At 40.4% G+C, this 454,732-nt stretch overlaps 7 protein-coding genes across 13 annotated transcripts; 3 read left to right on the top strand and 4 right to left on the bottom strand.

Moving 5' to 3' along the window:
- The first annotated feature begins 37,352 nt into the window (after positions 1 to 37,352).
- cdh26.1 (cadherin 26, tandem duplicate 1) lies at positions 37,353 to 65,657 on the top strand. 2 transcript variants are annotated; one of them, XM_054784670.1, is made up of 20 exons: positions 37,353 to 37,502; positions 37,651 to 37,800; positions 51,322 to 51,381; positions 51,450 to 51,542; positions 51,630 to 51,788; positions 51,866 to 52,013; positions 54,944 to 55,113; positions 55,217 to 55,345; positions 56,023 to 56,208; positions 56,291 to 56,562; positions 57,435 to 57,577; positions 57,673 to 57,903; positions 57,983 to 58,201; positions 59,866 to 59,990; positions 60,109 to 60,189; positions 61,168 to 61,230; positions 61,332 to 61,406; positions 61,734 to 61,772; positions 62,775 to 62,846; positions 62,914 to 65,657. In XM_054784670.1, the coding sequence occupies exons 2-20, from the start codon at positions 37,741 to 37,743 to the stop codon at positions 63,130 to 63,132; spliced, it is 2,544 nt and encodes an 847-aa protein (XP_054640645.1). In that variant the 5' UTR covers positions 37,353 to 37,502; positions 37,651 to 37,740; the 3' UTR covers positions 63,133 to 65,657. The 2 variants fall into 2 exon arrangements, with proteins under 2 accessions (XP_054640645.1, XP_054640653.1); XM_054784678.1 differs by lacking the exons at positions 37,353 to 37,502; positions 37,651 to 37,800 and adding an exon at positions 47,881 to 48,830.
- Positions 65,658 to 67,011: 1,354 nt separating this feature from the next.
- LOC129192625 (cadherin-2A-like) lies at positions 67,012 to 77,211 on the top strand. 2 transcript variants are annotated; one of them, XM_054796822.1, is made up of 15 exons: positions 67,012 to 67,223; positions 67,332 to 67,451; positions 67,553 to 67,699; positions 67,785 to 67,929; positions 68,953 to 69,122; positions 69,477 to 69,608; positions 69,682 to 69,864; positions 70,072 to 70,379; positions 70,447 to 70,589; positions 72,795 to 73,019; positions 73,147 to 73,362; positions 73,477 to 73,595; positions 73,851 to 73,922; positions 75,211 to 75,264; positions 75,370 to 77,211. In XM_054796822.1, exons 1-15 carry the CDS (start codon positions 67,188 to 67,190, stop codon positions 75,688 to 75,690), a joined length of 2,391 nt encoding a protein of 796 aa, XP_054652797.1. In that variant the 5' UTR covers positions 67,012 to 67,187; the 3' UTR covers positions 75,691 to 77,211. The 2 variants fall into 2 exon arrangements, with proteins under 2 accessions (XP_054652797.1, XP_054652788.1); XM_054796813.1 differs by having other exon boundaries at positions 73,462 to 73,595.
- Positions 76,901 to 82,261, bottom strand: mtg2 (mitochondrial ribosome-associated GTPase 2). Of its 2 annotated transcripts, XM_054796844.1 has the most exons (8): positions 81,854 to 82,261; positions 81,042 to 81,189; positions 80,866 to 80,981; positions 80,571 to 80,789; positions 80,345 to 80,483; positions 78,096 to 78,489; positions 77,947 to 77,980; positions 76,901 to 77,101 (listed from the first exon to the last, which is right to left on the bottom strand). In XM_054796844.1, coding segments are annotated over exons 1-7 (1,239 nt in total). In that variant the 5' UTR covers positions 82,076 to 82,261; the 3' UTR covers positions 76,901 to 77,101; positions 77,947 to 77,979. The 2 variants fall into 2 exon arrangements, with proteins under 2 accessions (XP_054652819.1, XP_054652809.1); XM_054796834.1 differs by lacking the exons at positions 76,901 to 77,101; positions 77,947 to 77,980 and having other exon boundaries at positions 78,037 to 78,489.
- A 1,058-nt stretch (positions 82,262 to 83,319) lies between these two features.
- Positions 83,320 to 93,800, bottom strand: LOC129192489 (calcium-responsive transactivator-like). Of its 3 annotated transcripts, XM_054796588.1 has the most exons (11): positions 93,608 to 93,800; positions 93,026 to 93,102; positions 92,860 to 92,944; positions 92,541 to 92,667; positions 91,650 to 91,901; positions 89,998 to 90,162; positions 89,110 to 89,211; positions 87,933 to 88,025; positions 87,733 to 87,849; positions 87,523 to 87,650; positions 83,320 to 87,214 (listed from the first exon to the last, which is right to left on the bottom strand). In XM_054796588.1, exons 1-11 carry the CDS (start codon positions 93,674 to 93,676, stop codon positions 87,188 to 87,190), a joined length of 1,242 nt encoding a protein of 413 aa, XP_054652563.1. In that variant the 5' UTR covers positions 93,677 to 93,800; the 3' UTR covers positions 83,320 to 87,187. The 3 variants fall into 3 exon arrangements, with proteins under 3 accessions (XP_054652563.1, XP_054652573.1, XP_054652582.1); XM_054796598.1 differs by lacking the exon at positions 89,110 to 89,211 and having other exon boundaries at positions 93,608 to 93,799; XM_054796607.1 differs by lacking the exon at positions 91,650 to 91,901 and having other exon boundaries at positions 93,608 to 93,796.
- A 2,629-nt stretch (positions 93,801 to 96,429) lies between these two features.
- lsm14b (LSM family member 14B) lies at positions 96,430 to 99,046 on the bottom strand. Its single transcript, XM_054783729.1, has 8 exons — positions 98,583 to 99,046; positions 98,346 to 98,506; positions 98,131 to 98,266; positions 97,856 to 98,062; positions 97,629 to 97,712; positions 97,401 to 97,562; positions 97,178 to 97,307; positions 96,430 to 97,087 (listed from the first exon to the last, which is right to left on the bottom strand). The coding sequence occupies exons 1-8, from the start codon at positions 98,701 to 98,703 to the stop codon at positions 96,928 to 96,930; spliced, it is 1,161 nt and encodes a 386-aa protein (XP_054639704.1). The 5' UTR covers positions 98,704 to 99,046; the 3' UTR covers positions 96,430 to 96,927.
- Positions 99,047 to 99,183: 137 nt separating this feature from the next.
- Positions 99,184 to 110,276, top strand: LOC129192942 (transcription initiation factor TFIID subunit 4-like). Its single transcript, XM_054797426.1, has 16 exons — positions 99,184 to 99,444; positions 99,587 to 100,189; positions 102,144 to 102,292; positions 104,145 to 104,261; positions 104,500 to 104,652; positions 104,746 to 104,868; positions 104,979 to 105,068; positions 106,377 to 106,610; positions 106,711 to 106,846; positions 107,117 to 107,228; positions 107,728 to 107,897; positions 108,002 to 108,132; positions 108,217 to 108,342; positions 108,470 to 108,526; positions 108,620 to 108,739; positions 108,822 to 110,276. The coding sequence occupies exons 1-16, from the start codon at positions 99,219 to 99,221 to the stop codon at positions 108,987 to 108,989; spliced, it is 2,715 nt and encodes a 904-aa protein (XP_054653401.1). The 5' UTR covers positions 99,184 to 99,218; the 3' UTR covers positions 108,990 to 110,276.
- Positions 110,277 to 125,416: 15,140 nt separating this feature from the next.
- LOC129186635 (cadherin-4-like) lies at positions 125,417 to 416,399 on the bottom strand. Of its 2 annotated transcripts, XM_054785083.1 has the most exons (17): positions 416,098 to 416,399; positions 414,886 to 414,997; positions 288,033 to 288,056; positions 218,503 to 218,729; positions 203,619 to 203,816; positions 175,187 to 175,342; positions 169,001 to 169,145; positions 166,833 to 167,005; positions 160,031 to 160,168; positions 154,620 to 154,805; positions 151,572 to 151,828; positions 146,645 to 146,787; positions 140,458 to 140,697; positions 139,863 to 140,099; positions 136,159 to 136,298; positions 135,903 to 136,067; positions 125,417 to 132,274 (listed from the first exon to the last, which is right to left on the bottom strand). In XM_054785083.1, the coding sequence occupies exons 1-17, from the start codon at positions 416,152 to 416,154 to the stop codon at positions 132,068 to 132,070; spliced, it is 2,805 nt and encodes a 934-aa protein (XP_054641058.1). In that variant the 5' UTR covers positions 416,155 to 416,399; the 3' UTR covers positions 125,417 to 132,067. The 2 variants fall into 2 exon arrangements, with proteins under 2 accessions (XP_054641058.1, XP_054641064.1); XM_054785089.1 differs by lacking the exon at positions 288,033 to 288,056.
- Positions 416,400 to 454,732: the final 38,333 nt, after the last annotated feature.

Raw genomic sequence — 454,732 nt, 5'->3', positions numbered from 1 at the left:
GGCAAAGGTGTGCCTGCTGAGAAGAGGACACACTCTAGGTGAGAGAGCACTGACATGTTGCAGCAGGTGTACGCACTGCCAGCTGTAGTCATGTATAGGATTCATCACAGTCATGACACAGGCGGCACTTCTTTTTTTGGGCTTAATCACTGTTCCTAATCAACATGCAGTGGCATCACGTGCTTCTCTTTCAAGCATGAAAAGACAAAATACCAATTACACATCTTCATGTGCACATCATCATTGTGAAAGCAGTGCAAGGTAAGGGAATGTCCTGAGTACTGAAGCAATGAGTCATATGCACGTTCTTGTTCCTTTTACACTGTCCACACACTTTAGCGTCCAGGTCACATGAGCAGCTTACAAGGGAAGATTCCCATTCCAGTCTCAAGGCAAATGGAACTTGGAACTGTACAATGAACCAAAGTTGAAAGTGACAAATTGAAAGCTAACGAGAACTTATCACAGTTCTCGGGTTGAGGCATTATTTTTTTTGTACTTTCCGGGGGCGTGAATTAGCAGCCACGTTTTCTTCAGTCTACCCGAGGGCCGCTGCGGCTACAGATGCAGTTTACCACCACCGTTGTGTGACCGATGGGTGAATGAATAATGGGCTCATTGTGAAGCGCTTTGCTTACCTTGTAAAATAAATCTAAACCATCATTATTATTATTACGATATTTAAGGAAGTAAACATGGCCCCAACTCGCGGTTTTAGTCCTGGCGTATTTGTGGCAGAATTTTGGCTTGGGTAGTGTGTGGGGAACTTGCTGCAACAGCTGTTCTGACGAGTGTGTGGGCAGATGTTGGAGCCAGGCAAAACATGATGACATATAGGTTGGATATATACGTTCAGACCGCAATAGCATCGAGTACATATTGGATTCATGTCTTTCAGTGTTTCTTATTTCTCTGTAAAGCTCATTGGGAAATATGTTGTGTGTGTGTTCCGTGTCTTCCGTACATGCTCTGCACAGGAAGAGGGCGGAATGTAGTACATTCGAACGTTAGCTCCCCCCAATCCAGTCCCTAACTGAGGCAGACAGCACCTTTAACATAAATCATGGCGAAAAGGTGAATGAATAAGTCTAAAACCAGAAAAACACAGTAAATCCACCATTTTGATTACTGTATGGGCCACACGCTTAATTTTGCATGTGATACAATCTTCCTGAAAGGTTGCAAAAGCAGTAGACAGTTGCCTCAGTTCAAACATGATGAAAATTCATTAAGCTCCCTTTCCCTGAGATGACCGAATGCAAAGTGGAAAAGTGGCAGTCTGGTGAGTTCTCGTTCTCACTGGTTTTCATCACTCATCATTTCCTCTGTCTTGGAATAAGAAGGGCATTATCATGAAGACCACAGATTCTGTCAGGCTTTTGAAGTGCTCCACACTTCCATGCTGAGCCTTATTTATTTATCTAATTTATTAATTATTGAGTGCGCTCACTTCCCAAGCCAATGCGCTACACTTAAATATTACAACTATGGTCCCAAATGCTGATCGACTATATTTACATTTATTCATCCATCCATCCGTCTTCTATGCCGCTTACCCTCAGTAGGGTCACGATCTTATCCCAGCTGACTTTGGGCAAGAGGCGGGGTACACCCTGGACTGGTTGCCAGCCAATCACCGGGCACATATAGACAAACAACCATTCACTCTCACATTCATACCAATAAACAATTAAGAGTCGCCAATGAACCTAACATGCATGTTTTTGGGATGTGGGAGGAAACACGAGTACCCGCAGAAAACCCACGCACGCACGGTGAGAGCATGCAAACTCCACACAGAAATGCCCGACGGAGACTCAAACCAATATCCTCCCTATCTCCTGACTGTGCGGCCAAAATGCTAACCACTCGGGCACCATGGAGCCCTGTTTAATCATTCAAATAATGATAACAATTTAATAAAATAATACAAACTATATAATTAAAATGTTTTAATGAATTTTGGTCCTCTATAACATCGATGGAGCGCCCAGGTCACACCACTATGAGTTCTATACCCTTCTATACCCAGTCCGTGCACCTAAAATAATGACCATATTGTTAAAAATAACTAAAGATGTGCAATATCAGCCAGCCGATATTGACATAAAAAAGTTAGCTATCGGTTCTGTATCGGTTTCTCTGCCGACAATGACAAGTGAGGACATCATGCTCCGCACAGTAACAAGCCTGGGAGCTAAGTATATTTGGAAATATTTCAAAATTTTGCCTTTGGATTGTAAATATGCAATTTGCAATGATTGTAAAGCGCTATAAGGGGGGAATAAGGTGTTGTCCTTTAATATTTCTAGGCTAATACCTAATACCACACGAATAATCACCTGGAGTCACACGCAGACTGCATACCTGCAGCAAAATAATAAGTGACGGGAGACGTGTTGAATGAGCCCAGTTTATAATTTCACTGATTGAATGAGTCCAGACTTTGCACTCTACTTTGTTCTTACAGCTGTCCAAATTGTATCGTTACCAGCATTATTTAATTAGATTCTAATTAGTTCATGTATTAAGACGAACCTGTTTTACTTGCTGGCAGTAGGAGAACGTGTCCTTTTAGGTTCAAATTGTTTAAAATAAATATAGCACTTACATTGTCTTGCTTTACACAAACAGTGTTTACATGTGAAATTCATCCAGTGGCATCACAGTAAAAGAAGCATAATGTGTTCATTCCTTACACGAGATGTCACCTGACATAAACTTGAGGGAAGAGCTGCTGACAATATCGGTATTGGTAAATATCAGTATGGTTAATTGAGTGCTGGACAATATCGTTATATCGGATATCTGTAAAAAGCCAATATCGAGCGTCTCCAAAAATAAAACATCTTCTCTGGTAGAGCTCTTATATTACATGAGACTCGGTCAACGCAGGAGTCATCATATATCCCCATGTTCACTAATCACACCAGTGAATATCTGCATTATCACAGGCATCATCTTGTGAAAGTTCCTACTTGGGTTAGTTGGCATGGAAAGCAGGAAGGAGATTGTGATCAAACAAGAGAGTGGGAGGGTGTGACTACAGCACTCAACAGATCACATGGTGTGTTGTTTTTGTATGGGTGTGTGTGTGTGTGTGTGTGTGAGAGCGAGAAAGAGAGTTCACATGCGTGCATGTGCTTGTGATGATTACGCCTCACATAGGACTTGGTATCATTTCCTCTCTCCTTCTTTCTCTCCCATTTTCACTTCTCCATTCACACTACAACGCCCTTAAATCACTGAGATGTAAACAGAAGTGGAGAAAATTGTAGCTGTCTCGTCATTTCTGTGCATGCCTTATGCCATGCCAATAGTATAATCACAAATGTAACATTTATATATGGAGTGGCTTTTGGAATGTTGGGGTACGAGCCCCTTAGGCAGGCCAATACCTAATACCAGGAAAAGTATAGTACCCTCTCTCACTGTCTAATGTGCTTTTTTTTACCTTACAATGGCTATCTAGCCATCAATTTTCTATGTCACGGGGGTATGCTGGACCCTATCCCAGCTGGAGCCTATCCCAGCTGACTTTCGGCGAGAGGCGGGGTACACTCCGGACAGGTCGGCAGTCAATCGCAGGGCACATGTAGACAGACAACCATTTACATGGGTAAAACTAACTACAGTTCATGGCTGTCACTTACGGCTGTTGGGATTCAGGCACAAAAGCAGTCTCAAAGAGGTGATCGATAAATTACATTCATGTTGTTGTTAAGATAAGCTGTACAGCAATCCCTCGTTTATCGCGGTTAGTTGGTTCCAGACCTGACTGCCATAAGTGAATTTCAACAAAGTAGGATTCCTAATGTATACATCAAATATTTTTGCAGTTAGAGCGTAGAAAACCTGTTTACAACCTTCTAAATATGATTTTAACATTATTAGAGCCTTCCAGACATGAACTAACATCCCTATAGTCACCTCTAAACTCATATAGTAGTATATAGTAGTATAGTAGAGATAAGAAAAGTAAATAAGCCATAAAAACATGAATAAGACTCGTGCCCTTGTGTGTTCTATAACAGCGTTCCCTAGGGCAACTGAGTGAGGGCAGACAGAAGGTTCAGAGTTGAGTTTTAGCTTGACTTGGGTTATGGCCGCAACAGTAGCCCATGTTTTTATTTGGGATTATTGTGCCTGTTGTGAGATCATTCAAACCCGCAATAAAAGCCTGTTGTTCCGGTGATCAAGTCTGGCTTGGGTGTCCCACCGAACATTACAGTGACATGACTGACACCTAGTGACTAGTATAGAATGCTACATATCATTCACAGCATCTTTGATTACGTTTTCTGAATGTCTTATATTTTTATTTTACTTCATTTAGCCATTTTTATAAGTGAAAATGCGTAATTTCCACAAACAATGCATAAAAATTGCTTCAGTATGCATATTCAACCACAAAACAGCATCCATCCATCTATTTTCTATGCCGTCCTCGCAAGGGTCGCGCGCACAAAACAGCATGATGATCAATTCATATATTTTTGGAAACCCGTGACAGAGTGAAGACATGAAATTTGAACCGCGAAGTGCTGACGGACGACTGTACATTATATACGTTAGTAGTTAAACATGACCAAATTGCTATCGTTAACTGGCAACAAACATAACTATTACATGTGCGTGTTACATTAGTGTAGTCAAAGTAGAGACAGGATATAATGCTATAATGGTCCAAGCAACTGTAGGAACCTGTTGCATACAGTCCTGTCAATGTACCGTAAAGCACCGTGTATAAACCGCACTTTTTTTCCACTGATAAGAAGCAAAAAATCGGGGTGCGGTTTATACACGATGACAGGTCGGTGACCAGACGCAGAAATTGACGAGAAGCCCATTTTAGAATAGCCGTCTGTGGGTCAGACAGTTGCTTTGACTTTAGCGCCCTCTGCTGTACAGTTGCTGAAAATGCTTGTGTATGCAACTAACTTATCTGACGGCTGTCTGTATTTTCACACAGTGAAACGATCTCAATATACACTGAAGCTAACCTAAGCTTCCAATGTAAAATACAATACAACGTTGGAGTTTATTCAAATTCACACTGAAGCAATGCAATAAAATAATAATAAAGAGAAAGATAAGATATCAAAACATCTCTGAAAATTGCAAATTTCTTTATTTTGATTTATTATTATTATTATTATTATTATTATTATTATTATTATTATTATTAATCTGTGCTTAGCCATAATATTAAAGATCTAGATGCCAAAGTTCAGATTTCTCCTTTATTCTTCTTTTTGAAATTGCTTAGTACCTTTACGCATGTTGATTTGAGATGAAAGAGTTGGCAAGCATTTATGAACTAAAAAAATGTTTTCCCCCGCTGTGAGCCTGAAAATGGGGGTGCGATTAATACACGGGTGCGGTTTATACACGGTGCTTTACGGTAATGTCAATCATCATAATTGCTTGTATTCATTTTCCTGGTCAAGTCATGCATTTGCATGGCCACTTGTTGCTAGGCGCTCCACCACTTGAGCTTTGCTGCCTCATTTAGTCGAGAAAGGACAGGTTAAGTTAGCAAGAACACTGTTCGACAAAGTGGAACAGACACACAGAGGAAATAAATCTAACATCAGCACAATTATGACAAGTTGAATTACATTACATGCTTTTTTTTTTTTTAGAATACGGATCATCTGCTGGATCTTGGCTGGGCACTACCCCACTTGCCCCGACTGCAAAATCACCACTGACTGGGTGTGCCGGTAGGCAGTAATATGTGTCAGATGAACTAGGCGGGGATAATCTGGCAAAGTAAACACAAGTACAGCGATGAGGCGCAGTCAAGAATGCCTTGACAAGCACATGATGACAGCAGGGGTGTAAGAAAGACCACAGGAAAAACCAACACTCACTTTTTGTCCATGGAGGCCCACGGAGCTGGCTGCTGTTTAAAACCACTAGCCATAAAAAAAAAGCAGAGAGTATGTCGAAAAGACCTAGTGAGAATGATGCCATTCTTCAAGCCAAGAATGAGAATTGTTTGTTGGTACAAACAGAATCTCTCGCAAAGTGAGAAAGCACAGAGAGCCAAAACACACACTCAGCAGTTGACAGAGATCATTTCACAACTCTGCGTGATCCATATAAAGCACACCTGTCACTATTATGCAGTGTGGTTCTACACCACTGAAAACTACAGCCACAGTAATAAGCCATATTGTTAACTGTAAAACTCTCTAAACTGAGCATTATTACACACTGCCTGGCCAAAAATACGGTCACACTCTAATATTTCATTTGACCGCTTTTAGCTTTGGCTGTGGCATCGTTTCCACAAGCTTCTGCAATGTCGCAACATTTAATTCTGTCCAGAGGTGCAGTCATTTTTTGTTCAGGCCTCATACTGATGACGGTAGATTCCCCATTGTCCTTCCACTTTTTAACAATGCATTGGACAGTTCAGTTTCAGCAATCTCCTTGGATGTTCTCTCATGCTTGATGCATGCCAATAATTTGACCCTTGTGAAAGAGATGATCATTTCCACAGCCGCAGGTTGTGTCTTTCCACATGTTTACATGTTTAGTTTCTTTTATTCAGAAAGAATTTGTTTTGTGAAGCTGACAGGTCCAGGCGTATAAATAATGGCATTTATGCTCTCTCACACCTGAGACTCTTTCCTCCAGAGACCACCGAGCGGTCTATCAGGTTGGCCATGCCTAGGAAGTACGGCTGATAAGCGACACGTCAGTGATCGGGTGACACTTCTGAGGAAGACTGCAGGTTGGCAGTTGAAACATTCATCTTCTATGCCGTTTATCCTCACTAGGGTCGCAGGGGTATGCTGGAACCTATCCCAGAAGGCAAGAGGCAGCATACACCCTGTGACTGGTTGTCAGTCAATCGCAGACAGTCTGTTAACGTAAAAAAACCATGCCAAAATGTTGCGTACATTTGCCATTAGTGTATAATATGGCGCGCGCCTTGTCGTCGTGTTATTAATACGCTGCATGGGTCCAACTGTATTCTTAATTAAGGATGTCCAATATTGACTTTTTTGCCGATATTGTCCAACTCTCAATTTCCGATTCCGATATCAACCGATACCGATATGTGTAGCATCACATACCTCTTGTCGTGGAAGGACTGGACTGGCTAGGACTGGATTTATAACCTTGTTCCGTATTATTATTATTTATTATGTATTATTGCACTTCAAATCTATCCATCCATCCATCCATCCATCCATCCATCCATCAATCCATCCATCTCAACACACATCTGCTGCAAAGCCTTTCTTGGCTGTCTTCAGGTGAGAGGAGGGGTACACGCTGGGTTGGTTGCCGGCCAGTCACAGAGCACATATATACAAACAACTGTCTACATGCATTTGCGGACTTGCAGCGAGTCGAATATTTCAAACTGTTTTCGAAAATGCACACAATAAAACTCTTGAATCTTGGGTGTTAAAAAAAAATCGCCACACTCGGTAAACGGAGCTGCAACAAGGAGGCTGAAGAGCTGCAGGTTGCCGACCCCTGCCTCAGTTAAATCCAGGTGGAGACTTTTTTTGGGGGGCCAAAACAAGATACAGTGATCTCATGAGATTGTGCAGGCATTGTAGCCAATGCAGTGTCTGGTGAGTGTACACACTTACAGTATGTGCATGTACTTGAGTGTGTGTGTGTGTGTGTGTGTGTGCGACCCCATGTCAGGTACTCCCCTGCTAAAGTTTTCTTTCTTTTTTTTACTTCACACCTCTCTAGTTTGCTATTTTGGGTCCATGTTTGCAGAACTAGTAGTATCCAGCGCATTACACATGCATACGCACACTCGCAGTCACTCACCACTACATGCAAAGCCCATCGGGAGCATCGTGGCAGAGCTGGGGGCAACGTGCATTTTTTATGGTGCACTGGTACAATGGCTGATTGGAGGGAGCATCCAGGGTTACTCGCAAAGTGAAAAATATCATATTGCATAAGATGGTGAAAGGACCTGACCATGTAAATGCAACAGAAGCTCTCTCCCACAAAGGCACACACGCACACACACACGCACACACACAGAGTGATGTCCTAATAGTGTCGGGCAAGGGTAGAGAAACTGGAGCTGTGGCAGAATGCTGACTCAGGGAACAAACCTGTGTATGTGTGCGTGCGTGTCTTTGTGAGAGAGAGAGAGAGAGAGAGAGAGAGGACCACATGACTTTTGTAAGCAAACCAGGGTGTCCTGACCACCACTTTTGGCAATTGAAATTGTTACTCAATAAGAGAACCAAAAGGTCTGAAGAGAAAAAATTCACTTCAGTGAATGGAGAAGTAAAAGCTAGCATTTTATTCCCCTTCTGCTTCGTAGTTGTTGCAAGGAAAGACAACACTGCACGTCATGATCTGACTTTTTATTAAATGCTTTCTGTCTTGGACTTTGTCACATGCATGTTTTGCATGTTTAGGGTGTTCTCTGTTAAGATGAACTGTAAAAACTGTCATGGGAGTACATTCTTCGAGAAATCATGTGATCAAAAACCATCACATCTCTAAAGGAAGTGTCTGCTTTTGCTGTGGAGAATGGAAGTGGTTAGAATGTGCCAAAAAAAAGATTATATTGTGGGGCAGTGTACACTCAAAATGAAAACATTTTATTCACTACTAGCTGGAAATACTCTGGTGTGGCCTGGAGTTAATAAATGACACTTTAAAAAAAGTGACATGTACACCATGAGCGTGATTTTACTTCCCTGTCGGACAAAAACGAGCACCAAACTAACCCCAATTAACCTTTTCACCGAGGTAAAAAGCTGAGGCAGAGTGACAGCCGAGACAAAGTGAATAAATAAAGATGCCAGAAAAGTGGACATAATATAACATGAACACATAGCGTGTCAACTGATTTTATACTATCTTAAGTTAAGCAGGACAGAGGTCTGTTAAAAAACCTTTATTTTATTGTCTTAACTTTGTTATTTTGCACTGAAATTTTTTTTTCTGAACAATGTGTTTTCCATGTATTTTTATTACTCCAAAACCCATCCAATTAAATTCAGGTTCTTGTCAAATAGTATAAAAATTAGGGGTGCCGGATAAATATCGGACAGATAATTAGAGGGCCTATAGGAGGAAGTATGTCACACCGATAAATCCATTATAAGCTTTGATGGGAAAAAAAGAGGAGGGAAAAAAACAGAGCTTCAACCTTATTGTTAAAGCAGCTGCCCCAAAGCTAGCCGCAAAGAAAGACCAGGAGCTTGTTCCTATCGCCGCAGCGTTTAAAAAGCGCAAAAAGTTTGCCAGAGATGACCCGAGGGCTAGAGCGGTCTGTGATTTCATCCTGGAAATGATGCCGCTGGACGACCAGATCTTTACCGTTGTTGAAAATACCGGCTTTTGTCGGCCAGTAAGCCTCTTGGAGCCGCGGTTTGTACCTCCGAGCCGCCACTTTTTTGTTTTGTTAAAAGTAGTGATGTCAGAGACAAATCTACAGGTGCAGGTACCGGTCAAACTTTGTTTGAGTCTTTCTTACCTCCAGATGTGCACAAACTACAGTTAAATCTAAATTAAAAAAATAATAGATATAAATAATTTAGAGGTTATCTGCATCGGTCTTGCAAAGCAGGAAGTAATCTGTATCAGTATTGGCTTGGAAAAAAAAAACAACACTGTTTCCTAAATAAAAATCCTTTCACACAAATACAGTATGAAAGGCTAAAACAAGACCCCACCAAGTACCTTATTTATTTTTCAACCTCAAAGAAGCTTTCATAATGATGATACTTAGCCTTGACAACTTCAAATCTATAGAAGCTATTCGTTTACTGGCTTGTGCAAATACTAGACCAACCTTTACTACTTGTATAATGTCCATAATAGGTAAAGCACAGTAAATCAAAACCCTGAGTGCAATGTGCGAATATACAAGCTTGACAAACAAAAGAAGAAACATGATTGAAATAGATGTACAGTACTCCTATAGGCAACTCCAACGTATTTCAACCCCAGCAAGTTCATCAATTCTTAGACCTGACCAAGCTTATTATCTCATGAGCCTTGCAGCTTAATTAGTTTAGCACACAGCACAGTCGTCTCACTACTTGCCTCAGCTTACAAATGCAATAATGTTTTGTTTTTACTTCGCAGTTAGTAGCAGGGTCATGAAGTCATTGACTGTTGCATGTGCTTTGATACGCTCACTAGGCCAAGGGTGCCCAATACAGTGATCACAATATACCTGTTGATCACAAAGGTAGTGTGTGTAGATCTCAGGAAAACGGAATTGGCTCTGCGCTGTCACTCCATGAGCGCCTGGGCATGGCGCACCGGTGATGTCTTTAGTTGACCAAGAGTTAACATGTTGGCCATTTGTTCCGCCTGGGACACGTCAGCTAAACTGATTTTAATATCAGGGGTTTTATTTACATGAACATTTGAATGTGCTTCTGTGCGCTCGTATGCGTGTGTGTTTGGTGGGGAAAACCGAGGTAGCACTTAATTGTCTATGAAATGTACTTGACATAATACATAGCAAACATGGTGTGGTGTGTTATCGAACGTATTGGAAAACAATAACCATACTGTACTGATTCATTGATGAGTTGCTTTTATGAAGCGCTTAGGTGATACTTCCATCAAAGGATGCCATATTGCACATCTCTAAGCTTACAAGAGGGATGGGTACCGAAAAGAGTACCTTGAGAGGCATTGACTGAATGTCGTCGGTGTTACCAAGCACCGATTCAAAAGGTACCATGTTTCGGTACTAAAACGGCAGTTTACGTGGCGTGTGACGGCGCCGCTCCTCACAACATTCAATTCACAAGCGAAGAAGACGAAGCCAGGGGGAGGGCTGCAATGTTTACACCAACAAAAAGACAAATTAAAGCTACAGAAGCTGAAAAACGTCATAACAACTTACCTGTTTAATAAATGGCAATGTTCTGGAAGAACTTTTAATACGAGACATGACTCCCGGATGGATCCTGCTGTGTAGAAACGGCCAAACAGCCATGTTTTAACCAAACCAAACCCCCAAAACTTCATTTTTGTATTCACAAATGAATTAAAATAGATGGAAAACCATACGTGTGGTATTTCATTAGTCGGTGAAAAGTATACAACAAAAATAACAGGTCAATAGATAGTACTAAAAGTATGTGAGAAAGAACATTCACATCCAACATCTTTAGTATTACTTATTTTAGTATAGTAAGCCTGAACAATTTAGATGTCATTGACATGTAATCCAGGAATTAAAAATAATTTACTACTTGGCACTTTCTATTTAGTTAACTTAATCTACCCCAATGGCAACCAAAGCAGATGTCATTGAAACACACATTCAAACATTACCGACAACACAAAAGTGCTGTTGAAAGTTATATTATCTATTACTCTGGCTACGGCTTCTGCAAGGAAAGCTTCTCAGCTAATAGGTTTAGCTTCATCTTCTTGTACACACAAAGCGATTCAATGACCACCATCATCCTCTGGTGTTCGTAGAAGTGTAGATCACGGCAGACAAGTATGCTTCACTTTCATTTGGAATTTGTATTACAGTACTTCAACTTGTAAACTATCATACCTTTATTTATTTTTAATCCATCCTCTTTTGCTCATTTGTTTTAAACTTAGTTGCCCTCCATGTCCTTTAACAAAAATACAAAATCATGATACAGTCGTCCCTTGCTACATCGTGGTTCAAACATCGCTCCCTCACTCTATCGCGGCCTATTACAGTATTAGTAAAAAAATATTAAAAGACAATTTACAGTCGTTCCTCGCAATATCGCTGTACGATTATCGCTTCCTTGCTATATCGCGTTTTTTTCAGAAATTAATTCATTAATTAATGATGGCTGTTTTGTGGTAGACTATGGTCGATTATTAGTCTAAACATATTGAAATACATGTGATAGGTGGTATTCTGGCCACTAGGTGGCAGTAATGGCACAAAACACTGATGAGACATTACCTTACATTACATTACCTTAACACTGCATGAAGTCATGATAGAGTGGGAAAAAAAAGTTATCCTCTCAATCCGTGTGGAAGTGTTAAGTTTTTGGCTTCTTAAGTTTACAATAAATAAATTAAAAAATAAATAAATAGCAGCCGTCTCGAGTCCCTGCAGCATAAGAATTGTGCAATGTGGTGTAAACAATGAATAAGGTGAGTGTGAAGGTCACTATAGGGGTGGTATTTCATGTCTACAGGCGAAAATAATGTTTAAACCCGTATTTAAAAAGTCATAAATAGGTTTTTAATGTTCTAATTATGAAAATATTCCATTTATTAAGATTGAATCTTACTTCATTTATCGCAGTCGGGTCTAGAACCAATTAACTGCTATAAACGAGGGACGACTGTACTGTACTGTATATGTAGTATTCTGGTCACTAGATGCCAGTAATGGTACATTGATGAGACATGACATTAGATTACATTACCTTAACACTGCATGCAGTCAGCTATGGCATGTCCAACATGACGTGAAAAAAAGTTCTCCTCCCATTCCGTGTGGAAGTGGTACGTTTTTGGCTTCTTACCTCATCATTTTTCCCCACTCCGTTTTAAAGACTTTCTTAAAGGTTTTTTTAAAGGTTCTTAAAGATTTCTTATGTTTCACATAAGGATTGTGGATGATCGGCAACGTTTTCAAAAAAGTGCCTAACTAGTTAGCTCAGCAGCTTGCTGAGGTAGCGGCAGCCTTCTCTTATGTCCCCGCAGTGATCCGGTAGCCTGTAAACAAAGAATAATTGTAGTGTAGGGGTGTTATTTCATGTCTTTAGGGCTCTAAAAATGTTAAAAACCTTATTTAGAAAGTCATGAACAGGTTTTCTATGCTCTATCTGGATATAAAATGATGTATACTGGGATATATATTTTTGTCCAAATCACAAAGCCGGAGAAGGTCTTTACAAAATCTACACTAAGTCATACCACAACCGAAATGACAAGGACAAGAGTTGACAAGAAATCCCCAGTGCCATGGAGTTATCAGGAAAACCAACTGGTAGCTAGCTGCTAGTCTTGCGTAGCTTTTACACTTTGCTTTACGCAGAAGAGCAGCAAGATTGAAGGGGTTTTGCTTGAAATTTCTGTCCCTCGCTTCCTTGTTGTCACCGTTTCTTTCCTGCATCATTACTCGTCTGCCCTGTCTCTGGCTAAAAATACTTGCTGTCCTGTCACTGTAACAGATCACCTCAGAGGAAATCTGCTGCCAGCAATGGTCAACGTTTGATACAGCAGCAGCACCACTCACCCTGCACGCACATATGCACGCGCGCGCACACACACATACACATTCCATTTGCTTTAGATCATAATTGTGTCATTAGATTAGCATTGGTGAGAGTAAGCTGACCTATAAAGTGTGTTTTTTTTCGTGTTAGACAAACAGGTGCAGCAGCGTCATGGGCTTGGCAGAGCTTTTGGAAGGGCGAGAACGTTGGTGACTCGGTGTAATAACTGAATGAGGTCAAAGCATTACACGCATGCATTCTGTCCAACATAGCACCTGCAGTATATGATCCAACTCCATAGTGTGATGGAGACAAAGGAAATATTCTACAAGCAAAGTGTGAAATTGTTTTTGCACGCAGGTGGGAGGAAGATAAATAGAAGGGTTGACAGGCCACTCTGGTGACTGGTCGGGAAATTAAATAAACAACAACTTCTCACTCCTGCTTTCACACTCGATGTGCAACTCAACTAAGTCTGTCGGTGACGGCGTAAGGTGTCACTGTTTGATGCAACTGAGATTTTTTTCCCTTTGCTGTTCCCATGGTAACGGTGACCTGAAAGACCCTCAAAGACTGGAGGTGAAGTTGTCATTTAGCACAGGTCAGCGGATTAATATTACTGACTATGTGCAGGTCGGTCTGTAAATCAGTCACATTTGTATTGCATTTGTTGATATTAACATTAAAATTCACCAGACAATTTCCTTTAAAGTGCTCGTGACACCAAAATTAAATTTTGTTCTTTTTGACGTCCAAAATAACATTGAAAGACATATTTCCTGGGTTTGATGTGAGCTCCGATGTTGACATATTTACCTTTTTTTTTGCCACTGAAAACAATCCTGACAGAGACTGGAGAAGAAGGAGGAAGTGACATCACTTTGAGAACCTTCCCTCTCACAACGACGCATGGAATGCATTGGTTTCATAATGTTGTGGTGCATTTTTTGTTGATTTTCTTTGTTTATGTTATTGTTGTATTTTTTGATATCATGCCTGCTCGTGCTGTGGCAGGCTTTGGCTCGAGCGCTCGAACACACAACCGCTGATGCAGATGGAAATAAACAAAAAGTAAAAAACCCAGAAGACGTTCAACGTGGCAGTAAGTAATTTTTCCTACTAGATATATTCTGCGAATCTTAATATCGGCCTTCATGCCAAATTTCAGGGTTAGCTAAACAGGGACCGCTGCTCACGTGTCTTGCACCTTGCAGTCTCTGCATAGATCTGTCAGTGTCAATCACTGCCAGTCAAACATCATACCTGTGACCCATTTTGTATGCGTGTTAAACCAGAGGATCAATCAACTGCTTTGTCAACAAGAAGAGGCCGAAACTGATATAGTACCATCCGACGGTACTCATTCTGTGAACGTTAAAAAACGAATGTATACACGTATGTATCAGCGACGTGCGGTCAGGTGAGGCAGAGCCTCAAAAACTAAAGCAAAAACAAAAACTATTAAAAATTAATTTTCTGTACGATTCCAGACAGTTTTAACAATTTCTTGAGTAAAAAATGCTGAATTTGCAGAGATTTCCTGATCAAATACGGAGAAGGGACTTAAGGTGAGGCCACCATGAGTGCGGCTTCTTGGCTTAGTGCTCAAGCCCCGCCTACCATCTGCACTGAGTTGGCTCACTTTGTTTGTCAGCATGTCGCCAATATATAATGTTGCAGAAACATTCATTATACACCATGACTTTTACAGCCTGTGTCATGTATTTCATATAAGTGTGACGTCATTATTCTTGCTAATCAGATCACAAAATACATAGAAATGTCATACGGGAGGCACTTGCAGTACCGCTGCATCCTGAAGGGGTCAGGCATGCATGGGCTGGAAGGCGCTTGTCACTGATGTCCTTAAACAGAGGAAAAGCCAGCATCAATGGCATATATATTTTTATGCTCTTCTGAATGAATGTGATCGGTATCGGACGATTTCACTCATGGATGATCGGTATCGGTAGCATAAAAACCTGATCGGAGCACCCCTAGTTTTAACATAAAAAAACTCCAAAGGAGTCAGTGCCTCACCAGCCATAAACCTCACCACACATCACTGGTATGCAGTAACAATGTACAATGTATGAATAACTACTCATCACAATACCATATCAGTGAATGTTATTATTTTTTTATTGTTATGAATATTTCTCTTTCTTCGCTTTATTGTGCATCCATGGCTGTGTTTTGATGAGTCTGGTAGCCTGAAAGTGTCCTCGGCCTGACGTCACAGCCAAGACGGCTGCGGTTCAGAAAACTCGCTGGGGGGGGTTTTGATAATCACAACTTCGTTTCACTCGTATTTTGTAGTAGTTTACTGGCAGATGACAGCAGTATGACAAAAACCTTTCATTAAGTCAATAAATTTGTTTTTTTTACTGCTTTTTTTGGTGTCATGAGCACTTTAATGCTGCAAATCAAACATGACATTTTCTTCTTTTGCTCCTTTTTAAGTTCACGACTCAATAAATTCATAAAGAGAGCAATATAGGGTGAGCTTTTCGCTTTCTCAGTTCGTATGCATCTTCACAAAAGGACCAAAGGTAAGCTCATGGGGGAATGAGAAGCAATTGTGCAGCCATGATGTGGTAGCATCACTATACACATTAGCATCACATTACGGCACCTATGAAATCATCGTTCTACTGCTCATAGCTCAGAAGCAGCATAGTATCACAGTACTGCTTGGGATTACTATGCAAGTAATTAACCACACTGGCCTCATTTCTTTATTTGGACATTTATCAGCATTTAGACACAATTTAAAAAAAAATTATTTTATCTGCGATTCATAATTTCAATTTTGTTATTTATTGTTTGCTACTTCAATTGCAAGATGTGTTGAACTGCATTACCGTAACGTCACTACTCATTACCTGAGTAAATTGAAAATGAATCTCTTATTTGAATATATGACAAGTTATCTGTCACTTTGTTACTAAAAATATAATAATCAAATTGTGTTATAATACCATGAGGTTCATATTTATATTTATATATATTGACAGTTAAAACTGCAAAGTGGCCCTCAATGTAAACGGGTTTGACAACCCTGAATTACAGGGTTTTATTTCTTTTTTTGCTCTTGGGCTTCCCCTACTGGTGAAACTGTTTCTTATTGTCGCTTTAAGAATGGAAGAATATTGTTTGCCTCAAGTTCTTGATGTTATTTTAACCTCAACAACCAAGCCATGGCGTTCCCTAATTTTGCTCAGCGTCAGAACGCTCATTTTACTAGCGTGGCTTTACGGGAATGTTTGTCAGCCTTCGGCATGTCCTGGTATTCTCCTCCGGGTGTCGTACGAGCACACAGGACACCTACTACCTGCGTTCTCTGACGTCTCATTATCAGAGTGACATTTGTGCAGTCCTGCCGAGCCATCTGGATGCGTCCCACACATGTGAGAGAAACCAGCCTGGGTTTAGATCTGACTCACATCAAACAGCCTCTCTGCCCACACACACACACACACACACACACACACACACACGCACACACGCACACACAAAGAGACACGTAACACATAAACGTTAAATACAGACGGCACAAAAAGAGCTGTTTCCAATATTTGACATTTAACAAATAGGCAGGCGACAGCAAGATCGAGACAAAGATTCTGACAGGCGCTATTCACAACAGCATATTCTTCAATCACAATGATGGGGGCTGATTCAAAACAGCTTGTGTGGAACCCACCGAGACCCCACAGTGACCGCCGCTGCACTCAGCTATTTGAAATATTGAAATATTGTTTGGGAATGTCTCCAAAATTGAGAATGTGATGAAGACCAGTCGACCTTCATTGGGAAGCAAGCGCGCACAACGAGTGCTGTCATATGATAATTATATAATAATGTTTATATTACCGTCATTATTAACATTAGACTTTTGACCGTATCCCTAAAAATCTGTACAATGTATAGGATTTTGCCTAAACACAAGAATTTTAACAAGAACACTAAAAATGTTCAACATTTCAAGCTTGAATTTAAAACTTGCAACTGGTTGAACGCTGAAATTAATGATAGTTTTTAATTTATGATATCCCTTGTATAATACAATGACTAGCAACCTGGACTACAACCCTGGACTGGTGTTTTTGCTTTTTTTCCCTTTTCTTCTATTGGTTTATCTGTTTTAGTGATTTTGTATAGGAGGGGAGAATGTCTTATAAGCCCATTCGGCTTCTTTTCCTCTCCTGCATAATTATTTGTCTTGAATCATTATATGTTATTGTTTTGGTTTTTTTTTATCATTCTGCGTACAAATAAATAAAATAAATTCTTAAATATGATACTAATACCAAACTTTTTGTCAACAATACTCCGGTCCATTCTCGGGGATGTTGAATGTGCAACAATAAATGAAAACATACGGTATTATCAAGAGAAAATGTGGTTTTAAAAAAACGCTAATTCCTAGAATCTGTTCTGGTTTGCGTCTCATCACTGCAGCTACAATAAGCACAGACACAAGGCCTATGTGAGTCAAACACAGAAGAGATTGAAGAGTATTCTGAAACGCTGCATCTGAAACAATTTTATATCCGGGTTTCAGAGGGCGCAGTAACCTGCTGAGGGAATGCTATGAAGGTCTCTCGGCATTTGTGAGAAGACCAAACGCAGTTTCGCTATGAGTGAGTCAGCGCAGAAGAAAAAAAAGCAAACAAAAAAAATGTAAGCGCTTACATACGCACGCACACGAGGTAACCAGGGGACGACAAGTTACCACGCTACTGGTGTGGCGCATGTTGCATGCATGCTGATGGTGCCATTGCTTTAAGGTCTGAGAGCGTCCAACACCTCAGTTCCTTGGCATGCTAAACCTCTGCTGCATGCAAGGTGGGTCTCTCTTTATACCCCTTGATCTCTCTCTCTCTTTCCCCCTACCTTCTCTCATCCATAATTGATTGCTCCCACTGTACCAACTTCATTTGGTGCCTGTGAATTATGAATGAGACACGGAGTGGAGGCGCTTTTTCCTCTCCGCTGGTTTGATCCCCCGATTAGCCACGCACGGTGTATCTGTGCTATCCCTGAGCAGGCCCTGTGCTTCCAATGTGTGCCACCCAGTGAAGAAACCATCAAAGCTGTTCCGCCTGAGGTAGAGAAGGCATAACAGCACGGAGATAAATTGACTCATTAGCATTCTTGAGTCAACAAGAATCATTTATGATACAGTTACAGAAACGTGTTCAAGTGATAAGTGAGTTGTTTGAATACATGACTGACTGCTTGTTGCATGAAAACGAACCCCGTGACTTCTAGTGAGTGCACGGTCTTTACACTCACACACAAGGGTGCCCATATTGCACCTTGCTCAAATCCACATGCACGGGGTGGGATACTTTTGAGGTGCGTGCCATGTGATGCGCATTACCTCCTCTGTGCAACTCGATGGCCTTTCGAGCAAACACGCATGCTCCCTCGCAGTCAGCTCACACTTAGCAAGGATTATTAATAGTGTGTTTCAGTCCCACAATGCAACACAGAAGTGCAACTCAAGCAGAGCTCTGAAGATGACGTTACTGTTTTTGGAGAGCGGGGTTAAGTTACGTCTATCACTTTTCCTGGAAGCCGACTTTCCCTTCACCTTACTATGACATCGCCAAACATACACACGCGCACAAGCACGTCTCCATTCATGAAAACAGGGAGATTTGCTGACACAGACGTGCACACAAACAGATAAAAGAGCCACATTGTTAGCATTCTGCCTTTGGAAAATGTTGTATCTAACAGAAGGGTCTTGGTGTGGGCAACAGTGTGCTGATGACACAAAAGCTGTTCAACTTTTTGCTGCCTGATGGAATGTGTGTGCGTGTGTGTGTTTTTGGAATGACCATCATGGCATTGGCAGCCACGCTAGTGAGAATGTGAGGGATGTAAAGTGAGGATGGCGTCTCCAACTGGATCGCACCAACATCCGCTTTCTTCTGTCTCTCTCTCTCCTCCTCCTTCCTGCCACCTCCTTCTCTTGTCTGCCTCATTCGCCAGCCTCATCTAACAGCTAAATGAGACAGGCCTTTCACAGAAGAGTCCCTGAGTGTCTGAAATTGCCGAGTTACAGACCGTCTGAGTCAGAATAAGTCTTGAACTGCAGAGGTAGATGAACACAGGCGTGGTTTTACAGCGAAATCGCAAGATTGCGAGAGAAAAGAACACAAAAGAGCGTGAGTGCATGAGAATGAGCAATGTGCAGCAGGGAGTTGGAGGGAGATGGAGAACGCTGCAAAGAACTGCCGAGCATGAGTGAGAGAGTGTGTGAGAGAAAGCGAGGTAGGAGGGGGAGAGTGTAAACAGCAGAGAGTTCACTGGGTTCAGTGTGCAATGCCGGAGCTGAGAGATGGGCATCAGAAGTGGAAGCCCAGGGGGGCTGCATAGTGGTGCGTGACTCACATACTCATACATACATTCACACATACATATGCACGCGGACAAATGCACCGCCAGAAGAAACATCCAAACCCCGCAGCCTTTAAAACATGACCCATGAACCAACAATGAGGCCCATCTTCTTTTAACCTATGCCAGTACTACCCAACTAATCATTTCAAGGTCTTTTCTGCTTACAAGAAAAGGTCAAATTACCTTGCTCCTCAAATACTATAGATAGAACGATATACACTCTGCTGATGTCCCCACTGAGGGGAAATTCACATCGAGCCCACACCAACAGGAGCAGGACACTGGTGTTAGTTGACAAAATGTTACTATAATACGGCCCTGGGGCTTTTTGCGTCAGCGCCTTATTTATTATTAGCCCACGGCACATTGTAAAATTTCAAAAAATATATAACAAATTTGGAAAAATAGAGAAAAGGGCAGAGTGTGAAGTGGCTCTTGCATCCTTTCATTTTTCCTTGGTGGAAAAACTTTGGACACTCCTGCTATATGTAATATAATATATAACTATATAATGTTTTGTCTCTGCTAATAAATAACACACATCAAGATATATAATGTAATGTAATTCTGTAGCGAAGGGGTATATTCACACTTTTTCAGCCTGCGAGCTACTTTTAAAATGAACAAGTCCCAAAACTTGTCTTGGTAAATATGAGTATACATTGTACATGTATAGCATGCAAGCTATAAGTCAACATGATCTATATATATAAAAAACATAAAATAATAATTTATAATAATATATAAATATTAATTATATATACATATATATAATATCCAACCGGTAAACTTTGAAACGACGATACAAAATACTAATGATTAGTATTTCACATTTACAGTTTCAAAGTTTACAGGTCATCAAGTCACTGATATCATTCAAAGATAATTCACAATTCAATTCAATATGGCAATAAAGATAATTACACACAATTCCTCAATAGTTGTGTGCATAACCTGACTAGCCAGGTAACATGTCCGTCCAAATAGCGACGCAGCGTTCATTAGACACACAGTTCATGTGTTACGTCCAGTTAGCATTTGCTACCAAACATTACCGATATACGAGGAATGAAAATGATTATGCAAAAGACACTGCAGCCGAAGTCAAGGCAGCATATTAAAAAGGGTTCAGCAATTTTTCCAATTCATCATGAAATAATAGTTTAAGAAGCAGAAGTGTAGAAAAACACGCATTTCTATGATGGAGTTCTTGACGCGAAAGCCAATAATTAACTTTTTTTCTCATCTCGCCGCTCAGTTAGTTTATCCATAATTGGAATAATAAAGATGAAAGTTGCATCTGGGTGTGTAGTTTGAGACGTGACGTTCCCCATTGCCGTGGGGGAGCAAGAGCGAATCAGGAGGGGCGCTTAATATCAGCTGACTGATGTCATATGACAAGTGACGATGATACGAGCGACCCGAACTACCTTTGCGTTCGACTGGTAGCTCGCGATCGACGTAATGGGCACCCCTGCTCCAGCTAATATGTGACCCCCGTGTATTTTTCCTTACAAACATAAATAAAACTTTAATGTTGGTTTAATTTGACTGTTTTTGTTTACCTGTGTGAAGAAATTAGGACATGTTGGTACATGATGAGACCATAGGGTGTTCAAACATTGTAAAAGGGTGTGTAGGCATGTTTGTTTGTTTGTTTGTTTGTTTTTTTATGAACTGGACATTTGTGTTCTGACCGTTTATCTGTATATGAAGTACATGCACCCTTTCCTTCTCCCGGAAAAGTACTCATACTTTGTTGCAAAATTCATTCAGCAGAGCATCAAATATCTTGAATGCATTTGACTTTGTCAAACAAAAAAAAATGTTGGCTTTTGCTCTGTGGAAGAACAGCAGTGACAAGCACCTCACAGCTCAAGCATGCCTGAACCTTTCAGGATGCAGAAGCACTGCAAGTGCCTCCCGTATGACAATTCACTGTATTTTATTGTCCATTTAGCAAGAATAATGATGTCACACTTACATTAAAGACCTTACACGGGCTGTAGAAAGTCATGGTGTACTATGAATGTGTCTGCAACATGATATTATTGGCCACATGTTGACAAACACAAACAGGCAAACGCCATGATCCTAGTCGGTGTGCAGTTTAACGGTAGTCAGGCACGCTCGCAGCAGCCCCACTTGATCAGGAAATGTGCAAATTCTGCGATTTTTACTGAAGAAAATGTTAAAACCGGACTCATACAGACAATATATTTACAATACAGATCAATGAACAAATATTAATACTTGTTTTGTGTCATCATTATTAGTTTTTAAGTTTGATTATGATTGGTGAGGCGGCTCAGCCCCTGTCTACACATCATACTGGAAACTATTTGCCACTTGCCAAAATATAAAATCTTATTTCTACACGTTAGATAACTTCCCTAGTTTTAAGTGCTATTAACTAGTTGACTTTATAGTATAACCTTACTTTTAGAATTAAGGTTAAGAATTAACTAATTTTAGAAGTATACTTTTTGTCTATAGACAAAAAGTATTGTCTGTACGTTCCCCTTCAACAGCTTTCTATCTGGCTTCATCTCCCGTGTCGGCTCTTTCATTCTCGGAGTGTGTCTTCGTATCCAGATCAACCCACAGAACAATAGGGACTTCCTGTCCATCTCACCGGAGAGAGCCTTTGCTGACTTCCTGTTCGCTCACACCGTCCTGCATCTTGTTGTCATGAACTTCATTGGTTTTGTCTTTAGACGAAAAGCATCGTTTAGTTCACAGAAGTTTAAATTGCGCAAACAACTCTCAAAACAAGTTAGTTTGGTTTTCCCAACAAATCAAATCTTGTTTAAAGATTCCGCAACATCCACAGGATGGTTAATCGAATTAAACAACAAGGTTTTAACATTCAGTGATGGCATACTGTAAACAATTTTTGATGACCAATGCAGACGAATGACTAAACCTCAGCTTGAGCTCTGTGGGCAAGAATATCACACAAGCTATATTTTGTTGGCACAAACACAGTTTCCCTGAAATCCACAGAAAAATATGAAGTACAATCAATGCGCTGCAAAAAGTGAATCTCAAAAAGTGAATATCTTGCCTAGCAATTTTCACTTCAGAAACATAATCTTATATTCAGAAAGAAATTACATGACAAACGGACATCATGCCAACTGTCTCTCACAGCATGCCCGATGCTTCGTTACGATACAGCTTGGTGTTGTCAGCCAGAAGGTATTGATGATATAACATCCTTCTATTGTAATCAGCCTGGCAAGGTCAATTCTGCACTGAATACATCTTAGGAAGCTGTCACTGTCACACTGGTACAAAAAGAAGTGGTTGTGTTGTTAAAGAAATGCATGGAGAAGAATGAGTGTGTGCGAACAACACAAAACGCCTGACGTTTGCCAACTCACACAATGGCTAATGAACACCTTGAAGAAGCAGCGTGCTCCTCTGTCTGAGAGCAAAAGCATTGCCGCTGTCGCCTCTGCGTTCTGCTACATTTAGCAAACAGAACCAGAACACACACGCCGTCTTGACGGGAGACTCAGACGGCAACACCGGCAGGCAGGTGTGCATGCTCGTGCATGTGGCACTCGGATGTCTGTTGCCATGGTGACCCCCAGACTATCCCTACACAACACAGTGTGATGTTTTTAATAAAGTTCCAGTGACTTGACTCGGCTGTCACTATGGCGCAAGCAGCTGCTTACTGCGTGTCAGCGGGGTCGTGGTGTATGGCTAAAAAGTGGCCGTGAACCGGCGCATGTCTTTGCGTACGTGCACGCGCTTGTGTGTGTATTTATCACAGAGTGACTCAAAAGCCTCATGCAACAGTGCAGAAAGCTGAGATAACACAGTTTCTAAGAGGAAACCAGTTGAGACGGAGCTGAGAGGGCAACATAAACACACACACACACACACACACACACACACACACACAACATGAACGCTGTGAAACAGCGTTTGGAAATCCCCTTTTGTTCACCTGTTATGCTTAAAAGTGCCTCAAATTTACATTCACTTTTGAAAAGCGGTGTTTCAATGTGTATCAGCTCCCACAAAGACACTACGGGCGTAAGTCAATGGTTAAAACACATTTCATATGTAATCTAAATGGATGTGAAACACACGTTTAAAAGTGCATGTTTTGTGCTTGAAAAAAGTTCAATACAGCACACAACTTTTGCATAGAGTTCATGTTGTAATGCGTCGTTTTTGCCAGCAGGTGTCACTGTTGCCTTACATGTACTCGCTCATGCTTGCCGGACGGTAGTGGTGGCGATACAGCTTGTCACCAGATAGTGTGGCTGTTTCATTGTACATTATTTGCGGCTCATCACTGAAACTATAAAAGTATCTATTTATCTAAATCACGTGAATTACAAATGACAAGTCCCCCAACCTCCAACTGACACATAAGGTATGAAAAGACTCAAATTTACTCTAGACTTCACCTCACTGTAAGAATAGAAATAGAACAAGCCACCGATGATGTGGTATTGGCTTCGCCTGCAAAAGGTTGGACGACAGAGCCTCCATCAGCTGGGGTGTGACATAATTGGCTGTTAGAGGTCTTTTATCATGGAAACGGCCTGCAGGGGGACATGATGCTAAGTGCTTATTAACGCTCCATGTGCATCAGCGGCTGTAGATCTTTGGACGAGTGTACTTGTTGGGATTCATGCACTTTGTGGATCTGATCTGTCCATTCATTACACGCTAGAATGTGTATACTGTGGCCCATGACTGAATTAATAAGCTAATGCAAAGAACGACAAAACGGAAAATTTAGAATAATTACAAACCATTGAGCTTCTGCTGCTATTTCGACACAGTTTGATTCATGTCTTTAGTTCTAATAAGCCCTGGCTGTGACCTCAAAGGCCAATGCCATATATCATCAAAGTGTTGCCCACACCAAGCAATCATTGAGAACTGGATCTTACAGCACTGAAACAACATCATAGCGGTGCTCTCATAACGGATATTAGTGATCATCTTACAATGAACGTTTTTTTTGTAAAACGTGGACCCTGGACTGGTCGCCAGCCAATGGCAGGGCACATATAGACAAAACATTCACACTCAAATGGACAATTTAGAGTCGCCAGTTAACCTAACATGCATATTTTTGGATGTGGGAGGAAACCGGAGTACCTGGAGAAAACCCACACACGCACGAGGAGAACATGCAAACTCCACACAGAGATGCCCCACAGAGATTCGAACCCAGATCTTCCCGATCTCCTGGCTGTGTGGCCAACATGCTAACCACAAGGCCACCGTGTGACCACCTTGATTCATTTTTGACAAAACCAAATATTATATATTCTAGTCAATATAGTTTCCAGAAAAATTGATCAACTTCGACAGCAGTTTTTTAATTCTCTGAGGAACTTATAAACAATATTGAGAAACGATTGATAACAGTGAGAATATTTATTGATCTTAAAAAGGCGTTTGACACCGTAAATCACAATATTTTACTCAAACAATTTCAGCAATACGGAATAAGAGGAATCGCTAATGATTGGGTCAGGAGTTATTTAAGTAACAGAACTCAATATGTAGAAATAAATCATATTCAATCTCATGAATTACCAATAGAATGCGGTGTACCTCAAGGATCAGTACTAGGCCCCAACTGATTCATTATTTATATCAATGATAATGGAAACATGTCAGAAATGTTGAAATTCATACTTTTTGCTGATGATACAACTATTCTTTGTTCCAATCCAGATTATGATCAATTAATTGAAACAGTGATTGCTGAGCTTGAAAAACTTTGTGACTGGTCCGCTGCAAATATTTAATTAAAAAATAATAATTATAGCTAAATAATTTTAGCTAAAACCAATTAGATAATATTGAATAACAAGCAAATGAACACTGACAGGATAGAAGGTATACACATTTGTGACACAAAGATAGAAAAAGTAGGTGTGAGTACATTTTTGGGGATACTTATTGACGATAATCTCAGTGGGAAACAACACATTGCACTTGTCCACTCTAAACTTTCAAAAACTTTAGGAACAATGCGTCACGTGAGGAACCGATTTCACCAGAAAACTGTTAAAATCCTGTATAGCAGCTTATTTCTGCCATATCGAAATTATTGTTCAGGTATATGGGGCAACACGTAACAGACTCATTTACGTAAAATAATGACAAGTCAAAAGAAAGTAATCAGAATACTCTCGTATGCAAGTAAATATGATCACACAACCCCTTTATTCAATAACTTCAGATTTTTTGAAATTCTTATATATTATTGAACTGAAAACGACTTTGGTAATGTGCAACATTTTTAATAATCAAATGCCAAGGAATGTTTTGCAACATTTTCACAATAAAAAATGCAAATATTCAATTAGGCAAGTACACCAATTATATCAAATGCATATCAGTACAACACTAAAATTACACAATATTTCAATAAAAGGAATGTAGATTATGGAATAAACTAACATTGGAACTTAAAGATATTAAGTCACAACTATTTTTCAAATCCAAAATTAATAAGTCCCTACTGGATAAATATAAGTCTTAACTATCTACCACTTATGCACCGTAATTGTGAAATTATATGCGTGGGTGTTATGAAATTGTAATTTTATGTAAGTGACATCTTGCATCAAATAATGTTATTTACTGAAATCAAACATAGTTGGTATAACTCCCATGTCGATTTTTAGATTTTATGTTATTAAACTATTTTAATGTATATAGTGACATTTTACGTAATTGAATTTAAATTTTTTGTGTTTGTTTATGTAATTAATGCTTCTTGTGTGAGTGAATTCAAGTATTTTGAATCTTGTGTCATTTTTATATTCTTTTTTTTAAGTATTCAGTATTGTATTTCAGTGTATATGATTTTAGGGAGGGAGGGCATTTTTATCAGCCATAAATCCTTAGATTAATCGATTGGGGAGACATCCATCGGGCTAACAACTGGTGTGTCTCTTAAACAACGCAAATGATTGTCACGCATGCTCCGTAGCTTAGCATGACCGAAGAAGAGAATGGATCGAAATAGCATTAGCAGCGCTAGCATTAGCAGCGCTAGCATTAGTAGCGCTAGCATTAACAGCGCGCTAGCTAGTTATTGGGAAAGATTTTTAACAAATCAGCAAAACATACGTACATTATCGCGATCCAATTTATCCTTTTTATTATGTATTGTGTAAAACTAAGACAGGAACAACATCAAATTAAAAGCACTAAATGAATACAGACCCACCATCCACCAGTGCAAGCCTGGACTTTGTTTTTCAGAGAGGTGCACCAAACAAATATGTACATTAGCACGCAATAGGGTCATCAAAGACGTCTTACCTCTATGCATTTCCACATAGGATCAGCATTTGGGACCATATATGAGGTGAAAGTAAAATGGGAAAAATACAGTATAGTAGTTTTATCTGTGCCGCGTGACGTGAGGTTACATGGTGTGTTCAAGGACGTCAAACAAAGTGGACAAGTCGCTACTCTACTGAAACATCCAAAAACACATTATCAACTGTATATTATTTTTTTGAATAAAATAATGGGCCATATTTCCAAAATTGATATCCATTTTCATAAAATGCTGTTTATTTTAAGTGTGTTTTTTATTTTTTTTATCATTGCGCCCTAACATTTCCCGCTGCCAGGTGGTTGGGGATCCCTGACTTACAGCATACTTGGGGATATGATGTGCTCTTTTATACATTTGAAAACACCAAGAATGCCACTTTTATAGAATTGGCTTCTTTATTTTTAATGTAAAATTGATGTCTACATCAACAAATGTAACCGCTGACTCGTATGGAATCGAATCTTGTCGAATCAAATTGTATCGTTTGCACACTATATCGAGTCGTATCCAATCGTTCTGTTTTGAAAATATATCATTTCGTAATTGTATCTTAATCCGTGTATCTAGATGGGTATCGAATCATCTACTAAAAAGAGATTTACATCCCTAGTTGTTGGTCTTATATGGCGGGTTTCAAATAGCACTACAGAGTGTTGTCGCCACCTACAGGAGTATTAATAGACGACACCCCGCTGCGCTAAAAATCTGCTTCAGAATAAAAGCACAAGGTTAAGACCACAAGTTGAGAATCACTGCTCAAGCTATCCTGTAAATCCAATAAGACTTTCATTTTTTCATGTCAATTAAGTACAAAATTGGAACCAGCAGAGGACGTGTAACTATAAGAACATGTAACTATAAGCCTTCCCTTTTCACTCCCTTTCACCATAAGCCGCCTTTCACCTATAAGATGTCTGCATCCACACAGAGCAATTGGAACTACTACTGTAAGTTGGAAGACCATTAAGTTCAGCCGTTTCATGGATGACAATTAACAGGCAAGTCTGCAGATTCAGCATGTGAACGATCTGCTGCACTTTTAAACAAAGAATGTGACCAAACAGCTAAAGAATTTCCAACATGCGACGAAAACAAAGTGGCTTATGTTAAAACGTTAAGAACTGAAGTGATATTTAGTTAGTTTAGTGGAGCCTGCCTGCGCACACATACAGTACATTTTGAATTCAGTAGGCATCATGGCAGGCTGCACGGCCTCATCCCTGGCATTCACAATGGCCATGGACGTCATCATCAGGGCCTCTCGATGGGTGGTGGGAGGTGAGCAAACTAAGAACGGAACCTGCCTTCCACCTATCTGAGCATTCATGGATGATATGACCACACTGACCACTACTGGAGCATGCACCAGGCGGCTACTTCTGCATTGGTGACGACCCTATACCGATGGTGTCAGAGGAACCTGTCAAAAGCCTGGGCAGATGGTACAATGCAAGCCTCAGGGACAAAGACCAGGTCCAGGTACTACAGCAGGACATCACCAACTGTCTGGATAGGATCAACAAGACACTGCTGCCAGCTCAAACTCGGGTGCCTACAATTTGGACTTCTCCCAGGTTAATGTGGCCACCCACAATCTACGATCTCCAAATAACAACTGTGGAGAAGACGGCGCGAACCAACCATGTCTGACCAACATCAGCATCTACGGCAAACGAGTCCCTGAATTGCCTATCACGAGTCTCACCAAAGAATACAAGTGCTCTAAAGTGAGACTACAGATGACTTTGAAGGATTCCAGAGATCAGACGGTCAACAATGCTGCACCACCTCTGTTAACGGGACGGAAGTGGAAACCATCCGATGCAGTACAGCACGCTACGTCAGCCCTGAAGCACAACGACATTGTGGGACATGTCCAGCTGGGGAGAGGACAAATTGGCATTGCAGTGAATGAACCAACTTGGCAAAAAGCTTCAACCTCATAAAGGAGGAAAATGGTGGTAGAGGAGGTGTGCCGTCAAGACGAGCCTGAAAGAAGCGCAAAAGCTGTCTCTTTTGCCAAGCAGGGACAATGGATGAGGTAGGAAGGTGTGGAGAGAAGAAAGCTCACCTGGAAGCAGCTCTGAGAAATGGACGCAAGCAACATCACTTTTACCATAAGAGCTACAGATGATGTGCTCCCATCCCCAAAAAACCTTCACCAGTGGTATGGCGAGGATCCAACCTGCGCCCTCTGCCCAAACTCGGCGATTCTCAAACACATCTTGACCAGTTGTAGGACCAGCCTCACACAAGACCACAAATTAGGACCTCAAGAGTCTGGCAGCAGCCCTTGTGAGCAATAGGAGCACCATCAACTCCTCGCCCCTGAGAGCTGCCAATTCCATCTCTGTACTAACATTCATTCGGGAGGGACAGAAACAGCCTAACCACCCCACCGACCAAACCAGAAGCTTGACAGCTAGCCATGGCCTGGATTGGAAGATGCTAGTTGATATTGGCAAGCAACTAATCATTCCCCCAGAGACTGTAACCACCACTTTCAGGCCAGACTTTGTGCTATGGTCCCCTTCACTAAAGTTGGTCAACATTATAGAGCTCACGGTCCCATGGGAGGATTCCACCGAAGAGGCCTATGGATGAAAGAAACTGCGCTACCCAGACCTGGCAGCTGATGCACAACAACGAGGATGGAAGGCCAAGGTTTATCCAGCTGAAGTAGGATGCAGAGGTTTTGTGGCTTCCTTGACCATCAGGCTCATAAAAGACCCGAGGCCTCGTTTATAAAACCGTGCGTGGAAATCTGAGTACAAGTCAGCGTACGCCAGAAACCCAAAATGTGTGTCCGGACAAAAATATTCAGACCTAAAAAAAGTGACATACGCACACATTCACACAATTTGTGGTTCATAGATTCCACCTTGAGGAAAAGTGTGCGTACGCAACTCCGCCTCCACTTCACCATAGAAGGTCAATGCAAAGTGACTCATGAATGTGGCGTCCTTTCAGTATGGGGCCCCAGGTGGACAAAGTTTGGAAACCCCGACCTACAGCCTCGCTACATTACGCTACAGTGGGCACATCAGTAAGTTTGGTGAGTTTTACTCATACCTTCTGTTTCTGACTATTGTTCTCTTTCTGAGTAATATCACTTGGTCGAGCCAATCTAACACTCCACACTGCAAAATATGCAATAAAAGTGTGCATGTTTTGTCGAACCATACGCAAGGCTGCAATTTTGGTATCGTATCAGAAGTGAAAAAGTTGTACGGGGACACCCCCACTCACAAAAAATAATTCTAGACAATTTTATAAAGCTCTTGTCTCAATAGGATTTGGAGTGTAAGAATGCAATGTTTAAAAAAAGTGACATAAAAAGCTTCACCATGTGGAAACACATAAAGTGATTATTTGTTTTCTAAGTTTATGAACATAATCTAGTAATGTTGCTTTTACTGTATTACAAGGCTGCACTCCTATCACATTTCCGCTGCTACATGTTTCATCCTAAAACAAGGTGAATTAATTAATCAAAAAAACAGGAGCACTATAATCCTGGTATGTTCCTAAACATTACATAAAAAGCCTCCTGATCCTGCGACCCCTCCTGTTGTTACCAGTTGGTACGGGCCACAATGCCTACTATCACTCAGCCAGTCTAGGAGCTGCACAGCTCCCAGTAACCCTGCTGAGTTCATCTGACAGAGCGAGCTAAGGCGAGTATGTGTTTGTGTGTGTGCTAGATAGAGTGAGAGAAAGAGAGACAGTGAGAACGCAAGTGTGAAGCAGTGCCAGGGAAACCTAGAAAGAACGACCAGGGTGATCACAAAGGGGAGAGGGAGTCAGGGACGACAGAAAAAAGGCAGAGCAGAGCAAGAAGACGACGTGCAGGATCATTGTGGTGGCAAATTGAAGAGATGCAATGACTAGATGACCTGCTGGACTTGCACCAGCATCCTGTGCTGCAGCCTTGGCAATCTGACCCACACCATTACTTTATCATGTCATCTACAGGGTCAACCAACCACAACAAACGTCTGGCATGTAAGTAACACACTTTTACCATGCTTTTTCTGCAGCTTACTGGTTAATATTATGATATTTAACAGCTGTCGTTGAAGTTTGCGATATAGGCCTCCGTCCTATACGTGATGTTTACAAATGCAGTATTGAGCTAGACTTTTAACACAAACAATTGACCAGGATGTGAATGACGTCCTTGTGTCTGTGCTTGACATAAACCATACCAGCACCAATAATCTCTATGAATGACTGCTGCACTTTGCCACATACATTGAGTACATTAGAGACCGCATGGTTCTTACATAATATTCTCTGCTGTCCCAAATGTAAGTGATCTTGTTTCAACAGCCACGGGAAGGTCAAATAAACAGACCAGCTCAAACAAATGTAACTGTCAAATAGAGCAACAGTGTTGATACCAATTTTAAGGTATCAAAACTACTGCCTGGAATGTGACTGTGAGGTATGACCGCTGTCTTGCTTCCTGAGTGAGGACCTCACGAGAGTTCTAGTGTTAAAATGCAAAGTAAAGGAAATGCTTGCCTCTTTTAAGAATATTCTCTGTAAGTTGGTGCATGATAATTAATGCAGAGGCGTGAGCACTACATGTGAACTCAGCGGAGACTACCTAAAGGCCTTTCCTGACAGATCCAAATAGGGAGCAGTGGGGAATACTGGAGGTCATCGTTGCATTTATGCCCGAGTGAAGAGCCCTAATGGCTTTGGTTATGTGGATGGAAGTGGCCTGGGAATACGCAATGTGATCACACGTGGTTGAAGATACTATCAGAGCTGGCGGGGTTCTGACCTGAGTATTGAGACAAAGAGAGCGAGAGGGAGATTCATTGATTACCGTTACTTGCATTCAGTGTGACAGTGAATATGGTGTTTGGTGGCTGTGCTTCATGTGGGGATTCCTGCAGGATGGCACCATGCAAGGTAGGACGGGGGTATCAGGAGCGAGCAGAGTGACCAGCATCATCAATAAACAGTGTGTTTACAGCTAGGAGTGTGGGGTGTGAGGTGCTGTGGGGTAGCATGGCGGGGGAGGTGGCTGTGGTGCAGTGATCTCACACATAAATGATTTAGGCTTGATGGACTGCTGTGGCCGCACGGCCAACAGAGGCGAGTGATTGGCTAATAGCAGTAATACCTAAAGATGATGAGATCCTATGCTGCTGAGAGCTGGGTCGCACCATCACTAGACCCCAAGAGAGAAATAGAAGCTGCAGGTTGTTGGAGATAGATGGGCTGTCACATGTGACTGCTCATGCAGCGCAAGTACTTTCTTTTGCCCACATAAGCACTCACTTCACCAGGCGATCACGGGATTTCTTTCCCCTTGTCACAAGGGGATTGAAAGCCATACCATGTGACTGTTTGCTTCAATAGCAACATTTGTTCTTGGCTTCCAGGTCTCTTGATCTATGACTGCGCCATTAAAACGACACACGGCAGCCAATGACGCACGTAGCTGAATGTTCTCATCACAGAGAGTACAGCCCCAGACAGCAGGGTGAAACCAATACACACTGAATGCTAAGGGGGGAACAACTGTAATGCAGAGACATACTGTCAGAGTGACTTATTAAAGTAGTGGATGAGGAACAGAGGTAAGCCCCTGGAATCAGACATAATCCCTCATGCAAGAGGTTTACATCTTGAGCCACATTCCTTTGCATTAGAAATCGCTGACAACATCATCATAAAACAGGCATGGATGAGCACATTTGGCAAACGAGAAAAAAGAAAGTCTTTAATCTAGTATCGAATCGTTGTATTACCCTGAATGAGGGTTATCTGAGTCCTGCAGAGCCGTGGTAGCATTTACTTCCAATCACTGACACTACATTTACATTGTACTGACATCAATGCACTGCTCAGGTTGCATAATGCGGTGCAGCATTGACATAATAAAAGTATTTGTCATATTTCTGCATGCGTGTAGAGGCTGCCAAGGCAGGAGGTCTTGCACTGCAATATACTGTAGGGGTGCGCAGCTGAAGGATTGTACCAGCATTACATAAGAGCAAGCCTTGGGTTATTATGATTCAGTGTGTGCTTGGACAGAGAAGAGGTTTCTGGGTAGAAGCCTTTTGTCTTATCACAGATCACAAGTGTCATGGAATTTAAGAAGGGATCTTCCACTCAGTTGATACTCCAATGCCTATGATCCCACAGTGGCGTACGCGTAACCTTGGGGATACGCGTAATAGGGGGTACGTGAATAAAAATGAAAAACAATTAGCGCATAACACTCACAATTACAAGTGCGCCTGAACGCCTCACGGCACAAGTAGAAAGGTGACACAGCACGGAGTTGGTAATTCCCCTGTGTGCATCATATGAAGACATACGTAAGTTTGATGATTATTTTGCACACTAAAAGTGTTTAATCTTGAAGATTTCATTCATATTGGTGTTCCGATCCCCGCACGGCGCAGTGGTCACTGTGAGTGAGGATTCCCCCTAAAATGAGGCTTTATCGTTGGCTGTATGTGTTTTTGTACTTCAGATAGTGCTTTATCATGATTGCTACACTTTCCTCCTTCAATTTGGTATGCAGATTTAAACCATAGCCGTTGTGAGTGGACAAAAAAAAGTGATGCTCGAATTCAACCCATTCAAATGGAAGGATGCCAACATCAGACTGGAATAAAAGATATGTAGGATGATTTCTTATTTATTTATCAGTGCTCATGTGCAACTTGATCAAAATGTGACCATGCAAAATACACATTTTGGACCCGGAATTACTATCAAATTAATTAACCAATTAATAATGTTCAATGTTTGAAGTTAATTAAGATGAAAAAGTGCATGTTTTTTAAGTGTGCAGCAGTAGGGGGCGCATGGCTTCAGGCCAAATGTCTGAAGGGGTAGGCCACTGTAAAAAGTTTGGGAACCAAAACCCCCCCCCAAAAAACTAGAGATTCGTCATTGGCTCATTCCTCCTCAAGAATTATTCAATAAACAGTAACATAACAGTAAACAAAGTAACATATCAAAGTTGGGGGGGAGTGTGCTCTCATCATCAACACAAAACTACAAGAACAGCCACCTTCACCTGTTTAAAAGAAATATTTCTAGAAATAAACTGGCAGAGCGGTACAATCTAGTAGCAAATGTGGACCGCTCATGTCAACTGTAGGCTAATGGGGAGCAACTTAACAGGGTTGCCTTGTTTACATCAAGTGAATTATTACTTACTAAGCGATGGACGACACATACAAGAATGGATTCATGCTGGTGGGGTCCGGCGGCTGCTGCTGGTCTCGCCTTTTCGGCTCTGGTCCTCGGCCTCCCCGTGGCAGGGGGGCGCGGCCCTCACTCTCCAGGGATTTGCTGCCCCGCGGGTGTCGGCTAGCGCGGGGCGGTGGGTTGCCTTGCTGCTCACCCGTTTGCCCGCCTGCTTGCTCATTTGCTGGCTTTCCCCCTCGCCTGCTCCTTTGTCTGCCTTGCTGGTGTCGTTATGCTGTTGGGGTGGAGGGCGCCTGGTGTTTTCTTGCTCCCCAGTGGTCCGCGTTTTCAGCGACTCGGGATCTGGGTTGTCGGTCTGGGCCCCCAGTGTCACCTACTCTGCTGCGCCTCGGGTCGGGGGAGCGACCACGGTGTGTGTGTGTGTGTGCGTGCGAGAGTGCTTTTCTTAAATTTATTTTTATATATTTATTTATTTGATTTTTTTCATTTTAATTTTTTAACTTTTATTTTATGGGGGTATACGGGCGATTGCTCCGTGGGGGCGGGTGCTGGATGTTCCATCTCTGCCGCCCGGGCAGAGATGGGGGGAGCGTGATACCTCCTCTGTCCCTGGGCGGGGAAGTCCTGTGTCGGGGATCGAGCATACGGTGGCCGGGGGCGGGCTGGGCTGTGCTCCCGGCCGTGGTCGGGCTCTTTTCCGGTTGCGGCGGCGCCCCAGTAGGGCGGTGGATCTCGGCTCGGCCTGGCTGTGTGGGACGGGGCTTGCTGGTTGGTGGGAGGCAGTGCCTCTCCTTTCATACATTCTCAGTTACAATTACACATTCACACATAAAACTGCTGTTGTTGCTGTTGTTCTTGTTTCTCTCTGTATTGTCCACCTCTTGTTCCTGCACTCGCCCCTCAGTTTCCTTTTCTCTTCTTCTCTATCCCCACCTGCTCCGGTCCAACCACTCCAAATTTGCATAACAACAAAACATCAAATAAAGTCACATAAATTCTGTATAACAGGGGAAGAGTATCGTACACTTTTCCCTGGCAGAGCAAATCTGTTGAGCACGTAAGGGCTTTTCCATCAACAATACTATCTGCCCTAAAGGCTGGACAGGACAAAAAAAAAAGAAAACACGACTGACACCTCGTGACCAACGTAGAATACTACATTTCATCAACGTCTGAAAGCGTCTTCTGAATCCCTCATATTTGTATTTTCATTCATTTAGCCATTTTTAGGCTTGAAAATGCTTAATTTAGGCCAATAATACAGTACGTACATGATGCATATTTTTTTCCTGTTAATCGGCCGTAGTCAACCATGAAACAGCGACAATTCATTAATTAGGGCGGCAGTGGCTCAGGAGGTGTGAAGGTTGGTGGTTCGATCCCGGCTTCCTCCACCCAGTTGTTGCGACCTTGGGCACCCAACTGAGGGTCACTCACTGACCAACAAAATGAACATATTTGTGTACACATTCACACATGACCACACGCACACATGAACAAACACACTGGTGACATGAGTCAAAGTGTCAGCCCGTGCAGACAAGTGGGGGGTGGGGGGAGGCACAGCGTGTGTCAGGAAAAATTTAGTCCAGTTACACAACCAAAGCTGGTCAGTTGGGCAACCCACGTTGTACACGGAAAAAACACCACAATCAAAATAAACACACCACAAAAAAACACTTTGTTAGCTTCAGCGTACTTGGAGGGTTTCTGACCCCTTCCAACAATAAGGCACATTGTTATCCTGAATGAATCCTACCTGACTCTGATGCTACTCAGACGCAAGTGACATCTGACAGTTACCACAAGGGGTCAGACTGATACAAGGAGTCTATCCAGCCATCCTTTTTCTACACCACTTAGACCAGGGGTAGGGAACCTATGGCTCGGGAGCCAGATGTGGCTCTTCTGGTGGTTGCATCTGGCTCTCTGGCTTTAACACAATAAAATGTTTTTGTTGTAATTTTATTTGACAGAAATCACAGGGTTAAAAATAACATTCAAAATATAAAACTTCTTTATGCACTTTAATCCATGCATCCATTTTCTACCGCAAGCACAGAAGTCACATTAATGGTAAGAAGTATTTTACAGTATTTATTATTGGTTAGCTTCAATATAACAACGTTATTAAAAATAATAATTCAGAGACTTACAGTATTATGCTCTAAAATTGTTGGTCATGCTTAATAACACACATTTAGTTGTATATGGCTCTCACGGAAATACATTTTTAAAAATGTGTCTTTCTTGGCTCTCTTAGCAAAAAAGGTTCCCGACCCCTGACTTAGACTATTCAAGGAACCCACAAGCAAGGATCCAAAGCAAACTTGTGTGCTTTGAGGCAGCAGTGATGTAGGGTACCTTGAAGGGACAGAAACGATAAGAGACCGACAGCCTCATGTTTCTGTTACAACACCTGTTGCCCAAAGTGGGGTACGCGTACACCAAACATCGTCTAAAAATGTGAAACAGCGTCATTACAGTAGCGCTTAACACTGAGAGTTACGCAATGCGCCTGAACGCCCTGTGTCAACAGCTTGCACGGGGCGGGGAGAACAGTGCAGAAGAAAGGAGACACTGAGACTCATATTTATTTAATTTCCTTATTTTTTTTTGTATTTTATGTGCCTTTGTTTTCATAATTATTTCGAATTATTATGTTTATATGCAACATCAGTTGCATCGTTTTACCATGACTCTTTGTATGTCGTGTTGTTACGGCAAAACACAGCAAAATAGCATAAAAATCACAGTCCATCACATCTTACCACTGCTTGTCAGCACTTGAGTTAAATCATGTTTTAAACCAGCCGCTACACACAAGCCTGGCACATGTCCTTGTGTATTCTTGGCGGGACAACACACGAGGACATGCTCTTCTGTAAAGGTTTCCTTTTCCAAAAAAAAAAAAAAATCAATTTAGTATTCATATCACAATGAATTAAATATGTCATATAAAGCAGTATTATTGTGTGCGTTTGTGGTTTGTATTTTTTAAGTGGGCAAGATTAGGGGTACATGACTTCATGACTAACTGTGAAAGGTTTGGAAACCATTGACCTATTGCATGTAGGACTTCATGACAGGCTCTGGCAGTCCACAGTATCGTTTCAGTCTTTATATGTACTTTCATTATTTAGGAATATATCCAACTTTAGGGGAATCCGAGGAACAAAGCTGAAGCTAACCTTGTTGCTATTGTTCAGCGGAGACAGACAATTCCCAGCGAGTGTTGGACAATGATTCTGCACAGCATCTGAAGCTGAGGGAGAGACAGCGCTTTTTTGAAGAGGTCTACCAGCATGATGTGGACAACTACCTGCCCTCAACTCACCTGCAGATAGACAGCAGGAAACGTGAGTGACGGTGACAACTCTGACAATGCTCTAATAGAAGAATTTGAAAACAACGCCACATATGTTGCAGCTTAAATAGATGAACATCATTTGGGACACAATGCTTCTAATGCTTCATACTAACTTAACACCTCATTTGTGTCTGCAGCCCCCATGGGAAGTATCTCATCTATGGAGGTGAACGTGGATGTGCTGGAGCAGATGGACCTGATGGACATCTCCGACCAAGACGCCCTTGATGTGTTCCTCAACTCGGGCTCAGGAGCAGACGAGGGAGCGCTTGCATCCCCACTACCAGGTTTGTGTTTGTTTTTTCTAATATAAATTGCATTGAGGCGGAAGTCAAAAGGCTGGCATCAGTTGTAGAAAGGGACTAGCAGAAAGCCGGGACCACAGTGTGAACCTTCAACACCTGAAATTCACTTCTCCTCCCCTGTTGTGTTGAAAGCAATTGTTGCCGTCCCTTTTTTTTTTTTTTTTTTTACATTGCCGCACATCTAACTTTTTACGACTTTTTTCAGCTCAAAGAAACAGGCTAAGCAGATAAACATGGTAGGTGAGGAACAACCATACTTTGATTGATTTAGTGACACAGAAAGCCAGAGCCAGAACACTGTCGCTGTCGGCACACATCAGAAACGTACACAATCGGAACAACATGGCTTGAAAAACTACAACTTGGCAAAACTCTCAGTTAGCAGTCTAATTTCTTGCCTTAAAATTCACTGTTGGGATATAAAATTGTTGGTGTAACAGCCTTACTTGTTGTACGAATGCTGGCAAGCATTCACACATTTACAACTCTGCACCATTTTTCATCTATTTGTTATTATTATTATAAGTTTATAATTCCACCCTTGTGTATTAGCATGTTAGCATTTTTGCTACTTGGAAATGTATACACTTTATATAGACAGCGTTTTCATCTTCAATGTTAACATGCTATTATGCTATTATGCTAACAGTTAGCATAAGGGTGATCTGCTGTTAGGGCTGTGAATTTTTCAAAATCTCTTTAGGCTTTAGAAAAGAAATTCTCAACTGGTGGGTTGCAGCCCAAAAATGGGTCATGGACCCGTTTTCAGTGGGTTGTAGGTTTTTGCTTGGGCCAAAAAATAAATAAATCATACCAAAATACTGTAATGATCCGATGTCTGTGAATGCACCTTGCATTCTTGTCTGTGCTATTCGCTTGCTACGCCACCACACGGTGCCTGCCATGTTTCTGGGCGACTGTCAATCTTTAGCGGGAGAGGAAGGACATCGATTAGAGACTTGATGTATCGTGTGTGGCTGAGGAAAGAACATGGCTGCAGATATCTGCAGGACAAGAGCACGCCATAAAGAAAGACAGGGTCTCACCGCTGCAGCTCGTGTTGTGCTCGCAATGAACTACTCGCCCAGGCTGGGAGATGGTCTTCCGCAGAAATGGGCCTCCTGTTATTAATAAACTTACCTAGGGAGTTAATCAGAAGAAAGGTTTCATTTTTATATTGAAATATTTTTTTTAACTGCAGCTTTGTTTATCTGAAGAGTTGAATCAGAGCAAATGACCTTGCTTGATTTTCTTGAAGCTGATTCACCTCTCATCCTGGTCCAAGTCCAGTTGCGCTGATTGAACTCCCCAGTTATACCATCAACCGAGCGACATTTTTTGATAAGTTTGTGGATAAAAACTTCCTGAAATGATCATTAAATTTGTTTTGTGCCGGCACACAGTGTTATGTTTCGTTTCAGCACCTCAAATTTCAACTGCAATTTAATGTCTTTCCATTAAATATAACATATTTGAGGTGAAAAATGTCCACAGTTTGTGTCACCGCTTGTCTTTATGGGGTGATGGTGGGTCCCGCAGGTAGCCAAACCAGTTGAGAACCACTGCTTCAAACATTTTTGTGGCAAAAACGCACAGTTCAAGCACTTGAATGTCGGAATCATGCCTTTCCCCCACGCATGCAACATGTTTAAGATAGTTGCATTAATGGAATTATTTGAATTGCGATTATTCTAAACAAGCCTTTCGGTGAACAGATACGTTTGTGTTTCTGCTATCATCTCAGTTCATGGGCCACTGAAGAACAAAGGTTACCAAAAGAAAGCAAAACAAGACAGAACACGCACTTTGAGCAGCTTTTGTTCACAGAGGCGGAGGACGAAGATGAAGACGAAGTGGATGAAGAAGCCGAGGTCGTCTACAGGGCGTGTCCACCTCTGCAGCGGCAAAATGAAGTCCACGGCGGGTCAAAATCACGCATGTCATCAACATCATCAGGCTCCAGCGATACTAGCGGGGGCGGGGCCGACACACCTGTGATCCAGTCAGACGATGAGGAAGTCCATGCCGACACCCAACTGCTGACCTCTGTTCCCCAAACCGGGGATGAAGAAACAGAGGATGAGGAAGAGGAGCAAAGATGCCTTCTGACTAAATCGTCGCAAAGACTGTAGGAAAGAGTCTGGCATCTTCCTCTTGCTGTCGCTCTGCATTCGCAAAGAAACCCAAGCATGGTTCACCTGCTGTTGTTTGTCCTTTGAATATTTGTATGTGTATTTATATCGTTCTTCTCTTTGGAAAAAAACTGTCAAGTGAAGATCCTCTTTGTTTCCTGACATTTAACACAAATTATACAGTTGGGACTTCTCCAACGCCCACACACTTAAATGCTCTGGCTGCTTACAGCCTGAGGTGAAGCTCCCTCCTGCTTGCTTTGTCTTCAGAGCAGGTACCAAGCAGCCATGTCAAACAAGAAAGCTGCCGTGCGTCGGCACTTTGCAGATTTTTGTTTCAAAACAAGAGAAAAAGCCATAAAATTCCACGCAAAAAAAAAAAAAAGCGGGTTGTAACTCAGCGACGCGGAAGTGCCTCATGTAAACGTCTTCGGCGAGACTGAAGTCGTTCGAATTCCAGCGTGACGAACATTTTGTGGGTTGCTCTGGCTGAAACGTTTCCAACGTAGTAAAACGTAACCACTTTATTGCCACGCACTTACTTCTCTTTAATTGTCTAAAGATGAACGTTAAACGGCAGCAGCCACACCGCATTAGGAAAATGTAATTATGACGGCTGTTTTGTAATACTGGAATAATGAAACTCTGCAGCTTAGCTTTTCCATATTCTTACAATGCGCAGTTAGAATTACTTTCTGAACGTTACCAAAATGATGTGGTGGTTTTACATTACCAGTAAACAACACCCGCCATTGTTAATCTGATAAAGGTGGCAAAAGAATGTATCTTAATCTGTTCGCCATATCTAACATTAGATATTAAATTGCATTCACCGCCAAAATCACCTGCCATTTGGCTTGAGCGTCTCAAAATGCACAATGGTTCTAATTATTGCAAGGATTTCTCACCTTTCCAGCAGTATAATAGTGTTGTGCAAATGTTGTGCATCTGTTTCATGTTTAAAACTCCCTTACACAATCCTCACAAATGAAGAGAGTACCCGCAATCATGTAGCAGACAAAACCTGTTGTTGTGTGCATGTGCAAGCTATTTACATTAATACCAATGCAACAGCAACTGGAGCTGTGAATGCATGCCTTTTCTTTCGGTTGCACAACAGCTTTGTGTTGCATGACTCAAACTAAAGTGACGCCTGTTATTAATGGCTTAGTACTTAGCTGGATGTGTTGTTCCTCTCCCTTGTGTGCGAATGACTTGAACCGGATTTTTAAAAGACAAAGATATGTTTGTGAAGTCAAAGTGCGTGTTAGTTTGAGTGGGTGTGGGACCAAAATGCAGTGGAAAAGGTGGCATCCATCAAAATAATGGAGGAACATGTAAAGAAAAGAAAATGGGACCTGTTTCTTGTCTTCACTAGTGATACCATGTTCAGGGGAACCTCGGTTTTCGTCATTAGTCTGTTCCGACAGGTCCAACGAAAGCTGAAATGTACAAAAAACGAATCCGTTTTTTCCATAAGAAACAATGTAAATCCAATTAATCCATTCCAGACAACTATCAACACATTTTATAGAGAGTAATTACAGTTTTGCATGCAGAAAACAAAGTGAAACACATGTAAATGACAAACTTTTAAAGAGTGGACGGTTAAGCGGGAGTTACATCCTGATGTACGTGTTACCACGTGTTACCACACGTAGAGAAAGTAGGGTATCAGAGGGGTTGCAAGTGTGTCATCTTTAGGGAGAACGTGACAGCAACGTGCTTGCCACTGTGGCCGCTTGCCACAGCTTTTAGATTGTGAGTGCGGCGTGCGACTCGTGCGTGCTAGGTGTGCTTCATGTGAAGCTATCGTCTGTTTCACTCAGTGGGGAGGCTCGTGAAGCCCACTCACTTTTGCTTGCAAGATGGCCGTACTGGCTTCCTACGCCACATGCGGCTATCGTGACCGGGAGAACCAGAGTGTACAGCGGGAAGAGCCGCCTGCCGTGGCCGGGTAAGGTGCATTAATGTGGGCTACGCTATGTGAGCAGCCGCCGTGGGTCCATGGAGGTCAGGAAAACCAGACTGTACAGTTGGAGGAGTTGCCTGCCGCAGGCATCCCAATTTTCTTCCTACGGGTTTTGCGTGTTGTCTGCGCGTTTGAAAATCTGTGTGTGTGTCTCATGCGATTTTCCCCGCGTAGCCAGCACGTAGGAGCACGTACGTCGTCATATCACTCCCCCTTTAGAGCTGTATACTTGCTGACTTGAATTTTGTTGTATTGAATTTTGTTTTTGTTCTTTCAGGTAGTGGCCTGACCCACTACCTGATATGTGTCTCTGTTAAACCATTCCCCCTGCAACCTGTGTTAACTCTGGAAACTTTACATTACAATCCCATTGTAGCAGATGCTACCTTTGTACTTTGGGAGGTGTTCTTTCTTGAATAGTGTTAAATAGTGTTTCTGTCCTTTTTTATCAAAGGTCTGGCAACTTTTCTTGCAGCTATCTTAGATTAAAAGCAGTACAGATTCCAGGAATTTTTGGCCCCCTTTTTATTATTGTTTTTTAAAATTACCTATTTTTTTGGGGCCCCTTGCAGTTAGGGGACCTTGGAATTTTCCTAACTCTTCCTCCTTATATGGGGCCTCTGGCCAATAGCACTCATGATATATGAATTGAAAAATTTACAAATCGGTATCGGCCGATTTCACTCATGGATGATCGGTATCAGAATCTGAATCGGCATCATCAACCCTGATCGGAGCATTCCTATCTTGAAGACCTCATCAGCACACAACACAGTGCTTGAAAGAAGGAAGGAAATTCTGTGTGTGTTCTATGAACAAATAAAGCACCCCTCCCACCCTCAAAAATGTTAACAGAACACATTTTTATAGTTTTACAATTATAAAAACAATTCTAAATACATATAAATGATGAATGAAAGGGATAAATGAACATTTCATGTTACTTTGAAGACGTGATTCTTGACGTGACTGTAAACAGCAAGGTGATGGAGACTGATCTCGCTGCCACATCGTGTCTTTGGGAACACTCACTTTCAGTGAAGCTAAAAGGAACCTCACATGTTCATTTATTCTTTTCATTTAAAACTATAATTGTAAAACTATAAAAACATGTTCTGTGTTAACATTTTTGAGGGTCAACCGCTAATGACATCATCGACGGGCGACATAACTTGCGGTATCGGTTGCCATTTTGTTTAGCTAGCTAATAGGATGCTAACAAGGAAAGATGTTTTGTGATAAAAAAGAAGACATTAAGAACAAAGCTGGACTCACTCGGTGTATGAACAACACAAGACAGACGGAGAATGAACGCAAACAGGGGCAACATTGTGGAGTAAATTTTATGTTAACCAAAAAGCACGCTAAGCGGGGCAGATGCTAACCAAGGTTACACTGTATATGGCACAAACGGTGCACTGTATGCATTTATTGAAGGTAGACTTGATGTCATGCCATAAAGTGGCTAAGATTATACAGAAGGCCCATGTGTGTGCTTGTGGATTTAAAGATGAGTACAGAACAACAGGTATTCAACTATAGTTATTGTAAGTCGTCCCTTTTTGCAACCTTTGTGCAGTATAAACTTTATGTGTATGTTGTTTCTTATTGGAACATGTTGCACCAATATGAATAAAAATGAACGGAATTAAAAAAAAGGCAACACTCAGTTTAATTTTGCGTTATTATTTTGTCTTCTTCTTTTCTGCAGTCATTCTCTCAACCTTAGCATCAAAAGAGCCATTGGGGCCCGTTTCCACCTAATTTAAACCCACTTGGAGCCACAAAACCTATTTGACCAATACATTGTAGGTAACACTACGTTTGGAAATGTGATAAGGGAGGGGTCAGCCACAAGAAAGGACAGCAGTTTACCTTCCACCGACGGGATCACGTCTTCAACAAGGCCCCGTCCAGCCTACAAGTGGAGTCTGATCGGGATGGCATCATGTATTGTCACGTTCCTTTTCTGTCTTCCTGACGGAGTAAGGAGCCACCCCTGTTGCCACCTGTCAATTAGTCATGTTTTTAAGCCTTTTCTGACAGCTTCTACACCGATTTCTTATCAACATTTGCAATAAAAGTATTTAGTTTTGTCACATGAATTAGTTCCAGTTTCAGGACCACTCTCCATGTCGCTTTAGTTGCTATTGTTCATTAGTAACAATGGAAGCTAACAAGCTAACAAATGGTTGACCGAGTTGACTCACCAAAAACCACTGCCCCGAGCACTTTGGCAAAGGATTGCACGGCACACGCTCAACTCCGACACAGAACTTAGAAAGGCTCATGACGGTATACATCTTTTTTAGTTTAAAAAAATATACAAGGGGGCAACAAGGGGCTCCCCTGGAGAGCCCTGACGCAAAGACAAGTAAATAAGACAAAAACAGTGAGCTGGCATTGTTCAACTACAAGCCGAAACTATTAATGCTGCAGTTCAGCCAATCAGGAACTTACATACACTTCCTGGAACTTGTGTATAATAGAAGAGTTTGTTTTTGGCGTAGTGGGTAATGACCTTGGCACTTGCCACAAGGGACTGTGCTTTGATTCCCAGTCTGAGTAAATGGCAACATATGACAATATGTCATTATTATTATTATTATTTTTTTTAAAACTGGCCCTCACAGTGTCTGCCAAGAAAAATTCAAGCTGGTCAAGTCCCCACCCAATGTCTCACCTTATTTCTCCTGAGGCATTTTTAGGAGAAATAACTGAGAAACATTTTCATACAAAAGAGAAACTAAAATGAACCTGAGATGAGAATCTCAAAATTGTCTTTTGAGCTGTAGAAGAGAAAGCTTTGAGCAATGAAATTTTCCTATGGGCAGGTACCAAATACACCGACACCCCTGCTGTGCACTAGACGGGGTATGCTACAATTTGCAAGCTAACATACACACATACTGCAAGAGGTAGCTATGTTTCCGTTAAAGGATCATGGACTATCACGCGATATGCTGTAATGGTCTACCTCCCTTTTGCATACTTTGTTTCTAGTTATTTCTAGTTATACAGGTTAAACTAGTTTCTAATGTGTAGTTTTACTATCAATTGTCAACCATGGGGTTTAATTGTATGCCAGTGCTGCTTTTGTGTGGTTTGTTTTCTCTCCATGGTGGTAATCAGTGGTAATTTAGAGCTGGGCTTTATCCTTAAGACCTTTTTTTTTTTTTTTTACATAGTTCACAAAAGACATCTATTGAAGCGTCGCACCACAACAATAGCCCAGAGCCCCGTAGCAATCCATTTTCCCTCCTTTGCCTGAAAGAAACATTGTCGCTGACAAGAACTACAGTGTTTCAAGTTTAGACTTTTCAAAACACATGCGGCTAAGCCTTTCGTTTGACATCAGACCATCTTAGATGAGCTTGGATACAGAATTTATTGATACTGTAAAGTTTCATATTTGTAATAATTGCGCTAATAATAACACCAGGTTTGGTCCAGCAGTGAGGTTGGTGTGTTGTAGTTTATTCAGACGGACAGAGGAATGGAGATATTGATCTTATTGCCTGGGGGCCACTGTCTTTTCAGCTGGTTCCAAAGTAGTGTTAGTAAACCCATGGTTGTGGGCTGGGCTGTGAGAGTGGGAAAAGTTGCATATCCATTTCTGTTTACGTGCGCCTATGTATTGGCACGGCAGTGTCCATTACAAACACTCAAAAGTCTGCCAAGTAAATGTACCCAGAACTTTTAAAAGTACAGAGAGAAAACTAACTACAATCATGCCATTTTTAATTTGAGGGTTAGATTATACTGTAGTTGGGCACAAATGCATTAACTGATTATTGCGGTGCGTGGATATAAACTGTAGCTATGCTAAATGGCCAACAGTACTGGGAAGTATTGCATCAGTTAAAGCTTCTTGGAAGCCATTTTCCCAAGATTTTGGAATCAGTGACCCATTTAGGAGGTCACAGGTGTCCAAAAGCAATCTCAGCTGATTCATGGCAAGAGGCAGAGTGCAGCCTTAAATGTATCTTGCGGTGTACTCCAGGGGTCAATAGCGGGACCAAAACTGTTCAACCTATACATAAATGACTTTAAAATTAAACTTAAAATGCACAGTATATGCGAGGACAATCCTAAAAACCTTCATCTTATCGGTATGTGGAATCAAATTATGGAACGGACTGAGTAAAGAACTTAAAAAATGCACTAAAATGAGCCATTTCAAGAAACAGCACAAGCAGTTGATGTTGACAAAGTACAAGGAAGAAGAGTCCTGAACCTCTGTGTACGGTACATACCATAATACCTAACCACTCTTGCACTTAGTACTAACTCTTCATTGTTTGTGAGAACAATGTCTTGACTCACTCATCATCCAACTATTAACCCTTTAATCAGTTATTAGTATGATATACTTATTATTTATGACTGTTATATCATTTATTTACAATGACTACAAACTCTGACTCCTATTTTATCACATGGTTATAGTGCTGTGTATTTAAAATTGGCATAGAGTACATTTAAAATACGGGAAGTGAACAAATGTATTGTAATTGATGTGAAACGGATGGGGGTAAGAATTTAATAAAGCTTTGCTTCTTCCTGCTGCTTTTTGGACATGTGGAACTGTGAATTGTAACATATGATAATATTCCAATGTATCAACTGATACCGATGTAAGCAGCAGCTCTTCCCTCAAACTAATGTCAGGTCACATCTTATGTAATAAATGAACACATGATGGTTGTTTTACGGTGATGCCACTTGATGCAACTCACAAATAAATGGAACGGATGCCAGCCGGCAAGTGTACATCGGTAAAACCTCACTCCCTCTGCCTTAAGAGCCGCGCTGAACGCTGGGTTGACAGTCTGGGGTTTTGGCCCAATGGTCAGTGCTCTCGACTCCCATTCCACTGTGCAAAATGAGACAACTACTGCAATATGCAATGGACGTTATAGAAAAACGGCCATATTTACTTTTTACATTCTGTCTCAACAAAAGTAATTTAAAAAATCATGACCGATAGTCAACTAAAATAACATGTTCTAACATCAACAAGTAAGACAGTTTAGACTTAATAAATTCACAAATCAGAATCCAATTAAATAATGCAGGCAACTATACAATTTGGAAAGCAGCTCGTTTTTATGTGGCACAAACATCCGTATAAGAACAAAGTCCAAAGTATTAAACTGTGGACTAAATTAGTCAGTGAAATTATAAACTAGGCTCCTTCAGCGTGTCTCCTGTTGCTTATATTCAAAAATGCTTGTCACACATAGTTCACATTATTACGTAGGCTGTATAAGCACAAAATAAGAAGGTGAGTATTTTTGTTTTAGGACAACTTACCTTATGTACAACGATTGCTACTAATTTCCAGCCTTCTCCGTGTCTCAAATGGAGTCGCCCTCTTGCATCAGCAGGAAATACAGTCGGCCCTCATTTATCATGGTTAAATAGTTACAGACCCGACCGTGTTCAGTGAAGTTCTGTGAAGTAGGAATCATATTAATAAATGAAATATTTTCCTTGTCAGAGCATAGAAAACCTGGTTATGACTTTCTAAATACGATTTTTACCATGATTAGCGACCTGTAGACATGAAATAACACTCCTATAGTCACCTTTACACGCCTGTTATTCTGTGTTTACAACACATTAGACAACTGTAATGCACAGGCTACGGGATCACTGCACAGACACAAGAGATGGCCACCGCTAGCATAGCAAGCTAACTAGTTAGCCTTTCTGATTTACTTATTCTAACCTTATGAAAGTGTTTCAAATGGAGTTGGGGCTTGAAGGACCAAAACCTCACCACTTCCACTCAAAATGGGAGGAGAATTGGGAGGAGAAGTATGTCATGTCAGACATGCCATGGCTGATTACATGCAGTGTGAAGGTAATCTAATCTAATGTCATGTAACATTACTGACACCTAGCGGCGAGAATTCAGTATATAACTTGACCTTAAATATTTTTTGCAAATAATATTTATTAATTTAGAAATTTTCTAAAGACCGCGAGAGACCGAGGGAACAATGTTCGAACCGCAATGTAGCGAGGGATGACTGTATGTCCGTCACGGGCTGATACTACCAGAAACAAGTGCTTGCCAAACGGTGTGTGACGTATTTGTGACAGTAGGCGTTAAGGAGTGACAGTATCTAATCTAATTCCTGATCTAAGTATCGCCATTGAGGCTTAACAGCTGATAATGGCCACTGAACAGAAGCAATGGTGTCGTTAGTGTAACAACTTAGGGCATGACTTCCTGTTTGTGATGTATGGTGGAAGTAGTTTCACATAGATCTTGCAAAGGTTTTTTTTTGTTGTTTTTTTTTTACCCATCAACATTTTTTTGCCCATGTCCGCTCGGGGGCTCCATACGACACTATTATCTAAAATATTGTCTCATATAATAAAGGGGAGGGTGTTCGCCACCAGCCAAATGAAGACGATATCATACAGTATCCAGTGTATATCTACTCCGTTTTTCAAATTTCTCATCACGTATTGGAAGGGCTGGATAACTTTATAGGAGCATTTCTGTGTAATGTGTCGAAGGTGAGGATGTTCGGCAATCAGTTGCAGACGGCAACAAGGGCAAAGACAGGTATACCCTAAGCCTAGTGTGTTGTTTCTTTGCACATTGGTAGAGCTCGGTTAAGATTGACGCTTCCACATTCAATAAACACTCTCAAATATAGCAAATGTAAATGCGTATGCCCAAATCACAACCGCAAGTCAGTGTAGGTAAAAAGATAGTATTTAAAATACTGTGCATGTGAACAAACACTCCTTTGTTGATACAATGAAGTAGAGCAACTTGCTGCCTACAGGCACAGTGGGCTGTGTTGTGCATCGGAGCTGGTAGCATAAACACAGAGCTGCTGGAGAGCTGGAAAGACAAGATGAGGACAGTTTCTCTTCTTCTGCTGGTAGGTCTATTTCTAAAATACCTCCAGTTTTAATGAATATGCCACATCACACATCACAGTGCATTTCTTCAGAAGGAGTTGCGTTGTTACGCCACACTGCTAATGTCTAATATTACCATAGTGATACGGATGGTCGAGATATCCGATTCTGAACTTTTCGAGTTGGTGCTTTAGATGCTGCACGATTATGGCCTATTGAATGAGTGTAATTGTAGAACGAATTTTATTTTTCCTGGATGTGTGCTACTGTTATTCACTTTGTTTTAAGTTTGAATTCATATTTCACACTGCACTGTTACAACACCTGCACGTTAATGTTTAACCCAGGCAACTGCTTAGATTTCACAGGTGAATACTGCAATCTAACCTAACAGTTAGATTCAACAAGATAGAACAAGTAAATTTCCCCGCTGTGGGATCAATAAAGTACATACAACTACAACAAACAATCACAAAAGGCAACAGAGAAAACACTTTTACTGTTCTTCCATAATGACTGGATGTGTTTTACTCAGTAATGTAAAAGAATAAGATGAGAGCTTTGATCGCAAAAACAGAATTGAGAGGATTTTCCCAATACAGCAGACTTTGCTGGTTGCTGGTTGACCGACAGTTTATTTGGAAATACAACAACATTTTTGCCACAGCAAAATAATATGTTCCAGTGTCAAGCTGTCGCCACCATAAAACATTCATGAGCAGTACAGGTAACATTCTTACCTGTCATGTACACATAAAGGGGAGCAAACAGCTGCCAAAATACATAAAAATAAAATAAAACGTGTGACTGAAGCGTATAGGAATGCATAGAGGGAAGAATACCACTTGAAAGGCAAGTCACTGCATAAAGAAAACATTTCACTTTTTTACTGTCATAAAATAAAAAATAAATATAAAAGACGGAAAAAAAATGTAAACTTCTGTTTACAGTGAAACCCTTTACTCTTAATTTTGAAGTGACCTAAAATGACAGCAAAATTGCAAGTCACAGGCTAGTACAGTGGAACCTCGGTTAGCGTACGCCACGGTTAGCATTTCAAATTGTTTTATGCAAGTAAAACTGTAATTGTAAAACCGTAAACATGTGTTTTGTGTCAACATTTTTGGCTTCCTGAAACGGATCAATTAGATTTACATTATTTCTTATGGGGAAAATTGATTTGGTTGGCGTACATTTCAGTTTGAGTCAGACCTTCTGAGACAGATTTATGATGCTAACTGGGGCTGAGCCCGGTACTCCTTTTAGACGAGTATCCGTTACAGGTAACGCATTTTTGCAGAGTACGAGCATGAAACGAGTACAGCTCGTCATTATCCATACTTGTTCTGAAGCAACATCCTCACCGAGTAACAATTTATGTATTCACTCTTCACACTCTGTGATTGGCCAGTCACACACAGTGACCGCCCCTCCCTAGACAGACTTGTTGCCATCTGCAGTCAGAGGAGCGGTGCCTCACTCTTTCACACACAGACAGTGACTGACGATCTCTCTGTGCTTGCTTGGCTTAACTACAGCTCACATTGCTCGAATCAGTACTCACTTTTCCTCAGCTCGTCTCCATTTCGGTTTGTATGATATTGAAAGTTAGTTGGTAAACTCGTTCCGTAACGTACGCAGTGCAATTGGCAAGACAGAGTTGAAAACGGATCGTGTCGCGTTGGTCACTGCCTCCACTCCAGACAGGTTTTTTTTTTTAGGTTTTCATCAGCTGGCCTCTGTTTCGGTTTATATCTAAATTACTGGGTAAACTTGTTTCATAACGTACACGGTGTATTGGACAAGACAGAGCTGTAAATGGCTCGTGTTGCGTTGCGTGGTTTTTTTGTCCCCCGTCTGCTTGCTTCTAATTTGGCTGGTGATATAAAGTTAGTTGGAAAACTTAGTACTCGTAGTACTGATGCTTTTAGGAAAAACACAGTGAAGAAGGCTGATTATTTCCCTGTTTGCCATCACTGGATGTTTGCATGAATCTCCAACTTCACACCGATCATTAACAAATTATTAAAAGTCTTACAGATCACTTACACACATACACAGTACACATGTAGCTGAATAAACAATAAATATAGCAACTTCTGATCGATCCATGTCCATTTCAGGCTAAAATAATGTACTGATTTAAGCCCCTCCCGTTTCTGGCTAAACCACGCTCACTTCCGCTTTATGCCCCACCCACTCAGAGTACGGATACAGATCATTTAAATGGGTGAACAGATACAGATACAGATACAGATACAGTTACAGATACAGATAGTGGTGTACTTGCTCATCCCTAATGCTAACCAAGGTAACACTGTATAGGATATCAAAAGCCAAAGTGGTAAAGCTTAATCTCCTGTAGATCCCCAATTTCTCCTGAATTAAAGGGGAAAAAAAACATGTAAAACACATCAATCAGGTGCATCTATGATTTTGCAGGTGACAGATGTTTGAGCACTGACGGAGCTCAGTGCTATCTGAGTGATCTTGTTTCTGTTGTTTTTGTAGGCTTTAGTCACAGCTACATTTGCCTTTCCTGGAGGACACCACAGCCAGCGCGCCAAGCGGGTAACTCTTTCAGTTCCAGAATGAATTGCATGAATTAAGAATTGGTAAGGGCTATTTATCATCAACAGGAGCTTTTGGTGCGTTCCAAAAGAAGATGGGTTTTGTCTACCATTGAAATAGTTGAGGAAGACCACGGGCCGTTCCCCAAAGAAATATCTAAGGTTAAAGCAACATTTTTCTGGACAAAAACACCAGTCGGCGTAGTTACAACATGCAGCCAACAACTCAACTGTGTTTCTTCTTTTTAGCTGTTCAATGATAAGACGTATCAACACGTTAATCATAAATATGTTATAAGTGGAATGGGTGTGACTGAGGAGCCCCTGGGTCTGTTCTCAGTTGATCAACAAAGTGGGAAGGTCTACGCCCATAAAACCATTGACAGAGAGAAGCATGCCTTGTTTCACGTGAGGGCAAATTGCATCATGAATTTCCTTTATCTTTAATCATCACCTTGACAACCATAACATGTCCCTCCCCACAGATCCAGTTTGACATCTTGGACAGAAATACAGGGAGAACAATAGACAGAGAATTGGCATTTGATGTAGAAGTAAAGGACATTAATGACAATGCTCCAAGATTCCTCCATCCGCGAATGAGTGCTGATGTGACGGAGAACACACCAGAGGGTGAGTTTTTGCCTGTAGTCATTCAACAAAAAGTGTGACAACATAACATAACATAACTGGCAATGTCGGATACCAACAATTTCCTTTCCGTTCCAACACTGAGTAAAATTCAGGCTGGTTTTGGCGGTACTGATCCGATACCAATACTTTGGAGAAATACACCGAGTATTTCTGGTAAACTTTAAACAGAAGTGTATTTTAAAGCATAGCATCGCTCATAGCATAAAGAATACAATACATCAGAGTTATTTATTTATTTTAAACTATATTTAGGTATATTGAGTGCGAGTGACGCAATGCATTATGGAAAAACTTTTAAATTGTTTTTTTTTACATTTTAAACTCATATTGGTACTTGTTTGTTTATTTCTTAGGTACACCTTTTGTTTCAGCCGACTGACTCAGGAGTGTGCTGCTGCAGTTACGCAGTTTACCCAGGCGGAAGGAAAAGTACTTCCCACCAACTGTGTATCATTTAGATAAGATGCAACAAATTGCAGTGATGTGGGGATCGATACTGAAATATGGATAACTTCGACACCAGATCTTTATGCTCTAAGATCGATTCTCAAATCAAAAAAGCGATACTTTGATACTAAAGTCATTGAGGTCTTGTATATCTTTAATAGGAACACAGTGGAAAATAACTAAATGACTTGTCTAAATGATACGTGGTTGGTGGGAACTACATTTCCTTAAGTGTGTAATGCATTCTTATAGTAGGTCTTAATAATTAATAATTCATTAAAATGGTCTTATTGTTTTACTTGTTTTAATTATTGTGTAAAACACTATTTTCACATATTTTATATAATGTTGTACTTTTTTTTGCTGTTGTATAGTGTATTAGCTTGGCTATACTCTAATAGCATACGTACTTAAATACACTTAAGAGTTTTAAATAAATAAATACAGTACATTACTCTAATGTCTTGTATTCTTTATAGTATTAGCTATGGTATGATTTGAAATACACTTTTTTTTTTTATTTACCACACACATTAGTGAAAGAGGACATGAAGGTAGTTGGTGTGAGAGAAGAGGATGCAGAAGACATGGTTAGATGGAGGCAATCGATTCGCTGTGGCGACCCCTGAAGGGAAAAGCTGAAAGGAAAAGAAGAAGACACACATTAGATGATTTTCTAATGATTTTAGGATCAGTATCGGTGATCTGCCTGAATTTTACTCGGTATCGGAACGGAAAGGAAATCAGTGGTGTTGCACATCAGTAAGACATTGTGTTAATAATATGGATTTTGCACCATTTTGAATAATCCTGGTGACTTCTAGCCGAATCTATAGCGATCTGTAGGTGGCCAGCGGTCACCTACACCTAAATAAGGGGTGTCACAACTTTTTCCAGCGAGGGCCACAGTGAAATATGATTGGATGCATGGGCCATATTTTGCAAAGCAAGACATGTAAATATGCTAAGAATTTATATATATTTCAAGAAAAAACTGCATCTCAGCCTTGTGATATAGGTTAAAAAGCGTATTATTATTAGGAACTTTGCTCTTTTTTCCCATATTTTGCTGTTGTTGTTTTTTTTTTTACATTTTTCAACATACTTCTGAAATCATCTTTGTCAATTTTCTTTTCAGAATATTATGACTTTATTCTTATAATACTTTGACGTTATTCCATAATACTGTAACTTTTTCCCCCGCCTAACTTTTTTGTTTTGTTTGTTTCGCATACTATTATAACTTAAATTTTTTTTGTTTATTAACTCCGTGCTACTAAAATGACTTTTTCCCTCATAATATCAGTTTATGCTAGTAAAATTGTGACTTTTTTTTTCATTGGAATACAACTTTTTTCTCATAATATTTTGACTTTATTCTCATAAAATTACATCCGTTTTTTCAATTTCTGTTGGGATTTTTGGGGGGAATATCAACTTTCTTCTTGTAAATTTTCTTTTCATAATTGTGACTTTATTCCCATAATATTTTTACTTTATTTTCATAATATAACTTTCTTCAGATCCAAATTTTCCAAAAATTAGAACTTTATTTGCTGTTTTGTTTGTTTCTCATAATATTACAACTTAAAAAAAACATATTATTACTAATATTTCAACACTACGTTATGTGTGACTTGTATGACTTAGATTACAATTCTTTCATTTTAATATTTTGAATTTATTCTTGTAAAATTTGTGGTGATTTTAAAATTTTTTAAATATTTTTTTAGTTTTCTTGTTAAATTATATTTTTCGCATGTGCGGCAGGCCAATAAAAAAACAGCCAGGAACCACAAATGGCCCCCGGGCCGCACTTTGGACACCCCTGACCTAAATTAACTCCTAAATCATTCACACTGTACATAGAACACAATAAGAACTTGTAAGGTATAGTAATAAACGATTAAATACAAGAATTATATGAAAGTAATAAAAAAAAGAACAATTCCTTCCCAACTAAAAGAATAGAGACGACTGCACTGCTTAGTTATTACTGTCGCTTTCATAAGAGCAGATGCTTTCACATGCTGAAAGGATATAATATTTACCCCTAATGATGTCGTGCTAGTCGAACGTGTTGCCAATATAGGTTGCTGTTTCTCCTCTCAGGGCTTTTCATGTTCATTTTCACCTCCATGGTGATGTCTTTTCTTTTCCGTGGTGTATTTCCACCAGAAGAGCCTGCCTTACGCTTGGGAGACATATTGAAGTGCACGTAACAATGAAACACCGAAACTCGGAGCGGTGTAACCCGAACGCTACCTGCATTTTGCTACAAATTGTTAGATATTTAGACATAGTTTTTTTTGTCAAAATGTGAAAAACAATGTAAATAGCATTTTTAAAACTGATATCGCCTTAAAAAAAATCTAAATTGGGTTAACTGAATATTTATTTTATTCACATCCTACTTTTTCTTAATTCTTACTCCCACTTCCTGTGTGTCACATCCCGCGAAGGCTACTTGCCAGTTAGGATAGAGGTCACAGACCCTGATGAAGCGGACACCCCAAACTCCACAGTGACCCTGAGTGTCATATCACAGTCCCCACAAGTCCCCAAAATTGACTTGCACCGGATTGACGACAGAATGGCACAGCTTACCTTTAAAGGATGTTTTGACTACGACGTAAGTCTTGTCGACTTTCTACTTAAAGCTGTATTTGAAGGCGCTCAGGGTTTTGTACAAGTGACATCCCAAAAATGATCTTTTGTCTTCATTCATGTTTCAGAAAGTAAAGAAGTATGAGATAATACTTCAAGCGAAAGATCATGGAAAGCCATCCTTGTCATCAACGGCTGTGATCACTCTGAATATTATTGACAGCAACAGTCATCCACCAACGTTCAAAGCAAAGAAGGCAAGCATGTTTGATAACATTCTTTAAATACCATAATTTCCAGTGCATAAACTGCTACTTTTTTCTCACTCTTTGAACCCTGCGGCTTATACAGTTTTGCGGCTAATTTGTGGTCGCGTTCTGTTCTCGCGACATCTCGTGTGCTTCAGAGCAGTCATTTTATACTTTGTGCACGCGCCCTCATCATTAGTGAGGTGCGATACTAATTATTTATTTTCCGATTTGAAACTGAGTAAAATTCAGGCAGGTATCAGCGAGAACAGATCCGATACCAATACTTTGTACAGATGCACCTAACATGTCGGGTAAATTAAAAATGAGCATATTTCATATCATAGCATAGTTCATAAAAAGTATGTATTCATAGTAGCACTGGTCGGCTACTGTTCAACTCGCCGTATTACATGCACTGTTTGGCACTGTTTGAAAAAAACATTTATTTAATTCAAAGTTTTAAAAATCTTTCAGTGTCACATCTTTCTGTGTACTAAATCTGCCATGTTACGACGTGGACACCTACGGCTTATAGACCAGCGGGCCTATATATGTGCAAATCTTTTTTTTTTTAAATTTAGTGGGTGCAGCTTATATACCGGTGCACTCTATAGTCCGGAAACTACGGTAGTACTAATGGTGTTACTGTTAATGGCCATGCATTTGATGTTCTTTCTGTCCAGTACCATGGTGAAATTCAAGAAATGGTCACACGCGAAAATGTTTTAAGGCTTGCAGTAGAAGACAAAGACACTCCTAAAACCCCCGGCTGGCGGGCTAAATACTTCTTCATCAAAGGAAATGAAGAAAACAACTACAAAATTGAAACTGACCCTGAGACTAATGAGGGTATCGTGAGTGTCATCAAGGTAAACTTGTCTTTTTCAGGCCTACAATTCACCACAAAGCTCGAACTGCACCACAGCTGACTTTGCATTTGTGTCCCTACAGGGGAAAGATTTTGAGAAGCCAACTACTACAACCCTGCAGATTGGGGTAGAGAACGAGGAACCATTATATGTTTGTGGAGACGCAGCAGCTATGAGCAGAGGCTTGCACCTTTCTAATTCAGTTAACGTCACAATGAAAGTGACAGATGTCAATGACCCTCCTGAGTTTGAAAAAGATCCGGTTGAAATCTTTGAGAAGGAAGAGGAGGAGCCGGGAAGGCTGCTCTACACGCCAAAGGTTCATGATGTCGACTCGGACATATCAAAAATTAGGTTGGTGTTTACGTATAGCATGCCTGACGAGATTACAGTATAACCACTTTATGAAATACTCCTCATGTTGGATGATGTATGAATGGGTACCTCAAAATAACAGCAAATCCGGACATAGAGGGACATCTTCTGAAAAGAAGCAGATGCTTTATTTTATTTCAATTAGAGTCAAAGCTTGGTTTTCCAAAACGTATGATTCGGGTTTGATGAAAACATTCACCAAAATGTTGCCCCAGTTTTCGTCCGCTGTCAACATTGCATGTAAAAAATCTTTTCATCTGTTAACTTTTATTACATTTTATTTTATTACATTTTTTATTGACCCTGACTGCTAAATAACCCGCCATGGGGCCAAAAAAAAAGCTGTGAGTGCCAGCCATTTGATAAAGAAAGTGAAAAACGCTATTGATTTCAAGAAAGAATTAATTGCAAAGTACGAAGTTGACGTCCCCTTCCCTCATCTCTCTACGCTCATCGTCGTCTTTCCAACAAGAATTTTCAATAAAGGTAAGATTTACGTTAAGCACTCTTTTGTTAATTTCATTCATCATTTTTAACTCCCATGCATTGTGTTCTGCATCCAAAACTAAAATGTAATTTTAAATGTGTGTTTGCTAATCGGACCTCTGACCCCAGGTAACTTGGACATCCTGTGTCAAATATCATTCAAAATCAATTGGGCACCTGCTTAAAATGTTGAAGGTAGAGTGGGTGGGATTTTGTTTTTACGGGTAGCATGCTTACAGAAACTATACAGAGGAGATGGACGGAACGTTTGCCTATTCATTGTAATAACAATAATCGCATAATCAATGACAATATGAGTATACTGATTGATGCAATTCAGGGTGAATGCACTACTTGTTTTTTAGGTTTACACTGTTAGAAGATGCAGCTGATTGGGTGACCATTGACAAGAAAACAGGGCAAGTCACAACCACGAAGAAGATGGACAGGGAGTCGCCCTTTGTTCATGACAACATTTATAAAATACTGATCGGTGCAGTTGATGATGGTATGAAGCCACTACCGTATATTACAAAACAAAGAAATATATATTATTAAAAAAACAATACAAATGGTGCTCTTTTCTTTGCTGTGGTTAACAAGGTGAGCCTCCAGCCACAAGCACAGGCACCATCCTTGTTCACCTCCAGGATATCAATGACAACAATCCAAAGCTGATGAACAATAGTGTCACAATGTGCAGAAACAAGTTAAACAGGGTCATGCTTGCTCCAAAGGATCTGGACTTACATCCTTACAGCGGGCCCTTCACCATCTCACTGAAAAGTGAAGATGCAACCCAGTTGCAGCGATGGAAAGTGGACACCTCTGCTGGTAAATACAGCTTCTGTTTAAGCTGAAATTGCTCCAAATTACAAGACCCCTGCATGCTTCTCTCTACATTCTCCTTCAGGTGAGGAAGTTGGGCTAGTTAGCCTGAAGACACTTCCTTATGGAAATTACACAGTGCCCCTTCTCATTGAGGATCAGCAAGGCATAACTGGAGAGGACAGTGTGGTCATAATGGTGTGTGACTGTGAAGAGGGAGAGGTATGTCACCGTAAACAGCTCTCAACGAGTCTGGGACCAGCTGGCATTGGACTGATCCTAGCAGGATTGCTGTTATTTTTAGGTGAGTATCGTCATCTTCAACTACACTGTGATAGATACGAAAAAATCCAAAAAAGAATAACTATTAGAAATGTGAAATGCACGACTGCAAAATCTTCCCCGGAGATGTTACATCCCGTCTTCTTGTCCTCCTATTTCCGATGGCTGAGAAGTGCAAAACAACTGTGAAACACTTACATTTTATAAAGCAAATTAACATAAACAAATAAACAAAAGTCAAATCAAATTAACATTTCAGAAAACACATTAACAAAACCCAGATTGACAGGCATGGAGGCCAGTAACGGTGCATGCCGATGAAATGATTCGCTGTAAACAGCTTGCGAGTGTGCATTGTGTGTTGCATAAAAGACTGGGGATGTCCAATAATATCGGCCCAACATTGCCATGAAAATGCAATATCGGTTGATATCGGTATCGGTTAAATCGTTAATTCAAAACTGTTGCATATATAGGCCTATGGGCTCCCGTACTTGCCGTCATCGAGGCATCCAGCGGCACCAATACGTGGAAATACTTTGTCACATCCTGTGTTATTCCTCGCAGTCGGAAATGGGCTTGATATGTTAAAACCACAGATGTGAATGTGCTGCAGACAGCACCGACGTTAGCTAACTTGTTAGCTTGTAGAGACGCCGGCACGGTCCCGTTGTCTCTGTTGTCAGTCAACATTTTTACCCATATCAAGGGTCACCAAATGTGGAGATGCGATTCACAACGAGACAGGAGTTGAGGTAGGTGGTACCAATCAGTTTACTCTCCACTCAACTCAACGAGCAATAATTGTTTAACAATAGCTAAGTTGCTACAACAACCTCATGAGTACGGAAGTACGGTTGGTTGGTTGGTTGGTATCGCCAAGAGAAATGTCCAAAATGTCTAAAACAATATTGTGGTTCACCACAATGTGTTAATTCCATGACATGATATGTGATGTTACACATATCGATATCGGTTGATGTCGGAATCGGAAATTGAGAGTTGGACAATATCGGCATATGGGTTATCGGCAAAAAAACAATATCGGACATCCCTAATAAAGGCATAAATTAATTGAACAGAAGGCGATCAAACAGCGGTAAATGCTTATCTTTCGCGTCAGACATAATGAATGTAATAAAGTAAATAAAGTTTCGGACATATTTGTCTGCGTTCTTACACTAAGTGAGTTGGCATGAATACTGTTCATATTTCTACTGTATGTGTTGTCGTTTTACTGCGCTGTTATTGTATGGGGGTTAACATGAACATGAATTTGTTGGGAACAACGCAATCTCCATCCTGTCAAGTTGCACCCCAGTAACTTTTTTACTTTGCATCACAGGTTTGAATGCAGCTGTTGCTGATCTTTGTTCCACTATATTGAATATTCTTCATGGATTATCTGAATTATGTGTTCATTGACAGGCTCATAGTACAAAATATAGTACTCATAGAGTTGTCACTTTTTGATTGCTCTTTTGACAGACATGCCTTTTTGATCTCCTCTTCTGTCACTCTAAATTTGCAATACAAGTTATGAAAATGGAAGAATTTGCAATATTCCACTCAGCAGTGTTACTACTCCCAGCAAAGCTCCCTCATTAAGGAAATCATTGATGACTGCACTGACAGCTCACCTTATGCATACTTAAAATATATACTGTCTGTCTTGTGTGTTTGCAGGACTGTTATTCCTCTTGGTGTGTGAGTGTAAAGAAAAGTTCATGCACTTGTCCGAGGTACAACCAGATGAAGGCCACCAGACCTTAATTAAGTACAATCAAGAAGGAGGTGGTGCTGAATGCAAGGTGTGTTGGCTCTGTTGTGGTTACACTAATTACGAAGAATGAAAATAGTGAATGAAACAGCTATTGTATTTCATTTGTGTGGTTATTGTTAATTTATTTTCTGATGCACATCTGGTAGACTGCACCATCTTTGCTGCTGACACCAACAAAGGATATGGCTATGACCTTTGCTAATGGACAAAAGCGGGGCACCATGCAGGTATTACTATCGATACTTTCAGGCCCAAGATTATTATGTGGTGAGCTTAGTGATTGATAAAATGTCTATGAGTGAATGAGACAATCATTTAAAAATAGTAATAGTAAATAAAAACTGCAAATCCAATAGCAATTTCTGCTTCAGGTTGAAAATTTAAATAGGGGTGCAACTAACGATTATTTTAATAACCGATTAATCGGTTGTTTATTTTTTCAATTAATCGATGAATCGGATTTGAAAAATATATTTTTCATTTCTGCATTTTTAATGATTTAGATATAGATTTGAACTGAAATAAGTGCACAAACACCAAGTTGCTGCTTGAATATTCTGTTCAAATAATGTTAAATATTACAATATCAACGTTTGTCAAATAGCTTCAGTAAAGCAAAAGATGTGCACAAAAATACAATCATGAGAATTTTACTTAGTCGACCAAATTAATATGAAGCAAACACCTACAGTTAGTGGTTTGGTCCGCCACATATCGAAAAAGAGGCTAAATTGTTAGTCACTGTTTTCGAAAGTCAAAGCTGATATGTGTGACTATCTTGGTTTGGCTAAACCACAAAGATTATAGGTCTGCTTACATTGGTGACTACGGAAATTAAAAAAATTCACATTTGAGAGGCTGAAATCAGAGGATATTTACATATTTGAATAAAAAAACGATTTATCAATTACAACAGTTGTCGATTAATCGGGTATTGATTAACCATCGATTAATCGATTAATTGTTGCAGCTCTACACTTAAGTTTGTGTTTTCAAAAAATTTTCAAAGATTGTTAAAAAAAACGCAAACCATAAAGAGATAAGAAAAAGTGGAAATAAATATTACAGCACCACCAAACACGGCCAGTCGAAAATATTTGCCGTATAAAAACACTTGACTATATAAAAACACACACACTTATCATGGGTCTTGCATCTACTTGGTCTACTATCTACTTGCTCGCAATGATGAATTGCATTTTCAGATCACCAAGATGGCTCCAGTAATGACAGAAGATGTTGATACTTACAATTCAGGACTTACTCTGGTGAGTAACAAGACCATATTTGTCTCATTTAATGACCTTGAATACACTCATTTGCGATGCCATCCATTTTCCAAACCTGTACTGTTGTATGTCCCTAACAGATGAACTCTGACATGGCCTCACTGGGCCAGCAATATCACCGAGACACTTTCAAGGGCAACAAGGGACACACAATGGTGAGTAAATACAGTCATGTTTCCAATAGCAACCATTAATGAGATTGACTTCTGACTGTATCTATGATCACTGTTACCCAATTAAGAAACCATTTTGTTTAAAAAGCAACCCCAATTGGGGAACTCCAGCCATAATTCTGCTATAATACGATGACCATACGTTAAGTATACTGTATGGACAATCTCACAATTGAGGCGGATGTCAGATGAACAAATCACAGATAGAAACCACCCCAGACACCACACAAAACATATTGCAATTGTGGCACATTATGCACAAAAACAGGCCTACAAAGACTGACTCAATGTTATTGCCCTTCATTTCAGTACTCCACATCGGCTGCAAACAAGGCTAACACCTACCAGGTAATTATGAGTGAAAATAATAAGTTGTCTAGGGTGCATGAAAAAATACAAATAAAAAAGGATTTACCAAATAGTTAAGAGTCTCCCATTGGATAATTACTGCATGGGTGATTGTGTGTTAGCCGGCAATAACTGATGCGGTTTGTTAAAAAAAACAATGTGAAAAGATGTTAATCTGTTTCAGAAGGGTCAATTATTGGCATGCATCAAGCATGAGAAAACCTCTAAGGCAGGAGTTGGCAACCCGCGGCTCCTTGTGACTCGCTTCGTAATGCTCGGATATTTTTTTTAACACCTGAGTGGGGAAAATGTGCACTTTTCAGGAGAGTTTTAAAATATCAGACTTTTTCTAAAACCGCAAATGCATATTGGCAGAGTTTTGACTGGTGACTGGATGAGTGCAAGGAAGGAAGGGGGAGCCGATGTTTGCCTGCCTGTTTGCTCTCATTGAGACGTGACTGACACTTTTAACGGTTTATAAGCTCTTGAGTTTTGAGGCAGACTATTTTTCTTCAGCGGGCGAGGGGGTAAAATGGCTCTTTTCATAGTAAAGGTTGCCAGCCCTTGCTCTAAGGAGATTGCTGAAACTACTAAAATCGGGTTAACAGCTGCCCAACGCAATAGCAAAAAGTGGAAGGACGGTTGGGAACGGTGAATGCAACGCTGGACAGAAATAAATGTGACATTGCAGAAACTGTGGAAACAATTCCTCAGCCAATGTCTGCCGTAATCACAGCTAACGGCAATCCAACTAAATATTAGAGTGACAGTTTTTGGCTAGGCAGTGTATTTTTATTGGCTACATTAAAAACTATGAACTGGAGAATCTGGTTCGAGTAATATTTAATTCACGGTAACTGTTTCACTCATTCTAGCTTCTTCTTTTTTTAAAGACAAAGGTCTTTATTGCAGTAGCAGTACATTTGAATTACAGATTACATTACATCATATTGTGTACATTTACTCACACTACTAACTCACAATCCACCTCTCTGTGTGCAGGGAGGCTCCTCATGGTCTCACACATCAGGCAGCTTACTGTCTAGTCAGAATATTTCAGATCACCTCAACAGGGTAAGAGGAATGTTTCGATGGCATCACGCAAAACCCCAGTCTGCAGTTTAACCCCGTTATCCCACAGAGACTCCACATGATTGACGGAAACCATGCGGACCACCCACAATACCAACCCCATGAGTATGCCTATGAAGGAGAGGAGAGCAAATGTCAGTCACTGGATGAACTGTCTTTTGGCAACTTGGGAGAGGATTTTCACTTTCTGGATGATTTGGGACCAAAGTTTAAGCACTTGGGTTGCATCTGCAACCAGATAATACAAGAAAAAGGCATCCAGCTTTAAAAGGACAATAGTGGCAAATTACCGGTATTTGTTTAAAGCAACCAGGAAGTACGGACTTATCTTACAGCATTTTGAAGAAGTCATTTAACCAAAATGATCCATTTTGGACTTTTAGCATTGAATGCTCTAATAATTGTATCCAGTGCCATGAAAACACTAAATTACCTTAATGTCTCCATTACTTTAAAATGAACTTGATGTTTATTCATGACAAAATCTTTAAGTAATAGTAGTAGGAAGCATTTTTTCTACGCATTAAAGTCTTTATACTATCTTCTTGTAAATATTAAAACAGTTTAAATTGTACTGTAATGTGTGTTTGAGGTGTCTGCCACATTGCATCATGTCTTGCTCCAGACAGTTTGTTTCTCGGAACATTATCATACATTTTTCTACTTGACTGTGGAAAATGCAATAGGAGTTTATTCTGACAAATATGTTTTACGTCCTGACAGAGATCAAATTGGTATGATGGTAATCAGTGGCCTTTTAATAAACTGGTGAAAAGGTGTTGGGACCAATGCCTTTTGATGGTGATTATTAAGAACAGCTATCAGTTATGCTTTGGTTTATAGTTGGAATTTATCACGCTTAATTTGGGCTCCACCGTGGACAAGTGGTTAACCTGTTGGCCTTATAGTCAGGAGATTGAACATTCAAATCTCCTTTTGGGCATGTTTTCCCTGTGCATGAGTGAGTACTCTGGCATCCCAAAAACATTGCGTGTTAGGTTAACTGGAGACTTGTGTGAATTTGAGTTTGTGTGCGCCTTGCCAGTGGCTGGTGACCAGTCCAGGGTGTACCCCGCTTGTCACCTGAAGGCAGCTGGGATGGGCTCCAGCTCAACCGTGACCCTAAGGATAATAAGCAGTATGAAAAAAGCCTGAACGAGTAATTCCCTTTGACACTGGCATGCAACAAGACCAACCAACGGATTATGTTGAGGGTGAGGCCCTGGAAAGTGGCATCATGAACACCACCATGTGAGAAGGGCACAATGTTTTTTTTAATAACCACATCAATTCAGCGCAAGTGACCCAAATCGTGAGCACTTAAAACTAACATCAACACATCAGCAGCTTTTGTGAAGGTGTGAAAGCTACATGTCAAAATGATGTCCGTGTCATGCCGTTTGACTACGTGCTGTGACAAGACAACGTTAAACGTTATTTTCTCACTAATCCGTATGTAAACTGTGATTGAGTAATGTAGCTGAGGACACAAAGGAAGTAGTACAAGTATGAAAATGTATTAGTGCTGCTCAGTAAGAAAAGTAAGACTGAACGTATGCACTGTCGGCACTGGAATCAAACCCAATTTTCTGCCCTGTTTGTGTCCATTTTGAATTCACAACGACGGCAAAATTGCTACAACGTTTTCTTCATGAATTCACACAGCAATATAGAATATACAGTAATCCCTCGCCACTTCATGCTTCCAATTTCGTGGCTTCACTCTATCGCGGTCAAAAATATATGAATAAATAAATGATGCTGTTCCATGGTTGAATACACACTATTATTTGTCAAAAATATGCATACTTTGGCAGGATGGTTAATAAGCCATATGTCCTGATATCACTAACGAGCACAGTTACTTGTAATCTTAATGTAATCTTACAAGTTCCGTTTCATTTCTATGAAAATGTTATGTATTTTTTTTGGCATAAATTAAGCATTTTCAAGTATAAAAATGGCTAAATGAATTTAAATATAAACATAAGACATTCAGAAGACGCATTCAAATACGTTTGATTCTACACTGGTCACTGATCATTAGGTGTCAGTAATGTTACTGTAATGTTCGGTGAGACACACAAGCACCAGACTTGACAACTGGAAAAACAGGCTTTTATGGCAGGTTTGAATTATCTCACCACAGGCAAAATAATCCCCAATAAAAATTCCTAAGAAAAACAGCTTGCCGTAACCTACGCCAAGCTGAAACTCAACTCGGAACTCCCAAAGTCACTTCCTGTCCGCCCGTCACTCACCTCCTCTAGAACCGGAACACATTTATTCAGAATGGCCTTTACTCGTCACTTATTCAGAGGTATAAGTGAATGATGTTGGATGTTGAATGAGTTGGATGGCATTCCTTCTTTTGGCCACTGACTGCTGGGGTGTGAGGAACTCACGAGTTCTCTCTAAGGAGGTAAAGTTGTCTTTTCTTTTTTGGTTAAAGTATGTTTGATATGTTAGAGCTTTCCTTTAATTATCTCATTCTTTGTTGCATTGATGTTCTTATACTACTTTATTCATCTGTTTAGTATATTTGATGTGTTCAATATTTAACATTGTATGTTTGTTTTTATAGAGGTGTTGTTCTCCTTTGTTTTGTAACATTTTGGGAAATAAACGTTTAAAACTCTGTCGAACTGCTTGTCTTGCCATTCTTTGGAATGGTGTGAGACAACCCTCACACACGGCGGGAGTGTGACGTTACAGCACACCTGCACAAGTTACTGAGAGCCACACAAGAGCTGCATCTAAAATTCTACCTTAACAAATTTTCATTGTCTCAGTTGTGACGGAGACTGTCAGAGAGGGGCTGCTGAAATATTCAGTGGCGTGCGGTCAGGGGAGGCAGAGTCTGAACAATAAATATAAATATTCATCCATTAAGCTGTATTATAAATGCATTTTCTGTATAATTTTCTGAAGTAAAATCGCTGAATTTGTACATTTCCTGATTAAAATGCAGGGCAGAAAGATGAGGCTGCCGTGAGCAACTACTCTTTGCATAGTGCACAAACCATGCCTACCATCTGAGCACACTCAGTGAGTGCCCCAAGTTGAAGCATTTATTATACACCATGACTTTCTACAGCCTGTGTAATCTCTTCAATGTAAGTGTGACATCATTATTCTTGCTAATCGGACAACAAAATATAGAGAAATGTCATATGCAGAGGCGTTGCAGTCCTTGCTTCAGCCTGAAGTGATGGGGGCGTGCATGCAGTGGAAGGTGCTTGTCACTGTCATCCTTCCATAGAGTGGAAAAGCCAGCGGGTTTTTTTTTTTTTTTTTTTTACAGCAGCAGCACCAGCTGGAGAGTAGCACGTCAAATTCAAGATAATTTTATGCTGAACAGATTAATGAATTTCACTGCCAAGATGGAGGATTATATACCCAAGCTCACCAGAACGGGATCAGACTTTTACAACAAAGTACCAGAACTTAGCCTGGAGGATAGAGTGTATATACTTCATTTATATATTAGTATATTTATGTATTTTATAAAGGCAAGACCACAACTCTTTTTCAGTAACAAACAATAAATAAACAAATGGGACTAGGAAGTATTTGAAAACAATTTGAAAGCATGTTTTTAAACCAAAGTGAACTATTCTCTTCTTTTTCTTGTTATCCTCTTAATGCACAACCTGTATTAAGCAGATCTGATTAACCAGACCGCATCATAGTGAGAAGTGTTTCTAAAATGTCAACGTTGTCAAACATCTGTAGTTCGGTGGCAATGATGCAACGTACAACCAACGTAATGAACATATTGTCAAATCGATATGTCTTGTGAAGTCAATGAAAATACAAGATGAGTATTCTTTTTATTCTTAGTGAAGGTCTTTTGATACAGATCTTGTTCTGGATCTCAACTGTGAGTAGAGTTGGCTAAAGTTTGAGTCAGCAAGAGTTGGGAGGCTCTGTCGTAGCTTCTGTATGCAAGAGCGTACTCCAGCAAAGTTAACTGAAGAAATACATTGTGATGAACTTAACTTATGCTGTTTTACATCAAATAGAGGGTTTCAGTTGTTGTGAACGATGCAATTATACTGAAATAAAATGATCTGTTATTGCCACAAAATACCCCTCAAGTGTTCAAAACTTTGACATTATGAATATGTAAGTAAGCAAATTGTCTACTGTGTAGTCTCACTAGAGCAGAATTTGCATCGTCCAGGCCCATCCTCCCACTCACAAGTGTTCTGCATCCCAAACCTGCCTTGCATGCAGATGCACTCTCATGCAGCTTTGGTGAACTAAGACTCTATTCGTGGAAGGATTAACTTCTATAACAACATCATACCTGCATGTATTATGGAGACAGTTCACCTCTGTGTTTTTATAATGCTGGTAAGAATGATTCTTGGTCTTAAGGACAGGAGAACTAAAAATACTGAAACTAAAATACAAAAATATGTTGGACAAGAAAAATATCTATAAAATGTGATGTTTTTGCAGTGTTTGGGGAGGCACGTATATGGTGCAGATGTTTCACAGCGACAAAAAAGAAACTGGATCATTGAGTCCTTTACTATTGATGAAGGCTATGATGGCCTTTTTCCATATACCTTGGGCAAAGTGAGTACCCATCCAATAATGACCATGCTTGGTTAGGAAAGCACTCATTCGCACAGGTATGAAAATAAATACGATTGCTATGCTTGTTTGGCTTTGTACAGGTGCAAGTGGGGAGAAAATATGCTCGTTTTCAGATACATGGCCAAGGTGTTTATTTGGAACCGAGAGACATAATAGAAATCGATGAAAACACTGGAGAAATTACAGTGCATGGCCCTGTGGACTTTGAAAAACACAAATCCTTGAAGGTTAGCATGAATTTCCAAAAGCTGCACTGCATTTCCAACCTCCTGCAAAGTGAATGTTCCTCATTATTTGGTCTCTGCATTATAGCTAATATTTCAGGCAATAGACAGGGTCAGAAATGTAGTGGACACACAGCTTGGCGTTGACATCCAAATTATGGACGCAAATGACCACTCACCAGTGTTTGACGCTGAAATATACGCCGTCACTGTAAAAGAGTCAATATCTCAAGGTAATTTCATGACTTTATCTTTTAAATGTAGTTCAGAAAATCAGATTTACAGTGAAACCTTGGTTCGCATACGCCCCAGTTAGCGTATTTTTCAGTTTATGCCGAAAATGTATGCAAAAATGTTGCCTCTGTTTGCGTACATTTCTCGGTTAGCATACAATATGGCACAAGTCTTGTTGTGTTATTAACACATTGCGTTACTCCAACTGTGTTCATATCATATTCTAATCTCAAAACATCAATGTTAGCAGCATGTTAGCATGGAAACCGAAACCGGAAGTCGTTGTCCCCGAGCTCTGTCGTCAGTCTAGGATCATAATCAGCGGTTGATTCTGTAGTTCTTTGCTAACTAACACAGTTACGCCACGTGTCTCTGTTTTTCTTATTGATCATGGCTGCAAAAAAATACACAATGGAGCCAAACAAGCTTGCAAGTGTCAGCGTTTTGATAATGAAGGTGACAAACACTACTGAATTCAAGAAAGAACTCATGTTAAATGGTCTTTCACTTGTATAGCGCTTTTTCACACCCAAGGCACTCAAAGCACTTTGACACTGCTAGCACATTTACCTACTGATGACGCAGCATCAGGAGCAACTTGAGGTGTCGTATCTTGCCCAAGGACACTTCGACATGATCAGAGGAGGTCGGAGGATCACACCCGCAACCTTCAGGTTGGGAGACGACCACTCTACCACCTGAGCCATGCGGCCCATGTTCACTTATCGCTTTCATTCATCATTTATATGTATTTATATACATTTTGACCTGTTTTCTGCATGTAAAGCAGTGTTAACAATTTTTGGATGTCTAAAACAGATTAATTGGATTTGCATTATTTCCTATAGGAAAAACTGATTTGGTTAGAGAACGTTTCGGTTTGAGTCAGATCTTCTGGAACGGATTAATGACACTAACCAAGGTTTTACTGTTCTCATGTTCACTTCCTTTTGTTCTGCTTGAATTTCAGCTTAGAGGGACACTTTAAAACACAAAAAATATATTGTTTCCCCTGTTGGCAGGCACTGGACTGACCACCGTTAAGGCAGTAGATGCGGACACCAATCAAAATAAAGAATTTGATTTACGGATACTCTCCGTAACTCCCAGATCACATGATGTGGAGTTCTACTTTAAGACGTCAGATGCTGAAACGGGAACCATTTCCTTCAAAGGGTGTCTGGACTATGATGTAAGTGGACTTTTAGCTTTTCAATCATTAATGTTACTAAATATTGATAATGTAGGAGTTTTCATGTTCTGTCTGTGATTGCACACTCGCCTAACTCCACAGTCCAATAACATGCATGGTAAGTTCAAGCTCAAGTGTGATTCTAAGTGTTATTGCTTGTCTGTTCGTCCTTTGATCAACTGGTGATCACTCCGGATTGCACCACACACCTCACCCCAACTCAGTTGACATAAACTCCAGCTTCCCATGACCATGAACAACATACGATGCGTCTTATAGAAAGTGTATTGAATCAGGGAATGTTGGCTGTTGTGGCATGCTGTCTTTGAAAAGTAAGTTATTTTATCCCTCTAGAAATCAAAGAAATACACCATCATAGTTGAGGCTAAAGATCACGGCAAACCAAAACAGCTCTCCAGTTCCTGTACTGTCATAATCAACATAGAAGATGACAACAATCACCTTCCAGTCATCTCAGGACTAACTGTGAGCCGTTTCTATTTGAATTACTCTGCAGTAACACTACATAGCAAATGTCATTTTTTTTTCTGAACTCCAGGGTCCAGGAAAAGTAAAGGAAGGGCTGAGTTATGCTCTGATTTTACGTCTTCAAGTCACTGACAAAGACAGCAAAGATACGGCGGCGTGGAGAGCGAAATATAACATCCAACGAGACGCAAGCAAGAACTTCCGAATCACTACTGATTGGAAGACAAATGAAGGGTTACTGTATGTGGAAAAGGTATTTTACTTCCTTCGTCTCGCTCTCTTATTGCTGTTCATGTTCATTTTCCGAAAGTAAATTACACTTCACAACTTTAGGGGAAGCCTGGGAGCAGTCGAACACTGCTGAGGAACACCATTAGCATGTTTTGTCTTCCTGTATCCCTCACCAAAAGTGCTGTGGTGTTGGTAATAACTTTAATATTAATCTTTACTTCTGTTATAGCCTCTGGATTATGAGGAAGCTTCCCTGAAGACCATGACGATCACAGTGGAGAATGAAATTCCATATTTTTCATGCAGTGTGGTGAGACGGAGCACCACTAGTCTTTGGACACTGAAGACTCATAGAGGCACCCCGACTGCTGGTCAGTCCACGTATGGCGTGGATGTGATTGTGGAAGATGTCAATGAGGCACCCATTTTTGTTGAGCCGAACAAACAGGTTGCGCTGAGGGAGAATGTTGCGGCGGGACAGTATCTGGCGACCTTCACAGCGAGAGATCCTGATTACAGCAAGGCTAACACACTTTTGTAAGTCTCCAGCATGTTCAGGTTCAACAAGAAAGTGAGCATGTCTGAATGAAGACACATATTTCAGCTACATGAAAGGGGAGGATCCAGCTGACTGGGTTACAGTGGACACCTTGACTGGAGCAGTAACTACATCCAAGATCCTTGACAGAGAGTCACTCTATGTGAAAGACAACATCTACAAAGCCACAGTATGCGCTGTTGATGATGGTATGACACGCAACACCTATTAGATATTAGCATCTTGTCTACAGTGAGGGTGAAAAGTATTTACCTAATTTAAAATACTTCGAAAATATGAATACAGTAAGCTGCCTACCGGGAGCCCTGAAGTAACACCCTATAACTTCTTTCTTTGTGGTTGGTTAAACGAAGAAGTCTATCATAGCAAACCAAAGGAGATCAAGTGCTGTAAGTTAGATCCTCCATCCCACAAGAGTTCCTGCTGAAGTCAGTTCTGGATTATATCTGCCTGCATCTAAAATCTCTGATAGAAGCAGTCCGATACAAGCAGTCCATTCCAGACTTTGCCCCAGCAGTGCCCACATAGATCCCACTTTTATCCCAATTTTATACATTTCATGCAGCATCTAGGGGTGTAACGATTCATCCACTAAATTGGTGTATCGGTTTATATTCCTTTGATCCAACTACATCGATCTGTGTTTAGCAAGTTACCATTCTGGACGACATATATCAATCTAACATCATTTAAACGTGACTCGTGTAACAATTTGATTTGGCGGAAGTTGATTAGTCATGCCTGGTGAGTGGGGCGCACGGATGACGCCATGTAAAGGCGACTGTTGTGCTTACCAAGGGTTACAGTGTGGTTGGCACATGTGCAGTTGAATAAACGGAGCCGACACGTCCTTTTTTGTCCTGTGACGAGTGACTCTAGACGCCCTACACCTCGGACGCTACACTCGATTCAGTCTGCCTGTGATGTCATTGCCACACTTTATACTGGATTTATACTTATATACTTTATATTTATATAGAGTTGGACCGCATCAAGTCATACGAGTGCTTCTAAAGTTAAGTCCAACTTTAAGCCTTTCAAACTCATGGATCGGAGCTTCGGGACAAGATCAAAGGTATGTAGGATATAAATTCACCTGAATATCTATCTGCAGATGAAATTTCGTTAAACTCTGATGGTGCGAAATATGTTAATTTTGCCCCGGAATTACTGTTTACATTCAAATTGTAGTGTGCCGTGTGTAGTGAGGCCTACATGAAATGACACTTGATTTTCTTCCCTGGACTTTTTAATTATCAAAAAAATGTAAATGGCTACTCTGTTGACTTTTAAAACAAATGTCACAGCCCAAGTTATTATATATTTTGTAGTACGATTGCACATGGTCCGTGGGTCAATCGCAGCTTTTGTCTTGACTCAATGTTAAAACAATGGGAACCAAAGGCACTATTTTCCGGTACGAAATTTTCTCTAACTTCTTTAATACTTGATAGAAGTGAATGAGGTATCAAATTGAAGTTCAAGTCATGTTTTATCAGATAGAATTAATCACAGACTTGATCTAATTCAACCTGCCAATTAATTCATTGTTAATGCACCTTGAATTGTTGGTTGCACTTTATTCAAATAAAATGTGAATGCATCTGCTCCTAAATGTTGTTTACTTGTTTGTTTATATCCATAATTGATTATACGTGATTCCCTTAAAAAAAAAAAAACAACGGGAATCTAGGAAAACTTCACCTGCACTGTCCAGTGTCCAGGTATTTATTTCACAGTCAGACTGGTTGAATTTGTGGCTAAAAACTTACTGAACCGATTTAAAGTTACTGAATCGTTTCGGATCGTATCGTTCTAAATGAATCAATACCGTCCTTGAATCGTATGGGAAACCACGAATTGTGATACGAATCGGATAGTTATTCAAACGAATCGTTACACCCCGAGCAGTATCACATAAAACAGCAAGAGGAGTTTTGCAAAACCATGGCTCCCTCAAACAACCAACGCTCTCCAAAACATTTGCAAAGCCTGAGAAATTCCCATGGGACGGCAAAAAGTACGATAATCGATTATAGCAGAAAAGAGCCAGCCCCTGTCGGTGCTGAGTGATGGCAGGTTTAAACGAGGAACTCAAGTCTCGCGAGTGCCTAGCTGCCACTACATTGTCGATAAAAATACGAAAGATGCATAAGGAAGTAAACGAGTCAGTCTTTCTCATACCTACTGTTGCTGACTATTGTTCTACAAGAAATATCACTTGATTTGTGCTGATATTCTAATAAATCAATATCGGTAATGGCCAATACTCAAGGCTGCAACGCCACGATCGGAAGTGAAAACGTATTTTTTACCAATAAAAATGAGTGAGTTACTTTTCACTCACCCTGTAGATGCTATTGTATTCATTATTACCGTATTTTGCTTTCCAGGTGTACCTCCAATGACAGGCACTGCAACGCTCAGCATAATCATTAGTGACGAGAATGACAATGCTCCATTCCTGGCTGAAAACCACATGGATATGTGCCAATCTGAAGGTCAATCTAAGGTCAATGTTACAGCTTTGGACCCAGATGAAGGCCCAAACAGTGGGCCTTTCCGATTCAAACTAAATGGAGATATTATGGGCAGGTGGGACATTGACCCTAAGCAAGGTGAGGACTAATTCAAATAATCAAAATGGCGTTCCACCGTGGCCAATGTGATCATCCAAGTCTAATTCCTGTCATGAGAAACTCCGGCAGAACAGCTGACACGGTTTCAATGTGTGTGCACTTGCAGGCTACTCAGTCTACCTGTTGAAAGACAACATTGTTGCTTCTGGACGACATGAGTTGCTCCTGGAAGTGTCAGATCTTCAGGGCAAAGCTGCTGTGCACAACCTGTCAGTTACAGTGTGTAACTGCTTAGACAAAAGCAGACCAAACTGTCGTGCAGGCAGCCCCACGCTGGGAAAAAAAGCTGGAATCATTTCGTCATGCCTCGTACCTCTTACAGGTGAGGTGACAGTATCTAATGGTCATGTGCTCTTCTTCAGGTAAAACACAGTTTTATTTATTTACTCAATGTCTACTGTGTGCGCTTTTCGTAAAATAGGTATTCCTCTCACAGCATTTCTGAGGTCAAGAAAGAAAAAAGGCAAAACCAACAGCTCAGAAGGTTTGGCCATACCAGACAGCTCAGGACATCTAACGCAGTGTAACACAGAGAACCTCGGCCAGGATTGCCAAGTAAATGGTTTTATAAGAGAATAGTGACAGTGAAATACTCTATATTATTCAATTATTATACATCAGTTTCTATAAGTACTCTTGGAATTACATCAATGTGAATAATCAAGTAAAAATGTCATGTTCAAAGAACTACTGGCAGCTATTATCCTCTTTTATTGACTTTTTTGTTGAATTGGGAGGGTTAAATCATTGTCATCCTCCACTCAAGTAATTGAAATATAAGTTCACAAAACTGGTTTTCATTTTTCACAGGTACGCTTTGAACCGCTGCACCAAGAAGACAAAAGAGAACTAATGACTGAAATGTTACCTGTACCGGAACACGTATGCAATATGCTTGAGATACACACACTCACACATTCCAGCTTCCGCTTGCAGTACATTTCATTTCAACTACAGCATAACAACATCAAAACAAAATGGATAGTATGCTAAGCAAAATTGTGCCGCATGCGTACCAGGGATGGGTACCAAAGCTTAGCTCCATACTCGCACCAGTGCGACATTAATAGTAGTAACCAGACCCAAAAAGTGGCCACAGGTGCCTCATTTCAGTGCTAAATCAATGCAGACTCAGGCCACCTGCAACACGTGCAGTGCAGTAACACCTTGTAAGTCTTGACAGAGGAACACAGAGTCTGGCACTCTTTTTAAACTTTATTTATACCTTAATGCGCCAAACGTAGTACTCATTTCCAACACTGCACACACACATTGCGCCTTAGGGCTACATAGTGTTGTCCACGACGGCAACACACGCTGCACTGAACAATCACATGCAGAAACACAAGCAGGTCATTTTTTTGCACATTTCCTGTGTTCTGTATTGCTGTTGGATTGATCATTTTATGTATATTCTTTCATTATTTTAATTAATATTCTATTCAACTTGCATGTCACAAAATTCCCTAAAAATGAAAAAGGCATTGTTGTTCGGGCACCGTTTTAGCACCGGCATCGTTTTAGAAGTACCGATTTTGGCACCGGTATCGGATTCAATGAAACGATACCCATCCCTGTGCTTTGCAGTGCAGATCAGATTCTTGACATCTTTCTGTATACGCCACTTCCCTGTCCTTTTTTTTTTTTTTTTTATCAACTATGACTATAAGTTGCACTTTTTTATATAGTTTGGCTGTCCTGCAACTTATAGTCAGGTGTGACTTATGTACAGTATGTATACAGAGTGAGCTGGTGATGGGCTTTTTGGCAACACCAAATGACCGCAATGATCCACTAAATTGAGCTTGTGACACAAGGCACACAATGATACAGAGCATACCGGACGCTTTTTGTTACGGAATATGTTCTAATACACTAATTCTGCCTTGGAGACTATGTCTCTGTAAGTAATATGCAACTACAGTCTTATTTCTGTAGTTTGTCTCTGTGCTGGTGTAAACATTGCCCCCTCCCTCTGGCTTTGTCTTCTCAGGTGAATTTAATGTTGTTAGGTGCAGCGTCATGACGTTCATTTAAAAAAAACAAAAAAAACAACCTTGTTCTGACAATAGCTTAATCATAAATACCAGTAAATGCGGATTCGTCCAATGCCAAAATGTGGTATCTATTTGGTCTTGTGTCATGAATTAAAACTATTTCTTATTAACAGAATTGGGTGAGACCCAGCTCCTTGTCTCCAGATGTGGGCAAAGTAATAAATGAGGTAATAACAGCTTGATCAATTCTTTTAAGAATGTCATTTTGTTTCATATTTTGAAAATAGGTTTTAACAATAACACATATACATATTTTTGCCTATGTACTGTAGATGCTGGACTCTTTACACACAGGAGAGGAGCTGGATGATGGCGCTCCTCGTGTGTATGCTGAAGAAGGAGACCCAGACACTAGCACTGAGCTTGATGCCATTTCCATCCCTGAAATACCTTTTGACCCAGAGTTGGACCTGGATTTCCTACTCAGTTCTCCAGACTCAATCCAAATTCCTAATAGAAGCACAATATACAATATAACTACATCTCATGCAATAGAAAATCTTCAAACCAAAACAATAAACCTGGAAGGAAGAAACATATTTCGACAAAAGGGCAAAAATGATAAGTATAAGAACATCCCTTTATATTTGTAAATATCAATATAAGATCATTCCAATAGGGGGGAAAAAAGATAAAATAGTAAAATAGTCATCTACGTGATTAAACACAACACAAAGTCGGCTAGGTCAGGCCATATACATTCATGGCTTCTAAATCTGTTTTATCCACCAATGGTAGACCAAAGCTGTGTGAGATCGGGAAATGCTCTGTGTTTACAATAAAGCTCCAGGGAGCGTCTGGCAACATCAACAAAATGATGTTAGTACAGCTTCAGATCAGCATTTCCATGCACCAATTACAAAACAATGTGCGCAGATCCGTAAACCCAGGTGCAGCTCAGCACATGTCCCAAACTTCTGAACTAAACCCAGGAGTATGGACATTATCTCGCTTATCACGTCATAATGCCATCCATGTATCAATATATAAACATAAATAGCTATACGTGTAATTAGTGCACTTGTAGAGTAACTACATTATAAAGAACAAGTGCAACAACAAGCCAACAAACTGCAGGAATAGACCACACTAGTATGCTCTTGTCAAGGCGATTTAGGGGGTTGCTCTTTCATTCGTGGCCATATACTTTTTCCCCATAATAAAAAAGAAAACCGGAATGTTTCTTTTATAGTGTCTCTGCAGGTTTCAACAAGTCACATTTAAGACTTTTTAAAGGCCATGATGAATACAATTCAAGACCCATTTCACATCCACACTGGTAAAGATAAAGTACTAACAACTTTGCTGCCGGCTTTCATGAAGTTTTTTCGACTGCTATGCACAGCTATAGCACATCAAGGCCGCACTAGTGCTTTAGTTCCATTTTGTAGTTATGTTAGCGTCCTCAAAATCTAAACATTTAATAGCGACATTGAAGTTTATGCATTTGTATTTTAAAAAATCATATTTCAGACATTCTATGACATTTTAAGACCATTTTTGACATTTTAAGGCCTTAAAGTGCCATTATTGATTTGAGTGCAGATACCCTGTTTTATTAAGGCCGCATGGAGGGTGTGGGTAAAATATACAGTGTACAAGTATGTACATGTTATTCACATAGTATAATGTACTGTTGATTTTACCGTATATTTAATTGCGTCACTATTTCTTAACAGACACGTTCAAGCGACTTAATCTACTTCCTGAGAAACACTGACTCCTTGTGGTGATTCACGTTATTACATCGTATAAATAAAGATTGAGAATCCTGTTCTTTTTCGGTATTCTATCCCTTCAAAAACGGAGTCAGTAGAAAATTGACAAGTGGCTTGACAAATCATCTTGGGAAAATATCATTTTTTCAACTGCGGGTTTCCATGAAATGAAACGTTCATGTGTGTGTCTGATTTGTGACCTTTTCTTGACTCAAGCGGGTTGCCTGGAGAATCCAACGGTATGCAGACTGGACATGTTGATTTGGATCTGTTAAGTGTCTTCATGCTGGGTCATTAAAAGAAAAAACATAGAAATGTGTCACATGACTGTCTGGAGTTAAGACGTTTAAAAACTAATGGCACAGAATGATGATGATGTAGACCAAAATGCAACCTCCTCTTATGGTGAATTATCTTCAGCTGATTTTCTGAAGCAGTGACCCGGATTGAATTAAAGAGCTTCTTAATAACAGATGAAATTACTTGAAACAACAAATGTACAGTATAAATTTGCAATGTCATGCAAGACAGCAACAATATAAAAAATAAAACCTAAGTTCCCACCGCAAAAATCCACAGAATATAAAGCTTTGACTCATACTTTCAACAAATTTCTACTGTTTTCTGGACAGCAAATAGCAGGACTTTACCATCTTTATAATGTATCTGCAAGCTACTTAGCATTTTGTTGAATAAACAACAAATACTAAATAAATAAAAACATTCATGTCATACTTTTAAAATTACGTAGCCAGGGTTATTTTATCTACAGTAAATACTGACGTGATTTTGTTTCTGAAAATATACTGAAATTGACACTCTTGAATCCTATTAACTTACACATACAAAACGCAACAACACATTATTTTATAAGCACTGCTCACAAGTCTGAGAAGGACTTTTAAAAGCCAGTATGCCAACATTGTTTTGGAGCTGATTTCTTAGCATCCTCAACTGACCTTATCTGGTCAAACAAATGCTACTCTGGTGCACTGTCAGGGAATCAGCTATTGCACTTATTCACTTAAACCGGGATATAAACAACTAACATAAAAGCTATTATGTGCAGTTTTGGTCATTATTCTTCATTTCTTTGTTGCACAATTTGCAGTTGTAGACATGTAAACTCACCTTCAGTATCAGAACTCCAACAGGACCATGAATTCTAAATGACATTAATTCACCAAACAAAAATAAATAGCAAAATAAATAAATCGTGTTTTATACATTTATTCAAAAGCTGCATACAGAGCACGTTGTTGAAATATTATTCTTATTACCATCTTGTGGGCTTTCCCTCCTGCATGCTACCGTCTCCTTGGAGATAGCCGTCATACAGCTCTCGAAGGTGGAGGATGAGCTCCTCTGTGTTGTGCCCAGTCACAGCTGACACAGGAATGACTCTCTGACTCACTCGGCTCCTCAAAGTCTGTAACTTTTCCCGGGCTTCGGGTAGGTCTGTTTTGTTGGCAACGATGGCATGAGGTCGCTGAGAGAGACCGGGTTCATATTGGTCTAGTTCATACCGCAGATGCTGGAGCTGGGTCCAGGGCTCTGGGGAGGACAAGTCCACAACAAAGAGGAGGAATCGGCAACGTTCAATGTGCCGCAGGAAAGAGATGCCCAGGCCTCGATTTAGATGCGCTCCTTGAATGATGCCTGGGATGTCAGCAACTGTATCAAGCAGAAGACAGACATTTTTACAAGCATGATCCTCTAATAGGGGTGGATTATTAAACAGGACATGATTTCTCGTTCAGAAAAGAAAAAAATGTGGGCACAAGGCCTGCGAAGATAATAAATTATTTAATCACACAATAAATGAAAATGAATTGGTAATTTTGCCGTCCTCAATATATTGCCATGTGAATGTGTGTGTGTGTTCCTCATCTCCAACCTCCAAACAGGCAGGAAGAGGCTTCACTCTGTACATTGGTTTCAGCACCTTTGCACGTTTGTTCCATAGAACAACGACATGAATGGAGTGAGCCCTTTTGTCAGTCATCCAGTCTCTTTCTCTCGGTGGGTAGAGGTGGGGCTGCTAGCATACACACAGAGTGCAGAAGAGCGTAGCCTCGTGAGGAGCAACGCAAGGTAACGTAGTAGAAATTAAATTAGTAGATTGGAATATACTGTATTGTCATATTTTGTACTTTTTTTTCCTCTTTGTACTTTTTCTTAAAAGTAAGGTTCAAATCTTGTCTCGTCTCGTTCTTGTAAACCCAATCTTGTGTATCGTCTTCGTCTGGGTGTCTTGTGGGATTTCTATCCACTAAATATGCGGTTTGATTAGGGGCTATCCACACGGAAACGTTTTCAGGTCAAAACGGCAAAGTATTTTAACGTTTCAGCCTCTCGTCCGCACGGGAACAGCGTTCTAGGTTAATAGTATTTTTGAAAACAGCTTCCAGAGGGGGGAAAATCTGACAACACCGGCTTGTCACCGCCGTGTACACATGCAATACAAAAACGATGACTCACCGTGGCCGTAACATGACCAGAAGTGAGCGTTGACGACAAACCAACATCAAATTTTAATATTTCAACAGACATGCCTCACGCGGAAGACGGCGGACTTATGCGCATGCTTTATTTTTCCTTGTATAGTTCGGTGTGTCACGTGGTTCCCCCCTCGTTTGTTCACAGAGCCACACGTGAGTGTGCTTGTGTATTACATCGTTTTCGCTCAGCAATTCATCTGGAGGCAACAATTTAAAGGGTTTCTGCTACATGTAATTGATCGTAGCGGTGCACCACTACAAAATAAAAGCTGCCACACCTTAAAAATTAGTCTTTTTTTTTTTTTTTACTTGAAAACAATTTTAAGTAATTTATTGTATGAATGTGTATATATGCTCTATAGATACATGTATAGCTTATTATTTACGCACACATTGACCACAATTATTTTAAAAACAATTTAAAATATCATAAAAATGTTACACTGCGCTTTATTTTGATAAGCATGTACCGGAATTGCTTGTCTGCCTTGCTGGTACTTGACCAGTGACCAGATACACGACACATCTTGTATTGACTTTCACTTTGTTTCTTATTATCGGGAGAATAAACAATAGCCCATAAAATGTGCAGTCAACTGACGACTTGTCACATGCTAAGCCCATCTATGCCGGCGTGTGTGATCGCTCACATTTGTCGAAGTTGTGCAACATAAGCACGTAGTGTGTACAGATTTAGATAGTGATGCTATCACGGGGGTCTCCAACAGGTCGCTCGCCAGCTAATGTTGAGTAGTTCACCAAAGAATATTTGCTTCACCTCTTAGTATTTTTATAAATGTTCTATTCGAACATGACGCCTGTATTTAATGACAAATGAGCACACTGAGTGGAGGTGTGCTTTGTAAATGAAGTGCCATTTAAATGTTGGCAGTGCTCTCAGCAACTGTACCATTAAATTAACAGTTTTGCAATGTTCTCGGCACGACACAGCGGCGGCAGTCCGCCCTCCCATGCCGCCCCCACCACAGCTTATAAAAATACTTGTGGAAACACAGGGCCTTAATTACCTGCAACTTGCTCATGATCTCTGTACTTGACAATTCCTACATGAGGGTTGAGTGTTGTGAAAGGATAAGCAGCCACGGCAGGCCTGGCGTTGGAGATGGCTCTCAGCAGAGAGGATTTTCCAGCATTTGGAAAGCCAACCTGATTGATGATTAAATACTGTATATGTTAACATAAATTGTTACAGAAAGCATTGTGCCTTTTCACTTAACTGAAACATCCACTCACCAGTCCAGCATGGGCCATAGTGCGCAACTCTAGATGAAGAACTCTCTCCTGGCCCTCATTTCCTTGGGTTGCAGTCACTGGAGCCCGGTTCTCATTAGACAGAAAGAACCTGTTCCCCTTCCCTCCAGCCCCTCCAAATACAGCCAAATACTCTTGGCCATGCTGAGAAAGATCTACCAGCGTCCTGCCCTGCTCCTTCACTACAGTGCCAGTTGGAACCTATCACAGAATACAAATAATTCCCAATGACAAGTGTCAGCCTACAGCGACTTTGACAGATATTGTCTGCACTCACACAAATAAATGTTGGGTGGCCATTCCGACCGTAACAGTTCTTGCTGCTTCCCGATTGCCCATCTTCCGCCCTGTATACAGGACCTACGTGAACCAGGGACTTCACAAATCGATCAGCTGAGAGAAACGAAATAAGGAATTAAGCTTTTAAAGTGTTTGCACACACTACTCTCTCACCTTTTATGAAGATGCTGCCTCCATCACCACCGTTTCCACCATCTGGTCCACCCCACTCTTTCCGAGGCTCGCTGTGAAAGCTGCAGGCCCCTTTTCCGCCTGAACCAGACACCAGCCGCACACATCGGTGGTCTACAAAGTGGCGGGTCTGGACAGAAACAAATGGTGCTTCTACCTCAACCACAAACACATACAGTAAACAAAACGAGCAGTTCCACTCAACTACTTTTGAGATTGAGAAATTTTAGTTAAGAGAGAGAATATATTCATTTGTAGCTAGCACAGAAGACACGAACATCATAAGTGAATAAAAACATGTATTTTGACAATTTGACAAGTCTCATCTCATTTTCGTGGTCTAAAGGTTTGTATAAAAGAAAATGCGTAGGAAGCACAGTCTCATAAATGTATACTTTAGAAGCTTTTATGAAATCTGAGCTGGTAGAACATAAAAATAACGCATTCAATGTATGCATTCACTCTTGGCTGACATTCTTTTGCTAAAGGAGAACATTTTAGAAACACCTGTCTAGTACTACGCCACCGTCTGACTACAACCACAATACACATCTTTTTAAATAAGCGTAAATCAAAACGTATTATTATTGTATACAAGCCAAAAAATGTTTGTATACTTATTGTATTTGCTTAACTTTAATGAAGTTGTGCAGGGATTTGTGGAGTCATCTGCAAAACATGACAGCCAGCCAACGTTTTAGAACACTGGCTCGTTTGATATTAATATATATATATTAATATATATTAATATATACAGGTATATATATTAACATCTCACATTCCCATATACTTACCAGCTTCTTTTCGGAAATTTCCTTTTTCTTTGGCTTCGCTCGGACTTTCGCCTGCAGTGGAGCGGTGGTGCTAACATATTTACTTGGGGCTTGCCGCCTCCAGGCGACTGGAAGCTGGCAGCGAACGTGCAAGGTGAGCTCCTTCCCTGCTAAGAGACACGCGAGTCCTAAAGGTCTGTCAGGGGGTAGCCGGGGCCGAACTCTGGATAATGTCGCTAGCATGAAGACGTTTAGCAGTACGACAATAACGCCTCAATCGCTTGCATCACCAAACACGTGAAAGACGAAAATGTATGGCAGTTAGTTCTCTCAATAAACAGGACTTTTAATTATTTCGCCTTGTAGCTTAAGTATGTTTTTCTGCTAAACGGAAGAACATTGACGGGATACGGAAAGCAAGGAGAGACATACACAATTCTGTCTTTGTTATTGTCTACTGCCACCCTATGGACTATGCGAGGTATGACATCCAACATGGGCGCTGAAAGAAGTCAAACTTTTAGGTGGGAACTCTGGGGAGATAATGTATCAGTACCGGACATTGCACCACTGCAGACCGAAACATGCACTTCCAGTGTGTGACCATTTTTGTTCTTTAACGCTATTTAATTTAATTTTAACTTGTTTCATGCATACAGTGTGCAATTCATGCTTTTGAGGCCTCGTAAACATGAATGATATCCCTCGAAATATAAACAATGACAAGCAATTTGTGACGTGTAATAAAAACATGCCTTGGACACTAAAATGTAATTTTGACCACTCAAGAATTTTACATGCGCAAAGTGTGTGTTCCTGAAGTCCCTGTAGAATTCACACATTTGATAGTCTTAAATACATCAACTACCTAACAATTGTGCTAAACAATAGTGACCAAATATCCTGTTTTCGCAGGATATGTCCCGTTTCGATGTCCTGCCCAGGGCTGCTGTATTGTTTAGAAAGTGATGTAAATGTCCTGCTTTTCAGTGGAACATTTAAAATACTGAATGTTTGTGCAAATTCAAAGACACTACATTTGTCCAGTAAGACTTGTGAAGAATGCTATAATTCTCTTATAGGCCAATTTTTCTAGTAAAATTTTTACAATTTAATTTTTTATCACCATTGAAAACTATTAGAGATCGTATTCTAGGCATAATAAAAAAATAGGTTGAATAACTTCTGAGAAGCCTATCTGAATGTGTGCCTTTGGTTATAGACAGTATTTTGTAATAGAACAATTTTCTATCCATGCAGAGGAGGCACACTCTAAATGTATCGAAATCATAAGCCAACTTTTAGTAAACCTCAAATACAATTTGACCATGTATTGCTGGGCAGAGCGTCCTGGTTTTTGTTGGTCACCCTACGCTGAACACATTACTAAAAGGTCTAACAAAAATGATTTAATGTATACAAAGAACTGACTTTGCTGACAGCTAAAACAGACTAGATTCAAACAAACACGTCAGATATCAGTATAATTTTATATAACAAAATAGTAACAAAAGACAGCATAAAAACCCAGGCATTGCAAGCTTACAACAAAGTCACATTCATATTAGGGTTTTGCATATCATCCCCAACATTCTCATTCAAACGCATGTACACGTGTTGTCAATGCAGATGTTGTACTATTAACAGTAAAACACTGACACAAATTTACTGTATTGCAAAGTGACTGTGACTGTTGTTGTGGAACATAGTCTGTCTGATGGCAATGTATATGTATAAATGACACATATATGAATGATACCACATGCAAAATGACAGAAATGTGTCCTATTATGCGTCTGAGGTAATTTCATCTAATGGGTATACTGCAAACTAGAGCCCGACCGATTAATCGGCGGGCCGATTATGTCGTATCACCGATTAAGTAGCTAGTAAATATGGCTAATTGATATTGATAAGCTGTTTTTGTGAATAAGCCTTTTATAAACACATAACGTATTAGTTGAAAAACACCTCACATTAGCCTATGTATTATCACTTTCAGACCAATGCAGACACTTATTTGCGTTTTAAAATGGTCAACTATAGTATCAAATTCTAGGATAATTACCAAAATGCACTAAAAGTATATATTTTCATTTCATAGCAGAGGGGAAGAGTAAGGTGTGGAGCCACTTCACAAAAGACTCAACAGGCGTTACGTTAGATGCAACATCTGCAGTGCGCAAGGTAGCCAGGGCTCCAACACCAGCAAAGCACAGAACAATACAAATTTGTGGCAACACCTAAAAGTAAATCACAAAGAGGCATGTCTTTATGTTGACAGTGTAACTAATTCAACTTCCTTATTTTAATTTAGAAGTTGCCTCTTTGTGTTGAATAGTATTTTGGGTATTATAAGAATTTATATTCATGTACAGTATGTATCCTGTGTATATCGATGATCTTACTTCATATATCGGCCGATATATCGGTTATCGGCCAATATACCAAATATCCCCCGATATGTCAGATATTGGCTTTTTTCAGCCCCCAATATCGGCCCCAAGAATCCCATATCGGTCGGGCTCTACTGTGAACATTCAAATATTTACCATCACCTACCATACATGATAAGCTGTTTTAGTATATAGCCACCTCAAAGAAATAAATCATTAATAAGTGCATGTTTTGTTTAGCTAACAAATAAATACTACTGAAGCAGAGGAGTCATTATATTATAATCACCAGTCTGAATGATAGGTCTACTTTCTCTCTCTAGATCACTGGTACACATGGACTCCACAAGGTCTCTGAAGGGCAGTCCTGCAAGTTGCAAAGGTGGGCCTCCATTCCATTAGAGTTTTCGGTCAAGCACACCTAGAAGAGCTGCAGAATTTGGAGGCCACCTCAACACCTGTAACATGTCATCATCCAAAGTGATCCCACCTTGCAACTTGCAAATAACAAGTTTGCAAGTTACCCACCTGACACCCCGCTGCACACATGACACAAAAGGCAATGTGACCCACTAGACCTGGCAACCAATTTTCATTTTCACGCCTTCTTCTCATGCTCATTTTGCTTTCCACATTCACAGTTTTGGCAGTGTTAAGATATGAGTATGGGCACTGATTTTTGCCCATTTTACAACCATTTTACATAACCAGCATTCCTTTCTAGACAGCCAACTCATGTTTGCCTTTGCCCACTACACACAACAGTGGGCTTTAGCACCCATCAACCTATGGTGAGACCTTATGGTTTTGATGGTTTACCCGTTGTCTTTCCTAAGACCACTCTTAGTAGTAACCACTGACTGAAAAAAACTCCCATTGATGTGACCCAGTACAGCCAATACAATGTGACCACATCGACTTTGACAGCCAACTATCCACTTGCTGCTGTGAGGTCTCTCCGACTGACAGGTGCCATTGTAACAAGAGTTTAAATGTTCAACCGCCAATGATCATGATGGATACATTGTGTATATGGCTGTATATGCTCACAGACAAACATACAGTAGCTCAAATGCCATGCTTGAATAAATACTTCAAGCGAAATGAGTGTGCACAAATAACCAAATACAGTATAAAACCTTTACTTCAACTCTCATTCCTACTTTGTAATCAATCTAATCTACTGAAGCAATGCACTGTAACGGTTAAAACCTATTCTTATTCAAGATAGTTGTGACCTACAATATGAAATCTAATAGTAAGTTAGTTTAATAAACATTTTCTATGGAAAATAATATAAACACATGAAAACCAGTGCCAGCAATAGAAATGCAACACTTATTTTTCCTCCCATTTTTCTATCTACACAAAAGGCCTATTTCTTTCAAATATTGCATTCTAATCTGTCTAAATCTGATTTAGTGGGCTTCATAATTCATGTACCTCACAGGTGTGGGATATCAAGATTCTGATTAAACAGCATGATTATTGCACAGGTGTGCCTGAGGGTGGCCACGATAAAAAGGCCACTAAAAAGTGCTGCATTTATGTTTTTGTTGAGTGTAGTTCAGTTCCTGTGTTGCTTTGGATTTCTGAGGATTGTGTTTTAGGAACCGCTTGAGTGATGCTACTATTCACAGAAAAATAATATACGAATTAAATACACCACTTTCATTGAAAAACAGAGACAAAATTGAAACGTCTCAATGTAGCAAATATCATTAGATGAGTGTAGCTTGTCTTCAATCCAAACAGAAATGTGATCTAAATGTTTTAATGATGTGTGACTTAGGCCTCAGAGTGGTCTAGTGAACTGAGCGCCACATAATGAAAAATGAAAGGATTTGGATTTGTAAATAGGCTAAAACCAACCCATGTAGATTAGTATTAACACTAGTGCTATTAGTATTAACATGTAAAGATTTTCTGTTTGGTTTATTGTCCTTGCATTTTTGGAATAAGCTGCAGGCCTCAAATGGCCCCCGGGGGACCCTTGACCTAGTGGTTAGCATGGTTGAAGTCAAGATCAAGTATTCAAATCTCCATTGGGCATCTTTGTGTGGAGTTTACATTTTCTCCAGCTTCCTCCCACATCTCAAAACATGCGTGTTAGGCTAATTGGAGACTCTAAATTGTCCATAGGTGCGAATGTAAGTGTGAATGGTTGTTAACCTATTTATGCTGAGTGATTCACAGGCAATCTGTCTAGGGTGTACCCCGCCTCTTGCCTAAAGTCAGCTTTAATAGGTTCCATCTCACCCGTGACCCGAATGAATGGACTATCATGTCGTACTGCTACACTCTCATCAGATACTTGCATGTTCAAGACTCATCATTGGAATTAGATGGATGCAGATAGTGACAACATATGTTTGGCCACATAGCAACACATCACCGTTTGACTAACACAGACAAACCTCCTGCTCAAGTCAGGTTTTAGGACCCTCAGAACATTAATTTCCCTTTTTGTGAGGTGGAACAATGTCTCCAACAAAGTACAGCACAGAGCTTGCATTTTCAATCAAAAAAGGCACATCAGACTTGAAAGTAATTCAAGGCTGATGTGCTCTATTTTTTAAGTCTCTTTAGAAAAAAGAAAACAAAACAAATGATCTTTAAAAAAAAAAAACAATGAAAGCAGTGGGAAGGGTAAAAGCAAGTAAAAGGCAATTACATAGCAGCAAAGGCAACAATAAAACAAATTGCTCTGGCTTAGCAGTTGCTTTTAGTGCCTGATTAAATGTAATTCTATTTAGTAGATTTTTTGTTTTAAATCCAACCAGAAGAGTCACACCGTCTAGTTGCTTCGAGCCCGGTAACACAGAAAGCATATTGGAAGAAAACATTACTGTTTTTGGTCCGAATGATAACAGATGAAACAATAATGAATCCAATGCAATTTTCCAACAAAAAACTACTGGAGCTGCTTTCTAACTTGCATCCATCCACCAGGAAGACCTTATTGCTGATAATTTCCATACTGACCCTGCAATGTAAAAAGATTTAATGTAAGATGAGAGAGGATTTCATAAATTGTGTATCACTGCATCTCCATTTTGTGATTTCAGGCACTGTCACACATACTCATCAACATTGTCATCCAGTCTGCATTGAATACTATGTGGTTAGGCTTTATATGACTTCTATTCCTGCAATTTTCATTTTTCATCTCAAAAAGGTGCAGGGAAAATTGCTAATCAGCACCCCTAACTGCTGAAGGATAATTATGTGATCCTTGAACGAAATCAGTGCTATAGAAACGGCAATGAATGAGTAATTATGTAAATGAATTACCTGGTCATAGTTAAAGGGCCTCTGTGCCTGTGTTCCTGGTGCTCCTTGGGAAGAGCGGTAAGACCCATACTGTTGGCTTTGACCCTGCTGATACTGAGAATACTGTGATGAGCCACCCTGGCCAGGTCCTAGAGGGCATAAGGTTCAATCAGTGTTTTCATTCATTTGCATTGAGACTTGTACAGGCACACAAAATGTGATTCTCCAAACCGTATCCCTGTGGCTGCCCACTGTAGCCTTGCTGAGAGGAGTACTGCTGCTGGCTGAAAGGCTGCTGACCAGAGCCTTGCTGAAATTGAGACTGTTGCTGACTGTACTGAGAGTTTCCTGCAAATTTAAATACACAAACTCACATGTAAGCTATTCACTCTGTGAGTTGAGCGGATACACGTATGTAAAATAAATGTTACCTCCGTCATAGTAATGCTGTGAAGACTCATCGAACGATCTCTCGTAGCCCTGTTCACCATATGACGACTGCTGATACGAGTACTCCCCGTGACCTGCCAGGTACAACATTCAACACATGCAAAAAACACCTGGAAATTGTAAGGTCTGCTCGCGCCAAAGCTAGTAGACGGAACCTGGCCTGATATCTTTAAGAGAATAAAATACAAGTTTGTGATCTGGAGTAATGTTAAAAATTGATGTCTGAAACTATCAGTTGGAAATTGTGACAGTTTGTGTCAGCTGTTTTTGAAATCTCTCCATTTGTATGGAATTATTGCTTATAACCATTGGCTAAAAACCTCATGAAGTTTGTTGTTTCAGTTAGTGTTGTGACAACAAACCTCTATGCCGGCACAGTGTGCAGTGCCCACATTGTAGTCCTGTTGCTTGACTCTGAGTACAATGATTACAAACAATGTACAACTTTTTGAAATATATTATTACAGGATTATTAAATGACTAAGTCTAGAGCAGTGGTTCCCAAGTGGTTTGGCTGTGGCAGCCACCATCACCCCTCACTGACAAGCTGCATCCCAAATTGCAGAAATGTTTCCCCTCAAACTTCTCAAATGTCTTATACTCAAATGGACTGTTTGCGACGGTTGCACAGCCGCCGAGGCACCTTGTTGTGGCGTAGAAAACAAATAGCACAGACAAAAACTTGAGGTGCATTCACGGACATCGGGTCATTACATTTTTTTTTTTTTTGCCCATGCAAAGACCCACAACCTACTAAAAACGTCTCAGTGACCCACCTTTGTGTAACCCACCAGTTGAGAATCACTGATCTAGCGCACACATTTGTATTTTTTTCCCCTCAGTGACACTTCCATGGCACCAGACGTCCACAACACGTACATAAGCAAAATCACCACCACAAAAAAGCATATTTAAGACTTTTCCTTCCAGCCTTGAGATACTTAGCGCACCCTAATTACTATACTGTACAAAACAACGCCGTCTGAAATCTGAAATTCCGGTACACCAAAGGGGACAGTATGGACACAGACACAGTTTTCCTCTCCCACAGGACAACGAGTCATAAAGTGCTGATGCTTAATATGGCACCATGTAGAAAATTTGTGATCCGTTTATTTGAGAGCTGTGTGTTTGAAGTTTATGACTGTGCATGATTACCATCAGGGTAATACTGCTGGTTTATGGGCTCGCTGGAGCTCTGAGTGTGTCCATACTGCTCTCCATAGAACTCGTCTTGTCCCAAGTACTGCTGTGCAGATCCTGCAAAGACAGGTGACACCATGATTGGTCAAAAAGATGGTCAGACTAAAAGTGTAGTGCCAGGACTCTTAGGCAGTTTACATGTGTGCCACAATGCGTAATAAAGAATATGTATTCATGTGAAGTGGTTGTGCTGTTGAATAGTTTGGTAAATCCAAATTTCAAACCTCAAAAAATAAGGCTTTATTAAAGTAGACTATGAGGGAGTATCTGATTGCTGCCATCGTGGTGTGCAGAAACTCCAGATTCCATTGCGTCCTTTTTCTCCTTTAGGTTTATTCACCAAACTCTTTCAGAAGAGCCACAGTCGTCGCATGAAAGTACGTAAATTCGGAGAGAATATTCCCACTATGGCAATCAAAACATAGTTGAAAAAACACTCATCTTCCAGAAACCCTTCACCTTGTCGTGAAGGAAATTAAAGTACCAATGTGAATGAGGTCTTGCAATCATAGCCGGTTGCCTTGGAAACAGTATCCCATCCTTTCGTATACAGTATATCAGACTCCTGTCTCCTCTACCCATATCAAACGACGTGATAGGACAATGTGGCGCTATTATTAGGCAGGGAGACATGACCCTCAAGTGAGAAGTGTACGTCGCCAGTCTGCTTCTTAAAGTTGCAGGGCGGCCACTCATATCATGACTATATCAGACTTCAGAAGCTAATTTCTCTAAGACGCAGTACTTGAAAAGCTGTCCATCTGTTGCAAACGCTATCTTTGTGTTTGAGTGTTGAAACTCAAGCTCAACTCACAAATGTAAGTGCAAGGAGAACCACAGTACCTTGCTGTGAAGAGCGGTAAGATCCCATGGGCCTCTGGGACATCATACTGTTTCCTTGACTGCCCTGACCCATCATGCCCATAGCCTGCTGTCCCTGATAATGTTGGCTTCCAGGCTGGGTTGAGGAGTAATGTGGCGTTGTAGTTTGTTGGTGTAGCAGGGAGACTAGGAAGGAAGTGGAATTTTTGGTGGACAAATCTCATACATCAATATACATAAGCACTCACATGTTTCAGTGTATTAGCATTCGGTAGCATAACAGGAGTGCATTAGTGAATCAATCGACAAATAAAAAATAGACGACTGGGAAAAAGCCAGAAGTGCCCACTGCAGCCAAGAGTCTCTTAAAAGAAAAAGAATTTTGGCAGATGCTTTAAAACAGTCAAGAAAGTTGGTGCATAAACAATCAAAAAAATAATCACAGGGAGAGGAAGGCTGCATCTCAAGGTCAAGGGTCAGAAATAAGAAAAGGCAAAGCCTGGAGAAGACAAAGAGGATGAATGGAGAGGGAAGGTCATTTTGCTGATGAACTGAATGTGCTAGACTACATTAATGGCAGTGACGTGCAGTCAGGGGAGGCAGAGAGAAAAAAATCATGATAGTATACCATAAATATTAATATTTGCCCATTGAATTTAATCATAAATAGTTTTTAACATTTTGTCAAGCACAAATCACTGAATTTGCACATTTCCTGATCCAATACAGGGCAGCAATCTAAGGCTTAGTGTTCAAGCCCTGCCTATAGCGTCTGTGTGGGATCATGGCATCTGCCAGTTTCTGTTTGTCAGTATGTCGCCATAATATAATGTGGGAGATTTAATATACACCATAACTTTCTAAAGCCTGTGTAATATCTTTAATGTACAGTAAGTGTGAAATCATTATTCTTGCTAATTGCACAGTAAAATACAGAGAAATGTCATACAGGAGGCGCTTGCAGTACTCGCTTCACCCGGAAGGGCCAGAGGTGTGCCTGAGCTGGAAGGTGCTTGTCACTGCCGTCCTTCCATAGAGCAGAAAAGCGATTGTTGTTTTTTTTACAGCAGCACCGGCTATTTAACAGCAAGTCAAGATATTTTTATGCTCTGCTGAATGAATGAATGAATGAATTTGACTGCCAAGATGGAAGATTATATACCCCCATTCACAAGGAGGTGATCGGACTTTTACAACAATGTAACCGAGCTTTTCCTGGAGAAGGATAGGGTGCATGTAGTTCATCGACAGATTAAAAGGTAAGAACACAAATGTTTTTCAGTTAACAAAATAAACAAATGAAATTAAGAAGTGTTTGAAAACAAATTTTACCAAGTGAATTATTCTCTTCTTTTTGTTGTCGTCATCTTAAGAAGCAACCTGTATTAACATAAAAAAAACTCCAAAGGAGTCACTGCCTCACCAGCAATGAACCTCAACGCACGTCACTGATTAATGGTTATAGCTTACTAAAGAACTGCCTTGCTCACAAAAGAATGAGTACGAGTATGAAGTCAGCTTGTGTGTTTTAATACTTAATTTATCTCCGAAAATATCGACTTCCACTAAAAAGACAAAACAAGGCATCTTCTAAGTTCAGTCTTATATGTTTAAATTCTGGTTCTTCTCTGAGTTAGTATCCTGATGATAGAGCAACTCTATACCTGGCTCACCTTGGCTGGACTGCATGTTGAGATTGCTGTGAGAGGAAGAAGAGGAAGAGGGTGTGGAGGAAGAAGAGAAGGAAGAGCCATAGCCAGGCCCAGGGCCTTGGCTCATGTTGCCCTGAGAAGAGGACACAGTGGGGTTGTAGCCGGAGGCTGAGGCCAAGCTATTGTAGCTGCTGGCAGGCAAGTTGAGGGACGCAGAGGAAAAAGTCAGGTGCACCTGAGCAGACTGGTGCTGCATGGGGGCATGGCTCGGGCCTGATGACACACATTCACAGTCAGAGCTGCCTACCAGTGTGGTACGGCATCAGGTTAAACAGGGAACCACATTCAGTTCATCTTAAGCTTGCAAGGTTACAACAATATCCTTGTGGTAATGATGTACTACAGTGCTTCTCAAATAGCGGGGCGGGCAACCCTAGTGGGAGCGGTGAACTGGTGGGGGGGGGGGGGGGGGCATGAGATGCAGGGAGGACTTTCTGTATTAGTGCAGACTTGCAAACATGAATTTGTCATATTCAGCATGCAATTTGACTCTAGAATACGCTTGTATGCTTCACTGCTCTCCATTTTGTTGCATTTCGCTGGTTTCACTTTCGAGTTCAGTCTGTACAATACAAATAAATAAAAACATATTATCAGTTTCTCAGTAGTATTTCATTTCTGTACCCCACTGGGGGCATGACAGAAAATAACTGGGAACCACTGATGTACTGTATGTGATGGTTGGTTGGAAAAAATGGTGTAAAATTATGAATATAACATATAAACGTATTCCTAAAGATGAAAAGCATTATGATCATCGGTAAACCAACATGCAGCAAAGTCTGGATCAGACGAGCGCATTCAACAGAATGAAGCTTTGTGTGCATCCACAAAAAAGCGTGATACTCTCACCATTGCTCATTTGACCCTGCATCATTGCTGTCGAAGGCAATCCTGGTCCCATGTTGCCATTGAGATTGCCTTGAGTATGTCCCCCGCTCATTCCTCCAGGGCCCATGGACATACTTGAAGTGGGAGGCTGCATGTGGAAAGACAAAATAATTCAATTATTCACTGTCTACTTCTGAGTGGAGAGCTGCGCAATTGGATATGATTAACCTCCCGTGTTTAGCAGTCAGATTAGGATTACGTTTTTCTTAGCTAACTATTCAAGGCAAAAGCAAAAGTGAGGGATGTGATTGTTGCTTTTGAAACGCTCAAACATACTCACCGCAGGTAGTAAGGACTGCATATTCTGATTGGAATCTGCTATTGTTGCCAGGTAAACAAGATTTCTGTGCAGAACCTGCTGATATCTAGCAAAATGCAAAACAAATCATTTTGGTTGTGTGACATTCACGAAACTTAAAGGAGTGATGGACAAAAGCAATACTTACTGTGTGCATTCAGCCACCTTGCCTTTACTTTGGTAGTCCATGATACATTGTATTAAATGATGGTTTTCATCCAGCATCTTCGAAGAGAAAGAACTTTAGCGCAAAGAGTCACAGGCAAAAATGAAACATTTACGCTTAGGAGTGAGGATGTCAACTTCTTTTGAAAGCTGCACTTCGCTCATTTGGAACATCATTGGAAGTCTGCCACCAAGATAGATATTCTAATCTAATTTGTGTCATTGGAGTTGAAGGTCTGAGGATAAATGTGTATTTAAAATACAATACACCATGCACAGTTTGGAGACAATGTCTGCAAATGTTTTGAAAAACAACTGTTCAAAAATGACAAACACCTCCTTGCACTTGTAAAAACTGGCAAATAGCAAGAATGAAGCGTTTGACCTGTGTTTATCATTCATCCAGAAATGGGTTTCTAATTATTTGGCACTGGATTATGTCGATAAGATATCAGTTGTCATTTCTCCTGATAATAAACAGAGGCTACTTTCTCCACAGTGTTTGAGCGAACACTCCCATCACGTCCAGACTAGTCAACACAAACCCACTGCATCATTTTGTTACCTTCTGGATCGCTTGCTGCGTCACATCTCCTTTATTCCTGGGACGCGCCGAAGAAAACGACATCGACATTTTACCATATGGGTTATAAAAACGCGCTCTTTTATATTATGAAATGTATTATTCCCAACGAAGCGCTCTATTTGGCTTTTAGTCTGACCACTATCGAGAAATGGGGAGGTTACGTTGCAGAAATCGCTCGTTTTGGAAATACAATTAAAACGCATCCAATTTATTGCAATGTAATACAAGACGATGTTTTCTTAGGTATATTGTGTGTATGCGCATGACAGATAAATCCAGAAATAATAAGATGGAAGCTGATGAGAAAAAGAGATCACCCTCGCCATTTGGTATGGTCCAGGCAGCATGCAGCCTACCGCTTTCTCACCATCCTTTGATTGAAGGAAGCCAATCAGTCCCTCATTAGACAGCATCTCAGAAATGTGAGGTGAGATAGCGCGAAAAAGTGTGTGTTACATACAGTATATACATACATACATACACACACACACACACATATATATATATATATATGTGTGTGTGTGTATGTATGTACATACACAAATATATATGTGTGTGTGCATGTATGTATGTATATACTGTATGTAACACACACTTTTTCCGCGCTATCTCACCTCACATTTCTGAGATGCTGTCTAATATATATATATATGTGTGTGTGTGTGTGCGTACATATACAGTATATACACTCTTTGATCAAATTTTTAAGACCAGTTGAAAAATTGCAAAAATTGACATTTTGCACTATTGGATCTTAAGGAGGTTCTAAATAGAGCTTCACAATGCAGAAAGAAGAAATGGGAGTGAGACAAAAAAAATTGAGTAAGCAATTTATTGCAAACAAGCATTAAAGTGAAATAGGCTGTTCAACTCATCGAAAGTTTAAGACCATAGCTCAAAAAAGCCCCCGAACCCCCCCAAAACAGAAATAAAATGTTGAAACAAGGACTCAGGAATGACTAGTTGCGACATTCTTGTTAATCACCTGTAAAATTGTTTTGGGCTAGTGGGAATGTTGCTCCGGGATGGTCCAAGAGTGTTGACGTGTTGAAGAACCCAGTCATTACCACCCAGATGAGGACCTTCAGTTATGAGGGATGGCCCTTGCAAAGTCCTCACATAGCCAGACACCATTCCATTTGATGCCCCTGCACAACCTGAAGCTCCATTGTTCCATTGAAGGAAAAAGCACCCAGATCATGATGGCGCCCCCTCCACTGTGCCATGTGAAAAACATCTTAGGTGGGATCTCCTTGTCATGCCAGTAACATTGGATGCCATCAGGATCGTCAAGGTTGCATTTTTTCCTCATCAGACAATACAATTTTCTTCTACCTCCCCATGTTTGGGAAGGTCAATTTTGTGGCACTGAAGGAGACCAGGCCTTTGAAGATCTTTTTTTCTTCTTAACAGCCTTCTCTCACAGATACAGTCTGATGGTTGGACTGCACTCTGCCCCAGTAACAACCTTCATTTGGGCCGAGGATAGTCCCGTGACAGCCAATCGTATCTTCCAGCTCAGGGCTGGTGACATTTATGTGGGTCTACCACTTGACTTTTTGTTCGATAACCCCCAGGATCTGAAAGCTAAAAAAAACCCCTCTCCACAATGCAACTCAGCCCCTGTCCAACAGAGCCAAGATGGTAGAGCTGGGACACAATCCTCAGTCACCTCGCTGCACCACACCTTCCTGGCACAACATGCACGGGTGTCCAAAGTGTGGCGCAGGGGCCGTTTGTGGAAGAGGGCTCATTGCGGAAATAAAATGACGCAGCAAAAGTGGAAAATGGAACAAAAAGGCATAATGTCATTAGAAAAAGCTGCGAGATGTTGATACTAATAAAAACAAAGATGTGTTTAAATGTATTTGTACGTATAATGTATTTATATGTTGATTCGAATTTTTTTTAAAATTCAAAATCTCAAAAGGACAGCTTGACAGCCCTGAGGTGAATAGACAAAAGACAAGTAGATAAGAGAAAAAGTGAGCTGTATTATATTATTATACAGTATAAGTGGTTTATTTTGTCTCAAAAAATGTTGACAATATTTCTGAGTTAATTTGTGGGACTATAAACATTTCACAATGCACCTGCATTGTTTTGTGACTGTGTTAAAAAGAGTGGTGGAATAAGAAGCGGAAAAAATAGATGAAAAATGATGCACCATTGTATCTGTTCAGCATTCACACAATGTTGGTGGCGGACCAGCCAGGACACTACTCACATGTTAGCAGTTCAGAGTTGTGTGCCGTGCCCCATCCATCCATCTTCTATGCCTCTTATCCTAGCTAAGGTTGCAGGTATGCTGAAGCCTATCCCAGCTGACTTTGGGCAAGAGGCGGGGTACAGCCAGGACTGGTTGCTGGTCAATCGCAGGGCACATCTACAAGTACATCCATTCACACCTTAGAGTCGCCAGTTAACCTAACATACGTTTTTGGAATGTGGGAGGAAGCCGGACTACCCAGAGAAAACTCACGCACAGGGAAAACATGCAAACTCCGCACAGAGATGCCCAACTGTGTGTAGTGCTTTTACTGAAAAAAAAACAAATCGGGCAAACATTCATGTTCTTGGCTTCTGTAAAAACTGTATGCTGTTATGCCTTGTTATTGAACGCATGCACATTGAATGCTGTGTGATTGGCTGGTGACCAGTCAAGGGTGTACCTCGCCTGTTGCCCGAAGTCAGCTGGGATAGGCTCCAGCATACCCCTGCGACCCTAATGAGAAGCGGCATAGAAAATGGATGGATGGATATTGAATGCTAAGTGAGCATATGCTACAGGACAGGCTCAGGGAATATTACACAATTCTATCATCAGTTTCCTGTTTATTTACATCATTTGTATTCATGGCTTAAATATAAATGAAAAAGTGAACCTCACAAGCATCAAGGTCAGGTTAATTAGGTTACCATTTGCCAAACAATTCATGCAGGGGAAAAAAAAAAGCCTATACAAAATGTTTACGAGGGATAATCTGCAAGTCACAGAAAACTTAGACATTCACTTTTCTTAAAAGGAAAACAAAAGCTACCTTGGACAAATATACAGTCCTATGAAAATTAATGACAAACTTTGAATGAAAATTAAAGATGGCAATGTGGGTGTAAAATAACCACCTCAAAGAGATTATAAAGAAAAGAAACTTTTAGACAGAAATGGTAAAGCCCCATTTCATAATCATTACAAAAATAGCACTCTTCGGGCATATGTGTGTGTGTGTGTGTGTGTGTGTGTATATGTATGTTTGGGGGGCTGGGGGGAGTGCCCCCTCATACATTAACCTTGACGTTTACAGCTGCCCACTGCCGCTTCTGTTAGGAATTCGAGTCTGAGCTGCACCTCTTCCCCTTTGTCCAGAATATCCGCCTCTGAAGCCTTGGCCCCTGCGAAACCGCCCAGGGACCCCAAACGTCTCCAGATTACGCTTACGCTCCTCTGCCCATGTTAGCCTAAAATGAGTGGTAGACACAAAACAAGCATGAACCTTTTAAAGAATACGGCTGGTGAGTGGGTCGCAGATGCTGTACTTTTTACAATACCTAAGTTTTTTATCAGAGGAGATATTATCAAAGAAGGACTTTGCTTTGTTGTAGTAGCACTTTGGTCCAAAATGATCATCCTCTTTATTCAGGTGTGCTCCGTCTCCTAGTTTTTCTCCTGTATTTGCATCTGTAGGCAAACATGCAGACCTAAAGCAATTGGCTTATTTTAAAGTAGAAGCTTAACTTGTGCGTGCAATCAATTTGTGCTGAACAAACCAACCTTTCATATTCATCCTGTCCTGCACCTCCCTCTCCAGCTCCTCCTTATTGAACTGCGCATTTGAGGAGTCAAAATCAAAGTCGGTGTCAAACTTGAGGGTGGCCGAGGGAACCTTCGCCACCATCAGTGGGCCCCTACTACGGTTTCTGCGTCTTCGGGGACCTACAAGTCAGTGATCGTTCATTCGTGTTGTAAGACTCATTTCTTTACCATTTGACGAACAGTTACCTCGACGCCTGGTAGGAGGCCTGCTTTCATCATTCTGCTGCTGAGAAGATTGACGAGCATTGGGCACCACTGGGCCTGACCTAACTTTGAAATAAAACATGCATGTTCACTTTAAAGACAGCATTCATTTAAGAACTGCACAAAGGGCCCTTTTATGCATACCGATCCAGCCATCCAACTACATTTTGGAAGCCATATTCCTTATTGCTGTTAATCTCCACACTTACTGCTGGATACAATGCCCCTTCTGGCAGTGGTAGTTGTTTCTCCTCTGGTCCTGAAGGGCCTTCTCTTCTCCCAGCGCTGCGCCTGCTCCTGCTCCTGCTCCTGGGAAGCAGGCAAACCTCGCTGTCTGGAGTCTTCCACGCGGAGGGTTTGAACAGCCTTTTCCACCATGGGGCCTCTATGAATATGCAAGCCTGGAAGCAAATGACCTGCATTGGGAATAAATAGTTGTTAATAGATATTAACTGTCTGAAGGTTAAATTTGCCATTGGTGTACCTAGGCCAAGAGCTGCAGCATACTGTTGATTGAGCAGTGAACTGGCAGCAAGCTGGTTGAAGGCAGGCACCTGCATTGGACTGAACGGCCCAAGAGGTGGATAGATACTTGAAGGTCCTGGGCTTGATGACTGGGACTTAAAAACAGGAACGAAAAAAAAAAAAAAACTAACACATGATCTGGTCGTTAATCTGTTTAATTCCATTGATACCTACCTGAACTATTGCTGGATCTGCAGGTAAGCCATGATGCCTTGGAGCCTCACACAATGTGATATCTTTGATATCACTTCCCCTGAAGGTGATATATTCGTAGATGTCATCTTTGGGAGGTGTAGGTCTGTCAGTAGGTCGCCCTTCCGTTCCAAAACATTTGACTAATCAGGAGAAAACAATTTAGTAACCCAAACTGATCTTGAAAGTTCCCGTGTGAACTCAGTTTTATAAGCTCACCTTTCGCCAGCACAACCGTAGAGTTCACTTTGTCAATTGTATACAAAATACCCTCATAGCGATTTTGGGCTTTAGAAAGCAACCCGATTTTGCAGCCAATGTATGGCTTTGTTGAACTCATGTCTATTCAATTAAAAAGCATTACTAGTTCTCAACCTGCTCGACGCTTGCATTTTGAAGTGTCCACCCGTGAACCATAAGCCGCGCCCACCGATGTTTCGTCGCACCTGCCAATGATGACACGTCAGTAATTGGCCTTGATCATTTGCAAGATTAATTTGACCTCTCATTCTAGATGGGATGAAAGCGATCTCTTTTCACGTGTTGGTCTTTTTCAGCGTTTAATGGTGTCGTAAAGTGATCACCAAAAAATAGCTACAAACAGCCACTTGAGTCGTAAAGTTTCAATGGTTTATACTACACATCAAGTATGTCCCACTAGATGTCGCTCACAACACACCAGTCTGTATGTGTTTTCATCTTGAGCTGTCAGTTCCCGCAGACACAGCTCGCTAACTCGTTAGTAGCACGCTTTCGTTTCTTCAAAGGACCAATCAGAGATACTTCCGTGTTTGCGTCACGGAAGGCGCATCCAATCGGCGCATGCGTCCCACGAACTAGCGTAGCTCGGCAAAGATGGCGGCGGGTTCCGAATCGAGAGATGATGTTTTCCTCAAAACAGAGGCAGACAAAAAAGTAGTTAGCGATGTAGCTGAGTCATCGCTAGTTCGCGCAGGTCACGTAAACACCACGACCAGGGTTGTCTTAACAGCTAATCACACAGAAAACTCAGCTGTCAGTAGTATTTCAAATGTTGAAAGCAACAAAATGGGACTTTCACAACCAGATCTTGCTAAAGCAGGTAAGCTATCTCCGTAGCTCGTTTAGTTAGTATTAGTTAATTTTATTCAGGTTCTGACCAATGTACTGCACTTAATAGACTTAAGTGTGTCTCGGAACTCATACAAACACTCCCTGACAAATGTTTGCTTTGACTGCTGTAGGGACAGAAGTGCATGAATGTGCAAGCGGGACTCCATCAGCTCCACAGAATAAGTCCGTCTTGGTTGTAATGGATTCCACATCGAGTGTAGGCAAACTAGGGAAGACAGTTGCTCAGACGTTGAATGGGCGTGTCGTTCTGGTGAACAGTCATGCTGACAGAGGCGCACCTGTTGACAGCACCGTCCAGAAACAACAGCCCACATCCACAGGAGTCAACAATGGACCTGTGAAGGGATACGTCACAACCTTATCCACAACACCTACTACAATCATTCGAACTTCTTCTGCGAGTTTGATCAGTCCAGCCACAGTCACGCTTGTGAGGCCACCTATGCAAACGCCCACCACCTCACAATGTGCAACTCCCTCCTTTGCAAACAGAACTGCCTCGCAGAGCGGCACACATGGGGCGGCTTCAAGTGCCACAACTGGGTCACCAGCCCCCATCAGGAGCCCAATTGTTATGCAGAACCTGAGAAGTCCTGTACCCTCTACAATTGCTGTCCCTCCCGCGGGTGAAATAAGAGCTATTTCTCCTCAGGTGTTAACCCCTCGACTCTCCCAGCCACAACAAAATGTCCAAAACATCCAGATCCCTGCAGGTAACTATTGTTTTTGACTTGCTTGCTTGACCTGAGTCTGTGTTAAAGTAACTTGGTTGAAAAGTTAGATTTCTGAAATGAAACTGAGACCAGTGGTAATTATTTTCTGTAGTTACTTTGTATTGTAATGCCAGATTAATTGATTAGAGAGCACCCTGGCACAGGCAATGTTTTTTGGCTTCCGACACAAATTTTTTTATAGTCTTGCCGATCCAATCCAGTACCAATCCTTTTTCTTTTTTTTTTTTTAATAATAAGCTTTTGTTACAAACATGAATTTGTGGAATTGAATATGGTGATGAAAATGACTCTGCAAAGCATTAACATTAATGCAACAAAAATATTGCTGAATTTACTTTTTTATGACACAGCATGACCAAAAATGTTGTTTGGCTTTTGTAACAAACCCCTGTGAGTCAGGTCCCTAAGCCAATAAAAGATCCAATAAAAGTTAATCCAATAAAAGATAAAATTGGAAATAAATGGGCATGCAAAATAGTTTCAGGGTAGGAGTAATCATTTGACATGGTTACAGATCAGTCTGTGGTGTGATTTAGATTATATGACTTTTTTTGTTTTTTAATAAACTCTCTTCAACGCAATAGTAATTTATTGACGGCCGCTAATATAAACAACCAGCGGTTACAGCAGCAGTTCCCGTGTGAGCTCCCCGCACAACGACACAGCGGTCCAGGTACAGTGAGTGGGAACTATTATTATAGCCCGGAGCCGAATGTCCAACGTTCAATGTGAAACTAAACTCACCACGGCACACTGCAGACATGTCTGCATGGTGATGTTGCGTTTTCTTCTTCTTGCGGTGGCAGGAGTTCAGTGGCAACCATCTTTGGGGCGCATTACTGCACCTACCATGTTGGAGTGTGGCCCAGAGTTACAAACGTTATATGGCAACCGGAATGGCCCGATCTCGTGGCGGAAGCTGATATTATCCGATCCTCAAAATACAGTGGATCGGCAGCTTGTACCGATCTTGAAGATCGTATCGGGACATCCCTATTTCACACTGCAGGTCTTTCGATTTTTTTGCTCATGTGACCTGTATCTAATGTTTTCACATCAGTGTGAACAGTACAATTACGATTCCTCGTTTTTATGTAGATATAAATCCTATATCGATCCGATGCTACTGCAGTCTGAACAGTCAGGTCACACATATCTGACATATACGTCATCGAAAGGCATGGTTTATTGTGCAAGACTTGGATAAAGGTACTCACCAATGTAGACAAAAGTTCTTCTCATCCGAAAGTTACTTTAAAAAGGTGTTACTGAAGCAGCTCTCGTCAGCGGCTCACCACTCTTGCCGTTGATGTCCATCCACACGCTCTTTGGAACAGACGTCGCAGCAAGTTGTCTACTAACTGCCATTGCCAAAATTCTTGCCCTCATTTTTTTCTTAATCGGAATCACGGAATCAAGCAAAGACCTACAATACCTCTCCTTCACACACTTTCTATCTGTCTGTCTATCTGTGTGTGTGTGTGTACTATGACAACTGCAACAGTTGGCATCCGTTGCACTTCTGTTTGTTTGTTGTGTTGTTGGAACAGGTCAAATTAAGAAATATGAAGACTTTAAAAAGTTTATAAGCTGTTATGTTTTGTGGCTCCAGACTACGTTCCTTTAGTGGGCGAGGGGGCAAAATGGCTCTTTTGACTGTAAAGATTGCAGACCCCTGGCCTATTGGAAGGATACGCCATATTTCTCTGTATAGTGTAAAAGCACTGCAAATGTCAAGGCCTGTAAGAAAAAACAATTTCGTCACTTAAACATTTTGCTTAAAGCAGTTTGAGACTCATTTTGGTCTGTTAGGCTTTGGCAAGGAGAAAAAGCTTGTGTCAATTCTTACACAAACTGAAAGCAACGCCACATTTGGTCATGTTGAAGCTGATCAGGATAGACACCATGAATTGTCTGTTTTCACTTCTTACAGGTATGGTTTTGGTTCGCAGTGAAAGTGGGCAACTGCTCATGATTCACCAACAGACCCTGGCTCAGATGCAAGCTCAGGCGCAGTCCCAAAGTGCCATCACACCACGACCCTCAATCCCCAGCAGCTCCAGCCATACTACATCTCAGCAGGTACTGAGGCTGCCAAACACATAGAAACGCAAAATGCAACATAATGCTATTCAATGAATCTAACAAAGCCACTATGGGGTGAAGTCAGTGCCCGGAGACAACTCGCACAAACACAGGGAGGACCTGCAAAGTCCACACAGAAAGGCCTGAGCTAAAATTCAAATCTATAACTTATTCATAATGTTGTAACCAATAACCAGTCTTCTTCTTCTGCTTTCAGCTTGTCCCATTAGAGGCCGCCAGAGCCGATCACGTGTTTATATCGCCATCTCAGTCCGGTCTCTCTGATCTTGTCTGTAAACCAATTATTATTAAAATAATCCTAATATTAAATAATAACAAATTAACACATTGGACTTTTCCTCCCTTAATAATAAAAAGTTTCATTTAAAAACTTTATTTTGTGTTCAGTTGTGTTGTCGTTGACTGATTGACTGACATTGAAATTCCTTCGATGATCTGAAACATTTAAGTGTGACAAACAACAAAATGATCGTTATTTACAGCCCTAATTCAATTGAGTGTGGTGTGCAATTTTTTGTGTTTCTATTCCAATTGTAGCAATATAATGGATATGAACTGTATCATGTCTGTATGTTTTTGGAACACTTGTGTTGGCTGTAGTAGGATTGGTGGAGAATCATCAAGTATAGAATAAGTTGGAGGCTGGGGCAGGGTTATCCTGAGGATTTTTTGAAGCTGTGGTGGTGGGCTGCACGGGAGGCAGACTTCCGCCACTGTGTTGTGCCAATGCTGCGTCAAACATTTTTTTTTTACGATGACAAATAACAATTTCTTTTGACTTATTTATTAATTAACTTGTAATTAATTAGTGTTTCCATCTCTATTAAAGTTACTTTGGCAAAAAGAAAGGAGAAGCGAGCTATTTGTGTTTTATATGATTGGCAACATTTCAATTGTACTTGATTTACAAAGGACATCTCCACTCAAACAGTGTGCTCATTGTCTTTATGCTATTTTACTGTATGCTAATTTACCATTAAATACAGTCAGCACGTCTGAATTGAACAGTTATAAAAATACAAAGAGTTGAAGCAAATATTACTACTATTATTACTACTGCTAGCATATGAGCTACCTGTTGGAGACCCCTGTGATTGCCACACTATCTTAAAGATGGACACTGTACGTGTTCATGTTAAACAACTAAGAACTTAGACACACGACTAGTGCTTTGAAGACAAGACATACTTGTAATTACTGTAATGATAACAAGAGAGCAAGATTGTTAAGTGACGCTTTAAAAAAGTTAGCATGTACCTCATAAATGTGATAACCATTGCAGCTTTGCATTGCAGGAAAACTGTAGCTGGCAAGCTGGCTGCCACCTGCGAAACCGTGAGAGTCAGGCAAAGTGTGTAAACAAAGATGCTAGAAAAGTAGAACGACAATGACACTGAGAGGAGAACGATCACACGCTGCCATCGATAGGCCTAGCCTGTGACAAGCTGTCATCAATTGACTAGACATTTTACACGCTATTTTTTCATTCTCACGGTAATAAGCGACAGTGCGTCTATGGGATACATAGCTTTTATTTTATTTGTAATGTGTGGCGGATTTTATTTTGCCGTGGCACACGGACACGATCAGTTACATCCAGCGGAAACCCTGTGGGGGTACCCCGGAAAAGCTTCAAATTACAAGCAATTTTGGCAGTATTATGGTTTTATTAAAGAGGGAATTTTGAACAGAATACACATTTTCAGCCTACATGGAAATTTTCAAGAAATCTGTTTTGTAATGCCAACAATTGGTTGAATATTGTTTTACTTGGGTCTACTGTGACTTTTATGTGAGAAACTTTAATATCCTCCCTGCTGGTGTACAGGCTCCAGGTGCATCACTGCTTGCCCGTGCTGTTACCCCCACCGCAATTATCAAACAAGGCTCTGGTGCCCAGACCACTGTGTCAACTTCAACACTGCAGACGCCTCCAGTGCTACAGGTACATTTGACATACATCAAATGTCAGCATGCACATTCTCAAAGCAGTGAGGTGCAGTTATGCATTCTGCTAATAGTGACAGCCACAGATAACAGTGGATGTCACTGACATCATTGACTTTTGACTGTTTGCTTTTTTCACCATCAAGCTGACAGTAAAATTGTGTTGTCCAGGTTCTTGGTAAAAAGACAAACTCTTGTAACTTTCTTGTCTATCTACTGGCAATGAATTTGTGCAGAACACTGTCACGCAAGGAGGAAATGCCACCACCGTGGGACAACCGCAAGGAACCCCCACAACAGTTCAGCCTGCTTCTGCAGCACTAGCGCAGAGTCCTGCACGGCCCTTGGGAGCCACTGGGAACTCTGTCACTCCAACAGCAATAACAGCGGTAAGAGAGAGCCTGTACTGTATAAGAAGTATGATAAATTATGTTAATCCAGACTCGTAGTGGCTATAATTTTATTATTTATTTTTCTACCAGGAGACACTACAGAATGTGAAGAAGTGCAGAGACTTTCTGTCTACGCTGATAAAACTGGCATCCAGTAAGAAACAGTCCTCTGAAACCATCGCCAGTGTCAAAGAGTTGATCAAGAATCTGCTGGTATGTACCCTTTGAATACTTAACATAGCTGTCCTCAAACAACATTAATTAGATTCTTCAGTCTACTATTAATTCAGTTTCCATAGATCCTTTGTGCTTTTGTATAATAGGACGCAAAGATAGAGCCAGAAGAGTTTACGACGGCATTGTACAAGGAGCTCAACTCTTCACCGCAGCCATACCTCGTGCCTTTCCTGAAGGTGAGGACTTGTCTTTGTTTGACTTGTATCGACTCTAACTGTTACCTCTTTCTGGCAAATGTGGGCAGATGGAGAGAGGCTACCTTTGTATTTCACAACATGAACATATTCGAAAATATTTCAGCGGAACCTTGGTTAGCATCAGCCTCGGTTAGCGTGTTATTTGGTTAACGTCACAAATTATTGCCACAATTTTGCCTCGGTTTGCGTGCACCGGTTAGTGTACAGTATTGTGCGCGTCTTTTCATGTTACTAATACACTGCGTGAGTCCCACTGTGTTCTTAATCAAGTTTTCATCACAAAACCTTCCTTGTTAGCATCCTAATAACTAGCTAACAAAATGGCAACCGGAACCGGAGGTCGGCTACGTTATGTCACCCGTCAATGATGTCATTAGCGGTTGGCTCTCAAAAATGTTAGCACAAAACATGTTTTTATAGTTTTACAATTATAGTTTTACATGCGAAAAACAATTTGAAATGCACATAAATAACGAAGGAAAGGAATAAACTAACACTTACGATTACTTTTACCTTCATTGAAGATGTGACTGTTCCCAATGGCAGTCTGGCAGCAGGTTCAACCACCACCACCTTCCTGTTTTTCTTGAATTTTTCTTGAATTCAGTAGTGTTTCTTACCTTCTTTGTCAAAATGCTGGCTTGCAACTTTCTTTGGGTCTTTTTTGGGTTATTGAGGTGAGAAACATTATTGAATTCAATAAATTCAGGAAAAAAAAACAGGAAGATGGTCAGTCATCAAGAATCACGTCTTCAATGAAGACAGAAGTATCCTTAAATTTGAATTTATCCTATTCATTCATCGCTTATATGGATTTACAGTGTATGCATTTCAAATAGTTCTCTGCATGGGAAACTATAACTGTAAAACTACAAAAACATGTTTTGTGTTAACATTTTTTGACTTTCTGGAACGGATTAATTGAATTTACATTCATTCTTATGGAAATAATTTATTCTGTTAACGTCTGTTTCGGTTAGAGTCTGACCTTCTGGAACAAATTAGTAACGCTAACCAAGGTTCCACTGTATTTGGTAAAATAGCTTCTGTAGAAGGTTGTTGAATGGGAAATTTTGTAATTACTGTAGGAGGAAAACAACTTTTTTTTCATTAAACATATTTGACCAAGTAATGTGTCCACCCTGACAGTAATGAGGCAGGCTTTGAAAATGCTTTTTCTGGCTTTTTCTAACATGGTTTGTTGTTGTCAGCAATTGTCACGACTATAGCAAGTTATAATTTACTGTGTCATCTCTCTCTCTTTGTCTGCCGTACGACTGACTCTAGCGAAGTCTCCCAGCTCTTCGCCAGATGACCCCAGATTCAGAAGCTTTTATTCATCAGAGCCTCCAACCTCGGCCAAGCACTCAACCTGTCTCAACGGCTTCTACAGCCCTGGCGACAGTGGTGTTGCGTCCCCCTCTCTCTTCCACAACCGCTGTCACAGCAGTCACCAGCTCTCCTGCAAACAAAACCACCGTCATCACTCTCACTCAACCACCTTACAGTAAACCCCGAATGGTATTTTTGCTGTTTGGATTCATTTAATTATTCACACACACATTCATATGGAAAAGGTGCTAATTAACAGTTTATACTTCAACTCTCTAAATGTGCGTAGATTGTAACCCAGCAACAAGGGACGATGGTGAGGCCTCAGGTCACGTTGGCTCAGTCACCAGTGATAAATCTCAGCGGACCATCTCACAGTCGCATCATTCTGGGACAGCCGCCGGTGCTCAAGCAGCTCAATTCAGGTGTCCTAATAATGCAGTTAGCCTTGTTGTCAGTATCTACAGCTGTACTTGAAATTATTCTAACCCCATTGTAAATTACTTTCATTTATGACTTTCATTTTCATGCAAACTACTGCAAGTTTTCAACCTTTTAAAAATAAACACAATTTGACAGTGAGGTTTGATTTGAGAGTGCAACTGTATGAGTCTATAAGTCATCAGTCTGCCATTACCGTTAATGCTAGTGCCACCTTATGGATTCTCTGTGTCACTGTATTTTTGTTCTATTAGGTCCTACAGTCACGCAGACTCAGGGGGCTAAGTGTGTTCAAGTTGTCAGCCAAACTCCTCTCCAGGCTGCTCAGAAGAACAAGACGCAGGCGATAGGCGGTGCAACTTTCAGGTCTGTGACACAGGTCTCAAGTAATTTTTGCTGTGACATCTCTACACTGAACTGAAAGCTGCACTCCATTTCCACTGTAAAACACCGTGTCCACTATCTTAAATTTGGTCGCCTCTACTGATTTTCACACTGCTGTATATCGAGAGTATTTATTTTTCTTGGAAATAAAGGAAGCATCTGTGTATAGTTTGCATGTTCTCCCCGTGCGTGCGTGGGTTTTCTCCGGGTACTCCGGTTTCCTCCCTTAAACCAAAGATATGCATGTTAGGTTAATTGGCGACTTTAAATTGTCCATAGGTATGAGTGTGAGTGTGAATGATTGTTTGTTTGTCTATATGTGCCCTGCGATTGACTGGCAGCCAGTCCAGGGTGTACCCCGGCTCTCGCCCGAAGTCAGCTGGGATAGGCTCCAGCCTACCGCCGCGACCCTAGTGAAGATAAGCGCCATAGAAGATGGATGGGAATACAGGAAGTTAATCATGCCTTTTTTTTCCTCCAGGGATGATGATGATATCAATGATGTGGCATCCATGGCAGGAGTAAACCTGTCAGAAGAAAGTGCTCGTATCCTAGCAACTAACTCAGTGCTTGTTGGTGCTGTGACCCGATCTTGTAAGGACGAGGCCTTCCTCTCCACCTCCTTGCTCACTCAGAGAGCTCTGGACATTAGTGAGACACACACACATACACATACAAAGAAGCAGACACATTCTGGTACTGAAAGGTGGATTTATTCTCACCTTTATGGAAATCGCTCATTCTCTCTGTGGCAGGTAAGAATTTTGGTGTCAGTGAATTGGGTGTGAACGTTGTGAACTACATTTCCCTTGCTGCTCAGTTCAGACTACAGAGCCTGGTGGAAAAGGTCTCACAAGTGGCACAGCAGAAGAACTCAACCTTCAAAGTAATCATGAGTGTGTCAGTGGGAAAAATGCATCACGGCACACGTGTTTGATATCCACGCTACACTGTCGCATTCATCCCTCAGGAAGACGAGCGGCATGAGCAGGTCAGCGATGTACGAGCCCAGCTCAAATTCTTTGAGCAGCTGGATCAGATGGAGAAGCAGAAGAAAGAAGAGCAGGAGAGGGAGATCCTCCTGAAGGCCGCCAAGGTTACTGAATAACAATGATTGTTAGTTAAAATGGGCAGCTTCGTGTTCCCTCTGTGTTCACTTAATGAACAAATAGAATAACTGAGTGAGAAAACTAATACAGTAATTGTCTTTCACTTTCCTGCAGTCTCGGTCACGACAAGAAGACCCTGAGCAGCTCAGACTGAAACAGAAGGCCAAAGAGGTTTGTACAGTATTTGCCATCTTAACTATGTAACATTATTTCCGTGGTGTGATGGTAAATTTGTCTCTACATGCTTCCTTGCTTGTAATCCAGATGCAACAGCAGGAGCTGGCGCAAATCAGGCAGCGAGAAGCCAACCTAACAGCGCTGGCAGCAATTGGTCCCAGGAAAAAGCGGAAAATGGACTCGCCTCTCAGGGGTTCCAGTGCAGAGGTAGTCTATGGAAAACAATTTGTCATAGACTTGATGTATGTCATTTGGAATTAGAGATTGAAAAAAAGTTTGCTTCATGCAGGGTATAGGACCAGACTCCAGCCAACCCGGAGGTTCCAGCGGGGTTGGATCCAGACAGTTACCACGGCAGCGCATAACTAGAGTTAACCTTCGGGACCTTCTCTTCTGCCTGGAGAATGAAAGAGGCACTGGCCACTCCTGCCTGCTTTATAAAGGCTTCCTAAAATAACACTTAGCAAAATGACTAACCTCACTTAGTCAGCTTTGTCAGTTGGACGCAGGCGCCTTTATGCTGCTTGTCTTTGATCCTTCGCTACCGTACAATGAGATTTATGTCAGCGGGAAGAGAATTATCTGGAACGTTGAAGAGACAGCACATTTTAAAAAGCTCCTCTAGCGCCGGCCTTTTGAATTCTCAGAGATGGAGCAAATATCAGTGCAGCACTGATTTCAGCATGCCCTTCAGCTCACACACACTCTCACACTTCAGCCACGTGGCACAGAATTGGGGAAAAAAAATCTTTGCAGAACTAAGTACTTGAGATGTCAGAAGTTCTTTTAGTGTTACTCTAACTGCGTCTGTGCCAGAGCAGCAGAACTATGTAAGTGTTAACGCTTTTGACTGCCATCATAATTGGAGTCTGAACTGTTTTACAGAGCTGTATGTGTGAATCCTGTTGTCTGCTGAGCTGCCTCAATCAGATTAAGCCGTAGTCAATAGAGGTCAGCAGTGCTTTTTTTATTGTATTGCCAAGTGCTATATTTTATTTACAACTTGTTATCAAAATCATTATTTAAAAAGCATCTGTTAAGAATTTACTTAAGAGGCAACAACACAAACTGAAGCAGGTCTTTGCTTATCTGTTTGTATGTGATCCAAATGGGCCCGGAAGAACTTTGCCAAAGGATTACAGGACTGATGTTGTCTCTTATCCTCTATATGACATCCATTTTGCCATTATCCAACAAGCGCAGACATGGCTGCAAGGAGGCTTAGTCATCTCAAACACATTTTATCGTTTAGTCCATTAAAATAATGGAGATATTTTTAACACATAATGGTTGCCAGCAAATAACATTTAAAGCCAAATGCAAGTTGAAATTACGCAAGAGATTTTGTCCTAAAAATGTTTTTCATTTTTTAAAGCAGCTACTATTTTTTGCATTTAAAGTTTTTAAATTTCCAAAATGCACTTTAGCAGATGTTTTATTAAATGGCTAAATGTTTTTTATATATTTACTACACATACTAATGTTAGTCTCTGACTTTGAATGAAAGAATGTTTTTGTACAATTTATTACTGTGTAACTTGTAAATTCATAACTTGATATAACACATATTTTCTCATGTCACGTAGGTCACATTTGTAATGGTGTCCTACCAATGTGTGTAAATTTTGCACTAAAACTCTTGTTTATATGTAAATATCTGCATTTTAAAAAAAAAAGTTAAAATTGCAATTTTATAATGGACTGAAAGTAGTCTGATATTGAAATGAAATGTGTTAAAAAACCCACTTTGTTAACTCGATTTGATTGTGGTCAAGGCACTCGGGAGTGTTGATTGGGTAATATTATAGGAGCAGAAGACAAACGGTTCAGATGGATTTGGGCTGACAAAAATTTGAGATCTTTAACCTCAGTTACTAGATCGAATTCATAATCAAAAGGGGTTATTGCTTAAGAGAACTCATACAAGAAATACAAATTATTGTAGGAGTGGGGTTAGGTCAGCAACCACTTTCATTTCTTAAGGGACAATACTCCAAAAATGAAACTTTAGAGTAGTCAGTTTACATCAAACTAATCAGTATCTGTTGTGAACACCATTTGCCTCACGTAGTTCTTCGCATAGAGTTGATCAGGTTGTTTAATGTGGTCTGTGAAATGTCGGTTCACTCCTCTTCAATGGCTGTGCGAAGTTGCTGGACATTGGCAGGAACTGGAACACGCTGTCGTATATCCCGATTCAGAGCATCGCAAACATGCCCCAAAATGAGTGTGCTGGCCGTACATGAACTGCGGTGTTTTCAGCTTCCAAGAATTGGTTACAGATCTTTGCAACATGGGCCCGTGCATTATCTTGCTGCAACATGAGGTGATGGTCGTGGATGAATGCCACAACAATGGGCGCAGGTATCTCTCATTCAAAATAGCATCAACAAAATGCACCTGTGTTCTGTGTTTTGCCAATACAATAGCTCCACCGCCATTGTCGCCGCTCTATTCACAACGTTGACATCACAAAACTGCACACCCACGTGACGCCATACACGCTGTCTGGCCTGTTCAGTGAAAAACAGGAGTCATTCGTGAAGGGACACCTCTCCAAAGTGCCACAGATCATTCAATTTGAGCATTTGCCCACTCAAGTCAGTGAGGACGACGACGAACTGCGGTCTGCACCGAGACTCCGATGAGGATGACGCGCGTACAGATACGCTTCACTAGGACGGTTTCTGACAGTTTGTACAGAAATTATTAGGTTATGCAAACTGATTGTTGCAGCAGCCGTCCAGGTGGCTGGTGTCAGACGATCTTGGAGGTGAAGATGCTGGTTGTGGAAGTCCTAGGCTGGTGTGGTTACACGTGGGTTCCATGTATAGTACTGCCAAATTCTTGACAAAGACATTCATTTTATGAACAGCCGTGGCGGACATTCCTGCAGTCAGCATGTCTATTGCACACTCCCTCAACACTTACAACATCTTTGGCATTGTGCTCTGTGATAAAACTGCACAGTTTGGAGTGGCCTTTTATTGTGGCCAGCCTAAGGCACACCTGTGACATAATCATGCAGTCTAATCAGTATCCTGAAAGGCCACACCTGTAAGGTGGATGGACTATCAGTTAAGGTTAAGAAGTTTAGGACATGGATGGATGGTTTGGAAGTTATAAACTGAGCCGAGGTGCAGAGCACAATACCTCCACAGGAGGGCTCTGTTGCACCATTTTTCACATCTGAACCACAGGCGTTCCAGATTTGGCCCCAGTGTTACCTGGAACACTTTGATGCCTCTTTTTCATCCCCTTATACATAAAAATTAGGTCCACAAAGTCTTCAAATGAAAATATCTTCACACAACCGTTTGTCTTGAGGAGCTCCGATATGGGCTTGTATAAGCGTAGAAGACTAGATTCCTTGGACTATATTTTCATTCAAAGCACACAGATGGACACCTCCGTTCAAACTCAGACCAAAGCTCTAACTCATATTGATTAAGATTTGTTGGATTTGAGGATCAGGAAGTTGTTTATTCTGTTCTCTTTGCAGACAAAATTTCTTGCGCGTGCAAACCGTTGTCTTCATTGTGTGGATGTTCAGGCCTAAGCAAACTTCTAAGTCCCCCCCAATATGAGTTGTCAGGCTATATTTGCTTATGCTACTCTGGGACAGCAAACTCAATTCTGCAGTCTTGTTTGAGTTTGCATAATGAGAGCCTGCTGGCTGCTTGCAGGATAACGCCTTTGAGTGACAGCTATGAAGATGAATGAATAAAATTTTTATATTGAGATATATGCTTCAAATGTGGTCTAGTCACTTTGTAATATGATGAATCATACCCCGTTAAGTCCCTGTAACTCTTGCAATGTCTTGCATTTTGTTATTTCATTATTGCGGAGTTTCATGCATTTTAAAAAGCAAACGATTGAGTTCACCAATAAAGTGGGATCTATTTTCTACCCCAATGAGGAAATAAGATGAATTAGACCTGAGAGTGTTTGCTTATAGCCTGATACTAACAGCCCAAATTAAAATGTAGCGGGTCTGCATGTGCGGGTGGACAAATCATTACAGCTACACAATCTAGACCAACAGGAGAGGGATATCACTCGAAGGGTAATAATGTCCATCCATCCATTTTCTAGGGTTGCGGGGGTATGCTGAAGCCTATCCTGGCTGACTTTGGGTGAGAAGCGGGGTGCACCCTGGACTGGGGGGGTGCACATATAGGCAAATAACCCATTCACACTCACATTCATGCCTATGGAGTCACCAATGGAGTCACTAACATGCATATTTTTGGAATGTGGGAGGGAAAACGGGGAGAACATGCAAACTCCATACAGGGATGCCCAACGGACATTTGAATGATCATATCCAGCCATCCAATTTCTATGCAGCTTATCCTGCTCAGGGTCACAGGCAGCTGGAGCCTATCTCAGCCAACTTTGAGCGAGAGGCGGGGTGCACCCTGGACTGGTCACCAGTCACAGGTCACTATATAGACAAACAACTATTCACACTTACACCAACACTGACTGGATCTCTCCATCACACTCAACAAACACTCTGGCTCCTCTGGCTCCCCTGCTGGACAGAAGCAGCATTGCAGCGCCATTTTCTAATGCTTTCGATGCTCTCCTCCAATGAAAGGTTGTGTTATTTCCATATAAAACTCGTCTTGATAACTATTTCTATATTTCTGAGGTATGACATTTGAGTGTTAGATGCTGTATGATGAGTTTAATGTTGTTTGTAAAATGAAACCGTGAGCGAGACTGTTACATTGAGTAATGACCTCCTGCAATTTCCAATGGGTTGACAAGCTTGTGGTGAGGTTATTAATAGCGCATGATTGGCTTATGTCAAATAAAGCAATGACTGGTCCTCACGGACTCGTGCGTACCTCAAAATGCTACTTTATGATTTGGACACATGCGTCTTATACCCCGGTGCGGCTTATACAGGGTCAGGCAAAATGATCTGACACATTTGTAGGTTAAATAAAAGGCAAATAAAGTAAAGAAACAAGAAAGTGTTTTTATTTTCGAAAAGTAGATATAATGCAATTTTTTTTCATAAAATGCCATTTTGCTTTGTTTCCATTGTTTTCCGTTTCTTTTTCAGTTGCTGCCATGAATTGACTGGTGAGCATCGCGCTTTCATTGTGGAAAAGTTTATCAAAACAAACGAATGTGTAACTGCAACACAACGAGCGTTCCGTTTGCACTTCAATCTTGGTAGACATGATCCCGTACCAGCTGGAAACACCATCTTGTTATGGGCTACCAACTTCAGAGCTACTGGATCTGCATTGAGAGTGTGGACAATAATGGATCCCATTTGACTGATTTAATTTTTAAAACATAATGAAACAGAATGGCATTATATGTACTTTTCCAAAATAAAAACACTTTCTTGTTTCTTTGCTTTATTTGCCTTTTATTTAACCTGCAAATGTGTCAGGTCATTTTGCCTGACCCTGTATAAGAGCAAATCGTTTTTTCCTCTAAATTTAGTCGGTGCGGCTTATACACCGGAATTTACGGTCATTATGTAGAGCTATCACAAGAATGACAACTAATTCCCAATTCACGCATGGCTCCATTTACCATCAAGGTCTCAATAAATCAGTTACTTTCCAATGTGTTCCTGATAATGATATACATTACCTCGAATGACTGAAGTAACAAAAGTATCGATATTTGGATTTGAGAATGAATTTTAGAGCGTGAAGGGCTGGTGTCGGAAGTATCGATAGTTCAGTATCGGTGATGATCGATGATGATAATGATCATATTAGCGTCTGTGAAATGAATTGTGTCTTGAGAAACACTCCACAAAAACACTAAACTATGTTGATATTTTCTCCATGGTGACCATATGTTAGATATCGATTTCACTATGCAGCTGATTCTGGAGACAAAAGGACAAGAGAGACGAGGCCCTTGGGGTCTGGGACTCCTCCTCTGCCTGTATTCTCTGTGCATAATTGAACAAATTATCAATGAACAGCTGTTACCTGTTACAATGACCCGCTTTAATTTTATCACAACGGACAAGAGGTCTGATGGCATCTGTATGCTACATCTGTCTGCCTTCCTGATTAGCTCGCCAATTCCTGGGCGCAGTATATCATGACAAACATAATTACCGTCTCCCATCTCTTTTTATGGAGTCTACAAATTGCAAGGCATACACAACTCTCTAAGCCTCAATCAATTACAGTTTGCGAGTGTGTCAACTCACTTTTGCATGACCCTCCGTGCTGTTCCACTTCCTGTCAGTGCATCCTCCCCAAAGTTTCACTGCACAGGTTCGTTGACTTGGTTCACCATACACGCCTGACTAAGTGCTCTTGACGGAGCATCCATTTGCTTGTTGAACGTGAGAAGTGACTGCCGAGTTTCGAAAGTAGACCAAAAGCGGACGGATTATTTTCATTTAAATAGGGTGACCAAACATTCTGTTTTCCCTACACACGACCTGTTTTCACATCTTGTCCTGGCTTTCCAGCTTTTTTTTTTAGAAAGTGCTGAAAATGTCCTGGTTTTCATTGTTTTTCATTGGGCCATTAAATAGGCCGGCATTAGGGCGCTCTGCAACATGTGACGGAAGAGGCTCCCGTGTGGGCGGCTTTTTGAATTAGTGTTGCCTAAAAGCCGCAAAAAGCTGAAGAAAAAGCAAAACAAATGCATGGAGCTAATCCTCGGACGCCGGCCAAGTTGAAGTCTTGTATAATTGGGGACCTCATGCACAACGGCCGTTCAAATTCTTGCTACTTCAGAGGGCACATATTTCCCGCAAATATTGGTTACATTCCAAAACTTAACTTAAGCATCTGACCTCAGATTCCTGTGTTGTTCTGTTTTTGGAATCATTGGTATGCCGATTTTTAAATGTTAAATGTTTTTTTTCTTCATATCGAGGAAGCATAGCCTACCTTAAACGTATTGAAATGATAATGTATCTTTCAGTAAACCTCAAGCATTATTTCTTTGCGTGGACGACTGTCCTGCTTTTTGGTAATCAGAATATGGTCACCCAACATTTAAAAGAACATAGTCATTAAAAGAACTTTCTTATCAAGGTTACACTATGTAGTTTACTTGCTGATAGATGTAAGAGACAAAGCATTCTTCCAATCACCTTCCAAGTTATTTTCCTTTGGCTGTTTCTTTCATAGTAGTTTTAACATTATTACAGCCCTGTTGACATGAAATAACACCCCGATAGTCCCTTTTACACCCCTGTTATTCTTTGTTTACATCACTGCAGGGACATAACAGATGGCCGCCGCTAGCATAGCAAGCTAGCAAGCTAACTAGTGAGCCTTTTCCAATTTTATTATTCTAAACTTAAGAAAGTGTTTCAAACGGAGACGGGAAGAAGGACAAAGAAGACAAAAACTTATCACTTAGACACAGAGAACCTTTTTTCATTCGATCTCAGCCGTGGCATGTCGGCTCGGCTCTGCTGGCTCCATGCAGTGTGAAAAGTAATGTAATCGACCATCATGTGTCATAACATTACTGATGCCTATTGACCAGAATAGTAATCATTTATGATTGTTATTATTTTTTATAGCGAGGGAGCGATATTCGAACCGCGATATAGCAAGGCACGGCTGTTTTTAATTTAAGATACGGTGGTTTTCGTAGTTTTCGTAGGATTCGGTTTCGGACAAAAATGATTGCCAAAAATATGTCCTTGATTTCGTCCGGCCAAACATTACGCCTAGCAAACTAGTCATTCATTTAATTTAATTTGTTAAACGGGAAGAGCTAAAAGCAACAGTCGTGTTGCGATGAATGGGGCCTGACTCAGTTGACTTGACTCAAAAAACTGGTCTGCGGCAGGTTACTGTTGTGCAGCACAAAAAAGAAAAAAACACAATCACAACAGAGACACACCACTCGTGCATTGCATCACCTCTCCGCATAGGTCTGTCTGGGACCAGGTCTCTTTGCTCGTGTATCACTCCCATCACCGGCCAAACAAAGAATCCCATGCGTTGGTACCTACTGTAAGTCATGTTGTATTATTAATGTGCTACCTGAGTCCAACTGTGTTCGTAACGTGTTTTTATTACAAAATGTGCTGCTAGCATGCTCTCATCTAGAATCCAGAACCAAAAGTCATTGTTGGGTATGGCTGCAAAACAACCCACCAGAGTGTCAAAGAAAGTTATCAACGTGCCGGCGCTTTGATAAGGAATGTGAGAAACACTATTGAATTCAATAAATAACTCATTGCAAAGTACAAAGGTGCAGTCCAAGTGGTTCTCTCCTCTCCTCTTCCCCCTCCTGTCCTTGCCAACAAGAGTTTTCGATCACGGTAAAAGTGATGTCAAATGGTCATTTACCCCTTTCACTTGTCATTTACATGTATTTCACATTGTTTTCTGCATGTGAAACTATGATTGTTTTACTAAAAAGCGTTTTGTGTTAACATCCGTGGGTGTCTGGGATGTATGAACTGGATTTACATGATTTCCTATGGGAAAAAAATGCTTTGGTTGTCATATGATTTGGTTTTGGACACACCGTGTGGATTAGATTAATAACGAAAACCGAGGTACCACTGTATAAATATTCTGTGTCCTTAAATATAATGTAAATTAATCAAAAACAAAAACAGTTTTTTGCAGCGTAATTTTTTTTTTAATGTTCTGCGATTTCCATACACAAAACGTCACACAACACAACAAGCAAAATCTAGCAGCTGTTTTTACCCAATGAAGCAATTAGCCGATGAGTAACAAATTAAATACATTATACAACAGATTATATTTTCTTTCCTCTTGCGGGCAAAACCAAATGAACAAACTATTGTGATTAAGACACCAGACAAGTAATTGCCTTAAATGAGCTTACCTTAAAAAAGCTTCTGTTCTAGCATTAAAGCAATTAAATGTCAATTTATTAATAAATGTATCCCACAGGCAGGTGCAATACACAGTAGCAGTAACCACTTTGGCTCATATTATTGTAAATGGATGTATAAAATGTATTTATTCTATTCAAGTATTTGTTTTTCCACATATTTTTTTTGCTATTAATTTAGTGTAAAAGTTGACTTCTGCAAAGGAACTGATTTCAGCAAGTCATCGGTTTCACAACCTGAGTTTGAAAGAGAGTTTGAAAAAACAGCAACCAAAAGCAATCTGAAGGCGTGAGACAAGTTAGATAAGTCCCACCGAGGGGGACGAAGGGTCTTTGCGAGGCTCCATCTTCAGTGGAAATGAAACAAATGGAACCAAACACGAAATTACAATAGATTTCCATGAAAGTTATTTAACGCTTGACTCAGTATTCTTATTCTGCTGTCCCAAAAAACAGCCCTTCATGTTCAGATTAATATTTAAAGCATTTAAGTCTAGAAATCTTGTATTGCAGTCTCATGAATCAAATATAATACCGATAGAGACGACAGCGTGCTGTGCCTGCAAAGTCATCACTGATTAGCATTTACTATATATTTTTCATTATACAATAACGCTGAAAATAGTTTTAACAGCATAGTTGACTGTATGACCTTAATCTTTTACTTTGAAATAGTACAATATGACCTAAAGGTCTAAAGAGATGTTTAAAACAGGGAAGGAAGAATGGTACCAAGGAACTTGTACTGATCTACTAATTTGGCCATCTTTAGTCAGATATCATTCATGATCACGGAGCTTAACTTTGATAGCAAGTGACAAACTATGTCACGTAACGCAGTGGCGGGCGGTGCATTTGGTACCTGGGCCTTAATCCACCTCTTAATACCGCCACTATTATGTAACAATGATACAAACTAGGGGTGCTCGGCTTATGCCGGTACTTGATTTTTAATGCCGATTACCTTTGTTGATCAGCTCCGCCCCCATTGCAGCGGCGACCGTCTTTCCCTTCACAAAGCCAAAACAAGCATGTCTGCCGTGTGGGACTTCCGTCGTTGTGAGAGTGATTTAAGTTTTGCACCCTGCAAAACACGCCTTAAAAAGCTTTAGTTTGGTGCGGCCTATGGGGGGCGGGCACTTGGCAGGGGGTGGTGAGTTTTCGCGGCTTGCGACGTCATCATCGGTCGGGCGGGACACGCGCCTGTGTATGCGTGGCAGTCGGAGGTCTAAGGAGGATAGCCCTAAAAGTGGTTTGATTGGTCGGGCTAGGTGGCCGTCCATCGTTGGCGTTTGCCAACTGCCTCGGTTCCTGCAAGCTGCTCTCGCATCCAAAGTCTCCTTAAAGAAGGCGCCTGGTCCTGTAAGTTTCACCAATGATTGTGAAATCATCATGTATTGGGGTTGAACACCTTTACTACGAAACCCAGTTAACCCTTAAGCTTCAAACCCATTGCTGTCGATAGGCCTGAATTCCTTTTCTGCTAGTAACTTCAAGCATTATGTAACCTCCACCACCGAATGGAAGCTGCCTGCAAATTTGACACTTGCGACAACTTCAAACCTCTACACTACAATATCATCTGGAGCAGTTCAGAATCAATATTTATCTAATAACATGACGAAAACATAAAAACCCACCAGAGTTTAGAGGCTGTTTGCCAGTTATACCACTCGTAAGCACAAGTCCGGAAGTGGCGAACAAACCCTTTGCTAGGCTGAGACAAGCGAGCTCGCTCCTCACAATGTCTAGCTTTTCTGGAAAAGTCTGCCTTGAAAATGGATTTTTAAGAATGTCTGACGCTGAGTCAATTTCTCCTCCTCTTTTATCTCCTCCTTGTGGAGACATTATTATGTTCCACTTGCTAATATTGCTCATATACAGTAGTTTAAGTGACATCAGCCAGCACTGCTGATTCTGAAGGCCCTGGGCAGATTAGATTGATATGGCAACACATAAAAGCTAAAATTGGACAATAAAAACAACAGACATAAACATACACGTACTGGAAGCAGTGCAGCCAAGAAACACGCTACGAAATGATGATATTACACAGTTGGGAATAAGTTAATACAATTTTATGAAACAAATACTGGAATTTAAGTTGTAAATGTAGGTCAGAACTTCTGATAGTGTTTAGCCCAGCAGGGAAGTTCAACGTAACGTCATCTACTGGATAACTGTGGCTCAAAGTCAAAGAGATCGTGTGTGGCATTAGAGGAATATTTTGAACATTATACAAATGCACGCCCTCAAGAGCATTACCGGTTTAATTGTACAGAATACTTATTGACTATCTCTGTTATTTACCATTATCCCCAAACACCTTGTGTCATTTAAAAGGAGTAGAGTGCTCTCTTAGATATAGATATAGCACAAATAGCCTCTTTTTGTTGCCAGAAAATATGTGCTTCTGATCATTTCTGCAAACCGAGTTCCAAAAATGTACTGTATATATATCTTAACATTGCTGAACACAATGTCTTTAGTGCACCCAAAAGATGTGCAGAACAAGGGACGATGTCAAAGCCGCTCCATCAGGACCACATCTTGCAGCCCCGCTGAGGCGAATCGTGACAGATGGCGGGCTCATGTTGACGTTGCGTGTACGTGAGTGATAGATAGCTACCCTGTGAATAACTGCAGAGCCTAATATGATTTGGATGTAAGAATGGAATCTAAATTTGATTTTCGACCGTTCTATGGGCCCAGAGCTTCACTCCTTTATCTCTGTCCCTCGCCTACTATAATGTGGTTGGCTGCAGCTGTTTTGTCAGTGGTGTGGTCTCACTGACCCACAAGGGAACATTATCACCTCGACTCGTAGCTTCTGTTTGCCTTTTTGAAATACTAGAGCACACATCCTACGGGTTGCTGCCAACTACGCTGTGTTTCCTTTCAAAGCTCGGTTGTTGTGGTGTCCATTGTAAAGTTTGAAGTTTGTCTCCTTGTATAGTTTTGTGTTACCTTTGACCGTTTCAACCCACTTTCATCCCTCCTGAGAGCTCACTCCCCCTCGATGCTCCCTGGAAGGATTAGACGAGGAGTTCACTGTGAGGCCATCGGGCAATCTGCATAACAGCCCCCCACGGTGGAGAAAAAAAAATCAACATTGATGTAAAACAATAAAGCCAATGTCTGGCTATTTAGTTGTTGTTCTATGGAGTAAAGGCATTACATTTCAAGTACTCGGCACATTTTCTTTCCATCATATCAAATGTTGGTCTTGTCTGTGTCCTGAGGCCGTCCAGCCGTCCACCAAAGCCGCCATTAGATGAAGATCCAGTCAGACTTGGGCCATTCCCTGATCTTTCCCTCACATCCTCAGGGCCGGAGGAAATGTCAACATGGCCACAATACTTTTGTAATGTTTTAACAACGATTCATTGCACACATTTCACTTTCGACAGCTTGTTCCTATTCACGCAAACATAAAATATTTTGCTATAACTGATGTAACGTGCATCCCCTCATTTATTAAGCAACATTTTAGAGATCACAAGTTTGTACAAACTTTTACTGCTCGTGTCATTGATAAAATAAACATCTTGGGATGCAAAAACAGAATAATGGCTAAGTGAATGGCACTGTCGGCTCATGCTTGGGTGGCCTTCTGAGCAACAGTTTGCATGTGCAATTCTCTCAGGTTTACACCTGCAGTCCAAAAGCATGTATGCTAAGTTCATTTACTATAAAGAAATAGCTGCTAGTTGTGAATGTGAGCGTGAAAAAAAATGGATAAAATGGATGCAAAACCATGGATAATACAGCACCTAATATTTAACATACAGATATTTATAGTATACAGTATCATGTATCGCAACGAGAGCTCTTGCTTGGTGTTCCAATGTGTGTTGGATCTAGTGTATCAGATTAGCCTGTAGCTTTGTTGGCATCGTGTGTTTAATGTGCAAAGAAGAAGAACAAAAATACACCAATCATTAGAATTTCACATCAATAGTGACTATAATGTACAACGTTCCTCCAAAACCAAGGAGAAAAACATTTCTGAATGAAGAAGGAAACAAGAGACAAATGATCAGATGGTTGCCACACACTGAGGTGTGGCTTTCTTAAAGGTTTTTCCTTTGCTACTGTGGCCTAAAAAAATTATTTGTGCCTTAACTTTCAGGTAGCAAAGGCAGATTTTGAGCCCTATTAACGTGCGATAATACTGTTATGTGCGCAGGCACATTGCTGCAGCTCACTGTCACTCCATCCTTCTCTCGCTAGACCTTTTTGCTAGCGCAAGGGGGGCGAGTTGGTGCACGAGGCGAACCGGTGTACTAGTGCACCTCGGGCCAGGTTTTGGGGACTGGGCTCCTTGCTGGGTTTGCGGGTTGCTGCCTGGATAGCGGCCAGCTATGCTGGTTGTTTAGCAGTATTGAGGAACGGAAGGCCATTCACAGATGGCGAATATGCCAAAACATTCATGCTTGAAGAGGCGAATGAACTTTTTGACGTCTTTTCGGATAAAAACAAGATAAGACAAGATAATCAAATGAATAAAAGACATGCCACCGTCAGCAAGAACTGTTCTCGATCGTGCAAAATTACCATCATGATAGCAAATCAAGTGGAGTAAACAGAAGTGAAGGACATGAAGTTTAACCTCACCATGTATCAACCACTTGATTAGCTTTAGTATAGCAATGTTATTAAAAAGAATGAATTCAGAGACTTATTATATTCTAAAATTGTTGGTCTTGTCCAAAAACGCACACATTTAGTTCTGTTCAGCATTAAAAATTATTATATGGCTGTCTTAGAAATACATTTTAAAACATCGCTTAGCCAAAAAGGTTCCCGAACCCTGTTCTACAAGATCCAGTCCTTCCTTCAGTCAACAAGCAGGTCTCAAATACTCAAATGCAAACGGATCTGATAAGTCAGGAGGGCATTTGAGGTGCTGCAGCCGGGCAGACTTTATAGTCACTCTGGGAAGATGGCCCCATCAGACCCATTTGACATGATCATGGTTGTTAGATTGGCTCATGTTTGTTCAGAAAAACAAATTTGGCAAAATGTGACTGAAACATCTGCACATTAACCAGTGATAACAGAATTCTGAATAACCATGCCTCCAAATCACAGTCGTTTCCACTTTCCAGGAATGCAACAATTTTTGTAGCTGCAAGAACATTTGCATGTGAGGAAGGTTGCAGGCATAATGCATTGCACCTCATCTATATTTAAAATGTTTACTGTGATTTACATTTTAGGGCAAAGTTGCCAAGCTAGAAAAATATGTGAAATTAAATGTCAACAAAATACATGAGCGCATTTAGAACAGCTATATCCGGTTGTTGTTCAGTTTGTAATATGACACAAAACAAACATTTTTAGTTAAAAATGTAGAATACACAGAATCCACTGTGATACCCAGTGGCAACTTTGCATTATAAATACACCTGCCTAATAATCCTTGTGGTGTTTTTGGAGTCTTTTTCCCGACTGCCTGTTCTTCCTAACTATTCCTGTCCTCTTGCTGCAGAGCTTGCCACCCAACGTTGCCAAGGAAATGGCACAGTGAGCATGGCTTGTATAGTTAACGTCCAATAAAAAGCAGCTGCCTTTTTTACATGCTTTCTGATAGACAGCAACCATATGCCATATTTTTCAAATGGGGCTTGCGGACACAAATGGGCCTAGTAACTACTGCAGAAATGTGTGATTTGACATAAAAAATAAATTCTGTAAGTCTATGTTAGTCTAAAATTCTATGGCTGGATAAAGGTATAAACTATTTGTAGTCGAGGCAGGCTGCTGGAAGTGAAATTGCAAATAAAAGTATGAGCACCACTTTTAGTGGTAGTGGTAGTAGTGAGGACTGAAGTTTTTCTGATGCAGCTCTTTGTCTAAGTCAGGGGTGTACAAACTAAGCGAGGGCCACATACTGAAAAATGAAAGGATGCAAGGGCAACTTTGATATTTTGCAAATATATATATATATATAAGTGCATGGCTCAGATCAAGGGTACCCGAGTGTTACAATTAAAATTTTAAACTCGTGGATAGACCTTGGTAATGTTATCAACACAAACTTCAAACATTGCAAAACACACACCCAACATACCAGAGCTCGAGACATCTTCCATTTCCCATAGCAACCCTCCAAAGTTCACTTTTTCTTAAATGTAAAGTACATAACTCGGTGTCCACTCTGTGTTTGTGACTTTTGTTCAAATAATCTTATTTTACTCTTTTATACACAAAAAAATCACTTTAGTTGCAGAGTTGAGTAATTATTCCATGAATATATACCATTGTAATCATCATGGGGTTTGTTTTTCCATGGAATTATGTTCTTCAAAATTTTCATCGGCAGGCGGACACGAAGGTTATGTACACAACAGTTGTTTTTTTTTACACTGAGAATATTTGACTAAAACACTTTAGAAACCAATTTCAGACATCGTTCTTTAATTCTAAGTAGAAATCATGACAAAATTACAAGACAAAAGGACAAGATCGCGGGTACAAGCGGCCGAAATGAGTTTTCTCTGTAGGGTGGCTGGGCACTACCTTAGACATAAGGTGAGAAGCACTATTATCCGGGAGAAGCTCGGAGTAGAACCGCTGCTCCTCCGGATTGAGAGGAGCCGGATGAGGTGGCTTAGGCATCTTGTCAGGATCCTCCCGAATGCCTCCCCGGGGAGGTGTTCAGGGCACGTCTAACCGGAGGAGGCCTCGTGGAAGACCCAGGACACGTTGGAGAGAACATGTCTCTCAACTGGCCTGGCAACGCCTTGGGATTCGTCGGGAGTAGCAGGACGAAGTGGCCGGGGAGAGACAAGTCTGGGCTTCCCTGCTTAGGCTGCTGCCCCTGCGACCCGACCTCGGATAAGCGGAAGAACATGGATGGATGGATGGATGGATGGATGGATGGATGGATGGATGGATGGATGGATGGATGGATGGAATATTCCATTGCGTGAGAAGGGAGGGGGAGCGGTCGAAATGATCATGATAGATTACGCATTTGGATGTCGTTTTAAGCATATAAATTAAGACTAAAACAGTAATATGTACTTTAAATCGAAGAAAAAAAAATCAATAATCAGTTTTTAGGAGACATGTGGGGACCCCTGGAAATTGTGGGGCCCTAGGAATTGCCTAGCCTGTGTTTGCCTAATGGTAAGTCTGCCCCTGAGTCCGTCCCTACTGCAATAGCAGTAAGACATGATGTGTGAGACCTTTAAGGGTGAGCAAGAGTGTGAGTGAGGGGGCGATAGAGTGTGAAAGCAGCTTGGTGCTTGGCGTTAAAATAAAAGTATTACCTAGAAAACCACAACCTGACTCTTACTCCTACACCGGAGGGAGTGGATTAGCCCTGAAGTCACGACATTACAGACCTCAACCTTGGAAAAGCAGACGCCACTCTTATACGATCCTGACTACAGTCTGGAGCCCCAATTTGAACGGCTATCAATTGTAAAAAAAAAAAATGAATTCACTTTGCCGTGGTGTCCTCTGTGGCTAGGAGGTGTGACAATCTGTGCAACAACATCGCACCTCTAATAAGCTTTTGGCTTGGACGCCATAGTGGTTCCACGTAGTTGCTTGCGACAATGGACAAGACAATGGTGGCTCTTTGCCCAGGCAGCTTCTAAGTCATGTGAGAAGCTCATGTGAGGGCGATCTTTCGTAAATTAAACAGACTGTAACGTCGCAATTCGCATAAAATCAGAACATCTCCTGTTCAAATACAGCCTAAGATGAGGCTACCGTGAGCGTATCTTCTCAGCTTAGTGTGCATGCCCTATCTATCGGCTGAGTGCACTCAGTAAGTGCATTGAGTGGGATCATGGCGCCTGCCAGTTTCTGTCCTTTAGCATGTTGCCAATAATATACTGTTACAGAAACATTTATTATACACAGTGACTTTTTACAGGATGTGTAATGTATTTAAATTAAGTGTGACATCATGTGTGCATGTACTTCATATCCAGATAAAACGTAAGAGCACAAGTGTTCATGAGGTCATAAAAAAATAAATGGGACTATGAAGTATTCGAAAACATTTTATTAACCAAAGTGATTAATTATCTTCGTTTTCTTGTTATTCTCTTAATAAGCAAAATGTATTAACATAAAAAAAAACACTCCAAAGGAGTCACGTCACTGAATAACTTGCCTGTGTAATGTTTTGTAATTACACACTTGATGGTTGAGCAGACACTCCAGAGAGCCCAATATGTTTATACAAGCAATGAAAAAGGTCTGTTTGCCATGATATGTCCCCTTTAACAGTTAAACAGCACTTGAGAGACTAACTGCAGATCCAAAGATGAGGCAGTGTTCTTATAAGCAGGGGGATTCTTTATTTGTAACACACAGTCCTGAAAATGATTCTCCAGCTCAGTATCTATTTTACAATGTTTATCTGCATACTGTGCAGGTACTGTATGGTATTTGGAAATCAAGGTTGCACTATAAACACACACTTGAAACAACATAATCTCTCTTTTCCATCTTTTTCTTCCTTTTTTTTTTTTTTTTTTACAAAATGGGTACAAACACCAATACAAAATGCTTGTGCTGTCGACAATTTACAAAAAGCTATTTTTCTTTGACTTTAGATACCTGTGCAATTATTATTACAACATTATAATTTTTCATCTCAAACTGTGGCTATGGTATGCGAGAATCTCATTTGGAGTGCAACCTCGGTCATGCCGGTTGTCAGACGTTGTCACATGTTGGATGGTTACTGTAATAGAATTCATCCGGCCGTTATAAAAAGACATGCAAAAAGCTCAAGTCGTACATTAAACTTGGTTTGTTTAGCGAGCAAATACTACAGTATGTACACTTGGACTTGAGTAAGGAGATCTCTAAAGAACCACTGGTCTTTGTTGTGGTGGCGGCCACACTCCTGCAAAAAACGGGTCACTCGTGTCCATTGTCCACACAGAAGTGGAAAGTATGCAGGAGAGCAATCGTTCTTCAATCGTTTGCTATCTCTTCTATAGCTTCACCAGTAATACGGCGAAGAGAGTCGTTGCCGTTTGTCAACAAGCAACATCATAACGGCGGCGTTTGAAAAAAAAAAAAGTCAAGAGATTCATTGTGTGGACATGGGCGGCCCGTGCTTCTGTGTTTGTCCCAGATTCGCATCTGGATGCCTGCTCTGAGACACTAAAGGTGTCAAAGAACGTCCTTTTGTCCTCTGGCAGTCACACTAACTGTACGAGGGCCCTTTGGCCTTTGCAGTCACCTTGAAACACTGGAATAGAACTCGCATATATGTACAGTAAGGCCAAGAGGAGTGTATGTGCATGTGTGTGTCTCTGCTGGACTATACAAGCAAGTCTGAAAGTGGAACGGCGACACACGTATGGCTGTGTGAACGTGCTCAAAATCATTCGAGTTCTCTTCACCATGGCTTTTTAGTGGTGAAACCGACCTCGCCGATGTGTTGGTCTCACTTGAAGGAGCGAGAGAGAAAAATCACGCGGTCACAAGTGATTCATGTTGACAAATGTATAAAAAAAGGTCCTGTATATACAACATTTATGTGTCAGACACAAATCACAGATAGCGAGAGTAACAGCTGTGTTTATTTTGTGAGGATATTCAGGAGGCGGAGGAGCAACCGGAGAGATAAGAGCTAATCCGGCAGCGTGTGTCCCTCCTTGCCTTGACTCTGATTGCCCTTTAAGCTGACAGCGGTTGGGAAAATCACTGCTGTCGGTTTCTGCACTATAAGGTGCAATTTGCACCTGTTTGCCTCTGAATCATTCGATTCTGACCCTGTTAACCTCATTGTTTATAACATGATATTCTTCCCTTTTTAAGAGTCCAATCTCACCCAGATTTGTCTTTTACAGCCTTGGATATTTGCATTAGTAGGAAAATTGCTTCCTTCCATTATGTTTGCCACCACAAACGGATTAAAACAGATTTTTTTTTTAGCCTTTTTCAAGGAGATACATCATTACTGTTTTCCTTTAGGAATTTCTCAGATTGAAGAGTCATCCAGCATCAACCACCACAGGGAAACATTTTCCACTCACTTATTTCTGGATAATTTTTTTAATGTTTGAATAATTTATTCAAACATTTAGAAGTCTTTATTTCAGATCAAGATGGGTGCGCTCTGAAGTGTGATGACACAAGCCCATAAGCAGAGTTGCTTTTCATTAAGCCTTGACAAAACTTCTTTGAGATAATCTGTTAAAGCGCCAGTTCGACAAGTCGACTTTGATATAACACGTCATAACTTCATAACAAACTTTTTGCTTGCACTAACTTCTTGAGGAAAACTCTTGAACTTGCAGCCAAAATTTTCTGGGGAGCATTTCAGATGAACGTTCAAGTGCGCCTGAAGAGAGACAGATTGAGGGGCTGAGAAATCCCTGGCTGATGCTCAAATCCCTCAATCTTTGTAAGCACCAACATTTTTATATTTAAACATTGTCAAGAAACTGCACTGAACCAAAAAAAAAAGAATAATATACACTCAACAAAGATGTAAGCGCAACAGTTTTGTTTTTGTTCCCATTTTTTACGAGCTGAACTTGAAGATGTAAAACTTCGTCCCTCGCCATCTTTGCGCTTCGAATTTTGTGGTCACGGTCTTTCAAAAATATATGAATTGTTTTGGGGTTGAACACTGGCCATTATTAATGAAAAAAATATGGATACTTGAACAAATGTTCTGTATTGTTTTTCTTAAATTAGGTATTTTCAAGCATAAAAATGGCTAAACGAACTAAATACAACTAGAAGGCTCAAAAGATGCATTCAAAACTGCTGATGCCATGTAGTATTGACTACACTGCTCACTAAGTGTCAGTAATGTTCGTGTTAATGTTTGGTAAGACACACAAATGCCAGACTTGATCGCCGGAACAAACAGGCTTTTATTGCAGGTTTGAATGATCTCACAACAGGCACAATAATCCCGAATAAAAATCCCTTATAAAAACACAGGCTACTGCTTTGGCCATTTTACCCACGCAAAGCTGAAACTCATCTTTGAACCCTTGACGTCACTTCCTGTCCGCCACTCACTCAGCTCCCCTGGGGAACACGTTTACTTTGACACACACAAACAGGAGTCTTATTTATGTCTTAAATGGTTTATTTACTCTACTACAGTGGTGTGAAAAAGTTTTTGCCCCCTTCCTAATTTCTTATTTTTTTTGCATGTTTGTCACACTTAAATGTTTTAGATCATCAAACAAATTGAAATATTAGTCAATGACAATAAAACTGAACACCAAATGCAGTTTTTAAATTAAACTTTTTATTATTAAGAGAGGAAAAAATCCAAACCTACATGGTTATTATAGTTTATTTGAAATATATCAATCTGGAAAAAGCTATAAAGCCATTTCTAAAGCTTTGGGACACCAGCAAACTACAGTGAGAGCCATTATCCACAAATGGTGAAAACATGGAACAGTGGTGAACCTTCCCAGGAGTGGCCGGCCAACCGAAATGTCCCCAAGAGCGCAGAAACGACTCATCCAAGAGGTCACAAAAGACCCCATAACAACATCCAAGAAGCTGCAGGCCTCACTAGCCTCAGTTAAGTTCAGCGTTCATGACTCCACCATAAGAAAGACACTGGGCAAAAACGGCCTGTATGGTAGAGTTCCAAGACGAAAACCACGGCAGAACAAAAAGAACATTAAGGCTTGTCTCAATTTTGCCAGAAAACATCTTGATGAGCCCCAAGACCTTTAGGAAAATACTTTGTGGTCTGACGAGACAAAAGGAAGGTCTGAAGGTAAGGTAAAGTCGCATTTCAGAAAAAGAACATCATACCAACAGTAAAATATGGTGGTGGTAGTGTGATGGTCTGGGACTGTTTCACTGCTTCAGAAGACTTGCTGTGATAAATGGAACCATGAATTCTGCTGTCTACCAAAAAATGTCCAGCCATCTGTTTGTGACCTCAAGCTGAAACTGACTTGGGTTCTGCAGCAGGACAATGATCCAAAACACACCAGCTAGTCCACCTCTGAATGGTTGAAGAAAAACAAAATGAAGACTTTGGAGTGTGCCGTGTCAAAGTCCTGACCGGAATCCTATTGAGATGCTGTGGCATGACCTTAAAAAGGCGTTTCATGCTGGAAAACCCTCCAATGTGGCTGAATTACAACAATTCTGCAAAGATGAGTGGGCCAAAAGTCCTCCACAGCGCTGTAAGAGGCTCATCTAAAGTTATCGCAAACGCTTGATTGCAGTTGTTGCTGCTAAGGGGGGCCCAACCAGTTATTAGCTTTAGGGGGAAATGACTTTTTCACACAGGGCCATGTAGGTTTGGACTTTTTTTTTCTCCCTTAATAATAAAAATTTTCATTTAAAAACTGCAATTTGTGTTCAGTTGTGTTTTCATTTTTATTTAAATGTGTTTGATGATGTCAAACATTTATGTATGACAAATTAGGAAGGGGGCACTTTTCACACCACTGTATATTGGGTGCAGTGTAAAGGTGAATATAGGGGTGCTATTTAATGTCGTGAGGGCTTTAATAATGCTCTGACAACAAAAATATGCAATTTCTAAAAAGGAATCTTACTTTGTGAGAATTCATTTACCACGGTCGGGTCTGGAACCGATGAACCGCGATAAACCAAGGATTGCGGGAAAGTAAAACTACGCATTTTGGAGTGGCCTTCGATTGTGGCCATTAATTATGAATGCTCACAGATTTAAACAGATTTGTGAAAAATATTTCAGAGAAATAGGCCTTTTGTACATACATGTTTTAAATCTTTGAGTTCAGCTCATGCCAAATGGAAGCAAAAACAAAAGTGTTGCGTTTATATTTTGTTGAGTACACTGTAGTAACATAAAGAGCAAGGGATTGATTGGTATAACAATCACGTTAGGTCAGTGATTCTCAACTGGTGCGTCAGAACCGTTTTTAGTGGGTCACGTGGTCTCTACCAAAATAAATAATGTAATCACCCAATGTTCGTGAATGCACCTTGCAGTGGGGCTATTTGCTTGCTACGCCAAGACGAGCTGCTTGCCATGTTTATGGGCGACTTGGTCAAGCTCGAGCGGGAGCTTCATGCACCGTCCGTCCGACACACAGCTAGATAGCTAGATAGAGTATCTGCTGGAAGAGAGCGCGGCATATAAAAGCTCATGTGGGGGAATTCCACCCACACTGCAGACTACCAGGTACAGTATGACAGCACTGTTTAATGCTCAATACAATCGATTGGCGCAGGCAGAGGAGCGGTCACCAAAAGAAAAGGTCCTATTATTTTTAGGTCCTTTATTTTTAATTTCTTGTTTCACTTCTTATCCAGGTTCATGTGCAAACGCTGTGATTCAACACCCCAGATATGCCGTTTACTGAAAACCTCTACAGACACTTTTTGTTGTTATAATTTTTGAAATTGTGGCTACAAACATATTTATTGTTCCTGAAATGATCTTGATTAACCTCGTTTAATTGGTTATTGTGCACTACCTCAAATTCAAACTGCACTTTAATGCCTTTTCGTCAGATAAGATATATAAGGAATTTGAGAAGTGTACGTTCAAAAATTTCCGCAATTTGTGTCACCGCTTGTCATTGAAGGGTGATGGTGGGTCCCGCAGCCATACTAGTTGAGAACCACTGCTCCCGGTGAATTCCGTTTGTCGACTATTTTACTTTGTATTTGCAAAATTTTATGTTTTTAAAAAAAAAATCATATTATACCACAAGTAAACTTGTAAAATGGACATACCCTTTGGGGGTGTGGATAAACATGCAAACCTCAAATGACTTTAAAGGCAAAGACCCCCCATCACGAGATGGGAAACATGACTCTGCCACGAGCTGAGAAATATGTTAGGTGCGAACACTGTGAGTTCAAAACAAACACAGCTGCTAGTGAAGCCACAAGAAACAAAGACACTTCTCCACGACAGTCCCATCTCATATTTTTGTGATTTATGCAATCAAGAATGCACATATGCTCTAAACGTTTACTGATTTTTCCCTGTAGGCCAGTGAACAGTATGTCTACATAACACGCCCTCGTTAGCTGGTCAAAGCTGAAAGCAACACTGCCACCTCCCGCAGATAAACCACAGCCCTGCAGCATGATGGAAAGGTCTGAGTTAAAGGGTCGGGGGTCAAATGAAGGCGCATACGCTCAGAAAATGGCAACTAATCCTGAGTTAGAGGGAGTCTGTTAAAATATGCACCACTGAAGGCACTTTTTTTAAACAACAGTGCTTCTATTCTAAGTAATTCAAGTTCAAGAGAGAATAAACAAGGGCCCTCCGCACAGGAGGGACTGTCATATCTGGGTTCTTGTTCCTTTTTGTTACCCCCTAGATAAAGGGGCTCAAACCTAAAGTTTCTGCACAGAGGCAGACAGGGGCTGACAGCTAGAGGGAAGTGAAAACCTTCAGGAATAAGGAACAACTGTTGTTATGGAGTGAACAAAAAAAAAAAAAAGCTAAACAAAGTCACAAGGAAAAGGACAAAACAAAAATCCGACAGAAGCGACTGAAGCCAGCATCAGGCTTGAAACATGACATGGAATTTTGAAAATACTAATTGTGATAACTCAGAGCTTCTGCTTGAGTCAGACGGCGCCGGACCTCTGGAGCAGGTAGTTCGATTGTTGGTCAGTCAGTGTGAACTTGTTGCAACCCCTGGTGTTGGCGGGACATAGCATGGCAGGCCAGCTGACAGGACAAGTGCGTGAGTGTGTGTGTTTATGTGAGATTTAATCCTCCTCCCCCCCTCCGTACATGTCTGCCAGCTTCTTGAAGCGGGGTCCCCAGTCGTTGAGGTAGTCATAGTCCTGCTCTCCGGTGCTGGAAGAGTTGAGAGAACTGACTGAGCCGGCGGTGGAGCCACTGCCTTCATAGTCAAACACCAGCAGAGAGTCATAAGGTGGTGCTGTGGGGTCGTTGTCAGCTGCTCGGAGACCCTACGCACAAGGCAGAATAAGAGCGGTCAGTTTACAGCTTAACCACATCATATGATATCAAAAGGCTTTTTTCTCCCAATTACAACCTGGAAGTGTTGACCATTCAAATTAATTCTGACTACATATTAGTTTCATGTTCAGATACATTTGGGTGTGAGTAAAACCAGTTAGCCACATGGATGAGCATTTAATCTTCATATAATATATAAACAGCAGATGTATAAACAGTTACCATACGCCCCGGTTAGCGTATGTTTCGGTTTATGTACGCACAATTTTGCCTCGGATCACATACGTTTTCTGTTTAGCGTACAGTCTGCCATGCGTCTTGTTGTGTTATTAATACACTGCATGAGTCCAAGTGTGTTTGTAACATACTTTTATCACAAGACGTCCTATTAGCATGCTAGAAAAATGGAAACCAGAACCGCAGTCATTGCCCACCACCTCTGGCGCCCGGCTATGATGTCATCACTGACTCTGTTGACTTACACAGTTACACAACGGGTCTCTGCTTTTCTTATTGATCTCGCCTGCAGAATAACCCACAATGGAGCCAAAGAAAGTTGCAAGTGCCAGCATTTTGATAAAGAAAGTGAGAAACACTACTGAATTCACAAAAGAACTCATAGCAAAACACAAAGGTGGTGTCAAGGTGGAGCTTGCAGCCTCATCGCCATCTTTGTCGACAATCAAGTCTTCAATCACGGTAAAAGGGATGTTAAATGTTCATTTCCCCTTTCATTCATCATTTATATGTATTTACATCCATTTTAATTGTTTTCTGTATGTAAAGCTGTTAATTGAACTTGCATTATTTCTTATGGGAAAAATTCATTTGGTTAGAGTACTTTTCCGTTTGAGTTGGACTTTCTGGAACAGACTAATGATACTAACCGATGTTCTCCAGCTTACAAAAGGTTAAAACAGTGGTCCCCAACCTTTTTTGACCCACGGACCGGCTTGTGTTCCCACAAATCTCCCGCGGACCGGGGGCGGTGCGGGTGGGGGGTTCGTACATTATAGCGATCTAATTTATCTTATTCATTATGTATAGTGTAAAACGAAGACATGAACAACATCCGAATGCCGACCCATCATTATTACATCGCTGTTTGACATGTTTGGTAAAAGGCAGTGTGCTAGCATGAATTAACTTGAGACAAATGGGCACATTAGCACTCAATAAGTCATCAAAACTTACCTTCATGCATTCCCACATAGTACCAGCATTTGACACCAAATATGAGGTGCGGGAAAAATGGTAAAAATACAGTAGTAGTCTATCTGTGCGGCGAGAGAAAGTTAGCACACACTCAATGGACATGCGTCACGTGAGCCGGATGTAACAAAGAGAATCCGGCCATATTTCAAAATAAAACAACATGGAAATTATTTTTTCTTTCTGTGCGGCCCGGTACCAAATGCGGCCCGGGGGTTGGGGGTCACTGGGTTAAAACACTGTTATATTAATCTTAAGGATCTTGGCTATCCTTTGCCTTGACAAAAGGTAACATAAGTATGACGATATCGCTGACAAGAAAGAAAAACGGCCATGTCAAATCGCATTGACTGAATTGATCATGTTTGGTTTTCTTCCTTATATTCAGGAGTTGCAAGAGCACAAATAACATAACTGTTGTTTATAAGTACAGTGGAACAGTTTTCATACAAAAAATTGTGCTAAAATTTTGCCTCAGTTCTCGTACACTGTCTCGGTTATCCTACAATACCGCGTGTAACTGTTGTACTTCACCCCTTGGTATGTGTAATTTACAGTACTGTACTGAATGCAGTATATAGTTAAAGCGGTGGCCATCTCCTGTGTCCTTGCAGAGTTCCTGTAGCCTGCACATATACGACAGCTATGCAGAATAAAAGGTGACTTCAATGTTAACTCATGCTAGCCGTGCAGCTGTGTCCATTGTCTTCAACTACGCTGATAACATTGTTTGTTTATTCAGCCATCTTGGATCACACACCCAACACCAAATCTAGCAATACTTAGTTCCCTCAATACTACGGCATCGTGCAAGGCACATTCAAACCAAAATGAGAATGTTATACAAACTAGTCTCACTAGTATCACTACACGGAATCGAGTGCCCAAAAAGAACATTTTTTATTGAATGTGACAGCTAAATAACCCACTATGGGGCCAAATATAGTTTAGAGGGGTGAGTGTGAGGTGAGAAACACCACTGAATTCAAGTCATCACAAAGTCAGAAGATCACGAAGAAGCGCCAAGATGTATGGGAAGTCTGCATCAATAATAAATTCCACCCTGGCGAAAAAAGAAGAAATTAAGAGCGCTAAAGATGCGAAAGGAGTAAAGGTGTTAACAAAACAGTTGTTGTTGTTAGTGGTGTTGATTCACGAAAAACAGTTAGCGAGATATATTGTTTCGGACAGCAAGCTGCTGCATACGGACCTAGCAAAGAAAATGCCTGCAACAAGTGATTCTGTTGACAAATTTAAGGCCAGCAGAGGCTGGTTTTAAAAACGTAAAAAAAGAACAGGCATACACAGTGCTGGAGAGGCTGCAAGTATGGACAAACGTGCCGTCCATTTATCCATTTCCTTTGTCATTCATTGTGTCGCATTGTTTTGTGCATGTAAACAAACTATGCAGGTAAAACAGCGGAAACAGACCTCTCCGGATAGTTTTTTGTGCCACAAGGGTGACAGTTAAAGACAAAGAAAACATTCCCCCTCCAAACAATAACCTCCCCTCCTCTCAGTGGTCCTGCTTGTTTTGCATAAGAGTGTTCCCTAAAGTTAAAAGTGATGTTAAATGTTCATTTATCCATTTATATATGTATTTTGCATGTAAAACTATAATTATTCTCTGTAAAAAAAATTTTTTTTTTCATATTTGTGGGGCCCTCGAATGGATTATTTGGATTTACATTATTTCTTATGGGAAAATTCCTGTTTTTGTTTTGTTTTGTTCGTAGGAAAACCGCGGTCCCATTGTACTTTGTGTTTAGTATGTTGATGCAGCTTCATAAACGAGCTATGGAAGTGTGTTTGTTTCTTAAATATCACCTGCTTTTAGGGATGACAAAGGAGGACCGCTGACAAAAAGGTTGGTCAGATGACGGGGACTCTATCCACTTCACTAGAATACATAGAGAGGCGACGAATAGAAATATAAAAATCGAAACTGCCTCCATCCCTCGGGACCCGGTGGGTGGCAGGAACGCTGTGTATTTGTTGTGTTTGTGTTTACTAGGCTGCTGGAACGGGATCAGGTGTGTGTATGTGTGTGAATGAGAGACAAGGTTGGATGGATCAAAGCTGAACAGCTGCCAACACCTCTCGAGTGTGAACGCGCTGTCAGAAGTCTGTCAATCAGCATTTTCTCACATCAGAGTGCCGACATTTTAGGTTTGTGTGTTTGTGTTTGCGTGTGTGAAAATGTAAAGCCTGTGCTATGAGAGCAAAATACGGACGTAAAAATATGGACGTCCTTTCCGTGGCCATACTAGCGACCAGCTACAGTATCGAAGAGAAAATCAGATTAAATGTCGAGATCAATGACAAGTGAAAGGCCAACCTGCTGAAGGAGAAACAATTTATATATAATCATGTACACAGGTCGCTCGTGTCCAGGTGCGTGTTCACCTCATGGATAAAGTCCCCGATGTCTCCAGGGTGGGGCACGACAGGTCTGATTGGGTACTGGGATTCAGGGATGATGGGCCGTTCATCCACCCTGCGGACACCTGGAGGCTTGCTGATGATGTGCTCCAAAGAGTCAGGCTGCTGCAGCTGACTCAGGTCGTAGTCCTACAAATCCCGAAGGTGGCACAGATGTAATCAGGGTACAGGAGGTCAGATTCGAGAGCATGTGTGTGAGTTTCTTCTCCTGGGAGCTCACCTGGTCCTCTTCGCCCCCACCCTCTTCATCGTATTTCAGGATGTTGTCTCTGACATCGTCCTCCGGGTCAATGAGCAGCTGTTTGGTGTGCCTCTCCTTCTCCCTGCGCTTGATCCACACCACAAACAGCAGCACCATGCCTGCAAGGGCACCCAAACATAAATGGGATGCATTTCAAAGCAGTATTTCAAGATTACTGTCTTATTTTGTTGCGGTCACATGCTTTATTGAACAAGTCGGCAGTCTTTTCATCAGTTCCTGATATTTGCCTCACATGACCTTCATGACTACAACTAGAAAACTCTCTAGTTTAGTGCTTGTAGTCACTAAGACCACAGAAGTTCCTGCGTTGACATAGAACAATAAGTCATCAACAAGCTTAGAATTTGGACAAACTTGTATGGAAGTACTGAACTTTGCTCCAAAGAAAGTTCTTATTGTAATACATGAAACTGATATGTGACATCTTATGCAGCTTAATGACATTAGCTTGGCTGGTTTTCGTGATTATCCTGCAGTAGGGATGTCCCGATACGATCTTCAGGATCGGGATCGTCTGCCGATCCGCTGTATTTGTGAAGATCGGCTTCTGCCTTGAAATCGGGCCGATCCGTTTGCCGTATCACGTTTGGAACTCTGAGCCACACTCCAACATGGTCAGTGCAGTGATGCGCCTCAAAGCTGGTTGCCACTCGACTCGCGCCACCCGCAAGAAGAACAAAACGCAGCACCGTGTAGACATGTCCGTGGTGTACCGTGGTGAAGTTAGTTTCACGTTGGACCTTGGATATTCGGCTCCGTAGCTACAGCGGGAGTTCCCTCTCACTGTGCCTGGACTGCTGTGTCATGGTGACGGGAGCTTACCACTGGTTGATAAAAGGGACCTTACAAACACTACTAAACATGTCGAAACAGCGTCGAAAAACCTTGGAACCTTGGAAACACTAGCGGGGTTTGCTTAGTTTAGCTAGTGCAACTGTGTGTGTGTGTGTGTGTGTGTGTGTGTGTGTGTGTGTGTGCGTGATTCAGGCCGGATGAGTATATTTTCACTGTGTTGTGTTTTACTGCTTTAATGTAAGGCCCATTTTACATGTCCCACTGACGACGTGCAGGTTCTGAGTGAAAAAAGACGAGAGGCACATTTATCTTGCACCTGGTGCGTATCAACCGTCAATTGCCATTCTTGTCACACACGACGCATTCCGGCTCTTCAAAATAAGAGCACTCTTTGTCACTTTTGTCACTTCATTGGTTGTAATTGTGTAAACAAAATAATGGCGTCATTAAAATATCTTACATCAATAACGTGATTGGAATTACAGCTGTGACTACATCTTCCTTCATCACAAGCACGGGCATTACAGTTTGTTGAAAATCTTGTAGCAATACAGTATGCGCTGACATCCCATTAGAAAAGTTAGCTAAGCTACATCCATTTCTCAATTACTGGACCAAATGGGCCAATGATGTATTGCATTAATAAAGGTAAGGATTTTTGAATTTTATTCACTAACCCAAATAGCACACACTCTATGCTGGTAGTGGAAAATGCAAAAAACTGAAATCTAAACAATTAAAAAGGAGAAAACGGAATTTGGGAAAAAATAAAATGGATTTCATGGGGCTCTAATGGAGATTGTTGAAAAAAATCGTATTCTAAATCACACCACAAATTGATCTATAATCATGTCAAATGATTAGTCCTACCCGAAAAGTATTTTGCACGCCCATTTTTTTTCACAATTTGATCTTTTATTGGATCTTTTATTGGATTAGGGACCTGACTCACAGAGATTTGTTACAAAAGCCAAACAATATTGTTGGTCATGCTGTGTGATAAAAAAGTAAATTCACTCATACTTTGTTTTCATTATGTTTAATGCTTTGAAGAGCTATTTTCATCACACAAATTCATGTTTGTAACAAAAGCTTATTGTTATTATTATTAAAACAAACAAACAAACAAAAAAAAAACGATCGGATCGGATCGGATTGGCAAGACTATAAAAAAAATCAGATCGGATCGGAAGCCAAAAAAGGTGGATCGGGACATCCCAATTCTGCAGTATAGTTTGCATCTTCCAAAAAAGGTTCCAGTATAGGTACAAGCAGTACCTGAGAGGGTGCCGCTCAAGAGACAAGCTTTGGTACCGCTAACCTTGGCTATGGAATGTCATATTGTGAGTAGATGATGGACAGTCACGGTGAATTTAGCTGAATGTCATCTTTGTTCAAACATATTTTACGTCGGTCATTATTAGGAGCAGAGAGGAACATAAAGAAGTGATTCACAGCTGGTAACCACACAATCTTCACTGGAATCCATTATTGCAGAGACACACAGCTGGCACAGAGATTGTTGTAAAATATCTCACAAGTGAGTACACCCCTGACATTTCAGTAACGATGTTATTATATCGTCTCAAAGGATAATAGTATAGAAATTAAACTTGTTTATAGTTTAAAGCAGACAGTGTACGGTGTTACTGTCTTCTAAATAGCTAGCAATATGAGTGAGTACACCTCAGAACAGGTTGTCCCATAACCAGAAAGTTGGTGGTCACTAATGTTGCTTCCCCCGGCAAGACATTCCCCCACATTGCCTATAAATGTGAAAGAAAGTTTGGTGGTGGTCGGAGAGGCCACAAAATTGGGCAGCTGTTGCTACAGGTGTGGCTTACCACCACGTGTGTAACTTTGGAGGAATTAATAATGGGTTTCAGTGTAAAGCGCTTGTGGTGTCCGGTAATCCAATCCATTATTATTTGTTATTATTATTACAGTCGTTCCTCGCCACTTCGACTACGGCCTATTATTAGACAAAAAATATTCATATATAAGCAAATCTTATGTATTTCTGGCCTAAATTAAGCATTTTCAAGCATAAAAATGGCTACATAAACTAAAATACAAACATATGGCATTCAGAAAAGACACATTCAGATAAATGTTGTTGATATATACAGTAGTATTCAACACTGGTCACTAGGTTCCAGTAATGTTACACTGATGAGAGATTAGCCACAGCAGGAAGTAAGAGCAACGAGGAAATCTCCCAATGTAAACTGAGGTTCCACTGTATGTCCAAAGTATCAATTATTTGTGCAAATCTATCTATCTATCTATCTATCTATCTATCTATCTATCTATCTATCTATCTATCTATCTATCTATCTATCTAATAAATCAGTTATAATCACACAATAAATAAAAATTAACTTAAAATATTGCCATGTGCGTGTGTGTCTGTTTTCTGTTAGGCAGGAAGAGGGTTCACTCTGTGTATGGGTTTCAACACCTTGGCGTGTTTGTTCCATAGAACAACGGCATGAACGGACTGAGCCCTTTTGTCAGTAATAGTCTCTTTGTCTCGGTATGTAGAGGCGGGGCTGGTAGCATACACACAGAGTGCAGAAGAGTGTAAAGTAATGGAATTTAAACTAGCAGTTTGCAATATATTGTCATCGTCTCGGTGAAGTAAACATATAATCGTCGCATAAGTCAATAATATCAAATAGCAAATACTTTGAAGTCTACAACAGAGTGCCCACCTAACAGGCTGTAGTGTTGGCAAGACATCCCTAGGCAACTAGGGAGGACAAATCCTCACCAATCACAATCGTTCACATTAAACGTGTGTGGCGGTGTTTATGACATGGCAAAGAGCCGCGAGGTGTTGTGTGATATGCACAGCTGATACCCACTGAGCAGAATGATGATGCAGATCAGGATAGAGATGATGGCTCCGGTTCCCAAGCCGGTGGCTGCCACAGCACCCACTGCAGTGCAATCTCCATTTTGATCACATGGACAAACTTTCACTTTGATGACCGACCTGTTGGACAAGGTCGGGTTTCCCGAGTCGGACACAGTTATTGGGACCTCATACATGCCTGGCTCCAAATAGACCTGGTATCTCAGACTCAGGCGGGCGTAGTTGCCTGTGCAGAGGAAAGAGAAGAAGTGCATATGTAAAACATTGATATAATAAAGTAAACCCCATGAGATATCCTGTACTGTCCACTTCATTGTTGCACTTGCACAATTTAATTAAATCTCAAACAAGACCTATTTTATTCTGCTTGTAAGAATATTATATGTTTATGATGGTGGTTGCACTATACTATGCTGAGGGTTGTTTCTAAAATTGCACAAGAATGGCTCACTACTCAAACGAAACTACTTATATTGTTTAATTCATTCCTGTGAATCAAAACTCAGCTTATCATTTTTGTAAAGGCAGACTTTGATTGATACAGCTCTGATACTTGTGGGAGACATTTTAGAATTTCCTCTCACCGCTGATTCGCGTAATTGTCCAGTTGCGTTTGATGCTTGAAGGATACGTGGGCAGCTCGAAGACAAAAGGCCCGGCGTTGGAGTCAATGTCAGCATCAGCAGCAGTGATATTGACACCGTTGGCATTCTTGTTCATCTGCTCACAGATCTGAGACTCCCTGGGTGTAAGTGCTGGGGGGTTGTCGTTAATATCTATCAGATAGATCTGCAGTGTGCCGGTGCCGCTGGCTGCAGGAGAGCCTGGGAGCAAGAAAGAAGGGGGGAGGGAGTGTGGAGAAAATCATATCATGTCAGGAGAAAAAGATGCCAAGCGAAGACGTGTGTTGTGAGAGGGGGTCATTGGGCTGAGCAGTTGAAGGCTGACGGATTGAAGCCAAATAGCTAAAAAAAATATTGAAGATTTGAGAATCCCCAGCAATTATGATGTTGGGAGAGTGGGAGGAGAATTTTTCTCCTTGACAGAAATACTTTTGACAGTGGTGCTCTCCAAGTCCCCGCTTAGCCTTGCAGGCAAATGAAACGCATCACGGTCGATGCAGACGCAGGCCATAGCTCATCCACTCGCATAAAGATGCACAATAACAATGACTGTAACACAATCAAACGAGTCCTTGCCCGTGTGTGTTTACGCTGACTATGAGCGATATCAATGATAAATGCGTCGTGCCTGCCGATGCACTTCTGAAGGATGAATATTGTGTTCCGATTGTGCTGCACAAAGTACTCTAGTCTCACATTTTCCACGATTGAATTGAAAATGTATCTGTTTTTATTCTTATTCCACACTATCGTTATTTGAGCAACAAGTCCCATGCCTGAGATGTTGCTAATGCTCTGACACTACTAATGCTCATTGCGGGTCTACTGGTCTCCTTTTAGAGCGGCCGGTTCATAAACACCAACAATGGACGACAAAAAGAGTCGCCTGTATTTATTACTGGCTATGTGACTGTTGGCCACGATAACTAGACACCTGTCATAGTTTGGCTGGTGCGACTTATATATTAAAATATACAAAACATATATATAATTTAACCTTTTTGTAAATGTGAATTCATACTGACTGTCATGAACAAAAAAGTGAACATTACCATAGACAGCTGCGAGAGGGCGCTCTCGGCTTGTGACCACTATATGCTGCTCCTGTACGGATTCAGCCATCATGAGATCGGGAGCTTGGTGAACTTGCTTACTGGTAACTTGCTTGTGTGTGGAATTCGCGGGCTTGTTATGTTAATTTAGCCTATTCAGCCTCACAGGTATGTTCGTTATGATATTGTGTGGCTGAATAACTGTTAATGTGTTTCGTTAACATACCGCATGCCTATTCTGGCTGTTGTTCCGTGTGCTGTTGTGTAATTGAATAACTTGCCGTTATTGGTTTGGTGTGTAAATCATCGCAACTTATTGTCCAGTATGACATTTTTGTGTTTTACCTTTCATGAGGTATTTTTTGGTTGCTACAACTTATTCTCTGAAGCGACTTACAGTATAGTCAGAAAAATATGGACACAAGATAATATTGGACACAAGATAAACTACTCAAGAAAACAATGTCTCAATGTCTATGGGCTTATGTGGCCTGTGGAAAGACCTCCACAGAGGACACAGACTTTATTTTGTATGTTAGTGTATCATTAATGGCTGAAAAAACATCTGATAAGTAGGCCACTAAAGTAAAGTTCCATAGTCACCACTGCAATGACGAAGACGCTACCTCCTACACATTAGTAACCTTTTTCATTCAAGTCACATTCATCAAGCATCAGTAATTATCATGTGTAAGACTGTGATTTTATAAGGACTAAAAATGTTGTTGACAATACATTGAGTGCGCTCATACAATAGAAATGTGCATCTCATGCAATTAAAAATACAAATTCTCAACTATTATGGTTTAATATATTTTTATTTGGGTTCCTATCCTCGTTTGGGAAACCGCACCGTTGTGTGGAGTTTGCATGTTCCGTGCGTGCGTCCATGCATGTGAGGTTAATTGGAGACTCTAAATTGTCCATAGGTATGAATGTGAGTGTGAATGGTTGTTTGTCTATATGTGCCCTCTGATTGGCTGGTGAGCAGTCCAGGGTGTACCTCGCCTCTCCCACAAGGTCAGCTGGGATAGGCTCCAGCATACCCCCTTGACCTAGTGAGGACAAGCGGCATAGAAAATGAATGAATGAATATTTGTACGTTAGATGTTTGATGTTAACACTTAACCAGCCTTGTGTAGTAATTACGTGCACACTCATCTTTGACATCTCCTGTTAATTCAAGTTTTATAGCTTTGTCTACGACTTGTTTCATCCAAGAGTCTTGCTACGGGAACAAGAAAAATGCAATACAAGCGATCAGGGTGTTCACGGAGTCCATGTCACGACCTACAGTATCTTGGTTATGTCCAAGTAGGAGCCAGTTGTTTTTCCCTTATCTACAGACAGAACCATAGATTGTAATTAAGCAAGGTGGTGTATTTACTAAGGTATATGAAAGCAGACAGAAGTACCAATTAATCTTACTAACAAATTAATCACAGTAAGAAGATTAGCATATTAAATTAGCATAATAAAGATGGTAAGCAACCAGTGGTTAACTTCATATTTATTACACACCATCTACATACTTAATATGCAGTCCATTGTGCAATAATAGCCAAAAATGTTACCTTCACACACACACACACAGGCACGCACGCACTCATGCACGCGCACACACACACCGTTTCCATACTGCTGCTTTGCTAATCCCATGTACGAGGGACAAGACGAAGCAGCTTGCCGCAGTTGATAGGCGAATTATGTGGGTTTTAACCAGCTAAATAAATAATTATGTTTGTGTAAGTTCCTCAAAAGGATTTGTTTTGAGTCCTTTATGTGACAGTGGCATTGGCATGGTGAGACATGGTGGAAAGACTAAGTTTGGCACATAATATTTGCACATAAACAAAAACATAAGAAAGGAAATGCGTGTCAAAGGTGTGAGGGTATGTGACTGTTTGGGAGAGACATTAAATCTCAGGGATAGAAGCACACCTTGCATCTGGCTCGACTTCCCCATGTCTACTCCTACTACTTACAGTCTTTGAGCACGTCTTACCCTAATCCTGATTATGTTATGACGGCTGGCGCTTCAGCACCGCCCACAAAGTCAACATGAACATAACCCTGAAGTGCTGGCAGCTCATCTTTTACGCTCGCCACAGCCTGTTATCACGCACCTCAAGTAGTAAACTAGTCACGTTACGGAAAATAAAGTTTTATATCAATCAAATTCTGCAATAGGGGCATGTGACTGCACCTCTTCTGACAGGCTGGTCTCTGACTGAGTTTCTTGTGTTGGTACACATCAAAGGGTCACTGACATGATTTTTCAACGTTACAGAAATATGATCTATATTGTTTGTAATTATGTTCTACGTTGTTCATTTTTTTGAAAGTGAACGTCAGATTCGTAAAAGCTACATTTTTGTACAAGGTGGGATGTTCTCAACTCCCTAGAAAAGGGACGTTTCCCAAGTGACGTCGGGAAAGGCGCAGCTCTCAGCTAACGCCTAGTAAACAAACCCTTCAAGAGGCAGCTCGTCGACTCTGTTCGGTATATTTTTCATCAAAATCGCAGTCATGCCAAAAACCTTGTGTTGCTGCTGGCTGTACGCAGTGTCAGAATGATACTGTAAGTTTGTTTTCTTTTCCCAAAGATGAAGGTTTCAGACTTCAGTGAATGAAGCAAGTACACAGACAAGAGACAAATGGACCACCGCCTCACGTTCATTTCACTATGAAGGAACCTTTACAAGAAGCGTTTGGCTTGAAAGTACGGTATGAACACATTTCGGATGCTAGGATGCTATTCCTGATGCTATGCTACACAGGACAAAAGGAGGACGGCGTCAGTTGCCACAGAACACAGTAAGTCATGTCTTATTTACATATTGTATTGTAAACACTATGCCACCATAGCGACAAGCATTCAAAGATTTATACCTGTACATGTTAGAAAACATACTTTCACAGCGATATGTTGATGGTTGAGGGCGGGGCGGCGACGAATTCCACAATAAAAGGCTCTAGAGGCTCTAAAGGCTTTAAAACAATAACTGAAGGATAAGCATCTTGAAGGTAATTTACATTTATCATTTTGTTTATGAAGCCGCCCAATCTTCATCTCTATGTGTAACCCGGCCTGTTTCGCACCGCCCGCACCGGCGCTCGAAAACAGGACTTTCGCAATGGGAGGCGAGAGCGCTGACCACACGGCCAAAAACACGGACTGTCGACCGCGTGTTCAGCGCAGCTCTTAAGGCAGAGGGAGTGAGATTTACCAACGTACACTTGCACAACCTCACAGGCTGGCATCCGTTACACATGTATTTGTCATCAGACACCTCTGCATCAGACATATATAAATAAATACGGCTTAATTCCATGTTCTGCAAGTTCTCTATTTCATCTCCAGATGTTTCTTCCTTCTCAAAACTATTGACACATGGCTCAAATCTTTGCTGTAATCACTGATAACATCTTTGTCTCATCCATTCTCTCATGTTTGTTTCCTGTGCTCCTTTGCCGACGTCACTCCCAGAATTTACGAATTTACTGTTCGCTTTCAAAAAACCAACGCTGTAGAACAGAATTACAAACAATATAAAACTTATTTAAGCAAAGTTGATGGATCATGTCACTGACCCTGTAGGAAAATATCATGAAACAACAAGTAAAGATTAAACTGTGTGCAAATTAGTTGCTGGTGAAGCCCAAACAATAGGGGTGTGTCACCCTGGACTCTTTGCCTTTCACACAGTAGCAGCATGTTACTCTACATAACGTCTGCTACTGTCAAGCATTGCAAGAACACCGACTGATATGTTTTGAGTGCTGCAAATGAGACACATTCAGACAAGCGCAAGCTTTAATATAAACCAATGTTTGAAAGTGAACAAAACTTAAGGTAAACAGCCAGCTGCCCGTCCCTGATAAGGCAATTTGAAAAAAAAAGAGGAGGGGGAGGGGCAGTCTCGACTCCCATTTGAGAAAAGGGCAAACATATTGGTTTGCTGTGATTTAGTTTGTGCTGTTTAAGCTTGCGGTTCAACTATGAGGCAGAACAAATGATATGTATGCCAAATGGATTGCGCGAGAGGGAAGGAGAGAAGGAGGGCGTGCACGGATGATAAGCGAAAGAAGAAGAGAGGATCAACAGTGCGACCAACTGAATGAATCCAAGATTTCCGCTAACTCCTCCCTGTCTGCACAGCACATGACCCCATGTCCTCATATTCCTCAAAACCCAACCAAATGCATACATTTTTCCATCAAGCCTTCAGCAAGACACCAGTCATTTAATTCAATCCAAATGCATTTCTATCGCAGTAAAACATTGGCCTTGTTCTTGTGAAATCAAAACACATTCTCAGTGAACATGGGGCACCTTCAGGGCTAGGCCTCATCACAAATTGTGTTGTTGATCTACGCAGACAGACTCCCAAGGGCGCAACTACACTTCAAGATCCCCTCACTGCTATTTGGTGTTGGTGTGTTGGTGGTTCTCTTTGGATTCTGGAGATTTTAAGCATTCACTGAGGCAGTTTGCAGTGCTTGAGTGTACAGTGGAAATGATATGCGTCTGAGGCCATGGTTATCTGCTGGGGAATGCTGTGAATAGCTTCCTTCGGGTCAGAAGTGAGTTGGTGCCTGTAGTGAATTTCTATCTAGTTCATGGGTGAGGGTAAGAAGGAGTGTGAGATCACCAGGAGGAGCAGTACAGCATCTAAATGAAGGCGTTGCCTCCAACAATATAATATACAGTCATGGCCAAGAACATTGCCATCCTTTGGCATGCCAATATAAGATACTACCATTCTTGGCCATGCCTGTATAGAATACAAACAGATCAGCCTAATTTATAAAGCCATGGGCAAAACATTGGCATCTTTGGCATGCCGATATTTTTGGCCATGACTGTACAGTATAAGACCTTGTAGCACGGTCGGGCACTCTCCCAAACAAAAACTAAACTGACAAATACTGATAAGACCAAATGCAGACATTCAAATGAGGTCATGTCAATTAGTATTGTCTTCATTATGCTCATACAGTATCAGGTCATTGATGTCCATTGTTTAAACGCATAATACAAGTAAAAGTAACATAAGGTATGTACTGTATATTTACTGAAAAGAGGTTCTTACCATTATCTGTCGCCAGGAATGTGGCTTCATATATGTTGTTTTTGACATAGACAGACTCCCTGTCAAGGATTGCCGTGGTCACTATCTGACCGTTAGTTCTGTTGATAGACAACCAGTCCGCCGGGTCGTTCAGCTTGGAGTACCTAAAGACACAAGCACAAGCCCGTGGAGAAATTAGTGTGACCCTTTTCATGTTTTAAAAGCAATTATGCATTTTCTTGTGAGTGTGTCAATTTATAGATAGTCACACCACGTTTACACGCCGGTATAAAATCACAAGTCCCAAACCTTCACAGAGTTTAATTCTTTATTGACTTCTGCTTCAGAGCTTGCAGCCTACAGTCGATTTCACCCCATTTTTCACTCCTGTGTACTAGACATTGAAGTCAATTAACTTTCTTGTTAAGCACTGCTGCAACTGACAGTGTATGCTTGTGTTGCATGTGGTATATATCGTCAGAGGGTTAAACTGCCTGCTAGAGTCACACTCAGTACATTCTTTAGGGTGTTTGCAAAAATTCCTTGAGACAGGACGCTAAGATCTGGGTACCGATCTTCAAACATGAATGTGAGCTCACAGAGTGACCCCTGGGATGAGGAACAGGGGAGGAAGAGAGGATCATCCCCCCAAATGCAACCCTATCTCACTCTGATCTCACTTGTTCCTGTTTCTCATTTGTTGCTTTTGGCACATGCCACACTTCCAATTCTATCTGATCTCTTTCCCAACCAGCCGCCCCTCACCTCATCTTGCTCTACTTCTGTATTCATACATCTTCTTATCCCTGCTGGTGCCTTCATATCCACATTGCATTCCCTCCGTGATGGAGTTCACCAACTTCCAATTCTCTTGGTTGCAATCTCACTGTGGCTTGTCTTTGTGGACATTGGCCATATCGGCCTTTCACAACAAGGTTTCTGCATCAATTGGATTTTATTTACTAAATGTCAGTTTGGGGACCAAGGCCATGTTACAATTTGACACACACTCGCAGCTTTCAAATCCATTCAAATTGAAATGGATTTGACCCCAACCTTCTGTTGTATTTATTGAACTGCAGTGCACTCTGTGTCATTGTGTTCCCCACTTGTGTATTTATGCTACATCAAATAGAGCATGTATTTCCTCTTACGTGGAAGAGAATGAAAGCTTGGATGATTGCAGGGTGGGAAGTAGTGGGGGTGGACAGGACAACATAATCTCTATCCTGCAGCAAAGGAGATGGGATTGTCCCAGCAGGCAGTGGGAATGATCCTCGGTGAAGCAGCACGTTTCCAAAAGGGATCACAGCGATGACATTCCCACACTCTGGAAGCTTTTACACAGGCCAGCAAAGCCCACGGACACTACCTGGCGGGCTGTGAAATTCTCAGCAGGAATACTGTGAATCCATCACAGCAGGATGAGGGATAAATGGGTGAGACAAGGGAAAGAGCCAATTGGTGGGAGGCGAGAGAGGGGCTTAATGATATGTCACCTGTAAGTACCGACACGGTTGGATGATCTACAGTACTTGTAGTACCCTCATTAGGAACAAACCGATTTAAGCCCCAACTGCATGTTTCTGGGTTTTGCCTAGAGTCTTGTCTTTCTAGCAGAAGGTGGACATAGTACCTAACTTTTTACTGACAAGATGGTAATCTCACATAAATTATTTGTTGTATTATGCCCCAACGGTGCATTTGTACAGAGTATTATTGTTGAAATCCGCAAGAGGGTAGTCGCAATATGCAATCACCACTGGAGGTGGTGGTCTTCATATATTAAAAGAACCCATCCTCCATTTTCTATACCGCTTCGCCTCATTAGGGTCGCGGGGGTATGCTGGAGCCTATCCCAGCTGACTTCGGGCGACAGGCGGGGTACACCCTTGAAACACAAATATTGGATACAGTATATGCTTTGAATCAAACACAATGTATGAACTCGGGAAGAGCACATAAATACAACATTATACATCAAAACCTCAGTTCACGTAAGCCCAGGTTAGCGTATGTTTCGGTTTCCGTCGAAAATGTACGCAAAAATTTTGCCTCGGTTGCCGTACAACATGGTGCGCATCTTTTTGTGTTATTAATAGACTGCGTGACTCCAACTGTGTTTGTAACATAGATTAATTACAAAACCTGCCTGTTAGCAGCCTGTTTTCAACTGAAAACAAGAACCGGAAGTCATTGTCTTGTCTTTGATGTCATCAACAGTTGACTAAGTAATTCTTTGCTAACTAACACAGATATGCCACAAGTCTCTGTTTTTCTTACTGATCACTGCTGCAAAATAACCCACAATGGGGCCGAACAAAGTTGCAAGTGTTAGCCTTTTGAAGAAGAAAAAGCTCATAGCAAATTACAAAGATGTCATCCCTGTGGCTCTGCCCTTGTTCCTCAATGCTGCCTCATCACCGTCTTTGTCAACAAAGTGACGTTAGATGTTAATTTATTCTTTTCATTCTTCATTCCCATGCATTTGTATGCATTTTGAATTGTTTTCTGTGTGTACAACTACAATTGTTCTTTATTAAACGTGTTTTCTGTTAACATTTTTGGATATGCAAGATTTCTTATGGGAAAATCTATTTGGTTAGTGTGTCTTGGGTTTCGTTCTGAAACTCACCAAGGTTCCACTGTATAGACAAATGTGTTCCCACAAAGTTGGAAGCAATTGTTCAAAATGTTTTTTACAATAAGAATTACAATAAGATTTTTTTTTAATTTAAGAGGTGTAGTCCAACCCATGACTGATCCATTCATTGAATAAGAAATTTGCAGGCTAGTAGGAAAATGTGTTTTTATGGTATTGTTTAGGTTGGATTTATTTTTAGGAGGCAACTTCAAACACCCATTTATATTTCAGAAAAAAATCAAATGCCTTCAAACAGTGATTTTCACTGTGTTCCCTCCATTAGATGGATGTGGTTATTTACCTGTGCAAGTCACAAATGGCGGCTGGGTGTCTATAATAAAGTGCTCCTGCACCACAACCCTCAGTTTGTTAGTGTTATTTGGAAATATAAAAATATATTGGCCACCTTATACCATAATTTTCCTTCTCGGGTCTCATTTTCATTGCTTTTCAGAGCTTCCCTCCACCTGAAGGTTTTCCTCATTTGGGACTTGGCTGATGTGCGTGTGCAGCTGGATGTATGATTAGGCCTGGCAGGTTAGTGATCTTAGCAAGCAGCAGGGAGAAGTATGACATTTATTTTTCAAACCCCCGACCCCGAGGATGAAAAATGCATGTCTCCAGCTTAGCCAAGGCGGTATGGGTAATCATTTATGCCAGTGTCTCTGGTCCCACGTCTCGACCTTACAGGTCGGGTGTCTGACAGGTGATGCATGATGCTTCCACTTCGTTTCCTTCCCTCATATGTACACTCCCACCTAGTACTGTCCACACTGCCTTCCTCCCGTTCCCAAAAGGAAGCTGTCAGCCTGTCCCTCCTTTGATAAGCACCTGTCAGGCTCAAACCTTGACCCAGAGTCAGCGGACATGCTGGAATCCCTCCTGCCACACTGCATCAACCACTCTCACACCATACTTTTGGCTGTTACCACACTCTCTAAATCCTGAAAAACACATACAACTCTTTGTCATATGCAAAGACACGGGTTATAAATCACACCTTCTTTGAAATCATTCAGATGTCATGTTCATCTTACTGTCTGATGCACACCCAGATCAGAGCTGTGTAATAAAACACGGTATCTAGGATGATGCAAACTTTATAGAGGTTTACCTGAGAAACTATTGTTTGCTTTGCCCAAACGATAAAGAGTCTAGTTATGGATGCAACACTTATGATTAATATCCTAAAAGAGATTAGTTAAAACAGTGTCGCACGAAGACATTGGCATTGACCCGACTCAAATGGATTCAAATGAATCAATTCTTCCATCTCAAGAAGACAGTGACTGATTGCTCTCTGCTGGTAAAGCGATCTCGTTAACTTAGGTTGTATGGAATGCAGTGTTTTGCTCTCTTTGTGTCCACACAAATAGCTGATAACTTGGGCAACCCACAATCTTCCAATTGCTGTGAAATTAACTACTATGAGAAAATGAAAGTAATGATGTGAGTTTGAGCTGAGAGATAGAATTGTTGCACTGCACTATGCCAGGTATACAGTAGATCACAACTTAGGTGTTTCTACGTGTGACACGTGAGGCCCTGCAGATCTGTGAGGTTTCAACACAAGGCAACTACTTACTGCACTACGACTTGGACACACAATGCAATATGGACTGAGTTGGGCTAAGTTACATGAAATTATTGCTTAACCTTTAACAACCAGAGGGGTTGAGCACAGAAAAAGAACACGGCAGTGGGACATAATGCTGTGTCAAGTGTTTAAACTCCAGCAAGCTGTTCCTTCCTTCTGCCAACCTCTGTCTCTCCATCTCACTATGTGTGTGTGCGTGTGCCTGCAATGTACTCTTTGTGCAACCTAAAGAACACACACAACTCCAATTAGCCCAGGGGCTATTACTCCCTATTAACCTTCAGAGCCTCCTTACTCAGGGTTCTCCACTGGCTCATAAACTTTGCATGGTTTAGTCTTAGAGAGATGGATGCTACCTTAAATATAGCCCCCATGTAGAACTCTGACCCCCAAATTACCAAAAGCAAGGCTTTTTGGGCTGGTGCAGGTGCATGTGGTAGATGTTAGCCAGGTTTGTTCATAATGTTGTGATACAAGCAAAACTTCAAGACTCAGTCCGGCAATTTTTTTCAATGTAATATTCATCCATTTGAAAAGAGAAAATAGCATATGGGTCTGTTGGGTCCATAACTTTATTTTAGCACTTTTCACGAGGCATTTCTCCTCCATTTTTCACGTGGCGCAGTCAACGTCATCTGCTAAGACTTGATAATCACAATTAGCAAAAACGCAGGTTTGTAATTTAATCTACTGGATATATGTCATACCTGATTGTCTGCTGCATTTGTAGTCGGTCGGGATCTGAGGCCGAGAAGGTCGTCAGGCTTGTGCCAGCAGGAACACCCTCCTGAAATCTGATGTGTTTCGGGTTTGTGGGAAAATAGGGGGGTTCATTGACGTCCTGCACAGATATGGTAACCCCTGCTGTAGACTGGAGGGAGGACTGGATTCCACTAGCCAAATGGGCCTGGTTAGACACCACCACTGTCAGCATGAAGGCTCTGTTCATCTCAAAATCAACCGGCTAGAGGAAGAGTGGAGAGAGTAGAGGATTAATTTACTACATACATTACATTTGCTACTTACAGTAAAAAGAAAAAAAAACCTTGTTGGTTTGTGACATTCTTTTATATTCAGACTATATTCTCCGGGCATTCAATCGATCACAACCGGACTGTTCAGTTGCGATCGATTGAATGTCCTGAGAATACAATGACCTGGATGAATGAGAATATTCACAAGCATATTCAGATTACTGTATTGTGCTGTAACCCTATTTAACTATATTGTAATTCTAGAGTTACTCTATGCCTAGAGGGGCGAGAACATCTACACTACATGCCAGTTGTTGCTTGTGGTAGCAAAATCTTTGTTGGTGCTAAAGAAAAAGAAAATGTGATAAAGCAACAATGACACATGCACACCGACTCACTCAAAAGAAGGTCGTCACATCAACTAGACAGCCTGTCGACCCCCTTTGTGAGCGTGCGTGTTTGTGTATGGTATGGAAGACGGCTTCTATATGAGCTAAGAGTGACAGCTACCTGCGCTCCTAATCAAGACTACATGTTTAGGCTGAAAAGCCAGCAGAAGGCAAATAGATAAAAATGAGATCAATGTGCAGCTTGTAAGTAAAGTGGAGTGTCTCTAAATAGGCGAGTGATGATTACTGCCGCAGGGCTTGTTTCTGTACTGTGTGATGGTGATGGTAATGAGGTACAACATCTGTATGGAGTGATTTCAGCAGACATACAGTAGTGTGATATTTAAATTCCTAATAAGGCCTAATATGGTTGACAACACCTCTAAATGTTTATGTGCGCATGTTAGCAGCTCGTAAATGTGAGCACGTTACTACTGTATGACCCCACGGTGCACAGGAGTACATTTATAGCCCAACCACGTTCACAGGGATTTTATAGCATCACTAAACATAAACATATACTCAACCAGAAACACCTGGACTACTGCGTGATGAAGATGATACCTCAGGTTAAATGGTTAATTTGCCTCGAGACAAAAGTGACTCCAAGAGCGACACCGAAAGAGAGAGAGAGACAGAGAGAAGAGACAGACAAAGTGTGTGATGAAGGAATTATGAGGCTGTTCCAATTGTGATGCTGAAGAAGATGAGTTTAGTGGTTTTAGTTCCCAGGAGGAGGAAGACTATGATGAATTACTTTTCTGGTTGGCTGTTTGTAAGATGTTTGTAAACTGTTTGGAAACAAGTATTTATTTAATCAAAAGTTAAAAAAATCTTTCAGTGTAACATCTTTCTGTGTACTAAATGTCCCGTGTTACGACATGGACACTTGCGGCTTATAGACAGGTGCGGCCTATATTTGTACATATCCTTTTTTCTCTCCAAGTTTAGTGGGTGCGGCTTACATACCGGTGCGCTCTAAAATTTGGAAATTACTGTAATTTGTTCTGCCTCAGTCAAAAATTGCCAATCCTTCAGATCCCGACAAAACCCCCAGATCTGTAGAAAATGACCTCACCTTGGCAACCCCACTACCTTCGAATCCGCTCATAACTGCATTCTCCAAAATTTGTCTTTGCCTCAGTTCATTCCTCCTTTCTGATTCCCCCGTCATTTTTTGTGTTCATCATAATAATATGATTTACATGTCTTAATGACTCATTCCAACCAAGAGGCTTCTGTTTGCGTACTTTCATGCATTATTATTTTCACATTTGTCTTTCTATTGGCAAAACCATTACCTGCATGCTGAAATGGGAATGTCTTCTCATCATCTCCGCTGAGAGCTGTGTAAATGTGACATGCTTTGGTTAAGACTTTAGCCTTTGTTTACAGAGGAGCTTTTGGCGCCCCGTGGGGAATTCTGCATACCTGGTTGTGGTGGCATCTCATGTGTATGTGCTAGCAGCACATTGGTAAAAATAAGAGGGTTCCCAATATCTTGACTTTACCTATCGCATGCAGTCTGATGTGAAACATTGCGCGTTCCGTTTCCCGGAGTGATCTAAGACTCTCTGTTTACTTGTTGAGGCAGTCTATTTCTTGTCATTCCCAGGGGGTGTCCCATTTCTTATTTTATGATTTCCTGATAACATCCCCTGGGTCCCTATGGAAGCTGGCGGCTACTTGGCTGCCTGCTGAATTTTACATCAGGGAGGGGGGATGGACTGTAACTGGCAGTCATCTAGAGATAATGAAGAGAAGCAAAATGCCAATGTGCACTACTCAAAGTGATGGGGGAATCACAGCAAATGCTATTATTTCTTTAGCATTATTGGCTGATGTGAGAAGAGATTTCCTGGATTCACACATTGTAAAGAAGTTATTTCTACAGAATCTTCGCATTTGATGAACACACACCAATAAGGCAGAACACACAACTACACAATGTCTGTTTCATGTATTTTTCCATCTTATGCCTTTATGGTAAATGTGTTAAACAAGCCAGTACAACCTTCGTCCGATCGGCTGAACACAGCAACATGACAAAGCATTCCTGTCGCTGTTGTTCTCTACAGCAAGTAGCTCATTATAAGTGTATAAAAACTGCTGCCTTCGTAATTGAGAAATCAATACCTTATTTGCTACAGCGGTCTCGCCAGCCCTTGTGTAAAAGTGTGAGTGTGTGAGTTTTGAAGAAGGACTTCCAATCCCTCACTGGAGAAGTGGGGTCATTCCAAAGGCAAAAACTCCAGTCTGTCCCTCCTCAACTCTGTGTTAAATTACTATTCAATTGAATTCCTTGATATCACAAGTGATCTGACATTTGGAATGAACGAAAGATTAATGATGTGATAGTGAAAGCTGGCAAAGTGAATGGCTGCTGTCTTACCTTTACCACCGTCACCATGCCGTCATTGGTTACAGGGTCAGTGCGAATGGTGAAGTGGCCAGACGGATCTCCACTGATGATCCTGTAAATGGCGTTCCAGTTCGGGGAATGCGGTTGGTCGGCATCTATCACCGTCAGATTAGCCACCACAACATCCACACGGTTCTCAGGAACCTCACCGGAAAACTGCAGAGATTGGGACAAATGTTACCTTGAAAAATGTTGCTTCAAAATCTATTTATTTTGACAAATGTCCTTTTGGGATGTATTGAGCGGTTGCAGTGTGGCAATTTGGTCAAAAAGCCCATTTCTCTCTTCCATTTCTCTTAAGTGAGGCAGTCGTCCTTGTAGCTTTTCAGGTAGAGTAAGTTTAATGATCCTGCTTTTGCTACTGCTGAGTCGCACACAAGCGATAAACACAATTGCACACAGGAAATGCACATGCACACAGGAGCCTTGTCTGAAAGTTTTCTGCTTTTTCTGCACTAGTCCTCATTCATGCACATTAATGTCCTGTCCCCTCGATAGGGACAAAAGAAAGTGAAGAAGCAAAGCGGACCAGTGGAGGAGGGTAGAACATCTGTGTGAGTGTATATGAGTGGCTTTTAGCTGTCCCCTTGCTGTGCAAACACATGTGCTACGCCCTGATAAGCCTGACGGCGAGTGAGCTGCTGTCTGTCAGATGTCTGTTATGGTAGGGATTGACCAAAGTCACACAGGCTCAGGGGATAAAGATGAACCAGAGGCAGCGGTGACTGTGCCTCTCAGCTATAACTGGGGCCCCACCCACACGAGCAGCCCTACAACTCAGAAGCGATCACACATGGTCGGATTGTGATTATGCTCTTGCGTCAACTCATCTGGAGGCAACAGACATGAAGCATCACAGTGTCACCGTGTCACCATGGGTAACAGACACGGTTGAAGACACTGAGCCCGCTTATATGAGTGTATGATATCAAAGAGCAAAGCCCCAGACCAAACACTCCAACGGGTCATAATACCCCGCACAACCTTCGCATCAGCCAGCAAACAGCCGACAGCTGAGTGTGGATTAGGGCCTGGCGTCTGGAGAGCTGTTCAGAGACTTGGTGACATTCTTCAGACAACACACAGGTTCTGGTAGTCCTAAAGCACTGCCCACTGGGGATAAGTAGCAGTCTGTTGTAGGCTTCAGTCGGAACATGTGTGTAATCATGTTGTTTATTGCCAATGTTTTGTTCAGGGACTTCTGATAGCCGGTTCAATAAAATGAAGGAGTATCAGGCCTGTTTGTAGACCGCGATGTTCAGGGCTCGCCAGTCTTACTTGTCGTCCACACTGTGTATAAGTTCTACATTATTTCATATTTCTAATTTCTTAGGCAGTTAATGTACCGTATGTTTGTTGTCTAGCTCAAGCTTACCTTCCTTCTAGTTTTCCTGTTAACAGGAATTTGAATCAATAACATTTTGAAGTTTCAGAATATGGAATCCGAACTTCTAAGGACTCTTGAGCCTCTGGCTCTGATAAAAGATCCAATGCTGCTCTTACCATCAATAACCTAATTTAATTTACAATTACCGGCAACCACAAGTGAACAAATGAGGGTCTTTAGTCTTTTAGTCTTTAGTGATTTAATATGCTGGTGTAGATAAAGCTTGAAACTAATTAGTATGATAAAGATGGGTGTCAGACGGATAACACGGTTGAACACTAGATGTTCGTCTAGTTTAAATGTAATGTAGCAAAAATAATCAGTGTCATGTATCCTAACAGACAATGCATACGATAATAACTGATTTTCATTCAAATATATTTTTATTAAAAAATAATTGAGGCTGAACATATTTTTAATGGGAAAAAGTGCAAAAGCTCTTCGGTGTTAATGGAAGAAATGTGTCATTCATCATGTGGTCAGGGGAGGCATGCGTAGCACAGCCTCATGAAAAATAAACAACTAATGATGACATAACATAAATATTGATATTTGTCCACTTATCTGTGTTGTAAATGTATCTTATGTATGATACCAATGAATTTAACATTTTCTTAAGTAAAAAAATGCTGAATTTGAGCATTTCCCAATCAAATACAGGGCAGAAATGCACAATGCCTCACAAACTGGGTTGCATGGCACGTGGCCATTTCTGCTTGTCAGCATGCCGCCGATATGTTTGCAGATATGTCTTTATATATAATGTATGATGTATGTATATATAATGAACATAAGGTATAATATGGGATTGCTTATCTATTCAATTCGTATCCTGAGTTGAACTGCAGATCAAAATGTGCACCACCACCTAAGAAGAATCTGTCTAATTGTACACAGACTTGTACGTCATCAAGACCCCCAAATTATTAAAAATGACGACATATGTCAAATGGTATGTCAGCTCAGGATTATATCGCCCTGCAGCACACAACGTTATTTTGTAGAATGCTGTCAAAGACACAAATGGGACCTTTATCTGGGTTACTGCTGATGACCAGTTGTGTTGCGATTTGATTTTTAGCACTAAATCCTGATACATACCTGTGATTATGATAAACTGCATGAACAAAGGGTCAGGGATTTTAAAAATTCAATCTCAATCTATTTGCACAACAGACAAAAATGCCATGGTCCATGCATTTGTACACAAACACCACCCTTTCCACCATGAAAAAGAGGTCAGCTTTTGATAGACATGATTAAATATTAATCATACATATTAAATGAAAAATTCCCCAAACTGTGTATTTCTGGGACACCCAAAAACACCTATGGGGTTTATTGCAAACACTAAATATTTGCATAATGGCGTGCCTTCTCAGCCAAATGGTTTTTGGCCAACCCACCACTGTGATTTATGATGTGATTGGGTGGAACTGCTCTGCTCATAGTGACTCTGATACCGCCACTAAATTTTATCATCAATAACCATGATAGCAATAACGTTGCTGTTTGGCAATGATGAAAATGCACTTAAACTGAAAGTTAGAGAGTACTAATCTTTTACTGGCCACCAACATCAATACACCACCGTCACAGGAGACTCTTTATGCAGGGAAAAGAGTGTCTCCAGACATGAAGGGCCTCTGATTTACAACGCCTGTGGTTTATCACACTTGCTGAAAAAATAGTTCCTGAAATTGAATACTTGTTCATTTGCTCATCGCTTCTTTCCTCTTATAAACTTTTGTACAAGCGTCTGCGGCATGGTAGGCTTCTCATTAACTTAAAAAAAAATAAATCTTTTGATCTTCAGCTACCCTTTCTCGGAACATATCCTTTATGCGTGACGTGTGGTCGGGGGAGGCACGTGAGGCAGAACCTCACTGGTCATTATGAGAACAAAAACAAATAACATTAAATAAATATTAATATTTGTCAATTGAACTGTATTGTAAACTTATTTTCTGTACAATTCCATTGTTGTTAACATTTTCTGGAGTAAAAATCACTGAATTTGCACATTTCCTGATCAAATACAAGTAAAAAGGCCACGGTGAGTGTAGCTTCTCGGCTTAGTGCGCAAGCCCTGCCTACCGTTTCAGTGCACACTAAGTTGGAACATGGCTTTTGCAAGTTTCTGTTTCTCAGCATGTCGCCAATAATATAAGGTTGCAGAAACATTTATTATATGCCATGAATTTCTACATCCTGTGTAATGTCTTTAATGTACGTGTGACATTATTATTCTTGATAATCGCATAATTAGATACATAGAAATGTCATACGGGAGTAACGATGCATCCTGAAGGGGTCAGGCGTACGTGAGCTAGAAGGTGCTTGTCATCACTGCCGTCCTTCCAGTGAGGAAAAGCCAGCATTAAAAAAAATAACTTTATTGACATCCACAGCAGCGCTGGCTAGAGCTAGATTTACAAATGCAAGATATTTTTATGATCTGCTGAATTTGACTTTTACAACAAAGCATCAGAACCTTTACTGGAGAAGCACAGCATACCTTTTGTCATATACAGGGGGCGGGGGGGCAAATGCTAATGCTAAGTCCTCTGCTACCGCCTCAAAGAGCCGCATAATACGTCTGAGCTCAGCGCCGTATCAACTCCACTGGCCTGTTGCTCACTTCTCCGCACCAGGAGCCAAAAAGAGTTCACGCTAGAGATAGCAACACTTGTAACATCCAATCAATAACAACACATCGAATTGGTTCCACTTTCCAGCTCCTGCGCCGGCATGAACGTTTAGCAGAAATAAATGATTACTGCACACTAAGGGAGTATGATAAAGTGCAGCACACTTTGTAATAACACGAAATCTCCTGCTGTGCTAATTAATTCATTTATAGTACTACTGAACTGACCCTCCCCCCTGCACTGATATGATACATTACTTACAGTACATTAGTTTGGGCTTTTAATTTTTACCTCACACCCTATAATGACCTTTTCTAATGTAATCATTATTCTAAATATGACTATCATGACAACAATCATTAACCATTTTTCTAGCTCCAGGTTTATTGCTGATGAAAATCAATGATATGGATTAGTCATTTCCTTGTGCGCGTGGGTGTGTTTTCTACAAGACAAAGTAGGTTTGTTCCTTCAGAGCCTCTGCTGTTTTAGTCCAAAGATTCCTGTGAAACAAACTTACGTTGCTGCAGTCACCTTTGTCATTTCTATTGTCATTCTGCCACTTTGTCATTCGTAAACCAACGGGTGCATGTTTTTTTCTTGAGTGTGTTCTTAAGGAACATTTGACCTGGCCTGGTCAAGCAATCATTCACACTCATATTCATACCTATGGACAATTTAGTCTCCAATTAGCCAAACATGCACGGACTGAGGAAACCGGAATAGCCAGGGAACCCGATCAATCACAGGGATATGCAAACCTCCTAAAGTAATCCTTAGCTACGTTCACACTGCAGGCTCATTTTGTTGACTTTTTTTCATGGTATGGTACAAATCCGATTTTTTCGAGTGAGACCCAGGCCTCCTTCGTATGTGGATGTAAATCCGATACATACTGCAACTCTACATCATCAAAAGGCATGTTTTGCCATGCGAGAGTTGGGGAAAGACACTCACGGATGTAAGCAAAACTTCTTTGTAATCTAAAAATTAACTTAAAAATTCAAACACACCCACACGCTCATCGGAACAGATGTGGCAGCAAGTGCCCCACAAACTTCCATAGACAAAAGTCTTGCCCTGTTCCTTCTTAATCCCCTACGTGAAATAATTTGGTAAATAAAATGTTGACTCTTTACTACCGAGATTGTGAGATTGGGATTTGGGTCCATGTTTGCTTCTGTAAACGCGTGATGTCGTGTTCTGTGCACCAGCGCGTCACTTCCTGGACGCACTGTGTTCACATTTTCATGTCAAATCTTTTTGGTAATGTGAACAACTACATAAAAGATTGGATTTGAGCAAAAATGCAATATCTGATAAACAGCATTGCTTCCACTTACAGTTCTGGAGGTCAGCATGGGGGGGTTGTCGTTGATGTCGGTGACAGTGATGATGGCAGTGGCTGTGTTGGACAGGCCAAAATTCAGGTTGCCCTCCATGTCTGTCGCTTGAACGATTATAGTATACTGGGACACTTTCTGTGAAAGGGAGAAAAGAGTATTTAGTCTTTTTTATGTCCAAAAAGATCTCAGCAGAGTCTGTTCTTTGTGGGGGTTTTTAATGGCAAGTTGCACATATTTGAAACTCATTTGATAGAACTGGAACCTCAGTTGTCTTTGTGCTATCTGAGAGCTTTTGCAGCATTGTTATCACAGGCATCAACTATTCATGCCACTGATGGACAGATGTGGCGACGACAACACAGCAGACAAAGATTAATAGACGATCTGAGGAGCAATAGAATCAGGAATGATAAATGTCATTTCATCGCCTGAATGACACAATGTCACTTACGTGAAAGATGACAAATGCAGCGCTTTACTTTTGTACTAGGGCATATTTATGATTTTCTGCATGTGCACCCACCCCTACACCCGGCAACCTTTTTTCTGCTATCCCTCCCTCTCTTCACCTCCTCCGCCTTTCCTGTTGTCCCATGGTGTAGTTAATGGGCTGCGGGGAGGATGGGGCCCAACGACCGACTGTCTGGATAATGTGTCTTGTCACTGAGATTCCCAATTACATTCCCAGTGTCTTGCTAACCTGCTAATTACAGAGTAAATATACCAATTAGGCCATGACACCACGTCAGGAGGATTAGACAGCTCCTCTTGGTTCCTCTCCTCTTGATGCTAGACGTGATGCTCAACTTCACACGCATACCCTCATTACCACACGTGCACAAACACCAGCACACACACACACACACACACACACACATCTCTCTTGGTTAGAGGTGGTGTGTGCTTGATTGTCCCATCAGCCGGTATACAACATGTACACAGCACTCGTGCTAATTAGACAAGGGAGTTATTATGTACAGCTCCTCTGAACCGCTCTGCATTGCAACAATGCTGCAGCAAACATAGTCTTCTCTAGAGGACTGAGGTCTATTACTGTCAACATACTCTTAAAGGTCCACAGCAGACCCATGGAGACCTTTAGAATAGATTCAGTGTGGGAGTCTGGAAAACAGACAAAGACATTTCAGAAGGAAGTTGAGGGTAAGAAACAGTTGGGGATACAGCACAGGGGAAGGGAATTATCCAAAATAGAAACCTGTGTTTTACGTTTTCTTATTTTTTTTTTCTTGTACTGTAGCGTCGAACAACCCCAACGTACATAGAAACCGGGAGAAAGGGTAAGGAAGCACAGAAAGTTTCATAGCTTCAAATGGCCAAAGTGCTGACTATAAGTGGACCAGCATAACACAGCAGTGTGCTGTGAACGTTAATGTCGGTATATGAACTATTTCTTTCTTGCAGCTTAGGAGACTTCTTGCTGGCTCTCTAAGGAAAATGCTGGAGGAAGCAAAACAGGTTTGAATTGCTATGGCAAATAAAGCATGGGTGCATGCATACTGTAAATACAGTATATAAATAAAATCAATGTGTAGATACGCAAGCAAGCACATCAAATGATAATAGAATAGAGTAGAGATTACTTTAGTGCACATAAAGTGTACTGGATGTAGAAGCACAATTATCAGGTTGGTCTGTATTACTTTCAATCTCTGAAAGTTACTTTATTAAGTTAATAACTTTTGGGAGTTATTGTCGTCTACCTAAGGAAGAACCGTTTGATGTCAAAAGAAAAATAAGTGTTTCCTTGTCAAGTAACAGTCAGTGTTTTTTGTCTTATTATGTTTTTTTTAATTATTATATATTTTGTAGCTTTTTACAATGTAAAAAATGACAATGCTGTGGATTCCAAAAAGATCAAAACTGTAATAGATAGCTATGGTCAGAGCTCAATTTAGAAGGTAGTGATTCGTTTCAGTGACGAGTTTGCCATCACAGCGAGGAGCCCGACGTATACATAAAAATAAAATAAAATGAAATAATAATTACTCTAATAAAATATATAGTTTATCGTGATTAATTGGTTCCAGACCCGACTGTGAATTTCTACAAAGTAGGATTCCTTGTTTATAAATCAAATGTTTTTGTAGTTAGAGCATAGAAAACCTTTGTATGACCTTCTAAATGCGTTTTTTAACATTATTAGAGCCCTCTAGACATGAAACAGCACCGCTATAGTCACCTTTACACTCGTATTACCAAATATAGTAGACATAATGAGATGAAATATTGGTGCTGGTGTGTGTCGCAATAAATGTGTTTCCTAGGAGAGCTGAGTGGCAGGCGGACAGGAAGATTTTGAGTATATTTTTAGCTTGGCTTTTGATTACCTTACATTTGATTACCTTGCCATAAAAGTCTATTGTGGAACTGTGAATTGTAATATGTGATGTATTCCAATGTAACATGTATGCATGTTTAAAATAAATCAAACCATGACCATTATCGTCACCATTACCATTCTTCCGGCGATCAAGTCTGGCGTTTGGGTCTCACGGAACATTGCAGTAACATTACTGACACGTTACTGAATGCCTTATATATGGATTTTAGTTCATGTATCCATTTTTATGCTTGAAAATGCTTAATTTAGGCAAAAAATATGTAAACTTTGCTTCAAAATGCATTTTTCTTTTTACAAATAATAGGCCATTTTCAACCGCATTTATGAATTAATATATTTTTTTGATCCGAAATTCGAACCGCAAAGTGGTGAGGGACAACTGTGAAATATCATATAACATCATATAATAACATCATATAATATAATATGGAACTCAAGGAACAGAAGAAACCCACAATTTGTTTATGTTGTCTCTGTGATGACTAGATTACACCAGAGAAAAGTGTAATCTGAGAAAGATAAGCTCCTTCATCTATGCTCAGACATGCAGAAATAACTCCCAATGTGTGTGTATTTGTGTGAGCAAGAGAGAGCTTGGGTATTAGGGGTAGAAGTTTAATCCCACATTAGCAATGACTAGCTGTATTAACAGTGTACAGATAAACAGAGTAAAAATATGATTGAGACATTCAGCAGGGAAATTTCCCCTCCGAAGTCCGTTATTACAGTTACTACTTACTTTTCCATCTTTTGTGTGTCTTTTATCAAGTTTAGATATAGTGATTATATGTATGTTTTTGTTTGGCAGACAGGTGTCAAGGACATTTTTTTCTCCAATATTTCCACTCCGTCTTTACCGCACGTGCATGAGACACAACGTGATGTGTCGTTAATAGGTCTGTCAGTGGTGACAGGTAGGGAGGAGGAGGATCTGTCTCGCAGCCATGTCTCTGCCACATCCAGGGCGCCAAAATAAACACATTTGGATCATGTCGTGTTTATGGCTCCACAAACAAGTTGACCGTGAAAGAAGGCCATTTATTTTAGGATAAAGTACATGTGTTTGTGTGCATCCTGACATTACACGTCACATGTCAGTTAGTCGTTTTTGTCAGTTTGTCGGCTCTTGGACATATTTTGTACTTGTGTGTCCCGAATGTTCATACTACGTAGTGAATTTTTATGTTTGCTCTCTGAGTATGCATTATTATTATTATTATTATTATTAGTTTAAATAACTAAGCAAGCAATACAAAAATGTGGTGTGGCATAAACCAGGGAAGAAACCATGACATGCTGGTGCACATCCATTACTTTTTAAACTCATGTTGGGTTCATCGTAAATCCTAGGTTCCCAAAGTGGATTACAAATACCCCCGACGATACGCTGACTGCCTTAGTTGATATGTGAATAAAACATTAAAAACAGAGTAACAACATTAGCACCTAACTCTGAGAGTTACGTACTGCACTTGAACACCTCATGTGAACAGCGCCTGCACAGTGCAGGGAGTACAGTGCAGAAGAAAGGAGACAGAACATGAAGTTGTTTGTTAGTCTGGGTGCTTTATATTTAATCTTAAAGATTTAATCTACATGGTGAGTTCTGCTCCTTTTTTAGCAGCTATTTCAGTTAGCGCTTGCTCCTTTTTCCTGCCTTTTTGTTTTCCCCGGCAGTGTTTTTTGTTATACCTTTTTGGCTAATACCCAGTGCTGTATTGTTGTATATTTTTGCAAACGCCCCTGTACCTTTTTTGTGATTTCTTTTATTATTAAATCCGTTTTTGTTACGACGCTGTGTGGTTCTTTCTCCGCATTTTGGGATCCAGGCCGGTCGTAACATTTTCTGAGCTGTATGAGCTTGAAATTTGTTACTGGGATGCACTGACTATATTAGAAAGCCCACAATTTTGCATGTTCATGTTCTTTATTCTTCACTAATAAAGTGTCATTTTTGGGCATTGCGGGCACTTTGTTCGGCGGCCCATGAACGCCCCGTAGTTGTGTGCCATGTGACGCAGATTGATACTTATGTGTATGACTTTCTCTGATGCTGCAAAGACAGACATGTATATTTTATTCTTCCTTTCACCTCGTCCTTGATCACAAATGTTAATGTTGTGCATAAATGCATCGAGGTGAGGTTTAATAACGTTGTTAGCTCTGTGCCTAGTGCTAGTGTGCATATTTGTTTAGTGCATAATCTTATGCTATTTAAGATCATATGTACATTTCGCTCACTAATGAGCCTTGGATTGTTAATTTCCTTATTGATTTCTCTTTTTTATGTGCCTTTGTTTTCGTGATTACTTTAAGTGATTACTTTAATTATTTTAAGTAACATTAGTTGCATTGTTTTACTGATTATTCTTTGTATGTCACGTTGTTGCAGACCAAGGCAAAACACGACAAAAGAACATAAAGATCACAGTTCTTCACAGCTTGTCAGCACTTGTTAAAAGCAAATCCACGAAATGGAAGACAAACCTGCAGTGTCCTTTAACTCGGACACACCCATCTATAGCCATTTTAAACCAGTAAATCCCAGGAGACCCTTCTGCCATACTCTCTGTTTTAGTGTGCAATTGAAAAACAAGACAGGATTTTTTGAGCAACAATTAAAGTGCTCATGACACCAAAACACGTTAATCTTGTTATTTCCACCGTGAAAAATAACATTGGAGGGCATATTTCCTGTGTTAGATATGTGCTCAAATGTTTAGTTATTTATCTTTTTTTACAATTTTCGTCACTTCTTCCGGGTCTGGAGGAGGCAGAGGAAGTGACATCAGACCCGGACAGTCCCACCCGGAACTTTTGCCTCACAACAATGCATTCTCTGATGCTATGCTCCACTTCTCCGTGAAATTCTGTTGTTTGTTTGTTTTTTTTTCATATTTTGCCCGCTCGTGTTGAAGGCTTTTGCTGGAGCACTTGAGGAGACGGAGTAATAAGCTTGTTCACATTTCTAAAAGACACCATTCCACACTCTGCAAACTTTGTGGGACAAATGTTACAATACTGCCCAGCAGATGGAAATAAAAAGTCAGAAAACCATAAGACGTTCCACCGTGGAAGTAAATCAACCTATATTTCTTCTGCTAATATGCTCCATAGTAGCCAGCCTAGTGCTGGCCGCTAACATAGTGCTAATTCATATCTGGCTTGTTCTGACATGCAACAATAAATCCAAAGAGTTGTCTTTAATTGCAGCGTCACTATGAATCTTAGAATAATAATATGGGTTTTCATGCCAAATTGCTTGCTATTCAACAATTGTTGTCGATCATCTTTAGCTCTGTGCAAAGAGCAAGTTGACAGTTGTGGCTATCACTGCCAGTAAAACGTATCACACTCCTCACAGCACAATATTGGTGAGTGGTATTGTTGTTGTGAATATGTCACTTTCTTCTCGTGGGTTCATGGATCTGCTTGTTTGCACCTGGTTGCCGGCGTCACCCGTAAGCGTTCTCGACATTAATTGTTAGCAAAACATGACTTGCTGTCACTCGTCTTTCTAGCCTATCTTGCAGTCAGTCTGTCAGTTTCGGTAAGTAAATCCATATTTTTTGACTAGATCTATTCTGGGAATCTTAGAATAATAGTATGGGTGCTCATTCCAGGGCTAAATAAGCAGTGATTGCTGCTCACTGGTCTTTTATTTTGCAGCTATGAGTGCCACTTATTGGCAGTCAAAAAAAACATACTTGGGGCATTTTTGTGTGTGTGTTATCACAACACAATATCAGTCAATGTTGTTATTGTGAATATGTAACTTCCTTGGCTTTGCTGTGACTTCATGGCTGCATGTGTTTCAATCTGATTCCTGGAACATGTTCTGGTCGTGACGTCACAGCCAAGATGGCGTCGGTTCAGAAAACTCGCCGGGGTGTCAAACTCACCACTTCATTTCACTCCTATTTCTAGTTGTTTATTTATCTATGACAGCAGTACGACAAAAATGTTTTATTAAGTGAGTACTTATTTCATTTTGTTTTTTTTTTCAAATGTTTCAAACTTGTCATGAGCACTTTAAGGCCCTAAAAATGATACAGACCACTCATAGAGACCACTCTTCAAACAACGCTGTTCTTGGTGCATCCATGACATTGCAGAAGATGTTTTTAAAAAAGTTGCTACAGGTGGCGAGCTACCTACCGGACACTCCTGCTGTATGAATCTCTAGCATTCAGTATTACACCAAACTAGGCAATAACGCAAAGCAATCGCTTATCAGGTTTTCGGCACCTACCATTTTAAGTATTGAAATATTTTCTTTCCAAAAACAAAATCATCCGTAAAAATAAATACATTGGTTAGCATTCAACTGTTCAAAGTCTGTAAATATGGGCGGCCAGTCAAATTAGGACCCATTACTCCACACGGAAATTGACATGTGATAGACAGGTAAGTGTACGCTTCTAGGAGAAGACCTACCTCTCGATCGAGACCAGGTGCCACTGTCACAATATCCCCGGTCTCACTATTGATGGTGAACATGTTTGGGATGGGGCTGTGCGGCGTCTGGGACAGGATACGATAACGCACCATTCCGTTTGCCGTTGTGTTGTCATCAGCATCGAAGGCAGAAAGGTGCATTACATAGGTTCCTGGTGGAGAAACACATTTTTGTGACGGACAACTTTTCCAGATAAAACACCGCACATGAAAATAGTACGACAAAAATACAAACAACGGGCAGGCTGTAGGTTGATCACAGTCAATAACTCTAAACCAGTGTAACCTTTAATTACGCCGGTTTGTTTTCCTTCCTCTACAACTCTCACACAACTGTGGAGAATCGCTCCCGTCACCCAATCTCCATCTCTCCCTCCTTGCTCGCCCTCACCCGAAGTCAGTTCTAATTGGCTGTGATAGTGATATCACAGTAGTGACGGCCCCTGTCCGAGGATAATTGTAACCACAGCTCCTATTTCAAACTTCATTACATTTCAAAGCAACAATTTGTAAATGACGACCCACTGAGGCCAGAGGGAGCACTCAGTGGGCCTCCCAGCAAGAATTAAGAATGGAATGAGTGATGAAAGGAAGAGGAAAAAACAGGCCAGGACTGCAACCTCTGTGGTTGGAAGTGGGGGGACAATCAGTCCTTCACCTTATGCTGTTCTTGCGGAGATAAAGCGATAGATGGAAAGGAGATGAAGAATGTGTCACACATGGCCAGGGTAATTACATTAATCCACGCTCTTAAGGGGTTTAACGCGAGCCGTTTGTACGAGCGTCCTAAGCTGTGCCTGACAGGATTAGGTCCCCATAATGACTCTTTAATTTGCAAACTAATTCAAGTCTGTAATTGGCCTTCCACCGAAACCACTGGAGCGCAAAAATTCTGAAACTCTCTTGTTTTATGATTATTGTTCAGCTGAATGTCACACATGCCACAGAGCATTGTCTGCTGCAAAACGAATAGGAAGCTTGAAAGAGAGCATTAAAGGTTGGCGACGTAGCAAAATACAGTCAAACCTCGGTTTTCGAACGGCCCAGTTTTTGTATCATTCGGTTTTCAACAAAAACCTGCGTCAAAATTTTGCCTCGTTTATCATACAATATTGCGCGTGCGTGACAGAAGTGTTGTGTTTTACCCTTTGGCTCGTTGAAACTTGTGGCATTAATAAAGATTTGGCTGGACTACTCCCAGCATTGCTTGTTTATTCAGCCATCTTGAATCAAGACACCCAACACCAAACCTCGCAGTACTTAGTTTACACATGACTACTGCATCCTGTGAGCTCATTCATTTGGCAAATTCATAGGAGAATATTACACAAAGTAGCCGGCTTGCCGCATCAACCATAACTTAATACATAACATAAAGAAAAAAGAACTCAACAAAATGTTGCATTGGATTTTTATTTGCGTTGTTTTCTCTATTTCTTTCATATTTTGGGTGTCTGGAATACGCCCGCCACTCACGTCCCCTAGAAAACACATTTATAGCGACACACACCAGCGCAACTGTTATTTATGTCTGAAATGGCTTATTTACTCTTATTTGATCTACTATATTGGGGTATTAGTTCATGTCTAGAAGGCTCTGATAATGTTAAAAAATTGTCTTTAGAAGGACTTAAACAGGTTTTCTATGCGCTAAATACAAAAATATAGCATTTATAAGTAAGGAAACCTACTTTGCGGAAATTCACTTATCACGGTCGAGTATGGAACCAATTAACTCAGACAAATGAGGGATTACTGTACATTACATAGCGAAAGAAATTAAAGAACTTCACAGACATAGACTTTCCATAAATAAGAAACATTAGTCAGTAGCTGTTGCTGAGTTTTTTTTGGTTTTGTTTTCCTCCTTATGGTCTGCCAAATGTTCACTGATGTGCTGCTTGAAATCGCACAAACTGGTTAAAAAATAACCCGGTGTAGTACTCAGGTCTCCATTCTGAGCAGTTGTTACGGTTTAGCTGCAGTCGACTAAATAAAAGGCACAGGGGTGAAACAAATCACACCATAATCAATGCAATGTAAACTTGTTTATTGCGTCAAACATTCATCAGTGTAAGTGTCATTTTACTGACGCTCGTGTAATTTGCTATTCAAACTATTTGATATCATACATCATGCCTCAGTACCTGGTTTTGAGCCTTCATCCACAGATCCATTGTAGACCTGGTTCTTGAACTCTGGCCTGTTGTCGTTCATGTCAATAACAAAGATATACAGATCAATGGGATTCTCCACTTTGTTCCCATTCATGTCCACAGCGTGTGCTCGGAGCTGGAAGACAAAGGTTACATCATGAGTCATAATTGCTCACACAGGAGCTGAAAAATACTGTAGGTTGATGAAGAGGCTGGTTGTTTTGCGTTTTGTCCAGTGACAATAGCGGGTCACCGCAAAGTTAAAATGGAGTGTAAATTGCATCACTGCATGACATCATTATAACTGGTATACATTTTTGTGGTATTACCTTACATTACTTTGTTACTGCAAAAAGTGACAGTATGATGTGATGTGGTATGATAATGATTACAATTTTTTAATCACAGTATTTAACTAATGATGATTAATCACCATTTGCAGTCATGTTTGAAATATGTCAGTTTCTGACTGTATTTTATGAACAGAAAGATAAAGGGACGGGACACGAGCAGGTTGTCCAGAAACTGGTGGGGGTTTGGCAGTTCAAATCCTGCTCCTCCCTTTCAGTGTGTCCTCAAGACAATTCATCGACCTTGCCTCCGGTGCCCCCCACACTGGTGTATACAGTGGATCACCCCCATATTCACGATTCCGCATTTGGCAACCCCAGGCAAATATGTGATTTTTTGAAATAAAAAAATTACTTTTTTTTTTTTTATTTGTGGGAAAACCCGCCCAAAAGCGTCAGCTTGCTCTATGCCGTATATGTTTTCATCATCATCATTGTCGTTCATTATGATTCTTTAGTGATGACTACCGATACATTTTAGAATTTAGAGTGCTTTAATACGTGTGCGAGGGATACTACAGTATATTTCAGGAGTACTAGGAGGTTTACCGGTGTGCCGACCAAAAATGGGCCGATGAACGACCGTTTATTTACTTGTTTATTGCTGCGCTTTACTGTTACGCTATATTAAATGGAACTTGATACGTGCCAGGCACCAAGACCAAGCGGAAAACAGCCGCTCAATTCAAAGACCGCCGACAGGCTCGTCGATTGGCTCTCTTCGTATTTGCTAACCTCTGATTGCCCATGCCCGCTTGGACGTTCTCCACGGTGTTTTGCTCGTTGCCCAGGAGTTCGTGTTCATCTCACGTTCTGTAAGTTAATAACATGTTGGCCGTCTCTTCTGCCTGGGTCACGTAAACTAAACTGATTTGAATATCAGACGTTTTATTTGCATTAATATTTGAATCTTATGTGCATCCATGTGTTTGGTGGGGAAAAGCGAGCTACCACTGTAAATGGTTCACAACGCTTGCTTGTAGCAAACACGGTGTGGTATGTTATCGCTAAATCTAGTTATCTGAAGTAGTGGAAAACAATAAGCATACTATCCTGATTCTTTGATGAGTTGCTTTTATCAAGCACTTCAAGTGCTGCTTTCATCAAAGGATGCAACATTGCACATATCCAAGCTTGCAAGTCACATGCGATATGATGTGTTTTGAGCATGTACGTCTGCTATTTTTACACTTTGTAATCATTTCTACCTATAATGACACCCCCACCCATCATGTCACCTGCAGAGTTCAAGTGTTTAAAATGTCAACATGCTCCTATTTCAGTGCCTACAGTCAAATTTGCATTATGAAAGACACTGACGTAACAATTTAAACAACATCTATGCTTTATATTTTTTGTCCAGCCAGTGTTTATTGTCCTTGATGGTTACAATGGCTAAAACACTACTGTTACTTCTGCAACGGAGCGCCGCAGCCATCTTGTTTACGTGTGTGTTTGACAGCAGAAGAAGATGCGAGCGTCTTCGTCACATACACAAGAACGGAGAGGCGACAGTGCTCGAAGACACGGCGGGAGACAAATATAATGGCAAGCGATTTTGTGAGGTCTGATTTGTTTGGAGTAGGCATTTTTGTGATGCAAATGTTTTACCCTTTTGAACGCATATTGTTTTGACCAAACTCCTTACTTGTGAAACCCCAGCGACTACCTGGAACTACGGTCTTCATCACCAAACTCCGACCAGAACTGGACTTAGGAGACCATGTGGGGGGTGAGTCGCTGTTGGTGGACGACACTGCTGATGGGGATGTTATACAACTTCATGTCAAAAAATCTGAACTATCCCTTTAAGCTTAGATTGTGCTTCTATGCACGTAGCTTGTTAGCTTCCTTTGTCTCAACTGAACAATTCATGAGATGGGAGGGTTACTCTAGTCGTCATAAGCTAATCTAATAATTATAATAGTCACTTTTATTAGAAATGTTGATCCGAAATTAGAGGAAACGTTAACCAACCTCAAGCTATCAGGAGGGTATGGAGGGGGAGGAGTGAGCCGTCGCAGTGTATAGTATCCAGGCTTCAACAGAATGTTTTTGTTACTTATTTGCCATTTGCTAGTGGCAGCGGGGCCGCCAGGATTTCTGGGCCCTTGGAAGTGTCCTAACTTTGTTCCCCCATACGGTGCCACCGGTGGGTGGTTTGGAAATGACACGTCCACGAATAGCGGGGCGCTACAGTATAGTACTTTGCACTGAATTTCATTCTACTGTGCTGTATCACATTTGCATTTTCATTGGAGGAATTCTTATAGCACTCTCTACTCTCATAAAAGAAAGATAGTATTTGCCAGTGTTTACAGAATGGGGATAGTACTACTTGTAGTACAATTCGCTCATTAACATTCTTACCTTTTAAAAGACTCAAAATTACAAACCTACGGACACCATGACAGGAAACAGTGTGGGTAATTCCCCTGCAGGGATATGTATGCAATGTCTTCTGAATTCATATCTTACTGTACTTGTTATTTCAGTGGAAAGTATAACAAGATCCACTTTATTCTACTGCAAGCTGTGTCTGTTTTACAGGGCAACATGTCTGTTTCAGGATCACATTTAAGGCTACCGGCGCTCTGCCTGTTTCAATCCCGGAATAACAAACAAAGTCGGCTCATCACAAATTCCCCTCAGCTGTGCTCGGATCAATGGAATTACTGACTCGGATTTCCAACAAAGTTTGGACATGAAGCTGTTTCCAGAATCAAAACATGGTATAAAAATTTTACTTTTACGCCTTCTGGAAAGTAGACGCCTAAAGAGCAATGATAATGTTGGAACATAACTGAATAGTCACGGGAGTCTCTTCTCCCCGTTTCTAATACGTACTCTGTCGAAAATCCGGATACGAATACATCGTTACACCTAGTCAAAGCCTTCTTAAGGAACTGAAGTGCCTTTTTGGTTTCCTCCGAAGCTAATTCAAGTCACCTTTCGTGGGTTTATATCTCTACGCATTTTGTTTGCTGCAAGCCATGAAAAGTTGATATCATAGGACACATTTTTTATTTTTGTTCTTCTGCATACAATTTATGCAGGTTTCTCTATTACAGTATTTGAAAAAGTCAGCAATCCGTACCGAGCAAAGAGCCCATACAGCATATAAGGACCAACTATATATTTTTCCCCGTGCTGCTTATATTCCCTAGAGGGAAATTTACATGCTGTTGTATATTTTTGTATTTGAAGCAAGGGGTATTTGTCAAAAGGGGTGTCAAGAATGAAAGATACTATAGTAAAGGAAGCCTGGGGGAGAGGGAATAAATTGGCAAATCTTTTGATATGAGAACATCGCATTCCTTGGTCATGTATGGAGGATTGAGGTACTCTTTCATCACAGCTCGGCTGATGGGAAATAAGCATTTTGGAGATGACAAGACACGAGAGCCAGATAAGTGAAATCGCCTTCAGGCTCATCGCAGCATGCAGGACATAAGCAGTCGCCTCTGTTGCCTCCTTCTAGACTGAGAGGTGGAGATCCTCTCCACTGGAGCCCATCCTCTCCTCCTCACCATCTGCTTCCATTTTGCACCTCCACTGAAATTGCGTCTCCAGGTTTCCCCGAGGTTAATTTGACTTTACTTTCTCCACTGCATTGTCTGATCTGTCCTGCACCCAATATCCGTGCGCTGCCATCCCATCTCGCCGGCTGAGAGCCAGGTCCTTTATCTCTGCCCACCCTCTTCCCACCATCCCACATGTACACGCACACATTCTTAATTCAATGGCAGCGGGAGTTAGAGATTACAGCTATGTTTAAAGAAGGCAAAATGTAATTCTGGGTTCACATTATAGTTATTATCTTGAAACGCACGGGGAGGGGGCATAATGGGCAGTGTCCTGTATTTGGCAAAGAGACGACTTTGTGACAGTACGCTAAAAGCTCTGAGGGTTTTCTGGGAAGAATGTAATTTGTTGCGTGGTGAGTGCTGTTTCTTCTGAAACAAAAGAACATGAACATTTTGTTCTGTTTTTGAAGTGGATGTTCGTCAAACAAATACATTTAATTAAACTATCTGAAGCTCACAAACGCTTCCAATTTTGCGTTTGATAATATTTAATATGTACGCTCCCTGGTGTTCTCACAGCAGCTTGTATCAGAGATCAACACACAAGAAACACACACATCTTTATCATGTCTCACTCAATTCTCTACTACTGGCAGGGAGTTGAACTTCCAAATCAACTCATTGGTTAGTGCTTCTCTTAAGAATACATTTGCTCATCTGCCATTAAAGAGGTCTCTAATTTGGATTTGATTTACATATAAACGAGTACAGAGAACATACTGTAGATATTTTTCTATTGACATATTATCCATATTTAGCTCGAATGACATCAAATCTAAGATGTACCTGCAGTCCCAAATAATATCACGACTGGTGGTCCTCCGTAAAAGTGAAAGTTCAAATCAAATTGTCGGCAACCATTATGAAGAATAACGACGGTATATTTGAACATGTGAAATGGACGAAATGGACAGTGATAACAGCAAATGCAGCGTAGTGCTGTAATTTATACACTCTCACTCTCTCACTCCTGACGAGTGACGTGCGGTTCGATACTGAAAAATCGATACTTCTCAAACCAGCTCTTCATGCTCTGAAATCGATTTGCCAAGTAAAATATTGATACTTTCGATACTTCAGTCATTTGAGATCATGTTTGTCTGAAATGTTTGTTGAAACATTGACCGATCAGAAACAGAGCCATGTATGAATTTTGAATAAAGTTTTCATTCTTAAACATAGTTATTAATAATGAATCATTTATTGTAATGGTTTTATTATTTTACTTATTTTCTTGTTTTATTGCTTAAAATACCATTTTCACATATTTTATATGATTTATTTTATATTATTTAGTCGTCTGTTTTTCTCTTATTGTAAATCACTCCGCTACCTCGGTATACTTCAAGGAAATTACTTTAATTCATTAATACATTATTTAAATTAATAATCTATTTAATTTTAATTTGTGGCCTAGTGGTTAGCATGTTGGCCACACAGTCTGGGGATCGGGAAGTTCTATGTTCAAATCTAAGTTGGGCGTCTCTGTGTGGAGTTTGCATGTTCTCTCCGTGCGTGCGTGGGTTTTCTCCAGGTACTCCAGTTTCCTCACACAGTCCAAAAACATGCATGTTAGGTTCATTGGCAACTCTAAATTGTCCATAGGAATGAATGTGAGAGCTAATGGTTGTCTATTTGTGCCCTGCGATTGGCTGGCGACCAGTCCAGGGTGTACCCCGCCTGTCACCCGAAGTCAGCTGGGATAGGCTCCAGCATACCCGCGACCCTAGTGAGCGGCATAGAAGACGGATGGATGGATGGATGGAATTTATTTCATTAATAAATCAATTATTAAATGTCTTGTATTTTTTACGCTATGATATGAAATATACTACTTTTTAAAATTTACCAGACACTTTAGGTGAATTTTCCCAGTATACGTATCGGATTGGTATCGCCAATACCAGCCTGAATTTTACAGTGTGCAAGACAACCACAGGGATTAAAGCACGACTGTTTCATTGAATTCTTGTATTTAGAGTTTCATTACCGTATTTAAGTGAGTGACTTAGCAGAGTTCATTTTGGTATAATAATATAATGCAGGTATAAGATCCAACTTTCATGTTCTAGCTATGGAATTCATATGTAACCCTAGAACTACCTAGACATGTTTTTGTCAGCCATCTGCTATTGCACTTCTTACAGGCATTTCAACATTTTCATAGATTTTGAAGCTCAAGGTAAAGACAACGAATTTTTTAAGTGTGTGAGTGTGCGTACAGACATAGAGAGACTCACATGGTAGGATGACCGATGTTCTCGATCCAGAGGTTTGGTGACAAACATCTTTCCAAGCACAGGGTCGATGTTGAAGACCTCGTTAGGTGGTTGATCTGCTCCTACCCCAGTGATGCTGTATCGGATGGAGATGTCCTGATCCTGGTCTGAACGAATCTGTTGCAGCAACAACAAAAAAAACAAAACAAGATTAATTGAGTGGAAGACTTTTAAGTGCTCATGACCAAGGACACTACACTTAAACAGGACTGCCGACTCGGCATCCACTTCTGTAGTATGCCCTGTGCGGGTTTGACCACCATGGTGGTGAGCAGAATCCAGAAACTCTGCGTTGTAAACATGTACACAATATAGCTTAAAGCTAATTTGTTTCTCCGGGTGATTAGTTGAATTCATCACAAATCAGTGATGATGATGATTTAGGCTATAGCCTATAAAATGTATTAACAATGCCATTACTGAAATAACCGTTGCATTGTGTATCCATATACTATAAGTACTATTTTGTATGTTGATTGGTAAGCGTTGGTAACACTGTAAGGAAGGAAAAAAGCAAAATAAAAATAAAAAAAGTTAGGGAAGTTTGCAGTTTGCAGTTTTGGATGGATTTCTGTTTTTTTTAATTTTTTTTACATTACGCGTGCTCCTTTCTTTTTTTTAGGGAGAATGAACAAAATAAGAATTTCACTGCATAGTAGAACTACCTGTTTTACTGTGTATATGACAATAAAACTCTTGAATCTTGAATCCTTGTGTCGAAGGCTTTTGCTGGAACACTTGAGGAAACAGAGTAAGCTTGTTCACATTTCCAAAAGACGCCCTTCACCGTGTCAGATGCTTTTGATAAACTTTGAAAGCAGTTGTTCTGATACCGCACCTCAGATAAAGGAAAGTTGGGACTGAATGTGTGTTACCGGAGAGTGTCTCTACCATCAGCTTTTATATCACACTCATCACAATACAATATTAGTGAATGTTATTTTTGTGTTATATTTATGAATATGTCACTTTCTTCACTTTGCTGTGCGTTCAGGGTTGTGTTTGAATCTGGTTGCCGGAAAATGTTCTGACATGAATAGCTACCTAAACAGCCATTTCTAACTAAACAGTCGATTTGTTTTTACTAGACCTATTCTACAAATCTTAGAATAATAGTATGGGGTTTCATGCCAGGGCTAGATAAGCAGCTGCTCACTGATCTTGTATTTTGCAGTCTGCATAGAGCTGTTAATGTCAGTCACTGCTAGTCAAACAACATACTTGTGGCCAATTTTGTGTGTTTGTTACAACATACTCATCACAACACAATATCAGTGAGAGTTATTATTGTGTCATTGTTGTGAATATGTCACTTTCTTGACTTTGCTGTGAGTTCATGGCTGCATGGGTTTGAATGTGGTTGCCGGAAAGTGTCCTTGACGTGATGTCACAGCCAGGATGGCAGTGGTTTAGAAAACTCGCAGAGGGGCGTTTGACAATTATAACTTACTTAATTTCACTCCTATTTTATAACTGTTTACCGGTGGATGACAGTAGTATGACAATAACATTTTATTAAGTGAGTACTTTCATTTTGTTGGTTGTTTGTTTGTTTGTTGTTTAATTGGTTTTTCATCTTTTTTTGGTGAACACGAGCACTTTAAAGGGTACCTATTATGCTTTTCCTCTTTTCTGACCTATAAATGTTGTTACAAGGTTGTATTCTCGTGTTAATGAGATGCCAATGCATCAGACAATGAGGTCTGCACATTTGGAAGTGAGCTCTGAAAACAGTCTTGGAAGGCTCTGCATGCTGTGTTTTACAGAGTTTTTTTTAACACAGAGTTCCACTGACGTCAGCGCAACCCGGACTTCCTTATATGGGCATGCCCAGCACCCCCGCTCGGCTTTGCTCAGTTCATGGTGTTAGCATGTTGAGCAATGGCTCCCAGGAAATGTTTGTTCGGGTGTGCCTAAAGGGGCAAGCATCAGGCAGAAGTGGTAAGAATTGCTGATTCCCGGCCAGCAAGAGAAAAATATGCTCATCTGTCAACGGCACTTCACACGGACTGTTTTGTGAACATGGGCCAATACAAAGTTGGACTATCCGCCAAACTGTTGCTGAAGTCCGACGCCTTTCCAACGTTACTCGGTTGTGTTGAAGAGTTAGAAGAGCAAGCTGTAAGTAACAATTTATCAGTGTCCTAACTGTGTTTATTTTGTGTAAGTAATCGGACAAAAGGCGTTCGGCAGCTGTCCGGAAGTCCTCGGGAGCACTTGGGAGTGTGACCAATCACAGTGGAGTGGGCTCGGCAGGAGGCGTACCTGGAGGAGGGCCGGGGTGGAGTAAATTACACAGACCGTTTGGGCGGAGGGCAGGAAACACCTGCAGGAAGAGGTGCAAATTCTGGAAGACCTCAAAAGCTTTCTGTGGGGGTTATCGTGTGTAGCTGCTCTATAAGAGTTCAGAACTCAATTAAAAAGCCTGAAAATGAGTATAATAGGTCCCCTTTAACAGCGTGTTTTTTAAAATTAGATTTTCAGAACTATAAAGACTATAATAAAACACAGTTATCGCAATACATTAAATATTGGTGCAATGTACACAATATCATGAGGTGTTTATTATTCAAAGATGAGTTTGTGATCTACAGCCTCTGAGTTTAATAATTGTGTCCTTGCAGCACTACAGTTTCCGAGACCTGATATTGCATATTCTTCACAAGAAACACACATAAAAGGGACACAACAGGGCACACACACTGTTGCACAGACATACACACACATTCATCACCGAATGACATTTCAAGCTACCGCATGCTCAAGGACTCCATTAGTGTTGCCGCAGGGACCATTCTGTTTGCACTGCTTCAAAAAAATTAAATAAAGAATTCAATACTTTAGGGGGGAAGAGAAGAAATCAAGACACATTTATTGTTGTCAAAGACTGGCTGGTGCCAGGCTGGGGATGCAAGCATGTTGTGAACAGAAATAACAATTAGACAAGGGAATGAAAAAAACTGATGAAAACATAGTTGTGTAGGAAATATCTTTATAAGTACTAAACGCTTGTTGATAGAAAAAAAAATTTGAATGATTGAATCATACCCTTGCTGTAGATACTCATGAATACAGTGAGAGATATGGGGCAGAATACGGTTGAATAAATTGACCTGTATTTTGGTTGAGTCATTCCAACAAGAAAGATATCTAATAAGTGCACTGAGTGTGTGGCAAGGCTTAGCCTTAGTGATGTGTAATTGGAACTCAGTTTGATGGCTTTTCAATGTAATGCTCAAATAGAGCCCAAACCACCAAGCATCCCATCTCTGTCCATTACGTACAGACAGCCAAAAAAACAAAAAAACATGACAGCGACTGAACATAAGCCAAAATGGCTCAATCATACACTGTGCCCCGTATGTGAGCACACATAACCTCCTAGAGACACAAGCCTCACAAGACTCAAGCAATAATCTTTACATCAAGCTAGTGTCACAAATAAAACCAAACTCAACCCTTAATAAAATGAAATGCCGTCTGTGGCTTTCACCCACCACTGTCTCATATACACTTGTCGGTTGCGCGTGCACACACACAAAAGCAGTCTCAGAGAATCGACTGATAAATACATTAGTAGCTAAACATTGCCAAATCGCTATCATTAGCTGACAACAAACATAATTAATGAACCTGCTTGTGTTAGGTGGAGCACACCGGAGCTGGAGGAGGGAGGAATTTGTGACGTACAGTCAGATGATCAATAATAATAAAAAAAAAAAATAATGATAACATAATGATAACAAGTATTTTCTGTATGATTCCAATCATTTTAAACATTTTCGTAAGTAAAAATCGCTGAGTTTGTACATTTCTTGATCAAATACAGAGCAGAAACCTAAGTTGAGTGCTCATGCCCTGTAGTGCACTCAGTGAGTGCACTGAGTTGGATCATGGCTCCTGCCAGTTTGTGTTTGTCAGCATTTTTATTTTTTGACAGCTGGCGAGAAGTCAAATTCAATATATTTTTATTCTCTGCTTAACCAAAGTGAATTATTCATTATTCTCTTCTTTTTCTTGTTATCATCTTCATGATCAACCTATATTAACATAAATAACTCCAAAAGAGTTACAGAGCAACATGTCTGTTTCAGGAACCCATGCTTAAAACTAGCCAAAATGAAAATACTAGGTGTGAACGTAATGTTGAACCGCTACTCTCCACTTAGTTATATGCAATTTCTATTGTCTCTTCAGAAGGTGTAATACAGTTGCTGAAATGTAAGCTACAGTTACAGCATAGGAGGTTTGTAGCATGTGTAAACATGGTAGTTGATGTGGTAGACTTAAGCGTGCTAAAATGAGGTGTGAATGGCAAAGAGAAAAAGTTATAACTATATCAAAATGGAGGATTCTTGTATATGGGCTGACACACACGCAAACACACACAAACACACACAAACACAGAAGACTGGACAGCTTTTTTTCCAGCTCAGTGACTACTTCAGTGAAGAGTCTGAATGCGCCAAAAGAGTCCGTCCAAAGTTGTCTCCATCTTTCACCACTTGAGGAACCAATTTAGCCTCCTGTCTGACATGCCAGGAATGGTGCCCTGCTGAGGAAAAAGAGCCAGAGCAACTAATAAGGGCATGGGAAGGACATACCATACTAGACAGGTGTCATCCTGCCTTTCCGTACTGGTGTAAAAATACCTGTCAGCATCACCAACTCTGCCTATCACGTCCTCCTCATCCACTACAACAGGGACACATGAGGTGTGTCTCTCTGATCAAACAAATGTGAACCATCCGCTCCCAACCAGAACAAAGTGATCAGAAGCTGTCACAACATCCTGTCAGTGCTAATTGTGCAGCTCTGAATGGGGTACTTTTCTTTCCGCGCATAAATGTATGAGAATGACTGCTGCCAGTGCGGATAATTAACAGGCTGCAACCAACAACTCCTTCAAAGACTCTCCATAATCTTGAATCCTGAAGTGTACTGAAATGACCCCCACCAACTAGGAGATGAAGGACAGGCCAGAGTGAGAACTCTAGCTATGGATCGTTTCCCATTTGAAGACAAGACAAGTAATTATTACATGCCCAAATATTTCTACCCTTCTCGTTCAACCCCCTGCTCTCCTCCCCTTTCTTTGTCTCAACGTTTCTTTCCCCTTCCTCCTCCATTGCAACTCTTTCACTCAGCCTTAGCGTCCCTCCGCCTATTTCCACTGATCTCTCCACTTACGCTGTGCTCTCCCTCATCACTTTCACTTGCTTTGCTTCAGGTCTTCGCGAGGACAGACAGCATGCATGAAAAATAAAATGACTTCAGTCTGTTGGCCTTGGCATGAAATAAATCCTCCCCAGTTAGGAAGCGATAGCTTCCATAAATTGTATTATCCCTTTGATTTTGGTCTTGTCTTAAATCGCCCTGTTTGGGAGACTGGTTGTAATGACATTCCAGGCAATTAGCTTTCCTTTTTATGATCTGGTGTGGAGCTTTCGAGGCTGCGTGCAAAAAAAAGCCATTTATTAAACAGGGGCAGGTACAGCTACTCATAGTTATGCAGGCAAAAAGGCAAACAAAAGGCTCTGTGAAAACACCAGCCAAGTACTAGAGAAGTGCAAAAGAAATGACAAAAAGTCCAGGTGACAGTGTGGTTGAGCAACACAATGACGTCAGCAACAATGAACACTAGTCAGAATGACTCCACTGGGCCTATAAACCCCACTGATCACGAATACAACCCAGCTGCACACGCAACTCCACTGAGGTAATGTCGCTGCACCTACAACTGGCAGGAAGTACATCCTACAAATGAGTGCAGAACAGGAAGTTCTGTAGAGCATGACAGAACCCCCCCTCTGCCCCAAGGAACGGCTACCAGACATTGCGCAGTCCCAAAAAATCCAGGGTGGGTGGAAGGAACCCTGAACCGCGAAGCAGGAGGCAACCTGGCCTCAGCCTGGCGTGGAGCAGGAGCTGGCTTGCAGGCAAAAAGGCAAACAAAAGGCAACAGAGAAAAAGACTCTGCGAAAACACAAACCGGGTAAGTCCTAGAGAAGTGCAAAAGAAAAAACAAAAAGTCTAGGTGACTGTCTAGGTGAGCAACACAAGGACATGAGCTTACAAACTCCACTGATCACTAATCTTCCTGTCCTGCGGACCATGACATTCCCTCCCTCATGATTGCATGGATGCTATTAAAGCCATGTTGTGCATGTTATCTCTTTTCACAAACTTCCATTATCTGTGGTTGCACAGAAATGATAAGTGGTGTAGTACGTAAACACATTCAATTTGAGATCTGTTTGTCTGCCTGGCGTTCTTTAACTTGTCAGGCAACATACACTATGTTTTGATCTAAATCAACGTTAAAAATTATATCGTTTTTAATAAGGTTTTGTGCAAACAGCCTCAAAATCTTTGAGTTACAGACTGCTAAATATTTATGGATAGTTGAATATGTACACTTGCATGCTTTCTATTGGGTTGAGTTTAGGGATGAGGTGATGATAAACTGCTACTGACATGATTTACAAATGAAGTGAAAATTTACATCAAGCTAAACAATACCACAAATGTGTAAAAATGTGTTTGCCTAACAGAGTTTGCAGTCCCAGTGAATGCATCTCGTGTGAGTGTGGTGAGAATTTTGGAACAAATGTTTGTGAGTTGGAGATACATATACGGTGTTGGTATTGCACTGCTGTTGATGTGTTTAGGTCAGAATGAAGTTATAAAAGAGCACTGGACTCTGGGGGGACGCTGCACTTTCCTCTGTCTCTGTCTGACAGATGTGGCTTGTCATGACGTGTTAATTACGGTAAAAATTTTAATGTAATTAAAAAAATTCATCAGTTACCACCATTAAGGTGTTATTTTTGACAGAGCTCAAGTAACTGACGTCAAAGAAAATGAATCAGCAGGCTGTCGCAGCACCTTATCAGTCTCTTTCTTTTATCGCAGAAGATTGTGGCAGCAGGATGTCGTTTCAATAATGAGCAGTTCTCACTGTCATTCTGCCCTTTTAGATTCCGTGGAAATATGTGGAAGAGACTTAGTTGAACCCTGTCAGCGAGAAAGTCTTAACCCTCAAAAAGTCAATTATATGTGTGTGTTCCGTCATTTTGGCCCCCAAAAAGTGGATAGTGGAAGTTCAGATATCACATTTGGCCAGCCACACACTTCCATAAAGTGTCATGACAAATCATTCTCAAATAACAACCAATCAAAACCATCTTGGTTAATCAAGCAAGCAATACTGAACTAAGATTAATAGTGGAATATTGAGAGACGGAGTCATGACTTATCAACCAGCATCAGATAGAAGACCCTGTCTAAATGACCTATTTGCTGGCAGATCAAAGCGGTTGCCTTCATTACTGACAACTTGTCTGCTTCTTGAGATCTTATCACTCTGCTAGAGTAAACTAAATCAAGGAAGAAATTATCAAACCACCGACTCTGCAGGGAAAATAGGAATAGAAGAAGGAAATGAAAAACACGTGACCTTTCTACTATTGTGACAAGCGGAGAACGTATACAGTAAATTAATACATCCTATTTATAAGTGTGTCAAATAAAATTTGCAAAGAGATGATCTGGCAGCAGAACTTTTTAAACATCAACAAACGTTGACCTCAACTATGACATACTTCTGAAATCACCCGTCAATGATAAATTATGGTATGATAAATCGATAAACTTCATTAACTGAACAAGATTCATCCTTAAAATGTTGAAGAAGATCGTTGAATATTGGGCCTGGCAGGGGCAATGGAAAACAACAAAACACAAGTTTGGAGAGTAAAGTGTTCAAAATGCTAAGAAATTTTTCTATTGCAGTAATCCCTCATTTGGTTCCAGACCCGACCGTGAGTAAGTGAATTTCCGTGAAGTAGGATTCCTTATTCATAAATGGTATATTTTTGCAGTTAGAGCGTAGAAAACTTCTTTACAACCTTCTAAATGTGATTTTTAACATTGTTAGAGCCTTCTAGACATTAAATAACACCCCCAGAGTCACCTTTACATTCATATTACCAAATATAGTAGACATTCATTCATTCATTTTCTATGCCGCTTGGCCTTATAGTAGACATAATCAGAGGAAATAAGCCATTTAAGACATAAATAAGACTCGTGCTTGTGTGTGTTGCTGTAAATGTGTCCCGGTGCATGGGAGCTCAGTGGGGGGCGGACAGGAAGTGACATTGTGGGTTACGTCCGCAACAGTAGCTCGTGTCAAGAATTATTGTGGCTGTCGCAAGAGTGTTCAAACCTGCAATAAAAGCCTGTTCTGGTAATCAAGCCTGATGCTTGTGTGTCTCGTTGAATATTACAATAACATTAATGACACCTAGTGACATGTGTAGGATATTACATATCGTCACAATGTCTTTGAATGCGTATTCTGAATGCCTTATATTTGTACGTTACTTAGTTCAGTAATTTTTACGCTTGAAAATTCTTAATTTAGGCAAAAAACCTACATTTTGCTTCAATGTTTATTTTTTAAAGTAATAATAGACTTTATTCAACCACAAAACAGCATTATTCATTTATTAATAAATTTTTGAAAAAACGTGATAGAGTGAAGCTGCAAAATTCGAAGCCCAAGTGGCGAGGGATTACTATACACCAAAAGACAACAACCATGTCTTAAAAAATTTACCTAAATCATAAAAAACAACAAGTAAACATAACAAAACAAACAGAAAAAACAAAGCAAACAAAAAACACAGAAGTCTGTCAACGCTGGGCCAGTTGACTGCTGCGCTGCACTCTTGTTTCAGAGAATGACACCAGTGCACAGCTGAGACAATCTGTCACTTGCAGACAGTAAAACCATCAAGGGCTAAAAGCCAGACCTTTCACAGCTCTAAAGCCCAAAACTGTGGAACCTACTCCAAGAATGTGAATCCCAACAGGAACAAACAGACAAATATGTTCCCCCAACAGGATGGTAAAGCCTGACAGGTGCATGAAATATAGATATGGGACAATGCGTCACAGAAAGGCTTCTAAGCACTGAAGAGCACCCTTGTATGGGAGGAGAGACTTTTTATACAGCATATGTGCATCATCTGACAGGTTCTATTGTTTTGTTGCTATACACTGTACTCTCAATAGAACTAGCTTTTCTTTGTAAATGGATGTTTGGGCCACCACCCAACTGTCAAACCCGACTGCAAACACAACCCCACCCCGATGCAAACTTTATAATTTATTTTGTCATAATTTCAAAGTGGCTAGGCTTTGGTTTGGCACTGTCAATAAAGGTGTTGTGAGAATTTATTTCTAACATGCAAGCTACAATCTACGCTAATAAATGGCATGGTGCGGGAGAGCCGAACTCAAATGGCGAAAGTCAAAGCTCCAGGTTCATTATTAGGTTTACAAAAAAAAACAACTACATGCTTTCAACCAGACCTTGCGTAGAACAAGGGAGAGTTATTTTTCTGAAATCAACTGTAGTAACAACTGTCGTGTACTGTTTGCTACAGGGAACAGATTAAAAAACCCTCTGGTTTCACTCCCCTTACAACTCATTTCTACATCTAAGTCCAATGAGTTTGCAATATTCTTTCACAACAAAGTTTAAGGTATAAAAAATGCAATAATTTCCACAACACAAATAACTCTTCTTCAGCCAACTAGACACCTCGAGCTGACACATTCCACACCTGTCACTGACGAATCAGTCGAAGAGATCATCTGCAGTCTGAGTCCATCAACGTGCTGCCTTGATGAGTTAGATTTCTAAAGTCTGTGCGTTTGCTCCCACAACTCACTCACCTAGTAAAGATTTCAGTTCAGAATGGAACATTTCTACAGGCCCTAAATCTGCTGTCATTAAGCCTCTTCTGAAGAAGAGCAGTCTTGATGCCACAGTACTGAACAACTATCGGCCCATATCTAACCTGCCATTCTTGGACAAAACCTTACAAAAGGTTGTATACCAACAGCTTACTGACTGTCTCCTCTCCAACAATGGGTTAATACTTTCCAATCAGGTTTTAGGCCCCATCACAGCACAGAGCTCTGATCAAAGTGACAAATGATATCTGTCTGAACACAGATGCAGGCAAAGTCTCACTTTTACTTCTGCTAGACCTGAGCGCTGCCTTTGACACAGCTGACCATCTGATCTTATTACAAAGGTTAGAAAACTGGGTGGGAATCTCTGGTACTGCTTTAAACTGTTTCAAGTCCTACCTGGAGGACAGGAAGTACTTTGTTGGAATCAGACGAAATGGCTATGACCTGTGGGTTTCCCCAGGGATCCATCCTGGGACTCCTTTCCAATCTGTACATGCTTCCTTTAGGCCAGCTAATACGCAGCTGCAATGTGTCCACAACTACGCAAACGACACTCAGATCTAAGTGTCACTGACGGTAGGTGAACATGGTCCTGCAGATGTAGTTTGTCACTGCATCAAACAGATCAGTGTATGGATGCAAAACAACTTTCTCCAGCTAAACTCAGACAAAACTGAAATAATTGCCTTTTGCCCACAGAAACAAAGAGAAAGTGTTATTAGACACCTTGAGATTTTTTCTCTAAAACCTAATCATCAGGTTAGAAATCTAGGGGTAATAATGGATTCAGGCTCGAGCTTTAACAGCCACATTAAATCAATAACATCATCAGCTTTTTACCACCTAAAAAACATTGCCAAAATCAAGGGAATAGTTGTATCTAAGCCAGAGACTAATCCATGCCTTTGTGTCCAGCAGGTTAGACTACTGTAACCGCCTTTTCACTGTGCTCTCTAAACAAGCAGTAAAACAGCTGCAGTACAACCAGAATGCTGCTGCTCGAGTCCTGACTAGAACCAGGAAATATGACCATATTAGTCCAGTATTCAGGTCTCTGCGCTGGCTTCCTGTCGCTCAGAGAATAGACTTTATAATATCTCTGCATGTGTACAAGTCTTGCGCCAAAGTACATCTCTGACCTGCTAGTGCCACAAAACCATCTTGGGCTCCGAGAAGCTCAGGGAGGGGTCTCCTGTGGGTGCCCAGAGTCACGACTAAACACAGTGAGGCTACGTTTCAGTTTTATGCTTCCAAAATCTGGAACAGTCTTCCAGAAGATGTGCAACAATTCTCAACTTTGGCAATGTTCAAAACTAGGCTGAAAACACTTCTATTCAACTGTGCATTTGACAACTGAAACTCTTTTATCTGCACTCATTTTATTGTTTTGTTTTATGGAATGATTTATGGAATTTTATGTGATGATTTTAGAATGACTGTGCTCTATAAATAAACTTGCCTTGTCTTGCACAGGGGATCACATCAAACCTTTTAGATGACTACATAATCCCCGACGAACCACATAATTCTGCCTTTTACCAACATTTTAAAAATAAATTCTTTGTAAGTATTAAAGTTAAAACCACGTGGCAGTACTACAGTAGTGCTTGGGGAACATTGTGGTGTGTAATAATTGGTATTTTCCTTGTTGTGAACAATGATTGTAAACAAAATTGAGACAAATGATCTTACACATCAAACATTCGGGCTGTCTGATACGAGAATAATAAATAGAAATGTACTTTGTGAATATAGATCAAGAAATACTGACCGCAGACAAGGACTTTAATTATCTCAGCATTGTGCCGTATTCATGTTTTGACATTTAAAGAAGCAACAAAAAGAAGACACATTTTCAGATTCATGCAGTTTGGTGGATGAGAGAGTGTGCTCACTGTGCCTTTGTGTCACCCTAATAATAGCCAGAGGTGACGCATGTGACTGTATTAAAAGACCATCCTTCGTATTACTCAGAATAACATGGAGAAATGGAAGTTAAGCAGTGAATGACTTTTCCTGTTATTGCTGCATGAAAGACATCTGGGTTTTAATAGTGCAGGCTTATGGCGAATTAGAGGTGCTATTCTCCCTGGAGGTAACAATGGAATGACTCTCCCTTCTCCCAGGCATAGAAAATGAAAATAAGGCAGCATTTGTAGTGGCAGATAAAGAACGGCCCCACCCTTTAGTTGTGGCTGGGAGTGTGAGGGCTTTTTATCCTCCTTCTCTGTGCCCCTTTTTCATTAGGGGATTGATTAAATTGTGAAATGTGCGTGATGGATGTATGACTGACTTCCCAAGGCATTCCCCGAGGTTTGGACAAGGACAGAATCAAGGACCCCCTGCTACTCCCGCTTCCTTTCCAGCATACCCAATCTGGGTAATTAGAGTAAAGAGTGTCAGGGACGTTTGAGGGAAGCTGCTATCAAAACAAAATGCACATTCACGGTCACTGTGCACATTTTATCTATCCACAGACACACATGCACTCTTCTTCCATGCCCCCAAAACCAACGGGTGCCACTGTTGCCAACTCCTCAGTAAGAAAAGTAGCTATTGGCTGTCCTAGAAGTCGCTAGATGATGTCATAGCTAATTGGCATATTATTTGCATATGATGTTGTGAGAGATGCTGTAGGAAAAAAGCATAACCTCGTAGGAGAGACAAAAAGTAAAATAAAAACACCTTAATTATGTTTAGAACTACAAATAAATTGGATTCTTGGTTTGTTCATTTCAAATTGGCCATCACTTTATCAAAATACAATAATTTAAACATTTTATCTCGGCCAGCACCTCTCAAAGTCTAGCCAGCGTAATAATTACATCCGGACTCGCCTTCAGCCTCCACCTTTTATCTTGCAGTTGCAGACAACTTGTTTCATTTATCACGCAACATTCTTCCATCACACGTTCTGACACACTGACAGGTTTGTGACCGAGTCCGAATGAGGCTTGAGTGTAATGAGTAGTATTTTAGTGAAGATTAACATTCCACTTTACATTTACATCCCTCGCACATACAGGACGTCATTCAATACGTGCTTTTACTTTTAAGTCCCCAAATACCACAACACTCTCCAACGACGCTACAAAATGTCACTAGATTTGTCGCTAGTTGCTTTTGGGAAAATACTTGTATGTTGCCAAGAGGGTTTGGAATCTTGCCAGATTTAGCAGTAAAGTAAATGAGTCGTACGTTTTGTTTTAAGCAAATGTCTTTGATGGTTCGCAATTGAATGGGTAAGACGGTCCAAAGCCAGGGATAGGCTACAGAAAAAGACTGATCGCCCCACTGTATGTATTTGGACCGAAGGAGCATTTTGTACCGGTTGATTGAGAATTGGTTGACACCAACATACAGGGAATAACAGTAACCAATGCAAGGACTATTGAACGCATGCAGCAATAACGCAGTTGTCATGCAACCGAGCGACCAAAATGCCCAAATGTTTCATGTGCTTTTATTTAAAAATATTCTTGCATTAACAGCCCATGAGTGTAAAGTAGAGGGTTTCAGAAAGTGTCTCCTACACAACATCGGCTCCTTCTTCTGCAAACCTCAACAAAAGAAGGAAAGCAAGAGGTTATTTAACTGCACAGCAGGGCAGATCATATGGCGATAAAAAGCAGTAGGGAAACCAAACAACACTCTTCATGGGTATCAAATGGACATCCAAGGGCACACGTGTGAATGAAGCGGAGGGGAGGGAGAGGGCTAGGTGTAAAGGTGTTATGGTGGAGCAGGTGCACATAATGTCTGAAAGCCTGACAACGCGTGGCTGATCCCTGCCAAACTGTAGAGAGGTTGGACTTCATTGTTATTTCTCATTAAGACATGCCCACATGCTCATACCAAAGATCAACTTGCTTACTTGTGCACACACACTTACTGTACATACTCTGTGTACACTCTCCAAGCAGCACAGCCTCTTGGCGAGCGTGGAAATGTTTCTGAGGAATGTTCTGGACCCCACTCAAGCAGGCTTGCATAGGATTCTGCTTGGCACACGCCACCTCAGTGAGAGTCCAGCTGTCATCTTGACAAATGAACCTTGGAAGAGCGAGGAGGTGTGTGCGTGTTTCTTAAGCCATGCTTGTGTCTGCCGAGTCACGCCAGCACATTTTTTCCAAAAGAAGACGCTGTATCGTGTGCACGGCATATATATGGCTGGCGTACAAGCATCACAGGTAAATTCTTCCCAAAACGTTTGATGGACACACATCAGAGTACATTGAAGCCTTGCAGAGGTGACTTTCTTTACACCGAGTCCTCTTTAAAGACAGGAGGAGATAAGCTATGTAGCAAGTTCATAAAGAAGCCCCGATGAACCATAACTGTCTCTCATGGGCCACAATGTCAGCCACGGTACAAGGAGCCGTGCGTCATTCTGTTTTTATGAACAATGTGGGATGTGAAAGCTTTTATAGGGTGTTAACGGGAAATGCTATTTTCTTTCCTAGAAATGAAGAGCGCATAAAAATGTTAAACAGCATCAGGGAGTATTAGCTTGGCCAGATATACTTAAAGTTAAAGGGCATGTTATAAATAAAATACGGACAACTTTTTATTTGGTGCTAAACTGTTCATCTTAACAGGTTTCTCTTTGAGAAGGGACATTTTCAACCATACAGGGAAGTATTTTTTCTATTTATTGCAGGTGACGGTAGATACTTAAAAAGATGTGGGTAGGCAGTCAGTGTATGAGTGTATGAGTGCATGAGTGTATGAGTGTATGAGTGAATGAGTGTATGAGTGACAGTAAACACTGTACTTGCATGAGGATCGAGGAATGAGAGTCCGGATCTTAAATAAAGTGAATCCAATTCGATTATCGTAGTACATGCCTCATGCACATGCATGATTCTCATTTAAATGATTCCATTGTTTTCTGAAGCGAGAGACTGCACTTTCAAGTGATATAAGGGCCATTACAGTAATCATAGCGACTGCCTCACAGCAGCTCCAGGAAGACGAGTCTATTTAATAGAAAGCAGAGTGGGTTTGGGTCTGTGTACACAGCGGTTTGAGCCGGTGTGATGGAGAGGGTCAGAGAAGCAAGCGTTCTTGACCAGATGGTGTTTATAGAAAGAGCTTTTCTTTGATTTACTCAGTTTCCGCTACATTTTGTAGCTTTGTGTTGAATTTAATTTTAAATTGTTAGAAAAGGAAATGTAGAGTGGTAGGCGGTAGAAAGATTTAATTCTGAAGGGACAACCACAATTACACTTCCATCTCTATCAGTTTGTTTTTAAATATCCTCTGTTTTCCCACTGTTCTGTAGCTCTGTCTGACTGTCAATGTGTCCTCTGAATTTGACCGGTCTTGTCTCATATCACCAGACCTCACTGCCGCTCTGCATGCCACCCCACCCCCACAATTCATCACTGGTCCCCGCTCCCTGCAGGTCCCCTTCTGAATATCTGTCCTCCAATTTCACTGCACATTATTTTTTCATGTCTTCAGAGAAATAGAGATTCCTGGCTCTCCTTCATTTGCCTGATCCTTAAGGTCATGGAAGCCAACCTCAAGCGGGAACCACACAGAGGCTGTTTGTTAAGCTGTTATTTATCTCCTTCATAAAGTCCTCTTCATCTCCTATTAAAGAGCCCAGAACTGTTGCCCTTGACTCACACATAACTCTTATGTCTTTTGCTGAGATGATTTACTATTTAATTTCACACCGACACAACCCAGGAGGGAGCCTGCCTTCTGCTGCCTGATGTCATATCAGAGGAGAATGTGTTAGAAGGGGGATTTGGGCAAAATATGCATGCATGCGCACCATCTGAGCGCATATGAATGAGTGGGTGGCTGATGTAGGTCTTTTTTGTTGTTTATTTTGTTTCAGTAAACTTGTGGTAGCAGCTCGAGGCCTAGTTTTATGCAACAAGGCCCAGGCTGGAAAATGATCTATCTGTGAAATATACAGTAATAAACCAAAGCTAAGTATGCCCCACAAAAATGTTTACAGTAACTTCATCGCACCAGTTTTTAAACAAGACATTAAAACACCATGATTACATCTAGGACTGAGTTAATAATCCAAGTCCTCTTAATACCCTGCAGGAGAATCGCTTTGCTGAAGCTGATGAATGTAAATATATTGATCTCACTAATTGCCGTCGGGCCTGCAGAGGATTTAGCCCTGGTTTGCTGAGTCTGTAGGGGTCAGCATTATTGCACACAATAGCCAATTGCTTTAAGGTGCCTATTCATTTATGTAGGATGGAAAGAAAAAAAAAATCGACCTTGGTGAGCCTTGGAGTTATCTTTAGAAGCATACCAATAAACACAGACGAGAAATAAAGCACCGACTTCATAACTTTTCCCAAAGCAATGAATTCCCGGAGAACCATGCGAAGGTGTGGCCTGTGCAAACTGCTATGTTGATGATAAATGTTGCAGTCTGGACCGCCATACTGAACAGACAGACATGCTGGACTTGAAGCTACTTAAATCCACTGTCCTACCAATACCAAACAGCACATGACTTTATTCCAAAAGCTGATTTTTAGTGACGGTGAGATGAAGGCTCATGAGGCATCGAACCACGTGAGCCAACTGGTTCGAGAAAGGGTTCATTTCTCGAAGCTTCATGTGCACACGAAACCACCTACTGGCCAGGTGTATAATACAGGCAGCTGTATCTGAACGACATTGTGTAGGATTCATTGAATTGTTGTGTCCATGAATAACAAAAACCGTATGACCAAATCATGTCTCTACATAAATGACACGTGTGTAGAATAAAATATGTTTTGAATGTATTGTGTTTGTGTACATTTTCCTCAAATGGTACTATCATATGACATGGCGGGTTGTGTAATCATGTTTCTTTGCCACTGTAGAAAGATGGCATGGGCTTTTGCAGGCAGAGGACGGTGGAAGTGCTTGTGGAACTATGAAGGCACTGAATATGCGTGTGTAACTACGACAATGATGTGCGGGACAGGGTACATTTTATTCAGAAATAACAATTTCTCAACAGTTTTTGGTTTTAAACGATTTCTTTTTTTAAACAACTTCTCCAGTCTTTGAAAACACTCTTTCAAAGGGGACAGAAGACGCTGGCGTGCATCAAAATTTAATTGCCAGTTTATATAAATCAAAACAATCTCATGTAAACCCGCCCGCACCGGGGCTCGAACGCTGCACCTTCGTAATGGGAGGCGTAAGCGTTGACCACACGACTAAAAGCCCGGGCTGTCGACCGCGTGTTCAGTGCAGCTCCTAAGGCAGAGGGACTGAGGTTTACCAACGTACACTCTCGCAGCCTCACAGGCTGGCATCCCTTACACTCACACATGGGAAATCCTCCTCTTCCTCACCGGCTCCATCCTCTCTCCAAACAATGCTATCCAAACTCTAGTATCCAAACTCTATAACTTTTATCCAAACGCTGACATGACTACAACTCCTCATCAAAAACCCACATTTTGAATGGAGCCTGAGGGGTTTATATTGCTGTCAAACCTCGTGCCAAAATCTGAACCACTGCCCGAAGCAGTCACGTGGTACAGTCGGGCAGCGAGGCTTCAGACGTCATCATTTTCAGCTCCTCCCCTAAATGAACCAAGCCTCGATACGCGCTTCGCGGAAATGCCCCCTCCATTACTCGACACAAGCTTCGAAGCCTCGGCACATCTCGTAACATCACTACCGATTTTTCTTGTCACAATTCCCAACTAGTCTCTATACGTTCAGAGATTAAAGGTCTACATCGTGTTCCAGATGGGAACCAGTGATGGAAAGCCAATGAGGGAAAAAAGTTCTGACAACCAGAGAACCTTTTTTATGTAGCCTTTCATATTACAAAAAAATGATTTGTATTTGTAAAAAAAACCTATGTACCCATAGGACCCTGACTTTTCCTAAATGTGTGTTTATTTTATTCTAACATTGTTTTATCATTAAAATTTCAAAACAGAAAAGAGATCTGAGTATTACTACCTCGAATGACCATAGCAGTCAAATTGACTGCCTGATTTTTACAGGGGGTGTCATATTTCACTATTTGCTACATTTTTCCCGCCCTTCCTCCTGCTCTATTGGCTGTTTGTTTTTTTATACTCTGTGATGCTAAAACCTAGTTGTAGCTTCACTCTAAACCCAAGAGAGACAAAAATGACAAGTCGAAAGAAGGTGACAACTATGGAGGCTTTAGCCTTGCTTCAGAGAAAATGGTTGCAGTTCGAGTTTGCATGTGTAATTGCAGAGAAGTTATGTTGTGTCAATTCAATCAAACACTCAATCACGGGAAAAGTAAAGTTGCAGCACACGGTGCCAACACAGAAAACTTAAACCGAAAATAAACGTCAAACAGGACCTAATGACGGAAACACAGTTACACAGAGCGCGACACATTGCCTGTACTGAACACATCAGAGGTCGAACAATATTCTAGAATGGATCGAGTTCACCTTCAGACACATTTTTCTACTTTCACTGACATTCACTAAATGTAGATGAAATCATTGTAATGTCAGGACATTATACATGATTGGCATGTGAAGAATATATACAATGGAGCTGTCAGAGAACCCATACAGACCTTCTTGTTTTATAATTGTCCTTAAAACACCTCTTTGCCTGAGATATTAATGTGTACCAGTACATTCACCTCTTCTCTTAAATAGCCTCACGCTATTCAAAAGACGGTCAGATTGCGTTCATGGTCAAATGTTTCATTAATGAGCAGACCCGTCAAATAAGACAGAATGGAACATGTTCTTCCATCACAAAGACTCCATTAGCAAGTGTAACCATGTAAAGTACTCTCATCTTTCTGCAGCATTGTCTTTGTGTCATCACAAGTTCACATCGGGTTATCAACTTTCATCGTGGAAGAGACGTTTTTAGGTGGTTTTCATACCTGTGAGCCATGGTGTGTTTAACGCTCACATATGCTGGTGGGATATCTTCTATTTCATGATAATGTAATAATCCAATGTTGAGTCTGGAAAATAGGACATTATATTTTTATTGGCATTATTATGTTAGTCTGTAACTGTTTTGTCTCGTAGTTGTTGTATCAGTCGGAGGTTATGTTTCCACGGTGGATTGCTTGATGTACCGTATACAAACTCTTAAAGTGCAAATGTTGGCAATCATTAGCTTAAATGCAATGGACAGTTTACATTTGCTTTGGTGGAGGTCTACTTTCTTTCACACCCACTGTCAGCATTACTGTTCCATTGTCAATTGTTTTACAGAACCCGATACATTTGGGAGTGGGTCTATTTAGCACGGGAGAAAAAAGAAAACCTCGGTGAACATTGGCGTTATCATCAAAAGCATATCAATAAACCAAACTTGGATATAAAGCAAAAAACTAACCTCACAATTTTTCTCATGAGAATGAATTCCCTGGGAACGTTAACGTTTTGGCCTGTGCAAATCATCATAGTGATGATAGATGGGAAGATATTTCAGTCTGGACCAATGCAGTGAACAGACATGCATTCCCTGGATTCAAAGCTGCTTAAATCCATCAGCATATCGATATCACACTGTATATTTAACCAAATGGTCTGCAAACGAAGCTTGTTTGAGCTGGAACAAAACTCACATCAGGGTTTTGGAAAGGAAATATAGGAAGTGAATACTCCAGGAGCCGAACTCAAACAAAGAACTATAACCTGCCAACATGTGTTAATGAGCAAAACAAATAGGAATGCTGACACAACTGTTTGAGTTCTACCACCGAGTGGACGGAGTCTCTTCCATCGCACAGACTACACAAGGCTCACTGATGTCCTTCAAAAGTGCACCGTTTCTTGTTCTGACTGTAATGACTTAATGTTAGCAGTAAGCCTGCCAACATATTGAAAGTAGTAGCTGTGTAGCTGTGGGCCTGTGCAGTTTTACTTTTAAAAACAGCAACATATTGCTACAGTGGACTACAACTTTATTGCACTGTGATTCTTAAATACTTTACCATCCTGTGGTTTCTTCCATGGACTCAAAAAGGGAAAAAATGTCAGTACTGTTTTTTTTTGCCTTGTGTTCTCTTTGTTTCGGGATAAAGCAGAACTGTGACTAACAACCCCCCCCCCCCCCCCCCCCCAAAAAAAAAAAAAAAAAAAATCTGCACATATACAAAGGCAACAATGCAGCATATGAGCCTTTGTTTGCTACTTGTCAAGTACAAGTAATTTCACTATGTGTCTGTTCATGCCTGCTCTTTCTTTGTATGTGGCTTAGCGTGTGCGTGTGTGTGTGTGTGTGTGTGTGCATGTGTGTGAGAAAGAGAGACCGCGCTTATGTTTCAGCAAGAGGGAGTAGAAAAATGAAGGGGGCAGTTAAATCCACCCTGGTGTTGGTCGGGGGTCTAAGCAGCAGATGCCAAAGAGGACTCATTAGACGCTAGTGAGGAGTCTATGAGCACAAACGCAAACACAGACTTGTCTCTTACCCCACTGAGAGCGCACATTCGCTCTATGGCACCCTTTCTTTGATGACTGATGGCATTTGCCGGGCTTCGATACTAAGAAAAACAATAATATTCTGAAAAAAAAATCTACTGAACAGTAGCACTACTGAATTGGTGTCCAGACAGCTTTATGTTTTTATTTCAACAATTCCATAATAACATCATCAATAACCAAATAAAGTGCAGTGTCAGGCCACTTGATTTATTTAACATTTTGCAGATTCCCCATGACAGGGGGTATTATAAGTATCAACAACACAAATATGAAAAAATACTAATTGTGTTTACAATTTAGACTATTTTACATCAAGATCCACAAACATTAGAAAAATAATCAATGTGTATTTCAGTATTGGATATGCAGTCGGAGTTCAATAATTCATTTATATTGGTATGTGTTTTAAGAAATTTGAGCAGGGACAAACTTGCTGAATTCTCAGTTCCATCTTTATCTCCCCTCAAATTCTCCAATGCAAACAACGCAGATTTACTTGTACTGTATGTGTCACATACTGGAGTGGTGATGACCCCAGGATGCAGAGACGGGAACCCAGTGCAGGTAAAAATCTTTTAAAGGGTACCTATTATGCTTGTCCTCTCTTCTGACCTACAAATGTTATTACAATGTTGTATTCTCGTGTTAAACGATGCCAATGCGTCAGATAATGAGGTTTGCACATTGATGAGCCGTGAAGGCAGTTTTGGAAGGCTCCGCACGCTGTGTTTCACAGAGGTTTTTTTTAACACAGAGTTCCATTGACGTCAATACAACCCGGACTTCCTTATATGCCCAGCACCCCTACTTTGCTTCGCTCTCTTCACGGTGTTAACACGTCGAGCAATGTTTGTTCAGGTGTGCCTGAAGAGGCAAGCATCAGGCAGAAGTGGTTGGAGTTGCTGATTCCCGGCCAGAAAGAGAAAAATATGCTCCTCTGTCAACGGCACTTCACTTTTTGTGAGCATGGGCCAATACGAAGCTGGACTATCCGTCAAACTGTTGCTGAAGTTACTCGGTCGTGTTGATGAGTCAGAAGAGCAAGCTGTAAGTAACAATTTACAAGTGTCCAAACTGTGTTTATTTTGTGTAAGTAATCGGGCAAAAGGGGTTCGGCAGCTCTCCGGATTCCTCGGGAGCACTTGGGAGTGTGACCAATCACAGCAGAGTGGGCTCGGCGGGAGGCGTACCTGGAGGAGGGCCGGGTGTAGAGTAAATTACACAGACCGTTTGAGCGGGAGGCAGGAAACCCAAGGAAACACTGTAGGAACATGTACAGAGTCTGCAAGATATAGAAAGCTTTCTGTGTGGATTATCGTGTGTAGATGCTCTATAGGAGTCCAGAACTCAACAAAAAGGGCCGAATATTAGTATAATAGGTCCCCTTTAATAATGATCAATAGTTGAGCAGAAAAACAGCACTTACAGAAGCATGTGTCACACAACATGTGCAAACCATGCATGGAAGGCACGAGACATTAGTAATACTCCAACAAAGGGAGAGGCCACCAGCTGAACTAAATAGGAGTACTAAAATTAACTGCGGGTGTGTAAGAACAGGAAAGTAAAGGCGGCAGAAAACAAGGCGGAACAAAACAGGAAGAATTTAAAAATAAGAGTTAGGAACTGAAATGATGGAAACACAGAACAACACAACTGCAAGCGCGAAAGTACCTCCACTCAAGGAATGGATTCAGATGTTCCCAATTCCAAAGTTACACAGGGAGGGTGGAGGGAAGATAGGTGGCGGGTCACCGGCGGGACCCCTCCGGGGGTTGGCCGTGACAGCATGCCCGGCGGAGGAGAAGCAGGAGCAGGAGGAGCGAACTGTGCATTACCAGTGGCACAGCTGATGGTACTAGCCAAACCTTCAAACAGCAGATTCCAGACATCTTTCAGGGACAGGTGGATGGATACTTGGAGAATGGTCACGGTTCCCTCCCGCTCTGAACTCCCGGCCGGAGCTGAAGTGGTAGCTTCTGATGTGGTGCTGGGATTGGACGGAGCCTAACCTCGGCCTTGAACCGGCGTGGAGCAGGGACTGGGGTTGACGGGGGCAGACGAGAAGCGGACACAGGAGGCATTGGAAGCTGAAGACGTGGCACAGGCACTGGGGGGACATTTGAGGCTTGAGACAACGTGGTCCAGGCACCGGGGGTGTCGGAGGCTTGAGATGGTGTGAAGCGGTTTTTGGGGGTGTCGGGAGCGGGCTCTGGGAGCGTTGTAAGCTGACATGGTGCAGGCTCCGAGAGTTCCGGGAACTTGGAGAGCCGTGGTGCAGGAGTGGGGGGGTGAAACAACCTCCTCTTGGCGATGCACTGCCAGCAGAACTGGTGCAGATGACGAGGGAAGCTGGGAGTCGTGCTGACGTTGAGCAGAGGCCGTAGTGGGCTGAACCATGGGCCGGCACTTAGGAACAGCTTGTGCCAACCGCAGCTTGGCTTGGCGTCGCGAGAAAGCAGGGGTGGGGTCTGCACCTTTGAACGCCGTGGAGCCTTTGACGAAGCTGCCCAAAACATGCGTCTACGTCGTGGGGGTGCTGGTGTGTGAGCGGTCCAACCTGTCATACGGAGCGGGACAGTATGTGGGTTTTTGCTTCCCCCCCTCTTTACTTTCAGACATTCGCTGTATGTCTTTTACGTGTTTTTGTTGTCTGTGAAGCCAGTGAAGCAGAGCATTCATTAATCACTAGTAAATGTGAGTGGAGAACACCTCACGGAGGGTGTTGTCTCATTTCTGCTCTGAAAATTGCATGCTGCCACAAGCACAGTAAATATTACTACACACATTGCAACCCATACCATATGATCTGATACAAAGTCTCTATTTTGTATACAGTGTACAAAACATGTAGACTTAAACATATTTTACAAGCCTCACACAATGAAACCAATGCAAAATGTTTAGCACATAATTGAAAATGTTCTTTAGAAAAACAATCATTTATTTCTAGCGCACTCCTGTCAAATACTAATCCAACTATTCCAAACCAGAAAATATTTGATTTTGTCTTGAGCTCTTTGATAAAAACAAAACAAAACAAAACAAAACATGATAAATGATCTATTGGAATTTTAAGTTCAGCTGAAACTGAAGACAATTTGGGTCTCTCTTAAAATCAAAGGCTATTATCAAGGAGAGTATCGACAACAAATTTCAATAGATAGACTAAGAAAATAAGAGGGAGGAGTTGGTGTGAGGACAAACTCATTCATCTTGTGAACAATTAGAAACCAATACAAAGAAAATGAGAAACAGAAAGACAAGTAAATTACAATTTTCACATGGTTTACCCCTTAAGTAGCACACCGATTAAGAGCATTGCTCCTTCAATCTGAACTCAAATGAATGACCTCACTTATCCTGACTGCTCTGACAAGTGAAAAGCTCAGAGACTGGACTCTCTATTAAGAGTACACAATTATATGACGATGCATCTGTGTTCAAAGCAAGGTCCATTCTTGAATTAGTTTAGTGTAGACAAATCTGTGATTGTTTGTCTGTATGTGCCCTGCGATTGACTGACGGCCAGTCCAGGGTGTACCTCGCCTCTCGCCCGAAGTCAGCTGGGATAGGCTCCAGCGTATCCCTGCGACCCTAGTGAGTATAAGCGGCATACAAAAAGAATGGACAGACAAATTTGCACAAAACCCTGATCTAGCTCATCAAAGACCTTCGTACCACCATGTCTCTCTGTAGATGCAGGGATCACACGACCAAATGCTTTTGTCTATATAGTGTATCTGTAACTCATTTTATTCACTCAATTTTATTTCATAAAATGATCAGCACAATGAAATGTGTCCTTAAGTCCAGTTAAAAAATTGCAAGAATTCACATTTTGCAGCTTTGGATCTTAAAGAGGTTCTAAGTAGAGCATCAGAATGTAAAAAAGCAGACATGGAAATGAGAATTTTTTTTGAGCAAGCAGTTGATTGAACAACCATTAAAGTCAAATAAGCTGTTTATCAGCTGATCAAATGTTTAAGACTACAGCCTTTAAAAGCCAAAATCTTGGAAAAATTAGTCATTTTCTGTCTGGCAGTCACACTGTCATAATCTCTTGATGGCAAAGGCAATTTTAAACTTTTTAAAAGCTTCTGAGGTTTATGGACCAAAAACGTCAAGTGGTATAACCAAACAAATGTCACTGGCCCTGAACCGGAGGATCCCATTGGCTGGAAGATCCTCGGCTGAAATGAAGGTTGTTGCTGCTGCCGAGTGCAGTCTAATCATGGCATTTGGAAGAGAAGGGTTTTTTAGAACAAACATTTCTTCAAAGGCCTTGCCTCTTCAGTGCCACAAAATTGCCCATTTGGAATTTGCGCATGCGCACCGCATGGGACATTGAAACGTGCAAGTTTTATTCTCTGATGAGAAAAAAATTCCTTATGAAAGTCCTGATGGCTTCCGATGTTACTGGCATGACAAGGAGATCCCACCTGAGATGTTCCATATGGCACAGTGGAGGGGGAGCCATCATGATCTGGGTTGCTTTACCTTCAATTAAACTATGGAGCTTCAGGTTGTGCAGGGGCGTCAAACAGCAGCTGGCTATGGGCAGATGTTTCAGGGGGCATCCCTCATGACTCAAGGCACTCATCTGTGTGGTAATGACAGGCTTTTTCAACAAGATAAGGCAGCAGTTTGGATATCAAAGGAAGCTTACAAAAATGGGCATCAGTTCCAGACAGTGGTTGGCCTCTGTGAAGCCATTTTCACCACTTGGAGCAAGATTCCCATTAGCCTCCTGGAATCACTGGCATCAGGCGTGCTCACACCAATACCAAGAATAGTGCAGCTACTCATTACTAAGTAATGTTTTTAAAATGTTATTTCTATTTTAGCCTTTTTTCGGGTTTTTTAAGCTATGGTTTTAAACTATTGATCAGCTGATGAACAGCCTGTTTCACTTTAATGGTGGTTTGCAATAAATTGCTTACTCAAAAATGTTATTGTCTCACTCCCATGTCTTCTTTTCTGCATTGTGATGCTCTACTTAGACCCTCCTTAACATCCAACTGTGCAAAATGAATGTTATTGCAATTTTTCAACTGGTATAAAAACATTTACAGGAGTGTATTCCCACCATGTCTAACGCCTCAAACAAATTGTTGTGTCATCAGTCTTTTTTTCTTCCTGCTGATGGTTGCTCTCATGGGGGATTAAGGGATCAAGTTGCTGGACATAAAGGGTGGAGGGAATTGTCGAGGCTATGTTGAGTCTTTATTTACCCAAGTAAAAAAAAAAATCAATGCCTCTTCTACTGTAGAAAAAGCTTGCGGATCAATGGAATGTTTTAGAAAGCTTTACTTTGTCTTGATGTCTGTTTGGCAACTGTACAAACGATTATGTTGACGTTGTATGTATTGTATGTATTGTGCGAAATGATCCTCAACTCTTCACGCTGTAAACACAGACACATACTTTGTTGACATTATTCAGCTTAATAGCTTCCTTACCTTAAAATTGCTAACTTTATTTTTATGTTTTCCTGCTTAACTCCGGCTTTTGGTGGTTGAAAGCTGCCCATCACTCATACCAAGGAAAAAGTCTTAAGTGCAACAATTCTATCAATGTTTTGCAAAGGCTGAATCGAGGCAACTGGACTCTTCTTGTTTGTTGAAGACATTTCACCATTCGTCCAAATGTAGGTGTGGAGTTTCCCTATTGATGCCCCTGGTAGGTGTGTCCCTTGAGGGTGGTCCCAATAGGGTTGTTGCTGTTTTTATGATTGTTTGCCTGCTTGGCGGCAAAACAACTCATTAGTGGCCACTCTTCCCGTTACAGAAAACCCATGCAGACTAGTACCTGCTCTTTGACTCCCATCACACACTAGAACACAAGTGAGGAGTTATTACTTTCTTTTGAGGACAATGATGTTTAAATTCTTGATAGGGAAGACCGCTGGTTTGAAAGAGGTGTGAACGAGGCCGTTTATGTCAAACCAGAAAGGCCCTCTTAAACAGAGGAAGAAGTTTCATCTGTTTAGTATCATCTGCTTACAACAAAGACCTGACATCTCTCCACCAAAGATTGTCTCATTTAACGAGAAGAGTGGCTACTCGTGAGTTTTTTTAGACCTATTGTAATGCAGGACCATTGTTCACCAGCCATGCTGGGCCACAGTAACAACAATCCTACTAAGAGCACCAACAGGGGACATAAAAAGGGAAACTCCAAACTTAAACATTTTGAACTGAAGAAGCTTTTTGGATGAAAGGTGAAACATGCCAACAAACAAGAAGAATCAGGTTGCCTCAATTCAACCTTTGCGGATTACAATGATCTGGATGACTGGGAATCTACACAAACAATTAAACCAGTGCTTGATGAAAACAAAAGCAAATAACATCTCACTGAGCTGTGACACAGCCCTCAGCTCAAAAAGCTTTTTGTCAAGACTTTATCAGTGAAGTCAACAATTTCCCTGAGCCACATCAGGTTGCAAGCTCACAGGCCAGTCAGTGGGGTCCTGACACCTGGCTGATCTGTTGCTGGCCTGGTCAAAGTGGTGGTGCAGCAAAGATGCAAGTAAGAGCTGCTGACACCATGCCTGCCCTGGTAACTGGGTCGAGGCAAGGAGAAAAATGGTGGGAGGTTGGCTGTCTGCATGTCACTCAGAGCTGCACTCGATGACAGAATGGCCCATTAGGAAAGAAAGTGACTTCACAGGCCATTAGGGCAGGCAGAACATGGCACATAGACCATGGAAGGATGGCAGAGTTCCAGAAAAATGGAGGAGCAAATGAGACAAAAAAAGAAGCTAGGTCTCTTTTTAAACCGATATTTCACTTAATAAACACAACTGGTTGTGTTCTTTGTAAATATTTCTTGGTAGTCTGACAGTGAAAACTAAACTAGAAGAACATCAGCCCCAATTCTCAATGGAAAGACCAAAATGGCACAAACAAACAATATGTGAAGTAAAATTATCTGTACACCATCCACTTCCCAGAGCTGTCTCCTTGTTAAAGCCTCTAGATCTTAGTATGGCCCTGCCTGCCCTCCAGTCATCATTAAAAAGAGACACAGGCCCAACAGAGGCATCAACACGCATCACTTCCCCTTTGCTCTCACCGACCAGTCCACCAGCCCCTGACGGACCTATTTACTTTACAGAGTGGACCATGTTTCAATGCACGCAATATTCTCCAAACGTTCTTTTGATTCCGTCTCACACCCCACCCAATCCTCTCCTCTTACAACTGACTTAGCCAGCCTAGGGCAGGCCTCGCCCTATGCCGAGCTTAGCTGTCTGAGATGCCACACCGGCTAACGGGGCACATCTGCAGAGATGCTCTTATTCTCTCCCCTCTTTGAGTGGATGTTGTTGCTTTTTTCACTCCAAGGGGAGGGAGTAAAACCTTTTTTGAAAAACAAAGAACAGATTGCAATGAAAAAAACAACATCAGTAACTGTAGCATGTTTTGCAAGATTTAAGAAACAAACAGGGGTTTTGTACACACTAAGGGAACAGTTGATGGCAAAATATTCCGATAGTCAGAAGTAAAGCAACGAATGAAGAAGCTGTCTAATGGAATGATGTCTTTTTGAAGAATTACACCTCAAGCGTCAAGCTTTGCTACGAGAGAGACACAACTTGGAATCTTCAGACGCCTTCTCTCTTAAACACATACAGCACATAGTGTATTTGCAGCCATTTGCATTCAGGTTTATGCATTTCCCTAGTCTGGGCCCTCCAAATCACTACACAATTTATTTACCAAAAGGAAATGTGCTGAGCCACATTGTGAATGCCGAAAGATAAAATTCTTGTCAAAAAATAACCATGAGCTGTTATAAGATCAACGCCCTTTGGATTTCATTTATGATTGTGTTCAGGGTTGAGCCATTCTTCATCTTGTCTAAAAGATACACAATTCCAAAAACTCACATCTTGAAATGAATCCATGAGAAAAATCAAGAAACATAATAATTAGGTTCATTATGAGCACAAAGACTCCCACAGACAGTATTGCTGCTCTGAAGTCTGCTGGGAGAACATTGTAGGCACTATCATGGCTGTTTTTGACACCTTACCTTTTTGTGGCTATAATGCGTGAGGATGCAACATAACCATCTGCACAGATGTGGGGAACTAAGCAGTTTTTCCGACCCATTGCTATTGTGTGCAGGACTAAAGAAACCCAAACTGAAATTTCAAGACAAATCTGCGATGCAAGACTTACGCTGACTAGCATCTGAGGGAATGGTCCACGAGAATTTTCAGCAACATTGATTGGTGGGATCACCCAATCCCTCTTTTGCCTTCGTAGACCCTTGGAGCTATTCCGGTTGCCCCCTGAAAACATGATGACAGGAGGTGGAGCCTGGAATGGTTCCTTCTTCTTTGTCCTCTCAGCGGCCTTGCCTTCTTCGATTGTAACCTTAAAGACAACAAAAAAAAAGATTTATTAGACTTGTTGCTGCTTATGATAACAGTATGGTGTTCTTTAAGTTTCCAAGCATAGATAATATCAGACAATTCCGGAAACCACCACAGAGTTGGCACAAAACTCAAACCCTGGATCTACAGTAAGTGTCTGGCTTTGTCATGCACCTCTACCTACACAAGCATGTCTTTATCTTAAAGAGTAATGTCCTGTTTTTTGGAACACTAAGGAGGTTACACTCCCCAATGTCTACAAAGTATGTTTGCTTTGACCACTATGACAGTAACTCATAAGGTAAATGTGTAATTAGCATACTTGTAATCACAGTATCACAACAATGCAACACTTGTTTTTGCGCCTCTCTTTCATGATCTAAACTCAAAGATCTAAAATGTTTTCTAATGACAAAAAAGGGCTAATGCCCTCATACAGTTCACACATCTGTCTAAAATTAGTGAGCACCTCTTCTTTGCTGACCTTAGGCCGGCCCCAATAAAACCCCAATTTTTTGTAGTATTATGTGACGATGGAAACAAAGTTCACATCCCTCAGTTAACAAGAACAATAGTGCCTCGATCAGTGATCCCCAAAACCACCAATCTAGCCAGGATACTTCTGATGTTAGTACTAGTGTAGGATTCTACATCTCTGGTTAGATACAGTCTCTTTCACTAGGCTGCACCAACTAAGACACAGGCTTCCATCATAAAGTATGTTCCCACAGTACAGCAGTCTGAATGAACTGATCGCCACAAGAGATCTTAATGAAAGATGACCAAATAAGAATAGGAAGGCCATGTTTTGTTCTCCTCATGAGCAATAATTCTTGCTAAAAAAAATCCCAAAACAGACAAACAAAAACACTCATCACAACAAACATCCTCATTGGGAAACATTGCATCAGCTCTTCATGACGATATAGGAGAGCTTTCTCAGTGTACCTCAAGGATAGAAATCCAATGAAATATGTTCATATGCATAGTCTCTGTCAAATTTTCATTGGCCTGTGTTCTGAGCGATGCAATACACGCTCAGGGGCTGCATTATATATGATGGCCCAAAGGTTATATCAGATTGGTAATGCCAGGGACAAGTTGTGCAGCTATTTTATCAACATATCTCAGGGATACAAATATGTCAAGAATCCAGTCATGACCATCACTGCTGAAGCAGTGCATCACTTGTGCTGTGCTCTCTGTCTCAATCAGACTTCCCTGAGCTATCCCTTGCTCACATGCTCCCCAGTGCCCTTCTCTTGCAGTGATATTGTTTTTCTCCCATTCAGTGGATCCTGACAGCTTGTCTCAATAACAGGGATTCCTGAAGCACTGCTCTGTGTTCAGCTGACGGTGGACTGACGAGTAAAAACAACAGCAGCAGTTGACCGAGAAACGGCAGCAAGTACAACGGTTTGTCTTTTTGTCTCCAAATTAAATGATTAATTGTAATCTGTGCTTGACAGTGGTTTGCATTATTACATTACGTAAGATCCTTTCTACTGTCACTTGCTATTAAACATTTGTATAACCGCTTAAATTGGTAAACCTATTTAGAGGTGAGAAAACCTTGTCTATGAAACCTATGACTACACTCCAACCAACCAGTTTCTGATATCCTGTTTCTTAGCCTTTGTCCCAATTACCTGTGTATCCTACCCGTGTTATTCAGTGTAGCTGTCCATATCATTAACCTCTTGACACAGAATCCAGTAAAATGCATAAGTCCATAAGAAACATGTCAATATCTTTAGCAGTGTCTATATACAGTACACGATTCGTATAGAGTCGAACTTTGGTCTTTGAACACCCCTGTTTTCATATGATTCTGTTTTCGAAGAACATTTTCACCCAAATTTTGCCTCGGTTTTCATTCACAGCCTTGGTTATCTTACAATATTTGGTACGTTGATAGCATTGACTGTTTATTCAGTCATCTTGATCACACACCCAACACCAAATCTTGCGATACATAGTTTACACAATACTAACTAACTAATACTAACTAACACTACAAACTAGTCCGTTTAGCCTGTACTGTATCATTCCACAGAATCGAGTGCCTGAAGAATCCCACGCGTTGGTAACTCCGTCTTGTCTTGTATTTGATACACCACATGGGTACAACTGTGTTCATAATAGGGGTGGGGATAATGATCGATTCTTAGCTGCATCGCGATGCGGACATTGACGGCTATAATCAATGCTGACGGAAAAAAACAATGGAACAAAAAGACGGAACACGGAAGTTCCGCCCAGAGAGTTTATGGTGGTGCACCTAAGTGTAATGGGTGCCACACACGGGAGGCGACAAACAACTGCGATTGGCGAAAACTCATCGCCAACGCGTAGCAAACCTGGGAGGAGATGAGCGTCTGTGACCAGCTACACTGGTGAGTGACGCGTTCACACCCAGAGCGAAATAAAATAAACATATGCAAATGTCCGTTTAAATTAATATAAACTTACCCAATATGCTTACTCTGGCACCAAAGAGTTCCCATGCCACTGCTTTTTTCTTTATATCTCTATATTCTTTTTTTAAAAATGTCAAATACCTCTGGGAAATTAATCTCTTCCATGTTTATTTTAATTGTGGATCATTACAAATATGCTTTGTTTTAGTAGTACACGGTGAGTAAAAAGACATTATACATACAAAAAATTATGCTTACAAAAATTGACAAACTATTGATCACAAAAAAAAGATGCATCGAGATGCATTGATCATCGTTTTATCATCGCATCACAGGCCTCTGAATCGTAATCGCACCAAATCGTGAGGTGGCCAGAGATTCCCACTCCAAGTTCGTAAAGTGTGTTTATTACAGAACTTGCCTGTTAGTCTGCTCTCAACTCATTGCCCCCCCAAGTCATTGTTCCCCAGCTCAGTAACCCCTCTATGACACCCACACCGGTGGACTCGTAGTTCTTAACTAACACAGTTTCACCACAAGTACAGTATTTATTTATTTTTTAAAATATATTTTCAACAGACCCTTTGGAACGGATCAATAACGTATTATCAATGTGTGGTGATGGAACAAAAAAACCTAATAATATGACATTTCACCTTATCAAAATAGGATGTTTGTCACAGAGTAACAATCCTTGGAAGTTTGAACACATCAGGCTGCAAATGGCATTCCAGATTTAATAAATCCAATACTCACTATGGATGAGGATAATCAGGAACGCTCGCTTGCATTGCAATTATTATTTAGAGAGCCCCAATATAAAATCAAAGAAAACACAGTGGATACTGCATTCTTGTGTTCTTGGGGATTCAAGAGAATAAAAGGTTAAATCACTATACATTTACGTACAAAGAAAAATGTAATTTAATGCAGCCTCTACTTTTTTACTTTTAGACTTTAGCCAACAACCATCTGCCCACCAGATGACATTTGAGAATAAATAAAATACAAACGAATAGACAAGCTGAGGGAAGTTAATGGCTTCTGGCACATACTGAAAAGTCGGGGGTCTAGTACAATGGAGTCTACAAAAAGTGTTTTCTCTTTAGTTTTGTGTTTGTTCTTGTTTGGTCAAGGTTCCTCTGAGGATTGTCTTCTATCTGCCAGCAGAAACAACACTTTCAAGGCTGACTTCATTACAAAGACGCTGGAGACGAAAGATTTTAAGGCTGCTTCAAGATGTGTCAAGTAATCGTCCATATGTTACGTATTTGTGTGAGTGGGTGGTTTGCGACGGGTGTGTCATGTTTAGTTTCATCAGCATTAGATGTGCCCTTTAAAGGAGAGGCTTTGAGTAGGAAAGTGATAATTTCATTATGACAAAACATTTCCAGTGTCGTGCTTAGCATGTTGACATCGCAGTCAGGAGATCAAGGCTTTGAATCTCTGTTTGGGCATCTCTGCGTGGAGTTTAAATGTTCTCCTTGTGCTTGCGTGGGTTTTCTCTGGGTACTCCGGCTTCCTCCCACACTTAAAAAACATGCATGCTAGGTTAATTGGAGCTTATAAATAGATCATATGTGTGGATGTGAGTGTGAATGGTTGTTTGTGCATATGCGTATATGAAAAATAAATACTTGTATTCATCTTCAAGATTGGATGGATGGATTTGTAGTCAAAATCTTGGCTCCAAATTTCTCTAATACTAATGTATATAATTTATAATGTATATAAAACATGATATAATGTTATATATTTTCTTACAGTATGTATTTGATTTTTTACTACTGTGATCTTGGTGCTGGGAAAGGAAGAGGATTTGCCTTGTTTGTTTTCTTCATCTAAAGGTATATAAATATTTTTGAAAATGTCTTTATTATAGCTCCTAATTTGAATTCTAATTCATATCTTCAATTATTATCTCCAAGACACGATGAAGGCATTGATAGGATAGTTCGTGGTTGTAAGCAAGGAGAAAGCGGCAGGAGAAAAAAGGAGAAACAAAACAACATCTTAAGCCAAAATATTCACACTCTTGCCAAATTGTGAGTCAAGGTGATTTTTAAATGTTTATTTTTTTATTTCTGCAGGCTGGAATTGACAGAAGAAAGTCGATTTTAACATAATGTTTTATTTGGATCCTTATTTGGATCCTTTCTCAATCATAAATGGCAGCTTTTTTTTAGTCATACCTGTCAAACCTTTCACAGCATTGGGGATACATCTTTTGCACAACATTCCTCTTTTGTATAATTTTCACCATGAAACATTTTATAATTCATAACATTTTTCAAAATATATATTAAAAAAAACGTACTTCTCATCAATACTGTATCTCTTACACAAGGTCTTACAGTCTTTTGCAACTTTCTTCTGCCATTTTCAGTCAAAATACTCAAAATTAAAACTAAATCACTTCAGCTCAAAATCTGGTCAATGCTTTTGGTCTTACAAGGGGTTTTCATTGAAGACTCCCTCTTGACCTACTTTTACAGTTGTTGAAGGTTGGTGGAATCTCTATGTAATAATAGATATCTCTCGGTCACATAGGGATTTGCAGGTCTGAAGTCAAAGGTGTTTCTCTTTTACGGGTGCAAACATTGAGCAAAGTGCATTTTGAATGCATGCCATGCTGACCTACCGCGAGACAATCGACTGCTTCACAACTTGCATGTTGCCCAGACAGAAGCAAGGCCACGTGGATATGAAATTATTCCTCAACCACCCACTCCCGCGTTTTTGCACCATCTGACTTTCACCTCTTTTCAACCAATCGTTTTAAATTGAAACAACAAAACACATTATTAAGGTCGAGTCATGGACTCTGACCAGGTGCAGGCACATCATTTGTCTGTTGTATTTAGTCATCCGTTGAAAAATATGATCGAGCTGGAACCCCCATCATGTTTCACAGAAAGTTTATTCTTGCATTGCTATACTATTACAGCATATCTATAAATTTGCATTTTATTTTTTTTATCCTTGGAAATAATGGTGTCAGTAAATCATGGGCCAGTTGTGGGCTGGTCTGGGTTAAAAAAGTCCAGCACATTTTTTCTGCCCCTGCTATTTTAATGCAAAATATAGACTATTCTATAACAAATACATTCACAGATGCATAGAGTTATGTGAGAAGTGTGTCTGTCTGTAGAGAAAGACTAACAACTGTAAGTTTCTTTCCTATCAGTGTATGGTAAGTGGGTCAGAGTCTTTAATGAACACCTCTCATAACTGTAGATATGCAATAGAAATGACTTTAATGAATCTTTTCCAAAAAAATCTGCCAAGTTATTGACTTCCTTTCCATTTCTTCCTCCACCAACATTTTCAAGTTATTACAAGTTGTTCCTTCCAATTATTTTTTCCCATTTTATTTTTTGGGGGGGATTTACTGCATAATTAATTAATTGAAAAAAAAATTCTAACAGCTTTTATAGCAGGCTTTTATGTTTTTGGGTAAGCCTGTGAAGTCAATTGGTTTTCTTTAATAAAAAAAAACAAAAAAACAATCAATCGGCATCTCTTTTGGAGCAACTGGGGGAGCTGTATCCCTGATAACAGACAACCTGACTTTACCTGACTGCAGGTGGTCCTCGAGCTATGAACAAATTCTATTCCTAGACTGTGATATAAGAGTTTTAGTCTAAGTCAGATGTTATAGCTAAATTCTACCTAAAGGCAGGGCCGTTTCTTGCTATAGGCAAACTAGGCACCTGCATAGGACCCCCAAGCCAACAGGGGGCCCCAAACCTGCATGTTCAGCATCATCTGAGGAGAATCAAAATGTCGTGTGTCTTTATCTTTAACTATCTTGTGTGTTTACGTCCCTTATATGTTTTTTTTCTACTGCAATTTACGTTGGAGAAGCCCAGCGCTTCACCGCGTCTGATGTGGGCGGTGCTTTCAGGTGCACTTTGAAGAGTGTTTGCCCCACACATGCTTGTGGGATCAGACAAAGATATTAGTAATCTTAAATTTCACGTTTAATAAAAACAGTCCATTTGGTGGGTTTGTGTTGGTTTTGTGTTGGTTTGCTCTGTTTTGCTTTGTATTCATTGTTTTTGGATGTTAATTTGTGTTTTTCTTTTGCTTGTATGGTTTGCCATTCATTCATTCATTTTCTACGTCGCTTGTCTTCACTAGGGTTGCAGGGGTATGCTGGAGCCTATCCCAGCTGTCTTCGGGCGAGAGGCGAGGTACACCCTGTTCTGGTCGCCAGCCAATCGCAGGGCACATATAGACAAACAACCATTCACACTCACATTCATACCTATGGTCAATTTGGAGTCTCCAGTTAACCTATCACTCGTATTTGTGGAATGTGGGAGGAAGCCAAAGTACCTGAAGAAAACCCTCGCACGCACAGAGAGAACATGCAAACTCCACACAGACATGCCCAAACGGAGATACGAGATCTGACGTTGTGGCCAACATGCTAACCGTGTGGCCACGATTTGCCGTGTTGTTGTTGTAATCTGTCACAGGCTGGCATGATGTGTGAGTGTAGGTTGCCAAAGCAGAGATGGCGCGCAGGTAAAAAGACCCTTGTAACGCAACCCAATGTAACGGCCATTATGTTAATGCATTTTACTATTTCCTATAGTATTTCAACTATTGTGATAAAATAAAGTTTAAAATAAAGGCCATACTGTAAATTTGTATTGGTTCTGAGGGCCATTTCCTCCATGGTCGCTGTTGTTCTTATTTAAATTGAATTGCTAAAATTAGCTAATCTTGCCACATTTGTTTTGTTATTATTACTTTGATGAAGTATGAGGTGTTATGCTGATAAGTGTGAGATTGTAATGTTAAATGACCATTTGTGGTCTTGTTTTGCCCTGTAAAATAGATGTTGTTTTGTTATATTTTCTTATTTAAAGTAAATATTATTATAAACGCTCAAAATTTTATTAATTTAGTTTTATTAATTGACCTATAAAGGATTGTTGTTGACATGTGTGCATCTATATTCTGTCTCCTTTCCTATTATTATGTCTACTATATTGGGTAATATGAGTGTAAAGGTGATTATAGGGGTGTTATTTAATGTCTAGAGGACTCTAATAATGTTAAAATCATATTTAGAAGGTTGTACATTGGTTTTCTATTTTCTAATTATGAGAATATTCCATTTATCAATAAGGAATCCTACTTTGTGGAAATTCACTTATCACCATCAAGTCTGGAACCAATTAACCGTGATAAACAAGAAATGAATAAACTCTAGTTTTTTTTTTATCGTTTTAACTGGCCAAAGTGGCTCAACCAAAGATGTTTCATTTGAGCTGTAGTCTTCAGTCTGCAGGTGATTTTAATGATCAACACCGCCTTCAATTTAAGGGAAGGAGCTCATCAATTAAATCACCTGCTGGAGAGAAAACCTGCAGTGTCTCGGCCCTCCATTGACACATGTGATTTAAGGATTACAAATCTCTTCATTGTAGATTGACAAATTAGGGGCCCCCATGCAGCATCTTGCCTAGGGCTCCCACAAAACAATTGCCCTGCCTAAAGGAATACTAAGTGAATCACTTTTAGCCTTCTCTTAAATCAACTTAAGGCTCACTGGAATATTGATTCTGGTCTCCAATTGAATAATAACACCACTGCACTGCTTAGTCATTATTGTTGCTTTCATAAGAGCAGATGCTTTAACATGCTACAGGATAGTCTTTATCTTTAATGACGGTCACGACAGTCGACCAGTTAAGACCAAATGCGGTCAATATACTGTAGTTTGGCGCTTCTCTTCTCTCAGTAGCTTTTAATGATCTTCATTTTCACATCCGTGCTGATGGAGTTTCTATTCCTTGGCGCATTTCCACCAGAAGAGCCTGCGTTACGCTTGGGAGACATAATGAAGTGCAAAAAGTTCATCAATAAGCGATGTTATCCACTCTGTGTAGCTGGAAACGGGGCACACACAGTGTTTATCCGCAGAACATGGGACGAGTCTTACACTGCATCCTCGGACTGTGCGATGCATGTTCATCCGCTGCAGGTGCTGTAACTAGTTCTCGAGTGTTTAAGGGCCAAAATGAAGTTTTTAATTAATTTATGGGAGCGCGTTCGTAACCACGAAATGGCTTCAGCAGCTTCTTTTCATGCTCAGAATAAAAAAACAACAATACAAAAGAGAACCTAGTCATTCAAGCACGCACAGACATATTACAGGGATACTTTTTGACAAGTTTGCTAAAACATGCACATGCTTGTTTGCATTCAGGCTTTGTCAGCAGTCCACGATCTGACAGATGCAAGCCAGGTCTGGACAAATGTATTATTCTTTTTGTTCAGGAAAAGCAAGGCTTGCTGTGGATAGCGGGGGATTGTTGTCGACACCTCACTTTATGAACTAGGAACAGGCAGAAGTAGAAAGATGCATTTGGGGGAATGGAATTCAAGGAGAGCGGGGAAGGGTTGTCAGAAACAGACATGACCCCATCAGCCCTCCTTTGCCTACTGTAAATACATCAGCAGTGACTGTCTAAATGATTAGATTAGATTCAGCTCCAGAACCATCCCCTTCTCTCTTCAATATACCTCACACACATACTAAACACATTTAACTTTATAAAATGTATAGCTACGCACCACTAATAAATGATCATTTAAAATGATGTAGAAGTTACAGTATATACGCTGTATATTATACAGTAATACGTCGTTTATTGTGGTTTGGTTCCATACCCGACCATGATAAGTGAATTTCCATGAAGTAGGATTCCTTATTTATAAATGAAATATTTTCATAGTTAGAGGGTAGAAAACCCGCTTGCAACCTTCTCAATCCATTTTTTAACATGCCCTCTAAACATGAAATAACACCACTACAGTCACCTTTACACTTGTATTACCCAATACAGTAGACAAAATAATACGAAATTAGCCATGGAAGACATAAATAAGACCCGTGCTAGTGTGTTGCTGTAAAGGTGTTCCGTTGCTCGGGGAGCGCAGTGGGGGGCGGACATGAATGTTTAGCTTTGAGTGGGTTACAGCCACAACATTAGCTCGTGTTAGTGATTATTGTACATGTTGTGAAATAATCCAAGCCTTTATGTTATGTTCAAGCCTTTTGCTCTGACGATCAAGCCTGGTGTCTCAGCGAACATTACAGTAAGATTACTGACACCTAGTGACCAGTGTAGAATAGTACATATCATCAAAGCATCTTTGAATGCATCTTCTGAATGCCTTATATTTGTATATTAGCTAATTTAGACATTTTTATTTGTGAAAATGCTTAATTTAGGCAACAAACCTATAACATTTGCTTAAATATGCATTTTATTGCTTATTTGCGAGGCCGTGAATGAAGAATCGCGTGTATGCAGGGATCCACTGCACTTGTTTTTTCATTCCTTCACTAAATAAGTAAAAGGGAAGGGCTAACATGGGCCGCACGGTGGTCTAGTGGTTAGCATGTTGGCCAACACAGTAACAGCCTGGAGATCGGGAAGATTCTCCCCTGGGCATTTGTGTGTGGAGTTTGCATGTTCTCCCCGTGTGTGCGTGGGTTTTCTCCGGGTACTCCGGTTTCCTCCCACATCCAAAAACATGCACGTTAGGTTAATTGGAGACTCTAAATTGTCCATAGGTATGAATGTGAGTGTGAATGGTTGTTTGTCTATATGTGCCCTGCGATTGGCTGGCGACCAGTCCAGGGTGTACCCCGCTTGTCGCCCGAAGTCAGCTGGGATAGGCTCCAGCATACCCCCCCGACCCTAAAGAGGAGAAGCGGTATAGAAAATGGATGGATGGATGGATGGAAGGGCTAAGATGATTTTTTAAACAGATGCCTGGCGTTGGGTATCAGTTTTTCTTTAATGACAGCCTCAGACATTCCTGAAAGCAGTAGTTATTTCCCCAGTCATCCTGACATGCAACCATGTGTTTTTATGATCAGATTGAATCAATCAAATTAAAGATGACCTGGACTGATCAGAAGTGCAGTTCTGTTTCATGGCACTAAAATTAGTTGAACTTATAGTTTAAGTTCTACTGTATGTATGGACAAGCTTTGCCGTAGCCAAACACAGAATGAAAAAGCAAGGGAATTTTACAACTGAGGATTTTAAATCACGCCACTTCAAAAATAAGTAGAACACACACTATGTGGCCTATTGCTAAAAAGAACAAGAGACATGAGTGTGGAATGGATGCGGCCCCCGCAGCCATGGTGCCGTCAGCCGTAGCCAGCTGGCGGTAGTCCCAGCTCTCCCCCTCCACGCCACTGCCTCCCCAAAACCCTGCACGCTTTGATATCAGCCAGCCCCTGGCTACCCAGACATCTGGAAGTTATTATTCAACAGAGTGTGCCATTTCCATAATGAAACGTAAGGTTTTTCCATTGTTTCTATGCCTTGCTGTCTGCTACTGCTCTTGTTACGTACGCTCTTAGTCCCAATGCGAATCACATATCTGACCTGGCCCTCTTAAACTTACTTACTTAATGTTCACAATACCTCAGGATTGTTAAATTAGATGACTCGGTGGGAACACTCACTCCCATTAATAAATCCTGTGTTGGCTGTTGTCCCAACATGCTTCTCGTTTTGTCTGTTTGGGAATTAATTTGCCTAATGTCCCCCTTTTTGAGGCCAAGAAGAAGGAGGAAAAAAAAAACATTTTCTGGTTAATATAATGTAGAATGAGCTGTTAAATTCCCAATTATAAAACAATGTTCTTGGAAACCCCCCTACTAACCAAGCTGGATTTCAAGTATTTCCCCACACTTTCAAAAATCGTCAGTTTGCAATTTTTTTTTTGTTTCATTTTTAATGTTTTCTTTTAGTGCAGTGCAGTGAGGAATATCATCTGAGAGCTGCAAACAAAAGAGTGTTATATTCATGTGAATCTGTCATTAGGTTTAATCAATGTTATTCTCATTCTGGTGTGAAACTGCTTCCTCAACCATCTGGTGTTGGAAATTATTTAAAAGCTCAAAAAAAAGCCCCCCAAATTAAACAAGAATAATTAAAATCCTGCAAGGAGCATGTCCGTAACAATTTGACCTTTACTAAAGACGTCAAGAGACATGCTGCAAACAGACTAAAAGCAAAAACAAGCAGTAAACATTGCTTCCAAAAAGGTACAGTGTCAAGACAGTGTGTATGCAAACTGTAACTATTTTTTTATTTTTATGTAACATCAATCGTTATTGCAAGTTGTTGTATGTTGTGTAGTGCATGCAAGGCCATTAGTTGACAATGTCTCTTTTCCACTCACTCGCTCACAAGACGAGGCGATACATGATATGAGGTCTAGACAATATTTTAATGATATTTTAACATTACTCTTGAGAAAATTACAATGACCAAATATAGGACTAGACAACCAGACAACCAGGCCAAACATAATGTAAAATAGTTTCTAGTAAATAAGCTTTATGTTTATGCTAAAACAGAACTACAGTTCCCATGATGCTTGGAGTGTAGAAGCAGGAAGTACGGAATTTCCGAAATAGACACCACTATCACATGTTTTGATAGAAGTCATATGCAGCAGTCGTGTTTAGATCTGACAAATCGTAAGTAACTTTCATCAAATGTAGAATTACTACAGCTTCTGCTGGGTCATTAATACTGCTGTTGCAGGAACTCCGATCTAAAAAAAACAGCCACACATTGCGAGTGAGTGACGCTGGAAACACAGCGCGCAGGTAGGATTGCAAGGTTTACAGCTGCGAAAACCACTTAATTTGTAGTTACAATCCTGCCTCGCGCACTGCCGCTTCTATGTTACGTGTACAGTGAAACCATAGTTAACGTCATTAATTCGTTCCAGAAGGTCCAACTATAACCAAAACATATGTTAACCAAACCAAAATTTCCCATACGAAATCATCTTAATCCAGTTAATCAGTTCCAGAAAGCCAAATGTTAACACTAAACCCGTTTATCGTTTATAGTTACAGTTTAATTTTAGTAATTATAGTTTTACATGCAGAAAATAATTTGCAATGCAAATAAATAATGAATGAAATAGCTAAATGAACATTTACGGTTACTTTTACCTTCACTGAAGACGTGATTCTTGGTGGGACTGAAAACAGGAAGGTTGTGGTGGTTGATCTCACCGCCTCATCGTGTCAGTGAATGTAAACGTATCCTTAAATGTTCATTTATCCCTTTTATTCGTCATTTATATACATTTAGAATTGTTTTATGCAAGTAAAACTATCATAATATGTTTTGTGTTAAGTCAAACGCTGATGACATCATATACGGGTGACATCCACTAGATGACTTCCGGTTCCGATTGCCATTTTGTTTAGCTAGCTAATTGGATGCTAACAAGGATGGATGTTTGTTGTTCAGAAAAAAGTAGGCTGTCATTCGATTCAAATATGTAATCATGATTAATCACATTTTGTCCATAGTTAACTAATATTTAATCGCAACTAATCGCAGATAGAAAGACGTTTTTATCAATAATAAGTAGGGATGTCTTTGTGGTAAACGATATGATACGTATCTAGATACATGAGTCAAGATACGATTAAAAATATATGTATTTTAAAAACAGAATGATTCGACACAGTGTACAAACAATACGATTGGATTCGATGATGAAGACATTAGGGGTGTCACGAGACACTCAGTTCACGAGAAGAGACGATAGACGAGAATGGGTCTATGAGACGAGACAAGATTTTAACATTACTTTTAAGAAAAATATAATGAAAACATATAAAGATACATGACAATATATTGCAATCTACTAATTTAATGTCTACTGCGTTACACTCTTCTGCACTCTGTGTGAATGCTAGCCACCCTGTATCCACTCACCAAGATAAAGTGACTCTATGACTGATGAAAGAGCTCACTCCGTTCATGTTGTTGTTCTATGGAACAAAAATGCAGCAAGGTTCTGTAACCAATCACCAAAGTGAATTCTCTTCCTGCCTGTTTGGAGGCGAGAGACGAAGAAAACAGACACACATGCACGTGGCAATACATTGAGGCTGGTGAAATAGAGTTTATTTTAATTTATTTTGTGATTAATTCATTCATTTATTGTCGTCCCAGGCCTAGTGACCATGAGACAGTTTTTTTTGGAATGAGAAATCGCTTTAATCTCGCAAGATCTTGTGACACGAGAGTTTGTGACACGCCTTGTAGACCTTAATCTTACATAAAAAATAAAAAAGCCAATTCTATAAAAGTGTCATTCTTACGGTATTTTAAAATGTGTAAAAGAGCACATTATATCCCCAAGCATGCTGTGAGGCAGGCCGCGGGAAATTTTCAGGTGCAAAAAAAAAAAAAAACACTTAAAAAATAAAATATAATAACATAATTTGTAAATAACTACGTTAAATGTTATGTAAAGGGATACAACCTAGACAGACTACTATACTGTATATACACATCCACCGCTGCGTTTCCTCAAACTACGGTGTGGGCCGAGGGTCAAACAGGACGTGCGCACGTTAATCGTGCGTAAAAAAAAAACTGTGCCATTAAAGGAACTGGAACTTTGACAGCCCTAAAAAAAATACATTAAGAACGCAGTTGGACTTAACAACTCGACAAGTTGCGCGCCATATTGTACGTTAACCAGATAATGCACACAAACTGAGGCAAAACTGTCATGTAATCAACCAAAAAACACGCTAACCGGGGCAGATGCTAACTAAGTTCCACTGCATTATCATTCACAACACTGATTCCATACAGTCTGATGAGTCCATGAGGCAGCTTTTGTCAAAACAAAAAATATTGTCAGGTTTTAATCTCTGACACCCCTTACATTATTTTCCTTGGACAATCAGTGACCCAGTAAAAGCTGACTTGGGACCAGACCTTATGTTTGGGAAACACTGGTGTTACTGAATGGCACTCCACAGCTTTCATCCATCAGTTAAACTGCCCCTTTGCTGCAGTTTGAAGCTGGAGCATTTGGGGCACTTGAAGCTTGGGCTCCAGCCTTTGCCTGACCTCTGACAGCTTTTGAGAAGAAACGGACATGTCAAGTGCCTGTGGTGTATCCAAAGCACAGGATGATTTCCAGTAACAGCTTATGGCTGGGGGCAATCACACTCTCCCCTTGTGGCAGCGTGATTCTATTACTTTTAACCGTGTGCAACTCACATTTCTTCCTTCTCAAGCTCTCCCATTTCCTCAAACCCCAAGGAGTTTTGACCTGATTCTTGCCTGCTACTGTCACCGCTGGCACGGATGTAATATGAGAAAGAATGTGTGGGTTGACAATTAAAAATGGAAGCAAGGGTACTCATGCTCAGTAATTGTCGCTCACCTCATTTTCATTTTGTTGATGTGAAGGGGGGTCTATCAGTGCCAGCTGGATCACAGTCTTCCAGACATGGGTGTGAGCACCACTTGCTGTTAGTTTAAACTGGACCGGCACATCCAAGGAGGCTCCCTCTCCCTGGGCAAAGATGGAACCATCTGTCCGTACAGTGAAGTTGGGATCGCTGCTCTCAAAAACCACTCCTGTGTTCCCCATGCAGTCATCAAACTTTACTGTAAAAGAGAACAGGAACACTTATGGTACTTTTCTCGTTTAAGGGATGAATAATGACACATACGATGAATAATGCACACACAGAGCTTAGAATAATTGTAAAAATACAACAATACCATGTCTGATTTTATTTCACCATGTTTATTTCACCAAGTGAATACAAAATGCAAAACATCAGCTCTGTTCTTTTCCCACAGTGAGAAAACAACATGATAATTAAAACTAAAAACATATGATCATTCACCAAATATTAAAATATTAATTAGGAAGTCCAACATAAAGATTTAAGCCTCTGTCCTAAAGAATATGTATACATACACATCTTAAGCTACAATTATTCTTGCTGGTGCAACCTTCATGCAGCTCTTAGTGTTGCCCTGTCACTAGGGGTGGGAATCAAAAACCGGTCCTTGTGGATAACTGGTCCCCAGTGTTACAGTTCCTTGGAATCATTTGCCAATTGTGCAAATGATTCCATTATTGATTCCAGTGGCTGTGAATGACTTCACCACGAACATGCGCGGCAGCATCATTCACCAGTTCAGCAAGCAGGACACATGGCTGCAAATGGATATTTCGTCAGAGAGGACATACTACCATAATGCAGAAACATTTGCACACACACCATGCGATAACATTGAATGGAGGTCGCGTTTTCCATCCGCTCCGGAGCGAATCTCAACCCAGCGGCAAGTTTGGGGGCGGCGGGAGGCGAGGAAGAAAAAAACAATGTCACGTTCTGTCTTATGTTGTCATGGCTTTTATTTTGTTACGGGCTTCTGCCTTTAGATCCTTGAGTTCTGGTTGCAGGCGGCACTACGCGACACACCTGTTTTCCATCATCATCACTACCATTCTGATACCACATGCCTGTGGCTTACAAACTCGGGTTTGTTGCATTTCATGCTCATCTGCCACCTGACACTTGTTCCCAAAGCTACAGGATGTTTCTGGGCTCTTTGGACTTTGTATGGTATTGTTGCTACTTTCCTGTTTACCTATGTGTCTCGTGGTGTTACTTTTTTACTCTTCATGGCTATTTGGACTTTTTCTTCTTCTGGTGATTTTTTTTGTTAGTTGCCCTCACTGTCTGTTGCCCTTGCTGTGTTAATAAAGACTCAGTGCTGCATCATCTTCTGTGTCGGCCTCTGCATCTTGGAATCCTACGACCTGAACGTGACAAACAATCACTACGTTTAGTGCAGCAAGCAAAGCATGGCAGATATTGGGTGAGGAGCTCCAGCAAAACATAAAGCTGACAATGATCTTCATCAGACATCACATCAAAATTGTGCCTGAACGTATTAGCATCAGACAGCATGACGCCAAACAAGTTAAAAACGCCTTTGAGAAACAACGCATCCTGCACACACACGGAAGCCTATTGAGTTCTTCAAAAATAAACTGTCGCGGACAGCAGAGCACCTTTGCCAATGCAGAGGCTTTGCTGTCAAATGCGCAACTGGCATCATATAAAGTGGCATACAGAGTTGATGCATTTAAAAAGCCACACATCATTGCTGAGGAATTAATCCTGCTTGCCACTGTTAATATGGTCTCTGCTATGATTGATGACACAACAGCTATTAAATTAAAAGCTATCCCTCTGTCAAACAATACTATTTATCTATGACATGACATAAGACATTGAGGAGCAGCTTTGGGACAGACGTTTTGCCCTGCATGTGGACGAAGCGGCCAACAGCAACAAGAACAGCTGGTAAATAACTTATGTCAGATTCATCAACACTGGTGATCTGAGGGAGAATTTGCTTTTCTGAAAGCCTGCGAAAGAGGCTGATCTAAAATGGGAGAAATGACTGTGTGGGCATCTGCTTGGGTGGGGCACAGGCAATGTCAGGGAAACGGGGAGGGCTGCAGGAGCTGATCAAGCACATCTCCGCTGATGTGCAGTAGACACACTGTGATCCACAGTGGCTTGATATTTTTGTTTAAATGAAGATTAAGATGAGGTCTTCGTTTAGTTTTGATGTGTCTCAATTTAAACTAGACAACTGGTTTGTGTACTTACGATATATAAGTACAATATAAGACACAGTTATTGTCACACTTGGACAGAATTCAGACTGACTACATGGCCTACAGGACACACATATTTGTTTTCCATCCATCATTATCTTTTTACCATGGAAAAATAGTCTCTCCATCCTTTCAGAAATACATATGTCCCAAAAAATGATGTAGAAAAAGTGAACAAAATAATATAAAAGTCATCTGGGATGAATTATTAGGATGAATTAACATTATGCCTGACTCATTCAAGCATGTTTGCTCTATGCATACTCTATTGATTCAAAACAGTGCGCAAATGCAGCAAATGAGCTTGAAATACAAAAAAAAATGAGGAAAATCTTCATCCACCCACTTCACCACCCACTTACTTTGCTATACATTGGACTGCAATTACACCAAAATTCCCTTCGTGTCAGTGCATTATCTCTATTATCTGCAATGAAATTAACTCAGTTCAAGCGGGGGATGCGTCACAGACGATTGGAGCCCACAATGGCTTCCCAATCTTGCTCCTTCCCTGCCTCAAGGCACCCTATTCTCTCTCAGGGATTTAAATGTCTAGACATATCACATTGTCTATTCACGTAGTCTTCTCACATGTCTGTGAGACAGCGTAAACATGGCTTCAGTTGAAGGACGTACATCCGTCTATTTGCTTTATATGGTCGTTAATATAACTGCGTACAGTGTCCTGCCTGGGCCACTGTCCTCCAGCCAGATGTCTAGAAATCGTCGCAGAGTTGAAATAGAGGGACAGCTCTCACATAACATCTGTCCACTCCGTGAGATAGTCTGTATCCTGGTTCCAAGAGGAGGGAACAGGAGAGACATTGTAAATTTTATCTCACAGACAAAAGGCACATAGATTTCGTCCTCATCTAGTTTTGGAAGGCAAGACGTAAATAAATAATAATATTTTCTTAAATATTCTAAAACCTGTTAAAAGTTGAACACAATGAGCCAAAATAAGATTAGGATTAGGGATGTCCAATATTGTTTTTTTTGCTAATAACCGATATGCTGATATTGTCCAACTCTCAATTTCCGATTCCAATATTGACCGATACCGATACCGCTATATGTAACATCACCTATCTCCTGTGGTGGAAGGAGTAGACAGGCCTGGACTTATCACCTTATTTTGTATTATTATTGGTATGTATTATTATTATTTATTATGTATATTGCACGACAAATTTTACGTGATCTGTTCTGTATTTATTTATTCTTATTCTATTTTATTCTATTATATCTCATGTCTTGCCTTCGTTGTTTTATTTTGTGTTTTATTAAGTTCATTGCAGACCTGCTGGAAATGTGAATTTCTGTTGGAGAGTAATAAAGTATCTATGTATGTACTGTATGTATGTATTTTTGTATGTATGTATGTATGTACGTATGTATATATGTATGTATGTATGTACAGTATGTATGCATGTATGTATGTATGTATGTATGTATGTATGCATGTATGTACAGTATGTATGCATGTATGTATGTATGTATGTATGTATGTATGTATGTATGTACAGTATGTATGCATGTATGTATGTATGTATGTATGTATGTATGTATGTATGTATGTATGTATGTATGTATGTATGTATGTACAGTATGTATGCATGTATGTATGTATGTATGTATGCATGTATCTATGTATGTATGTACAGTATGTATGCATGTATGTATGTATGTATGTATGTATGTATGCATGTATGTATGTATGTATGTATGTATGTATGTATGCATGTATGTATGTATGTACAGTATGTATGTATGTATGTATGTATGTATGTATGTATGTACAGTATGTATGCATGTATGTATGTATGTATGTATGCATGTATCTATGTATGTATGTACAGTATGTATGCATGTATGTATGTATGTATGTATGTATGTACAGTATGTATGCATGCATGTATGTATGTATGTATGTATGTATGTATGCATGTATGTATGTATGTATGTATGTATGTTGTTAACACCACTTCACAAGTGGCTGCCTTACAAGCAGCTCTGTTTTGTTTATTCAAGCACATTTTTACGTGCCACGAGAGCACGACATCGGTGTGATTCCCTGTCTACCCATTGATATTGAGGCAGCAGTCAGAGCCAGGGCCTTCCGTGCCTTCTATTATCATGGTAAACGTGAATTCACTACCGAGCAAGATCGGCGAGCTGGCAAGAACGTCAAGACCTTCAGGGAGTGCATCTTATTTGTGCTTCACTGAATGGCTAACAGCTAGCATCCCAGAGGCTAACGTGAAGAGCTAGCCGACTTCAGTACAGTTAAAGTAGCCAGGAACACAAGAGCCTGTGGAAAGCACAAAGGAGGTTGGCTTGCACTGTATGTGTGGTGTCATCCTGGCCATGTGAACATTAAAATGTCCATCTATACAGCTTTTTTTTAAATACCGGTTTTCATTATCGGGAAAAAACCCAATACCGATGTCTACCGATACCACATTTTTATGCAATATCGGGCAGATATTATCGGCGGACCAATATTATCGGACATCCCTAATTAGGATGGTTTAGTTTACAATCTGTGCATGAGCAATGTCACTATGCTGTGTGTATATATTGCAATCTTCTGCAGGGAGAGATGGGCGATTGGTATCACAATGTTTACTGATATCCTTTGAAGTAAGGATACAGACATTTACAAGATTATTAGCAGGTTGAAGATTTCTAATGATAAAGTGTAGACAGATCCTCAACAATAGCATGATGAACTACTTGCACCTGTACCACCCACAAAAAGGAGAACATCGACGCACACAACAGTTTTTTCACTAATTAGCGAAATAGACAAAGCCAAGTTTCCTCCTGCAACAATACCTAAAGACCCCCAAACCAACCTCAAGTCGATGCTGCAAAAAAAAAAAGGCTTTATAAGACTGAGACAACAACAGAGCAGGGCAGCCCAACGGCACTGTGCTGCACCTGAACATCTTTGGAAGCAAAGGGTCGAGGTTGTGCATTGATCTACTGCCTCAGTATTCAAGCAGTCAGCCAGTCACATCTCTAAAATACTGCAAATACTCCAATGCAATGCGCAGCATACCACAACAGCCAGTGTTCTGGACACAGACGTGATTGTTGTCACTTGCAGGCTACCCAGCTCAAAGAGCCATGTCTGGAGCTGATTGACGGATAGCTGATGAAGCTCCAGTCTTTAATTGAAGATGTGTAGCCTGTTTTTTTTTACAAAGCTGTGAGGTAGTGGGGGAAAACTCGAGGCGTGCTCATCTGGCTACATCTGGTCAGAGGCCGTATCATATTCATGAAAACCCAGACCTTCAAAACAGACCATTTGAGTGCCTCTTTTTCTCACGTAGTCTCTAGGGCACATATTCCTATAGTAATCATTAAACACATAATTAAACATCATTGAAACATTATTAAAAAGTTAATTTTTCATAACAGAAGACCTTTTAAAGTAACAGTTTTTCTTCAAGAAACCAAGCACAACAAAGTGCGAGAGGCATGCGCTCCATGGGAAGGCAGTAAGATGAGATAGGGAGAGGAGGGCGGAGGGATGGGTGGATGGTGCATGAAGATGAAAGTCAAGCTAGGCAGCCAAATGAACAATGAACACCTCCAAAAAACATGCATCTTAGGCTAAGCGTAAAGCGTAAACTCTGCACTGCCCATTGGTGTTTATGTGAGTGTAAATGGTTTGTCTGTGTGACCTGTGATTGATTGGCAAAAAGTCAAGGGTGTACCCCGCTTCTGGCTTGAAGTCAACTGAGACCGGCTCCAGCATACTCAACCTTTAGTGAGGTATAGAATACAAGCGGTATAGAAAATGGATGGATGGAAACCCTGTATTGCCCAGTGTTTATGTGAGTGTAAACGGTTGTTTGTCTGTGTGTGACCTGTGATTGATTGGCAAACAGTCCAGGGTGTACCCGAAGTCAGCTGAGACAGGTTCCAGTTCACCCATGGATGGGCGCTGTTTTACTTGTCAAAGTGCAATTTAAGGCATCAGATATCACCATTTCATAAAATCGAGCTAAGAAACTACACAAAGCAAATCTCATCAGTGGCACAATCAGACCCATTGAAGACAGGAGAAATGTTGGTGAAAGAGAAGGATGCGGATGAAGAAGGGAGGGGGACAACTGGGTGGCAACGAGCGGATGCGTATTGGATTTAGATTCTGGCTCATGCAAGCGCTGCCACACTAGAATGGATGGGTTGCTCAGAAGGCTGTTAAAACAGGTTAATTGGGCCAACCTCTCAAGAGATGGAGGCAGATGGACGGATGGAATGGGGTGGGAGAGAAGGAGAGAGCGAAAAGTAACATGAAGGAGCGATGGTGCTCAAAGAGATGGAAACTGAGGGCAGGCTGAAGAGGTGGTTGCAAAAAATTGAGTATGGCTGCTGATTAGAGGCACCACAGGGAGCGTGCAGTCTAATCAGAGTAGACCAGCGTTCTACATTAAGCTTGGCCCTCAGTGGGTGACTAAACATAGCCAGGTCCACTATCCATTACAGTGACTATGATGGGAGGACAAATGTGTGATAGAAGGACATTCAAAGCAATGTTAGTAGCTCATCAGAGGGCTGCTGGATGAAGTCCATCCTGGAGAGTGGCTCATTCCTCCATCCCTGAGAGGAGTCTACTAAAAGATAATGGGCCTGCCCCCATTACAAACATGCTCCCAGTCTGTGACACAACCCAAAAGGGAACCTATACTGTCAGAAATTCAAACTTTGTGGAAACATCTAAGGACCATACAAAAGAGAGCAGCATTATTTCAGGAAATATCTCTAAAAGTACAACAATAGACAAAAGTATATAACTTTCAACTGTGCATTAGTTTAGTACCTGCACCTACATATATGAATGTTTTGTGCATATGCCGTAATAGTCAGTAATAGTCACAAGAACGGGGCTCATCTTAATCAATCATGCAGTCATCATGGTGTTACCAGATGACCAGGTTTGATAGTTAGTTACAAAATTACTAAATTATTACAGAAACAAAAACTACATTAGAAATTTATAAAAAATTTTATAAAGGAAATGCTGGAAATGTCCGTAAATCGACAAAGAATAAAGTCAATCAAGAATCAGAATTGCAGCTGTAAAATCTTGTATCATCCCTTACCAGGAACGAGTCCTCTAATTAATGAACAGATGAACAAACAAACACTCCACTAGGGATGGATACCGGCAACGGTACTTTTATAGGCACCAACCAAATTCTGTCAGTACTACCGGGCACAGACTCACGTAAAATCAACAGGTACCGTGTTTTCGGTTCCTAAACACCAGTTTCTGCGGAGTGTCATGGAACCGCTGCTAATGACATTCAGTTCACAAGTGAAGAAGACAAAGCCAGGAGGAGGGGGCAATGTTTACACCAATAAGGAGATGAATTAAAGTTACAGAAGCTGCAGTAAGTCAGATTTTGAAAGCATACGGATTCAATAAAACCTACCTGTTTAATGTCAGAATGTTCTTGAAGAAGACACTTAATATGTGACATGACTGACACATCCTGGTGTGTAGAAACGCATGAAACAAATACAAATACATGTGCAATGTAATAGTGCAGGGAGTGACTCATAATTGCTAAATGAGATACTAATAGAAAAGAGAGAGAGAGATGTATTGTAGAACAAGAAAAAGGGGCAAAAGCAATTCCTTTGGAAATTAGGACTAGCTTTAGTAGTGAATAGTAGAGACACAGCAGAAGAGAAAGCTGCATTTGACAGAATAAAGTCTCTTCCATTAAGAGAAAAGCCCCTTTGTAGAAAAAAGAGAAAGATATAACATCAGAATGAAAGCTAGAATTAATATCCCAAACTCTCTTTGCAAATACTGTCTGGACAGTGAGAGATTATGCACTTTAGACAGACACACACACATTTAACATAGTTAAATAGTATTTGTCTGAGGAAGACCACGCTTGCACCCACAATCACTGGTCCTTTTGCCTTACGCTACCGTGTTGGAAGTGTTTCTGGTTCATTCAACTCACAACTCTATGTACTGCAGTACTGCAGCCAGTGACCTGATACAGGCGTAATGCAGCAAGGAGCACCATACTGAGGTCAGTGTGTTTGTGTGCGTGGGCTGGTGTCTGCAAGCCTGCGATTGTTGATAGTGTAGTCAATGCTAATAGTTAAATGAGACAAGAAAAAAGACGGTGGTGGCTATTTGTGAGAGCATACAGTTCACTCTGAGCGAGACTGTAGTTGTCAGCAGTTTGCAGCACGTCAAGCTCTGCGAATTTTGGCTTGGCTTTCATGCATTCTAATTCTGCTAACCTTGTCCAGACCACCCTCCAGTGTAGCCTCAAGGTTAAAACGAAATGTAGAAATGTTTTTCGTCTTTAAAATGAACTGCCACCCACAACAGCAAACATTTTATTGCTATACAACAGCTATTACTTTAGAGAACAGAAGAAATAATGTATATATTTTATATAAAATAGCTTTGCAAAGGCCATCTAAACAAAAGCGTGAAGTATGCCTTTTTTTCCCCAATGTTTGCCTGCAAGCGCAAAATATGCTTGCTGTAAAGGAAAATAAATCATTTTCATATCTATTTTTTTCCCAAGCTACCCCAAGGAAGGAAGCAAACACCACCAAATTGCTTTCCCCAAATGCTGGAGGAAACACAATCTATGTGTCTCCAATCTAATCAACATCTCTCTATCAAAACTTTAGAAAAGGTGCCGTTTTTCCTATTATAGGGGTCGGAGCATAAACCAGAGGAATCCCCCTCTAGCCTTTAAACCTCAGAAAAACACATGTACTGTAATTACACAATCTCTATGGGTGATATAGATCATGTTTTCTTTTTTTAAGTATAGCACAAACTTCTTTTCTACCTTGAAAGATAGCCATCGGGCTGTGACCCGTCAAGTTGGGGGATGTTGGCACACTGGGGTGGCAACACTGTGCAATTAGCGGCTCTGAAGTGAAGATGGCTTGGATCAGAGATTTGTCTGATGTCTGGAACTTTCACAGTAAAACGCTTCAGCCCATTGAGCGGTTTAAGTATTAACTACGTAACAGTATTTCGCTTTTCTTGTAGTCAGAATACTACTATGCTGTCCTGTATGACTACATGTTTTTTTACTGTGGTCGTACTGTGACTGTTGCTGTAGTTCTTAACAGCATTTAACAAAACCCTAGATCGTGCACTCATTGAATGAAGGTTTATCTGTCTATAAGCAAAGTTGCTGCTGTATAAGAGGTCTTGTGGCTTGTCAACACGTACACTTTTCAACAAAATGTTGCACTTTTTTGGGGGGAATTTTGCCCATCATCCACAATCCTTATGCAAGTCTCTGTTTTCTGTATGTTCTAAAGATACAAAAAGCAGCGAAGAAGAGACAGCTAATTAATGCACGTAATGGGACACACCTATTCCGCCTACAAAGCCCGTTTTCAAAACACATCCAAAAAGCCTCCAACAACCCTCAGTGTTCAGGCAGGTTTGTATCGAAGCCTGTTTCCCCCACTGAAAGAACAGAAATATTACAATGGCAAGTCACACCTACGAGACAAAAAGTCAAAATTATGAGATAAAAAGTCGACATCATGAGCCAAAAAGTCACAACTATGATATAAGAAAGCCAAAATGATGAAATAAAAGGTTGTAATTATGAGATCGGAAAGTCAAAATTATGAGACATAAACTGCGCCTGTGCCTGCTTTTTCACTGGAGCCTTCGTCACATGGCACTTGGTACACTCACAGTGATTACAGATTCATAATCACGGTGGGACTGTGATAATTGTGTTGGTTGCGGATGTGCCAGTAAAGCAAAGAGTCCATCGATATTAGTGTACCGCTGTTCTTGATTTGTTAAACAAGCAACGGACATGAACTATTTGGATTGTATTTATGATTTCATTGAGTGTGTATTTGTGTACTACTTACGCACAAAGTATTGTTGATCGTCTCTGCAATACTTTGAAACATTTTCTCCCTCTGTTTTATGACTGTGGTGGTGTTGCCTTTCTTTTTTATTTGTTCTTTTGCCTCGTAAGCCTCTATGAGGATGTCCGCTTCCGTTGAGGAAAAGTACGCCGCTCTTGTTGCCGTGGTGAATCGGTGACTCTGTGATGGACAGTTGTTATAGTTCTAAGTTGGCTGCGTCCAATCCTCCTTGAGTCGTGAGTTTTTGTAATGTTGATAGTTTTATACGTGGTGTTTTATTTTTCCAGTGTAATTGAGATGTTGCTGTGTTGAGGGAGTTGAGCCAGGGTAAAACTGGAAGTGAAGGGATCATGGTAAATAATTGATTTTAGGTAGAACTGATATTTTTACTGTTGAGATTCTTTCTGACAGTGAGTCCAGCGGCTGAGGTTGTTTTATATTGTTTTGAGTAGTAGCGTGTGATTTAGATTTAATTTTTTTTTATATACTTGTTGAGACCATGTAGTAACGAGCACATTCATGATAACACGTAGTACAGTATTTTGCTGTAGTTTGGTCATTTTAAGCATTGCCGGAACTTCTTTCCTGGGCGCATTGATTTCACATAGCAACATGGAAACGAACGCTACGCCGAGCATGAACTTTTCCAACCTCAAAAACAAAAACACAGCAGCAGTGGCGGCAGCTCCTATTTGTAGTGGCCTGAGGCCTTGTGAGAGAGTGTGTGGGGAAGCTAGTCACTAGCCGGCTAGTCGCTAGCCGGCTGGTGACTAGCCGGTGTCATTATGCCAGTAAACTAGTTCTTTGGTGTACCAGTGTTAACAATAATAATAACAATGTTGCTGTAGCTTGTTTAATATGCACATCACATTATATGTAAATGGGGCGTTGTTGGTGGTTTTTGGAGTTTTTTTCTGAAGTCTGATGTGCTCATGTCTCACATCAGGATTGGGCAAAATTCCAAAAAAGTGCAGTTTTCCTTTCAATTAAGGTTTATGTGTCTATAAGCAAAGATGCCTGCACATTGCTGTATGAGAGGTGTTGTGGCTTGTCAACATGGACACTCTTAACAAAATCTTAAGACCGGGGAAACATTACAGGTAACCAGACTGTAATTAGAGCAAGAAGAGATCAAAAAGATGAACTATAACCAAGAGATAAAAAAAAAACAGAGAGTAAGAAACCTATCAAAAACAACATTTAAAGGCTGTTCATCAGCTGATCGAGAGTTTAAGACCTTAAAAAGTTCAAATCTGCTCTAAAGTCAGACACTCATTCAGTCATGGTCAAAGCAAAAAGGCTTTTTTTTTTCGAAAGTGTCGAGACTGTTGAAGCCGGAGTAGGACGCATTCCTGTTGGAAGACCCAGCCATTACCGCACAGACTGGGGATCTCAGGGGATGCCCGCTGCAACATCTCCACATAGCCAGCCATCAGTAGATGCCACTGTACCATCTCTGAGCCCTGCTCTCACAGATGATGTCTAATGGTTACTAGGCTGCAGTCAGCTCAGTCAGGGTATTTGCTGGTTACCATCCATTTCATCCATCTTCTTCCACTTATCCGCGACTGGGCTGCAGTGGCAGTAGCCTATGCAGAGAAGCCCAGGCTTCTCTCTCCCCGCTTCGTCCAGCTCCTCTCGGTGGATCCCCAGGCAAATCCCGAGGCGTTGAGAGACATAGTCTCTCCAACTTGTCCTGCCTTGAACACCTCCCCAGCGAGGCGTCCGGGAGACGTCCTGACCAGATGGCTGAGCCACCTCATCTGGCCTCTCTAGATGAGGAGATGCAGCAGCTCTCGTCTGAGTCTCTCCTGATGAAAGTGCATCTCACCCTATCTCTAAGAAAGCCCAACCACCTGACGGAGGAAACTCATTTTAGCCACTCTCGTCCTTTTAGTCAGATGGCTGGTTTACCAATTGACTTTTTTTTTTTACATAACCCTCAATATCTTTTAAAATGACTGTCTTACTGCAACATTTGGATTATTTTTTCCAGTTGTTACAAATTTACCCCAAATCACATATTGTGGCATTTCAATTGAGTGTTCCTGTGAGACTCTAAATAATTTTCAACTTTACAGGTAGCAGTTGTACGATACAATGATTTGAGATCATCTGAGCATGTGTGCCTCCAGGTTATAGCTCAAATACGATTACGTAGGTGTGTTTTCAAACTAGAATATAGTGTCATCGAGCAAACTGAAGGATAAACATTAGTCACAGATGATTACTAACATTTTCCTGAGGGCATGTGTGTCATTACGTGTATGTGCAGAGTGTCTCTTTATAATGTGCCAGCACCAAGTCTCCTATTGAATGATGGGTTTTGAGACTATAGGCCATGTGTGCTAAAAGCATGCGGAAAATAACAGGGCGATGCTCAAAGGATGACCAAAAGATTTTGAGTGTTTTCATAATGTTTATGTGCACTTGCACGTGCGGTCCGGTTCTGTCTCCAGTGGCTGCAAAGTGGCAGTGTAAAGTGTAGCACAGGAATGCTTTGAAGCTGATAAGGTGCACACTGATATGGCAGCACTGTCAGGTCACACCTACATGTCAACAACACCCTTTAAGTCCCTCTAAAGCACACTGTGACACACTCACAGCCAGCATGGAGTGGGAATCACAGAAGCTGGCTGATGAAGGAGGCTTGCTGAGAAAAGGCTCCCAAGGGTGGAAACACGCAAACAGGTAAAATCCTCCAGTGCACATGGGCAAATGTGTGTTTTGTAAGCAAATTAAAATATATCATTCATTGGTGATCTAGAGCTAACCTTCATTGCCGCTAATTCTTGTGCTTTGTAAGAGAAAGCCTTGGAGCGCTATTTGAGTGGAAGCCACATGTGGTGTTTATCTTTATCGGCGGAGGCCAAATGTGACTCAAAGCGTAGCTGAGTAAGAGGTATACACGTCAGTATGCACCTGTGCACCAGTATGCATTACATGCGTGTTTGCTGCACCCTGTCTACAAAGGAAATAAATTAGCAGAGCTAGCAGGTTGCTCTGACAAGTCCTGTTAATGAGAACATCCTCCAGAGCCTTTTTGGACCAAGGGAGAGAAACCAGGGGCTGTGATCATCTGTTCAGTCTGGAAGATGGCATGGAGGGTGGGAGGCTGGAAAACAGCACAACGACTGCACAATTAGACCACACCATCTGCAGCATCGGCGCAAACGTGTAATTGGAAGTGGAAAGAGCAAGCAAAAAAAAGTTCATATACCAATAAAAAAGAATGTAGAAGTGATGGAGTTATTTTTAGAAAGTAAGTTGCAACCTACATCACATACAAATTCTGAGTTATTATTTATATTTATAGCTGAAAATATATAAACTGTACTTTTCTTCAATTTCAGATAAAACATTATCAAGAACTGTCTTGCGATTAATGCACTGGACAAAGGACATAAGGATATTTACTAAGCTATACTTATGGGGCCAAATTACTCCATGTGGATAAAATGTTAAGTTAACCATGTAGTGATATCTAAAAGTCATGCGATATGCAAATCATCATGGTTGTTATCACTGCCATATGTTTTGTGAGTGCAAGGTTTTAAATGCCACCGTTTCTCATCAACTTAACATGGTACAGTTATCTTTTTACATGTGACTGAACACTGCAAAAAATAAGCAAATTTTGAGTGCACCTGCACTTTAAATGTTGACTCCCTTGACAGGTTTTTAGTCAGCGGGTTCGGAGAACATGGCATATGCATGACTATAATGTTCTGCATCTCTGTGGACGCACACCGCGTGTCTTTGTACGTTAAATATGTGCAGTGATGTTAGCTGATTACGACTATTTCTGCTGCATCTCCACTTAGCATTGACAAACATGACTTTGAGAAGCGCAAACCAAGTAAAGGCGTGTAGAAATGCACAAGGAGCTTTCCAGAGGAGCATTACCATGATTCATCTTCACAAAACTGCAAAAGCTTCTGATAATCGCTTTAGCTAATCCTCACACGCTTCGGGCAAACAAGCATGGAGAGAGTGAAGAGGTGGTTCTTTATCCATGGGAGGATGAAGTGGGTGCCAGCGTGGGTGCAATATGGTCAGGTTTGGCATTGACTGCCTATGTGTATAAGCATGCATATATTAGTCCTTGCGATGGAATTTGCATTGTGTTGAATTCAAATAAACTGCAGTATTGCAAGGTCCTGTTCAAAATCAAACAGACAACTTCCGTCCATCCATTTTCTATACCGCATGTCCTCATTAGGGTCACGGGTAAGCTGGAGCCTATCCCAACTGGCTTCGGGCGACAAGCGCTTACACCCTAGAATGGTTGCCAGCCAGTCGCAGGGCAAACAACATTCACATTCACAATTTAGTCTTCAATTAACATATTTTTGAAATATGGGAGGACCTGGAGCACTTGGAGAAAACTCACGCACGCACAGGGAGAACATGCAAACTCCACACAGAGATGTTCCAACTGAGATATATGATACTCTTCTACTTGTGATTTTCTTTCATAAAGTTAAGAAAGAGAATCACAAGTAGAAGGTTTTCTCCTACATGTTCATTACCTCAACTACATAAAATGGACAAAATACTACTGCACATTATACATATTCAGTTGGTATATTTTTCTTCAGCGCCTTCTCTGTGCTTGTTTTAATAATGTGATGGTCTCAGCTCCATCTGTGCGCCCGACAGCAGAATCTATATCCAAACATGTCCATCATTATCTGTCACATCTTTGACACAATCACTGCCTCTCACACTCAGCACTGCCTGGTGGCAAGGCCTCACCTAGGCTTAGTCTATTCCTGGACTTTGCATGCCAAAAGCAGAGTGAAAGAACAACATTTTACAGCCAGACTGACACCTTACCGGGACGTGGCCTATAGCCATGGCCACAGGATCACCTCATTAGCATCAGAAGATGCTCTGCTCCTTGACAAGTGAAACTTTACTGCACTGCTCACACAATATAATGAGCAAATATAACCTCTAACGGCTAAATATAGGTAACCACACTCCCAGGAGAGAAAGGAGCCGCAGTTATACACCGTGAAGCAGGTAACTGAACCTTTTCAAAGTTCGGATACAAAGTGGGATTGCATCAAGTACACAGTAGAGTTTAGGGAGAGGAAGTAAGAGTTGAACAGTGTTTGATGAGAGCTTTTTAGCCTGTAGCTATAGCGCATTAGGCACAGATGAGCCACAGTCAGCACCCACGCTGTTAATGCGGAACCCATTACAACTGCACAATGAGTTATGATTGCCATTAAAGAGGAAATCATTCAGACTTCACAGCTGGATTCAAAAGGACTTTGACTGCCTCACCCTGTCCTCTGTCTCGTTGTTCCTGCCCATGCTTACTATAGTGACAATCACAGTGTATGCCTAACCTATCGATTGCGTCCACAGGCAAGTTGGTCTCTGGCAAATGTTTGGTCTATTCGTTTGAGGACCTCGAGCAGGTCACACTTATTGTGCAACCGTGTAACACATCACACTGCATGGGAATGGTTTACTGTTGTCCTCTGATGGTTGTCTTCAGGGTCAGGGGTCCCCAACGACCGGGCCGAAAGCTTTCAGGTGCAATGCTAAAAAAAAAGACACTTTTTTTTAGATATCTATCTATCTATCTATCTATCTATCTATCTATCTATCTATCTATCTATCTATCTATCTATCCATCCATCCATCCATCCATCCATCCATCCATCCATCCATCCATCCATCCATCCATCCATCCATCCATCCATCCATCCATCCATCCATCCATTCATCCATCCATCCATCCATCCATCCATCTATCTAAGAAAGATACTGGGCAAAAATGAGTTCCAAGATGTAAACCACGACTGAACAAAAAGAACATTGAGGCTCTTTTCAATTTTACAAGAAAAGATCTTGAAGATCCCCAAGACCTTTTGGAAAATACTCTGTGGTCTACCAGGACATAAGTTTAACTTTTTGGAAGGTGTTGTGTCCCATTACATCATTTCAGTAAAAAAACATCATACCAACAATAAAATATGGCGGTGGGAGTGTGATGGTCTGGACCTGGAAGACTTGCTGTGATAAATGGAACCATGAATTCTGCTGTCTACCAAAAAAATCCTGAAGGAGAATGTCCGGCCATCTGTTCGTAACCTCAAGCTGAAAAGAACTTGGGTTCTGCAGCAGGACAATGATCCAAAACACACCAGCAAGTCCACCTCTGAATGGCTGAAGAAAAACTAAATGAAGACTCTGGAGTGGCCTAGTGAAAGTCTTGACTTGAATCCTATTGAGATGCTGTGGCATGACCTTAAAAAGGCGCTTCATGCTGGAAAACCCTCCAATGTGGCTCAATTACAACAATTCTGCAAAGATGAGTTGGCTAAAATTCCTCCACAGCGCTGTAAGAGACTCATTGCAAGTTTGATTGCAATGAGTCTTGCTTGCAGTTGTTGCTGCTAAGGGTGGCCCGACCAGTTATTAGGTTTTTGGGGCATTCACTTTTGGCCATGTAGATTTGGATTTTTTTCTCAATAATAACAAGTTTCATTTAATTCATTTTGTGTTCAGTTGTGTTGTCATTGACTAATATTTAAATTTGTTTGATGATCTGAAACATTTAAGTGTGACAAAAAAAAAAAAAAAATCAGGAAGGAGGCAAACCACTGTATATTTTCACATCACTGTATATCGTATTCTGCCATGATTATTGCAGGACAAAGAACCCCCAGATATGTAATGTAATTAATGTTGGAAACAGACCACTTTATTAGGAACCCGCCCTTCAGCCCATGCCATGCAAAGAACCCCAACACGTTATATCACTGGGCAGGTCTCAAAGAGACATGTAATATGTAACCTTGTTGATGTAACTGACAAAGTTGAAAAAAGCCACTTGATTCGGAACTCCCCTTTCAGCCCATACTGTGTGAAGACCCCCAACACATGTTCTATCAGCGGTTACGTCTCGATGGGGTAAGAGCCTTATTGATATTTTTTGTAATCAAGGCAACCCAATTGACGAATAAAGTTGTAAACAGCCACTTGAAACGGCCACCCTTCCCTTCTATATAGTGTAAAAACAAAAAAAAACCCACACGTTATATCACTAGATTGGTCTTAGTGGGGGTAAAAGGCCTGTTTGTATTTGGTAACATTCTGTGTGTAACCGTGATGACATAATTGACAACCAAAGTTGAAAACTGTCACGTTATTAGGTAAAAACCCTACAGGCCAAACCCCGCACATTACAGTACATGCTCGCAATCTGTCCGGGCCAGAGGTAAGCAACAGGAACGCCCATTCAAAATTTCCGTGGTAATTTTTCCAGTTCTGATATTGCTGCTTTAAAAGTACAATCATTTGAAAATGCAATTAGTGGGACCACAGTGTGTGACCACAGATACTTTATTGCCTTACTTTTATTGCCAAGCACATGTGACCACAAAAGTAGGACAAGATTAGACAGCTTTGACTAGCTTTGTTTTCACAAAGTTGTAGTGTAGAAACAGAACTGAAATGTATATAAAAAAAAAAAAAGGTCTCTCAGTTCTCATGTAAAGAAGGCTTTAACTACTTGGCAGCTTCTAAGTGGACTTCTGAAGAGGAAGAGCAATGGAATCAAAATGAAAATTGCAGAATCATAGGATCTGAACCACCACAGCCAAAAGGATAACCATGAAATGAGCAAAAGACAGAATATAGGCCCGTGCCAAGGCTAAGATAAAGACATCATTTCGTCTTCTACGGTGTACAACATCTCTTCGGCCCTCTCGTGTTTGCTGAAAGAGGATAGGAAACGTAATGTGGGAGAGGCCATATATAATCTGACATTAGTAGGATGCATTCCTCACATCCGTAGGCATCTGCAGCAGACCTTAACCACCTCTCTTCAGCTATAGATCTATCGAGATACTACAGCGATACTACAGTAAAAGGAAGTTGCGAGCAATTACAGCAAAGTGAAAAAGTTTCCCTCCATGAACGGCTAACGAGAAGTATTTGAGGTCGGAGACATTTATGTTATATTGTTTTAATATGCCGACCCCAGTGAGCTGGCCTCCGCTGCTCCGGAGACAATAAAGAGAAGACGCCAACATTGTGTTATTTGGCAGCTTTGGGATCAGTGTGTGCGTTGTTAACCGAGTGAAACCATCAAAGAAATGATCAGTACTAATTATCACTTCTGTTTAACACGAGACAAACAAACATTTCAAATATGAAGTGTTCTGCATGGGTTCGATTGAGCCTCATTTATTTTAGGTCCTGCTGGAGTGTGATTTGCGGTTGCTGATGCTCACGCTGCACGGCGGATACCCGGCAGATGCTTTGTTACAACCAAACCAGCAAGGACAACGCTTAATAGTATAGACAACCAGGAGGCACAGAGGAGAAGGGAGGCGGTGGAGGCGGCATAAACTCAAAAGCTGGGCGAAAATCATGCATTGAAAAGCTCTGAAAACAGATAATTATATCTGTAACAACAGAACACAATAACAGTGACAGCGGGAATGGAAATGCCTACATTAGATCAGATGAGCACAATGTGCCACTCGGAGAGATTCAAACATTTATTAGATGATGGAGTCATATTTTTTCCATAATAGACACGTTATATCTGATGGTAGAATAAACAAAAAATGGGAGTTTCAGCAAGCCTTTTGCCAACTGATAAACAGCACAATAAGAGAGTAAAGTCTGGTGCTGCTTCATTAGACTGCTCATTAAGGAGGCATTTTGCAGCATTCGCCATTGCTGACTATTTGAGTCACTCGCTCTCACTTTTAATGCTGAAAGCCAGGGGTCAGGAGGGTCCGTTATTAGTTCCGTGACAGTTTCTTGGAATGGTGTGGATCAGATGACCCGGTCTTGGGGGTCAGACAACCTCAGGCCACGTCTTACACGCGTGACCTCCTCTGGTCTAAGATTCACTGTACATTTGCATCGTCTTGATGCAGTAAATTGCTGCTTTTCATTCTGTCGCACGACTCTTTCCTGCAACCCCCTGACATGATCATTAGAATTGAATTAAATAATTTCGCCATTCCACTGCTTTAAGGGTTATTCTCCTGAAAGGGGTACCAAAAGCGTGACATGGCGAGCATAAATTAAAGTTGTTGTTTTCAAATTTTGTATATTAAAGGGATAGTTCAGATTTTTTGACATGAAATTGTATGACATTCCCATCAGTACTGTTGTCCAATAACAGCGACTCACCCCCCTACTTGGTCTCCTAAGTCCAGTTCTGGTTAGACTTCTGTGATGAAGAACGTAGTTCCGCTTAGTTGCTGGGGACAATTAAGTAAAGACTTTGGCTTCTAAAAACAATATGTGTTGAAAAGATGAATACATTTGCACAAAAATGCCTTCTCAAAAAAATCAAACCTGTCTCGTGTATGTGACGAAGACGCTCGCATCTTCTTCTGCTGTGCAACACATACGTAAACAAGTAGATGCGAGCGTCTTCGTCACATACACATGAACGCACAGGCGACAGTGCGCAGGAATACGGGGGGAGACAAATAAACACATCAAGTATGTCTTTATGACGTACTTTTGCATGTCACAAAATGGCGATGCACAAACGAGTTAAAATTGACATCGGATTGTGTTTTATACACAACAGACAAGAAAGTATTCAACACTGTCTCCCCTGTTTATTCTATGTGTTTGCAGTGTATTTTATATGGTGCCCTCTTCAAATCACTGTAGTCTGTGCATCATGCCCCTTGAAGTGATGGCACCCTCTCTGGTACCCCTTTCAGGAGAATCACCCTTAAATGCACCGCATGGCTGTTTTTACACTAACAAGACAAAAAGGCTGTAACTCTCAAAAAAGAAGGTACATCAGACATCCCTGCTGGATGCCGCAAAACAAAAGATTAAGACAACCCTGAGATGGAAAAACATTATTTTTTGTTTTTGGAACATGAAAAACTGTCTTCTACTGCAAGATTTATCTTTTAAAACAGGAGACCCCAACCGCAGAGCCACGGCCTGGTTCTTCCCCGCCCGCACCAGTACCGACGGAGAACTTTCAGAAGCAATGATAAAAATGTTTAAAAAGATTTGTAAATAACTGCATCAAACTATATGTAAATGTATATCAATTTTATTTAAAAAATAAAATACAAATGCATTTATTTCACTCTGATGTCACATTGGGGTCAAAGTTGGGCGTGATTGCAATCGCGTCACTCGCGCTCCTCACTTCCATGCTAATGAGCCAAACCACTTGTGTGTTCGTTGTGTGCAGGGAGAAGTTGGTTGTTTTGTCCTTTTGGATTGAAATTAAAAGTAATAACCCAGGACTTTCCACAATGGCATTAAAGAGGTCGTTACCATTCCCGTCTGATCCCGTAAAAACGCGCTTCAGCAGTCACACACACACTTTAAACCACGCTATTATTGTACTGACGGTGAGTCAGTATTGGATGGTAAAAATTAGGGTTGTGAACAATAAACCGATGCGATCGGATATCCGGTTTGAGGCTGCATCGGTAGCAGCCTCCTGGATCGATAAGAATCAGCCATAAATCCTTAGGTTTATTGATTGCATAGACGTGCACCGGGTATCGCAAGACTAGCAAACAGCTGACAGTGCATCTCTTAAACGACGCGCAAGCCTGGGCTGCCATTGTTACTCATGCTTTGTAGCTTAGCATGACTGAAGACGACTATTGATCTCAATAGTATTAGCAGCATGCTAGCTAGTCATTGGGAAAGATTTTCAACACATCAGCAAAACATACATACATTATAGCGATGTAATTGTTCTTATTTATGTATTGTGTAAAACTAAGACAGGAACAACATCAAATTAAAAGCATTAAATGAATACAAACCCACGTTCCACCAATACAAGCCTGGGGTTCGTTTTTCAGACAGGTGCACCAAACAAATATGTACATTAGCACTCAATAACGTCATCGAACCTTACCTTCATGCTTTCCCACAGAGCTTCAGCATTTGTGAGCAAATATGAGGTGAAAGCTAAATGGGAAAAATACAGTATAGTAGTCTCATCATTGCAGCGTGGGAGAAAGTTAGATGGTCCGTTGAACATCACCGCTCGCAACAAACAACTTAAACATGCAAAAAATTTGGGATTTTTAACCGTATATTCTTTTTTGAGTAAAATAATGGCCCATACTTCCAACTTACTTCATATTTGATGTAGTTATTTCCAAATTATTATTATTTTTTGGTGTGTGTTCTTTTTTTAACCATTGTGACTGAACGAGGAAAAGGCTTCTTGAGACGTCATCTGTACTTCTGTGTAGAAGGTGTCGGACGTTTCGCTCCTCATCCGAAGAGCTTCGTCAGCAAACTAATAAGTGCTGGTAGCTTAGGGTGTTGGCACACCAATTCCGCCCACTCTTACTGTATTTAAGGCCTAAGCTACCAGCACTTATTAGTTTGCTGACGAAGCTCTTCGGATGAGGAGCGAAACGTCCGACACCTTCTACACAGAAGTACAGATGACGTCTCAAGAAGCCTTTTCCTCGATGGACAACTCCTGTACGACTGAGAGCCTACACAGACGCATTGTGACTGAAGGTCTCCCGTGACCTGGTGCCTTACCGCATGCTTGGAGATGTGATGTGCTCTTTTACACATTTGAAAATACCATAAGAATGCCACTTTTATAAAATGAGCTCCTACATTTTCTAATGTGAGATTCATGTCTACACCAACAAATGTAACCGTTGAATCGTATCGAATCGTATCGTTTGTACACCGTATCGAATCGTTCTGTTTTTAAAATATATCAGTTTTGAATCACAATTTAACCCGTGTATGTAGATGCGTATCGATCGTCTACCCCAAAGAGATTTACATAGTAAAAAATGCTACCATATTAACTTCTTACAAGAAAGGAGGCAAGCGACAAAGACAAAGACGAATTGTTGAAGATGGATCGTCTCCACCCAACATTTAAGTCCTCTCTGTTTAGGTTGTGCGGATATCGATGTTTACACCACTGATGCAACATGTTTTCGCATGCTACCTTTGCATTACTTAACAGTGATGCTAAATTGATGAGCTGGCCTGCAGTGCCTCCCCACTCGCTGTCTATTACGCTAACGTAGCCTGACAGTGGATTGCTCTCTGCCTGGGCCCCGCTTGTATGCCAGGATGTATTCTGAGACTGAGACACAAGTGAGAGCAGTTCCTTTGATAAAGGCCCAAAGAGATTAATAACAGCAATATTGGCTCAGACAGAAAGCATAATAACTCAAAATTATAATCCTCATGAAGGGATGATTTATTTTGTGGCTTTTGAAGAGCAAGGCATTACTTTTATCTGATTATAAATAACACGGTGATAAGTAATACTGTGAATATTTGACTGAGTGAAGTCATGCATGGATGTCTCTGGGTTTGATGTATTCTTCTTCACAATTTTTGCATGACTAGATATCAAAGGTATATATTGATTGGACTTTAAAATAACTCTGTCATGTTGCAGTACAGTGGAGAATGCTGTCGTGCCCATTTCCATGGCGACCCAAGACAGAAGACTTCAGTGGTTGCCCACCTATGCTCACAGAAAAATAAGGAGCCAAAAGAAGATAAGTTCTCTTAATGTCCTCAAGCAAAATGTGACCTTGCTGTGGCTACTGTAAGGACAGAGTCAAATCTTCTGGATACCCTCCGACAGCTTGGGGACACTTCACGATTCAGAATAGAGCTGTCGCTGACAAACCCGCAGGACACTGCAGCACACCAGGGGATTGACTCAAACTTACCTAAAAGAGACTGATGAATTAAGAATGAGCCCACAAAAGGGCTCAAAAGGCCTACCTTTTGTCAGTGTAGGCAGCTAGAGGGGAAGAAGGTACTTAGGAGAATGCGATGGTTTGGAAGTTTGGAACTGCAAAGTCGAAAAGACGTGACCCATCAGTTGTGTCGGTAAACTTCATGCGCCATTGATTTAAAAAAAATAAATAAATGTTCATCCTGTTCTCTTTTTCTGTGATGTGATGATAAAGCCTTTATGTTAAGGGTCATGCTGTAACAGTCAATGAGAGCAAGATGCAACAGCCAAGAGAATAGAGTGGAAAACAGAGAATATGCAAAGTGGTGCTGAACAGGAGGAGACGTGCGGTCTGCCGTTGGGTAAGTGTGTGGGGAGTGTAATCAGATGGAGGGTGCATTGCATCATTATTCAGAGTGAAAAGCCAGTGAAGAGATGCTGATTGGTGAATGAGATGATGGAGGAACTCACAATTCCCCCTACTGTCCCTCGAGCGCTGCCCCTGAGTGTAACTGTGTTAAACCCTGAATATGGAGGTGAGAAGTGAAGGGAGCACAGTAGTACCAACATGGCATTAGGTCACTGTAGATATGAAGCATAGATGTGTGCAGTAGGGATGTGACGAAATATCGATACAGTATATCAAACTATAAAAACGATAAACGTTTTCCACCGTTCCACCCCAGTGAGTCACCATTTTACGTGTCATCCAGAGGCCGGAAGAAAATTGCGCAGAAAGTCATAGAAGAAGAAGAAAAGAAAGTAGAAGAACAAAAAAAAAAGAAAAATGAATCAATGCCGCCCAATGGCGGACTCGGGCGGTGAAAGGAAGGGAAGGGAAAGATGCGGGAACATAGTTGAAATCAAAAGTGTGGACTCACTTTAATGAAAACAGAGAACCAACTGAAACCCAAAATGAGCAAGCACTTGAGGACGGAAGCAAGGAAAACCTTGAACATAGTAGATGAATGAATGAAGGAATGTTTGTCAGACAACTAAAATAATATCCCCTTACAGTTGTGTTGCACTAAACAGCCTCAGTCGTTCTGCACCATTGTTGGTTGTATTCTGGTTAAAATATACTGAAAAATATCCATTCATTTTCTTGTCCTCATTAGAGTCAAGGGGAAGCTGGAGCCTATCCCAGCCAAGGCTGAAAAATATCAACTATGAAATTATTATTTTGTTGGCTTTGTTTCACCCTATCACCTTATTGAGATGTTATCGTAATTGTGAGCCATGTTTCGCAAATTGTATCGTGTCATGAGGTACCCTGAGATTCCCAGCCCTTGTGTGCAGCTCTTTCTATTGCAGGTTTGTATCTTTAAAAAAAAAAGTATGCATAGTATCTCACAAAATTCAGCAACAATTATATGATACTTTATCTTCTCAAGTGTTGGATATGACTTAGAGTTGTCAGTGTAAAGCTTGTATAGCAGTACGTATTTACTCAACACACAGCCATTGTTGTCTACACAGTTGGTAATACAAGTCAGTCCACCTCACAGTGAACATGTCCAAATTGTGTGAATATTTAGTGCGAGCACCACACAAGCGCACACATGATCCACCTTCCGCTTGAGGATGCCCCAAATGACCTAAACTGTGTCCCATACTTGGACACTCCATCACCTTCAGCTTCCTCAGCAAGGCACTTGTCATCTTGGAGGTGCGTTTGGACTTGTTATATTGGAAAACTGCCATGTGGCTCAGTTTCCCGAGGGGGGAGAACATGCTCAATGTCGCAGTACATGTTGGAATTGGCCACTGCCAGCAGCACCCATGCAGCCACGGACCATGCCTCTACCACTACCATGCGTAGGCAACTGTTGTTGCAGAGCACAAGTAAAGCTACTGCAGCCATGTTGTGTCACATTGCATTCAAAATTAAAGGGGTTCTATGAAGAACTGAATCTCTGCTCAGAGGTAGTGTGAAAAATTTTACAGTTTCCTGATCCATTGCTTTGAAGATACAGTGACTGAAAGCCTTCATGTAATACAATTTTTTTACAATTGCAGAATATTCCAACACATACTTGTCACTTTGTTGGGTACACCATTAATATGAGGTCAATAACTATAAAGTCATTACTTATTTTCGGTATATCTTTTTTTTCATCATTTTTGATGAGCTGGTACATTATATGTTGTACATCTTCGATCATAATATCACTGAAGTTGCACCTTTTTAGTTTGAAAGAGATAATTCAGCCATCTGCTGCTTATCTTCAAAGATAGGTAAGCAGATGGACGTTAAATGACAGTCTGTTCTCCTTCATTTATACGGTGTGACTAGAGATTAAATGAGGAGATGTACTCTCATTCATCCCTGAATTGTCCTTGTGCTGCATCTCGGGGGCCAAAAGAATCATGGGCAACACTAGAACAATTAAGTTTGCTTCCAGATGCTATCAGAGCTGCACAGTAAACAACAGTAGATTAGGAACGGGCTCCAGGAAGTGAAATGAATCACAGTCTAGGTCCGATAAAGACACTCCTGTCTCCTTATCCTTAACAGATAAAAGCTGCACAGCTCATGCATGCTCATGCTTCGTTTCTCTGAGTTGATAGGAGCCAGGATGTTTACTTTAAGTCTGCTTCAGTGTTCACTCTGCACCTGTATTTGAGCATCTCCAATGGACAAAAAAAAGATCTTTACGAAGTGTTAATACAAATAAAGGTAACTGACACTTAAGCAGACAGACAGCTGAGTTTGACTCATGTCAGTCGAGAGGTGACCATTCACAGCTCATCCCGTCAGATTAACAGTCTGACGTGCTCAGCGCATCTTTGAAATGACACCTGTCCCCTTTAATTTGCATTTATCACTTGTGATGAATAGGTGGAAGATGATCTAGGCGAGCAACTTGACAAAGAAACAAGATCAAACTCATCAGAAAGAGTTTTAAGTTGTTACTTGCCCAGTTCACTGAGTTTTTCTGAGCAAAAATACAGTTTAAAGCAACAACAACTATAATTGATGCAAAGAAACCAGTACATCTGCAAAAGCCTCACAACAGTGGCAAATTTGAATAATCCATTATCACCATTTCTTGCAGACCATCATCATTGACCGGATGAAAAATAATAATTATAGAACTGCAATATGGAAAAAGGTAGAGATGGGAAAATGTATGGCTTTCAATTAAAAGCTACAAATTATTTTCCAGGATGAATCATGTTTAGTTTGGGAAATAAACCGCAGCTTCATTCAAAATGCAACGTGTTGTCTTGTTTAATAAAGACTAAGCATGAACAATTGGTTAGCTCCAAATGCTGCTGTGACATTCAATTATGCATATCACATAAGGGCAGGATATTTTTAAATATATCTCACTGCATTTGGTTTGTCTTTAGATACAACCAAATACTGTAATCTACAGTGGTTTAATTAAAGCTTTCTGTGATCAAGGTAATTCCAGTGCATACTATGAAAGCAAACATTGCTTAAAAACATGGAAGTACTGTAGCATCGGAGACCTGACTTGATTGTGAATAGGAGTAAAAATTCAAAGATTTTGCTCACTCCTAATAAGTCATCAGATTTCAAAAAGATACGCCATTACTACTACAAGCCACTTAACTTGAGTGTGACATCGTGGATATAGTCAACATTATACTCATTGCATTTTTATAATGGGGTTGTTTTACTGATTTTTTCCCCCAAATAAAACATACTCAGTAGCAATAAAACACAGCAGTGCTTCTGGATGTCTAACAGTTTATATGAAGACAATCAAATAAATGGGTGAGTTATAAAACATTAATAGTCATCATTAAATATTTGTCGTGGGCCATCAAACCCAGGGATCAAGCCGGCGCTGATGCATCAGTAGAAACATTTATAACTTCTTTCACCTGCCTGCAGTTCATCAAATTTACTTTAACAACTACAAAAGAGTGTGATGCATAAAAATCACTCTACGGGTGTGGTTTGGTTTTTAACTCTGGACCTGCACAACGTAAACAAACATGCCCATGGAGGTCATGTAAGAACTAATAAAACGATGAATACAAAATTAAATTAAATTAAACCGTAATAAAAATAGATGGAAGTTAAAACTGTTGATTTCATAGGAGCATTTCCTTTCACATGTTCAAGGATACGGTTTTTATCCTTGATTATGGGGGTGGTCGAGTGACAGTCGAGCGGCTTGGACCGGGCATGCAGCAAGTGTTGATCGGTGTTTCTCCCCTTTCTGAGCATTTTTGCGATGTCTGGTTTCACTTCTGTGGCGGTGGCTTCCCTATTCTTTGGTGCACTACCATCGGGGAGATGATGAAGGGTAGGAGGTTGGCAAGAGAGACTGGGGATGACGTCCTTCCTCAGTGTAGCTACATGTATGTAACTACATAGATCTCAAGTGAGTCTAGTATGTACGAACCAAACTGCTCAGGTCAAACTAAGTTTTTTAAGTAAAATGCGGTCTCACTACGAAAAGTAAAGTAACACGAAACTTTATCAACCGAGGACCGCCTGTATTTTATTGAATAAACAAAGAACAAAGAACAAACAGAAGAACTACGGCTGCAATCTGAAGCTTACTGTTCCTGTTAACCAAGTAATTGGTTAGGTCCTAGATGAATCAAATCAATAGGAAGCAAATGCAGTTACTGGTTTGGTCCACAACATATCAGAACATAGGCAAAAACGTCCATCACTCTTTTCAAAAGTCAAAGCTGATGTGTGTGAATATCTTGTTTAGTTTAAACCACAGAGATAAAAGGTCTGCTTTCAAGGATAACTAAAGAAATTAAAACTATTCACATTTGTGAGGCTGAAAGCAGAGGATATTTGGTAGGGATGAGCGAGTACACCACATCTGTTCACCCATCTAAATGATCTGTATCCATATCTGTAGCCGGAGTGGGTGGGGTATAATGGGTGGGGCTTAAATCAATACATTATTTTAAGTCTGAAATTGACATAGATTGATCAGAAGTTGCTATGTTTATTGTTTATTATTCAGCTATACAGTATGTGTAGACTGTTGCCTCATTTATCGTAGGGATAGGTTCCCAAAATAGCTCGCAATAAGTTAAATTTGCAGACTGGCCAACTTCATTTTTTTTCAAAAACTCAAAAAAGTTCAAACCTTATTTTAATGATCAACCTACAGGTCCGACACAAGTCATTCAAGCGTATTTCACTCACGTGACCGTGGCTGTTCGCCTTGGCGCCGTTCCGCTGTACTGTAGCATTTTTCTATCCTTGTTAAAGCATATTGCTGCAGTACTCCTCCTTTTGCAGTCCTCCTCCTTCGAACCGAAGATTCATTTACAAGCTAGCAAGGAAGCAAGCTAGCAATGACACAGGAGACACGGTAGGGCGGCTCGAAGGAGATTGATTGACAATGGTCTACAGCCAATCAGGACGCAGAAAACAATGGACGGTGCAGACAGACAGCGACTTCCCACAATGCAATTCTTCTTAAAGGGCCAGGCTCGGCCTGTAACAGCGTTCAAAAAAATAAGCACTAAAAAAATTCTGTAAAACAGACAGTTATTATTATATTATTATATAATATATCATATTTAAAAAGCGAGAAATATTGCAATGATCTCAAACTCTACTTCAGTGTTCAGTGGATCAAGGATCACCCCTGCTCAAGACGTGGCGGTAATTTTCTGTCTTTGAAATATCTTGTTCACAGCCTAATAGTAGTGAGCCCACAACCTCTAAGATGCAGGTAAGCATTAGGTGAACCATGACACCCTCAGTGTGCACATTTTGCTCTCCTCTCCGACATCAGCATCTTGAATGGACTAATGTTCCAGTGCTGTTGTGAAGAGGTGCTCGGTGTGCCGTATAATGGTGCGGTGTACGGCTGCACAGGGAGCTCAGTGCACTTGTAGACCCGTGAACTCTGTCATCCTTTATTGAAAACGACATGTACTTTTAGCGCACAACTCTCGCTTGCTTTCTTCCCTGCGCTGTCGCTTTTAAACGCACCACCGGGAGCGCTCGCTGAAAAACAGAGCACTTCAGAAACACATTAAAACACATAGCCGCTCATATGCTTTGATTCTGCCACATAAAACACACTTGGATGGAGATACTTAATGTGCACACACACACACGCGCACACAGCAGCTGATTGAAGTGTCTCCTGGGTCATCCTTTTCTGTACAATAATCCTTGTTGGAGATGCAGACGCGTTGTAATGACAGCCATAACCATTCACTAGCAGTTAGTCTTTCTGCCATCCCTAACTCCCCCAAGTCTGCTGGGAAAGCTTCTCCACGCCCGTTTATTGTCTCATGACCATTTGGTATCGCAATTTTATTGCTGTCACCGTACGTTACCGTCTACCTGACAAGAGCAACCTCAGCAGAATCCCTCATCAAATCCCCTGACGTACAGATTAGATCAGTCTGACTGGGATATACGAACAAGAATTAATTAAATTGAGCAGATGACCATTTTTCACAAGCACAATGAATATCTGGATAATCTGGTCTAAATTGTTTTGTTCCGCAGAAAACTTCAGATAATGTGAGATAATTTCAAGAAAATCAATCAGGTCTTGAAGTCATGTACCAAGTATAAAAATAAAACGTGCTTCATTAAAGGACTATTTCTGCGCTTCCCTTCATTTAACAGCAGAATAAATGAATATACAGACTGAGTGGATGTGATTCATTGACTTTAAAAGACGAAGAATTATTGAAAGTCATATCGTTTGGACCATACCACACACTGCAAGCACGGCAGTCAGTTGGAATTATTAAATCCAAACTGGGTCATGTTCATTTTAGTGTTGTGGTGCAGAGAATACAGCTTGGGGCGGTCGAATACAGTTTACATTGGTCCAAAGTGAACAATCAAAACTCATTTGGGCACCAAATGAGCCCTCACATACATAAATGTAATTCAAATGGGCTGTTTTATGATCAGACGCATCTGGAATTTCATGCAGACCACTCCGGACGATTTGAAAGTGAATTCTCCCAACTGGAAGCAGGTGAATGTAGCTGTAAATGTTTCAACTAATTTATCACCACCTGTCTGGTCCCCGAGGTTGATGGGCTGTGACAAATATTTAATGATGACTGTTTTATGACTCAGTATTTATTTGATTGTCTCGACAAACTGACATTCTAAAGCATTGGAGATGTGTCGTAAAAAGCTACAAAAAGCAAAATAAAGAAGCAGATTTTGTTATTTGAGGTCGAGTTAGGCATTCAAGACTTGAGGTTCCATTGTAATTAGATTAGTCAAAAAAGTTGACAAGGAATATGACATACTGATTCCAATCAAATGTATAATATACTCACTGTGACATGGAACAACAATCCCTGAAAGTGTGATCATAATTGTCTCATATAGTCTGACTTCAAACTGCCTTGGGCATCTTTGGACATTCAAATAAATAACATGTGTTTTTCGACCAGAGCAGAGTTAAAGCCCGACGTACGTGTTCCTACGTGCTGGCTACGTGCAGCAATTTATTTTCTGCTTGCACGCAGGAAAACCTTGGACGCAGCCAGGTCGCAAGAGCAAGACAGAGGAGGAATGCTTTTAAAAGTACAAGTTTAAAAGTACATTGTGTACATTGTCCGGCCACAGCAGCGGCTCCTACTGCGACACTCTGGTACTCCTGACCTCTGTGGACACACGGCGGCTGCTCACATAGCGTATCCGACATTGATGCACCTTACCTTCCTATACATGCTGGTCACGGCCAACAAATTTCCCAAAAATTGCAGAGCCCGTGCGTGTGGTAACACGTACGTCGAGATGTAACTCTCGCTTTAGTCATTGTGTGCCAGATCTCATTCCAAATAAATGGCATACTTCCTTTCCTATAGAAAAATAACCACTGCAGGTAAAACCTGGACTATGCTAGCCGTAGACAGAGCCCAAAATGATTTCCAGGGATGCTCTAATTGTGCATCTCATTTTTTCATTTTCATTCATTGTGCAACACATTTATGGAAAGCCGGAACACTATGTTACATCACACACCGCCATTGTTTTTAAGCTACTGATAAGCTGAACAGGCAAGTTTACATAAATCAAAACAGATCTTGCTGTCTGCGAAAAAGTAGTTGGATCGGAAGAACCATGCATAATACAGCGACTGTATCTCTTTTAAAATTGCTGCCATTCTATTCTCTTCACGGACAGCTGTAATAGAAGAAGACGAGGTGGTACTGATGCGGAGGTGTACTTTTGGGTCACGTAGAGCTGAGATCAATAGTGACTGATCCCTGTGTGCTGACAGGCCATGGCATATTCCTCCACGGAGTCTTTGTCTGGCCCCTGGCCCGATGAATGCTGACATCCAGAAACATGACACCGCTTTGATGGACAAGCCTGTGTGTGTGGGGGTGTGTGTGTAAAGATATGGCTGCAGGAACAGAAGGATCTCAATAGCTGCTCAAATCTATAAGAATTTTTCTGTTTGGGTGCAGTGTGCAGTGGCTAAGTACACTCTGGCTTTGGGGTTCGGCTGTTGAGGATAACAGTTCTTCCTGTCTGGATTCGTCTGTGCATTGCAGCTGGAATTCCTTCAACAGAAAGCACACCCAATATGATTTACAAAACAGCTCTGTTCCTGTATCCCTTTTGGCAGAGGGATTTTCACAGACAGGTGCAACGACTTACATTTGTGTGTGCGGTGTTTTGCACACGTCTGTGTCCCTCAAAATGCAATTACAGAGAGATTAGAGCAGATGAGGTGTTGTCCAGAAGTGACAAATACACAAGATGAACACTGGGATTAAAGCTAAACAGAGAAAATTGTGTATATTTTGCTGAAATCTTTGAGCAGGTGAAAGGTTTTATCGTGTTCTGTCGCCACTCTCTGACCATTTCTAAGAATCCAGTGTAAAATACTTTTAACATAAACCATAACCACATTTGTACCTCTTTTACACACTAATTACAGCTTGGACCATCATGAACAATGTCTTGCAAATCGAAGGTGGCAAAGTTCCATAGCACACATTTTTGGAATAAAACCATGGTTGCCAACTCCTTGAAAAATAATTAAGGGACACCTTGTTGGGGGTGGTTGACCTAATTGTCATGATTTTGTTTGTCTCTTTTATCTGTGTGAAACAAGTTTTATACTAAGAGTGCTGTTGCTTGGATTCAACCTTTGCGGATGACCATGACCTGAATCTACACAAACAGATTTTAATACAATTTGACTCAAACCTAAACTTAATTTAATGCATGTTTTAGAGTACAATTGTCCGTCGCCACTTCGTGCTTCAAACGGTATGTTCTTTCAAAACTATATTATCGTAATTTCCGGTGTATAAGATGCACCGGTGTTTAAGCCACACCCGCTATATTTTGAGAGAAAAACAGATTTGTACATATATAAGCCACACTGGACTATAAACTGCACATGTCCACGTCATAAACTGGCAAATCGTGGAGCGCACGATTCCGTGAGGACCAGGCAGCTCTTTATTTGACAGGAGTCAATCATCGGAAATCGCAGGTCATTACTCAATATAACAGTCTGACTCACTGCGTCATCTTAGATATAGGGGCTAAATTCATCACACAACAACTTAATCAAAAGGTAGCCAAGAAATATACAAGACAAGTATCAATACGAGTTTAAAATAAAAACATAAGTATTTTTTACTTTTTCCCATCATGCATTTCTCCCTGTGCAGTGAGGATAAGCGGCATAGAAGATGGATGGATGGAGTTTCTTCCAACAATATACACGAAATGTTCTGATTGATTGGCAACCAGTCCAAAGTGTAGTTCACCTATCCCTTAATATTGCCTAATCTAGTTTTTTTTAAATTGTACTTTATCAACTCTCTGTATTCACTGTGCTGCATTTGAAGAGTACATTTCTGCATTAACAAGACTTGGAGAGACACCAAACACACCAGCCAGTAATCTTTTAGTAAATCCAGTATTTGCTGACATTCTTGTTCTTTATTCAAAAGAGCCTTTTATATGTGCGACAAAGTTAGCACATTGGAGATCCTTGAGATCTCTGTTACCAAATTTTAAATCAGCCAATTGAAGAATGAGGCTGGACACAAGGGTTGGACCTCTTAATGTCAACTTGACTGATTGTGAACAATGGTTAGCTTTACATGACAAACATGCTCAACACATTAAACGGTTCTGGTAGTGTCTTACCTTTTCTAAATTTTCTCTTTTCTCTCAATGTAGCAGGACTTGATACTATTGGTAATTTCAATAGAATTTAATTTGTAGTTATTGTTATATTCATGGTATGAACTCTACAAAACGAAATGTATTATTTTCTTGAGAAACAAATTTATATAAATACATTGTCTGATTCAAATGATACATATTTATAAACAAATGTTGAAATGACATCTCTCCCTGTAAACTGAGTTCTAGTCTCACATTACCCGGAAAATAAATTGAAATTCCCAAGTCATATTTATCCAAAGATTTCTGAAAACGGTCCAGTTCTTCCTTTGATGAAGATGAAAACTAAGAAGTGATGCCAGTTCCATATCAAGGCTAAACATTCCCATTAGACATTGCTGGCTCAAAGTAGGGGTCAAAAGAAACCCATCTTAGCGAACTAGTCTAGTCTTCACAGAACTGAAGCCAGATGCTGGGAGGAGCTTTCGTCTGCTATTAGAACACTACTCAAACAGGATTCTGCTACCAGTACATATTGTGATAGTTTATCAAACTTTCATCCTACCAGTTACAAAACCACACAGAACTACTTAAATTGCTCAAATAAATACAGTGGAACCTTGCTTAGTGTCTGCTTTGGTTAGCGTGTTTTTCAGTTAACGTTGGAAAATTGACGCCACAATTTTGCCTTGGTTTGCGTGCATTCTCCGGTTAACGTACAATATGGCGCGTCTTGTCGGGATGTTACTATACACTGCGGGGGTCCAACTGCGTTCTTCATGTATTTTTTATCATAAAATGTCCTTCCTTATTGGCATCCTATTAGCTAGGTAAACAAAATGGCAACCGAAACCGTAAGTTACGTCACCCGTCTGTGATGTCATCAGCGTTTGACTCGTAAAAACACGATTTTATAGTTTTACAATTATAGTTTTACGTGCATAAAACAATTATAAATGCGTATTAATGACAAATGAAATGGATAAATGAATGTTTAAGGTTCCTATTACCTTCATTGAAGACATGACAGTTAAGACACAATAAAGACATCAACCACCTTCCTGTTTTCAGTCCCATCGAGTCTTCAATGAAGGTCAAGGTAACCACCTTAAGTTCATTTATCCCTTTCATTTATCATTCATATGTATTTATATGCATTTTGAATTGTTTTCTGCAGGTAAAACTATAATTGTAAAACTAGAAAAAATATGTTTTCTGTTAACAATTTTGGATTTCTGGAAAATATTCATTGGATTTACATAATTTCTTATGGGGAAATTTGATTCGTTTAACAAACGTTTCAGTTGAAGTCTGAACTTCTGGAACAAATTAATGAAACTAAATAAGGTTCCATTGTAGTAACCTTTCAACATGGATAAACTTCCAACTGTGAGCATATAAATTCAATATCAAATCATGCCATTATCAACTGACGGACAAATTGACCGTGCTTCTGGAGAGGACTGTCATATGAAGTCTGTGCCTTTTCATTACTCTCTTGTTTTATTTTACAACTTTTCTACACAGTCATTGAACAGATGAAAACAAAACAAAAAAAAACCTGCAGTAAGTCAAGAACATAATTTTTTTTAGGATATATCTATCCGCACACACAAATAAATAGTTAAAATGTTAACAGTTACTGCTAAAACATTTGACATCCATGTCAATGTTCTGATGATATCATGATTGATCTGATTGCTTATGTGTGAGTCAATGATCCTTGAAACTTTGGAGATCTATCAAAGATTGTGACCTTTTAAGCATCAAGCTAACACCTTCCTGATGAAATGTCACAATGGTTTGAAGACAACACTATTATTCTACTAAAATTATCCTTCTAAATACTTTAAGCCGCCAAATTTACAGTTCACATCTTTCATCAATTGGTAGGAGATGCTCAATTTGTGTGCAAAACTCTCCTGACAAAGCCATGTTCATGTTGGACGTTATGCTGTTTTGGTTGTGCTGAGCACAGGGTGTGTTTGCGATTATGTAGCATTCTCGGGTGTATCGCCACCAGGAAACTACCAATTAGAGTGGAGAGAATGTCAGAAATTACAGTTGAACTTATTCCTCGTACACTTCCTCGTAGCTGGAGACGTCCATTACAGATATTTCAAATGACGGGCATGTCAGAGCAATGTCAGAGTCAGACATGTCCGCCATTACTTCCAGCACTACTTGTCTGGCTTCACATCAAATAGAGAGTATTTCCTTCTAAGATGGACATGCAGCCAGAGTGCTGGAAATAATGTAGTAATACAGCATTCAAATTCCAAAAGGTATTTGATACTGTTAACATCTTGCAGTTCACTTTTGGGCACACTTTGGCAGAAGCACACGTACAAACCCCACCCCAAGCAAATGAAGGCAGTGAATGACAGACTTATACTGGATTTACATGTGGATTCCGATAATGCAGTCAGATGGCGAAGGAAACCAATGTCAAACAGACAAGCCTTAAAAGGAGACACCAAGTCTGCCTCTTCCTTTCAGTGAACTGACAGACGTTGGCCTGAGATACAAGCTGCGTCAGGATGTCAAAACCACTGTTTGACACGGACTGCCATCCTCAGCAGAAACACCGCTCCTGGGAACAGGGAATTCAAAGAGTGAGTTTGGGATTTGGTTGAATTCCCAAGTGGTCCTCATACACATAAAATCCTCCAGAAAAAAATGTGAAAATACATTATGCATTTTTTCTTTCTCCTGTCTTCAAACATCATATCTTTCATTCAACATTATTCATTCTTCAGCCTCTAATTGCCGTCTCTTACAATGTACCACCTTATCTTTCTTTGTATCTACCTATTTTCCATTCTAACTTACTTTCTCTTATCTTCATATTTTGTGTCCAATCTCAGCTCCTATCTACAGTATCTGTCCTTTTGTTAATGTTCCTGTCTCCTTTCCTTCCACCGTTAATCGTGCTGCCTACCATCTTCCCATTTTCTTCCCTATTTTCAATTTTCACCTCATATTCCATCACTTTCAAGCCTTTCCGTTCCCTTTTGCACCACCTTCTTATAATACTCCTTTCTTCCTATCTGCCATTCTTCTGTCTTCTACACACTTCAATCATATTCGTTTTCCTTCATCTTTTCTACAACTCTCCTTGTGTCAACTCTTAGATTTCCTTCTTTTTTGTTCTACATCACCTTTCTTCAAATTGTTTGCTCACCTCTGTTCAAAATGTTCTGTTTATGTACCATTGTCCTGTCTTCTTTTCCTCTTGGCTTCCATATTTTTTCACCCTTCCTCTCACCCTTCCTGTCACCCTCTTCCTAATTCGCATCCTGTCTTTTTGATGTATTCTCCTTCACTTTCTCTCTTTTCATTCATATATCCGGTTTTATGCATTTTGCTATCATTACATGTACAGTATATGATAGTGGTGTACAGTCAGGGTCAGCAAGGCTTTCTCTGCTGGCCTAACCATAACCAGAATCAATGACCTACATTTTAAACTTAAATTGTAGTAATTGTAGTCCATTAAATTAGATTAATTTATTCCCAACAGTCTTTATCCTCATTTTGTAACGTGTTTCTTGGCTGCAATGCTTCCAGTAGTGTATGCGTATGTTACATATTTATTTCTCCAATCAGATTTCAGCTCCTTTGTGTTGCCATATCAATGCAATCTTCACAATCAGGAGTGTTGGCCCTTGTCACATACACACTATTAACAATGTGGCTGTTTTTGTTGTTTTTTTTGGCCAATCAGACTTCTGATTGACTTCTCAGGGCCAGCTTGCAGGCCCCCAGTTCTGATTGGTTGATCAGAGCAATACTGCTTTCGCTCACCAAGATAAATTTCACTCACAATGGCTGAGGATGAGGAGGAGGAGGAAATTGACATTTCTGGGGAGTAGATGCATTTTACTTAAAAAGATTATATTTTTATGTCACTAGATAAGTTGATTGTGAACTGCTTCAGATGATATTGTAGTGTAGATGTTTGGAGTTGTCCGAACCTTTAATCACCAAGCCGTTCTATTTATGCTCGTCACATGTGGCTGAGTGCCAACTTCGCAAGCACCGGTGTACCACCGAGGAATGGTGGAAATTGGTCACCAAACTCGAAGTTACTAGCAGTAATGTAAGTCAGGCTTATTGGTGACTATGTATTCAAAGATACGGGACTTATATTATTATCGATAGAGTGTTGGTATTGGCGATCTTACGGCACTTTCACTTAATGTGTTGGAGTGCCCCTCTCTCTAAACACCTCTATGGTGCATCTCTAACGACACTGTCATTCTACACGGGGGATCGTGGTTTGAAACCCCACTATGGCACATATTTACTATCATTATTGGTTTGTTTTGTGATACTGGCTCTCACGGTGCTGGCGAAAACAATTCTGGCCGGCCCACTGAAGGCCCACGTACCAAATGTACTAGTATATGATGATAGTCATCATTCCTTGAAGCTCAGTTCTTCAAGAACTTCTGTAGCGTCCTTGTTCCATTATTAGTGGTGACACTTTTCCAGTAAATTGAAATGATTTCACTGTTCTGTTTTAGTTTGCACGGTGTTTCAATTGCATGTGATTGAAGGGGAAATCTGTTGGGGGCTCAGAGCATCGGTTGATTTAAAATGGCAGACTTGAACTTTGAAGAGATTTTGTGCCTCCGATAGCGGTTGCTTTCTGCATGTTTGTCTGATGCTAAAATGACAGAATATCTTTTCTTCCACGCCAAGGATGATGAGGCTGGGCAGCTTATCGGCACGCTGCACTGAGCAATGTGCAACCTCGCACGTTAAACTCCCTTCGTTACTAAGGGCCACATGCCAGGTGCCAAATATACAGCCAATGTGGCTTCTTCCATAATGATGCTGTCTTAAAGAATCAACATTTAATTGAACCACAGCAAACGGCAACATGTGAAAGTTTGTTTTTTGTTTTTTTTAGTGGCTTAGTGAGCACAGCATTGTTACAGCAAAAGAGATGTGACAGAGAAATAGGGGAAATAAAGTTAGGCAGAGGTTGGTAAAAAAAAAACACATTAGACTGAGGGCTTCATATATCCTGTGCATCAGGGTTTTGGGTTGTTCAAATATTTTCAGTCCTGTGCTTACACTGGTTTAGCTCAAACATCTCTCCTGCCGTGACATAAGTGCTGACGGGAAGCACAATTTCTGATGTTATTTGTGTGTTTTTTTTTTACTCATGAGGGCAACTAGTGACACATATTCAGTTCTTCACAGACTCCCTACTGCCAGGCCCACCTGAGACACAGTGAAATCAGAGTCATGAATCACACAGCACACTGGCAAAGGCTTCAATCAGATGACAGCAAGGGGGACTGACAACAAAGCAAGGTGGGGTGGCGCAGCAGAGAACCGGGAAAGCTGTAACTCCACCAACAAATGAATTTCAACAGGAAAATATTACATAGCAATACATTAAGAGAATAGAAGGCAGAGGAGGTGAAAGCTCCTGGAAAAGGAGGCCAATAACTTGAGATCGGCTATGCCCTTTATGGACAATGTGACAGCCTATTAAACTTTCATGGTAAAATGAGTCATTAGTAGATATGACATTTTCAGGTTAACACGTCCCCAGCAGGAATAAGAACAATGGTTTGCTTTTTGTTTCCATGGTGGCTGAATGACCAGTTCTAGCCAGATGGTTCTTAAATGGCAGCCATTCAAAAGGTGATTTCATGTTAGAAAAACCTCATTCAGAAAAAGATGAAAAGACCACAATTAAGTAAATGGCATGATAATAATGTGAAAGTACAGCTTGGGGAAACATGTTAACTATAACTTAGTTTATCATAAACGTAATAATATATTGTATTCAAGCGAACTTACATCTCTGACTACTGTTCATGGGATTGGGCCTTGGTCTTGTTTTTCCACAAAGCTTTCTTGTTAGTGTTCTACTACACTACTACATATCTTTTAAAACACAAAGCTCTCTGCTCTAACTACTTCTTGTGTTCTTAACCTGCGACTGCCATATCTATGTATGCCTCATTACTTCTCTTTTGTTCTATTCACAGTGATCATAGGAGGTACAAACTGACTGGGATCAATTCTTCTTTATAAAGTCGTAATGGGAAGGAAAATCAATAGCAAAGACGGTTGCAGAAAAGATCTCTGGATATTTTATTTCCTTTGAGAAAAGACACAGAAAGTCAGCGGAAGGTGTTTGATCCGTGATATGCACCCAGGGAAACACAGGCCTTTTACATTGTTAGTGTCTGAAGTTAATTAAATGGGAATATGTCATAAGAAAAAAAAAAACACACGGTAAATAGAAGCATATTGCAGAAAAAAAGTGGCCTTTTAACCCCTTTTATGGTCAAACCTTTAAAGGGGTCATTTGACAAAAGGCCAAAGGCAAGTAACACCGGAAGCAACTAACTCACCATCAAAGTGCTTAACCTTTAATTTTTTGTCTTCAATAAAGAAAATTTAAAAAAATATGGAAGAAAGGACTCAGGAGGGCAGTGATGGAGACAATGAGCTTTAAAAGGTAGCGAGGAGAGAATAGTTCAGGAGAGAGGTGGGAGGCATGATTGACAGTAAGAGACAGAGGCTACAGACACAGCGAGCAGCAAACTCTTTATTTCACTCAGAGTTACAAAAGGGCTGGGCAGAGCAGTCGGGGGGACAGCGGGGAGTCAGATGAAGTGAGGAGAACTGGTGGACCAATTAGTTGCACAGGTTGATAGTTCAAAATCCCACTTCTGTTTACATTGTGGATTCAAGAGGAAAGCAGCAGAAGTAGAAATGATGTTATCTCAGCCCTGTAAAGCAATCCACAGCAGCAAGCATGTAGTTCAAAGCAGCAACCAGAAGAGTGTAACAAAAATGGTGAACCAATATGACTACAGCAATCCGAAATATTGGACAAACAGCATAACAAATCAGAAGTGTTCTGTTGCAGAAAAGCCAAAGAAAAGTAAAAAACTGAAAATGTCTGAAGAGGCCCAGTGACCCTATGGAGCTAACCATAAACCATCCAATCAAACATAATGGAGGGGGTTTTGAACAAAGGATAAATAATCCAAAAAAGTGTGAAGAAGATTGGTTGAAAAATTGTAACTGGTAGAGAGCTGTCAAGAAATGATGCCCACTCATCTGACCTTCGCTATTTTGTTAAATAGCAATCAAAGTGCCTTTTCTACTGTAGGAACTTTGCCCCAGAACCAGTTCTATACCCCGGAACTATGCAGGTTACGGGCTGAAATCAAGCTTGGGGCCAAAGTTCATCAGACCGTTTTGTGTCCCATCTCGGAGGGCAGATCTTTTTAAGATCTGACAACTTTAAGGTGATGCTCACAAAGCTGACTGGATGGCTAATTTGAGCATTTCATTTATCTGGCCACGAATGCAAACTCTCCAGCTGTTTGCGTACTCACTACTGTTTTGATTTGACATTTTCATTTCCTGCAACGAAATTACATACTGTAAAAATTACATGGGATTGGTTGTTGCTGGCCGAAATGTTTACTTCAAGATACAGTGGAACCTCAGATTTCAAATGCTCCAGTTTTCAGTTTTCGATGAAAATTTTTACCAGAGTTTTGTTTCGGTTCTCATGCACTTTCTCGGTTATCGTACAAATCGTACAATATCGCGTGTAACAAACTTGTATTTTACCCTTTGGTACATTGAAACGATTATTATTAATATAGATGTGGACGGACTAATCCCATCCCAGCATTGCTTGTTTATTCATCCATCTTGGATCACACACCCAATTCCATGAGACTTAGTTTACACAATATTACGAAATCATGTCAGGCTCAGTGAGTTGGAAGATAGTATTTTATTTCCCATTTAAAGAAAATACCATTCATGACTGAAAGGTTGAATGATAAAGTTAACAAAAGGCACGCGTTCAAGGTCAAGTCGTGTAAAGTTCTCAGGGCGATGAAATAATAACAAAGATGATCAGCGGTGCCAAGATTACAAGAGGAAATGATTTCTGTGCTAGTCTGACCTTGTAACATTAAGACAAAACAAAACTCAAACCCACCAAATGCAAATAAATGCAAATCATGACCTTTGGCAAATATGTGTGTACTCACTTCTGATATGACACTTTCATCTGCCAATATCAACTTACGCGACATGTTCACCACTTCAAATATTTCTATTTTACTTTATTAAGATTCTGACAATAGCTAATGGCATTCATAAGTCATTGGACTTTGGCTGCTGCTTAACGGTTCAAAATGAGACTATCCAGCTTTCATTGTGTGTCCACAAGGGAACTGAGACTTCTCCGTAATGATCACCTCTGGAGATGCCAGGTGCATGTTCAGCCATTCTTTTACAAGCTCAGCAGCAAACGGGCCAGTCCGCTCTCTCCCACTGCAATTACCACTGTCATTTGCAGAGCCGCATGATTAACACTAAACATACAATATTGTTTCTAAACTCACACCAAACACATTTGCTGCAATCAGCATCCACACCTTCAGCTATTAGAGGAACTGCTGATAATCCACATGATTTAAAATAGACAATTAAGAAAAAAGATATACTGTACATATGAAAGTATATTTAAAGCAAAAACATGCACTGCAATGCAAAAGTAGCACCCGTTTAGTGTTGTCTGTAATCAGTTTATTAATTAATTGTCTGTTGTAAATGAAATCAAATATGGTTTATGTTAATAATGTCATAATGCTGGTCTGTATTATTGATGTACAGATATATGTGGATGCTATTTACTATATACTGTTATATATTGTATTTATATTTATGTTATTATCATTTATTAAAAACCTTGGTGCCCGATATGAAATCGTATGTGTGAAAACCTAACCAAGGAGTTTGATTTGAAGTTGCATTTGTATTGTGCGCTTTGGAAATTGCATTGCAGAGACATTAGTCAATGTAGAAGAGACTTGAATACTAGTTTTAGTATCTTACACAGCACAGTTACAATACAGGCCAAAGGTTTGGACACACACAATACGACCCCATGGTCCCAACCCCATTATTAAGGCAAGAAATTCAACTCAGTAACGCTGACAAGGCACACCTTGAAAACCATTTCAGGTGACAACTTCACGAAGCTGCCTGAGAGAACACCAAGGGTTTGCAGCGCCATCAAAAAATATATATGACATACAATATATGTCTAAAATATAATATAAGACATATTTAGAGTTGTTTCACACTTTTTTGTAAAGTATATACAGTAATTCTGTATGTGTTCATTCATAGTTTTGAGAATCTACAATGTAAATAGTCATGAAAATAATAACTTTTGGCCTGTACTGTAGTTCATATAAAAGGCTGAAGTTGTGCATCCACTAGTAATACAAAGGGTGGCTGGGATCTCCACAAAGCCCCAGCCATGTATAAGGGAGTATCATTATGATGTTTACTCTTTAAAGCCACAGTGGTAGCAGGGGAAATAATTTTCTCCTCTGTTTCATTGCCAATATTTTTATCTCCTTGTGTTTTCTTTCGCGAGGCAAGTGGTTTGCTACTATTTTCTGTCATGCCTCCCCCAGGGGACAGAAATTGTTTTCACACCTCCCTAATTGAAATACTATTGACAACCTGATAATATATATTAATTTATCTGTACAAACCTCTGTATGAGTTGCTGGTATCAGCATCAGGCATACAATAACTGGATTACCAAAATAGATTAATTCTATGAGTTGAGATACGTCTGCAACAATTTCCAAGTTAGGTTTATTAACTCAGTTTGTAACATTTAAACAAGACTGGTCAGTCTGTGTGAGACTCAAAACAAAGACAAATTTGGAAATGATTTGTAAATGATAAACCTTTTTAAAACTGTAAACATTGGTCGTTCAGCAGCTTATTCCTTTTCATTTATTTAACATTTATTTTAATTAGCCTAATAATTAATTTACAATGATCTTGACAACACAATGCGAGATACAGGGAGGTCATTAAACAGAACGTCAACTTAACTCACAGTACAAATACATACTACAACTAACTAACATTACAGTTTATTTACAGTGGCGTAAAAAAGTGTTTACCCCCTTCCTGATTTCTTTTTTTTTTTGCATTGTCACACTTAAATGTTTCAGATCATCAAACAAATTTAAATACTAGTCAATGACAACACAACTGAACACAAAATGCAATTCTAAATGAAAGTTTTTATTATTAAAGGAGAACAAAATCCAAACCTACATGGCCCTGTGTGAAAAAAGTGATTGCCCTCTAAACCTAATAACTGGTTGGGACACCCTTAGCAGCAACAACTGCAATGAATATTCCGATAACTCATTGCGATAACTTGCAATGAGTCTCTTACAGCGCTGTGGAGGAATTTTGGCCCACTCATCTTTGCAGAATTGTTGTAATTCAGCCACACTGGAGGGTTTTCAAGCATGAACCACCTTTTTAAGGTCATACCGCAGCATCTCAATAGAATTCAGGTCAGCACTTTGACCAGGCCACTTCAAAGTTTTCAGTTAGTTTTTCTTCAGACATTCAGAGGTGGACTTGCTGGTGTGTTTTGGATCATTGTCCTGCTGCAGAACCCAAGTTGGTTTCACCTTGAGGTCACAAACAGATGGCTGGACATTCTCCTTCAGGATTTTTTGGTAGACAGCAGAATTCATTGTTCCATTTATCACAGCAAGTCTTCCAGGTCCCGAAGCAGCAAAACATCCCCAGACCATCACACTACCACCACCATATTTTACTGTTGGTATGATATTCTTTTTCTGAAATGCGGCATTACTTTTACGCCAGATGTAATGGGACACACATCTTCCAAAAAGTTCAACTTTTGTCTCGTCAGACCACAGAGTATTTTCCCAAAAGTCTTGGGGATCATCAATATGTTTTCTGGCAAAACTGAGCCGAGTCTTAATGTTCTTTTCGTTCAGCAGTGGTTTTCATCTAGGAACTCTGCCATGCAGGCCATTTTTTCCCGTGTTTTTCTTATGGTGAAGTCAATGACCTTGTGTCCTGGATGAGTCGTTGCTGCGCTCTTGGGATCATTTTGGTTGGCTAGCCACTCCTGGGAAGGTTCACCACTGTTCCATGTTTTTGCCATTTGTGGATGATGGCTTTCACTGTGGTTCGCTAGAGTCCCAAAGCTTTAGAAATATCTTTATAACCTTTTCCAGACTGATAGATCTAAATTACTTTCTTTCTGGGGGGGCAATCACTTTTTCAACCCCTGGGATATGCACAATTGATATTACTCTACGTTGTGTTTCCTGGTCAGCGTGTTGATTGACTCGAGCGCTGCCGCCACCTAGCTGGAAGTTTGTGTATCGTTCAAGCATGAATAATGACACTAATGCTGAAAGTCCCCCTGTCTCTCACAGCACCCCTGACACCTCACCGCACCACTATTTGAGAAGTACTGCTCTCGGGCAACATTTCCCCTGAAGACTTTTAGAAAACAAACTCCTACAGTAACAAATGATGATGTAAAAAGAAAGCGATTTAAACTTTAAAAAAACAATGGGGGACATATCATGGACCTTCATTAATTTTGTTTTGGTTTACGGAGGAGGTGAGTTTGTGTTGCCTCAGGGAAAACCCAGTGTGGCATAATCACTTGCTGTGCACCATGTGTCCCCTGAAATGACATAAATTGGGAAGTCCCAAAATGAGACAAATCTTAATCTCTGCATGGCGCTACAGCTGCTATGACTATAAAACAGCTGAATCTTTGCCTGAACTGTAAGCATAAATGTGCATTATTGGTAATGTTTATTCATCCCAGAGGGGGGCTTACAACTGCCTGCTCCAGTAAGCCTTAGGCCATGATAGCTGGCAGGTTGTAACAAGAAAGAATGCGTATTCATCAAAAGATGATATTTCCTATTTTGTATAAGTCAGTGACGTGCGATGAGGTTCATGGCTGGTGAAGCACTGACTCCTTTGGAGGGTTTTTTTTTTATGTTATGTTGCTCATTAGGAGGAAAACCCCAAAAATAAAAAAAAGAGAATAATTCACTTGGTAAAATAATAATGATAATTTTTAATTTTTTTATTTATTTCTTATTAACTGGATTATTATTATTTGAAGTACATGCAGATCTGATACTTTGTATCATCTCCTGGTAAGTTTGGGTATATATCATCCTCCATCTTGCCAGTCAAATGCATGTCATTCATTCAGCAGAGCATAAAAATATCTTGCATTGGACCTGTTTGTAATTGTAGCTTTAGTCAGCGCTGCTGTTTGTGTATTTCAAAAAAATGGAAAAAAAAAAAAGTGCACTTTTCCTCTGTGCAAGGACATGTGTGACAGCTCTTTATTTAAAAAAATACATGCACACACTATGACCCCTCCTCAACCGCTGTAGAAAACCTCTCAGTTCACATAATTATAAAGAAGCACAATGACCGAAGACATTTTGCCCTGGGGTAGACTGAGGGAAACATGGCTGCCAATTCCCACCTACAGCCTCTGCGAGAGGAATTCATACACCAGTGTGGACAGCACTGGAGGCAAGGTGGGTGAAGTGCCTTGCCCAGGGACACAACAACAGCGACTGAGTGGAGGGACCCAGGATTGAACCGCCAACCTTCCAGTTTCTGGACAACTTGCTCTATCTCTATCTCTAATAATGTCACACTTACATAAAAGGCATTATACAGTCTCTAAAAAGCCATGGCGTATCATACGTGTTTCTGCAACATTATATTGTTGGCTACATGCTGACACAAACTGTCAGGTGCCTTGATCCCACTCAGTGTGCCATCACTTTAGGTTTCTTCCCTGAATTTGAACAGGAAAAGGACAAATTCAGCGATTTTTACTTAAGAAAATGTTATACACAACAAAAAGAAATTTGTCGACAGTTCAATGGACAAATATTAACATTTATTTTATGGTATTATTATTATTATTATTATTATTATTATTATTATTATTATTATTATTATTATTATTATTATTATTATTTCATCATGACAAGTGAGGCTCCGCCTCACCTGCCTCCCCTGACCGCACATCACTGGTATACGTCTTTGAATCACTGCGTTACGAACAAGCAGAGTGGATGGGAAAAATGCATGCCGAGCACCGTGACAATCTATGCTTAGGATGACTTTGAGCTATGGGAACAAAGACAGAGGAAGCAATACCATACATGTTGGATGCAGGTTGGTCAGTCATGCTCACGAAGCTAGAGATGCAGGGAACAAGGGGACCATTAGCCTTGCTGGGTGGAAATATCCAGATGGAAGATCACACACTCCACACAAAAAAAAAACACGTAGCCACTGGCCACATCCCACTCCCTTTACTGGGCTCTGTGATTCATCCAAGAAGGAGTGGAAGGGTGGGTTAAGGTTAGTGGATGTTCATCCATTTGAATTCCACAAGCGGCTGAATTTGAAGTCTGTTCTGTGTTCTCTTCCCATTGCAGCACGCCTGGAGGCTGCACGGAGCTTATTTACTGTAGCTGACGCACCAGAGCTCTAATTGCTTCACGGCCTTCTAAAGCTGCACCATGCATTCATTCCGAACATGGATATCTCGCAGATAGGAACCAAGGCGCTGTTGTAGGGGATTGCTGGCCGTGTCCACTTTCAAACACAACCGGAGTGCACGCATGCACTAAGATATGCACTGCCAAACGCGCACACACAAAGCCTTTACTGTATCGAGTGTCAGGGGAACGCTCTCTAGTAGTGGAGTGGACCAAACCGGAGAGAGCTTGTGCACTCACACAGACAGAGGAAGCAGAATCACGCACAGGCTCTACCTCACAGTTACTTCAGTTTAAGAATGTTTTATATTTGAAAGAGGAGCCAGTAGTCAATGTTAGGACCTTTGTTACAATGATGCAGAGTGAAATTGAAGAAAATAATTCAGACAGAGCATTCTGCGCTGCTCAGATATCGCTTAATTCCTGGTTAATTATTGAGATTATGAGGACTTGTGCATGATAATGCCTCGACAAACACCTGAACTGGAACAAGTATTGTCCCTTAGGAGGGTTTACACATCTTCCTCTGCTATTAGTGCACGTTAAGCTGCAAGAGAGCTGCAGACAAATATGATAATAGCTACAGGATTAAAATTAGCGCTGTCTTGTAAAAAGGAAAAATAAATCCAGTTTTAATCATGCTCCAGCATCAAATACTAATTTCTGTGTTGGTGAAAATGAGTTATTGATGAGTAAATTATGAAATAGTCATCAATGCAGACATGATTTGGGAGGTGTACAACTACGTCTTATTGGCTCAAGGATTCAAAACGATAAAAGCAGGGGTATCCAATGGCCATTTGCAGCCTGCAGCTGTTTTTTTTATTGGCCCACAGTACATACTAAAGATAGAATTTAACATCAAAACTATACATCCATCCAGCTCCGATGCTGTTTATCCTCACTAGGGTTGCGGGGTATGCTGGAGCCTATCCCAGCGGACTTAGAGCGAGAGGCGGGGTACACCCTGGACTGGTCGCCAGCCAATGGCAGGGCACATATAAACAAACAACCAGCCACACTCAAATTCACAACTACGGACAATTTAGAGTCGCCAATTAACCTAACATGCATGTTTTTGGAATGTACCCCATGCAACTCAACACAGAAATGCCCAAATAGAGATTCAAACCCACATCTTCCCAATCTAATGACTGTGTGGCCAACATGCTAACAACTAGCCAACTTGCGGCCCCAAAAACACAAAAAAAAAAACAAAAAACACAACAGCAAAAATAAACAAATCAGAAGTAATTTTATTTTTAAAGACATAATAAATTATTAAGAGGAAAAAGTGGTAATCTAGCAAGAAAGTCATTTTATGAGAATGTCATAATATTATGTGGAAATATATTGTCGTTTAGTAGCATAAAGTTTAAGTATAAAATGACTATTTTATATTTATACAGTATACTATAATACTATACTATTTTATTATGTCATAATATTGTGACAAACAAACAAAACTATCTACATGTGTTGTTTTATAAAATGCCACAGTGGCCTTCGCATCCTTTCATTTGTCCATATGTCCATATGTCGCTAAATTGTCACACGGATCTCGTCTACAAATGAGGTGTGTTATGAAGCAGGCGCTCAGCCAAATGTAACCTGCGGAAATGCAATCACTTGGTGATTAAGAGTCCAAGTCCAAACAGGTACGTGTCTTGATCTGACAAATCTAAAGTAAGTTTGATCAAATGTAGACTTACTACAGCTTCTGTTTACACATTAACACAGATGCAGGTGTTCAACTCAGATGGAAAAAAAACAGCCACAGGGAACACCAAGGTAGGTTGGATTGCAAGGTGTGCATAAAGTACTTAATGTGCGGTTACAATAATGCCTCGGGTACTGCCACTTCCATATTCACAGTAGTGATGCCATAGTTCGCAGTCTGATTGGCTTCTGGATGCCCTGTTCTCATAAGACACCTTTTCTCCAAATGAGAAATCTTGTCATGTTTTAATCTTATGAGATCTCATGGTACCCGTACACCCAAGCTATAAAAGGTGTTGCCGACCCGTGGATTGTGATGGACCAATTGATGTTTGGGACTTGCCCGGTCCAGTTGTAAATTCCTTAATTATACCTATCTATTAAGTGCAGGCACTGTTCAGGGTGGACGTCATATTTTTTGCCAGACACCTTGCAGGGCAGCTAAACTAACATTTAAGCCATCCAGGCAACTGCTGTTGAAAGGCGCATATATGTTTATGTCTGTCTGTATTGGTGATAAAAGATACCAGACATGCAACAGACATACAGTAACAATGTCAAATCAGCCAGCTGGATGAAAATATGAACGTGTATTAATAAAGCCCATCAAACATTCCATTGCGTCTGGCTCTCTGACTCGAGCGGCTGTGTGGAGAAGGTGCTCCAGCAAATTTGCTTAAATCACGTACAGTTCTAGCTCTCAATTGTGAAAATATTAAGAAAAATAAATGCATCATCACATCAGTGCCCTCCCCTCCTGGAAAGTGACCAACGGGCACAAATTTTGATCACTGAACACGCCGGTACGCTTAAGCACTCTCCAGGCACGCAATTAGCCCTGACCTCGGTCCACAAAAATCCCGGCCGGAGGTGCTAGCATATGCCATATGCCAACAGTGCAAAAGGCACAATGAGAAAAAGTGGAAATGTTGACACCAACAACCAATAACACAAACTTTGTCTTTAAATATGTATCGCTTTAAGTGTGTGTGTGTGGGAAGACTCCCAGCCATGATGAATTTTCTCTGTAGCTAAAACTTACAAACTACACACTCTACCTTTGGAGCACTGATCCAAAATGACATGAACAGCCTCTGACAGGCTGATTAATAATAAACAGCCTCCCTGCACCCTAGAATAGAAAAAGAGAAAAAAAAAAAAAACACTGCTATTTATGTTGATTGACCCAGGCTCACTCACGCCGTGACACTCTGGCACAGCTCTCTACCACCCCGTGTGCCGTCTCGGGTGCCAGTGCAGGTTAGCTGATGAATAATTCCCCACTGGACATTAACAGCAAGAAGTAGGGCACACGACTCAGTGGCATGCTCCTCTTCCCACCCTTGCTCTCGATTCCCTAATCAGCAGGCTGTAAATATTTAATTATACAAGCTTCATTTCAGACTCTCCAGCTGAGGCCCCGAGATGGGTATGAAGGACCACTGTGTGGAGAGTAGTGTGAAATGACTTGACACTGGGGGGCAAACAGGAAGATCCATCCATCCATCTTCTATGCCGCATATCCTCACCAGGGTCCTATCCTAGCTGACTTCGGGCAAGAGGCAGGGTACACCCTGGACTGGTCACCAGCCAATCGCAGGGCACATATAGACAAACAACCATTCACACTCACATTCATACCTATGGACAATTTAGAGTCGCCAATTAACCTAACGTGCAAGTTTTTGGAATGTGGGAGGAAACCGGAGTACCCGGAAAAAACCCACGCACGCACGGGGAGAACATGCAAACTCCACACAGAGATGCCCAACGGAGATTCAAACCCAGATTATCCCGATCTCCTGACTGCGTGGCCAACATGCAAACAGGAAGATGTGGAAGAATATGATGCAGATGTCACTATTTGTATGTTTCAATGATGATGTCATCGACAGGTGACAGAGCTGATCATTAAAAAAATTATTAATAACGTCCTAGGGATCACTTACACACATACACAATACACATATAGATGAATAATAAACCACTGATATAGCAACTTCTGAGCAATCCATGTCAATTTCAGACTTAAAATAATGTACAGATTTAAGCTCCACCCATTTCTGGTTAACCAACGCCCACTTCTGGTTTATGCCCCGCCCACTCCAAGTACAGATACGGATCGGATAATTTAGATGGGTGATGGTGGTGTTCTCGCTCATCCCTAGTAGATACAGTAATATCCTCTGACAGTATCCATGAAAACTGAACACACACAACAACGTATAGCACCTAAAAAATAAAACAAATATTATCAACATTTTTAATCTGTGAAATGGTAACTTCCCTCCCTCATTCCTAAAAATACTTCATACGTCATACTTCAATTACGTCAAAGGTAGTGTGGGCCGATCGCATGTGTTAACCACCTCATAAACGGCACTTTGTAGATGTCATACGACATCAGTCAGCTGACATAAAACTTCCATCTTGATTTGCTGTTGACAAAAGATTATGTGGTGAACAGACGACTCAACACACAAGGAAATGCAACTTTCATCTTTATTACTCAGATTACGGATAAGGTAGAGGTAAGATGCCTATACAGTATCTATCACAAAAATGATCCGTTAGCGGCTATTTATATAGAAAAAAAGGCAATTGTGTGATGGCTCTGCTTCCCATCCTGAACTCCACTATGGAAATATCTGTTTTCTACACTTTTGTTTTGTTTTGTGAGACTATTACTTCTTGATTAATTGGAAAATGTGCCCATTGCTGAAACCTTTTTACTATGTTGCTTTGACTTCGGCTGCATTTTATTTTGCATTATCATTTTCACTTCTTGTATATCGGTAATGTTGGATAGCAAATGCTGACTGGACGTAACACATTAACTAATAATAATAAAACACTACATTTTTTGATTGGCATACTACTGAGGTTATGTACAGAACTATTGATGAATTATGTGTAATTATCTTTATTGCCATATTGAATTGAAATGTGAATTATTGAATGATATCAACTATTTTGATGACCTGTAAACTTTGAAACTGTGAATGTGAGTTACTCATCATTAGTGTTTACAATAGTAGTGCTTTCCTGTTTATAGGTAGACCAGTTTGACTTGTAACTTGCATGCTGAAAAAGTGTATGCACCCCTGATACACATGTACAATGTACATAAATATTATACTTTATAAATATACTAAATATATATATATTCTCTGTGTTTATAGTAGGAAGTAGATGTTTTAATCTTTGACTTGGTCATTTTAAACATAGCTTGCAGGCTGAAGAAGCGTGGGCTCCCCTGCTTTAAATTGTGAACGTGAATGTGAATAGTTGATTGTCTATATGTGCCCTGTGATTGGCTGGTGACCAGCCCAGGGTGAAGCCTGTCATTTCCCCCAAATCAGTTCATCATCATCAATCATTCATTTTCTATGCCACTTGTCCTCACTAGGGTCGCAGCAGTATGCTGGAGCCTATCCCAGTTGGCTTTGTGCGAGAGGCAGAGTACCCAAATTGGTTGTGAAAGGAAATAAATAAATGCATGAATGTTGAATTTCACTGCTATATATTAAATCACAACATCAGCAAATCCAATAGTCTTTTCGTTTTGTTCTTCTGTCAAAACATAGATTTAGGGTCTTTGCACGCCACACCACCTGCCAGTCACCCAGTAGCATCTTTGGTCAGGAGTAAAAAGATTATTTCAGTGCATGCTTTTAGTTTTCCTAATGTAGAAAGGGTATTTTCCCCCTGAATGTGTTAGCCCACATGCACCCTCATGCAAGTGCAATACATTATGCTGTGTGATCCCAAATGAACTCACTAATCTTTCTTCTTCTCTACTACTGCATATTTACTTCTCAGGTTGTTTGAAGACAACTCAGACTGTAGGTGCTGATGGTGGCCACTGAGTAGTTCTTCAAAAGGTTTTGTAAGGCTAAAACACATAAACTCTAAGTAACCTAGTGTGTAGCAGCAAGTGTCAGAGCTTTGAATCATAATTAATTCTAATAAGTGGGGAGACTATATGGAGACGCTCCAAAATATTTCTGTTCAGAACCTAAGTGGTAGGGCTTTTATATGATAGAGGGTTGGGTTTTAACGATATAAACAGACAAATTATCTGCCGTGCAAATGAGGACTGCACGCCTTCTTACTCAAGAATATTTACACTTCAGACGACCAATTTTTACTCGTGATCCCCATCAAGTTGCACAAGTTATGAGTACGGTAGATGCAAAGTGCAGAAGATGTGTATCATTACAGAAATATGGATCATGCCTGTGTTTAATGTTTGAATTTCATCCTAATATTAGACCTTAGGGCCATTTCCTTTTTAGCAATTCTTGGCGAGATCTTGTAGATGAAGGGGCAGAGCATTAACTATTTATAAGTGGGGCTTTTTATAGCGTTCTGCCCTTGAGATTCATAACGCCTCTTGCATTAAGTCTCAGACAAAAGTTTAAGTTTTAATAAATAGATAGTTAAACTTTAACTGATATTAATAGTGCCAATTAAGGGGTTTGCTGCTGAGTTATGCATCATTTCCAAATCGCTGCGCCCATCAAAAGTCATGACTCTGTCTTTAATATTATTATATCTCTCTCTCTCCTTTTCAAATAAGGTACAACACAGACTGGCGAACTACGGCAGACATTGTGTGTGAACATTAATATGATTGGTCCGAAAAAATCTTATTCACACCATAAATGAGACACAGCATTTTAGTCCACCTCATCATTTCATAATCAATTCACAGGACATTAGCACTACAAGATGAGAGGGCCTGACCATGCATGCTCATGATTGATGAGTAATATTTCTTGTCTCCCACATCATAGTTCCCTCTGGAGTATCAGGTCCAAATGCTGTGTGTTAGCCCAGAGTCATTCATTCCGCTTTATGAAGTAGAACCTGTGCTGAATGGTCATCCCATTAAAGACATTAACATGCACATCTTTGTTCCAGGTACTAAGGGCATGCATGTTAGCATCTTTTAACCACAGCTTCATTTCACAGGTGACTGGGAGAGCGTTTGTGCATGTTGCTGCTGCTTTATGGAGCAGAGCTCCAAGCTTTGGTAGCTCTTGTACTATTGGGAATAACCTGATTCCCTCTCTTTTTTAGTCTGATGACCCAGGTGCCCTAGGAAAAACGGATGGTGTCTCCTTTGTACTGCAATTCTGACCACACTAGTGCAATTTTACTGCAGGGACTAAAAGTGAAGCAGTTGGCTTAAATAATGATTCTATGCTCTAATTTGTGTAGGGATTTTGGCTGCTGCGGCTTTGTCTCATAAAAATGAACAAGCATCTTAGGCGGCCTGTGATAGTAGAACATGGGGAATGAAGACCAGGGAGAGCAAGACAGGGAAGGAAACAAAGGAGGGGGTGAAAGAAGAGCATCTCAGAGACATAGGAAGTGAGTCTGCTTCTTTGCGCCGGTGATTCCAAATGAAATTGATTCTCATACCTCAAGAGATCTCTCATCGCCCCTCTTCTCCCTGGTCCTCCTGCCTCTATTACATACCTGTCTAGAGGACGAATGATCTACACATTACCCATGAGTACTGTTGATCGCTACACGCATCGGCGATTCCTGGTGCTTGGGGATGTAATAGGTCCAGTGCAGTGAAGGTGGAAGAACAGGACAGGGTAGATGGACATGGGAAGGATGGACAGGGAATCGAGGAATGATCAAAGATGACAATAAACGGCTGGAAGAGAAAGACTAGGAAATGTACTGTAACTGTAGCTGTGCTATGCTTCTGTCCACACACAGTCGCTCAAAAAAGTGAATGAATCCCTCACATTTTAGTCATTCCTCGTTTATCACGGTTAACTGGTTCCAGACTGTGATAAGTTACAGGTAATTTTAGCGAAGTATGATTCCTTTTTTAGGAATGGAACCTTTTTGTAGTTAGAGCATAGAAAACTTGTTCATGACCTTCTAAATCTGTTTTTTTTAACATGATTAGAGACCTCTAGTCATGAAATCACGCACCTATAGCCACCTTTACACACGTTTTACCCAATATAGCAGACATAATAATAAAAAAATAAGACATAATATAGACTCATACATGTTTGTATTGAGAGTTCCGTGTCGTTTCTTGTTTTTACTTCCAGTACTTCCTGCAGTGTAGAGTATGACATACCACAACGTGTCCAATGCATTTTCTGACATTTCCATGTCTTACATTGATTGGCATTTTAGTTAATTTAGTCATTTTTATGCTTGAAAATTCATTTAGGCTAAAAATACGTTCATTTCACTTATAGGCCGTAGTCAACCACAAAACAGTGATGATTTATTAATGTATTTTGAAAAACTGGTGAAGCCGCAAAATTCGAAACGTGTATAACTTCTCACTGCACAATACTATAAACATAAAACTTGGATACACATGGGAGTAGTCAGTGTACAGCTTGTACAGAATTTCAGATTTCTAAATAGCTGTCCACACAAGTGAGTACCACGATAAATGTGTATTGCCTACAGTCAAGCATTGTGGTGGTAGCATTATGGTCTGAGACTGCATGAGTGCTGCTGGCACTGGGGGGCTGTGGTTCACTGAAGGAAGCATAACATCAAACATGGACTGTGACATGCTTAAACAGAGCATGATGAACTGCATTGACTGAGGCGCCAAGCATCCAAACCTGGAAATGGCGGAGCGCAACGTGTTCTTTAACAGTACAGTAGTCTCTCACCACTTTGCAGTTCAAAGTTCACAGCTTCACTCTATCACGTTTAAAGTAATATACATATTAATTAATAAATCATGCTGTTTCGTGGTTGAATCCGGCCTATTTTTTGTCAAAACATTGCGTACTTAAGCAAATGTCAAATATTGTTTGCCTAAATTGAGCATTTTCAAGCATAAAAATGGCTAAATCAACTAAAATACAAATATAAGGCATTCAGAAGACGCAGTATTCTACACTATTCACTAGGTGACAGTAATGTTCAGTAATCTCACAACAGGCACAATAATCCCTAATAAAAACATGAGCCGTAACCCACACCACGCTGAAACTCAACGCTGAACCCCTGACATCACTTCCTGTCTGTCCCCTACTCAGCTCCCCTAGGGAACACCTAGACCTCCCCTAGGGAACACATTTATTGCAATACACACGAGCACAAGTCTTAATTATGTCTTCAATGGCTTATTTACTCTTATTATGACTATTGGGCAATATAGATTACTCTAGGGGTGCTAGTTCACTTCTAGAATTGGCTAATGATGTTACAAACCGTATGAAGAAGGTTGTAAACAGGTTTTTGATGCTCTACCTACAAAAATATTTGATTATTGAATAAGGAATCCTACTTCACAGAAATTCACTTATCATGGTCGGGTCTGGAAGCAGTTAACCGTGATAAAAGTGGGATTACTGTATGTCTCTGGCCACATGAAAACACATTCAATATTAATACATCACTCTAGAACCTCTGACTGCATAGCCACGTTTAGCTGAATAGATCTCTGAAATAATTACTTTAAAAAAATAGTGACAGTGGTAAATTATGGGAAAGGGAAATCATGCAGGTGAACTGTTAAGTGGATTTATTCTTAAAAAAACATAAACAAGAAGAAAATAAATTAACTTGTGTAAAGAGATAATGGCCATGACCACATGACATCTTAGAAAAAAAAAACCCCTCTAAAAATTGAGGTCTGCACAGTATTCATCCTGATTGATGTTGCGTGTGGTTGTAAAGGACAATCATAAAACACATTTTGCTGGAATAGCACTAGAATTGGGAAGTGAGTAAAAAAAAAATCCCACAGAACGGAAGCCATGGTGCAGGTTGTTAGAACAGTGGGATTTTAGGCTTCTTCTCCAAACAGCACAGAAGGAGGCAATCATGGCTGGTGCCTGTGGCTTCAACCACGTACCTCTCGGCTGCTCTCCCAGGGGGCTAGGTGTCACTCGTGTGGAGAAAGAAAGCAGCCCCTTTAATGAATCGAGCTCTTTATCTGTGCCTGAGCAGCAAGTTATTAGTTACTGAGTGTCTGCACTACGGAGCAGATTCTGTGATTATGTTTCCATGGCAGTGATTCCCAGGGCGTGGGGGTTCAGAAGGAGGGTCTGATGCTGAGAGGAAAGAGAAAGTTCATATATTTGGTGCCTTATTTTGTAACACAGTGTGACATCTCTGGCCTCCGTGTTATACAAAAACCTTGAAGCATGGTCACGCATCACTGACAAGTGTAGCATTAGTGTGGAAGGCTGCAGGAACACCACACAATAATAACACCCAGTGGCATGGCCTGAAACTGTGAAGACCGTCTACTACTTCCTACATTTGTTAAATTTTCAAGTATATGGGAACACAACATCAACATCAACACGAAGTGTTGATGACTGCTGTAATTTGTGTTGATACAATTGACTGTAATTATGGATATAATTAACTACAACAGTAACATAACAAGTTATACAGCTTTACCAACATATGGTGTTACTCTATTAAATGTTTTTAACAACCTTTTTAGTTATTTTTTTACATTATTGCTGTGGTAGCAAGGCTAGGTCAGACTTAAAAAATATATATTGTTTTACTGCAGATATACTGCACATTTTAAAACAGACAAATAAAACTGTACCTACTTTTCAGCAGTTACACATGATTTAATCATGCTGATAGACCACCGCTGGCATAACGTCTAAGCTAGAGTCATGGAAAAAAGTAGCCGTGAATATCATCATAACATCAATACTTTTGTGGGTAATGGGCACCATTCACAGACTATTACTTGTGCCAAAGTGTACATTTGAGTCCATGCACATGTAATGGAACATCAATTACAACAAAATACGGTAATTTCCGGTGTATAAGCAGAAAAAACTGCTTTGTTCTTGTATAAGCCGCACCGGTGTATAAGCCGCACGTGTCCACGTCATAAAGTGGCATATTGTGGTGCACACAAGTATGTGAGGACCATTCAGCTCTTTATTTGACAGGAGCCAATCAGGAGCTATGAAAAAACTCACAACGATCTTGTCAACCCATTGGAAATTAGAGGAGGCCATTACTCAATACTCGCGGTTTCATCTTACAAGCAACATAATGCATTTCATTTCAGAAAACCATTTCATTGGAGGAGCATAGAAAATGGTGCTGCAATGTTGCTTCTGTCCACCAGAGGGAGCCAGAGGACCCGGTGCAAAGAGCATAAAGAGGGAAGCTGATGTCATTGCAGTGCCCCACTGAATGCGTTGCTCAGATGCAATGCCTTATGGGAAAACTTTTTTTTTACTCATATTCGGACATGTTTGTATATTTGTATACATAACTTTTGGATATTAAGTTGCTATGTGACGGATTTAGTGCTGTTAGTAAGGTGCTCCTTGAAAGATGACACAGCGAGTCAGTCATGTTGTTATACTGGTGTATATACGTATACTGACCTCCAATTCTTCCAGTGGTTTGACAAGCTTGTTGTGAGTGTACTGATAGCTCTTGATTGGCTCCTGCCAAAGAAAGATCTACTGTTTCCTCACTGACCTGCCAGCGGTACAGTATTTAAACAATTAGTAGTAGTTCTGGAGTAAAGGAGATGTCACAACATTAGAATTTAGCCATAAATTAGCCGCACCGCTGTATAGGCCGCAGGGTTCAAAGTTTAAGAAAAAGGTAGCGGCTTATACACCAGAATTTACGGTAACTACCTTGCCAGAATAATTTTCTGTACTTACAGTGCAGTAACTATGACCACTAGTTTGTGTTTGTTACAAGGCGTTGTGTTTGGAGACACAATGGGATGATTCTACCTCAAATCTTTGAGCCCAAGGAAAACTGATAACAGCTTTTTAATGGGATAAAAACATCCAGCCCCATTCCCAGAATCTCCTTATCGTGGCTACCTGCAGGCAGCGCAAATCTAGATGAGGATGGAGCCAGTCTAATCCCTCTGTTTCGCCTCTGTGCAGGTTCTCAGAACAGCTCAACTCCCCAGACGGCACCTGATGGCTCTAATTGCCCTCCTCTGGATGGGAGCACAGAGTAGAAATCCCTAACAGCATTAAATCATGTAGAAGGTGCAATCACATGCACCTTCACTGTCACGCGTCTGTATATACACAGGTGTATACATGTAAACATCTGGAAGCCCCTTAAGATGCCCCCAACACTTTTTTTCTCTCACTTCTTCCTGTCTTAAGACATACAAAAATCCATATGGTGAGAAAACCAACAATCTGATCCTATTGCAGCTTGCATGTGTTGAAAGGATAAGGTTCATTTGGCTGTATCATGGCATTACGCTTGTGGCATATCTGTGTCAGTCCAACCATGTGCTGTTTTAAAATCACTGTTAACGTTTGAAAATAAACCAAAACTCAATTATTCTTAAGCACAGATGTTGTTGTACTTAACAGAGCACCAAACTCTAATAATAGTAATATATAAAAAAAAACAAAAAAAAACAAGTGCAAATAAAGGAACACAGATTGCAAAGTGAAAGTGCAGTAAGGGAACCTCCACTTTACGCAATGAGCTAGGAAGTTCCTTAAAAGCTATGCAAATATACCATTAAACTAGTAACTCCCCAAAGCCTCAGTATCACAGACAGACTTTGAAACGGGACATGAAAAATGAGAAAGGAAAGCCTGGTATAAAGTAAACAACAAAGACAAAAAAAAAAAGCCTGAGTAAATAAAAGAGAATGTTCGGAAGGCTGGTATGGCTGGGAGGTGTCGACTTGCGGAGCGTGATCCTCTTTAGCATTTAAGCTATGAGCATTTACTGGCTGAAGGATAAGGCAAGTTTCCTATTTGTCTGAAGAGCACCAGCAACAACACTGACAGAGAAGATCAATCAAATAAATGCAACACATCCCTGCACCAGCTGTCACACTAATTATCTCCCACCACTGTTATCTTTAGCATCAATTCTATGGTAATGCGCCAGGTGATCGTGGCAATGGCTCTGCGTACATTTTACTTTCTCCTAATGAGCATCACATTTCCATAGAGACACAAGCGTCTTTCTGTAGTGGCTACAGACCTTCTGTATGTGGAGTTAAGCTGCATATTGTATTCATGCCCTTGTGCTATTGTGCCAGTTTAGATTTTTAATGGTCTGTGCAGTGTTTACTCTTCAAATATTTCCACATGAATTATTAATGGATGCTGGTGTTTTGTGCACTAAGAATTAGCAGAGGATATTCCATCTGGGCCTACTTCGTATCCTGGGTGCAATGTGCCTCTCTAGAGTAAACAGGCTGACTGGAAAGTCGTATAACTTTGCAAGTAATTTGTTATCCAGGTTTCTCATGAGAGTATTTACCCTCCTCACTCGAACCATAATGCTAAGATGTGAGTTTGTTAAATTTTCCCCTGATCTGTGATTTAAAAATAAGCTAATAGTTGTTATCTGTTACAAATGGATTATCCAATCAAAGCTTCATTTGGGACATTGTGACATTCCCAAAGAGACATTTTAGTTTGGTGCATCGCTGCGTTATCTTCTCATATAGCATCATGCTGAGATCACTGTTGTATGCTTAACAGGCATACTTTTGAGATTTTTAAACCGGCACAAGAATTTTACCAGAGACGTAAACCAACTCACAACAGGGTACTGACCTCATTAGCTACCATTTGCATCTTTTTAAACTCTTGTTTTGGGAGTCAGATGTTTGTGTTTCTTATGAGCTGATGCGCATGTCATCCTTTAGGCGTCGCTACTGATTGTAAACGTTCAACTAGATGGTGAGGCACCAACTTTGAGAAATGACTGAGACAGGGAGTAGTAATCTACAGTATGCTGTACTCACTCAAATTGTTTTCATTTTTTTGGGGTCAGATAAAAGCTTTGTAATGTTCACCCATCTAAATTATCTGTATTCGTATCTGTACTCAGAGTTGGTGGGGCATAAATCAGAGGTGGGTGTGGTTTAACCAAAAATGGGGTGGTCTTAAATCGGTACATTATTGTAAGTCTGAAATTGACATGGATTGATCAGAAGTTGCTATATTTATGGTTTATTATTCAGCTGCATGTGTACTGTGTATGTGTGTAAGTGATCTGTAAGACTGTACTACTTAATGGTGATTGATGCAAACATCCAGTGATGGCAAACAGAGAAATAATCTGTCAGCCTTGTACACTGTAGTTTTCTCAAAATCACCGTGTTCAGTACTGTGAGCAAATATTTCCAACTGACTTTATATCACCAGTCAAATTATAGGCAAGAAGACAAAAAAAAAACACACAGCATAAGTAACAAAACAAGCTTACCAAGTAATTTTAGATACGAGCAGTGACCAACGCGACACGAGCCGTTTTCAACTGTGTCTTGCCAATTGCACCGCGTACGTGAGCGAGGTCCGGCTCCTCTCTGACTGCAGCCTGCAGCAAGTCTGTCTAGGGAGGGGCGGTCACTGTGTGTGACTGGCCAATCACAGAGCGTAAAGAGTGAATAAGTAACATAAGTAGTTACCCAATGAGGATTTTCCTTCATCACGATGACGGATAATGACGAGCTGTACTCGTTTCATGCTCATACTCTGCAAAAATGCATCATCCATAATACAAGTATCTGGCTCATCCCTAATGGCAATAGCCAGTAGCATACCCAAACCAGGCCAACAGCACTCATCGTGACGAAATTGAAAAATGTACAATTAATCCATGTGGTTTGTATCGGTATTGGCCAATTTCAGTCCTGGATGATCGGTATCGGAATCGGCAGCATAATATCCTGATCGGAGCATCCCTACTTGCAACACGCTCACTAATAGCACGTGCATTTTTTTAGTTTGCTCATGCAATTTAGCTCTCGCTTGTGATTTTAGTAGATTAGGCCCTAATTTTATCTGCTCAGGCACACATATTCAACTACAAATTCCAGTAAAATGCAACAATATGCAATATGAAACAGGTTTGTTTTCAGAAGTTATAAAGATGCTGCCACTGTATTTACTTAGCCCTCTTGGGTATAAGAGAAGAATAGGCTTTGCATCTGGCATCTGTTAATAAAGTCTTGGATTAAACCCATCCCTCAGAAATGAAAAAGGAATGAGCATGAGAGAAGAATAAAGACTGGTTTGGTCTCCCAGGAAGTTTGTGTGGGGCAACTGGCTCTGCTTTCCTTCTAGTAACTGTTTTTTTAGTGTAACCATTATCTGTATTTGCAGATTTCAGTCTTATTTTACTGTGAGATATTACGGGAGAATTGTTGTTTCTCTCCTTCTCAAGTTTCTATTTGCTGAGCCAATATTGACATATTATTTTGACTCCCATTTCCATTCTGGGCATACTTGATTCACTCTGCTGAGCCAACCCAAGCAGGCCTTTGTGGAAGTTATCATGCTGGAAGAAACCATGTGTCACCCACTTTGGTACCGATGTCACACAAGTAAAGCTTAAAGCTTTCTTTTGAATAACCATTGTGGCAAATATTCCTCATAAATAGCATTAATGGAAACATCAATGGGAAATTGTCCAATATTCCAACTGCCTGAATGAGCCATGAATGTATCACTTTTTATGTGTATTGATTGGAAGGGCATTATTATAGTAAAACATTTCTGCTTCAAACACTGCCGCCATGTTTCACCACCTCACCGCTGTCTTTTTTCAAAGATTTTAATGATGCTGTCTGGGGGCCTCCACCTTGGACCACAGTATCATCTATTGGCATTTACTTACCATATATGCAATCCTTATTAGTTGACTTGAAGGATAATCTCTTGAATGCCTCTCATAATAATGACGCACCCCTTGCTGAGCACAAGAAGAGTAAAGAAAGACTTAAAAATGCTCAAGGGAGTCAAGGTTCTCATCATAGTCAGCCAGGAAAACATGGTCAGAAACCATTTTTTGGCATGTCCACACATAGGATGCCAGAGAACAACTTTTGTTATTGCAGTGCAGAAAGGTCACAGTACCTGATTAATTTAAATGGATTGTTTTTGCAATAAAAGAGAAGAATCAGTGTAAGTAGAGCTTACAGAAAAGCCAAAAGAACACCTTAGCCGTTCTATACCATACCGGATAACAAGATCGTGTTTTTCTTGAATGTGTGATCAAATTAAATTAAACGTCAGGATGGTTACAGGAAGTATTACCCTCCAGTGTATTCACTTGTTATTGCTTGTATGTGGAAGCTTATAAAGCAGAAGAGTGTAACAGAGTAGAAATGATATTAGTAGATTGCAATGTCACAAGAGTGTCTCATGTCACCCCAATCCTGTTTTGTGACAAACAAATTAGTCTTTGCTGTTATGATAGGCTGTACAGTCGTCCCTCGGTTATCATGAGTAATTGGTTCCACACCAGAACAGCGTTTTTTTCTAATACCATGGAAAACCTGTTTATGACCTGTTTATATCATTATTAGAGCGATGTAAACATGAAATAGCACCCTATAATCACCTTTACACTCCTATTATTCTTTGTTTACACCACCTTGCTAATGCACAGGCTAAGTGTTTACTGCAGGGACAAAATCTAACCATTACCATTACCATAGTCAACCACAAAACAGAGATCATTTATTAATTTTTGAAAAACCACAATAGAGTGAGGGAGTGATATTCAAACCCCAATGTAGCAAAGGACGACAGCATTTCCAATTATAGCTAACTTTAGTCGTTAAACTTTGTCAAATTGCTATTATTAGCTTAAATAAAACATAACAAATTTTGCCCTCATCTGCAGTTTGTTACAGCCTAAGTGCAATCACCACTGACATCCATGTTTTTATGTCTTTCAATGTTCTTTTATTTTGCTAACAAGTAGGGGTGTAACAATTCGTTTTAATAACGATTCAATTTGTATCACCATTCGTGGTTGCTGATACGATTCAAGGACGATATTGATTCATTTAGAACGATACGATCCAAAACGATTCGGTAACTTTAAATCGATTCAGTCACTTTTTAGCCAAAAATACAACCAGTGTGACTGTAAAATAAATACCTGGATACTGGACAGTGCAGATGAAGTTTTCTAGATTCCCGTTGGTTTTTTGTGAGGGAATCAGGTATCAATTCTTAACAAAAAGTTAAGAATAAATGATCAATGAGTACAAAAAATGAGTTAAAAATGCAATAAAAAAACAGGATGAATAGAGGGTGGTATAGCATGCCATGGTCAATTATTTACTTTAAAAAGTGCAATCCAAACCTGCACTTTGCACCCGATGAGGGACGACAATATGCAAATTCCTCAGCAAATGAATGTGGGATGGTATCTTCAATTAGGTGTTGAAAGTTTCTCACCTGTACGGGCCGATTTAAGGAGGGGCTTTTTTTGGTCTAATAATCCTCCTGATCAGAGCAGCCATTGGAAAGAACGATACAGCAACTAGCAAGAATACTGAGAGACGTTTTGCAGTGCACAAATGTTAGGAATGTTAGAACATTTTGAAATATACAAAATCAAGTCTGTGATTAATTACAGGTATGTCTGATAAAACATGACTTTGATTACTTTGATACCTCATTCTCTTCTCTACCCCTTACTCCTTTACTAAAAGAAGTAAAAGCAAATTTTAGACCGGCTTTGGTTCCCATTGCTTTATCATTGAGTCAAGACAAAAGCTGTGATTGACCCACGGACCTTGGCAAGTACAATCGTACTACAAAATATCTCATAACTTAGGCTGTGACATTTGTTTTGAAAGTCAACAGAGTAGTCATTTACATTTTTGCATATCCTACATACCTTTTCTCTTGTCCTGAAGCTCCGATCAATGACTTTGAAAGGCTTAATTTTTCTTTATACGAATTAAAATACACCCAATATCATACGAAAAAAAAAAAAAAAATTAAGGACGTCCCCATAGACACTCCTAATCGAGCGTGCACGCACAGCGTTAGATTTTTGCATGGCTAAAATACGGGGATAGTATGTGTAAGATTTCTACATGCCACGCTGGATGATAACGTTACTAAGCGTCACTGCAACTGGATCGCACTACCCAGAGGCGTACAAAACGTCCTTACTTTGCATATTGTCCCATAAATGTCACTTATATTATAAGCAGCTTCAAATAAGGCCAGATGAGTTAACTAGGAATACTGAATGAAGTGAATGAACTGACTGAAAGAAGGCGCGAATCAACTGTATTTCACAGGTCAACTACAACTCCCACGACCACCACATACGCAGAAGACAATTACGTCACCGACAGGCAGCAATAAAAGCGCGCGGGGCATGGCTTGCGTGCTCTGAACAGGACGAGGGCGGGATATAGTACGTTAGGACGTTACCAAACAGTCCTTACCAAGACAGACTGCACTTTTAATTTTCCATCGACCTCAGTTCTCCGAACTGGTGAGTAACAATGCAGAAATTCTCATGCGATCTTGCCACCCATTAGCAGTCTAATGAATCTAGGTTGACGAAGTCTCCCTGACATCAGTGTTAACAAGGGTGTGAAGAATGTGCAACGCCGTTCAGATGTAAGGTAATAAACATTAAGATGGCTGCAAGCTGGGTGAGCGCTCCTGTACCGACACATGGAATAAGTTGATTAAAAACTTATTGTGCTTCCCTGCTGTGTTCATTTGATTGTTCTGTGAAGTTGGGAAAAATATCCAATTCTCAATGTGTTAAGTTAATTGCCAACTGTTGTCCATAGGTATGAATGTGAGTGTGAAAGGTTGTTTGTCTACATATGCCCTGCGATTGGCTGGCGACCAGTCCGAGGTGTATCCTGACTCTTGCCCAGCTGGGGTCAGCTGGGATAGGCTCCAGCATACCCCCATGACCCAAATGAGGACTAGAAAATGACAAAAAAAGTGAAATTAAGAGTGTTACATATCACACTGATTTTACCTGAGTCCTGTGAATGTATTGCTTTGTTTATTTTGATGTGATATTGAGAGGAAGGTTGTTTGTATGGACATACTGTAATGTGACAGCTGACAGGTAAACATCACGTTGTGTGGTAAATAGAGGAAAAAGGGGCCAAGCCCTCACAGGCACCTTTTCATTCTGCAAACCTGGCAACTTCCTAACCTCACAATTGCCTTTGTCACTCACATGCTGAAGAATGCATCAATCACACATTCGAGGTTCACACTGTTGTGAAAACAGATGATATGCTTTAATCTGGAAGCACACAAACCAAATTAGACATAACTGACAGATATTTCTATATTGCTTTTCCAGTGCGGGTTTGATTCAAAATTGGTGCCCTAGTGCCCATCCCTAGCAGCTCTCTATTGCCAGTCCCAAGCCCGGATAAATGGGAGGGTTGCATTTGGAACGACAACACAATAAAGTAAAATTGACTCATGCGCATGAGACCAGTCTAGGGTATACCCCGCCTCTCGGCTGAAGTCAGCTGGGATGGGCGCCAGCATACCCGCAACCGCAGTGAGGATAAGCGACATAGAAGATGGATGGCATGACTCGTTGTGGCCCTGATAGGTCAGTTCTTCTACTCCAAACTCATTCAACAATGACATTACAGACGTTCCTTTGTCATGCTGTAATGGAAAGCTTCCTTCCACCAACGTCCTCAGTATTTTAATCAATAATTAGAATGGATTACTTATTTAGGAAGTGTGTCTCAGGACATTTTTCCACTGTTAATTTGATGAAGTGTTTTCTAGTGTAATTAAAGGGATCAGAAACACTCGTAAAAAAAACTAAAAAGAAGTTCAGCAAAAGGGAGACACTGTGATAATTAATTGATTACAGCGTACATCTTGAACAGATGTTGCTCTATCTCACCGCACATGGCGTGAATCAACAGTAAAACTTTTTCTTCCATGAATCTGTCATTTATCTTCATTCCGTCACGTTGCTGTGTATCACCATGATGCTGTATACAGTATTTAAATCAGAACTCAAAGACAACAGTGGGCAGGGTGGATAGATTTGTCTGCATAAGGATGCATGAAAGATTGTCGGGTATTTTCCAAGGCAGTCAAAAATAACACGTTAACGGTGGGAACTAATTCATTTATTTGATTATGTAAATGCTGTAGTGTAATTAACGCAACACAACTGTCTATTACAGCAGACGAAGGCACAGTGTAGTGTCCCAACAGAGTCGCGAGTCTGATGCTCTTTTATGGAGTAGCTTCATTCTGACCGGAACACATCAACAGCAGTGCAATTCCAACACCACATACGGAGCATTCAAGTTATTTTCTAACAAATTCACACATTGAAATTAAGGAGCACTTGGTATATTCCATGTGAGCATGGCACTGTTGATTGAAATCTCAACTGTAGCATTTAAATACGAAATGTTCTAATCTAAGTACTTTTGTTTGGATGAATGCTTGATTGGCACTTTGTATGAGTAAATGAGTTTTCAAAGTTTTTGAAAAAAAAAACAATTTTGACATCTTTACATGTGCGCCTGAACAACCTTCATCAAAATTGTTGTGTTTAAGATAAATATTTCCAACCCATTACTGTACAAAGAAAATCTATGCAATTTAAGCACAAATGTATGCTATTTATGTGCTTTTTCTGTGGAGTTTTTTTTCACAGCTTAGAATTGTTGGTGTTGTTTGGCTGACTAGTAGTGATGTGCGATACCACTGCTTTCCTTTCCGAGCCGATACTGAGTAAAATTCAGGCAGGTATTGGCGATACTGATCCGACACTGATTACTGATACTTTGTGGAAATACATGTTATGTGTCTGGTAAATTTAAAAAAGTAGTGTATTTCAAATTATAGCATAGCTCATAGCACCCATTGCATAAATAATACGAGAGATTAGAGTTCTTTATTTATTTTCAACTCTGAAGTAGACCTCGGATAAGCAGAAGAAGATGGATGGATGGTTGGATGGATGCAACTCTGAAGTATATTGAGGTAGCGGTTGATTTACAGTATGGCCGAGCTAATGTACAACAACAGCAAAAATAGAGGACAAAAACATATAAAATATGACTTGTATTTTAACTACTGAACTGAAACTGAAACTAAAGGAGCATGGGGGACAAAGGCATTTAGAGCGTCAGGCAAAGGTGTCAAAGTGGAGTATAGAGGATGAGAAAGTGGAGAATGGGAGGACAATGGGAGGGCACAGAGCGTGTGAACCTGGACTTTTCAGAGGCAGGAGAAGATGAAGCTCAAAGCGGGGGTTGAATTCAGAGGGATTTACGAATGCAAAAATGAGCAAAACAGTCAATTAACTTGTACTGCGGTTAATCAATTATTCTTCTCTACGTTTCTGGCACGCTAACATTCAAAGTGGTTAACTGAGATTCCAGTGAGAGCGTGTTGGAGAATTAACACTGACCTCCATGAACACATTAGCAGCTGCACGCCTGTTCGAGCTAGCAAATGCATATGCATTCAAGCACATGCACACGCATCCTTGTCCTCCTGTGCGTTCATCTGCGTTGCTTCTCACCAGGAACCCTCTCAACACTCTGTCTTCTCATGCTGCCAGCAGAGCTTTTTGGCTGACTTAACTACGCCCACAGTCCCCTGAGGGGACAGCCCGTGACGGATGGTTGCTCGTGTGACTCGGATTCGATTCAGTCCATTTGATAAATTTATTGCTGGCATTTTGAAAATGAAATTAGGGGGATGTCTCAGAGAGAATGTTTTTGCAGCACAGGTGCCATAAATATGCTTCATGTGGCAGGGAGGGAGGTGTGGGGGTAGGGGGAACCTAGCAGGCTTGCTGGAAAAGTGAATGAATAAAGTCATGTATAATGACCTTTATCATCTTATGGGTGGGGACAAAGTTAAAGCTTACTAAAAATAATATTAAATACTTACTGTCCTATGCCATGCACACCTTTAAGCACATCCCAAAAAAGCTAAGGCTACATTCAGACAGCACGGTATAATGCCCAATTCAGATATTTTGTTAGAATCCGATGTTTTTATGTAGTCATTCACATTACTAAAAAATAGGACTTGCATTTGTGTAACATGTAAGCGCAATGTGTCCAGGAAAGTGATGCGCATGCACAAAAACTACTGATGTCACACATCATGTCCCCAGTTCGTGGTCTGTCCTGGCAAATCTGTGGTAGCACTTTGTGTAGCCGGAGTCAACATTTCCGCAACCAAATTATTTCCAGTAAGAGACTAAGAAGAGGGCAATCATTTTGGCTATGGCAGCTTGTGGGGCACTTGCTGCGATGTCTGTTCTAAGGTGCGTGTGGGTAGATGCCGGAGCCAGGGAGTGCTGCGGCATTGACGTGAAACACTTCACTTGCCACTTTTTTTAATAATTTTCAAAAAAAATAAAAAATTTCCGATAACAAGAAGAACTTTTGCCTACATCTGGAAGTACCTTTCCCCAACTCTCGCACAGCAAAACATGCCTTTTGATGACATATACAGTAGGTCGGATAGATGTTCAGACTCCAGCAGCATCGGCTACATATCGGATTTATATGTACATATGAAGAGTCCTGGATCAATATGAAAAAATCTGAATTGCACTGTTCACACTGACATGAAAAAAATCAGATGCAGGTCACATATGAGCAAAATCGGAATGAACCTGTAGTGTGAATGCCTAATCGTGATTGTTTGAGACAGTCAGTGGGCACAAAAGTTTGACTTTATCCATCCGTTATGCTCTGGCAGACATAAAATTCACATGCACACAATGTATAGTAAAGCTCTTTGTTTATGCCCAAACTCTTTGCCCCAAGGTCCCATGTCTCTTCAGCCCAGACCGCCCCATCAGAGTCGCGTCTGTCAGTCATGTGTAGACGCAAGGATATTTTTCTCCACGGCAGTAGCAATGTGAGACTCTGAGAGTGCTTATAAATATTTCTGACTCAACCGCGGGCAAGTTAAACATATTGAATGGGCAAGTGATGTCAGGTCCAGATATGGATGCACAGAAGCCAAGTAAAGTGAGCACTCATTCACTGTCATAGTTCTGTGGCCTTATTTATCTTCCCCTCATTCAGAAACATATGTGAGTGTGGCAGTGGCAGGATGATGTACGCTATGCCAGGCCTTCAGCATTCATCAGAGAGCGAGGCTTAGCCAGCACACATCACTTACCTTTATGGGCCCTTGTGACAGTGTCGTATACCGCCTAGTCATCACATATATTGCATATGAAGTAAAATGTGTGTGTATGTGTAAAAGTCATACAGTGAGTAGCCCGTCCCAGAAATGTCCACTCTATGTAGCATTGGGCCTGTGTGTCGCCCCGTTTCCAAAGATGGACTCAACATTTATTGATACAACTTTTAATAAACAATTAATGTGACACATATACAACAATGTGTGACTGGTAAAGGGGGGCATTCATGGATTTAACCTTTACCTTCAGCTTGCTTAGCCCTCTTTTGTCTAATAAAATTCTGCTACTGTGAGAGAACGGGGAATCACATGGTCCAATATTCCTGTATTTAGGCTTGTTCATTTCATGAGGACGACAGGTCATCATCACATCATCTCATCTCGCACAGACGCACAATGCAAGGAGTGGCAACACGTGTAACTAAGGGCTCTCTTACCTTTCTGTGCTGATACACTTGCGCCTGCAATTAGAACAGAGAAGACACACAGATGAATGGCACATACTGGTGCATACAAACAAAATACAGTAATAGTCAGTAATATCTAGGAAAAGAGGTTTTTTTTTTTTACACACATTTTGATTTAAACTTGAATACACATAATACATTATATCCCACAGAAGGTGAGTGCTCCACACACAAAAACACTTAACAGCGTTTCTATGTTCAGGAGAGAGCGATCAGGTGGAGGACTTGAGAAAACACACGGAATATGTGCCTTAAGTAGAAAGCCGAGAGACCATGGAACCCCGCGATCTCTTAAACAATTCACCCCGAGGACCCTTGAACGCTGCTGAGGAGCACTGAGACAGAGCAAATCAAATACTTTCAGAAAGCATTTTCAGCTTTTATTCAGAGCCTACAATCCATTCTCGGCCCACAGGATGTGCTCTTCGGGTGGACAATAATGCATCCTCGTTCAGTTTCTACAAAAGACCATTTATTTTGCACAACAAAACAACTAAAGCAGGTGTGCTTGTGAAGACAAAAACACAGTAACTTTAATATGCTACCCTGAAAAAATGTTAAGAATTTAGTGTTTGGAAACTAACAGGAGTCTGTTCTTGGGGAAACAGCATGTAAAAAAAAGAATATTTAGAACTTTGTACTTTGAACAGTAGAAAAAACCTGTAAACATCACTCAGTTTGGCTCTAAGCCCAAAGGCCACAGGCAAGAAAGCAGAAGAGCAACATCGGAATGGATTTGTGTTGCACGAGGCTAAGCATGCGATAATCCAGAGCTTTGCCTAATTGCCAGAGTAACCATGGTGTCCATTGTGAGCAAGACGCCTGTGTTTATCTAGGCAGTGTGGTGTGTGATTGGGCCGAGCGTTTGGGCTTTTGACACAGTGGTTTTATGAGGTGTTACAGTGGATTCATACATAGTTTGATTGTCTGCTGTGCAACTCTCCGTTAGCTATGCATGTCTAAACTAATCTTAAGAGCAGGCTACGAATAATTAGTTTGAGAAGAGCACAGACAGTCTTACCATTAAAAAAAAAAAAATCATTGGTCCAGTTCCCTTAAATCCAGACGGCTTTCAGTCTCTCACTGACTTTAAAAACTTCATGCAATGCCAACCAATTGCCATAATCCCAGTGTTTACTATCATACGTACATACATGACAGGCATGGCAAAAAAGGGGCAAACCTTATGCAATCTTACCTCTTTGTACAGAAAAATGTACAGACTTTTCATCTTAGCAGGACTTTGCCATATCATGGTCTTCCCAGCTATGTCAGCAGCATATATGGATTTAAAGTCTAACTTGAAGTGAATGTGTGAGTGAGGTTTTGATTTGCCTGTGCACCCACAGCAGTACTCCTGTGGCTTGGAGTAGTATGTAAAGTAGGCCATATGCCAGCACAGGTTTTCCCATCCCAAAGGATGCATGCAAGCTGAATAATGTTTCAGCATGCCCAAGGACAAAAAAGTGTTTTTTTTTGTGTTTTCTTTTTACATAATTTAAAAAATAAGACGAATAAACATCTCCTGAGTGTTTTCTGCTTCAGCTCACAGATATTTGTCAAAGATGAATCAGACCTAAAATGATTTCTGTAATTAAGTCAAGCAGCAAACATAGCTCAAACCATATTTTGTTAGTTCAGAGAGCTCATCAGATGTTGTTAAAGCATATTCATGCAGACATGTACAATATTCATCTCCCATTAAAATGACATCAATTTGCCCAATGACAACCATTCTGATCCAACACACAGGCAGCCAATAAACAAGGAAGTATCACATCTGAATAGGAACAATTTTCAACATGCAATTGCACTAATTGCACTCATTCCCACAGCAGCAAAATGTGTGTTTTTGGTTAATGAAAGTATTCAGATAACGCCAGTCCATATTGGTGCTGACTGACAGGCGGTCACAGAGAAAGAGTTTGCAATGAATGAATAAGATCCAAAATGAAAAGTAAAGCAAAGACAATTGAGGATGGGAATTGGTCCTTTACTACAAGCATGGAAGTCAGCTACGGTAGGTGAGCCATTACACTACCAATAGATGAACAACAGTCAACAGATGTATTTGTGAGAAGACATATCTCTGTATCACACAGGCTGGATGACAAGAGGGTTCACTCTGCATCTGACTGTGTGCATCGGTTCTATAGTGGAATGAACAGTGAGCTTGAACCCTCATCTCCTCTCATTCAGTCTCTTTGTGGAGGCAGGACTACTAGTGGTGGACACAGAGACAGTGCTAGCACCAAATTAGCACCAAATTATTGTTTTCTGGCAAAATTGAGGCAAGCCTTAATGTTCTTTTTGTTCAGCAGTGGCTTTCGTCTTGAAACTCTGCCATGCAGGCTGTTTTTGCCCAGTCTCTTTCTTAAGGTGGAGGCATGAACACTGACCTTAGCTGAGGCAAGTGAGGCAAGTTCTTTGGGTGTTGTTATGGGGTCTTTTGTGACCTCTTGGATGAGTCGTAGCTGCGCTCTTGGGGTAATTTCGATTGGCCGGCCACTCCTGGGAAGGTTCACCACTGTTCCATGTTTTCGCCATTTGTGGATAATGGCTCTCACTTTGGTTCAATTGAGTCCCAAAGCTTTAGAAATGGCTTTATAACCTTTTCCAGACTGATAAATCTCAAATAATCTCAGTTAAATTGTGTTTTAACAGGAGGGCAATCACACAGGGCCATGTAGGTTTGGATATTTTTTTCTCCCTTAATAATAAAACGTTTCATTTAAGAACTGCATTTTGTGTTCAGCTGTGTTGTCAGTGGTAACACTGTGGTTATGTACGCAAGGCCATAAATCATTAACACTACAAAACTGTGCGATGGAGTAATACATTGGTGGATGATTACATTGGCGGACTGGCAGAGTAACACATGTGCGGAGTGACAACGTCATGTTTGTTATTTTAGTTAACTACTGAAGTTTAATATCCCTTATATCTCCCAAGGCAGTGAGGCAGACTGGCATGGTGGCAGTGCATAAAAGTGAAAGGGAAAGTAAAATTAGTCCATGTAAGATGCTTAGTGGAACTCAACATTGGCTGCATGCACGGCACCATCATTAAGCATAAAGATGGTATTCTTGAACATGTGAAAGGATCTTCTACGTACTATAAAATGGACAGTGATAACAGTGATAGGCAGCATAGTGTTCTCATTATTGAGACTTCCTCTTCCCAACATGTCTGTCTGTCAACTCGACTAACATCACAGTCTAGTAGCGAAACTCGTTCATGACCCGACAACCACCTGTTAAGTACAAAGTGGAGAAAACTTTCTGCAAAACTATGTGACTAAACAACGTGTCGGTCTGCATCAGTTTGTGTCAGCACTTAAACGATTGCCATCTGTCATATGAGTACATCAAAACAGAGCAAAGACAAGCTATATTTCCCTTTGTCACTAATGATGTATTTGCTTTCTACTCTACTTCATATCGAAATGAAGAACTGGAACCTGTACAAAAGCAGCTTGTATTTCATCATGATTATAATTAAGAACTATCACTGGTGATGATGAGAGGAAGCGCATTTCTTAGATATGGCATAGCTTCATTTTCTGTTATATTTCTCACATCCCTGGAAAACACTGCTTGAACTTAAAGTTTATTTGACTTGTCTGTAAGGATAGATTGTAGCGTTGCAAATGTAATATGCCCAGAATTACATTTACATTTATACATATTTACTCGCTCGCCTGCTACAAATTCTCTGCATGAAAATAGAGTGGAAATATGTTAACTTTTGATTGCTTCCTGCTTTTTAAAGTTGATGTTTATGGGTCTGCCCATGTCCTTTGGTTGCCTAAGTGCACTCTGGAAAAAAAATATATACGTAATGTAAAAAGAAAAAAAAAAACCTGTTCAGACGGGTCTTTTTAAATGTCAATATTTATCTTTTAACCACACAAACCACAGAAGATACAGCCTTACGTGTGCAGAGTAGGGGTGTCATAAACCAAACTAAAACTATTTTGAAACTATCTAAATACTCTTGAGAAGAAAAACTCTGTAACCATGACTAAAGCAACAAGATGATGCCATTGCAAGCAGGAAGCTTTCAGTAGTGATGCAAACCGCAAAGGCCATCATATACACACAGAGAGAGGAAGCTTGTCATTGCAATAAGTCAATACCATTTGACTTGTCAGTGTTTAATAAATGATGAGATTGACTTCAGGTTCCCGGAGTGCTAAAGTTAGGTCTGTCAAAAAGTTAGCTAAAATACATAAATGTTCTTCAACTAAGAAGCAGTTATTGTGTACACATCTAAACGTACGTGCCAGTGCTTTTTCCATGGAGGAAAACAAGGTGTAGGTTTTAATTATCAGAGGAGACCGGCGTATGCTCACGTGCTACCTTATGCACGGGGAGTGCTGCCTTCTTGCTCATTATGTACTAATGAGTTGTCTATTAATGAAAATGGAAAGCATTTATTTTGTGAGCACAGAGGGTTCAGCTGGATTAATTACAGCAGCAAAATGAAAACAGCAAGTGCAGCATCAGTCTTGTGTGGCACATTACCCATTAGCCAACTGTTATCAACGGCTGGCGGATGGCCCTGTGTGACACGATGTGGAGGAGAAACTGTATGAGAGAGTCAAACTTCACGTGAAGTGCACTTCTGTCACAATTTTAACTCTGGGATGCATTTGTGTATTCTTACTCACAAAAAAATCAAATGGTCTCAGTCAACCTCAACCCAGCTCGATTGCAATGGTGCCATCAATGTTCATCATCATGTGGGCAGCATTTGTGTGCTCTGATAAGCCCTTAAATTCATGAATAGCAATAAGCATGCAACACCATTCTCTCTGCCTGACTGCCTGTTGACTGAGGATGGGGGCACAGTTGGAGAGGGAATAATTACCAAAATAAATACTAATACACTATAACAACCACCTTTGAACACCACCTTCGTGTTTTGCCATGAGTTATTTCTTGAATTATAGTGTTTCACACCTTCTTTATGAAATGCTGGCAGTTGTGACTTTCTTTGGCTGCATTTTGGGTTATTTTTCAGCTATGATGTGTAAGCAAAGCAGGGACTTGAGGTGATAAACACTACTGAATTCAAAAAATAACTCCTGGCAAAACACAAAGGTGGTGTCCTTGTTGATGTTGCTGCCACAACGTTTCTTTATCTCAGGTCTTCAATGAGGGTAAAAGTAACCTTAAATGTTAATTTATCCCTTTCATCTATCATTTACAGGTAGGGGTGTTGCGGAGACAAGATCTTGTGATATTTCTCGTTTAGAGAAAAGCTATCTCACGAGAACAGGACAGCCAGAAGTCAGAAATCAGATTGTGAGCTATGGCATCACTACTGTGAATGATAATGCACGTAATGCAGAGGTGTCAGTGTGCGACACAGGATTAGAACTGCCGTATGCACACTTTAAACCTTGCAATCCAACCTACAATGGTGTTCCCAGCGTCACTTGCTCGTGACGTGTGGCTGTTTTTTCCATCGGAGTTGAACAACTGCCGCGGTGTTAATCTCCAAGCAGAAGATGTAGTAATTCTACATTTGATCAAAGTTACTTAAAATTTGTCAGGTCAAAACACGATGCAAACACGGCATACAACTTCTATCAAAACATGTGATAGTAGCACATTTCACTACTTCCAGGTAGCGCACTATAAGCATCATATAACTGTAATTCTTTTAGCACAAACATAAACCTAATCTACTGCAAGCTTCAATCTACTTTAAATGTGTTTTTACACAGTAATGCATCAACATAAATGATCAACTGTAACAGCTACAACAACGTCATTATTTTAACTTTTATAATTGTTTGTTTTTGTTTCAATTTGTGGAAAAAAGTTCATGCTTAGGTCATGCATGCAAAGTTATAAAATATTTCAAAATGTACCTGAATTGTTTTGTGTCTCGATTACATAAAAAAAGTCTGTTTGTTCAGTCCTATATTTTGTCATTGTATTTTTCGTAAAAGTAATGTTAAAATATTGCCTTGTTTCGTTCTCGTGAACCCAGTATCATGTATTGTCTCGTTTCATGAGCTGTATTGTGACACCCCTAATTACAGTATATGTATGTATATGTATATATGTATATGTATTGACATGCAGTTAACATTGTTTTGGGAATCTACAACTATAATTGTAATACTACAAAAATGTCTTTTGTGTTAAGATTTATGGTTTTCTGGAACACATTAATTGGAGTTACATTAGTTCTTAGGGAAAACATTTATTTGCTTAAGTACATTTCGGACCTTCTGGAATGAAGTAATGACGCTGAATACGGTTCCACACTGTATTATATTTTATTGACACCTTTTTTGCACACTAACGTTTGTTGAAAGTACGCTCGGTGACCCTCTGTGAACAAAAACAAAGCAGCATTTAAATGAAAAAAACAAGAGAACAGGTGAGTGACATGATATGGCATTGTGTGTCACTTTTGTCAACCATCAGCCCCAAATGGGCCTGTTGTATAGGGAAACAAGCTCAGGAACCTTACTGATTCCACCTCATGGTGAGTTTTATTATAGTATTCATATTTATATATACAGTAAATACAAACTAGGTACCGGTACATACAATGAGAATAACTACATTGGCAATCGTGTTTTCTATCATGAAAAATGAATGGGGTCTTGTTTTGATTGCACACTTCAATCATCCCTGGAATTTTAAAGACGACTGGCAGCCTGGACTGTCCATCTTTGTAATGATAATTTGGTTGTGTTGCATTTAGAAATGGGATAAGAATCAATCTAATAGTCTACTAACAGCTTGATATCCCATCGGGCTCTCCTTGGAGAGGTCAGTCAGCAGGATGGAGGACTGGGAGCGTGCCTGGGCTCTGGTCGCCTCAACAGATGGTTCTTGATCAGATATTAGAGCCTGGTCCGCAAGGTCGTCTAGCCATGAGCGTTCGGCCCTACCCGAGGGAACAACCCCATTAGACCCTCCTGGCTAAAGCTCGCCTTCCAGTGCCAGACGATTGGCTCAGAGTCCTAGCCAGACTACTTGGACACAGGGACAGCGACAGACTGCAGTTCTTAAGCTGAGTAGAACAGGACTGTGGTTATTTCCCACCTGTAATGTGCTTTCCCAGAATGTCTGTTTCAAAAAATAATCACAATGATGTTCTGAAATCTGTTTCAGATGGATTTGAAAAGAGGTTGCCGCTCATTGTTTACAAGGGCAGATCCTTAAAAAAAAGAACAAAAAAAAAAAACATTAAACAAAATGGAAGATCTAGGTATATCTCAAAATTGAAAAATATCTTTTGGGAGCACAGTAAGCTAAATCCTGCTTATACATCTGTATTCATCCATTAATCTGCCCCTTCCTCAATCAATAAAGCCAAAGTGAAAGGAGAGCAAAAACAACAGAAGCTTTATTTATCCTTCCCTCTACCAGTCTAAAATGGCAGGGCTTTGGATATGACCTTCACTTTATAGTGGTCTTCCATCAGTTCTGTCTGCCACCCACAGATCAGACACTCTGTCTTTTGAACCTCCAAACAGCAGTTGTCCACAGGAATTTTTTAAATATTTTATTTTATTTATTCTGTCTCCATTTTTTTCCCATACCTGCTCACCATCAACCTCCCTTTATGTTGCACATTTGTCTCTCCCCTCATCACCTTGTCTCAATGTAAGGACACTCATGGCAGGTGGGTCACTGAGTACGGAATGTGCGGTCGACGCATAAGCAACACATGATTTTCATTATTAGATGTCTGAGCCTGGGAATGAATTTATTCATAAGTAAATATAGATGTCTTCAAAGTCAGTCAGTAATTGTTTTCAATAAGGCTGTCAAATGATTACAATTTTTAAATCAGATTAGCCACAGTTTTCAAATTAAATAATCGTGATTAATCACCATTGTCAACTATGTCTGAAATATGTAAACGTTGACTGTATTTTATTAACAGAAAGATAAATGACAGGACATGGTGATATATATTTGTATGTATTAACTGGGGGTGGCACAAGATCTCGTGTCACAAGATCTCGCAGGATTAAAACGTGACAAAAGTTCTCATTCAGAAAAACATGTCTTGTGGGCAAAAGGCGTAAGTCAGTAAATCAATTAATCACACAATAAATTAAAATTAACTCCATAATTTTGCCTGCTTCAACATATTGCCAGGTAGGAAGAGGGTTCACTTTGTGCATTGGTTTCAGCACTTTGGCGCGTTTTTTCTTTAGAACAACGGCATGAACGGAGTGCACCCTTTTGTCAGTCATGCAGTCTCTTTGTCTCAGTGGGTGGAGGCGGGGCCGGTAGTATACACACAAGTGCAGAAGAGTGTAACATAGTAGAAATGAAATTACTGTATTTGATTGCAATATATTGTCATATATATTTTTTCCTTTTACTTTTCGTCACGTTAAAATCACGTCCCGTCTCGTACACCCAATCTCGTGCATCGTCTCGTCTAGAGAACTGAGTGTCTCGTGACACCCCTAGTATTAACAGCTCCAGATGAACTGAAAATATAAATCAAGCAACATGTCTGAAAATGCATTTGCATAACATTGGTCTCTTTAATACTAGCAGAACATTTGAATCACACTTTAACCGTGTTGTTATCAGCAATGACGGCTTGCATTCCAGGGCACCACGTCAATTAAGGTTAATTTCAGTTGAACATTAAGAGTTACGCAGTGCCCTTGAATGCATCATCATGTGAACAGCGCCTGCCCAGCAGGGAGAGCATAGTCCTAGTTGGGTCCTGCTCAAAGAAAGAAGACAATTATGGATGTGTTCATCATTTGTGTGCGTTATATGAACCATACATTTGTTTAATGATTATGTTTAACATCAAGAGTGAGTTACTTTGAGTGTGAGTGATAAGAATATCCACACAGGCCTTTTGGTAGAGAATGAGACACGTGTTTGCCAGTTGGAGATACATATGTATGGTGTTAGAACTGCACTGCTGTCAGGTGTTCAGGTCAGGATAAACTTATAAAAGAGTGTCAGATTCTGTGTGACTCTATACTGTCCGCCTTTATAACAGAGATGAGTGGCTTGCCATGATTCTAACATAATTAATTTATTTTAGACAGCCTTGGTTTTCAATCATTGTTATTGTTGTTGTTGAACTAGAGGGCATCTGATTCCTGCTAAACTTTGTCCAAACATTTCACTAGGAAGGAAGTAAAGCAGAATATGATGAAAATGATTATCATAATCTATGTCCATTTCATTTGGTTGTAATAAGATTACCCCTCTCCCCACAAAAAATATCAAATAACCCAAAAATCCAAATAACCCAACCAGTGTAACCCTTTGACTTCAAGCTACCTATGTAAATTCAATTTAACCTTTATTTACTCAGGGGATGCCAGTTGAGAGCAATATCTCTGTTCTAGTGTCACCCTGATACAAACAAATCAATGAAAATAAACATCCACCCATTTTCTATATCGCTTGTCTTCACTAGGGTCGCTGGAGCCTATCCCAGGTGTCTTCGGGCAGGGTACACGCTGGACTGATCGCCAGACAATCACAGAGCACATATGGACGAACAACCATTCGCACTCACTTTCGCACTATGGACAATTTAGAGTCTGCAATGAATGCATATTTTTGAATGTGGGAGGAAGCCGGAGTACCTGAAGAGAACCCATGCATGCATGGGGAGAACATGCAAACTCCACATAGAGATTCAAGATTCAAGAGATTCAAGATTCAAGAGAGTTTTATTGTCATGTGCATAGTAAAACAGCAGTTATACTATGCAATGAAAATCTTATTCTGTTCATTCTCCCAAGAAAAGAAAGAAAACACAAGAAAGAATAAGAACATAAGAAACATAAATACCAATAAATTAAGCAACAACAACAGAAGAGACATTAATACAGATAAATAATAATACAAATAAATAAATAAATAATTTATTTGTTCAACATATTGCCAGGTAGGAAGAGGGTTCACTTTGTGCATTGGTTTCAGCACTTTGGCGCGTTTTTTCTTTAGAACAACGGCATGAACGGAGTGCACCCTTTTGTCAGTCATGCAGTCTCTTTGTCTCAGTGGGTGGAGGCGGGGCCGGTAGCATACACACAAGTGCAGAAGAGTGTAACATAGTAGATGTTCCAACATAGATCCGAACCCACAATCTCCTGACTGCGAGGCCAACATGCTAACCACTAGGCCACTGTGCGGCCTCTTAATAAAAATATGTAGTTTGATGTAAAATGTAACAATAAAAAAATATATATTTACAAGGTACATATGCATTCAGCATGCATAAAGTCTATAATACAATACTTAAAATGATTAAAAGGAATCAAAGCACCCACCTGGAGTTGTGAGAAAGGCTTGTTCCACTTAAAAGGGGCACAATACTCAATTTACAACAATTTTTTCTACCTCGGTCCCAACATGTGTAAGAACGAAGGGATTTTAAGCACACATGGAGTGACTGAATAACGTAAAACTTACATTCGACATTTGTTAAGTAAGCAGGTAATTTGTGAAGAAGGGACTTACAAGTATAAATAAACAGTAAGCAATGTTGCTCTCTTTTCAGGGCAAGTGGGATCCAGCTGACATTCAGGTATAGCTGGCATCGCTGATAGCAGCATGATCAGGTGGTTTTAATGTAGTGGGGGAAGCATGCATATAAATCACATCCCCATAGTACAAAACTGATACAAATGTAGCTTGTATTATGTGTTTCTTACTGTAGTGGGGAGGACAAGATTTAGCTCTATAAAAGACTGCTAATGAAGGTTTTAATTTGGTCAATTTGTGTGTTTTAAAAGACAACTTGTCATCAACTCAGATACCCAGATACTTTTACATGAGCCCCTTTTCCAAAGGTGTCCCACCAACAGTAGCTATACTACTTTTATTTGAATCAAAGGCAAGTTTTTTTGTGAAGATCATATATTTAGATTTGTCTGGATTCAATACCAATTTAAGTTTAGCAAGACTGCTTTGGATTAAATAAAAATCAACTTGCCTGGTCAACTGAGATGGAAATTGAGTAGATAACGATGTCATTCACGTACAGCTGAATTAAGCTGTTTCTGATACCACCATTAAAATCATTAATATATAATGAACATAAGAGTTGTGCTAAAACAGACTCTTGTGGCACCCCTTTACAGACATTCAGATGGTTTGATCGGAAACCATCAGCCACCACAGCCTGAGTTCTGCCAGATAAATAATTCTCAATGAAGCCAATGTCGTACAGACGCTCTAAAAGTGTCAAAGGCTTCAGAAAGAGCAATATAAAGAGCAGCAGAATCAAGTTTGTTGTCTAAAGTATCACAATGTCTTTCACAACCTTCATGGTTGCTGACACAGTACTATGTCCAGGTCTAAAACCAGACTGGGAGATTTTTAGAATGTTATGTTTTGATACTGTAGGTAGGAATACATTTGATCGCTTTTGAGACGTTCTTATGTTTTTGCCAAGCAGGGTAATTTTGATTACAAAAAATACGCAGTAGGACATCAACAATATCAGGTGTGGCAAGCAATGTTCCCCCTAATTTCTCAAGTATCCGAGCGTACACAAAAACGACCTGAGCATTCCTTGGACCTCTGTGAGTGGCATCAGACGTGCACAGTGTAGCATTGCACCTGTCAAGGAGGATTCCACAATGTAGCTTTCCACATTCTCATCCTCAGACAAAACAAGCCATGGTCGCATACAATTAACCTCTCTTGCAGAAAACCCCTAGTTTATAATTTATTTTTTATTTTTGTCCTGTCCAGCCATTAGGGCAGATAGTATTGCTCTGTCAGGGAAAAAGTGTGAGATACACTTCCCTTGTTATACAAAATTAATTTGACTTTGATGTTTTTTTTGTTATGCAAACTTGGAGCGGCCGGACCGGAGCAGAAGGGGATAGAAAAGAAGATAAAAGAAAAGAGGGGAGTGCGGGGATAAGAGGGGGAAAAAAGAGCGAGACAAGGACAAGAGCAATTGCGACAACAATAACAAACCAACAGAAACAAACAGTACTACATCAGCAAATGTTTGCGACGGCTATAAAGACAATGGCGGAAAGTACAAAATAATAACACTGCATTGAAACAGTCATACATATTAGCTGTAATAGTGGTAATGAAATGATTAACTATGATAGTGATCATAATGACAATAACTGTAATGCACACGATTGTAAAAACTATAATCATATTGTCGACATCACCGTCACTGTAATGAAACCAACAACATAATAACACCCTGGTTAACTCAGTGAGCTGAGCCCCCACCACCAGAAAGCCAACAGGCCCACAGGGGCAGGTAGCATAAAGACCCCCAAGCCCCAGCACCCCAAGAGCCAGCCCACAGACCCCTCCCTCCAGGGAAGGCCAGTAAGGGGCCGCAGAGAGGCAATCACAACCAGAAACAGGATACCGACAGGCCGGAGGACAGCCAACTCCCGAGGCCGGCGAGAGATCACACCCCACAAGGGCAGACGGGCACCGGGGGCCACAAACCAGCAGGCCCAGAGACGCCCCGCAACCGGAAAGGACCCCGACAGCTCATTTGCATATACATTTCCTTGATTCACTTTTAGCAACGTGTGTTACGTTTAATGGCCTAAAATTGACATCAGATCGTTTTATACCCAACAGGCACACGATAGCTTAGCACACGATACAGTGCACTCGCTAGCGTCACTGGGACTAAAAGACTGAATGACTGACAGGAGGGTTCACTCACTCCATTCATTTTGCTAGAGAACCAACGCGCCCAGGTGTTGAGACAGATGCACAGAGTGAACCCCCTTGTCATCCAGCCTGTTTGGTAGAGAGAGAGGAGGAAAACAAACACGTATGCACATGTCAATATATCCAGGCCAGCGAAATGATCAATTTCGTTTTTGTTTATCATGCGGTTAATTGATTCATTGATTATCTTGAAAGGCCTACTCTCAATTGACCTTCCGGTCCCTTGTAACCTTCCACACTTGTAACTGTTCCTGTATCCGGTATGCCCAGCCATCCAAATACAGTAAAAGCAATACAGTTTTTTTTGAGCAGCCCTTTCTCATCTGAAAAAGAAAACAATCTCACGCAGCTTCACCTCTTGTTCTTCTGTTTGCACATACTCCGACAGCCAGTCCACTTTGAGTAGATGCTGCACTGCCCGTTTGTTTCACCAAAATACGAGGTCAGCAAGCAGCATTCAGCGCTCTTAACTCTGCAACACAGCGGCATGTACTGCTTAACGCGCTGTCAGTGAATTGATTGCCTGCTGAAGTAAATACAGATCAACAGGATAAAGACGTCATCTAATGACAAATATTACTTTGGGCTGGTTTTAGGTTTTAAGATCTAAGAAAGTTTTTCAAAAGATTCAATAGAAAGTGTAAATTTAAATGGATGGTTTACATTTTTGAAATAATTTCAATAAATAGGTACAAATCATAATTTTCATCAATGTGAAGGACCGGGCATCAGAAAACTCTATTTTCTTTGTCACCTTCTATTTTTTTTTTTTTTAATGACATTGTCACCAGCCGAATGTCCATGCACCCTGGTGAAATGATGCCTTCTTGTGCCAAGTATAGACAGCGTCCTCTAAATATGCCTATCAAATCCACTCATGTTCGGTAATTTTGAGCAGGTGCTTGTGTGCCAACTAAACTGCTTGGTTACATCAAACGTCACACACTCACTGCATGTCAGGGTAACGATCAAACAGGAACACTATAGAGATACACATACAATTAGTGCATCTGAAATCCGAAGTGGGGGTGGCTCCATAACAAAGTACCCCCTGGTCCACAACTGGAAAGGAGTCTGGAACTTGAGAAGACCTGGTCTAAATATTGCTATTGCTCTGTCAGAGACAAATAGCCTTTTAAAGAAGGCTGACTGCCCGACAGCTGACAAGAATTTTATCCCGATGTGCTCGACTGAAATCAATTGTGGTCGTGCTGGTCTCTTTAAAATTGTATTTATCATCACAAATGTTTCATAACAACAAATTGTTATTCTCAGCCGTTTTCACTTTCATATGTTGTTTGCTGGAAACAATAGCACAAATTGGGAAAAGAAACAAATGAAATGTTTTTACAATTGCCAGCCATCTGTTGCTCAAGTAAAAAAAAATAAATAAAAAATAAAAAACAGGTTCAGAGTCTCAATGAACTGAAGCTTCCCGTAATCTACATTTTGTAACACTGTGTAGCAATAAAAATGAATATCTAAGTAATAATGTTTCTCCTAAGGGCATGTATTATACAGTGTAAATGCCAGAGTATGTTGGGGTGAAAAGCTGCATTCTTCACTAAATATTTACTGCATTGTTGAGTGTTATACCAAACCACACAAATATTCAGCACACGACTTGTCATTTTCACCCGCAGTGGGTTTCTGTAAAACCTCAACAACAATATAAATAAGATTTGGCGGAAAAGGGCCAGAGGCTACATTGCACATTTTCTAACTTTTTCCATTTAGTCACATCCTCCAAAATCATTCTTACAGCATTACAATCTTGTTTTGGAGCTGGAATCTTTTTCTCCAGAAGCCAAACTGTGAGTGACATAACTAAGTTAGTGACATATAGAGGTTATTATTTCATAATAATAATAATACTTTTTTTTGTAAATATATAGATAGATATACTTTATTGATCCCCAAGAGATAAGCCGTATTGAGAACTGACGCAATCATGGGCAAGTATCAACTTTCTTTCGCTCCATTTTGGGTTATTGAGGTGAGAAACACAATTGACTTCAATTAATAACTCATGGCAAAACAAGAAGGTGGTGTCCGTGTTGATCTCATTGCCACATCGTGTCTTTGGGAACAATCACAACAACATCTTCAATTAAGGTAAAAGTAACCTGAAATGTGTGTTTATATGTAGTTGGCCGCAATGTGGCCTAGTGGTTAGCATGTTGGCCACACAGTCAAGAGATGGTGAAGACCTGGGTTCGAATCCCCACTTGGGCATCTCTGTGTGGAGTTTGCATGTTCTCCCCGGTTTCCTACCACATTCCAAAAACATGCATGTTAGGTTAATTGTTTTTAGTAATTCTGTGTGATAAGTTATATTTGGTCTTGGGTGCAAATCACATGCAAGTTGTAAAGTCGGCGTGGTGGAGAAGTCAAATCAACTTTTATGTGGTGCAACAAGGACACAGGCTAAATTCCCACACTGATTATTGATTACGGAGAGACTAACATACAGTATCTGTGACTGTCTGCGGCAACATCACGCATCCTCATCACAACCAGTGACTTTTTTATGTGAGCCCGGTAAATATGTTTTATACTTAATTATACTCAGACGACAGCAGCAGATTACACAGCTGCTCCCTAAAATCATCTTCAATCAGTAAGGACTCCAGCGATACATTCCCCCCCCCCCCCCCCCCCCCCCGTGTTCCTAATCAAAACATTGTGCCGATGGCAGGTAATCATTTCTCTGTGAGTGCTGACCATTGCATGAACCATCGCATGCCATGGGGTGTGAGGTTGTTAGTGCTTTAGAGCAGGGGTGTCCAAACTTTTTGTCCCATTTTTGCTTTTTTTTTGCCTGAAGTTTCCAAATATTTCAACTTTCTTCTTACATAATCTTCGTAAATGTTTTTGTTGTAATATTTTGACGTTATTCCATAACATTGTGACTTCCCAACCTAAAATTTAAAAAATTACAACTTTATTTTGTTTTGTTTGTTTCTCATAATATTACGCATTTTAAAAAAAGTGTTTTTTTCTTTAATGTTTCAGCTCTATGCTACTAAAAGACTTAAGTCTCGGAAAATTGCAACTTTTTTTCTTGATAGAATACAACATTTTTCTTTGAGTATTTTGAATTTATTCTTGTAGAATGATTACTTATGGACCTGCTATTTCCATTTCTGTTTTTTTTTTCCAACTATTTAAACTATCTTATTGTAATCGTTTTTTCTTGTAAGTATGGCTTTATTTCCCCAAAATGTTGACTTTATTCTCGTAACACTTTAACTTTTTCCACAACTGAATTTCCCCAAAATCACAAGTTTATTTTTGTTTGTTTTTCATAACAAAAATTATTTTATTATGAAATTATAAAATGTATGTAAAAAATATGTAATATTTCAACTGTATGCTACTAAAATTATGTTATCTTTCTTCATAATATTACGTTATTCTACTAAAATTAGGACTTTCTTTTTCTCTTCATATTTTAAATTTATTCTTGCAAAATGACCGAGTTTTCAGTTTTTGCTGATGCAGTTTTCTTGTTAAATTACATTTTAGTATGACCGTGGGCCAGTAAAAAAATAAAATTAATTTTAAAAAAAACAGCCACGGGCCGCAAATGGCCTCCTGGCCACACTTTGGACTCATACTGTTTTACAGCCATGATCACTTTTTCCCATAAAGAACTATCAGCCTGTACACAGCTGCAAACAGTCTGACAAACATGTCATCATCAGGGACATCTGCAGGACCTTGTGCCCCTTGTTACTCAGGTGCAAGAGCATACAACAAGAGAAAACAAAATGATTACTTTGCTGAAGGTAAAATTTGTGTGTAGTGAAAAATGAAGCTGGTTAATTGGCCAAGATGATAAAAGGATGATAGTATCTGCAAATATATTTCACTTCTAATCAGTGTGCCACACGATAAAATATGATACTACTTCAACAATGAGACGGAAATTAATTTTATTCAGAACATTAAATTATCACATTACAGAATAATAAGAGAGCTTTGACAACAAGCCAATATAATATCTGAATATTTCGACGGACATGACTCACCTCAGTCAACATTTTGTTGTGTTATACTCCATAATAATCCGCAGAGGTAATTCCACTTCTCGTAAGTCTAGACGAGCCTTGGAAAGCGGACCACGGCGGACTTATGCGTTCTTTCTTCTTCTATGGTTTAGTGTGTTGTCCGCGTGTGTGTGTTCACAGCACCACACGTAGGTGTGCTATGTGTATTACATTGTTTTCACTCGGTTATTTATCCATTGCGTCTGGATGGAACTATTAAAACTACTACTAAAACTACTAAAAATTCGAAAAACGTTCCCGTGTGGACAGGGCCAGAGGGAGACAACAACTGCAGCATCAACAAAACAACAGAAACTAACAACAGGACTACGTCAACAAATGTACAAAATAATAACAGCCACAGTAAAATACTGTATTCAAACAGTCAAACTTATTAGTGGTTACAGTAGTAATGAAAATATTAACCATAGTAGTGAACAGATTGACAATAACTGTTAGTAATCTTATTGCCGACATCACCATCACTGTAATAAAAGCAACACCATAACACCATGGATAAATCAGTGAGTTATGTTGGGAACTATGTATGTGCTGTGAGTGTGTATATGTGTGTATGCCCGTACAGGTGTCTATGTAGGTGTGTACGTGTGCATGTCTGCATGTTTATGCACGTGCACGCATGTGTGTCTGTGTAATTGTCACTGAGAATGTATGAAAGGTGAGGGACTGCCTCCTACTACCCAGCAAGCCCCGCCCCACACATCCACGATAAGCCCCCATCACCACAGAGCCACCAGCCCCAGCAGGGACGGGCAGAAGCAGGTCCACAAGACCCAGCCCGCAGAGTCCCCACCCCTCCGGGGAGACCAGCAAGGGGACGCAAAGAGGGAACCCCAACCAGAAACAGGGCGCCGGCAGGCAGGAGAACAATCTGCCCCCGAGGCCGGCGAGAGACCACACCCCTCAAGGGCAGATGGGCACCGAGGGCCACACACCAGCGGGCCCATGCCGCCCCTGCCAACAGGAAAGAAGCCCGCCCACGATTGGGAGCGCCAGCCCCCCACATGCACATTTTAGACAGTGCCAGCTTGTCTGGAATTACAGAGGACGGCAGAGCTTTACAGCAAATGGCAGTTGCATAAATTGAAATTGCAATTTTAAGAGGCAGTTCAATAATAGCTAAAAGCCATTACAACGTCGTCATTAGCAAGCTTGGTTCACATACAATTATGCCAACGACAACAAGCGTGGAGCTGTTTTAATTGAGAGGAAAAAAAGAAAGAAAAATCTGAAAGTGAGAATTCTATATTACATAAAAAAAATGAAAATGTGATCAAAACAGAGCAACATTAAACATTATGGCATTTTTGTCAGTTTTCCTTAGTTTATCAAGTATAAACATATTTTCCATTTGGCTAACACCAAAGAAAGCTTAAGTATAAAACTGCAACTACTTCTATGATTTTTACACACCTGATGCCGTTCTCCTGAAAAGGATACAGTATCTGTCCCTTAGCTGGTGTAGGGATGCGTTATAGGGAAGGAGGAGGAGGTCATGGCTGAACGAATGATCGTCATTGCTGTCACACAGCAGACTTCCAGCACGTCTCCTTGGAGATAAGAACCAGCTGTCTAACCTGAGCATACGGTTGTCAAGGTCATTGTACTTATCATGGTCTTTTCTCAAATTGTTTAACCCCACGTTACTTAACCAACAATAATGTAGAGTTATTTTTCTAGTACATGCTGTAACTTCTCAATTGTGTATTACTTTGTGAGGTGGGTGGAAATATATATATTTTCATCTAGTTATTATACAGCTTTCTAAAACCACTATAACAGCTTGGGATGCCGACGGTGAGTAGCTTAAACTCTTGGCATAAAGCAAATGATTACGCTGTTCCAGATTACACTGTTTGAGCGGAGATCTGCTTTGTAAAGTACAAATATTGTTGCCAGTCATATAAATAAAACACAAATAGGTCACCTCTCTCTAATAGCTCTAATAGCGATGAAAGCCGGAGATCCCTGAAGAAATCCCGACTATAATACAAGATGCAAATGAACAATGTTTTTTTGTTGATGTTTTAATTAGGGCTGTCAAAAATTAGGCAATCTATGTTAGTATATAGTTAGTACGCAGTCATGACAACAAGATAATGGACCACCTTGGTTTCTTCAGTTTCTTACTCATTTTCATACCTGATACAACTAAAGGCACATTTGTTTGGACAAATATAATGATGATAACATAAATAGTCAATAAGAGTTTCGTTTTTTGGCAGTACAATGCCATAGCTATAGATTACTTAAGTGATTGTAGTTATTAATATGTCAGACAAATACCAAGTAGCTAGACCATTCAGCGACTTAAAAGCCAAATGAAGAGTTTTAAACTAGATCCTGTAATTAATAGTAGCCAGCGTAAGGAGGCCAGGACGGGGGCTATATGTCCCCGTCCCTAAGCACCAGTTAACAGGCAGGGAGCTGCGTTTTGAACCAGCTGGAGAAGATGTATAAAGAACAGCTCCAGACCAAAATACAAAGAGTTGCAGTAGTCCAACCGGCAAGTAATGAACAAGTGAATAACATGCTCAAGGACGTCAGCGGAAAGGTAAGGCTTCAATTTTGCGAACTGTCTCAAGTGGACAAAGCTAGATTGGACCACAGCACTCGCCTGTTAGTTTAAAAGAACCGTGAAGAAACACGCCAAGGTTTTTTTGGGTTGTTTTTTTTACATGTGCTTGACAGTATGACAATAATGATCCCGATACACTGTCAGCAATATCTCAAAGAGCTGGACTGCCAAAAAAATCGGAATTTCTGTTTTTTGTCATTCAGCTTAGACATCCACTGCTTAATATCATTGAGACAATTCAATGAAGTAGAAAGAGAGTCAATGGAAGATGCATTTGCAGATCAACACTGTACTGAACAAGCTGAACAAGAAACTGAAGAAACAAGGTAGTCTAATCATTTGTTTCTATGATTGTATATGATAGTGTTGTTACAGCAAGTTATCTTCTTTAGTTCATAGTCAAATGTAGTCCACCCTCCACACCGGAACTCTTTTGTAACAAGAGAGTGGACAGCCTCCACCTATTCCCCTCAGGACTCAATAATTATGGATTAGACTAGAAACAATTCATAGGTAGCTTGAGCTGAGCAGAGCATACTGAATGGTGCAAAGCTTTTAAGATCATAATGAGCAGGAAACATTGCTTGTGGATGCAACAAGGCATTATGGGCCCTAGGCTGCTTAAATGAGCCCTGTGGACCTGCTGAAAGATGCTGATGCATCTCTATAGAGAAAACAAAGAGACAGTTCCATTAAATGAATGAGGACTACAGGTTTGCACAATTTCAGTGTGCCACTCGGTGCTGTTGTGCTGCAATAAAATTTGAATTAGCACAAAGAATTAGTGAGAAGCAGGTTAACAGTAAAGTTATTGATACTGTATGTGTGGGTATTTTATACGTAAAAGTAGTAGCATGTATGTAATGTACTGTATATTAAAAATAATCTATTTAACAGAGATCGGATTATGCCATGCTGGTGAAGGACATGAACAGTATTGCAGCATTTTCAATACTTCCGACTGTCATCAGAAAAATTCAAGGATCTAGTTGGCTGCCTGCCCCACTATGTAATGAAGGACGGCTGTGCAGCAAAAATGCAGATCGGTGTCACATTAAAACGGGCCGATGTTAAAAAATACATGCCGAGCAGTGCAGTGCGGAGGTAAAATTTGAGCTTTGCAGGGTTTGTGGACATCCACTTTGAGTTTGAGCAGACCATCCTGCGTACGGTCAGCCCGAATATGTTTGGGCCTTTAAGCTTACATAGCATGAATTTGGTGGGTATGCGGTGTTATCAGAAGAGCTGAACAAGTGCAAGCAATTATCACATACAAACTAAACCTCAACTTGACACCGGTCTCGACACAACCCAAAACATAACCTTTCTGAAAGCACATCTCCTATAATGTGGGTGAAAAAGCAAGACCAGCAGAGTGCCTAGCCACAGACACTCAAGCCCTCCTGAGTCCAAAGGTATGTAATTACCAACAAGCACTGCTGCTTCACAACCACATGTAAGCTCTCGAAACAGCAAATTTCAGACTTAATTGTGTATTGATTCCCATGTATTGGAGCAGTTGCTCTGAGTGAGTTTATAAAAATTTAGCTGTAAGGTCTAATGAATTGATTGTTATGTTCATACTCGAAATACATTTAGCTTTAAAGTGCATACCTTTCCCTGGGAAACTACCGGATTTTGCCCTTTCTCTTGTCTCCAGTGGTGCAGCGCATCGGCAGTGGGTGTTGAGTCTTTCCTTTCCTATCTTAGTAATAGCATTTTCCGAAATACATATTTCGATTAGTAGTAGTTCTGAAGTATAGGAGATGTCACCAGATGAGAACATGACCACACCAAGCATCATGGGAAATGCAGTTTTAGCCTTACATTAGCCGCACCAGTGTATAAGCCGCAGGGTACAAAGTTTTGAGAAAAAATTAGTGGCTTATACACCGGAATTTACGGTACTTATTGTATATAAGCTGTTCAAGTGCAATGCGCACCTGAGTTATCTATGTAATTGGGATATTTGGAGGTAATTGCTAGTGTGTATGTAGGATTTTCAGTGTAAATTAGCATTGGGTTACCACATTTGTTTAGTTCACATTTGGTGAATGTCCCAGAGAAATGATGTTGTATCTTATGTAAGTTATAACTGACATGCTTTGTGTGGTTGTCTGTTCAATTTTGCAGTGCGTCAAAGTAAAGGCTCTGAAAAAGAACTCAACCGCAGTCTTTGTTGAGAACTTATCTGTCTGCTGAGCTAGCAAGTAGAGACCGAACGTTAGCGGGAGCAATTTCAGTTGAAAAATTTCCGCAATTTGGGTCTCCGCTTATCATTACCGGGCGATAGTGAGTCCCGCAGCCAAACCAGTTGAGAACCACTGATCTAGTACATTCTAAACAGCTTTCATTGTACAGATGAATAGATTTTATTTAATAGGGAGCAATTATATATATCTTGCTAGACAGGATTCCAATCAGAGCAGGCACCATGCAGGGTTGGACAATTTAACTAATTCTGAGACATTTCTTTTCCAGTCACAGCAGTCCTCTAATACCCGTCCACCAAGACACCAAGGCATTAATGAACCTTATCTGAATTTAGATAATAATGCTAGCCATGTGGGGCAGAAGCACCGGAATGTGTCTGCACTAGCATTTTATGTCATTGCTTATGAAAAAATACTGCAATCATAGAGTAGCTCAGGATTGTCGCTCTGCTGGGAGCCAGCAGTCGCGTAAGCATTCACAGAATCAAGGAAGCAGTGGTAGATGGTGGAAGGCCAATCATTTTATGCATGCACTAAATCGTAACTTCACACTATATTGGACTGTTCTGGGATCCATGCGTGTGCCGATATCATATTTCCTGTGCTTGACAACAACTTAAAAACACGGAGCAAATGGTTTTACAACTGTTCATGACAACAGGCTCATTGATTGGTCTCTGCACTTTACAGTTCCTCGTCAAATGTGAGCAGTTCATTATTCAATTTTAATGCCTAACAATGACAGCCAAGTGTTTCACATTCATCACAGTGGACATCACGCCTGTATCTGTTTCAATTTCTACTGAAAATATTGAGATGTTTGAAGAGAGGATGTAACGAGATTAAAGCCTGTTATTTTTCTTTTCTCATTAACTGTAAATATATGTTATTTATGTTTAAAATGTAAAGTGGCACTGTGTGCCTCAGATAGAACATTTATACATTTATTGTCATTGGACAAAAACATTGTCAACCCTGTGTTGGATCAGTCACTTTCCATACACAAACAGTGTGTGCATGTGAACAAAAATAACTCATAAATGAATAAGGTGCCGTTATTCAGTCCTTTTGTGAGTGTGTCCCAGGCTGTTGAGGACAAATATGGCTGTGGGGGAGAACTGCCCCTCATTCTTTTCGTCCAAGCCTTGGCCCAGTTATGTTTTTAAATTATGAATTATCCTGATTGCATTATACAGTATAGTACTGTAATGCCTTGTTTATCACGGTAAATTGGTTATTATAAATTAAATTGTTTTTTTGTTTTTTTTAGTTAGAGCATAGAAAACCTGTTTAAATGCCTTTTAAATATATTTTGGAATATTATTGGAGCCCTCCAGACATAAAAATAACACCCCTGTAGTCACCTTACATTCGTATCACATAATATAGAAAAAATAAGCCATTTAAGACATAAATAAAACTTGTGCTTGTTGCAATAAATGTGTTCCGGGCGCGTGGAGGACAGAAAATGACGTTGGGGTTTCAGAGTTCCGTTTTAACTTGGAGTGAATTACAGGCGCAGTAGCCTATGTTAGTATTATGATTATAATTGTATTATTATTGTGCTTGTTATGCGATAATTCAAACCTGCAATAAAAGCTGCTGTTCCAGCAATCAAGTCTGACGCTTGTGTGCCTCACCAAACATTACGGCAACATTACTGACACCTAGTGACCAAAGTAGAATACCAGCCAGGGCATTAATGTTGCGTTAGGACTGTTGACAATGACAATTTTAGTATTTAGATTAGTTGCATGCAGTGTGTGTGCGTGTGTGTTATTTATTACGAGTGTGTGCATTCATTTGTTTGGCTACTTTTGATTCTGACTTGTCTGCCTCTTTGATAAATGCCTTTATACACACTGGAAAATAATTGTATTTTATCATGAGCTCTCTTGAAGCTGATCATCTACTCCACTGAGGTGAGGTGTTTTCTATCGTAGTAGTATCTCTAGTAATGGTAAGTTACAATTTACAAGAAGTAGGGGGAACCTAGGACAAAAAAAAAGTCCCTTAGCTCTGTTTTAATGTTTTTACCACTCCAATATGTTCTCTCTTTTGTTGTAAGACATATAAATCTAAAAACACGCAACAATATGCTTCTGATATTGTGCTTGAGCAAAGTCATACACCCCAATACACACTAGCCCACATGCACACACACTCTTGAAAAGCTAGTTACAATTTAATCATTTCAGTCAAGCATTGCATTGCTTGTTCAATGAAGCATATCTCTCCATCGCATATTTATTATTATATTTATTTCCTTCAATAGCAAGGAATGTCATTTGTGTGTATACGTGTGTTTGTGTGTATGTGCGCGTTAACCACAACTCTTTCTACAACGAAAAACTATCTGCACTTCCTGATTCTGTTTCCATAGTTACTGTGTGACAGAACATGTTTCTGTGTATTGATGGATTCTAAACTAACATTATAGTCATGATGGCATGTCGGTCTAACTTTCTGACAGCAGTGAAATATTTTTTTTCTCCTGACCCTTGAACTCTACCTTTCTAAATCCCATGTATCATTCTACTTATTTACATATAATGTCCTAATTCCTGGTCCTGTTAGACACGTGTACATCTGATATAATGGGGCAAAATCCTTCCAAGTGGTAATTCTGAAGGTTGACGGTGTGCTACCAAGTATGCATAAGTCAAGAAAAATCCAAACTTTTTGACCTGATATGCCAGATTTATCTAAGATCCAATTAGAAAATGGGAAACTTGGAAGCTGCCTGGTACATATTAAGAGGCGAAAGTGAAAAGTGTCACTGGCTAAAAAGTCAGTCAGGAGAATAAGACATGTTGTCAAGTGCTGGTGAAACTGTGTAAAAGTCCACATTTGCAGTAACTTTCAGCACATTCAAAGCCCATAACTGACACCTCTAAATCTCTATTTCCTTAAATGATGCTACAGTCAGCAAGGCCTCTTGTTTTTGTTTTATTACAGTACATTCCCGCATTCTCAACAGCTGCTTTGCATGTACTCGGAAAAAAAAACAAAACAAAAACAGTTGATGAGGAGAGCCGTATGCCATTTTGTGTGACTTTCTCATTCACCTATTCTGCTAAAATTGATGTATAATTGATGAAAAATACAATATCATACTGTCAATGTAAATTCAATATTTTGTGTCACTCGTTCCCTCGTTTATCGTGGTTAATTGGTTCCGGACTCGACTGTGATAAGTGAATTTATAAATAATAAAAAAATATTTTTGTAGTTAGAGCATAGAAAACCTGTTTATGACTTAAACGGTTTGTAACATTATTTGAGCCTTCTAGACATGAAGTAACACCCCTATGTCACCCTTACTCTCGCATTACCCAATATAGTAGACATAAGTAAGTAAATAAGCCATTTGAGACATAAAAAGACTGATCCCCGTGTGTTGCTATAACTGTGATCCGTGGCTTGTAGACAGGAAGTGATGTTGGCGTGGGTCACGGCTGCAACAGTAGCCCGTGTTTTTATAAGATATTTTTGTTAAGGATGATAGTGATTATAGGATATAGAGATATTTCAAACCTGCAATAAAACCTTGTTGTTTCGGCAATCAAGTCTAGCGCATATACCAAGCATTACAGTAACATTACTTACACCTAGTGACTAGTGTAGAATACTACATAACATATTTGAATGCTTCATTTGAATGCCTTATATTTGTATTTTAGTTCATTTTGCCATTTTGCCATCCAGATAATGAAAACCCAAAATTGTGTCTTAGAAAATTTCAAGATTGTGAAAAAGTTTTATTTTCAGTACATAAGCCACTACTTTTTTCTCACGCTTTGAGCCCTGTGACTTGTTTAGTGACACGGGTAATTTATGGCTACAAGAACTACAGTTCCCATGATGCTTAGTGTGCAGCATTAGGAAGTAGTGAATCGGATGTGAAGTGGATGCTAATATCACTTTTTGAAGTCTTATGCAGCAATTGTGTTTTGATCGGACAAATATTAAGTTTGATCAAGTGTAGAATCATTACAGTTTCTGCTCTAGTACAGCTGTTGAACTCCGATGAAAGCATCTCAGGTGTCACCATCGGTGCTAACAAGTGACGCTGGGGACATAGAGTGAAGGTAGGATTGCAAGGTGTGTCTTTCTTTACAAAAAATCCACTATCACCAACAAGTTTCGAAAGGCTGGACTACTGTGTGATGAAGAGGGCAGTTCAAGATAAAGGGCTGATTTGCATTGAGACAAAAGTGACACCGAGAGCTACAACGAAAGATAGAGCGAGAGACTGACAAAGTGTGTGATGAAGGAATTATGAGGCTGTTTAATAGCGACAGTGAAGAAGACAACTTTCGTGGTTTTAGTTCCCAGGAGGAGGATGACGACAGCAATAAATAACATTTCTGGTCGGCTATGTTTCCCACCATCCATGTTAAACGCAAATCATGGTACATTGGAAAGTAATGGCGTCACACCCTAATCAGCTAATTCACTCAAAACACCTGCAAATGTTTCCTGAGCCTTTAAATGCCCTCAGTCTGGGTCAGTAAGCTACACAATCACAGGGAGGACTGCTGACTTTTAGTATACAAGCATATATATAGAAAGATGAGAGCAAGGACAAAGGGTGGAAGGTAAAGGTACACTAGCAAAAAGGATAACTGCAGCCTTATGAGGATTGCCAAAAAAATCCATTCAAGAATTTGGGGGAGCTTCACAAGGAGTGGTCTGAAGCTAGAGTCAGCGCATCAAGAGCTACTCGACACAAAGGAATCCTAGACATGGGCTACAAATGTCGCATTCCTCGTGTCAAGTGACTCATAAAACAGAGACGATGTCAGAAGCATCTTACCTGTGCTGTGGAGAAAAATCACTGGACTGTTGCTCAGTAGGGCTGGGCAAAATCTCACATCACAAAAAAATTATTTACGATTTTCTTCTCCTACTTTTTCAAGAAAGTCGGACAATTCAAAATAACTTTTGCTTTTATTTGATCAAATATGGAACTAAAAAACATATTTCCCTCCTAGAATTAAAGTGGCAGATGTTCTTTTGTTTTAAAAAATACACTTTCTAGTTTAAACAAGATAGACTTGTTTACGTTCACATTGAAACCTGCACCATTGTCAAAAACATTAACAAGGAATTGTCTCATTACTGAATTTGAAGAAAAATACACAATGACATGTGTCATTATCTCTACCTTCAAACAATGCCACAGCAATGCACAGGGACACATTTGATTGTAGCAGTCTTGTTCCTCTCGTAAAGAGTATGATTTTTTCCTTTGCTGTGCTGCTGCCTTTTGTTGCAATGTCACTTGTTCTGCAGCTTTCCACAGACATTGATACTCTTCCTTTCTTGTGGATGGTAAATGGTCTTTCACTTGTATCGCGCTTTTCCACCTCCAAGGTACTCAAAGTGCTAGCGCATTTACCTACCATCAGGAGCAACTGGGGGTTCAGTATCTTGCCCAAGGACACTTCGACACAATCACGGCGGAGGATCAAACCCGCAACCTTCAGGTTGGGAGATGACCACTCTACCACCCGAGCCATGCCGCCAGACCAGAGCAAACTTCTTGCTCTCATTAGCGGTAGCGGTAGCCATGTTGCTGCTGTGTGTGCATCTGTGTTCAGGAAAACAAGGTGAGAAGGGCAAGGGAGGGAAACTATGGAAGTTTCTGGGGCCAAAAGGTGATCCACGAGAAAAACCTCAATTTTTTTTGTCTTTTCAGAAGAATGTAAATTTTTTATGTCATTTGGAAACCAGGTCTCACAATCTGGAGGGAGAGTGGAGAGGCACAGGATCCATGTTGCTTGACATTTTGGGCTGCCGTGTCCTCTGCTGGTGTTGGTCCACTTTGTTTTTCCTGAAGTCCACAGTCAACACAGCCATTTACCAGGACACTTTAAAGAACTTCCTGCTTTCTCCTGCTGACGAGCTTTATGGCAAACCTGATTTCATTTTCCAGCAGGGCATGGCACCTGCCCACTCTGTCAAAGGCACCAAGGGCTGGTTCAACACCCATGGTGTTACTGTGCTTGATTGGCCAGCAAACTTGCCTGACCTGACTCCAATTAAGAGTTGATGTGGTATAGTCAAAAGAAAGATGCCGGACCCTAACAATGCAGATGACCTGAAGACTGCTATCAAAGCAACCTGGGCTTCTATTACACCTGAGCACTGCCACAGGCTGATTTCCTCCATGCCACACATGGAGGAAATCATGTTTCAGAAGCCTGACATTTCTGTTTAAAATATCCTTTTTTATTGATCTTATGTAATATTTGAATTTTCCAATACACTGATTTTTTTTTTGGAATGCTCCGGATCGGTGAATACAGCATTTGAAGCCAATGGTGGTTCCACCAGATCCTGACTGATTTTTGGCTCTCCCTCCCGGACCACCCTCAATACAGTTGAACTGCACATTTTGGAGTGGCCTTTTATTGTGGCCAACCTAAGGCAGACCTGTGCAATAATCATGCTGTCTCATCAGCATCGTCATATGCCACACCTTTGAAGTGGACAGATCATGAATCATGAATTAAGAATGGTCACTAACACACATTTAGACAGATTTGTGAACAATATTTGAGAGAGTTAGGCCTTTTCTGTACAAAGAAAAAGTTTTAGATTTTTGAGTTCCACTTGTGAAAAAGTGTTGGGTTTGTATATTTATTGAGTGTAATATATGGGTTTCAGTTTGTAAAATTAGTGGAAAAAAATCTTGAACTATTTTTTTAATTCTAATATTCTGCCTGTATTGATGATGCATGCAGTAAAAGTCACTTACACCAACAGTGCTTGCTGACCTACATGCTGCAGTATTACATGCTATTCTAATGAAGTTGCCATTAATAATTAGGGTAGGCACAGGTGCAGCACAACTGTCTGCCGCAAGACACTAATGGGGAGACTGCACTCCTCTGTGCCTGTTCATTTTGAAGTGGTAATGGGCTTAAGGTGCGTGTAATTTCCCGCCGATAGCGGATGTGGAAGAGTGCCGCACCTGGGTGCCTCGGATAAGGAAGTGAAACTTAGTTCTTTTCCAGTGGCACTGCTCACCAGCCGTGCTATCTTGTGGCTGATAAAGAAGCAGGTGTGACACAGAAGTAGGATGCTGATATTAACAGTGGAAGGGATATCCTTTAAAGTATATAAAGTATCCAAATAGTCAATATTTGGTAACTATCAGTAGTTATTATACATTAGACGAAGCAGTGACTTACAAACTATGTCTTACTGTAGAATGGCGCTCTGAATGTATTTTCCAAAGATGTCTGACCAAGACAATCTGTTCGTATCTCCACTATTATACTTATACATTACATTAAAATACGATCCTTTGTGAGTCTCACAACAAACTACATAAATAAATCATTGAGATTATACACTAAATATGCAAATATCAGTGCACTCTGAGCAAACAAATGCATTGGCCGTACAATATAGAAACTGTGCAATAAGATTAAGGTTCGCTTATGTAGGTGGCTAGGATGGATGACGGCCTCTCTGTCCTCTAAAGTATCTTGTAGGTCACGGCTGAGTTCACCTTCATCTATCAGCTGCATCGATGTGACCACTATAACTCATCACCTACACAACAAGATATGGAGGGTGAATGCGGAGGAGGGGAGCGAGGACAGAAAGGGACAAAAAAATAAAGATAAAGATAATGGAGGAGAGGATCACTGGCGCCCTTGATTCAACACTATAAATGTTGGTTTTATTAAATAGATGTGTCGATTTCTTCTCCACATAAAGACATACAGTGTAGGCACACACAAATGGTAAAGACGTACACCAGAGCCAACCCAATTGGATTACCTGAGGACATACTGTCTGTCTTTATTGCAGAGGTCCTCGTCGATTAAAGTCGCTGATAAATTGATTATGTCTCAAGGCCACCTGCTGGGCACCGTCTGGAAACTATCAAACCCAATAGTAAATCAATATCACATAAACTAGTTATCATTACTCAGTGTGACCTTATCAAGGTAGATGGAACTATAGATCACGGATCAAACCTGCTCAAACAAAAAAAAAAGGTTACTAAAGTCTGACCCACCCTTTGCATGAGTCTAGCTCAGTGATCATCAGTAGGCGGCCTGTGGGCCACATCCCCTCCTATATAAGGTAAAACATTAAATATTCCAGTTTTCCAATTCCAGTATTTCCTCTGCTCTGCAAGGGGCAACAGCAAGACGTATGTGTCACAATAAAGGAGCAGTAGAAGAAGATGGTTCGCATTTCAAGAAATATGGTGCTATCAACTCTAAAAAAAAAATAAAAAAAAGTCGACACCGAAAATTGGACTTTAACAGCGACTGGAGTGAATTTACTAAAAAATGCAGTGGGGAAGTCTATGTGAAAGTTCCTCCAAGTAAACACCGTTTCGAAGGACTATAACCCGTGGAGGCACTTTCAGACAAAACATCACAACTCTGGCAAAATCCATCCCCCCAATTATTGACAGGTGGTGTGGTTCTGGATTTTTTCATTTGCAAGACTCTGGACCTTAGTGGCTTGCTGCAGTATTGTAATAATAGTATGTTCGCACTGACTCCTATTTTTTTAGGATGCCATCTGGCCCTCACAGTGCTGAGAAAAATTGTGGCCCTGTGACAGATGGCACTGAGGACCCCTGATCTAATAGATAAACACCTCATAGCATGTTTTGGATGTGTGCATCAAAACCTTGCTTGATTCATAATGTTAATGGGAAATTGAGAACACGCCATACACTTTTTTGACTCTTTGAATGAGACTGCTGGTCCTCAAGTAATCTTGGAAAGGCAGCACACTGGGATTGGTTTGAAAAGAGCAGGTACAAACCCTTGTTCACGAGCTGTAGCCATTTCATCTAACCACACCTATTGCTGCCCACTCTCATCTCCTCAAATGAGTCTACTCGTTTTAGTGGAGTGGAGTTGGCAGACATTTTAGAGAGGGAGGCATTGTGTTGACATGAATATATGTGTGCATCCTTCTGCCTAAGCAGGTGTTCCTGATCTCCTGAGAGGTGTTCCACATACAGTCACCTTGAGCCGAGTCTGTGTCCTGAGTGAGGACTACCTGACCTGCAAACAAGTGGAGTGAGGCGTAGTCTGCTTATTTTCAGTTACAAATATACAAAGTGAGATAGACAAATAGGGATAAGTAGAGACACAAGACAAACATACTAGTGGCTAAAAAGGATCAACAATGATAGATGTCAAGCACGGGAGCCTGTCGTTATTTTGGTGTCCATCCATTTACAGTGTTTGTCTGATGGGGAACATGACTTCAGGTGACTTGAAGGTAAAAATAAAGCAAGGCCTGATTGGACTCCAGACAGACACAGTGACTGATGGGCCACAATCTCTTAGGCCAACACTGTCAGACCAACGAGTGAATGTGGGCAGTGGAGCAGAAAGATGGAACAGAGAACGCAAGGAATGGGGAACGCACAGCAAAAATAACCTTAGTTACACATGTGGTGTCATTTATGTACAGTGTAAATCCTAGTTTAATTAAGAGGAGCAAAACATTAGTGCCAAATGAGCTGTGATAATTCCACCTGCTTCCGTCATCCTGTTTCGCAGCAGCACTACTTTTGGTTTGGGAGGAGGGTAGGGATTTTTCCGTACAGTGTGGGAATTATGAGCGTGACACCATTCCAGACTTAAGACCAAAAATGAGTTAATGGTGCATAAACAGAAAGGGGAGCGCATGCATTCGCTACTTGGAAAGAATTGCTTTATTATGCAGTGTGTTCATATGAAAATTTCCAACGAGTCAAGCCACTGTAGAACATTCAAACAGGACAATTTCCGAGTAGCATTACTGTCACTGTGCATGTGCGTAGTGAGTGAGTTAGTGCTGTTACCACACAGTCGACAAACATGGTGGTCATGCCAAGGATATTCAGTGGACACGGTGTGCCAAAAAACAAAATATTTTTACAGAGAACCATTTTGCACTACCTTGTGTGCAAAGTTTTACTAAATTATTAAGAAAAAAAGGCCAGAGTGTGTCATTAAAGTGATAGAAAAACAGAATACCCCGGACAAAGCATATTCTTGTGTTTTTGCAGGGAGAGGGTTCAGACAATCCCTTACGCCCTCAACTCGTCACTGTGTCCCAGAGGCTGTTAGGTTGAAGTATTACATGATAACGTTGGCCCAGGAGATATACTCTCGCATGGTGAGAGGTGCCTGTGAAGATGCAGAAATACAAAGTCTGTACAGTGGAGATAGGAGTGTGGAGATAAGGAGCGTAGAGGAGATTGGCCCTTTATCATGCTTCAGAAGAGTGAGAGATGAGAGCCGACGTCTCCGGGACGAGACCTATCTACTCTCTCTGACACACCTGTCAAGTGACGCCTCTTCAGTACTTCATCGAACACTTCCGAGCACTAAAGTATCTCTGCAGTGTGCTTTGTCATCTTTGCAGGAAAAGTTACCACACCAGTGTGTCATTTTCCCACACAGGATCACCTTGCTGTTGTTGGTGAGTTAGCCTGATTATAAAAAAACAAACAATTTATATATAACGTGGTGCAGATGTGATGCATGTGCATAGGATGAATCCTTTTGGTGGATATTGAAATTGAATTTAAATCATTGTTTTTGCGCCATATTTTAGCAAAGTTCAAGGTAGACTTAGACCACAACTCTTTTAATGGTAGGAAATCATATTTGGGTGATTCTCCTTAAAGGGGTCACAGGGGCATGACGCACAGACTACAGTGATTTGAAGCTATAACCACATAAAAATAATACTGCAAACACATTGGATAAACAGGGGAAACAGTTTTGAATACTTTCTTTGTGCCTGTTGTGTATAAAACACGATCTGATGTCAATGTCAGCCTGTTTACGCTTGCCATTTTATGACATGCAAAAGTGTGTCACAAAGATGATGAAATAAATAACGCAAAAGGGTGGAACTTACAATTCAGCTGCTTTGACTTCCAAAGTATTAACACCTCATTGTGCCCCAGATGCATTTGCTGCATCCAAAACATGTACTTTGACAGAACTCAGACAAAATGTATACATGTCGCAAACGTAACAGGTCCGCACACCGTGTAACTAAAATTGAATCGAGGGAGACTATATGGAAATGAGCTGACGTCTGCCTTGACACACAATGCGAACTTCAGAGAACCTTGCAAAATTCAGACAGTAATGAAAGTAACAGATTCAAAATCAGAATAGGTACAGTATATATAGCATATCCAAAAAATAAACTGAACTCTTAATCAATCACAATATCAATCACACTTCTGTGAAATCCAACTGGAAGGAAGCAACACAGACTGACAATCAATTTCGCATGCTGTTGTGCAAATTGAATACACAACAGGTGGACAGCAAGAGACTATAACAATAATAAGAATAATACATTTGATTTCCATTGATCATTTTGTGTGATTTTGTTGTCAGCACATTCATATTTCCATGGAAGGTGAAGTGTTTTACTTGTGTGCTAACTAACAATGCTTTCAGCAAGGTGGAGCATACGTCACCATTACATCAGATCCTGGTCAGTCATGATGATCGATACTGAAATATCCATACCTCCGATACCAGCTCTTTAGTTTGCCTATACTGTAAATAACACCGCTCAATATACGCCAGAGTTGCATCCATGCATCCATCCAACTCCTTCCGCTTATCCGAGGTCTACTTCAGAGTTGAAAATAAATGGATAACTCTTGTGTCTTGTTTTCTTTATGCTATGGGTTATGCTATAATTTCAAATAAACAAATACATTTTCCACAAAGTATCAGTATTGAGAGATGATCAGTATCGCCAATACCTGCCTGAATTTTACTCAGAATCAGATCGGAAAGGAAATCAGTGGTATAACACTGTTGTTTTTCTTCCTATACTTGTTATGTGATGTCCATGTTAGATTCCAAATGTCCATTTTGCAATGATTTCATACATGTCTCCCAAAATCTGTGGAAATGTTCCCATGGATCTTACTCATTTTTCTACAACATCCTTTTCAAGGATGAAAGAAGAAAACGCACAATATCTTTTTTTTTTGCCATTACTGTTCATGCGTATGCATAGAAAACTAAATAAACTGTGAGGCACTTGTTAATCACACTGAACATTTGAGACGCACATGTTAAAATGTCAATTTCTTTTTGTTTTATTTGTTTTAATTATGCAAATTGCTGACAAAATCGCAACTTTAATTTTTGCTTTGGTAACCCTTTCAGGAGAATGACCTATACCAAAGCTCATACCGGGTTCTGCAGAATGAGAGTCAAGTGTTCTCGACATCAAGCTACAAGCCCAGACTCAACTCGATGTCCAGCACGACTCTTAAGGTGTCAGGACAAAAGGTTACCCAAGTAGCCGCACCAGCTGGTGTCGGTTACATATGCACCTATGCCATGGACATGGACATGTTGATTTCACTCGTCATGCCAACTCTTCTGCAACTTCTCCAGTCGTATGCCCTTTTAAAGAGGGGGGTGCATACTGCATGCCTACTAATTAGGACCAGAAAATGGGTCTCTAACAGAAAGGTATCCAACATCCATCCATCCATCAGGTTTCTATGCCGCTTATCCTAATTAGAGGCTGGTGCCTATCCCACCTGACTTTGGCCGAGAGGCGGGGTACACCCTGGACTAATCACTAGCCAATCACAGGGGACATATAGACAAACAATCATTCATGCCCACATTCATACCTATGGACAATTTCAAGTCGCCGATTAACGTAACATTCATGTGTTTGGAATGTGGGAGGAAACCGGAGTTCCGGAGAAAACCCACGCACCCTCGGGGAGAACATGTAAAACTCCACACAGAGGTGCCCAGGCGGAGCTATAAACCCAGGTCTTCCCGATCTCTCGACTGTGTGGCCAACATGCTAACCACATATTCACATATCGCTATCCAACATATACAGAGTTTTTAAATAAAAACTTTTAGAAGTAAAAAGGTGAGGTGTATTATTAACACACATTATTCCAAGGCTTTTGTGGGCCACATAAAATGATGTGGCGGGCCACATCTGGTCCCCGGGCGCTGAGTTTGGCACGTGCTTTAGATGCTCACTTAGCTGAAGTCCTGCACGACTTGCTAAAGTTATCATCGTTTGGGTCGTTTTACGTTGTCAAAAATGTCAAGTTGAGAAAAACTAAAGTCACAAAGAAACAATTAGAAATAAAGCAGCCATCAAATTGTTGCACATGCATATATTACAGCAAAAATCAACTCAGTTTATGTACAGTAGGAGCCTGTGTGTATGTCCTTGGGCCCCACAATCCATCCTGCATCTCCTCAATGTCGAGAGAAATATCATTATTTACTGTCATCAGTGGAAAATCAATGCAATTATGTTTCCAGTCTGCTCTCAGCTCTTTTCTATAATGCATAATTTGCAAACTCATAAATGACATTAGCACATGGTCCCTCCAGAGCTCATTTCTCTTAACCCTTGATTGTATGACCTCCTTTGATGGAAAATTAATTACTCTATTTCCTGTTGATCTATGAACACTTGTTCTCCTTATCTACAGTGCTGATTGTAGTGTCTGACACGGAGGCTTTTGATATTCTGAGGTAGGAGAGCAGACATACTAAGACGTACATTCAGCTTTGACAAAAAAAAACGTTTTTTGATAATTGCAATGTTTCATAGCGAACTGGATGTGTACATGAACTGTGGAAATACTACATAGTTTGATTGAAATACTACTGACTCTATGAACAGAACTATTGATGAATTATGTGTAATAATCTTTATTGCCATGTTCAATAGAATTTTTAATTATTTCTGCTTTATTTTATTCCTATTTTTCCAAGGTGTTTTGTTTGATATGGTTCTAACTCGAGCTGGTGATAACTAATTATGCACAGGAGAAAATGGGGTAGGTATAGCAGCGCCAGATACATTTAATCTAAAAAAAAATATTTAAAAAAAATGTATTTTTGAGTTAAAACAAATTTCAATGCAATACTTGTTAAAAAATGCAAGCTAATTTCTTTTTTTGTGTCAAAAAATATTGAACCATGACACTAAAGTATCAAATCGAATGAACCAAATAACATGACAAAATATTTAGTTTTTAAAAAAAAACAAAACAAAACAAAAAAAACAGAAAACTGTTTTTGAAACCCTCAATTGTCAGATGACGACCAGAATTGTTCATCTGCTCATTACCAGTGTCAGTGCATGGTGCACAGCGTCTACTGTGCTGTGTGTGAATGTGTGTTAAGTCGAGTTGCAAAACAACATGTTGCAATGCGACATTACATGCTTCCACAATTATTGTTGTTGCATCTTTTACATAAAACAGCAACAACAATCAAATTCATACACTAAGAAGTAATTTTGCATAGTGTATTGACACTGTTGACGCCATTTGGACGTACTCAAAAACAAAGTGAAGGGACATAAAGAATGTATGAAGGGTTACACAGACCTACAGTAGGTTCAGGCAGTTTTGTTCAATCTCTGTTCTGCTGGGGGAAAAAAATGAACTGAGCCAAACTACTTTTGTTAAACACATTTTAAAAGCATTTGAACCTGCAGGCTGCACTGTCAAATAAAAAAAAAGAAAAAAAACGTCCCTGCCCTCATTTCTTCAAATTGTTGCTTCAGATAAGTAATGTAATCTGTGAAAAGGTTACGTCTCCAAAAACAGGACAATCATATTAAAAGCTAATGGGATACATAAAATCAGGAGCTCATGGGTGAGGATTAATCAACTGCTGAAATGTACTTGGTTTAAATCAGGTTAAACTGAATTAATCCCCAGCCAGCCACTATTCTATTCCTCTGGGCAATTTGGTGCGAAAATACAATTATGGCCTATAAGTTACACCTCAGTGGTTCATCTCAACTCTTGTTCCTCTGGGGTATCACACTATGCCTATGTGTCTGTCATACCCCTCGCTCCAGAGTGGGATGATCTCAGTATCAGTGTCAGCTTACAAGACAAGGATGATATTTCCAAGTACAGTGATTGTCTTGTACAGTATACGTATAGGGCCAATTCACAACGAAACCATTCACTAATTTGAGTTATTGCCCATTTTCTACCTGTCTGATATAATTTTGGAGGTGGATGGATTGTCTTGACCAAGATTTTGACACATTTGTGAATAATATTTTAGAAAAAATAGGCATGTTGCGTACATTGAAAGTTCCAGATGTGTGAGTTCATGAAAAACACAAGTGTTGTGTTTATATTTTGTTGAGTGACAGTCGTCCCTCGTTTATTGCGGACACATCCGCCTCCATCTTTCTCTTCCTATGTTTTTTGTTGTAACTTTTTTTAACAGTTGTGTTATTATAAAAATCATTAGTGACTATATTATCAATTAGCGCGGCACAGTGGTCTTTTATTCTGCTTGGTCTGGTGATTTTAGGATATTGACTCATGCTGTACACTCTGTCTATGAAGCCATTCTATTATAGTCTGCTTATTTGGATTCAAAAGATCAATATTGAAGTCCCCACAAACGAAGATTATTTTTTGGCTGATGTCTGCGAAGGTCGCCTTGATCCAATCCTCGAACATTTTAGTACTTGACTTATAACAACTCAGTAATACCTTTTTACATTTTTCTTTAGAGATTTCAATCATGATACATTCTAAAACGTTATCAATTCCAAATGTTTTTTACCACTTTGTAGTTCAGGTATTTGCCACGTACACAGCCACTCCTCCTCCACTTTTGTTATTCCTGCTGATTTAGTTCATTTCATATCCTTCCAGCTCAAAATTAATTACCTTTTAAGCATCAATCCCAGTTGCTTAGATCACGACTACTTTGAAGGTGTACACACTTCTGATGTTGATATGAATAATTGATAACTTGTCGCCAGGTTAAATGTTATTGTTTTATTGGAGTAAAAGCAGTCATTTGTAATATGGAAGAAAAAATGTGTCTGGATCGATATAATTGTCCAATTCCAATCGTTTGTGGTTTGGAAAGCAAAAGGTTTCCAATTCCAATTCTTTCTGTCCTGCAAACATTTCTGTTGTATTGCGAATGCCATTAAATGTTGATACATGGGTTCCTAATTCCTGTACTTCTTGTTGGGCAGGCCCTTGGAATGTGCTGACGATGTTATCAAATGATGATGTTGATGAATGTAATCCTTCAAAACAGCATCGTTCTTTGTTTGTGAGATGTATCCTCCACCTTCCTTGTTGTCATGGTCAAGGACATGAGAGTTGAATAGGACTGTCAACTCGGCATCCACTGCCATGCACGGGTTTGGCCGCCATGATGGTGAGCAGAATCCATAAACGTGGCACTGAAAACATGTCCTCAACACAGTGCTCAGCCATTAATTTCTCTAACTGATGGTCCAAAAGACCAGATTTGTTATTTTTCAAGTTCCCCAAAAACAAGACAAGTATGTGTCATAAAAATGCTGTACAGTACATTTATAACACTTGTTGTTGCAAATAAACAGGACATTGGACAAGACTTAAAGTGTATATTGTGATAACATTAATTATATTATAACATTAATTAGAACATTCATCCATTTCATCAAAGTGTATGCAAAGCGTCTAACTTTATTTTATACTCAGCTCAGAGCTAGTGCATATATTGTACACAGTTACCCACCTAGCCCCGCCCAGCTCTCCCTCACCATCATGGTGGACTTTGTGCTCCATGGTGTACTACACTCTGTTCCATCATTTGCAGCCGAGTCGACAGTCGTATTCAATGCTTGTGTCCTTGGTCACGGTGATGTGATCTTTACTATTTATCCAGGTCCTTGGTGTCTTTGACAACAAGCACTCTGGCCTCGAGGTCTTCTGTTTAGCTTGATATAGATTTTGCAGTTGACGCTCCAAGTGCTTCCTAAAATTCCATTCTTTCTTGGCAATGCCAGTATTGCGTTTTGCCAGATTCTCATTCCTGTGGACATCGGTACCTTTCAGCTCCTTTCCCTGTTTCAGGAGTGCGCTTTTGTATTTTCTATCGGTGAATCTACCGCTGATGACGTGTGTGGCGTTGTTTCTGCCGCACAATGGAATGCATGTATCAATGGTGTTGATATCTAAGTCCACCTCATTTGATTGTAGAAATGTGGCAATGTGTTGCTCTGTTGAAGCAACATCCATTTCATCTTGTGTTCTTCTCTTCTCGACTGCCTGGCATATGACCTGGATGTAATTTGGAGCCCTGTCATGATCACATCATTCGTGCATTCTGTTCTATCTCGTCAATTGTGTTCTTCCTTTGCTCAATGTGTTTCTTCTTTGCTTCTTTGTCTATCTTACGTGCTGTGCAAAGGCAGCATTATCATCCTTGAGTGCCTTTATATCATTGTGCATGGCTCTATTTTCCTCCTACGTAGATCTCAGATAAGCTTCTCTTGAAGCTGTTATTCTGTGATTGTACATTTTCAATCTGCGTTTGCAGGCTTTAGAGCTTACTGTATTTGTGCTACTGTTTCCTGCAGTTGCTTTTTCATTTGGTCCTTCAAGGCGCCATATAATGCAAACTTCAAACATATAATGTCTCTGTTGGATGTGGCCTTGTTTCCGGGGGTTCGTCTGGACCCGAGAGCTCTGCGGCTGTATCATTTTGCTTTTTGTGTGGCATTGTTGCTCGGCAACCGCTTTGAGCTTCAGCTGTGAGCTGGTTAGCTTAACTTGCTAGCTGTTGTCGGCACTTATAACTTCGTACCTCTCACCGATCCAAGTTCAAGCCGGGGATGTCATCAAGCTGTTCTAGTCTTGTGATCACAAAATTTGGTCAAGGAAGCGCCAAAATACTTCAAAACTCTGGTAGCAAAAGCCGAGCGCTTGACATGAACGTCCAGTTGGCTGTCAGGTTTTCTCTGCTGCTTAGAATCACTTGTGCCCTGTCCACTTCTCCTATAACCGGTTGGCTGTCAGATCTTCTCTCCTGCTTTGAATCACTTGTGCCAGAAAGAAAAGGCCAGAAAGAAAAGCCTATTTCTCCTCACCCTGCACATAATTGTTAGATGGTGGGCATGAAATGTCAATGTCGAGAGAGAATTTTCCAGGGTAAAGATTTCGCTTTGGAATACTATTCAAGGCATATAAACGTGATGTTGTGTTTAGGAGTTTCCAGCTGAAAACGTTTGCTTCATGTTTATTCATGTTGTCAGTCGTTTTTTTTTACTTGGATCTACAGTATATTTAAATATTGGAGATTTATGCTTATTGATGTTTTCAGCCTGTTCCTGCTGACATGTTCAAATGCTAAACAGCATTCACGGTCTCCTGGCAAAGAGGTGACGCAAACACATTTCACGGACGTCAAAGGGAGAAAACTCACATCATGCCATGCTGAAGGGAGACAGGAGTAAAATGTTGAAAGTAGCCTTATGCTAGGAGTGCAACGGTATGTGTTTTTATTAATTTGTACTTTTTTTTTACAAGATTTCAGCTTTTATTATGTCTTTGTTTTTTGTTTGTTTTTTTAAAATTCATTATATTTTATTTAATTTTAACAGATAACGCAAATCCAATTATTCTGTTATGGATGCCCAAAAATATTAACATAAAACACGTTCTTATAGTTTCACATACAGAAAACAATTCGAAATGCATATAAATGCATATACATGACCAGCATTTAATGGCAATTTTACCTTGATTGAAGACTGGATTGTTGACAGATACTGTTGACGAGCAGCGAGGGAGGATGAGAAGGGAATCCCACATGGACGACACCTTCATGTCTTGCGCCAAGGTATTTCTTAATTTCTTAAAGCAGTGTTTTTCCACCTTATTTATCAAAACGCTGACACTTGCAACTTTATTTGGTTCCATTTTGAGTTATTTTGCTGTCATGATAAAAAAATAAAATAAAAAAACTTGTGCCCTAACTGTGGTAGTTAACAAAGAACTACAGCATCACCCGCTGATGACATCATAGATGGGCGACGGAGTTGGGGGACAATCACTTATGGTGCTAGTTTCCATTTGATTAGCACGCTAATAGGTTGTTAACAAGGACGTTTTGTGATAAAAATGCATTACAAACACAGTTAAACTTAAGCAGTGTATTAATAACACAATAGGATATTGTACACTAACTGGAGGATGTACTTGAACCGAGGCAACTGAAACGCTCTAAATGAGGTTCCACTGTACTAGTAAATGTATTGACTGATGCTGTGGCTCTGACAGTGTTTCATTCAGCTCAATTTCATCCAGAAAGCAATAAGTTGCAAACACGTTCTGCACCATGTCCCACATTTGGAATATTTGCATAAACTGCTACTTTAAATAATTCACAGCTGCTGTCTTAGCGTTTCTGACTCATCGTATTTCAAACTCCCATGCTTTTCCCCTGCACTTTTGAGTCAAAGAGTCTGTATATGCATTAAAAAGGTTTAGACTTTGTCTAAATTGTAATTGTGTTAATAGTTGATGGCTTTGTGAAACAAATGTGTCAGGTTGTTGACATCCCCAATTATAGTTAAACAAGCTGATGCAAAAACGGAGTTTAACAGTATACATATGTAACGTGACTACAACACGTACTTAGAAATAAACACATAACGACACATAACAAAAGAGCACAACAATAGGCGCTAACTCCAGCGTTTCCTCCTCCCTAACCGATTTCTGCATTATTACCATTTGTCATGAACACTTCGTTAATTACCTCCTTATGCCTTTCAGCAAATACTAATGTATACTTTCATTAGAAAGCATTAAGTAGCTGGCCCTTCCTTCCTGTGCGTGTGAGACCCTGTCCCTTTTGTGCGTATAATGAAGTACCCGGACATGCACGGTACATTTTAATTCTACAGTGTATTGCACACACAGTGATGTGTCAGCAACAACATTATCAGAAAGAAACTTTATTATCTCATTATTCCTTTCCAGGAAGTCAAAAAATAAACACAACCCTGCAGATCATCACATTGTTGTCTCACACTACGCTGCAAACACGGTTACATGTATGCGTTTGTTACACACCACCGGAAAGCCCTCAAGATAATCCGGGATAAGCTCTAATGATTAATTGAAATAGTGTCTGCATTAGCAAACATGGTTGGCAGTTTTTTTTTTTATTTTTATTTTTTATATTTCCCAGTTTACAACACATTTCCTCGCAACTGAATTATATTCACACGTTGACATGTGTTACTGACCATGAGGAGTCACCCAGACACATCAGACCATAATGGCAGAATTGTCCATTGGATCTACATTTTATGGCATAACTATCATTTAGGCCAGGGGCCGGCAAGCCGCGACTCCGAAGCCCCCTTGTTGCGGCTCCCGCACGAAGCTCTGTGATTTTTTTTAACACGAAAACGGAGGAAATGTGCATTTTCGAAAAGACTTTGAAATATACGACTCACTGAATGCATCTACACTGCGTTCTGACTGCTGATTGGATGAGAAGGTTAAGGGGACGAGAGGCCAGTGACACACGAAAACGATGTCTTATGAGTGTCCTACCCCATGGTAAGCTATCCATAACCAGGAATAAAAAGAGAAATCTCGTAAGAAAGGGTTTAATTGTGAATGGTTCCTTTGCCATTACTGGCAGTGAGGCTGGCTTTACCCGTGTGCTGGATATGGGGCGAGAAATTAGCAGACAACAGAAAATGTAATACTGAAAGGCATTTTCAAAACAAGCACTCCGTTTTACTGAAAAGTACCCAATTGCAAATGGGTGTGAGAGAGCGATTTCGGGAAGGTTGAGCAGAGCAAACATACAACTTTCAAGAAGTGGATAATCGCTGCAAACGCAACTACAGCTGCTCGTGTTGTGGCTGCACATGAGCTCGTGAGGAGGAGGAAGCCGTTCACAGATGGAGAATACACGAAAGAATCATTCATAAAAATATCAGAGCACCTATTCTGCGAGTTAAACAGGAAATTATTCAGAAAATGAAAGAAAGGCATGCCTCTCTCTCTGAAAAGAGTCAAGGACAGGACCAATGGAATGGCAACAAACATAACCAGTAGGCAAATGGATGACATTAATTCAGCACGAGCATATACAGTACAATTGCCTGTGTTAAGTCAGTTGATGGAAACGATATTGAGCAGACAGCACTGATATGCAGATATGTGAGCTCTGATGGGCTTTTTTTATGTCAAAATTGGCTATGTGTTTTGTATTTTTTTTATATTACACAAATACGTGAACGACTTAAAAAGGCCAGCATAGTTCAGGGTTTAAACTGCACATGCACTCTGCACTTCTGCTGGTTGAATTCTGTTGTTGTAACAGGTACAATTTAAAACAAGATGAAAACGTTTAAAAGTGTAATGTTTTGTGGCTCCAGACTATTTTCCTTAACTGGAAGAGGAGGCAAAAAGGCTCTTTTGATGGTAAAGGTTGCCAACCCCTGATTTAGGTGTTCTGAAGCGATGCTAAAAAGGGGACCATGAATAAGAATATAAGTCATAGTTAAAAAAGAAAATGTAAAACATACTTAGTCTGGAGTGTAGACTGAATTCTTCTCTTTATTTTTCCCTCCCAGTCTCATCATTGTTATCCAGGGAGTCATTTTGTTGAATAAGTATTTCCACATTAACATATTCTATTGCCCGCTTACATACTTTGTTATGCAGGAGCCAAGCACTGGTATTAAATATTAAACTCAAGTGCCAAGGAGAGAAGATATGTCACCTCTCTAATTGTAGATACGGATGAAATAAATTTACATGAGCACATTTTATGCCTCTCCAATCTATATAAATATTAGCGGAGGATAAAGAGCAGATAGAGGAGGTGTGAGTGAACGCATATCACGATTCATAAACCAAGCTGTTTACCCCTGATGACTTGCCTCTTTCATCAGGCTGAGGATGTGCTTGATGATGTGTGTGGGTGTGATGATAAAGCGGCAACCTTGTTTGACAAAGCTTGAGTGCTTACCGGTTGGGGAACACACTTCTTATTCTATTTTACTTTTGGCCTGCAAAGTTCTCATTGATTCTCTGATTGAAATGTGTCATCCAGGTGATTTCCCTTTTGTACATCAGGTCTGAATTTATTTGTGGGCAATAGAGCATCTTGTGAAAGAGCATTTTTGGTGACAGACTAAAGCTTTGTAATCGCGTCATTTTCAGGAAAGAAGAGCAGCAGCGGTAGCACTTTTGTGGGATCATTGTTTGTTTGTCATTGAATGTCAAAAAAGGCTCAATTCGATATCATGACCACAAATGGGATGCCCATAAAACAGGATAATATGTTGTGACAGATGACCGCAACAAGGAAGTATTATGTGTTCAAACATTTGGGCTCAGTTCAGTTCAGCTCGATGATTTTTTGAAGGTGCATGCCACGCTAGGCGCAGAGACTGAACAAGGGAACTGAAACCGGTGAAATGCAACAAAATGCGTACCTGAGAGCACGGATGTCTACAAGCATATTTAAGGGCCAAAATGCAACTAAACTAAATAGAAATGTAAGCCATTCAGCCATTTAGCACATTGAAAGACATTTTGTAATATCTAGTATTCTAAATTGGTCACTAGGTGTCACCGCGGGAGGTACTGAAATAAAACAGAAGTAAGAAAGAAACAAGGAATTCTCGCAACACGAAGATGCATGAGCCTATAATTATTTCTAATTTCTGTCTTATTTTCTATTATTGTGTCTGCTAAATTGGGTAAGACGATTGTAAAGATTACTATGGGGGTGTTATTTCATGTCTAGAGGGCTCTAATGATGTTAAAAGCCCTACTTAGAAGGTCTTAACAGCTTTCCTATGTTCAAACTATGAAAATATCTGATTTCTAAATAAATAATCCTAATTCACAAACATTCACTTATCACGGCCGGGTCTACAACCAATGAACCACAAGTTAATTGTCTGTACGTTATTTTGTGGTAATTCATCATTAAATTGAAGCATAATGTCTGAGTTGTGCAGTCATAAAAATACTAAGATTTAAAAAAACATTTTTATTTGACCCTTTGGTGTGCTACTCAAAACCAGCTTGTGGGCTACCAGTTGGAGACCCATGTGATACCATAACTATCATAAAGCTAGACACATTGCGGACATGTATTTATGTTAACCCATTGACTGCCAGCCATGTTGACAGCAGAGAGCTCCATACTGCCAGAGTTTTTGGGCATTTTTGCTTAAGTTCCAAGACCCACAAAATATTGAGTTTTAGGACTACATAAACATTGAAACTACCTAAAGAAACTTTAGACTCTCTTCTTTCATCAGAAAAAAAGTTTGCTTCAGCAAAAAGACCTGATTTTGACCAAAAAACAGAGAAAACAAGCTTTTTCTGCAGAGAAGCAAATTCAAGCAGAGTGACGGTGGGGTCTGCAGGATGTGGTGATGAATCCCTGCTGCTGATCGATCCAGACGGCAGCCACTCGTCAGAACAATCAGGGTCGGGTTCTGAGTCACCCGACTCTGAATTGCTTCCGTTGTCAAGCTCCGGTGTCGCGCCACATGGCTCAGCAACGCTAACCACTAGCTTGTTGCTTCGGCTGCATTCGTGTCTACGTCACCTACATCACCCATGTCCTCTTTCGCAATCGCGTCACTACTAAAGGCAACTCCGCCGCCAGACAAACTCTGTGACAGTGTTAGCTGCCTGTATTTTTTGATTAGACGTCTTTGGAGGTCAACGTTACTTTTTGAAAAGGCGTCAATACACGTCTTTGGCATTGAAGAGTTAATTATAACAACTTAGTCACACTACTACAGTAGCGTTTTGAGGACAACACATAATTATTCTAATGACAACCAAAAAGCAGACTTGTTAAATTTTTAAAAACGTGAGTTAGCACAACTTACTTCCTTCTAAGGTAGCACATACCCTGTGGATGTGAAAGCCACTTGTTGCTTCCCCGTCACGCAAAAAAGCTCCAAACTAACCCCACAGCGGCTTTTTTTATTTTTTAGACAAAATGTCAGTGCGGTAAAAAGTCACATTTATAGTTAGAAGACCAGAAGCTAGGTAAATAACTCTAGCTAGCTAGCTGCCCCCAAGCTCAGGCAGAGTGACAGCCAAGGCAAAGGGATTAAATAAAGATGCCAGAAAAGTTAAACGAAATGAGTTTGATCGGTGAGCGATCAGACACGCTAGCATTGATTGCCTTAGCCTGTGGCAAACAGTTGTCAATGGAATCCACTGACATTTTACATTTTACTAGTTTTGATTCCCACAGTAATAAGGGACAAAGGGACAAAAATCCCTTGTCAGCGCAATACGGGATGTGTGCTTTTCTTTGTAAATACGGTGCAATTCCGTTTTTTAAGGAATGGTTGGCATCCCTAATCTACATGCTAGTTAAATATTATGGTAATAGATACGGAAGGTCAGTATTATAACAAGTTATTACATACTGTTCCTTATGGTTAAGGTCAGAGTTCACTTTTAACAACAAAAGCTGGGGAGGATTTAAAAGCGAGTGAACATGAAAAAGACTCATTCCCTCACTAGTCGCTCCTGAGTGCGGTAACTGCAGGCCGTATTTTTTTAAACTTAACGCCTCTCAAAATAATAGCTCAAACAGCAGCTTGCTCCAGCTCTGTAATATAAATATAATTGGTGGGGAAGACCCACTTGCTATGCAGGGAATATTAGCCTTCAGGGCCATCTTCAAATTAGGCCCTCTATGCTGCATATCTGATGTCTTTAATAAGATTGGCGGGACCACATTAGGCTGTGGATATTGCATTCACATGTAGGGACAAACACTTGACTTTCAGTCGTCACTAAAGTGTATCTGAGCTGTGTCCTTGCAAGATGATGTTTGCACAAACAGATGCTTTGTTTGAACGGGTCATCACCCCACAAACTGATACAAGAAAGCAGACTGATGATATTGAAGGACAAGGTACGGTGTATACTCTAAAAGGGAATTTAATCCTGTCCAAACAAGCCCAAACGACATCTTGCCATCATATTCTGAAACCTATCAAGAATGTGCAATGTCAATGCTGTGAGCGTTGACATGTGTTTCCTTTTTAATTGTTGCCAGTTTGCAGCTTACTGACATAAGAGACAGGGAAAGCGGGAGAACAGGAATGACCGAGACTGAAGAGACACTGAAAAAACCTTACCTGGTTTGGAGGACACCAACACAAGGGAGTGAAGACATGCAAAAGAAGAAAACAAAATAGTATTTGTGAATACATAATACATCAATCCCACATGAATCCCTTATTTGTTGTTCACATGCTGTATTACTGAAAAAAATGTCGGTCCCACTTTAGAGCAGGGGTTCCCAAACCATGACAAGACAAGAATTATATTGAGCTTGTTTTTTACTGAGAATAATGACAGAAGGCCATGTTGTTGACGGAAATAGCGGTAGTTACTATGCTATGTGCTTTGTGAAATGTGCCCAGAAAAGAAGTTACGGTAATTCTTAAAATGACCAAAATACTGTAAGTATCAAATGTTATCATGAATGAGCCTGTTACTACAGATTTTCAAAATGTATATAAAACGTTGATGGAGGTTTTTTTAGAGAGCTTTATAGGCAGAATAGGTAAACTGACTATAAAAAAGTGCCAGCACGAGGCAGCTATCTAGAACGAACAGAAAAGAGAAAGATATGTGTGTTCTTGTCTCACACATACGGAATCATGTGGAGGATTCCCCAAAAAGTGCAGTTTTGCTTTCAAGTTGAACGTTGATTGAGACTGTTTCAGTCTTGTTACTGTTCATTTTCTGTAAGCTTTAAGATTTGTTACTTGAAAATGTATTTAAGTTCATTCCTGCAAAACAAAGCTGAAGTATTTAGGCTGAAATGTTTGAAATATCAATAATTCCCATGGCATCCAGTACAAATGGCACAGTTGTTTTTCTTGTTCTTTGAAGATTATACAGGAGGTCCTTGGAAAATGTCCTCTTCTATAAGGGTTGTGGTCCTAAAAATGTTGAGAACCCCTGCTTTAAGAGATTACCAAATTATTTTTTGTCTAATTTAGGGCTGTCTTCGGCTAAGGATTTTTATAGTGCAATCTGATTTGTTAGATTTTGTCCATATTCGACTAATTGTTTTTTAACAGTGCAGCTAAGGGGGATCCCTGCAAATGGACAGATCTCAGGTGCGTCTATTTGAAGTTAAACACACACGTCATTTTTAATTCTTAGACAATTTAGGATGATTTTGCATCAAAATAGGCTATGTACAACAAAAACAAAGACATTCTATGTAAAAATGTATGCTCAGCATCAACCGTGGTATTGTCAGAATGGTAGAATCTTCATCGCATGGCATTTCCATGTGATTCGACTGCGAGATTGATTGTTGAATCAGACTTCTCCGAATGAAACTGTCGTTTATTCTGCAAAACCCTAGTCTGATTTGCCCCCTGGCAATTGAGTTGGTTGCTCCCCACTCAAGTCTGACCTTCGCAAATGAGCCTTTATTGTGAGGCAATTGCAGACATCATTGTGATGGTGCAGATCAAATTAGTTGGCCCTTTTTCAGGATTGTAAATGGGGAAAGTAATGCAATGCTAATAACATGCAACAGGCAAAGACACTGAAACAACTGAAAACCGCCATCCAAATATGGTTGTGCGCTTCATTTGCCCATGACTTATTTCCCAGTCACCTGCAGTTTAAGTAGCACAATATGAGTTAGATTCGGTTTGATCAGTCAGGACTTACTTACTTAATACCAAAATCAGCCGACGAGTCTGCAGACACGTTTCTTAGTTCAGGTAAATATCAATTTAGTCTTTTTCCCTGACCTGAGGGTCTGTTCATCTGGACAGACGTAATTCGAAAAAGTCTCAGGCCTCTCAAATATTCTCAAACATTTCTTGAACACGATCCACTAAGACATGGCTCCAACAAAATAACACGGTGTCCCCCGGCGCAAACAGCCCGGCACCAAAACGGCATAACGTACTGGTATGAATAATTTAGAATCTGTAATTGTAAACTCCAGCATAGTGTATGTTTTGTTACTTCTTACAATGACAGATTTTTGGGTTGCCCCATTTAGCGGGCGCCGGACAGATACTGATTTAGATTGTGTAGCCGTGCAGCACTGTTCTCATGTAAGGATGGAGGGCTAATGGAGGCGCACACAGCTTTTATTAGCTGTGAAATCCAATGGCATCAAATATTAAACACTTCATTATGAAGCACTGCTTGTCTTGTTCCACAGAACAGCCACTTAAACCTACAACAGCCTGGAGAAAATAAAGAGGAGAGCAATGTAAGATGACAGCAGTAATTATTGGGAATCTATTTCATAAGATGTCATGAGGAAATTGTTCTGTGCTTGACACGTGTACGTGTTTGTGTGTTTACCCGCATGCCAGTCAACAACAGGCACAGTGGTAATATTTTTTCTTTAAACATTAAAACATTAATTAGTTTTCTCTCGGTGCAGAGTGTTTTTAAAGCAACAATAGAGACGCATTACTTTTTACCCCATTCACAAGCTCCCCCAATATCAGCAAAACAAACCCTGTTCTGATATAAATATTGACGTGTTAATCATTTAAGTGTGCAATCTGAACATAAGAGGTGTTGAGGCTGGTTCACTACTATTGGCGAGCAGCTAAATGCAGTCTGATTTCCCAAATACCATAGGGATGTGGGCAACAGAGGAAATGCCCCCCACTGGTGTGTACTTTACTACTACTATTTACTACTTTAATGTTCAAAATAATGACATTTTTAAAAGTATAATGCTTTCTTTTTCTCTCTATGCTTCTTACTGCCATACCGGCATACAGGCCACACTGTATGTGGTCACCATGTTAAAGAAAGAAGCTGTTCTTCTTACCGTACTCTCAATTCTCTCAGTTAAATATGGCTGCTTTCATAACATTAAATGTGCCAGTTAGCTGTAAAATCCCCATTATATGGTATTGCTTAAAAGACTGATGGTAAGAGATGACCGGAGATTGAGAGACAGCGAGGAGACAGACAAAGAGGAAGACGACATACTGAGTGAAGGAAAAGGGACAGGCAGCCAGCGAATGAGATGGAATTGCAGAAGATGCAGACGGACATTTGTTCCACCGTGTGAGTGACAGCTTCACCGATGACTGCAGAATGATTTATCCTTGGACATGCTTCTTCCAGCAGAGCATCAGAGGACATTAACATGAGAGAACATGCTGAAAGCGGACAAAGAGGAGCCTCGGCTCATCTGTCATTATTTAAAAGTTGACCCGCAGGACACAAGGAACCAATCATTCCCTGTCTACCAAAGTTCTCTTGTCCTTTTAAATGCTGCCAGTCCTCAGAAGAACCTTTGCAAAGACTTCGATTTTTTTTTCCTGCAATGAAATGATCGAAATTTTGCAGCGCACAGAAATGTAATCAATAATGAAAAAAGCTCCAAAAGAAATCATATTTCAAAAGTCATGACCATTCAGAAAGCTAACCTCTTAATGGTGCAATACTAACAACTAGTGTGTTTTACCACACAACGAATACACTTTGAGAACTTTTTCAGATAGATTTAACCACCGGAAGGTCCTATGGGGAAAGGGAATGACGTACATAAATACATGTGGAACGGTCTGATGTATTGTCAAATCTACCGATATTACAGATTGCAAATAACATGATCATGGATCACCATGGCGATGGCAAGTATGCTAATATTCTTATTACAAGTTAATGAACCATCAACACACAATAATTGTCACCACATGCAAAAATATTTTTAAAGGGCATTAAGTGCTGTAGGTGACCAGAATGTAAGAAATGTAGTTTATTTGCCGCCATGGAAACAAGGATTAGTAATTTATAGTTGCAGGTTCGCGCATACATTAAGTGCGCTAGCTACAGTGCTACATTACGTTGACTTGTCGAAGCTTGCCACTCTCAGTTTTGGAGGACATGGATAAGTTACGTCGTGAAGATTGTTTGTATTGTGTTGACATTAGGGCGATAGAATTAAAATCTTTATCGTAGGCCATATTTACAGCATTTTTATCATTTATCGCTAGGGCATCATTTGAATTTGAATGATTCCAGTTCTAAATCTGATTCCTAGTTCGATTCCGTTAACAATTCTCGATTCCGATGCTTTTAAGAGGCACGGTCATAAAGGTTTGCATGGTTCAAATGAGGGAGCTAACAAGAGTTCTTTTTGGAAGAAATGTCTGAACCTCTTCATTATTTGTGTAAAGACGTGAACTTTTAGTCACCTTTTTATCAACTTGAAAGCCTCTCCACACATGTAGACTCGTGTGCTGTCCAACAAATAGATGTCAAACAATGGGTTTGTGTACCCCTGGTGGTTAAATGATTTTCCTTCAGTCAGTGTTTTGGCCTTTAAACCCAAGAAACTGGAAGAACCTGAGCCAAGATTGAGATCGTCACCCCGCAGCTGCGGAGCAAAGTGCTGAAAGCACGCTTTTCTGTAAGCATACAAAAGAAAGCGTGGGGCGGAAGTATCGCCGACATCTGTTGATGATATTGTCGGCTTTGGACAGCAACTAAACATTTTTATCAAGCTAATTCCATGCTAACAGACTATAACACGAGTAATTGGATTGCAGCAATTAGGCCTTGGGCCAGAGCTACTATATATATATATATATATATATATATATATATATATATATAAATATAAAAGTGGAAAAGAGAGGTGTAGACAGAGAGATAGAACAGTGAGACGAATGCTAAACAAAGAAAAAACCCACTAACTCCCTACCGGGTAATTCCAAAGAAGAGTGTCTTGCTGACTTAGAAGGCTAAGACAGAACCCCAATTCTACCACTTACCCCTTACCCCTTACCCCTAGGTTTTGCACGTTCACGAGAATCAAGCGGTGTACCAATTCTCCTTAAATCAAGCGGTAAGCGCTAAGGGGTGAACAGCTCTAGAAACCAAGTAGGTCAGGCACCAGACTGGAAATGAAAGGGTAATTACAATGAAATAATATAGAAACGTATGCACCTTACTTATGGTAGGAAACAGTTATTATGAACAATTGAATCGTCTCATCTGCCTACGTCACAGCCAGCAAGCGGTGAAGGGTGATGATGTAATGAGAATGAAGTGTTCTCCCATTTCTTAGTGGCTTCTTCCCCTTGGCTTCAGGATTTAAGGGGTAGGGAAGGGCTAAGGGTTGGAATTTGGATTCAGCCTAAGATTTGACCCGTCACAACAGTGAAGGTGATGAGCAGGTGAAAGAGCTTTGATTGAATATACCAGGCATCTCTAAATGGACCAAGGCCAGCAGCTGGCAAACACTGCATGTCACATCTCTTCCGTTTAAAGCTTGATCAGGTGGAAAATGTTAGCTTGAACTGCCACACTGGTTAATGAGTTACGTATTTTTGAGTAAGTCTTTTTTTGTAGAATTGTAAAATTGCAATAATCATATCAATCAAGCATTCAAATCAAATATTTGGTGTTGTTCTAAAGTTTACAATTATTGACCTGAAGAGAGAGTGGATTCCGATTGCGTTCCTCTATACATAAACTGTAGAGGGCTGATAATAAAGTCCTGAAGAGAATCCAACCTTCGCCCTCGCATCACTTAGAGCGAGCAGAGTTGGGAAACATCGATTTTCTCCATGGCCCTCGATCTTGTCTGCAGATTGCAAACTGTTTGTGTCAATATACATCGACCCTGCTTAGCCAATGAGACCCTTCAAAAGGCAGTGGCGGTAGGAAAGGGAGTCTGTTTGTGCCCAAAGGTCATTTCTGATCAAGTTGTCTCCCGATCAGAGGTTGTGACTCAAATAAGGACAAAAGTGGGTCAAGAGTTTTGCATTAAAAACACATTACGGTAATCCATCGCGGTTAATTGGGTTCAGACCTGATCATGATAAATGAATTTCTGGGAAGTAGGATTATTTATTTGTAAATCAAATATTTTCATAGTTAGAGCGCAGAAACCCTATTTACAACCTTCTAAATACAGTTTTTTAACATTATTAGGGCCCTCTAACCATGAAATAACACCCCTATAGTCATCTTTACACTCATATTATCCAATATAGTGGACATAATCAAAGAAAATAAGCCATTTAAGACAGAAATATGTCTCATGTATGTTACTATAAATGTGTTCCCTAGGGGAGATGAGTGACGGGCGGACCGGAAATAAAGTCAGGGGTCAGAGTTCAGTTTCAGCTTTGCGTGGGGCACGGCCACAATAGTACCTTGTGTTTTTATTAGGGATTTTTATTAGGGATTATTGTGCTTGCAGTAAAAGCCGGTTGTTGCGTCAGTCAAGTCTGGTGATTGTCTCACAGAACATTACAGTAACTTTACTGACACGTAGTGTAAAGTACTGCATATCAATGTCTTTGAATGCACCTTTTGAATGCCTTAAACAGTCGTCCCTCGCAACATTGCAGTTCTAATATTGCTCCCTTACTCTATAGCTGTTTCAACAAAATAATTAATAAAAGATTGCTGATAATACATTGGGGGCTAACTGGTTACCTCGGTATACAGTACAGTATTGCTATTTTTAAAGTGGCGGCCGTCTCTTGTGTCACTAGTGATGCCGTAGCCTGCGCACAAGCGGTGCACAATATGATGTGAACAAAGCTACCAGTACTGTCGTAGCGTACGTCTATGTGTGGCAGATCCATGTCACACTGGCATGAATGTATCAAATCTAAAAATATAAAAACGTCATCATGAGGATGGATGATTGGCTGATGGCAACCTTTTTTTTTAATGCCATGCAATTGACCCACATTACGCTTGAGATACTACAACAACAAGGAACTTTGCCAATGCTAACGGTGAGTTATTATGTCTAATTATGTCTTATCATGTATACTATTTTAGGTAATGCAAATATAAAGGTGACTATAAGGCTTATTTCATGTTTGCAGGGCTCTAGTAGTTAAAAAAAATGTTTTCTATGCTCTAACTACAAAAATATTCTGTTTATTAATATTGAATACTACTTCACTACTTTGTGGAAATACATTTTTCACGGTCAGGTCTGGCACCAATTTACTGTGATAAACGAGGGATGACTGTATTTGTATTTTAGTTCATTTAGCCATTTTTATGCTTGGAAATTCCTAATCTAGACAGAAAATATGTGACATCTGCTTAAATATGCATATGTTTTGACTAATAATAATCCATATTCAACCACAAAACAGCATGATTTATTTATTCATATATTTTTTGAAAAAAAATGTGATCAAGTGAAGCCGCAAAATGTTAAGCGCAAAGTGGCAAGGGACGACTGTATTTGCGTTAGACATTGAAAATTGCATTCAATACCTGTCTGTGAAATGATCAGCATTTGTTCAAGTCAACAATAAAAAAATGCCTGTTTATTTAGTAAATGAAACTACAGTATTTACAGTATTTGTTGTTGTTCCCTAGTAGAGGTCTATCTATTGTATTGTATTGTATTGTATTGTATTGTATGTACTTTATTTATCCCACAGCGGGGAAATTTACTTGTTACAGCAGCAAGCAAGCAAGACAAGTAAAGAGAACAGTAAAGTAAAGTAAAGTAAAGCATCGTGACTACAACATGGTCTACAGTATAAAAGAATGCTCAAGGTAACAATGTCCTGCCTAATCCACGCTGTCACCTTGGCGGCACAATACCAGCACCATAACATACCTTTGAGTCCAATTAAGCTTCTCATTTCTGTGCGTATTTGTGCGTCTGAACCAATTATTAATATGGGTTGCTGTGTACTGGATCTGGCGAGTAATCATGGGACTGTCAGTAACATGCCATCTTTTAACGGGCAAAGCACCATTAATATTTATGGCGCTCTGAATCAGCCCCACACTGAGCGTCGTGACAGCAATCAGCCCATTTTTTTTTCTTTTTTTTTTTTTTTTTTAATATCCCCATCCAGATCAATTGTGATTAGCATTTCAAGCGCTTGCGGGAGCCCACAAAGTCTTGGCTCAACTTCCCTGAGATGAAGGCAGAAAGCGATGGGGAGGCGGAGGAACAAAACACACATGACACCAAGTTAAAGCAGAAATAAAGCATTAGGAATGCAAGAACCAAAGCAGAAACAAGCTGGCATCGTGTTCACAAATGAAACTTAAAGTGTTGGGAATGATAAAAAACACTGAGAGTATTTATCGAGTAAAAAAAAGTCACATGGACAAGCACTGTGGCCCTAATGTAAAACCATGACAAATCACCTGGGCAAGAATTGTCTTTATTTCTGATATGGGGAGTGACATTTCCCCGGCATTAAAGGTAGGCTTTGGCACTCTGACGAGCTCAGTTAGGCTTCTCTCCCACCGCGACGTTGCCATTTTATAAACCTTTGTGTGGACTGAGCTTCTTTTGTCTCCTCCAAAAGACAAACCAATCTGCTTATCTCAAAATCCAGTGGGAGCGAAGGCGTTTGTTTCCACAGATCGAAATAATACGCAGGAGAGGATAGTAACCTTCTAAACCACGAATGAATGAGTGGGAGGAGGCGGATTGTGTGTGTGTGTGTGTGTGTGTGTGTGTGTGTGTGTCCTTAACATACGTGTTACCCATAATGTGTTTATGTGCAAGAGAAAGACTTTTCAAGTCCTCAGGACACAGATGTTTATTTGCGGTGACTGTGAGGTTTATTCTTTCCACTTCCCCATTTATCCCATTGCTGAAGTTGATTGTATGGTTGTGGCCGGATCACCACAGAGAAGACAGGGTCATTGCCATGACAGATATACAGGTACATGAGCAAGCAATCCAGCGATATGAATCCATGATATAATCTATAAGATCAGCTGGCATTTCTTCAAAAACCAAAAAGAATATGAGCAAAAATATGAGGGGCAGCACGCCATGTACTGGATTACTGGATGAGGAATGTTAATTTGTTCTTTTTGTATTATTTATGAGGAAAGATTTGAGGTGGATTCTAAAATACCATCCCCTGAGCAGAATTTGCAGCATCTGAAAACATGTAAATGATACACATCAGCATTCTGGAAGAAAGGGTTGGGGAGAAAGAGGAGCGACTCCTTTAGGGAGCAAAATGCTCTTAGCGGCTTTAGTGAAAATAATGACTCACCAAATGGAGCACTTTAAGGATATTCACACTCAACTCTCTCGGCTCACTTACTTTGCTATTCGTTCTCGTCTTGGCTTCGCTCCTCAATTCACTGCTACATTGTCTGCTTGGCTCCCATGAGGAATATCACAAGGCTTCCAAAAGGCACACGGAGGAACTTTCATCACTTTCCTTCCTGTGCTTCTTAACACACACACACACACACACAGACATACACATGCAAAAGCACATAGCTAGGCTGCGTACACCTGCAAATCCCCAATGAGGTGACCTTTTTGCACAACTCATGTTCCTCATAAATATCTTCTTTTTGGTGCTGGCTTTTCAATGTGTCTCTATGTGAGCTTATCTGTGTCTCTAACGTCAACATGTGCACCGCTGTGCACGTCTCCATCTCTTGCAATAGCGCTGCAGAGCTGACCTTTCAATCCCTGCCTTGTCCCAGATTAGAACCGACACCACCCTCTGCTATTGAGCCAGCTGAGATGCACAGTGCCAGCAGCACACTTCGCATACGTACACAAACCCAAAACAGGAAAACATGCATTCAACTTGAAATCCACTTTCTGTAGAAATACAAAAAAAAAAAAACGGAAATGTGCTATAAAGACAATAGCCACTCTAATTTAACCCTTGGATATTTGCAGCATATTGGATGAGATACCTCTGGTTGGGTTTTTGTTTGGAAGATGATAAATTATAGACTTACAAAAAAAAAACATGGACTGATTTGACCTCATTTCAGCCATCCAGTGCTGGATAGAATTTAAAAAAATCATCTGCCCTGATATTGAAAAACAAACCTTGAAAGTTGACCTCATCACCTTTATCAACCATCTCGTGTTAGACTTTGCAAATGAGCTAAATACATGACTGGTATGGAACCCAAAAAAAGAACAGCTCAACCATAGCTTAGCGCGACAAGGAGTAGGGGTGTCCTGATCCAACTTTTACACTTCCGATCCGATTCCGATATGTTGTGAAAATCCTTCAAATGTGCGGTGAGACTGGTTCTGTGCCACCACGGGAAACTTGTCCATGACGAGTCTTGCACTTAGCTGCAATGTCTTCTCAGGACTTGAACAAAAAAACACAGCCACAAGGCTAATATGACTCCTACTCCTTGCTAAACACGCTAGCACATGCTGTTGTTGTGATCACGTGAGTTCTGCATGCTGATTAGATGTGCTGCTGCTGGATGGAAGTGCTGGTGCGGAGTCTGGATTGGACTGCTTGTATCGTAGTGCCAATATCGGAGATGTTATATGCAGGTTTATATAATTCAATATTTTGTTTTTGGCCGATATCAGACCAATATCAATATCGGATCAGGACATCCTTAACAAGGAGTATAACAGCTCTAGTACACGAGCAGTACTAAAGAAACATTTCAATTGTGGTGCTCATCTCACAAACGTGCAGATCGATGAAGTGATTTTCCCTTTTTGAATGAGACACAATAAGAGCCCTTTCATCATACTCAACCAGTAAAGTGTCCTGGTTGCTGGTTGTTAATAGGGATGGGCGATATGGACTAAAATCCATGTTGCGATAGACTTTACAGCCTCTTGCAATAATGCAATAATAACTTGTGTGTGAAAGTCAGGGAACCCCTTTAAAAAAATATTTATAGTCTCCCGGGTATATGGGAAAAAAGACAATTTTATCAGGAAACATTAATGCATAGTTGCATTTTGTTTTATAAATTAAACAAAATTCCAAAAAGAAAAACATCTTTTTGTCATGTGCAAAATGTGCGGCACCTACAACGTCAGTACCTTCAGTACTTAGTAAGACCCCCCCTGACAGATGTCACAGCTTGTAAACACTTTTTATAGCCAACTGCAAGTCTCTGGATTCTATTATTTGGGATTTCACCCCCATTCTTCCAGTTCTGCAATATTCTTGGGTCGTCTTGCTATCATGCTCAGCTCTTTTAAGATCTACCCACAGATTTTCAATTTTTAAGTCTGGAGACTGTGAAGGCCATTCCAAAACATTCAGCTTGCGTTTCTTAAGGTAGTCCCTGGTGGATGTTCATGCACGTTTAGGGTCATTACCCAGTTGTAGAACCCAGCATCTTTTCAGCCTCAGCTTTTTACAGATGCTGTGATATTTGCCTCCATAATTTGCTGGTATTTAATGTAATCCATTCTTCCCTCTACCCAAGCAATGCTTCCTGCCCCACTGGCTGCAACACAACCCCAAAGCATGGTGGCTCCACCCCCATATTTAATAGTGGCAAAGTTCTCTTTTCATGAAATGCTGCTCCTTTTTTTCTCCAAATATAACTTTGCTTATTGTGACCAAAGAGTTCTATTTTAACTTCATCAGTGAACAGCACTTGTTTCCAAAGGTCATCGTTGGTGTTGCATATTTTTGACATTGTATTTTATGATGAGGACGCAGGTAAGGTTTTCTTCTGTAGACTCTTACAGGAAGGTCTTGTTTGTGCAAGTATCGCCGCACAGTGGAAGGGCCCACCACCACTGCTGAGTTGCTAAATCTTACTGCAGGTCTTTTGAAGTCAAATGTGGGTTTTGATTTACCTTTCTGACCAGACTACGAGCTCTTCTCTCAGAGGGTTTCCTTGGTCTTCCATATTTTGCTTGTGGAGTTGTCGTGTTTAAGAAAACCTGAAACTGCCACTAGCTGGCGCTCCCTAATGACAATTGTTGACACATGCTTCAGGACTAATGAGCTGGGAAAGGTCTGAGCTTGTAAAAAGAATCTGACACTTTGAAACTCTCCGGGTGTCCTGACTTTTGCCCATGCCAAAATTATGTTTTTTTATTTTTGTAATTTTGTTCAATTTATGAAATAAAATGTAACTCTGCATTAATGTTTCCTCATAATATTGTCTTTTTCCCATATACCAGAGACACTACAATTATGAACAACAAAAATATAAACGCAACTCTTTTGTTTTTGCTGTCATTTTTCATGAGCTCAAAGCCCTAAAACTTTTTTTTATGTACACAAAAGACCTGCCTATCTCAAATATTGTACACAAGCCTGTGTTAGTAAGCATTCATCATTCATGATTCATAATCTATCCCTGTCATAGGTGTGGCATATCAAGATGCCGATGAGACAGCATTATTATTGTACAAGTCTGCCTTTGATTGGCCACAATAAAAGGCCACTCCAAAATGTGCAGTTTAACTGTATTGAGGATGGTCCGGAGGGGTCCGAAAACCAGTCAGTATCTGCTATGACCACTATTTGTCTCTAATACCGTGCACGCCAATCCAGAGCATCCCAAACATACTCAATGGGTGACATGTCGGCTGAGTATGGTGGCCATGCAAGAAATGGGATGTTTTCAGTTTCCAGGAATTGTGTACAGATCCTTGCAACATGGGGCCGTGCATTATCATACTGCAACATGAGGTGGTGCTTGAGGATGAATGGCACAACAATAGGCCTCAGGCTCTCGTCACAGTATCTCTGTGCGTTCAAAATGCTATCAATATAGTAAAATGTATCGTGGTTGGAGTGGGCCCGTGGTGGCAGGCGCGTATGTTAAGGACAACAAACACAGGTGTTAAACTTCTACAGTACTAAACAATACGGTTAAACTTCACACTTTGGAGTGGCCTTTTATTGTGGCCAACCTACGGCACACCTGTGAAATAATCATGCTGTGTCATCAGCATCTTGATATGCCACACCTGTGAGGGGGATAGATTATGAATCATGAATGACGAATGATTCAGACACATTTGTGAACAATGGGCCTCATTCACGAAACGTTCTTACGCACAAATGTGTTCGTAAAGCCTTCTTACGAAGATTTTTGGCACGAACGCTCAGGAGGACTCTTACGCACAAGCAAAGCTTGCACTTTCAATGTGCAATCGCCCTCATGATGGATTTTGCAACCTGATCCCAAAAAATGTAGTGCAAATAAAATATCCCAACAATGATTTATCATCAAAACAACTAAAATATACTCCATGGATAAATATATATTCAAATCCCAATTCATCAAAAAAAAAAGGCTGGCTGGACGTGCGCTGCGCAGAGAGAGAATGTAAAGGGACCATTAGATTTATTTGCTGAAAGCCACGAATATTTGATGTCCCGCTTCAGGCTTCAGGCTTCCCTCTCTGTTCTTGCAGGTGTGCAGGATCATCAGAATAACATCGCAATGAAACGTGGTGTGCCTATTGCGCACGGAGCACCCCCAGATAACGACATGCGCCCCCAGCCACGTCTTGAGCCAGAGCACGGGGCTGCTGTATTAATTAGGCAGCGTCTAATCAAATGTAACCACAGAAAAAATACATTGTCACACACAAACTATGTATTTTGACTTCATTTTTATTTTAATATTTTGTAGAGTTTCCGAAATGGTTTGGTTTCTGATTGATGGCCCACCTCCCGTTTCCTCCAGATCCCTCCGGTGCAGTCCAATCATTTTTTTTTTACTCTGATTTTAAGTCAAACCACTTCTTTTTAACCTCTGCGGTGTTGTGTTTCTCTGTGGAAACGGCATTTATGTTTCCTGCAATGGTGCTCCATGCCGACTCTTTTTGGATGGCCTGATGACCGGTGGATACACGTGAAAATAAGGTGGTCTTGTGTTCGCTCACTTTGCCATCTCCGCCTCCAGCTGCATGTTGCGCACGGCACATTTTTGCCCTTATATAGGAAATAATAGGCGGTGACCAATGCAAATTAGGCCTTACATGCACGGGCATCGCAGTTGGCATTCATCAACCTAAGAACACCGGTGCGAACGATTATCCCTACTTAAGAACGTGTCGTGAATGTGGCGCAGTTTCCAACCCGCGCCTTCTTAAGTACACTTCTTAAGAAGACTTTTAAGAAGATGTTCGTGAATGAGGCCCAATATTTGAGAGCGGTAGGTTTTTTCTGTTCATACAGTAGAAAAAGTGTTACATCTTTGAGTTCAGCTCATGAAAAATGGGAGCAAAAACAAGTGTTGCGTTTATATTTTTGTTCAGTATACGTTGGCATTAAGGTTTGGTTCATTTTTGATACAGTGAGGGTACAGAATACAAACCAAATAACTACCTAGCCAATAAATACAAATCTTGAATAAAATATGAAAATATGATGTACAGTAATCCCTCGTTTATCTCGCAAAGTAAAGTAAGGTTGCTTGTTTATTCTTTATCATGCCTGTTATGTAATAATTTAAACAAAAGCCTGTTTTTACAACGATCAAGACTGTTGCAGGTCTCACCGAACAATTATACTACCGTACATACTATAATGTACACACTAATACTACATTCACAATTCTTCTTTAGTCCTTGTATTTAGATTTTAGTTCATTCAGCCATTTATATGCTTGAAAATGCTTAATTGAGGCAAAAAATACTTACAATTTGCTTTTTTTTACTAATAATAGGCGAGGGATGACTTTACAAAGAATGACTGTACATAATGTAATGTAATTTCAAGGTGTCTTTTTAGGAAAGTGAGACAATGCAGGTAAGTACAACTGCAAGGGTTTCAACAGTGTGAGGGGCCACTTTGATATTGATAATGTTTCGGCTAAAGGCTAAAAAAAAGTTAAAAAAAAAAAATGTACATGATACAGGATGTTACATGATGTATTTTTGCTGTATTTTTTTTCTGTTTTTCTTTTGTTTATTACATTTTTACAATGGCCGACATGTAAATTAAAAAAGGCAAAACGTGACAATGGAAGAGTGTCACCAGGCTCTGTCTTCTTGACACTATTTCTAGTCATGACTTCCGATAGTCAAAGGATCCGCTGCACGCTGTGGAGGTGTTCTCCACGCTTCTGCACCTCGCTCTTCACTGTGATGTTAATGCCCACTCCCCGGGATTATGGAGGTGGCCTGCATGCGTGGATCTCCACTATTTAGTGTATTTTACAAGTATTTGATTACAGAGTAAACTCATGATGCAAGAAACACTTCCTGTCCCTCATTTTGAATGCACACCGCGTGGAAATTCAGTATGCCTTCAGTATGCCAAATCGAAGGTTCTTTTCCAGAACAAAAAAATACCATTATAACCACAAGCTAAAATAAATTCTTTTAATAAAAGAAACTGTAAGTAATTTGGAAAATTTCTACTGTGCACATAAAACATAATAGATAGATAATTTAAATCCAGGAAAATGCAAGTACTTTGACTTCACTTCAATGACAAAAACTTCAAACATTGGGTTTTGTTCCTCTTGCGCAAACCATGCTAAAAGGCACTAGAACTAGCTAGATTTAGTCCTTGATTCTAAAATGACAGCCAAAATACATAGAACAGAAAAATGTAATTTGGTAAATACTAATTATTAGGCATGGCTACAAAAAAAATCTGCACATGTAGTGTACGGATCCTTCAAATAAAAAACATATTGCACAAAATAGCATGCGACATTTGATGTTGTACATTGTTTTTCAATTAAAGCAGTGCATTCTTTGAATAAAGAAAGTACCTCCCTTATAAGGCACACATTTTCTAAAGAAAATATCTGAAAATATGTTTAAAAGTTTATTTCCAATTGTGCCACAAAATAGACAGTAAAGGTGAAAACAGTGCAGAAGGCAGTAAATGTTGTTTGTCACTTTTGCTTAAACAACACAAAAGATGTGAGCAACAGAAAAACTAGTGTCCCCTCAGTTACAAATTAAACAGCAACACACAAAGACGAAAAATGGCGTGTTTTGTTTTGAGGTAGTAAAGCAAATTGTATGTATTACAAATTATCGCATCACAGCTCTTTGTCGGAATTGTTGGCCCACGCACTCTCCAGAGATTAGTTTTCTACTGATGGTCGGACAGCTTAAGTCTGAACTCAGTACAAATGATGGATGTGGCACTGGTCTTCTTCACCAGCGCCTGTCCACTTTCAGCTATATTTACTTATTACACTGATGATGTGTTGCAGCCTGTTGCAACTCATCGCTCTCAATTTTTGCGGGTCGTGGCTAGATTGCGTCATGAACATGCATTATCACGATGGACCCTAAAATTTAAATCGCCACCGTATTTTTATATTATATGTACATAAAATGTATATTGTTTCTCTTGTATAGGGAATCAAGCCGCCATTAGTAGTTACCTAATACAGGCAATACAATAATACAGACAAAAAGTTGGTGGATCAGGTTAGAGAAAATAAGAAACAATAGAGAAGAAGTGACAAAAAACATCCTCCACAAAGTTAGACAAGCTCTAAGAAAATAAGGGCTTCAGAGGGAGAATAGAGATGTGTTCTGATGCTTTGGGTTAATTCTAAACTCCGGTATCACCGAGCTGTGTCACTAACCCTTTGTACATATAGCTACTGTGTATGAGAAGAATATTAAACTTTGGCATAAAGTCCAAAAAGGGTCAGGAAGCTACAGTCTACTACTGCCTAAAGCCTACAGAAAAGCTTTACTGAACAACAAACCGTGTGAGCTGAAGAAGCGCTATACAGGTTATGTGTGTTGCTTTCACTTTTTAACCCGGCAAGGGAGTAAAGAATTGTTTAACGTCACAGTGCCGGGACAAGGAGAAGGTAGAAATGTTGTTCCTGATGAGGGTAAGCATGTCAATTTATTCATGTGTAAGCGTCGGGAAGCACTTCCTTAGGGAAAGCTGGGGTCAAACACATTAGCTCCCTGCATTGAGTGAGCACATAGCATTTAAAGAACTGCTGGTGATGCACCCCAACGTCTCTCAGGATGCGAGGCGAGGAAGCGCACACAGATAAAAAGTGCGCTTTCATCTTAGTCCAGCTTTATTAGATAATTTCAAACAATATATTTAGATGCGGTGTCAAAGGGCACCTGCACATGCATTACACTGTGTAAACTACTTTAAATAAACACTAAAAAGAGCTTACCAAACTGAACTCCACCGGGATGCGAGTATGATTTTAATTAAAGTAGCACATGTGCGCTTGGTACAGGAATATTTATAGTTAATAAACTTTAAAATTGCTTTTATGTTTCATGCATTTTCAGAAATCCCCACAGCCCCCTATCAAAGGCATGGAGGTCTTAATAATCAAAGCTCAGCTTGTTATGGACAAATCAATATTACTACAAAGACAGGAGAGCAGATTAAACAACTTCCATGGTTGCTGATGCTGCTGATTTGGTCCACTGCTTTCATTATGAAAATGATTTGATTTTATATTGAATGTCATCGTCTCCACCAAGACACATACTGTGCCTGTAGTTACTAGGTTGTGAGATTCATCGCGTGGATGGACTTCCCTAATGCACATAATATTTTGCTTGCCATATGATTACAAAATATATCATTTCAAACAACTACATTAATAATAATGGGAAATGAGGTTTTGCCAGAATTAGTCTTGAAATATGATACCATAATAAGTGTACTTTCATACAGCATGTTTGCCTTGCAGGTTATGTTTAGAACACTGCACGGTCGGTGAGTTTAGAGCTTGTTGGCATTGGTGTAGGTGTGTGCTTGTTATTGAAATACCGCATATTTCAAATTTCATTGACTATATTAATAAGCTTCTATTCTGCTTCCTTGAGTAACCAATTGTTCTGAAATAAACTGAACAAACAAAACTAGAGGATCAATATCCTCTAGCTTCACTTTCCAAAACAAAGGCTGTAGCCCTGGGCTTTTCTTATTTAGTTGCATCAAGTGTCCTCAAGCGCTCCCACCATCTTTACAGCTTTCCCCGAACAAAAACAGCTAGACATTCAATTGTGAATGGATCTTTTCTCGCCAGCAATACACCAGGGCTGAACCTGATCAGGGAACTGTCAGTTGTGGACACCATGCTATTGCCAAAGCCAGTGAGAGAGTATCCCCAGCGTATATATACTGTAGATCTCCTTTATTGTTTCATATTCCAAAGTGCCATTATGACCATTGGGCAACTGGAGCACTGCAGTCGGAAGCTGTGTATAAATTCAGAGAAAAAGACTGGAGATTGCTTTTGGAATAGCTCACTAGAGGGATGTTGAGGCAGTTCTTGGTGCAGAACATTCAGTGAACTGATTTTCATTTCTATGGCTATTACGTGTGAATATGTACTGTATGTAATTGTGCAGTGGAATGTAATATTTTCAGCACAGCACCTCAGATGAAGCAACCATGGCAACCTTTATTTAGACACTGTGAAATTATCTATCTTGAAAACTAGAAAATTCAGACAAATACTTGTCAGATATTGTTATGCTTATTACACTTTTAGATTCAGTCTACTAGCTCAGTGCATTATCAGTCTAATAACTTCTCATAAGGGCCTTCATGACACACACACACTCACCCTCTCACATTGCTCAGCATGCACATATGACTAGGGTTGGACATCGAGTGTCATCGTTCACATGGCATCGTTTTTATTTTTTCATTTCGATTCTTAAGTTTCGATGCTCACTTCAGAAAAAGCCACAAACACCAACAAAGAAGAAGCCGTCAAGCCCCAATGAAGAAGAAGCCGGCGAGCACTGACGAAGAAGAAGCGGCTAAAAGGTTTGGCTTACCATCACAAAAAAAGTGCAACTTTTGTAACACAATATCATGCAAAGAAGTGTCAACATGATTGTGGATTCTGGACATTGCATCCAAAAAGATTTCTGGTTAGCACCCTCATTTAAACCATGCAACCATGCATTTAAACCCTTACTCTTAAAAGCACTGGAATCGAGAATCGTTATGAGCCGGATTCAAAACGAGGATTCTGAATCGGTACTGGAATCGTTCAAATTCAAACAATGCCCAACCCTACATATGACTGATGGAAAAATACCGGGAGGCATAAAATATATGCACTGTTCTCACTCACACAAGCGTAACTCTCACTTCTACACAAACTTAATGTTCACTTTCTCGAGGGGTGCGGCAACTGCTACATAGATTCTCTGTACTTTCATTCCGGGCTGTTGTTTAATTTTCCTCATTGATTATAAGAATCCAATGCTGTAACCAACACTCTTACATTTTAATTCCATTTGAAAACCTTTTAAATTGTGTGATCAAGGAGCAGTTCTCCGCTAGCAATGAACCAAGAACCGGGAAAAAAAGCTAAAGAAGAATAACTTTTACAGACTGCTACATGAAAGGTGGTAATATGTACACCTATCGTCACCTCCTCCAGACCACTGCCTCATCGAGGGGAAAAAAAGGATGCATTTAAAATTCATTGGCTGCGTTGACACCCTGTGCCACGGCTGGTTTGGTTGCTAAATGAAACGGTATGAAATTAAACAAATTAATTCTGCTCTTTCCCTGGCTGACAGCCCTGCTATCTGTCGCTACGGCTTAGCGTGCAGCGAGAAAAGAGGATGGGAGAGGCAATGTGGAGGGGAAAAGCCTACGAGTCAGGCGACAACTGTCAGGCGAGACGTGATGCTCGACACTGAGCCTGAGGGATACCAGCAGTGTTAAGATTTTGGAGATGGCAAATGGACAGGAAAGGAGAGAAAGCATAGGAGGGAGATAAAGATAAGAAGACAATAAAAAGAGGTGCTGGTGGGAACTGTACTAAAAGAAAGGGGAAAAGAAATAAGAATGTTGGGATTGGCAGTGGTGGGTAGAGGTTACTGCACATTGCAAATAACCGCCGCTGATGTGTCACCATTTCAATTACACATAGTGCAATTTCACAGGTCTGGAGCTAATGCGTCACTGTCGGTATCATTTAGACGAGACTTTTGTTGCTCTATTCCACATACCTTTATGTCTCTGTCTGCATACCACTTCCACCACACCTTATCACCCCCACAATTTCTTTTTCATGAGCCTTTAAATGGTTAGGCCTTGGGCTGTAAATATGGTGGCTGTTCAGGTAATACATTTGCACTGATAGTTGTCAAAGACCCACTCTTTTATAGGTCTCCAGAGCAAATGAGCTCATGAGTGGTCAAAATGTTCAATAAACACATTTCAACACAGTGCCATTTGCTGTGAGCAAACTCATTTCCATTAGTTTTCAATTTTTACATTATAAAATACAATTTAACTATATACCAGGGGTCGGCAACCAAAGAGCCATTTTGCCTCCTCTTCCAGTAAAGACAAACAGTCTGGAGCAGCAAACATTACACAGCTTATAAACTTTTAAAAGTTCTTATCTTTTTTCAGCTAACATAAGTGCAGAGTTCATATGTAGGCCTACTTTTAAATAATTTAAACACTGAAGTATGTAGGCACTTTTGAGTCGTTCCCACATTTGTGTAAAATTAGAACAAGACGTAGCCAACTTTAACATAAAAAAGCCCATCAGAGTTCACATATCTGCATATCAGTGCTGTCTGCTCAATATCGTTTACATAACTTGACTCATCACAGAAAACTGAATATGCTTGCACCAAAAATGTAATCATACCTACTGGTGAAGTTTGTTGCCGTTCTATTGATCCTGTCCTTGACTGTCTTTGCAGAGAGAGGTACTGTATCTCTTTCATTTTCGGAATAATTTCCTGTTTATTTTGTAATTCGGACAAATGATGGTCTGATATTGTTATTTGTTTAGTTCTGTATTTATTTATGTGTTCTTTCTTTCTTCTTCATGTATTCCCCATATGTGAACGGCTTCCCCCTCCTTACGACCTGATGTGCAGCCACAACACGAGCCGCAGTGGTCGAGTTTGGAGCATTCATGCACTTCTTGAAAGTATGTTTGCTGTTCTCAACCTTCTGTAGTAGTTCCGAAAAAAGCTCTGTTACGCCCATCTGCAGTTGGGTACTTTTCGGACAAAGCCGAGTGCTTGTTTTGAAAATGTCTTTCAACGTTACATGTTTTGTTGTGTGCTAATTTTTCTCGCCATGCACATATGAAGCACAGGGGTAAGCCAGCGTCATTGGCAGTGAAGGCAAAGGAATTTGTTCATTCAGAATTCAGCTCAAATTTCTTCCACAATTTTTTTCTTTTTAGGGATGTATTAGATTCAAGATTCAAGAGTTTTTATTGTCATATGCACAGTAAAACAGGTCGTTCTGCTATGCAATGAAATTCTTGCTCTGTTCATTCTCCCAAAAAATAAGAAGAAAGAAAGAAAACAAGAAAATGAATAAGAACATAAGAAACATTAATACCAATAAATTAAGCAACAACAACAGAAGAGACATGAATACAAATGAATGAATGAATCAATCAATCAATCAATCAATAAATAAATGCATAGCTCACAAGACGTCTTTTTCATGTCTCAATGCACACACTATCCCCCCGCCCCCTTCCATTGTCAGAAGTCAGAACGCAGTCTCGATGCATTCATGGACTTGTGGCGAGTGGGATATTTCAACCTCTTTTCGAAAATGCACATTTCCTACACTTCAGTGTTAAAAAAAAATCACGGCGAAGGAAGAGAAGGAGGCTGATGCTGCTTCAGATCCGCGGGTTGCCGACCCCTGGTATATACACTTAACCCATAAACGTTTTAATATTGTCACATGAAGCGGTTTGTTGGACAACCATATTTACAGTACATATAGTGTGGCCATCTTGTGTCGGTCAAGAGACGTTCAGAGGCACTTGAAGGGAAGTTGCTCTTTATTTGGCCAATGAATATTCAGTAATAAGTTTGTAATGAGCTTGGCACAAAATACAAAAGGGACTTAACTGCAAAGGACATTAATCATGGCCATGGATTAGACAAAAACATCAAAGCGGTAATAAGCACTATACAACAAACTTAACACCAACAGACACGCAGACACATACTACACGTAATGACAAAAAAACAACTTACATACCATGAAACGTGTAATATTTACAACTGCTTTAAAAAGCAGTCCAGCAAAGCATGCTGGGAAGCAGGAAGTGCTCCCAGTGACTCTACAATATGTTAAAAGAAAGTCAAGTCTATTTTAATTGGGTGAAGAAATAAGACAGAGCGACTTGCGGCAAAAAAAAACTGTCAGGATGACAAGCTGAGCTGTGCATCTACAAGCTGAGCAAGCAGTCGGGCCTCGCCAACATAAAAGTAAAGGCAGTAAAAAAGAAGAGAAAAGATTGTGAGGGGAAAAAAAGCATCAAAGACACTTACATTACATTCTTCTGGCATTGATATAAAGCTGTCAGCTAATGGATAACGCCTCTTCACGTGGTCCATCTGGCATTGTAAGCAACTTGCCAACAACATTGTGGAAACATTAGAATAACAAGTGCAACTGCTAAATAATCTTCACGTATTGTTAAAGCCATCATATTTGAGGCGCACACTGGCTAACAAGGCAACCAGTTGAGTAAATGTTTGTCAAGGATTTTGGACTTTAAGCGTCACAATTTCCTTGCTACTTCTCGACGCTCAAGCAAAAATAGTAAAACAAATTCAAAGACCGTCCCGTCACCGTTTATTGATGTGCATGGGTTTACAACGTAGAAAGGTTGTATACTCAGTGTCATCATTCATCTCTAGTCGGGTGGCAAATATTAATTTTACTTGTGACCCTGGCTCACCTCGCCTGCGTTATCGCCATCTAAATAGAGAGGATTTTTGTTCTAACTAGGGAAGGGAAGTTAAGCTTTTCAGTTTTTTTTTTTTTTTTTTTAAACTGACTCTTTTGGCTTGGCTCCCTAAAAAGAGCTTGTCCTTTTGGCTTTGGAGAGTCTCCTTTGTTTTTTTTGTTGCTGAAGTTGATTTCTTACCAAAATATGTGTAAAATAAATTTCAAATGTACAAATATAGTTATATATTTTTTGTATTATTTGTATGGCTTTATTTATATGCTCAACCTGAAATAAATTGCAACAAAAAATATTTTTATTAAACACAAAAACTAAGACCCAACACAACGTAAAGTTTGTGATTGTGTGTATTGTAATGGCTACTATTATGTAATGGCCTTTCTTCCTGGTTCTTTGGACCACGTTGCTGTCGCACAAGTTGTCAATGATCACACAATTAAAAAAGTTTTCAAATTGTTTTAAGAAATAGCAGCAATATATTTGATTATAATGCTGGACTCTATCGTTGACAAGAAAGACAGACAAAGAGCCCATAACGATGGGTGTACAGAACATATGAAGCAGTGGCTAGAAAGTCAAAGCAAAAGTTAAGCTTGTGTGAGATTCTATGAGACTCTATGATTGTGCTATATGAGTGGATGTCAAGAAGGCCTTCTATGAGAAGCCATTAGACTAAAAATCCCAACGATTTACAGTGAAACAACACATCAACAAGATATTATACAACCAATTAAACTATAAAAATGTGCAAAACTAAAAAAGCAGCATCCAGGTAAGAGTTTTTGCCTGTCTTTAGTGAAGATTGGCATTCAGAAACACAAAATTGTCTTAGCTTTTGTGTCCTGCTGTTTCCTCACCTTTCCAGCTTGATTGTTTGTGTAACCCCTCCCTCCCTGTTCTGCTTAGTGTCGGCACACACGGCAGCACAGATATTCACCAATCACGTGCGGCTTTAACAGAAAAAATGACAAGAAAAAAACGACGGCAGTCGGTTTACTTCAAAGAGACGACTCCCGTCATTCACTTCAAAGAGCTGGCTCTAAAAGCAGTTTCATTTGCAAACGACCCATCCGTTCAAACACTGAAAATTTAAAAAGAAAGAAAAAAAAACTACAGACAAATGACCATGGGCAAAATCGGTATGTCGTCCTGTCACTTCACAGGAGTAGAAAGTTAAAACCAGCTATTTTGATATGGACTTCTTTGGGACTTAGAGAGCTTTGAGAGCCAAGGACAGAGGCAAATCAGTTTTAAAGCACACATGTTATGTGGAGCCACCAAAGGACGTCCATTAAAGCTACAATATTAAAGACTTACTGTTCATTAGTGAGCTGATACCAAACTGTCTTTTATTCAATGTTCTGACACGGGATACTTGCTTCAGTCCTTCCCCGCACCCTTCATCATGGCGAGTTCGAGAGGTTAGATGGGTTGGGAGATAAAGGGAAGCACAGGGGGTTATGAAGATTATTATTCATTTGGGCCATGTTGTGAATAATTTATCTCAAAGATGAGGAGTGGTTCTGGGTCCATAATGAAAGTACAAGACACAGTTTGAAAGGCTTTCATCTTGCCCATTCTGAACATTTCTACTGTCACTAACCTTCCAAATAAAAGTATGTGTTTAACTTAAGTATCTTGCTGCATGCTAAATAATGTGTACGTGCGCCGATAACCACTGATCCCATCGAGTTGCGCTTGCTTTTGCTTAACCCTGCCCCCCATCTTGACGGAATATGAGCAGCATCAGCAGTGTTCGCAACGTGGTGCACCACACGGCGATCACACAAATATAGTTGGGTGCTGTCATCGGGTGCGGCACGAACACCTGAGCAGCAGCAAGAATCTGTCACGGAATCGAGCGCGGAGTCAGAGGAAACAGATGCAGGATGTGGAAAAGAGGAGAAAGTAAGAAGAGTCAGATCCTCTAAGTTTGCAGTGGTTTGATCAGACTTATTGTTTCATTATCTTTCTCGCTCTCCCTGCTTGCCAAGTCGTGAACTGGCAAGCAGACAGAAACACACACGCATACATGCATATGTTGCGAATGTGCACGTTGAGCAGCTAGACAGCGAAAGGGGACAAGAATGCAGATCAAGGTCATTCTAATGAAAGGAAAGAGGAAAACTGGCTGCTGAGTACTTACAATAGCTGCTGAGCTCACGTTAGCACTAGAATTGCATTATTTGTTTCCACCTTTTGCTTGTCCGTCGCCTGTTGAGTTGGCTCAGTCATTAATGTTCGATAAACACACATACACATTAGGGGCGTCACAAGATCTTTCTAGATTATTATGTGACAAAATTTCTCGTTCAGAAAAAAAACGTCCCGTGGGCATAAATGAAAAAGAACTCGCTAATTTTGCTGGCTTCAATATAATGCCATGTGTATGCGTGTCTGTTTTCCTCTTCTCTTGCCTCCAAACAGGCAGGAAGAGAGTTTCAGCACCTTGACACATTTGGTCCATAGAACAACGGCATGAACGAAGTGAGCCCTTCTGTCAGTCATACAGTCTCTTTGTCTGGATGGGTGGAGGCGGGGCCGCTAGCATACACATAGAGTGCAGAAGAGTACAAATTAAATTGGTAGTTTGCAATATGTCGCCATAGATTTTTGGTATTTTTTCATTGTTCTTTTATATTGTATTTTTCATACAATCTCGTTCTCGTAGACCCAATCTCATGTAACGTGCCGTCTCATGAACCTCGCGACACCCCAATACACCAACTGAAGAGAAGAACGAGACACAGAAGAACATACACGTTATGTGAAATAATTGGACTCATGTTCAAAGCAGTAAGACTCCCACATTAAAACAGTACTTTTGTGTTCTGTCTTGTGTTCTTCATGAAAGGTTCAACTGTATCCATTTATCTATAAAACAGAGGAGACAAGGTGGGCACCATAAATGATTTTAAAGGTCAGGTTGGTAGGTAGCAGAACAGGGCTAAAACAGAGTTTCTTAATAATGGAAAATCTTTCGAGAATGGTACAGCAACCAAACTGCATGTTTAAAAAATGATACATTCAGAACCTCTTTGACAGTGCAGTAATAGACATGGGCTGTGCCCCCAGCGTTTGGGCACATGACAAAGATGTGGATGCGGATGCATATAAGGCCACACATACACACTGACAGGTGTGTACTGCAGGGAAGCCTCTGTACCCTGACAGGAAACATCTGAGAGAGAATGCACTGTGGGGATGTCAAGAAAAAGAAATGAAGGAAACCGATTGCTGAAATGAGACGGAACTTCCACTCAGGCTCTTGTTACAGTTGCATTGTTGAGTTTATGTTTGTGCACATGATTAGATTTACTGTCAGGACACTGTTATTGATATTATGTGTTCAGTCATGCCCTCCTGTGTGACAAACGAACATGCCTCGACAGAAGACTCTAGTGGTGTTGACAGCGGTTTTATTACCCCGTATAATTTGAACCTCGATTGGTGGGATCATTGTACGGTATGGAAGAAATGGGATGTAGCTTAGTCCATACTTCAGCAGTGGTTTTTTACTTGTGTCAAAGCATGAACCCTACTACGTACTGAATGATGTACGACCCAAGATTACTGAGGTAAGTGAGGTCAAGAGTTGGACAGGTAGCCATGCTTCTCAGTAATTTCCCAATTTTAAAATGACTGACAAAGCAAGCATTTCCTGTTAATTTTAACAGTATCTTAGCGTGCTTTCACACCTGTAGTGCGGTACTCCAGACCAACAATTTTACATAGATACTTGGCATGCACTTGAGTGTGGTTTGGGTCGCGTTCACACTTGTATTTTTGGCTAGGGCTATCTCAAAGCAATATTGATATCGAATGTCGGTCCGATATCAACAAAAACAGAGATTAAATCGGCCTGCATCTAAAGTTTCTAATATTAGCATTCTGATTCAAGCAGTCCATTCCAGACTGTGCATTTCCGATCCATCATGCAGAGTCCACGTGATAACAACAAGAGTGTGTGCTAACAAAGGAGCGGGGGTGATGTGCCAGCAACCCTTTGGCAAAGTCCAAAAAGACCTTGCAGTCGAGTGCAAAAACTGCCATGCACAAGGCCTCCACGGTGTCACAAAACCGGGGAAGTTCAACACAACCAACGCCATCGTGCATCCGAAGCAGCACCAAAAAAACCAGCATTTCGGGCCCCCCAAAAAAACAACACCGTCTGAAACATCTGCAAAACATGAAAAAGTGAGTTTTTCTCATACTTACTATTGCGGACAATTGTTGTCTGCTTGAGTAATATCGCTTGATCAAGCTTTTTGTAACATTCCACACTACAAAATAAGTAAGAAATGTATGTATGATTTGTGCTGATGTTGTATCGGATTTATATCGGTATTGGCTGATACTCAAGGCTACATATTGTTCCGGACACCCCTACTGCTAACCAAAGAATGCTCAGTTATAAATTAGCTTAAAGTCATGCCTTCATTAGACTGCATAGTTGACGTATGTATAATAAAAATTGCGCATTACGAAACAACATCTCACACACATTACACACGTTTTCCATGGTTGAATTTTCACCAAACTGAGATAAAATGTGGATAGAAATTGCATGAAAATGACACTGTTCCCGGAGACATGCTGCAAGAAGACGGTATTTCTGATGACTTCACTGAACTGCAATGAGCAAGACAGCCCCTTTGTTGACAACCCAGGTATGTTTAACTACTGGTTTGGTTTGGTTTGGTTTAGTTTATTTGAACATGAAGGTTACAATGGAATACATCTCGTGAATCATTTTTTCACAGTTCCACATGTCCAAAAGGAGTAGGAAGAAGCAAAGCTTATTTAATCCTACCCCCCATCCATTCTACATCTAGTACAGTACATGTAGTTCACTTCCTGGATTCCATGTCATGTTTTCAGTGATAGTCAGGATAACACATAATAGATAACGGTAAGATAACCCTCCCCCCAAAAAAAGAGAGAACATTCATAATAATAATAATGATGACAATACTAAATAAATAAATAAATAAATAAGAACAAAGCTTTTTTTTTTTTTTTTTTTTTTAAACACAACAAAGAAAATTATAAAAAAAAATAAATAAATAAATAGAGATAAATAAATAACAAATAAAATTTAATTAAATAAATAAAAAATAAAATAAAATAAAATAAAATAGAAAATAAAAAAAATAAATAAAATAAAATAACAAACCTGACAGAACAATCAGGACTCTTCTGCCTTGTATTTGGCAAACATCAACTGCTTGTATTGTTTTTTGAATTTGCTCATCTCTGTACATTGTTTGAGTTCTTTACTCAATCCGTTCCATAATTTAATTCCACACACGGAAATGCTATGGGTTTTCAGCGTTGTTCTCGCATATAAATGTTTTAGGTTTAATTTTCCTCTAAGATCATATTTCTCCTCTCTGATTGAGAAATACTTGATTAGATTTTTGGGTAACGAGTTATTATTAACTTTATACATTATTCTAGCGGTTTGAAAGTGTACTAAATCTGAGAATTTTAATATCTGTGATTTTAAAAATAAAGGGTTTGTATGTTCTCTATACTTGGCATTATGAATTATCCTCACAGATCTTTTTTGCAGTACAGTGAGTGAGTGAAGATTGCTTTTGTAGTTATTTCCCCATATCTCCACACAATACGTTAGATATGGAAATACTAAGGAACAGTACAGAGTGTGGAGTGATTTTTGATCAAGAAGATATTTTGCTTTATTCAATATAGAGATATTTCTCGCCACCTTTTGTTGTATATATTTAATATGAGATTTCCAACTCATTTTTTCATCTATTATAACCCCAAGGAATTTATATTCTTCCACTTTTTCAATATCCGTTCCATTAATTTGTATTTGGTCGTACGTGTCCTTTCTACTATTACCAAATAGCATTATTTTAGTTTTACTTAAATTCAGAGATAATCTATTCTTGTCAAACCATGACTTTAATATGACCATTTCATCCTTGACCTTTTTAATGAGTTCTTGTGTGCTTTCACCAGAACAGAAAGCGGTGGTATCATCGGCGAATAAGACCAATTTTAAATTGTTAGTTACTTTGCAAATGTCGTTAATGTACAAGTTAAACAGTTTTGGTCCCAGTATGGACCCCTGTGGTACTCCACACGTATTGTGTAGACTCCCAGATGTATATTCTCCTAGCTTTACAAATTGTTTCCTCTTTGCTAGGTAGCTTTTAACCCAATTTAAGACTAAACCTCTAATTCCGTACCTTTCTAATTTTGAAATTAAAATAGTGTGATTAATTGTATCGAAAGCTTTTGTCAGATCCATGAATACTGCAGCTGCGCATCTTCTGTTGTCTATGGCAGTAGTGATTTCCTCCGTGATTTCCATCAGTGCCATAGAAGTTGAAATGTTGGCTCTGTAACCATATTGACTACTTGCCAATAATTCATTCTTATTAATAAATTTGTCCAACCTATTATTAAATAGCTTCTCCACAATTTTCGAGAATTGTGGTAACAAGGAAACTGGTCGATAATTTGTAAATTGGTGTTTGTCTCCTTTTTTGAAAATTGGAACCACCTTGGCTGTTTTCATTTTGCTTGGAAATATTCCAGTCTGAAATGATAAGTTACTAATATATGTTAACGGGTCTGCGATCTCATTGATGACCCTTTTAATTGTTTCCATTTCGATTCCATGACAATCAGTTGATGTTTTTGCCTTAAAATGGTTAACAATGTCAGTGATCTCCTTTTTGGTTACAGCAGTGAGAAACATAGAATTAAGATTCCTATCGATAATATCAGTCCCTTCATCAATTGTGTCTTGTTTTGGAATTTCCTCTTCCAGTTTTTGTCCAATATTTACAAAATATTCATTTAACATTTCAGCTACGGCATTCATGTCATTCCTGTAAGTGTTTCCAACCATGAAATAGGGAGGATAGTCTGCTTTCTTAACGTTGTTCTTTATAATACTATTTAAGATGCCCCAAGTTGCTCTCATGTTATTTTTGTTCTTATTTAGTACGTGACTATAATATTCCCTCTTACACACTCTCAAGATAGTTGTCAACTTGTTTTTGTATGTCTTATACTTTTGTTCTGCTTCTTTAGTCTGTTGAATGATAAATGTCCTGTATAATGTGTTCTTCTTCTTACAGGCGTTTTTTAGTCCTTTTGTCATCCATGGCTGCTGGTTTTTCTTTTGCTTCTTGGGCTTTTCTTGCCAGGGACAGTTCTTATCGTAGAGCTCCATATAAGTACCAAGGAAGCTGTCATATGCCTCGTCCACATCTGTTGCACTGTAGACACTCTCCCAACTTTGTTCTTCTAGACCTATCTTGAAGGCACGGATGTTGTCCTCTGTACGCAATCTTTGAAAAGTCTTTTTTGCCTCCGCCTGTTTTTTCTTATAATGTTCATTGTAGATTGTAAACACTGGAAGATGATCACTGATGTCACTAATTAGCAGGCCACTGATGGTGTTGTTATCAAAGTCATTGGTGAATATATTATCGATGAGGGTGGCACAGTGGTCTGTTATTCTACTTGGTCTAATGATTTTAGGATATAAACTCAAGCTATACATTGTATCTATAAAGTCATCTGTTTCCTTGCACTTGTGTGAGTTCAAGAGGTCAATATTGAAGTCTCCACATATGAAAATAGTTTTCTGACCTATGTCTGTAAACGTTGTCTTAATCCAATCCTCAAACATTCCAATCTTTGACTTTGGAGTTCTGTACACACAACTTATTAACACATTTTTGCTTTTTTCTTTACAGATTTCAATTGTTATACATTCTAAAATGTTATCAATGACAAATGACATATTCTTTACCATTTTGTAGTTCAAATGTTTGTCCACGTATAAGGCCACACCTCCTCCATTTGCATTGTTCCTGTTTGCACACGTCATTTCATATCCTTCCAGCTCGAAGTCCATTCCTTTGTTAGCATTAATCCAAGTTTCTGAGATTGCTATAACTTTGAAAGGTTCTTTGAATTGATTCAAATATTGTTTAATATTAGTAAAGTTTGCGTTCAAGCTTCTGCTGTTTATGTGTATGATGGATAACTTGTCGTCGTTGATGAAACTGTTGTTGTATTGCTCCTCCGTATAATAACGGCAGTCGTTTGTAATGTGAGAGAAAAAATTTGAGTCTGGATCAATGTCTTTTTCCATATCCAATTGTTTGTGATCTGTAAAGTGAAAAGTGTCCAATTGTAGATCTTCTTGTAGCATATTAAAGCTGTTTTCCTCCATGTTGGGAGACCTCAATATCTTTCTAGGTCCTTGATGTCTTTGACAGCAAGAACTCTGGCCTCTGGTCCTCCATTTGCTTTGATGAAGATTTTGCAGTTTGCACTCCATGTTCCTTGAATCTTTCCTTGCTTCCTCAGATCACGTGCTATCTTCGCAATCTCAGCATCTCAACTACTGTATTCATGCTTCTGCCTTTACATTTAACTGGGCTTTTGTGCCGATTTTCACTCAGCTCTGTGTTAAGTTGTGCTCGGTTTCGCTCACATGTGGTGTTTTGGTGCGTTGATGCGTTCTACCTTCCTCACTCAGCACTGGACACAGGTCTCTGGTGGTCTCGACTAGAGCTTGTTTAAACCAAACCATAAATGATAAGTGTGAACACACTCTTCATAGAAGATGGAGAGGGCTGAGAAGAAACAAGGACTTGTGTGATGTCTGGACTCCAGAACAAACTTAATATGTAAGCACTAAGAGACTAAAAGGCCACAGCTGAGACTCGACTGTGTGAGTGATGCAGTCATAACTAACACTTTTCTAAGCCATTTTTATGATGGTCCACAAAGAGTACAAAGAGATGCTCCCGACCTACGTAACTTTTGCTTATGAACACATTTTCGAGAAATGACTGTAAAAGGTGCTTAAAAGGGTACTTTTTTTTCTTTCAACACGCTATTTTAATCCCTTCTCTTGAGTGTCCCGCCTCCCTCATGGAGTCAAACAGCGGGAGGTGCTTGGCAGGAACCACGCGGCCGTGCTCATCCCTGCATACTTCATTAGCGCTTCCTGTTTGCTCCCGCTCTGGCAACAGACTCCCTCAGGGATGTCCAACAAAGACCAAAAAAAAGGATTGTGTGGGAGAGAAGAAAAGGTTGGTAATGTCTATCTATCTATCTATCTATCTATCTATCTATCTATCTATCTATCTATCTATCTATCTACTGTATCTAACACAACAGCGTGAAAAGGAAATACATTTATTATAAATTGAACTTCCTGGATAAACAAGCACTTTTGGTTAAATCTATAAAGGCAGCCTCTCAACGAGGCTATCATGTGTCTGTATATGTGTGGAAATGGCATTAACGGCAGAAAATTGGGAAGACTTCTACCTGCAATGGCACAGATTGGATCTGATGTAACAGTGATCTTTACCCTAGTGAGCTTAAAAAGGCTTATAATTGAATGAATTTGCACACTGCTTTTTCTATTCTCTCATTTCCCCAGTGGTATTTGTGGTAAATAGTGAGATATGCTGCAGTATGCGCTGTCTTGGCATAGATTCCACATCCTTCTTCCACTTTTAAAGCCGACACGTGCGTTTTTTTAACCACGAGGTTCCAAAAAATAATAAGATCATGGCAGAACATTTCACATGGCTCCACACAGAAAGCATAGGATGCAATTACCATGTTGAGAAAATGGTGTAAAAATGTGCGTGCAAAAGGTATGTATGTACAGCGGTCCCTCGCTACATCAAGGTTCACCTTTCGCGCACTCGCTCTTTTGCGGATTTTTTTAAAAGTGCAATTTTCATAACACACCTCATTCATAGAAGAGATTTTACTTTTTAATAATCTTTTATTATAAATTGTTTTTTTTTTTAATCGTAACTATCAATGGACAGCCCTGACGTAAATAGACAAAGACAAGTAGACAAGAGAAAAAGTCATATTATTGTTAGTATTATTATCGTTATTATTATTATTATTGCTATCATAACAGTGGTTTATTTGGTCTTGAAAAATGTTGACAATAATATCTTTGAGCGTCAATTTGTGGGACAATAAACGCACCTGCATTGTTTTTTGACTTGGTTAAATACAAAAGTTTGTCCAGTCATACTTTTTCATTGTACTTTTCATAAAATTCATGTTAAAATCTCGCCCCGTCTCGTTCCCGTGGACACGATCTCGTGCATTGTCTCGTCTCATGAGTTAGGTGTCTCGTGACACCCCTAGTAGTTATATATTTTCTGCATGTAAGACTATAATTGTAAAACCATACAAATTGTGTTGACGTTGTTGGCTTTCTGGAACCGATTAATTGAAATGACATGATATCTTATGGGGAAAATGTATTTGGTTAGAGCATGTTGTAGTTATAGTCGGACCTTCTGGAACATATTGATGACACTAACCCTGGTTCCAATGTATTCTGATATTTACCCAGTTTGTACAGATCTAAGATAAGGAATAAGACAATAAAGATTCATATTTGAAGCAATCAATAGCCGATGAGTAATGTAATGAGTAATGAGTAGCCTGATTTTACTTGTAGGCATTGGGGTGAATACAAATTGAGAGCGATAACCAAAAAGTTAGGCCTCTCGTCAGCTCTGAAGCCAGCTGGGATAGGATCCAGCTCACCTGTGAGCCTAAAGAGACAAAGCGGTGTAGAAAACGGATGGATGAATGAATGTGCTTAGTGTTGATATGTATGTAAGATGTGATGATTTAGTTTAGCACATTCTAAATCTTTTGTCACCTTGCTGAACCGTGGGTCTTTTTCAGTCCTGTAAGTGCTTATATACGTTTATTTACAATAAAGTAGAATTTGACGTGACTTCTGACTTTGAAGCAAAGTTGTATAAATAATTATTCAAATCACGGAGACATCTGATCCACCTTTTGTGCTTGTTCTGCTTTAGTATTCATCCATCCATCCATCTTCTATGGCGCTGTAGGTATGCTGGAGCCTATCCCAGCTGACTTTGGATGAGCTTTAGTATTCAACAGTGTATTTAATGTGTGCGGAGTGATGCGAGTGATGTTAGTTCGGCTACATGTTTTGAGACAACTGCTGAACTTCTGCAATAAACATAAGATGTGAGCAGGGATTATCATACTCTCCCATGTTACGTAAAAAAAACAATGAATGGAATATAAACAAACACCATTATGGAAATGCTCTCTTATTTGGTATAAGGTAAGTAGTGCTGTTATTGCTGGCCGTGTAAACAAAGCCACTTGTCACAGAGATCCGTCTTTATACTAAATCAATGAGGGCAGGGTGTATGCCAACAAAAAACTAAATAGAGCAGACACAGCGTGAAGATCAAGGATGTGAGCAATAATGTGAGGAGACATGCGAGCGCTGAGAGCGAGGTACAAACAGATTGACAGTGAGAGTCAGCGCCCCACTTTACAGCAGATGGGATTTCATGATGCAGCTCTCTTTATTTACTACTTTGCCACTTAGCAAGAGGCGACTCTTTAACAAGACCGCCATGGCTCTTGTCTCAATGCATTCATATCCAGCTGCACAAACAAGAGTGGCACAGTATTTGGTTACTTGTGACAAAGAGAAGTATATCGAGGGAAAGGCTTCTTGAGACATCATCTGTACTTCTGTGAAGAAGGTGTCGGACGTTTTGCTCCTCATCCACAGAGCTTCGTCAGCGAACTAATAAGTGCTGGTAGCCTAGGCCTTAAATACAGTAAGAGTGGGCGGAATTGGTGTCCCAACACCCTCCTCCTATTGGTTCCTTACACTAAGCCTGGGTGGAGTTGTGGTCTAATCCTCTCCTGCCATTAGCACCTCCAATCAAAGGGAAGTGTAGCTCCCTGTAGTTGGGTATGAACGACTCTGATACTGGCTTATTAGCATCTATTGTTGTGGCTCGGCCCTGGCTCTACCTCATTTGCAAGACTAAGAGCTGTGGGTTTTGGTCTCAGTAACCTGCTGAACACAGGTTCCAAATTAAACCTCAAACCACCATTCCGATTCAATGATGGGTTCTGTTGTTTGACAACTGCAGCTTTATATACCGGCGTTTTCGTGCAATTGACACACTCTCGCCATACGGGCAATGCACGACCGACTAACTCGACTCGCATGGAGCACATAAAAAATATCTGAACGTGCGTTGGCTGCCCTAATTACGTATGTGGGGTGCACATGTAGTGTACGACACATATGCACAGTCCGCAAGTGCTACGTAGGGAAATATTTACATTTCGCCCAAACCTGACACTAGCAACACGTACGAAAGACACATGTTGGCCGTACGGACTACACACGAGGACGTACAAAGTGCGTAAGTTTGCCTTGGAACCTGAAAAATAGGTAAGCGCCCATAGAGTTTGTTTGACATGACAAAGAGCCTCAGCAGGCAGTCTACGGCTCAAAAATCAGCACATCACACGCACACCCTTCGAGTGTTTCTTATGCTTTTTGCATGTAGACCAGCCGTGGGAGCCCGTACGACCGGTTGTGACCTAGGTTTTAGTGACACACTGGGCAAACTACTCTGGAAAGTATCAGCTGCCGTCCATTAGGGATATTTATGTATGTCTCACAAAGTCCTACTTGCAGATGCACATTCATCGGTTTATTATGACGTACGGTACACCTAAGTGGCGCTTTCATACATGCATAAATACATCTCATCAGTGCAGTGGTCATAGAGTTCACTTCATTCACTTTTATTATGCAAAAATGTTTGTATAAATGTACTCCCAACTGCATGGTTTAACATGGTTTTCTGTGATTGAGATTTGGAAAACAGTCCCCCCCCCAGTGAGATGAGCTGCCACTCTGCAGGGAAATTGGCCTGAGGTCACTGGAGGGAAGCCAGAAGGGGACGTGGGGTGTCACTTCCATTCAGTCCAGGCTCTTACACACTGCTTTATAATATTACTGTAAATCTGCTGAGTGGATGGGGCGGCGGGAGAAAGACACATTTGAAAATGGATTTGAACTACAGCAGACGAGCGGATGTGTGTGGCAATAATGCATCATTTTGTAAACATGAGGACCAGAGTACTGAGCATTGTACGCTTGGACTGTTTGAGCAAAGCAACAGGTCACAAACACACACAATCAACATGCGCATGCTCAAAAAGAAAAGGTGAAAAGGCCAACAACATACCAAACACCAATCAGTTGCTAATGTTGAAAATAAACCGTCCATTGGTGACAAATGTTTGCTGTAACCTGTTTTTCCTTAAAGCCATTTTATCCTATTGTAGGTCATCCATATCAATCTCGTGGACGGTGGATGTCGTTCCTAATAACTGTTATTTTAGCTCCGTTACCTCACCGGACCATCTGATTAAAAATGAAATGAGGATTCTAATTAGGCAGATATCTCTCTGGCCACCCCAAATTTCCCTAGTGGGTTTGGGAAGGCACTCACACACACACACACAGACAGAAAATTGTTGTGCCAAAGGGTCCGATATGTCACTGTCTTGCCAAAGCTATCCTGGCAACCAGCGCTTCCATAATGAGCCTATCTCTTGTGCCGAAGTGTCAAACTGCATTAAGCGCTGGTTCAGGCTTCAGCACATATGGTTAACCAGGGAGGGCGCGTATTGAAACATGACATTGCTTCATGTGGGCACAATGAGAGTGCACACATGTGTCCCTGTCATTGATTTAATGAAAGTATTGAGCTCATTAGTAATTCCCATGGAATGTCTGCACAGACGTCTGTACGTTGTTGGGATAAGGACTACGATAATTGGATGTGAATGCATCTATTTAAGGACGTGGAAACTGCAATCCCATTTTGAACTGATATTTTATGGTAATGGTTTAATTTTATTTTAAACATGCATACATGTTGCATCGGAATACATCACATAGTGATTCACAATTCCACAAGTCCAAAAAGGAGTAGGAAGAAGCAAAGCTTTTAGACTTTGAAATCCACCGGATTTACTTTCATTTCATGATTTGTAACAAGTACAGTGGAGCCTTGGTTAGTGTACGCCCCGGTTAGCGTGTTGTTAGGTTAACGTTGAAAATGTACGCAAAAACCTTCTGTGGTTAGTGTTTGCGTGCATTCTCCGGTTAGCGTACAATATGGCACGCATCTTGTTGTGTTGTTAATACACTGTGTGACTCCAACTGTGTTCTTAATGTATTTTATCACAACATGTCTTGTTAGCAGCTTGCCACTACATGGGAACAGGAAACTGGAAGTCAGTTCCGTCGCCCGTGTATGATGTCATCAGTGGTTGACTCTCAAAAATGTTACCACAAAACATGTTTTTATAATTTTATAATTATAGTTTTACACGCATAAAACAATTCTAAACGCATATAAATGACAAGTGATAAATGAATATTTAAGGTTGCTTTTACCTTCATTAAAGACGTGACTGTTCCCAAAGACACAATAACAAGATCAATATGGACACCACGCCTTTGTATTTTATCGTGAATTCAGTAGTGTTTCTCATCTTCTTTATTAAATTCTGGTACTTGCAACTTTGAGAAATGATGACACAGCTACACAGACACACACAGACGGAATTGTAGTCTTCAAACTGCCTGTGTCGAATATGCAATGTGTGTATTTGTTCGGTGCACAACCTCAGGTTAATTCATGCTAGGACGCTGCCCGTCATCCACATGTCAAACAACAACGTTATAATCTTTTCACTGAAAAACAAACTCAAAACTTGTACTGACGGTGAGTCTGTATTCGTGTTGTGCTTTGAATTTGATGTTGTGCCTGTCTTACTTTTATACATAGTAAATAAATAGCCTTAATTGCTATAATTTACCAATTGTATAGTGTATAGATAAATACAGGATACATAACGTATTAAATAGGTGACATCATAACAATCAGTGGTGCATCAACACAGTGGAAAAATACATGTCGACTGAAAAATCCAGACAACTTTGAAATCTTTGAAATCACATCTGCAGACGCTTGTCACACTATGACAGGTCGTCAACATTTCCATTCAGTATTTTGAAGGGAAAATTGAAGTTAGCACTACTTTGCACCAATAAAACCAAGGCTACACACTTGGGACAGCAGACAAAAGGGGCAATTAGCACGAAAGCATCTCAGCTAGCAAGCCTCACTTGGCCAAGATCAATAGTTATTTACTCCTTCCAACTGGCCAGAGACAAAGAAAAAGGAGAAGGAGGGAGAGGAGGGCAGTATGTGTGAGTCAAAGAAAGATGCTGAGTAACAGGGCAATCAATTTTAGCTGCGAAAAAAAACACCTTAGCCCAATGCTGCAAGGAAATGAGAAAATATCTCAGCTAAAAAACAACTAATAAATGTCAACACAAGTGTTCCTTTATAATCACTCCATCAATCTTTCTCCACGTGCTACATGTGCCCAAAGTGTGTGCGGCTTTGTGGAAACTAATCATGTAATACCCGCTCTCTGATGTTTGGGTGATGTTGCTCAGGCACATTCTACTTTGTAGAGGAAGTGCCAGTGCTGCTTTCTCAGGCAAGCGAGTGGGAGGATAAACAAGGAGGAGGAGGAATCATCTGAATGTGTGTGGGTTTCCGTCACTGTGAATTATATCCGTCAGCATGCTGATGAAGTTCGGAAGACGTTGGAAAGAAGTTGAGGCCTTCTGGACGACAGGGTGATGCGAGGTCGACAACTGAAAAGCGATATTCTTTCTTTCAGTTGCTTCCTCATTCTGGCCAGCGAAGGGTAAATCACAGCCACCAATCAACACCAATGCAGTGACTCAAGATGAGTCCCTGTGCATTAAAACTCTTCATTACCGCAAATAAATCGTGGAATATGTAAATTGCCACTCCATCTTAGTTTCTCCTCCATATCAGGATGGTGCATTGTGCCCAGGAACATAGATTAAAAGGGAGAAAGGGGTGTCGTGGAGAGAAGTGAGAGGAGAATAGAAGTGAGATAGTCCAATCACTGTCAGGGACAATGAATTACACATGAGCTGTAGTTTTACCACCGCCTGCTTGCTCAGCCACTTTGTCAATATTAAATATTCACACCAACATCTTTGTAGGCCATTGTTAATTACACATTGCAACAGCAAAAGGTCTCTTCCACAATTTGCCAGTGTCGACCTCCATTACCACGTACAGATCACACTTTATGCTCCGATAGATGACGCCACAGTTCCTTTCTACCAATACCAGAATATGACATATCAGTATAAAAACTACCTGATCAACATTTTATGACCAAAAATTGTAAGAATTTACATTTTTGCACTGTTGGATCTTAGGAAGGTTCTAAGTAGAGGTTCAAAACGCAAAAAGAAGAAATGGGAGAGAGACAAAAAAAAATGGCAGTAATCAATGTATTGAAAACATTGATTTAACTGAAATAGGCTGTTCATCCGTTGATCAAAAGTTTAAGACCATACCTAAAAACAAAAGGACTCCGTAATGAGTAGCTGCGCCATTCTTGTTAATTACCAGATTGCCAGTGTTTCCAGGAGGCTAGTGGGAATGTTGCTTGCAATTTTTCAACCGGTCTTCAAATTTTGATCAGGAGTGTATTTAGTAATTATGACTGTCATAGCTAGTTAGAAGTTTTATTGTGTTGGTTTGTTGCTTGCAAATTTTATTTTAAAAAAAAACAACATGATTTTGTAAGGACCTTTGCCGTTAATAATAGTTTTTATTTGTACTGTTTGTGAAGTTTGTGGAAAGTCGCTAGTGTGCTGTATATTATTTTAATTTAACATTTAAATCTTTAACATTTATCCATGGCAAAAAAACAAAAATCCTGCTGATTTAAAATGAGATCTGACACAAGGTAGCAGTATGGAATGACTATATGTTCTGTTATGACTGGTGTCAAACATTTAAGGGTTATTTCTCAGTATCACAGACCGTATTTATTTTGAATAATATCTAACTTAAATATCCTCAAGGTCCACCGGATCAAAGGCCAAATTGTTGTTTTTTTCATCATTGTTTATGTGCATTTTGCACATGGAATACCTGCACATGTCTTATTGCTTGTCAGAGGTTGAGCATTGGGATGACACAGAGTCATCACAGTTCTCTACTTCTTGTATGGGTTTCATAACTGTAATTCTACTAAATCACTGTAAAAAAAACAAGCTACGACTGCAGATAAACGCTAGCATAACAAGCTAACTGTCGCCTAATGGCTGAATTTCAAAGTTATTGTTGACCAACGCACTGTCCTGCGGAAGAAAAAAACTTGTGTGTCCATTAGGACGAGGAGGAGTTGAATCTGGTCTTCTAGCCATCACCACTGTGCTGCTTACTTATTATTGTCGCTTCCACGGGATCAGGTCCTTTAACACGCTGAAGGATACAATCTTATCCTTAATGATGGTCGCGGTCTTTCAAAGATGGCGCCCTCCGTGGCAGACGTCTCTGTGACACTCTCCCGTGTTTTTCTATTTTTTGCTATTTTATTGTTCATTTTGGACATTCAACACACTCACGCAGTACATTACAACAGGGAGACACTTTTGAACATCGGCAGGGTTCACCATGAACTTTCATTTAGCCTCTCAGACTTTGCCTTTCTTCTGCGCCGGGAGAACGCAGCAGCCTGCGGCCCCGGTGAGCTGAATACCCGGCGAGCAAAGCATCCGAGGCGTAAACGAGGCAAGCGAGCCGGCCTGCATGCTAGGCTAAAAGCTAGAGCGACTAGGCCACCGCTACCAAGCTTGCTGCTAGCCAACGTCCGCTCTCTTGAAAACAAGATGGACGAACTACGAGCAAGGATTACAGCTCAACGTGAGATCAGGGAATGCTGTGTCCTCACCTTCACAGAAACCTGGCTGACGGAGGATATACCGGACTCGGCGATCCAGTTGGAATCATTTGCTGCTTACCGGGGAGATCGGACTTTAGCGTCTGGTAAACACAGAGGTGGCGGCGTCTGTGTTTACGTAAACAAACGGTGGTGCACAGACGTACAGACGATGGAAAAGCACTGCTCGCAGGACATTGAGCTGCTGATGGTGAAATGCAGACCTTTTTATTTACCTCGTGAGTTTAGCGCTGTGTATTTAACTGCTGTTTACATCCCACCACGAGCTAACACTGCTAATGCACTAGGCCTCCTGCATGACATCATCGATAAACACGAGACCAAACACCCAGACGCTGTATTCATTATATCTGGCGATTTCAACCACTGTAACCTCAGGACTGTCCTCCCCAAATATTACCAGCATGTGAGCTTTCCCACAAGGGAAAATAACATCCTGGACCAAGTCTACTGCAACATGAAAGGTGCTTTGAAGGCTGTTCCAAGACCCCACTTTGGAAAGGCCGACCACATCTCTATATTCCTTTATCCAACGTACAGACAACTTCTCAAAAAAGCTCCCCCTGTAAGTACAGCAGTTAAAGTGTGGAATGAAGAAACTGATCAAGTACTTCAGGACTGCTTTGGCTGCACAAACTGGGATGTGTTTAAAACTGCAGCGGGGAGGGAAGATTGTACTGTTGATTTGGATGAATATGCTTCTGCTGTTACTGGCTACATTAGCACATGTATAGAGACTGTTACCACCACCAAGTATTACAGAAAATACCCTAACCAAAAACAGTGGATGAACTGTGATGTAAGGGCTAAGCTACGTGCTCGTTCGACTGCATTTGTCATGGGCACCGCTGATGACTACAAAAAGGCCAGATATGACCTGAGGAGGTCCATACGGGAGGCCAAAAGACAGTACAGACAGAAGCTGGAGGGCTACTATTCCACCTCAGACCCTCGGCGCATGTGGGCGGGGCTCCAGCACATCACAGACTATCGACAGCAGAGTAGCGTAGCCACGTCCAGCCAAACCACACTTCCAGATGAGCTGAACGAGTTCTATGCCCGCTTTGACACCCAAACTTCTGATGAGCAGAGAGGGTGGCTGAACCTGGGGAGCACACAGGACGCACCTCTCATGGTGACATCAGCTGATGTGCGCAGGGTTCTAAACAAAACAAACCCACGAAAAGCAGCAGGCCCAGACAACATCTCAGGACGTGCACTTCGGGTTTGCTCATCAGAGCTAGCTGATGTGCTTGCTGACATATTTAACCTGTCGCTTGCACAAGCATCTGTACCGACCTGCTTTAAGTCCACCACCATAGTGCCCGTACCCAAGAAGAGCAACGTGACCTGCTTGAATGACTATCGCCCTATAGCACTCACTCCTATTGTTATGAAGTGCTTTGAAAGAATAGTCATGACCCACATCAAAAAGAGCATCCCGGCGGCAACTGTGGACCCTCTACAGTTTGCATATCGCCAGAACCGGTCCACGGATGATGCAGTCAACACTGCCATCCACACAGCCCTTTCTCACCTACAGGGCCAGGACACATACGTCAGAATGCTATTTATAGACTATAGCTCTGCTTTTAATACAGTCAGCCCCCACAAACTCACAAATAAGCTCCTCACACTTGGCCTGTCTCCCTCCCTCTGTAACTGGGTGTTTAACTTTCTCACAGGCAGGCCCCAGTCAGTCAGAGTCCACAACCGCACATCCAGCTCAAGAATTGTGAGCACTGGGACCCCACAGGGGTGTGTGCTGAGTCCACTCCTCTACACGCTCTTCACCTACGATTGCGTGGCCTCCCAGAACAACACCAGCATCATTAAATTTGCGGATGACACTACAGTCATCGGACTGATCACTGGTGGTGTTGAAACATCATACAGAAGAGAGGTGGCGGACCTCATAGCTTGGTGTCGTGATAACAATCTCCTTCTCAATACAGATAAGACTAAAGAGATGATCATCGACCCAAGAACAAGGGAAAAGGAGCCGCATAAACCCCTGTTTATTGATGAGACTGAGGTGGAGAGGGTGAAAACCTTCAAGTTCCTTGGCACACACATCAGCGAGGACCTCACCTGGTCTCACAACACCCAACAAATTCTGAAGAAGTCCCAAAGGAGACTGTACTTCCTGAGAAGACTGAGGAAATTTGGCATGTCCACCACAATCCTGAGTTGCTTCTACAGATGCACCATCGAAAATGTCCTTACCGCCTCCATCACTGTTTGGTACGGTAACTGTACAACACGTGATAGGAAGGCACTCCAGCGGGTGATCAAGACCTCACAGAACATTGTTGGGGCAGCCCTCCCCTCACTGCAAGACATTTATACATCTAGAGTCCTACGCAGAACACACAACCTCATCAAGGACAGCACACATCCACAACACTCATTATTCACACTCCTACCATCAGGCAGACGCTACAGGAGTTTGAAGTCCAGGACCACAAGGCTGGCAAACAGCTTTTACCCACAGGCCATCAGGCTTCTCAATGAAGCACTCAGACACGCCACACGCAACACACACTCATAGCACTTTATTTATTTATTTAGTTATTTGTATTATTTACTTGCATTAATGTCTCTTCTGTTGTTGTTGCTTAATTTCTTGGTATTTATGTATATGTGTTTATGTTTCTTATGTTCTTATTCTTTCTTGTGTTTTTCTTTCTTTTCCTTGGGAGAATGAACAGAATAAGATTTTCATTGCATGGTATAACTGCTGTTTTACCATGCACATGACAATAAAACTCTCTTGAATCTTGAATCTTGACAGTCAAACGGTTAAGACCAAAAGTGCGGCCAGTATTGGTGGGTGTTTCTCCTCCGTCAGGAGCTTTTTATGATGTTCATTTTCACTTCCAATGTGATGGCTTTTCTTTTCCTTGGCGCATTTCCACCAGAAGATCCTGCCTTACGCTTAAGAGGCCCAATGAAGTGCAAAAAGCTAATCAGTAAGTGATAATAATTAATGAGTGAAGTTATCCACATGTTATCTGCAAATGAGGCACATACTGCATTGATTCACGGCACACGAGAAGAGGCTGGCATTGCATCCTTGCCGTGTGCTCAAGCAGGTCTAGTGTTTATGAATAAAAATTAAGTTTTGAATGAATTTATGGGAACACGTCCGTAACCACAAAACACCGTAACTTGGAACGGCGTAACCCAAGGACCACCAGTGCACTCATGAACAATGGGATTGTGAATGGGCTACACATCATACCCAGATCTTATGCCAAGGCAGCTCACAAAATGGATGCTGCCTTAACAGAGCAAAAGATGGCCAACTTTCTGCAATCAATAGATGTGACTGTGGATCGATACATGCATTCCGCTGTACGGCAGAAATAAAAACACCAAATCTGTCATCATCATAAAGTTCACCAACAAAAAAAAAAAACCCAGACAAAACAGCATTGCTGAAACAGAGAAGTAAGCTGAAACGTCTACATGAAAGACGTTTGACAAAATACCACGGCAAAATGTGACTTGAGGCAACATGGGAAAAGTGCCAACTGCAAAATCTAGCCATCGTACTGGGCAGATATCGAGACTGCATCATCTCGACTGCAAGGAAAGTGAATGGCACAACAAACAGATGTAGGCTGAAGAAATCAAGTCATCAATATGAATTATGATTAGTCATAATTACAACAACACTACAACACTAAGGATTGCTGCACAGGATGATCTGCAATTGAAAAGTGTTCACCAAACAGAGGAATAATACAGCAGTAACATGACAGTTTTTCATCTAAACAGCAGAAGAATGTATGTTAATTTAAAAGTATATTTTCAAGCAATTTTATTAACAAAGTTGTCTATATTCTTCATAATTTATGCATTATACAATCTTTCTGTCTGATTTTTACTCCTGTATGTAACTGTTTGGGTTTTTTTTTCATTTTGCCAGGCATCATTTTGGACCCTCAACATGTGCTCTATACTTGCCCATAGAACAAGGAGGCTGGGTCATGCTGGAATGTCACAGGCCACAGAAATTGGCTTTTCAGCTTTTCAGCTGTACTGTAAGTCGTGTTGCCCCCAATTCTTCAATCGCGCTGCTGCCATGAGCATCTATATGTGAGTTGTGGGCAGCGGCAGTGTGGGTGGTGGGGCCGGAGGGGGGGTCGTCGGCGGTGTAAACACCAGCCTACAAGGATTGGCCTAATATCCAGTTTGTTCCTTCTTGCCTCAGCTCCACGGTGGCTGCAGCACAATTTCTTCCAATTGACCTCACTGCCACTGGCACAATCACTCTCCACTGGCGACACAACGGCCCTGGAATACGGAGCAGTCTTTGCTGAAAGGAGGTGGGGATTGAACCAACCACGAAGCGGAAATGAGATGAATTAGAGAGCAAGAGGGAGGAGGAACGACGAGGTGAAAGAGTGAATTTATTCGGTGGTGTAGTGGCAGTGACAAAGCACAAGCATTTAGAGATCAGCTCAAGAGGAAATTACAAGCATTACAGCCGGCCCTGGTTGTTTCTGCACTTTTTCTTTCTGGCTTTCAGTTGTTTTAGTCTGACTGGCAATATATACAGCATAAAATAAAAATATAGTGCTATAAAGCCACTCTAAAACACACACGTACTGTAGACATTTTTTTACTTCAGCTTGAAACTTATAGGTGATTGAAACGACCATTATCACAATTATAAGGTTCTGTCTGTATACAAATGTCGATAAGTAATGCTGCAATAACACAAACATGCGGGAATTGCCCAAAGGCCACAGACTAGATTTATGAGTGCAATAGTACAGCCAAAGGCTAAAAGGCTTTATAACGGCAAAGGATTTCCAATAAAAGTGAAGTTGGAGCCCACTAAGAGCTGCACTCTGGTGTAATAGGATTAGTAGAAGTCAAGAGCACGGCCATCTTAACTCTTTATGCTACAGAAATCGCTGAGAAGCGTCTCTGCCACAGCCAATAAAGCTCTGCTGATGGTGTAAGAGAGATCCACAACCTGCTCCATCATCTAACCCCCACGCACACAGCATCACATGTGTGGCCGCAGTTCCCAAGTCCTCCCAATTTCGACTGCATTCAAGGAGAGGGAAGAACTGATGGAGTCATCGTTGAGATGGGAAATACTGTATGTGGCGTATTGAATTGGCTTATCTTTCATTCTCCTTTCAGGAGAAACTGCTGACTGAACCATGTTTCCCCGTCCTCTTCTCCCTACTCCAAGTCCCCCCCACCGCATTGCCTGCAGCAACTCACAGGGACCAGCTCTCTCATTCATTGAAATGAAATTAGTACAATGCACCAGTGAGCTGATTTTACTCATCATCAATTTGTGATCTGTTTTTTCTTGAAGAGCACGAAGCCAAGCAACATGAGGATTGGTAACATGTTGGCGTTTCTTCCCAAGGTATAGCGTAGTTACAATTTGTGGCTTTTCTTCCTCTATTCTCTTGATGTATTTCTCTCCGCGTCGCTCTGTGTTGGCAAAAGACAGTCAGAGTGAGTGTTTGGCTCTCTATTAGAGGCAGCAGATGTGCCGGGTATCCTCACTGGATGTTTGTGTGGGAGCACGTTGGCATGTGCTCAGCTTTTTGTGGGTACGAGCACATACGGTATGTTTGAAGACGTGAACCGGCAAACGTTTGAGAAATAGTGGAATTGATTCCCTTTTTTGGGGGGCGTTTACTTTCAATGCCTTTTGTGGCTTGGATCCGCAGCTTTCCCACACTCCCCGAAGGCTCAATGAGACTTCCAGTTTGAAATCACCACATCACATTCCTTGTGTCGTGCTGTGGGAGCATTCTCAGGGTTCATTGCTCTCTGCCCCTTTCCCATGTGAAGTCAAACTCTGCTGTGGAAGTGGTAAATCTGCCGCAGGAGATTGGTGAGCGAAGAGTGATTTAATTGTGCAGAGATTTAATTCACTTGAGAGAAGAAGCTTAATGTATATAAATGCATCATATGGAGAAGTATGAGGGAGATAGGCAGCTGCTACGTGGGGGATCATGTGTGTCTTTGAGCGAAGCAGTAGAGGCATAATACAAGATAATTCAATATATTACTATAGGGTGTAAATGTATTCGCCCAAAGCTAAAGATGCCACACTGCTGCTATTGTTTGTTGTTGCTGCTAGGAGTTGATGTCTTTTGACAGTCAGAGATAAACAGATAATATAGAGAAAATAACAAAAATATAAACTCTGTCTTTAGCTACATGGGAAGGAAGCCAAAACAAAGTAGATAAAGTCGTTCCTTGCCACTCAGTGCTTCAAATTTTGCAGCTTCACTCTATCACGGTTTTTCAAAAACATTAAATAATAAATCATGCTGTTTCCTGTTGAATACAGACTATTATTAGTACAAAAAATATGCATAGTCAAGCAAATCCTGCGTATTTCTTACCTAAATTAAGCATTTTCAAGCATAAAAATGGCGAAATGCACTAAAATACAAGCATAAGGCATTCAGAAGACACATTCAAACATGCTGAAATACTGATGTAGTATTCTACACTGGTCACTAGGTGGCAGTAATGTTACTAATGTTGTAATATGACACACACAACCACCAGACTTGATTGCCAAAACAACAAGCTTTAATTGCAGCTTTGAATTATCTCACAACAGGCACAGTAATCCCACAGTAATTTGTTATGCTCTTAGGAATCTTACTTCACGGAAATTCACTTACCACCGCCGGGTCTGGAACCAATTATGAGTGACAAAATGTAGAAAAAAAACATTAAATAAAGGTTAGAAATTAATTTTGATTTAATTGATTGAGTACTTGATCCCCTTCCAATCAACAAGCACATGTTATGTGCCCATGAAGCAGTGAGTCTTGCCCCTTTAGAAAAGTATTACTAAGCAATTATGTGGATAAAAGACACCTGTCACTGAAACTGTCTCTTCCATTCACCTCCGCACTACCATGGGCGAGACCAAAGAGCTGTTGAAGGACTTCAGGGACAAGATTGTAGAACTGCACAAGACTGGAATGGCCTACAAGACCATTAAAAAGAACCTTTCCGAGAAAGAGAACACTGTTGGCGCAATACATATTACGATTGCCCTCGTTCTGGCGCTCCTTGCGAGATTTCACCTCTTGGGGTAAGGATGATTTTGAGAAAGGTCAACCCAGAATTACAAGGGAGGAGCTGGTTAATGATCTCAAAGGAATTGAGACCACAGTCAGAGAAACATTCGTAATACACTTTTCTGCAATGAATTGAGATCTTGCAGGAGATCTCCCTGCTCAAGAAGGCACATGCACAGGCCAATCTGACAATGAACAGCTGAATGACTCAGACAAGACTTGGGAGAATGTGATGTGGTCAGATGAGACCACAATTGGTCTCTTCTTTATTTGAGCTGTACTTTGAAATAGACGTGACGATTTTTTTTTTAATGACAAAACCACATTTTTGCCATGTTTTTGCCAGCTTTTAAGGTGGTTGACGTAACAATGTGCAACTTGCTCACACGGAGGACAATGAAATACAGTAAGATAAACCTATTTATTAAAAGGACATGGTGTACGTTTTATCCCAATAGACAAGCGTGAAGTGGTCTGATGACACCATTAAGAGGATCAATGCAGTTAATGCAGTTAACTGCACATTAATGCAGTTAATATCAAATGGCACCAAGACAAAAGCCATCACCCAACAACCCTGTTCCTTTTCCCCCCAATCAGGCATCTGGACCCTGCCCTTTGAGAGTCATGAGTCGAGTCCTGATTCCCGGCTCCTGAGTGTCAGATCTGGTGCATGCTGTGACACTTGGGGCGGCCTTTCATTCCACCCACACACACTGGCACTTTGTTCGCAGTCACACTCCGTCAGAACGTGCCATGAACACAAAACTCGGGCGGCTGCTTAGTTGCAGATAACTCAGTGTACAAACAAAGGCATATGTAATCAAGGGCAGCTGCGTGTGGGGTCTCACACGAACACATACAAAATACACATGTGAAAGATATAACACTGTGGGTGGAGAGAACAAAATGGTATATACAGAAGAAAGCTCAGATAAAGAACTGAATATGCAGGAGAGACTTTGTGAGGAAGGCAGCATGAAAGATGCAAGGCGACACTGAGGAATACAAAGGACAAGAACAGAGTGGGAGACAGAGGAGATAAGCCATAGACTGAAACCGAGTGCAAGGGGAAAGAAAGCGAGAGAAAGACTTAAAAAGCAAAGCATCAGTCTTCGCCAGGCCATTTAGAATTCTTCTCGCTGTCCTGTCTGCGTATTGTCCAGCTTCTCAACTGTGAAGTTCGGCTTTTCTAAAGCCGTCACATAGGCTTTCGTTTTGGGCTTTAACATTCTCTTCCCCCTTCATGTTACTCTTTCACTGCCTGTCTCATAACCCCCGAATCCCTCTTCAGTTCCTCGGACTGCAACTGTCCAACAACACTTGTGGCTCAAAGCACAGAGTTCTGCATGAGTGTCTTCTCCAACCTTAGCGCCACCAGTTCCCTCCATGAGAGAGTTTACTCCTCCAAAGGTCTGGAGTTAGTGTGAAATATGTGGGTCGATCTCCTGACAGGGGTACCAAAAGCATGACATAGAAAGCAAAAGTTAAAGATCTTAATTTCTAACCAATTTACGTATTAAAATAAAGTATCACTTCCAAGAAAAACTTACAAGAAAATATAACATTTTGGTAGGGCACTGTTTAATCAATTGGAACATTTACATTAAAAAAATCAAATTATTTACTTAAATTACGTAAACATTTATTTTTTACTACTTAAATTAAAAATGATATTGTGTATTTATTAGAATTAATGATGGCGAGGTGTTTTCTGTGATTTTTTTTTTTTTCACAGCTTACCATTTTATGCGTTTTTGGGCTGACCAGGACGTGACGTAATGGTGATGTATATTTCATGTAACGCAGAGTTAGTAGATGGATGCTGCGAGACTCAACACTGTGTTCTTCAAAGCATACTGTAGTTAGCACAAGAGAAACACACTTCACGTTCCGTGAAAACATGGTGTAAAAAAACAGTTCCCCAAAGGGCACTGATTAGAAAAAAATCGATCCGTGGAAAATTGAATCGTAACGCATATGATGGACATTACGCCGTATTTCTTGATTTGAATCAGTGCCACTTTCATTATTGTCTGAATTTAGATGGAAAACCAGAGAGATAACACGGAAATGCTCTAAAGTTCACATTGGGTGTCAATGCAGAGGTCAGCTCATTTGCATATAGTCTTCCGTGATTCAATGTTAGCTACAATTTTAGTTACTGTTCACATTAGCAACACGTAACGTTTTGTCGGAGATTTGTCAAAGTACATGTTTTGAATGCATCAAAATGTGACAAAATTTTGCATGTCACAAAATTGCGATCCACAAACGGGCCGAAATTGACATCAGATCATGATTTATACACAACAGACACCAAGAAAGTATTTGACACTATTTCCCCTGCTTATTCAATGTGTTTGCAATATATTTTTATATGATTATAGCTTCAAATCACTGTAGTCTGTGCGTCATTCCCCCCAAAGTGACAGCACCGTCTCTGGTACCCCTTTCAGGAGAATCACCCATATACACACAAGATCACCATCTATGTACTTTACTAAAAGCTAATCTTGCATAAACACACGTTGCACCGATCCACCCGTAATGGCTCAATTTGAGTTTTACTCAGAACAACTACATCTGATGAAGCACTACCACATTATAAAAGGCATGGGGTGAGTTTAATTAAACAATGCTAATGAGCAACTAATTAAAAGCTTTTCGATCAAAACAAGCCAGTAATTACCTGAAGCAGAGATGGATAATGAGCACACTACAATCACTGGCAAACAGGCAACTCCACAGAGGCCTGAGCAGATCAATTCCGTTTGTATTAATGGACCACTGTCTTTTTTTGTGTGTCGCAGTGTGATGTGGTTCTGTCACACCATGCAGAGGATGACTGAGGATCAACAAAACACATCAATAGGAAAACCCTTCTCAAACATCAAATATGCTCCTCATGAAGGCGTCAGTCTTGCATCCTTGTGTCACATATTCTTTGCTAGTGGGATGACGCTTCTCTAGTGGGCTCACACTATCCAACTGGATTGGCAGGAAGAAATTTGTCTTTCTGCCACTACTGCTTCTGGGGATAGCGGAGAAGTCACCATGTCAAAGTGATTCTGATGTCAAGAAGTCCTGCAACCACAGTTCACCTCCAAAGTGTATCCCACCCAGGTCAACACAAAGTTAGAATGGGCATGTAGGCGTGACAGGTGAGAGCAGGCGCGAGGGATGAAAGACTGTAAATATTGTGTGAAATTCCACCATTAGATAAGGAGGCCCAGAAGCTTGCTTGCTAAAACAAAAAAAAATAATAAGCAAGATGGAGAGACTAAGGCACAAGGAAATTATCACAACAGAGGAGGACATCTGAATATGGCCAGAAGGTATGATGTTGGATGTGTGGGGCATGCAGAAATAGAGCGATTATTATTTGCAAATATAGTGATACACGGTCTGGATTGTTCCTGTTTTTGATCCTCTGCTTTCAACTGAAACACTTTACTCAACAGGGAACAGTTAGCATAATCTGTTTGCGCTTGTCTGTTTTTGTTTACACAAATTTGAAAGATAGCTTATAAATATGTATGTACTGCAAAACTCTACATGCTATGTAGTACATACTCAACAGACACAATTTGTACACTTGTGCAATGGTAATCTAATCAAATACAGCTCAAAATACGTTGCTGTCCAATGACAGCTACCGTATGTCCTTCAAAAACGTACTGCTTCCGGCCATGTCCTTCCTCTTTATTTTTATTACAAAACTGTCCCACCATCTGGTTACCCTTACTTTATTTAAAGAAAAAAAAGAAAAAGTGCAGGCCACCTTGGATAACGGGCATAATATGTTGATGTTTTATAAGAATTTACAAATATCCAATTCCACAGCAGACTTTTACAGACATTAACAGCATCCAGCAATCAGCTCCTCTCATTTCTTCGCCTTCTCTTCTCACCTCTCACCAAGGGGGAGGGCAGACAGATAAGGCTGCCTCCTCGGGAAATGACCTATCACAGCTTGGAGACGGATTTGCCTTTGCTGCCAAAGGTATTCTGAATTTGTCAATCCACTTGATCTGAAACAAATACCTGTGTTGTGCAGTGCAACAGAAATATGTCACGACCATAAAACAGAATGTGTGAGAGGTGACTATTACATCTTATACACATATGCTATTATTATCTTTCTCTAATCTGAAATTAAGGCAGATAATTATTTGTACGTATTTGTAAATAACATCAGATAGCAGTGCATCTTATCCAGTGTGATTCTTCAGTACACAAAGTATTAAAAAGAAACAAGAAAACGCCTTCACACTTTCCGTGTACATGCCTGGGAGATGTGCTGCATGTCTGGGTTACACTGATGTTTTATGCTGTATCTGGGACGCATCTCAACGTGCCACAGTCAAACTGGATCACAGATTAGGTGCTCTGATAGAAACAGATGGTCCTAGGTTCACTTGTTACCACTCAGGATCCCGTCTGAGTGTGTGAAAAAAAAGGATACAGAGAAAATGGTAGCGGTGTCATCCTATACCTATTCGCTGACAATGTATTCATATGGTTAAAGGAATCATTCAACAGGATTTACAGCTCTGACAACAAAAAATTCTATTTAGCATATTAGACATGGCTTGGTTTCTAAATATACAGACAGAGACGACTGTGAGGATGAGAATATCCCCAGATAAATAAAATAAATTCTGTCAAATATAACACGTTAAGTGTCAACAGCAGTGCAATTCCAACATCATATACTCGCAAACACATCTCTCATTCTCTACCACACTTACTACAGGTGTGTTCACGGACACACCAAACGCCAAACATAACACATTTATTATGTGTGTATGTGTGGTCTAAATAAGAAAAAAAAAGTGGATATTCTTAAAGAAAAACTGGATATTCTTATCACTAACACTCAAAGTAACTCACTCTTTATGTAAAACATAATCATTAAACACACTTTTTTTAAACCTATAACTCACACAAATGATGAACACTTCCATAATTGTTGGAACAGAACCTTAATAGCACTGTTCTCTCTGTGCTGACCAGGCGCTGTTCACATGATGATGCGCTCATGGGCACTATGTTACTCCTAATGTGGAAGTACAATTTACTAAAACATTCAAAACATGTGAATTCATCCAGGGTGGAAATACAGTACATTGTCATGGCCCGTGCTATTCCTCTCAGTTAGAACTGGGCTTTGATGTGCTGGAACCACAGTCATGACATGTGTTGCCAAAAGTCGGCAATAGCTAGGACTGACCTCAGATGCCTCGTTAGCATCAAGCGTCACCGGTGTGACAAGACGTGTGCCCTCGTGGAGTTTTGCATCCCGAATCGTGGCGTTTTAGTGTGTATTTCACATGGCTTTGCAACTATCCAACTAATGTGTAAGCGCATAACACTAAGTACTTTTTCCACATGTTCACGTGAATATCATAACCTAATGTCACAAATGTTATCGTTTAACCGCTTGTCGTGTAAACAAACACGTATTAACGCTACACGTTGCAGCTTAAAACGTATAGTAAATGACAAAATACACTAATAGGGTATTATTTTGTAAAAACACTGCACTCATATGAAAGATTACTTCAAAAAGGTATTTAAAAGATTTACTCCATGTATACGCATGTGCAGTAATGCTAGCTGGCAGAACTCAATGAAGACACACGTGTCGTCATTCCACGGGTACTACCACGCTGTTGTCATAGTTGTCGGTCAACATATTGCTCACCTTGAGGGTCACCAAGTGTGGAGGTGTGACTCAGAACAGGACAGGAGCCAAGGATAAGTGGTATAAACATTTTACTCTCCACTGAATAACACGCAGCAAACACTTAGCAACAGTTGCTAACAAAAATCACATGTATTGGAAATGGAAGTGAAACTTGGTGACGCAAGCAAATGGTTATGGTTATGGTTTAATTTTTACAATGAAATACATCACATAATTCATCCACATGTCCAAAAGGAGTAGGAAGAAGCAAAGCTTATTTAACCCTTTTTAATTTTTAAACACACAGAGTAATGATAAGGTAATGTAACAATATGGCGATTTAATGATTAAGATTTTTTTCACGATTAATGTAATAATAAGTATAATAATTAATAATTAATAATAAATAGAGAAAAGCATAACAAAACAAGTTCAAGACTCTTCTGTTTTGTATTTTGCAAGCATCAACTGCCTGTATTGTTTTTTGAATTCGCTCATCTTGGTGCATTGAGTTTCTTGCTCAATCCATTCCATAATTTAATTCCACATACTGAAATGCTGTGGGTTTGTAGCGTTGTTCCTGCATATAAATGTTCAAGTTTAGTTCTTCCCTAAAAACATTTTTGGGTTGCAGGTTGTTGTTAATTTTATTTATTATTTTTGCGGTTTGAAAATTTGAAAAATCAGCAAGCTTTAATATTTGTGATTTTAAAAATAAGGGAGTTTTATGTTCTCTTTTCGCAGCATTATGAATTATTCTCATTGATCTTTTTTGCAGTACATTTAGCTAGTGGTAAGATTGCTTTTATGGTTACCCCATATCTCCACACAATAAGTTAGATATGGTAATACCAGAGAAGAGTGTGGAGTGATTTTTGATCAAGAACAAATTTTGCTTCATTCAATATTGAAGTATTTCTCACCACTTTATGTTGTATATTTTTGATGTGAGATTTCCAGCTCATATTTTCATCTATTATGATCCCCAGAAATGTATTTTTCTTCACCATTTCAATGTCCACTCCGTCTATTTGTATTTGGTCATACGTGTCCTTTCTGCTATTACCAAATATCATTATTTTAGTTGTACTTAAGTTCAAAGATAATCTTTTTTTATCGAACCATCTTTTTAATATTGCCTTTTCATCCATGACTTTTTTCAATTAGCTCTTGTGTGCTTTCCTCAGAACAAAAGGCAGTAGTATCATCTGCAAATAATACCAGCTTTAAGTCTTTCGTCACTTTACAGATGTCATTGATATACAAATTGAACAGTTTTGGTCCCAATATTGACCCCTGGGGTACTCCACACGTAATATTTAAACTTGCAGATGTGTATTCTCCTAGCTTTACAAATTGCTTCCTGTTTGCTAGGTAGCTTTTAACCCAATTCAAAGCTAACCCTCTTATGTCATACCTTTCTAAATTTGTTGTTAGGATGTCATGATTAATTGTATCGAAGGCTTTTGGGAGATCCATAAATACTGCAGCTGCACACTTTCTGTGATCTATAGCATTAGTAATTTCCTCCGTGATTTCAATCAGTGAAATGGAAGCCTAATTGCCTCATACTGTATATTGCAGAAATTCATTTAACACGTTCCGGTCTGAAAACAATTAATCGCGATAAACGAGGGATTACGATACACTTTAAGATTACTTTACATCTGCGAGTCCATTTGAAAAATAAGGAAACGTCGTAGTGCCCTTTTCAGTGGTGTCTTTTAAAGTCAGATGTGTATTTCATTCCTCAAAGATTGGTGCAGAGTTTACACGTCTTGTCCTGAAGTCCTTCCTGAATGGACTTGACCAGCATTGTTATGTTGGAGAAGAGCCAGAATCAGAAGGATTTTTTTTTTTTTTACCCATCAGAAAAAAATGCATGTCTGCAGGGGATAAAAGATACATATTAAAAAAAATGTTAATCTGTTAGATATTTATCAATCCATGGCCCTAAAGCCCAAATGCCTGTTTTGATGATGTTGCAGAAGTCCAACCACAACAAGAGATCCACAGCACTTCTTGGATTTCCATCCATCTTGAGAGAGAATCCCTTGTTCTCATAGGTGTGTTTGAACTCACCCAGTATTGATGTAATATGTGACATACTTGATCTTAAAATTGATAGGATTTCCCTTCAAAAGGCCCCATTACAATGTGTAGTGGTGTGAAGATTTACAAAGTTCCCTCCCTCTGGCTGTGTTTTGGTTATTTGTCGAGGGCTATCCTTAACCTGCCCCTACAGCCCAAAGGCTTTTGCCCAAATGTCAGAATAAAGAACCACAACAAAACACATTCAGAGGGAAGGAACTCTGCCGAACTACATTATCAGCAAATAGGATCTTTTTGAATGCTTGGGGTATACAGATTGTAAGTTCTTCTATACTTCAGACTACTGACGCCATGGAGGTATCAGCAGTGATAAAAGGAGTGAATGTTGGCCTACTGGTCGCCACAGAGCAAAATGCGGGAATGACAGCCCAATCAAAGAACATTATGGATGTTCCTGCAATCCTGGAGGAACGCATCGTTTAGTGTGAGCAGCGAGATGTACCAAACAGCTTTGCTGATTGGACTACTTTACTGCCTCAACATTGATTATCCGAAGGAACTGAAGTACACCTTCGACGTCATTCAGAATGTAATCATGGACATTGGGGGAAGCACCTGCTCTGCTCGGGTTCATGGACTGCACAACAAATTGCTTCAGTGCACAGTGTAGAGATGTTCTTCACACCAAACAGCTGCCATGTCATTTTTGTTCTAGCACTAGTTAATAGAGTACATTCCTGTTTCTGGTATATTTTCAAGGAATTCACATTTGTGAACTTTTTAGAGAGATTAATAATTTAACAGATGTAAACTGCACTTTTTCTGGAAGTTTGCCAATCATCCATAACCTTATGGGAAACATGACCACACGTCTTTCTCTTTTCTGTGCATTCTTAAGATAGAAAAACAGGTAAAAGGCAGCTAGCATGTGGCAGGTAACAACAGACGTAACGGGACACACTTATTTCGACAATAAATCCCCCCCAAAAACCTCCAAAAAACGGCAACAATGTTCTACTTACATAACTGCCCTGTATATAAACCGGCGCTTCTCAAATAGTGGGGCGGGCACGGTGAACTTCCGGGGGGGGGGGGGGGGGGGGGGGGGGGGGGGGGGGGCGTGAGAGGCAGGGAGTACTTTCAATATTAGTGCAGACCTGCCAACATGTACAAATTTATCGTACTCAACATAAAATTAGACTTTTGAATACGCTTGTATGCTTCACAGCTCACCATTTTGTTGCCTTTTGCTTGTTTCAATTTCGAGTTCAGTCTATAGAGTACAGATAAATAAATAGATATCAGTTTCTCAATTGTACTTCAAATCGGGGGGGGGCTGAAAACATTTCTGCCGCCTCGGGGAGCATGACAGACAATAATTGAGAACCACTGATATAAACCAAAGTCATGCCGGTGCAATGACTTGGCCTCCCATCTGCTACAAAGTTTCACTCTCTCTTCTTGCGGGCTCAACTTAGGATTCAGGTTCTGGATACGTATTTGTCCAAAAGTAGTCGGCGGCTCTCGCAAAGTCTGCCATGAATGATTAGTAGTTGCAAACAGACACATGCTTGACACACTGCTGTTGTTGATGGAAGTCGAGCTAGATGTGAAATCAATGTGCTCAGGAAATAAGTTCCAGTAATTTAAAATGATCAGAAAATACTAAGTATTGCATGTTATCAATGATGTACCTGTTACTGCATGGTCACAGCATGTATACAAAACCATAGAATGCTGTTGGAGGTTTTTTCAAGGGCTTTATAGTTGAAATAGGTGTGTCCCATGACGTGCACTGTTAGCTCCCTCGTGCTAACTGTTTTTCTCTCTTAAGAACGCACAGAAAAGGGAAAGATGTGCGCTCATGTTTCACATAAGGATTGTGGATCATTCCAAAATAAGTGCAGTTTTCCTTTCAAGTGTTTGTAATGGCAGCCAATTGCTCTCGCTGCTTGTGATGGTGCCACAGACACACACACAGACACACAAACACATCCATCACAAATATCACCCCACACACCGACACACACAGTCTGTCATATTGCTCTCAGTGTTGAATGTGCCATGAATGTAATTGTGGTATTACTGGATATGTTAATGACCTGGGGTCTGAAAGAAAGGCCTTACACAGCAAGTGCCTCTCAGGAATGAATTTGGTCATTTTGTGAGTATACTGAATAAAAGGTTATTAGAACTTGAAATTTGAAATTCTCACAATTCACAAATGAAGCAGTATGGTTTTGTACAATCTTTTGCTAGGAAAACGTACTTGTAGTTGATTAAACCTGATAGCATTTGTTGGGGAAACGTAACATTAATTGTTAAGACTTGATAGTATTTGTTGGGGAAATTTTATGTAAGTTGTTAAAATTTTACACAATTTGCTGGGAAAACATAATTTTAGTTGTTTAAACCTGATAGTATTTGTTGGGGAAACAAATACACATTTTTCTATGTTGAGGCAACTGGACATTTTAACGGCAAATGTGATTAATCAGGCCGCATGGTGGCCGAGTGGTTAGCATGTTGGCCACACAGTCGGAAGTTTGGGAAGACCTGGACCTGGGCATCTATGTGTGGAATTTGTATTTTCTTCCCATGCGTGCTTGGATTTCTTCCGGGGACTCCGGTTTCCTCCCACATTCCAAAAGCATGCATGTTAGGTTAATAGGCGACTCTAAATTGTCCATAGGTATGAATGTGAGCATAAATGATTGTTTGTCTATATGTGCCCTGTGATTGGCTGGCGACCAGTCCAGGGTGTACCCCGCCTCTCGCCCGAAGTCAGCTGGGATGGGCTCCAGCATATCCAGCGACCCTAATGAGGATTACCGGCATAGAAAATGAATTGAATGTGATTAATCATGATTAGTTAATTTGAAACCTGTGATTAATCTGATTAAAATGTTGAATCATTTAATCAGCCCTAAATAATACTACTACACTACATACTAAACTATTTAAAGCATTTTTGTTCAATAAATTGTCATACAAATGTTAATATTCAAAATAGGCCTACTTTCAATTGATAACCTGTAAATTAAATTTAATTAAACGTGGGTGTGGTACTGTTGCACTGTTTGTATTCACTAAATCCAATTTGACACTAAACGCAATCTCAGTCTCATCTACCTCAATTCACTGGTCGCAGTGATCACATCTCAGAATGACATCAACCAAACTCCACTAAACTAAACAAGTCCAAGTAACATAGAATCCAGCTGATGTTCTTTTTTCAGCTTTAAGATTCAAGATTCAAGAGTTTTATTGTCATATGCATAGTAGAACAGGTAGTTATGCTATGCAATGAAATTCTTGTTCTGTTCATTTTCCCAAAAGAAAGAAAACACAAGAAAATGAATAAGAACATAAGAAACATTAATACCAATAAATTAAGCAACAGGATTCCCACTGCAAATGTTACCCCTCTCCAATCATCTCTCATCACGGGGAATTCATGCAATCCGTATTTAACACCTCTAAAGTCCTAAATGTCAGGTCTGATTTTCTAATTGATTTGCATCTACTAATTAAAATGATATTTCCAAGAGCAAACCAACATCTACCTTCCAAATGAGGTTAAAAAATACAGTTTTCTATGTAGTTATGTTCTTATCTATCAAATGTTTACAAAAAATACCAACACCATGAGGATACAATGCTTTTTCAAGACATCAATGGGTACGCGTGCCTCTGTGGCTAAAGTAAACATCTATGAAGCAACAATGAATACGTTAATAGCACTTAATGACACAGCTAATGCACCAGTGGAGCAAACACTGTTCACTCCGTGTAAACCTTGCAACGTAGGGGGATTATGGGGACAGTTCTTAAGTTGGTAGGCTAAACATTAAGCAACATTGTATCCAAAATGTCTGCCATTAGGAAGTACTCCACTGCTTTGGATACCAAAGTATTATGACCATGGGACATGATGATACCTGGTTTTACCATAGGGTTTAGGAAAGCCTCTGAGCGATGTCAAATGAGTCTTGTAGCTCCAATAGGCAGCAGTAGCCCTGAGGGCCAAAGACTAGGTCACGCCTAGACATCTCACAGGAGATAAAAGATCGAAAGCATCGTAACCCACTGGGTCTTGCTATCATCATTAGAAATGTTTTTTTTCACAATATAGCCTTGGGATGGAATAAATGAGTCTGTAGACAGAATAAATGGCTGGTCTGAAGGAGGCCTTGCTTCACCATAGTGAGTGCAGAACGTCATGAGTGCCTACCCTCCATTATGGGAAGACAATGTGATTCTCTTTTAGTGGCCTCCCCACGGCCCCTTTCAATGACATGAGTTTAGTTTTGAGAAGCAGCCACCAGAGAGACAGAGAGTCAATGAGTCCAGCTAAGATCACTCACACAGGGAAGGAATACAAAAAGGCAGATTGAATTTGTGCATATTTAAACCCAAGACAGTCTAGAAGAGGACCATGAACTTTGTATTGTTGGTATGAGAACCCCCCCAAAAAACCATCCGGCAATTACATGAAAGATTCCTACCCTATTAGCCTTATAGTCTGAATGTCAGTGGCTCCATTGGCATTAGCCCCTGAACACACCCATGAACAGCTACACTCACTACCATCATAGAAAAATTGCAGCAATAAGTAACAAAATGTGCTATATAAAAATTACTATCTAATCTCAAACTGTGTCATGCAAATTTGTCAAGACAACACAAAGTTCACATACTACAAATGGAGGAAAGTTTGTTTGTAACGTCACATCCTTTCTGGGTTTACACTACATGGTTCATCTCACACAATTCAAATCCTAAGTGGCACTGTAGTATGCAGATACAAGTCATGGCAGTGTAGACAAAAAAAGCAAGCACACAAACAACAAACTCAAGAGAAAAATGAGACAAAATGGTATTACAGTAAGATTGTTTTTGTGCTGTTGCAATGTCTGCACGGACTTCGCAGAATTGTTTAACTTCTATTTTACAATGAGTTTTGCTTCAGTGACTCTGATCGAGACATTGAAGCACATTAAGACAACGTAGAAACATGTACATGAACACCTAGCGATGACTAGCACAAAACGACAAAATACATGTGCAGTAGCAAACATGAAAAGAGTTTTTCCAACGAAAGACGTACTGAGGTCTAAAACGGGTTGAAACTTCATTTGAGAGGCGATTAAACCACACAAAGGGTCAGGAATGTACTGCAACATAAGGTATCAGTATAAGCACGACAGTATAAAAAATATAAAACAATAAAATGGTATAATCTCTCCTTGAGTGGCCTTGTATGGCAGTTTTGCTCTGGAAAGGCCCGATAAATTGGAAATGTTGGAAGTGAAGTGGAATGAGCATAAAAGAGAAAGTAGAAAAAAAAATCCAAACAAACGATAAGAGAGCTACAGAATGATTTTGCTAGTTCTTGTGCTCTAGGTAGATTGCAGGGGATGTAGAGTGTGTGTGAGATAATAGGTGATGGTGTGGGTACGTGCATTATTTCATCTTTGACACATCCTAAGAAAAGGCAACAAAATGACCTTGTGTTTTACCACACAATCATTATGTTCAATGTTAAAAAGTTGCTTTCCTTGAAGACGACAAAAGTTCCTCCCTGTCAAGATAAGAATGTCTCTTTCCCCATGATAATATCCTGAGAAAACAAGGTTTCATGTAAATATGTCCAACTGGATAGGTGTAATATTATGTATATATTCTGTCTCTCACCTCACGTGACATATTTGAGCCTGATTCACGAATTAAATTCACGTGTAATTGGTTTAAATGGTGGACTTCATTTAATAAAAATGTTTCAAAGCAAGTCCGAAGGAATTGATTTGCAGCACTAGTAGCTATGATAGTTAAATTATTTGGAACTTTTCCTAAAGTAGTGAGTGCAATGGAGTTGAGCACTTTATGTATTAATTCCCAAGACATTTGAATACAAACAGAGGAAGAAAATATTGAGTCTGTTTTGAATTTTGTGAACGTGCCGGAGTATTTTCAGTCACAACATCCAGTGGTGTTAAAAAAAGCACACAAGCACAAACACAAACTGTATACAAATGCTGATACAGAGTAGGAGAAGCGTTTACAAAGAAATTGGTAAAAGAAGTGACTGCTGATTGTGGTTCCAAGTCTACAGCCTCTGGACATGAAAGTAAAGTCCGTGGACGCTGACAAAATCGATAGATCATTCAATCTATCAATAATGCTAATCATCAGTAATGTGGTTTCTCACTGAAAAGCTGTAAGGCTGTTAAGTAAGCTTTCATTGCTTGTTTTTTTCCCACACTCTAATACCCCGTCTATTTATCTTGCCTTATTTATCTGCCTTAATATATAAACACACACACAGACTGCAAATGCACACACGCAGAGCTGCCAGTTAGTCATATGTAAGGATTTTATTTTGGGGTTTTTTGGCATAGATTAGTGCTCTGGCTGTGAAGGAAGGACAGCACAATTTGTCAAGACAGAGCAAGAACTAATCAAATGAAAGGAACGACTACCAAAACAAATAGGACAACTCATTCATTAGTCAGCATCTGCAGAGCAAATGACTTATTTGCAGACTTACAGAACGGCACACACAAGCTGATTCCATCTGAATGGGTGGACTCAACTTTTTTGCAGTTACGTCAAATGAAATGAGGAAAAAGCAGTTGGATTGTTGTGGTTAGCCTAAAATGACCAGACCAATCGACATCCTTTGAGGAGATAGAAGTGGCAGCTGTAGGTGTGGTTGAGTTCTACCGGAAACATTAACCAGCTTGGAAACTATTGCACCGAGCATCCCAAATCGAAAAAAGGTTCCTTGATAAAAGCATGTTTTTTTAGGAATAAAGGTCAGATTTACACTCAAGGTGAATGATAGTCAGCTAGTTTACTTAAAAATGAATGAACAAAATGTTGAGGGTTCCCTGGTGGAAACTAAACCAGTTTTAATTTCAACAGTATTGTCCCTTCAGAAGATATACTGTCATACAATTTGAAATGTGAGTGGTGTACTTACTTATGTGAGATACTGTACAGGTACTGTATGTACTATACATAAATTAGTACAGGCCGTATAGGCCGAGTGGTTAGCATGTTGGCCACACAGTCAGGAGATCGGGAAGACCTGGGTTCGAATCTCCACTTGGGCATCTGTGTGAAGTTCGCATGTTCTCCCCGTGCGTGAGTTTTCTCCGGGTACTCTGGTTTCCTCCCACATTCCAAAATGTTAGGATTTGAAGATAGATTTGAAATTGTCCATAGGTAATGGATGTGACTGTGAATGGTTGTTTGTCTATATGTGCCCTGCGATTGGCTGGCGACCAGTCCAGGGTGTACCCCGCCTCTCACAGAAAGTCATCTGGGATAGGCTCCAGCATACCCCCGTGACATAGAAAATGGATGGATGGAAATTAGTATAGGTGGTGTTTACATACAGTATGTAAATGAAATGGGCAGACATATTGAGGATAGGAACAAATGAAGCTATATTAAGTGTCTGTGTCAGACAGCTAATTCAAGCTCATAAATGTTATCTAGCACATCTGTTCTGTAAAAACATTTTCATCATAGACATGACCGGGATTGTTGACGTAAGGAGCTGCAGCATCATCAACCCCCTCAATGAGTGCCTTTATGGCACACCTCTGTCTCATGCTCATACTTGAGCTTTGTACATACAGGTCCTCGGGTTCCATTCCTAGACTGTGATGTAGGTTGAGCTTTGGTGTTATAGCTAAATTATAGTTATAGCCAAATTCTAGTTATAGCTAAATTAACTCCTAAGCCTCTCACACTTTTGATAGAACACATGAAGGACAAAAATACAATAATCCAAAAAACAGTAATAAAGTAAAAAAAAACAAAATACCAAAGTATAACAAAATAAAAAGTCATAAAAAAATAAAAGTCATTGCAAATAATTAGTCATTGCGAATAAACATGAAGCCTTCGAGCTAAAATTTGCTGTGGCCCTTTGTGGGTCTGTTTGCAAGATGAGGCTAACATGTCATTCCTTTTCCACACTGCCATCACTTTCTGAGATGGATGGACAGAAAGACAGACAGACAGACAGACAGACAGACAGATAGATAGATTTGATTGATCTCCAAGAGAAATTCACATTCAAGAGCAACAGTTTTACAGCAGTACTGATCTATTATAACACAAATAGAATCACTGGGAACTTTTAACAGGTAGACAACTGAATGACAACTGTGGCCAAAAAGTTGGATGCCATCAGTTCAAAGCTGTTGGAGAATGGGTTTTATTAGGTACTGTTGCTCAGCAATGATCCAGAAATGCGCTTGGTGAAGACACTCAGACAGTATCGCAACAATCTCCTTCGCTCAAACGCCCTCTTCATCTCTTAATTTTTCCTCTCACCCAGGGTGCCTGCCTGGGAGGCACTTCAGCATGAATCTCCCTTCGCTCTGTCTCTTTGCCCATGTGCTGAATCAATTCTTAATAAACCATCTGAAGGCTTCTTCTGCTATACCTTTCATTTCCACTCCTCAAAGCCGCAGGGCAAATTAGCCTGCCAAGAGGATGAGAGCGAGCAAGCAGCAGAAGAAAGCAAAGGAAAAAAAGCGTCCTACACCTGCAATTAAATTAACAAATCTCTGTTCTTAATTAATCAGGGAATTACAAGTAGATTCAATGGTTTGAGATGTGACTGACATGGCAAGTGCTCCTTGCATGCACATGTTTGGCTGCTGTATATGAAAGCTTGGTAGAAACTATCCGCAGAGCCCCCAAGGCAGAAAACCAGTTAGCTAAACTTCTCTCTTCCACGTAATTTCTTTGTTTTGGTGTTTTTTACACAATCCATAATTCTTTCCATGCCCAGTTTCTTTGCTCTTCAACACCAACAATCCCTTGACTATTCCCTATTAGCCACTCAGTGCTCCTGCATTCACACTCTACAATTCACTAGTCTGAACCACCTCGTATGTTCGCTAATGAGGTGTGGAATTGACAGCTGGATTACGCCATCGCTTTGTAATCATTTCCTTTCACTGTTTACGATAATCAGCTCCCAGACAAGTAAATATGCATGCATGTGTATATCCATATATGTAAGCTATTGGATGCACAATGCTAAATGAATAGCCTTTCTGGAAGTCCAGTTTGTATCAGAGCAGTAAGACCTTCATTAGATCCACTGTGCACAAAAGCCAACAATAGGCCAATTATGAAAAACCACCTGCACTCTTACTAGATTGTTCATTAACGATGAATGGTGCAGAATTAACCCCGTCTTCTCATCCAAACCTTAACTTAGAGCATGTCTGCTTGCCAAGATGCCTCTAGCTGCTCATTCTGTTCCAACCTCGACATGAGGTTCGTCTTAGTTCAACTACCCCTCTGGCACTCCTCCTCCTCTTGCCCTCTTCCCTCCTTCCTCCAGCTCCCTCACAGGAGCCTGTTCCCTCGACGGCCACCGGATTCACTTTGTTTTTGATCATTCTCAGACTTAGAAGCAAGACAACTTCTCTGCGTCTGCTTCTCAATAGTCTTCCAGGCCCAAAGGAAAAAAGTAGGGGTTTTTTATTACCCTCACGCTTTGCCTCTTCGTCTGATGTGCTGGAAAAAAAACAATAGATGGACGAGCGAGCAAGAAGAAAGGAATTCTGGCCTGTGTGGTTAAAGCAAACAATTATTACACTAGCAGAGATGGAATTTGACCAAAAGAACAATCACAGTGCCTGCAACCAAAAGTCAGCATTCTCAATCTGGCTCTGAATGTGTGTGAAAAGGATAGTACCATTTATGAGTTCAGATTTATTAATATGGTCAGTCCTTGAACTTTGGATGCTGTTGACCTCAAAAACTAGTGTTCTCTTTCACAACTACAGTCGGCCGTTATAACTCTAAGTCTGTGCTAACCATTTGGAGAAATGCAAATCACCCCTTTGGATAAAATCAATAGTCTTTCACAACTTATATCTTGACATGAATCATGCATGCTGTAAGTACAGAGCAGAGCTCCTGCTGAGATGCCTTTGTTAGCCCTTATTAGCTTTTAGCACATTGAATACCGTCAGCACAGTCACACGAGGCTCATCATTGTCTTCTGATTAATTACATTACCGACTTTGTGTTCGTCGACCCGAAGTCCTTCATCCTTTTCTTCCCGTATCCCCTGTGTTGCCCTCCATTCCCAAAGACTCAACTGTGTGCTGAACCTAAGAAATTAATGGGGGCTATTCATAGGGAGTTCAAGACTCAATTGGTGATTAGAAAACAGCAATATCTTCTGGGGGCTTCCATCCTATCTTTTATCCTCTCTTAACAAAGACAGGGGAAGTCCTAGCAAAGGGAATAACATATGAACTTGTAATGCTCTCGGATTTGCCCTGCCCACATTATCTAAGAGATCAAATACCGACTCTAACCAAAACGGACGTTAACCGAATCAATTTTTCCCATAACAAATAATGTAAATCCAATTAATCTGTTCCAGAAAGCCAAAAAATGTTAACACAAAAAAAACATTTTTTATAGTTTTACAATTAGTTTTACATGCAGAAATCAATTTGAAATGCATATGAATACATATACTGTCAGTGGTGAATGGAAGAGCTAAATGAACATTTGAGGTTACTTTTCTCTCATTGAAGACGTGATTCTTGACATGACTGAAAACAAGAAGTTGGTGGTGGTTGATCTTGCTGCCACAAAGTGTCTTTGGGAACACATCTTCACTGAAGGTAAAAGTAACTTTAAATGGTCATTTATCCCTTTAAAATAGTTTGATCCATGTAAAACAATAACTGTATAACTATAAAAACGTGTTTTACATTAACATTTTTGACAGTCAACCTCTGATGACGACATAGATAGTAACGTCCGGTTCCACCATTTTGTAAACTAGCTAATAGGATGCCAACAAGGAAAAACATTTTGTTATTAAAAGAATACATTAAGAACACAGTTCGACTCACACATTGTAGTAACACGACAAGACGGGCACCAAACCGAGAATACATGCAAACTGAGGAAAAATTGTTGCATACATTTTGTACATTAACCGAAAAACATCTTAACTGGGGCAGACGGTAACCAAGCTTCCACTGTAAGGTGCAATAAACAGAAATTAGCAATGATCATGTGACCTGAGTTCTTCATCTCAGACAAAAACTCACAGGTTAGAGGCTTAATTATGGAGAGTAACTTTGAAAATCAATTCAAACCTAACAAGATATGCCTTAGTTTCCGGTGTCCACTGCTTTTTTCTTAACCTTTGAACCCTGCGGCTTATACAGCGGTGCCACTAATTTATGGCCATTTTCTAATCTCTCTCTACTACTAATAGTTTAAATTCTGTGCTGCTCACGAGTCAGAGAGGTAGCTCTTTCTTTGGCAGGAGGAAATAAGGAAAATCACGATGAGTTTTTCATCCCTGTCGTAAATCGCAGCAAGTCATAACAGTCTTAACTCACGGTGTCATCTTTGAAAGAATGCAAAAATCACCACACAGCAACTTAAGAATCAAAGGTAGGTAAATAGTATACAGAGCAGGTACCAATACGAGTTTAGAATAAAAAATGACAGCTATTTTAACTTCTTCCCAATCATGCCTCCTTCTGGAGCTCCCTCTGATGTGCACAGGCAGCTGAATGAACCATTGTAGCACCCAGGCAGCCATGGACAATGAGCTGCTCTGCTGGGAAGCAATGCATGACGGGAAGAAGTTAAATTATGTTTTTTTTTAACTCGTATTGGTGCTTGTCAATCTTTGAGTGTTAAGATGCTGTGTGATGATTTTAGCGTTCTTTCTAAGATGACACCGTGAGTCACACTTATATTTAGTAATGACCTCCTGCGATTTCCTTTGAGTTGATGAGCTTGTGAGTTTTCTCATAGCTCATGATTGGCTCCTGTCAAAGAGCTACCTGGCCCATTCACACTCACATTCATACTTATGGACAATTTAGAGTCGCCAATTAACCTAACATGCATGTTTTTGGAATGTGGGAGGAAACCGGAGTACCCGGAGAAAACCCACACACGCACAGGGAGAACATGCAAACTCCACACAGAAATGCCCAAGGGAGAATCGAACCCAGGTCTTTCCGATCTCCAGACTGTGACTGTCAACATCATCCATTTTAATAATGATAGCAAGACTATACAGCAGCATCAGAGTAGTAGAAATTAATCAAACAACACCAGCCAAAATACCCCACCTTCATACATTATGTGTAAATGTGTGTACGTACTTGGATGAAGGGCAGTGAAAGCTGGTTGGGTCCCTTTGTCATTTTACAGCCTTCACAGTCCATATGGACCATCTGTGCATTAAGTGCAAGTTCATGCAGTGTTTAAGCGGGTTTAATGTCTTTGGGAGAGCCATAACCTTCATACTGTAGGACCCCCAAAGGCCTGTCACACTAAGGCAGGAGGTCTCTTAATGTACCAACCAGATGACAAGGATGCAGAGTTCAAACACACCATGGAGAAACTCGATCTGCAGGAAGTTGCCCGCCATTTTTTTCATCCATTCTCTGCCTCCTTTGTCTTTTCTTTCAAAAAAGTGTGGAGATGTCAATAAACTCATTAAAAATAATGGCCTACACCTGCTTGCTTTATTTGCTCCCACTTTCCTTCCCATCCTCTCCCTCTTGCCTTTCTAATAAGTGGTTTGGAATAAGCTGAAGGATAGCTCAGTACACCACAGTACATTCAAGCTCCGAGAGTACGCTGAGGTTAGAACGCCCCGAAAGTTTAGAAAAATATGCCGTAAACTTTTTGGAGTTCAATCAACGCGCCTTACAAGATGTCATTCCAGCTAACATCAAATGATTACCCCTATGTTTGTGTTTAGTCTTTTTTTTTTAAACAACATTAGGAGAAAAGAAGATCAAAATGTTAAAAACAGTTGAAAAATTTCAATGAATTTACATATTGTACTGTTGGCTTTTATGGAGATTCTAAGTTGAGCTTCAAAATGCAAAAAGAAAACAATTGGAGCGAAAGAAAATATTTTTGAGTAGGTAAGCAATTTATTGCAAACAACCATTAAACTGAAATATGTTTGTTTATCAGCTGATCAAAAGATTAAGACCATAATTCAAAACACGCCCCCCCCCCAAAAAATAAAAAAATAAAATCTTCAAAAAAGGACTCGGTAATCGTAATGAGTAGTTGTGCTCACCTCAAATATTGATTTGGTCATGCTTGATGCCAGTGTTTCCAAGAGGCTAGTGGGAATGTTGCTCAAGATGGTGAAGATGGCTTCACGGATGTCATCCATCCCCAAATTTTCTCCATTGAATTTAGATCAGGGGAACATGTAGGACGGTCCGAAGAAGTGACGTTATTGCTTTGGAAGAAGTCCTTTGTCAGGCAGGGTTCGTGAACTGCAGCTTTGTCCTGCTGAAAAACCCAATCATTACCACACAGACGAGGACCTTCAGTCATGAGGGATGCCCCCTGCAACAGCTCCACATAGCCAGCTGCCCTTTGACGCCCCTGCACAACCTGAAGATCCATTGCACAGTTAAGGACAAAGCACCCCAGATTATGATGGCACCCCCTCCACTCTGCTGTGTAGAAAACATATCAAGTGGAATCTCTAGTAACGTTGGATGCCAACAGGACCATCAAGGTTAATTTTTTTCTCATCAGCGAATAGAACTTTCTTCAACCTTTCAATGTCCCATGTCTGGTGTTCTTGTGCAAAGTCCAAAAAGACATTTTTTGGGGCGTTGTAAGAGATGAGGCCTTTGAAGTCATTTTTTGTTCTTAAACCCTTCACTCGCAGATGCCGTCTGATGATTATTGGACTGCACTCTGCACCAGTAACAACCTTCATTTGGGCCGAGAGTCCAAAGCCAATGGAATCCTCCGGCTACAGGCCAGTGACATATTTTTGGGTCTACCACTTGACTTTTTTGTTCCTTAGCTCTCAGGATCTTTTAAGAATTTGAAATGACTGTCTTATTGCATCCAACTTCAGTAGCAACGGCCTGCTGTGAGAGGCCTTGCTTATGCAGATCAACAATCCGGCCACGTTCGAAGAGGGAATGTTTTTTTGCCTTTGGCATCAAGAGATCATGATAAGTGATAAGTGTGGGTTATGATAAGTGTGAATATCTGACAGAAAATGACATTGAATTTTGGCTTTTAAAGGCTGTGGTCTTAAACATTTGATCAGCTGATGTACAGCCTATTTCACTTTAAGGGTTGTTGCAATGAATTGCTTACTCTTTTTTTGTTGGCTCACTACCATTTCTTCTTTTTGCCTTTTGAAGCTCTACTTAAAACCTTCTAAAGATCCAACAGTGCAAAATGTACAATTTTTCTATTTTTCAACTGGTCTTAACATTTTCATCAAAAGTGTCTATCAGAATTGATTGCGAAATATGTCAACTCACATTCTAAGTTGTAAAGAGGGTATCCAAGTATAGTCAGTCCGGTTTTTACCACATCCCAAAAACATGCATTTTAGGCTAATTGGAGACTCTATATTGCCCACAGATTTGAATGTGAGTGTGAATGGTAGTTTGTCTTTATGTGTCCTGTGATTGAGTGCAGTGGCAGAGCCAGAAATGTCAGTTGTGATCAAGGTAGAGTGATTTTTGTGTGTGATGTGTTTTAACATTTTACATTGTATTACAGGTTGATTTCATTTTATTCGTGTCACCTATGTGTGTGAAGAATTAACATTTTGCTAAATCTCATTTTTTAATTTATATTTTAATAAATATCATAACCTAAATGCATTTAAACACTGCCCTATTCAGCACAAAGATTGCAATGATGTCAGTACAGCCATTTGTGGTTCATTTTAACAGTCCATGTTATAATGAATCATTCACCTTTCAGACAAATAGGCAAGCACATGAGACCACACAGCTTCAACAGGCTGTGAGTCTGGATCACAGTTTGTTTGTTTTTTGCTACATGCATACAAATAAAACTTGACTTAATGAAAACAGGACACAAACAGTAGTCTCCTGCTGTAGACAATCAATAGTAAAAACGGGCATTTTTGTTTGGGGTTTTTATTTGTTGTTGTTTTTTGTTTAGAAAAGCTGGGTCTTTCAGAGATTGGATGTTAAAAGTTTGTGCTTTAATTCACAAGAACGCTGTTGTGTAAACAAGCAGCCATACCGACACAGGTTTACTTTTTATTTTAAAACGGTATGAGGTAAACAGCCTCTAATGCCAATGCAATCTAGCTCCTATTTGTCTTAGAGATTTGCGTCTCAAAAATGTTGGCAGGAAATGCACATCCATCATCTGCTTCAGGTGTAGCTCTCAAGACCTACCTCCCATACCAACCATCCCCCTTTCACCCAACCACCCACAAGCCCCTGGTAGCCTCATAAATCACTCATGTCTAGACCTTAACAGGGAAATAAAATGGCAAACCATGTGTCTACATCATCTAAATGAGCCTGTCTGGAAATGCCATAGACCATTCTTTAAAACTATTACACAAATACTTTACAATGTGACTAATCTTACAGTATATGTCACCTGCTCATTTGTAACAACTCCCTGTGGTCAGATTAGCCTAAGAGTATAAGGCAGCACTTTAGTGACTTCCCAACTTCAAAAGACAGCCAACAAACGTAAGCCTTGTGCATTTCTACAATTAATATCCGTGAAAGTTAGATGGCATTCATCTCTGTGCCTTTTACATATTTATCATAAACCATGCCGTGCTTCAAACTGATAGTGGCAGCAGAAGAACAATTTGAGTTATTTTTGTTTGTTTTAATTTAACGTAAATTAGACAGAGGGAGTCACAGAGACCTTATAGGAATGATTAACATAAAACACAACACTGATTCTAAGACAGAAAGGATTTTGCAAAATATGATAGCACAATCTGGTAATAAAGACAGAAAACAAAGAGATTTAAGCAGAAGCTGAAAGCAGCAAAAGGAGGCTGTATTTCAACAATATCTAATCTCTGCAAGGGCGCTGGGCTACTATCGACCCAGATAATGCTGCAGTTTGTGTCATGAGATTCAGGGCAAAAGGTAAGCAGGAAATCAAAACAATGCAATTCTCTTTCAGGGTGATGGCGCAGAGAAAACTGATACATTGTCCATCCCTGCAGCACAATGGCTTCCTTTATTCAGCCTCCTTCAAAGTGTGCCCCATCAACAAATTAGAGTTTGATTTTGAGTTCTGCTTTTTCTCAGTAGGAGGTCAAATAAACAAATCTTTATTAAATGTGTCCTCAGCTGAAAACTGTGTGCATCAAAGTAATATATTGTACACTGAACAAAAAAACCACTTGCTTTTGCTCCCATTTTTCATGAGTTGAACTCAAAGATCAAACATTTACTATTTGCACAAAAGACCTGTTCCTCTCAAATATTGTTCACTAATCCGTCTACATCTGTGTTAGTGAGCACTTCTCCTTTGCCAAGATAATCCATCTCACCCCACAGCTGTGGCATATCAAGATGCTGATTAAACAGCATGATTATTGCACAGGTGTGCCTTAGGCTGCCCACAAAAAAGGCCACTGTGAAATGTGCACAGATGTCGCAGGTTTTGAGGGAACATACAACTGGCATGCTGACTGCAGGAATGTCCATCGGAGCTGTTGCCTGTGAATTTCTATACCATAAGCCGTGTCCAAAGGTGTTTCAAAAAATTTGGCAGTACATCCAACCGGCCTCACAACCGCAGACCAGCCCCGAACCTCCACATCCAGCAGGTTTACCTCTATGATCATCTGAGGCCAGCCCGGACAGCTGCTGCAACAATCGGTTTGCATCCAAAGAATTTTGGCCTCATTGGTGTCTCAACCTGACTGCAGTTCATCACTGTAACAAACTTGAATGGGCAAATGCTCACATTTGATGGCATCTGGCACGTTGAGGTGTTCTCTTCACGAAAGAATCCCGGTTTTCACTATTCAGGGCAGATGGCAGACGGCGTGTGTGGCATCGTGTTGGGGCGGTTTGCTGGTTGTGAGGTTGTGAATCGAGTGGCACGTGGTGGGGGTGGGGTTATGGTATAGACAGGCAATGTTATCACATTTTATTGATGGCATTTTAATTGCACAGAGGTACCATGACAGGATCTTGAGGCCCATTGTTGTGCCATTCATCCGAGACCATCACCTCATGTTCCAGCATGACAGTGTTCCAAGGATCTGTACACAATTCCTGAAAGCTGAAAACATCCCAGTTCTGGCATGGCCAGCATACTCCCCGGACATGAGACCCATTGAGCATGTTTGGGATGCTGTGGATATTGTATACGAGAGTGTGCTCCAGTTCCTGCCAACATCCAGCAACTTCGCACCGACATTGAAGAGGAGTGGACAAACGTTCCACAGGCCTCAATCAACAACCTGATCAACTCTTTGTGAAGGAGATGTTTTGCACTGTGTGAGGAAAACGGTGTTCACACCCGATACTGGCACCCCATTTCACAGGTAGGATTGACAAAGGTAGGACTGAAAGAAATACTTTTGATTGCATAAAGCCATTATAACATCTTTTTACAAAAAGAATTTGCTGACTTTGTGGCATAATACTGTGGATTCCCATGGTGAAACCAGCCTCCCAAGACTTAGTAGAAAGGCACTTTATGGAGTTTGATCCATTTCCTTGTATCATTTACTGGGCAGAGCTGCCACATCCAAACGCATCGCAGCAATGGGCCAACTCGCTCAATGAGGTGTCTACATATACAGTACATGTCTATAGGAGTCTCCGTGTGCATTTTTTTTGGTTTTCTAGTGAAACCCAATTCACTTCATTGTGTGACTCATAAAAAGCAAAAGGAAACGTAAAAGGAAAGTTTACCATCACTAGTGTTGGGTGACAGGCACAGCGTGTTTTTAGCAGATCGCATGGGAATGGCAACAACGTCTTCAGTGCCATTGTAGAAAGTTCTTGGTATTTCCTTTTTAATTTAACCTGAAAAGACCAAACAACCAACTTCTCCCCGTACACAACAAACACACAAGTGGTTTGACTCATTAGCATGGAAGCAACGAGCACAAATAATGTGATCGCATGCGCCAAACTTTGACCCTGATGTGACATCAGCGTAATATAGATATCTTGGCATATTGTTTTTGAATCAAGTAATCACACTTATTTACAAAATGTACATAACATTTTATGTAGTTACTTACAAAACTATTTTTAAAATGTTGTCTCTTTAAAACATTTTTAGTCATTGCTTCTGAAAGTTTTCCGTAGCCTGGCGCTTGGGGACCGCAATCTATAATACTGGTTGGTCATATCTTGGTCAGATTTTCTTTATCTTAAAAATAATGTGGCCTGAAGAAGAAGTTGAGTTACATCTATGCAAGGGCTGCACAAGAATTGCTAAATTCCATCGATTTTTCTCAATTTTACTTAACGAGCTGCCATTTTACTCAAAGACTCACGCACGTTCGCAAACAACGCCGCGGACATGGTGAGTGTGTTTGTGTGCACAACAGAAGTTGATACTGTCTGCTGAAACCAATACTCTAAATAAAAATGTATCAATCATTATTTTCCCTACTTAATTGATGAAGAAAATTCAGTAGAAGGCACATCCTTAAGTTAAATACATTTGCAATAACACCATAAAATGCCCTCAGCACAGGAGGGGACCGGCAACAGGACTTTCATTAAATCCTAGAAGTGTAACAGAAGAGCAGAACCAATCAATGCATTACTAGAGATTCATCCTTCTGGGTTTTCTGAGTTCTTACTTTAAGAAATTTTTGGAAGTACTACCCAGCAAAAGGGGTATTACTCATAAACATGTTATATTAAGAATTCAAAGCCATCTCTGTCATCTTCTAGTGTTTCTATTTGGAAAAAGGCAAAGAATGCTCGAATATGTGGCAGATGACAAGATGTGGATTGCAAGTAAAAGCATTGATTTACTGTAAATGGCTGCAAGTCTTTGGTGAATCTCCAGTGATTTGCAGCAGATTTCGACACAGCTGTATAATGTAGTATTTTATCTGTGTGGGTGGAGGTTTAATCTATCAGCACAACCATAATCAAAACCAGATGGAATCACCGACATACAGCCATTCTGGCCATTCATGTATACTGTAGTTACAGGGGTCTCCAAAAAAAAAAAAAAAAAAAGTCATGGCTGAAGAAAAGTATTCAAGTATATTTGATGAGAGGCTGCACCATGGACATTAGCAGTCAGGGTGGTAGCAAGGGCAAACCGCAGGCAAGGCATAAGTGTAGGAGGCGTAGGTTGAGCAAGATTTAATGTGATTTTTTTTTATTAATTGATGAGTTTAATGTGATTCCCTCCATTTGACTTTCTTGTGCATATTTTGTGCATATTTTTTCTCGCACTTCTACTCTTACGGCATCCAGTGGAAATTACGTATGGGAAAAACAAAATTCTTTGTGTGGTCCGAAAACAGTACAGCAGGAAATACCCAGTACAACCTTGTTTTAATAGTGCAGAGCTCAGCCTGAGAGAGAAAAACATATAGACAGTGGAACCTCCGTCAAAATGGACGCAAACATTTTGCCTTGGTTCACATACATTTCCTGGTTAGCTTGCAAGACGGTGCGTCTCTTGTCATGTTATTAATACATTGCAACTGCGTTCGGAACGTATTTTTGTCACAAAACATCCATGTTAGCTTGGAAACCAAAACCGGAAGTCATTGTCTCGTCATTGACGTCATCAACGGTGGACTCCGTAGTTCTTTGCTAACACGGTTACACCACAAGTCTCTGCTTCTCTGACTGATCACGGCTGCAACAACAACCCAAGATGGAGCCAAAGAAAGTTGCAAATGCCACTAATGACACGACTGAATTCAAGAAATGATTCATAGCAAAACATGAACGTAGTGTCGGTGTGGATCTCTGTTCTCTGGCTGCCTCCTAGCCGTCTTTGCTAACAATCAAGACTTTTATCAATGTAAAGGTGATGTTACATGTTGAATTTTTCCTTTCATCCTTTATTTATATGCATTTTGTATTGTTTTCTGCATGCAAAAGGTCCTTTGGGATGAGGGTTGAGTGCTAAGTGTTGAGCCAAAATCATGGACAGCACGGCTCTTAAAGAAAAACTGCAATTTTTTTGGAGAATTTTGCCCATCATCCACAATCCTTCTGTGAAACATGAACACATATTTCTTTCCCTTTTCTGTGCGTTGTAAAGAGAGAAAACGCGTTAACATGAGTGAGCTAACAATGCACGTCATTGGACACACTTATTTCGACTATAAAGTCCTCTAAAAATCTTCTAACAACGTTTTATCATTTTATATACTGTACATGCTGTGAACATGCATTAACTGGTACATTCAAGATTACATGTAATACTTTGCCTTATATTGACCATTTTAAACATTACCGGAACTTCTTTCCGAGGCGCATTGATTTCACATAGCAATATGGAAACTTCTCCAAACTCAGAAATAAAAACACAGCAGCAGTGGTGTCAGCTCAGATATGTAGCCTTACCTTTTTTCTTGTGTTCTGAGGCGTTGTAAGTGTGACACTGACACGCTGCAGGCGAGTCTGTGGTGAAGCTCGTCCCTAGCCGGCTAGTAGCTAGCTGGTGTGGTACGGCTAAGTGTAACGTAGTTCCATCGGCGTAACAATATTAATAACAATGTCGCTGTAGCTTGATTATATGCACGTCATGATATACTGTATGTAAATGGAGCATTGTTGGTGTTTTTTGGGGTCTTTTTCAGAAGGCTTTATAGGCGGAATAAGTGGTTCCCCTACGTGCAGTAATGAGCTGTCTGTTTTTATCTGTTTTTATATCTTGAGAATGCACAGAAAAGATAAAGACGTATGTGTTCACGTCTCACATAAGGATTGTGGATGATGGGCAAAATTCCCAAAAAAGTGTAGTTTTCCTATAAGGTTCTGGGAGCAAGATTTACTCACGAACACTTGCACTGCCACACTATCTGACATCCGTTACACTCGCCCCCCTCCAAACCTCACTCTCACTGTAGCTCTCGGTGGTGCAGGTCTCCTGGGCTCTGTGTTGTGTTTGTTGATGGTAATTAACAAGAGACTTGGAGCATGTTGTAGACAGTAACACCATTTATTTCCTGGTGTGAGACACATGTGCACTGGTCAACACTCTGACGCTTGTATTACCCATTCGGGTCACCGGGCTCATGAACTGCCATATTAACAACATATAAACAATAATAAACATGTACCTGGTGTGAGATCTCCACTCACCTTGGGTCACAAGGGTCATGAGCTGTTGTAATGACACCTTGCCCTATACCTGTATATTGCCCATGAGTGAGAGAAGGCGCTATTGAGCAATCACTTCAATCATTGTTAGAGCAAGTGGAATCACAATAACCACAGTAACCCTGTTACATTTGAGTGTCGGGAACTGATTAATTGGATTTGCATTATTTCTTATGGGAAAACTTTATTTGGTTAGAGTACGTTTCGGTTTAAGTCTGATCTTCTGGAACGGATTAATGCCGCTAATTGAGGTTGCATATACAGCACATCTGCAGGCTTACATATATTGTGCGGCATACCTCAGGGGTCAGTACTGGGAACAAAACTGTCGATGTTTGCAAAGTACAAGGAAAAACAGTCCTGAACCCCCGTCTACATACAGTACTACAGTACGTCTAACCACTCTTGCACTTACTGTAATACTAACGCTTCATTTCTTTGTGAGTACAATGTCTGTACTCAGTCAATATCCAACTATTTCAACTATCAAACGTTTCATCAGTTATTATTATGTATTTATTATTATTTATTATGACTGCTTTGTCATAACTAAGCTTTGTTTCTGCCTACTCTTTTTTTGGTCATGTGGTACTGTGAATTGTACTATGTGATGTATTCCAATGTAACTTGTATGCATGTTCAAAATAAATTCAACCATTACCATTTCCATTGTACTAAGTTCTCTAACTTAGTACAATACAGACACCATACAGTAATTGGCTCCAACCATATCAACAAGTAATGATATGTCAAAGGAAAGTTGCCGTTATGTCAGAATAAGCCAAATGTCTTTCAAACCACATCTTACCTCTTTCTTTGTCTGTTGTGCACACAACCTCTATCACATGCACACAAAACCAAAAGACAAAGTGGACCACATACAGCAGACTGGTCTGAGCTAACTCGTACATAGTGCTACACCGGTGGAACACGCCAAACGTCATGACGTCATCTATTGTATTCTCGATCTAATTCTTCCAAATCGGTCCTATTTCGCGTAAGTTATTTCATAACTAAACAGGAAAAGTAAAAAAAAAAAAAAAAACTACCTGCCATTTGTGCAGCAGTGCAGGTTAATATACATCTACAATGAGACACTTTAGTTTCCATCTGTGCCTCTCTAATAGACCACTTCTTCAATGATTGGTCGCATTTCGAAGGCCTGAAGAGGGACAGAGTCCCTGTAATTTATGGGTAGACTTGGCCTGCAGCAAATGACTCCATGAAAGCAGGAAAGTCTCAGTGCTAAACTCAGAACTCAGTGTTAAAAGCAGGCTGCAATATGAGCTTTTTGTTCACAGTGATGACTTTACCATACGGTACTACTTTTTCTAAGTCTATGATTGTTGGCCTGACTTAATACAAACTTTTGACACGGTAAGATTATATTGCGTATATGTAGGAAAATGTGGAAAAGCTATTTAAAGCAAAACTGAAGGAGTGTGTATGTGTGGACATGAACAAAGAAGCAGTCATAATTCAAACAATGAAAGCCAAGTACAAAAGGCAGTGTCAGTCTCGCATGCACGTGTATTACAACTGTCACCTGAAAAACCCATTATCTCACCATTTTAAATCTGCTGTTTATACAAAGGTTTTCCAGAGACATTTTTGTAAAAAAGACTATTGATTACTTTGCAATTTACAGAACCATTAATATTCTGCGCAGGTTTGCCGGGTTAGATTTGAAAACAACCCCGCATAAAACACTATAAAATCCTTGCACACAAATTAGGCAGTGACATTTGTGCGTGTTTGTGCATTCATTATGTCTCGAAGTTTTCCCAGACAAAAGAGAGCTAAATCAATCAGTCTCATCAATACAGTGTGCAGACTTCACGGTTTAAAAACAACAACAGAATGTTTAGAAAATGATTTGTGTATGAAAGTGGTCTCTTTGCATCGAAAATACAACTGAAAATGTCTTGTGAATATAAAACGTGTTTGCTCAAAAGTGCTGAAAGCTGTCTGCATCAAGGATTTCTTGTCATTCCGGTACCTCCGATAATTATACGCTTTATTTTGGCCACTTTAGAGCATCAGAGTGACACTATATGATAAATAACGTTATTGACTGCCTGTCTAGACCCTCCTCATCCTGGCCAAGGTCCTAGTTCTGTCCTTCCCATTATTCCCTTAGTGGCTAACATGTACTGTATATCCATGTATGGGTAGTGTGTTTGTGCGTGTGTGCGCGTTTGTTTGTGTGTGTTGCATGTCATCATCCCTGCCCTTATCTGACGGTTTTGGGTTAAACAATGTTATTATTAAAGCCATCCCAGAGAAGCTCTGCACCTCCTCCCAGTGTCACCATTACAGACAATAAATCAACTGTCTGAAGTGTGTGCCTATGTATATCACATATGGTACATTTGTGGATGTGTACATCTGGCCCCTGCAGCTCTGTTCTCAGGCACACATGAAGGCGACATTACAGCTGAAACTGTGTGTGTGAGTGTAGGTGTGTGCATGTGCGTGTTTGTGTGTGTGTGTGTGTGAGAGAGACCAATGCTACCATCTTTGACATAGTATAAAACTAAACACATACATAGTAATTCCACCATCAAATAACACCTGCAAACTTTTGATGCAATCAGTTTGGATGATGTCCAGGCTAGTAATAACGTTATTTGTACAAAGTTCATAAAAAAAATGCACATAACCACAGCTGAATAGCCGATGTTATGGACACACGATGACAAAGTCCCGATTTTTCACATATACACACTCCACCCAAAGTATAGAGCTCTTTTTATAACACAGAATGTAAACACGTATTGGCAGACCACCCAGGTTACCTTTCATGATGTAGTGCAGTGGTCCCCAACCTTTTTGAGCCGAGGATCCCTGGTCTCGGCCGTGAACCTAGGCAAAATCTACCTCAGAAGGACACTTAGCTGCCTTGCAAGGTGCCTAACTTAAAAAAAAGTCCACCCTGAACAGTGCATGCACTACATCTAATCGTATAATTAGGGAATTTACAACAGTGATCGACCGGGTAAGTCCCAAAGATCAACTGGTCGATCTCAATCGATGGGTTGGTGACTTCTGATGTAGTGCTTCCCGTTACTGTTGATGTGTGTGCGTGTGTGTGTGTGTTTTCTCAGACTTTGGTGCACATTAAAATATTCATCTTATTTCAATGTTTGCAATGTACATTCACTAACCTTGCAGCAGCATTACATTACTGAAAAGTGGAGCTCTGGGGAAAAAAAAAAAACTCAACCACCACAAAAACAGCTTTAAGATTACTTACAGAGGATTTTAATAAGGAGCACTCCATCACATACTGTACACGCAAACTAACTTGCCGTATGTGCTAAATGGAGTTCCTGCCACTACTGCTACTCCTTAGCAATGACAATTGCATCTCCTTGAGACCAAACTGCACAGGGAGCAACCACCATTCACGTGTGACAGTTTGTGATTGTTGTGACACCCCCTGCTGGACTGAAGACTTCACTGCCACATGCAGTGGTAGTGAAGTCTTTCTGTCATCCAATTTCATTTGCAGCCAGACCACAACACAATGATGTTAAAAACACAATGACGTTGCGTTTCACACAAACAACCACAGAGAACATCACCACCACAAAATGTAGCACATAAGTCTCATACTCTACACACACACACACACACACACACACACACACACGCACGAGAGTCTAGACAAGTTGTATCCCAGCCAGAACTCTTCCAGCTAAGGAGAGTGAGAAATATATACTGTGCAGCTGCCGATGACACAGGCGAGTCACAAAAGAGCCATTGTGCGCCCACAGCTAAACAATACAGCTTAGCCGAGCAATGAGGGGAAAGAAAGCAAAGAGATCAATGGAGAATTGCAATTAGCCCACATTGGCAGGAGCACTGCCAGATTAGACACAGGATGTCGATTCCATTTCCTGCACTATCGGCCCCGAAAACTTGCTGGACTGTCTGTGTAATTGGAGCAAAACACAGAGCCGCTTAAGGCGTCGCAGTGTGATGGTGACAACGTATATTGTTTAACTAATCGATGTGGAGAAAATAATGCGAGGAGATCAGTGCAATCCTATTTTTTCTTACGGCATGATCTCATACATGATCTCATGTGACTGAATTTGATCCTACCCAAATTATGCATTGCTTTCCCAGATCCATCCCAATCATCAGAAAAAGAACAGCGCTGGTTTTGAATGCAACAGTTCTAGCTGATGCAACTGCTGAGATGGAGCTTTTTGACCTGACTCCAAAAATAATGAACCACCAATTAGAAGCATCCCTTACCTTTAAGTATGCCCCGGCCTTGCAGTACATCCCTTGGAATCAAGACGGAGTAGAAACTTTGGGAGAAGCCAGGTTGGCAGGGACCTTCAGAAACACGATCACCATTATTTCCCTGGAAGGACGAGAAAGCAGCGTGAGCCACTGATAATTGTGGAATTTAGTTATTTATTATTTGCTTTCCAGCGATTTAGTAGCAAGACTCAGTATATGATTAACTAAATTATGCTGCAAAGAAACATTTTCTGTGAAGTCTGTAAACAGATTTGATGCATGAAGATGCAAGTCCAAGTCATCCAATGTTTGTGAGGCTTGCACACGTGATCAAATATGTATTTTTTTTTTAAAAACATGCACAATTATACATTCATACACACATAAAAACACTTAATGCATCTTGTATGCTTAAAAATAATCTTAAATGGCTCAAAGGAGGGGAACACTGTAGTGTGGGGGTGTGTGCGTGTCTGTGTGTGTGTGTGTGCGTGTGTGTTGACGCACACACGTCCAGCGCTTAATACTCAGTGTTTGCAAATTAAACGGCCTGACCCAGGGCACTGAATGTGCGCAGTCACATTTCGGCGTCAAGGCTGGCTGGTGCCTGCATGTTGCATGAATAAATTAGGCATTAATTTCGATTGAGAGCCGCCTGGAAAGAATAAAATTGCAGGAAGACATTGTTTTTAAGTTTACATGTGTAGGCTGATAACGGCAGCCTTGGAAATAAAAGATTAGAAAGATCTAGGATTTTACAACTTGCTGTGCAGTTTGGATAACCCTGCGCCAACACGACTAATTAAAAGGATATGCTGCTGATCAGTAAAAGTGTGTTACTGCACATCTCCAGGAGGTCTGCAGGGGTAAAACACAGGATGAAAAATTAGTTTCACCAACTCAAATTAAGGTTCCTCCACGCAAATTGTGCCGCGTTTTACTTGTATTTGTGCAACCCATAGATGAGAAGCACAAGGGCGGGTCGTTTCAAAGAACATCAGCTCATATCTTGTCTCTTATTTTACAAAGTAAAATTCATAACGGACCTGATTGGAGACTGCATTTTTTGTGAGGAATGAGAAATCGGCGCCAATGCAGACGCGCACCGGAACGCGTGACTTTATCCCAACCTGGGTTCTAACCATTTGAAACAGCACCATATGCAATTGTCCCCGCTCCTCCACAAAACTAAACGCTTGGTTTAAGACTGACAAATCTCACCCGGAATGTGTCAAGAAGAAGGGCTGCTGTCAGGACCACAGCCAGGTCGGTCCTCATCGCGGCGGGCTAAAGAAGCGACAGCCACAGCAGCCTGGTCGAGGAACCACAAAGAGAAAAGACAGAGCCTTAAATCTTCTCCCGAGAAATGTGTAACCTTCTCCTCTCTTCTGCTGGTTCAGACTGTGCTTGCAATGTTCCGTCTTTGACGCTCAGCAAGAGTGCGGCTACTCCTCCTTAGTTTAGGCGACTCTCTGGTGTGCAGGTGAGTGCTCCACTCCTCACCAAGGCGCAGTCAGCGTCTGCCTACTCACAACCCCTACTCCCACCCACACACCACCCCTCTTTATGCACTCATACACTTAACGGAACTCCACTAGCCAAGCTGCCCTTGCATCGCCTGTTTTGTATCCATCTTCAATTTTACATCAAAACTTTTGCAGCCTTTTGGTTTGCAAATGAATAAAGCCCCTAATGTGCATTCCTGTTTAAGACAAATGTAGCATGGTCAAGGATCCTATGATCCTCCTGTATTTTAATCGACAGGTGAATTAAAATGGTATTAGGCTAAAAAATACATGCAGTGAAGTGATAAATCCTTAGAATATTTGCAATTAGGCCATTTCAATCACCTACACACATCTGAGTTAGTGCTATACACAGAAATAGATACAGCACATTTTGTCTCTCGGCATCTGAACTTTTTTTTTTTTTTAACAGACATTGTGTTCTGCGTCCTTGTGGTGTATTAGAGGGGATCTATCAGTGCGTTGTTGTATGTGTCTGTTATTGTATTTACTACTGCTACCAGTAGAGGGTGTTGTACTTCATGTTGAAGTGTGCGGCTCTACCTGTTTCAGTGTGTTTACATGCCGTACAAGCATATTAGGAACACACAGTGAACAATAGCCGGCTAAATATAGAACCACAACAGTCCTTATTGGCTAAGGGAAAACCCGCCCATTGTTTTCTGCATGGTGATTGGATGTAGACCATTGTCAAGCAATCCCCTTTGTGTCGTCGCAAGCAAACTAGCTAACTGCATGAGCTGCTTCCTAACCGCCAATAAACAATAGTAGAAGAAGCAGCAGCTAACCGGCTAAATAAATCTTCGGTTCAAGAAGTAGGATGAGGAGGAGGAGGCCGACAGCAGGAGAAATATGTTTTAGCAAGTATATAAAAATGCTAGCAACCTAGTAGATTGATCATTAAAGTTCAAACGAAATTTGAACTTTGAGAGTGTTTCATATGTGACAAAATGTTAATGCCGATCTGAGAAAAGTGTATAAAGTGTATTGTGAGGGGTTTTACAACCGTAAAACATATATAACAACTGTAAGAAAATAAAGTTGGCTACTTTGTGGATTTCACTTATTGCGGGCTATTTGGGGAACCTATCCCTCGTGATAAACCATGTTACACTCAAATGATACTCGAACATGCCTTATAATTTCAATACATTTAAAGTACGCCTCTTCTGTACGGATAGAAAGTTGTTTTATTACAAAATACTATGTATAACCAAAGACACAAATTCTAAAAGGAAGAATGTTCAAAAACTGGAATGAAAATGATTCCAAAAACAGAATGACAGTGAACTTGAAGTCAACTGCTTGTTAGGTTTTTGAAATGTAACCAATATTTTGGGGCAAAATATGCCTTCTAAAGTCGCAACAACTTGGCAATTTACCCAATTTTACAAGACTTCATCATCAGAGCATTAACTTTGTGCATGTTTTATTTTTCTTCGGCTTTTTGGCAACACTAAGTCAAAAAGCTGCCCACCGGTACCCTCTCAGATATTACGTCAGAGGCAGCAGAGTATCCTATTGCTGGTCAATTTAATTAACCAATGGAAAACAATTAAAATCATGACATTTTCATTACTTTCTAAAAAAAACAACCAAAAAAATAACAATGAAATCCTTTGTGAAACTACATCAGCTACTTTTTGGTATGCCAATAAGATATATCTGTTTCTGTACTACATTAGAACAGGCTTTCCCAAGCTTTTTTTAGCTGAAGACCAAAATTAAAAATGAAGAAGATACTGTATGTGCATGCTTGGCTCTCAATCAGTAATACAGTGGGGGAACTAATTACTTGATCCCTTGATGATTTCGTAAATTCACCCCCTTAGTAAGACATCAACAGTCCATATTTGTAACCCATGGTGGCACAAAGGTCAGACGTTTCTTGTTGTTTCCTGGTCACCGGGGTTGTGCACATCTCTGGAGGAATTTCGGTCCACTTGTCGTTCCAGATACTTTCCAAATCCTGGAGGTTTCGAGACTGTTGCTTGGCAACTCAAAGTTTCAGCTCCCTCCACACATTTGTTTGAAGCGATTAAGGTCCAGAGACTGGCTAGGACCCTCCGGAATATTGATGTGTTTTTTCTTGAGCCACTCTTGTTGCCTTGGCTGTATGTTTTGGGTCATTTTTATTCTGGAAGACTCATCCGGAGTATTTTCTGGCTGAAGCCACGAGGTTCTCAACCAAGAGTCTCAATGTTGCAACGTTTTCCTGTACCCTTAGTAAAGAAACAGCCACATCGATGCCACAAAGCTCCATCTGACCACACCACACTCTCCCAAGCCTTGTCTGAGTCATTCAGGTGTTCAGTGGCAAACCAGATGAACCGGTACATGTGCCTTCTTGATCCTTCAGACCCCAATATTGCTATGCCCGTGACAGCAAATTGAACTGAAACCCTGCAATCAAATTCCTGCATTCTCTACCACTCTTCCATCTCACTGTACTACTGATTCTTACGACCAAAATGAGTCTGTCCACCTGCACGCCAGCAGTTAGTCTTCGATTTGGCAGGTTGTTCGTTAGCCTGAATAGTGATTCAACACTTCATAAACCCTCCCTCTGTCTTTCTGGCCTTTTCAAAAATTTGCCCATGCAAGAAAAATGAGCGGATCAGTAAGTGCGGCATTGATAAAACCATCCTGGAACCATTAATTATGACGGGAGCAAATGGAGGAAATTAGGTGCACTTGCTGTAGAGTGACAATGTGCCTGAAAGGAGGAGGAAGAGATGGATCGATGGGTCAACAAAACATCAGAATTGATTGCCCCATTTATATCTGGTATTAACATGTGCTCGCAATCTGGATACATTAATTGGTTAATGACGCTGCTCCATGGCTCTTTGCACTTTAGTGCTAATAAAATGACTTATGAGATGTATTTAATGAACGACCATGTGGATATCAATATTTAAGTAAGCTAGAGGGGGCTGGTGGATTTTGTCAACAAACATAACGCATCCCAACTAAACAGCTGTGATGAATAGACGTCATTCATCCTTTAGAGCACAACATGAGCACTGACCACCACCTGATGAGACCATAATGTCTCCCTTTAAAGGAAACACCGGTACATTGATAGAGTTTTGGTCAGGTGTAGATTAAATATAACAGGGTGATACACACATTTTTGTTACCATAATTTAGTTCCCCAACTTCAACCATTTCTTAATTTTACACGGACAGTATAGGTTTACCAACCTGAGTGATTCGATACACGACAACCTCAATGTTGTTCTTGTTACAGGACTGCAGTGCAAACAGTCAAACCATGTACCGTTCCATCCGCCCTGCACGGGACAATGCACCTTATGGATAGTCAATTTTTCAATACATTTTGCAGCGTGTGCGTGCATATGCACGTGCCTACCCAGGCTACAGAAAAGCCCTCCCTGCAAGGTAATGTCCCATTTCCCACACTGTACATACAGTATTTCAGGTGAGGGACAGTCTGCGTAAAAGTGCACAAAAATGCGAGGCATTCAGCAACAGAGTGTAGGAGTATACCTGTATATCGTAGAGTATAGGTGACAACAGCCGCATAGCTCCGCCCGTCTGTGTCGGCGATGAGGCGACTTGGTCCCCGTCAATCTCCTCAGCTACGTGTGCGCCGGGCCCCCCGCCCGCCTCCTGGCCCCGCACCTGTTCTTAAATACTTCACGTCTCCAAACAGACAAAGATGAGTACATGATGAAAGCAGCATGCTGCCATTGTTCAGTAGAGAGGAGAATGAGCTGCACGCTGCAACTATTAAACTAGGGATGTGCAAAGTGTTGCCAAGGGGCCATTTTTGGCCCGCAACTTGTTGTTTGTTCCTTTTAATAAGATATATTATTAGATGTTACAATAATTTGCTTTGTCACCTATAACACAAAGCTTATATGGGTCATTCTCCTGATAGGGGTACCAAAAGTGTGACATAGCAAACAAAAGTTACTTTCCAATCAATTTTCATATTAAAATAAAATATTTCTTTTTCTGTTTCAGCAGGGCACTGTTTACTGAAAACATGCTTCACCTTCCCCAGAGTGTATTGATTAGAAATAATAGATCAGTAGAAAATCAGATTGTAACACATATCATGGACACTATGCCATGTTCTGATTTTCATCAGAAAATAAAACTTTCTTCCACAATTAAATGTCCCATGTTTGGTCTTCTCGTGAAAATTCCAAACAGGCAATTTTGTGGCGTTGAAAGAGATGAAGCCTTTGAAGATGGTTATTGTTGTTAAAACCCGTTTCTCGCAGATGCTGTCTGATGGTTATTGGACTGAACTCGGCACCAGTAACAACCTTCATTTGGGCCGAGGATCGTCCCCTGCCTTGACAGACAGCCATCGGATCCTCCGGCTCAAGGTCGGTGATATTTTTTTGGTTCTACCACTTGATTTTTTGTTCCATAATCCTCAGGATCTTTTAAGAAGTTTAAAATGACTGTATGTCGAATATGTCGATATTTTCCCTTTGCCATCAAGAGATCGTGAATACCTGTATCAGCCGTTTATTAAACATTAACATTAGGATACATGTTTTACAATCATTTTTTTTCCAAATTCAGTTGCTCTCCTCACAGTAACATACAGTATGTCTGGACGTCTGCCAAGCCCACGAAGAGACAGTGAACACTGATCACACACAGGTGATCAGCCTTAGAGGAAGTCTGCACTCTACTGAACAAAGAAGAACTTCCCAGGGAAGGAAATGAAAACACAATGAAACCATCACTAAAAGTACAATGAAAATAATAAGTAAATATTGCTATATACAGTATATATCCATATGCAGACCGATAAGATGGTTGTAGCCAACCAACCGGACATCATGATCATGGATAAGCAGCAGAGGACAGCCACTGTGATCGATGTAGCCATCCCCAATGATGGCAATATCAGGAAAAAGGAACACAAGAAACTAGAGAAATACCAAGGGCTCAAGGAAGAGCTGGAGAGAGCCTGGAAGGTGAACGCAACAGTGGTGCCTGTGGTCACAGGAGCACTGGGGGCCGTGCCACCCATACTGGAGAAGTGATTCCAACAGATACCTGGAGAAACATCAGACATCGCCGTCAGAGACAGAACGCAGTCCTAGGAACAGCTACGATACTGCACAGGACCCTCAAGCTCCCAGGCCTGTGGTAGAGGACCCGAGCTTGAGAGGAACAGCCATCCACCCTATCAGGGGAGATGGGGGGTGGGTGAGGGAAGAGTTTATATATATATATATATATATATATAATGCTATTATGTATTAATAACAAAAATACAAATTTCCAACAATGGGTAAATGTGAGAAAAAGTCTGCATTGCTTTTAAAATAGTGGTAAGACCAAAACGGAGGTGAGTCAGTGGAGTTGAGTGCTCCAACTGCAACACATCTGTTTAATCCTGAAGTTTAATTGGCAGTATCTTGAAGCTGGTTGGCAGTGTGATATGTTTATCAAAGACAGTGTGACTGTCACTGAGGGAGGAAGGTCTTATGACAACCTCTTGACTGTTGCAGAGAGCAGATTTAGCGAAAATTGAATGCTTTAAATACAGCTTGTTTTTTTTTCCCAACAAGTTTTTTTTTCTTTTTGCAGTTTCTTCTTGTCTCCTCCCTTCTGGAGACTTGACTGGGGCCGTCAAGAGGTTCAGTTCCTTAGTTTATACCAGGAGAGGGGAGCTCCAAGTATGTCTCGTTAGGTATAGTTAGGTCTTAATATGATGGTGAATATGAAGTACTGGACAATCTTTGAAAATGTTGTCTGATTTACAGCATGTGCAATTTATAATTTCTTCTCTGAACAGCAAGGTATATAAAAAAAAATACAGTATGTATTATTGACAGTTGACAGTAAATGCAGTTTAAGGGTATTTGGAGTGACTTTGAAGACCGTATGTGTCAGGTGCTTTATCATTACTTTACTTGTAAAACTATATAGTTATCCCTTTTGCCGCATCGCGCTTCGAATTTCGCAGCTTTACCCTGTCATGGTTTTTCAAAAATATATTGCAGATAAGATACTGTTCATGAAAAATAGCACACATTTCCCAAAACACTGCACCCTATTTTCTTTATTAGGACACAATTCGCAAAGCACTGCACACTTGTGTCAAAAGCGCACTTTATTGTTTAAATTTGAGCTTTGGTTTCAAAATTAGCACACAAAGCAAAAGTAGGACGCTGCACTGCTAAAGACAAAACACTCTTCTCTCACTGTTTTTGACATGAAGTTTAAAAAATGATACAATTCTCAAAAACTTAAAAAAAAAAACTTAAACACAAATGCATCCTATAAATCAGGGGTTGGGAAACTTTTTGGCAACAGTGTTTCTTTCAGCAGTCATAATCTTTTGGGAACTCCTCTCAACGGTCCATAATAATGACTTGCTCATCTTGTGTAAGATACACTGGCTGGGATCGCTTCACTTTTCAACCAAAGTAGAATAATATGACATTAGGTGAATGCGCACTTAGCACAAAGCCGACAAAGTCAGTTGATAACCACGGTCGTAGGACCAGTTCAGTCTGATTCGCGGATTTGAGGTTCTGTGGAGCTGCATCTTGAGCACAAAGCCTGGGTGGGTTGAGCCACTTTCTCAGACATGTCACTGAAGTGACAAATATTTACATACCATGTAAAGTACACCACAACAAACCTGAAACAATTTACTTCATGCACCATCTGCTGACCGTAAGAATAGAATGTTCAGAGACCAGTGTATGTGTATTGCATGTGTATTATAATGTATTTGGGGTTATGATACGCAAGAGTAATTTCATATACTCACTTGCACATATTCAAATAGCTGTTCTTTCACTCGGAGGGAGTTCCTTTCAAAGGGAACTCTGTAGACTTGCTTCATGCTGATCCTGTTTTTCTTCAGCACACGATGAGTGGTGGAGAGGCTTACGTTGTTGAGTCCTCTGAAACTGTTGTTGTCTTGGATTATCCGTTGCTGTATTTCACAGTTTTATTGCATTATTTTGCACCACCATTCAGACAATCTTGGTGTTGGGTAAATAAAGGCAGTCTTCCTGCCACAACATGCGATCTTACAACTCTACAAAAAAAAAAAAAACAACTGGTAAAAGTACAGCAAACCTACTATACTGTACTGTACTATACTGAGTTTCTCATAGCTGTTGTCCTCTTTAAATTGTCAAATAATTGATCCCACTGTGTATCTGCTCAGGTCGGGTGTCACTTTTAGTCCTGCTTCTTTCATTGTCTTTCCATGTATCAGCACATGATCAATGACTAGAATTTTATCTGGAATTCTGTTTGGATGCGTGGGTCTTTGTCTCAATTTAGGTCTTGGCCTTGGTCTTTGTCCGAGTCGTGGTTCTGCACCACGTGCATGTGCAGGTCCAGGTTTTGGCTCTGGTTCTGGGCGTGGTCAGGGTAGTGGTTGTGACAGCTGTGTTGGAACAGTGTCTGAATTTGTCCTCTTAGTGTTCACTTTTTGAAAAAATGTGTCCTATGAGTGAAACGTGTTCAGTCTTTTGCAAAAAGAGCGCAAGAGTTTTGGAAGCTGTATACAAACCATGGATAGTGTTCAAGGTTTTGACACCAGAATGTGTTTTTGACAAATGTGTGCAGTCAGTTGGTGGCTGTGTGGAGTCAATGGAATTTAGCATCTTGTCAATCGAGAAAAACTTCAATAAGTCATTGCTGTTTTGTGGTTGAATACGGCCTATTATTAGTAAAAAATATGCATATTTAAGCAGATTTCGGGGTTTTTTTTTTGCTTAAGCATATTCAAGCATAAAAATGGCGAACGAACTAAGATACAAATTCACAAGGAGCATTCAGAAGACTCACTCAAAGACATTTTGATTATATGTAGTAGTCCACATGCTTTTATTGCGGGTTTGAATGATCTCACAACAGGTGCAATAAACCCCAACACGAGCAATTGTTGCGGCTGGAACCCACGGCAAGCTAAAACTCAACTCTGAACCCCCGACATCACATCCTGTCCTCTCCCCACATTGGCTGTGTCCAATTTAAGGTTCTGCAGCCGACAAGGCCTGAAGCCTACCCTGTCAACAAAGGCCAGACGTTCTGTGGCTCCTCCTCCAGCCGCAAATTTACACGGTCTAGTCTTCCTCACACTTCAGAAATGGGTTGGGCTTAAAACTGTACATTATTTTAAGTCTGAAATTGACATGGATTGATCAGAAGTTGCGAGATTTATTGTTTATTATTCAGCGACTGTATATGTGTACTTTTTTAATGATCTGATAATATTTTACCACGCTTGTGTATATAATGTAGTATGATAGCTATACAAGCAGAATGTTTGATGCAGCTCTTGTGCAGGTGTGCCTAATGTTGTGGCCAGTCAAAGCAGGTTACTGTTTCCACTGTCTGTGTACTGCCAACTGGAAATTAACGAAATTCTTATATTGTAGGTAGCACGCCTGTTTTATGATGACTTCATGGGGATAAGACAAAAATAAATTTCAAGGAAAAAAAGCGATCATGCTACCCCAATTGAGTGACAACACAAGCCTGCACAGCGCTGTCTTGTCAAATGCATCGCATACTTTACGAAACAAGTTTGCCAAGTACCAAATACTATGCTAAGTATTCATAAGTTTGAATATGTTTATTATTTTAACACATATATGACTTGAGGTAATAAAACAATGTGGCATCCTGCACAGTGTCAAGCTGGAGGGCATTTGAAATAATGGTGAGGTGCAGGAAGCCAAAGGAGAAGAAGGTTTGGAGGCCATCAGTGATGTTCCATGGTGGTACCGCATGTCTAGCTTCTCATGGAGCTCCATATTGATCATGTTTATCTTTAGTAGTTTAAAGCCTCTTCCATTTGTGTCCTTTATAAAGTTTATGATGGGCCTCTTTTGTGTTTCCATAATTGAGAAGGAGTATTTTCTTTGAAAAGAGTTTGTGACATGGCATTGTAGATCATCCTTGCACACCCACTTGATGATGTCGAGGACAGTGGAAACATGCACCAGTCCACACGATGTCTCAGTGACAGACACAAGACATCTTTGGTGATGGAACACATACAGCAACACTATTCAGTCATACTCAGATAATATTTGAAATACATGTATCATAAATGTAAACACAACATCATATTCAGAGAAGTACAAACATTAATTAAAGTTTACACACAGAATTTCCCAAGAAAATACGTATGTGATGTGCACAAACACAAATAATGACTTCATCTTGTTCCCTTTATGTACGTCATATGAAGTGATATGTCTTCAAATTATCACAGTCAACCTTTCCACATCGTCGAAAGATTTAAGACTTTGCATCAAACAACAAATCAATACTTGCGTTTCTCCCCGCTTTGCACTGTAATGTTTACATGTTTTTAAGGGCTGGACAGAAGAATCTTGGGATATGATGGGCTACGAAGATTGGTCTGAATGCAGACTTCCATTCAGTGGAGAAGGAGGACACATTTGTCGGCCTTATTTGGAGGAGCCTTCACGGACTTTCCAATTTGGACAGCCTTTGCGCGGCGTGATGACATCATGCGGCCCGCAAATACGGACAAGTAGGCTGCAGACCCCGGATTTAGACAAAGCCATTTACAGCAACACTCATGAGCACAATAACATGGACACAATAATAACACCGTTAAGGCTCATTACATTACATTGATGAGACAAACGCACGGCAGGCAGCACTGTACAGAGGGAAGTACTACATCTGCAACCAAAACTCAACCAAGCTTTTTGCAGCTAATCGTCTGAAAATGAATTTAAGGTTAGTTTCATGATTTCAGCGCTTGTTCTCCAAGAATGTAGCTTTTGAATTTTCGTATTTGTATAAGTCAATACAGACCCTGACTTGTGAACTCCTTTTGACAGTGAAAGAATGTTTTCAAAAATACACATTCCTCAGTTGCGTCATGACACTTAAGTCTTCATCTGTATAAGAGAGGCCAGCACACATCCCCTGAGTAGCCTATTTGAAAGTCAATGTGCCCAACTCAAAACAAGGAGGGAGTTCAGTTATCAAATTCAGTCAGCAGAGCTTGTCAGAGCGGCAAGCAATCAGAGCACCGGCCATCTCCAAAACAGCATCTATCTGCCAAACTCCCATCCAGACTTGCCACTGTACTGTGTGCAGAGTTGTTCATTATGTCATCTTATATTACTCTATTCAAAATTGCCAAATAAACTCCAGCCCAGGGAGTAGTAAACAGGCAGGCTGCCTCGGTCTAATGGCAGTAAACGAGAGTCAGGGAGACAGGCGGTGTCGCTCTAAGTCATCTGTAAGCATATTCCGAGGGGCCTTGTCATCTTGCTCTCTGGATAATGATGCTTCCATTAGCCATCTAGATGCCAGGCATGTCCCATACACTAAAATCGGTAGGCTTGTCTCGCTCTCTGCAGCGATTTGGTCGCAGTTTGGGGTTTCACCATCTGCATTCCTCTCTCCACTTCACTCTGAGTCCATTAATGCAAATTTTTCTGTGAAATGGAAGTGAGTAAAAGTACAAACTCGCTGAGTGGGTTGCCAGTCTTAATAAAAACTATTAAATCGCTCTTTGTTTATGTGTCAGGACCCCTGCCATTAAATTATAGACTCTGTTACTTGCTCGGCTTATGTATAATGAATATTTTTTGCAATTTCTATTCCCACAGTGAGTGAATAACCCATCCTGCAAGGTTATGCAGTCACTGGATTTTGCTTGTCTTGGTCCCAACATCCTGTGGTATTGCTCATTTTTGCTCATAGGTTGATGATGGAAAAAGACTTGCTGACAGTTGTGGAACAATGGCCAAGGCAAAACTCAGGAAATTTCAGACCTTGCAGCAATGCAGAATCTCATTGTTCCCGTCTTTGGAAGGAGACGCCATTGAGAGATATACAGCTGGAAAGCTACAGTGGTATGAGGGTATTCAGACATCCTGTAGACAGAGGCAAAATACTGAGCCACAAATGTGAAACTGTAACTCTTTGAAAATTTGTTCAAAATGTGCAGGGGAAGGTAGCATTGTGTGACTCGCCTACATTCACCTCTGACATGAGTTATTAATAGCCTGTTGGTTTTTTCACCTCATACTGTACAGTAAATCCAACATTTTTGGATAGCGTGAAGCATATTGTAGCATTGCTGGGAGTGATGATGGCTTTCCAGCAGGCTTTGTGGCACCTTTTTGTGATGTTGATGTGGAAGAAAAAAGGCCAGTGTTTCAGGACAGATTTGCATGTGGGCTCAGAATGGTATTGCTTCATTGAGATTGGACATTTTCCGTCTTGTTGCTGCTATTAACTACCAACTATAAAAACAAGCACCACACAAGCGCTGATGGACCACAGTATTAATGTGACTGATTTTCAACATTCACACGATCATGTTGATGGCAGAGTTGCAACAATCAATTGATTAAGCGATGATTAATAGATTATCCAATTAATCAACAGATATTTTGGTATTCGATTAATCTTTTTTTTAAATCAACAATGTAAATATCCTCTAATTTCATCCTCAAATGTGAATGTTTTATTTCCTTAGTTATCCATGAAAGCAGACCTGTTGTCTTTGTGTTTAAGGTAAAACAAAATATTTACACACATCAGCTTTCACTTTAGAAAAGAGTGACTGACATTTTTGCCTCTTTCCTGATATGTTGCGGACCAAACCACTACCTGTTTGTGTTTGATGCATATTGATTTGGTCTGTCTAGGGCAGGGGTCGGTAACCCGCGGCTCTTCAGCCTCCTTGTTGTGGCTCCCTTCGCAATACTCAAATATTTTTTTAACAACCAAACGGGGAAATGCGCATTTTTGAAAAGAGTTTGAAAATATATGACTTTCTGTAAGACCTAGTAGTAGTAATTTATAGATCTACATGTGTAACAGTGGTCATCCCTGCAGTACATCCCTGCGCACACCAGTCTCGAATCACCGACCACATAAGTCCACTCACTGATAGTTAAGTCGAGCAGCTTTAGCCAGTGAGCTAATAGGAACAGGCTGCCAATTCACTTTGCTGCACATTTCTTGAGGTGTCAGTCTGTGAGGTCTATCCAGCACACTACGAGCAGGCATCCATTACACATGCACACTGTACTTATTTTTGTTGTATTCTGTTGTTACAGGTAAAATTGACAAAAATTTGTAAAAGTGTATAAGCTGTTATGTTTTGCAGCTCCAGACAATTTTTCTTTTGTGGGCCAGGGGGAAAATGGCTCTTTTGATAGTGAAGTTTGCCAGACCCCTGGTCGCCCTAAACCTAGACCTATGCGATTCCTCAGTTAATCAAAACAAGCTTCAGATTAATCGACTAAGAAAAGAATTGTTAGCTGCAGCCTTCGTACATACGTTATGTTTATGAGAATAAAAGTATCCCAGCCATTGCCACGGTGACCTCAGATCACCCACTTTAGTGTCTATAATATTGGATATTGCCAGCTGTCGTAAATGTGCAGGTATTTCCGTACGCAATATGCATGATGCGAATGCTGCTGGCGATGGATGGACAAGTATGTGAGGACTACAAGAGGAGAGGTGTTAAAATTATTCCTCGGCAGGATGAATTTTTAGCAGCTACGGGAGGCACTCAGCAGAGATGCCCTGAAGGCTGATAGGATGCTTTGATCAGAGATGGAGGGACACGGCTGTTAAAAATCCGCAGCCGCACATTCCCTTTCCATCTCTTTATATTCCTCTTTTTTCCTACTTTCCCTCTGACTTCTGTCTTTTCAACTCCCATCTTTATCTCCCCAACTCCCTCCTGTGTGCAAACCTACCCAAAGGTCAGAGGAGATATTTTGTTTCCAACTTAGGCAGCTACTTCCTGCTCCCCAGGTGGTCTCTCAGTCACGCCCACAAGTGCCAGCAGCTTTGGGCAGATGGCCCATAGCACGCCCTGATGCCCATAATACCCTTAAGACAGACAACAAATCCCAAGCAGTATCCCTTCACACACAAATCACACAGATCTAATCTTGACAAAACTAATGAAAAACAAACACAACTGTTGCTATAAAATAATGGCCGATGTGTTTCTGAGCTGTATGGTATGCTGTTTCATTTGCTTTCATTTCTAAACAGAAGCAACTATTTGGTAAGAGAAGCAAGTAATTTGGCTTTGGGGTTCTCTTTATGTCTTGTCTGGTGATGTTCCCCATAATTTGTCAAGTATCCGAGCACACACAAAAACGACTTGAGCCTTCCTTGGACCTCTGTTAGCGCCATCAGACATGTCCACTGTAGTATCGCACGAGAACTTCCATTGTGTCATATTTAGTATATGACTGGTTTCAAACAGACGGCAAAGAGGATTCCACAGTGTAGCTTTCTTTATTCTCCACCTCAGACCAAACAAGCCATGGTCTCATACAATTAACCATATGAATGTTGTACAAAACCCCTAGTTTATAATTTCATTTTCCATTTATTTTCTTGTTTAGCATTTATATTGTTAATTAAGTATACTTTAATTTCCAAATTTGGCTGTCACTTTCTGTTATAAAGCTGCCTGATGTAACAAACAAACAAACAAACAGACAAACGCTGCCAAAAAAATAACCTCAACACTGCGCTTGCGCTTTGCGCTGCGCCTAGCGCAGTTAAAAATTCAAATGAACTCTCAACCGACCTCCTGGTCCCTTCAGACTCTGTAACACTTCCTGTATCCAGTAAATCCGGCAATCAAAATAAAAACGCGGCAGTAAAACATGTACAGTTATGCCACACATTCAGTCCACACTTTTCACTTTGAAACTGTCTTGCCACTTGCAGCATTTTTTTTTAGCCCTTCCTCATTCGAAAAATAAAAAGTCTCAATTTCACCTGTTGCTCTTCTGTTCCCACATACTCCGACAGCCAGTCCACCTTAAAAGAACCATTTTTTTGTTGTTTTTTTACTTCTGTTTGGTGAGTGGATGTGGCACTGCCCGTTCATTTTGCCATAATACAGGGTTAGAATGCAGCATTTATTAACTTCACTGCAGCATTAGCTATACGCTAACCTGCAAAACAGCAGCATGTACTACGCAACGTGCTGTTAATTAATTGATTGGCTGCTTAAGTAAATACATCCCAACAGGATCTTATCATTGGCTGGATAGCGTTCGTCTTTGTGTGATGTGTTTTTACCGTTTGTTGTCACCTGTCACTCTCTGAGTTGCATTGCAAAATGTTACAGAATAAATTCTTACGTGTGTATTTCATTTACAGTTCAGGTTGAAATGAATTTGCTGTGCGAAGAGAACGCGAGAGGAGTGCGCGTTTGCGCACGCGCGCAGCTTAGAGGGAACATTGGTAGTGAGTAAATTATTCCATTCAATTATCTCAGCATTTGCTCAATATAAATACCATCTGGGTGTTGGAAGTAGATTAAGGCTGTATTAAATTATTAAATTATTCCCAGTGAACAAGTCCCCATTCCCCTTTAAATGAGGTAGACTTATGGGGTTCATACTGAGCCACCTTCGGCAGTTAAATTGTATTTGCTTGGAACGTTGCAACTGAATTCCACCGGGAGCTTCAAAACGGAGATCCACCACTTGACCCAAGCTTCTTTCTGGAGACCAAGCAGTTAACCCATTTCCCAGTCTAGATCTGGCCAAGTGGGCATGAAGACAGACTGCCTGCTTGAACTGCATGTAACTGGGCTTGGAGATGAAACGGTAGTGGCAGTCCATAATGTATTAGGCAAAGAGTGTTCTCCCTCACATGAATTCAGATATCACATGACCTAAATCATTGGGTTTTCCTGCCTTAGATTAGAAGAACAGACCTTGTTCTTCATTTATTGGGCACAAACCCTCTGAGTGCACAAACCAAAATGAGAACATTGGCTGTGCTGCATTGTGTGTGATTATTCTTCTGGTCTCCCGGGGTGGTTCAGAGATTTAAGCAGAGCACATCACAGGTGCATGTAACTTACTGTTTTACGATTTTGTAACAACAATTTGGTTATTTAAGACCATGACTGGGTATGTATGTTTTCATTTAAGTTTGATCGTATAAAATGGCCTAGGCAAAGTGTACATTGAAATGATGGGGGTTCCATCAATGGCATATCACACCTTTAGAAGAGTGTACTTGATATTGCCTAAATTCACATAGGTAATTCAATGTTTGGCATTTTTCCTTTAATGTAGGATTTGTTCTTAGGTAATAACTTGTAGAAACACTCAGCAGCCTACTTGAGCACAGTTGACATGATCAAATCAAAATAAGTAGTAGTGGATGTTCTAGACCAGGGGTGAACAGCTGCTTGTTACTTGTTGATGTCCAAGCAGAAGCTGTAGTCATTCTAAATTTGATCAAATTATACTTAAGATTTTTCAGATCAACCTACGTAGATGTTCGGACTTGTCTGCACCCTTAATCACTGAACTTAATCTACTGAGACTCATTACAGTACATATGGCTGAGCGCCAACTTTCAAGCACTGCCGATCACCCATTCTGCTTCATAACACACCACACATATACTGCAGAAGAGATCAGTGTTGACAATTTAGCGACATGGTGGCTATATTTAGTAAGTAAGTGTGTGCATTTAAGTGTTTCTTGCATCATGCATTTATTCGGTAATTAAATACAAGCGATCAACAAAGGTGAATTATCCGCTGAGCAGGCGAGCGGGAGTGAGCGCCTCCTCCGTAACGCCGTGTAATGCACATCTGAGGGCTGTAAAAACCTCTCCACAATGCAACCCAGTCCTTTACCAACAGCGCACACCCCTCACCATCCTGGCAAAACATGCATGTGTGTCCAAAGTGTGGCACACGGGCCATCTGTGAAATGTGGCTCATTGCAGAAATAAAATTAACAAAAAGGCATAATGTAACTTTGAAAAGCTAGTATTTATTTAGAAAAAGCTAGTATTTATTAGTATTATTATATATTATATATTAGCATACATATATATATATATATATATATATATATATATATATATATAAAACAGTGGTTTATTTGGTGTAAAAAAAGTTGACAATAATATATTTGAGCGTCAGTTTGTGGGACAATAAACATTTCAAAAAGCACTTGCATTGTTTTGTGAGTGTGAGTGTGTTTGTCCAGTTTTTCATTGTACTTTTCTCAAAATGAATGGTAAAATCTTGTCACATCTCGTTCTCGTGGAGCCAATCTCGTGCATTGTGTTGTGAGTTGGTTGTCTCGTGACACCCATAGTATTTAGTATAGTAGTTTCAACGTTTACTGGTTAGATTTCATACATATGTTAGATGTTTTATGGTAAAACGAAGATTATGTTTACTTGTAACTTGCAACTTGTAGCGGGGGGGCATGTCCTGTTTCAGCCCCCTAAAGTCGGCCTTGAGTTTTGGCCCCCAGTAGGATTGAGTTGACACCCCTGTAATCTAGATGCATATCATAAACAAAGACAGAATCACTCTTGACTTTGAACAACAAGCTCTGATCCAAGCGAGGTACCTTGGACAAGGACTCTGATGCATTATTTATTTTAAATGGTTGCACCAAAAGCTTTTTGTCGAAAGGCACCTCATTTGTGCTTCTTTTGCAGCGTGTACTTTGAGTGTTTCTGAGCAGAGACTCTTTCCGATGAGATGCTTCCCCACTTCCTTGCATATAAATGAAACAGTAAACTACTCCCAAATTTTTGGAGTCCAGAAAAAAACATTTTAAAATAACCAAATAAAATGTATCAGCAAACATGTTCTTGTATATACAGTAAACCCTTACTTATCGTGGTTAATTGGTTACAGACTCAACCATAATAAGTGAATTTCTGTGAAGAAGGATTCCTTAGTTCGCTGTTAGAGCATAAAAAACCTTTTTACGACTTTTGTTTTTTGTAAACATTATTAGCGCCCTCTATAAATAACACTCCTATAGTCACCTCTACACTTAACCCAATATAGTAATAACAGAAAATAAGCCATTTAAGGCATAAATAAGACTCATACTGGTGTGTGTTGCTGTAGATGTGTTGCCGTGGCTCAGAAAGGAAATTACGTCGGGGGTTTAAGAGTTCAGTTTTAGTTTGCCGTGGGTTACGGCCGAAACAGTAACCATTGTTAGGGATTATTGTGTGGCATAATTCAAACCTGCAACAAAAACCTGTGGTTTCGGCGATCGAGTCTGATGCTTGTGTGTCTCACCTATATACAGTTTTGAGTCTCCAATTAACCTACTGTATATCTTTGGGATGTGGGAGTACCCGGAGAACATGAAAGCTCCACACACGCATACTCCAATGGAGATTCAAACCTTTGACCTCCTGACTGTGAGGCTGAGATGCTGACTAGAAATCCGTCATGTGACCGCTTAAAATTTACAGTGTTATTTTTTTAATACAAATATGACACATTCTCTGAATCTTCTGACTAAAAACCTCACAAAAGAGTCAAAATTTAAAGTTGAGTTGCACTCAAAACTTGCTTATTTTTTGCAGTCTTCAGTCACCGCTACGTCATAAATAACATGTAAAAGGATAACTGTGCAATGCTAATTTCATAAAATATAGTGGCAAATAAAACCTTGCATTTACCAAAGTATACGTCAGTGATAACAATAGGGTTGATTTGAACATCACATGATTTTTAGATGTCAATACATAATTAACTTAACGCTTTATTCGCCCAATTTGGCCCATAACTATAACCTAGCTTCTTGCTTTGCAGCTGCTGTGTGTTAGAAGAAAAAGAGAATGTGTTAAAGGCGCTTGCCACTCTAATTAACGAGTGTGACAGCAGCCGACACAAAAGATAACTATTGTTATTGGATTTCCAAAGATCCTGTATAGCGTCAATATTATCTGTGTAGCAGAAATTGTGTGGGTATTTTGCAAACAGCACATCAATAATGACTTCCGCTGGATGCAATTATAGTTAATATCAGAGCCACTCCAAGAAAAAAACCCTGTCAGGTTTATGTGTAGAAGATCCTTGTCAAGGTCACTGCAGGTTTAGAGAACGTGTCATATACGCATTGTTGGTAGCTCTACTTGGCCAATGGTAATGTGGACATCCACAAAAATCCTGCATTCAAAGAAGACAGCTTGGTTTGTTGCATGTACTGTATAACGATGGCAGCTGTAGCATTACTCTATTTGTTTTTGTGGTCTGCTGTAGCAGAAGACAAGCATTGAATCGAGTCAATTTGCATTTGTTTGCAATGGCGACCTTTTTACAAAGTCACATAGAAAACAGAATGTTGCTCATAATATCAACGTAATGCATCGTGTTCTGCCAATGACTAAATGTATAATAATAATCATGTACGTCAATTAAAAGGTACCGTCCTTGAAACTGAAGTTATTCTCGAGGACTGAACTTTTTCTTTTAGAAACAATTCAACATTTTTAATAGCTAGGTCACACTTTTATTTTATAAACTTTTATTGATTAAAAAGCAGTCTTCAATAGAATCAGTTATAAGGACATTGTGTAACAGGTGCACTGGGTTTGTCTGGCATTGCAAAACATCGCCCTAATCATGGCATGGTCAGGAAGATTAGCTGTTGTGGAATAGTGTGAGGCATCTCTACACATGCATGTACTACACAACACAGATCTAGACTTTTTTGAAAGCTGTTTCACTGCAGGAACAAGTAAACTAAAGCACTTCACATGATGAGAAATACAGTAGATACCATTCCTTGCTTGCTCTGATGGCACCGTGTGGTAGGGGTTGGAGTTGTACACTGGCATTCCTAGAGACATCCAGGCAGAAATTATAACAAGGCAAATAAGTACCATCAAAGTTGTTATGAATGAGCACCATACAGCAATTGTACGAAGCTCCATAGATAAAGGAGACCTGATTTATTTTTGTGAAGAAAGTAAATTTTTCTATTTTGCATTTTTTTTAAACTCACATTTTATCTCTCCCACGTTTACGCCTCTACAGCGTCCACTTAATCCAATTATGCAAATTAGGCGATACAATTTGGTGACGTCCTACTTTTAAGACAGCCAATAGTTACTTACATTACTGAGTAGTTACAGTAAGTCCATGTACACCAGCGAGCCCTTAGCTCAATGTCGCTAGTTTTCTTGGTTCACCATTATAAATAAATGAACTGCTTTACTGTGGTGCAGTCTACAATAATGCTTATGCCTGGAGAGCGGCGAGGAATACGGCCATGTTTAGTGTCTGTTGGTTACTCTCTGGGAGGGGATGGCAGTGATGCGATAATGCATTTATTTTTCCAAGTATTTTCACAACTGTAGCGGAGAGTTACGACTGTATGTGATTTAAGCAAATTCACCATAGCACCTCATCCACACAGCCGCTCCGGTCAGAGAACCAAACACAATGGAATGTTTGATTAATGCACAGCTATTTTTTATACACAGTTCAGATTTTCATCCAGCTGGCTGATTTGACGTCAATGTAATGTCTGATGTATTGTCTGGTATCTTCTATAACCATCACAGATAGACATAAAGCCTGGTGTATAAAACATGAAGCCCGCCCTGAACAGTGCCTGCATAATATATCGAGGAAAAGGCTTCTTGAGACGTCATCTGTACTTCTGTGTAGAAGGTGTCGGACGTTTCGCTCCTCATCCGAAGAGCTTCGTCAGCAAACTAATAAGTGCTGGTAGCTTAGGCCTTAAATACAGTAAGAGTGGGCGGAATTGGTGTGCCAACACCCTCCTCCTATTGGTTCGTTACACTAAGCCTGGGCGGAGCAGTGGTATAATCCTATCCTGTTATTCACACCTACGATAAAAGGGAAGTGTCGCTCCCTGAATTGGGTATGAACGACTCTGATACTGGATTGTTAGCATCTATTGTTCTGGCTCGGCCCTGCCTTCACCTCATTTGCAAGACTAAGAGCTATGGGTTTTGGTCTCAGTAACCTGCTGAACACAGGGTCCAAATTAAACCTCAAACCACCATTCCGATTCAATGATGGGTTCTGTTGTTTGACAAAAATAGCTTCCTTTACTCCTCTTTCAAACCATCTGTTTTCTTTGGCCAAAATCTTTACCTCGCTGTCCTGAAAAGAGTGATTGGTAGCTTTCAGGTGTAGATGTACTGCTGATTGAGGACCACTAGCATTGTCCCTGCGGTGTTGATAAAGCCTTTTTTGGAGCATTTGCTTAGTTTCCCCAATGTAGTGCTCTTTGCATTCCTGATCTTTACAGTGGATGGAATAGACCACATTGCTCTGTTTCTGGTTTGGAGCCTTGTCTTTAGGATGCACTAATTTTTGTCTCAGGGTATTTACTGGTTTGAAATAGGTAGGAATTTTGTGTTGCCATAAGATCCTCTGGAGTTTTTCGGAGACCCCCGCTACATAAGGGACTACCACTCCTCTCCTTTTTGCTTCTGTGGGCTTTTGGGTTTCTTTCCCTACTCTCTTCTTTTGACATTTGTTAAAAGCCCACCGTGGGTACCCACAGGTTGAGAGCGCTCTCTGGACATGTTGTGTCTCCTTTTTCTTTCCCTCAGCACTAGTTGGTATTTGTTCCACTCTATGTTGGAGGGTCCTAATAACCCCTAGTTTATGTTGTAGTGGATGGTTTGATTCAAAAAGCAGGTATTGGTCAGTGTGTGTGGCCTTTCTAAAGACCTCTGTAAGTAGCTGTCTGTCCTTTCCTATAATTACCTTGCAGTCTAAGAAGGCTAGTTGGTTTTCTTTAGTGTCCTCACGAGTAAATTTGATATTGGTGTCCACCGCATTGATGTGATCTGTGAAAGACTGAATTTCTTGTTTTTTGATTATGACAAAGGTGTCATCCACGTATCTAAACCAGTGCCTTGGTTTTGTCCCTGAGAAGGATGTGAGAGCCTGTTTCTCCATCTCTTCCATGTACAGATTCGCCACTATGGGTGAGACTGGTGAGCCCATAGCACAACCATGAATTTGTCTGTAGAATTTCCCTCTAAACTGAAAATATGTGGTGTTAAGGCAAATTTCCAGTAATTGGCAGATGTGGTCAGCACTAAGTTTTGTTCTCCGATGCAGAGTTGAGTCCTCGAGCAGTCTCTTCCTCACCACCGAGACTGCTGCTGAGGTGGGGACAGATGTGAAAAGTGAAGTCACATCATAAGACACCAAAGTTTCCTCTGGCTCCAATCTGAGGTCTTTGATGCTCGCCACAAACCCTTTTGTGTTCTCTATATGATGATCAGTGTTGCCTACCAATGGGGATAAGACTGTTTTTACATATTTCGCTACATTGTACGTGGTAGAGTCAATGCTACAGACAATGGGTCTGAGGGGAAACCCTTCCTTGTGGATTTTTGGAAGGCCATAGATACATGGTGTAGCCTCCCCAGGGTATAACCTATGATACATCTGTCTGTCAATTAGTTCTTCCTTCTCTAACTTTTGGAGACAGTGTATGATTTCTTTCTTATACCTACTGGATGGGTCCCTTTTAAGTTGCTCATATGTGTTGGCATCACTAATTAGACTTGTTATTTTTTCTTCGTAGTCCAATGTGTTGAGAACCACTGTGCATCTGCCCTTATCAGCTGGTAAGATGGTGATGCTCTCATCTTTCTGCAGAGCCGCTAATGCTTTCCTCTCACCTAACGTGATATTGGACGGTGGTGGTTTGGCACTACTGAGAAGGGCCGATATTCTCAGACGAAGGTCCCCTGCCTCTGTTCTAGAAAGGTTATTGTTCCTGATGGCCGATTCAGCTGCTGTGATATAGTCTACTGTGGGTATCGTTTTAGGAGTCACTGAGAAGTTGAGACCCTTGGTTAATACTGCCTTCTCTGTCTCCGAGAGGCTTCTGTCTGACAGATTTTTGATCCAATTTTCTTTAGTATTGGTCTGATTCCCCCCATCCTTAGTGTTTACGACAAGCTGTGGTCGATTTTCCAATAGAAGTTTCTGGAATTTTCCCTTATGCCTTTCTTTGGTTTTGCTATGGTGCTTCATATAACCTGATTTGGTAAATTCACAAACCTCCTGATAGGTTTCGTGCGTAAGCTTGGTTTGCAATCTCTGATAGAAGGTTTCTACTTCAGACTGTTTATTTTTTATCTCTATGTTAAGTCTCCTAATTCTCAAATTCTGTATTTTTCTGATGTAGTTTTGTTGCATTTTCCTTGCCAAGTGTCCTTGCTCAAGGGACGCTTGCCTCATGCATTTGGGGATTAACCTACTCTGCCTGCATCTAAGATTGAATCTGAGGTGGTTCCTTAAATCTGCTAATTTAAGAGTGGCCTTTTCTAAGCTACGTACCAGCAGAAGGATGTCTCTCCCAAAGTTGGTCGCAATGCGTCTGTGTAGGCTCTCAGTCGTACAGGAGTTGTCCATCGAGGAAAAGGCTTCTTGAGACGTCATCTGTACTTCTGTGTAGAAGGTGTCGGACGTTTCGCTCCTCATCCGAAGAGCTTCGTCAGCAAACTCTTTTCAGGACAGCGAGGTAAAGATTTTGGCCAAAGAAAACAGATGGTTTGAAAGAGGAGTAAAGGAAGCTATTTTTGTCAAACAACAGAACCCATCATTGAATCGGAATGGTGGTTTGAGGTTTAATTTGGACCCTGTGTTCAGCAGGTTACTGAGACCAAAACCCATAGCTCTTAGTCTTGCAAATGAGGTGAAGGCAGGGCCGAGCCAGAACAATAGATGCTAACAATCCAGTATCAGAGTCGTTCATACCCAATTCAGGGAGCGACACTTCCCTTTTATCGTAGGTGTGAATAACAGGATAGGATTATACCACTGCTCCGCCCAGGCTTAGTGTAACGAACCAATAGGAGGAGGGTGTTGGCACACCAATTCCGCCCACTCTTACTGTATTTAAGGCCTAAGCTACCAGCACTTATTAGTTTGCTGACGAAGCTCTTCGGATGAGGAGCGAAACGTCCGACACCTTCTACACAGAAGTACAGATGACGTCTCAAGAAGCCTTTTCCTCGATGGACAACTCCTGTACGACTGAGAGCCTACACAGACGCCTGCATAATATATTTTTAGGTTTTCCTCAGCTGAGCTCGTATCTAAAGTTACTCGGTAAACTTGTTTCGTTACGTACACGGTGCATTTGACAAGACAGAGCTGTAAACGGCTCGTGTTTTTTTTTTTTTTTCTGCTTGCTTCTAATTAGGCTGGTGATATAAAGTCAGTTGGAAAACTTTGCTCGTAGTGCTGACCGCGGTGCTTGCGAGAAAACTACAGTGAACAAGGCTGACAGATTATTTCCCTGTTTGCCATCACTGGATGTTTGCATGAATCACCAGCTACACACATGTTATTATAAAAATAATTCAATAATGTCTTACAGATCACTTACACAAATATCCAGTACACATATAGCTGAATAATAAACAATAGATATAGCAACTTCTGATCAATCCATGTCAACTTCACATTTAAAATAATGTACAGATTTATGCCCCGCCCATACAGATACAGATACGGATCATTTAGATGGGTGAACAGATACAGATACAGATACAGATACAGATAGTGGTGTACTCGCGCATCCCTAATAATTTGTGAATTTACAACTGTGATTGACCGGGCAAGTCCCAAAGATCGACTGGTCAGGTTGGCGACCCCTGATTTAAAGCAATAACATGCTGTACCTGCTCTGTTTTGTTGTTTTGAGTCTCTGTGTTTTGGCTCAAAGGTTGTTGCAATTGTCTTGAGCACGTGTGGGTGGAAAAAAAAATTTGTTAACTTGAAATGCAGATGCTGAATTAGTCAATTTTGCAACTTGTCTTTGTTTAATCTCTGAACTGCAATGAAAATTTGTGTTTTGCACTGTTGTAGCTGTCTTATTCCCTTAATCTCCTGCTGTGTAATGAACTACCACAAAGTTGTGTGAGTTTCCAAGATTAAAGTCTGTAATTTCAGCCAAAAACCATCAGTAAATAAGCATATTGTCCTGACAATGGGATTCACTGTAGCTGGATATTAAATCTAATTATGAACGTGAATATATCCAGTCATTCTCATTATTTCATGTCAATATTTCCCACTAGAAGAGTCTTTCTTTGTTTTTGACTTGTCAGCAATACATGTTAGGAAGCCTTCAGCAATAAAGATGCATCATGTTCTGTAAATGTGCTGAATTAAATAAAACATGGGGCAATCATGAAGCAGGAAGAGGATTAAGAGGCTGGAACGGGCCGTAACTTATAGTATTCCCGTATCCAGTCTCTTAGAAAATAAAGTAATGCACTGTGATGAAGGTGTATCAATTTACTGCAATGTAGATTCACAGCAAGTAATGCTAACAGTACACGTCTGTTTTTGCTGTGCGGCGTGAACATCATCATGACTGACAAAGCATGACGACAATGCAGTGTCATATATCACTTTATTGATAGATGAGGGCGTTGATGTAGTGTTGTATTTTCTCCCCAGAAATGTTGTATTACAACTTTAGTGATATTTTCACCTTGGTGTTTTCTCTTCTCTAACCTCTGGCTGAAAACGCAATCGTCTGGAATTGAGTTGAAATTCTGTCTGCACTCTCACCTCACCCGCTCAGCTCAGTAAAAACAGTAAATATGAAAAAAAGAGTTGAGACATATTGTATTTCTATGAATAATACATATAGTTGGACCGTACAGTCGACCGCTTTGTTGGGCAGCCAAAAGAAGTTAAACGCTGGCTGAATTTTCACCGTTTCTTTGGCAGCGTCTGGATGTGAAGAAACAAAACATTTAAACTACGTATGCCGTTATCATGACTTAGAAATCACTCATTTTGAATGAAATATCATTTACAATGTAGAGGGTTGCCATTTTTCTATATAGAACAGCAGTCACAAAGGGCATACTCACACTAGGCCCTAGGTTCCCAAAGTGGGGTATGGGTACGTCCAGGGGTATGCAAATTGGCGTCTGAAAGCCTAACGCCCAGAATTACAGAGTGCGCTTGAACGTCGCATCATGTGAACAGCGCCTGCACAGCATGGAGTACGATGCAAAAGACAGACGCAATGTTGTTCATTGTTCAGTGCGTGTTATATGAACAAATAAAGTAAGTTTGATGATTATGTTGTGCATTAAAGTGCTCATGACACCAAAACACATGTTCACCTTGTTATTTCTGCTGTTAAAAGTAACATTGAAAGGCATGTTATCTGTTAGATGTGTACTTATTGAAATATTTAAAATTTTCATTAGTTAGGAGGCGCAATCGACGTCTAAGCCAGACGGTCCTACCCGGAAGTTCTGCTTCACTGCACTTTCTTGGCTTTGCTGTGAGTTCATGGCTGCATGAACCTGGTTCCGGGAACGTAGTCTGGCAGTGACGTCCCAACCAAGATGATGTCGGTTCAGAAAACTCACTGGGGGTGGCATGTCAAAATCACCACTTCATTTCACTCCTACTTCATAGTTATTTATTTATCTATGACAGCAGTATGACAAAAATGTTTTGTTAAGTGAGTACTTTAATTTTGTGATTGATTTTTTATAACTTTCTTTGGTGTCATGAGCACTTTAATCATTTTTTAAAAAAGCTACTGCAGTGCATATGAGCCAATAAATTTTACGCACTACAGCTGGATGAGTCAAAAGATATAGCCGGCCTGGCACATGTCCTGGTGTATGTGCGTACATGCATTCAAAAAATGTATTATACAATTCTATAATTCAGAGTAAGATGTCGTATTGTGTGCTTACTAGGGGTGTCACAAGATTAAAACGTGACAAGTTTTCTCGTTCAGAAAAAACTATTTCGTGGGCACGAGGCCTGGGACGATTATAAATTAATTAATCACACAGTAAATGAAAATGAGCTCCATAATTTTGCCGTTTTTAATATATTGCCAGGTCCATATATTTCCTGATGAATATATTTATATATATTTATATATATTTATATATATATTTATATATATATTTATATATATATATTTATAATATATTTATATTTCCAAAACCAGCAGGAAGAGAGTTCAATCTGTGCATTGTTTTCAGCACCTTAGCACATTTGTTCCATAGAACAACTGCATGAATGGAGTCAGCTCTTTTGTCAGTCATACAGTCTCTTTGTCTCGGTGGGTGGAGGCGGGGCCGGTAGCATGCACATGGAGTGCAGAAGAGTGTAACGTAGTAGATATTAAATTAGTAAATTGCAAGATTCTTTCACTGTACTCTTTGTAAAAGCAAAGTTAAAATCTCATCTCATTAAAAGTAAAGTTAAAATCTCATCTCGTCTCATTCTTGAAGACCCAATCTCAGGAGACTGCTTTTTTCATGTGTTATCGACTGGAGAGGACGTACATGGCAGGCACTCTGTTGACGGTACCGGAAATTTCCCTGACTACACTTCATTCACACACAAGATCAGAATTGCTTGCTGACTCCCTCAACGGATTCCTTGAAATATAGTAGTTACAAGCACTGTAAGCTGCTCGCAAGTCAAGTCAACTAGCTAACTGCTGGAGTTCAAGCGGTTGCCTGGCAACAATGCCAAACACAAAGCAAAATTATACTGGCACTGACCCCAAAATCAGAAATTGGGTCTGTCTGGCTGTCGGATGGGGAGGAGGACAACGCCTTGAGTGAAGACATTCTCGAAAGCAAAGATTTGATATTATTACAAGCCGTGAAGAATGAGTTGAATGAGATACAAGAGCGTACTGCATTACAAACAATGCAAGAAATTAGCTGTCTGCAATCACAAACAGAGCAAGATTCTTCAAAAATAAGGCCAAATTTTGCGTGGCTACAATCACAGATTCAATTTCAAAACAAAAACCTCATCCAAATGATCGCGGGGCTCCATGATGATGTCATAAACCTCTATGGAGGAAAATGGAGCACTGAGCAAGGATACCAAAGCACTAAGAGAAGAAATCGAGGCGTTGCGGGATGGAAACGCTGCCTTGTCCACTGCTCTTAAGGAGGTTAAAACCACTATGGAAGAAAACAGAGCATTGTGCAATGATATCAAGGTTCTGCAGTACGATATTAAAAAATTGTTGGAAGACAATGCTGCCTTGCGCACTGCTCTGAAGGAGGCTATAAACCCCTAAGGAAGTTTCCTTGTGCGCTGCTTTTAAGGAGGGTAAAAACCATATGGAAGAAATGCATGAAATAACGATGCATGATATCAAAAATGGTTGTTTTAGGGGTGCAGTCTTCAATTCTCAATAAAGTCATCCCTTGCCACTTTGCGGTTCAAATTCTGCTGTTTTTTCAAAAATATATTAATGAAAAAATTGTACTGTTTAATAGTTGAATACAGCCTATTTTTAGTACAAAAAATATGCATATTGAAACAGTTATGTATTTTTGCCTAAAGCATTTTCAAGCATAAAAATGGTTACATGAATTAAAATACAAATATAAGACATTCAAACAACACATTCAAAGACATTGACGTAGTATTCTACACTAGTCACTAGGTGTCAGTAATGTTACGGTAATGTTTGGAGAGACACACAATCACCAGACTTGATCGCCGGAAAAACAGGCTTTTATTGCAGGTTTGAATTATCTCACAACAGGCACAATAATCCCTCCTAAAAATCCCAATAAAAGACATGGTCTACTGTCACGGACGTAACCCACCTCCAGATGAAACTCAACTCTGAACCCTCAACGTCACTTCCTGTCCGCCACTCACTCTGCTCCCCTAGGGAACACATTTATAGCAACACACAAGAGCATGAGTCTTATTTATGTCTTAAAGGCCTTATTTACTCTTATTATGTCTCCTGTATTGGATAATACAAATGTATTGGGTAATACGAGTATAAAGGTGACTATAGGGGTGTTACTTCATGTCTAGAGGGCTCTAATAATGCTAAAAATCGTATTTAAAAGTAAACAAATTTTCTATGCTTTAACTATGAAAATAATCCTTTATAAATATGGAAATCTACATTGCGGAAACTCACTTATTACGGTCAAGTCTGGAACCAATTAACTGTGATAAATAAGGGATTACCGTGTAGTGAAAATAAAAGTGATAATTAACAAATCAATAACCAAATCCCTGAGCCACACTTCTGAAAAATTTTAAGTAAAAATTTGGTTGCTTCATTCTTGCCACTCTTTCAACTATTTTGGAATTCTGAGTATTTATTCATTCTGAGTGCGAGAAAGGTAATAATAACAACTTCTGAGAGAGGGCGTACAAGAACACTTTTATTTATTTTTTTCCTCCACAAATTGTGCTCACTTATCCTTTTCAAACTTAGCAAACTACAGATACACTTGACAAACCCCTTCTACTTACCAGTATACAATTTGCATGTTTAATATTTAGAAAGTAGTGGATTGCGGTGCAGCTTCAAGAAAATCAATTTATGTCATTAATCAGCAGATTGAAGATATCACTCTTGGGTTTCTGGGCTTATTAAACTGGTCTCTAAGATCGTAGACTCTACTGAGATTTATATGTGACACATTGAATGGTGCAGAGGGATATTACCTGTGTTTTTGTTGACTCTTAAAATGACTAAGTAAACAGGTCAGGTGTGCTTAAGCTGGCAGCAAAGTTTCTTTGTTGTGCTTGTGGTTCCATTAACCTGTCTGGAACCTGAAACTCTGGCTGAACCCGGGCAGTGACCCTGTTGGGAGAGACTGTTATCGCAGCTGGTGTCTGTGACTTCTGCTACTTAATGCCTGAACCTGGATCGGGAAGACTTATTGGTGCAAGACAGCCTACCTGGGAAGCTGTACGGAGGTCAGACAGTTAATAGCAGATGAGGACAATCTTCGACTCTGTGCTGTCATGTGACCCTGACAGCTAGTTTAACCCCATATATCAAGTTGTATGTGTGGGCAACCAGGTCAGTTATTTTATGGTTGATGCACAAATCACTTTTGAGACCTGGACACGGCAGGCTATTGCATCGCTCTGGTAAAGCATGTGCACCTACTAAAACAATTTGTAATTTAATCACACACCTGTTTTTATTGATGTAATTACTTCTTTTTTTAAGAAATAGGTTGTGCATGCGTTTATGTGTTTACGTCTTAAGTGAGATCATTATCGGCTTGACACATATGTAAAAGTAATGCTTCAGGCAAACAAACATGCCAAAAATTCAGAAATCAGGAAGGGGGCAACACTTTTTCACACTGTTGTTGAATAGAAGATCCATGTAAAGATCTCTGCAGCACATGCAGTGTACAGTACACCACAGTATGTACGATACTATATAAAAACATTACATACTTCTGTTAAAACGTATTGTTATCCGATCTGATTAGGTCAACTCGACTGCGACAAACGGAAGAAAAGGTGGTGTAGGTTTGTACGAGGGAGGCAGGTGGAGGAGTCAGCAGAGGTAGCTTTGATGTCAGCAATATGTCTTTGAAGTTCGAAAAGCTCCATAATGTGCTTTAAACGTTTTTGTGCCTGCGCAGAATATTGAACTTGAATGGTTTTCCTAAGTACCTTGGCGAACACAGTCCATCTGCCTCCAAACTTTATATTGTGACAGGCAACACATTTGCAAAAGTGCATCTTCCCAATGAAGATGACACTCTGGCCTTTTCACTGTCTTATCTAATGTCTTTTCTAATGTCTTATCTTCTTGAAGATTCAGCAGACACCAACAAGCGGAGTCCAAATGCTTCATTCCTGGCAAATTTGCAGCTTCACTGCTCAACATGCTCGCTTCTTCCCATGCACTTCCCTTAAATGGAATCAGCCATGTACACCTGAGCGTAGGGAACAGAAAGGGCACTAAACGGCAATGGCGAGTGTGCTCCAGTACGACAGTCTGTTCAACTTGTAATTACTGCATCTTGGTTGGGATCATTAAATATTCATATGGGAGCTGATCCCATCGTGCTACTCAAGTAGCACCACTATTCACATACTGATGGCTAATGCGGGCTTTTGCTCTCTTTTTCTCCCTTCTCTTGTTCACTTTTAACTTTTTACTTGAACTTTCACTGCCTTCCCTATATACAAAGTGCTCTTTTGCTGCGAACCTGGTGTCTTTGTCACAATAACAAATTAACAACTTATAATTGAGATAACTAATATGAATCAAATGCAACTGGTGGAAGAACTAAGCACATGTCAGTGTGATGTTGCAGCCATAAAGAAAAAGGAGGAAAGGTGTGAACTCTCACGAAAGCAGCATTATGAATCACATCCCAAAAATGCAGGGAAAAATCTCTTCTATCCCACAGGATTAAGTATGGAAATTACTAAAGTACTGCTACCAAAGCTATGTGAGGGAGTGTGCTTAATATGAGAGATGGGTTAGTTCAATATACTCAGCTTTATTGCCTATGTATGTGTGTACGTGCGTGTGTGTGCGTGTGCATGTGTGTGTTTTAATGAGTTCATATACAAATGATATAAGCCCGGGGGCATCTGGGAGTGAGGTCAAAACAAGAGGTTTTAGGCTTCTTTCTAAAGCAAAATTTAATCTGCAACACTGGTGCATTTACTTGAGATTAAATCTGAGGCATGACGCGATCCACTTAAAATATTAATGAAAGTATTGATCAATGAATAGGCCCCCAAAGACGGGAAAAAAAAAAACGGATCATGTTTCTGTTGCAGCAAAATACATGTTATGGAGAAAGTCGACAAACATGTTTAATCAGAAAATTACACACTCTTTTTAGAGTGCACAGCAGGTGTGTCCAAACTACCTGTGTAGCCCGCGGGCCCGCCATCGGTTTTTAACTGGCCCGTACCAAAGTCTAAAAATATAATGGACTACGGCCCACGCACACAATACGTACTTAAGTGTTTTGTACTTCTTAGTTTAAACACTAGGTGGAGCTGCTGTCTTGAACAACAAGGCAGAGACTCCACAAGGAAAAAAGGAAAAAGGGGAGGCTAAGAGTAATTTTTAGCTAGCCAGCCTCCCAACGGGGATATATTTGTATCCATCCATCCATCATATTAAATTTAAAGGTAACTTTTCTATTTATTTGATGGCACCACCAGGCCTAGAATCTGCCAGTAAAACATGTAAAAAAAAAAAAGAAAAAAAAAAGGAAAGCGATTACAAAATCAAATTGTTAAGGTTAACCAGAAATGGCGGAAGCAGCCTGAGCAGAGGGGTTGCTTGGAGCTAAGTTTTTGCTCAAATGTGACCTGTGTCTTATTTTTTCATGTCAGTGTGAATGGTAAAACTCCGACTTTTTGAAATGCGACCCATGTCTCCTTGTTCGTATGTAGATATAAACGCGATATGTATCCAATGTCTGAACAGTTAGGTTGCATACACATGTCCTATCATGGAAAGGCGTGCTTTGCCACATTGGGAAAGGTTCTCACTGGTGTAGACAAAAGTTCTTTTTGTCATCCAAAAATTATTTTTTCGAATCTGTCAGTGATGCGGCACAAGTCAATATCCCAGCACTCCTGGCTCCGACATCCACCCACACCCTCCCCGAAACCGACGTTGCAGCAAGTTCCCTATGAACTGCCGTAGTCCAAATTCTTGCCCTCTTCCTTCTTAACCCTCGCAAAATAATTTGGTTAAGCAAATGTTGACTCTGGTTGTACAAAAACGTTGAAATTGCCGCAAACATGCCAATGACAGCACAAATCGAGGCATGTTTAATTGCTTAAACACAAGGCAAAGTGTGTGACATGTTTTGTGTGCATGTGTATCACTTCCCTATCTTGCAGTAGTTGTTGATGTAGTAGTACTGTAGTAGTATGTAGTAGTAGCATTAACACTGGCAGCGCACAACACTGACGTGTTGCATGCTTTGAGGAACAAAAGCAACACATTACCACTTTTTTATTTAAAATGCAAACCATTCAATAACTCGTACTTTAGTAAGCAGTCAGTGCATGGATGCAAAAAACTCCAGCAAAAAGGTGGAAAATAGGTACTCTGTACAGAGAAAATGTTGACACTTGAATGTTGACACGATTAACAAATAATAACACAAAGCTTTGCGAAACAACAATATTATATTCACAAGCCAAGCTAATCATTGTGTCCTGTGCACCAACACTTCCCACCAAGAGCCGCGTACTGAAAAGTCAAAGGATGCAGGGGCCACTTTGATGTTTGTACACTCCTGATCAACATCTTAAGACCAGTTGAAAAATTGCTAGATGTTGCATTTGAGGTTTTAAGTGGCGCTACAATATGCAAAAGCAAGAAGGGGGAGTGAGACAAAAAGCATTTTGAAAAAGTCATTTATTGAAAACAACAATTAAACTGAAATCAGCTATTTATCAGCTGATCAAAAGTCAAAATCTGTTAAAAATTTTTATTTTCTGTCAGGCATTCACACTGTCATGCCCTCCTGATGGCTAAAGCTATGAAGCTTTTTCTTTTTGAACGTGGTCGGATTGTGGAGCTGCGTAAGCAAGGCCTCTTGCGGCGTGCCATTGCTGCTGAGGTTGGGAGCAGTAAGACAGTCATTCTACATTTTTTGAAAGATCCTGAGCATTATGGAACAAAATAGTCAAGTGGTCGGCCCAAAAAAATCACACCTGCGCTGATCCGGAGGATCCGATTGGCTGTCCATCAAGACACAGGGCGGTCTTCCACCCAAATTAAGGCCCTTACTGGTGCCGACTGTAGCACAATAACCATCAGACGGCATCTGCGGGAAAAGGAATTTTAAAAAAAAATGAATTCAAAGCCCTCGTCTCCTTCAACACCACAAAACTGCCCGCTTAGACTTTGCCAGGGAGCATCAAACGTGGGACATTGAAAGGTGGAGAAAAGTATTCATCCCTCATGACTGAGGGCCCTCGTCTGTGTGGTAACAGTTGGGTTTTTCAACAGGACAACGCTGCAGTTCACAATGCTCGCTTGACGAAGGACTTCTTCAGGGAGAATAACATCACTCTTTTGGACCATCCTGCATGTTCCCCTCATTTAAATCCCATAGAAAACATTTGGGGATGGATGGCAAGGGAAGTTTATAAAAATGGTCATCAGTTCCAGACAGTTGATGCCCTTCGTGAAGCCTTCTTCACCACTTGGAGCAATGTTCCCACAAGCCTCCTGGAAACACTCGCATCAAGCATGCCCAAACCAATTTGAAGTGATTAACAAGAACGGTGGAGCTACTCACTACTGAGTCCTGCTGAGAATATTTTTTGCTCTGGTTTGGAGAGTTTTTTGTTATTTTTTTTGAACAATGTTCTTAAACTTTTCATCAGCTGATAAACAGCCTATTTCAGTTTAATTGTTGTTTCCAATAAATTACTTTTTCAAAGTGCTTTTTGTCTCACTCGCCCTTCTTGCTTTTGCATATTGTAGCTCCACTTAAAACCTCAAATGCAACATCTAGCAATTTTTCAATTGATCTTAAGATGTTGATCAGGAGTGTACAAACATCAAAGTGGCCCCTGCATCCTTTGACTTTTCAGTACGCGGCTCTTGGTGGGAAGTGTTGGTGCACAGGATACAATGATTAGCTTGGCTTGTGAATATAATATTGTTGTTTTGTATTTGAGACTCAAACTCTGCTGTTGACCACCTGAAACAAACTGTATAGTTCTGAAGAGTCAATGATCTGTGTATATGTCAAACTTAAAAGAGGAGACAACAAGGGTATATACATGTGTTTTGGCAGACTGACAAATAAAATGTCCCAAACCAAAGTTAGAATTCAAATTACCCTCGTGCTTGCCTCCAGCAACATACTTCAGCAGGTCTCTACTTTTCATACAAACGAGGACAATTTTCCCAATCACCTTTAAAATATGTTCAATGAACTGTTAATTCACTTGACATTTTTTCAAGCCTTCTCTCTTTTGCCCAAAAAATAAAAGCATGGCTGGTATAATTTAGGTTTTATACATTGCATTATGTCTTGTTCGAGAGTAGCTCATATTAGATTTGTAAAAGTGCGGCAGGATAAGCAACGGCTTCATAGAAATCAATAATAGAACACAGAAAAAAGAACAAAAACAGTATACTAGTAAAAATAAGAGTGGATCGTAAGATCTGTTTGAGGTTCTTACAGGTAACAAGCCACAGAGTTTTGCCCTTTGATTTTTGATAAGTGAGTTATAGTTCAAAATTAAGCTACTGTAAGTGTACTTTATATATATTTTTTAATTTACTGAAAAACATTTGCGTTCTTACCTTGTATCTGTATATCAAGAACGTGCGCCCTATCCTTCTCCAGAAAAAACCTCTGATACTTTGTTGTACAATCCTCCATCTTAGCAGTCAAATTCATTCATTCATTCATCCATCCATCCATCCATCCATCATTTTCTATGCCGCTTATCCTAATTAGGGTCATTGGGTATGCTGGAGCCTCTCCCAGCTGATTTTGGTCAAGAGGCGGGGTACACCCTGGACTGGTCACCAGCCAATCGCAGCATTCATTCATTCAGCTGAGCATAAAATATCTTGCATGTGACTGGCTGCTCTGAAGATGGTGGTGTTTTAAAAAAAGAAACTTGGCTTTTCCTCTCTATGGAAGGATGGCAGTGACAAGCAAGTTGCAGCTCATGCCCCTTCAGGATGAACCGAGAACTGTAAGTGCCTCCATGTATTACATTTCTCTGCATTTTTTTTTGTCTGATTAGCAAGTATAAGAAGTCATACTGTTTTGGCAATTTTTCTATCAATAAAGTTTGTCCAGAGAAACCAAGTTGTCTTTTGTCTATTTATTAGGAGCTCCTAGATTGCACAGTCCTACAGACAGAAACAATGGAGCTGCTCTCTGTATGAATGTGAATGCCTTGGCTCTTCTGTGTGTCTTTTGATGCGTCCGTCTATGACCTATGAAGCAGAGGTTACTACCACGTGCTTCTGGTGTGTGTGTGAGCTAACAATGAAGCTAACAGTGGGACGGGTCACTGCACTCAGGGTGTGCAGGTATGTGCAGGGTGTGCAGTCTGCGGCGGGAGCGGCTTGCGGTGGGTGGCATGGATACAGGTGGCACGCTCAGCAACACTGACAGCTGTGTGAGTGGTTAGTTGCACCTGGAAGGAACCCAGCCACTACTGATGTCGCCAATTCTTTCTACGGGTGTTCTTTTCTAGCACGTAGTCAACAGGCTGGATGTTGTAAAGAAGATGGGATGCTTCTCGAGGAAGAGCAGAAGTCACACGCTTCCTGGTGTGGGCAAGGACACCGATGAGACGTTGACAATACTCAGTCATATCATTTTCATGTGTGGTGACATTCCTGTGCCTGTTATGCCGACATCCGCATTGGTCCAAACAGGATCTGGAAGGGTGACCGGTTGCATCTTGGTCTGATTCGCATTCTCATTTGCATGAGAGTACAAGTGGCAGGTATTTAACCCATGTGAGGCCAGTTTCGGCACAACGTTTGGCTTGTTTGTTCTTCAAGATGCCACTTGTGCATTCAACAGCACCGCCAGATGAGGGTGGTATCTGCGGTGTTATCTGATACACAGTTCATCCATTACCTGCAAAGTGAGAACCATTGTCTCATGAGAGCTTTTCTGGTATTGATGATGATTTCTGCTAGCAATGTTTTGGCTACAGCAGATGCTGATTGGTGTTTTGTGAGAAATGCTTCGACCCATTTCAACAGCATATCGACTATCACCGGATAATGTTTCTTTCCCTTGCAGGGATCCAGCTCGATGAAGTTCATCATCAGATGTTGAAAAGGATACTCTGGAACAGGATGAGCAGCTTGTGACAAAAACGGCTCCGGTCGAACTGGATTGTGTTGTGCACAAATCTGGCAATTTTTGGAGAATTGGTCAGCAAAAATAGAAATGCCTTTGGTAAACCATTGTAAACCATTTCTCTTCTGAGCTAATCAAAACAGTCACAGAGGAAATGATTATACTAAAAAGATCGTTTGATAAAAATGGATTATCCTTGAACCGAAGTAAAACTAAAATAATGCTATTTGGTAATAGCAGAAAGGATACGAACACGCAAATGCAAATCGGCGACGGTGTGAATATTGAAAGTGTGAATGAAAATACATTTCTGGGATCATAATAGATGAAAACATGAACTGGAAATCTCATATCAAAAATATGCAACATAACAGGGGGGAGCGTGGTGGCGGAGTGGTTAGCATGTTGGCCACATAGTCAGGAGACCGGGAAGACCTGGGTTCGAATCTCCGCTTGGGCATCTCTGTGTGGAGTTTGCATGTTCTCCCTGCGTGTACGTGGGTTTCGAATGTGGAATGTGGTACACGTTTGTATATTTATTAGGCATACGTTTTGAGTGTTGCTGCGTGATGCTGCGTGACGAGTTTGGTGTTGTTTGTAAGATGACACGGTGAGTCAGACTGTTATATTGCGTAATGACCTCCTGCAATTTCCAATGGGTTGACAAGCTCGTTGTGAGTTTTTTCACAGTTCATGATTGGCTCCTGTCAAATAAAGAGCTGCCTGGTCCGCATGGACTCGTGCGCGCCACAATATGCCATTTTCTGACATGGACACAAACGGCTCATATATGTCCAAATCTGGTTTTTCCTCTACATTTTGTGGGTGCGGCTTATACATCGGTGTGGCTTATCTTATTTTATCTTACATTTATTGGCTGCGGCTTATACACGGGTGCAGCTTATACACCGGAATTTATTCTTTTTCTTTTGCCTTGTTAGGATTCCTTATCCAGAACAATATTGTTTTAAATATTTTTAGTGGAGACTTGTGGACCTTTTTTGTCTATATACTGCACAATTGAAAACAGAAATGGTAAAATGAACCTCAAGGGAATCCTATAAAGTAATAAAAGGTTGTTGTGTTACCTGACTATTACTGAGTGGATGCTGTGCATGTGGCTGATGGAGTGCTAGGTGAGCGCTGCTGCTGTCTGACCAAGGCTGCAGCATCTGGGTGTCAGGGCACCTGTGTGGTTTGACAAGGGAATTTCCTCAAGAAACATTCTCCACTTGTTTTTTTTTTTGTCTTGGTTGAGGTCCGCCCTTGTGGGTCCACAACGCAAATTAATTATATGCAGACATGTTGAGGGTGTTGTAAAACACAACCACTGGCCATCTCCTGGTCATTTTCCTTTAATGTTTGTCAGGACAATGTTGATTCTTTTTAGTGACGATGTCATAAAAAGCTCAAAACATGTTTTGATGTTGCCGACTTTCGTCACAGCAAAATTTGTGATTCCAGGGGTCATTGGGTCAATTTGATGGCATTTGCAGCAGCTGCCCTGCCATGTACATCATGAGCTACTGACCTCCAGCAGATCTTCTAATATTTGGATTTGAATCTGTCAGTGGGAGCAGATTCACCACTGGTGACCTCCTCATCAGACTCATCAGATGCGTATGTGTCTTCTGGATAATACTCCACATTGTCTTCGTCCTCAAAAAACGGGGTTCATCTTTCTCACTATGCCGCTCTGTGTGTCCTCTTCCTCGTTTTCACCAAAAATATGTTCCAGAACTTGGCTTGCTGTAAATCTTATTCTCATTTTGGTGGCTGCAAATTGGAAATGGGCACCAACTCTATACTGAATTGACCTACAATGTCTGTGCATGCACATGATTGGGAGAGGACCTGGCTCTCAGTGTGTTGGCTGACAGGATACTTATGATTTCATGTTTGGCTTTAAATAATGATTTATAGTCGTATTTTTACAACTGGGTCAAAAACGACCTGAATAACACAAAGGTCATAAATTCAAGGAAAGCACTTTTAAATTTAGTGGTTTTTTTTAAATTTTGTTGAAATATACATTCCTAACAAAGTCAAAAATCCTTGATGTGATAACCATACAGTATGTATGTGTTTCTTTTATGCATTTAAAACCTAAAACGGGTTGGTGCCAACCCTAACACAAGAGGAAGGCTAGAGGGAGTTTTCCCTGTGCTTGATCATATGGGGTTCAGTTGGTCGTCTTTGATGTACGATGAGCATGGTTCTAGACCCGCTCCATGTGGAATGTGTGTTGAGATAACTTCTGTTGTGAACTGGTGCTGTATAAATAAAAATATATAAGTAAAAATTAACTTGACTTAATCCTTTTCGTATTAGAGTCAAGACTGGAGCAATGATCTTCCATAGAGACTGTTGGGAAATTAACAGAAACAAAGAGTCTGCGAGCGACTGGGTGAGGAGTTCTCTCTGAGGAAGCCCCGCTCTGCCGGCTCTAATAAATTGCCTGTTTATTACTTTACAGGACATTAAACAGTGGGCCAGGAAAGGCTGCACATTTAATTTGAACTCCTAAAGAAAGGAAGTGCTTTAAAAGAACCAATAAAGTCACTCAAAAATTCCAAAGGTCACTAAGATGTCTCAAGAAAAAGTGTTTTTTCTCTTCCTTTTGTTCCATTAATGTCAAACACTGCTCTCCATTTTGGCCTTTATCAAAAATCCCCTATTACTCAAGTGTGACCTCTTCCCATAAGTTAGGAGTGGACTGAGACGCCTGAGACTCTCAGTGATGTGTATGAATCATTGCTGCTGTGAGACACGCTAATAGGAGCAAACAATGCTGATTATTTTGATGGTAATTCGTATTTTACAGCACCCAAACCACCACTTCTAAAATACACAATGGTCGCACTCCGAGAGAATGCAGAATG

This window comes from Dunckerocampus dactyliophorus, chromosome 1, assembly GCF_027744805.1.
Source record: "Dunckerocampus dactyliophorus isolate RoL2022-P2 chromosome 1, RoL_Ddac_1.1, whole genome shotgun sequence".
NCBI classification, from domain to species: Eukaryota; Metazoa; Chordata; class Actinopteri; order Syngnathiformes; family Syngnathidae; genus Dunckerocampus; species Dunckerocampus dactyliophorus.
Note: the sequence above shows the minus strand (reverse complement) of the source record. Positions and strands in the feature narration are given on the sequence as shown.

Coding starts and splice junctions, on each gene's coding strand:
- cdh26.1 (XM_054784670.1), top strand. CDS start 37,741: ATGTGTTCCTCAACTCGGGCTCAGGAGCAGACGAGGGAGCGCTTGCAT. Junction 51,543..51,629: donor TCCCCAAAGAAATATCTAAG/GTTAAAGCAACA, acceptor TCTTCTTTTTAG/CTGTTCAATGATAAGACGTA. Junction 55,346..56,022: donor CAACGTTCAAAGCAAAGAAG/GCAAGCATGTTT, acceptor CTTTCTGTCCAG/TACCATGGTGAAATTCAAGA.
- LOC129192625 (XM_054796813.1), top strand. CDS start 67,188: ATGGAGACAGTTCACCTCTGTGTTTTTATAATGCTG. Junction 67,224..67,331: donor TCTGTGTTTTTATAATGCTG/GTAAGAATGATT, acceptor ATGTTTTTGCAG/TGTTTGGGGAGGCACGTATA. Junction 73,923..75,210: donor TGTTACCTGTACCGGAACAC/GTATGCAATATG, acceptor TCTTATTAACAG/AATTGGGTGAGACCCAGCTC.
- mtg2 (XM_054796834.1), bottom strand. CDS start 82,075: ATGCTAGCGACATTATCCAGAGTTCGGCCCCGGCTACCCCCTGACAGA. Junction 80,982..81,041: donor AGGCAGCATCTTCATAAAAG/GTGAGAGAGTAG, acceptor CGTTTCTCTCAG/CTGATCGATTTGTGAAGTCC. Junction 80,484..80,570: donor CTATGGCCCATGCTGGACTG/GTGAGTGGATGT, acceptor ATCATCAATCAG/GTTGGCTTTCCAAATGCTGG.
- LOC129192489 (XM_054796588.1), bottom strand. CDS start 93,676: ATGTCGATGTCGTTTTCTTCGGCGCGTCCCAGGAATAAAGGAGATGTG. Junction 90,163..91,649: donor CAACATGCAGTCCAGCCAAG/GTGAGCCAGGTA, acceptor CTTCCTTCCTAG/TCTCCCTGCTACACCAACAA. Junction 88,026..89,109: donor CCAGCAGTATTACCCTGATG/GTAATCATGCAC, acceptor TGTACCTGGCAG/GTCACGGGGAGTACTCGTAT.
- lsm14b (XM_054783729.1), bottom strand. CDS start 98,703: ATGAGTTCAACAAAGCCATACATTGGCTGCAAAATCGGGTTGCTTTCT. Junction 98,507..98,582: donor TACGGTTGTGCTGGCGAAAG/GTGAGCTTATAA, acceptor TCTCCTGATTAG/TCAAATGTTTTGGAACGGAA. Junction 98,267..98,345: donor CAGATCCAGCAATAGTTCAG/GTAGGTATCAAT, acceptor CCTGTTTTTAAG/TCCCAGTCATCAAGCCCAGG.
- LOC129192942 (XM_054797426.1), top strand. CDS start 99,219: ATGGCGGCGGGTTCCGAATCGAGAGATGATGTTTTCCTCAAAACAGAG. Junction 99,445..99,586: donor ACCAGATCTTGCTAAAGCAG/GTAAGCTATCTC, acceptor TGACTGCTGTAG/GGACAGAAGTGCATGAATGT. Junction 104,869..104,978: donor AGTTGATCAAGAATCTGCTG/GTATGTACCCTT, acceptor TTTGTATAATAG/GACGCAAAGATAGAGCCAGA.
- LOC129186635 (XM_054785083.1), bottom strand. CDS start 416,154: ATGAGGACCGACCTGGCTGTGGTCCTGACAGCAGCCCTTCTTCTTGAC. Junction 175,343..203,618: donor TCCCTCAGATGCTAGTCAGC/GTAAGTCTTGCA, acceptor TTGCTGCAACAG/ATTCGTTCAGACCAGGATCA. Junction 146,788..151,571: donor CAAATGCAGCAGACAATCAG/GTATGACATATA, acceptor TTGTGTCTTTAG/GTACTCCAAGCTGAACGACC.